At 41.4% G+C, this 544,967-nt stretch overlaps 2 protein-coding genes across 3 annotated transcripts; both read left to right on the top strand.

Annotated features, from left to right (window-relative positions):
- The first annotated feature begins 92,200 nt into the window (after window positions 1-92,200).
- LOC126174517 (PAS domain-containing serine/threonine-protein kinase) lies at window positions 92,201-376,735 on the top strand. 2 transcript variants are annotated; one of them, XM_049921043.1, is made up of 21 exons: window positions 92,201-92,253; window positions 92,754-92,808; window positions 92,901-92,998; window positions 130,392-130,552; window positions 153,724-153,992; window positions 155,817-155,990; window positions 156,098-156,214; window positions 239,690-239,839; window positions 260,260-260,397; window positions 260,492-260,608; window positions 268,264-268,625; window positions 306,659-307,443; window positions 307,527-307,690; window positions 309,677-309,868; window positions 309,955-310,077; window positions 317,452-317,592; window positions 317,689-317,888; window positions 326,347-326,480; window positions 340,284-340,421; window positions 340,683-340,913; window positions 375,598-376,735. In XM_049921043.1, the coding sequence occupies exons 1-21, from the start codon at window positions 92,234-92,236 to the stop codon at window positions 375,828-375,830; spliced, it is 4,002 nt and encodes a 1,333-aa protein (XP_049777000.1). In that variant the 5' UTR covers window positions 92,201-92,233; the 3' UTR covers window positions 375,831-376,735. The 2 variants fall into 2 exon arrangements, with proteins under 2 accessions (XP_049777000.1, XP_049776999.1); XM_049921042.1 differs by having other exon boundaries at window positions 92,227-92,253; window positions 92,883-92,998.
- Window positions 376,736-408,072: 31,337 nt separating this feature from the next.
- LOC126174501 (protein FAM8A1) lies at window positions 408,073-444,560 on the top strand. Its single transcript, XM_049921041.1, has 4 exons — window positions 408,073-408,556; window positions 419,026-419,143; window positions 443,636-443,765; window positions 443,928-444,560. The coding sequence occupies exons 1-4, from the start codon at window positions 408,178-408,180 to the stop codon at window positions 444,237-444,239; spliced, it is 939 nt and encodes a 312-aa protein (XP_049776998.1). The 5' UTR covers window positions 408,073-408,177; the 3' UTR covers window positions 444,240-444,560.
- The last annotated feature ends 100,407 nt before the right edge of the window (window positions 444,561-544,967 follow it).

Genomic DNA, 544,967 nt, shown 5'->3' with positions numbered 1-544,967 from the left:
GAAATTCAACCCTTAAGGGGGGGAAATAGCGTCTGAGTGATTCACTGCCTCCTCATCGACCCGCCCAAACCACTAAGGATAGAAACCTGAACTTTGGAGAGGGCGTGGATCTTATACTATGGGCATTGGTTAAGAAGGGCCAGTCCGAAATTCCACTCCTAAGAGGATGAAATAGGGGATGAAATGCTTTTTGAAAGTATAGCGCTGTTAAGGGAATTTTGAAACTAGAACTACGAAAACGGGTATTTGGTTTCTCAGCTGGAAAATTAAAAAAATATGTTTCAGCATTCTTGGAAATTCAACCACTAAGAGGGTAAAGCTAGATTTTAAAGCTAGAGTATGAAAATTGATATTTCAGTTCTCCGTTAGATATGAAGAAATATTTGTTACGGGATGAACGTTTCTATGGAAATATCTCCACCAGAGCACAAAAGGTATGTTTAACGAAAACTTTGGACTCCAGCTACCAGAATGGCTTTTTGGTCAGACGCACATTTGGGGACGGCCAAGCTTATATGACTTAGTTAGCATGAAAAGCTTAGAAAGAGTTGCAGTTTGTGAAAAACATAAAAATTCCATTAAAGAAAAACAAAAAACAAAAAATCACTGCAGGCCATGCAGTCTGCACGAGTGAAACAGCGGGCGTCAAGCTTACATCACAATCTATAAATATTCTTTTGACGTTTGAAAGGCAGTACAAAGGTAAATAAAAGTTATATAATTGTTTTACAAGTCAGTGAGTGAGTCCCGCCGTAACTCATTCCTTGAGATGCCCCATCCGATTTGTCTTGTATCAACGATCAGTGTAATATTATGCAGAAACAATGTGAACAGTAAAATATGTTGTTGTTGTTGTTGTCTTCAGTCCTGAGACTGGTTTGAGCAGCTCTCCATGGTACTCTATCCTGTGCAAGCTTCTTCATCTTCCGGTACTTACTGCAACCTACATCCTTCTGAATCTGCTTACTGTATTCATCTCTTGGTCTCCCTCTACGATTTTTACCCTCCACGCTGCCCTCCAATGCTAAATTTGTGATCCCTTGATGCCTCAGAACATGTCCTACCAACCGATCCCTTCTTCTTGTCAAGTTGTGCCACAAACTTCTCTTCTCCCCAATCCTATTCAATACCTCCTCATTAGTTATGTGATCTACCCATCTAATCTTCAGCATTCTTCTGTAGCACCACATTTCGAAAGCTTCTATTCTCTTCTTGTCCAAACTATTTATCGTCCATATTTCACTTCCATACACGGCTACACTCCATACTAATACTTTCAGAAACGACTTCCTGACACTTAAATCTATACTCGATGTTAACAAATTTCTCTTCTTCAGAAACGTTTTCCTTGCCATTGCCAGCCTACATTTTATATCCTCTCTACTTCGACCATCATCAGTTATCTTGCTCCCCAAATAGCAAAACTCCTTTAGTGTTTTAAGTGTCTCATTTCCTAATCTAATTCCCTCAGCATCACCCAACTTAATTCGACTACATTCCATTATCCTCGTTTTGCTTTTGTTGATGTTCATCTTATATCCTCCTTTCAAGACACTGTCCATTCCGTTCAACTGCTCTTCCAAGTCCTTTGCTGTCTCTGACAGAATTACAATGTCATTGGCGAACCTCAACGTTTTTATTTCTTTTCCATGGACTTTAATACCTACACCGAATTTTTCTTTTGTTTCCTTTACTGCTTGCTCAATATACACATTAAATAACATCGGGGACAGGCTACAACCATGTCTCACTCCCTTCACAACCGCTGCTTCCCTTTCATGCCCCTCGACTCTTGAAACTGCCATCTGGTTTCTGTACAAATTGTAAATAGCCTTTCGCTCCCTGTATTTTACCCCTGCCACCTTTAGAATTTGAAAGAGAGTATTCCAGTCAACATTGTCAAAAGCTTTCTCTAAGTCTACAAATGCTAGAAATGTAGCTTTGCATTTCCTTAATCTATTTTCTAAGATAAGTCGTAGGGTCAGTATTGCCTCACGTGTTCCAACATTTCTGCGGAATCCAAACTGATCTTCGCCGAGGTCGGTTTCTACCAGTTTTTCCATTCGTCTGTGAAGAATTAGCGTTAGTATTTTGCAGCCGTGACTTATTAAACTGATAGTTCGGTAATTTTCACATCTGTCAACACCTGCTTTCTTTGGTATTGGAATTATTATATTCTTCTTGAAGTCTGAGGGTATTTCGCCTGTCTCATACATCTTGCTCACCAGATGGTAGAGTTTTGTCAGGACTGGCTCTCCCAAGGCCGTCAGTAGTTCCAATGGAATGTTGTGTACTCCCGGGGCCTTGTTTCGACTCAGGTCTTTCAGTGCTTTGTCAAACTCTTCACGCAGTATCGTATCTCCCATTTCATCTTCATGTACATCCTCTTCCGTTTGCATAATATTGTCCTCAAGTACATCGCCCTTGTATAGACCCTCTATACTGTATACTCCTTCCATCTCTCTGCTTTCTCTTCTTTGCTTAGAACTGGGTTTCCATCTGAGCTCTTGATATTTATACAAGTGGCTCTCTTTTCTCCAAAGGTCTCTTTAATTTTACTGTAGGCTGTATCTATCTAACCCCTGGTGAGATAAGCCTCTACATCCTTATATTTGTCCTCTAGCCATCCCTGGTTAGCCGTTTTGCACTTCCATACGAATCTAGAATTTCAAATCGGGGCACAAATCTGGCACACGGGGTCTCACACAAAGCAAAATTCCGAAGTCGGCTTTCGCATATAAATCAATGTGCGAATTGCACGGATTTTTTTCTTAGCTGATTTTATGCCAACTTCTACACTAGTGTGTTGAAAATGAATACTGCAGCGTCGGTTTATCTCAGTCAAAACTACGAAAATGTGCAGCACCAACAAAGCACCTCTTCGGCCTGGAGCAGCTATTGCTAACACTCTCATTTTAAGAGCTTTAATCACCCAAAGCTTATATTTATTTGCGGCAAAAGAATTACTCTTTTCCTTGCCGGTCAACACTTCATAAATGGGCCAAACAATTTAAGTGTAGGCCCAGAATCCTGAAAGGTGCGCTGGGCCTTAAGCAAACTAAGACAGAAACATTCAAACCTCTGGAGCAGGGGTGGCCACGCCGTGCGAAACTTCACGCGCGCATCGTGTGGGGGCCATGGGCATTCCAAGGCCGGCCTGTCACTCAGCCATTGATGAATACAGCCACTTTCCCCCGGGGGTGAGGGGGGGTGTATAGCTTGATGGGGGGGGGGGGGGTTTGAGGACAAAGTTATAGGCTTAAAATTTCAGTGATAGCGTTCTAAAGACGTAGCAGCGCTATTAATATTTAAAATTTTGCATGAATAGCTAATATATAATTAAATAATATGTAGGTTAAGTACTAAGCCGTTAGGCAAAGCCTATGTTAATTATATTAAATAATAAAATAATTTTATTGCATGCAAAAAAAATATTTACTTCAAACTAATACGTCGACGCTTTTCTACAGCATATCTCTTGATGACGTCATCAATAAAACTTTCTGTTGGCTCGTCGTCCCCTTCAGTTGAAATCTTCACACAAGCTTGGAGCGTTTCCTGACCCATCCTATTCCTTAATTTTGTATCCACCGTGTTCATTGTTCTAAATGACCTTTCCACACTGCAAGTCGAAATGCACAGTACACATTCAGCGAGTGTCCGTAGTGCTTTGTAGCCGATGTCGGCTCTCTGAATGAAAGAAGCAACATCAGAAGATGTATCGTCTAATTTATTACTAACAACATACGTAAAAGAATGCAAGTCTCCAATAACAGCGTCGACGTTTGTAAGTCCTAAAATCAAGCACAGCTATTTGCAATCATTATCACTAAACTCTAGAATTTTTTTAAAACTTTCAAAATATGCAGTTATTGCCTTCTCATCAACCCGTTGCTCAGTTTCATCAATCATACTTTTAACAAATTTCCTTGCGCTTCTCATAGCTTGAATCTGCTCACCTACGTTCGTGAATAGCACACCTTTAACTTCTGTTGCGTCTTCTTGCAGTTTTTTAATTTTATTAAGTGTTTCATTTTCTGCACTATGTCCATCGCAGTCACAAAGACAGTCGATGTGTTACATGTTCCAGAAACTAGTAGAGGGATTTGCAACATTTTTAGCGATTGTCTCTGCAAGACTTTACAATTTAACGTATCGTCTAAAATCACTAAACCTACAATGAAATTTGAATTCATCATTTCTAACAAGATTCCTCCAGCTTAACTTGTTAAATCCGCCCCGTCCTTGTGTATATGTTCACATGCCATTATAATGGACTTGTAGGTTCGGAAAATAGCATGAACTGTGCGATGGGTACTTAACAATTGGATGTCGACAGCTTCGGGTATTTTTAAAACAGGTTGCTTTAAAGCACACTGAATTTCATGCAAAACATTTTCTCGTTTGGAAGAACCATGAAAAAGTTTGTAAACGTCTTTAACAACATGTAATGTGCGTTTTATAATGGTGTGTTTATTCCTGGAGTTGGTGGCAGCAATTGACAAAACATACGCTCTACAATGAATGTATGGCAACTTATGGCCCTTCCTCTCTGACAACCGAGCGCGGACTCCTGAGATAGAACCACTAAAATTAGCAGCACCGTCGAAAGAACAAGATAACAATCTGTCGTAAGAAAGTTTTCTTTTCTTTAGTTCAGTATCAATTGCTGTAAATATGGATTCAGCTGAAGTGCTTTTCAACTCAACGAGACATAATAACCTTTCCTTCACTTCAAACGATGGAGACGGTGCAAAATATCGAACTACTAAAGATAGTTCACTTTGATTTGAAACATTTGTAGATTCATCTGCCATTAATGAAAAATATTTGTCATGGAGAAGTGTTTCATCTTCTTCTAATTTCTTCTAAAGACTCTCCCAAACAAGTCAACAATTCTGACGCAGTATACTTACTAAGATATGTGGACCTTTCGCTCTGAAATTTTAACCACTTTTCAAGATTAATGTCGCTTTTCAGTACTACCTTACGAATTAGAGGTTCATATTTTGTTGTGTGGAGTGTTTCTTCCTTACTAAGGAAATACAGACTTCGAATTAACGATGACAATGCTTGGCGGTTTAAAGCTTTTTCATTTTCATTTTGTTTAAATATCTGTGTATGAATTGGAGCGTTTAATCCCTGTAATCTACAATTTTCAAGTGCAACGGCTTTTGCATGTTTTTCTGAGTGGCGTGCTTTTCTAGTTTTCCTTTTCTTCCAGTAGCTTTTCTAAATTTAGTGAAAGGTACAGAAATGAACACTCCTCCTGTTTTCTGGAGAGCTTCCATATTGTTTTTTAAATGCATTTCACACAATTTGCAGAAAGCCCCACCCCACTCGTGTTCAAAGTAGAACCAATTGTACTTACACTCCCATTTTTTCTGATACTTAATCACACGTTCAATACTTTGTTTAGAATTGCAATTTACGGATGGGCTAGAAATAGCACATTTATCGTTTGAAAACTGTGGAAGGGAAACTGAAGACTTGGTAGACCAACGCAACTCATCGTCACAATCACTAGCACTTCTTTCAGTAGACACACACTTGTCTTTGTCTTTTGCAATACACTGTCTTTTATTAGAAAAGAAAGAAATTAAAGTTTGTTGTTTCGACATTGTATTTCCGCACTAACACTTCTTTTTATGTTATAAACTGACGAAAACTGCACGTAGTACACTACATAATCACACCACACTTCCATAGTAACATGTCGACTGACTGTTACAACCTTACAACAGTTTCAACAATGCATTGAGTTTTTATACAACAATGAAAGCTTAGATTATACTCGTAGAGCAGCGTTGCCAAACGTCCCACTCATGGTTGAATGTACCGCTTCTTTAGGCAAAAACTGTGTATCCCCATTGACACTGCGAAAATCATTGTCAAGTGTACACAAATATTTGGTTTGACCTTTGGACTCATTGATTAGGAAAAATCTATATGGCTATTAAATCTTGGAAATATTCCCATTAATGCAATAAAAAATTAAAACAATCTTTTATAATGTCAGATGCTACTTCCAATTCCGTAGCAATAACCGGGGGCGTGTTTTGCGACATCAGGTTTATTCTAAGGGCAAATAAAGTATAGATACGAGTGGCGGATAAGAATAAAGTTCGCAGCGAGGGTGGTCTGCGTAGCTAAGGGATTAGCTTACGCGTTAGGCCGATTGAAGGTGCGGTGAGGGAATTCTCCATAGTTGACTTCAAACTTGGTTAGCAACAGAAGCTGGCGCAGTTTAAATTTTGTCACAACGCTACAAGTTAACAGACCAGGTGATAATTTTTATGTATCACCACAACTATAGATATGAATTTCTCCGGGGGGAATTTCCAATTTCCGGGCCACCCCCTGAATTCATCACAGCACTCATCTTTACTCGGTCCTTTTCGGAAGTATCTGGAACAGTGCAACGTTTCATTAAGCATTGCCATGCGGTATTTTTAGGTCTGCACAAGTCTCTTCAGTTCGGAAGAATTGTGCTGTCAACGCTGTTTTAACTTTCGATATTTGTTTGTGGTATGAAGGACGCTCATTGGTCCAGTGGCTGTTTCCATGAAGGAAACAGTCTATCAATCCATCGTCGGAATCCCTTAAAAAAGAGTGGGAATGACAGAAGAGATTTATGAGAATTCTCAATTCGCATATGTCACTCGTCTGCGGCTCGTGGTCTAGTGACGCCGGCACGGTAGCTGAGCGTGTTCGGTCAGAGGGTTACAATAACGAACTTAAACAGTTGTCTTACGACGTCCGCCCCGAGCAGTTGCAACGAACAAAAGCGAACAAAATGAGATTTTAAAAAAAAAAAAAAAAAGGTAGCTAGCGTTAATGCCTCTGGATCACGGGGTCCCGTGTTCGATTCCCGACCAGATTCGGGATTTTCTCTACACGGAGTCTGCGTGTTTGTGTTGTGCTGATCATTTCATCATCATCATCATTTTTGACAGTGGCTCGATTGGACTGTATAAGAAACTGGACTGCGAGAAAGTTGGGACTTGGCACGGACGCTGATGACCGCGCAGTTGAGCGTCCCACAATCCCAACATCATCATCGCATATCTCACACGTAGCGCATATTTGCTATGAAACGATTTTACAGTACCACGCAGAAAGAATTTAAAGATTTAGTTGACAATGAAATAGCAAACACTTACAAAGATCGACGAATAGGATTAATTACTTTGTACATCAAAAAGCAATATGTGCTAAATTTGCAGGCCTGGAAACTTGGTGGTATGAACAGTAAAAGTTCTGAAGTCACATGCCTTATTTCATTGTCAGTTGTAATATTTTTCAGTGGAACTGAACGAAGGGTAAGGAGTCTTCATATGTTACTATAAAGTACATAGGTTAAGTCAAGGGGTATGCCTACGGCGATTTTTCGGTTTAAAACTCGTCACTGCTTAATTTTTTTTTAAGAGAAAAGGAATGCAGGAATAAAAATTGAAACATCTGAAATGGAATGCAGACTTGGCATCTTAAGTGGACTTGATTGCACACTGCCCGCAGTAGGACATTACAAGGTAACTTCTTTCTGATTTGATCGGGATGCGTTTAAAAAGAAAATCACGTTGTAGAAAGGACGCATTGTGACAAAGACAGTCCAGTTTCCAAAGCAAACTGGCGTTAAGGAAAACTTGGGGTCTGAAGAATTCATTGTGGCCTACAAAGGATATGCGAATTTAGACTTTCTCGGTGAACCTCGATGATGAAGTCTTCTCGTGTTATCAGACAAGTCAAGGTGTCGTTCTGTCGCTACGTTTCAATAAGTTTTCTACTTGTGAATTGCAGGAAAAGATCTTCACTTGGAGATGACAAGAAGGAAACTTGTTGAAACGTTGTCACAGAACGACGCCTTGACTTGGCTGATAACCCGACAAGATGGTTCAAATGGCTCTGAGCACTATGCGACTTAACTTCTAAGGTCATCAGTCGCCTAGAACTTAAAACTAATTAAACCTAACTAACCTAAGGACATCACACACATCCATACCCGAGGCAGGATTCGAACCTGCGACCGTTGCGGTCGCTCGGCTCCAAACAGTAGCGCCCAGAACCGCACGGCCACTCCGGCCGGCTAACCCGACAAGACTTCATCAGCAATTACAAGGATACTTTTATAAAGATTTTGAGGACGCTGTCAATCTTACATCTGTTTCCCGTCTTTTTTCGAGACCGTTTGTCATTTCAATTGAAAGCAGCCGTGTGCATGTGGAAATGTAACTGATTGACCTGCAAGGTAATGCCAGTTATGACAAATATTTTTACGTTGAAACTGTCCAGGACGTCTATATTGCTTTCCTTAAGTAGATTTTCCTCGTCTCCATAATGAGGTTACCTTTTTTTATGTTATGAAATTAACAAGTCACAATTATGTAGCAACTTGAGTGAAAACTCTGTGAAATTGTCTGCGTATGTACGTATGCTGGCAGTTTATACTAGGTAAAAATTGTGTTATATCTTCAGCGCACCAAAAATAATTAAATAATAGTGAAGATTTGTTTTGTTTGTGACCTGTGTTGTTGAGAAACGAGAAATGTAATACCAATTGTACTGCCATTTAAATATGGTGCATTTGCAGTTTTCTCCTCTTCCCCCTCCTTAGGTTTATACAATGTGGTGTGGTGGTGGGGGAAACGTGAAGCGTGGTCCACAAGCTGAAATCTTGGCCGCCTCTGCCCTAGAGAAAGAATAGGAATTTTTTGTATTGAAAAGATGAGTATTGATGGTAACAGGTGCTTTGACCCATCAGATGATATGATTTTAGGATCAAACAAAAACGTTATGGTGGTCATGGCAAATGGTTCAAATGGCTCTGAGCACTATGGGACTTAACATCTGAGGTCATCAGTCCCCTAGAACTCAGAACTACTTAAACCTAACTAACCTAAGGACATCACACACATCCATGCCCGAGACAGGATTCGAACCTGCGACCGCAGTGGTCGCGCGGTTCCAGACTATAGCGCCTAGAACCGCTCGGCCCCCCGGCCGGCATGGTGGTCATGATTTGTGGTTTGTTGTCATCATGAAAACAACATGTAATTTTAACTTCGATGGCAAAATTACTAATGAGTTATACTTGAACATAATAAAGCAGTTGGAAGCAGCTGGTAACCAAAGTGTAGCAGTAATTGGTGATGTGATAGGTATGAACGTAAAGATCTGGAAGGACCTTGGAATTTCTACAAAAAAAACCTACTTTACGAAGTCTGTACATCCAATGAGAAGAGTGTGGGTTTTCTGTGATGCCTAACATTTCCTTAAATTGCGTAGAAATCAAGTTTTAGATTATGAATTGACTCCACCCAACATCACGGTCCAGAACAATAAGCTTTTTTGAAAATCTATTAGCGACGCAGAACACGGATTTAAGATTCATACGTTACAAAGGCTAATGTACAAGTAAGAGGACGATCTGAGCAGGATCTATGAATGACAGCCCAGCTGCTTTCACAGCGTTGTACCTGAGCCGTTTAATACCAAGCAAAGTACAGAAAGGAAACTGAATTAAACTGACCAGTGACACTTCTGATGTTTCAGACTCAAGTGTTCCTAAGGATGACAAGGCATCTCTTCAGTGTGACTATGGCCTTAGTTTCCAAAGACTGGAGAGAGTATTAAAACACTTCCATCCAGATTGTTCTAACATGCATTGTGAAAAAAGGCAATGGTTGCTGCCATTGTGTAAGTGGTTCATAATTTCAGTAAACTCTCTTTGATGTCAACAGTGACATAAAGAATATGGGAGTTTTGTACACCTTGATTTACAGGCAAAACCAAGACTGTCTGCAGAACTTTCTAGCTAATATTCTTTATCTGGGTGTATCTTACAGCAACCCAACACATTTCGAATGAAAAATAGAATGTGGCTTCTAATATTGTCTAGCAACACAGAATACATCTCCTTGTTGGCTAATACATCGTGAGAACTGTAGATTAAAACTGAAGAAATTGCAAAAAGGTGGGAATTTAAGGAGATGGGACCTGGATAAACTGACTAAACCAGAGGTTGTACAGAATTTCAGGGAGAGCATAAGGGAACAATTGACAGGAATGGGGGAAAGAAATACAGTAGAAGACGAATGGGTAGCTCTGAGGGATGAAGTAGTGAAGGCAGCAGAGGATCAAGTAGGTAAAAAGACGAGGGCTAGTAGAAATCCTTGGGTACCAGAAGAAATATTGAATTTAATTGATGAGAGGAGAAAATATAAAAATGCAGTAAATGAAGCAGGCAAAAACAAATACAAACGTCTCAAAAATGAGATCAGCAGGAAGTGCAAAATGGCTAAGCAGGCATGGCTAGAGGACAAATGTAAGGACGTGGAGACTTATCTCACTAGGGGTAAGATAGATACAGCCTACAGGAAAATTAAAGAGACCTTTGGAGAAAAGAGAGCCGCTTGTATGAATATCAAGAGCTCAGATGGAAACCCAGTTCTAAGCAAAGAAGGGAAAGAAGAAAGGTGGAAGGAGTATGTAGAGGGTCAGTACAAGGGCAATGTACTTGAAGACAATATTATGGAAATGGAAGAGGATGTACATGAAGATGAAATGGGAGATACGATACTGCGTGAAGAGTTTGACAGAGCACTGATAGACCTGAGTCGAAACAAGGCCCCGGGAGTAGACAACATTCCATTAGAACTACTGACGGCCTTGGGAGAGCCAGTCCTGACAAAACTCTACCATCTGGTGAGCAAGATGTACGAGACAGGCGAAATACCCTCAGACTTCAAGAAGACTATAATAATTCCAATCCCAAAGAAAGCAGGTGTTGACAGATGTGAAAATTACTGAACTATCAGTTTAATAAGTCACAGCTGCAAAATACTAACATGAATTGTTTACAGACGAATGGAAAAACTGGTAGCAGCCGACCTCGGCGAAGATCATTTTCGATTCCGTAGAAATGTTGGAACACGTGAGGCAATACTAACCTTACGACTTATCTTAGAAGAAAGATTAAGGAAAGACAAACCTACGTTTCTAGCATTTGTAGACTTAGAGAAAGCTTTTGACAATGTTGACTGGAATACTCTCTTTCGAATTCTAAACGTGGCAGGGGTAAAATACAGGGAGCGCAAGGCTATTTACAATTTGTACAGAAACCAGATGGCAGTTACAAGAATCGAGGGGCATGAAAGGGAAGCAGCGGTTGTGAAGGGAGTGAGACATGGCTGTAGCCTGTCCCCGATGTTATTTAATGTGTATATTGAGCAAGCAGTAAAGGAAACAAAAGAAAAATTCGGTGTAGGTATTAAAGTCCATGGAAAAGAAATAGAAACGTTGAGGTTCGCCGATGACATTGTAATTCTGTCAGAGACAGCAAAGAACTTGGAAGAGCAGTTGAACGGAATGGACAGTGTCTTGAAAGGAGGATATAAGATGAACATCAACAAAAGCAAAACGAGGATAATGGAATGTAGTCGAATTAAGTTGGGTGATGCTGAGGGAATTAGATTAGGAAATGAGACACTTAAAGTAGTAAAGGAATTTTGCTATTTGGGGAGCAAAATAACTGATGATGGTCGAAGTAGAGAGGATATAAAATGTAGACTGGCAATGGCAAGGAAAGTGTTTCTGAAGAAGAGAAATTTGTTAACATCGAGTATAGATTTAAGTGTCAGGAAGTCGTTTCTGAAAGTATTTGTATGGAGTGTAGCCATGTATGGAAGTGAAACATGGACAATAAATAGTTTGGACAAGAAGAGAATAGAAGCTTTCGAAATGTGGTGCTACAGAAGAATGTTGAAGATTAGGTGGGTAGATCACGTAACTAATGAGGAGGTATTGAATAGAATTGGGGAGAAGAGAAGTTTGTGGCACAACTTGACTAGAAGAAGGGATCGGTTGGTAGGACATGTCCTGAGGCATCAATGGATCTCAAATTTAGCATTGGAGGGCAGCGTGGAGGGTAAAAATCGTAGAGGGAGACCAAGAGATGAATACAGTAAGCAGATTCAGAAGGATGTAGGTTGCAGTAGGTACTGGGAGATGAAGGAGCTTGCACAGGAGAGATTAGCATGGAGAGCTGCATCAAACCAGTCTCAGGACTGAAGACCAAAACAACAACAACAAGGTGGGGTGGTCTCCTGACCTTCATTTCTTACATATTCCGACCTCACCATCGTATTTTGCGCATCAAGACGTTTCATTCGAGCCCAAACTCGGTAGGGTAGAGTCAATTTTACATATTTCCATTTAATCAATATGCAAATCTAATAAATAAATCGCAAGTGTGCACCGAGATTAAAAAGTCGAGTCCGGCGTACACAAACATTCCAGTTACGATGTCCACAGGAGTTTTTGTTTGACGGGGGCAACGAGCCCGCTGGAAGGTCCATAGGAGGGTGAGATAGCATGCAGCTGCGCTGGCCGGCCAACTGCCCAGGGAGCAAAACATTTTTTTGCCAGAGGAAAGGGATAATATCCTGCGTGTTCATCTTAAAAGTAAAACCTACTGTATTGTCTGGGAGAGCCCCAGTATATGAACTTTTGATCGACCTAGTGCGCAGTTTCAGAGTTCTCACAGGTGGACAGTAAATGCCTACCACAGATGCTATCTATTTCTGGATTGGTCGGCTTAAACGAAGCGCCATTCTCCCGTTTGTAAGAGTAACGCTGATTGGCGGACAATTTCTGACGCAATGAGTCGGAGGAGTGAGGGAAAGACAACGGATGATATACCCTTTCGCTTTTTGCATGGCGAGGAGTCGTTCCGGTGACGCTCTTGAAGCGGGAACACGTAGCAGGAGCGAGTACGCTCGTGCGTGTACAGAGAGAGCGAGGAACAAAGTCTCTACTCAGTACTGCACTGAGAGAGCACCTTTGTCACTAGCGAATCGGAGTGATACTCTATACTGTTTTGTTCACTGTTTTGGCCGCGACACTTAATGTGCGGTGTGAACACAGACAGAGCATTAGTTAGCGCTTGCCAAACATTGAGTGGCATCGCGGTGGACTGGTTATCTGACCAGTAGAATCTGAACATGGTCATTCTATGGCCGAAACCGGTTATGACTGTGTCATAACAATGTGATTGCGTCTATAAATAAACAAAAAATTTTACAAAATTTATAAAACACTAATGGTAGAACAGTATTCCCAACGACGTCATACGTCTTAGCCAATAGCAGCGCGACCCCACGGAATGGCTCCGCCGAGACAGGCTCTGTATCGTATTTCAACCTTGTTCGATTAATATCGTGAAATCTTTCGCTCTACAGCCGGCAAGCACCTATTACCTACGCACGAACCGCACGAAGATACGACTAGCTCGCTATCTGTCTATGATAGATCCGAACTGGGAAAATAATTATTCCTGATTAAGACAAGTAAAAGACAATTCGTAGAAGGCGTACTGTCGCCTGTGCAATAAAGATTTCTCGTGTGCTTATGGAGGTGTTCCTGATGTACAACAACATGGATCTACTAAATCTCACATGGCTGTAGTTACCAAGAGCATCAAGTACCTCATCCAAACACTTCCCGAAGTGTGAACCATCTGTGAGACGAACAGGATTACTGCTGGAGAACTCGCATCTCTTTATCACACAGTAAAGCATTCTCTTAATTATAACAGTGTGGTTTGTTCACACAAATTATTGCCATGTATCTGCAGTGATTCAAAAGTCACACTGTGAAAGAACAAAAACAGAAGCTATTATACGCGAAGTATTGGCCAAAGCATCTGTTAAAAATAATTTAAAAGGCATCCAAGAAAAAAAATCTATACTTTTCTAGAGCGACAGATGCAGGTAGCAACAAAAAAATAGAAAAGTGTTTACAATTTGCTTACGATTCTTTGATTATGTTGCTAGGATTGTAGGCCGTCGACCGGAATTTGTAGAATGTAACTATGAATGTGCACATCAGGTTTCGAAGTTATTAATAGACACGTTGGGGAAGAATGTATTTGCTTCAAATTAAGTTTCTGCATTCGCCCCTGACAACACTAACGTAAACTTCAGCAGAAACCATTCCATTCGTACACTGCTTTTAGCGGAAAAAGACAAAATTGTCAAAGCTGGTTGCCCCGTCAGTACTCTCCACAATGCAACAAAATACAGTTCTGATAAACTGGAAGTTGATGTAAAATGTTTTATACTGAAAATATACAGTCAGTTAAGTACAGCTGTGAAACGAAGAGCGAACTTTCTAACCCTATTTGAAGCAAATGAAATGCAGTGGGAAGAAGTAATAAAACATGTTACCTCGAAACTGGCTCAAATGGCTCTGAGCACTATGGGACTTAACTGCTGTGGTCATCAGTCCCTAGAACTTAGAACTACTTAAACCTAACTAACCTAAGGCCATCACACACATCCATGCCCGAGACAGGACTCGAACCAGCGACCGTAACGGTCGCGCGGTTCCAGGCTGAAGCACCTAGAACCGCTCGGCCAAACCGCCCGGCGCTGCATGGGATTCGCGAAAAGATTGAGCAAAGAACAAAAGGCACCTTTTTCGGAAGTAAGACGAGAGAAATAATGGGTGAATTAAACAATGACGAAAAGAACCTATTCGGAACGATTTTCTACAGTTATGCACCAATTTTTTAGGATATTTGTTACCATGATATGATTTCTCAGAAAACACCATCCTTTCCAAGACGCTGTTTTTAAACTTAAAATCACCAATAAATTACAACCATTTTGAAAAAGATGCGGAAACTTTACGGATCGAGGAACTGAACATGTATTCCTTTCATAAATAATTTCAAATAATTAAAAAAAACCGTGGACATGTCACAGTCTTTTGACGACAAAAATAAGGGTGTCATTGAGAAATGGAAGAAAATAATGGAAGTGTTTTCCAACACTGAAATCCCTAACATTTTTCACGTCTTATCGTTCATCTTTAGTATCCCTAGAGCCAATTGATTCGTAGAAAGTGTTTTTCACAAATGGCATTACAATGAACTGATGTACTACATGAATGTACCCAGAATTTGATAAAAAGTGAATTAATGGCCGTTTTAAACTATTAACTGCATTGATTTTTTGAATATGTAAAATCAAACAAGAGCGTGTAACAATCTATACATCCTTCATTAAAATATAATACAAACCAATAAATCACAAAAACGTTTTTTCTGTTGACCCGGATAAAAAAACGATGTACCGTTTTTCTTATCAACTAGCCTTTTGTGCCTTACAGGGTAAAAAAAATCTTGCAACATTAACCTGATTGTTTCTAGTTACCTTGCGCTCATCCCAGCCATCCCAAGGATCCCTTCGGAGCCCGGAGGATGAAGATGTTCGCCAGCCCTGCACAATGGTATCACTCACCTCCCCTCTGCAGGTCCCGAAAATTGGTTCTAACCCCCTACTATTGACAGCCTGCGGAGAGAGAAGCAACACAATAGTAGCTTCCGTTAGATTGACTTCCTAAATTCTGAGGAAAGCTACAGCTCATGAGCCTCATCTTTTACCCGCCCTACACTGCCTTTAAGACAAGTAAATTGGTGGATTTATTATTTAATATTAGCTAGGCTAACCTACCCCACAGAATTCCGTATTAACCCAACCATAATTCTTTGCCAATCACGAAAAGGTGCAAATATCTCTAATGCAAAACTCTTAAACAGCCAGGTTCCTACTAATAGAAAAGTATGGGGTGGTTATAATTAATTTGAGCTACTCACGTAGGTCCAGTAATTATCGCGTGACAGCGAAACTTGTTGCGAATTCGTTCAAGCTGAACCAATTTATGCTGGAAGAAATTAGTTCCAGTTGTAGCCACCAGGTGCAAATCTGGTGCTGTTTACGGTTTTAATGGCAGTATGACATCCACGTTGTCACTCGAAAAGCCATGACGTGAGTGAACAGTATGGTTATCGAGAACAGATGCTGTGTGCTGTTAATGAAACTGTTTTATGTGAGCAGTAGCAATTACAGTATTGTTTTGAAAGAGTATCGCCGACTGAAAGGTCTAAGGAGAGACTCAGTGTACCGTAATTCTTCACTTTTTACTGTCTACATTATGAACAGCACACAAAGCTCATACACTTGCATCATTAGTCAGTTTATTAAAGTCATGTGAACAATAGACTACAGAACTCAGGAAGATTCTTATATTTCACAACCTCGGAGGAAGTCTCAAAATCAACGGTATCCTGCTCTTATGTGAACCGTCAAGTACACCTCCTTTAGCAGAAGGAGACCTCCATAAAGAGGTATTAATTTACACAGCGTTGTACAGGGTGAGTCACTAACTATTGCCACCAAGAATAACTCCGAAAGTATGAAAGGAGCTGAAGAGATTGTGGGAAAACAGCTGCATAGGACAACGAGGGCCATAATATGACGGTTTTTTGCCGCGTCAAAGATATGAAGGTCAACTTTGTTTTTCTTAAATGGGGTGCTATAGCTTGGCAGTGGAACGTACAGAAGTGCTGTATTTGGGGTTCTGTTAAACCACGTGTTGCACACGAAGAGCCATTTCACTCGTCGTATGTGACTGTGGTGTTGATTCAAAAGCACCTTTACACTTGGTGCGTTCTTCTTTGAAGAGAATACACCCAGAGGGACTGTCAGGAGTACTGTGAAGTCTGCTCAGTATCGAGAACTCCTTGTATAGTGTGTGATTTCCACATTGGAAGAGCGCAACTATGAGGAAACCACCGTTTTCATGGAGAATGGGGAAACACCTCACTTCGCTCGTTCAGGGAAATATCTGCTTAACGTTACGTTTCACGAATGTGTTATTCCAGATATTTTCCAGATGCATGGCCTCCGAGAATACCTCATCGGAATGCATGTGACTTCTGTCTCCGGGAGTATCTAAGAGAAAACGTTTATCAGGGACACGTTCGGTCTCTACCTGATCTGAAGGACCAGTATACAGGAACAAGTCGCAAAGATTCTACCGGAACTGCTGCGAGTAACTGTTGATCACGACGTTTCACGGATGCAACATCTTGTGCTCATATTGAACAAGTTGTTTAAGCATTGGTTAATAATAAAACCAATATTATGCCTTTCTCACTTCTTTGACATTTTCTGACCACGTCTCGTTCCTAATCCATTACACATGGAAACATTGCTATATATATTTCTTGCATTCACAGTGCCAGATTTGCACCTGGTGGCCAAAATTGTAACAATGTTTTCAGCGCAAATCGCTTCCACATTAATGAATTAGAATGTCTACAAAACCCACACTGGACCTTTGCGAGTAGCTGCACTTAAATAATAACCATCTAGTATGCAAGATTCCGCAAATATATATATATATATATATATACACTCCTGGAAATTGAAATAAGAACACCGTGAATTCATTGTCCCAGGACGGGGAAACTTTATTGACACGTTCCTGGGGTCAGATACATCACATGATCACACTGACAGAACCACAGGCACACAGAAACAGGCAACAGAGCATGCACAATGTCGGCACTAGTACAGTGTATATCCACCTTTCGCAGCAATGCAGGCTGCTATTCTCCCATGGAGACGATCGTAGAGATGCTGGATGTAGTCCTGTGGAACGGCTTGCCATGCCATTTCCACCTGGCGCCTCAGTTGGACCAGCGTTCGTGCTGGACGTGCAGACCGCGTGAGACGACGCTTCATCCAGTCCCAAACATGCTCAATGGGGGACAGATCCGGAGATCTTGCTGGCCAGGGTAGTTGACTTACACCTTCTAGAGCACGTTGGGTGGTACGGGATACATGCGGACGTGCATTGTCCTGTTGGAACAGCAAGTTCCCTTGCCGGTCTAGGAATGGTAGAACGATGGGTTCGATGACGGTTTGGATGTACCGTGCACTATTCAGTGTCCCCTCGACGATCACCAGTGGTGTACGGCCAGTGTAGGAGATCGCTCCCCACACCATGATGCCGGGTGTTGGCCCTGTGTGCCTCGGTCGTATGCAGTCCTGATTGTGGCGCTCACCTGCACGGCGCCAAACACGCATACGACCATCATTGGCACCAAGGCAGAAGCGACTCTCATCGCTGCAGACGACACGTCTCCATTCGTCCCTCCATTCACGCCTGTCGCGACACCACTGGAGGCGGGCTGCACGATGTTGGGGCGTGAGCGGAAGACGGCCTAACGGTGTGCGGGACCGTAGCCCAGCTTCATGGAGACGGTTGCGAATGGTCCTCGCCGATACCCCAGGAGCAACAGTGTCCCTAATTTGCTGGGAAGTGGCGGTGCGGTCCCCTACGGCACTGCGTAGGATCCTACGGTCTTGGCGTGCATCCGTGCGTCGCTGCGGTCCGGTCCCAGGTCGACGGGCACGTGCACCTTCCGCCGACCACTGGCGACAACATCGATGTACCTCACGCCCCACGTGTTGAGCAATTCGGCGGTACGTCCACCCGGCCTCCCGCATGCCCACTATACGCCCTCGCTCAAAGTCCGTCAACTGCACATACGGTTCACGTCCACGCTGTCGCGGCATGCTACCAGTGTTAAAGACTGCGATGGAGCTCCGTATGCCACGGCAAACTGTCTGACACTGACGGCGGCGGTGCACAAATGCTGCGCAGCTAGCGCCATTCGACGGCCAACACCGCGGTTCCTGGTGTGTCCGCTGTGCCGTGCGTGTGATCATTGCTTGTACAGCCCTCTCGCAGTGTCCGGAGCAAGTATGGTGGGTCTGACAGACCGGTGTCAATGTGTTCTTTTTTCCATTTCCAGGAATATATATATATATATATATATATATATATATATATATGTGTGTGTGTGTGTGTGTGTGTGTGTGTGTGTGTGTGTGTGTGTTGTGTATGTGGTACTGCCATCAAACTAGGGGAGCCACACGCTTAGAACAACTAGCAGCTTTCGTTGCTTACATACCGTAATTCTTCACTTTTTACTGTCTACATTATGAACAGCATACAAAGCTCATACACTTGCATCATTAGTCACTTTATTTAAGTCATGTGAACAATAGACTACAGATCTCAGGAAACTTCCTGGCAGATTAAAACTGTGTGCCCGACCGAGACTCGAACTCGGGACCTTTGCCCTTCGCGGGCAAGTGCTCTACCACTGAGCTACCGAAGCACGACTCACGTCCGGTACTCACAGCTTTACTTCTGCCAGTACCTCGTCTCCTACCTTCCAAACTTTACAGAAGCTCTCCTGCGTTTTAATCTGCCAGGAAGTTTCATATCAGCGCACACTCCGCTGCAGAGTGAAAATCTCATTCTAGATCTCAGGAAGATTATTATATTTCACAACCTTGGAGTAAGTCTCAAAATCAACGGTATCCTGCTCTCATATGAACCGTCAAGTACACCTCCTTTCGCAGAAGGAGACCTCCATAAAGAGGTATTAATTTACACAGCGTTGTACAGGGTGAGTCACTAACTATTGCCACCAAGAATTACTTCGAAAGTATGAAAGGAGCTGAAAAGATTGTGGGAAAACAGCTGCATAGGACAACGGGGGCCATAATATGACGGTTTTTTGTCGGGTCAGGGATATGAAGGTCAACTTTGTTTTTTTAAATGGGGTGCTATAGCTTGGCACTTATTTTCTGATAGCGGCTATCGTGATGAATCCAATGATGTGTAACAGTAAGGTCTTTGAAGGTCAAGGAAGGTCACAAAGGTGGCATGAACGTCCATTTACAGAGGGTGTCGAAGTGTATTGGTATCAATTTGCAGAGCAGAGAGTTCAAAGAAGAGAAACAAATGGATTGAATGATACATCCGGCGTCTTGTTGATGGACTGCTCCAATGACAAAGTCAATGGCGTCTGTAGTTACGGATAGGTACATGAGTACTAAAAGAAATCAGCTAAATTTCGATTACGCGGTAAGTCACACAAATCTGCAGGCTGTAAATTCAGCTAAATACTGAGGGATTACAATTACAAATAACCTAAATTGGAACGATCACATAGATAATGTTGTGAGTAGAACAAACCAAAGACTGTGATTCATTGGCAGAACACTTAGAAGGTGCAACAGGTCTACTAAAGAGACTGCTTACACCACGCTTGTCCGTCCTATTCTGGAGTATTGCTGTACGGTGTAGGATCCGCATCAGGTGGTACTGACGACATCGGAAAAGTACAAAGCAGCTCGTTTTGTATTATCGCGAAATAGGGGAGATAATATCACAGACATGATACGTGAATTGGAGTGGCAATCATTAAAACAAAGGCGTTTTTCGATGCAATCACCAGTTTTCTCCTCCGATTGCGAAAACTTTCTGTTGCCACCCACCTACATAGGGAGAAATGATCATTACGATAAAATAAGAGAGTTCAAGGCTCGCACAGAAAAATTTAAGTGCTCGTTTTCCCGCGTGCCGTTCGAGAGTGGAACGGTAGAGAGGCAGCTTGAAGGTGGTTCATTGAACCGTCCGCCAGGCACTTTATTGTGAATAGCAGAGCAATCACGTAGATGTAGAAGTAGGTGCGCATTCGGAGACCGGTGAGCAAGGACAGTTGCTTTTGTGAGCATCTCTTTGTTGTTATCAAATGCCTGTTGCTTCTCTGCGATCCATTGAGGGGGCGTTTACTGGTGTGTTTTTGACTGATAAGGCGTCCATCAATGGTAGGGGGTCGCTGCTGTGTGAGGGAGGCGACAGCGATAAAAATTTATCATTCCTAGAAATGTACATAATTTGTGATAGTCAATAGGAGGAGCTAAGAGTCTGATGTAATCTGGTTTGATTTTTTTTTTTTTTTTTTTTTTTTTAGTTAGGAATAAGGCTGATGCCAATAGCGTAAAGCGTCAATGTGGTGGCTAACAAAGGTCATGAGCTGTTGACGTAATTGGCACTTAATGTCGTTAACGATTACACCATGGCTTGCAAGCTTGTTGAAAATGAGTTTGACTTGCGCCTCATGTTCTGATGGTGAGGCAGAAAATACACTACTGGCCATTAAAATTGCTACACCAAGAAGAAATGCAGATGATAAACGGGTATTCATTGGACAAATATATTATACTAGAACTGACGTGTGATTACATTTTCACGCAATTTGGGTGCATGGATCCTGAGAAATCAGTACCCAGAACAACCACCTCTGGCCGTAATAGCGGCCTTGGTACGCCTGGGCATTTAGTCAAACAGAGCTTGGATAGAGTGAACAGGTACAGCTGCCCATGCAGCCTCAACACGATACCACAGTTCATCAAGAGTAGTGACTGGCGTATTGTGACGAGCCAGTTGCTCGGTCACATTGACCAGATGTTTTCAATTGGTGAGAGATCTGGGGAATGTGCTGGCCAGGGCAGCAGTCGAACATTTTCTGTATCCAGAAAGGCCCGTACAGGATCTGCAACATGTGATCGTGCATTATCCTGCTGAAATGTAGGGTTTCGCAGGGATCGAATGAAGGGTAGAGCCACGGGTCGTAACACATCTGAAATGTAACGTCCACTGTTCAAAGTGCCGTGAATGCGAACAAGAGGTGACCGAGACATGTAACCAATGGCACCCCATACCATCACGCCGGGTGATACGCCAGTATGGCGATGACGAATGCACGCTTCCAATGTGCGTTAACCGTGATGTCGCCAAACACGGATGCGACCATCATGATGCTGTAAACAGAACCTTGATTCATCCGAAAAAATGACGTTTTGCCATTCGTGCACCCAGGTTCGTCGTTGAATACACCATCGCAGGCGCTCCTGTCTGTGATGCAGCGTCAAGGGTAACTGCAGCCATGGTCTCCGAGCTGATAGTCCATGCTGCTGCAAACGTCGTCGAACTGTTCGTGCAATTGGTTGTTGACTTGCAAACGTCCCCATCTGTTGACTCAGGGATCGAGACGTGGCTGCACGATCCGTTACAGCCATGCGGATAAGATGACTGTCACCTCGACTGCTAGTGATACGAGGTCGTTGGGATCCAGCACGGCGTTCCGTATTACCCTCTTGAACCCACCGATTCCATATTCTGCTAACAGTCATTGGATCTCGACCAACGCGAGCAGCAATGTCGTGATACGATCAACCGCAATCGCGATAGGCTACAATCCGACCTTTATCAAAGTCGGAAACGTGATGGTATGCATCTCTCCTCCTTACACGAGGCATTACAACAACGTTTCACCAAGCAACGCCGTTCAATTGCTGTTTGTCTATGAGCAATCGGTTGGAAACTTTTCTCATGTCAGCACGTTGTAGGTGTCGCCACCGGCGCCAACCTTGTATGAATGCTCTGAAAAGCTAATCATTTGCATATCACAGCATCTTCTTCCTGTCGGTTAAATTTCGCGTCTGTAGCACGTCACGTTCGTGGTGCAGCAATTTTAATGGCCAGTAGTGTATTATGACGTCATATAACTTACGCATAATAGAACGGAAGATTGAAAAGGATGCCTCCAATGAAATTCTGCGAGGTTTGTGCTGCGTTTTACAAACTGTGCGGCATGAAAAGAAACTAAAAGAGGCCAAATGGCGTTATAATGGCGTTATAGTCTTAGGTATATATTTTTCACACATGGGAATTTGAATATAAGCTTTTTTACGGTCGTTGACTCTGAAGATAGATGTATCTGCGAGACAATGAGTGATGTCTTGTAGATTGGCTATCGGGTAGCTGTCTATGGTCATCCGTGAGTTTAGGGCATGATAATTCCCACACTAGCGCCAGTTGCAGTCTTTCTCTAAAACAAGTTTCATGGGGAGGCTCCAGCACTGTCTGAGGAGCAGAGGATCCCTGATTTAAGAAGTTCATACATGGCAGCCTTTGCGGCTGATAGTTTGTGAGGAGGGAGATGTCATATTCGTTGTCACACAGAAGAACTGGGGTGGTGACGATGTTCGGTATGGTGCACTGTTCAGTATGGTGCTGTCGGAAAGGTGCATAGCATACGGAGAAACCACAGTAGAATCACTGTTGGGAACATGCACTGTATCTGGGAAAGACACTGAACTAACCTTGTAATTGGCCGTGCGGTTAAAGGCGCTGCAGTCTGGAACCGCAAGACCGCTACGGTCGCAGGTTCGAATCCTGCCTCGGGCATGGATATTTGTGATGTCCTTAGGTTAGTTTGTAATATTGTAACTTTAATTTGGTATGCTGATGTGTAAGGTTGTAACTTTAATTTTGTTATGCTGATGTGTAATATTGTTACTTTAATTTTGTATGCTGAGATCGGTGCTAATAGACAATGAAAGTGGGTTAAAAGCCGTGATCTGTCTGGGGACATTAACCGTGGATTACTGGGCAACTGTTTCATCAGATATTTAGCAGACTAACACTAATGATAATCTTTTAATAGTCATACAAAACCGGTAAAATATATATATAAAAAGGAGAATTTAAATAAAAAGAAAGAAATCAGTTTATACTTGGAAATTTATTTTAAGATTGTTCATTGAAATTTCAGCATATTATACGTGAGTTATAACTGAGCTGGTGCCTTATTTACGATTGAAAAGAATGTGAGATTGTAATCTTACGGAACAGATAAAATATGGAGCCAAGATTTGGGAAACTGCATACAACACTCCATTCATAAAATAACACACGAAGAACATTGAAACATAAGCAAGAAGAAATTAACCACAACCAACAGATTCAGTTTTTACCCAAAGAAATTACGTTCATATCACAATCCTGTCCGTCATGTAATTACCACACACTGGTATACTAAATTCATATTAACTCTTTGTGAAGTCTTCGCAAAAAGAATAGCTGAGGGCTACTTTGATGATTACACCACATGCTCCACGTGGTCAACTTGGTTTACACAAAGCGTACAACTCCACAATAATTTTGATAATTAAAATACATTAGATCGAAAAGCAATTGACAAAAGAAAAACCTTGAACTGGTTACTAACGTCTTACTATTAACCTGATGGGTCAAACAGTTATATAAGCACGTGGTACTGGTCTCGCAAAGTACACCCCACGTGGGTTGAACATAAAGAAAAGCATAAAGAAAAGTTGCTATATTAAAAAAATATTCTCAAGACGAGACGTTATAATCTCACGCACATTCGGATTTAAGATTGATGAACTTAGTTAGAGTTACTGATCAACACGTGGTTCCACTTTACTCACAAAGTAGTAACAAAGCAACTACCGCAAAATAATCTGAATTTAACACGAGAATTACACTCCGCTGCACTTTAAGATAGCATTAGATATTTTAGAGCTAAACCTGAAATCAAAGTGATTAAATTTTCAGTTAGGCTGAACTTAAGAAATCCATTGTCCTACGGACTTAACAGACACGCGCTTAGCCGGAGATCTTACCACTTCAGACGCTCGCCACGGCCACACAGCAACTGCCCTACCCCTGAGCGTGCTTTCTAGAGGGTGGCTCACAAAGACCAACGGAAGTGGCCAGAGGGGCAGCTTCCTATACCAACATGACAACGGACGGACAGGACCATACTAAGGATAGAAACCTCTTTGCTTTTAGGAAGCGTAGCTACCTGTTCCGACGTTGGTCCTACTGTTCTCTAGCAGACAGCCTTGTCTGCTACCCTCAAGCATGCAACTAGAAATACATATGCTCATTCATCCTCTCACACAAAAGGGAAGGGGGATGACAGTATCTTATCATATACAGTATATAAAAGAAAGCGGATGTAGGTTCCGTATGAGACTGTGTGACATGAATTACATATAAGAATTACATATAAACTGTGCTTTAAAGTGTAGTAGTGTGACAGATCGTTCTTGTTTATGTGTAAAAGTAACACGTTCCACTGCTCAGTCTCCTCCCAGATAGTCAGAAACGCCACAGTACATTTAGAAGAGGAATTTATTCCATAAATGGCAACAGATTTAAGAAATTAAACATGAAAGGAATCCAACAGAGACCTTTCAAGTTAGGTTTAACTAGTTCTAAGTTCTAGGGGCTAATGACCTCAGCAGTTGAGTCCCATAGTGCTCAGAGCCATTTTTTTAACCTTGTAATTGTCCTTGTTCGAGGTGGGGGAGCCCATCTGAGAGACATGCCTTGCCACAATCGTTGGACTCTCTGGTGCCAGCGGAGGAGTAGGCAGGTAGGCAGGGTTCTGGGACTTCGCTGGAGCTCGGCGAGGTCGCGCCATGCTGTTTGAAGTGAATGGTGGTAACTTGATGAGCCGTTGGAGAGCATTGTTCTCCCCACTCACCCAAGCAATTGCAATGTGAGCAATGAAGAATTCATCCTGTAGGGCATGGATCTTGTTGAGGATCGCAAAGCACCGACTAAGGGTTTCTAGTGAGTCAGCATCAACAGCGAAAGCGGAAGATGCCGTGGCCAATGTGTCACCAATGAAGCTGATGATTGTGTGGCAGCAGTAGTGGAACAACAAGGACGTGGCCCCAGGTTGCATTGTTGAAAAATTTATTCAAGAGGGCGGATCCAAGATGGCGGTGATAGATGTCGCAATGTCACAATGACGACATGGCGTGAAGTTCAAATTTTGGCGGCAAAATAGGTCAACTGAACTACCTCCACTAACCTAACCCCCTCCCCTCCCCCCCTCCCCTCCCCCCTCCCCTTCCCTCCCCCAGAAAATGCTGGAAGTTCAGATTCCAGCAGGACAATGCAACTCACAATGGCTACCACCACTAATCTCAGGAAATGGTGGGAAAAAACGTCACTCGGGCTACCTCCACTAACCTAAGTCTCTTCGTAGGAATTGTTGGGAAAAGGACTCAGTCTGTGCTGGATAGGATGGATGTAAGTTTTTATTATACAATTAGAGGCAGTAGCTCCATCCACCGTGTCCACCATGAGGCCCGTAGTCCAACTGACCTAGTACACAGTACTGCCACCAGAGTGTGCTCATATCCCGTGACTGTCTGGAGGGGAAAAATGGGAGGAAAATGACTCAGCCTGTGCTGGGCTGTAGAGATGGGGGATCCGCTCTTGAACTAATTCATAGAGTTCAATCTTTCAAAGGAGTGAACAATCAGTGATTCAGAAAAAAAGAACGGTAGCTCCAAACGTTTCCCACGGCAGAGAGAGAGAGAGAGAGAGAGAGAGAGAGAGAGACGGAGCATATCAGCAGCGCCTCTGCTGGTCACAGCACAGTGCACGCCACACAACACAGCCAGCGCCGGCCTCTGCCCTGCTTCTACCTTGGCTGCCTGCATTGTGCAGTGCCCCATTGGATTTTGTGTTTTACATATGCCGTGGCGTCTCTGTGCGTCGTCTGCCGCACAGTGTCTGCGCGTAACTTCGCATCGCACTCTGTCGCACGTCCTGCCCTCTGGGCAGTTGATGCGAGCAACAGGACAGAGAGCCACCTAGCGGATAACATAGGAACTACTTGCAAAAACCCGCTCGCAAGGGAACGAACTATTTGTCTCGGAGCGGGTAAGTTCACCGCTACCCCCTCCCTCGGAACTCGCCCGCTCAACGCTCGCCCCACCGTCTCGACTATAGCCAGAGCGTCGGGCAAAGCGACTCAGGTGTCACTGTGGTCTCTGCGGTCTCAGCTCACGCAGTAATACAGCTCGCGGCTCGACCTGCTCGACTCAGCGCCTCTGCATCGGAGTTCGTCCCCACTGGATATTGTTCTTCGTAGTAATGCCGCTATGTATATTACATTATTATGTTATGTATACATCAATTGTTTTTATTTTATTTTTATTTGTTTAAACTGATTAGATTAGGTTCCTGATGACTCCTCTTACTATAGGATTTTTATTATAGACACTCGAATTTACGCTTTAATTACGAGCGAACCGATAAACGTATCGCAAAATGTGATACACCAATATTTTCCTTGTTTTATTCTGCGTAAGGCTATATGCAGCACTTTCGTTTTACAGTCAAATTTATATTTTTTTTTCTTATTCTGGTACGGATTTTGCGATTTTAGGCGTCTTCGAAAGGAAACGTTCACTTTAAAAATATATGGCTTGCGATGTATTTGTATGAGGTTAATGAAATTTTAATACGTTATAGCCAAATATATTGTTAATGTAAATCTCAAGTTACAACATTTTCCGATCACCCAAAAAACCACGATAGTGCAAAATAAATCAATAATCAAAAACTTTGTCATATCGTGGAAATTTCAATAAACAATACAAAATTCTTACTCATTATCTGTGTTACTTCAAAATAGGATCAAATAAGATCAAAATACAGGTATAGTACTGGAATAAACCAAGTTTAAAGGGCAATGTGCCTTCCATTTATTTTATATTGTAAATGAGTGGTGAGTCATGAAAAAGAGCTAATTCATTTCAGGGAGTGAACAGTTCTGATCCAATCTCTGAAAAGAACAGTTTTGCCCATCTCTACTGGGCTGCTGGAGAGAGGGAGGAGTGTACTTTATTTATTTTCGAGCAATTTATTTAGGAATGGATTTCACATAGTATATTTATTACACTGATACAAAACACTCCCCCTGCCGTGCTTGGGGGTCACAATACACAGCAAACATACACACAAACAACTCGTAAATTACCGAAATAATGCAGTACACTGGTGTGCAGACATGCTCACTAATTATAAACTGTCGAAATAATGTATAAATTTTATTTAGGGACAAATTTCACGTAGTTTATTTATCACACTGATACAAAACACTCACCCTCATGTGCTTGAGGCCGCAGTAAATAGTCTACAGAACTACAAGCTACTCGTAAATCACTGAATTAATGCAGTGCATTGCTGTGCAGAGATGCAAACAATTCCTAAATTGTCTAAATAATGCATGTAAAACGCTCTGCAGACACGTTTGCTAATCGTCAACTGTCGAAATCATGTATTGCACAGCCTACAGACCTGCTCTCAAATTAGTGAAACAGACATGTAGACAACTCGTAAACCGCCAAAAACTAATGCCTGTGTAACGCTATTCAAACACACTCGAAACACTTAAACACCCAAAGATAATGTAGTGCACAAACAGTGCACGTAAAAAACTCACGCGCTTTGCAGGGCCAGCCGGACACAAGCCAGTGCTGTCACGCCACTGCCGATGGCAGGTGAATGTCGCGTCTACAGTTAGAGTTCGTCGAGTGTCATACTGACGTCACATGTCTATTTAAATAAGCACCAAGTCACCCTCTGGAAGTGTGCACATGTTCACCATTGCTGGCACGTCCCTCTCTCTATCTGTGGTCCAGCGAAGACTGAATTGCCAAGTGACTCACCCTTACAGACGCTGTAGAAATCCGTCCCATTGCTTCCCAGAATAGCACAGGTTGCATTTCCTAGCGATCCTAAAGGGACATGTGAGATGTGTCTAGCCATGCATGCATGCTTACCTGCCCAGCATGGCTGACGCATCGCCACAAAATGTTAGAGCAGCGACCAGCACCTGTTTACGAAAATAGCCCGGAATAACACTGACTGCATTCTTCCTGATGGTCCTAACGAGACATCACGTGTTCTCTTCCTGGAAATCGTGACGTCCTGCTGTCAACATATGACTCAGAAACGTTAAATGTTCTCACCACTAAAAGATTTCATCATGTCTGTGCACACTTGCAAAAACACCGTTAATCACAAAAGCATTCTTGTTGTTTGGAAAGAGAGCACTGTCTAAACACAGAAGAGAAAAATGGCGGGAATAATCGGTATCTTACAGCTTCTGCTCTGGAGATGTCCTAATGCCACAGTGGCGGATGAGTGACAGCATCCCCGCCAGAGATGGATGGTCTGCTTCAACTTGTCTTTGAACACTTGCTTTCTCAGAACTCTCCATAGATACCTTGCCTCCATCATGTTCAAATCAGTTCGTAGAGACTCCTACGACATGGCACAAAAGGTGTCTTGTGAATGAATGGAGCATTATGACTGGCTCTTATTGAATTTACCCACCGAATTACTGATGCCGCAGGTGTGGAAGCACTGCCCACCTTTTCTTTTCTTTCTGCAGACGAGACTTTCAGCGGCAAAAAACTATTTCGTAGAGATCACCATATTACACTGACAACTAAACCCTGAAAAGTGGCCTACAGATCGTCAAATACGGAAAGACTCCTACTCAATTACACTGCTCTGCCACTGAGGGTGGGAGCTGGAATATTAGAGTCTTAAACCAATCCCCAACCCGGTAATATATCACTGCGTACTGTGTCGATGTACTAAACATGCAATTTGTGTCCTGCACGATACAAAATCACCCCTTTTACATCATTTATATACCTGTCGACCGCCAGACACTCGTACATACAACGCGAAGGCAGGCAGCATGGTATATACTCCTCACTACAGTAGATATTTTCCCGCAGCCGATGGTCGCAACTCATCCACTCCCGACATATTACCAGAGCGCCCTCAGTGGACCAAAGTCACTCCCAGAACTGTTCCATAAATTCGGGGTCGGCTCCCCTCAGCACAAATGCGTTACTGTTTCTGGACCCGACCTGCTTGCTTGCTTGCTTTTCTACACACATCTCCAGACTGGGATTACAACAACACATGTATTTTCACATGGTTTGCATAATATTATACCATTTACACGATACTTCTTCATATCAAGCACATAGCAGTATCCTACCGATCGCTCGAGCAACCTAGTTCTGAAGATATGGACTGGAAATTATTTCTCTACAAACCTGAAAACTTAGCGAGGTGGAGCGAGCTGTGAGCCTTTGAGTAACTAGAAACGTATCCTCTCTCGAAGAGCTCCACATGAGAACTTGAAAAAAAAAAAAATAGAGGAAACTGATATTTCCACTCGTGAATACCGATGTCGGTGATATGACAGATTCCAAATCATCCCCATAATTTACAAAGCCAACTAAGGTGTTTCTCATGTCTAGAGAACCAGCAAACGTGTCTTCCACCTGTCTTTCACCTGCTAGATGCACACACCACAATCGATGCTCCCTCAACTAAATGAGGACGCGAAATGTGCAGAAGCAGTCATCCGAACAATTTACATTGGATGCCATAGGAATCCAGTGCAAACATATATCCATATTGAATCCTCTCAATTTTCCATGCGATCACGAAAGCTGTCCAATACTAAGTATTAGCTCGTTATTTGTCGTCTAAAGGACGACACATTTAAATCAGCTACATTCCTACACCCCAACAGGCCTCTCCATTCGGGCAGCTCCTACCGTTAGCCATAAATGTGAATCATTCCCGCCTCGGGTCACTGGAGCTGCATGCCAAGCTCGCATAGACAGAATCGTCCTAGGACAAAACCGGCCTCATATATATTTTATCCCTGTACTTACAATTAAATGTTATGACCATGGTCTCAATTGGATGACATTCGACAATGAGCAAAGTATAGGAAATACACCCTGCTGACGGTGGTGGCTCTAGAAATAGAAATACCTGTACCATTCTTATGACTTAACATACTTTTCCCTTTGCTATCACAATATTCCACGTTAAATCCATACCTTCCTTACGACTGGACATAGTCATTTCCTTTCCACATGTTGGAATACCAACCCATACTTTATAAGTCTCATGCTCAACGAGAACCTATCACACATCCCCTACTACTAAGTATAACACATAGTCAATAACTGGTTGCTGGCGATACGAAATAATATTGACCGAAAATCAAAGATGGGTGGACATGTCTCATGTTTTCTTGCGAGTGGTAACACTGTGTCTTAGAAAGAGAGGCATAATCGTCTTACAAACCACCAGATGTTAAAAAACTCAACAATATTACCATCACAATCGGTATTGATTCTATAGGAGCAAGTATCCATGTTAAAAGCTATACTGGCTTTATAAATCTACTTATGGCACTACCTGTGAATGAAGCGGTTTTTTTCAGACAAATACCGTGACACTGAATAGACATGGTGATAGCTGGAGTGTCTAGTATCAGACTAACAGTGCAGCTACACGTCGTCGACAGTGCAACCTCGTAATAAAAATACCGAATTTAGAAAGTGATTCGGCTAAGGAGCATGTTACGAAACCGGTATTTGCGACTCCCTCACGCCGACATCGCTAGATATTTCTCCAGTATTTGTAACGCATTCTGTCTCGATGCCATGTCAGAGGTTCGGTGATATATTGACTGGGTCATAGGCGATGGTTGATTGAGAAGCACCACAAACAGTAGTAGATGGTGTGCTGACTGAGGTCATAAGAAATGTACACAGCTTTTCAGATCTCTAGTGCTACGCTTTCAGTAGAAATGCTGTCTGGGATTTGGAATCAAGTCTCTTGATTCAACCAAATACTGCGTTGGATCATATGGAGAAGTCGTTTAATAATTTCAGCCACTAGTGAATCATATTTCTGGCACTCTCATATCTCGAATCGAGTCACCTTTCACGAACCAGTCTTCTTGCTGGTGGACTTAACTTCGAACATAGCACACGTCTTTGGATGTTGCGTGTGGCTGGTCCACCTGCGAGCCCCATCCCAGATATGAAATGTGGTGGATCTGCCTCCGAACGTTGGTCTGGATGTATAGTGCATGGCAGATCCACACTCAAATGCTAACTCGGATGTGATATATTGTTTATCTCCATTCCAACATTCCTCCGTGCATTGTGTGTGGTGGATCCACCTCCAAACCCTATCCTGGAAGTGCCATATTGTGGATCCACATCCCAACATTGCTCTGGATATAACGCAGGGCGTATCCACACTTGAACGCTAACTCGGGTCTACTGCAGGTCATGGGAGCCATCTGCGACACATGCACATACACATACATACAGAAAACAAGGAAAATGCACTGTAAATGTGGAATATGTGGGTGGAGGTAAGTGGATGCAATCGAGTACAGTGCTATACTACGCCTTCCAGTCAGAAAATTAGTGAATTTGCGCTAGGTGTTGGCAGCTGTACTACATTTGCAAGCAGTTTTAGAACATGGAACGAGAGGTTATGTCATGATCACATGGGTAGAAGTGACATAAAAAGTCGATAGAATTGCGAAAAATGATGGAAAATAGGTATAAATTGAGAGAAAATTCGCTGGTGAAACTGAGGAAGTAATTACGTGTTCTATATTAGGCGCAGAACAATTCTTGTACATGGGGACAAGTATGCGACAGCAAGAGGAATCAGAGAAAATGTTGACATGGAAGCAAATGGAACCGGGGAAACAGTTACTTTTTTCCATCGAGGCAGCATTCTACTGTTTGTCCATTGAGGTAACAATGATAGATGCGAGTTGACTACTGTATTTGACGCTTTTAAGGAAAGCAGAGAACCATCTGCCTCTAAACTTACATGCATCTGCATTAAAGGACAACAGAGATTGGACGGGGTGATCTATTGAGATTGAGTTCTAACAAGGTACGATTTAATAGCAGACTGATGATGCATTCTAGAGAGGGAGGGAGATGTCGGCGCAGGTCATTCGACCATTTTTTCCGCTGTACTGTCACGATGCATCAGTCGCGTGACATAGCCTGCGTTTGACTCGTATACATCCACGTGTTCTGTATTTGACTTACAGCATGTCTACTTGCAATCATTGACAGCAAACCTCTCGGTCATCACAGGACTTCCACCTCATGTGTGATGAAACATGACTATTCTGTTTCGACACATTCCTCTAAACGAACGAAGATTTATGCGATGTACTCCATTCCCTTGTCGCATCTTGGGTATAAAATCGAGACTTTAGTTTCAAAACTAAGATGATTCTAAGTTAGCGATAGGTGTTTGTGAGACACTGCAATCCCCATGTAAACATGTGCTTGACAGATGTCCTGTTTACAGAGCTAGTAACGGATTGACTTGTAATTTCACAAGTCGGATGCCACTGCTACGTGTTTATCTGTTTCCTTGTAAGAGGTATTCTCCATTGCTAACGATCATTTTATATAGGACTGATGCGAGCATAGTATAATTTCTGAACCGTGATCGGATGTGAATAGTGGACGCTATACATCTTTGGAAAGCTACATTGTGCATGTATCAAACAGAATCGATATTTTAAGGAAGTTGTTTTTTCATTTTACAATTTATTACCAGTTTATCGTAGAAAATCCTGCAAGAAGGATGTATGTCATGTGCTGAAAATATATTTCTTACATTGGAATATTATCAGTGTTGCATTCCAGATAACTGATAGGTTGGAAACTGAAGCGATCTAACATTAAAGCCTGTTTGAAGTGCAGAACCATATACCCTTAGGAGTACGTGTGCTTATGTTCTCTCTTACTAATACCCTCCTGGTACTGATCCCGGACACTAGAACAATAATTTAAAATTGATAGCGTACTTGATTTAAGTAAAACGCTTCGAACTCCATCTGTCTGGAGCTCCGTCGTGCATAAAAGCCACACGTTTCTTGTTCTTCTTAACTGTCTACTACTATATCACAACACTGTCAAATCTACTACTACACACCAATAAGGGGTGCTAACCTCCTCGACATGGGCGCGTTTGGAGAAATCTTGTGCGCTTGGATAGGCGAGGACTCGGCAAGTTCTATTGATGTGGAATGTTGTGGTTTGTTCTGGTCAGCTGCAGACTAAATTGGTAACGATGCAGCAGAGCAGGTTGGTCAAAGATAGTGCGAGGGGGTCTTTCAGTCTCTAATTTTATCCTAAGTCTGCAAGAATGCACTGTGACATCCATCTGCATAGTGACAGATCGTAAATTATACACTATGCTTGAGGTGCCAGAAATACATAGAGCACTGTCTGGAATACTTTGATGATGTATATATTCGACAATTAACAATGAATGGACGTTCTGCACAGTCATCTATCTACATTCGCAATCATACTCGCAAAGTAGAGAAGGGGTGGTTTAGCTATGATACTGAAATTGGGAAACATACTGTTGTATCATTAGTCGGTGTTGAAATTACTCTAAAACTGCTTAAATTATTTGCAGTATCAACTGTGATGCTTATTATTACAGTACATCGATGGTGCCTTTTCCATCTCATCCATCTACTGGTATGCTGTTGGTTACCATATAATGATTGACAGATATCGCTTGTTTGAGATGGAGAAAACGTTTTGGTGGAGAGGCAACACCTTCTGGGATTGGCTAGCACCGAAACAGTAATCACGTATATTATTGCAATATGAGGAATCAGTCGAGACGGAACACAGAGTCCTCAGTTATTCCATCACTGTGACAGATGAGTTTAAATGTAGAGGTCGTCAATCACTTTCAGACAGCAGTTTGGAAACGCTCCACAATGTTGCCAAATTCTTCCAGTTTCCTTAAGTTGGAATTGTCTTTTATTTAAAATCATCCACTATGTCCGGTGTGCTGTGGTAGCAGCAGTAACAACATGACTTATATCATGGGATGTCTAGTTTTCTTCAAGAAGCAGTGGATCAGAACGTGTTAATGTCAGTTTAGAACCTGACATGGACCTCGAAGTCGTGGCAGAAAAAACAAAATATATGGCAGTGTACAAAGCGTGTTACAGTGGAAAAAGCAATGTTTCAAACAAAGACACAGAGTCACAGGGAGCGTCTCTTGCGATTTATTGTATAGTTTGTGGGATACGGTCATCCTCCTACAGCACAAGTGATGCAACTTTACACTTGTCCGTGCAATCGATCAATAGCTACATATTTAATAGGATTGTCACATGTGCTAAATACCGGCCCGCAGACGGTATTTGTTTTCGATATATGGGAGAAGAGAGATGTGGTAAATATCATATCGAGTTCTCTATTGTATGAAGTTAGTGGAGCTTTTATTCTTTGTTGGATGGTACAGAATAACGGAGATAGCATGTTGGGACGATAGACGTGAATGGGCCCATGGAGACGCGGATCTGTAGTACTTGTATCTACTTCGGGGACGCACCATAGTGCAGCAGCAAAATCCTCATCCTTCCCCCAGTTTCCGTTTCCATCAAATGGTCAAAACACAGTCCTGTTGCACTAACTCAGCTCAGCCTGTTTCTACATGGGTTGCAGAAGGTGGTAGACATAGCTTTCTCTGACTTCTACTCAGTTTAGACTTAACGTTGGAATGATCACATGCGCAAAGCTCCAAGGATGGAAGTGCAGAGTCTGAGGGGAGGTTGAGAGATGCATAGGGACTACCTAAAACCATGTGGGAATTTTACTATAGCAGATAGGTTCGAGAAAGATGACTCGTTTCGAAATATGACACTGTCAGAAATATGATTCAATTGTGGCTGTAATCATTAAACGACTTCTCCATACGATTCAACACGGGTATGTGGTTCATTTTAAAGACTTGATTCAAAATCCCAGACAGCATTTCTAGCGAAGGTGTCGCACTAGAAATCTGAAAAGCTAGTGTACATTTCTTATGACCTCAATCAGCACACCATCTACTACTGTTTGTGATGCTTCTCAATTAACCATCGCCTATAACCCAGTCGATATATCACCAAACTACTGGCATGACATCGAGACATAATGCATTACAAAAGCCGGTGGCCAAGCGGTTCTAGGCGCGTCAGTCCGGAACCACGCGACTGCCACGGTCGCAGGTTCGAATCCTGACTCGGGCATGGATGTTTGTGATGTCCTTAGGTTAGTTAGGTTTAATTAGTTCTAAGTTCTAGGGACTGATGACCTCTGATGTTAAGTCCCATAGTGCTCAGAGCCATTTGAACCATTTTTTTGCGTTACAAAAGCTGGAGAAATATCTATCGGTGGCGGCGAGACGGAGTTGCAAATACCGGTTTCATACCACAATCCTTAGCCGAATCACTTTCTAAATTCGGTAATTTTATTACGAGGTTGCACTGTTGGCGACGTGTAACTGCACTGTTGATCTGATACTACACACTCCAGCGATCACTATGTCTATTCAGTGTCACGGTATTTGTATGGAAAAAAACCGCTTCATTCACAGGTAGTGCCGTACATAGATTTATAAAGCCAGTATACCTTTTAACATGGATACTTGCACCTATAGAATCAATACCGATTGTGATGGTAATATTGTTGTGTTTTTTAACATCTGGTGGTTTGTAAGACGATTATGCCTCTCTTTCTAAGCCACAGTGTTACCACTCGCAAGAAAACATGAGACTTGTCCACCCATCGTTGATTTTCGGTCAATATTATTTCGTATCACCAGCAATCAGTTATTGACTATATATTATACTCAGTAGTAGGGGATGCGTGATAGGTTCACATTGAGCATCAGGTTTATAGAATATGTGTTGGTGTTCCGACATGTGGAAAGGAAAAGACTATGTCCAGTCGTAAGGAAAGTATGGATTTAACGTGGAATACTGTGATAGCAAAGGGAAAAGTATGATAAGTCATAAGAATGGTACAGGTATTTCTATTCCCAGAGCCACCGCCGTCAGCAGGGTGTATTTCCTATACTTTGCTCATTGTAGAATGTCATCCAATTGAGACAATGGTCATAATATTTAATTGTAAGTGCAGGGATAAAATATATATGAGGCCGATATTTTTCCTAGGACTGTTCTGTCTATGCGAGCTTGGCGTGCATCTCCAGTGACTTGAGGCGGGAATGATTCACATTTCCGGCTAACGGTAGGAGCTGACCAAATGGAAAGGCCTGTTGGGGTGTAGGAATGTAGCTGATTTAACTGTGTTGTCCTCTAGACTGCCTAATAGCGAACTAATACTTAGTATGTGTTGCACAGCTTTCATGATCATGTGGGAAATTGAGAAGATTCAATATGGATGTGTGTTGGCACTGGATCGTTATTACATACCATGCAAATTGTTGAGTTTACTGCTTCTGCACATTACGCGTCTTTATTTAGTTGAGGGAACATCGATTGTGGTGTGTGCATCTAGCAGGTGAAAGACAGGTGGAAGACACATTTGCTGGTTCGCTAGACATGAGAAACACCTTAGTTAGTTCTGTAAATTATAGGGATGATTTGGAATCAGTTATATCACCGACATCAGTATTCACGAGTGGAAATATCAGTTTCCTATATTTCTGTTCGAGTTCTCACGTAAAGGTCTTCGAGACAGGATAAGTTTCTAGTTACTCAATGGTTTACAGCACACTCCACCTCGCTAAAGTTTCAGGTTTGTATAGAAATATTTTCTACTTTATATCTTCGAAATTTGTTGCATGAGCAATTGGTAGGATATTGCTATGTGCTTTATATCTAGAAGTATCGCGCAAATGGTATAATATTATGCAAACCATGTGAAAAAACATATGGTCTTGCAATCCCAGAGTCTAGAGATGTGTGAAGGAAAGCAAGCAAGCAAGCAGGTCGGGTCTAGAAACAGTAACGCATTTGTGCTGAGGGGAACCGACCCCGAATTTCTGGAACAGTTCTGAGAGTTACTTCGGTCCACTGAGTGCGCTCTAGTCTCATGTCGGGAGTGGATGACTTGTGACCGTTGGCTGCGAGGAAATATCTGGTGTTGCAAAGAGTATATACCGTGCTGTCTGTCTTTGCGGTATATGTATGAGTGTCTGGTGGTCGACTGCTATGCGAATGATTTAAAAGGGACGATTTTGTGTTGTGCAGGATACAAATTGCGTGCTTACTAGATCGACTTTTTATGCGGTGATATATTGCCAGGCAGGAGATCGGTTTCACGCTCTAATATTCAATCTCCCACCCTCAGTGACAGAGCAGTGCAGTGTTTAATTTTCGGTGTAATATGGTGATCTGCACAAAGTAGTTTTTTGCTGCTGAAAGTCTCGTCTGCAGAAAGAAAAAGAAAAGGCAGGCAGTGCTTCCACACCTGTGGCATCAGTAATTTGGGGGGTAAATTCGATAAGAGCCAATCATAATGCTCCATTCATTCACAAGACATCCCTTGTGCTGGAACATAGGAATCTGTACAAAGTGATTCGAACAAGATGGAGGCAAGGTATCTACAAAAAGTTCTGAGAAAGCACGTGTTCAAAGACAGGTTGAAGCAAATCATCTATCTCTGGCAGGATGCCGTCTCTAATCCGCCACTGAGGCCTTAGGAAATCTCCAGACCAGTAGCTGTAGGATACCGAAAATTCCCGCCATTTTTCTCTTCTGTGCTTAGACAGTGCTCTCTTTCCCAGCACATCAGCGTACTGCATTAACTCGGTGATTTACGAATAGTTTGCGGGTCTGTAGACTATTTACTGCGACTTCAAGCATGCGAGGGTGAGTGTTTTGTACCAGTGTAATAAGTAACTACGTGAAATCCGTCCCTAAATAAATTGTGCACATTATTTCGACAGTTTATATAATTAGTGAGCGTGTCTGCACATCAGTGTACTGCATTATTTCGGTAATTTACGAGTTATCTGCGTGTCTGTATGCTGTGTATTGTGACCCCTCAGCATGTCAGTGGGAGTGTTTTGTATCAGTGTAATAAATATAATATGTCAAATCCATCCCTTAGTAAATTGCTCGAAAATAAATAAAGTACACTCCTTCCTCTCTCCAGCAGCCCAGCACAGGCTGAGTCATTTTCCCGCCATTTTTCCCCTCTATACCGCCAAGGGATAAAAGTGTACTCTGATGGCAATATTGTGGACTAGGTCAGTTGGACTCCGGACCTCATGGTGGACACAGCGGATGGAGTTACTGCATCTAATTGTTTAAATAAAGATTGAAAATAAAGTCTTATGTCCATCCTATCCAGCACAGGCTGAGTCTTTTTACCGTTAATTGCTAGGAAGAGTTGGCAGTTGGATGACTTAGGTTAGTGGAGGTAACCCAAGTGATATTTTTCCCAGTATTTTCTTAGGTTAGAGGAGGTAGCAGTGGTGTGTTGCATTGTCCTGCTGGAATTTGAACTTTCCGTCATTAGGTTAGTGGAGGTAGCGCAATTGACCTATCTTGTCGCCAAAATTGAAACTTCCCGCCATGATGTCATTCCGACATTGCCACATCTAACGGCGCCATCTTGGATCCGCCATATTGAATAAATTTGGCAACTATTGACCCTGGGGCTGGGTCATTGTTGTTCCACTACTGGCAGCATCATGCTGGAGTAGGGTTCCATGCCCTACATCTGGTAGTGATGCAGGAAGTCCAAGCTGAGAAATGCTTTGGTGGTGTCAGCGGTCAGTAAGTTGCATGTAAACGGCATGATTGGGGGATTTCACCGGTTGGAGGCAGGATGCTGATGTCCATGTCTGCGCCTATGAGGAAACCTGCCTGTGTTGTGTGTTCAAACGAGGACAGGTGTGCACCAGGGGACTAAAGGTGTGGCATAGGTATGTCATCCGTATGTGCTGTATGAAGGTAACTTGGGCATAGAGAGAGGGCTGATGTGTCTACTGCAGGCCATTGGTCGAGTTTGGGAATATGCATTGTGGTTTGCAATTGGGTGCTTCCCTGTCGAAGTGAGTATGGAACCGACAGCAGCATGGGAAGAGGGCAGGTTGTGGCTGGCGCAGCATTAATAGTTTAATGAGTCTGTTCGTCAACACACTGGGGGCTGTTGTCCAGTATGGCAGGTGATGGCAGCAACTCGGGAGGGGTTGGCTATGCTTGGCCAGTCTTGGTGCTGTTATAGCTGCGAGTGTGGTGAGGTGGCCGTGAATCAGTAACTTTGATATTATTGTCCGTGTAAATAATGCATCACTGATGCTACTCGATGCTATGGATCCTATCGGCAAGCCATAACTTTGAGTCCAAAGGATCCACAACATGGCAAGTTGCACTTGGGGCTGCAGTGTGACTAGCCACTGTGTCCACAGGGAGTGACTCGGCATGAGATTTACCTACACTTGGGTTCGAAAGCGGCGCCACAGTTGTTGTTGCCGAGCATTTCGTCATGTATGACTTGTTGAGGATTTTACTCCGGAATACGTGAGAGGCATTGACGTAATGACGATTTAGCGATGTCATACTTGTTGGAGGCAGAAGCAGAAAGAAATCAGTCACTGAACAGGTTGGTTTGCTCTCTGAGGTGGCTGCATAAAGACGAACTTGGCCTTATCGTCAATGATGCCGTGGCCAGCCATGATAGATTCACACAGGGCAAACCACACAGCAGGTTGATCAGAACGGAACGGTAGGAGTTTGAAACTTGGACGATAGGTAGTCGGGTAGTCCCAGAGATGTTGGTGTGGAATAGACCAGTGTGCGAGCAATGTGCAAGCAGGATCTATGATAGACCTGGCAGCAACACCATTAGCTGAATTCCGTGCTATTGCGTGATGTGCTGAGGTGTGAATGGTGGAAAAGAGCGCACTCGTGATAGCTCGGCGCAGTAGCGACGTCATCTATGCAAAATTGTGTAACGTTATACGGATGGGGGGAATGCCGGTTAACGCAGAGAGGTCGGCGCGGTAACGACGTCGTTGAAGAGCAGTTTACGAGACTGCATTTTTAGTGTGTGTCAGGCAGTAGGACTGCGAATGCACATGACGCAAAAGACGTGGAATGAGCACTCGAAACAACACAGTCAATATGTAGGGCATTGTTTTGCGCGAAAGTAGTCGACAACATCAGAGGTGCGGCGTGGATGTCGTGCATGTTATATACAGGGTGGTCCACTGATCGTGACCGAGCCAAATATCTCTCGAAATACGCATCAAACGAAAAAACTACAAAGAACGAAACTTGTCTAGCTTGAAGGGGGAAACCAGATGGCGCTATGGTCGGCCCGCTAGATGGCGTTGCCATAAGTAAGACGGATATCAAATGCGTTTTTTAAAAATATGAACCCCCATTTTTATTACATATTCGTGTAGTACGTAAAGAAATATGAATGTTTTAGTTGGACCACTTTTTTCGCTTTGTGATAGATGGCGCTGTAATAGTCACATACATATGGCTCACAAGTTTAGACGAACAGTTGGTAACATGTAGGTTTTTTCAATTAAAATACAGAACGTAGGTACGTTTGAACATTTTATTTCGGTTCCAATGTGATACATGTACCTTTGTGAACTTATCATTTCTGAGAACGAATGCTGTTACAGCGTGATTACCTGTAAATAGCACTTTAATGCAATAAATGTTCAAAATGATGTCCGTCAACCTCAATGCATTTGACAATAAGTGTAACGACATTCCTCTCAACAGCGAGTAGTTCGCCTTCCATAATGTTCGCAGATGCACTGACAATGCGCTGACACATGTTGTCAGGCGTTGTCGGTGGATCACGATAGCAAATATCTTTCAACTTTCCCCAAAGAAAGGAATCCGGGGACGTCAGATCCGGTGAACGTGCGAGCCATGGTATGGTGCTTCGACGACCAATCCACCTGTCATGAAATATGCTATTCAATGCCGCTTCAACCGCACGCAGGCTATGTGCTGGACATCCATCATGTTGGAAGCACATCGCCATTCTGTAATGCAGTGAAACATCTTGTAGTAACATCGGTAGAACATTACGTAGGAAATCAGCATACATTGCACCATTCAGATTGCCAATGGTAAAATGGAGGCCAATTATCCTTCCTCCCATAGTGCCGCACCGTACATTAACCCGCCAAGGTCGCTGATGTTCCACTTGTCGCAGCCATCGTGGATTTTCCGTTGCCCAATAGTGCATATTACGCCCGTTTGCGTTACTGCTGTAGGTGAATGCTCTTCGTCGCTAAATAGAACGCGTGCAAAAAATCTGTCATCGTCCTGTAATTTCTCTTGTGCCCAGTGGCAGAACTGTACACGACGTTCAAAGTCGTCGTCATGCAATTCCTGGTGCACAGAAATATGGTACGGGTGCAATCGATGTTGATGTAGCATTCTCAACACTGACGTTTTTGAGATTCCCGATCCTCGCGCAATTTGTCTGCTACTGATGTGCGGATTAACCGCGACAGCAGCTAAAACACCTACTTGAGCATCATCATTTGTTGCAGGTCGTGGTTGACGTCTCACATGTGGCTGAACACTTCCTATTTTCTTAAATAACGTAACTATCCGGCGATCGGTCCGGAAACCTGGATGGTGTCGTCCAGGATACCGAGCAGCATACATAGCACACGCCCGTTGAACATTTTGATGACAATAGCCATACATCAACACGATATCGACCTTTTCCGCAATTGGTAAACGGTCCATTTTAACACGGGTAATGTACCACGAAGCAAATACCGTCCGCACTGGCGGCATGTTACGTGATACCACGTACTTATAAGTTTGTGAGTATTACAGCGCCATCTATCACAAAGCGAAAAAAGTGGTCCAACTAAAACATTCATATTTCCTTACGTACTACACGAATATGTAATAAAAATGGGGGTTCCTATTTAAAAAAAAACGCAGTTTATATCCGTTTGACCTATGGGAGCGCCATCTAGCGGGCACTGTAGGCGCCTGTGAAGTCGTAGGAGCGGTGTAGGGGCCGAGCAGAACAGTCCAATTGTTTGCCGAAAATCTTTGTTCGTATGTAGATAAGGGCGCTGTTCATTGTGTGCGAATAACTTCGTGAAGTAACTCATTTCGACAGTTCGTCGGCTCGTGGAGGCTGGAGCAGACTAAGACGAAAAAGTTTAGTAAACAATGGACGTGTTGAAAACATGGGATGGTGTATCAAGGGGTTGCCATTGTCCGTTGTGCACGTTGGCATTGTTTCATGTGAGATCACTCATCTGACGCGTTGTTGCTTAGGTTTAATCACTGGAGGTTGTGTAGCACACGAATATTCAGTATCATAATGTGGCAGAAAATACGACAATGCAATTTTGCCGTTATTAGTTTGGTCCAAGTGTGTAGCAGCGGACGCCGCTAATGCCTGCATTTTCGTAGCACTATTACCGGCGCGGTAGCAGTACGTGAAAATACAGCGCAACATGGCAGTTGAGGATCAGTAATGTCGTTCTACGGTACTGGTGAGATATGTTGGAACATAAACTGCACTTGTTCCTAAGTACATAAAATACCTGACTGTTCATTAACGCACTGGTTACAAAGAACATCCAAGATGTTAACAAGCTACACACCGACTGCTGTTCACATTACTCGGTGCCGTCGAGGTCAGCGATATGAGTCTGACCTCGGGGCAGCGATATAGTTCTTTCAGTCCCCATATTTATATTGAACTAATAAGAAAGTATCAGAATCTTTTGGAAAACGTGAAGGTAGTAAAAAACGTTTGGTACCAGTGAGACGCGGGCCAGCACCACATCACCAGTTATGTTTTTATAGTATGTCTCTACTCATTAAGCTACACTGACCATGAATATGTTGCGACCACACCTTACCATCTCCTGAAAGCTTTAATCGTAGATGTGTCATTTACAGTCATTCAATTATAACAAATTGTACCACGATCAATGCATTTCTTATGGGTTGTCAATGTGCTGTTGCCTTGCAATGGCATAGTTTCATAATACGCAACTTACAATAATTCTTTAACTATGAGTATGCCGTTTCCAGAATGAGATTTTCACTCTGCAGCGGAGTGTGCGCTGATATGAAACTTCCTGGCAGATTAAAACTGTGTGCCGGACCGAGACTCGAACTCGAGACCTTTGCCTTTTGCGGGCAAGTGCTCTACTAACTGAGCTACCCAAGCACGACTCACGCCCCGTCCTCACAGCTTTACTTCTGCCAGTACCTCGTCTCCTACGTTCCAAACTTTACAGAAGCTCTCCTTTCTTTCAGGAGTGCTAGTTCTGCAAGGTTCGCAGGAGAGCTTCTGCAAAGTTTGGAAGGTAGGAGACGAGGTACTAGCAGAAGTAAGGCTGTGAGGACGGGACGTGAGTCGTGCTTGGGTAGCTCAGGCACTAGCGAAGCAGAATGCCTCCGTTGCAGATGCCCTTCAAAGGCGCTATTGGAGATTTCAGATAGCGATGGCGAGGCTCCAAGTGGAACCAGTTGCATTATTGAAGAACCTTTTAGTTAGAATTACATCAGTGGTTTATATTTTTATTTTTTGATTACTCTTTTATGCCACCTTTGTTGTTGTAACACTTACTTGTAACACTTAGTTACTAGAATTCTCATTTGTACACGCTCCCTAAATGTAATCGTATTAAAAAAAAAAAAAAAAAAAAAAAAAAGAAGTTGGTAGAGCACTTGCCCGCGAAGGCAAAGGTCCCGAGTTCGAGTCTCGGCCCGGCACACAGTTTTAATCTGCCAGGAAGTTTCATGAGTATGACGTTTCTGGCAATTTTATTGCAACAAATCGTTAGACACGGATTTTCGAAAGATCCTCAGTTTGCCGTGCTTAGAAATGGCATATATATATATGGGCTTCAGCTGAAAGCTAATACGGCGTCTAGTGACTCTGTACTAAACATAGTTGGCGAGATGTGACGCAGGTGGCGTTCTACCACCCCACCGATCTACGTTCAAACGCACATTCAGAATATTTGACATGCTAGATATTGCTCTGCACGTTTGCAGAGACTCCTCAATGTGCTTTTCCCCATATGATTTCAGAAACTCGGCACGGTCAACGTTGGAATGCACAGTCCGTGTGCCGACGACTTTACAGTGCTGTCGTTACACAGTGTCGAATGGTGGCGGGGCGTAGCACAGAGGGTAGCAATAACTGCGGACGACCGAGGGCTGAATACGCGCGGTACCCGTGTGTCAGCTATGTGATCAAAAGTATCCGAACACCTGGCTGAAAATGGCTAACAAGTTCGTGGCGCCCGCCGTCGGTAATACTGGACTTCAATACGGTGTTAGCCCACCCTTAGACTGGATGACTGCTTCCTCTCTCGCAACACGACGCCGGACACAGACGCCCCATCGCGAGGACAGAAACCTCACGGACGTGGCAGCAATAGGCTGCCCGGCGGATGAGCGGCGTGTCAGCGGGTGGGTCACACGCAGCTAGGCGGCATTATCAGCATGGGGTGCGGCGCGAATATGTCGGCCGGCAGGCTTCCGTGGCAGGCGGGCAGCGGTTAGGCGACAAGGGCGGGCAGATCTTTGAGCCACGCCAACTGAGGACAGCAAGCCTATGCCGCTGACGAGGACGCGGGAGCGCCACGAACGCGACACGTGTTTCTTGCACTCTTCATGCGTGCGGAGGACTGTGAAACAGCGCCGCACTATGCATGGCGGAGTTGACTGCGCACAGCATGGCGCCGCAGTGCATACAGGTAAGAAGAGAGGCCTTTCCCGTGGGGAAGAACCGGACGGCATGCGCCTTGAACCCCCACACCTTGGGTACCTACCACGCCTAGCGCAGCATCAGTCTCTTTGCTGTCTTCTCTGTGTCTGCTTGTTTGCCCATCTCGCCTTTCTGTTCCAGAAATGTTCAAATGTGTGTGAAATCTTATGGGACTTAACTGCTAAGGTCATCAGTCCCTAAGCTTACACACTACTTAACCTAAATTATCCAAAGGACAAACATACACATATGCCCAAGGGAGGACTCGAAAAACGGCCGAGGCCAGCCTCACAGTCCATGACTGCAGCGCCCCAGACCGCTCGGCTAATCCAGCGCGGCGCCTTTCTGTAGGGTCTGGTTTAGATAAGTTACTTTTCAAATTATGGTAACCTGTTCATTTTACAAAAGCCGACAGCGTAAGTCGGTACTAAACTTTGTTTACGTATAGACGAGACCGACAGCGTCCGACAGCGCTCGACAGCACACAATTGACTCACGCCACTCGGAACAAGGTGTCTGATTATTTTCTGGAAACTGTATTAGATGATTAATTGTATCATTTTATGCTCGTAACATGCTTTCCTACCTCTTGAATTTTACTATTCTTTAATAAAAGTGGAAATGAAATTCAAATAATTTGAAAGGCCGCTAAAACGCTCCATTAGAATCATGTTATGAGCTCGCTGCTCCTACTGTTGTAGTGCTAATTGTCAATGATGTATTGTTTTGCAATTAACGTTTCGAAAAATGGGTTACAAATTGTGTGTAGTACCATACTGTACAAGTACATCTATAAAAAGTCATCCAAAGTTATTTTTGGATGCTGCAGAGAATGAGAAGATGCGTAAAATGTGGTTGCACTGTACCGGCAAATTGCCAGCACGTCGACGCAGAAATTCACTAACTTGCACTGTGAAGTTAGTATTAACTTACCTCCGAGATATGCGCTCCCACTATTACAAAGAAGGATAGCGTCATTCAACGAAATTAAATTCGTAGTGAAAATTGTCGTTTTACCTAACTACACCTCAATTATTCGGTAGTTCAGTTGTTAGCTCAGTTGCACGCAGTCGAAATCTATACACACATCAAAAAAAGTTTTAATGGTTCAAATGGCTCTGAGCGCTATGGGACTTAACATTTTAGGTCATCAGTCCCCTAGAACTTAGAACTACTTAAACCTAACTAACCTAAGGACACCACACACATCCATGCCCGAGGCAGGATTCGAACCTGCGACCGTAGCAGTCCCGCGGTTCCGGACTGCAGCGCCTAGAACCGCAAGACCACCGCGGCCGGCAAAAAAAACCCGGTTCCCAGAACTCCTGAAAATAGACGTTGACTATGGATATTGTATCACAGACACAGTTCCTTTGACTGTTCAGAGATGTCACTAAACCCGCCCAAAGATGTTAACAACCATGCATGAGCAGCGTCTATTAGACGGAGGGTGTCCGACAGCCGATCAGTTCCAGTCATTCCACAAGGAAGGAGGTACACGGCTCGTGTTGTCTGTAGTTCAACCATGCATCGACGGTCAATACCGCTGTTCGATCGCGTTCGCATTGTTACTTTGTGCCATGAAGGGCTCTCAAGAAGGGAAGTATCCAGGCGCCTCGGAGTGAACCAAAGTGATATTGGTCAGACATGGAGGATATACAGAGAGACAGGAACTGTCGACGACATGTCTCACTCAGGCCGCCCAAGGGCTACTACTGCAGTAGATAACCGCTAGCTACGGATTATAGCTCGGAGTAACCCTAACAGCAACGTCACCATGTTGAGTAATGCTTTTCGTGCAGCCACAGGACGTCGCGTTACGACTCAAACTGCGCGCAGTAGGCTGCATGATGCGCAACTTCACGCCCGACTTTCATGGCGAGGTCCATCTTTGCAACCACGACACCATGCAGCGCGGTACAGATGGGCCCAACAACATGACGAATGGACCGCTCAGGATTGGCATCAACTTCTCTTCACCGACGAGTGTCGCTTATTCCTTCAACCAGACAATCGTCAGAGACATGTTTGGAGGCAACCCGGTCAGGCTGAACGCCTTAGACACACTGTCCAGTGAGTGCAACAAGGTGGAGGTTCCTGCTGTTTTGGGGTGGAATGATGTGAGACCGACGTACGCCGCTGGTGGTCACGGAAGGCGCAGTAACGGTTGTACGATACGTGAATGCCATTCTCCGACGCATAGTGCAACCATATCAGCAGCATATTGGCGAGGCATTCATGGACAACAATTTGCGCCCCCTTCGTGTTCATCTTGTGAATGACTTCCTTCAGGATAACGACATCGGTCGACTAGTGCGGTCAGCATGTTCTCCAGACATGAACCACATGAACATGCCTGGGATAGATTGAATAGGGCTGTTTATGGACGAGATGACCCACCAACCACTCTGAGGGATGTACGCCGAATCGCCATTGAGGAGAGGGACAATCAGGACAAACAGTGCCTTGATGAACTTGTGGATAGTATGCCACGACGAATACAGACATGCATCAATGCAAGTGAATGTGCTACTGGGTAAAAGAGGTACCGGTGTGTTCAGCAGTCTGGATCACCACCTCTGAAGGTCTCGCTGTATGGTGGTACAACATGCAATATGCTGTTTTCATGAACAATAAAAGGGGCGGAAATGATGTTTCTGTTGATCTCTATTCCAATTTTCTGTACAGGTTGTGGAACTCTCGGAACCGAGGTGATGCAAAAATGGCTCTGAGCACTATGGGACTTAACTGCTGAAGTCATCAGTCCCCTAGAACTTAGAACTACTTAAACCTAACTAACCTAAGGACGTCACACACATCCATGCCCGAGGCCGGATTCGAACCTGCGGCCGTAGCGGTCGCGCGGTTTCGAGACTGTAGTGCCTAGAACCGCTCGGCCACCCTGGCCGGCGAGGTGATGCAAAACTTTTTTGATGTGTGTAATATGTTATCCATAGATCACTGGTTCGCTTAACCCGAAAGAACAGTTTAACTTATTTTTAAAAGAACTCGACAGTCCTCTCATATTATAACCAAATCACAATCACAAAACTCCACCACACCAATTAGAAACAGAATATTATTGTGTTTTCCTTACTGTTTACATGCGCTTACATTTGGAATAGCTGTTCACGCATGTCCCATTGTAATTTTCTAGTTAATGTCACCCACAATTTTTTCTTTATTAGAAACAATGTATTTACCTTCCAACTATCCAGCTAGGATTCCTATTGTTTAAACTTAAAAGATGAACTAACTCTGCTGAACTCACAAACAACGCACCCCGTACGTTTGTGTCACCTGCATGCTTTATATCTCACCATATAACGTCGTCGTCGTACTCCTCGTTGTACTGGGGGCGTATGGTGCTTCTAGCTTCACTGCTAGCAATGCTTTCCAAAAAAAGTGAACTGCTTGTTCACAAAGTAAATGCATTTATCCTCTGTTGTTCATTTCTCAGACTAAGACTAATGTGAAACTATATGCACTGAAGAGCCAAAGAAACTGGTACACCTACCTAATATCGTGTGAGGCCACCGCGAGCACGCAGAAGTGCCACAGCACGACGTGGCATGGACTTGACTAATGTCTGAAGTAGTGCTGCAGGGAAATGACACCAGAATCCAGCAGGGCTGCCCATAAATCCGTAAGGGCACGTTGCAAGGCATGGCAGATGTGCTCAATAATTTCATGTCTGGGGAGTTTGGTGGCCAGCGGAAATGTCTAAACCCAGAAGAGTGTTCCTAGAGCCACTCTGTAGCAATTCTGGATGTATGGGGTGTGGCATTATCCTACTGGAATTTCCCAAGTCCGTCGGAGTGCACGATGGGCATGAAAGGATTCAGACACCTTGCTTACGTACTTGTCACTTGCCAGAGTCTTATCTAGACGTGTCAGGGGTTCCATATCAGTCCAACTGCACACGCCTCACACCATTACAGAGGCTCCACTAGCTTGAACAGTCCCCTGCTGACATGCAGGATCCATGGATTCATGAAGTTGTCTCCATACTCCATACTCGTACACGTCCATCCGCTCGATACAATTTGAAACTAGACTCGTCCGACCAGGCAACGTGTTTCCAGTCATCAACAGTCCAATATCGGTGTTGACAGTTCCAGGAGAGGCATTTAGGTTTGTGCCGTGCGGTCACCAAGGGTAGACGAGTGGGTCTTCGGCTCCGAAAGCCCATATCGATCATGTATCGTTGAAAGGTTCTTTTTCTGGCCACAGCGGTCGGAGATTTGATGTTTTATGGGATTCCTGATATTCACGGTGCATTCGTGAAATGGTCGTACGGGAAAATCCCCATTTCATCGCTATCTCGAAGATGCTATACCCCGTCACTCTTGCGCCGACTATAACACCACGTCCAAATTCACTTAAATCTTGATAACCTGCCATTGTAGCAGCAGTAACCGATCTAACAACTGCGCCAGACACTTGTCTTATACAGGGCTATTACAAATGATTGAAGCGATTTCATAAATTCACTGTAGCTCCATTCATTGACATATGGTCACGACACACTACAGATACGTAGAAGAACTCAAAATTTTGTTCGGCTGAAGCCGCACTTCAGGTTTCTGCCGCCAGAGCGCTCGAGAGCGCAGTGAGACAAAATGGCGACAGGAGCCGAGAAAGCGTATGTCGTGCTTGAAATGCACTCACATCAGTCAGTCATAACAGTGCAACGACACTTCAGGACGAAGTTCAACAAAGATCCACCAGCTGCTAACTCCATTCGGCGATGGTATGCGCAGTTTAAAGCTTCTGGATGCCTCTGTAAGGGGAAATAAACGGGTCGGCCTGCAGTGAGCGAAGAAACGGTTGAACGCGTGCGGGCAAGTTTCACGCGTAGCCCGCGGAAGTCGACGAATAAAGCGAGCAGGGAGCTAAACGTACCACAGCCGACGGTTTGGAAAATCTTACGGAAAAGGCTAAAGTAGAAGCCTTACCGTTTACAATTGCTACAAGCCCTGACACCCGATGACAAAGTCAAACGCTTTGAATTTTCGGCGCGGTTGCAACAGCTCGTGGAAGAGGATACGTTCAGTGCGAAACTTGTTTTCAGTGATGAAGCAACATTTTTTCTTAATGGTGAAGTGAACAGACACAATGTGCGAATCTGGGCGGTAGAGAATCCTCACGCATTCGTGCATCAAATTCGCAATTCACCAAAAGTTAACGTGTTTTGTGCAATCTCGCGGTTTAAAGTTTACGGTCCCGTTTTCTTATGCGAAAATAACGTTACAGGACACGTGTATCTGGACATGCTGGAAAATTGGCTCATGCCACAACTGTAGACCGACAGCGCCGACTTCATCTTTCAACAGGATGGTGCTCCACCGCACTTCCATCATGATGTTCGGCATTTCCTAAACAGGAGATTGGAAAACCGATGGATCGGTCATGGTGGAGATCATGATCAGCAATTCATGTCATGGCCTCCACGCTCTCCCGACTTAACCCAATGCGATTTCTTTCTGTGGGGTTATGTGAAAGATCCAGTGTTTAAACCTCCTCTATCAAGAAAAGTGCCAGAACTGCGAGCTCGCATCAACGATGCTTTCGAACTCATTGATGGGGACATGCTGCGCCGAGTGTGGGAGGAACTTGATTATCGGCTTGATGTCTGCCGAATCACTAAAGGGGCACATATCGAACATTTGTGAATGCCTAAAAAAACTTTTTGAGTTTTTGTATGTGTGCACAAAGCATTGTGAAAATATCTCAAATAATAAAGTTATTGTAGAGCTGTGAAATCGCTTCAATCATTTGTAATAACCCTGTATAAGGGTTGCCGACCGCAACGCCTTATTCTGCCTGTTAACATATCTCTATTTGAATACTCATGCCTATACCAGTTTCTTCGGCGCCTCAGTGTATAATATATCCCATAATCGAAACAACTGCTACAATCAGTTCTTGCTTCCACTGTTTTCATATTTCGTGTAAAACTTTTAAAAACACACAAGACTTACTGCATTTATCTGCAGGGTGATGCGCTTATTCGTTGTGCCACCGATCGCGTACTAGGGACACTGTGTTACACACTGGAAATCAGCACGAAGTTCTGCCAAGAATAATTTTATTGTGCTTTGGGTCGTAGGTCATGACTGATAGTCGACAATTAGTTATAATATACGGACCCATTTGCAAAAGTTCTACAATTCTTCAGTTTTTAGCGAGTTTAGTGATGTTGCAGGGACCAGGGAAAAGAATGTCCGTCGTTGCACATATCGCTGCTCTAAATGGATGGAGCATAAACGGATCAACTTTCGCAAGGCTTCCGCTATCAGCGTTCACAAAATTGCGTTTTCCATCATTAAATAGCTAAGATGTTTCCAGAGAAAGTACGTAAAAACTTCGTAAGTTCCGCTAATGCTCCTGTAACGCGCAAAGAGCTTCCTCTTACTCCTAGCCTGTGTCGTCACCAGAGCATCAGCCAATAACAGAGTGTATTCGTTTGCTTGACCAGATACTGATATTTAATGATTTTTAAATTTTAATTACATAAAAATAACAGATATTTTGTGAGAATATTGGCCCTAAATGCTATTTAAATCTTATAATCAATCAATATAGCAATGATCCGAAACATTTTTACACAGGAAAATAGCCTATTGTTCAGTCACATTATAGTCATAGTGCTTCACTACTTGTGTGTATTCTTGCGTGTATGTGTCTGCTGGAATCGAGTCATCGCGCAAATGTACATTATCGAAGATTACGCTCAGATGGCAAAGTGTTGATAAATAACGTAGTTCATTCTGTCGAGAAGGAAAACAGAGAAGCTTGCTTCGTTTTAAAAAATGTAAAAATAGAACGTTTCTGGTTGAGAGGGAGGACATTGTAGCATGGCGTGCACGCTTTCTTAGAACAATTTGAGAAAACGAGAAAGGTGCAAAGAAATCTACGACTGTGGTCTGAACCTCAAGTCCAGTTATTAGGTCGTAAAACAGCAGTTTTAATTTCGTGCGCTTCTCTGTAGAAGAATATATTAATAACAAATGTATTACACGTTAGCTTCAGTTGTTAAATAGTTTTTTTCATTTCTTACTTTCCCTGTAGAAGAATATATTAAAAGCAAAATACTATTGTCTCTTACACCCACAGCTACATTGTTCGACCATAAAAAAGAATTTATTTTCTTATTGTTCATTTCGATGTTTTCTGTAGAAGAATACGTTAACAGAATGCGTGTTTGTTTTATTTGCTGCACGCATACCAAGTACAGTTCAGGATTCAAATGGTTCAAATGGCTCTGAGCACTATGGGACTTAACTTCTAAGGTCATCAGTCCCCTAGAACTTAGAACTACTTAAACCTAACTAACCTAAGGACATCACACACATCCATGCCCGAGGCAGGATTCGAACCTGCGACCGTAGCGGTCGCGCGGTTCCAAACTGTAGCGCCTAGAACCGCTCGGCCACTCCGGCCGGCACAGTTCAGGAAACGTGTTACATTTTGATAGAGCGCGGTTATATCGGTCGTGCGTCATTCGTAACTACCAAAGCACAACACAGTTCGCGGCAGGCTCGGCTGGGGCGACAGTTGTAAAATGAACAGGTGATACATTAATGAGCGCATAAATTCAGTACTATAGGTAACGTTGTGAACAAAATAATATGGGTACTGGTATTTTTTTTTTTTTAAGTCGGGCAGTATAAGCTGTAGTGCACATTATGACTCATAGTGTCTATTCATTTTCATTAAATTTTTCTTTAATTTGCATCTTTCGTTAGTACCGGCAGCACTGTAAGAACAGAAACGTGAGGCATCTCCGCACTCCACATAGCAGCCGGCAACAGCCACGCGTATGCCTCGTAGGCGCCAACCTCGTCGTGAACTATCTCCATTATACCTGCCCTCCTGCTTAGCTGAGTGCCGGCACGGTAGCTCAGCGTGTTCCGTCAGCAAGATGGCTGCTCACTGTAATAAAAAAAAACTGAGTGTAGGGATCAGCAAAGAACATCGGAGATTTCCTTTACTCGTAGACTGGGTGTTGAGTTGTCCTCATTATGATTTCATCCTCGTCACCGGCACGCATATCTCCCAGTGTGGCGTCGACTTGCACTCGGCGGCCGAACTTCCCCGGATGGGGCCTGCCGGCCAACAATGCCACACGCTCATTTCATTTTTTCCAATATACCTCACGTATTTTCTCGCGAATGGAGGGGGGTATGACTCTCCTTCCACCATTAAAAGCAATTTAGATGTGGTAGCTACATTTTGTACACAGCAATGCTGAGCATAAGCACCAAACGTGAACTGGCTAGCCACTACTTTTCAATATACGAGGGTGAGTCTAATGAAAACATTAAATTTGTAATAACAAATAGAAATTTCGCGCCATTATTCTGTAAGTTGGTAAGCATGATACAAACACCGTGCAGAATGACCTGTAGGTGGCATCATATTGCAGGTGCACACATACCATCGCAGTATCAGTATAAAGATGGCCGGCCCACTTGCGACTTGCACCAGGGAAGAACAGCGTTCTGTTATTCGGTTTTTGTGTTGTGAAGGTGTGAAACCTATTGGAATTCATCGACGAATGAAGGTTCAGTACGGTGATGCATGTTTGTCACAGCAGCAAAAAAATGGTTCTGAGCACTATGGGACTTAACATCGAAGGTCATCAGTCCCCTAAAACTTAGAACTACTTAAACCTAACTAACCTCAGGACATCACACACATCCATGCCCGAGGCAGGATTCGAACATGCGACCGTAGCGGTCGCGCGGTTCGAGACTGAAGCGCCTAGAGCCGCTCGGCCATATCGGCCAGCCACAGCAGCAAGTCTACGAATAGAGTAGGAAGTTCGCAAACGGTGTGACTTCAGTGGAAGATGTTCCTCGTCCAGGTCAGGCACAACGAGTTGTGACTCCACAAAACATTGCAGCAGTTGAAGCCATAGTGTTGGAAAACCGCCGAGTGACACTGAATGACATTGCAGCATGTTTACAGATTAGAAATGGGTCAGCACACCACATTGTGCATGATGTGCTCCAGTTTCACAAAGTGTCTGCAAGGTGGGTGCCACGGCAGCTGACTCCTGAAACGAGAGAACGACGTTTTGATGCTTGTGAAGAGCTTCTTCGGCGCTTTGAGCGTGAGGGTGATGGCTTCCTTGCAAGAATCGTTATTGGGGACGAAACCTGGGTTCACTTCCACCAACTGGAAACGAAAGAGCGAGCAAGGAATGGCGCCATTCCTCATCACCAAAACCAAAGAAGTTTCTAACAGAACCATCAGCAGGGAAGGTTATGCTGACTCTCTTTTGGGACTAAAAAGGCTTCATTTTGGAGCATTACATGCCTAGAGGGACTACTGTCACCAGTGCATCATACACAGATCTCCTAAAAAATCATCTGTGGCCTGCAATCAAATCAAAGCGACGTGGATTGCTGTCAGCAAGTGTCCTTTCGCATCATGACAATGCAAGGCCCCACACTGCCCGTATAACAGTTGCAACAATCACAGACCTGCATTTTGAGTATCTTCCTCTTCCACCATACTCACCAGACCTTGCCCCAAGTGATTTCCATGTTTGGACCGCTCAAAGACGCAATGGGAGGAAAGAAGTTCCGTTCTGATGAAGAGGTACGCCACGCGGTGCATGAGTGGTTGCGCGGACTACCAAAAGAATTTTTTTCTAAAGAAATTTATGCACTTTGTAAGCGCTGGAGGACTTGCATTGAGCGTGGGGGAGATTATGTTGAAAAGTGATACAGCTTTGTACCACTTCTGCAAATAAATAATATTTAAAGAAATATTTAAGGTTTTCATTTGACTCCCCTCGTATGTGTGGCGTTGTACTTTGACGTGTCACAATAACTATGGACCATAATGAAAACGAAACAAGTTCATTATCAAACTGCAATGTATGGCTCTAGGATGCGGAAAAAATATTTTCCTACCGAATAGTTTCCTCAAAATCGAATCAAAAATACTGCATAGTAGAGAACACGCGCAACTCACGAAACAGTGGTTTTATTTTTTTTACGCGAAAAGTAAACGTTTTACTGAGAAATTAACTGCTGTGATGGACGTGGTTTTGCTTCATCTACATTAAGCAATTTTTTAAAGGCAAATCGGATGATTTGAAATTTCTGTCCCCGTGTATTGTGCGATACGAGATGCTTAGAGCGACGTCCACCTCAGCGTTTCTGGGTACCCAGTGGGATGGGGAACTTTTTTCGACACACCTCGTGCGCTCCAAAGGCCATTATATTTACTTCTCTGCTCTGTGCACGGTGCACGGTGACACACCCCGCAAACGCGTCCCCGCTGGGGAGGGGCAGGCAGAGGGTTGGAGTCTGCCTCGGGTATTGGAATGCGCCAACGGCCTGTGGTGTCCAGCACGCGAAAAAAAAAAAAAAAAAAAAGACAGTAGCGAGTACTTCTGACCAGCCACACAACAGTGACGTGAATCCAGTTTTGATGCACACCCTTCGCGGTGTGTGATCCAAGGTTCTGATACCAAATTTATAAGGACGCATCGCTGAGACGTGGAGGCGACCTATGTCGACAGTGAGGGATAGTTATTTGAAATGGTAGAGAGAAATTCATTGAACTTGGGATCTGTATTCTCAGTGACGGAGTGCACTAGAGCTCCTCTTGGGGAGTGGAAGTTACGGGATGGTTGCCAGATTAAGAACTGGGTGTAACTACAAGAATTAGAAGCAGGGAAAGTGGCGGTTCAGGTCTGTGCAACCCGTGGCCAGACCTGGTTAATGCTGACAGAAGTAGGCGACACTAAAGTCTAGAAACTAAGAGAGATAGCTGCTCCAGCTGAAGTCTGAATTACAGGAGATATCAAAGACTGTGTTCTGCTCTTCAGAGCCGTCCAGCGACCACACATGTGACCCACATCCTGTACTAGTTATCTGCTTAAGCTATGGCCTGAATTCGCCAGCAAATTCAGCGGTTGCCTGAAGGCGTCTCTTGTCAGCGGCTATAACTATGAGTGCATGCTGAAAAGCAAATGACCCCGAATTTTTTATGTCAAAAAAGCTTAAATGGTTATTAATGGCTCAATGGTTATCTGGAGAGTGATTCGTAAACAGAAAATGGGGGAAGATAGCCAATGTGAAACTCTGCAGTCTACTGTAAGTTTCGTGTGACACAAAATTTTTTTGGGTCGCCACCCAATTTAATTAAAATTGGGAAAATTTCATATAAGAACTAAATTAATCACTGAATTGGTAAGCATAACTAATGTGTTAATATTAATAAAAAGATCCAAGTCAATATGTGGAATGAGCATATGGAAGCAATTTGAGCACAACCGTTAAATCAAATAATTCGGAGCAAGCAGGAGCTTAAGCCTCAAAAAAAAGAATAAGATAACCATACAAAGTCTACAAATATAAGGCCTGTCCTTAGCACTTCAGAAACCCCAGGTGGGATGTTTTGAAATAACCTAACAAAAGGGAATGGGTTTGTCTGAGAAACAGTCATCACAGTTTAACATAGTTTATTAAAATAAAACATCATATTAAAACTTCACAAAATAATTTCAAACTATGATCTGTCGTTGCCTGTTGCTTAAATGATTACCTCACTTGTATTATTATTATATTGGGTTCAAATGGTTCAAATGGCTCTGAGCACTATGGGACTTAACATCTATGGTCATCAGTCCCCTAGAACTTAGAACTACTTAAACCTAACTAACCTAAGGACAGCACACAACACCCAGCCATCACGAGGCAGAGAAAATCCCTGACCCCGCCGGGAATCGAACCCGGGAACCCGGGCGTGGGAAGCGAGAACGCTACCGCACGACCATATTATATTGGGTTCAAAATGGTTCTAAGCAGTATGGGACTTAACATCTGAGGTCATCAGTTCCCTAGACTTAGAACTACTTAAACCTAGCTAACCTAAGGACATCACACAAATCCATGCCCGAGGCAGGATTCGAACCTGCGATCTTAGCAGCAGCGCGGTTCCGGACTGAAGCACCTAGAACCGCTTGGCCACAACGGCCGGCTGTAGGCCACAACGGCCGGCTGTAAGGCAAATACTGTGATGAACATACAATCTCTCCACTCTTCGAGCTCCATCGTTTAAAATACATTGAAAATGAGCGACGTAAATGCGCTTTTGACTGATAAACAGTATTATAATAGTAACTGGCAAAGTGTGGCGAACTCCATCAGTCGTTTGACATTTGCGAACTGCCGTGGTTCATTCCTTTAGCTTGATTTCGTTGCGATCTTTTCAATTAAAATAGAGGAAGAGCAAAGACAACTGTCTTTACACATACGTTTATAGTGGGATTTGAATGTACAGCTATAGTTGCAGCAGTATATGGTTAGTGAGACATCATCGACAATGTAAACATTCTTTAGAACTCCATGGTTACATTGAACGACGTTTACAACTAGACTAGGGATAGTTACTGTCTCGGAACCCCTGGAGGAAAGAACAACACTTCTCCAGACACTTCCACATTCTACAGTACTGCCAGATCGTGCATAGCACCTGACAGAATTCTGAGGGGCGATCGACTTTATTGGCCGCCATAAGTGAACGTCTCGGGCTTAGCCTCTGCGGCCGGCCGACGATAATTTTTTTTGTTTAAGACTGTAAGTTGGCGGCAGAAGAATAGTTTCGCAATCAGCCTCAAACGTTGGGTCTCTGAATTTTCTCATTTCTCAATAGCGTTCCTCGTGAAGAATGTCGCCTTCCCTCCAGGGATTCCCATTTGAGTTTGCGAAGATCTCTGTTGTTCGAACCTACCGGTAACAAACTTAGCACCCCGTCTCTGTGTTGCTCCAATGTCTTCCCTTAAGCCATCCGGTGCGGATCCTAAACACACAAGCAGTAGTCTATTCAAGACTAAGTCGCACTGGCGCCCTATATGTGGTCTCCTTTACAGATGAATCACATTTTCCTAAAATTCTCCCAGTAAACGGACGTCAACTATTCGCCTTCCTCACAACAGTCCTCACATGCTTGTTCCATTCATATCACTTTGCAACTTTACGCCGAGATATTTAAACGCCATGACTGCATCAAGGAGGGCACAACTACGAGGTGCATTCTAGTTCTAAGGCCTCCGATTTTTTTTTCTAATTAACTACTCACCCGAAATCGATGAAACTGGCGTTACTTCTCGACGTAATCGCCCTGCAGACGTACACATTTTTCACAAGGCTGACGCCAAGATTCCATGGCAGCGGCGAAGGCTTCTTTAGGAGTCTGTTTTGACCACTGGAAAATCGCTGAGGCAATAGCAGCACGGCTGGTGAATGTGCGGCCACGGAGAGTGTCTTTCATTGTTGGAAAAAGCCAAAAGTCACTAGGAGCCAGGTCAGGCGAGGAATCACTCCAAAGTTGTTATCACAAAGAAACTGTTGCGTAACGTTAGCTCGATGTGCGGATGCGTTGTCTTGGTGAAACAACACACGCGCAGCCCTTCCCGGACGTTTTTGTTGCAGTGCAGGAAGGAATTTGTTCTTGAAAACATTTTCGTAGGATGCACCTGTTACCGTAGTGCCCTTTGGAATGCAATGGGTAAGGATTACGCCCTCACTGTCCCAGAACATGGACACCATCATTTTTTCAGCACTGGCGGTTACCCAAAATTTTTTTGGTGGCGGTGAATCTGTGTACTTCCATTGAGCTGACTGGCGCTTTGTTTCTGGATTGAAAAATGGCATCCACGTCTCATCCATAGTTACAACTGACGAAAAGAAAGTCCCATTCATGCTGTCGTTGCGCGTCAACATTGCTTGGCAACATGCCACACGGGCAGCCATGTGGTCGTCTGTCAGCATTCGTGGCACCCACCTGGATGACACTTTTCGCATTTTCAGATCGTCATGCAGGATTGTGTGCACAGAACCCACAGAAATGCCAACTCTGGAGGCGATCTGTTCAACAGTCATTCGGCGATCCCCCAAAACAATTCTCTTCACTTTCTCGATCATATCGTCAGACCGGCTTGTGCGAGCCCGAGGTTGTTTCGGTTTGTCACACGATGTTCTGCCTTCATTAAACTGTCGCACCCACGAACGCACTTTCGACACATCCATAACTCCATCACCACATGCCTCCTTCAACTGTCGATGAATTTCAATTGGTTTCACACCATGCAAATTCAGAAAACGAATGATTGCACGCTGTTCAAGTAAGAAAAACGTCGCCATTTTAAGTATTTAAAACGGTTCTCATTCTCGCCGCTGGCGGTAAAATTCCATCTGCCATACAGTGCTGCCATCTCTGGGACGTATTGACAATGAATGCGGCCTCATTTTAAAACAATGCGCATATTTCTATCTCTTTCCAGCCCGGAGAAAAAAAATCGGAGGCCTTAGAACTTGAATGCACCTCGTAATGCTGTATCCGTACATTACGGGTTAGTTTTTCCTACTCATCCACATTGACTTACATTTTTCTACATTTAGAGCCAGTTGTCATTCATCACACAAACTGGAAATTTTATCGAAATCATCATGTATCATGCTGCAATCACTCACTCATCTTCTACATCTCCCTGTACAACACAGCAACATCAGCAAACAACAGCAGATCACTGCCTACCGTGACCATCAGGTCATTTATGTATAAATAAAACAGTAGTGGTCCTGTCGCAGTTCCCTGGGGCACTCCTAACGATACCTTCGTCCCTGATGAACACTCGCTGTCGAAGAGAACATACTAGGTTTTATTACTTAATAAGTCCTCGAGCCACTCACATATATGGGAACCTATTCCATATGCTCATACCTTGGTTAACAGGCTACAGTGGTGTGCTGTGTCATATGCTATTCGGAAATTGTTGCTACGATTATACATACCATGATAAGGATGGGAACTCGACTAATGTAGTACCGGCCACAAAAATCATTCAGCGTGTTATCCATACAAAACCAAATAATACCTTAGGTCGTACTTCACTACGGACTATAGATAAACTAGTAATTACGAAAAAAGGTCAAATTTCGGAATATCAAATGTTATGGCATGTTTGAAGATATCAAGAGAAACGTAAATACAATCAGTGCATCAACCACCAGTGTTATGGAGATCCAGCTTTTATTTATGCAGTCTACTTTTGCCTCAGAAAGAGGTTAAATCATGCAAAGGGAATAACAGTGCCACGCGGGATTAGCCGAGTGGTCTAGTGCGCTGCAGTCATGGACTGTGAGGCTGGCCACTGCGGAGGTTCGAGTCCTCCCTTGGGCATGGGTGTGTGTGTTCGTCCTTAGGATAATTTAGGTTAGGTAGTGTGCAAGCTTAGGGACAGATGACCTTAGCAGCTAAGTCCCATAAGATTTCACACTCATTTTAACATTTTGGAATAGCAGTTCACGGAATCCCTTTTGGAATGTGTTCGTTCTAGTAAGTAAGAGTTTTTAGAGTACAATGTAAAACGAAACAAGGTAGAAAAATAATGTTGACCCAGGATAAGATTTGTTCTGATCAAAGGAACAAAAGGTTGAAAGTAAATATAAGTATGTAAGATAATTAACCAAACTGAAGTGGAGGTAAATATTATACGACAAAATTAGTAAGGGGCCCTGAGAGAAAAATGTTTAAGTTCGAACAGTCGGCGCAGCTCAATCACGTGGAAGTATCGCCAGTCGTTAAGCGTAAACTTTTCAACGTCTTTACTGGGGCAAGAAGGCAGCCACCTCGACACTCTCAAGAGAGAGTGCGAGCAGTTCAGCAGAAAATGAATAGAACAGTGCAGACCGAACCACCTTTTTCACTCCCATAACATTACAGGAGAGACACGAGGTAGGACGCAGCAGTGTCTAGCAGTAGTTTGACTAAGCAGTAAGGCTCTGTTAAAAACTTCTAAGCAAACTAAGCGGAAATGAAGACCGCTGACGACTCAGGTAGAGCAGAATCAATTCGGTGATTACGAATGACGTCTTAGTGTAGAACCTCTCTTCGGCGACATAAGTACTTTATCCCCATTACCTTTTGAGACTTGATCAGTACGATCGATGGCATTCATGCCGTTCACACTCGATTCCCTGCTTATGTTCAAATGTGAGTAAATTCCTAAGGGACCAAGCTGCTGAGGTCATCGGTCCCTAGACTTACGCACTACTTAAACTAACTTTAACTAACTTACGCTAAGAACAACACACGCACACACACGCCCGAGGGAGGACTCGAACCTCCGGCGGGAGGGGCCTCGCAATCCGTGGCAATCACTGATATTCTAATTTACCTACTTTTAGTCTGTTAACGTCAATAGACATTGTCCATTAAAAAAAGTGTATATTTGTACAAAAATAACTTTATAAGTATTATTACTATATGTTGATTGGCTAACAATACGGGCCCATGACTACCAATCCATTCGTGAAAGCTGCACTCTAACCGCGCGGCCACTCCGCGTGGCGCTGCTTATGGTACGGTAACATCTTGTGTGTGAGTCTTCCACTTGCTGCTCTACAAGACGATCAGCGATCCGAAGCCACAGCTGACGGGGTCCAGAATCCGCTACTGACTTCAAACAGTGGTCAGTGCTGATGGGTAGCCCGAGGACGACACCAGTCCAGGGCAGAAGCTGCCGTAAACTCTAGCATGGCTCGGGTCTGGCCAGGTTCAGCATCCAGCATGACTACAGGGCATCTGACACTACGGTCCATCTGAGGGGACGAGTGGACTGTGATCTGTTAGAGATGTGTACTCGCCGAAACGATCTGTGAATCAAAACACAAACGCCACGGTCAGCGCCATCTCCAAGCAAAGTTGCCATCGGGGCGAGACTACCTCGCCAGAGGGCGGAAAAACCGCCGCATCAGTGTGTCATCAACTCCCACCAGAGCTGATGCAGCGCCCTCGGCAACCGTCAGTCCGTTACTGGATTCAGTAGATTCTTCTCCAGATTATGTAGCTGCCAGTGGACTTAGAAGCAGTGGTAGATGTTGTTCTAAAATCTATCTGTCGAATGCATACCCTTAATTACACTTGCATCTGGACGCCAAACGAGTGCTCGTTTTGAGCATCTTGTTCGGTCTTTATCAGTACCAGCAGATCTCTTTCGGTATTTCTAGTGCACCTACCACTTTACAAAGATACTAGGGACAAATGATTCGAGAGATTCCGTAATTTTGTAACTATTTCGATGATATAATCATCACGGATTGGTTCAAATGGCTCTGAGCACTATGGGACTCAACTACTGTGGTCATAAGTCCCCTAGAACTTAGAACTACTTAAACCTGACTAACCTAAGGACATCACACACATACATGCCCAAGGCAGGATTCGAAACTGCGACCGTAGCGGTCGTGCGGTTCCAGACTGTAGCGCCTTTAATCGCTCGGCCACTACGGCCGGCTCATCACGGATTCTAAAATCCGTGAGTATCTCGAAAACATTACCCTTAAGTTTATTTGCCTTACATAAAGCTGGCGTAAAGTGCAATCTCTCGGTGAAGCACCTAGGTGCAATATAAACAAATACTGCGTACTTCGAACCAAACACCATGTATAGGCCACTTACGACACGCTCCTCCTCTTGAGCTTAAAAGAACTACAGTTTTTCATGGGAAGGTCAAACTACAAGGTTTACAGAGAATGCGACGACCACTCAATGTTCTCCATGATAAATGGACTGGATTCATTTGATGCTCGTATGCAAAAATGCAATTTGCACTTTTAAACACTTTGTTTGGTGCCCTGTTACCACTGGAGACCTTCGTTTCTAGCCACTGCTGCTTACTAGCATGGTATCGACGCCACCTTTTCACACTGGGAAAAAGATGGCTCAGAATACTCGATAACTTTCATTCCCAAAATGTTAAATAAGTACAACTTTCCTATGCCCAGACTGAGGAAGAGGCTCTCATGGTATCATTTATTCAATGAGCAAATTCCACACATCCCTTTACGGTGTGAAAGTCTACATAGTGACCGATTACAAGCCTTCACTAGCTTTATTTGGATCGCGCTCATAGTTTCTTGCCAAACTGCACAGTTCTTACATTGATGGGTTCTCTTTTTTGTCTGTAGATCGGTCTCGTGGTCTCGGGGTAGCGTTCTCGCTTCCCGAACGCGGGGTCCCGGGTTCGATTCCCGACGGGGTCAGGGGTTTTCACCTGCCCCGAGATGACCGTGTGCTGTTGTGTCGTCTTCATCACCACCATTACGGTCGGAGGAAGGCAACGCAAACCACCTCCATTAGGACCTTGCCTAGTACGGCGGTGCGGGTCTCTGTCAAGAAGCATGGGACTTCATTTCCATCGGTATTCTATCGCACAATACCCGACAGGCCAGGAAGTGGCTGCAGATGCTGTTTCCTGGCTCCTGGGCATCTCTGATGCAAAATTAAGCCAACAGGAAGTAATGTGCTTCCACATCGACTTGGATGCTCTTTCTGGTTTTAATGATTTTCCAGACATTATACAAGATCCACCACTGCAACAGAATTTCAGAAGGGCCCAACGACGCATGAACTTGTTAAGTAATTAAAAGCCGGCCGTGTATGTGGCACAATATCCCAGTAGATGCCAACCATTCGGCAATTATTTATCAACCTCTTCAATCACTTACGTCAAAAAGTAGTTGTGTAACATCTGGACACCGCAACAGAAGGAAAAAAAGTGACGGCAGAAGAGGCTGCTATTGCAGTTGGCCCACACATTTGTTTCCGTGCAATCGCTCGAGCAAGTGGCATGGGTCAGGCAAGTTATCCTATGCATTCTCCAAAGACATAGGTTCCATTCCTATCATACCTGTCTCCATCAAGAGCTGCATGGAAACGTTTGTGGGAATTGTGTTAACTTCTGTGCATGTGCATTACAACGGAATACTCTAGATGTATCATGAATCTTGTTTAATGGTGAAACCACATTTACTAACCATGGGCAGGTAAATCGCCGAAATATGCACTATTGATCTGTTGAGAATCCCTGTTGGCTTCCTCAGGTAGAACGTCAGTGTCCATGGAGTGTAAACATGTGGTGTGGGATAGTGAATCATCAGATCTTAGACCGTTTTTCGCAGATGGAACACTGAACAATCAGAAATATCGCAGCTTCCTAACAGGCCACCTAAGAGAAAACTTTCCTGTGGAGACTAGGAGGAACCTGCGGTACAACATGATGGCTGTCCAGTCCATAGAGCACGAAATACTACAGATGTCTTCGTAGATTGTTTCCAGATCATGATGTGTTACTCCAGTCTGCTCTGACATCTCCACTGAAATAATAGGACACGTGCAGCAGTAGTTACATACCAGGCTGGAAACATGTATTGCCATTGCCTGTGATCATTCTGAACACATCCTGTGATGGTGAATTGTCTCGTTACTGATTAGAATCCACGTAACTAGTGCCTGCACTCGTGTTGTACTTTATTGTGTACTACCACATGTATTTTATTGTATGTGCTAACAAACTTGACACTCGCCGCGGTGGCTGATTGGAGCGACAGTAAAGGCATTTCCCATTTACCGTCACTACCATCATCCACCGCGCCGAATGTCAACTTTGTTTGCGCGTTCAGTACGAATGTCAGTGTGGGAACTTCCCAAAATACGATATCTCGTAAACTACTCACACTACAATCCTGCAACGAACATCACTGACATTCTAATTTACCTACTTTTAGTCTGTTAACGTCAATAGACATTGTCCATTAAAAAAAAGTGTATATTTGTACAAAAATAACTTTATAAGTATTATTACTATCTGTTGATTGGCTAACAATACGAGCCCATGACTACCAATCCATTCGTGAAAGCTGCACATCAGTAACACTTTCCATTTCCTAAAATATTTGCTGTGCAAGTTTCAGGTGATTCACCCTGTATATATGAATGCAACATTTCCGTAATATTTGCATTGCAAGTTTTAGGTGATTCATCATATATATATATATATATATATATATATATATATATATATATATATATATATATATATATATATATATATATATATATATATATATATATATATTGTAAATTTCTGGTCTTCGAAAGAATTGCTAGTCGTAACGTATCGTAGTGCAATAGATAAGTGCTGACTTAGCTGAACTGTCTCTCTCATTGTATTATTTTGTTTGTTGATGATGGGGATATGGGCAAATAAAGAAATGTAACTGGAGGATGTGTGTATTTGGGGATGGAGGGCCAAGGGGACAAATGCCTATGTGTGGGAATCCTAATGATTGGGTAGAACCATTTCTAGCGATGTATTAAATGTTGGACCAGCAACATAAAAAAATGTATGCTAATTTTTTTCATTCAACCTCCTTCTCTTGACAAGCTTTTCTACTGCTTGAACCAGTTTTTCATTTATCTTTTTTTCTGCTTACAACAAAGAAGAGCAATTACCACAGTATTAGTGTTTTTATCGTCTAACATTCCAAATCACAGTATAACTGCACAATATCATTGACAATATAACTCACAAAATTATTGAGTGCACTAGAGAGAACGTCAGTAATATTGCACAATATGATTGGCCATCTAGGGGCCGTTTAATTCTTAAATGGAAAACTAGTATACTTCTCACTTCGAAAGGAGCCCACGATCCTTTACCCAACGATAAACACATTTTTGCCTCATACACTTGATGGTAGTCAAAGTCGATTGTCAAGTGCCACTAGCGCCAAGTGAAAGAAGTGTCAGTTAGTTGAGTTTGGGTGGAGTTCGAGTTTGGGAGTTACAATGTGGAGACAAGAGCTACATGTCATGTCCTACCAGCTGAGTGAGTCCCCACCGATGTGGATTGACCCTCAGCTGAATATTACCAATTCATGACGTACGATATTCCTGACAAATGTTGAACAAAGATTTTCAGTGTTACGTATATTCGTTCACATCAACTGGGCTGGTCACATCTTGGACTGCAGTGAGGATTGTGTGTGATGACCATTGTTAAGCGTGTGATGTAGCATTAAGAACTCTGACCTGTGCTGAGATTAACCATAATCAGAAGTGTGAGATGAAAGTAGTATCTGCCTCATACGAGGTCTGTTCAAAAAATTTTGGAACATTCGTAATTTCGCGCCAATGGTATGTTGGAGCGAAATGCAGTTGGCATCCCTGCACACACCTGTGTTTACTGTGTAACAGCCGAAAGTTTCATTGTTGTGTGTCTGTTAGTAACTGTTCAGTGCTATATTGAGTAGAACGTTGTGTCGCATAGTTTGCGAATCAAGATGGCTGAGTTAGAGGAGCAAGGTGTCTGCAGCAAATTTTGCGTCAGACTCAAGAAAACCTTTACAGAGATACGGCAAATGATGCGAGAAGCCTACGATGATGAGCGCTTAAGCCGTATTCGGTGTTACGAATGGTTCACACGGTTTAAAATTGGCTGGGTGGAAGTTAAGGATGACCCTCGTTCAGGACACCCTCCGATGTCTACCGACAAGGCTCATGTCATGAACGTCAACGAAATTATGCTCACCAAACAAAGACTGCCTGTCCAAGAAATTGCAGAAGAAAATAACATTTCAGTTGGATCATGTCATGAAATCCTGATATTGCATCTTGGAATGCATCGTGTTGTCGCCAAGTTCGCCCACAGCTAGTGAGTCAAGACCAGAAAGACCGCCTCGCAGTCTGTGCAGATCTTTTGGATCGCATAAATGAGAACTAAATGTTCCTTAAGAGAATCGTAACTGCTGACGAGACGGGGGTCTACTGTTATGATGTTGAGACCAGGGTTCAATCTTCACAATGGTTCGGAAAAGGTACTCCAAGTCCAAAAAAAGCTCGTCAGGTCAGGTCAAATGTTAAAGCCATGCTGATAGTTTTAGTTGACTTTGAAGGATTAGTTCATCATGAATTCGTGCCACAGGGAAAGATTGTTAATCGGCGGTACTACTGGAAAGTATTGCGACGCCTGCGAAAAAATGTGAGAAGGAAACGGCCTTAAATGTGACGAGACAATTCATGGCTCTTGCATCACGATAACGCACCCACACATTCGTATCTGTTGGTGAGCGACTATTGCACAAAAAACGAAATCACTGTGCTGCCTTACCCTCCGTATTCAGCAGACCTGCCCCTGCAGACTTTATTTATTTCCAAAATTGAAAACCCCGTTGAAAGGACGAAGATTTGCAACGATAGGTGAGATAAAAAAAAGAATTCGCAGACGGCGCTTCGCGCGATCCCGAAGGAGGTGCACCAACAACCATGCCTAGACGGTTAATCCCGCGGTTCGATCGCGTCCACGTTGTTACTTTGTGCCGGGAAGGGCTCTCAACATGGGAAGTGTCCAGGCGTCTCGGAGTGAACCAAAGCAATGTTGTTCGGACATGGAGGAGATACAGAGAGACAGGAATTGTCGATGACATGACTCGCTCAGGCTGCCCAAGGGCTACTGCTGCAGTGGATGACCGCTACCTTAGGATTATGGCTCCGAGGAACCGTGACAGCAAAGCCACCATGTTGAATAATGCTTTTCGCGCACCACAGGAGGTCGTATTACAACTGCGCGCAATAGGCTGTATGATGCGCAACTTTAGTCCCGACGTCCATGGCGAGCTCCATCTTTGCCACCACGACAACCATGCAGCGCGATACAGATGGGCCCAACAACATGCCGAATGGACCGCTCAGGCTTGGCATAACGTTCTCTTCACCGATGAGTGTCGCTTATTCCTTCAACCAGACAATCGTCAGAGACATGTTTGGAGGCAACCCAGTCAGGCTGAACGCCTTAGACAAACTATCTAGCGTGTGCAGCAAGGTGGAGGGTCCATGCTGTTTTGGGGTGGCATTATGTGGGGGGCGACGTACGCCGCTGGTGGTCATGGAACGGCTGTACGATATGTGAATGCCATACTCTGACCGATAGTGCAACCATATCGGCAGCATATTGGCGAGGTATCCGTCTTCATGGACGACAATTCGCGCCCCCATCGTGCACATCTTGTGAATAACTTCCTTCAGGATAACGACATCGCTCGACTAGAGTGGCCAGCATGTTCTCCAGACATGAACCCTATCGAACATACCTGGGGTGGACTGAATAGGGCTGTTTATGGACGACGTGAACCACCAACTACTCTGAGGGATCTACGCCGAATCGCCATTGAAGAGTGGGACAATCAAGACCAACAGTGCCTTGATGAACTTGTGGATAGTATGCCACGACGAATACAATCATGCATCAAAGCAAGAGGACGTGCTACTGGGTATCAGAGGTACCGGTTTGTACGGCAATCTGAACCACCACCTCTAAAGGTCTCTCTGTGTGGCGGTACAACATGCAAAGTGTGATTTTCATGAGCAATAAAAAGGCCGGAAATGATGTTTATATTGATCTCTATTCCAATTTTCTGTACTGTTTCCGCAACTCTCGGAGTCGAGGTGATGCAAAACTTTTTTTGATGTGTGTAGCAAAACCCTTTAACATTGTTTGAACATTGTTGAGTAGCCACATTCCGATGAGAAACGACTCCTGAAACAGCTAAATCAGATTACCACTTATCTATTAGGTTATGGTCACTGAAAAATTAAAGCCAGGCTACTGTTTCGGTTAACAACAATCTTCGTCACATTAATCAGGAATGCTTCATCTCGGCTACTGTGCTTGGGATTTGTTATTTGGACTGAACAATAATCAGTACTAAATAGTGAAAGGACGATTGCAATTTTCGATGAAGAATAGACTACAGGATACCGAATTTTACCTAGCTGCCGAGTTTCATCATAGCGATGTGCGAAATGGCAGCTGCAAGTTCTAGATGAACAGTAATAATCCGACACAGTAATGTTTCATCTTGGCTCATCGTCAAAGGTGCGATTTTTGATGAAGAATAGATTACAGAACGGAATATTTCGTGTATTTTCTGCATTTCATCTTGTCTTTTCCGAAATGGAAAGTATAACATACTGTAACGTAATTTGTAGAATCAAAACTGCGGCAAGGAACAATGTTTTGACAGTGCAGTGCAATAATGTACTGTATATCATGGAGAAACTTGTTTTCACAATATCAAGCAGGGTTAATAGTGTGGAAGTGAAAGCGTGAAAATCTGCGTGAAAAACTGTGAAATTCAAGTGCAAAAGCAAGACACTGTGAACATTATCGTAGCCAAACAAAACAAGATTTCCTTATGAAACGTTTAGGAAAGTGTTATATTGTGATTTTAGGCCTGAAATTGGTTTTTGAACTGTCATACTCTTACATGGGCCCATTAACTATGATGTACACGCGAGTTCCGACAACGACGCATTTGCTGAGTTAAGTCACACACGCTCGTAGGTCTCGGACATAGACCACACTAAACACAGACCGCGCGTGTCCCTATCTCTGCCGCATGAAGTCTTGAAACCAACATCTAAGTCACGTGAGTCGGAGCGGAAAACCGAGTTCATGTCATTACGCGTTGTATGATGTGGAGCTAACAGTTACAGTTTCCCTCTTTTATTGCTGAAATCAAGCACTGATTTCGACAATTCAACGAACTGTAGTACTACTCTTATATGTGTAGTAGTGTAGTTAACCTAATTTCTCCGAAATTCCTAATAACAAAGCAGTGGTTATCGTTTATGCATGTAGTCAAGTTGAAACGTATAGACAGTTATTTTAACAAGCGACAGGATGACTGTTCTTTAGTGAATACGTGTTTTTTTCTTTTTTTGCACTGTGAATTCTTGTAGTTCGCCGCTTCCACAGGAGTGCAAGACAAAATAACAATTTCGAACACTACATTAGTTTTCTAATATATGTAAATTCTTTAGCGAATACCCTGTTCAAGAATCACAAGAGGAGGAGGTATACTTGGAAAAGGCCGGGAGATACGGGAAGATTTCAATTAGATTACATCATGGTCAGACAAAGATTCCGAAATCAGATACTGGATTGTAAGGCGTACCCAGGAGCAGATATAGACTCAGATCACAATATAGTAGTGATGAAGAGTAGGCTGAAGTTGAAGACATTAGTCAGGAGGAATCAATAGGCAAAGAAGTGGGATACGGAAGTACTAAGGAATGACGAGATACGTTTGAAGTTCTCTAACGCTATAGATACAGCAATAAGGAATAGCGCAGTAGGCAGTACAGTTGAAGAGGAATGGACATTTCTAAAAAGGGCCATCACAGAAGTTGGGAAGGAAAACATAGGTACAAAGAAGGTAGCCGCGAGGAAACCATAGGTAACAGAAGAAATACTTCAGTTGATGTATTTCTGTATTCCTGATTTTCCCGGAACATGTTTGTACTTCCTCCTTTGATCAAAGTCACTGAGGAATGAAATAAATAGGAAGTGCAGGGGAGCTAAGACGAAATGGCTGCAGGAAAAATGTGAAGACGTCGAAAAAGATATGATTGTCAGAAGGACAGACTCAGCATACAGGAAAGTCAAAACAACCTTTGGTGACATTAAAAGCAACGGTGGTAACATTAAGAGTGCAACGGGAATTCCACTGTTAAATGCAGACGAGAGAGCAGATAGGTGGAGAGAATACATTGAAAGCCTCTATGAGGGTGAAGATTTGTCTGCTGTGATAGAAGAAGAAACAGGAGTCGTTTTAGAAGAGATAGGGGATCCAGTATTAGAATCGGAATTTAAAAGAGCTTTGGAGGACTTACGGTCAAATAAGGCAGAAGGGCTAGATAACATTCCATCAGAATTTCTAAAATCATTGGGGGAAGTGGCAACAAAACGACTATTCACGTTGGTGTGTAGAATATATGAGTCTGGCGATATACCATCTGACTTTCGGAAAAGCATCATCCACACAATTCCGAAGACGGCAAGAGCTGACAAGTGCTAGAATTATCGCACAGTCAGCTTAACAGCTCATGCATCGAAGCTGCTTACAAGAATAATATACAGAAGAATGGAAAAGAAAATTGAGAATGCGCCAGGTGACGATCAGTTTGGCTTTAGGAAAAGTTAAGGGACGAGAGAGGCAATTCTGACGTTACGGCTAATAATGGAAGCAAGGCTAAAGGAAAATCAAGACACTTTCATAGGATTTGTCGACCTGGAAAAAGCGTTCGACAATATAAAATGGTGCAAGCTTTTCGAGATTCTGAAAAAAGTAGGGGTAAGCTACAGGCAGAGACGGGTCATATACAATATGTACAACAACCAAGAGGGAATAATAAGAGTGGACGATCAAGAACGAAGTGCTCGTATTAAGAAGGGCGTAAGACAAGGCTGTAGCCTTTCGCCCCTCCTCTTCAATCTGTACATCGAGGAAGCAATGATGGAAATAAAAGAAAGGTTCAGGAGTGGAATTAAAATACAAGGTGAAAGGATATCAATGATACGATTCGCTGATGACATTGCTATCCTGAGTGAAAGTGAAGAAGAATTAAATGATCTGCTGAACGGAATGAACAGTCTAATGAGTACACAGTATGGTTTGAGAGTAAATCGGAGAAAGACGAAGGTAATGAGAAGTAGTAGAAATGAGAACAGCGAGAAACTTAACATCAGGATTGATGGTCACGAAGTCAATGAAGTTAAGGAATTCTGCTACCTAGGCAGTAAAATAACAAATGACGGACGGAGCAAAGAGGACATCAAAAGCAGACTCGCTATGACCAAAAGGGCATTTCTGGCCAAGAGAAGTCTACTAATATCAAATACCAGCCTTAATTTGAGGAAGAAATTTCTGAAGATGTACGAATGTTGAAAATTAGGTGGACTGATAAGGTAAGGAATGAGGAGGTTCTACGCAGAATCGGAGAGGAAAGGAATATGTGGAAAACACTGATAAGGAGAAGGGACAGGATGATAGGACATCTGCTAAGACATAAGTGAATGACTTCCATGGTACTAGAGGGAGCTGTAGAGGGCAAAAACTGTAGAGGAAGACAGAGATTGGAATATGTCAAGCAAATAATTGAGGACGTAGGTTGCAAGTGCTACTCTGAGATTAAGAGGTTAGCACAGGAAAGGAATTCGTGGCGGGCCGCATCAAACCAGTGAGTAGACTGATGACCAAAACAAAATTAGTAAGCTTTTGTAGGAAAGGAAATTCTGGTGTAGTGAGATAGATATTAACGATATTTCGTCTCAAAACCTTAGTCGTTCAGCAAGTTTTACATGGAAGGACCAACATCCATCCTAACTATCAACTTATGGAAATACGAGGGTAATTCAGTAATCAAAAAGACAAACTGGTCTGGAGAAAAAAGCGTTTATTTTTACAAAACAGTGCTTGTTCTACTTTTCAGCACAATCCCCTTGAACATTTATGCACTCATTCCAATGGGCTACAAGCTTTTTTTACTCAGGCTGCAAAGAACTCTTTATTTTCATGTTTGAATCAATTTCCCACAAAAATTTTCACGTCCTAGTTGTCCTGGAACCTCTTTCCATCTAATGCCTCCTTCAGTGCACCAGACAAATGGAAATCACTAAGTGCTAAATCAGGACTGTAAGGGGGGCGAGACAGTACTTACCAGCCCATTTTGTCGATGGTTTCACGGATTAGTTGAACAATATGAGGGCATACATTGTCTTGCTGGAGAATCACACCTCTCCTCTGAGATCCATGACAACTCTCTCTCATGGCTGGCTTCACCTTGTTTAAAAGCAAATCCGAGTAGTATTGGCTGTTCATTGCACACAGCTCTTCGAGATAATCACAAAAAACTGGACCTTCAGCATTCAAAAACACCGTGAACATGATTTTTCCTGCTGATGCTTGGGTTATGAATTTTTTCTTCACAGGTGAGATGATGTGCTTCCACTCCATGGTTTGTCTTTTTGATTCTGGCTCATAATAGTGAACCCAAGTTTCATCACAAATTAAAAATTTGTTGAGGAAGTGCTCATCTTCTCTTTCATAAGTTCCTTTAGCTCTGTGCACACTCTCAACCTAGTTTCCTTGTGTAGCCACGTCAACTCCTTTGGGACCCATCTTGCACATGTTTTGGAGTACTTCATCTTGTTACAGATAATGTTATGAACTGTACCCGTACTAACTGAACCTTGTCAACTATCATTTCCACAGTCACACAGAGGTCGGCATGAATAATGTCATCAATTCGACTTTCAAGCGAGGAAGTTGAAACTGCAACTGGTCGGCCAGAACGGTTGTCGTCAGACACTGAGTTGCGATCATTTTTGAATTGCTCTATCCATTTGTAAAAATTCGCATTATTTGCACAAACTTTACCACAAACTTTAGACATTACACAGTATATATTCACTGGTTTCTAGCCTTCAGTAAGTAAAAAACGAATTACAGAACGATGTTCAACTAATGTGGACGTTTCAAGTGAACTCGCCATCTTGAAATGTATTTTTGAGGTTATAAACAAAACAATGTTGATACATCAGCTGATCAGGGCTCATGCCAGTGATGTCAACTTAAGGCCATAAAAGTACCAAACTTGCCCTACCAACAGTTATTTCCCAGACCAATTTGTCTCTTTAATTACTGAATGATGCTTGTACCTCTGCAAGATTGTAAACGTAATTCACTTACACATTTGATATTTTCGTCACTTTACTTAATCTGTAGGACACAAAACAAGGATAATCGGAGCATATGTGAAGGTCTTTACTTCTGCATTTCGTAAAAAGCACAACGTTTGATCTGTAACAAAAATGTCATACATTGTGCACTATAAATATGTAATGACCAGCTCGGCTTCGTGCCCCAGTTCGTGTGACTAATATGTTGGTTTCAGTAAAATGACGTAATGCACAGACTATGTTATATAACGGTCTATAGTATCGAGCGCGTGGAGCAGACGAGTCAAAGAGTAATGTTTAGGTTGATGAGTCCACACACTTTATTGAGCAAAACACGCAAGGAAATTGGACAGTGTAGAATTTCGAACTCGACATCTAGTGGCGAAGTCTCGAAAACATTCAGCAATTCAACCTGATCGCAGTCCACTGGACGATGACTACTGCAACTGCACTAGGCGGCCAGCTATCGAATTTCGACCAGTAAGCCAAGTAACAGACAGTTCAGTGGGTGTTGCACATGGCTCCACAGCAACCAGCTAAAATCGCGACTGACTAGTTGTAGAGAAAAACATGTGACTGCATCACATCTCAAACATCGAGACTTTTGCTAGTGTCATTGGGTGAGTGAAGGCGATCTGCTGGGACAGTAATAAACTACATTATGCTATCTTCAGCATATAAGTGACTTTATATTAAATTTTACATGAATACAGGTAACTGTAGATAATATTTTCAATATTTTTCAAAATATTTCTCTGAAGTATAGTATGTCAGTATATGGATATTTACATCAATAGGACGATAGGAGCGACACGGTTTTGAATAATTGTAAATCACAGGTTTATACATGTTATTAATTTCTGATTTGTACCTTATTTCAATGTGTTTTGTAAAATTGTGAGTGCTGATATAAATGTTTGATTTTGTTAGGTGTGTTCTTCTTACTATCTTTCATGGAGATAGTTATTTTGTCAATTTTGGGTTAAATAGTGTGGAAAAGAAAGGTTTATTTAACTGATTGCTAATTGGGAAGAGTTTTGGATTACCAGTGGTCCTTTAATGGTAATTATCAGTGGATTACAATTAGTCAGGATATCGTCTGAACAAGAACAACAGGCTGAAGGTGTAGTAGCTGGGAAAAAGGAAGTGGTCCAAGGAGATAGAAATCACCCAGGAATCAAACGTTGGGGATTGTCAGTTCAAAAACGATTAGGTCATTCTACCAGGGACCCTGAGACACCAATGAAACCATTGAGAGACAACCTGACATCGATGGGGAATAATCACAAATAGCTTTGGTAGCAATCACAAAGTTATTATGAGAAAATGAAGAGAAGAGGGTATGAGAAAGAAGTACAGAGAAGAAATTACAAGAAAACATAAGCAGACTGCAAGAAGAAGATAAGAGGGCAAGAGAAAACAAAGAAGTCTTGGTGATATTATGAAAAAAGTGAAAAGAAGAGAGCACAGGAAAAAAAGAAACCAAAGAGAATATAGAAAAGATTCCACAAGAAAATCTGAAGGAATTCTGGGAACAAATGAAGAGAGACTTTGATGAAAAAGATAGCAAAATGCGCAGAACGTGGACCAACTCCAGAAAGATCTTTATAGGATCAAAATGTGGCTAACAGGAAAATCTAAGGACAGTGTTATGGGAGCTAAGACTGAAATATAAGTAGAGATTCAGGTAACTGAGGAACGTGAACTGGCTGTGGATTTGAGGGAAGAAATAGCGGCATAAAGGCAGGGTGACGATCAGCAAATCAGGCCAGAGATTAACTATTTACAAGAAGGTATACAGCTGCAGTAGAATAAAACTAAAGCAACTGAAGGGAAGATTAACAATGAAACTTTGATAGTGAAGGAAAGTAATGTCATTGCAATAACAGATAATGTTAACATGTACATCCAGGCTAATACAATGCAGGAGAATAAAGTGAAGGAGGCATTCCACCCAGTGATATGGTTAAAATAAACATTCACTATGTCCATTAAAGATGAATACAAAGTCCAGTCAAAAGTAGACAGAATGGAATGTAACATTTTCACTTGGGAAGTAAAGAAGAAAGAAGAAGTTAATGACTATCGTCATGTTGAATGGGAGTTGATGAAGAAAGGTTTATCACAATATAACACTAAAAGATGTACTATATCACGAATTTTTTAACATGTATAAGGGTAACCCAGACAACAGAGTTGAATCAAAAGAGGGCATAGGGAACCAGTGACTCTTTTGTTGGCATACCCAGGGGCGACTGATATGATCCCAGCTGAGTGAGATTTTATTTGCTGTTTCAAGTTTGATTCCTCTTTTATCCCTTGACTTAAGAGAATTGTAGGAATTATTAAGTAGATTAAGCAGCGATTGTCCAAATATTTCACTTGTGAGCAATTTAGTAAAACTTGTGGTACACTATCCCTTACTATTATGAAGTCAGTGTTAAGGTAGTAATTGAGATATCAAAGAGTCCATAATTTGTGTATTTGTTCAAAACCAGACTGTAAAAACAGTTGTGCCAGAAAGTGTAGAGGCAAATGGCATAACTGAAGGAACCATATATTAAAATCTTGAACAAGGCTAATTAGTATCAGTAGAGAATTCTATGTAAACTTGTACATATGTTTCAGGAATCATGAAAGAGCAGAGGAACAATAATAAAATAGTATAAGATAATAACTGCTGATTAGAAAAAATAGTAAAAACATGTAAATTGACATATAGATAAGGAGCTACTTTTTGATATGAATAATGTGAAGTGCAGGAATGTTTAATATGATGAGAACAATGATGGGTAGAGAAGTCATGGAGTATAGTGGCATCTTTATTTATTTATTGAGGTGATTAAGTAGAATTAATAGATGTTGAAGGAGTATATAAGTGAAAGGAGGATGATATTTAATTTTAGAGATGTATCTGTAATGGAGTTTTATGTGAATTGAAGGGTATACTGAATATGAAATATTAAATATTTTAAGAGCTAATGATTGAACACTGTCTTTTTTTCAAATAAGTTGTCTTATTAGTATTTATATGTATTGTAAGCCTTGATGAGAAAAGTAAGGTTATGACAGAAAGAGAATTACTCAAGAGAAGCAGAGGAGTGATGATTTTGTGATATAATTAGCTGTTGACATTAGTAACTCTCACTTTTGTATTGCGTTTCAAAAAATAGAGTGTTAGCACAATTTAGTGGATAATGTGTACTGATGTTTCTATGTTTCAACTATTAGTCAACATGATAAAAAAGTATGTACTATCTTATTTTCAATATTAATACCAACTGTTCAAATACGGAAACGTAATCTGTGTTCTTCTGAAACTATTTCAAGACAATCATATTAGTTAGAAATTTATATCTGAAGGATTTAATAGAAATTAAAGAGTTGTTACTTATCTGTATAATTTGCTATACTGAAATTATGTTTTGCCAAATATGCTTCATGCTAATATTTTGTTAAAGAGAAGAACAGAACATTTGGTGAGGTGAAATAGTGCTAATAGTATGGACGATGAAAGTTTTGCTGAAACGATGGCACACCAAAAGGGTAGTTGAACTAGGTTAAGTGAAATGTGCTGCTAGGATGAAAGGAAAAAAAACCTTGATGAAAGAATGGCACACCAAAGGGGTAGCTGAGATAGGTTACACAAGAGTACTTTTGTGCTGCACTACAGGAAAAGTAACCAGTAATAAATATGTGTCTGATGGCTCACAAAACTGCTGAAAAGGGTAATTCTTTATCATTAACTGCAAAACAAAGTATTTACTACTTTTCTCTAAGGCAGGATTTCTGTGTCATTTAATGTAAAAGAAATTTGGGTAAAATATTTACTATTTTTCACTAATATATGTTAAACTTTTGTATTTATGTTTGTAGAGGCAGTGCACTACCGAAATCAAAAGAATTTGTCAGATTATTTGTAATGTCATTGCTTGTTCTTGAGTTTAATGTTATTTACTCGTTTTGTAATCTGTAATAACTTTACTGTTTTTGCCAACAGCTACAAAGGTGTATTTTAAGGCTGGAATATAAGGAGTTTTTGATTCCTTCACCCAACGATAAACACATTTTGCCTCACACAGATTGATGGTAGTAAAAGTCGATTGTAATGCGCCAATAGCACTATGTGAATGAAGTGTCATTTAGCCAAACATGGGTGGAGTTTGAGTTTGAAAGTCCTTCGAGTCAGGGTGGAGATATGTGCTACATGTTGTGTCATACATTCACTTCAGCTCCACTGACTGCATCTTGAAAATTGCAGTGAGGATTGTGTGTTGTGACCTTTGTTACAGTGTGTGATGCAATACTAAAAATTATGACCTGTGATGGGAGTAACAGTAATGTGACACAAAAGGCGTGTCTACTTCATGTTATGTCTAAACAGAATATATAAGTCAAACAGAAAACGTCTTGGCAATGGTTATTGCGAAACCCTTTTTCATTGTGAGAAAACTGCTGAGCAGCCGCCCTCTGGTTAAAAAGTACCCTGAAACAGCTAAGTCCGATTAGCACTTATCTATTAAATTGCAGTCACATCAAAGATAAAGTTTGGTTGCTGTTTCAGTTAATAAGGACTGACATCATATTAACTGGAAGCGTTCATCTTGGCGTGGGACAGTGTGAGGAGGCTAAATCGTCTCATCATCTGTTTATAATTGACTACAACACAAATCTTCGATCTCTGATTGATTCCACAACCGACGTTTATGTACTGCCAGCGACGCTATTAGATAGCAAAAACGTTCAACTTTAAGACGTAACCAGTTCCATCACACACATGTAGTTAACATCTACTGAACCTTGAAGTAAGGCTTCAAAGAAGATTTCCATGGCCTTGTCTTCTTGCAAACATTCGTCAGCCAATTACTGGTACCGATTTTTTAAGTTATTATGGTCCATTACTTGAGTGTAAGTCAAAGAAGTTGCATGACTGACAAACTTTAATCATTAGTATAGGTTCTGCAGATGTATCTAATAAGAGATTAGTGGTTTTGATTGACCCAGAGCAGAAATATCGAGACTTCCTAAAGAGATGTCCTAACATTCTCACAGCGAAACCTGATTATGATTTTCCTGAATTTAATGTGCAACACTCAGTCACAACTATCAGACTTCAATCCAGACCCTTGTCACTAAAAATATGGTTACCAGCAAAACTTGTATTTCAGAAGATGATCAGCCTTGGAATATGTCGTCCTTCGCGAAATATAATTCTAGTCTTCTTCCCCTTGTTCCAAAAAAAGATGAAACTTGGTGTCCCTATGGAGATTATAAAGCCTTAAATGCAGTCACAGTGCCACACTGCTACCCAATATCTCATTTACATGATTTTAACTGCCAACTCTCCAACAGAAAGATAGTCTCTAAAATTGACCTTATTTGAACTTATCACTACGTTCCTGTTGTGCCAGATGATGTGCATAAAACAGCTGTGATTATATCATTTGGTTTTTTAGAATTTTTGAAAGTACCATTTGGTTTTTGCAATGCAATCAGACATTCCAGCGATTTATTCAAAGAATTTTGAACGATTCGTCTTTGCTTATAACTATTTATATGATATTTTCGTTTTTTCAGCATCGGATGAAGAACATACGAGTATAATGCATCTGCAACAACTTCTTCAATGGCTGGCTAAATATGGCCTCGACATTATTGCAGGTAAACACATTTTTCGAGAGAGAGATACTACTTCTGGTTTATCGTTTTTCATCTCAAGGACCTTCATCATTAAAAGGGAAAGCGAAAATGATCGAAGTATTTCCTCATCCTCAAACAGTAGCAGATGTATGCTGTTCTTTTAAGAGTGGTGAATTTCTACAGATGCATGCTACCACATACTGCAGAAATCCGACAATCCTTATTTAACTTGTGAATAATGCACAGAGGAAAGATAAACGTCCTGCCACAAGGACCAACAAATCATTCAAGAACTTAAAAGAAGAATTTTCTACTGCAACACAGCTTGCTCATTCCTCAATAGCTCTTCATTTGATTTAGATGGCTGATGCGCTTCTTTACACCAGCTGCGAGAAGGGATCCTGGAACTACTTGTGTATTTCTGATGTCTGCGAATGACACGCAACATAGCTCTAGTATCTATGTTGTGAACTGTTGGCAGTCATACATTTCGATATCTTCTCGAAGGCAAATAATTTGCGGTATTCACAGACTACAAGATATTAACATTTGCCTTTAAACAGCGCCTAGGGACAGCAACACCCAGCCATCTGTGCCAACTGCAATTTCACAGTCAGTACACCAGAGAAATATTACACCTTTCAGGAGGAGAGAATTTTGTTGCTAAGACATTCTTAAGAATGTCAGACATCATGTTACCAGCCAGCATTTCATATGAAGATATTGTTAAGGCACAAAGTAATGACCCAGAACTGGCCAAAGTGTAGAATTCAGTCTTGTGTTCCGTATCATTTATAACAACATTGTTATCCATTGGGTCAGAGCTACTTAGTGATAATTCTACAGGTAATCTCACCTCATATGTTCCTCCATCCTACCAATGATAAGTCTTCCATACACCACCTGACTTGGGTCATCCTGGTATCAAAGGCACAGTGCTTCATTTGGCCTGCATTGAAATGAGGTGTAAAGCTTTGGGCAAAAACATGTACTTGCTATCAATGAACAAAAATTTCAAAACACAATCAGTCTTGTGGAACTTTCAGTGAAGTTGATAATCGCTTCTTGCATATCCATTTTGATCTAGTGGGACCATTAGCTTGCTCTCGACGCTTTGCCTATCTCTTAAGAATGACCAACAAGTTTACATGTTGGTCTGAGGCAGTTTCACTGCAAAAAATGTTGCCAGCATTCTCCTGTCATCATGGATTCAATGTTTTGGAGTCCCAAAAATTGTCACCACCCACAGAGAACGGTAGTTTAATTACCAATTGTTTACTCACATCACAATGGCACAAGGCTTACCACATCAAAACCACTGCTTACTATCTAGCAATGAATAGCAAATTTGAACAGTGACATTGTGACATCAAGGCAGCACTAAGAGCCCAACTTTCAGATGACTCGGTCGACAACTTACCAGCAATTTTAAATGGGTCTTCATACTTATTAGATTCCACAGTATAACACTACTACTGCAGAAATCACTTATGGCATGATGACTAGACCCCCAACTGATTTATTTGATCCTACAGCAGTGGAGTGTGATCTTCCAAATTTCATTTCTTGAAGTAGCATGTGGTGTCACTTAAACCAGTAAATGTTAATCATCATGCTACAACATTCATCTTCATCCATCCATCCTGAACTTATGATCTCTTCACATATAATTGTAAGACATAATGCACAGAGGAAACCTTTCCATCCTATCCATGATGGACCATATGTGGTGCATAAATGCTCTGAAAAACTTTTTGTTGTTGAAAGACGTTATGGTCAAAAGACTATCTCCATTCACAGACTCAAACCAGCCTTCCCGCTGAAGAATGTGGATCCCAGATCATCCACATCAACTTCAGGTAAACAAACAACTGCAGTCATCAACCATCCAGTGTCATCAGCCAATCCAATGAGTTACACGTTCTGGTTGTACAGTGCGCTTTCCAAACAAGTACCTCAAGATTGTCGCTGGGTAGGGAGTAGTAGTATGTGGCTGTAATTGATGCCACGAAATATAAACTCAGTTTAAAATAACGCTAAACATTGGAGAAGTTGGTCTTTGCTTCTCTTTATCATTTTCCATTGCAACATGACTGTAAAAATACATGTGCATTTACTGTAGTGTTGTCTTGTGGTGCTAAATAAATAGTTATTTTCATGAGAACCACGGTACCTTTATCTTCTATAGTACAACTACTGAACTCTACTCCTTCACAAAATGCCTTTTGTTTGAGACACAAAAAATACTGATGGAAAAAGAATTCCAGCCAAAAATGAGTTGTGCAGCATAAACGAAAGTTGGTAGTGGTGTTTATACATTTTAAAGATTATTTGTATTCAAATTTCACATCAGTCGTGTAAGAGTGACGCTAGCAGTGTCACTATATGGATGCAAATCTGGTTTGCTTTAAATACACACTGTAAAGATCGTGACTGTTACCTACTTTTGGAATAGGATATGGTAAGTTGATGTTAGGGCAACAAAGACGCCATTATCAACAGCTCCCTGAGTATGACTGAGGTCATGTAATAGGGCAACAAGAAGCTGGGTGTTCCTCATGCGATATTGCAGAAAGACTTGGCAGGAATTTAGCCACTGTACATGTTTGTTGGGCGGCAGTTGTCACGAGAATGTGGGGTCCCAAGAAGACCAACCTCCTGATGGTCATGTGGCATTACTGAGGGGGAAGACGATCGTGTTTGGCATATAGCTCTGGCGCATCACAGTGCATCTGCATCAGCAATTTGTGCAGCAGTTGTCACCACAGCGCACAACGAACTGTTAAAAATGTATTACTTCAAGAACAGCCCCGAGCCAGATGCCCTGTAGCATGCATTTCACTGACCCCAAACCATAGTCATTTGTGATTTCAGTGGCGTCAAGCAACAGCTCATTTGAGGGTAGGGTGGAGGTCTATTGTGTTTTCTGATGAAACTTGGTTCTACCTCAGTGCCAGTTCTGGTCACGTGTTGATTAGAAGGAGGCCAATTTAGAGTCGGCAACAACCTGTCTGCAAACTAGACAGACAGGCTCTACACCTAGAGTTATGGTCTGGGTTGCGATTTTGTATGACAGCAGGAGCACTCCCATGGTTATTGCATGCACCTTGACAGCAAATTTGTACATGAATTTGGTAGTTCAACCTCTTGTGTCGCCATTCATGAACACTATGCCACGAGATGTTTTACAACAGGATAACGCTGGCTCACATACCGCTATCGTAACCCACCATGTTCTACAGAGTATCGATAACTTGCCTTGACCTGCTTGATTAAAAGATGTGTCTCCAATTGAGCTCATAGAAGGACATCATTGGACGACAACTCCAGCATCATCCACCAGCGGCACTAACTGCCCATATATTGACTGACCAAGTGCAACAGGCATGGAACTGCATCACGCAAACTGACATCCAGCACCAGTACAATACAATGTACCCACATCTGAATGTTTGAATTCAACATTCTGGTGGTTACAACGTTTATTACTGTATCGGCATTTTACATGTGTAATCTCTTATCTCACACTTACATCAACCTGTGATCTTGCAATGTTGATCACTTAAATATGTTCTCTAGGCAAATGTATTCCCAAAACTTCATTCAATAATTTTTAGTTCAGCGATTTTTTTCCCTGCTGACCTGCTCGGATTAATTTCATCCAACAAATTATGATGATATACTATATTTTTATTAATAGTATTTGACCTGTGGGATAGGAATATTACATCTATCTGGACACAGTAGACTCACCAATGTTGTACATCAAGCAAGGAGACATGAGTAGACACTTTTACCTCTAGCTCTACAGGGTGGATAAGAAGTCACTCGCTGGTTTAAATGTCAATAAATTTTGTGATTGTTGATATTTATTAATGAACATTGTTGTGTTTTTTTACAGGATCTCTGAGAATACCTTGAACGTCCATAGCATCTTCTTATGCTGAACGACGAGATGGCAGGATTGTTGACTTTACAACAACGCGCCCAGGTCGCCTTGCAGTTTGAAATATGATGGTGTGTAGTCCTTGTTCAGCGTTGATGGCGATGTTTTCATGGGACTCATGCCACACGCAAGACTAAATCCGTTAGGAATTGTCACGCCAAGCTAATGACAACTGGCTCAGTGCAATAAACGACCAAGAGGACAACTTTCAATGGCGTGATCACCAGAAAATGTAGCGGCAGTGAAGGACATTTTCAACTGCAGTCCTGGTAAATCGACACGCTAGACAGCTCGTACAGTGGACTCAGCAGGCGCACTGTGCATGTTGTGCTAAAGAAGGACCTTAGCTGGAAGTACTGGAAACCCCATTATGTTCAGGAGTTATCAAAGGAGGAGTGTGACATGTGGATGGAATATGCTGTCATGGCACAACACTTGGCTGGATTTGTTCAAGAACATTATTTGGACTGATGAGGTGGTGTTTCATGTTGGTAGATTCGTCAGTCGACAGAGCTGCCATTATTGGGCAGAAACATATACAAAAATGGCAGTTGAGAACTCAGAAAGTCTACCAAAATTGACAATATGGTACAGTATGACAAAATCTTGTCTCATTGGTCCATTCATATTGTGAGACGCCATCAACAGCAATCGATATCGACAGATGCTGAATGAATATGTGCTTCCTCTGATACAGCTGTGGGATGATGTAACACATATACTTTTTAAAAAATGTTCAAATGTGTGTGAAATCTTATGGGACTTAACTGCTAAGGTCATCAGTCCCTAAGTGTACACACTACTTAACCTAAATTACCTTAAGGACAAACACACAAACACACCCATGCCCGAGGTAGGACTCGAACCTCCACCGGGACCAGGCGCACAGTCCATGACTGCAGCGCCTTAGTATACTTTTTCAGTAAGAAGGAGCACCACATCGTCTTGCCTGCATTGTTCGTGACTGGCTGGACGAACACTTTGCAGGACGTTGACTGGGACGGCGAGTATCCAATGAATGGCCTCCGAGAAATCCCGACCTCATCCCTTGCAACTTCTTCTTGTCGTGTTGGGCCATAAAAGAGATGTACCAAACAAATCCAAGCATCCTGGACGTGGCAGAGGAGAAGACCGCAACTGTCCTCGGAAATGTACCTGGGACTTTCCTGCACAAGTCAATTGATGACATTCCTATACATTTATGTTCTTTGGTCAACAATGCTGGAGCATATTTGGAATTGTAGTGTAATACACATATTCTCATGGTTCTAAGAACAGACTACATCTTGTTCAGTGTGCAAATATTCATCAATAAAAAATTAATGGACATTTAAAACTTGGGAGTGACGTCTCACTCACACTGTATCTCTACACCCTTGGGTATTCAGAGAAATTTATCCAAGTCATGGTATCCTTAATTCAGCTGACTTGGTGAACAAGTTAATAGATATGCAAATCCCCCTTAGTGCCAAGTTGGTTTCATTTGACATAGCTACTTTTTCACGAAGACACATGTTCAGAAGTACCTAAACATTCTCACAGATGTACTAGATAAATCAGGAGTTAACACTGTTGTCCCAGATGACATCAGGTTAGCATACAGAAGCCTGTCTAAATATTTCCATGCAAATGGCAGGATATACAAACAGTTGGATGGTCTAGCTGTAAGATCGCCCCTCCCCCTCAGTCCAGTCATTGCTGAAATGTTCATGGACAATTTTAAAACACAGTATTTGGAAAATAATCCACTCTCTTCCATGGTTGGATATTGTTTTTTGTATGTTGATGATGTGTTACGCTGATGGGCAGATACTAACAGACAACTTCAAAAATTTATCAAGCAACTAATTTCTAAACACAACAATATAAAATTCACAGTGGAGTCTGGAGGTAAATGTATAATTTATTTAGATCTAATAATAGACATAAATGACTGTACTCATACTTTCAATACTTATAGAAAACCCACCAACACAGATTTGGTAATACCAACCAATTCTCATCACCCAGTGACCCATAAACATGCTGTCTTTCAAGCAATGATGCCTCACCTAATATCAGTCCCCTGAGTGACGACAGCTTTCAAATGGAGTTAATACAGTGAAACAACTAGCGTCGAACAATGGCTATCTTCCTACTTTATTGTACTCCATAATACACAAAAACTAGAAGCAACAGGTTTTCGTTCTTATTTACCCTGTCCTTAACCCACCACTTCAAAAACGCAACAAATGGTGCACTATTCCATACCTAGGAAAAGTATCACTGAATGTAGCCAAGAAGCTTAAATCCAGGAATGTAGAAACATAATTTTGCGTGCAAAACACTATGGACACTTTTTGACCAGTGGTAAAGACAGCTTTCCAGCTTTGGAAAAAGAGTGGAATATATAAAATTACTTGTAGCTGTGTAAAATTCTATGTAGATCAGTGTGGCAGGGCAGCGTGTTCCCACTTGAAATAACATCACAAAATTCGAAATTAAGAAAAGGAGACTAATTTTGCATGCCACCTGCTTAAAGAAGGCCATAGTTACAAGGTGAAACATGAAGTACTACATCACATCCATGAAGGAAGGAAAATGTACTATCTTGAAATTTTGGAAATTAATAAACACATGTCCATTAGCCCAAGCTTAGTACTGCATAACCAGACATAGTTCCCTTAGTCGCCACTTGTAACTACAGGTACTACTCATATTCCCACCCAGTCCATGTTGTAAATTACCCCGCTTACTCACATGTCACATTTTCCTTTACTTCAGTTACTATAATTTTTCTCATTGTGTTAAAAAATTGTATGTTGTATAATCACAGCTGCTTCACTCACCTAATTAATATCACTATAATATCTTATTTCTCTGTAATTTAGGATCTATTAAAAACAAGGATATTTTGTTCAGCCACATCTTTGGAATATGTCACCAAAGTTTATTGTTCAATTATTTTCTTCTATGTGGAACTCTTGCAACTTGTCTATAGTTCATTATTTACTATGAAAAATATTTCGTCTTAATTAAACAGTCTTGCATCACATTTACAATGAATTAACCCCCTTGTTTTATTCTTAATTCCAACATTAGAATTTACGTCTCTGGAAGTGGAGATACTTTAGTTTAAAATCTATGATCCAACAAAATTTCACTGCACCACATACTTACATTTGTACCTGATGATGACATAACGGCAGTTGGTGTACACCAGTATTGTGTTTGTCTCATTCATAATACAAAATGCTAAAATTGCTGTTCTTGATACCACTGTTTTGATAAATTTGGGAATGTTTCCCATCCTAAGAATTAAGAACACGCATTTTGTTGTACATAAAATTACTGACAGACATCCACACAATGTTTCTAAGGTAAATTAGTCTGATACCTGAATAATTGAGTAAAATTCCAAATTTCATGAGGGGGCAAATGCCCCCTCTAGTCCCCACTTATGGATGAATATTTCTACATCTATACTTTATGAATAAGTATAAATGGTGCAACAGAGTATACTTTTTAATATACTGTATATTCACAGATGGAGCGTGGGAAGAGTGATTACTGTATCAGTTCACATCTGTGCCAACTTTCATTAGTCTGATTTCAAGGTTTTTAGCGTTCGTTCCACCCTTGTATGTGTACATCTATATCTACAGCTATACCCCATGAGCCACCTTGTGGTGTGTGACAGAGGGCACTTTGTGTACCACTTTTATGTCCCCTCTTTCCTGTTCCAGTCACGAATATTTCATAAGGAAAACGACTGCCAGTAAGCCTCTGTGTGGGATCGAATCCCTGTAATTTTATCTTCATGGTCTTTTTGCAAGAGGTAGCAATACATTTATCGACTCTTCTAGGAACGTACACTACTGGAACTTTAATGCTAAACCATACCATGGTGCAGAACACCTCTCTTGCTATGTCTGCCATTGGAGTTCAAAGATTATATCTCCGAGGCTTTTGTGCTTACTAAATGAACTTGTAACAGAATGTGCTGCTATTCTTTGGACCTTCTCTATTTCCTCTATTAATCATGTCGCATATGGATCCCATATTGGTGAGTAATATTCAAGTATTGGTCGAATGAGGGTTTTGTATGCGACTTCTTTTGTTGATGGACTACGTTTCCAGAGGATTCCTACAGTGGATATGTCTGGGATCTGTCTTGCCTGTAATTCATTTTATGTGATCTTTCCACTTCACATCGCTCTGTATGCACACTCCAAGATATTTTATGGAGGTAACTGCTTCCAGTGATTGTTTTACAATTGTGTGATCATACAATAATTCGTCTGTCTATCTTTGTATTCGCAATACGTTACGTTCACCTATGTTGAGGATCAACTGCCACCCCATGCACCAGGTGTCAATCCTTTGCAGGTCTTCCTGCATTTCTACACAATTTTCCATCATCATTATTTCTCTGTATCTAATAATGTCATCCGCAAAAAGCCTCATTGAACTTGTGATGTTATCTGCTAGGTCATTTATATATATTGCGAAATATAATGGTGCTATAACACTCTCCTAGCCATGCCCAAAGTTACTTTTTCGTCTAAAGGCTTCCCTCCATTCAAAATGAAATGCTGTATTCTGGTTTCTAGAAACTCCCAGTCAAGTAGTTGGTCTTATATTCTGTACACTAGTATTTTGTTTACAAGACACAAGTGCGGAATTTTATCATACATACATACATGTATACATACATTAATACTTATTCCATAGATCATGAATATGACATTTTGTAATGGTGTGGAATACCTCACTTCAACATAAGTTTTCTTTACACAAAATAATTAATTTTTTTAAAGTTACTACTTCATATCTTAAGATTCATCTAATGATTACTCATAGGAGTTGTCATTCAGAAATTCTTTTAAATTCTTTTTAAATGTTGGTTGGTTATCTGTCAGACTTTTAATACTATTGGGCAAATGACCAAAGATTTTTGTGGTAGCATAATTCACCCCTTTCTGTCCCAAAGTCAGATTTAACCTAGCACAGTGCAGATTGTCCTTTCTTCTAGTGTTGTAGGTATGCACTTGGCTGTTATTTTTGAACTGGGAAAGGTTATTAATAAGTAATTTCATAAGTGAATATATGTATTGCAAAGATACTGAGAATATCCCGACTTCCTTAAATAACCGTCTGCAAGCTGATCTTGGGTAAGCCCCAGCTTTTATCCTGATTACAGACTTTTGTGCAATGAATACTTTCTCTCTTAATGATGAGTTGCCCAAAATATTATGCCAATAGAAAGTAGTGAATGAAAATCGGCATAGTAGGCTAATTTACTGATATGTTTATCACCAAAATTCGCAATAACCATAATAATATAAGTAGCTGAACCTAACTGTGTCAGCAGATCATCTATGTGTTTCTTCCAATTCAATTTCTCATCAGTGCACACACCCAGAAGTTTTGAATATTTTGCCTTAGGAACAGAGTTGTGCTCATAATCTATATTTATCAGTGGTGTTATGCAATTTTCTATACTGAATTGCATATGCTGTGTTTTCTCAAATTTTGTGAGAGTTCATTGGCAGAGAACACTTAATAATTTTCTGAAAGGCATTATTTACAATTTCCTCAACTGATTCTTGTTTGATGGGTATGATTACTATTCTTGTATCATCAGCAAAATGAATCAGCTTTGCATCTTCGTGGGTGTAGAGTTTCAAGTCACTAATACATATTAAGAACAATAAGCGACCCAAAACTGAACCTGGTGGACACCATTCTTGATACCTCCCCAGTTAGAAGACACTGCTGATTTTTGCTGACTATCTCTACTGTTAATTTCAGACTTCTGCATTCTAAATCATTGGTGCACTGTCCCACTCATACCGCAATATTTAAGCTTATCTAGAAGAATTTCATGATTCACATAATCAAAAGCCTTTGAGAGATCACAAAATATTCTACTGGATGATGTTATCTGTCGGGAACACGCTTTTAGCCCTCCGTTGGAATTGCCATCAATTCCATGTGAGCTTTTACTTTTGAGTGAATTTTGTTATTTTCCTAATTTTAGTAGGAGGTGTGAGTTGAATTTCAATTTTATCAAATTACATAGGTATTGCCTCTTCCATATTCTTCCTTGCATTTTCTAATGAAAAGCTGGATCCTATTTTCTCTTCAACACTTAAAATATGATTATTAAAATGTTTTCTACTTCTGACTTCTTGTTAACAAACTTTTCATTGAGTCTGATAGAAGTACAGTCTTCCTGTGTGTTCAGTTGTCCTGTTTCCCTATTAACAATGTTCCAGATTGTTTTAATTTTATTATCTGATGTGCTGATCTCACACATACTGCACATACTTCTGGATTTTTTAAATAAAATACAGTGCAGTTTCAAAATATTTCTGGATCATTACTCCTCCCTTTTCTGTTTACAAGATATTTTAGTCCCTTTAGTAAGCCATGGTTGTTTAGATGGTTTCTTACAATTATATTTCACTGTTTTCCTAGGAAAACTGTTTTCAATTATACTCACAAAAGTGTCATCAAATAGGTTAAATTTTAATTTAGCATCAGGTTCCCTGTACACCTCTTCCCAGTCTAATTGTTGCAAGCTTTCACTAAAATTTTCAATTGTTAAATCATTAATTGAATGCACTACTTTGGAGGACTGTTTCGCATTACTGTATGGAGCTACGTCATATACTGCAACTAGCTGTGTATCATGATCATACTGACCATTCTTAACAGGAAAATTTTTTATTTCATTAAATTTATCTTGGTCTATAAAAACATTATCTATCAGTGTGCTGCTTTCTTGTATGACCTGAGTAGTAAAATCAATAACTGCTGTCGATTTGAAAGAACCAAGTAATACTTCAAAGTCAAGCTTTCTGTGAGGCTCTTTCAGAAAATCTACATTGAAATCCTCACAAACAATAATTTGTTTCCCTCTGTCTGACGGATAGTACAACAAAGAATACAAGTTTTTCAAAAAGACCTGAAAATTTCCCAATGGGGACCTGTGCACACCTACAATTGTAAAAGTACCCTTATTTGGTTTAAACTCAGCTGCACTCCTGCTCTCTTCATAGCGTCTCTACTTACAGTGCTGAAAGCTTATATCCACACTACATTTACCATTTCCATACCTGTGACTATATGATGTTCAGACAGACATAGTACATCTATTCCACCTTCAGTTTCTAAATCTTCTAAACAAACAAGAAGCTCATCTACTTTGTTTTCTAATGCCCTAATATTCTGATACAATATACTAACATTATTTTTCACTGTACTGTTGTGAGAATCTTGTGATATACTAACCTTATTTTTCACTGTACTGTTATGAGAATCTTGTAATGTTTTAACATCTCTAGTACCTGTACCTCTGAGCTTCTCACTAAGCTTAATTTCAACCAATGTTGAATTATTAGACTAAATGTTAAATTATTAGACTAAAAAAGAAGTACTCCCATGAGTTGCAGTCCCAACCCCTCTAAAGATGATGCTACCATTCCAGTCAATTTACCCTTCCCTTTCCTATGAGATGCAGGTCATGTCTTATGAAGTCCCACCTACAAATGTCATCAACAGGAACCAAACATATGCCTGACAAAGTAGCCGCCTGAAGCATCTGATCTAGCACCATACTGACACTATTGACAGAGCTGTTCAGTTGGGGCCGATCACACTGTATGAAAGCAGTAACCAAGTCAACAATTGTATATTTCGTTGTAGGTGATATTTTTACCAGGTCACACTCAATATTGTAGCTCTGATCCCTATCAACACAGTTTCCCACTCCACTCACTATTACGACATGATCCTGCTTTGTAAAACCCTTTCACAATAATCCTGCATCCTCTATCACTTGACTATGACGTGCTCTGGGCTTGAAAATACTTGTGACGTGGTACCTGTCACCTAATTTTTCGTGCAGGATCTGGCCCACACCTCTTCCATGGCCACTACCTAACAATAGAATTTTCCTCCTACTTTCTACTTTTTTTGATACATACTGACCCTCCTTACAAAGCTGTTCAATTGGGGCCAACCACACTGTATGAAAGCAGTAACCAAATCAACAATTGTATGTTTCGTTGTAGGTGCTATTTTTACCAGGTCACACTCAATATTGTAGCCCTGATCCCTATCAACTCTGTTTCCTGCTCCACTCACTATCACGAACATGATCCTGCTTTGTAAAACCCTTGCACAATAATCCTGCATCCTCTATCACTTGGCTATGACATGCTCTGGGCTTCAAAATACTTGTGACGTGGTACCGGTCACATAATTTTTTGTGAATGATCTGGCCTACACCTCTTCCATGGCCACTACCTAACAATAGAATTTTCCTCTTACTTTCTTCATTTTTTGATACAGTTGGTTTCCTAGAGAAAGTCTGTTAAGTGCTGACTACACTCACATCTACTTGATCCTCTTCATTAGTTGACTGACGCAACAAGGTAAATCTGTTGTTTGTGCCAATGATGAAAGTGTCAGAAACTGTTCTGTTTCTGTGGCTCCTGTTCCTTGGTATCACTTCTCACCTGTCTTTGCCCCCCTTAACTGCTCAATGTAATTTTCATATAAGGTACTCAAAACAATTTCACACCACTCCCTGTGCCTGCTATCTGCCCTAATCACTTGAGTCTCCCAGTCCTTAGATGGTAAGCTGAAGTCTCCACCTTATACTACAATATGCCCAGGAGATTTACGTGAAATGTTCTCCAAGTTTCCATTCAAATGTTCCTCCACTGCTGCTCCTGCAGCAGGGGTCTATAAATGCATCCATGACCATGTTTGATACACCTTTAACATTTGTCTTCACCAAAATTATTTCGCATTGGAATCATTACAACTGTCACAAGATGTTATCGCATTTTGTATGGCTATAAACACACCTCCAGCACCAGTGTTAAACTATCTTTGCGATGTTTCTAGTGCGCTTTTTTAATTGGACCTCCTTTAGATCCCACGTACTAAAGCAAAAGGGAGCATGTATTCCTAAGTGGGCTCTTTTGTAGACAAACTGCAGTTTCACAATATTATACTTTTACATCGAAGCTTGCTACTTGCCCTACCCATAACTGAGATTATGTGATATTCATTTTCAAATCTTACTGTACTGGATTACATCGTCTATTTTAATAAATATTTCAGTCCGTCACAATCTAATATAAGAATTTATCTGCAATACATGTTTAATGTGTTTTGAACGTTTTCTTTTTCTACTGATTTCTAATGTGTATTCAGCGTAATGAAATATTGAGTTGTATAACAATGCTAGTTATCCTTAAAATGTACAAATTCTTAGGTCATTTTAGTTCACAGTACACTCATCTAAATTTCAACAGTGACAAATATTTCTGTCGTTTATGAGTAATGAAATAACTATATCTGAATGGGTTTAGGGTGCTGACATACTGCTATGGAATAAGCTGTGGTGTCAGAGACATTAGAATCTTGATTTGTATCGTGCGACTTCAGCACAGTTTGTGTTTGATAGACTGCTGTAGAAACATGGCGGAATTTTCAAATGGGTAACGTAAAATTATGAGTTACTGATTATGTCTTGCTGTAAAGGATCTTTAAATTCCTGGTTTTGAGCACGTTAAAGTTGTTTCTTCTCACCTATAACACCGAAAGTCTGTGAAAATTTCCAAATTCATTTGCTAACAATAGAAAATAATTCCCAACTCCAAACAGTCTGCGCGGTCGCGAAGCTGCCGTATTGATCAGTTTGTATAGACACATCTTTAGCAGAGGGAGGCGTTCTGTCCGTGAAATTCTTAGCAGAAATAAACGTTTTATTTATAGAACACTTCTGTGGTGTTTTGATACCATTTAAAAAGTCGAGAAATCAGTGAATTTCAAATATTTCAGAATTTTTCACGCTATATTTCGGTGTTATCGGTATGAACCGAAAATGGGAATTGTTCTTGGGTTGTCGCTATTAACGTGACACGAAAATAGGACTAGAAGATGAAAAATCCACCAATTTTTATTTTACGTTTGCTCAGTGTCTGTTCGAATTTTACAGATCACCCACAGCTGTGGTTTGGAATACACCGAAGACTTTAACAAGGAGTGAACGGGTAATCTTATGACAGTTGTTTTTACTTTTGACGCATGAAACAGGAACAGTTGTGTTGCAAATAGATGAACGTAGTTGGGTTTCTCTTTTCAGAAAATACTGAAGTGGGATCAAAATGCCACAGGTCGTGGCATCAGAAAGATAGCAGAACATGGCTTACAATGCTATCTTTCGCCAGTAGACAGAATAAGGTTCGTATTGTCGAAATTCTTTTATACTTAGTATATAAACTAAGACAATGTATGTTCTTCGCTAATTTATTGATAATAAGCAGGAGGAGAAGTGAAAGCTGAGATGTCTGAATATACGTGTAGCCTACCTATGAAAGGAAATTCGTTTGGTTTTTCTGACTCGTTTAGTGCTGCAAAGGAAGTGTGTATGCTGAAGTGTTAATGTAGGCGAAGCTGATGTAAGAAGCAACAATAATGTTTGTTGATGTTGAGTAATCATCTTGACCTAATGATATATGAACGAAGTGAATGCATGCGTCAACATAATTTGATATGTCCAAAATCTCGCTCTATTGTGGATGAAGTATACACAAATGTAGAAGGGATTTTTAACATAAAACAGCAGGAGAATAACGAAAAATGATGAACTCTTTGACCTCCACATGTTTCTCCATCTTTGTGCAGTGTGCTTTGAAATTAAAGATATGTTAAATGTAACATTCCTTACTCTAGTATTTTGAATGTGCTGCCAGCTAACTGCGTATTTTTGATCCTAGGTAAACACTTCGACCCCTAGGGTAGTCATTCGGTAGGTGTCTCTTGGGAGACACTGTGATGTAATTCTAGAGAACTGTCGTAAAGTGATGTGAACCTGTGTGAAGTACACAGAAGATTTTGAGTAATTCTCAGTTCCTTTCCCGATCATGCACCAAAGCACATGTCAACGTTTTTGTGGATGACAACATTGAGGATGAACATGTATAGTGTTACAGAAGGTTACCCATTTGTAAACTGGGTGTTTGAATAATTGTTGCAAAATATGCTTTTCACCATTAAAAGTTGCTGCTGATCACATTCAATAGACAGTTGAAACCATCTACTGAAATTGTCTTCCATGAGCATGTAGTTGTTGATTGGAAAGTCCACTGCTGCAGTTCACCTGTATCTTTTAGTTACACTGAGGAAAATATTGTAATTAACAATCTCACATTTTACTTCACTGAAAATCCGGTGACATTGGTGATAGAAGTAAATGGCAAAGATGGTGGTTGATTTTAGGTTTTTGACGAAAAAAAAAAAATGGCATTTTGCGTACCCTGTAAGAACTGTATGTGGCACAAAGTACAGTTCTGTGATCAGATGTAATCCATTGCATCAAATAAGTGTCAACATCGCAGAACAAAAGTACAGTGCATTTTCTTTGATAAAGTGGTGTTGAAGATGCAGACCTTCATTTGTAAAAGGAAAAGTTTCTTCGAACCAGTGAACTATTCCACTCTAATTCAAAGTTAATAGTCATTAAAAAAAGTATCTTTGCGATCGATGTTTCAGTGCATCAAGTGATGGGAACCGGTGGCTGCCAGTTGTAGCACTTTCTCAGGTCCCACGCAGTTATCACTTGTTTTGTTGGTTCGTGCTGAACATTGGAAAGCATTTCTGGATACACATCGACAGCCCACACCTCTACAGTCTGTAAAGCACAAAAGTATTTCCTGACTTCCTGGGCTGGAACCCATGCCTGTTTTGGGCAAGTGCTCTACCGACAGCTATCCAAGCATGACTCGTGGCCCATCATCTTGGCTTTACTCCTGTCAGTACGTCTCTCTCCTATATTCCAAACTTCACTGTGTACCTTCTGGGACTTCTACTGCTAGAAGAAAGGATTCAGAGGTGTGACAGTGGGCCATAAGTTGCACTTGATGAATAGCTTAGTTGGCACTGTACTTGCTTGCAAAAGGCCAAGGTTCCAGGTTCTGGGCCAGCACACAGTTTCAATCTGTAAGGCAGTTTCAAATCTGAAGTCACTCTATTGCTGAGTGATATTTCATTCTGGAAACAGTTTGTTTTTCTAGCTGAGGAAAGGACAAGGATCATAAATTAAATTAAAAATGGTATAAGCATAAACCATATCACTTCAGGCAGGGGGGTTACATTGATAGTCTCGGATGTTATTGAATTTAGCATATGTTAAATTTCAGGAGTAAGGAAGAAACACACATTTTTTTTGTTTCCTCCAAAAAAGACTTCCTGATAGAGGCTTCCAAAGATGACACTGCAAACACCATTTTGAAGATGCAAATTTCGGAATAAGGGTAATGTATGTCTTCACTGAAGTTGTTTCCTACTAATTTTTTTGTTACAATGATTATTTTTATTTCTTATCACTTTCTTTGTTGCAGTTATTTCTTATCACTTTCTTTGTTGCAGTTATTTCTTATCACTTTCTTTGTTGCAGTTATTTCTTATCACTTTCTTTGTTGCAGTTATTTCTTATCACTTTCTTTGTTGCAGTGATTTCTTATCACTTTCTTTGTTGCAGTGATTTCTTATCACTTTCTTTGTTGCAGTGATTTCTTATCACTTTCTTTGTTGCAGTGATTTCTTATCACTTTCATTGCTGCAGTGATTTCTTATCACTTTCATTGCTGCAGTGATTTCTTATCACTTTCATTGCTGCAGTGATTTCTTATCACTTTCATTGCTGCAGTGATTTCTTATCACTTTCATTGCTGCAGTGATTTCTTATCACTTTCATTGCTGCAGTGATTTCTTATCACTTTCATTGCTGCAGTGATTTCTTTTCACTTTCATTATTGTAGATATTTCTTAAACTTTGTTGCTGTTTCCTGTCAATTTCTTTGTCGTGGTTGTTCATTGCAGGTTACTGCATTGTAGTTGTTCAATGCCAATTTGTTTACTGGAGAGATCTCGTGGTCGTGCGGTAGCGTTCTCGCTTCCCACGCCCGGGTTCCCGGGTTCGATTCCCAGCGGGGTCAGGGATTTTCTCTGCCTCGTGATGGCTGGGTGTTGTGTGCTGTCCTTAGGTTAGTTAGGTTTAAGTAGTTCTAAGTTCTAGGGGACTTATGACCTAAGATGTTGAGTCCCATAGTGCTCAGAGCCATTTGAACACTAAATGTAACAGTTGAAGGTCAAAAAGTTATGAAAGTGAAGAGGTACAAGACTCACAGTATTAAAGAAACTTTTACAATTTATAAGAGCAACTATACAACTTCACATACTGGAAGATCAAAATTTTATACACTACGACCTAAGTAGGTAGTTCCACACCCACATAGAGATGTCTGTTTATGTGCGTACTTTGCGAATTTTGAACTTTGTGTGGTATCTTTGAAGAACTTAACTGGGCCACTTGACATATGACACCTTGGTTGGGCATATGAAGCCATTAGTAGCCTGTGTCATAAAGTGAGAGACTTGTTTGTTTCAAGAATGTAGTGACTGCCCTGAAAAGGGAAGACTGTCTTTACAGACACTTGGCCTGGAAGATGTACCAGATAACTCTGCAGAAATTACATATGCGATGGGAGGAAAATAAACTATTTAAGAAAACTGTTGCCTTTGACAGTTTCATTGATGAGCTGGGTAAATGGCAGTGAAAGCAGTAACATACCAGCATCAGAGGAAATTGCAGCAGCAACACATTGAAGAAGTGAAAGGGTGTGTACGGGCTGAACAACTATGTTTAGTGCTTCACTGTGATTTTGCTGAGAACTGATCTATAATTCTCCCACAAGAAGTACAAGGGTATAATTGGAATAATGACCAGGTTTCAATTTTCACAGGAGTGACATATTTACAAAACAAGACCACAAGTGTTCCAGTTATAATTGATGACACAGGACATGACTTAACCCATGCTTTGCTAGCAGTGTGCAAAATTCTTCAGCTGCAAATGGGCAGAGATTATTTCTGATGGTGCTCCTAGTCATTTTAAAAATCGTTACCAGCTGTTTGAATTAAGTCACTTGTGCCAACTGACTGGGTTATTCAGTGCTACTGGTCACAGGAAGGGGCCTTGTGATGGTGTAAGAGACCTGCTGAAGCACCATGTTACAAAACATAATTTTTCAGAGCAAATACTGCTGTGATTCAGAATGTTGAGGATTTTAAGAGAATCATGAAATCTTACACATTCACAGCCCTCATTCTTTTAAAAGGAAATCGAAGAATTCGGTGAGCAGAAAAAAAAAAAGAATGGTCCAAACTAACTCCTCCTGTGAAAGGAATTCAGAAGACACATTTTTGGACCCAAAGTGATGGGCGAACTCATATTGCATGCACTTTAAAAAGCAAGAAAGAAGATATTTCGTTAATTTGGCCAACAACTCAGAAACGGCAGGATAATATTCAGAGTCACGATCTGAGAATGGGGATGTTTGTGGCATTTGTGTATGACTGACTTGTGGATTGCAGAGATTATAGACACCAGTTATGAGTTAAATTAAATTGTAGTGAACTTTATGCTACCACATGGACCAGCTGCTGGATATAGGTTTCCAGCTGAAGGACAGCAACACCACCATCAGTGCTCACTTTCTGTTCACAATGTTTCGAAGATCTTCAGTGCTCCAGTTCGTATTGGTTCAACAGGAAGGCATCACTCTATATCAAAGGAAGCTAACTGAAGCAGTATAACACCTTTGTCTTTGGACCTTTCACATACATTATGGAACCATTTAAAATTCTTGAAAAATTAGTCTCTTACTCATCTTTCAAAACTAAAATTATGTTAAATAAGGCTAGGTTTTCATTTTTATAAGCCTGTTATGTGATAGTGTGACCTAATAAAACAGATTTTATGTATGGCAAAATTTCAGTTGTTTATAAAACCTGTTCAACCTAAAAGTGGAAGCTCTCCTTTTCAGGGAATGGTACTAATCAACTGGAAAAAAATCCATACATTATAAAAAATGTTCAGAACAGTATGGTAAAAGGACTTTGACAGATAAGACCAAATCGAAGATTTCTTTGTGATCATAAAGCAATAATCTTCCAAATAATAATAATAATAATAATAATAATAATAATAATAATAAAACCAACAAAATATCCAGAACTGTTCCAGGGATACAGCATTTTAAAATTTTTCCAAAATTTGCACTTCAAAATGGTGTGTGCAGTGTCATCTTTGAAGGTTGTATCTCGGAGCAGAAATTTTTTTGGAGAAAACAAAAGAATACGTGTCCCTTGCTTAGTCCTTCATTTTAACATATGCTAAATTCAATAACATGTGAGACTATTAAGTTAAGAATTTTTCCTAGCCTGCCAGAATTGATATGGACAGTATGCCTGTATAACTTTTTATAGTGACAGCATGAGACTAGCAAATTCAATCATAGGTTGTAAGGATGTTATACCACTTTTGAATAATCTTATCTGCCTATACACAAAGGTCTGCTGCAAAAGTAATATCACCAACTTTGTTCTCTGAATGCGAAAATATTTTGTTGACAGAAACCTACATAGGGAGAAACGATTAGCATAATAAAATAAGGGGAGACCACCTGGAGAAATATGGATATTAGCTATTTCTGTGCATTGTTAGTGTGGAATAATAGAGAATTATTTTGGAGGTGGTTCGATGAATCCTCTGCCAGGAACTTGCATGTGATTTACAGAGTAACCATTAGGTTTTTGTGGGTAAAGCAAACAAAAGACTAAAATTTACTGGTAGACTACTGATAAAATGCAACAGGTCTACTAAAGAGGCAGATTACATTACACTTTTATGTCCTCTTCTGGAGTATTGCTGTGTGATATGGGATCCACATCAGCTGGGATCGATGGAGAACTTCAGAAAAAGTTCAAAGAAGGGCAGCTCATTTTATGCTATTACAAAATAGGGGAGAAAGCACGGTGGATATTATATGTCAATTGGGGAGGCAATCATTAAGACAAAGGCATTTTTCATTGCAGCAGGATCTTCTAATGGAATTTCAGCTGCCAGCTTTCTCCCTAGAGTGTGAAGATATTTTGTTGGCACCCACATACGTAGGGAGGAATAATCATAATAACAAAATAAATCAGAGGTCACACGGAAAGGTACAAGTGATCTTTTTTCTGCATGCTGTTAGAGAGGTGAATAGTAGAGAAATAGTTTGAAAGTGAAACTTTCTGGCAGATTAAAACTGTGCTGTAGGTACAGTTACTCACAGAATTACTGTTACTCACAGAATTTAAGCTGTGAGGACAGGTTGTGTGTCATGTGTTGGTAGCTCAGTTGGTAGATCCCACGAAAGGCAAAGGTCCCGAGTTCAAATCTCGGTCCGACACACATATCAGCGCACAATTTGCTGCAGAGTGAAAATTTCATTCTAGCTTGAAAATGGGGTGGTGAACCCTCTGCCAAGCACTTAATTGTGAGTGCGGAATAATGATGCAGGTTGAGGTACAGGGAAATACTCAAGAGTATGCAATACCATGAGTAGATCTGACATTTTAAAAGGGCAACAGAATTTGTGCTTCCATTATTGCTGCCCACTTTATATTGCTTTAGCTGCTACTGAGGTACATGGTGTTTTTTTTTTTCCGAGGAACTTTATCATGAGCCTATTTGTAACCAAAGAAATGTTCCAGTCACAATAATAAGCCCAATGTGTTAGTTGTGAAGATGATTTTTTTTTCCAGTTTTGCTCTTATGACCTCGGTACATTATTACATAAGTGACGATGGTGAGTGAAGAGATGAAGAGATGAGTGATCAGTTGAAGTTTCAATTTCTACCCAGGAAATATTCTGAATGTCAATTAAAACCAATGTTTTAGTGGCGCAGGAGTCCACAGTCGAAATAATTTTTTTAATGACAATCTTCTATTCCGACTGTAATAATTTGGATTAAAATATTCTTTTATTTTGTTATTTTTACTGTTTGCACAGTTTGTCAAGTAGCCATTTTCAAATATATTGCCTAACTAGTCAAACGGATATGTTCGGTTACAGTCCAAATTTACATAAGCCATACATTGTTCAAATGCATTTGAGTGCCTGTGCTTCAAAAGAAACATGACACCATTGAAGTAACATACTGCTTGCAAGTGTAATAGTTTTCTGCATTTTAACATTGTATAAGAAATGTAAGTTTCCATTTTAACCTAAATGCATGTCTGCTTGTTTATACCGTACACTTGAAATTGGCTATACAGTAGAAACTGTGCAGTAGTGAAATAGACAAAATGAAAGGATATTCTAATTCAAATTGAGGCAGCCACTATGGTAGATTGTTATTCATGCAGTTAAAAGTTGGTAGTATACCTTTACCATGTATTTGCCAAGGAAATTAGTGAGCTGTACCAGTCATGGGAATTCGAAACAAATATTGAACCACTCAACATTAAGATGGTTAAACCGATCAATGTGGCATACAAACTAGTTTGTTTAAACATGGTTGAAGTGTGATAAAAGTGACGTGTAAAAAGACATCACATCATCTAAGAAAATAAAGAGCCTTTATTTACAATGAGGCTTCGAAGCAAGCACGCTCTACCTTGTGACAACCTGTATTAAATTCTAGGAATTAGTAATGCTTACATTTTATTTTAGTTGCACAGACGATTGGTTTCAGGTACAGCAAGGTCACTGGTCTCCTCAAGGGTCTGTAGCTTGTATCATTGTTGTGAATGTGTGGGGTTGTCGTCCCTACAGTCACACACCTGCTCGAGAGTTAATCAAAAGCATCCATGAGCAATAGGGACAAAAGGAAACTTCTGACAGATAAAAACAATGTGCTGGTCCAGGACTACAACCTGAAACTTTGCATTTAATGTGCAATTCACCTGCCCACTAAGTTATTGAGGCACAGCTCATGACCTACCTCACAGCTTTACTTTCTTGAGTACCTATTTACTACTTTCCAAGCTTCACAGACCTTCTGCATTCCATGCAGGACTAGCACTACTGGAAGGAACAATATTGTGGAGAATATGGAATTGTTTTGTAAATGAATGTTGTGGAGTGTGCACTGGGAGGGCAAGTCAAGAGTCATGGCTGTATAGGTCAGTTGGTTAGTGCATGGCTCACAAAAAGCATTTTACTCAGTACAGCTTCAGTGCTCATTAAAGAATAAACATGGGGTATCAAATGAAATTGATGACTATTGAAGATTTCTCAGTGGGGAAGATACATCATGTTATCTTGGATGTAGATCCATCAACAGAAGCAGAAATTTCAGCTGTGCTCCAAGAAAGTGGGTTGAGACCCTTGCTGTTCTTGTTATGTGTTATATATTAATAACTGGCAGGCAATAGTAACTGCAGACTTTTTGCAGGTGGTACTTATATATAAGAAAGTGTGGCAGACTTCAGTTCACTGGTAAGATACTGGGGAAATACGGTCATTCTTCAAAGGAGATTGCTAAAACCACTTGTGCGACCCATCCTAGAATATTAAGTGTGTGGGATGCATGCTGTTTAGTACTATCTGTGGGCCCCAAATGTGTACAAAGAAAGGTTTTGAACTGGCATGCCCTTGAAGAGAATCAGCAACTATCAAACAAAAGCCTACTTACAGAGTTTGAACCACTCCTGTAGGGACTGAGGAGACAAGATTGAACCAATTACAGTGCACACACAGGCATTTGAACAATCATTCTTCCTCCATTCCATATGTGAATGGCTCGGAAAAGGTAATACACGGGACAGTGGGAAGTACTCTTCACTAGCATCAAAGTAGCTTGTAGAGTATCTATTTAAGTTTAAGGGCTTATAGAGCGTATACTTGGTCCAGTATGGATATTGTTTGGGTGTACTATGTGACACTTGTTTTGTTCATACATGAGAGCACCAAAAAATTATTAATTTGTTGCATAAAATGCAGTAGTGGATCACGAGCCAATATCTACATAAAGGCTTCACAAATCTGGTCAAGCAACTGTAATTTAGCACTTGCAAGCACTAGTTTTCTTATATGAGGGGAAATAAAAAATGATCTGCAACATAGCTATACCTTTTATTACAATACAAATAGGACATGTACATTAACATCATTTTTCAATATAGTCCCCTTGCTAGCGTACTTGATCTGTTGTTGCACAAGTTCCTGGTGCCTTCACTTCTTGTCCAAGGTGAATTAAAGCTCTGTTAGTTCCTCTTTGAGTGGACCAAACAAGTGGTAGTTGAAAGGCTAAAGATCAGGACTATATGTAGGATGAGCCATTACTTCAAACTTGAGTTTCTAGAGCATTTCAGCAGAGTGGGCAATGGTATGTGGACAGGTATGGTCATTTAACAACACAACACCTTTTGACAGTAGTCCTTGGCATTTGCTTCAAATTGCAGGCTTTAGCCCGTCAGTAAGCATCTCACTATAATGCACAGTGTTTATTGTTGTGCCGCTCTCCCGATAATGTTGCAGTATTGGGCCTTGCACGTAAAAAAAAAGTGAAGATCAATTTTCCTGCGAATGGTTGGATTTTGAACTTTTTCCTGCTGGACAGTTGTGGTTGTTTCCATACTCTGATGTTTACTCCCGATTTCACAATGGTGGATCCATGTTTCACCACCAGTGATGATACTGTCTAAGAAGCCATCACATTCATTATAAGAGTGATCCAAATGTTTTTTTGCAGGTATCAAAGTGAGTTTTTTTATGGACCCATCTTGCACAGACTTTATGAAGCCCAAGTCTGTTGTGGATGATTTCATAGGCAGAACCATGACTATTTTGCAGATGATGTGCCCTTTCATCAATAGTCACATGTTTGTCTACCAGAACCATGTCACCTGCACACTCACTGTTGTCATTTGTGGCTGTGGATGGTTGTCTGTCTGTCTGTCTTCTTCCTCATGTATTACACTTGTCACCATTTTTGGATTTTGTGGTCCACTCATAGACACTGTTGTGGCAAGAAACTGTTCCCATATTTTGTCGAAGATCTTTGATGGCTTGCAGCCCCTGATACACCTTCTCCGACCACAAAAACTGGATCACCACTTGTTGCTCCTCTTTGGTGAAAACTTCTCTTTAGTGTCCATGGTCTATCTGCAACAAAAGGAAGACAAAGGTAGGAATTAGAATCAAAATTTCATAGCAGGACCACAACAGCATAACAATAAAATAAGAGGACAGAGGTCCGTATGAATAATGTAAGAAGTTACATCAACAGTGCGGATAATTTTTGACTTACTCTGATACAATAAGATAGTATACACAGTGAGATAAAAAACTATTATTCTTTGGAAGTCTGAAGCAAAATAAAATGCGTTTCTACATTTATCATTGGGATAAGTCTGAGGCCTATTTATTTCAGTACAACACATGTAAAGCTGGGGGAACTGTTATTGCTTCATATTGCTATTGCGTAACTGAAATGAAGTTGATGTTCCCGTTCTGTATGAGAATGTTGGCTTGCTGTAGTTTTGATTGCTCACTTATTAGTCTTTTGCAGTCAAAACAGAGGGATGATATGCATTGGCACTTGGCCAATCCAGACATGTGTGAATTGGATCAGCCCCTTCCTACTCGTTTTTTCACTGGGATTCACAGTGTTAACATTATGTATGCTATGGAATTCTAAAATGGGGCTGCATCCTACTGTTGGCAATTAGTTTCCATTAGTTGCAGCCAATTGGGTGATAGTATATGATAGCCAGTGGGAATCATTGAATGTGATTTCTTTTGGCAGACTGCAGATGATCAGTTTTCGATATCTGAGAGCTGTAAGAAAATAGATGTGGTGACGCTGACAGGTGGCATAGCCCAAGGCCCCCCCCTGCGGGTCCGGGGATTAGAATAGGCCCGAGGTATTCCTGCCTGTCGTAAGAGGCGACTAAAAGGAGTCCATCCCCCTCACGGGGGTAGTTAGCGCCTGCGTCCGGAGACGGACGGTTCCACGACCTATAATCGTGGTCTTTTGGGTTTTTCACTTCTCGTTTCTTCCTTCCTTTTGTTGGTTCCTTTCTTTGCTCTTCTCCACCTCACTGTCTTCCTTACTCTTTCCTTTGACTTCTGCTTGCCTTCTCATTGCCTTTTTCTCCTTGCCTTCTCATTGCCTTTTTCTCCTTGCCTTCTCATTGCCTTTTTCTCCTTGCCTTCTCATTGCCTTTTTCTCCTTGCCTTCTCATTGCCTTTTTCTCCTTGCCTTCTCATTGCCTTTTTCTCCTTGCCTCCTCATTGCCTTTTTCTCCTTGCCTCCTCATTGCCTTCTTCTCCTTGCTTTCTCATTGCCTTCTTCTCCTTGCCTCCTCTGGTCTCCGCCTCGGCGTTTGAGACAGTCTGTCCTCTTTCTCCCTCTCTCTCTTCTTTTTCCTCTTCTTCCTTCCTCCCTGTGCGTGCCTGAAGGCCGACCCACGCGTTCGCACGCAGACTGCAGATGACGGTGACGGGGTAATGCGTAAGTCCCCGCCCTGGGTAGACATGTAAGGCACGCGCGTACCCCCTGGTAAAGGCCAGGCCCGGGGAGGGGTGATTGCCTGAGCTGATACCTTCTGACCATGCCGATTGGTCCCTCCGTCTGTTTCTCGGGAGGTGTGACCTGAGGTGTAAACATTCACCTAAGGCGGGAGTGCCCTCTGAGAGGGTCCCCACAAGGAAGGAGCGCGCCATCGGAGACGCTGGCAATCATGGGGGATTCCTCCGCAATGGATTCTACTCCATCTCTCTCGACTTCGACCCAAAAACGGAAACGTGACCAGCCAACAGTGACAAAAGTACTACCGCCTGCCCCACAGTTCCTCGTAGTTTCTCGATCTGAGGACGGAAAGGATTTTTCCTCTGTCAACCCTTTCGTTATTCAGAAGGGCGTAGATGCCATAGCCGGATCTGTCAAATCTTGTACCAGGTTGCGTAACGGCACCTTATTACTAGAAACTGAGAGTGCCTTTCAGGCACAAAAACTGCTTCGGGCCACCCTCCTGTACACGTTCCCTGTCCGGGTGGAGGCCCACCGAACTTTGAATTCGTCTCGTGGTGTAGTCTATACTAGCTCCCTCGACGGATTGACTGACGAGGAGCTCCAATCTTTCCTCGCTGAGGAGGGCGTGACGGCTGTCCATAGGGTCATGAAAAAGGTCAACAATGACCTTGTACCGACCCGGACACTTTTCTTGACCTTCGATAGTGTTAAGCTGCCATCGCGCATCAAGGCGGGCTACGAGGTTATTTCTGTTCGCCCCTATGTCCCGACACCTACGCGCTGCTACCAGTGTCAGCGTTTCAATCACACTCGACAGTCTTGTTCCAATGCGGCTAAATGTGTCACTTGTGGCAGGGATGCCCATGAGAGTGACTGTCCACCTCCGTCTCCTCGTTGTGTGAACTGTCAGGGTGACCATGCCGCATCCTCCCGCGACTGTCCTGTCTATAAGGAAGAACGCTGTATCCAAGAAATTCGGGTCAAAGAGAAAGTGTCCACCTCGGCTGCTCGCAAGCTATTGGCTAGTAGGGAGCTCACGCTGCTCCCAGCGGGGAAATACAGTACTGTCCTCGCCTCTCCTCGGACTACCCGGGAGGTAGCAACCCAGACATGCGATCTGACCTTCAGCACCACGGTCGTCCGTTCGGCCAGTGCTAAGATCGCGCGGTCGACGTCTCCTCTTCCTCCCATCGCCCCACAGACACCAGCCCCTTCATCAGCTTCTGCTAAGACGAAGACCCCGAAGTCAGATGCACGGGCCTTCAAGAAGGAACCATCCCGTGCAGACTTCCTCCGTACCTCGACCTCCCAGCCTTCGACCGGTACTTCCACCAAACGTCCTTCCAAAAAGGCGCATAGGAAGCACAGTTCTCCTTCTCCGCCACGGCGCCTTTCTTGTCCTGCGCCACCCAGCGGTTGCCGCCCCAGGCCGTCATCCGTTTCGCCTGGCCGCACCGCTGGTAGCCGTACATCTGGCCGTTCACCGGCGGAGGAAGCTCCCCCTCCCGGCCATCCTCCCGAGATGGCCGATGACCCTATAGACCCAATGGACGATGACTGTCGGCCTACTGATAGCGGCGGCAGTGCTCGCTCGAAGCCAGGCCCTAAGCGGCCTCCGAGGTGACCCCCTCTCTCATCTTCCTTTTCTTACGATGGCACTTATTCACTGGAATATTCGCAGCATTCGCTCCAACCGAGAGGACTTGAAGTTGCTGCTCCGCTTGCACTGTCCGCTCGTCGTAGCCCTCCAGGAAACGAAGCTATGCCCATGCGATCAAATTGCCTTGGCACACTACACCTCTGTGCGTTTTGACCTACACCCTGTGGTAGGTATCCCAGCTCATGGGGGGGTTATGTTGCTGGTCCGGGATGATATTTACTACGATCCCATCACGTTGCACACCGGCCTGCAGGCAGTTGCCATCCGCATTACTCTCCCCACTTTTACGTTTTCCTTTTGTACCGTTTACACTCCATCGTCATCTGCCGTTACCAGGGCAGACATGATGCAACTTATTGCTCAGCTACCTGCACCATTTTTGTTAACTGGAGACTTCAATGCCCACCATCCCCTTTGGGGCTCTCCAGCATCCTGCCCGAGGGGCTCCTTGTTAGCAGACCTTTTCAACCAGCTCAATCTTGTCTGCCTCAATACTGGCGCCCCTACTTTTCTTTCGGACACATCTCACACCTATTCCCATTTAGACCTCTCTATATGTACTCCCCAACTTGCACGCCGGTTTGAGTGGTATGCACTTTCTGATACATATTCGAGCGACCACTTCCCGTGTGTTATCCATCTCCTGCAGCATACCCCCTCTCCGTGCTTCTCTAATTGGACCATCTCCAAGGCAGACTGGGGGCTCTTCTCTTCCAGGGCGACCTTTCAGGATCAAACCTTCACAAGCTGCGATCGTCAGGTCGCACACCTCACGGAAGTCATTCTCGCTGCTGCTGAATATTCCATCCCTCACCCTCCTTCTTCTCCACGTCGCGTACCGGTCCCCTGGTGGACCGCAGCATGTAGAGACGCTTTACGTGCTCGTCGACGTGCTTTACGCACATTTAAACGTCACCCTACAGTGGCGAATTGTATCAATTATAAACGATTACGTGCTCAGTGTCGTCGTATTATCAAAGACAGCAAGAAAGCCAGCTGGGCTGCTTTCACAAGCACCTTCAACTGTTTTACTCCTTCTTCTGTAGTCTGGGGTAGCCTGCGCCGGCTATCTGGCACTAAGGTCCACTCACCAGTTTCTGGCTTGAAGGTCGCGAATGACGTCCTTGTGGCCCCTGAGGCTGTCTCCAATGCCTTCGGCCGCTTTTTCGCAGAGGTTTCGAGCTCCACTCATTACCACCCTGCCTTCCTCCCCCGCAAACAGGCAGAGGAGGCTAGGCCACCTGATTTCCGCTCCTCGAATTGTGAAAGTTACAATGCCCCATTCACCATGCGGGAACTCGAAAACGCACTTGGCCGATCACGGTCCTCCGCTCCAGGGCCTGATTCTATTCATATTCAGATGCTGAAGAACCTTTCTCCTGCGGGTAAAGGTTTTCTTCTTCGTACATACAATCGCATCTGGATTGAGGGACATGTTCCCGCATGCTGGCGCGAGTCTATTGTTGTCCCGATTCCTAAGCCGGGGAAGGACAAGCACTTGCCTTCCAGTTATCGACCTATCTCGCTTACCAGCTGTGTCTGTAAAGTGATGGAGCGAATGGTTAACTCTCGATTGGTTTGGCTGCTCGAGTCTCGACGCCTACTTACCAATGTACAATGTGGATTTCGTAGGCGCCGCTCTGCTGTTGACCATCTGGTTACCTTGTCGACCTTCATTATGAATAACTTCTTGCGGAAGCGCCCGACCGCGTCTGTGTTCTTTGATTTGGAGAAGGCTTACGACACCTGTTGGAGGGCGGGCATTCTCCGCACCATGCATACATGGGGCCTTCGCGGTCGCCTCCCTCTTTTTATTCGTTCCTTTTTAATGGATCGACAGTTCAGGGTACGTGTGGGTTCTGTCCTGTCCGACACCTTTCGCCAGGAGAATGGGGTACCACAGGGCTCAGTTTTGAGCGTCGCTCTCTTCGCCATCGCGATCAATCCAATAATGGATTGCCTCCCAGCTGATGTATCAGGCTCCCTTTTCGTGGACGATTTTACCATCTATTGCAGCGCGCAGTGTACACGTGTCCTGGAGCGCTGTCTCCAGCGTTCTCTTGACCGTCTTTACTCCTGGAGTGTCGCCAATGGCTTCCGTTTTTCTGCCGAGAAGACAGTCTGTTTTAACTTCTGGCGCTACAAAGAGTTTCTCCCACCGTCCTTACGACTCGGTCCCGTTGCTCTCCCAATCGTGGAGACAACCAAATTTTTAGGCCTTACCTTTGACAGGAAACTTAGCTGGTCTCCACATGTGTCATATTTGGCCGCCCGTTGTACCCGTTCTTTAAATGTCCTCCGTGTTCTCAGTGGTATGTCGTGGGGAGCGGATCGAACCGTCCTACTTCGTCTATATGGGTCGATCGTCTGCTCCAAGCTGGATTATGGGAGCTTCGTATACTCCTCTGCACGGCCATCCATCTTACGCTGCCTCAACTCCATACAACATCGGGGTTTACGACTTGCGATCGGAGCATTTTATACCAGTCCCGTAGAGAGTCTTCATGCTGATGCTGGCGAATTGCCACTCACCTACCGGCGCGATATACTGCTTTGTCGGTATGCCTGTCGGCTACTGTCAATGCCCGACCATCCGTCTTATCGTTCCTTTTTGACTACTCTCTTGACCGTCAATACGGGTTGTATGTCTCTGCCCTGCTACCCCCTGGAGTTCGCTTTCGTCGCCTCCTTCAACACCTTAATTTTTCACTCCCTGCAACCTTTCGAGTGGGCGAGAGCCGCACGCCACCTTGGCTCCAGGCTCAGGTCCGCGTTCACCTTGACCTCAACTCGCTCCCAAAAGAGGTCACCCCCGGTTCGGTCTACCACTCCCGTTTTTTGGAACTTCGTTCATCAACATGACTTTCATTTATACAGATGGCTCTAAGACCAATGACGGGGTCGGGTGTTCCTTTATTGTCGGGGCACAAAGTTTCAAATACCGGCTCCATGGCCATTGTTCGGTCTTCACAGCTGAGCTCTTTGCCCTCTACCAGGCTGTTCTTCACATCTGCCGCCACCGACATTCTGCTTATGTCATCTGCTCAGATTCCCTGAGCGCCATCCAGAGCCTCAGTGATCCGTACCCGGTTCACCCTTTCGTACACCGGATCCAACGCTCTCTTCAGCAGCTGGTGGACGTCGGTTCTCCGGTTAGCTTTATGTGGGTTCCTGGCCATGTCGGTATCCCTGGGAACGAAGCTGCAGATGCCGCGGCCAAGGCTGCGGTCCTCCAGCCTCTGACAGCTTCTTGTTGTGTCCCTTCGTCCGATTTTAGCAGGGTCATTTGTCGGCGCATCTTATCGCTGTGGCATGCCGATTGGGCTGCACTTACCGACAACAAGCTTCGGGCCTTAAAACCTCTTCCCGTGGCTTGGACGTCCTCCTCACGCCCTTCTCGGCAGGAGGAGGTCGTTTTAGCCTGGTTAAGAATTGGACACTGCCGGTTCAGCCATCGCCATCTGCTGACGGCTGCGCCGGCGCCGTTCTGCCCATGTGGGCACTTGCTGACGGTTCGACACATTTTAATGTCCTGTCCAGATCTTAACACACTGCGCCTCGATCTTAACCTGCCAAATACTTTCGATGCCATTTTAGTGGATGACCCACGAGCAGCTGCTCGTGTTCTTCGTTTTATCAGTTTGACAAACCTCGCTAAGGACATTTGATGATGTTGTTTTTTAATCCTATGCCTGTTAGTCTGTCTTTTATCGTGTTTTCCCTTTTAGTTGTTGTTGTCAACTTGTGCCTCGCGGTGCATTCTTAGAGTAGTCAGGGCGCTAATGACCATTGAAGTTGTGCGCCCTAAAACCACGAAAAAAAAAAGAAAAAAAGAAAAAAGAAAAAGTCCAAGGCCTAGTTTGGGTTGGAATGTGAATACTTGGTTGTGAGTTCAGAGTTGTCAAATCTCAACATTAAAAAATGATTGCTGTTATAGATTGATGTTGGGTTTGTGCTTGGCTGCAACGGGGCCCCCGCCTTTGCAGCATCTTTTCCCTTCCATGCTGCATGTCTATCCTCTTGCTATTCTTTTTCCCCTCCATTGGGGAACCTGTCTGGGGTGTTGTTGGAATGTTCCACACTGTCCAGCTGCTGACATAAGAACAGGCTCACCACTGTTTTTCGTCCCCTTTTCCTTTCTTTGTTTCCCTTCTCTCGTTCCTCCGCTTCAGTATTTGAGGCTCCTCTTTTCTTCGTCCTTCCTGTGCTCTACTGACGGCCGGCTCATGCATTTGACACAAACAGGTGACTGGGTAACACGTAATTTCCAGCACCAGGTCGACAGGTAGGGTTTGCCCGTAACCCGTGGTAGAAGCCAGGCCCAGGGAGGGGTGATTGCCTGAGCTGCTACCTTCCCAAATTGCCAATTGGCCCCTCTGTCAGGTGTGACCTGAAGTGTGAACAGTCACCTAAGGTGGGTATGCCCTCGTGTGAAGGGGTCCCCCAGTTGGAAGGAGCGCGCCATCAGAGACACTGGCACTCGTGGGGATTTTCTCGCAGTGAGCGAATCGTCTTCACAATCAATGTATACGAAATGAGGCTAATGGTTTGAAGACCCTTCCAGCTGCACCATGGTTCCTTGTGATTTCACTACTGAAGACAGTCAGTCCTATGCCACGGTAAATCTGTTTATTATTCAGAAAGGTATTGATGCAGTTGCCAGCCCGGTGAAATCCTGCTCTCTTTTACTTTTGGTGACTACTTCTGATTCTCAAGCACAACTACTGCTTGCCGTTTCACTTCTCCATTGCTATCCTGTTCGTGTCGAGGCCCATACAACTCTGAATTCTTCCGTGGTATTATGTACACTAGTCTATTAGACTCATACTCTGATCAGGGTGTCATTGCTGTCCATCGGGTGATGAAAAAGGTAGATTCCTCCTTAGTGCCCATCCGCACTCTTTTTCTCACCTTTGATAGTGTGTTGCTATCATCCAAGATCAAAGCAGGCTATGAAATTATCGCAGTCTGACCGTACATTTCGAACCCAATGCGCTGCTACCAGTGGTATCATTTCAACCACACTAAAACATCTTGTCGACACCCAGCCAAATGTGTAATCTGTGGTAGGGATGCGCACAAGGGTGATCGCCTCACCCTCTTCACTGTATCAACTGTAGTGGTAGTCATGCTGTCTGCTCTTGGGATTGTCCCATGTAGCCAGCTGTCCAGGAGATCCGGGTAAAGGAAAAAATGCCTTACCCAGTCCCTCTCAAGTTATTGACTAGTCGCAAACCCTGTGTTCTCCCGTCTGACACTTATAGTTCTGTTGTTGCTGCCTCTCGCTCCAAGAAGGACATTGCCATGCAGACGTGCGACCTAAAATTTAGCTCTGAGGTTCTGAAATTGCCCAGTATCAAGGTAGCATTGCCATCCCCTCGTCCAGCTGTGCAAGCCATCAAACTCTCGCCTCAAGGGGCGAAGCCGCCAGCTACACATCCGGTAGGCCAGAAAGGACAAAAGAGTACTCTCGTGATGACTTCCCACGTTCCTCCAGCCAACCAGCATTTGAGTCTTCCCCTGCCAACCAGAAAGGCTTGAAGAAGTCCAACAAAGGCAAACTGTATTCTCCTTTGCTGACTCGAAGATCCTCTTCGCCGATATTGCCATGTGATACCTTAGCCTGGCCAGTCTTCGTGTTGCCAGTGTGCACCACCAACCTTTTTTCTGTGTTAGACTCCACAGACCGACAGCACAAGTAAGCCGATGCTTCTGTGGACCTCACGGAGCAGGATCATCCTGATTCTGTGCCCTGTAGCAGCGAGTCTTCGCAGGCTGTTACTCGGCAGCCGCCAAGGTGACACCCCTTCATTTCCTCCTCATGAATCTCCTCCAATGGAACATTCACGGCCTTTGGTCCCACAAGTAGGATTTATGGCTGCTTTTAGCATTGCAGCATCCCCTTGTAGTCTGCATTCAGGAAACAAAATTGCATCCTTAATGACCGCTTTGAGCTTTCACATTTCTTTCCGGTTTGTTTTGACCTACCCCCTGAGGTCAGCATTTCATCCCGTGGGGGCATCATGCTGCTCATATGGGATGATGTTCATAGTCAGTGCATCTCTCTGACTACCCATTTTCAAGCTGTTGCAGTTCGCCTTTTCCTTCCTCACCTGACTCTTTCTCTTTGTACCATTTATATCCCTCCATCATCCGATGTCAACAGGGCAGACTTCCTTCAGCTTATTGGGAGCTACCTCCCCCATTTCTGCTACTCTGTCACTTTAATGCGCATCGACCTGTCAGAGAGGTGTCCTCTTGGCTGATCTTCATAATCAACTCAACCTCTTCTGCCTTAACACTGGAGCACCCACATTCCTTTCTGACTCCTCACACACCTATTCCCATTTGGACTTATCCTTCTGCACTGCCCAGCTTGGCCATTGTCTTGAGTGGTCCGTACTTTCTGACGCCTACACGAGCAACCGTTTCCTAAGTGCTATCAGTTTGCTGACTACTACACCTACTGCGTGCATGCCCATATGGCAGCTTACTAGGGCTGACTGGCAGCTTTACTCCTCCCTGGCGACCTTCAAAGAACAAGATTTCTCCAATTGTGACAACCACATGGAATATCTCTCAAATGTTATCCTTACTGCTGCAGAACATTCCATTCCTCGCACTTCCTCTTTACCACTCTGTGTCCCAGTCCCTTAGTGAAATGAGGTACGCTGCAAAGCAGTTTGTGCGTGGAAATGTGCTTTGCGTGTTTTTAACCATCGTCCTGCATTCATTATAAACGGATGCATGCAGTGTCGTCACATTCTTCAGGATAGCAAAAAAGCTAGCCGGATTTCATTCACTAGTTCTTTTAACAGTTCCACCCCTTTCTCTGTCGTGTGAGCCAACCTCCAGTGGCTCTCTGGGACCAAGACCCGTTTGCCAATTTCTGGCCTGTGACAGTAGCAGACCATGTCATCGTGGACCCTACTGCTATCTCCAGCACCTTGGGCCTTCCTCCATCAGAAACAAGTGGAGGAGGCTCTTCTCAGAATTGTGTGTGCTAAAATGGTGCCTTTACTATGAGGGAGCTAGATCATGCTCTCACTTCATCCCGATCCTCTGTCCCAGGGTAAAATGTTGCCCACTTCCAATGTTGCAGCACCTTTCTCTTGCGGCAAACACTTTCTGCTTAATACGTACACTGCATCTGGGCAGAGGCCACATTTCCCGGACGTTGGCATCATACCCATACCTAAGCCCAGTAAAGACAAAAACCTTCTTTCTAGCTACTGCCTCATCTCTCTCACTAGCTGTGTTTTCTTTTGTGTTTTTGCCGCATGTTGGTGCCACAGGGCCGTTTAGATGCGCTTGCCATGGGTGTATTGCATGTGCTGGATGTCCTTTAGTGTGATGGTGACATGATTGATATGGATGCCTCCGGCAGGGCCATGATGGTGGAGCTCTGGAAGTGCAGGTCAGTCTTGAAGTCCTGGGTGATCTCGTGCACAAGGCACTGGAAGGGCAGCTTGCAGATGAGCAGCTCTGTGCTCTTTTGGTAGTGATGGATTTCTCGCAGGGCGACTGTGGCCGGCCTGTAGTGGTGGGACTTCTCAATGCTTTTGCGCGGCGTCATTCTGCCGGTGGACTTGAGGGCTGTTTGCTTTATGTGGGCCATGGTGAGGGTAGTAGTGGTAGCTAGAGTGAGTGGAGTGGCATGTAGGTGCATGCGCGACGGCATATGATTCACACCTGGCTGATACGGTGGCTAGAGTCTCACAATCTGCTAATGACTGCGCAGTGTGGATTTTGAGCACACTGTTCTGCAGTTGACCATCTCGTTACTTTGTCCACTCATGTCATGAATGGTTTCCTGCAGAAATCCAAGACTGTGGCTGTGTTACTCGATTTGGGGAAGGTATATGACACATGCTGGAAAACTGGTATTCTCTGTAGTCTTTACACGTGGGGCTTCCGTGGCCACCTGCCCCATTTCCTTCAGGAATTTTTAAGAGATCGAGCGTTGTCCTCTTTGCTATCGCCATTAACCCTCTAACAGCCTGTTTCCCACCGGGCATCTCCAGCTCCCTTTTTGCTGGCAATTTTGCCATCCGTTGCAGTTCTCCACAGACCTGTCTCACTGAGCGCTGTCTGTGGTGATGTCTTGATCATCTTTACCCCTGGAGCATTGACAATGGCTTTCGTTTTTCCACTGACAAAACTGTTTGTATGAATTTCTGGCAGTGCAATTGGTTTCTCGCACCATGTTTACATCTTGAGTCTGTTGCTCTTCCGTTCATTGAAACTACAAAATTCCTGGGGCTCAAGGCTCGACATGAAGCACTCTTCGTCCCCCCCATGTGTCTTACATGGCAGCTCACTCTATGCTAGCCCTCAATGTCCTACATGTCCTCAATGAACTTTCTGGGGTGCAGATCAAACCACTCTCCTCTGTTTGTACTGGTCCCTTGTCCGTTGAAACTAGGCTATGGGTGCTTTGTTTATGCGTCTGCACGTCCATCCATTTTATGCCATCTCAACACTATCCACCACTGTGGCATCTGTTTGGCCACTGGCATGTTTTACACTAGCCCGGTTGAGTGTCTGTATGCTGAAGCTGCTAAACTACCACTGTCCTACCACTGTGACTTTCTCTTCAGTAGGTATACATGCCATTTGTCTGCCATGCGTGGCCACCCATCGTATGCCTCCTCCTTCAATGGCCGCCAGTATAGAGTACGTCCCTCTTCTCCGTAACCTCCTGGAGCCCGCTTTTGGCACGTGCTGCCTCAGCTTAACTTTCACACTACCTGCACCTTTCCTGGTGGGTGTGAACTCTTCACCTCTTCGTGAAGTGACCCGTGTTAACCTTGGCCTTCATTCACTTGCTAAGGACACTACTCCAGCCTTGCTCTATCGTCTTCAGTTTCACCACCTTCACATGGAACTTCACAATAGTACTTTTGTGTACACTGATGGCTCTCGTACTGACTGTGTTGTCGGGTGTGCCCTTGTCATTAGCCCCATTGTGTTCCAATATCGGCTTCCGGCACACTGCTCGGTATTTATAGCTGAGCTCTTCGCCCTGTATCAGGCCACGGAGTACAGACATTGCAGTTGTGTCCTCTGCTCAGACACTCTCAGTGCCCTTCAAAATCTATGTGCGCTGTACACCGCCCACCCCCTAGTGCACCGGGTCCATGAAAACTGTCACTTGCTCCCTCTTGGTGGTGCCATTGTGATGTTTATGTGGGTTCCTGGTCATGTTGTCTGCCAGGAAATGAGGCTGCTGACACTGCTGCGAAGGCTGCAGTCCTCATACCTCAGCCCACTAGTTCCTGTATTTCCTCCAGTGATCTCTGTGTTGCCATCTGTCAGGAGGTGGTGTCACTTTGGCTTCGCCATTGGTCCTCCTTTCATGGGAATAAGCTCTGGAGTATTAAGCCTCTCCCAGTGGCTTGGGCGACCTCCACTCGGCCGTTGCGCTGGGAGCAGGTCATTTTAACTAGGTTGCGCATTGGGCGCTGCCTAAGTTTTAACTGTCCACCACTTCCTGACGGAATGCCCATTTTTAATTGTTCACGTTCCCGCCTGGGTTTGCTGTCTGAGGTATTGGCTGTTTTAACAAATGATGTGTGCGCTGTCAGCCGCGTTTTACTTTTTACTCATGCGAAGGCCATTTAATTTTTAGTTCTAAACATCCGTTTCTGTATGGTGTCTTTTGTAGCCCTTTGTCCACATCTTGAAGAAGGCATATATCTAATGCTGCTGCTACACTTACTGCTGGGGTATTATTGTGGTGTCCAGACATAGTACATCAGACCTCTATTTTGGAAGATACAGCAAATGCAGGTACAACGTGATATGGAAACTGTATGAAAAAATTTGTCCTGCTTGACTAAAATATAAGTTAAATTATATACAACAGAGGCAGGCATATTTTGATATGCAGTAAGTGTGAATTTGGCTTAAACGTTCTTTGGTTTCAACTTAGAGCAGGTGGGCACGTGGAGGGCGTAGGTGGGCAAACAGTTCATGTATGAGCAGACAGGGATCTGCTTCAAAATATAAGCAATTGTATGCCTCTGCTGAACACCTGTGGGGATGGGTAAGTGACTTGTGCGCACAACAGAACAAGGCAAATGTATGGTGGAATAGGGCCACTTAACGGGTAACCAGTGCTAACTGCACCTGCCCACAGCCAAACTGATTGGTGGTTGCAGATGCCCATGCATGTGGGGCAACATTTAAACAGCCTCACATGGAGGGTTGCAACTCAGAAAAATGTAACACAGTGATCAAAGAAGTTGAAAGCCTTACTTGTAGAGCTCTGTTGTCGCTCAACGTGCTTGTGGGCTCTCCTCTGTTTTAAATAAAATTTTGTGGGATGTTTTACATAATTTCATTCAGCACAGTAAGTATGACGGATAATGAAAAGAAATTCAGTTCTTTATCAAGTACAGATATAAGACTGTAAAATAGGCAAAGCCAAGTTTTTTCACCTAATAGTTTAAAAAAAAAAATTTAAACATGGCTGAAGCAGCAACTGTTGAAAATCTTCACGGTAAATGATAACAGCCAAACAGTTGCAGCATAAAGATTTATTGAAATCCTTGACCGCAGTTTTGGTATATCTAAATACGAGGGTAATCTCAAAAGTAAGGTCTCCTATTTTTTTATAAGCACATAGACCTGTTTATTTCTACAATGGTTTACATCAGTTTACAGCTTGAACATGTAGCTATCTTTCGACATAATCACCGTTTCTGTCGATGCAGTTTTGTAGACGCTGTGGCAGTTTTTATATGCCCATGTCATTCTAGCTCGCTGCCATGCTGTTCAGAAAGTTATGAACCTCTTCTTTCACCTTGTTGGAGCTGAATCGCTGGGACCACAATTAACACTGACAGGTACTGTGAGACTCTGAAAAAACTCAAAAGGGCGATTCAGAACCGGAGAAGAGGAATGTTGAGCAAGGGTGTACACATTCTCCATGACAATGCTTGCGCACACATCGCTCGGCAAACCGTTACTCTTCTGCAACAGTTTCAGTGGAACATAATCACCAACCCACCCTATAGTCCTGACTTGGCGCCCAGTGACTATCACCTAGGTTAAAAGGACATTTGGCTGGAAAGCAATTCAGCTTCGATGTTGAAGTCAAAGAAGAGGTTCATAACTTTCTGAACAGCATGGCAGTGAGCTGGTGTGACATGGACATACAAAAACTGTCACAGCATCTACAAAAATGCATCGACAGAAATGGTGATTATGTCGAAAGATAGCTACATGTTCAAGCTGTAAACTGATGTAAACCATTATAGAAATACATAAAATGAACAAGATGACACCTTCATTAGCAAAAAACTTGGCAACATAACTGAGATAGAAGAAAAAACACTTATAACTTTAAGTAACCATGAAAGTTGCCAAAGTAATTACAAACACAAAAAACTTTGACACTTACTAAAATCACATCCTGCAGTGGAGATGCATAAAACAACCGTGCCAAAGTGCGTCCTCAGTAGTTAAAATTAAAATATCACCTCTATCTGTACAGCATAATTATAGAGAGATGGTCAATATGAACATGTGTCCAATTCCACATTTGCTGAACATCTATTGCATACACCACGTAAACCGGATGACATAGAATTGCTACACAAAGTGAGTAAGGGCTACAAACTGGATCTGTTGGAAGAATTAGAAATTTCCCAACACCTATCTCAAAAAGGGGATTTATTCTTAACGAACAGGTGCAGCTTAGAAACAAAAATTTTTTGGTTAATTTCAAACCCCTTCTTGCTCTAACGTAATATAGTCTGGCTGACCAGAAGCTAGTTTTCTTGTCTGTTGATGCTGGTGAGATGCTCCTTTTCCATCTTGGGATTTTACATATTTTTGATGATTGTTGTTTGCGGTTTTCGGTGTGTAGGTGTGGTTTAAATGATTCTGTTGTGTTTTTTTTTTTCATGACGACAGATAGTTTTGATTTACTACAACATTTTGTTCGTTTTCGCTCGTATGTATCCTAGTCTTAAATTTGCGTGAGATTCTTGGGCATACCACTAGTGCCCTATTTCGTTAGATGTGTTCCTTAGTGCAAGCTTCATCTGCTTGACACTAGGACACAGGCAAATAGGTATTCATATTTTCTATTGTATGTAGGTGTTTTAAATGGTTCTGATATGTTTTATTTATTAAGACTGAGGGTTTGAATTAGTATAATATTTCAAATTTTGATGCGCATGAGTATATATCCCTGGGTTTTAATGGGCGTGAGTGTCTTGTGCATACCACACATGCCCCCTCTCTCGGTGAAACTGTCAGCCCTAGTGCTTCCACACCCTCTTCATGCTAGTTCACAGGCTAAGTACTGATAATACGCCCTGTTCGCATCGACCATCTCTTCATAATTATACCGTACAGATAGAGGTGATATTTTAACTACTGATGACGTGCTTTGGCACGGTTGTTTTATGCATCTCCACTGCAGGATGTGATTTTTGTAACTGACTAAAAGTTTTCGTGTTTGTAATTACTTTGGTAATTTTCATGATTAGTTAAAGCTGTAAGTGTTTTTTTCTTCTGTCTCAGTTACGTTGCCAAGTTTTTTGCTAATGAAGGTGTCTTCTTGTTCAGGTGTATTTTTGCTTCTGATGAAGGTATATTTACATATTCCAAAACCGTGGTCAAGGATTTCAATAAATGTTTATCCTGCATCTGTTTGGCTGTTACCATTTACCATGAAGTAAAAATAATAATAATAATAATAATAATAATAAACCCCGTGGAGGCCCGGGAAAAGAATAGGCCTCCGGTATGTTCTGCCAGTCGTAAAAGGCGACGAAAAGAACAAACCACTAATAGGGCTAACCCCCCTTTTAGTGTGATTACTTGGTTCAGGACAGAACTAAAGAAGCCTCGGACAAGTGCCGTCATGGTCGGGGACGACACTTGAACCCTATGCCCGCCCACAATGGTAACGACACTGCTAGCCAACTGGAAAAGGATTTAAATCCGAATAGAGGTGTTTTGCAGGATATGCTTCCTGCAACCACCCTAGAAGGAAAACAAAGACAGAGGATGAGATGGTCAGATGAAGTTAATCGACACCTCATGTTCTGTTATTACCAAGCAACAAACCTAGGAACCAACACAACTGGATACAGATCACAAGTATACACAACATTTATTACCAGATACCCGGAATTAAAATTTTTAACAGAACAACGACTAGCTGATCAGATCCGTGTAATAATCAAAAATAACAGGATACCCCAGTCAGAATTAGAAAACATCAAACAACAAGTACAACAAATACTGGAACAAAATAATGTGCAATCAGAAGAGGAAGAAAACACAGTAATGGACTCAAACATCCCAGAGCAAACAAACAAAGACCAACACGCATCAATTAAACAGTCAGAGGAAAACGAAATCTTAAGACAGCCACCAGAACAAGCACAAATAGAACACGAACAGAGACACGTGTTAGATATAGAAGAGAAATTTCAGCTGACATATATAGAATACAAAGACACAAATACAGACATTAGACCATTCTTGCATAGACCGCCAAATAACCCACAAGTCAAAACAACAATAAAAACTATCAACACAATCATACACAACAAAATAAATGAAAACACAACTATGGAAGAGTTACAACTACTGGTTTATATAGGAGCACTCACTACACTAAATATACACACTAGGCAGAGATCAGAACAAACCAACACACAGAAGAAACGCACAAAACCAGCATGGCAACACAGGTTACAGATCAGAATAGAAAAACTGAGAAAAGACATCGGACAGCTAACACAATTTATAAGAAATGAAATATCAGACAAAAAACGAAAAAGGTTAGGTAAAATCTCACAACAAGAAGCAATAGAGCAATTAGATGAAAAAAAGCAGAAATTGCAAGCATTGGCCAAACGACTTAGAAGATACAAAAAAAAGTGAAAATAGAAGGAAACAAAACCAAACATTCAACACAAACCAAAAGAGATTTTACCAAACAATGGATAACACACACATTAAAATAGATAATCCACCAAACATAACAGACATGGAACACTTCTGGAGCAGCATATGGTCAAACCCGGTACAACATAACAGGCATGCACGGTGGATACAAGCAGAAACAGACACATACAAGATGATACCACAAATGCCTGAAGTGATAATTTTGCAACATGAAGTCACCCGAGCAATTAATTCTACACACAATTGGAAAGCCCCTGGAAATGATAAAATAGCAAATTACTGGCTAAAGAAGTTCACCTCAACACATTCACATCTAACTAAATTATTTAACAGTTACATTGCAGACCCATACACATTCCCTGATACACTTGCACATGGAATAACCTATCTGAAACCTAAAGATCAAGCAGACACAGCAAACCCAGCTAAATATCGCCCCATAACATGCCTACCAACAATATACAAAATATTAACTTCAGTCATCACACAGAAATTAATGACACATACAACACAGAACAAAATTATAAATGAAGAGCAAAAAGGCTGCTGCAAAGGAGCACGAGGATGTAAAGAGCAACTGATAATAGATACAGAGGTGACATATCAAGCTAAAACTAAACAAAGGTCCCTACACTACGCATACATTGATTACCAAAAAGCCTTTGATAGTGTACCCCACTCATGGTTACTGCAGATTTTGGAAATATACAAAGTAGATCCTAAATTGATACAGTTTCTAAACACAGTAATGAAAAACTGGAAAACCACACTTAATATCCAAACAAATTCAGATAACATCACATCACAGCCAATACAGATTAAGCGTGGAATATACCAAGGAGACTCATTAAGTCCTTTCTGGTTCTGTCTTGCTCTGAACCCACTATCCAACATGCTAAATAATACAAATTATGGATACAATATTACTGGAACATACCCACACAAAATCACACATTTGGATGATCTAAAACTACTGGCAGCAACAAATCAACAACTCAACCAATTACTAAAGATAACAGAAGTATTCAGCAATGATATAAATATGGCTTTTGGAACAGACAAGTGTAAGAAAAATAGCATAGTCAAGGGCAAACACACTAAACAAGAAGATTACATATTGGATAACCACAGCGACTGCATAGAAGCGATGGAAAAAACAGATGCCTATAAATACCTAGGATACAGACAAAAAATAGGAATAGATAATACAAATATTAAAGAAGAACTAAAAGAAAAATATAGACAAAGACTAACAAAAATACTGAAAACAGAATTGACAGCAAGAAACAAGACAAAAGCTATAAATACTTATGCTATACCAGTATTGACCTACTCATTTGGAGTAGTGAAATGGAGTGACACAGACCTAGAAGCACTCAATACACTTACACGATCACAATGCCACAAATATAGAATACATCACATACATTCAGCAACAGAAAGATTCACATTAAGCAGAAAGGAAGGTGGAAGGGGATTTATAGATATAAAAAACCTACATTATGGACAGGTAGACAATTTAAGAAAATTCTTTCTAGAACGAGCAGAAACTAGCAAAATACACAAAGCAATCACTCATATAAATACATCAGCTACACCATTGCAATTTCATAACCACTTCTACAACCCTTTAGATCACATAACATCAACAGATACAAAGAAAGTAAATTGGAAAAAGAAAACACTACACGGCAAGCACCCGTATCATCTAACACAGCCACACATAGATCAAGACGCATCCAACACATGGCTAAGAAACGGCAATATATACAGTGAGACGGAAGGATTCATGATCGCAATACAGGATCAAACAATAAACACCAGATATTACAGCAAGCATATTATTAAAGATCCCAATACCACAACAGATAAATGCAGACTTTGCAAACAACAAATAGAAACAGTAGATCACATCACAAGCGGATGTACAATACTAGCAAATACAGAATACCCCAGAAGACATGACAATGTAGCAAAAATAATACATCAACAACTTGCCATAAAACATAAACTAATAAAACAACACGTTCCCACATACAAGTACACACCACAAAATGTACTGGAGAATGATGAATACAAATTATACTGGAACAGAACGATTATAACAGATAAAACAACACCACATAACAAACCTGACATCATACTCACCAATAAAAAGAAGAAATTAACACAACTAATTGAAATATCCATACCCAACACAACAAATATACAGAAGAAAACAGGAGAAAAAATTGAAAAATACATCCAACTAGCTGAGGAAGTCAAGGACATGTGGCATCAGGATAAAGTCGACATTATCCCAATTATAATATCAACTACAGGAGTCATACCTCACAATATTCACCAGTACATCAATGCAATACAGCTACATCCAAACATATATATACAACTACAAAAATCTGTAATTATTGATACATGTTCAATTACCCGAAAGTTCCTAAATGCAATATAACATATACCATACAGTTACAAGGAAGTCACGCTTGACCGAGGTCCGCGTCACGTTCCATTTTTAACCAGACTTAAGTCTGAGAAAAAAAAAGTCAAAGATAATAATAATAATAATAATAATAATAATAATAATAATGTCTCTAAGTATTTCTTATCGGCTGGAACACTGTCTCCCATTTGGTGAGCAGTACAGAATTCAAAGAGCTTGTCTGTAACAGTGAAAGGTTTAATTGTGTCAAAAGGAGAAACCACTCCCGAAAACTGAAAATTTACAAGTAGAGGGAATGTCTGGCCAGTGCTAGCGTTCAGGATTTAAATTTCAATGCTGACAATAGACATCTTAAATATATAAAAAAGGGGAGGGGGGGAACTATTTGGGTTCCACACCACCTGGGATCTGAGTGAGCAGGCTCTCCTTCCCTAACCTAGCAATCCCTCCTTCATGAGGAACAACTAACAGTTCCAAAAGCTAGTTACAGTTTCTCGTATTTATATTTTTGTAGCAGTGCTGGAATTATGCCTCTGTCCAACCATTTTGTTTCCATGTAATTTTACAGACCTGATGATCATCTGTTTTACAGATATTGCAATAAGTTGTCTAGAAGGAAAGGGATCAGATTCTTGAGGAAGATACAGATGCAAGACTGCCCAACCCAGTAACTCAGCACTTCCTATTCCAGTCCTGTCACAGGCTTATCCTCTGTCATCACAGGCTGGACCACCGATGAAAGCAACCTTGTCATTAGCAGCTCTGCTAATGACATGCACAGCTTTTTATATTGATATGACTACCAACCAGCTGTCCAGAAGAGTGAATGGCCACTGACAAACTATGGCCTAAAGCAAAGTGGACCATCCTGCGGCACTCAACGTGCAGCTGAACATAACATGATGAATTTCAATGGTTGCTTCACAATTCAGACTATTTGGCTCCTCCCCTCCACCACCAGCTTTTCTGAACTTCATAGATGAGTGTTGTCCTTGGAACACATTCTCTGCTCCCAAAATTATCCCGGCCTCAACTTACAATCACCTAATGTTCCCACACTATTCACACAACAGTTTCTGCCTCTTCAGTCGTATCACCTCCATATACATGTGCTATCATCCTCACTGTGTGCTGCTCTCTGCCAATGTGCCCACCATTCTTTCTCCCTCTCATTTTCCTCCTTCCCCCTGTGGGTCTGGGGTTAGAATAGGCCTGAGGTATTCCTGCCTGTTGTAAGAGGCGACTAAAGAAAGTCTTACACGTTTCAGCCTTTATGTGATGGTCCCCTGTAGGGTTTGACCTCCATTTTTAAAAATTTTCCTGAAGAGTGAGCCAGTTGGGGAAGAGCGGATGTATACTGTCCATTGGCTGAGTCCTATCGCATCCTTTGTCAACGTGGATTTGCACTTCTGTTCATTCTCCATCTGTTGGGCGAAGTCACCTTCCTGGGTGCATATTTTTCCATCAACTATGCAGTATAGTTTTCTATGTTGATGATAATGGACTTGTTTGCTTGGTTGCACCTGATATCCAACAAAGTAGCCAGACCCTTGTGGTGGGGCTGCAATGTACCCTGTTGGTTGTAACCCCCTGACCACACAGAGATCACTCTCCTGATGCCTGCCTCGTTAACTCCCCATGTATGCTGAGGAGTAGATGCCTGTCACCCAGAGGTATCGGGACTCCTGGCAATGGCCATCCTGCCAGGTGGCCTTTGCTGTGGCTGGATGGCGCCCGTGGGGAGAGGCCTCTGGTCGGAGTGGGTGGCATCAGAGCGGATGACACGTGATGAAGCATAGTATATCATCTCCTGCTGTTGGTGAAACACCAGCAGTCTCTAAGCATTCACGGGCTCAATTCAATGCACACAAGTAAGATCCCAAATTGTTCCCCTCCCTGGCCACACCAAGGGAGGAATGTTAGGCTAAGAAAGGCAGCGGCTCTTACTCGCCCAGGTACCTTGTATGTTGGAGAGCTGATGGGGACTCTTTCATGACAATGAAGCTTCATCTTTTTGTTGAGCATTTAGAGGAAAAGTTTGGGGAGGTGGAGGGCTTGTCCAAAATTAGATCTGGGCCAGTCTTGATCAAAACAGCATCCTCTGCCCAGTCACAGGTGTTATTCGCTTGTGACATGCTGTGGGATGTTTCTGTCACCATCATGCCCCATAAGAGCTTAAATATGATCCAGGGTATCATATTTCACATGGACCTTCTTTTGCAGTCGATGATGAGCTGCACGCCAGTTTAGAGCGCCGAGGTGTGCGTTTCGTTCATCGTGTCCCCGGGGTCTGAGGGATAATCAGTTTGCCACCAGTGCCTTCATCGTGGCCTTCGAGGGTGATACATTACCTGAAAAGGTCAAGGTGATGGTCTTCCACTGTGATGTAAAGCCCTATATCCCTCACACAATGCTGGAAGTTCGGCCATATGTCTTCCCACTGTACTTCCACAGGGTGTATACGGCCCGGGACATCCGGGAATTCCGGGAAAAACCCGGGAATTTTTTCATCCGGGACAAATCCGGGAAAAACCCGGGAATTTTTTAGAATTCCGGGATTTTTCGTTGTTTTAGATTGCAGTTAAAGTTTTGTAGGTGTGACGTGTAAGATCTGATATGCTGACAAAGAACTTTAGTCCACTACTGCTAAATAATATTGCAGCAATGAAATACAAATCAGAGAATAACACCAAAATAAAAGTTTAGTTGTGTAGAAAATGGGTAAATAGTGTCAAAGGATTTAGGTCGAAGATAATGCAGTACGTCCGTAACAACTAATATGCATTCGATGTGTGTGACGTCACAATTGTTTACATTTCTAACAGATCACCAGAAAATATTACGAATAGTGGCTTGAGATGCGTTACTTTTGAAGTAAATTTCCATGCAAGATGATTTATGTTACGTGTGAGAATGTGCAGTGCATTTCTTAAATCACAGGGTGTTATAACTCTAATTGAAAACGTAACACTTTGAGGATCAGCCATTTGAAAAATGTCGGGTCCAGAAGATAAGTCATTTATGCCACTATTTAAAATTTTACCAGCACATTTGTATTTGATATGACTTAACGTGTAACACACACTAAAAAAAGACAGAGCTTCAAGTTAGTTTTCATATTTAATGTTGTACTTTCATAGATAAAAAATTATGCAATCGTTGGCAAAAAGTTCCATTGACATTCAAAAAAATGTGCATAATGTGTTACTGAGAAATGTCACAAGTCCCTTCATACCAGAACACTTAGACTTTTCTAAGCAACTGATAATCATTTTGGCACGATTTTAATTGTCAAATTAGAGCCTGTTAGTAGGCCTACGGACTTCCTATCATTGTAGGACTAATAACAGTGGATGCCAATAGAGGATGCAATTCTCGTTCGTACATACACATCTGCTTACGAGTTAACCGGTGTAGAAACGCACTTTGCTGACTTGAGCGAGCTCGGCCTACCTTCGTAACGTACGCGCCGTGGCCTGTCTTTCTCGTAGGCCTCGTGCTCTGAATAACTGCCATCATTCGCTAGCGAAGTCATGTGACATGAGCTATGACTGGTTGACAAATGTGAATCGCTCAACGCAATCTTTATTTTAGCGTTTCGGAAGTTACCGTGCTGTAATTTGTGGAATTTGTGTATATACTTTAGCAATACGAAAATAAACTCTGTGCATATTGTCTCGCATCAAACAACTTTCCAAACGCATTGTTTTCCTGGATTTCGTTTCCTAAAGTGCTGGGACGTCCTCCGCCGGTATAAGACCTTTAAGATTCAAAGGACTGATAGGTTTTACAGCTCTTTTACAGCTCCGAGGGAAAGTATACTGTTACTTAACACGGATGTATTTTCACCCGCTTTATACGTAATTTCATCCGGGAGAAATTGTGTTTTTAACCGGGAAATCCGGGAAGAATCCGGGAATTTCTTTTTCTTGTCCATGTAGACACCCTGTTCCGGCATCACATGTCGAGATTGCGGACGCCCATCACATCCCAATACTCCATGTGCCCTGTCTCCCGTCTGTATCATCTGCGGAGAGCACCATTTGCCTTGCTTGCCTGACGGCAGGATTCTCCAGAAAGAAAGGAAAATCATGGCGTACAAGACCCTGGACCAACTGACCTACACTGAGGCTAAGAGGAAATTTGAACGCCTACATCCTGTACGTATGACATTGTCTTACACCGCTGCTGCAACAGTTCTTGTCCCATGAGCTCCACCAACCACCGTCACCTTTCAGAGCCAGAAGACTACACCTGCCCCCTTGATGGTGGGGGGGGCACTTCCCTCCCTGTTGCTCCTGCACTACCTACTTCAGGAGAACCACTACCCGCTACCACCCCCACCCCCTCAACCATTGGGGATATCAGTCCCCACTCCTGTGCCAGAGTAGCGAAAGTATTCTTCAGCTCCTCTTGCTAGGAAGGGGTCCCTTGGTTCACTACTTTCCCAGGTTTCTGCTAATGGGAAAGATGACACCTGCCACTGACTGAGGAGCCCAAAAGCAGCTGGTTGCAGGGCTTCACGCTCGTACTCAGTCCCAGAGACTGTATCAGTCATCCAGGGAAAGCCAAGGAGCAGTGATAGAAATCCAAAAACGAGATCCCCGAGACCAAGGCATTTGCGGTGGTACCCAAACCACAGCTACATACAAGCTGTGCGTCTGCAGATGAGGTGGAGATTCTGGCGTCCGCTGAGGACCTAGATCACGCCGGACCCTCAGACACAATGGATATAGACTGCTCAGGAAATAAGTCGGTGGCGGCAGTTGATCCTGAGGTGTAAACTGCCCATTGAATGTTCCATGCCTTCCCAGCCTCACGATCAAATTATCCTCCAGTGGAATTGCGGCTGTATTTTCCACCACCTGGCTGAGCTATGGCAACTGTTAAGCTTTACACCTGCTTTCTGCGTTGCCCTCCAGGAAACCTGGTTCCCGGCAATGAGGACACCTGCCTTCCACGGCTATAAGGGATCTTACAGGAACCGTAGCGACTGTAATTGTGTGTCAGGTGGAGTTTGCATTTATGTCCTAAACTCAGTCTGTAGTGACACTGTGCCCCTTTAAACCCCTCTTGAAGCTGTGGCTGTCAGAATAAGGACGATGCAGGAACTAACTGTCTGCAACGTATATCTTCCTCCAGATGGTGCAGTACCCCTGAATGTATTAACTGCACTGATTGCTCAGCCCCGTAAACCTTTCCTACTTTCAGCAGATTTTAATGCACATAACCCTATGTGGGGTGGTACTGTGCTTACTGGCCGAGGCAGAGATGTCGAAACTTTACTGTCTCAGTTCGACCTCTGCCTATTAAATACTGGGGCTGCCACACATTTCAGTGTGTCTCATGGTAGTTACTCAGTCATTGATGTATCAATTTGCAGCCCAGGACTTCTCCCACCCGTCTACTGGAGAGCACAACGACCTGTGTGGTAGTGACCACTTCCCATTTTCCTCACTGTCCCGATCTCAGGCCCATGGATGGAGAAACTTTCACCTCTGCTGCCACCATTGAATCTCTCCACACAGCACCATCAGTGTGGTGGTCGAGCAGGTGACTACGACAATCGTTTCTGCGGCAAAAAACACGATCCCTTGCTCTTTAGGGTGCCCCCGACGAAAGGCAGTCCCTTGGTGATCGCCGGAAGTCACTGAAGCAATTAATGAGCATAGGTGAGCTCTGCAGCGGTATAAGTGGCACAATTCCCTGGAGCACCTCATAGCCTGTAAACGGCTCCATGCCCATGTTTGCCAACTTATCAAACAACAGAAGCAGTAGTGTTGGGTGAGATATGTCTCAACCATTGGGTGCCATACGTCACCTTCCCAAGTCTGGGTAAAGATCAAATATGTTTTCAGCTACCAGACCCCAACAGGTGTTCCTGGTGTTAACATAAATGGTGTGTTCTCTACCGACACAAACATGATTGCTGAGCACTATGCTCGAGCCTCTGCATTGGAGAATTACCCCACAGCCTTTCGCACTGTCAAATGGCGGCTGGAAGGGATAGTCCTCTCGTTCACTGTACACCACAGTGAATATTATAACACCCCATTTACAGAATTGCAGCTCCTCAGTGCCCTTTCACATTGCCCCAACACAGCTCCTGGGCCAGATCGGATCCACAGTCACATAATTAAACATCTCTCATCTGACTACAAGCGACATCTCCCTAGTCATCTTCAACTGGATCTGGTGCGATGGTGTGTTGCCATCTTAATGGTGGGAGAGCACCATCATTCAGGTGCTCAAATCCAGTAAAAACCCACTTGATGTGGATAGCTATCAGCCCATCAGCCTCACCAACATTCTTTGTAAGCTGCTGGAAAGTATGGGTTTCTGCAGTTGGGTTGGGTCGGGTCCTAGTCACGTGGTCTACTGGCTCCACGTCAGGGCAGCTTCTGCCATGGATGCTCTACCACTGATAATTTTGTCTCTCAAGTCCGCCATCTGAACAGCCTTTTCCAAATGCCAACACCTGGTTGCCATCTTTTTTGGTTTACGAAAAGTGTAAGACACGTCTTGGTAACATCATATCCTTGCCAATTATATGACTGGGGTCACTAAGGCCCGCTCTAGATTTTTATCCAAAATTTCCTGTTGCTTGTACTTTCCATGTTCAGGTTGTTGCCCTCCATAGTTCCCCCAGTTCCAGGAGAATGGGGTCCCGCAATGCTCTGTATTGAGTGTATCTCTATTTTTAGTGGCCATTAACGATCTAGCGGCAGCTGTCAGGCTGTCCGTCTCACCCTCTCTGTATGCAGACAACTTTTGCATTTCGTATTGCTCCACCAGTACTGGTGTTGCTAACCAGCGTCTGTAGGGAGCTGTGCACAAGGCGCAGTCATGGGCTCTAGCCCACGGTTTCCAGTTTTCGGGCACAAAGTCTTGTGTTATGCACTTCTGTTGGCGTCGTACCATTCGTCTGGAACCAGAGCTTTACCTTAATGACGATCCACTCACTGTAGTGGAGACATATAGATTCTTAGCACTGGTTTTCGACACCCGATTGACTTGGCTTCCTCACCTTCGTCAGCTTAAGTGGAAGTGCTGACAGCACATCAATGTTCTCCGCTGCCTGAGCAACACCAACTGGGATGCAGATCGCTCGATACTGCTGCAGTTCTACAGAGCCCTTGTTCAATCCCTCTTTGACTATGGGAGTGTGGTTTATGGTTTGGCGGCACCTTCATCGTTGTGTTTACTTGACCCTGTGCACCACTGTGGCATTCACATAGCGACAGGAGCTTTTAGGACAGGTCCAGTGACCAGCGTCCTGGTGGAGGACTGAGTCCCTCCATTGCAGGTTAGGCATGCACAACTGCTGGCCAGCTACATTGCAGACATTCATGGTTCTCCTGCATTTCCAAATTACTGTCTCCTTTTCCCACCCACGGCGGTTCATCTCCCACATCGGCGACGCAGGTCAGGGCTTCCAGTTGCAGTTCGTGTCTGATCCCTTCTTTCCAAACTGGAGTTCTTGCTGTTACCACCTATACTTCTTTTCCTGTTTTGTCCATGTTGGTTGTCCTTCTGTCATTCTTCTGGTTCTTCCTTTTTCCTGTTACTGTGCTGTCCCCTTTCTTTTCTTCTTTCCCTTGTGTAATTATTTTACTGGGAACAAAGGACTGATGACCTCGCAGTTTGGTCCCTTCCCCCCTTCCTCCAGACAAATAAATCAACCAACCAACCAAACTATCTACCTTTCCTCCTCTCCATTCCCCCTGCTTCCCCACAACCTCCTGAGGCTGTGTGGGGCAATCTTATACTGCCCCTCCCCCAGTCAGCACTCTTTCTCCACCTGTAACGTGCTATCTCTCCCCCTTGTGTGACCAATTCCTAATTGCTGCTTTCATTCTGTGTAACAGCAGCAGTCTGATTAAAGAAGCCAGATATGGTGATTGTGTGTGCGTGAGGTGTGCCTGCTTAGGTGCGCGCCTCTCTCTCTCTCTCTCTCTCTCTCTCTCTGAAATTTGAGAGCCTCGCAAGTGTTCAGGTTCAAAGCAGTTCCAGTGCAATGATACAGCTGCCCATTCTTTAATTTGTTTTTCCATGTACTACAATTTCATTACATAGTGCTGGAACATTTAACAGTTTTATTTCATTCTGTTAGGTTGATATCTTGTTCCCACAAAGAGAAAAATGAGAAATATTTCTTTGTGGTAATTTTTACTCCATATAATTCTTGTCATAAAGAATATGTCAACTTATGATGTTCTTTGCACTTTAAGGATAGGGAAATATGAAAGAGCTGAAGCACTTGGATGGACTGGATGGAAAAACTCTTCTTTTGAATGCAACCAGAGCTTTCCACGTATAAGTAAGCCGCGTATAATCAGGGACGAGATCAATCTTGACACTCCACTAAGGAAAAAAATGGAGCGCATCAGAGGTATGTGTATTCTTTCATCATAATTGATTAAGTTTAACACATTATGAAACAATTATGATCTACCTTATGTTTTATCCTTTACAGTTCTACTTTTTTTCCTTGTTTTTATCCTGAATAGATATGTTATCTTTTCCACTTTTTTGTTTATTAATGTGTCTTGTTGTATTATTAAGATTTATTTTGACTTAGTGATTTAGAAAGTGTGGTAATGATCTGTGTCTTTTTGTAGTTCCTGTGATGCTGCACATTGTCATTGAGTTTCTTGCACTCATGTTAAAATCACCGAAAATTAGTATAAAATGCTTTTGAATGTAATTGCAAATGAGTATGTTTCAGTGTCGCCTTCCTACTTAACAGTCTAACACAGAAGGAAGAATTTGTTTTAATGTTTGAGCATGTGAAGTAACACTTCCTGTGGCTTGTAAAACAACATAAATGGAAATAGCTGGTACAGTGATCAAACTGAATATTAGTTGGAATGTGTCGGTGTTTTAACAGTCTTAAGTCTTAGCAAACACAGGTGTTACCTGCAGGGGCCACAGTGACTGCTGTAATTGATGTACAGATAAACCACCAAAGGTCATGTATGTATTGACATGAGCATCCTCTCGTGTATTCATTGCTCTGGTGGCAAATGTTAGAAGTTATGATCTCTCTTATGTTTCCTGCTTTACAATACCCCATTTTCTTGCTTTTGTCAGGTGAAGTTATATGGTATTTATGTTTCATGTCTGATGAGAAAAAAAAGTTAAATAGATTGAGTAAAGGACAACCTGTGGTGATTTTACTGTACATTAATCTCAGTTGTATTACTGTAGGTTTGCTGTTTCCTTCTCCTGCCTTTTAAAGTGGCACATTCAGTTGTGTATTGGGAGGCCAGCAATTTGAAAAGTAATGCAAACTACTTTGAAGTTGTTGATTATATCGTGCAACAGGTACTATGTAAAATGTTAATGGCAATTGGATATTTACCTCAGACTTTTATGTCTGGCTTTTCACTTGATTAGTTAGCCATTGAGTTCTATACATTTACAATAAACTGTAAACAAGTAACTCATTTTCATACTTTTCAACCACACAAACAGTTATGCTTTTGCTCTTGTTTGACAATCTGCTCAGTAATTAAATTGTTTTTGATATAAAGCCCGTATATGTTTCCACATTAATACTACATACACATTTAACGATCTGCCAGATCGTCGTACCTGAATGTAGTATGTGCAGCCAATTGTAAGGAAATAAGGCTGGGCACACAGGTGTTTAGGACAAGCCCCATTTCCAACCTCTGCAAAGAGACTGGCAAGTCATCACACTGTGTGTCAGTGTTTCTCATTGAGTGACAAATGTATAAAATTGTTAAATAACTCGGGTACCTGCATACCACATAGCTGCTCACCCACCCATTGAGTGTGTTTGTATTTATTTTGATTGAAACACGAAATTCTGGAATATTACAATGTAATTGTGGGATATTTCAACATTAAACCAAGATGTCTGTATCAGCTGGTGATTTGGTGTGATGTTCCCAAGATTCCATTGCATTGGATGCATCCTATGTTTCTGTTACTCCCACTTCTAATGGGCATCTAAAAGTGACAATTGTCTTCCTCTGAAAGTGACGGTCTGTAGATGCCTTGCCTGGGCTCTGCGTATTGTGGCAGCTGGGAGTCTGAAGCATGTTGGGGAGAAGTATGTTCCAACATTAATGCTGTAACCGGCCACTGTGGCCGAGCAGTTCTTAGGTGCTTCAGTCTGGAACCGCGCGACCGCTACGGTCGCAGGTTTGAATCCTGCCTCGGGCATGGATGTGTGTGATGTCCTTAGGTTAGTTAGGTTTAAGTCGTTCTAAGTCCTAGGGTACTGATGACCTCAGCAATTAAGTCCCATAGTGCTCAGAGCCATTTGAACTATCCTGTGCTGTACTTACAGTATATCCATTATCATGTTTACAAGATTTTGTAAAATGCAGGTTCCTGCAGGTCCCATGACACAGTTTTTGTCTCCTTGTACTGTGCATCACTTTTACACATGAGGATGGGTTCAGCAGTAATTGATTTGTTTTTAGAGAAGCCTGATGTGCTACATGTTTTCTTCCATTCTTATTTTTCCAATGTATTTTTTCTGCAGTCACATGGATGCATAGTATTATTTTTATTGAAGGATGGAGGGGGGGGGGGGGGGCGGAATGAGGTTGGTTCTTCTGGACGTGTGAAACCGTATAGGAAGACCGTTGGAGTGTGAATCTTCCTTGTTTGCTGCCAAGATTTGAGTTGGAGTGCGGGTTTTACTTCTGGATTACTGTAAGGATTCTTCTTGAATAAAGTTTTTTGATGTTGGAACTCGTGTTAGAGACTTACTTCATCAGAAAGTATTCCAGCTCTGTGAATGAGCATTTTGAGTAAACTATTTTTGTGTGGTGGATACTGATCACTTGACCTATGTATACATGGCCTAGGTATACACAGTGTATATATATATATAGTGAAATATGATCATATATAAAACTACATGGACGTCAACACATTTGGAAGTACTGTCTCTTCACAACAAAACCATTATGACCAGTATCAACATGGTGTCACTTTTCACTAAAATGTCTCTAACAATCTCTCAATTTGTCATTTCTTATATTCGCAACTGACTTCCTCATCAAACATGTGTTTATATCTACCTATCTTCTGTTAAATGTATAGTATTGTGAACAAACTACCAGTGTAGCTATTCTTCTTTAACAGTGGTACGTACACACACACACACACACACACACACACACACGTGTGTGTGTGTGTGTGTGTGTGTGTGTGTGTGTGTGTACGTACCACTGTTAAAGAAGAATAGCTACACTGGTAGTTTGTTCACAATACTATACATTTAACAGAAGATAGGTAGATATAAACACATGTTTGATGAGGAAGTCAGTTGCGAATATAAGAAATGACAAATTGAGAGATTGTTAGAGACATTTTAGTGAAAAGTGACACCATGTTGATACTGGTCATAATGGTTTTGTTGTGAAGAGACAGTACTTCCAAATGTGTTGACGTCCATGTAGTTTTATATATGATCATATTTCACTATGACTCAACTGAGAACAGTGGTGAGGTATTTGACCAAGTCTTAATGTAATTGTTTGTAAACGACGAAGTTCTTGGAGATTCATGCAGAGAAACCTTTTACTGGTTATGAGGAATATTATTATTGTGTGCCCTGGTTGAAGTGAATCACTTCTTTGGCCTATTAATTATCCCTATGATTGTTTCACTTCACAATTTTTTGGGATAAAAGTGTAGTTTCGTATCTTTGTTTTATAATGTTCTAGATCAGCACAATTTTAAGGTCAAGGAGGGTGACTCCATTGGCTGCTCAGCTCTTTTCTGTAATCATGATTTGTTTACCATATATTTCACAACATACAACTCTTGAGTTCTACAGCTTGTCCACAATAAGTTGGCGATTCATGCATTGGCTATTGGGAATGGCAGGTGGTGTGTCATGCACCTGCATTAGGTGAGGCGGAGAGGAGCAGTGAGGGGAGACTGCATCAGTAATACTTCATCCCTAGGAACAGCTTAATATTGCCAGTTCTCAGAGAAAAATGAATATCTTTCAACTAGCGCCATTCCATTTCTGGCAGCACCAGCAAAATTGTCAAGCTATTGTGGACATTCTGTACATAGTTCTGGATGAACTGGAGATGATAATTTGCTACCATAGAAAGAAGTTTCTCAGCTGTTCCCATTTTTAGTACTCTTCGGGCCATCCAATAAATGTACCCAGCAGACTAAACAATAATAGCAAATAATTTAGTGGAGTAGGTTTGTCTCCCAATCATCTGAGAGTCTTGAGGTGACTGTACAATACAATGCAAGAGGCATACAGTTTGGCACAGTAGTGACAGGTGGTCCCAGGTGGAGCAGCTTCTATCTTTCCATTTCGTCTCAGAATTTCCTTTTACTACACTGCCTCTTATCAGTTACTGTTTTCTTCAAAAATAAGTCCCCTGTGATGGACTAAGTTTCCAGTGGTCGAGGGCTGAGGCCTCCCAGTTGTTAACATTAATGTGGTACATTTTCGTGTTGGCCTTAATTACATGTGTATATCATTTCATCTAACCACCCAAACATTGTTTGACACTGATAACTCAGAGTAAAACACTTGTTTGTGTTTGCAGTTATTGGGCATGCAGACTGCAGACTATATCTCCTACCCACCTTACCTGGCATCTTAAAACCATCACTTCTGCATTGGTTGTAGGTGCTCTTCAAGGATGCTGATATTTGTGTGTCTATCTCACCTTATTGTATGCAAAATCCTACTTGGTTGTCAATGATGGTATTTTTCCAGCCATTTTACATGCTGCCTGATCCATATTCAGTATTCATATCCATAAAGCAGGGATGGAGTTACTGATTTGTGTTGCAGCATTGACAGTGTGGTTGTCAGATACACAGATCGTAGTCTGGCGAAGGATGCTCTATATTTCCATTGGATGAGAGGATGCCGGCCGGAGTGGCCGAGCGATTCTAGGCTCTACAGTCTGGAACCGTGCGACCGCTACGGTCGCAGGTTCGAATCCTGCCTCGGGCATGGATGTGTGTGATGTCCTTAGGTTAGTTAGGTTTAAGTAGTTCTAAGTTCTAGGGGACTGATGACCATAGATGTTAAGTCCCATAGTGCTCGGAACCATTTTGAACCATTTGATGAGAGGATGCTGCGAAGGTGAGGAAAGGTGTTAACAACTTGAGGACTCACTCGTTGGTGGTGACAATGGAATTTCTTTGTCCTTCCTGAGGTGGTGGTTGGTGAAGGATTTGTGTTTTGCTGGTATTGACACCTATCTTTTTATATGCTGTGGAGGAGCCATTCAGGATTAATACTAGTTTGTCTTTGCACTGAGCTGCAACTGCATCATCATCAGCATACTATAATTGGAATAATGCTGCCGAACATGTTAAGAGTTCTTGCTTTTAGATGACTCAAATTAAATGGTTTCCAATCCATTCCGGAGGAAGTTCGTCTTTGACTAACTGCATGATAGCTGCAACATGGAAGGAAAATAACATGGGGCAATCATACATCGTTGTTTAGCACCAGTATTTTTATGGAATGGCTCACCAACAAGGTCATTACCAGTGACGGTTGCTGTCATATCTGTGCAGAGCAATTTCAAGATGGCAATAGATTTCAGTGGAAAACCATAAAGAGCTAAAATGTTAGATAGAGCTTTCTAGTTTACAGAATCAAATGCATTATAATAAAGGCAATGTAAAGAGGTCTATTTTTTCCCTGCCCTTTTCTTGAAGCTGTGAATATCGTGTGTGATCCTCTAGAAGGTCTGAAGCCGCACTGGTTCTCTGGTAGTAATTCCTCCAATAAGGGCATAGCACAGTTAGGGTAATTAGCTTTCCCAAAGTAGACAGCAATAATATTCCCCAGTACTTATTGAAGTCTGTTGATCACATGTCATAAATGTGGAAACCACCAAACTATTTCTGAAATCAAGAGGCATTTCTTCAGTGTTCCAGGTTTTAACAATCAGTTCGTGTCCCTCATCACCTTTTTTGAGAGCTTTTGTCAGGACCAGTGGCCTTGTGTTGCATTGCTTTGCTTTGCTTAACTTCATTAGTATTGTGGAGAGCCAAGTTGTTCTTGATGGGTGTTTGTTCTTTCATGTTCTGCACTTTTTCATCAATAACCAATTCGTCATTCAGATGTTCAAAATGTTCCTTCCACCTATTCGTGATGGAGCATTGATCTCTTAGATGTGTACACTTGTCATTGGACCAGGGGTGGTTGAACCATAAATTGGTTTTGTTGCTTGGAAGAACTGTCCCATATCTTTGTCTGCAAGATACCGCAGGCCTCATTACCTGCTATGTATCCTTCAGTGCGTGGGTAGTTCTTTGTACTTTTACCTTGGCAGGAGGAAAGGCTGGAGTTCATGTAATTTTCAGTGCTTCAATTTCTTCCTCATTTTCATCAAACCATTCCTAATGTTTCCTAGTCTCATGCCCTAATTTTTCTTTTTAGGCACTCAGAATAGTGGCCTTAAAGTTCTCTCGTTGTTGTGTTACATCATAATGGCATTCGTAGACAGTGTCTGATATTTTGTGAGGCATATTCTGACTTGCCAAACATCTCAGTATCTAATGTGTGTCTACAGTTCTTTTGTTTCCTCCAGTAAGCAGATAGTGACAAGTACATGATGGATCTCATAAGTCAATGTGATGCGTCCAACAATAGTTGGCTCCTTTCATCGCTTTAGCAATGAAAACATTGTGTAGATCGTTCTTGCAGACAATTAGTCATAATGAGATGCCAGTGCTTCAATCTAGGTTGCTGCCATGATACTTTGAAGTGATCCTTACACCTTCCCCCCATCACTACCTTGCTATCCCTCCCCTTCCCTACCACAGCCACCTCCTTACTCCCACCACCCACAGATCGCTTTTCTCATCAGCTGCAGTTGCTGTGCACAGTCCAGCCTCAGTGGCCAGAGACAGTGTTCATTTGTGTGACTTGTGCTTGTGTGAATATGGGTGTGTGTGTGTGTGTGTGTGTGTGTGTGTGTGTGTGTGTGTGTGTGGTGTTTTTTTTTTTTTTTTTTTACTCCAGAAGAAGGCCTCTTCGACCGAATGCTTAAATGTACCTGTCTGTGGCTCAGCATCTTCACTATTTGGTGAATAATATTCTTCTAATTGTAATTTACTTGTGAATATGTGTTATGTTAGAGGGCATTAATCATGCACTTCTGTAATTAACAAGTGTTCATTCTTTTCTCATATCAATGGTCATCTTTCTCACGTTTCACTGCCTGTCTGTGGAGAATAAACACCTTTTCAGAACAATGGCCTGGGACAGTGGCATCATAAACATCAGTTCTATTATAAATTTCATATATCTAACATTATTCTCTGCCTGCAAATCATGTGTTATGCTGAACTCTATTTGGCATGGTATTTCTGATACCCTGTTGTCATTTGGATGTGTTCTTCCCCATATTGAAAAATTATAGTGCAGCTAGTCTCTCCCGTCAGAAACGGAAAAATTTAACAGTTCATTGTGTAAAGAATGTAAAAATAAAGAGATAAACAGAAACCTCTTGTGTTAAGTGTAACTACTGGTGGCACGAAAAGTGTGCCAAAATTAACTTAAAATACGTCAGTGATTTTATTATTTTTTAATTTTTATTATTTTTATTTTTTATTATTATTATTTTTTTTTATGGACGTGCCTCGGCTGTTCCCATTTTAAGAGACTTCAAAATGATATTGGAGTGTTGAAAAGCAAAACCTCAATTTTAAAGCAAGAAAACGATAAACTATTATGAGAAAGAGTTCCGTGTGTCAGAAAGCTGTGAAACAAGGACAAATAACATTGCGTTAATCCATGTGAAGACATCAGCAGAAAGCCAGTAAACAACAAAACCATGACTCCAGGTAAAGAAAACAATAGATTAGCAAGAAAGAAACAGTCCAGTGCATGTGACAACTGGAAAATGGAAACAAAACAATACCATGGAAACTTGTGCACATGGGTAAGCAGTATTAACGATCGAAACTTTACGTCTCATATATCGGATGTGCCCTGCAAATTACCGATAACCTCAGTAAGCCAAAATTCAGTACATAAATATAAATGGAAGACTGTAACATATACTAAAAGGAAAGGCAGTGGCTCAAGTGTACAAAGAAATGAAAATGAATTTCTATTGACAGGTGATTTGTTACTGAAAAATGTCGCTGTTCCATGACGCAAAATTGATTTGCGACCTGGAATTGGAACACAACTAAAAAGCTATCTAAAAAAATATGGAAAACTCAAAATAACATACTGCAAAAAATGAACTTAAGCACAACTATAGTGGTGTGTTAATACACAAAATCGATAAAAATTAGTAGTGAACGAGAAACTTGATACGTTCAGCTAGAAGTGTCTATCCAGGTTCCTGGCTCATAATCAGTGAAATAATAGAAAGAAGATCTTTAAGTGATAAATATGCCTGCAAAATAAACTGTGCCAGAAAAGAAAAGTGTGATAGACTTGCAGCATTGTTCATAGATCCAAATAAATTCCGAAATGAAAACTGCCTGGGAAAGGATGAGGTACACTTAAATTGATTGGGGTCTCTGACATTAAGCAGGATGTTTACAGACATTTGCAAAAAATAATAATAATAATAAACAAGGGAAAATAAAATGGCTTGATGGGTGTGAAAAAGTGGCTAAACAAACAAAAAAATAAAAGAATGAGTATCATCCAAAAAACGAGGGAGAGCAGAATATAGACCTGGATATTGGTATTGAATGACTTCATCACAGAATAAATTTGACGTACTGTGTTTAGGTGAACATCGGGCCACTGAAGATGAAATTTCAATAGCAATCTATGTTGTTAGCTCAGTCGAACCATTGGTAACTTAGATCCATTGAACCATTGGTAACTTAGATCTATATTATTTACGTGAATAACTGAGTTTTGAAGCCACTGGTATAGTCATAAGTGGTATGCAACTAATAGCATCATTGTACAGGTCTCCCAGTGGTATTATCAGTGTATTCTTAGAAAAATTGGACATTCTTTTATGTGAACCCAATGAGAACGGATTTACCAACTATGACATAATAACAGGTGATGGTCTTAATTCTTATTGACATGTCAACTGATAAGTGCAGTGTTTGTGATTTGAAAAACCTATTACGACAGTTCAGTCTACTGTGTGTGAACTTTAAACCTACTAGGGAACAAACATGCTTAGACATGTATTTGGTAACTTTAAATGTGCCCAAGCTCAATGTGATGTAACAATGTTTCTCTTTTCTGATCAGAAATGAGTGTCCTTAATATATGCTAACAGGACCAGCTCAGTCAATTTTAATGGTGACATGGCCAATTCAAAAATGGTGATCACCAGGCCAATGACCAATGGAAAAATTGACATGTTCAGGAAAACCAGTGCAGACAGAGATTAGTTCTACCAGAGAGATGATGGTAATCCTTGTTTATAAAATGATGAGTCTGCTAAGATAAATTTTGAATGGTGTTTTTTTTTTTTTTTTTTTTTTTTTTTTTTTTTGCAAATATTTAATGACAGTGTTTCCATTAGAATATGTAAAGTAACAGATATAGGTTATAAAAAGGCAGTGTCAAAAAAGAAAAATTCATAGTACACTACAAATGCTGTCTGATATATCTTCTGATGATGCTTTTAGATATATACAGTAATACTAAGTCTGAAACTATAAAAGACTGTAAAAAAACAGTTATTGAGATGAAAAATTGACACAATGCCCAGTACATGGAGACTTTTAACAATAAATGCAGACCTGCTTGGAATCTCACAAAAAGTGTTGCCAAAGGGTCACATAAGGTCAAAATGAATCTCTCTCCACAAGAGTTTAATGATTATTTTATTAAATCTGTGACGGAAGTACATAATGGCATCAGTAAACCTGATAAAAATCCATCAGAACTCTTAGAAAAAATATATTATGGGACACTGTGCAATAATAATCTCATTTTCTCTGAGGTTACACCTAGTATTGTATTTAAAATAGTAAGGAACTTTAAGTCATCAGAGTGTGCTGATATTTGACATGTCTTCCAGTTTGCTGCAGAAAGTCATTGATTCAATTGTTTATCCCATGACTCACTGCATAAATAAATGTTTACCAGAGGGATACTTTCCAGAGGAGCTAAAATTATGTAGGGCAGTTCTTGTGTTTAAAAAGGGTGACAAAGACAGCCCTCCACATTTCAGACCATTATCAGTAGTTCGTCGTGGCCAAAATAATAGAATACATCATTTACATTAAGTTACCTGCTCATTTTGAAAAACTTTGAATATTTAACGTAGCACAATATGTATTTAGAAAAAAATCAGTAGTAAATGCAATAGACCCTCTAATTAAATATGTTCTTAAAGTGTTTGAGGAGAAGGGATTTGCTCAGGCCATTTTCTGTGACCTGTGTAAAGCCTTTTTCTGTGTAGGACATGACACACTTCTACGGAAACTCCATTTTTTATGCCATCACAGATAAAGTCTAAAACTACTAAAGTCTTATCTCCAAAACTGTAGGCAAGTTGTGCGTACTGACAAAGTCAACTGAGAAACCAAATTAAGGTGGGAGTTCTGTAGGGATCTTTGAGACCATTTTTGTTTTTTGTAATGATCAATGACCTACCCTCCTTTATAAGTTCCAACACAGTGCTATTTGCAGATAACACTACTTTCCTAAACTGTAAAATTGATCTAAATAAGTTAAAAGATTCTGTTGAAAATACACTTGCCCAAGCATCATATTGGTTCAAGTCAGATGAATTTGTCCTGAATGTGAACAAAACAAAAAATGGTATTTGGTCTAAAGGACAGAAATTCTTTTAATGATCCCTGTTATATAAAGTTCTTGGGGGTATACTTAGATGACAAATTGTCCTGAGAGCAACCCATAAAATGCAGCAGTGTTAAATTATCCAGAGTAAATTACTTATTAAGATGTCTTATGAAATGTGTACCAACATTTTACGTTAAAACATCTTATTTTGCATTTTTTCAAAGTATTGTGTCATATGGACTTGCTCTGTGGGGGAACTTGAGCCATGTTCAAAATATATTACTTCTGCAGAAGAAAGCAGTCAGTCATGTTCTCAGCATTAAACACACTGTAAGCCCTTGTTCTGTGAATGTAAAATAATGACTGTTATAAATATGTATATTCACCAAATTTTAACATATACAAAAAAGAATCCACATGAAGTAAAACAAAAATAATATTCATGGTCCCAACACAAGAAAAAATAACTCCATACATATACCAACAAAGAGATAGAGGGGCTGGCCAGTACATAGCTCAGTACAGCCGATAGATACACAAAACAGAACAGAAAATTTACGTTCCTGCTTTCGGAACTTTGTTCCTTTGTCAGGGAGGAGAGAAGGGAAAGTGGATTCAGTTACTCATAACCCAGGTTATGGAGCAACAGGGCAAAGGTAAACAGGGAGGGTAGCAAAGATGGAGGCATGCCTGAATCCACTTTCCTTCTTCCCCTTTTTTTCCCTCTCTCCTGCTTGACGAAGGAACAAAGTTCTGAAAGCAGGAACGTAAATGTTCTGTTCTGTTTTGTGTATCTATCAGCTGTACTGAGCTGAGGTAAGTAAGTACTGGCCAGCCCCTCTATCTCTTTGTTAGTATTTGTTTCACATCTTTTTGAGATTTTCCATTAATCATTTAACTCCATACATATGTCATACCATAGATTATCAAAGTCAATAGCTATGAGCTTGTGGGCCATACACTGTGTAATAAGCTTCCGCAGATGGTACAAGACCTCCCAGTGTGAATTTAGGAAAACATTAAATAAGTGACTTGTTGCCAACCCCTTCTATGAATTAAAAGAATTTTTTTACTGCAACATGGAATTGTAAACTAATAACTGATATGGCCATACAATTCTATTTGCTAATGTAATGATTGTTATATACATAAAAAATTTTCTATCGTTGTAAAGGCCTAGTGACAATAAAATTATCTTACCTTGTGCTGAGGAGGAGGCTGGGAAACTGAGATTTGTTACACATATAGCTGCTACAAGTTTATATGCCAACTAGCTCTGCAGATGAAGAGATTGAGGAAATGTATGATAAGATAAAAGAAATTTTTCAGGTTGTTAAGGAAGACAAAAATTTAGTAGTGATTAGATTGTAGGGAAAGCATGAGAACAGAGAATTGTTGGTGAGTGTGGAGTAGGGGGCAAGGAATAAAAGGGAAGCTGAGTGGTAGAATTCTGCACAGAGTGCAATTTAATTATTGCTGAAACCTGGTTTAAGAATCATAAAAGGAGGTTGTAAATGTGGAACAGACGTGGAGACACGAGAAAGTTTCAGATCAATTATACAGTATAATTGTAAGACAGATATTTTGTATCCAGATTTTAAATTGTAAGACATTTCCAGGGGCATGTGTGGATCTGACCACAATTTAATGGTTATGACCTGGGGGTTAAAACTGAAGGAATTGTAAAAAAGCAGGAAATTAAGGAGATGGGACCTGGATAAGTTGAAAGAACTAGATGTTGAGAGTTTGGGGGAGCATTAGGCCATGATTTACAAGAACAGGAGAAAGTAATACACACAGTAGATGATGAATGGATACCTTTAAGAAATAGTGAAGGCAGCAGAGGAGTACATAGGTAAAAAACAAGGCCAAGTGAAAAATCCTTGGATAGCACAGGAGAGAGAGAATTTAATTGATGACAGGAGAAAATATTACAATGGAGTAAATCAGGCAAAAGGGAATACAAAAGTCTAAAAAAATAATATTGTTGGAAAGTGTAAAATAAATAAGCAGGAATGGTTAGAGGACAAATGTAAGGATTTAGGAGCATATATCACTAGGAGAAAGATAGGTACCATTTACTGGAAAATCAAAGGGGCCTTTAGAGAAAAGAGAAGCAGGTGTATGAAAATCAAGAGCTCGGATGGAAAATCAGTCCTATGCAAAGAAGGGAAATGTGGAAGGAGTGTATAAAGGGTCTGTGCAAGAAAGATGAGCTTGCAGGTAATGTTATAGATACAGAAGAGGATGTAGATTAAGATGAGATGGGAGACATGATACTGTAACAATTATTTGACAAAGCACTGAAAGACCTAACTTGAAACAAGGGCCCGGGGGTGGACAGCATTCTGTCAGAACTTCTGATACCCTTGAGAGAACTAGCCCATCTGGTGTGCAAGACGTATGAGAGAGGCAAAATACCCTCGAGACATTCAAGAAGAATTTATTCCAATTCAAAAGCAAGCAATTGCAGACAGGTGTAAGTATTACTGAAATATAAGTTTAATAAGGCATGGTTGCAAAATATTAACACGAATTTTTTACAGAAGAATGGAAAAGCTGCTAGAAGCCGACCTCGGGGAAGATCAGTTTGGATTCCAAAGAAATGTAGGAACATGCGAGGCAATACTGATCCTAAAGCTTCTCTTAGAATATAGGTTAAGGAAAGACAAATCTAAATTTATAGATTTTGTAGGCTGAGAGAAAGCTTTTGATATTGTTGACTGGAAAACTAGCTTTCAAACTCTGAAGGTGGCAGGGGTAAAGCACAGGAAGCAAAAGGCTATGCATAACTTTTACAGATACCACATGACAGTTATGAGTTGAGGGGCATGAAAGGGAAGCAGTGGTTGTCAAGGGAGTGAGACAGTATTTTAATCTATCCCCAATGTTATTCAATCTGTACATTGAGTAAGCAGTAAAGGAAACCATAGAAAAATTTGGAGTAGGAATTAAAGTTCAGGGAGAAGAAATAAAAACTTTTATGTTTGCCAATGGCTGATGCCATTGTAATTCTGTCAGAGACAGCAAAGGATCTGGAAGAGCAGTTGAATGGAATGGACAGTGTCTTGAAAGGATGATATAAGATAAACATCAACGAAAGCAAAACAAGGATAGTCGAGTATAGTCGAATTAAATCGGGCAATACTGAGGCAATTAGATTAGAAAATGACACTTAAAATAGATCAGTTTTCCTATTTGAATGGCAAAATAGCTGATGACGGCCGAGACTGACAATGGCAAGAAAAGCATTTCTGAAGAAGGTAAATTTGTTAACGTCAAATATAGATTTAAGTTTTAGGAAGTAATTTCTGATGGTATTTGTCTGGAGTGTAGCCATGTACGGAAGTGAAATGTGGACTATAAAAAGAAGAGAATATAAGCTTTTTAAATGTGGTGCTAGAGAAGAGTGCTGATCGGTAGATCAAGTAACTGATGAGGAGGTACTGAACAGAATTGGAGAGAAAAGAAATTTATGCCGTAAGTTGATTCAGAAGGTTGTAGGTTGCAAGAGTTATTCAAAGATGAAGAGGCTTGCACAGGATAGAGTAGCATGGAGAGATGCATGAAACCAGTCTTCGGACTGAAGATCACAATAACAACAGCTTAAGTTACTTAGAACATATAACAATAAATTAACTTGGATTTAAAATCCTCCCGTCCCTCCCTTGGGAAAATATTCTTGATACAGATCATACACATGTAATTACATTAATTTTCCTGTGTACTAATGCAGAGTAAGATGGTTGATTTGGAAACTAACCATTATGTGTAATCTAGCCCAGGCGTGTTCAGGGGGTGGCTACAAGAGCACAAGTGCTCACACGTGTTCGCCCCATGAGTTGTGAGGGCTCTTGATAAAATGTGGCTGTCGGACATCAGACATTGAGCACTTGCTGGCACCTGGAGATTTCTGCAGTTCTTGTTCCGTCATCTGTCTCCACGCATTGACTGTGGATTATGGTCTGAAGATGGTTCGCCTTTGGACTGAAACTGGACCCCAACAAATGTTATTTGTGTGATGTGGACTGTTTTCGCAAATTCGATTGTGAAATTGGTCGATGTTTTCCCAAAATGTTTTCAAAAATATGTTATATATGTTGACCTCAATTTAAACTTGCGGGTCATTCCACGTCAAATCAACAAATGAAACCATCATTTTCAACCTTACCCTCTTGGATTTAAATGAAATTAAGGATGCCTATAGTACTCATAAATAGTACTACAAATTAATTTTTTCACATTTTTCTGATACAAAGTTACCGAGTAATGGACTTTCAAAAATTGAAAAAATGACAAATTTTTGACTCACAGAACAATGTTGTTTTCTTTATAATTCCTGTTCTAATTAAGCTAGAACAATAAAATTTACTTCATTGGAAAGCTCTTTTAAAGAGCTTTTATATGATACCAAACATCATTAGTTTAATATATATATATCAAAAAACAAAGATGATCAGACTTAGCAAACAAAAGCGCTGGCAGGTCTATAGACACACAAACATACACACAAAATTCTAGCTTTCGCAACCAACGGCTGGTTCGTCAGGAAAGAGGGAAGGAGAGGGAAAGACGAAAGGATGTGGGTTTTAAGGGAGAGGGTAAGGAGTCATTCCAATCCCGGGAGCGGAAAGACTTACCTTAGGGGGAAAAAAGGACGGGTATGCGCGCGGACACACACACACACACCACACACACACACACACACACACACACACAGAAGCAGACATATTAAAAGGCAAAGAGTTTGGGCAGAGATGTCAGTCGAGGCGGAAGTGCAGAGGCAAAGATGTTGTTGAATGACAGGTGAGGTATGAGTGGCGGCAACTTGAAATTAGCGGAGATTGAGGCCTGGTGGATAACGGGAAGAGAGGATACATTGAAGGGCAAGTTCCCATCTCCTGAGTTCGGATAGGTTGGTGTTAGTGGGAAGTATCCAGATAACCCAGACGGTGTAACACTGTGCCAAGATGTGCTGGCCGTGCACCAAGGCATGTTTAGCCACAGGGTGATCCTCATTACCAACAAACACTGTCTGCCTGTGTCCATTCATGTGAATGGACAGTTTGTTGCTGGTCATTCCCACATAGAAAGCTTCACAGTGTAGGCAGGTCAGTTGGTAAATCACGTGGGTGCTTTCACACGTGGCTCTGCCTTTGATTGTGTACACCTTCCGGGTTACAGGACTAGAGTAGGTGGTGGTGGGAGGGTGCATGGGACAGGTTTTACACCGGGGGCGGTTACAAGGGTGGGAGCCAGAGGGTAGGGAAGGTGGTTTGGGGATTTCATAGGGATGAACTAAGAGGTTACGAAGGTTAGGTGGACGGCGGAAAGACACTCTTGATGGAGTGGGGAGGATTTCATGAAGGATGGATCTCATTTCAGGGCAGGATTTGAGGAAGTCTTATCCCTGCTGGAGAGCCACATTCAGAGTCTGATCCAGTCCCGGAAAGTATCCTGTCACAAGTGGGGCACTTTTGGGATTCTTCTGTGGGAGGTTCTGGGTTTGAGGAGATGAGGAAGTGGCTCTGGTTATTGGCTTCTGTACCAGGTCGGGAGGGTAGTTGCGGGATGCGAAAGCTGTTTTCAGGTTGTTGGTGTAATGGTTCAGGGATTCCGGACTGGAGCAGATTAGTTTGCCACGAAGACCTAGGCTGTAGGGAAGTGACCGTTTGATGTGGAATGGGTGGCAGCTGTCATAATGGAGGTACTGTTGCTTGTTGGTGGGTTTGATGTGGACAGACGTGTGAAGCTGGCCATTGGACAAATGGAGGTCAACGTCAAGGAAAGTGGCATGGGATTTGGAGTAGGACTAGGTGAATCTGATGGAACCAAAGCAGTTGAGGTTGGAGAGGAAATTCTGGAGTTCTTCTTCACTGTGAGTCCAGATCATGAAGATGTCATCAATAAATCTGTACCAAACTTTGGGTTTGCAGGCCTGGGTAACCAAGAAGGCTTCCTCTAAGCGACCCATGAATAGGTTGGCGTACAAGGGGGCCATCCTGGTACCCATGGCTGTTCCCTTTAATTGTTGGTATGTCTGGCCTTCAAAAGTGGGTCAGGATGAAGGTAATGAGGAAAGAGGTTTTAGGTAGGGTGGCAGGTGATCGGCGTGAAAGGAACTGTTCCATCGCAGCGAGGCCCTGGACATTCGGAATATTTGTGTATAAGGAAGTGGCATCAATGGTTACAAGGATGGTTTCTGGGGGTAACAGACTTGGTAAGGATTCCAGGCGTTCGAGAAAGTGGTTGGTGTCTTGGATGAAGGATGGGAGACTGCATGTAATGGGTTGAAGGTGTTGATCTACATAGGCAGAGATACGTGTTGTGGGGGCTTGGTAACCAGCTACAATGGGGTGGCCGGGATGATTGGGTTTGTGAATTTTAGGAAGAAGGTAGGGGTGCGGGGTGTCGGTGGGGTCAGGAGGTTGATGGAGTCAGGTGAAAGGTTTTGTAGGGGGCCTAAGGTTCTGAGGATTCCTTGAAGCTCTGCCTGGACATCAGGAATGGGATTACCTTGGCAAACTTTGTATGTGGTGTTGTCTGAAAGCTGACGCAGTCCCTCAGCCACATACTCCCGACGATCAAGTACCACTGTCGTGGAACCCTTGTTCGCCGGAAGAATGACGATGGAACGGTCAGCTTTCAGATCACAGATAGCTTGGGCTTCAGCAGTGGTGATGTTGGGAGTAGGATTAAGGTTTTTTTATGAAGGATTGAGAGGCAAAGCTGGAAGCCAGAAATTCCTGGAAGGTTTGGAGGGGGTGATTTTGAGGAAGAGGAGGTGGGTCCCGCTGTGACGGAGGACGGAACTGTTCCAGGCAGGGTTCAATTTGGATAGTGTCTTGGGGAGATGGATCATTAGGAGTAGGATTAGGATCATTTTTCTTCGTGGCAAAGTGATATTTCCAGCAGAGAGTACGAGTGTAGGACAGTAAACCTTTGACGAACGTCGTTTGGTTGAATCTGGGAGTGGGGCTGAAGGTGAGGCCTTTGGATAGGACAGAGGTTTCGGATTGGGAGAGAGGTTTGGAGGAAAGGTTAACTACTGAATTGGGGTGTTGTGGTTCCAGATTGTGTTGTTTGGAATTTTGAGGTTTTGGAGGGAGTGGAGCTGGAAGTGGGAGATTGAGTAGATGGGAGAGACTGGGTTTGTGTGCAATGAGAGGAGGTTGAGGTTTGCTGGAAAGGTTGTGAAGGGTGAGTGAGTTGCCTTTCCGGAGGTGGGAAACCAGGAGATTGGATAGTTTTTTAAGGTGGAGGGTGGCATGCTGTTCTAATTTGCGGTTGATCTGTAGGAGGATGCTCTGAACAGCCGGTGTGGATGTGGGATAGGAAAGATTGAGGACTTTTATTAAGGATAGGAGTTGACGGGTGTGTTCATTGGCTGAGTTGATGTGTAGGTGAAGGATTAGGTGGGTGAGGGCAATGGATTGTTCAGTTTGGAACTGGTATAGGGATTGATGGAAAGAAGGGTTGCAGCCAGAGATGGGAACTTAAAGTGTGAGGCCTTTGGGGGTAATGCCAAATGTCAGACAAGCCTGAGAAAATAAAATATGCGAGCGTAATCTGGCTAGGGTGAAGGCATGTTTGTGGAGGGAATGTAAATAAAACTTAATGGGGTCGTTGTGGGGGTGTTGTGAGGGTGGCATGGTATTAGAAGGTGGAAAGTGTAACATGAGGCTGAAATGAAAATGAAAATAAAAATATATGGGGAGAGATAAAGGTGAACTAGAAAGCAACTGGAGATCTGGTGTGAAAAAAGGCGAAAAAGTGTTGGTTAGAGCTGGGCTATGTTGATCCTGTGGTGAACTTGTGTAGGTAGACAACCATGTGTATAAAGGTTAGGTGGTTGTGTTGCCGCCAAAACACGTTAAAGGGTGGAGAAAAAACTACGGGTAAATGTATTAAAAGGAGTGGTTTTGTGGTGGCAGATTATGAAAATTAGGCTAACAATTGTCTGACGAAGAAATGACGTTAAAACCTGTGGGAAGCGGCTAAAAATGGTCAGTGATGTGAGAAAAATGGAAATGGAAATAAAGCAAAAGTTAGTAGAACTAGCCGAAATGGTTGTTTAATAGGTGAAAGGAACTGTTTGTGAACTAGAAACGGTGGATTTTATAGCAGTGGTAGTGTTGAAAGCATATACATGGCTTGTGTCTGTATATGTGTGGATGGATATGTGTGTGTGTGCGCGCGAGTGTATACCTGCCCTTTTTTCCCCCTAAGGTAAGTCTTTCCGCTCCCGGGATTGGAATGACTCCTTACCCTCTCCCTTAAAACCCAAATCCTTTTGTCTTTCCCTCTCCTTCCCTCTTTCCTGACGAGGCAACCGTTGGTTGCGAAAGCTAGAATTTTGTGTGTATGTTTGTGTTTGTTTGTGTGTCTATCGACATGCCAGTGCTTTCGTTTGGTAAGTCACATCATCTTTGTTTTTAGATATGTTTTTTCCCATGTGGAATGTAACTGTATTTTTAAAATTCTCAAAAAAATATATGTGAAAGATACACTTTACATCTATATATTCAGAAAGTTTCAACTTGGGATGAGCACGGGATCACTATCAAAAGCAATTTTATGTTTACCACGATTCTCCAAAATCATGGTCAGATAGGTGAATTTCTATTATTTTGCTACACATGAAAATATTACAGTGTTACATTTTGTTACATGGTCCACAAATTGTACTTTTGAAAGGAATAACTGCTTATTAAACTTTGCTGCTAACTATTTATTAATAGCTGTAAAACCACAGGAAAAAAAGAGAAAAGGAAGCCATGTCTCATTTTAATGATTAAATATAAAATGATTCTTTGGTGTTACTATCTGCAATCTATTCAGTATTTTATCTCTGGTTAATATTGTCAGCAGTTTTCACCTATTGTTGAAAGTGACCCACACCTTCTTTTGTTGTGAGGCAGCTGTAGTGAAATTATGTGATTAACTCTGAAATGTGTTTTGAATCTAGCTTAAAGGTACTTTTGTACAAACCTCACAAGAGTAAGTTTGTATGGCTACAACCAGTTAATGTTTGCATACTATTAACATAATGAAATATTTTTTTTTACAGGAAGTGAAAGAATAGAGAAGAAATATTATGTAGCATTGAATACAGAAAGCTGTGGCATTCAACTTCAAAAACATTTTTTTAAAATTAGTTTGTTCACTTGAGAAATATAAAATGCCTAAAATTTCAGCTTTGTGCTGTAATCCATTTAATGAAAAGGGCCACAAGAAAAACTTATGGCCAGTTTCACAATGGATGATAGCAAGAAAACCTTTCTTAACTTTAAATCAAAAAGTGTGTGACAACTTTCGTAAAAAAATTGCACGAGTAGAAATTTGTGATATGTCTAGCACAGAAAATGATGATGATCTACTGTATTCTGTGGTGAAACAAGAAAGTGAAAAGGTTTTATGTGATAGTGACATACAAGACATTGCAGCAAGTGAGGCCTTAGAAAGGTTGAATGCTTCTTTGCAGTCCTTTGGTGAATCGCCAATTAAGAAGAAATTACTGTGTGAAGCAAAATATCTGAAGGAAAAATTAATTAAATTAACTTCAACAATTCAAACAAAGGTATTGTTTCCTTCCGGAAAAGAAGAGGAGGTACATGATCATGAAGAATCTGAGATGATCAGTCAGCTAAAAGATAAATTTCGTACATGTACATCTCGAAGTAAACAGATGGAAATTCTTATCATTTTACCTAAAAGCTGGAGTGTTAAGAAGCTTCAAGATGAATTTAACGTAACAAATTACATGGCTCGAAGAGTAAAAGATTTGGTGAAGGCCAAGGGAATTATGTCTTCACCAAACCCAAAACCTGGCAAGACTCTTGATCAAACAACTGCTGATTTTGTTAGAAACTTTTATTGTTCTGATGAGGTAAGCAGGGCAATGCCTGGGAAAAAAGATTTTGTGCTTGTGAGAGATAACAGAGAAAAACTGCAAGTACAAAAACAGCTAGTTTTAAGTAATTTGAAAGAAATTTACGTGAACTTTAAAGACAATCATCCAGAGCTCCACATTGGCTTTTGAAGTTTGCAGACGTACGTCCCAAAAATTGTGTTTTAGCTGGAAGTGTTGGTACACATACAGAGTGTGTGTGTGTGTGTGTGTGTGTGTGTGTGTGTGTGTGTGTGTGTGTGTGTGTGTGTACTACCCATCAAAACTTCAAACTCATGCTGACTGGATGTAACATTCCTCAGCTGACAAAGAATGAAGATAATCCAATAAAAACTTACAAAGACTGCATTGCAAGAGTTGTATGTAATCCGTCATTACCTGCTTGTCATTTTGGTGAATGTAAATTCTGCCCTGGCCCAGAAACATTTAAGACATATTTACAAGATTTGTTGAATACTAATGATATTGATAATATAACTTCTCAGCAATGGGTTTCTGTTGATCACACATCTCTAGAAACAATCATAAAATCATCTGACAACTTTATTGTTTTTGATAAATTAAAATCGTTTACATGACATTCATTTGTTGCTAGTCAACAATTAACCTTCCAAAAGAGACTGAGAAATGAACTTAAAGAAGGTGAGGTCTTAGCGATCTGTGACTTTTCTCAGAATTACTCCTTTGTAATCCAGGACGAAGTTCAAGGCTATCACTGGACAAACAAGCAAGCAACGATTCATCCCATTGTTGCTTATTACAAGGATGGGAACAAACTGGAGCAACCAAGTCTTTTAATCATATCAGAATGCCTAACACATGACACTGTTGCTGTGCATTTGTTCCGATCGTATTTGATGGACTTCCTGACTGTTAAATTCGGTATAAAACCAATAAAAATATATTAGTTCTCTGAGGAAGCAGCAGCTCATTATAAAAATAGGAAGAACTTTATCAACCTGACCCATCATGAAGAAGATTTCCAAACTGACGCTGAGTGGCATTTTTCAACCATCTTGCATGGGAATCGAGCTAGTGATGGTGTGGGTGGAACAGTTGACTTGCAGCTCGAGCAAGTCTGCAACGGCCATACAGTGGTCAAATAATGACACCAAAACAACTTTATATGTTTGTCAAGGATAACATAGAAGGAATGAATTTAAAGTATGCTACTAAAGATCACAAAAATGAAGAAATGAAACTTATGGAGATTTGAGAAATGTTGCAAAATTGTAGGGACACACAAACTTCACACTTTTATTCCTTTTAGCAAGGACAAAATAATAACAAAAGTGTATTCAAACTCTGATGATAGTAAACTTGAACTGGTGACAGTTTCTGACAGTGATACAATACCGTTCAAAGACATAAAAGTATTTGTTGCTTGTGATTATAATGGATTCTGGTGGTTAACCTGTGTAGTTGAAAAAAATCAGGAGAAGGATGAAATCACAGTTAGTTTCTTACATCCACATGGACCGTCACCATCTTTTACATTTTTGAATCATCCAGACATTCTTTCCATAAACAGTAGGGAAGTAGTGGCAATGGTGAACCCTCAAAGTGCTACAGGGCGAACATATAAGTTATCCAGTTCAGAAATGTTGATGTGCAACAGACTGATTAGTTTGAAGTATGAAGAAGTGCATTAATTGGATGCCTATTTGTAAATAATAGTAATTACTAACTGAATTTAGGTCTGATCTCAGGTATTCATATTTCTGTATTTTTTATTTTTTTTTTTTAAGTTTTCAGTTTGTATTTATTAATTACAGAAGCATAAAACATATGTTCTTTTGTCAGTTATAAGTTATTTTTAATTTCCACATTTTACAACAACATATAGCTGGTGAGAAGTAGGCCTAATATCTAAAATAAATTAGTTTTTACAAATTTTTAAAGCACCACCCTTAACGAAAAATTGCTTTTGATAGTGATCCCACGCTCATCCCAAGTTGAAACTTTCGCAATATGTAGATGTAAAGTGTATCTTTCACATATATTTTTTTGAGAATTTTAAAAATACAGTTTTTCAAAATTTGGTAAATTCAACAATGTTTTTTTTTTTTTAACAATTTGTGCATATATATTAAACTAATGATGTTTGGTATCATATAAAAGCTCTTTAAAAGAGCTTTTCAATGAAGTAAATTTTACTGTTCTAGCTTAATTAGAACACGAGTTGTAAAGAAAACAACATTGTTCTGCGAGTCAAAAATTTGTCATCTTTTCAATTTTTGAAGGTCAATTACTCAGTAACTTTTCGTCAGAAAAATGTGAAAAAATTAATTTGTATCATGATTTATGTATAATGTATGCATACATAATTTAAAAAAAAAATCTGAGTGTGTCAGGTTGTAGCGCTTGTTGATTTGACATGGAATTATCCTTGCCCGAAAACTATGAATTGAAACTTTGTCCAGAAACGACATTCATCATAAGGCTGCATCATTTGTTATAAATATCATGTTTCATACTAGCTGCCCCATGTTCTTTGCCTCATCAGTTAAAAGAAATGTAAGTTTCATTTCATTGTTACTTTTTATCTGTGCAACGAGCTTAGGAAAGAAATGTGCCACAAAAGCTATCAATTAGCCACCAAGAAATGATCAATCTCAGCAGAACTATTAGTTTCCATAGAATATATGTGTTGACAACAGTTTCTTGTGCTGGCTGCCTTGTCCCTATTTCCACCCCATCCTCTTCGCCTTCCATTACTCACCATGAGACAGTCAGTTTCTAACTGTCGAGACATGATTGTGAGCCAGCTCGCAAATCGGTGAGCAGGCATGATATAGCCTGCCTTCATTCCTATATGAACTGCGATGCAAAACTGAATTTCAATTTGTAAATAGTTTTATTATCTTATTCTTAGTAGTTTTTAAATTAAAGATACAGACTCACTGATGCCTATCTCTTATGACAGGAGATGGACTGAACACGTGCAGCTTCTCAGCTGGGAGATGCCGTGGATCATTTTCAATGAGCCGTTTTCCAGAGTCAAGTGGAGCAAAGCTGGCCCAACCTGTCAGTGATGCTGCGTGCAACACACGACCTTTGCAAGGCATAAGTGATTCAGCATGGTCATTTAGCAGTAGCTTCATCAGTGCTGTAGGAGGTGTTAGCACTAGTTATCCCATTGCACCCATGAATCCAAATAAAGCTGTTTTCACAATCGACATGAAAACATCACAGGTAAAAAAAATATTGTATAAAAAGGAAACATTTTCAAAGTATAATTCTACCTGGTGTGCCTTTCATAGTTCTTAGTCACAGAGGGATTAAAATGTTGTTTTCTTAAGTTGTGCACTTGCACAAGTTTGCATCTGAACGGATGAGAAAGCTGTTTTGACTAAATGTTGTAGTTTTCAGTTCTGATGGAGCAGCATTGTTTAAATGATTGTAGATGTAGATTTAAAATGACATAGATTGCATTCAATAATCAATACAATTATTGTGCATGCATTTTGTGACTGTTCTAGATTCTGCAAAAGTGGTAAATGACTTTGCCTGTGAATGCTGAATGGAAGTAATAGTTACAGTATAGTTTGTGATTTAGACTTTTTCATCTTTTCCTCAAGTGATGAGCGAGTTGTATTTCTGTATGCTATTTCAACACAACTTATGTACACACAGATGGTCAACGTGTTTTCCACACTGGCAATATTTTTGTGCCAGACCCACTTGCCAACTTACAAAAAATGCCCTTTACTTGTTTTAAATTAATTTTGTTTGTGTTTGTAATGTAGTTTGTTAACAAAACAAATTGTATCTGAAAAGTGAATTTAATTGAATTAAAACAGATAATCATCCAAACCAAATTGAGATTATTAAGTAATTACAGTTGACTATTTAGAATGCAATTTAGATGCACAGAATTTTTTCTACAATCAGAATTGTCATAACATCACGAGTCTTATTAATCTGTGTGTTTTAGTGTGTCTACTTCACATGGCGATCTTAATGAGGGAATTTAATATGGGTGTCTTGTTCTTGTTTGCAACAGTTAGACATTCTGTAAATAATTCAGAACAGTCAGTCACACAAGTGCTTGTAACTCTAATGGATACCTATTGATTGCAGTAAAAAATAAAGTTTTGTCATAATTTGACATTTCTTCCAGGTTTTCAGGAAGTTAGAGATTCTTTTCTTTTCTGCTTTCACTAGTTGTTTCAACCTGAGATAAGAGGACATGTATGTATGCAAAAAGGAAACAACAGGAAAAAGTTTAGTATAGTATTGTGCTCTTAGCCAAGTTTGTTCAATAACGATATTATCTACATTTCTTTGGCAGCAATGGTGGTAGTTGCAGAGACAGTAAAATTTGCATCTCCTGTGGAGGTAAATGCATAAAGATAGAAGTCTCTCAGGAAATCAATCGTGTAAGTGGTGAATTTTGCTATGCCTTACACAGCTGGTTTCCTGGGATACTTTTATCAGGGTCACCTTGGAGGTCATACACTAGCAGTACATGGTATGTATATGGTAGCAATGTCAGATGCCCATTCAGCTGGATATTCTTGTTATAACACATACTTTTTCCAGAAGTCGGTGAATAGATTTCCAAAGTAATCAGCACATTTAAAACAGTTTCTAAGATTTAATATAATTGGATAGATAAACAAAATTTACCCACCAACTGGCAACAGAAGAAAACACACACAGAAGGTATGGAAATTTCATAACTTTTGGGTGTGTTTTCTCCTTAGTCGTTTCGTAAGCAGATTTTTTTTTTATGTATCCAGTTGTCAAAAAAAAAAGATTATTTTAGTTGATATGTTAGTTTCTAAGGTTTGACGTTTATTATGTTCCCCAAATATATATTTGTTGGATAAGCCATATAAGAATGAACACAGTTCTGTTAAACTGAAACATTAAAAACCAGTTGGTAGTGAACTTGTTCTCATTTATTTTTCCTCTAAAAATGCCTTAGCAGAAATTAAAATGATTATTGTGTAGATTACTTCCTCTGTCTGCATTCACTTGATGAAGACAATATATTTTTCGTTTTATTTTCAGATTCTTGTTGTAAATGGTGTTGCTTGCAATCTTCTGGGATATAATCCTGATGAACTGTGTCAGGTTAAATTAACACAGCTCTTGTGTGGGCGACACAAAAATCACGTCACTGCATTAGCAGAAGAACAGCTGGAGTTGAAGGACGGGAATATGGTGTTTTTGAGTGGGAAAGTTGTGAGTTAGTTTGTTCCCTTCTTTTAATGGAAACAATTTTTTTGGTCTTTTTGTTGGTGTTGTGAAAATTTCAATTTTAGTTGCTATGCAACTTGTCATTTCTTTAGGTTGAAATGGTGACAAAGGATGAGAGAATTGTGCCAGTATCATTGTGGCTGAGGAAACTAGAAACTGATGCTAGATGCCTGGCTGTAGCTGAACCTGTAGAACGGAGAGTAGCAAATGTAAGTTGCCTTCTATGCATATTATAAATTAAAGTCCCCTGATCCATTTTTCTGCCTGTACGCGAAGACTAATCTCAGGATATACTGTTGGGATTTTGACACAGTTTTCAATAATAGGTAAACAAGGTAACGAGGAAGGATTGTATATATAATCTATTATCACTTTACCAGACAAGCTGTCCAGCCATTGATAATCAGTGTTTCTGTGCAAAGCTAGAGAGGGTTGCTACTTAAATAATTTTATAGCTACTACAGATTTCATGATATACACTGATGCATATGATTGCTGCCAGTATTTCTTCCTGTCTCTGGATGCCCCACACATTGAAAACTTGGCATGATGCATCACAACTAAAAGAAGATGGTTTCAGTTGCCTGAGACTGCAGTCGTGTGTGTGTGTGTGTGTGTGTGTGTGTGTGTGTGTGTGTGTGTGTGTGTGTGTGTGTTGTTGACAAAGGCCATTCGCTGAAAGCTTTAAGTGTGAAAATCTTTTTGTTGTGCCTATCTGCAGCTCAGCGACTCCACTAAATGGTGAGTGGCAGCATTCTTTCTCATAATATAGTTCTGGGTGGAGGTTTTAATTTGCCGGATATAGACTGGGAGACACAAACGTTCATAACGGGTGGCAAGGACAAAGAATCCAGTGAAATTTTTTTAAGTGCTTTATCTGATAACTACCTTGAGCAGTTAAACATAGAACTGACTCGTGGCGATAACATATTAGACCTTCTGGTGACAGACAGACTCGAACAATTTGAAACAGTTAACACAGAACAGGGAATCAGCGATCATAAAGCGGTTACGGCATCGATGATTTCAACCGTAAATAGAAATATTGAAAAAGGTAGGAAGATTTTTCTGTTTAGAAAAAGTGACAAAAAGCAGATTACAGAATACCTGACGGCTCAACACAAAAGTTTTGTCTAAAAGTACAGATAGTGTTGAGGATCAGTGGACAAAGTTCAAAACCATCGTTCAATATGCGTTAGATGAGTATGTGCCAAGCAAGATCATAAGAGATGGAAAAGAGCCACCATGGTACAACAACCAAGTTAGAAAACTGCTGTGGAAGCAAAGGGAACTTCACAGCAAACATAAACATAGCCAAAGCCTTGCATACAAACAAAAATTACGCGAAGCGAAATGTAGTGTGAGGAGGGCTATGCGAGAGGCGTTCAATGAATTCGAAAGTAAAGTTCTATGTACTGACTTGGCAGAAAATCCTAAGAAATTTTGGTCTTATGTCAAAGCGGTAGGTGGATCAAAACAAAATGTCCAGGCACTCTGTGACCAAAATGGTACTGAAACAGAAGATGACAGACTAAAGGCCGAGATACTAAATGCCTTTTTCCAAAGCTGTTTCACAGAGGAAGATTGCACTGTAGTTCCTTTTAGATTGTTGCACAGATGACAAAATGGTAGATATCGAAATAGACGACAGAGGGATAGAGAAACAATTAAAATCGCTCAAAAGAGGAAAGACCGCTGGACCTGATGGGATACCAGTTCGATTTTACACAGAGTACATGAAGGAACTTGCCCCCCTTCTTGCAGCGGTGTACCGTAGGTCTCTAGAAGAGTTTAGCGTTCCAAAGGATTGGAAAAGGGCACAGGTCATCCCCGTTTTCAAGAAGGGACGTCGAACAGATGTGCAGAACTATAGACCTACATCTCTAACGTCGATCAGTTGTAGAATTTTGGAACACGTATTATGTTCGAGTATAATGACTTTTCTGGAGACTAGAAATCTACTCTGTAGGAATCGGCATGGGTTTCGAAAAAGACGGTCGTGTGAAACCCAGCTCGCGCTATTCGTCCACGAGACTCGGAGGGCCATAGACACGGGTTCACAGGTAGATGCCGTGTTTCTTGACTTCCGCAAGGTGTTAGATACAGTTCCCCACGGTCGTTTCGTGATCAAAGTAAGAGCATATGGACTATCAGACCAATTGTGAGATTGGATTGAGGAGTTCCTAGATAACAGAATGCAGCATATCATTCTCGATGGAGAGAAGTCTTCCGAAGTAAGAGTGATTTCAGGTTGCCGCAGGGGAGTATCATGGGACTGTTGCTGTTCACAATATACATAAATGATCTGGTGGATGACATCGGAAGTTCACTGAGGCACATCAGATGATGCTGTGGTGTATCGAGAGGTTGTAACAATGGAAAATTGTACTGAAATGCAGGAGGATCTGTAACGAATTGACGCATGGTGCAGAGAATGGCAATTGAATCTCAATGTAGACAAGTGTAATGTGCTGCGAATACAAAGAAAGATAGATCCCTTATCATTTAGCTACAAAATAGCAGGTCAGCAACTGGAAGCAGTTAATTCCGTAAATTATCTGGGAGTACGCATTAGGAGTGATTTAAAATGGAATGATCGTATAAAGTTGATCGTCAGTAAAGCAGATGCCAGACAGAGGTACATTGGAAGAATCCTAAGGAAATGCAATTCGAAAACAAAGGAAGTAGGTTACAGTACGCTTGTTCGCCCACTGCTTGAATACTGGTCACCAGTGTGGGATCCGTACCAGATAGGGTTGGTAGAAGATATAGAGAAGATCCAACATAGAGCAGCGCGCTTCGTTACAGGATCATTTAGTAATCGTGAAAGCGTTACGGGGATGATAGATAAACTCCAGTGGAAGACTCTGCAGGAGAGACGCTCAGTAGCTCGGTACGGGCTTTTGTTGAAGTTTCGAGAACATACCTTCACCGAAGAGTCAAGCAGTATATTGCTCCCTCCTACGTATATCTCGCGAAGAGACCATGAGGATAAAATCAGAGAGATTAGAGCCCACACAGAAGCATACCAACAATCCTCCTTTCCACAAACAATATGAGACTGGGATAGAAGGGAGAACCGATAGAGGTACTCAGGGTACCCTCCGCCACACACCGTCGGGTGGCTTGCGGAGTATGGATGTAGATGTAGATATAGAATATTGTTACAGTCCATCCTGGATTTTCTGTTGTTTGAAAGCGAGGGTAAATATTTTCAGTGGATGATTGGATCCAACACCAGTATTTGCCACCTAATTGGAATGGTGGATCGTAGTCACAAGCCATAGCGTGTCTGTACCTACTTGTCAATATCTGAGGCTAGAAAATTTTTCGGTTTGTACCATATTGTTGCAAGTGTCACGCAGTCTCAGCCAATGACATTTCAACTGCAATGATGCGATGCAAACAGCCGGTGACATTTTGATTTGATAGTAGCTTGTCTTTCTGAGCAAATCATATATTTTGTTATACCATAGTGCACAGCTCCATGTTAGAGCACTTTGTGATGATAAAAATGTCACCTCATTTGAAATATTTGTTCTGAAGTATGAAGTATGTAAAAAGCTGTAATTATCTCTGAAACGAATAAGAAGTTGAATCATATTTGTTGATCTTGGTTATATCTTGATTACCAGAAATTTTAACATTGTTACTGAAGAGCATAACATCATTGTTTTAGTAATACATTGTAGCAAGTATATATTTGTGTTAGTAATTTAAGCCTCACACTATTATAAATTGCATGAAAATTGATTGAAATTTTATTCCTTCCAATAATTATTAATGGTAGTGATATTTATTACACTACTTGGGTGCAGAGACAGTAGTTAGTCTGAATGATATATGTTTCTTACAATGTTCTTTTTTTTTTAATTAACTTTGTTGTTGTCATATTCTGCTCCTTCAAGTACATTTTCGCAAAGGCATGTGGTATACTCTACTGTTGAATGTAGAATTACTTACTCCACCTCAACATACTTTAAATTTAGATCCAGTGACCAATAAACATGGAGATTCCTCCATATCTGTTGTATTCTATCAGTGTGCATTGCTTTTTTGTTGTTCTCATGCCAAGTGTTCAATGTACATAAAGATGTGTATGTAATTGTGGGACACTGGTATTAATGGTGCAACTACTGAAGTTACATGGACAGTCTCTTTGTAGTGTATATAGAGTAAAATAAAATTGCTGATTGGTTGCACCAAACATCACTTAAAGGATATGACTCACCACAAAATGTTTCTGATGAATAGACATATTAATCAGTATTGAGTACAACAATGCAGCTGACACCAATTACCATGCACTGTTAAACTTTTCAGAAATTTGGATCACTTGTGAAAATTTAAAACATGACCACACTAGCAAAATCACTATGGAGTATTGTGGTTTATGCAAATCTTGATTAGCAAGAATTTCATCTTACTTGAACTGCTGAAGACAGTTTGCCCCAGTTAGAAACAAGCAATAATTAATATTACTCTTAGACAGGCCTCTGTCCTCAGCGCCAGTTTCATTGTGATAATCAATGATTTGCCTCTTTGTGCACCACAGTCTCTAATCTACAATTCTGATGATACAGCTTCACTTACTTCACATCACAACATACCATCTCTTGATAAGATTATGTAGTACACACTCTACTCTACATAATCAGTGCCAAAAATGCAAAAAATTCTGCTAGATTTGTCAACAAATAAATGTGTGTAACCTTTTATGAATTCATATTGATGCCAAACTGTGTTAGAACAACATTTAGGAGTTATTCATAATTATCCTCTGATTGGCAACTAAAATAAAAGATAGAGGACTGTGAGAATGCAGGATATGCTGGAGGAACCATTCCCATCTGTGTAGTTCAGAGAAGTAGGAGTTGGTGGATGGGACAGATGCTGTACTGCGTCGACCAAAGTGCGATGAACCATGGGATGGAGGATTGGCATTAGGACTAGGACTGGGACAGGGATGGGGAAGGATATTCTGTAGGCTGGATGGACAACAGAACACTACTTTGGGTGATGTGTGTAGGATTGTGAGTGGAATATCCCTCATCTCAGGGCACGACGAGAGAGAGTCCAAGTCCTGGTGAAGTTTGTGGTTGAGCTTTTCAAGGTGAGAATGATGCTGAGTGATCAGAGAAGTGCAGGTTGGTGGCTGGTTAACAGGTCAGATATTGTCTGTTAGCCTATCGCTCATGTTATTTACAATCTTGTATGAACATGTGTGTCTCTTAACGATCATGTGTGTCAGTTTGTGATTGAACTAATTTAAATGGTGGTATGCCCTCTGCTTCTGCTTTAACATGTCTGACCTTCCTTCTAACTTCCTACATAGCTCGCTATACTTCGAAACTCTTCTATCATAAGTTTTCACATTCTTATTTTAAATCTTTTCTGACTATGGTTTCAGTCAGTCCGCCTGCCTCCTGAGCGTCCAACCATGAATTCCTGCTCATTCTGTAAAGGACCTTCTTTCTTTTATCTGTTCTTTACAGCGGAAACATTTCTTCACTAAACTCCCTACTGACAACAGCCAGCCAAAACCCTATGGTTCCAACAGCCCCCCATACTGTGATCCCTTCTCCCCTTGCAACCAGTCATCCCTGGATAATCTCTCAAGAATTCCTCACTTCTAACCTGGCCTCACCTTCCGAAACTAAATCCCCCCGCCCTCCTCCCCGTGAGTCCAACATCACTCCTATGGAACCCACTGCTATTTGTAACCTGAAAAACGACTCTTCTTGCAGACTGACTCCACAACAGTGGTCATGAATCATAGTGAGTGTGTAGCTGAGAGTCTCCACAAACTTTCCAATACTATTGTACACAAAACTTGGAACCATTATCCTATCTCAGAAGTCCAACAAGACTTCTAGCAGCTCCTCATGTTGTTAGTTCCATCCCAAAACCTGACACTTGAATCCAGCACTCCTACTACCTTTTACCTATTTCACAAACACAATCCCACATGTCTCCTTACTAGTCATTCCAACAGGGCTGGATACAGTGCTCCCACAGAATGAAGCTCTGTCTTTGTTCACCATCACCTCCAAACTGTTTCCTGTAACCTCCCATCCTACATTCAAAACATTGTTAACTTCCTTCACTGCCTTTTCACAGTTCCTGACCTGTTACCATCAGGCTCCTTGTGGCCACTGAGTATGACATACTTGTACATGAATATCCCCCATGTCCATGGACTTGTAACTATGGAACATTACCTTTCCCTCAATGTACTCCTTTTGTCTTGTTATGCAGCTGTGGAGTCATCTGTCCAAAGACCTGCCTCATTCCCACCACCCCTTCTTTTTGTTCTTCCCTACCGCCTCACCACCACCATCACTTGAGGTAACTGCTTTTAATAATCATGTATTGATATTCAACTTCACTGCGCTTGTGTGAGCACACATTTGGGTGGCTGTGTGGTTCTCTCTCTCTCTCTCTCTCTCTCTCTCTCTCTCTCTCTCTCTCTCTCTCTGTGTGTGTGTGTGTGTGTGTGTGTGTGTGTGTGTGTGTGTGTGTGTGTTTGCTAGAAAAAGTGAGTTGGAAAGGTAGTGTGAATGCAGTTTCCTTTCTTTGTGTCCCTGTGCTCCATGCTTCAGTCTGCTATAGGTGAGTGGCTGCCATTCCCTTATTTTACATATTGCTCTGTCCAGGGATTTCTGTTATTGTTACGAAAAATGTGAAAATTGCTAAAAAACACTCTGTACTTGCTTGTTGACTTCGCCTTTCAACATTTAGCGAGAGAAAGCATCGCCTGCAGGGGAAACAGCGGTTGTTGAAATTTTTCAGGTTAGCCACAAGTTGCACTTAGTATTTTTTACTGACCAGTTTCACCCAGTTTACCAACAACATTGTCAGAAAGTGTGCAATTTACGCTGTGGACTGTGTAAAATGTTACAAGCCATAAATTGACATGAAAGAACGTAATCAATTTCAAGTATGATAACTTTTATTCAGAGTGCAGTATAGCATTGATTATCCAGTTGTCGGTAAACTGAATGACCGTTTAACCAAACTGCTACTTTCTCGCTACACACCACACCAGCAAAACATGCCTCAAAACATGCACTTTCCTGAGTACATTAATTTTGTGTTCACCCCTTCTTCAATGTTTACATTTATTTATGAATTGTGAGCAGTGTTTGTTTACTTATGACATTTTAAAGTAGCTGCCGTAAAAACTTTTGTTGCAAAATTCTGGAACACCGTTAGTAAAGAAATAATGTTCACAATGCTTAAATAAATGTAAACATCTGAAATGGGCATCTTGGAATGTCAATGTGGAAAGATAAATGCCTATAAAATAGGTGCGGTATCCTAATAAGTCAACAATGAACAGACATGAATTATTCAGTAATATTAATATGAGAGAGAATAGTAAAACAAAATATAGCAATGAAAAGGCAATCCTGGTTGACAATCAATTAGGAGTAACTTTTCATTTTTTAGTCATATGCAGGTCATTAGTGTTGGAAACTTAGTGTGTTAATATGCCCAAAAACTGTTAGCAAACTTTTTTTTAATGTGTGTCCAAAAATACTGATGACTGATCACATAGGTACATGTTGCTTCTGTAACACTAAAATTAAGCCATCAATCCTTCATTCATTTTAAAAATTTTGAAAGCATGGAGAGTTTGAACTTAGCATATATTGGCTGTTTTACACAGAGGCCAAACTGGAAAAATACAAACAGAGTGGCAAATTATCAGACGGATAATGTTCAGTACATATGCCTGTTGGTAGTACAGTACTGAGACTATTTTGTTCAGCATCTATACTGTTAGTCAGTGATTCTAGCCCTCAGGAGCTTTGCATTCATTTGCTAGGTATGGGCTTGTTGACTCTGGGGTTCTTCAGCCGGGGACTGGTAAGCACTGCCAGTTCTGTCACCAAGAGCTCTGGGCATGCTTCAGTGACCAGCATGTGGCACTGCAGTTGAATTTTGTGTGGCACAGGGAATGGAGATCTTGTCTTCACTGCCCCAGTCATGCAGATGGTTAAAAATCTCTATTAAAAAAGCCCTCAATCTCACGATGTGCTGTGTTCTGATAGGATACATGGCTGTTGAGATGGAACAGTCGTTAGCAGGCATCTCAGAGGATCTTGCCGCACCTCTTGTTATGTAAGGCTTACATAGGCATGTGGAGCTCTGTCTAGGTTGACTTTTATTTCCCTAGTTGCCCATGGGACCAAGATGGATGCTTTGAAATTTCTATTCCTCCTCCGAGCAGAAAGGGTGGGCTCATGCAGGTAGTCCTCCCACCTCAGAATTTTTTCAGAATTGTAGTATGTGTAGTAACATAATATATGCTGCTAGTCAGAATGTATTTTTGTTATTTAAAAGCAAGGAGGCAATTTTTGAAAGAGTTTCACCTTTTTATGACCAAAAGGGGATTTCAGGTACGTTAAATCTGTTAGGTGTTGCTAAATTGGACACTGTTGACTGAAACCTCAATTTTTCAACAAGTGACAAACCTGCAGAGGGCCAAAAGTTTTGGGGAAAATGCCATTGAGATTGAGCTTCATACCACCTTGAACTACAATGAAGGTGTTGTGGCATGCAGAGACCTGATTGACATCTCCAAAGAAGACCTGAAAGTTGAATGGGTCCAAGAAGGCATTGTAGATGTGCAGAATATCATGATATTTGTGAAAAGTGATCTGATCAAACGTGACTTGTTCATCCTCACTTTGTCGCACAAAACTCCCAATGGATATTAAGGTAGATTTTCTTCACTTAACTGTGTGGCCCTATATCCCCACCCTATTGCATTTTTTTTAATGCCAGTGCCTTGAGCACACCACTCTTGGCTGTAAGGGAGAAGCCACTTGTGTCAAATGTGGTAACGCTGCCCATGAAGAAATCAGAAATTCATCACCTCCAAAATTTATGAATGCTCTGGGTCTTGCCCTGTCTAGAGTAAGGCCTGGAGTAGGGACTGCTGTGTCTTCCATGAAGAACAGAAGATACAGGGGATAAAAAAATAAGCATATCCTGTATAGTGAGGACAAAGTGATTTATAAGACCATGCAATGCAAACCCATTTTCGCTACCTCCATTACTTCAGTTGTTAAACAGCTGGTGGTTCAGAAGACCAATGCAAACAGCCCCTGCAGAAGTTGCCGAGGTTGGTGTTTTCAGTTCTAGTATGTGCTTTTGTCAATGCATTGTGCTACTGCAGTTACTTCAAAGCCTGTACTTCCTCCCAGAACATCAGAAAAAGCAGTAGTAGCCGATGTTGCGGAGCTCCCTGATCCTCAAAAGATTCAGTCTGGCCCAGTGCTGCCGCTACCATGGCTGCATTTGTGGCTCTGAAGCCTACCCAGGACAAAAAATCAAAGACAAAGGCAAATACTGAAATGCTGTTGGAGATTGGATGTGAGCAGTCTGACAATTTCAGTGTTGCTCTCTTAAACATTTCTCATGATTTGTTTTCGGAACTGATGTAGTGTGATGTTAACCTAGGACACTAATCTCGCCCCAAGCCTGAGCCTCCACCTACTATGGTCTCCCCTCCCTGGTGGAAAGATGTGGTGAAAGTGCTGTCCTCTTGGTAAATGGCCCCTATACTACAGTGGAACTTTAATGGGCCGACAGCACAGGTGCAGGAGTTGAATCTCCTGGCACAAGCACGGCCCCTGTGGTTGTGTTTACAAGAAACACCTTTTGAAAACACTGACGCCCCTGCACTCTGGTGCTGTATCCTTAAATGAAAGAATGACCTTACTGGGGTCAGAGCCAAGAGAGGGTTTGCTGTGTTTGTCAATAATAGACACCACTATTCTGCTCTCTCCTTAGTTACTGACCTAAAAAAAGGTAGCCATTGCAGTTCATGTGGGTCAGAAGATCACTATATGCTCACTAGATTTACCTCCACAAGATGCAATAGAATCTGATGCTCTCACAGGCCTGATTGAACAACTCCCCTGCCCATTTGTCCACTGGGTTATTTTAGTGCCCACAATGTCTTATGGGTCTTGAGCTATAATTGCCATAGGTGTCGAGTCTTAGAGAACATCATAAAGTCTCAGATGTTGTGCATCCTCAGTACAGGCACTCTCACTCATTTCTTGGCTGCTATTGGTTCGTTCTCAGCAATCAACCACTCTTCGTGGTCTCCTGCCCTTGCAAACTCAGCTCTGTGGAAAGCAGCCGATGTCCTTCATTCCAGTGACCTCTTCCCATTGTGAATCCATGTTCTGGAGTGAGCATTACGTGAATAGAACCCACCAAAATGGTTGGTCACCAGGGCTAACTGGATGTTGTTCAACCAGCTGGCTGTGTTGGATACTGCAACAGCTCACATTACACCAGTGAGCCATCATGCTGGTGACTTATCCATCCCAAAGTCCTCAGGTTACCTTAGGAGACAGCCTGTACCTTGGTGGACTGATGAGTGACGCTCAGCAGTCAGGGATAAGTGCGCAGCTCTTCAGCTATTTTGAGTACTGTCCAACAGCAGACAACATCTCAGCCTTTCAGGTCACGAGAGCCGAGGCTTGATGTGAAATTAAGGAGATTAGGAACAGGTCATGGCAAGCCCCATTCTACTTGTTCCACAGCAGCATGAAGACATTAGGACGACCTTCGGTAAACGCATCATTTACCAATAGCAACAGTGTTGAAACAAGGGTGTCTTCAAACAACACGCAGAGGCATCACTTAGGGGATGGCAGAGCATTTTGCAAAAACTACTGCCAATGTCAGCCAGGATCTGGTGTTTCACCACTATTGTGTGACTGTAGAGAGAGGCAAATTGCACTTCAGATCCAACAGTACTGAGTCCTACAACTGCTCTTTCCCCATTTGGGAGCTGGAATCACCACTAAGACTCATGACATTACATCCGGACATGACAAAATCTGGTACTGCATGCTTCAACATTTGCCTATAGTATCAAATGAAAACCTACTCGAATGTTTAAATTTCATGTGATACAGGTCACTTTCCCAACTTTTGGAGAGACAATTATGATTGTTCTCCTTAAACTACCAAAGAACCACACCTGTCCCACTCATTACTGTGAGCTGTATAGGAAAAACCCTGGAGAGAATGGTAACTGTCATCTGGTCTGGTTGTTAGAGACCGTGCAACTCCTTAGCCACTCCATGTGGATTCCAGAGATTCAGTCCACGGTCGACAACCTGACCATGTTAGAGGCAGCTAATCAGTAGACTTTCCTATGACAACATCACTGTCCCAGTATTTTCTTTGATATTAGTAAGGCATACAACACTGTGAAACACATTGTTCTAGAGCAACTTCATCAATGGGGCTTTTATGGCCACCTCTCCATCTTCATACAATCTTTCATGTTGAAATGTTTTTTTGCATTCCACGGTGGTGAAACACTAACAGATTGTTTGGATCAGGAGACTGATGATGTCCCTCAGGACAGTGTTTGAAGAGCAAACCCCTTTGCCATAGTCTTAAACAATATCACATCTGTGGTAAGGAGTCTTGTACAGTGCTCCGTATTTGTGGATGATTTTGCTGTTTTCTGTTCCTCCTCTAGGGTTGCTACAGCCAGTTGCCAGTTACAACTTACTGTGTAGAGATTAGAAGAGTAGGGTTCAAAGATCGGTTTTCATTTTTCCATATATATATATATATATATATATATATATATATATATATGGGGGGGGGGGGGCCACGCGCGCATGCGGTGTGGCGTGGCATGGCATGTGCATGCATTTTAACCGTTCTTGTCATGTTTTTTAACTACAGGTCTCGGGAGTAGACAGGGAATGTCTGCTCCAGTTTTATAGGGCTTTCATGCATTCATGGTTAGACTATACTTGCACATTGTGGATCAAAGAGGCCTTCACATCTGAAGATAATTGATGGTATCTACCATGAGGCGATTAGACGGGCGGCCATGGGAGCTTTTAGGATGAGTGCCATACCGAGTCTTTGTGCTGAGGCTGGTGAACCACCACTTACTATCAGACGACAACTCCTCAGGGTGCGTCAGGTATATAAGTTACTCACAGCTCCGAATTTGCCTGCATACCCTAGTGTTACTTGTCTGCCTCTGGAACATGCTTTCTCCAATCGTCCATGAATAGAAAGGCCATTTGGGATCTGCATGCGTCATGTGCTGCAGTGACTTGTGTGGAGCAAGTACACCCCAAATCAAGGGTTTTAGCAGTCTGCCACCCTGGTTACTGTTAGGCCCAGAATAATTGCAGATACAGTGCAGTACAGGAGATGTTGCACTCCTGTATGTTTTTTAAAACATTGCTTATGGACATTTTAAGTGTGTGTTGCAACTTTACAGCTGTCTGTACAGATGTGTTGAAATGGAGTGTTCAGTTGCTCGCTGTGTTGTTTTCCCTGATTGTGTCCTCAAGGTATGACTGCCTCAACACTTTACTGAATTCGATGCAGAATTATCCACAGGCACTGGAGCAGGTGAGACTTGATTTGAGTACTAAATTCCAATTCTCTGTGTGCCCTTCACTCTCTACTGTGCTTGTACTTAGCAGATAAAAATAGTACAGAATATCCAGGACACCCTCCTCCAACTACAACAGCTAAGGAAGGACGTGCCTTTCTGCTGGTTGCCAGGGTGTGGTATTACGGGGTATGAAAGGGCACCTGTAGCAGCTAAGGAGGCATGTCGCTATCCCCGTACATTCTACCTCCTCACTGTTGAGGTACAGAGTCTTGTGTCGATGGGATGTTGAGTGGCTGAAAGTGACAGACAATAAGCTCCGTCTAGTAAAGTGCACAATGTGGCTGTGGCGTACCTCCTTCCAGCTATGTCATTGGGACAAGGTCCTCCTTTGCATAGGCCACAACCCTGAGATGCATAGCTTCTTGCTCCGGCTAGAGGACTCTCAAATATGTGGTGCTTGTGGTGTACAGATCACTGTGGGCCACATTTTATTAGACTGTGTTTTATTTTCAGACCAGAGGGTAGCAGCAGATTTGCTGACAGATCTGCATTCTATTTTAAGAGATTTTTCAACGAATGTGGTTAGAGTTTTAAAATTTTGTGAATTGTCCGACAGGCGATCTTCATGTTTTGGCAGGGTGACTGGCTCAACACACTTTTAATAAGTGGTCAGCGGGTCATCTTTGCCGGTGCTGTTGTTTTAGCTCCTCTGTCGTTTTGTGTTTTAATCCCTGGTATGCACCTCTCACCCTTTCTATATTGTCTTAAGATGTATACGATAGTGATTGTGTTAGTGAATGCGAGTGAAATGGAAGTGATTGCATGAGTGTCGTTTTGTAGGTTTCATTGTCACTGTGTGCAACAATTTCAGTGATTTTGTCCACATTTTCTTTGTTGGCTCATTAGGAGTAGGATTAGGATTATTTTTCTTCGTGGCAAAGTCATATTTCCAACAGAGACTACAAGTGTTGGACAGTAAATCTGTTTGGTTGAATCTGGGAGTAGGGCTGAAGGTGAGGCCTTTGGATAGGACAGAGGTTTCAGATTGGGAGAGAGGTTTGGAGGAAAGGTTAACTACTGAATTGGGAAGTTGTGGTTCCAGGTTGTGTTGACTAGAATTTTGAGGTTTTGGGGGAGTGGAGGTGAAAGTGGGAGATTGAGTAGATGGGAGAGACTGGGTCTGTGTGCAATGAGAGGAGGTTGAGGTTTGTTGGAAAGGTTGTGGAGGGTGAGTGAGTTTCTTTTCAAATGTGTCAAGGTGCTGATAACTTCTCCATTTAGCACCCACAAAGTCGAAACACGCACTCTATAATATTGAACATAAAGTTGTCATCCACCCACTTTTTGGTGGGACGTCCCAGAATTTGAAGTTGTCCAGTATCCTGAGTAAAGGGATTTCGGACACATTTTTATCCCGCCTTGTGCCAAATTTTCAAATATGTGAACGAAGAGGGAGAATGACTTGTGAATTTCCTCTCCCTATCACTGTACACGATTCAAAATACACATTTGCCTGTTAAATTAGGTATTACTGTGTAGTTAAGTTGTGAGCTCATTCACATCCTGTTTGAGCATTTTAGAATTAAAAGGGATTGGTGTTGGGAAAGATCTTCTCCCCTTCTTCTGACATTAAACATCATTTGTCATGTTTGTTTGGAAGGAGGAGGTCAAGAGATAAGGCTTTCAACAAAGATGACAGAAAACAACTTCACAGCAAATTGTGTGATTTGTCCCACCATGTTTTCGATAAAATTTGAAGGAAGAAAGCTTTAGTGGATCATCAGAAGATACAAAAACACATTCTCAACAGCAATGTCATAAAAATAAAACAGTTATAACTTTCTTTGTGAAGAAACATACTTTTGAAGAAGTTGCCACGATACTTACTGAAGCTGCATTTTTTTATCACAATGTAAAACGTGGTCTTAGTTACAAGTGATTGGCTTGCGAAATATAATTACATCATTCCTTTTTTCCAGACAGTAATGTTGCATCTAAAATTTCATAAGGGGCCCATACAGTCAAGATGTAGTCATAGTTGGGCTTCAGAGAGCCTTTTACTTTTCTCTGTCTTCTTATGTTTCAATCTGAGGAAATATAAAAATCTTACTTCATGCAATTCAGTACTTTGATGTTAGCCAGAAGATACACCAGAGATTGGTGAATTTTTATGGAGACTCCAAAGACCCAGACATTTTCCATGCAATAAAGAATATTAGAGAAGCTAATGACTTGAATCAAGTAATTGCGTACAGTGCTGACAATGCTCCAGTGAACTGTGGCAAACACAGTTCAGTTTTTGTCCTACTGAATAATGAAAATACATCCATTTATAGAGCTAACTGCAACTATTAATTCATAACTAATACTGTAAAACATGGTCTTAAAACATTTCATCGCGGTTTAGAGGCATTACTGCTTAAAATCTACACTGAGTATGGTTCCTCTGCATCAAATGTTCAGTCAGTGAGAGAACTTTCAGTTTGTGGAGCTGGAGCTTAAGGAAATATTGCAACATCTTCGTAGAAGATGGCTCCCCTTATTTTCTGCAGTTGACAGAGTTGTATACTGCTGGTCTGCTGCCAAGTCATAATTTATTTCGTAAGGTGAGGAAAATTGATAAAGATTGCCGTGGATGTTTGCGACATTAAATGAAGAAACTTAACGTTCATGTCATGAAAGCTATCTTCATTTTCTGCAGCATATTCTGTCCTGTTTGAAACTACGGTTAGAAAACTGGAAAACAGCTCAACCACTTCTGTTGAGTAGGTCAGAATAATAAGGTACCTTAAGAGCAAGCTAGAGAGCAGGAAACAATATAAATTTTTACAAAAGAAAGTTCATGAAATACTGGAAGAAATATCAAAATCAAAATTGTGGAGGTTAAGTTTTGAAACTAATGCACAGTCTTTTTGTCACACTGCATTGATGATTTTATCCTAATGTTATGACTTTTCTGGTAACAAGGAGTTCAATCTGCTTAAAAGTTTTTCACTTCATGAAAAAGATGATTTTTGTCTGCAATGGCAGTGTTTTTTAAATTTTAACAACAAACTATACCACAATCTGAATGAAGATAAGTTATACAATGAATTCTGTGATTTCCAGAATGCATATGCTGGACTTGATAAAATTAAAGCAGGAGACCAGATTTGGGAAGACTTCTTTAAGATCGCAGTTGACTTTCCCATTCCCAATTTCTTAGGCTTATATCATACAAGTTTTCATTTTCTACCAGTAACTCATTTGCTGAAGGAATCTTCAGTATGATGAAGAACCAGTGGTCAGATTATAGAAATGGGATGTCCATGACCTTATTGGAAAAAAAAGAAACTAAATGAACTTCTGAAAGTTGCAGTGAATTCTTGAATTTTTTGAGAAGGGGGGAATGGAATGACAGTGACAGACTACTGAAAGCAGCGAAGAGCAATATAAAATATGCATTCAAAAACACAGAATGGTAATCAAGTTACTATTAGATATTTCCTTCAAGGTTTTTTAGTCTCTCTCTCTCTCTCTCTCTCTCTCTCTCTCTCTCTCTCTCTCTCTCTCTCTTTCTTTTTCTTTTCTTTTTCCCTCTTCCTTGACCTTAAATAGAACTTAATACATTGCTGTAAACGTTCATTTAAAAATTCATTTCATGTTTAAATGGCAAATCCATACATTACAAATAAGAGTGAAAAGAAGGCGGCTTTCATTTTTATTTTTGTGTTAACACAATGTTAAAAGCAAATTATGATGGGTATATTTTCTTCATTCAGTATGATTGAGAAGTTGTCCAGTTCAGGGCATCTTGGAAGGTGGCATTCCTAATTGAATGTTTTAGGGTCCTTTAACTTCTGTGCAATATTTATACCATTGCAGATGATAGGCACGAATTGTATGTTGTTAGCACTGTATGAAATGACCAAAATTGCTCAAAGACATGACAGCAGAGCTCGCTAAAACTTCTGTAGACTGTCTGGCCAATAAGAAAGCAGTAGTCACGTAGTGAACAGAGTGTCAGCGGAAATATCCAGATTGCAATCCGGGTGGAAATCGATGAGAACATCGTGCTCTCTCTTCCATGAATTTTTTACGCAGGCTGGATTGAAACGAATTGCATGCAGGATCTGGCCTGCGGGCTGCCTGTTGCCCACCCATGGTGTAAAGGAACAGAATCTGATAAAAGCATGGAATGAAATTTTGGTTTTGGTGGAAAGTTCTCTTCACATTGAAAATGACTTACATTCGAAATGCTCAGTATGTTAAAAGAACTCGGTTGCCATGAATGTGAAGAAGACTTTCAAGAATGGATAAATGTTGATGGTGCAAATCCAGGGCACCAAATCGTGCAGGATAGCTAAATTGCAAACGTAGTCACTGATAAAGCTGATGCCGTCACCATATCATCAACTAGTGGTCCAGAAAATGAAGATGACAACATACGAGCTGTTTCTGAAGCATTTGTTTATTTAGATACTGCCTTGAGATTGTTTGAAGTTCAAGATGAAAGCAACCAGTATCACCTACCTGTCTTGAAAAAAAACCGCTAGTTAACTGCTCATAAGCAGCCCAGTGAACACAATGTATGCAATTCATATTTTGCATGTACAGTACATGTATACAGAATTAATGCTTTAAAAAAATTCTTCATCTTGGCCCAAGAACCATGGACCTTGCCGTTGGTGGGGAGGCTTGCGTGCCTCAGTGATACATATAGCCGTACCGTAGGTGCAACCACAACGCAGGGGTATCTGTTGGGAGGCCAGACAAACGTGTGGTTCCTGAAGAGGGGCAGCAGCCTTTTCAGTAGTTGCAGGGGCAACAGTCTGGATGATTGACTGATCTGGCCTTGTAACACTAACCAAAACAGCCTCGCTGTGCTGGTACTGCGAACGGCTGAAAGCAAGGGGAAACTACGGCCGTAATTTTTCCCGAGGGCATGAAGCTTTACTGTATGATTAAATGATGATGGCGTCCTCTTGGGTAAAATATTCCTGATAGAATTTTGCACAGAGCACAACTTAATCATAGCTAACACTTGGTTCAAGAATCATAAAAGAAGGTTGTATACATGGAAGAAGCCTGGAGATTAGATTAGATTAATACTTGTTCCATAGATCATGAATACGACACTTCGTAATGATGTGGAACGTGTCAGGTTAATAAAAGATGTCTGTACAAGATATTACATTACACAAAATATTGCATGACACTAATGTTTAAGTTAGTTTCTCCCCCCCCCCCCCCCCTTTAATTTATATCTAAATCTAAGAATTCAGCCAATGAGTAGAAGGAGTTGTCATCTAGAAAGTCTTTTAATTTATTTTTAAATGTTGGTTGACTATCTGTCAGGCTTTTGATGCTGTTTGGTAGGTGACCAAAGACTTTTGTGGCAGCATAATTTACCCCTTTCTGTGCCAAAGTCAGATTTAACCCTGCATAGTGAAGATCATCCTTTCTCCTGGTGTTATAGCTATGGACACTGCTATTACTTTTGAACTGGGTTGGATTATTAACAACAAATTTCAGAAGTGAATATATATACTGTGAGGTTACTGTGAGGATCCCTAGATCCTTATATAGATGTCTGGAGGATGACCGTGGGTGGGCTCCAGCAATTATTCTGATTACACGTTTTTGAGCAATGAATACTTTTCTACTCAACGATGAATTACCACAGAATGTGATCCCATACGAAAGCAGTGAATGAAAGTAGGCATAGTAAGCTAATTTACTGAGATTCTTATCACCAAAATTTGCAATAACCCTAATAGCATACATAGCTGAGCTCAGACGTTTCAGCAGACCATCAATGTGTTGCTTCCAGTTTAACCTCTCATCAATGGACACACGTAAAAATTTTGAAATTTCTACCTTAGCTACAAACTTCTGTTCAAAGTCTATATTTATTACTGGAGTTGTGCCATTTACTGTACGGAACTGTATATACTGTATATCTAAAAACAAAGATGATGAGAATTACCAAACAAAAGCGCTGGCAGGTCGATAGACACACAAACATACACACAAAGATATTTGTGTGTATGTTTGTGTGTATGTTTGTGTGTATGTTTGTGTGTATGTTTGTGTGTATGTTTGTGTGTGTCTATCGACCTGCCAGCACTTTTGTTTCATAAGTCTCATCATCTTTGTTTTTAGATATATTTTTCCCACGTGGAATGTTTCCCTCTATTATATTCACTGTATATACTGTGTTTTATCAAAATTTAAAGAGAGTCCGTTTGCTGAGAACCACTTAATAATTTTGTGAAAAACATCATTTACAATTACATTTTTAATAACTTTTCTTAGTACCGCACAATAGTTTTTATAATATTGAACAATTTCGGGGTCAGTACTCCCTCTTGCTGTTAGATACAGTTCTCTTTTACGGTTGCAAGATATTCTTATTCCTTTAGTTAGCCAAGGTTTTTTATGTTTTCTTGGAATTATGTTTAACTATTTTCTTTGGAAAACAATTTTCAAATACCCTTAAAAATGTATTGTGAAATAAGTTATATTTGAAGTTTACATCAGGTTCCATATATACTTCATCCCAGTCTAGCTGCTTTAGGCTTTCCCTAAAGTTTGCAATATTTATATTGGTAATTGAACGCACTGCTTTGAAATTCTGATTTGATATACTGCATGGAGCTATGTCATGTACTGTAACTAGCTGTGCACCATGACCTGAAAGACCATTCTCAACAGGATAAGCATTTATGTCCTTAAACTTATCTTGGTCTATAAAAAAGTTATCTATCAATGTCCTGCTGTTCTTTGTTGTCAGAGTAGGAAAATCAATGACGGAGCTCAAATTGAAAGAACTGAGTAATACTACAAGGTCATTCTTCCTATTACACTCTTTCAGGGAATCAACATTGAAATCCCCACAAATGATAATTTGCTTCCCCCTGTCTGAGAGATAGCACAACAAAGCATCCAAGTTTTCTAGAAATAGCTGGAAATTCCCTGAGGGGGACCTGTACACTGTTAAAATTATGAAAGTGCCATCATTTAGTTTTAGTTCAGTGGCACATGCTTCCATATGTTGCTCTACACAAAATTTTTTAGTTTCTAAATTTTTTACGCTGTGGAAGCTTTTGACATATATGGCAACTCCTCCTCTCATCATATTATCTCTACTTACATGTGCAGCTAATTTGTACCCATTGATGCTAACCTTTTGCATATCAATGACAATGTGATGCTCAGACAGGCATAGTACATCTATTACATTCTCAGTTTCTATATCTTCTAAACAAAGCAGAAGCTCATCAATTTTATTCTTCAATCCCCCAATGTTTTGATGAAATATACAAACATTATTTTTCACTTTACTTTTGTGAGTATCTTGAACTTTTTTAACATCATTAGTACTTGCCTGGCTGAGTTTCCCACTGGACACTGATCTTACACTAAAAAAGTTTCCACCATGAGATGTAGTTCCTCCCCCCTTTAAATTTCCTGCTATCAGCCCAGCCAGTTTACCCGTCCCTTTCTTGTTGAGGTGTAGGCCATGTCTAGTATAGTCCCACTTACAGAGTGAATCAACAGGAACCACACCAATGTGTGACCCCGCACCAGATCCAAGTACCTGTTCCAACTCCAAATTAACTCTCCTGACAGAAGAGCTCAAATGAGGCTGGTCGTGGCGCTCCAGAACCCAACACTGGTATGACTCGTTGCTGATGCAATCTTTGCCAGGTCACACTCCATGCTGTACCCCGGATCTCTGTCAATACTGTTGCCCGGCCCACCCACAATAACCACAGTATCTTCCTTAGTAAAGCCTCTACATAGTGAACCTAAATCCTCTATAACCTGTCCCAGTCCAGCACTAGGTTTGAAAAAACTTGTGACCTGGTATTCTGACCCTACCTAATTCATCCTGCAGAAGTTGGCCCACACCCCTAGCATGCGAACTACCTAGCAACAAGACTTTCTTTCTCTTTGCAGACTTCCCTACCTTCTTATTCAATTTGCTGCTGAAAGCTTGTTGAGCCCTGTCTACATCTACTTCTGTGAGAGGCTCATCAGTTTCTGACTGAGGCAACAGGTCAAACGTATTTTGTACATTAATAACAAAGCTGTCAGAAGATTTTCTTGGCCTGTTCCTTATGCCTGTTACCACTTCCCACCCCTGTTTACCCTTCTCCCCCCTTAACCTGCCCAGTTCTCGCCCAGCCTCATCTAACTCAGCCTGAAGGGCAGCAATTTTCCCCTCCTGTTCCACAATCTTTCTATCGCTACTGCATAGCCTACAGAACCACTGATGAGTCTCGCTCATTTTCCCAATTCCCACGCCACTACAATCGCCCCAATGAAAAAAGTTACTACATCCATCACACCAGACCCCAGAGCTAACGATTCTACGGCACGTCAGGCACTTCACACTCGTGGTACAAATCGATTTTAGTGACAGAAAGACAATTAAGTTACCGGAAAACAATGAAAATACGTGTACGAAAAATTAAGCCTACTCGCAACAATGTAAACAATGGTTCAGAAGTTTATTACTGGAAATTACTTAAGAGATGACGATACTCTACAGATATAAAGGGGCAGCAAACGTATTTAGCACACTAAACTATCAGTAAATGCACTTAAAATTGCGGTATGAAGTTTAATCTGAAAGCTCAAAAGTTCGGCCTGGCCGCGATATGTAAACAAAACGAACTTTACGTGATTACTGTAAAAATACGCGAGTAAGACAAAAACTTTTAATGGTACGCTTGAAGAGCACTATAATTAATGTAATAAATTAGTTTAAAGTGTTAGAAACAGTTTATTACTACTTAAATTACTTACCTTGTGCGGGAGCTGTGACTCAAGCGTCTGTATAGCAGGCGCAGGGCTACCAACTTCTGTGTGAAGAAACTGCAAAAAGGTGGGAATTTAAGGAGATGGGACCTGGATAAACTGAAAGAACCAGAGGTTGTACAGAGTTTCAGGGAGAGCATAAGGCAACAATTGACAGGAATGGGGGAAAGAAATACGGTGGAAGAAGAATGGGTAGCTTTGAGAGATGAAGTAGTGAAGGCAGCAGAGGACCTAGTAGGTAAAAAGATGAGGGCTAGTAGAAATCCTTGGGTAACAGAAGAAATACTGAATTTAATTGATGAAAGGAGAAAATATAAAAATGCAGTAAATGAAGCAGGCAAAAAGGAATACAAACGTCTAAAAAACTAGATCGACAGGAAGTGCAAAATGGCTAAGCAGGGATGGTTAGAGGACAAATGTAAGGATGTAGAGGCTTATCTCACTAGGGGTAAGATAGATACTGCCTACAGAAAAATTAGAGAGACCTTTGGAGAAAAGAACCACTTGTATGAATATCAAGAGCTCAGATGGAAACCCAGTTCTAAGCAAAGAAGGGAAAGCAGAAAGGTGGAAGGAGTATATAGAGGGTCTATACAAGGGCGATGTACTTGAGGACAATATTATGGAAATGGAAGAGGATGTAGATGAAGATGAAATGGGAGATACGATACTGCGTGAAGAGTTTGACAGAGCACTGAAAGACCTGAGCCGAAACAAGGCCCCCAGAGTAGACAACATTCCATTGGAACTACTGACGGCCTTGGGAGAGCCAGTCCTGACAAAACTCTACCATCTGGTGAGCAAGATGTATGAGACAGGCAAAATACCCTCAGACTTCAAGAAGAATATAATAATTCCGATCCCAAAGAAAGCAGGTGCTGACAGATGTGAAAATTACCGAACAATCAGTTTGATAAGGCACGGATGCAAAATACTAACGCGTATTCTCTACAGACGAATGGAAAAACTGGTTGAAGCCGACCTCGGAAAGATCAGTTTGGATTCCGTAGAAATATTGGAACACGTGAGGCAATACTGACCCAACAACTTATCTTAGAAGCTAGATTAAGGAAAGGCAAACCTACGTTTCTAGCATTTGTAGACTTAGAGAAAGCTTTTGACAATGTTGACAGGAATACTCTCTTTCAAATTCTGAAGGTGGTAGGGGTAAAATACAGGGAGCGAAAGGCTATTTACAATTTGTACAGAAACCAAATGGCAGTTATAAGAGTCGAGGGGCATGAAGGGGAAGCAGTGGTTGGGAAGGGAGTGAGACAGGATTGTAGCCTATCCCCAATGTTATTCAATCTGTATATTGAGCAAGCAGTAAAGGAAACAAAAGAAAAATTCGGAGTAGGTATTAAAATCCATGGTGAAGAAATAAAAACTTTGAGGTTCACGGATGACATTGTAATTCTGTCAGAGAGAGCAAAGGACTTGGAAGAGCAGTTGAACGGAATGGATGGTGTCTTGACGGGAGGATATAAGATGAACATCAACAAAAGTAAAACGAGGATAATGGAATGTAGTCGAATTAAGTCGGGTGATGTTGAGGGTATTAGATTAGGAAATGAGACACTTAAAGTAGTAAAGGAGTTTTGCTATTTGGGGAGCAAAATAACTGATAATGGTCGAAGTAGAGAGGATATAAAATGTAGACTGGCAATGGCAAGGAAAGCGATTCTGAAGAAGAGAAATTTGTTAACATCGGGTATAGATTTAAGTGTCAGTAAGTCGTTTCTGAAAGTATTTGTATGGAGCGTAGCCATGTATGGAAGTGAAACATGGAAGATAAATAGTTTGGACAAGAAGAGAATAGAAGCTTCGAAATGTGGTGCTACAGAAGAATGCTGAAGATTAGATGGGTAGATCGTATAACTAATGAGGAAGTATTGAATAGGATTGGGGAGAAGAGAAGTTTGTGGCACAACGTAACTAGAAGAAGGGATCGGTTGGTAGGACATGTTCTGTGGCATCAAGGGATCACCAATTTAGTATTGGAGGGCAGCGTGGAGGGTAAAAATCGTAGAGGGAGACCAAGGGATGAATACACTAAGCAGATTCAGAAGGATATAGGTTGCAGTAGGTACTAGGAGATGAAGAAGCTTGCACAGGATAGAGTAGCATGGACTGCTGCATCAAACCAGTCTCAGGACTGAAGACCACAAGAACAAACAACAACAACAACAACAACAACAACAACAACAACAGTACAGAATTACAGTAAATAACTGCCACTTGTTATGAAATACATTTAAATTGCTACAGGAAATACAAATTCACATTTTAATCGGCACTTTTATGGGTGTACAGATAGATATGTTAGTTTTTCACTTTACATCTGTTGCTGTGTTCTCTCCCATGTGTATGTAGCGACATAGCTGTGGGGAACACTGTGTGGTGATCTGTCAGTGTGATGTGATCCATGTTACTTTTGATTGTTCTTCTAATATGGTTGCCTTTTAGTTTTGTTCTCATGGTCTGGCTACTCTGTATCATGGCCGTGCATGAACTTATTCCTCTTGACTTCGTATCCAGGCAGTACAATGCTGTAAGAGGGTGTCTCACTACTTCCAATTACTGAATGACAAACATGTATTCAATGATAGTCTTCTGTATTGTTCAAACTATTTAAATCAGTTGTGAAGACTGATCCAAAAATCAGTAACTCATAAACTCGCACACATCGATCAAGGTGTCTGACCATATTGAACGCGACTCAGTATTTAAGATCTACAATCTTCATTTGCCTTGACTGTTTACATTGTAGAATGTTGATTTTCCCTGAAGTACTCATGACACCTTCGCAGGATGTCACCAAGGCAAAAATGCCAACATCCAGTAAGTGCTATTGCACTCACCACGCTTGCCCCTGCTGTGTTACATCACTGCATACACACCATCTGCACAGATCACAGGTTGGGGGTGTGCACAGTGGATTGTTCCCACTATATAAAATGTTCATTAGAGACACGGCCATCTTCCACTAATGTGAGCATCCTCAGTTTAGCACGTCATTCTCACGAATAACCCATGTTACATGTCTTGGAAAATATTTTTACCAATGTATTGTTAAATTTACAGATGTAGAAAGTATACTTTTGAAATTGTTCTGTAAGCTTAAAGAATAGGCAACCAGAGTTGATTGTGTTTTGACTGCTTTGCCCAAATAACTAGAAGAGTCCATGTTAATTAAATTTGTTTTGCTAATTTAATAAATTTTGCCAGTTTCTTTTCTATTCTACAAAAATTTCTAATTCTTACAAGACCTTTAGCAAAGGGCCATTAGCAACATTGTGGCTAATTTTCATGCTGTCTTGACTCTCACCTAAAGCATGGTTAGTTTTCTTCAATTGCTCACCCAATGCTTTACAGTTGGAATTTAATTGTGAGTTCTTTATCACATGCTTTAAATGGTCTTCCACTTCGACCAGCATACATGCTCCGACAAGTTTGATCATTTTATATACTTCTCGACAGTTGCCACACACACTTGAACATTTGTTGTACTGTGACCCCAGTTTCTGTATTTCATCACCAAATAATGGTGATGCCTTGTGCTTCAACCAGTTGTTGACAGCTTCCTTGTGCTCATCATCAAATATGGAGTGCTGAGCACCCAGCTACACCTTCATCTTGGAAAACAAATGAGTCACATGTGGCAAGTCCAGCATATGTGGGGGATGCTGAAAATCTCCAAGCAAATAAGTCTAAATTTTTCCTTAATTTGATTTGCAGTTTGGGGTTGCTCGTAGGAAGAAGATTCCTTCGTTAAATCATTCCACGTCATTTCATTTTGGATTGACCTTCGGAGTTTTATAATAGTCTCATGATAAACCTGAGGTATCACAGTCTTCTTATGTGTAATTCCCATGAAATCTGTTGTCAAACTTCCTTTATGATTCTAAAGAAGTGCAACCTTTATTTTACCATTTGACAGCATAGATATTATGCTACCACTGTGCACAAAACTTCTGTGATGATGTTAAAGAAGGTCGTCTTTGAAATCTCTGGCACATCTTAAAAACGTTCAGAAATTGTAAACTGATGTCTCACATGCACAATTTCCTCAACATTTTGCATAAGTTCATCAGTCACATTGATTGTCTTCCTGAAAAACTTTCATCGTGCACTTGTATGCAACCAGCCTTGAAATTTCTGCACCACTCCCTCACAACACTGTCACAACCCATCCCATACACGTTACATAGTTGACAATGAACATACCTGCCAACTTTCCTGATTTCAGTGGGAGAGTCCCGATTTTCCACGTTTTATTCCACCTCCTGATTATTCCATTATTTCTCTTAATTTTTACTAATTATTGTCCAACGTAAGATATTTGTTTTGAAAACTCGCTATTCCGGGTTCCCCCACCCCCACCTCTCATCCCCTCAGTGGTCAGAATTCGTTTGCTATGTAGTCTATGTTAATCAGTTTACATATCAGAGCTTGTAGACATCGAGAAGTTGCATGCAACCTATATATCGTTAGTTATTTCTCCTCTTCTTCTGTTTCCATTTTTGTTTTTATACCCAATATATAGCTATGTGATGTCAGAGAGAGAGATTAAAGTCAGTTGTCTTGGGCTGATACAAAAATGAGCCCCGGCTTTTTGTTAATTTGTGTCTCAGATTGGCAGGTATGGATGAATCATGGCAGCATTGATACTTTCCGCATGCAGGAAGTGAATGACAGTAGGCTGCTCCAACTGGTGGGAGACAAAGCAGTACTGTCCATTTCAACCACTCACTGTTTGTACTCTGACAGGTGTACCAGAGCACTAACTGACACGGTGTGAATTTCAGTCTCTTCCTCCAACCACAAAATCACAATGAAGATAAAAGCATTTGTTTATTTGTAATCCACTGGGAGGTTAATTTATGAATAATGCTCCACGTCAACCAAGTTTGCCGAACAGATCTCACAAGGTTAGGTCCCGAGCGGTACAAACGACTTTTTTGAAACTATCTACACGGTGATGTAAGTTAAGATCCCAGGTATCACACACTGCAGCCATTCACCCTCATGGACCCTTGTTTGCGACTGGTTCATGAAATAAAAATTTTGTGACACTCATCAGCATTAAAAGAAGTTACATTGCATGATGTGGTTGTGTGGTGTAATAGATACGATAACAACTTCAATTGCAGGAGGCTGTCAGTTCGAGTTTTGTCAGGTGCACTTTTTTTTTTATTTTTAAATCTTCATCGAACTTACTTCAACCATTATTTTTATTCAGTTAATGGTTGGTTTAAATGTAATTTTTTTCTCTCTATTCATTTGTCACATCATTTGGATTGGTATATGAACTTTCTCATTTGTTTCATTTTTTGTTTATGTCACTCTTTTTCCAATCGGAATTTTTGTGGATATGAATTTAATTATGTTTATTTATTATAATATTCAAAAAGAAAGATGATGAGACTTACCCAACAAAAGCGCTGGCAGGTCGATAGACACACAAATAAACACAAACATACATACAAAACTCTAGCTTTCGCAACCAATGGTTGCCTCGTCAGGAAAGAGGGAAGGAGAAGGAAAGACAAAAGGATTGGGTTTTAAGGGAGAGGGTAAGGAGTCATTCCAATCCCGGGAGCGGAAAGACTTACCTTAGGGGGAAAAAAGGACAGGTTTACACTCGCACACACACACATATCCATCCACACATACACAGACACAAGCAGACATTTGTAAAGGCAAAGAGTTTGGGCCTTTACAAATGTCTGCTTGTGTCTGTGTATGTGTGGATGGATATGTGTGTGTGTGCGAGTGTAAACCTGTCCTTTTTTCCCCCTAAGGTAAGTCTTTCCGCTCCCGGGATTGGAATGACTCCTTACCCTCTCCCTTAAAACCCAATCCTTTTGTCTTTCCTTCTCCTTCCCTCTTTCCTGACGAGGCAACCATTGGTTGCGAAAGCTAGAGTTTTGTGTGTATGTTTGTGTTTATTTGTGTGTCTATCGACCTGCCAGCGCTTTTGTTGGGTAAGTCTCATCATCTTTCTTTTTACATATATTTTTCCCACGTGGAATGTTTCCCTCTATTATATTCATATCATTAATTTGGCCCAAACTCTTTGCCTTTACAAATGTCTGCTTGTGTCTGTGTATGTGTGGATGGATATGTGTGTGTGTGCGAGTGTAAACCTGTCCTTTTTTCCCCCTAAGGTAAGTCTTTCCGCTCCCGGGATTGGAATGACTCCTTACCCTCTCCCTTAAAACCCAATCCTTTTGTCTTTCCTTCTCCTTCCCTCTTTCCTGACGAGGCAACCATTGGTTGCGAAAGCTAGAGTTTTGTGTGTATGTTTGTGTTTATTTGTGTGTCTATCGACCTGCCAGCGCTTTTGTTGGGTAAGTCTCATCATCTTTCTTTTTACATATATTTTTCCCACGTGGAATGTTTCCCTCTATTATTATATTATAATATTCAGTTATTTGAAAATTCTGATCCATCAGTTAAAAAACAAAAGGTGAAATAATCTATTTATACTTGTGCAATGGTGTCAAAAATGTATTTTTGTTAAGAGATTAGCATTTTTTCCATGCTAATCATCATTTTTATGATGCAAACATTTAAAACATAACATAAATACTTATTGCACTATGGACAAAACAAAATAAAACAGATGAAAATGTAAATGATAGTCAGGTTTATAGGTAATGTGAAATGCAGGCAAAATGAGAAATAGATATAATGGACGAAAACACAGTGTTATAAAACTAAAGAAATTAAATCAAAATTGATTAAAAACACATGAATAAAGGTTTCAAGTGGAGAAAGAATGATAGGAAGAAAATGAGAGCAAATGAAGCAGTTGATAGTATGCTTAAAATGATGTTACAAAGGAATGGAATTAAAAAATTACATTTAAACCAAACAACTGAATAGAAATAATGGTCGGCAATCTATCGTACAGATAGTTTCAAAAAGTCGATCACACTGCTGGGGAGCTCTTAAATAGTGGCATATAGGTGGGGGGATGAAAGTATGTAATGGAAACTGATTTATAATTGCTGTTTGCATAATTAAGAAAAAACTTAATTGAAAGAAATTGAGAGGTACACACATTCTGGGTGAACTTCTAACTGGTACTAAAATCAACAGACCTTCAGTGTCAATACATTTAAGATAAATATTCATTATTTAAAGTTATGTACTTCTTCTCGTTAGTTCCATTGTGCATAGAGCTGATAATGACCATGACAATGCTGAATCGCCCCTCCATTGCTCGCGCAAATTCCTCTTGTCTCCTTCGAACGTCCTGATGCAGGATTCTCAGTGTGGGTGAAATGATGGACAGATGTGATTAATCCATTATATATTAATATGTTTGTTGTTGTGGTCTTCAGTCCTGAGACTGGTTTGATGCAGCTCTCCATGCTACTCTATCCTGTGCAAGCTGCTTCATCTCCCAGTATCTACTGCAACCTACATCCTTCTGAATCTGCTTAGTGTATTCATCTCTTGGTCTCCCTCTACGATTTTTACCCTCCACACTGCCCTCCAATGCTAAATTTGTGATCCCTTGATGCCTCAAAACATGTCCTACCAACCGATCCCTTCTTCTAGTCAAGTTGTGCCACAAACTTCTCTTCTCCCCAATCCTATTCAGTACCTCCTCATTAGTTACGTGATCTACCCACCTTATCTTCAGCATTCTTCTGTAGCACCACATTTCGAAAGCTTCTATTCTCTTCTTGTCCAAACTAGTTATCGTCCACGTTTCACTTCCATACATGGCTACACTCCATACATATACTTTCAGAAACGACTTCCTGACACTTAAATCTATACTCGATGTTAACAAATTCCTCTTCTTGAGAAACGCTTTCCTTGCCATTGCCAGTCTACATTTTATATCCTCTCTACTTCGACCATCATCGCTTATTCTACTCCCTAAATAGCAAAACTCCTTTACTACTTTAAGTGTCTCATTTCCTAATCTAATTCCCTCAGCATCACCCGACTTAATTTGACTACATTCCATTATCCTCGTTTTGCTTTTGTTGATGTTCATCTTATATCCTTCTTTCAAGACACTGTCCATTCCTTTCAACTGCTCTTCCAAGTCCTTTGCTGTCTCTGACAGAATTACAATGTCATCGGCGAACCTCAGAGTTTTTATTTCTTCTCCATGAATTTTAATACCTACTCCGAATTTTTCTTTTGTTTCCTTTACTGCTTGCTCAATATACAGATTGAATAACATTGGGGAGAGGCTACAACCCTGTCTTACTCCTTTCCCAACCACCGCTTCCCTTTCATGCCCCTCGACTCTTATAACTGCCATCTGGTTTCTGTACAAACTGTAAATAGCCTTTCGCTCCCTGTATTTTACCCCTGCCACCTTCAGAATTTGAAAGAGAGTATTCCAGTTAACATTGTCAAAGGCTTTCTCTAAGTCTACAAATGCTAGAAACGTAGGTTTGCCTTTTCTTAATCTTTCTTCTAAGATAAGTCGTAAGGTCAGTATTGCCTCACGTGTTCCAACATTTCTACGGAATCCAAACTGATCTTCCCCGAGGTCGGCTTCTACTAGTTTTTCCATTCGTCTGTAGAGAATACGCGTTAGTATTTTGCATCCGTGACGTATTAAACTGATAGTTCGGTAATTTTCACATCTGTCAACACCTGCTTTCTTTGGGATTGGAATTATTATATTCTTCTTGAAGTCTGAGGGTATTTCTCCTGTCTCATACATCGTGCTCACCAGATGGTAGAGTTTTGTCATGACTGGCTCTCCCGAGGCCATCAGTAGTTCAAATGGAATGTTGTCTACTCCCGGGGCCTTGTTTCGACTGAGGTCTTTCAGTGCTCTGTCAAACTCTTCACGCAGTATCTTATCTCCCATTTCGTCTTCATCTACATCCTCTTCCATTTCCATAATATTGTCCTCAAGTGCATCGCCCTTGTATAAACCCTCTATATACTCCTTCCACCTTTCTGCCTTCCCTTCTTTGCTTAGAACTGGGTTTCCATCTGAGCTCTTGATATTCATACAAGTGGTTCTCTTCTCTCCAAAGGTCTCTTTAATTTTCCTGTAGGCAGTATCTATCTTACCCCTAAAAGTGAGACAAGCCTCTACATCCTTACATTTGTCCTCTAGCCATCCCTGCTTAGCCATTTTGCACTTCCTGTCGATATCATTTTTGAGACGTTTGTATTCCTTTTTGCCTGCTTCATTTACTGCATTTTTATATTTTCTCCTTTCATCAATTAAATTTTATATTTCTTCTGTTACCCAAGGATTTCTACTAGCCCTCGTCTTTTTACCTACTTGATCCTCTGCTGCCTTCACTACTTCATCCCTCAGAGCTACCCATTCTTCTTCTACTGTATTTCTTTCCCCCATTCCTGTCAATTGTTCCCTTATGCTCTCCTTGAGAGCATAATATACCTTATATACCTTAATATACGGTTGGAATATTGTGTTTGAACAATACTGGCACGGCAGAGCTAGTCATATGTCCACCCACTATACCTTATAGAGACAAACAGGTGAAGATTCAGAAATTAATCAGTTGAAGAGCATCTCTCTTCTTTTTTTGTATGAAAGCATTATCTCTGGCACAATGAAATTCATTAATTCACATTTGGCTTTACATGTACAAAAAGAAAAGAATGAAGAAAAAATAATATCTATTACAATTGCCCCCAACTGTGCACTGATGTCCTACGAAGGTGCACAGTGTCTGAGCTTATTTCCCTTTTTGAGGGTTGATAACCCTGGCTGGTATGGGTATACCCTTTTTCAGCCATTGGAGCTATCCTGTATGGTTATCAATTTGTGTTGGCATGTCAGCTTTTTTTTTAACATATACATACATAAGTTTTCTTTCATAACAAAGTGCTTGCTGTAACCGCATAGTCCCATTGTTGTTAGTCATTCTCTGCACAGTGTTTAGCTTGCGAAGCATGCGCTTGCAGCTCAACATCCGTTACCGAACCAGTTTATTTTCACATGTTTAGTACAAACCCAGAAAGCCCGTGTCATGCGTTTACAGTAGCTTTCATTGCACAAATTTGTGTAGCTTGTGTTCGGCGGCGTGATTATTTGTGAAATCTTCAATGCGGCGACAATTGGTTTCCATATCAGCGGCCCGAGGAATTTATTTCACCTCATCAAAAAGGTAAGTTTCTTGCTACTTTTACCACGTTGTCGAGCACAGAAAAGTCGTGTTACATGAAGTATTGCCATCTTTAATTTATCACGCGCACACCCATGTATATCACACGTACACTTAAAACTTTGCAGCCAGGTTTTGTATGTTCTTGCACTTTGTTTTTGAGCATCTTTCATACAGTCACATTATATAAAGTTTCTGTAGTGTCCTTTCCACATGCTGTACACAAAAAAAATGCAGATACAATTACAAAATACACTTATCGCATTCATTTGCTGACATACCATTGTCGCTTATATACATTGTAGTATACTTGTCATTTTGCTTTAGTACATTTTGTTAAATTACAATTTTGTTACATTATTTGATTCCAATTTTATTGGTACACATACTACTCTTATTTGGTTGTACATTCTTCCTGTAAAATTCATACAATAATAAATTCTGTTTTCTCTTATGGCATAAATTGACATCCATTTCATTTCAATTTACGACAACTTTTTGATGGAGCATATTTATTAATTCCAAAGAATTAAAGAAGTAATCAATAGTTGCTACAATAGATATCATGCGCCACTCGGATAACTACGCATTGCCACTTCTTTCTAACACTCTCCAGGAAGGATCTACACACTACAGGGTTGAGGAAATTCCATGGAAAGGCATTTATGTGCTCAGTTAAGTCTTGTTACTAGACTTAACTGTGATCTCAAAAACAAAATAGTTTGTTGTTTATAAACACAACTCAAATTTGACGATACCAATCGTATTAAATACTTTTTCAGTGTTTAAAAGTGCAGCTCAATATTTACTTGTTTATGTTCGTTGTATAAAGGATAACTATTTCATGTGCTGAGGTATACAGAGTTGTATCATCAGTATGTATGTTACGTACATTGAGCATGAAACATTGTCTGCATAAGTAACATACTTGCATAAAAATTTCAATGTAAATCAGGTGTGTGACGCTTTCATGGGTAGTCAACTCTCACAGTAATTTGGTTTCGACCCCTTGATTATTTGGTAGTGCTCAATCTTAGTTCTGCATCATGATATGTGATGTACTGCAACTGTTTTAAGTAACATACTTGCATAAAAATTTCAATGTAAATCAGGTGTGTGACGCTTTCATGGGTAGTCAACTCTCACAGTAATTTGGTTTCGACCCCTTGATTATTTGGTAGTGCTCAATCTTAGTTCTGCATCATGATATGTGATGTACTGCAACTGTTTTCGTCTTCACATACTTTCACACTATCACATTCATACGTATCATAAACTTATAACTATATTTATCTTGCGGTGCAGCCCTTCTTATTTTTATATGGTACCTAACACTCTACAAGCATTTACCTTCCTTCACTTCAGGATGTGTTGATGCATTGGAAGAAAAACTTAATACTAACTAAACTAAATCTTCATAGATAATAATGGCGCATATAGTGGCTCTATGGCTACTAATACCTTTTTATATATACAACCGTGTATTCATTCACTTCAGTGTGCAGTCGTGCTATCACAAAACGTATTTAATGTCATGTGTGCATCTCTCCTTACCTTATAAACCTGAAAGATAGTGCGTTATAGGTGTGGTGTGACCTCCTATTCAGTTTGCCACTTATACTGTACTTGCTTATTTACCTGCAGCAAGTATTTTCTAGTCCATCAACTATGTTTAGTGCATGTATTCTCAATACTTTAATGTGTAAATATTACGCATACATGGATATAATGTATATAGTATTGTAACTTCAGTAAAAATCTTGTAGTTTAGGGTCCCTTACTGTGTATATAATCCTTTACCTTATGTTTATATGTGTGTATTGTGTAGATAGGTCTGTGTCCCTGTTTATGCAATACACTTTACAAATGCTAGTGCAGGCTGTAGCTCATAGGGTTTATTTGTTTGTTTTTGGTGCTCCAACACTCCCAGCTATATCTGTCCAGCGCGTGCTTGCTGTTTGTTGACTAGCTTGCTTCCCAATGTGCATGTGCTGCATTGCTCCGGTACCACTTACGTCGTGGCAAGTTATGGATTGCATTGCGCGCTACCGTGCATTTCACAAATTCGTTTCTTTGTTTACAACTGGGCCACATGCAAGGCAATGTGTTGTATTTAGAGTATTGTCCTCTCTAGACACACACAATTCTTCCTTGTTACATCCACTCATCTTAGCGTTTACACATTTGACATATAAGGAAAAAACAAATAATTCCTTATCAACTATCAACATAAATTTTGGAATGTGATTTCCCAGCATTCCAAATTTAATATTATTATACATCTTAGATCGTATACCTACCTTGATTGTATCTGATTAAGCAAGTGTTGAATGAGCTCGTGCCCCCACTCTCCTCCATGATCAGTGAACGCGGGCCTACCATGACCAGTTAAAGTTTTTCAGTGTTGTGGTGGCATTGGTCTCTGGGTTAGGCATAACTTCTTCTATATGGACTGTTGGTGTTTGATTACGCCAATTGGTATCCTGTGAGGCTCTATACTGAAATTATCTTTGCCTTTATGCATTATACGGCATATCTGTGTTACTTTGCTGGCCGTATTCTGCGGCTGTCTGGTATTGTTGTGTGTTTGCCAAGCAATCTGCTGAGTATTGCCAGTAGCTTGTGTTTGTACATATTGCATAGGCTGGCCATATGCTGCTTGCCTGTTGCAGTTGTTTTTATTAAATTTTTGGCCATTTCTTTTATATCTGCCTTTGAATTTATGGCTGTCTCTATTGCCATTGTGATTATCTTAGCATTACCATAGGTCTGTGTCGGGTAAGGTTGTCATCTGTTTTGTACTACGAATCCGTTGTTTACTTATTGATCCATAAATCTGTGGCGCTGTGTGCGTGTTAACAGGTTTGAATTGTACTGGTGTCTCTTCGTATACCAAATCTATAGAGTCCAGTACAGATTAAAAGTATTCGGTGTCATGTCCCGGAACGGTAATTTGTTTTTCCTTAATGTGGGCAGGAAGATGGCTCTTCAAAATTTTCAGCACGTCTACTTGAGATACCAGCTTCGTCCAGTATTATTCAAATATTTTTCAAAATAGCCCTTTAAGCTTCCATGTTTGATATTGAATGGAGCTGGGTTGAATACTTCATGTTTGAGCCTCTCTTGTACGGCCTTAGACCAGTATTTATCCAGAAAGGCTCTCAAATTATTCATAGCAGTGACATCGTTCCGCCATGTCTGTAGCCGATAGCAGAACATCACCCTGCGTGTATCCAACAACAAATCTAATTTTCTGCTTCGGTCCAGGTACAAGGTAAAAATTTCAAAATGCTCTGATAAAGACCGAGGGGTGTGTTCTTTTCCCATCAGAGGTAAATAGCAGACATTGCCGATGCCTAAGTAATCCCTCATCTGCAAGTAATGTTGAAAAACACGCTGCACTGTCAGTAACGGGTCTGTTTATGTTCGCTTGTGGTTTAGCCATGGCAACTGCATTTGCTTGACAGTTACAGGTGCTGGCAAATATTGCTGCATTCTGCAACCTTTGCTATTTTCCTCAAACAGGCTAGCTCCATATTGTGGGTAACCAGTGAAAGTATCTAACTTTTCTAAAAGCATGGGTTTGTTTCCTGGTAAATATTGTTTTGGAATGTCAGTAGTTTTAGCAATGCTGCCTTGTAACCTTTCCTCTGTTTCCTTTAAACCTGAATCGATTTTAGCTAGAAATTGACTTCCTTCCTCTTTTACAGCTGCTTCTACAGTATCTACATAAATTTTGCACTCTGACACAACCTTTTTAGCAAGTGTGCTGCCCTTACCCAGTTATTTCCTTTACAACTGCACATCAGTTATTTCTCTGTTTCTTGGCAAATTTTGACTCTAAACTTAACTGGTCTACTCTTAGACTTACCTTGTGTACTTCTGTAGGTAAGTTTGTGAATACACCTTGCAGCTCTCCGACTGCATTCCTCATATTTTTTACTGACACGTCCTCTTGGGATTGTGTCTCCTGAATTTGAGAATATGCTTCACTGAGGTTCTGTAACTCGGCTGCAAGTTGTCCTGTTTACTGTCTACTGGTGATACTTTTTCCATTAACATATTTATATTGTGTGACATATCGGTAATTATTTTCTTGTTTAGTTGTTCACCTAGCTCTATCAACTTCCTGGCTAGTGTGTTCAGTAATTCAGTGCATATAGTTTTGGTCACCTTACTGAACTGTTGACTGATACTATTCTTGGAATCGTTAAATTCCTGATTTTGGTGTTAAACTGTTGTCCTATACCTTTAAGTTGCTGTGTTATACTTTGCAGAAATTCCTGTTGTTTTGCAAACTGTTTTGTTACATGCAGGAGTTGCGTCAAATTGTGGATGTCACTAGTATTTACAGTGCTTTTACGAACTGTTTCCTGTTCGTGAGGTTGTGAGCAAATAATCAAAGGACTTTTCTCTGTTGTGCGCTTTAGTTTCACTATTTGAAAAAAAAGTTTCCTGGTGGGAGCTGAGAAATGGTGTCATCTAGCGACATATAAGTAACGTCATGATTGGTTATATTACCAGTGTCATCATATTTTAATAGTGGGATGCCAACCTCATTGTTTTGGTAGCCATTGGCCAGTTCACGAGTTGACGCGTTTCCTTCAACTGTTGCCGAGCTCAGATTTCAGACATCGTGGAACATTGCATTTTGTAATGAGTTTCAACAATGGCCATTTCCTTTGACTCCCTTGTGAGTAGTGTTTAACAAAACTACGAAAAAAAAATTTTTCAAAGTGGAATTTTGTCTGTGTCAGTACTTTTCAATTAAAGTAGATGTAGCTGTGTATTCACTAATAAACCTGATTATTATCTGACACAGTCTTTAGAATTCAGTGACTCATCTTGTACTTTCTACATCTACATGACTACTCTGCAATTCACATTTAAGTGCTTGGCAGAGGGTTCATCGAACCACAATCATACTATCTCCCTACCATTCCACTCCCGAACAGCGCGCGGGAAAAACGAACACCTAAACCTTTCTGTTCGAGTTCCGATTTCTCTTATTTTATTTTGATGGTCATTCCTACCTATGTAGGTTGGCTCAACAAAATAATTTCGCATTCGGAAGAGAAAGTTGGTGACTGAAATTTCATAAATAGATCTCGCCGCGACGAAAAACGTCTTTGCTTTAATGACTTCCATCCCAACTCGCGTATCATATCTGCCACACACTCTCCCGTATTACGTGATAATACAAAATGAGCTGCCCTTTTTTGCACCTTTTCGATGTCCTCCGTCTATCCCACGTGGTAAGGATCCCACACCGCGCAGCAATATTCTAACAGAGGACGAACGAGTGTAGTGTAAGCTGTCTCTTTAGTGGACTTGTTGCATCTTCTAAGTGTCCTGCCAATGAAGCACAACCTTTGGCTCGCCTTCCCCACAATATTATCTATGTGGTCTTTCCAATTGTTGTTCGTAATTTTAAAACCAAGGTACTTACTTGAATTGACAGCCTTGAGAATTGTACTATTTATCGAGTAATCGAATTCCAACGGATTTCTTTTGGAACTCATGTGGATCACCTCACACTTTTCGTTATTTAGCGTCAACTGCCACCTGCCACACTAACAGCAATCTTTTCTAAATCGCTTTGCAACTGATACTGGTCTTCGGATGACCTTACTAGACGGTAAATTACAGCATAATCTGCGAACAACCTAAGAGAACTGCTCAGATTGTCACCCAGGTCATTTATATAGATCAGGAACAGCAGAGGTCCCAAAACGCTTCCCTGGGTAACGCCTAATATCACTTCAGTTTTACTCGATTTGCCGTCTGTTACTATGAACTGCGACCTTCCTGACAGGAAATCACGAATCCAGTCGCACAACTGAGACTATACCCCATAGGCCCGCAGCTTGATTAGAAGTCGCTTGTGAGGAACGGTGTCAAAAGCTCTCCGGAAATCTAGAAATACGGAATCAACTTGAGATCCCCTGTCGATAGCGGCCATTACTTCGTGCGAATAAAGAGCTAGCTGCGTTGCACAAGAATGTTTTCTGAAACCATTCTGATTACGTATCAATAGATCGTTCCCTTAGAGGTGATTCATAATGTTTGAATACAGTACATGCTCCAAAACCCTAATGCAAACCGTCGTCAGTGATATAGGTCTGTAGTTCGATGGATTACTCCTACTACCCTTCTTAAACACTGGTGCGACCTGCACAATTTTCCAATCTGTAGGTACAGATCTATCAGTGAGCGAGCGGTTGTATATGATTGCTAAGTAGGGAGCTATTGTATCAGCGCAATCTGAAAGGAACCTAATCGGTATACAATCTGGACCTGAAGACTTGCCCGTATCAAGTGATTTGAGTTGCCTCGCAACCCCTAAGGTATCTACTTCTAAGAAACTCATGCTAGCAGCTGTTAGTGTTTCAAATTCTGGAATATTCCATTCATCTTCCCTGGTGAAGGAATTTCGGAAAACTGCATTCAATAACTCCACTTTAGCGGCACAGTTGTCGGTAACAGTACCATCGGCACTGCGCAGCGAAGGTATTGACTGCGTCTTGCCGCTTATGTACTTTACATACGACCAAAATTTCTTCGGATTTTCTACCAAATTTCGAGACCATGTTTCGTTGTGGAACCTATTAAAGGCATCTCGCATTGAAGTCTGTGCCAAACTTCTCGTGTCTGTAAATTTTAGCCAATCTTCGAGATTTCGCGTTCTTCTGAACATTGCATGCTTTTTCCGTTGCCTCTGCAACAGTGTTTGGACCTGTTTTGTGTACCATGGGGGATCAGTTCCATCTCTTACCAATTTATGAGGTATGAATCTCTCAATTGCTGTTGCTACTATATCTTTGAATTTGAGCCACATCTCGTCTACATTTGCATAGTCAGTTCAGAAGGAATGGAGATTGTCTCCTAGGAAGGCTTCTAGTGACACTTTATCCGCTTTTTTAAATAAAATTATTTTGCTTTTGTTTCTGGTGGATTTGGAAGAAACGGTGGTGAGCCTAGCTACAATGACCTTGTGGTCACTAATCCCTGTATCAGTCATGATGCTCTCTATTAGCTCTGGATTGTTTGTGGCTAAGAGGTCAAGTGTGTTTTCACAACCATTTACAATTCGCGTGGGTTCCTGCACTAACTGCTCGAAATAATTTTCGGAGAAAGCATTTAGGACGATCTCGGAAGATGTTTTCTGCCCACCACCGGTTTTGAACAAGTATTTTTGCCAACATATCAAGAGAAGGTTGAAGTCCCCACCAACTATAACCGTATGAGTGGGGTATTTATTTGTTACGAGACTCAAATTTTCTCTGAACTGTTCAGCAACTATACTATCGGAGTCTGGGGGTTGGTAGGAGCCAATTATTAACTTAGTTCGGCTGTTAAGTATAACCTCCACCCATACCAATTCACACGGAGCATCTACTTCGACTTCACTAAAAGATAAACCACTACTGACAGACACAAACACTCCACCACCAATTCTGCCTAATCTATCTTTCCTGAACACCGTCTGAGACTTCGTAAATATTTCTGCAGAACTTAATTCAGGCTTTACCCAGCTTCCTGTACCTATAACGATTTCAGCTTCTGTGCTTTCTATTAGCGCTTGAAGCTCAGGGACTTTCCCAGTGCGATTACAACAATTTAAAACTACAATTCAGACTGTTCCTTGATCCAAGCACGTCCTGTATTTGCCCACCCCGTACTTTCCCGAGGCCTTCTCACCTAAAAAGCCGACCAGTCCACGCCACACAGCCTCCGCTACCCTGACCTATTCAGCGGAACCCGAAACCCCACCACCCTATGGCGCAAGTCAAGGAATCTGCAGCCAACATGGTCGCAAAACTGTCTGAGCCTCTGATTCAGACCCTGCACTCGGCTTTGCACCAAAGGTCCGCAGTCGGTTCTGTCAACGATGCTGCAGATGGTGAGCTCTGCCTTCATCTCTTAAGCAAGACCGGCAGCCTTCACCAATATCAGATAGCTGCTGGAATCCAGAGAGAATTTCCTCATATCCAAAGTGACACACGTCATTAGTGCCGACATGTGCCACCACCTGCAGCTGGCTGCACCCTGTGCTCTTCATGGCATCCGGAAGGACCCTTTCCACATCAGGAATGACTCCACCTGGAATGCACACGGAGTGCACACTGGATTTCTTCCCCTCCTTAGCCGCCATATCCCTAAGGGGCCCCATGACGAGCCTAACATTGGAGCTCCCAACTATGACTTTATACAGATTTTCGTCTTTTCTTTAGAAATGCACTTTACGTTAAGGATATTGATTGGAAAGATGACATTATCTATTGCCAGAGAGATGGCACCAAGTGCACCCATATAAGCATACAGTGTAGCAGCTTCCTACCTTTACTGCTGAAACCAGCATTCCCGGCGCGTCTCGTTTGAAGCCAGAATTTAATTTTAGTTTGCTCCTTCAAGTTTTTCTTACACCCAATCTCACGAACATGTAACAAATACAACAAAAGTCTCATTAGTTTCTTGTGACGAGAAAATGAATCGTTCATCTCAAATTATCTCAACAACTGAAAGGTCTGTTCATATTCTGCTCGGCACTGTCCTTCGAACGGTTGCCATCGAACAGTGGCAGAGTAGATGGGGGAAGAAATAATGTAATGGAAACTGATTTGTAATTGCTGCTTGAATAATTAAAAAAACTTAATTGGAAGGTACACACACCCTGTATAAAGATGCTGTGACTTACCAAATGAGAGAGCGCTGGAACACAGACAGACGCGCGCGCACGCACGCACGCACACACACAAATTTCAAGCTTTTGCAACCCAAGGTTGCTTCATCAGGAATGAGAGGGAAAGGCGAAAGGATATGGGTTTTAAGGGAGAGAGTAAGGAGTCATTCCAATCCCGGGAGCGGAAAGACTTACCTAATGGGTTAAACAGGACAGGTATACACTCACACAAACGCACACATCCATCCTCACATATACACACACAGGCAGACATGTGTAAATGCAAAGAGGTAGGGCAGAGATGTCAGTCGAGGTGGAAGTACAGAGGCAAAGATGTTGTTGAATGACAGGTGATGTACGAGGGGCGGCAACTTGAAATTAGCGGAGGTTGAGGCCTGGTGGGATACGGGAAGAGAAAATATATTGAAGGGCAAGTTCCCATCTCCGGAGTTCTGATAGGTTGGTGTCAGTGGGAAGTATCCAGATAACCCGGACGGTGTAACACTGTGCCAAGATGTGCTGGCCGTGCACCAAGGCATGTTTAGCCACAAGGTGATCCTCATTACCAACAAACACTGTCTGCCCGTGTCCATTCATGCGAATGGACAGTTTGTTGCTGGTCATTCCCACATAGAAAGCTTCACAGTTTAGGCAGGTCAGTTGGTAAATCAGGTGGGTGCTTTCACACGTGGCTCTGCCTTTGATTGTGTACACCTTCCGGATTACAGGACTAGAGTAGGTGGTGGTGGGAGGATGCGTGGGACAGGTTTTACACCGGGGGCGGTTACAAGGGTGGGAGCCAGAGGGTAGGGAAGGTAGTTTGGGGATTTCATAGGGATTAACCAAGAGGTTACGAAGGTTAGGTGGACGGCAGAAAGACACTCTTGGTGGAGTGGGAAGGATTTCAGGGCAGGATTTGAGGAAGTCGTATCCCTGCTAGAGAGCCACATTCAGAGTCTGATCCAGTCCCGGAAAGTATCCTGTCACAAGTGGGGCACTTTTGGGGTTCTTCTGTGGGAGGTTCTGGGTTTGAAGAGATGAGGAAGTGGCTCTGGTTATTTGCTTCTGTACCAGGTCGGGAGGGTAGTTGTGGGATGCGAAAGCTGTTTTCAGGTTATTGGTGTAATGGTTCAGGGATTCCGGACTGGAGCAGATTCGTTTCCCACGAAGACCTAAGCTGTAGGGAAGGGACCATTTGATATGGAGTGGGTGGCAGCTGTCATAATGGAGGTACTGTTGCTTGTTGGTGGGTTTGATGTGGACGGATGTGTGAAGCTGGTCATTGGACAAATGGAGGTCAACATCGAGGAAAGTGGCATGGGATTTGGAGTAGGACTAGGTGAATCTGATGGAACCAAAGGAGTTGGGGTTGGAGAGGAAATTCTGGAGTTCTTCTTCACTGAGAGTCCAGGTCATGAGGATGTCATCAATAAATCTATACCAAACTTTGGGTTGGCAGGCTTGGGTAACCAAGATGGCTTCCTCTAAGCGACCCATAAATAGGTTGGCGTACAAGGGGGCCATCCTGGTACCCATGGCTGTTCCCTTTAATTGTTGGTATGTCTGGCCTTCAAAAGTGAGGAAGTTGTGGGTTAGGATGAAGCTGGCTAAGGTAATGAGGAAAGAGGTTTTAGGTAGGGTGGCAGATTATTGGCGTGAAAGGAAGTGCTCCATCGCAGCGAGGCCCTGGACGTGCGGGATATAAGGAAGTGGCATCAATGGTTACAAGGATGGTTTTTGGGGGTAACAGATTGGATAATGATTCCAGGTGTTCAAGAAAGTGGTTGTTGTCTTTGATGAAGGATGGGAGACTGCATGTAATGGGTTGAAGGTGTTGGTCTACATAGGCAGAGATACGTTCTGTGGGGGCTTGGTAACCAGCTACAATGGGGCGGCCGGGATGTTTGGGTTTGTGAATTTTAGGAAGTAGGTAGGGGTGCGGGGTGTCTGTGGGGTCAGGAGGTTGATGGAGTCAGGTGAAAGGTTTCGTAGGGGGGCTAAGATTCTGAGGATTCCTTGAGGCTCCACCTGGACATCAGGAATGGGATTACCTTGGCAAACTTTGTATGTAGTGTTGTCTGAAAGCTGATGCAGTCTCTCAGCCACAAACTCCAGACGATCAAGTACCACGGTCGTGGAACACTTGTCACTCGGAAGAATGACGATGGATCAGTCAGCCTTCAGATCACGGATAGCCTGGGCTTCAGCTGTGGTGATGTTGGGAGTAGGATTAAGGTTTTTCGAGAAAGATTGAGAGGCAAGGCTGGAAGTGAGAAATTCCTGGAAGGTTTGGAGAGGGTGATTTTAAGGAAGAGGAGGTGGGTCCCGCTGTGACAGAGGATGGAACTGTTCCAGGCAGGGTTCAATTTGTATAGTGTCTTGGGGAGTTGGATCAATAGGAGTAGGATTAGGATTATTTTTCTTCGTGGCAAAGTGATATTTCCAGCAGAAACTACAAGTGTTGGACAGTAAATCTGTTTGGTTGAATTTGGGAGTAGGGCTGAAGGTGAGGCCTTTGGATAGGACAGAGGTTTCAGATTGGGAGAGAGGTTTGGAGGAAAGGTTAACTACTGAATTGGGGAGTTGTGGTTCCAGGTTGTGTTGACTAGAATTTTGAGGTTTTGGGGGGAGTGGAGGTGGAAGTGGGAGATTGAGTAGATGTGAGAGACTGGGTCTGTGTGCAATGAGAGGAGGTTGAGGTTTGCTGGAAAGGTTGTGAAGGGTGAGTGAGTTGCCTTTCCGGAGGTGGGAAACCAGGAGATTGGATAGTTTTTTAAGGTGGAGGGTGGCATGCTGTTCTAATTTGCGGTTGACCTGTAGGAGGATGCTCTGAACAGCCGGTGTGGATGTGGGATAGGAAAGATTGAGGACTTTTATTAAGGATAGGAGTTGACGGGTGTGTTCATTGGCTGAGTTGATGTGTAGGTGAAGGATTAGGTGGGTGAGGGCAATGGATTGTTCAGTTTGGAACTGGTATAGGGACTGATGGAAAGAAGGGTTGCAGCCAGAGATGGGAACTTAAAGTGTGAGGCCTTTGGGGGTAATGCCAAATGTCAGACAAGCCTGAGAAAATATAATATGCGAGCGTAATCTGGCTAGGGTGAAGGCATGTTTGTGGAGGGAATGCAAATAAAACTTAATGGGGTCGTTGTGGGGGTGTTGTGAGGGTGACATGGTATTAGAAGGTGAAAAGTGTAACATGAGGCTAAAACGAAAATAAAAATATATGGGGAGAGATAAAGGTGAACTAGAAAGTAACTGGAGATCTGTTGTGAAAAAAGGCGAAAAAGTGTTGGTTAAAGCTGGGCTATGTTGCTCCTGTGGTGAACTTGGGTTGGTAGACAACGATGTGCACAAAGGTTAGGTGGTTGTGTTGCCGCCAAAACACGTTAAAGGATGGAGAAATTCGTGAAAATTTCGAAAAAACTGCATGTAAATGTATTAAAAGGGGTGGTTTTGTGGTGGTAGATTATGAAAATGAGGCTAACAATTGTCTGGCGAAGAAATAATGACGTTAAAACCTGTGGGAAGCGGCTAAAAATTATCAGTGATGTGGGAAAAACGGGAATGGGAATAAAGCCAAAGTTATTAGACCTAGCCGAAATGGTTGTTTAACAGGTGAAAGGAACTGAATCTGAGAAATAGTATTCACAAGGTTACACGAGAAATGTTTGTGAAGGGAACAGTGGATTTTATAGCAGCGGTAGTGTTGAAAGCGGTAAATAATTTTTTGGTTATGGTTTGGAAGTAAGTTACATATTATTGAGTATATGTAGGCGGGATAAAATTGTATGGTAGATTACGGTAAAAAGGGAAGGTGAATACAAAGTGAAACTGCTTGCACAAACAAAAAGAGAAAGTAAGATGACAGAAAAGATTTCTAAATGCAACAGTGATAACAACAAACGTATTTGTTGGGTTCAAATTAATGATATGAATATAATAGAGGGAAACATTCCACGTGGGGAAAATATATATAAAAAACAAAGATGCTGTGACTTACCAAACGAGAGAGCTTGGGTTGCTTGAAATTTGTGTGTGTGTTTTTTATTGTGTCTATGTACCAGCGCTCTCTCGTTTGGTAAGTCACAGCAGTTTTGTTTTTTATATATATTTTTCCCACGTGGAATGTTTCACTATATATATAATCTTCCTAATAACTTTTATAGCACTTTTTAATATACGGTTGGAATACACGTGTTTAAACAATACTGGCCTGGCGGAGCTAGTCATACGTCTGCCCACTACCACTTAGAGACTAACAGGTGAAGATACAGAAATTAATCAGTTGAAGAGCATATCTCTTCTTCTTCTTCTTCTTCTTCTTCTTCTTCTTCTTTTTATGAAAACATTATCTCTGGCACAAAGCAATTCGTTAATTCACATTTGGCTTTACATGAGTAAAAAGAAAAGAATGAAGAAAGAAGGAAAAAAATGCTCTATTACCATCTCCTTGTCAGGAGTGTTCCATCTCAAGTGGAAATCACAGTCTAATACATACAGTTGCAACACTCTCTGGTATGAAAGTTGTTGCCATTTGGCAGCTGCAGTGACATTAGCACTCCTAATGGTGAGAAAGCAGACAGTGACATGTCTTCTAAGGATTATGTACATTTCATACATTTTTTCTACTTAATTAATGAAATAATTTATATTTTTGAATTACATGTGTTAATAAATTACTAAAGGATGTGAATTGTCTTGAAAGACATGTAATACAGCTAAATTTCAGTTTTTTGTCGACATAATCTACAGCTTATTCATGTAGAAATAATTTTGAATATGTGCACAGGCTGATGAGCCAAAGCATTATTGAATGCTTTCTGGTGGTGTTGCAGGCATGTAGTGTAGTTAGGAAAGAATATAAGCGGAAGAGAGGAATGGGCGGTCATTATAGTGAAAATATGGGCCACAAATGTAGAAATCTACCGATACAATCGGTTTTGACAAAGGGCACATTGTTGTGGCACTGCAGCTGAAAATGAATATCTGAAACTGCGAATCTGGTCGCCTGTTGGTGTCCTCTTTTCGTGAGCACCTGTGGAAAGTGATTGATGGATGGTGTAATAACGAGTAGGTCGGGTGGTATTGGACAACCATGTCTCATCACAAAACGCTGAAGTCGGAGGTTCCCTCACTGTGTAAGCCAGGATAGGCAGAAATATGTGGCCTACCTGACAGAGTACAATGGTGGTGCAGGCAGAAGTGTTTCAGAGCACACCATTCAAAGTCCATTGTTGAACATCCCCACATTCCCTATCATGTCTCCTGTGTATTCATATTGACCTGGCAACATAATGAATTATGATTGCAGTGGGCACAGCATCATAGAGTTTTCACAATGGATCAATAGAAACATGTCATCTGTCGAATGAATAACCTTTCTTGTTACACTAAGTTGATAGTTTGGTGCTTACACGCAGTCATCCACACAAATGGCTGCACAAAACATGCACCGTGCCATAGATGCAGGCCAGTGAGAGCAGAAGTAAGCTATAAAGTACATAGAGTTGGACTTTCATGGGACCTGTAGCAGTAACTGAAAACATTGAGATATCAATGAGCTACATGAACATTATTGCGGACCACCTGCATTGCTTCATGCTTGAATTCTTCCCCTACGGTGATAACATCTTCCAAAGGCATATCCTTTGACATGTAAAAAGAAAATCATGGGTCTATTGATTTGGCCATTCTTATACTCGTCTTTGATACATGAATATTTTTGGAAATGTAATTACTTTTGCTTCAAAATTGAATATGTTGAAGATTGTTGCTGTTTGTGGCTCTGGTATAGCAACTGTTTTGGAATTTGTTTCTTCTCTGTCGGAAAACAGTTTTATTGCTTCATGACATTTTATTGTGACATCTATGTGGTTTCCTCTTCTGATAAAGGTGTGATAGCTTATTTGGTATGCTGAATAATGTAGGTATTACATTCCATACAGGATTCCTATGTTCCACATTCATTGATTTGGCTGGAAGTGTAGTGAATAAAACTTCACATTGTTGGCGAGATACAGGTTGTCTTTGTGCAAAGGTCTAGTGCTCACTGGCAATTTTTTGTTATTAAAGGAAAACAGCATTCATACCCCCCATGGTACATAGGAAACTAAAGAATAACACATGTGGTGTCTTCTTCTTCTTCTTCTTCTTCTTCTTCCTCCTCCTCCTCCTCCTCCTCCTCCTCTTCTTTTTTCTTCACTACATTCACACTCTAAACACTGTGTTACAAATCAGTGTGTGGAGACTGAGAGCTATGGTTAGTAGCAATTACCCCTGTATGACATGTTTTGGGGTCTTTGTCACATTTTTTATGACATACTCAAGTGGGGGCATTGCCCTTAGACCCCCCCTGCGTGTCCGGGGATTAGAATAGGCCCGAGGTATTCCTGCCTGTCGTAAGAGGCGACTAAAAGGAGTCCATCCCCCTCACGGGGGTAGTTAGCGCCTGCGTCCGGAGACGGACGGTTCCACGACCTATAATTGTGGTCTTTTTGGTTTTTCACTTCTCGTTTCTTCGTTCCTTTTGTTGGTTCCTTTCTTTGCTCTTCTCCACCTCACTGTCTTCCTTACCCTTTCCCTTGACTTCTCCTTGCCTTCTCATTGCCTTCTTCTCCTTGCTTTCTCATTGCCTTCCTCTCCTTGCCTTCTCATTGCCTTCTTCTCCTTGCCTTCTCATTGCCTTCTTCTCCTTGCCTTCTCAGGTCTCCGCCTCGGCGTTTGAGACAGTCCGTCCTCTTTCTCCCTCTCTCTCTTCTTTTTCCTCTTCTTCCTTCCTCCCTGTGCGTGCCTGAAGGCCGACCCATGCGTTCGCACGCATAGCCGGTGACAGGGTAACGCGTAATTCCCCGCCCTGGGTAGACATGTAAGGCACGCGCGTACCCCCTGGTAAAGGCCAGGCCCAGGGAGGGGTGATTGCCTGAGCTGATACCTTCTGACCATGCCGATTGGTCCCTCCGTCTGTTTCTCGGGAGGTGTGACCTGAGGTGTAAACATTCACCTAAGGCGGGAGTGCCCTCTGAGAGGGTCCCCGCAAGGAAGGAGCGCGCCATCGGAGACGCTGGCAATCATGGGGGATTCCTCCGCAATGGATTCTACTCCATCTCTCTCGACTTCTGCCCAAAAACGGAAACGTGACCAGCCACCAGTGACAAAAGTACTACCGCCTGCCCCACAGTTCCTCGTCGTTTCTCGATCTGAAGACGGAAAGGATTTTTCCTCTGTCAACCCTTTCGTTATCCAGAAGGGCGTAGATGCCATAGCCGGATCTGTCAAATCTTGTACTAGGTTGCGTAACGGTACCTTATTACTAGAAACTGAGAGTGCCTTTCAAGCACAAAAACTGCTTCGGGCCACACTCCTGTACCCGTTCCCTGTCCGGGTGGAGGCCCACCGAACTTTGAATTCGTCTCGTGGTGTAGTTTATACTAGCTCCCTCAACGGATTGACTGACGAGGAGCTTCAATCTTTCCTCGCTGAGCAGGGCGTGACGGCTGTCCATAGGGTCATGAAAAAGGTCAACAATGACCTTGTACCGACCCGGACACTTTTCTTGACCTTCGATAGTGTTAAGCTGCCATCGCGCATCAAGGCGGACTACGAGGTTATTTCTGTTCGCCCCTATGTCCCGACACCTACGCGCTGCTACCAGTGTCAGCGTTTCAATCACACTCGAGTCTTGTTCCAATGCGGCTACATGTGTCACTTGTGGCAGGGATGCCCATGAGGGTGACTGTCCACCTCCGTCTCCTCGTTGTGTGAACTGTCAGGGTGACCATGCCGCATCCTCCCGCGACTGTCCTGTCTATAAGGAAGAACGCTGTATCCAAGAAATTCGGGTCAAAGAGAAAGTGTCCACCTCGGCTGCTCGCAAGCTATTGGCTAGTAGGGAGCTCACGCTGCTCCCAGCGGGGAAATACAGTACTGTCCTCGCCTCTCCTCGGACTACCAGGGAGGTAGCAACCCAGACATGCGATCTGACATTCAGCACCACGGTCGTCCGTTCGGCCAGAGCTAAGATCGCGCGGTCGACGTCTCCTCTTCCTCCCATCACCCCATAGACACCAGCCCCTTCATCAGCTTCTGCTAAGACGAAGACCCCGAAGTCAGATGCACGGGCCTTAAAGAAGGAACCATCCCGTGCAGACTTCCTACGTACCTCTACCTCCCAGCCTTCGACCGGTACTTCCACCAAACGTCCTTCCAAAAAGGCTCATAGGAAGCACAGTTCTCCTTCTCCGCCACGGCGCATTTCTTCTCCTGCGCCACCCAGCGGTTGCCGCCCCAGGCCGTCATCCGTTTCGCCTGGCCGCACCGCTGGTAGCCGTACATCTGGCCGTTCATCGGCGGAGGAAGCTCCCCCTCCCGGCCATCCTCCCGAGATGGCCGATGAACCTATAGACCCAATGGACGATGACTGTCTGCCTACTGATAGCGGCGGCAGTGCTCGCTCGAAGCCAGGCCCTCAGCGGCCTTCGAGGTGACCCCTTCTATCATCTTCCTTTTCTTACGATGGCACTTATTCACTGGAATATTCGCAGCATTCGCTCCAACCGAGAGGACTTGAAGTTGCTGCTCTGCTTGCACCGTCCGCTCGTCGTAGCCCTCCAGGAAACGAAGCTACGCCCATGCGATCAAATTGCCTTGGCACACTACGCCTCTGTGCGTTTTGACCTACCCCCTGTGGTAGGTATCCCAGCTCATGGAGGGGTTATGTTGCTGGTCCGGGATGATATTTACTACGATCCCATCACGTTGCACACCGGCCTGCAGGCAGTTGCCATCCGCATTATTCTCCCCACTTTTACGTTTTCCTTTTGTACCGTTTACACTCCATCGTCATCTGCCGTTACCAGGGCAGACATGATGCAACTTATTGCTCAGCTACCTGCACCATTTTTGTTAACTGGAGACTTCAATGCCCACCATCCCCTTTGGGGCTCTCCAGCATCCTGCCCGAGGGGCTCCTTGTTAGCAGACCTTTTCAACCAGCTCAATCTTGTCTGCCTCAATACTGGCGCCCCTACTTTTCTTTCGGACACATCTCACACCTATTCCCATTTAGACCTCTCTATATGTACTCCCCAACTTGCACGCCGGTTTGAGCGGTATGCACTTTCTGATACATATTCGAGCGACCACTTCCCGTGTGTTATCCATCTCCTGCAGCATACCCCCTCTCCGTGCTTCTCTAATTGGACCATCTCCAAGGCAGACTGGGGGCTCTTCTCTTCCAGGGCGACCTTTCAGGATCAAACCTTCACAAGCTGCGATCGTCAGGTCGCACACCTCACGGAAGTCATTCTCGCTGCTGCTGAATATTCCATCCCTCACCCTACTTCTTCTCCACGTCGCGTACCGGTCCCCTGGTGCACCGCAGCATGTAGAGATGCTTTACGTGCTCGTCGACGTGCTTTACGCACATTTAAACGCCACCCTACAGTGGCGAATTGTATCAATTATAAACGATTCCGCGCTCAGTGTCGTCGTATTATCAAAGAAAGCAAGAAAGCCAGCTGGGCTGCTTTCACAAGCACCTTCAACAGTTTTACTCCTTCTTCTGTTGTCTGGGGTAGCCTGCCCCGGCTATCTGGCACTAAGGTCCACTCACCAGTTTCTGGCTTGAAGGTCGCGAATGACGTCCTTGTGGCCCCTGAGGCTGTCTCCAATGCCTTCGGCCGCTTTTTCGCAGAGGTTTCGAGCTCCGCTCATTACCACCCTGCCTTCCTCCCCCGCAAACAGGCAGAGGAGGCTAGGCCACCTAACTTCCGCTCCTCGAATTGTGAAAGTTATAATGCCCCATTCACCATGCGGGAACTCGAAAACGCACTTGGCCGATCACGGTCCTCCGCTCCAGGGCCTGATTCTATTCATATTCAGATGCTGAAGAACCTTTCTCCTGCGGGTAAAGGTTTTCTTCTTCGTACATACAATCGCATCTGGATTGAGGGACATGTTCCCGCATGCTGGCCCGAGTCTATTGTTGTCCCGATTCCTAAGCCGGGGAAGGACAAGCACTTGCCTTCCAGTTATCGACCTATCTCGCTTACCAGCTGTGTCTGTAAAGTGATGGAGCGAATGGTTAACTCTCGATTGGTTTGGCTGCTCGAGTCTCGACGCCTACTTACCAATGTACAATGTGGATTTCGTAGGCGCCGCTCTGCTGTTGACCATCTGGTTACCTTGTCGACCTTCATTATGAATAACTTCTTGCAGAAGCGCCCGACCGCGGCTGTGTTCTTTGATTTGGAGAAGGCTTACGACACCTGTTGGAGGGCGGGCATTCTCCGCACCATGCATACATGGGGCCTTCGCGGTTGCCTCCCTCTTTTTATTCGTTCCTTTTTAATGGATCGACAGTTCAGGGTACGTGTGGGTTCTGTCCTGTCCGACACCTTTCGCCAGGAGAATGGGGTGCCACAGGGCTCAGTTTTGAGCGTCGCTCTCTTCGCCATCGCGATCAATCCAATAATGGATTGCCTCCCAGCTGATGTATCAGGCTCCCTTTTCGTGGACGATTCTACCATCTATTGCAGCGCGCAGTGTACACGTGTCCTGGAGCGCTGTCTTCAGCGTTCTCTTGACCGTCTTCACTCCTGGAGTGTCGTCAGTGGCTTCCGTTTTTCTGCCGAGAAGACGGTCTGTATTAACTTCTGGCGCTACAAAGAGTTTCTCCCACCGTCCTTACGACTCGGTCCCGTTGCTCTCCCAATCGTGGAGACAACCAAATTTTTAGGCCTTACCTTTGACAGGAAACTTAGCTGGTCTCCACATGTGTCATATTTGGCCGCCCGTTGTACCCGTTCTTTAAATGTCCTCCATGTTCTCAGTGGTATGTCGTGGGGAGCGGATCGAACCGTCCTACTTCGTCTATATCGGTCGATCGTCCGCTCCAAGCTGGATTATGGGAGCTTCGTATACTCCTCTGCACGGCCATCCATCTTATGACGCTTCAACTCCATACAACATCGGGGTTTACGACTTGCGATCGGAGCATTTTATACTAGTCCCGTAGAGAGTCTTCATGCTGACGCTGGCGAATTGCCACTCACCTACTAGTGCGATATACTGCTTTGTCGGTATGCCTGTTGGCTACTGTCAATGCCCGACCATCCGTCTTATCGTTCCTTTTTGACGACTCTCTTGACCGTCAATACGGGTTGTATGTCTCTGCCCTGCTACCCCCTGGAGTTCGCTTTCGTCGCCTCCTTCAACACCTTAATTTTTCACTCCCTGCAACCTTTCGAGTGGGCGAGAGCCACACGCCACCTTGGCTCCAGGCTCAGGTCCGCGTTCACCTTGACCTCAGCTCGCTCCCAAAAGAGGTCACCCCCGGTTCGGTCTACCACTCCCGTTTTTTGGAACTTCGTTCGAAGTTCATCAACATGACTTTCATTTATACAGATGGCTCTAAGACCAATGACGGGGTCGGGTGTTCCTTTATTGTCGGGGCACAAAGTTTCAAATACCGGCTCCACGGCCATTGTTCGGTCTTCACAGCTGAGCTCTTTGCCCTCTACCAGGCTGTTCTTCACATCTGCCGCCACCGACATTCTGCTTATGTCATTTGCTCCGATTCCCTGAGCGCCATCCAGAGCCTCAGTGATCCGTACCCGGTTCACCCTTTCGTACACCGGATCCAATGCTCTCTTCAGCAGCTGGTGGACGTCGGTTCTCCGGTTAGCTTTATGTGGGTTCCTGGCCATGTCGGTATCCCTGGGAACGAAGCTGCAGATGCCGCGGCCAAGGCTGCGGTCCTCCAGCCTCGGACAGCTTCTTGTTGTGTCCCTTCGTCCGATTTTAGCAGGGTCATTTGTCGGTGCATATTAATGCTGTGGCATGCCGATTGGGCTGCACTTACAGACAACAAGCTTCGGGCCTTAAAACCTCTTCCCGTGGCTTGGACGTCCTCCTCACGCCCTTCTCGGCGGGAGGAGGTAGTTTTGGCCCGGTTAAGAATTGGACACTGCCGGTTCAGCCATCGCCATCTGCTGACGGCTGCGCCGGCGCCGTTCTGCCCATGTGGGCACTTGCTGACGGTTAGACACATTTTAATGTCCTGTCCAGATTTTAACACACTGCGCCTAGATCTTAACCTGCCAAGTACTTTCGATGCCATTTTAGCGGATGACCCACGAGCAGCTGCTCGTGTTCTTCGTTTTATCAATTTGACAAACCTCGCTAAGGACATTTGATGATGCTGTTTTTTAATCCTATGCCTGTCAGTCTGTCTTTTATCGTGTTTCCCTTTTAGTTGTTGTTGTCAACTTGTGCCTCGCGGTGCATTCTTAGAGTAGTCAGGGCACTAATGACCATTGAAATTGTGCGCCCTAAAACCACCAAAAAAAAAAAAAAAATTTTGCCCTTAGACCAGTAACATTAAAAAACAAAAATAAAATGGTGCTCCATATTCAAAGCTAGACTATGGAGCAGACACTCTCTTTTAACTGTCAGGAACAGCATTAAAGAATGTGTTGCCTGGGAAGAAACACAATTCAAAAAGAAGGCCAACATTGGCATTCCAAAGCACAGGTTAGCAAGAACAGGAAACTCCCATGAAGGGAACGCCCTCGAAATTTTTAAAAAATTTCCTCCCTGCTACATCCATTCCATTTAAAAATTTTGTAGTAAAATTATGTGACTGGCTGACAGAAAACCCATGTTATGAGAAGAAAAGTTGCTACTGACCATATAGCTGAGATGCTGAGTCACTGGTTTCAGTTGCCTGACACTGACTTCATGTGTATGAGTCGTGTTTGCATGAGTGTGTGTGCATATGTGTATCTATTGTTGACAAAGGCATTAATGGCCAAAAGCTTTAATTGTGAGTGTCTTTTTGTTGTGCCTGTCTTCGACTCAGCATCTCCCCTGTATGGTAAGTAGCAACTTTCCTTCTCATAATATTGTTTCATTCCATCCTCGATTTTCCATTGTTTGAGAAAACCCATGTTATATTATAAAACAGTTCCAGGATACTGGCACTGTTGATTTTAATATTTCTTCTTATCATTCTCCTGTACAGCCACATCTCAAATACCTCCAATTGTTTGCCCAATACCTTGGGCAAAGTCCAATTCTCAGCTCCATGAAAAGGTTGAGGAATACGTAGCAATGTAGAAATCTCAGTTTTGTTTCAATGAGAGGAGAAGGCTCTTGAGTGTATGAGTCATTTTACAAAATACGGCTCTGACTTTCTCAATATGGACTTCAATTTCTTGCAAGTTATCCCATTGGTTGTTAATATTAGTTCCCAGGTACATGTATTTGTTTACTTTGTCAATGAGTTTATCAATTATGTTTAGACAACAGCTAACTATGTCGTTCTTACTGATGAAAATGATTTTTTTAAAATTTTACTTATGTTGATTTCTAGGCCATAATGTTAACTACTTTCATTTATTCTGGGTACAACAGGTTGAAAACTATTTGAGTACTCAGCAAATATTACAGTATTGTCAACATATTGGATAGTGTTCTGTTTCTCTCCATTCAAGAAGATTCCTTCAACATTTTCAAGGGTTTCTTTGAAGATCTATTCTGAATAAATATTAAATATCAGTGGCAACAAAATACAACCCTGTCTCACTCCTCAGCATATCTTTGATCAGATTTGTCATTTTCTACTCTCACAGAAACATTGATTCCAGTATAGGATATCTTTGTCATCAATCCCACTATATTTTACCACCTCGACTATTTTGTAATGTTCTACCCAATCAAATCCCATTTGATAATCAGTAAAACAGGCATAGACATAAATTTGTCTCTAAACCCATGGAATAAGACTTGAATGCAGAACAGAGCCTCTTGAGTACTGACAACATTTCTAAAGTGAGACTGTGTAGATACCATGTGTTCTTCAGAGACTTTATCAATTATTTTGTGAATAATTTTTAGAAATACTTTCATGAGGTGGCTGATCAAATTTATTTCTCTGAAATCACTACATTTTTTAGTTCATTGAATTCCTATTTGGCAAGGTCAGAAACTATGACTGAAGCCATTTTGAAGAATGATACCTGAATTATAAATTTTATTGAATACTTTTGTCAACTGTTCTGTTTGTTCTTCATCAGACAACCTGAGAAATACAGAATGCATCCATCTGATCCTGCTGTTTTCCTGTCTTATTGTTAATCTTGTTTCCATTAAAATATCTGATCATGTTTCTCCAGCAACATCAGGTGGATCTACCCTACTGTCATAAAAAGGTTAATCTGTGTAGCTCTTCTGCATGAGTTCTTAAGATTTTGTCAATGAGCATCTTCTTACCACTGTTCCTGTTTGGTATACAACGTGCAAAATTGATCCAGAAGTCGATGGATAAAATGGATGGATTAAATGGATGGATTTGCCATTTAGTGTTACATGGGTATATGAGAGGCATGGTGATAAGAACTGTTCAGTGCAATGTTAGGCTAAGTTTTGTGTGGGACCTCATTATCTATGTTATAAAACAATGAAAATGCTCTTCTCTTAAAGAAAAGAGTGATCTACGTAGTACACACAATAACACATGGCATTTCTGTGTTCAGATAAGAAGGTTGAACTCTGTGGAGATGCTGATTAATCATTCATCACATATAATCCACAGGCAATAGCACTGTGATGACAGGGTGGTTACAAATAGAATTAATGTAATTTGCATCTTCTGATGAGAAGTTGTGCTTGGTATAAATGGTGCAACTCAGGTGAGTAGCTTATATGAAGAGATGTTTAGATAACTTTGTCGCTTGGTAAATCTCCACTACTAATGACACTAGTGTGATTTTTTGTAGTCTTTGATGATGTCAAATGAGGGATTCTGGAATCATCACAAATCCAAACAATCCATAACCAGAAGTTTCAGTGGATTGGGTAGTCCCTGAATATAATTGTTGCCAAATACTTAGTTCCTTAGTAGGAGATGGTTAGTATGTGCTAAATACTTGGTTCAATGTAAAAGGGAGAATTATGGTTGCAAAGTGTTTACATCCATGGTATGTGGTATATCTGACCATTGTATAACAAGATAACTCTAGTGAAGCCCTTTAAGAGGTACAGGAAGTGGAAAAGTTTCTCTAATGTCACATGGTTGAAGCATGGGGGTATGATCAATGGATTCCCAGTTACTTGTAGTAAGATTAAATTCATCACAAGCCAATTGGCTACAATGCCTCCACACTCATTAACGAGTTAGGCCTTGTATGTGGATACAAGAGTCTATATACACTCCTGGAAAATGAAAAAAGAACACCATGAATTCATCAACCCAGCAGAGGAAAATTTTATTGACACACTCTTGGGGACATACAACACACGATCACAAAGACAGAGCCAGAGCCATACCCACATGAGCAAAGCCAACAGAGCATGCGCAGTGTCGGCTCTCTACTGTGTTTGCCATCCTTTTGCAGCAATGCAGGCTGCAGTTCTCCCATGAAGATAGTAGAGGTGCCGAATGTAGTTTTGAGGAATGGCCTGCCGTGCAGTGTCCGCCCGGTGCCTCAGCTGGGCCAGATTCCATGCCAGTCGTGCAGACCACGCAAGATGATGTTGCATTGGGTCCCAAACAAGTTCAATGGGCGACAGATCTGGGGATCATGCTGGCCAGGGTAGTTGGCGTACACCTTGAAGAGCACGTTGGGTGGCATGGGATACATATGATGTGCATTGTCCTGTTGGGAAAGCATGTCGCCTTGTTGGTTCATGAACAGTAGCAAGACCGATTGAATAATGGTTTCAATGTACCATTCACTGTTCAATGTTCACTCTGCTATCAGTCGCCAGTGGAGAACGACCAGTGTAAGATATGGCTCCCCACACCATGATTCTGGGTGTTGGTCCTGTGTGCCTCTGTTGTACACACTCCAGAATATGGCACTCCCCTGCAGGATGACACACACACACACACACACACACACACACACACACACACACACACACATTCGACTGTCATTGGCACCAAGGCAGAAGTAACACTCATCACTGAAGGCAACACGTCTCCATTCGTCCTTGCATAAGCGCCTATCGTGACACCACTGGAGGCGGGCTGAGCGAAGTTGGGGCATGAGCGGAAGATGCCCTGACGGCACATGGGATTGTAGCCCTGCTTCACAGAGACAGTTGTGAATGGTTCTCAATTATACCCACGGAGCAACAGTGTCCCTAATTTGTTGTGAAGTGACGGTGCAGTCCTGTATGGCAATTTGTGAGATGCCATGGTCTTGGCGTGCATGTATGCATTGCCCCTGTCCGGTTCCAGGGTGATGGGCATGTGCACCTTCTGCTGACCACCGGCGACAACATCAATGAACTGTGGAGACCTCTCACCCCACATGTTGCGCAATTTTGCGGTATGTCCACTGGCCTCCCGCAGGCCCACTATACACTCTCGCTTAAACTCCGTCAGTTGCACAAACGGTTCACGTACACGCTGTCAAGGCATGCTGACAATGTTGAAGACACACAAGAAGCTCCATATACCATGGCAAACTGGCTGCCACTGGCTCTGACGGTGAACAACTGCTGAGCAGCTTGCAGCATTCCATGGCAGTGTGGCGCATTTGATCATTGCATGTGCTACCCTCTCATAGAATCCCGTGAAAGTATAACAGGTCTTATTCACTTCCATCAAGGTGTTCTTTATTCATTTTCCAGGAGTTGTAACGACCGCAAGGTAAAGAGTGCATGAAAGTAATGTTAAAGTCCTATATTGGGCTTTCAAAGTAAGGAACAACTCCATACTTAGAGAAAAATATGTGTGGACTGTGGGCTATGGTTATCTGGTGCTACAGAAGGAGAATGCGGGTGCATTCATTAAAGTGACAAATCCCAAGGAATGCAAGTACAAATTACTTCAATCTACAGAGCTGTTACTAGTCAGACCATTGCTGTCGCTACTTTGCAAGAGGCATAGTTGCGCCTTGCTGTGTAGCCAAGTATGTGCTGCATTGGCACATTCCTACACTCCACGGGCAAAAGTCGAGCACTTGCTGTTACACTAGCTATAAGTTAGTATCAGGCACAAGCCACTACTGGGACTGGTTTTTTATTCCTCGGGGCTTCTGACAGTTTTCCTTGTGTCCTGGATTGGGCGATAGGCAACAACTATTTCTTTTTGAATATTTGATCAAGCTGATCTGTAATCATCAAATCGTATGCAACGAAATTGTTCTAAAAACAGAGACCTAAGCATCCACACACCGATGTGCAGTGACAGGAGCAACATCATTACATAAGGACACCCGAGTCAAAGACTGTGACTGTTGTAGTGACCAATGATTGAGTGAAAATATGATTGATCTATAAAGTGACCAGTAGGACAAAGGGCAAGCTAAACAATGTGAGATTGGCCCATCTCTAAGACAACTGCAATGATATTTATGTGGAATATTTGCAGTTAAGTAATGAGACATCCCTTTATTTGTATCCATTTGGATAAAAACTCGATGTGGGAGGTGATGTCAATACATTAACAAGAGTGTAAGTAGTAACCATCTTGCGCTTCCCAAGGCTGCTCTAGTAGTTGCTTAGGAAAATGTGGTCATGTGTTGACTGTTCTGTATTTCATTTCGAGGGGTTACCTAGTACAATGTAGTATATCAGCGCAGTAATCCTTTGAAAGTGAGAACATTTTAGCCACATTCCACACAGTGCAATAAGGAAGTCATAAAATTGACAATATTGTCAAGTGATAACTGTTTCAAGGATGTTGAAGAAAGTATACAGACAGCTGCATAGACATTATTGCAGGTGTCTTGCTCCATTTACAATAAATGCATGAACATTTAAGACGCACAGAATAATAAACAAATGTCATATAGTGAGTTTGTTAAAATGTCACATGTGAAGGTGTGAAAGAAGGGCAGGGAACGGATGCAGAATGACTGACTTTTTCAACTTGAATTCTGTAGGAACTTTAAGCACATTGCAATGGCTTGCACATTAAAGGCCTGCTTCTTGCCATACAGTACCGGTGCAGTGGCCTTGAGGACAGACAACAGAAACTAGTGGGAAATGCCAAACATCATAGTTATGTTTGAAGTTACTTTGCAGCCCTACCTTTGCCGTTGGGTATGTCCATTACTCCACATTTGTGTTATACTTTATTATGATTAAAGGAACATATTTTCAGGTGTGCTATGCTTATGTCTCACATAAAGATGAACATTTAAGTGTGTCACTAAAATGATAGAAGCACTTGCCAATGAAAGCTGAGTGGGGCCTCAGAAAATAGAACAAAAGATGCCATCTGACCACCTGTGAAGTGCACCAGGCCAGCCTAGCATCAAGGCATTTGGGCATGATATCAGCACAGCAAGGTGTGATTACGTCACTGGTGGCCATCTTGGCCAACGCCATGTCACCACTTAAGCTCACCTCTACATGGCCCTTCGTTTGCATGCTACTGAATACCCAGCACAGTTGGTACACTCACTGCCTCACATCTCTTTACCAGACAGCAATGTTAATATTTGTTTTAATAATTCATCTCTTCAGAAGGGCTATGGGAATTTCTATGTCTCACCACAGGGGTAATAATGGATGCTGTGTGCTTATGTTAACTGTGCTTAAAAATGTGTTTATGGTGCAGAATTAAGGTAACAGCATGGCAGGCATGTGTCCTAACTAGCTAAGTACAACAAAACAATGAGGGGAAGTGGATTAGTCCACCTGAGTGACATATTTATTTATTGGGAGTACTTGCCTTCCAATTGGGAGTATTGTTATTCATTACACTACATGGGCTTAAAAAGCCAACCACAGGAAGCATTCCATCATTTAAAGATACTGTAAAGATAAATATTATATGGTTCTAATACTCACATTCCTCAGGGAATTTCAGTCTCGCAAACCACTGCAAGACATAATATTTAAACCTCCATCTTCACCACCTCTGTAGAAGCAGCAAAAGAGCAGACTGTTCTATCTTCTTCTTCTTCTTCTTCTTCTTCTTCGACACTCCTCTAACAAGCAAACTTTCTTGGCAGTTCTACAGATGCAGCAGTGTTTCCTTAATAGGACTTTAGTCCGTCAAGATGGATTGCCACTGAGCAATCGAGCAGGTGTACTTCATTGTTGACAAGAGACATTAAACATATAATTTGCACAGCCCTTCATAGAGTGGAGAGAATTTCTTTGTCTTTCCCTTTTTAATCACTGGATTTTATAGCAAATCACCCAGTCAATTGGGAGGGGGTGTAGTACTGCTCATTTATTGCCTCTCTATACCTGTTTTTAAGTTGATTTGAAATTTTTCCTCTGAACTTTCTTCCAAGTCATTTTAAATCGATGTGCCAAGCTTTTTACTTCCTTCAGATCAACACGCAAAGGTACCATTTCAAAGGGTGAACTTGTAGGAGGGCCATACACTAACTCATGGGGTGAATGTGTGTCATTCACATAATAGGATAACATTCAAACAATTGTCCTCTGGACATGTTAAGCATGTCCATTAGCCTTGTGATGGAAGGGGGTAGTTGGCCAATTTTTAATTCTTAACAGTTCACATGTGCAGCCCTCAGGGCTCAGAATTTGTTTGCAGGTACGGGCATGGTGACCTGGGTGTGCCTAATCAGGGGACTGGTAGGCACAGCCAGTCTTGTCAGCTGAAGCCCGGGACATGCCCCAGTGATCAGTTTACAGTGTGATGGAAGTTGTGTGCCACAGGGAATAGGGATCTTGGCTTGACCACTCAGATTGTAATGATGATGAGACTTACCAAACAAAAGCGCTGGCAGGTCGACACAAACACAAACATACACCCAAAATTCAAGCTTTCGCAACAAACGGTTGCTTCGTCAGGAAAGAGGGAAGGAGAGGGAAAGACGAAAGGATGTGGGTTTTAAGGGAGAGGGTAAGGAGTCATTCCAATCCCGGGAGCGGAAAGACTTACCTTAGGGGGAAAAAAGGACAGGTATACACTCGCGCGCACACACATCCATCCGCACATACACAGACACAAGCAGACATTTGTAAAGGCAAAGAGTTTGGGCAGAGATGTCAGTCGAGGCGGAAGTACAGAGGCAAAGATGTTGTTGAAAGACAGGTGAGGTATGAGCGGCGGCAAATTGAAATTAGAAATTAGCGGAGATTGAGGCCTGGTGGATAACGAGAAGAGAGGATATACTGAAGGGCAAGTTCCCATCTCCGGAGTTCTGATAGGTTGGTGTCAGTGGGAAGTATCCAGATAACCCGGACGGTGTAACACTGTGCCAAGATGTGCTGGCCGTGCACCAAGGCATGTTTAGCCACAGGGTGATCCTCATTACCAACTAACACTGTCTGCCCGTGTCCATTCATGCGAATGGACAGTTTGTTGCTGGTCATTCCCACATAGAAAGCTTCACAGTTTAGGCAGGTCAGTTGGTAAATCAGGTGGGTGCTTTCACACGTGGCTCTGCCTTTGATTGTGTACACCTTCCGGGTTACAGGACTGGAGTAGGTGGTGGGAGGATGCATGGGACAGGTTTTACACCGGGGGCGGTTACAAGGGTGGGAGCCAGAGGGTAGGGAAGGTGGTTTGGGGATTTCATAGGGACGAACTAAGAGGTTACGAAGGTTAGGTGGACAGCGGGAAGACACTCTTGGAGTGGGGAGGATTTCATGAAGGATGGATCTCATTTCAGGGCAGGATTTGACGAAGTCGTATCCCTGCTGGAGAGCCGCATTCAGAGTCTGATCCAGTCCCGGAATGTATCCTGTCACAAGTGGGGCACTTTTGGGGTTCTTCTGTGGGAGGTTCTGGGTTTGAGGAGATGAGGAAGTGGCTCTGGTTATTTGCTTCTGTACCAGGTCGGGAGGGTAGTTGCGGGATGCGAAAGCTGTTTTCAGGTTGTTGGTGTAACGGTTCAGGGATTCCGGACTGGAGCAGATTCGTTTGCCACGAAGACCTAGGCTGTAGGAAAGGGACCGTTTGATGTGGAATGGGTGGCAGCTGCCTTTACAAATGTCTGCTTGTGTCTGTGTACGTGCGGATGGCTGTGTGTGTGTGTGTGTGTGTGTGTGTGTGTGTGTGTGTGTGTGTGTGCGTGCGCGCGCGCGCACATACCTGTCCTTTTCTCCCCCTAAGGTAAGTCTTTCCGCTCCCGGGATTGGAATGACTCCTTACCCTCTCCCTTAAAACCCACATCCTTTCGTCTTTCCCTCTCCTTCTCTCTTTCCTGATGAAGCAACTGTTTGTTGCGAAAGCTTGAATTTTGTGTGTATGTTCGTTTGTGTGTCTATCGACCTGCCAGCACTTTCGTTTGGTAAGTCACATCATCTTTGTTTTTATATATATATATATATATATATAGTGTCTCTATATGTGTGGATGGATATGTGTGTGTGTGCGCGAGTGTATACCCGTCCTTTTTTCCCCCCTAAGGTAAGTCTTTCCGCTCCCGGGACTGGAATGACTCCTTACCCTCTCCCTTAAAACCCACATCCTTTCGTCTTTCCCTCTCCTTCCCTCTTTCCTGATGAGGCAACAGTTTGTTGCGAAAGCTTGAATTTTGTGTGCATGTTTGTGTTCGTTTGTGTGTCTGTCGACCTGCCAGCACCTTCATTTGGTAAGTCACATCATCTTTGTTTTTAGGTATATATATATATATATATATATATATATATATATATATATATATATATAAAAAACCCCAGTCTCAAGGTGTGCTTACATGCAGTTGAGATGCATGGCTGTTGAGGTGGAACAGTTGTTTGCGGGTAAAACCTGGGGAACCTGCTGCACTTCAGTTGTATAAGGCTTACCTAAGCATGTGGGGCTCTTCTAGGTGGATTTTGATTTCCCTAGCTGCTTGTTGGACCAAGATGCAACCCTCAAAATTTTCTCCTCCTCCTCCTCCTCCTCCCAGTGGAGTGGGTGAGATGCTGGTGGGTATCAGCATCCAACAACAGTGCTCGTGTAGCCAGGCCTCCTGACTCGGATTTTTGGAGCACTTATCGTAATAGTATCAGAATTCATGCTACTGGTCCGGATGTGTTCATAATAGTTAAGAAAAAAGGAAGCAGCTTCAAAAAGTCTCGCCTTTTTACATTTAAAAGGGTTTGGAGGGGATTGCTGGGCATTTAAAAGCTGTCCAGTGATTGTCTAATGGGACACTATTGCTAGAAACATCCAGCTCCCAATAAATAAAGAACCTCCAGAAAGCTCAGTGTCACGGGGAGTATGCAATAGAAACTGAATTGTACAACACAAAGGTGTTGTGACTTGCAGGAATCGGGTTGACATTCCCAGAGAAGATCTGAAAACTGAGTGGATCCAAGAAGGCATTGTTGATGCGCAAAACATAAGGAAAAGGATGGATAGCGATTTTGTGAAATCAGACTTTTTTATACTACTTTTCACAGTATGAAACTTCCAGACTGTGTCAAGGCAGCTGTTCTTCACCTAAGCTTATGGCCTAACGTCCTCAACCCAATGAACTGTTTTAAATGCCATCACTTTTAGTGCGTTACTCTTATTTGCTGGGGAGAAGGTATGTGTGGCAAATGTGGTCAGGCAGTCATCGACAGTCAGTTGTTCATCTCCTCCGAAGTGTGTAAATTACTCTGGGGATCAAACTGTCTGGAGTAGGGATGACAATGTCATCGTTAAAGAAAGGAAGATACAGTAAATTAAAACAATGAAGCACATGTCGTATAGTGAGGCAGATCTATAAGGCTATGTATCTCCCCTATCCCCCCCACCACCATCTTCGTTACCTCCTTTGCCTCTGTTCTTAAACCCCAGTTCAGAAACTACTGCTGCTACACAGAGGTTTCTAATGTCAGCACTAGTACCTGTGTTTGTCAATGCACTTGTGCAGCTGCAGCTAACTTTGATGCCCATGCCTCTTCCCAAAACGTCAGAAAACGTCGTAGTTGCTGACGTTGTGGTGCTCCCTGCTTCTCCAAAGGTTGTCTCGTCCAGCTTTGCCACTACCATCTCTACTGTTGTGGCTTTGAAGTCTCCCCAGGCGAACAGCCGAAGTCCAAGGCAAACAACCAGCTGCTGACAGAGGTGGGAAGTAAGCAGTCTGTTGATACCAACATTGCTCTCACTGACATCAATCATAATTTGTCTTCAGAGCTGATGTCATCCTAGGGCACTCATCTCACCCTGAGGCTGAGCCTTCACTCACTATGAGCTCCCCTCTCTGTGGAAAGACAGGATGGAAGTGCAACCCCCATGACAAAATGGCTCCCATACTACTGTGGAATGTTAATGGGTTCAGGACCATATGGAGGAACTGAAACTCCTATTACAGGAATGCCCCCTGTGCTTGTGTTCGCAAGAAACCCTTTTTAAGGCATTTGGTGCACTTGTACTATGAGGCTAAAACCTTCAGTGCAAGGATGACCTGACATGCAAAAGGGCCAATGTAGGGATTACTCTGTTGTCAATAACACTCGCCACTCTTCTGCTCTCTTCTCCTTGGTTACTGACATGCAAGCCATAGGCATTGCAGTTCATGTGGGTCAGAAGACTACTATTTGTTCACTTAACTTAGGTATGCAGGATGCAATAGACACTGAGACTCTCACAGTCCTTATAGAATATCTCCTCCAACCAATTCTCCTACAGGGTTTTTCAATGCCCATAATGTATTATGGGGCTCGAACTATACTTGCGGTAGGGGTTGAGTCTTGGAGAACCTCCTGAAGTCTCAGGACCTGTGCTTCCTCAACACAGGCAATCCCACTCATTTCTTGGTCAAGACTCTGCTCAGTGGGAAACAATTGTTGACCTTCATTCCAGTGACCACTCCACACTGTGGGTGCACCTACTGGATGGAACATCTTGTGAACAGAAGCCACCGAAATGGATGGTCAGCAGGGCTAACTGGATGCTGTTCAGCCAGCTGGATGTGTTTGAAACTGGAGCAGTGTCCAGGAATGAGTGGACCACATCAAATGAGTGATCCATATGCCACTGACTTATCCATCACAAAGGCCTCCAGTCATCTTAGGAGGCAGCCTGTACCGTGGTGGAGTGATGCGTGCCACTCAACAATCCGGGACAGGTGTGCAGCTCTTCAGCAGTTTAAATACTGCCCAACAGCAAACAATGTCACAGCTTTTCAAACTACAAGAGCCAAAGCTCGATGTGAAATTAAGAAGGTTATGAGAAGCATTGCTTGATTCCACCAACTGTTCCACTTGTTCTGCGAAAGCCAACAAGAGGATTTCCAGTGAACACAGTCATTTACCAGTAGCAGGGTTACTGAAACTGTGGTGCCTCCAAACAGCACCTGGAGATATCATTCAGATGATGATAGAGCATTTTGTGAAAACTACTGCCAATGCTAGCCAGGATCCTACATTCCACTGTTATCACGCAGTTGTAGAGAGAGGCAAGTTGCACTTCATATCCAACAAGTCTGAGTCTTACAACTGCTCTTTCTACATAAGGAAGCTGGATTCTGCACTGTCTGAAACTCGCCATATTACACATGGTCCTGACCAAACCTGGTACTGCACGCTTTGACATTTGTCAACAACGTCACAGGAAATCTTCCTCGATAGTTTTAATTTGATATGCTAGACATACCAGTTCCCCATCTCGTGGAGAGAGACAATTATGATCCTGCTCCTCAAGCCAGGGAAGGACCACACGTGTCCAAGCAGTTACTAGAGTGTCACCTTAATGAGCTGTGTGGGAAAGACCCTGAAGAAAATGGTTAACAGTCATGTGGTCTGCTTAACAATGTGCATTCCATATATTTTGGTACATTGTCAACAAACTGGCCCTGAGGAATGGGCTGCAAAGAAAGGTTTTCAGCTTCGTGCAGATAAATGTCTCTGTGTATGTGTTCATGTTCATTTTAATCATTCTTGTCAAATTTTTAATTTTCCCGACTTGCGTGAGAGAGACACCATTCTACATTTTAAAGACGGAGTGAAGTTCCTGGGCGTCTTTTTTTACTTCAGATTGTTGTGGTTATCACACTTGCGAGGCCTGAAAGCCAGAACCCAGAAGGCAATGAATGTTTTGAAGTGTCTTAGACTCGAGTCTTTGGGAGTGGACAGGTGTGTCTGCTCCAGTTTTATAGAGCTTTCGTGCAATCACATCTAGACTATGGATGCACAGTATATGGATCAGTGAGGCCCTCTTATCTGAAGATTATTGATGCTGTCTACCATGAGGGGATTAAGCTGGCCACAGATGCTTATAGGACGAGCCCCATAACCAGACTCTGTGCTGTGGGGAGCCTCAACTCATCATTTGGTGGCAGCTTCTGATAGTGCAGCAGGCATGTAACTTTCTTGTTGCTCCAAAATCACCAGCACACCATACTGGTGCTCGTCCGTCTCTGGAAAGCCTTTTCTCCAATTTTCCGCAAGCAAAAAGATTATTTTGGATCTACTTGCAGCGTATGTTGGATCACTTTGTATGGAGTAAGTACAACTCCAGTCAGTGTTTTAAACAAACACCACCTTGGTTGTTGCAGAGGCAGAGAGGGGTTTTAGATTTAGTGCAGTACAAGAGAGATTGCACTCTTGTTTGTTTTAATACACTGTTCTATGATATTTCAACTGGGCACCACTACTATGTATCTGTCTTTGTGGATGTGTCTAAACAGGTGACTCCACTGATTGCTCTGTTTCCTCCAATCTTATCATCAAGACCCAATTACCTCAAGACTTTACTGTCTTTGATGCTGAATTATACACTATCTTGCAGGCACTGGAGCATATGTGAGGCATGATTCTAGTGCTAACTTCCTTGTTTGTCCTGATTCCCTTAGTGCCCTTCACTCTCTGCAGCATTTGTAACCGGCAGATAAAGTAGTCCAGAATATCCAGGATGCTCTCTTCTGACTACAAAGACTGGGGAAGGAGGTAGCATCCTGGAGGGTGCCAGACCACATTCGTAGTTATAAACAAACAGGTAGATGCAACAACCAAGGAGGCATGCCGTGACCCTCAGTTAGTTCAGTGTGCCATTAGCCTGCAGGCACTTGCCTCACTGTTTAGTACAGAGTGACGGATAATGAGCTGTGTCTCCTTAGGTCCATGACATTGCTGGTGTACATCCTCCAGCCACACAAGCAGGGTGAGGTCTTCCTTACTTGTCTTTGCATAGGCCACAGCTATATGATGCGTGGCTTCTTACTCCAGTGAGAGGACTCTCCAATGTATGGTGCATATAGTGTAAAGATCACATTTTACTGGACTGCATTTTGTTTTCAGACCAATTGGAGGAAGCTCATTTGCTGACACATTTGCCATCTGTTTTAGATGACAAATGAAAGTAGTATGCCCTTTAAAATTTTGTGAATTGTTAGACTTGTTCCCTGAAATTTTAGAGTGCAGTTTTTGTTACCAGGGTAGTTGGCTCATCTTTGTTTTTTGGTAAGTGATCAGCCAGCCACATATTGCTCTGTATTTCTTTTAGTTTTCCTCTAATCTTCATTATCATTTAATCAATAATTTTTGCGCATCTCCCCATTTGTGGTGTTACCATATTGTGAGCTATTGTGATTGAGTGGGTGAGACTGGGAGTGAGTGAGTGTGATTTTGTCTCAGTTTGCATTTTAGTTCTTTTATTGCCTATTCTATACTTTAACCACATTTGTTTTTAACTGATCTTTTTATAGACACTGATAACCTCAATGCTGAGTGCCCCTAACCCACAAACACACACTACATGTGCTCAAATAATATGGACATCAAATTTGTTCCCTTGTCTGTCAATATGGCATTAGGACTCCCAAAGAGCAATACCAAGTGATTCATAAATGCTTGTCACAGTCCCTGTGTTATATCATCAATCGGCACTAACACTAGGTGCTGGGAAGAGTGGTCAATAACCTACAGGATATCTTTATTTTTCTGCTGTGTCTGAGGAAAGTGTCCCAGGATGTAGAGAGCAATGATTTCAAAAAGCCTTGAAGCTTTTGGCGAAGTCTGTAACGGAACTCACAGCTGCGTATGCTGTGTCCACTGCGCACACAGCAAGACGCACCTACAAGGATCATTTCAAAAGTCTAACACACTGCACATGTGTGATTGTTACAGTGGCATGATAAAGTTGGAATTCGTGTCAATCATGGATATTTAAAACACTTTGAAAGAGGTGTTTGGGAATAATGTAGTGGATAACAACACAGTATCACATTGGTTACTCGTTTTCGGGAAGGTGGGTAAGCACTGAGGACAATCAAAGGAGCGGAAGGCCATCTACAGCAACAGACTACACCTCTCAGGTTATTGTTAATGACATTTCGAAAGAGAATCAATGAAAATCATATGTGGCCTGTCACTTCAGTTAACAGAATCATAATTGAAAAGTTACAGATGAGAAAAGGTGTCGCGAGGTGGGTCACCTGATCTGAATAAAAAGCGGAAAGCGTGTCAAAAGAATTGCAGCAGAATTGTTTCAACATTATTGAACAAAAGGAGAACAGTTTCTGAAAATGATTGTTGCAGTTGATGAAACAGGAATACAGGATTTTGAACCAGAACTGAAGTCCAAGTCATCACAGTGGAAAATGTTTTGATAAATTTCATTAATCTTCCAGTGAAGTGACCTGAGTAATCAGACAGCTCTACAATTAAGGTGCCCTGTCTCGAAAACAGAAATTGCCAAACTGTTGGGAAACTGTTATAAGCAAGAATGGAGATTATATTTAAGGCCTCTAAAAATATTTTGTAAGATAAATTGTTTTCTTCAGTTATATCGTAGTGTCCATAACTTTCAAAATATAAGGAATTTGAATGTTTGTGGCCCTTTTGCCTCTGTGGAAGGCTTGTATGCTATCAGGGCATTGGGCACTGATAAGATTTTGAATATTACTAAAAAATTCCCAAAAGGAATTTGGCAGTGCAATGTATTGTCTTCGGATATGGAATCTGAGTATGTGGCCTACTATATACAGTCAGCATCTTCTCTCTGTGCTTCCTCCAGCTATGCAATGAGTACTTCATCTGCTTGCATTACATGAATCATTCTCCTTAAGGCATTAGTGTTGTGAAGAAGTTTGCCTGATTTGCGATGTATGTCATAGTCGCATTCTCAGTTTCAGTGCTCAACATTTTAATCAGTTACTAAGATAGGTTGTCCATTCGTCCCGTTTTTCCCGGGACAGTCCCGTTTTTTACCAAAATGTCCCGCTGTCCCGAAAGTTTTTTTTGGGATGCTCAAATGTCCCGTTTTTTTATGATTCCGCTTGGCTAGAGTATTTTACGCTACTGGTTGTTTGACTTGCTATTAACTGCACAATTATTTGCACTAGGAAGTATGTGATGACTTTCAGCATACCTCAACCATGTACCGAACTGTCAAAAATCACAAGTAATTTTAAACGCACTAAAGGTTACAATTAACAATGAAGATTCTTCTCTTCTAAATCGATCCACTGAATCCGTCCTTTCGGTCCAGAGATACTCTACACCACTAATACTTGTTCTCTGGCTTTCGTCACCACACTGTTAATGTTTTGCACTGTGCAATCACTGTTTCATTATGCCAAAATGAAAGTGTAATTTTAACAGCAATATATAAAGCGAGTTTCATTTTACCACTGGTAGTGGAGAAACTGTAGAATGTACGTTGTGCAGATCAAAATTTGCTATTGGTCATGGTGGAAGGTCTGACATTGTGAATCACATTAAGACGAAGAAACATCGCATGAGTGATCAAACGAAAAGAGCTAATAAGTGTGTGAGTGACTACTATGTAAACTTAAAATCAGTAACAGAAATGGATAGGCAGTTGGCAGCACAAGAAGCTACGTTTGCATACCACAGTGCAATGCATAACCACAGCTTTAAGTCAATGGACTGTACTACAGCAGTTGTTAAAAACTTTTCAATCCTAAATTCACATGTGGACACACAAAATGCAATGCAATCATTTCAAATGTTATTGCACCGTATGCAGCTCAGCAGGTTTTACACGAAAAGTGCTCGATTCATTTCTGTAATGATTAATACATCGAATCATCTGGATCTGAAGTTGGTTCCTCTCCTTATCAGGTATTTTCACCCTGAAAATGGCATCACGGTGAAAGTGCTCGAATTGGTTAATTTAGCTGGAGAAACTTCAGATTTACTTCAGAATTATGTGCTGGAGGTTTTAAACAAATATGATCTTGAGGGTAAGGTGATTGCAGTTTCTGCAGACAGCACTAACACCAATTTTGGTGGTAAGCAGAGGTAAGGAAAAAATAATTTCTTCTATAAACTACAACAGAACACAGTGAATAATATAGTAGGTGTTGGCTCTCCAGCACATGTGGTGCACAATTCCTTACAAACTGGCTTAGATTGCCTACGCATCGACTGCCAATTAATTGTAAACAAAATCTACCAGCATTTCCATATATTTACGTTACGGTTTGAATCTCTGTAGTCATTCTGTAAGTTTACTGAAACTGAATACAAAACTGTACTTGGGCACAGCAAGACAAGGTGGCTATCACTGCTACCAGCATTGGAAATAATTGTAGATATATTTCCTGCTTTGAAATCATATTTCATTTCCCTTGATAGGTGTCCTGTTATCCTTAAACAATTCTTTGATAATCCTGTGCTTATTGTTCTTCTACATTTTCTTGTTAGTCAGCTAAAACCTTTCTCCACAACAATTAAATGTATTGAGAAACAAGAAATCACAATAGTGGAAGTTTATCAAGAAATAAACAAATTATTGGGCAAATTACAATATAGAAAATCTGAAAGATTTCTCACATCCTTTAACCATGAGACTCTAAGAAAGCTGGAAGAAGAGAGTGAAATTACTGTAGAACAATTTCATATTTATGCTGACATCTTCTATGACTCTTGCATTGAGTATATTAAAGAATGGTGTTTACCATTTCTCACACTTTTAAAGCATTTGACTGGGTTAATACTGAAAAGGAGCAGCTACAGTGGAAGGATATTCAGGACTGTTGTGTTCTTGTTAAAGTATTGTACCAAATTTTCCTGTTGATGAAGACGAACTGTTCGATGAATTTTAATGTGCACAGAACTTCATAAAAAGTGAAGGAGGAGACAAAGAAAGTGTTAGTGCAACATGGTGTAAAATATTTGCTTATTTCAAAAGTAAAAACATTAACATGAAAAACATGATTCATTTGGTGGAGTTTTGTGTAGCAATTCCTGGGTCAAATGCTGCTGTGCAACGTGTGTTTTTGTTAGCGAGCTCTTTGTGGTCAGATGAAAAAAACAGAATGAAAGTTGAAACAGTGAGGGCCTTGCTCATTGTCAAACACACTTTAATGGTGTATCATGTGCTGACTTTTATGATAAGATTTCAAACGAAAATGCACTTCTTGATAAAGTACATAAAAGTGAAAAGTACAGTGATAGTGTGGCATAATAATTGTAAAAAGTGATTTGGGATCATCTGAGTGCACGTTGTAAAGGTAAAATTGTATGTGTATTAAATTTAGTCAATACAATATTTATGTCCTGTTTTTTTCTTCATTGTCCCAGGTTTTTCTCTAATTTATTTTAAATGTCCCCTTTTTCAATGAAAATGAAATGGACGCCCTATACTAAGACTTTTCAGATTCATGAACCTTAAAAGGGCAGCATGGTTCGACACCATGGTGAACTTTCTGCCGTGTACAAATAGCTTTTAAAATAATTAAACAATGTAAAATCCAGGCTGGAATGTAACATTAAAATAATTAGCATCAACAGGGTGTCTACGACCCGGGACAACCGGGAGATCCTGGAATAACCCGGGATTTTTTCATTGGGGAGGAAACTGGGAATTTTTTTAGAATTCCAGGAATTTTTCGTTTAAGTTTTCAGTTATTTTTTGTAATTCTGACTGGTAAGAACCGATACTCTAACAAAGGATATTACTGTATCCCGCTACTGCAGAATAATACTGCAGCATTAAAACATGAACGGGAGAAGAAAAAAAACGAAAATAAAACTTAAATTGCAAAGGAAATGCGCCATATAAAATAAGTGCTCGTACAAGCGTCTGCCAACAGCAGAATGTGTCAAAGGCATTTTAGTACCTTCTCCCGCTTCTGGCTACAGAAATGTGGCTGTTGGCTGTCTTAAGTAGCAGTAGCGGCAACCAGCCACATGGTACCCGGAAAAATCTTACAGGCGCGCCCAAGGTGTCAGATCACGCGTGCGCAGCAGGCCCGTATCTAGTGGGGGGGTGAGGGAGGGCAAACCGGGGTATCTGAGCCGGGCGGCAATTTCGTGGGGAGGGGACAAATTCATATTCTTGAGGGAAAAATCCTTGTTTCACAAAGCACATAGCGTCCAGCGTACGTCCGTCTATCGATGATTCATATGATTTTGAAGCACACCCCTGCTGGTATTTGAACACATTCTAATTGATTTCTGAATGAATTAGTTGATTTTTGAATGCGTGCATATTGTACGTGATGTGTCTACCAACTGCAGACAAAACGGGACGTAGCTATACGAGCTGAGCGGAATAAAACCGAACCGGAGAATGCCAACTGCTGCTTGTTTTGTGGTTGATTCGGTTTGCGAATGTTCAGCGTTGTTATAATCACTAGCGAAATCCATAGATTCGGACTACCAGAATGAAAATAAACGACTAACAGGAATAACAGGTAAGAAAGATTACGTATTATCTTCTCGGTGTATCCATGAAAGTGAAATTTTGACAGAAAAGTTTTGGCCAGATCGTTGCACTAGACAGGGCCAGTTGCAGTCCATTCTGGAAGTAGCGCGGGAAACGCATTGTACGAAATCTTAATAACGCCTAACCGGCGAATAATCGCTGGATAATTAACCGGTGAGTGTGGCAGGGTTAGTAAAGTTAACCGGAGAATGAGTTTTGGCAGTGGTAGGAATAGTTACAGAATTAGTGATGACAAGACTGTTTGTTAGAACGAGGAAGGAGAAGAAACGGGGAAGAATATAACGAAATATAACGATTACAAATTTATACAAAAATTTCGTTCTGCTGCTTTTCGGTCTCGTGCATGAGAAACTGGAGCGCATGAATGAAATGTGAAACTACTTCCCAACGTAAAGCTTTTTGCTTGTAGTAGGCCAAATAGGTATTTCGTATTGGTACTAAGTGAATTTATTGTCGTATTATAAAAATTGTCATTATTGCCAAAACAGTGTCGCTTATTTGGTGTGTGTTACAATTGCTGCAATGTTAGAAAGGCATATTTTGTTTTATCCGGAACACAGTGACTGAATAGACGTTATCAGATCGAGAAACCACACCAGTCTTGGGTACTAATTGTATTAAATGCTTTTTCAGTATTAGACAACAATTGCATTTTTCATGTAGCAGAAAGTTTGACGAACTTTGATAAGGTAATAGTTTTTTCGCAGGAAGGAAAGAACGCCATGTAAAGTTGTACCAAGATTAGAGAGAAAAATCGCTAGAACCTAAGAATGGAAGAAATGTGTATTGTCTCTTGTCATTACTGGTTTTAGGTATCCTATATTTAATTTTATGTTACACAGAAGAGCAAGTTATTAGCTAATAAGCAATAAAATCCTATCCAGTATTAATTGCGAGGGGTTGTGCAGAATGTCAAACCGGACGACTGGGAGCAGGATAGGCACTACAGGACATTTCAATTTCCACTGTCCTGAAATAGCTTGATGGCATCCATTACAAAATATATACGTTTGAGTTCCATAGGGCGAAAAGAATGTTGTTTGAAGAGGCGTGGCACTGCACCGCACACTCAAGACCAAAGAACTTTTTTTACGTTCTGATGCGCAGAGCAGCCTGAGTTATAGGGGAGTCTCCACGTGACTCGTGTTTACATTTAGTGATTTTTCTGTTTGCTCTTCGTTTACTGCTCTCACGTCAAATGAAAACAAGACGGATTCCTGTGGCTGGGAGTTATTAAGTGAATTAAAATATATTCACGTAATTACGGAAGGCTAAAATATGTTACTAGTTTCAGATTTTATTTTATTTCCACCTTTCTGACAGTCAAGCATTAATCGCCTTGCAGAACAATAAAGTTATTTTTGTCGGTTAGCTAAAGAAATTTGGCTTTTATTAGGGTTTCCTGCTGAGGCATTGAAACGAACCGCTGGTTTTCAAGTGCACGTCTTCATCATCTAACACTTATTGCATTATGCCATAACAAAGAACCAAACATGACATAATACAGTACTGGTACTAGAAGAAAATTTACGTCCCGAAAACCAAACTGAAAAGCTTCATATCTGGTCGTGGCCTACGTCATTGGGAATCTGGACATACGGATGTGCACTGTAAGGCGAACTATGCATTTTAGTACGGTTCACGAAATTCCGACGCTCTTGGAGTATCCTCTCACGTCTTGTTTCTTTTATGACAAGAAGTAAGATCTTTTGATGTTTTCCACGTACGAACATTAGGGCTTCCTACGTCACTAATAGCTGCACGAGTGCGGTGACGCCTCTTATCTGGCGCTGTCTGGCAACTGCTGAAATGAATCTATTAACCCTGCTGTTCTGTTCGGGTCTATATGACCCGAAACGAATATGAACGTTATTTTACATTATGTAAATACCAATATATATTTATGAAACTTTGTGACTTTGTCTGAAAATGGATGAGCAGCATGTGTTTTAAAAGGTTTTAAAAAAGTTTAAGAAGTTTGGGCTTCAACTGTAATAGTTGCATATGTAATGTTCGGGTCATAATGACCCGACACAAATATGTTTAGTGTAACTCGTATTTATTTCTAAAATCTGGAAATGGCGAAAATTATTTTTGTTGTGTTGTGTGGGAATAGTGACTGCATCATTCCAACTTACTCTCAACAATCACCTAAAGCTCCATGCGTTCACAACAATGGGCTTGTTTGTTGCTTTCCCCAGGAAATAATAATTGGCAGTTCTCAATAATTGGAATGCTTTGTTTCTGCCCAGTTTGACTTGTGACACCATGGCGATGAGACCATTGAATGATCGTGAGTTGGAAGAAATAGTAAATGCCTCACCAGATGAAGGATCACTTTCTGAGTTTGAAGATCACATCAGCAATGCATCTGAAAGCGAGTGTTCCGATGACAGTTACGACAGTCCACAGCCCATACAAAATAGTGTAGAGACTTTTCTTTCTAAAAATGGGAATATAGAATGGCAGTTGCATCCACCAGCACAACATGGTCGCCTACCAGCTTCGAACATCATCAAGAGTACCCCAGGAGTTACCAGGTATGCAGTCAGCAGAATATCTGATGTAAAATGTTCATTTGAAGCAGTATTTCACACAGCGCTTCAAAATGAAATAATAGAGATGACAAATATTGAAGGGCAGCGAGTTTATGGTGAACAGTGGACAGATATTGATGGTTCTGTTTTCCATGCATACTTAGGACTCTTACTCCTAGCGGGTGTATATCGATCTCATGGGGAGTCTACAAAAAGTTTGTGGGATAAAGATACTGGGCGAAACATATTTCGAGCAACCATGTCTCATGAAACATTCTGTAAGATATCACGTGTCCTGCGATTTGACAAGAAATCTACTAGAGAGGAAAGACGACGTACTGACAAACTTGCCGCAATTCGTAGTATTTGGGAGAAGTGGGTAGAGGTCCTTCCTCAACTGTATAATCCAGGAGAAAATGTTACTGTTGACGAGCAGTTAGTAGCATTTAGAGGTCGCTGTCCATTCAAGCAGTATATCCCAAGTAAACCGGCAAAATATGGGATCAAAATATGGACCATGTGTGACAGCAAAACTTCATACGTACTGAAAGCCCAAATTTATACAGGAAAGGTGAGTGGAGCGGCACCAGAAAGAAATCAGGGAATGAGGGTGGTATCTGATCTCACTTCTGAGTTACGTGGTCAGAATATCACGTGTGACAACTTTTTTACGTCGTACAATTTGGGGCAGCTGCTTCTGAAAAGGAAATTGACTATGTTGGGAACTATACGGAAAAATAAGCCGGAGCTTCCACACAAAATGACCAACAAGGAGGTACACAGCTCTTCATTTTACTTCACAAATGACACTACTGTGGTTAATTATATTCCTAAGAGACACAAGAATGTTGTACTTATGAGCACTCTCCACCATGATGCGGAAATCAGTGACAGGGCTGATAAGAAGCCAAAAATGATTTTGGACTATAATTCAACCAAAGGTGCTGTAGACACGCTTGATCAGTTATTAGGTACATATACATGCAAACGAAAAAGTAATAGGTGGCCAATGATAGTTTTCTACAATATTCTTGATGTTTCTGCTTATAATGCATACGTTTTGTGGATTTCGGTTGACCCTAATTGGAATGCAAGCAAATTGACTAGAAGGAGAATATTCTTGGAGGAACTTGGAAAGTCACTGATAAAAGAACATATTGCATCAAGAACGCATTTCCCAAGAACAGAAGATTCTTTGAGAATGGTCACAAGCATCCAAAACCCGAATGATGTGGGTGGTGTGTCAGAATCGGTAACAACAAGAAAATCTACAAAACGTGCACGCTGTAAGTTCTGTCCATCAAGTAATGACAATAAAACAAACATGGTGTGTGGAAAATGTAGTAAACATATTTGCAAGAAACATGTAACCTACTTGTGTCCACAGTGCAAGCAGTAAGAAAAGAACTGTAGTATTTTATAAGATGATTGTATTGAAAATTCTGTTGTTTCAAATTTATGTGAATACTTGTGCCTAAACTACAATCAGTAAGAAGAGAGGATTCTAAAGTTGTAGTGCTTTCTATGTTGGAATGTAATAAAAAAACTGTAGTGTGTTCTGTACTGTAGTGTGCTCTAAGATGAATATCTGTAATGACAACTGTCTGTTGTTAGAAAATGTCAATACTTACGTCTAAACTGTCAACAATAAGAATAGAAGTATGGAAAAACTGTAGTGCTTTCTAAGTTGAATGCCTGTAATGGAAACTGTCTGTTGTTTCAAATTTATGTGCATATTTAAATGAAAAATATCCCTCAATAAAGTTGTATGCATTGTTATTATTATTATTATTACCATTATTATTATTATTATTATTATTATTATTATTACTAACAAGGTACTGGAATAGAACAACAATGTCGATAGCTAAAACTGTACCAAAATTTATGTTTCTAAAGCATTTTGATATGTCGGGTCATATTGACCCGAACAGTATATATGTCAAGTAAAAGTGAACAGAACAGCAGGGTTAAATAAGTCGCGGGAAAATATTGCGAACATTTATTCGAAAAGCGTTATTTTCAAAGTAAATTTCCTTTTACGGAAGATGAACTATGTGCGAGAATGTACTATGAATTTCCTATATCGTAGAGCGTTTGCTCTCTTTTAAAAATCAACTCTTTGATGACGAGCCATTCGGAAGAATTTCTAGCCCAGAAGATCAGAGATTTACGTCGGTATTAAAAATTTTACTGGTATATTTGTGTGATGTACCTTAAGGTGTAACATGCGCTAAACAAATCAACATTATACGCGAAAGCTTTGCTTTTCTTGTAGCAACACTATGTATATTAATTTAAACCATTAAATTTTCCTGTTGTTGGAATTCAAATTTATACTTTCGTGATACGAAAATATGCAGCGTACATGTTACTGCACATCAGAGATCTTTCCAAAACGTGTTTTTTCGCTCTGAGTTTCGTATTCTAAAGTGCCAGGAAATTCTACGCTGCTGTATAAAACCATATCCATTCAAATGATATGTTTTACAGTCCGAGGGAAAGTATACTGTCACTTAACACAGAAAAGGTGTATTTTCACCCGGGAGAAAATGAATTTTTAACCGGGAGATCCAGGAAAAATCCAGGAATTTTTTTTCCATGTCTGTGTATACACCCTGATCAAATACTAAAGCCAGTGTCTCCTTTCCCATAGCGTTGTTACTAACTTCATCCTTACCAAGTTGGTGAGAAGGATAATTCTCATATTGCTGTCACGAAATGCAGCCTACAGCAAAGTCAGAGCTGTCACATGACAATATGAACAGCTTTTCGAAGTCAGGGTATCCCATTAAGAGAGAACTTGTTAAAAAAATCCTTTAACTTCTTGCATAGCAGTTTTGCATTCTGTAGACCATTCAAAGGCTACTCCTTTCAGTAGCCGCACTAGAAGTTCAGTTTCCGTAGCACTGTCGTATACAAAAAAGAAAGCAATATTTCGCCACATGAAAAGTTCTGTAACTCTTTGACATTAGTAGGAGTAGGAAAATTGTCTACAGTTTCTTTCTGCCATGCGTCTGGTTTTACTCCAGCGAAGCTTATAATATGTCCCAAGCACTTAAACTTGTGACTCAAATGGTCGCTTTGTAATATTGACGACACATTCCTCATATGTTCACCGTTCTCCTCAGTGGTGCAGGAGAACACTATGTCATGTAGGTAAACCAAACATGTTACAGGTTTCAGTCCTTGCCGTAGCAAGAATGTAAATCTTGGAAACTGGCAAGTGCATTCCTTGGATTAAAGGGCATCCTTAAACTCATACAGTCCAGAAGATGCTACGAAACCAATCTTTGGTCTGTCTTGAGGGTCTATTGTAATTTGGTGGTTGCCTGATTTCATGCCTAAGGTAGTGAAGAATTGCAATTCCCAAATCTTTACAGGTTTCATCGATGCTATGCCCAGTTTGTCAGGGGTAGTGACCTTATCTACCATCCTCATATCCACACACAGGTAATAGGTTCTCTCACCATTGATTGATATCTTAGCTACAACCAATATTGGTGAGACCCAGGTGTTAGTGGATGCTTGTATAAATTGTGCATCAAGTTGTTGCTGGATATTTTCTTCTATGAGAGATAGTGGCAAAGAATTCTGTATGGTCTCTGCACTATAGGTCTATCATCTATGGTTGTAATTTCATGGTAAATGAGGCCATCAGCTGGAAAATATTGCCTTTGCTCGAACAACCAAGTGTATTCCTCCAAGACCAGGTAAAACAGATGCTGTTCAGACCCAGTTAAATGTGATGCCTTTCCTTGCAACCTCTGTTCAAAGTGTGGTGTGATTGTGTAAACTACTTTGACAGGCAAAGACTTCTGTTGTTGTTGTTGTTGTTGTTGTTTTTTTTTTTTTTTTTTTTCCCTATAGGGACCTGGGGGTGGGGTGGGCATGTATTTCATGACTGATTGGTTTCTGCCTACTGTCCTGTACTTTTCCATGGGGTATTGTAACATTTCTCACTCAAAAGTTATCCAAACATATGGGGATACACTCCCTTAAATTTTTCATCTCTACATTGCAAAGTTCTCACTTTGCGCGGAGTCTGTGCAAAACTTCATTCTAGGTGAGCGGGCCTACCGAGAATGAAGTTCCATTAAGAGCTCGGTTTATGGTTGTCACCGAGGGAAGCTTTCTGAAGTGCTGTTTATTTTGGAGGGGTGATTGCCTTTAACACCAAGATGTATGGTGGTATTTCAGGGTAATTGTGTCCTTCCCCAGAGTTCCTCATGCCTGTAAGGTGCTATTGCCACAAAAAATGACGAATTGCTCTGCCGAATTAGACAGTAAGGGACCTGTAGGTCAATCATGCCCTGGCACTGGCACAGAACATGTATTCCAAGATGGTTTCAAAATCCTGACCTTGCTCTTCGTAACCCCCATTTCGTTCCCATATTTTTTTCCATCAAGCACCAATTTAACAGAGCAATTTCCCAGGTACCGTAGACTGCTAGTGCAGCAGCGTGATGACTTCAGTCAGTGCTTATCTCCAGGAGGTGGAAGAACTAAGCTTATTTGTGCTCACATGTACACACAAATTTGTACTGGATTTCCTCACATAGTGCCAGTCACAGTGACACTTGGCAACTCTTTTACGCGATGGAAGTTGATGAGTTACGCTTTTAATGGGAAAGTGGGGTGGCTGCACTTGTCATCCTGTCATTTCCCTGATTAACTCTTCTGCTTCCATTGTTATTGGGAGGCCTGCTGTGTACGTGGGTTTGTCTATTTTGTGACTGCAGGCAGTACATTTGTAAGTGTATACTCTCTCTACAATTAGGTCGGTAAGGAGCCAAACATTTATTGGCCATATGGGCAACTCACATCGTCTGCAAGCGGTACCGCTAGGTAACACGCAGCGCAGATCATCTCATCTCATTTTTTCACGTAGGCACAAATAGAAATTGCCTTACTTCTCAGGCAACAGTTCGAAATGAACCACTTTATGAAGAGTGAAGAGTGCTTGGAGGACCAGTCTTATCCCTATTACCAATCAGTGGCTGATACTGCTAATAAAAACATTAACCATACACTTACACCTCCTGCAAAAGTACTTCGTTGCTGGTTACGTTGTGACCAAGAGAAAGTGTTTTGCATGATGTAGTTCTGATTCATTGGCTGAATCATTTATATCTTACCTGATTCTTTGTCTGAGGTAGTGTGTTTTTCATGTTAGTTGCTGATTTATTTCTTACTGGAATACTGCTCTGCCAAGGCCTTAACCACGGTGTTGAATCTCTCAGTATTTTTCAAAACCTCAACTGATTTGATGAAAATGCACACACCTCTGGACAACTTGAATTGTGCTACCTTCAGCAAAACCCTCTGGCCACGAACACATGCTACCTACATTATGGGCGTTCTTCAAAAATGTATTTACTTTCTCATTGGGTCTCTCTGAAATGGATGAAATGAGAGTAACTGCCAGTAAGCTGCTCATGGTAACAGATGGTGAGAAAGCTTAAACTCCCTTAGGATTGTCATGGGCGACTTACGCACCAAAATTCACCCTGGAGTAGCTGCCTGCAATCACAGCTCTACCACCCATCCCTCCAACTCACAGATTTGATCTTGTTAAATGACCGCTTTCAGGTGCACCTTCTTGCTGGGAACGCATCAAAGGTGTGGTAACACCAAAAAGTGGAATAACAGTTAACAATAGTAAAACCAATCCAAAAGTAAAAAAGTAGACCCTACAGTGGAATAATCTCAAAAGCCTGCTACACTGGCATGTTCGTTCACTGCAGGAAGCAAAAGGGAGGCGCTAGCAACACTCACATTAGCTGCAGAGCATGGAGTTGACAACGATAATGATGGTGCATACCAACAACATAGGTACCGTGACCCTGGGTTAGGCAGAAGCAGAACTGCAGCGATGAGACAGTGATGACCCGTTGATACCTGGACTCTCATGGTAATGGGAGGAGAAGACGACACTGACAACAAACAAAGCCCAACAGCAGATAGCAAGATGGCGTGCTGCAAAAGAATGGCATGGCTGGAGGCCTCTGCGGCCAGCACAAGTGGACTCACACACAGTGTGCGTACAGGTGCCAAGTGACAGACATCATCAGGATGTGTTAGGTAGTGCAGACAAATTCCACACTTGCCACTATGGCTAACACAACGCAGATGTGGCTACAGGCTGTGTAAAAGAAATTGTGGCTTCCTTCCATTGCTAACATTTTTGTGGCGGCAACCAGATACATAGGGCAACTATTTCCAGACCAAAAGGTGAGAACTATTGCGACATAATGATGCCTGTTGTTCAGTTAGGACCAAGGATGAGTAGGCAGGTATGCATACGGAACAGTTGCATTAAAACATAAGACAATAAAAATCTGGTAAAAAAAGGGTATTTATCCACCTTAAAGGGATACAGACAGTGCACCTAGGAAAGTCATTGTCCGTATGTAGTTGGCTGCTATGGCCAGAGTCCCAAGTGGACCTTAGAGAGAGGCATGTGTTAACAGATTGGAAGCCAGAAGCTAGGAGGCCGAGTTGTATCTGCCATGGCTGTCAGGCATTCGCATCCAAGACCCCACGTGATTCCTCCCTGCACTCATATTGGTCGAAGATTGTGATCAACACACACCTAAGGCATCCCTCTGTCAGCAGTCATCACTGTAAAACACCCTGTTTAGTCAAGCAGCACGTACTGGAACTGTGGGAAGGCTGTGGGTGGTGTTCACAGCAACCAATTCAGAGCATAGAAGTTAATATTTAAAAATAAACATTTTAAAATAACTTGTCCCTGTTTCCTCCAAACGGGTGGCTCCTGCAGATGATCTGCTAATACACAAGCATCTTGCATGGGAGTTCCCAGTCATTTCTTCTTCTTCTTACAAACAGTGATGTTGTCTAATTTTTAAAGTTTTAGCATGCGTATTTTTGTTTCAGTTCTTCTTTTGCTTCTATGATTCTCCCCCTAATAATTTTGTTCACTCTTCTATATTCACCTGGGTTTGATTTGCAGCTGCTTCTTGTGATCCATTAGCTATCTTTAGTTAGTCATCCATGACTTTCTTTTTCTTGTTTAGGTTGCAACACATTTACATTTACATGATTACTGTGCAGTTCACAGTTAAGTGCCTGATGGGGGAACTTTGAACTACCTTCAAGCTGTTTCTATTGTTCCACTCTTGAACAGTGTGCAGAAAAGTGAACACTTCAACCTTTCTGTGTGAGATCTTATTTCTTTTATTTTATTATGATGATCATTTCTTCTATGTAGGTGGGCACTACCAAAATCTCTTTGCATTCAGAGGTAAAGTTGGTGACTGAAATTTTGTGGAAAGACCCGGCTGCAACAAAAACACTTTCATTATAATGCTTGCTATCACAACTCTCATATCATATCCATGACACACTCTAGTCTATTTTGCGGTAATAAAAAGCGAACTGCCCTTCTTCCAACTTTTTTTATGTTCTTTGTGAGTCCTATGTGATGCTTATCCATTACCATGCAACAATACTCCAGCAGAGGATGGACAAGTATAATGTAAGCAGTCTATTTAGTAGACTTGCTGCATCTTCTAAGTGATCTGCCATAAAATACAGCCTTTGAGTCACTTTCCCCACAACATTATCTATGTGACTGCTCTCATTTAAGTTATTTGTAATGTAAATCTTAAGTATATAGTCGAATTGATAGTCTTTAGATTTGTGTGATTTATTATGAACCGAAATTTGGCAGATCCCTTATAGTACTTCTCAGTTATCATTATTTAGAGTCAATTACCACTTTTTCATCATACAGATGTCTTGTGTAAATCATTTTGCAATTGGTTTTGATCTTATGACGGCTTTATGAGATGGTAAATGACGGAATCATCAGCAAACACTCCAGTGGGCTGCTCGGATTATCTCCTAAATCGTTTGTGTTGATTAGAAACAGCAGAGCTCCTGTCACACTTTTTTGGGGAACCATAAATATCGCTCCCATTTTACTCGATGACTTTGTCAATGCCCAAGAACTTTGACCTTTCTGACAAAATATTATAAATCTAGTCGCACAACAGAGGTGACACTCCTTAGACACAATTTGATTAGAAGTAGCTTGTGAGGAACCACGTCAAAAGCCTTCTGGAAATCTAGAATTATGGAACCAAATTGAGATTCCCTTTCAGCGAATACAGGCCTGTTTGTATTTCACAAGAATATTTTCTGAATCCATGCTGATCATTTGCCAGGAGACCATTTTCTTAGAGAAAACTCATAATGTTCAAATACAGTAAATGACCCAAAATCGAAAATTCTTGTAATTGATTGGATTACTCCTTTTTCCTTTGCAACTTTCCAATTGTATATTATGGCTAAGTATGCAGCTATTGTATCAGCATACTCAGAAAGGAACATAATTGGTGTTCTATCTGGTTTGGAAGACTTCCAGTTTTTAAGTGATTTAAGCTGCTTTGCTGTACCATGGATATCTACTTCCAAGTTACGTTGGGAGCTGTTCTCAGTTTGAATTCTGGCCTCTCTTCTTCTTCTTCTTCTTTTTTTTTTGAAACCAATGACTCCATTATAGTGGCAAAGTCTTTGATAACATAACCATTGCTATGATGCTGTGAAGGTACTTATTGTGTCTTGCTGTTGGTGTACTTTACATATGACCAGAATCTCTTGAATTTTGTACTAGATTTCGAGACAGTTCCATTGTGTAAACTATTAAGTCACTCACATTGAAGTCCACACTAGGTTTCAAGCTTCAATAAAACATTGCCAATCTTGGAGATTTTGTGTTCTTTTAAATTTGTCATGCTTTTTTTTGTTGCTTCTGCAACAGTGTACTGACCTGTTTTGTGTCCCATGGGCACTCAGTACTATTGTGTATTAATTTATATCGTATCTCTCTGAATTAGTGTTGATACTATTTCTTTGAATTAAAACACTTCTGGTCTACATTTACATATTTAATTTGGAAGGAGTGAAACCTCTCTCTTAAGAGGGCATCAAATGAAGTGTTCCCTGCTCTTTTAAATAGATATATTTTGCATTTATTTTTGATGAGCTTGAATGTTACAGTATTGTCTTGTTACAGTGGCCATGTGGTCACCAATCTCTGCATCCATCATTGTGCTCCCTATTTGTTCAGGAATTTTTGTTGGGAAGAGGTTGATGGTTTCTTTCACGTGAATTGGTAACTGTTTCTTCTACCTTTATAAAATCCAGATAGTACTCTGAGGTGTAAGATAGTGTAATTTTAACATTGCATTGTCGTAGAGGACCAGCAATTATATTTTATTATTTATGTAGTTTCTGGTTGCAGTTTCATATATATTCCTTAACAGTTAAATAGTTTTGTATTAATCTGTCCCTTGTCAAACAATTCCCTTCATTTTTATCATATGATTGTACAATAATTCCAGTGTTGTATGTAAAAGTTTTCTTCTGTTGTTACAGAACAAATTCCAACTGTCTGTCCTTGGAACAGTTGACTTTCGTACACTATGTCAAATTAAAAACGACTGCTATCTACATATAACAAAGCTTATTTGATGTAAAGTGATCAATGGGGAATAAATGAACACATGATAGTAAATGTTTGCAATTGCATTTCCAGATTGTGATAGATGACAGGGGCTACATTATATCTGCTGACACAGAGGCTGGAATTATATTCCAGTATGAGGAAGAGCAACTTCAAGGGACAGACATTTCCAGCCTTATACCATCTCTCAAAGTGCCTTGCCCCGAAGAGGTCATGCCAAAGGTAAACTTTTAAACTTCTCTCTGGTGTGTGTGTGTGTGTGTGTGTGTGTGTGTGTGTGTGTGTGTGTGTGTGTGTGTGTGTTTAGGGAGGGGGGGGGGGGGGTTCTGTAATAGCAGGGAAGAAAGAAAGAAACAGACAGATATACACTATATGACACTAAGATGATTATAGTCCTTAAATGCTTGGTACTGCTCTCCCAGTTTGGGAACATGAACATACAATGTTCATTATTTTCAAATTATTTCTTGTTGGTCCTTAAATTTTTTTTATTTCTGGTTTTTCAAATATTGTGAACAGCAAGCTATATGATGGATAAATGTGTACTACTGAATTCAAAAATAATGTTTTTTGAGTGATTCAGTGCATATACAAGGTGTACAACTTAGCTTCCACCGTTACCGGATAGGTGGCGACAACGGTAAGTAGCGGTCAAAAGAAACAGATCACAGATATCAGGCAGTTAGCTTGGGCCTCGGTCAACATAACCTCATTCAAACATTAGTTGATTTTTGTCTGCGTCGTAAAGTTGTTCTTGATTGAAAATGTCAGTTTACGAGCCCATTTCTTGTCATTTGTGGGTGGTGTTGCTGTTTTGTTTCAGTATGAAGAAAACAGTGGCTGTGCCTCATCGAATGCTCTCAAGTACGTATGGTAAAGACACTATTAGTGAAAGAACGTGTTGTGAGTGGTTTCAGCGCTTCAGGAATGGTGATTTTTAACGTCATAGACCAGTGTAGTGGTGGAAGAGAGAATGTTTTTGAAGATGCAGAATTGGAGACATTGCTGAGTGAAGACTCACATCAGACTCGAGAAGAAATGGCACGATTAATGGGAGTGACAGAGCAAGCCATTTCAAAACATCTCAAGGCTATGGGCATGATTCAGAAAGAAGGAACTGGGTCCCGTGTGAGACGTTGAACAGCGTTTGTGTGTTTGTGAACAGTTGCTTCAGAAGCAAAAACGCAAGGGATTTCTGCATCGCATTGTGACTGAGGGCGAAAAATGGATTCATTATGATAACCCTAAACACAACAAATCATGGGGATATCCTGGCCATGCTTCCACATCGAAGGCCAAACTGAATATTCACGGCTCCAAGATCATGCTCTGCATTTAGTGGGATCAGCTCGGCATCGTGTACTATGAGATGTTAAAACCAAGTTAAACAATCACAGGTGCTTGTTATCGAATGCAATTAATGCATTTGAGCAGAGAATTAAAAGACAAATGGCCTTAATACAGCGAGAGGCATGATAAAGTGATTTTGCAACATGACAGCACTCGGCCCCATCTTTCAAAAGGGGTCAAAACATACTTGGAAACATTAAAATGGGAAGTCCTACCCCACCTGCTGTATTCTCCAAACATTGCTCCCTCTGACTATCACCTGTTTTAGATCAATGGCACATGGTCTGGCTGACCAACACTTCCCATCTCATGAAGTCACAAATTGGATCGATTCGTGGATCACTTCAAAAGATGAAAAATTTTTTCGACGCGGTATTCGTACACTGCCCGAAAGATGGGAGAAAGTAGTGGCCAGCGATGGAAAATGCTTTGAATGATACATGTGTAACCAATTTGTTTCATTAAAGCCTCAAATGTTGGGGAAAAAACGGAAGAAGCAAAGTTGTACATCTTGTAAAGTTTCTTTTACTCTCTTCAGTTGTACTTTCCAATGCTAGATCGCTATACTAACTTTAAATTAATGGTCATTTATTAAGCAGATGTCATTAACTATTATTGCATTACAGGAAGTAAATGTGGTATCACTGAAGTAAATGTGGCATCACAGAAGCAAATGTATGTTTGTAGCATTAAATGAAGGCTTGTAATTAAGAAAAACAGTTCTACTTGCAAAGCTTTTCATGGAGCTAAGAAGGAAATATTTAATGAATTGCAGCTAAATGTGTCGGACAAATACAGTGAAATGTATTTTGTTTTTGTTTTTTTAACTTATCAGGACTGCCACAACTTTATTATGTCTGTCTACTCCGAAGACCTATTTCCAGGAGGCAAGTTAAAGAAACTCTGAACTGTGGAAAAACAGATATTTAATGCGTGAACTGGATTTAAAGAGAATCCATAGTGGAAAGATTCAAAAAGCTCTCCATACTCAACTGTATTCCTAGTCCTGAAGATTATGTAATAATGAGGAATACGAGGCAATAACAAATGTCAGTAGGTCCACAAAGGATGATTCTGATGATGGAAAAAATAGTGACCCTTCCCCAAAAAAAGACCTGTAACTGTATTAGGGATATGACAACTTCAGCTGTATTTATAGGTTTTACTTTATTTGCAATTGATTTCTGTGTCACATTACACCATCTTCAAACCCCTCTCTGATAACAGGTGATCTTGTGGATACTGGGTAATCATTATACATCCATAGAGAGTACAAAAAATCTATTTCCAATATGCTGAACTTTCTTTAAGGTGGTGTAGTGTAATATCAGCATTGATTGCAAATGGAATAGGACCTATAAGTGCAGTTGAAGGCATCAAACCTACCACATAAATACGCAATGCATGACCACAAAAGTGAAGCACACAGAAGACATTGTCAGATGTCAGTGTAGCTTCATACATGTACACACCACTGGCAGGTATATAAATGATTAGAATTGCAACTCCCTGTGAGATATAGAATGGCCACCAGAATGCATCAATGTTGTTTGTATTAAGTGTTCTTGCAAGACCTGGTAGTATATGTAATGGTTGTGAACAGTGTCGGATGTTGAGTAAGCATTTTGAAGGACAGGGAGGTGCCATATTGTTGTGCAAAAAAGCACACCTATCATATACACATGACCATTATCTGTGGGTGACCTGAACAGCCTGTGTGTGTGTGTGTGTGTGTGTGTGTGTGTGTGTGTGTGTGTGTGTGCTCTTTTCTTTTCTGATGAAGGCTTTGGCTGAAAGCTTACTGTGTAACAGTCTTTTCTGCCCGTATGCAATTATGGTGTGTAGTAATCTATCCTTTCCATAATTGTAGAAGTGGCCTTAGGTTAGATTTAAAACTTGCTTCACTAATTTGTCAGACACTTAATATTATTGGGCAAATTATCAAAAGTTTTTGTTGCTGCATAGCAAACTCCTTTCTTAGTACCTGAGAGTTTTAATAATGGACAATAAAGGTCACTTTTTTCCTCTTAGTGTTGTAGGTATGGACGTCACTACTCTTCTCAAATTGCCGTGGATTATTTATGACAAATTCCATTAGTGAATGTATGCATTGTGATGGTGCAGTTAAAATGCCTAATTCCTTGAAGAGTTATATACGTGATGACCACTGGTGAACACCACATACTAATCTTAACTGCTCACTTTTGTGCAATCAGCACTTTCTTTGTAAGTGATGAGTTGTTCCAGAAAATTATTCCATAATACGTCATTGAGTGGAAATGTGCAAAATATGTCAGGAGGTTAATCTGTTCTGTTTCTGTTGAAATTATACAAAGCATGCACTGAGGTTGACCCCTCACCCGTGGTAGAGTGGGAGATCAATCCAAAGTCTGGCAGGCAGTGAAAAACTTTCCGAGGGGCCAATCGTAGGGCCTCTCCAGTTCGTTTGACGAACAGGTTTCGGGTGTTATCTGTGGCTGACGATGTCTCTGAGCTGGATGCAGTCGTGTACCCTGTTCCAGAGGAAGCTTCTCGGCCCGCAAGGTCTGGGCATTGACAGAGTGTGGGTTTGCTGGTAGTTGGGAGCTCCAACGTTAGGCGCGTAATGGGGGCCCTTAGGAACATGGATGCAAGGAGGGGAAGGAAGCCAGTGTGCACTCCATGTGAATTCCGGGGTGAGTCATTCCAGGTGTGGAAAGGGTGCTTCCGGATGCCCTGAAGAGTACAGGGTGAAGCCAACTGTAGGTGGTGGCTCATACCGGTACCAATGACGTGTCTCGGTTTCGGACGGCTAGTGGAAATGGTAAAGACTGCCAGTCTTGCTTCCGAGATTAAGACGGAGCTCACCATTTGCAGCATCGTCAATAGAACCCACTGTGGTCCTTTGGTGCATAGCTGAGTGGAGGGTCTGAATCAGAGGCTCAGGCAGTTCTGTGACCGTGTAGGCTGCAGATTCCTTGACTTGCGCCATCAGGTGGTGGGTTTCTGGGTTCTGCTTAATAGATCAGGAGTCCACTACACAGTGGAGGCAGCTACACGGGTAGTGGGGACTGTGTGGGAGGGTCTGGGCGGTTTTTTAGGTTAGAGGGTCTCAGAGAACAACAGAAGGGGCGTCCATCTAAAAGTGGGCAGGTATAACACAATAAGGTCATTGTAGAAACAATTGGTATTGTAGTTGTAAATTCTCGTAGCTGTGTTGGGAGAGAACCAGAGCTCCAAGCCCTAATAGAAAGCACTGAAGCTCAAATAGTTGTAGATACAGAGAGCTCACTAAAGCCGGAAATAAGTTCAGCCGAAATTTTTTTCAAACAAATTAAGTGTTCAGAAAGGATATATTGAATAGAGTTGGTGGTGGAGTATTTATTGCTGTCAGAGGTAGTTTGCCTTGTAGCGAAATTGAAGTAGATAGTTCGTATGAAATAGTGTGGGTAGAGGTTATACCTGACAATCGGACTGAACTGTTAATTGGATCGTTTAACTAAGGGTACCTCGTACCACAACAAGCGTCTTCTCTCCCTGTTCCACTCCCAAACAGAGCGAGGGAAAAATGACTGCCTATATGCCTCTGTACGAGCCCTAATCTCTCTTACCTTATCTTTGTGGTCTTTCTGCGAAATGTAAGTTGGCGACAGTAAAATTGTACTGCAGTCTGCCTCAAATGCTGGTTCTCCTCGGTAGCGATTCACGAAAAGAACACCACCTTTCCTCTAGAGGCTCCCACCAGAGTTCCTGAAGCATTTCCGTAACACTCGCATGATGATCAAACCTACCAGTAACAAATCTAGCAGCCCGCCTCTGAAATGCTTCTATGTCCTCCCTCAATCCAAACTGATAGGGATCCCAAACGCTCCAGCAGTACTCAAGAATAGGTCGTATTAGTGTTTTATAAGCGGTCTCCTTTACAGATGAACCACATCTTCCCAAAATTCTACCAATGAAACGAAGATGACTATCAGACTTCTCCACAACTGCCATTACATGCTTTTCCCACTTCATATCGCTCTGCAATGTTACGCCCAAGTATTTAATCGATGTGACTGTGTCAAGCGCTACACTACTAATGGAGTATTAAAACATTACGGGATTATTTTTCCTATTCATCTGCAGTAATTTACATTTATCTATATTTAGAGTTAGCTGCCATTCTTTACACCAATCACAAATCCTGTCCAAGTCATCTTGTATCCTCCTACAGTCACTCAAATACGACACCTTCCCGTACATTACAGCATCATCAGCAAACAGCTGCACATTGCTATCCACCCTATCCAAAAGATCATTTATGTAGATAGAAAACAACAGCGGACCTACCACACTTCCCTGGGGCACTCCAGATGATACCCTCACCTCCGATGAACACTCACCGTCGAGGACAACGTACTGGGTTCTATTACTTAAGAAGTCTTCAAGCCACTCACATACTTGGGAACCAATCCCGTATCTTCGTACCTTAGTTAGGAGTCTGCAGTGGGGCACCGAGTTAAACGCTTTCCAGAAGTCAAGGAATATGGCATCCGTCTGATACCCTTCATCCATGGTTCGCAAGATATCATGTGAAAAAAGGGCGAGTTGTGTTTTGCAGGAGCGATGCTTTCTAAAGCTATGCTGATGCATGGACAGCAACTTCTCTGTCTCAAGGAAATTCGTTATATTCGAACTGAGAATATGTTGGAGAATCCTGGAACAAACCGATGTTAAGGATATTGGTCTGTAATTTAGAGGATCCGTCCTTCTACCCTTCTTATATACTGGCATCACCTGCGCTTTTTTCCAGTCGCTCGGGACTTTACATTGGGCAAGAGATTCGCGATAAGTGCAAGCTAAGTAAGGAGCCAATGCAGTAGAGTACTCTCTGTAAAACCGAATTGGAATCCCATCTGGACCTGGAGATTTATTTATTTTCAACCCATTCAGCTGCTTCACAACCCCAGGGATGTCTATCATTATGTCCTCCATACGGGAATCTGTACGAGACAAATGGTGGTGTGTTTGTACGATCCTCCTGCGTGAAAGATTTCTCAAATGCTAAATTTAAAATTTCAGCTAGAAGCCTTCGACCCGCTTACCGATTTTACGTAAGACCAGAATTTCCTTGGGTTTTCAGCAAGATCTTTTGCTAAGGTATGACGGTGGTAGTGGTTGAATGCTTCATGCATCGCTCTTTTTACAGCAGCACGAATCTCTACTAACTTTTGCCTGTCCTCATTCTCCCGGTCTTTCTTGTACCAAGAGTGCAACTGTCTTTGCTTCCTGAGCATTCTCCGAATTGCACTGTTAAACCACGGTGGGTCTTTTCCGTCTGTAACCCACTTTTTCGGCACATACTTGTCCAATGCGTGATTTACAATGTGTTTAAAATTTGCCCATAATTCTTCCACGTCCATCGTACCGGATGTAAATGAAGTTAATTCATTTACTAAGTGGGATGCTAACAACTGCTTATCTGCTCTAGCCTTTTTGACCGACTTTTCTACCTTTCGTAACCATAGTCGCAATGACAACATCATGATCACTAATCCCTGTCTCAACACTGACACCGTCGATGAGGTCTGGTCTGTTTGTGGCTACCAGACCTAAAATATTTCCATTACGCGTTGGATGTCGATTTAGCTGCTCAAGACAGTTTTCGGATAAAGTGTTCCAAAGTAATTTACACAACGGCTTGTCTCTACCACCTGTAATGAATCCATAGACATCCCAGTCTACACTAGGTAGGTTGAAGTCGCCTCCGACCAATATAGCATGATCCGGGTACTTCTGTGATACAGAATGCAGACTCCTTTTGAATGATTCTAGAACTGCCACAGTGGAACCTGGTGGTCGGTAATAACACCCAACAATTAATTTTATTTCCCCTAGCCCTGTTAATCGTGTCCAGATAACTTCACAATCACACTCTACTTCGACTTCAGTAGACACAATATTTTTGTCAACTGCAATGAAGACGCCACTCCGTATGGTGTCTAATCTGTCTTTCCGATACACGTTCCAATCCTCACTAAATATTTCAGAACTTCCTATCTCAGGGTTCAGCCAGGTCTCAGTCCGGAGAATAATTTGCGCGCCACATGCTTCCTGGAGGGCAGTAAATTCAGGAACTTTGTTCCGAACACTCTGGTAATTTACTGCTAATATCTTGATAGCTGAAGTGTCTTTACACTGAGTGTATCCTGATTTCCCTGCCTGCACGTCGACTGGTGAGTGTTCATCAGGACACCTTGCACTACTGCCTAGCCTAAAAAAAAAACCAAGTGCACGCCACAAGTAGTCTGCTACCCGAGTAGCCGCTTCCTTTGTGTAGTGTACCCCTGACCTATCTAGGGGCGTCCTACAATTCCCCACCCAATAGAGCAAGTCTAGAAATCTGCAGCCAGGACCGTCAGTCGACGAAGCCTCTGGTTGAGACCCTCCACTCGGCTACAAACCAAAGGACCCCGATCCACTCTGGGAACGATGCTGCAAATAGAGAGCTCTGCTTGCACCCCGCGTGCGAGGCCAGCGGTCTTCACCAAATCTGCCAGCCGCCTGTACGAACTGAGGATCGCCTCAGAAACCAAGTGACAGGCATCATTGGTGCCGACGTGAGCAACTACTTGCAGACGACTGCACCCCGTACGCTCGATAGCCGCAGGCAAGGCCGCCTCCACATCTTGGATGAGGCCTCCCGGCAGACAGAGTGCACGTTGGATTTCTTTCCATCCCTATACGCTATTTCCCTCAGGGGCTCCATCACCCACCTAACGCTGGAGCTCCCAGTAACCAGCAAGCCTTTGCCCCCATGTGCCTGCTCGGGCCCTGCTGAAGGAGCGGCCATCTGCCCACTGACAGGATGAATGGGCGAGGCCAGCACATCAGTAGTAAGACGCAATCAATACCTTCACTGCACGATAACAACGATGAAGTCACTGATGACAGTGTCACTAAAGCAGAGTTATTAAACATGGTTTACCGAAACTCCTTCACCAAAGACGAGGAAGTAAATATTCCTGAATTCCAATCAAGAACAACTGCCAAGATGAGAAACATAGAAGTAGATATCCTCGGTGTAACAAAGCAGCTTAAATCACTTAATAAAGGCAAGGCCTCTGGTCCAGATTGTATACCAGTCAGGTTCCTCTGAGTATGCTAATAAAATAGCTCCATATTTAGCAATTATATACAACCACTTGCTCACATAAAGATCCGTACCTAAAGACTGGAAAATTGCTCAAGTCACACCAATACCCAAAAAGGAGTAATCTGCTGAATTACAGGCCCGTATCACTAATGTCAATTTGCAGTAGGGTTTTGGAACATATACTGTATTCGAAAATTATGAAGTATCTCGAAGAAAACGGTTTATTGACATATAGTCAGCACGGATTCAGAAAATATCGTTCTTGTGAAACACAACTAGCTCTTTATACTAATGAAGTAATAAGTGCTATCGACAGGGGATGTCAAATTGATTCCATATTTTTAGATTTCCAGAAGGCTTTCGACACCGTTCCTCACAAGCATCTTCTAAGCAAACTTCGTGCCTATGAAGTATCGCCTCAGTTGTGCGACTGGATTCGTGATTTCCTGTCAGAAAGGTCACAGTTCGTAGTAATGGACGGAAAGTCATAGAGTACAACAGAAGGAATATCCGGCGTTCCTCAGGGTGGTGTTACAGGCTCTCAATTGTTCCCGATCTATATTAACGGCATAGCCCTATTAGATTGTTTGCAGGTGATGCTGTCATTTACTGTCTTGTAAAGTCATCAGATGATCAAAACGATTTGCAAAATGATTTATATAGGATATTTATATGGTGTGAAAAGTGGAAATTGGCCCAGAATAAAGAAAAGTGTGAAGTTATTCACTTGAGTACTAAAAGAAATCAGCTAAATTTCGATTTAGCAGTAAGTCACACAAATCTGAAGGCTGTAAATTCAGCTAAATACTTAGGGATTACAATTACAAATAACCTAAATTGGAAGGATCACATACATAATATTGTGGTAGAGCAAACCAAAGACTGCGATTCATTGGCAAAATACTTAGAATGTGCAACAGGTCTACTGAAGAGACTGCTTACACCACACTTGTCCGCCCTATTCTTGAGTATTGCTGTGAAGTGTGGGATATGCATCAGGTGAGACTGATGGATGACATCGAAAAAGTACAAAGAAGGGCAGCTCATTTTGTATTATCGCGAAATAGGGGAGATAGTGTCACAGACATGGTACGTGAATTGGAGTGGCAATCATTAAAACAAAGGCATTTTTTGTTGCCATGTTATCTTTTCATGAAATTTCAATCAGCAGTTTTCTCCTCAGATTGCGAAAACATTCTGTTGGCACCCACCTACATAGGGAGAAATGATCATCACCATAAAATAAGAGAAGTCAGGGCTTGCACAGAAAAATTTAAGTGCTCATTTTCCCCGCATGCTGTTAAGAGAGTGGAATGGTAGAGAGACAGCTTGAAGGTGGTTCATTGAACCCTCTGCCAGGCACTTTATTGTGAATAACAGAGTAATCACTTAGATGTAGATGATTGCAATTCATTTTTTCTGTTTGTCTCTTTCAAGAAATCTACATTGAAATCCTCACAAACTACAGACAGAAAATGCTGTAGAAATTTTTACATGTGCTTTCTGTGGTCACACTTAAAACATGAGTGTATTAAATAAAGGTGAGCGCAACTATTATATCTCAAAATACTAGCTTGAGTGATCAGGAAGGTATAGATAAAAGCAACAAATATTAATAGATCAGGCCATATACGCAGTCTTTGTGTAGAGGATACGTAACTGTCACAGTCTTTAGACTGCAGCTTCTTATGGTTCAAAATGTTTATAATCTCTCACATGCACACAGCCACCTGCATTCAATGGTAACACACACATGCAAGTAAGGTAGGTGTATTATGAAAAGCATAAACTGACATGCTGAGTTGAAGACATGTGCAACAAAAAGTCTGTTAGAGACTGAACTTTTGGCCAAAGCCTTCCTCAGTAAAGAAAACATTCACACAAAGAAGCTCACGTATGCACATGATTGCTAACTCAGCCACTGCAGCCAGAAGGCAACTGCTGTGTTGAGCAAAAGCAGTAGCCACGAGTGGCCTTTGGGAGGGGTGGGGAGGGGAGGGGGGAGGATAGCAGGGCAGTGGTGGTGGAAGATAAGAGCACTACCTGGCAGAGTGTGAAGGGCTAGATGGTGGCAAGACACGGTTGCCAGCTGCAGTGTCAAGAGGATGTGGGGTAGGGAGGAATGGGCAGAGCCTCCACCCAATGGTTTCTACCCCTTCTGTCTTATCACCACCTCCTAATTCATATTCCCCCCCTCCCACAAAATATGCCACTCTCTTTCAACACAACCACCGGTCTTTTCCCCTTCTGTGGTCCTCTGCTTTTCTGCCCACCCCACACCTCATGACCTCCTGGTACTGATAATGTTCAAGTTGCTTTTAGGTTGCAGTTTTGGGACATTAAGTAATCATCATAATTTCAAGTTGGTATACATTGGTGAGACTAGATAGGTGGATGGAGGGGAGGGGAGTTGCACAGTTGTATGCCTATTGATAATCCACATTATAATAGAAGGCATCTTGTATGCCAGTGAGAGGATAGTCCTCATCTGTAGACTTGCTCAATACTAGCTTAAGCTGCTGTTGTACTGAGTTCTGGAACTGCTGTTTTATGAAACATAATTTACACCCTCAAACTAAAAATAATAATAATTGGTTCATTGCCTCTCTCCCTGTCCTCTTCTATTGGTCTCTGTTATTGACCATGTTCTTGTCGGCTCCTAGTGTCTCCAGGTCTATCTTGATTAAACTTTCCCTATTTAACACATTATAATATGCAAACTTGGTAGTGTTTATTTCCAGAGTATGGGGTCCAGTTCCAACTACGGCCACCAGCTGCTGTGATCAGTCATCGTGATTCATAGTCTCCCACCACTGACCAGTCACAGTTCACTTGCTGACAAGTTAACATGAACTTGGACAAAAGGAGCAGGGCATTATTGGGGAAGCTCTATTATCAAAGCAACAGTAATGCAGCACTTGCACTTCAAGAAAATCGCCGGCTGAAAGGATTATGGAAGGGTTCTCTTTCTCCAGCTGCTGTGCGGAGCTTGATAGAGAACTGAATGTCGCTCCAGTAAGAGGCTGACAACCGATTGCACCACAGGTGGTTGATGAAATCGCTGTTGCTATGGCAGACTATGCTGCGCACAATTCCCGATCATCAGGCAGTGCGCATGCTGTGTCACGACAGTTGAACATCCCATGGTCCATTGTGCAGAAAGTGCTTTGAACCATTCTCAAGTATTATCTGTACAAGATCAATATCGTACAGCAGCTTGCACCACTAGTTGCAATGTGTTGACTTCGCACTCCATTTCCTCTCAAATATTGAAGTTGACGAGAGCTGGCCCTGGACCATCCTATGAACAGATGAAGTTCACTTTTCTCTGACTGATAAGGTGAACACGCAGAATTGCCGAGTGTGGGGATTTTCTCCTCCAGTCAGTGTGCATGAAGTTCCTCTGTGTGGTGAACGTGTCACCATATGGTGTAGCTTCACAGCTATGTTCATTCTTTTTTGAACAGGTTGGCGCTCAAGGGCCAAAGATGTGCAGCGTGACTGGCCAGCGCTAATGCAATATGCTTTGCCAGCAAATGTCATACCCGCCCTAAAGGAGAGAAGCACATTGAACTCTACAGTTTTCATGCAAAATGGGGCCCCACCACACATTGCTCGTAAAGTTCACCTTCTTTTACGAAACACATTTGGAAATGACCAAATTATCAGCCATCATTTCCAAATGCTTAGCTGGCAAGACCATCTGATCTCACTCCCTGTGATTTCTGGCTGCGAAGCTACCTGGAGGACAGGGTTTACCAGGGGAAACATTCAGACATGTGCTGATCTGAAGTGCAGTATATCAAGAGAGGCAGCCAGCACACCTACGGACATGCTTTGTTCTGCTGTGCAGAACACAAACCTGTGCTTTCAGACTCTTCGGGACACTGACAGGCGCCATATTGAGACCCTTTTGTAGCAATAATGGTAACATTAGAAAAAAGATTAAGGCAAGGCAAACCTACGTTAATGTAGACTTAGAGAAAGCTTTTGACAATGTTGAGTGGAATACTCTCTTTGAAAAGGGTATTTACAATTTATACAGAAAGCAGATGGCAGTTATAAGAGTCAAGGGACATGAAAGGGAAGCAGTGGTTGGGAAGGGAGTGAGGCAGGTTTGTAGCCTATACCCGATGTTATTCAATCTGTATATTGAGCAAGCAGTAAAGGAAACAAAAGAAAAATTCGGAGTAGGTATTAAAATCCATGGAGAAGAAATAAAAAGTTTGAGATTTGCCGATGACATTGTAATTCTGTCAAAGACAGCAAAGGACTTGGAAGAGCAGTTGAACGGAATGGATAGCGTCTTGAAAGGAGGGTATAAGATGAACATCAACAAAACCAAAACGATTATAATGGAATTAAGTCGGGTGATGCTGAGGAAATTAGATTAGGAAATGAGACACTTAAAATAGTAAAGGAGTTTTGCTATTTGGGGAGCAAGATAACTGATGATGGTTGAAGTAGATACGATATAAAATGTAGACTGGCAGTGGCATGAAAAGCGTTTCTGAAGAAGAGAAATTTGTTAACATTGAGTATAGATGTGAGTGTCAGGAAGTCATTTCTGAAAGTATTTGTATGGAGTGTAGCCATGTATGGAAGTGAAACATGGACGATAAAAAGTTTGGACAAGAAGAGAATAGAAGCTTTGGAAATGTGCTGCTACAGAAGAATGCTGAAGATTAGATGGGTAGATCACATAACTAATGAGGAAGTATTGAATAGGATTGGGGAGAAGAGAAGTTCGTGGCACAACTTGACTAGAAGAAGGGATCGGTTGGTAGGACATGTTCTAAGGCATCAAGGGATCACCAATTTAGTACTGGAGGACAGCGTGGAGGGTAAAAATCGTAGAGGGAGACCAAGGGATGAATACACGAAGCAGATTCAGAAGGATGTAGGTTGCAGTAGGTACTGGGAGATGAAGATGCTTGCACCGGATAGAGTAGCATGGAGATCTGCATCAAACCAGTCTCAGGACTGAAGACCACAACAACAACAATAACAACAGTGCTTGACTTAGTCACAGATAGGATTGTGGAAATTGGAAAGATTCTGTTACAATTTGATCTCTGATTATTTTGCACAGTGTGTTAAGTTTTGGGGACCTCAGTTAAATTTCTTAACTGGTTGCCATTTAGGATAGTGGCCCATTGTGTCAACTAGTCAGTTTATTGATTGTATGGAAGTCCAATACTTTCTGCTGAATGGCATTCTCTCTTTACAAGAGATTGCCAGATTTGCAGTTCATATTGTGCAAATCTTGCATATGAAGTTTCCGTATGGTCATTGCAAGTAAGGTGTCAGATTTGCAGTTCATATGGTGCAAATCTTGCATATGAAGTTTCCGTATGGTCATTGCAAGTAAGGTGCCACAGTAGGTGGAGGTGACTGTCAGTTAATACTGCTTACTTTATGAAAATGGTATGATCCGTTCTACTCTGTTCTGTTTGCTATTACAAAATACGATTGTAACATTGTCTCATTATAACAGCCTAATAATATTACTATGTTTGCATCAGATATTAATTTAAAATTACTGATAGCACAGTCAGACTAATGATGGAAATCCTGTCATTCAGTTGGAAGGGTTTGGGAAAAGCCACATCATAATAGTTGATAATCATCAGTCTTCATTGCAGGAACTGTATTTCAACAGTTAACGTTAGGAAGCTAGCAGGATGGTGATTGTTTTCTGGAAAAATTGGAATTCTCAGGATATTAAATTTCACCTGAAAATCTCAGGGAATTTCTTAAAATCCCAGTGAATTCTGTATTTTTAACCTAGCATTGTTATTTTATTTTATTGATCATTATAAGTAAAAAAAATTGAAATACAGATATTGTTATTAATGTGTAAAAACAACTGTTAAGCAACTGCTTATTGGCTAGTATATCTCAACTCTGAGCAGAGAAAAGTTATGTGATGTGTAATGCCAACCTCCCCTTTAATTTATCAAGAGCTTCTTATGACATTTTTCTCCCCATACTACTTCCAGTTTGAATGATAAACCTTTGGCAGTAATTACATCAGCCACTTGTATGTATCTATACGTGTTTTCTTGTCTAATGCTGCTCAGAACAGAAATGTTCAGTTTCCTTAGCATCGTGACCTTTGTGATGTTGATGATCTATGTAATGGAGATTTGCCTTACAAAATTGCTTAAAGCATAACAAGTGTATTGTAGCACCACAACTATTTTTCGGCACTACTAAGTAAAATAGCAGCAGTGCCACAGCTGTCGCAAATTGGCTGCAGATTCCAGGTGTGGAGTGGACCAAAACATTGCTGCATCAGATGCAGCAATACCAGTAGTTGGTTTCCCAGCTGATTTCCCACTCTGGACCAGGGACCAACCAGTGCAGGTGTATAGGTGAACATAACTCTCTAAATGTTTTATGCTGTAAAGTCCATTTCCTTGTTGGTGGTGACCATCAAGTTGTTACCCAACTATTTCTTTATTCATGATATATGAGAAAGAAATTAATATATTAACCTGAAAATTTGTAATAGCTACCTGGAAAAACCTGGAACTCTTCGGGAACTTCTTAAAGTTTGAGCAGCCACTCAGGTTATTATGGTAGCGATTACAATTAAATAGACCTTAACTCCTGTATAAAGTATCAGTTGTTTGTTAAAAGCAAAGTCTTTGATCCAAATCTTAAGACGTATACTTACTTACCTCCTCGAAGTCTTACGGAAACCACCTGTAAACAGGCACTGTCTCTCATATTAATAATTGGATGGTTTACGGTCAAATGGCCTCACTGGTATATAAAGTAATAACATTTTTTTGACCTTCCACATGCATCAAGTGAGTAAATATCCAGGAGCTTTTGGATGTGTGCTTCTCAGCCATTGTCAAATGATGGTTATCATATAATTCTGGTTGCTGTCCTTGAGTAGCAGTGTCGCTGCCTATGATGTCATTGGTGCTCACTCCGGCACCATGCAAGGTAGTGATTTTGTTTTGTACCCATTTCAACCTTCCAGTGACTGGGTTGAAGTGGGCACTGCAGGTGTGCATAAAAAATATTACATTATATGGTGCTGGACATGCATCAATGATGTCACAGGTGGTAGTAGAGTATATAAGGACAACAGCAGCAACCACATGACAGTCTATTACTTGACAATGGCTGACAAGCACTCATCCAAAAGCTCATGGATTTTTAACCACTTGATGAAGCTGGGAGCTTAAGAATATTTTATTGATTAGGTGGTTCTCTCCTTTTAAACAAGAGCATATTAAAAACAAATCTCATGAGAATGTAGACTTGCTTCAATGCTGTTATAAGAATTCCCAAGGTGTTCAGTAGTGCACTATATATAAATACACTGTCCATCATCCATGTGGCATGTTGTTCCACAAAAAACACCATTCATATCTGGATTCAGGTGCTCCAATAATTTATCCAGTATGACATACAGGTTTGGGAATATGCAGAGTAAACCAGGAGTTCAAGGGGAAAAATATTATGATCACAAAATGAGCTGTATTCAGTGCCTTCTGAGGGTTCCAAGTACATACATGCCAAGAACGATTCATGTATTCTCAGTCTAATAGTAAAATTTATCATAATCAAGGTAGTCTGTTTAACTGTAAAGTGGGAACTAATTCTTCACTTCAATGTATTACTTGTATCCTTATTCAGCACCAGACCTGAATCTGTAACAAACGTATCATTGACAAATGAAACACTTCAGTGACAAGTCATTGATTTGTATTAGGAAAAGAAGTGTGTAAAATTTGAAATCAAAGGAGAATGATGCCCCAAGTTACAACTCATCTGAAGTATTTTTGCCGTTGAAAAGTGAACGTGCTTATAATTGTTGGCAAAAATATGTCGCAACCATTGAAGGAATACAAATGTCAGACAAAATCTGCTTCAAAACATTGTTAACTTTTGCCCACTTTTCAGCATTAATGTACTTGTAATTCATGTGCAGTAGTGTACTGCAAATAGTAATTGCAACTAATTATTATAGGCAGTCTTAAGTTCTGTAGTAAAAATTAATAATTGTTAGGTTAGTACTTCTGGTGTGGTTTCCTCTTCAGCTGGTCCCTCATTGTAACCAAATTAGTTTTGGTTACCTTTACTTAGCAGCAGATTCACTCCTGACAGAATACTAAGTACAACCAACCCAGTGACTGCTATAACATTATTTTATGTTACTTATATTGGATGACAGTTACTGGTAACAGATTTCTGCTAGCCTGTTATTTCAGTGTTATATTATAACCACCCACATTTTACAAGTTCCTTTGCTTGACACACAGAATTTAGTGGCAGTTTCTGCAGATGTTTCCTGATTATTCTAAAGTTGCTTTGGTTCTTGTAACACCTGGGAAAAGCAGCATGCGTTATTCTTCTTGGGTTTTCTGGTGAATGCTAAAATCAGTTTCACAGAATATTTCAGTGGCCTCCTCTCCCAGCATCTTCAAGGGAGATGCTGTTGCTGGGTCGTGGCAAACTGATGCCAGCAGCAGAGACAATGATCTTATATAGTCCACAGAAAATGCGCAAGAAGTACGTCAAAATCTATCGGTGCTTTCTCCAATATAATGTGTAAATGCAGGGTGTAAACAGTATAAGCTGCCAAAATTTCACGATGGTACATCTTGGTGTGTTTGGCAAAAAAGTTTAATGAAATATCGTATCACGTTCTGTATTTTTGTATTCCTAAAGGACAGATATTTGTAGGTTTGTAAGTAGACTCATTCCTGTTTACATTGTCAACTGATGGCACACGACCTTGTTTGTGTATTACCAACATGAGCGCAGCGGTCAGAGAAAGGCAACAGACGAACCAGAGCAGTGTAAATATTGGATGTGTACAATGATGCAGCGCAGTGGCTATGTACTACCGAAACAAGCAAATTAAACAGTCATTGGGTTGTCAAGAATGTGTAATTTGTTTTACATAAATAATCAGTTAAGTACAATCAGATGTTTTCTCTACTACATCATCACAATAATGGAGGTCATGGTTGTAAAGAAAAGCTAATATAAAATAAAATGTGTTTCTCTTAGTGCAACATCAACCAATTGCCATGTAATTTTTTGAACATCAATTACAACCAGCTGTTTTCTGTTTTTACGACAATACCATAACAAAAATTATATTTCAATTATTTTCCTTTTCTACAACAGTACCATAATGAAAATGAAACCCTAATTACTTTGTTTTGTGTTACACCAGTACTACAATAAGTGTTCAAAATGCTGCCATTTGATTCGACAATTGCTTCATTACAGCAAAACCAGTTTCGTGGCACTTAGTCACATACATGCGTATTTGCGTTCGTGATACTGGCGGCATCGAAAATCCCCATCGTAAGTTGTCCACATTATATGTTTGCTTAGTGTAAATCAGTTCTTTCGTATGACCTCAAAAGTAAAAATCCAGTGGATTTAAAGCAGGACTACGCACTGGCCGTCAGCTTGAACCAAAATTTCCTATCCATCGCCCTGGAAATTGTCTATTCAAAAACCTTCGTATTCTGTGGCCAATGAGGGGTGGAGTAGTCACATTATGACTTATTGCTAATGGAATATTTTCCAGTAAATATGGTTGCAATGTCTCTTCTAGAAACGTTCGGTAATTGTTGCCAGTCAATCGAGCAGGTAAAACGTAAGGCCCAATAACGTAATACGTCAATTAAATCTGCCCATACGTTCACAGAAAAGTGGCACTGAAAATGTGTTGCTACTACTTGGCGCGGTTATGGAATTTAGTTATTCTGTTGCAAGTGAAACACGCTTAATCTGTGACGAGCAATTACACAAAATCATGCTGTGCACTTCCTAACAAAGACCTCTCTTGAGAATTCTTGTCCCAGAGGGAAATCTCCTGTTTCAAAGAGCAATGAATTACAGCATGTGATATACTCATTTGGCGGACGATGCTTCTAGTTCTGTGAGTAGTATCTTCATGGATGTGCCCCAGAATTTGTTTCTCAGCTTCCTATGTATGTTCTATGCATTGTCAGCCAATGTTGCCTGTGTTTGTGACTCATGCTCAGTACATGCAGCAGTAACACGAACCGATTGCTGACGTAAGTGTACCTGTGTTTGGGGAGGGATAGTTGTTGTTTTTGGGGAAAGAGACCAAACAGCGAAGTCATCGATCTCATCGGATTAGGGAAGGAAGTCGGCCGTGCCCTTTCAAAGGAACCATCCAGGCATTTGCCTGGAGCAATTTAGGGAAATCACGGAAAACCTAAATCAGAATGGCCGGACGCGGGAGGGGAGGGGTGGAGCAGACATCCCGTAGTGTTTTGTGATTTGATACTGTTCAATGAATTCTCCCGGTCTACTGTGCATTATGTTTCCACAAGTAGTATGTAATCTGTGTGAGCTCTCCAGTGTCTAATTTTCCAAAAACATTTACCCAAGATGAACTTCCTTTTTCTTCTTCCTTCCATTTTTCCTCCATGGGACAACCATAGGAAATCGGCAAACAAGTTACTAGATGTTTTAAATCAATTACTTGTGTTATACTAACAGGATTTTTTTGGAACCTTATATCGTTTTACTCTGTATAACACCACCCAGTAGTAAAGGCTGGAAAGAATAAGTTGCTGTTGTGGAAGATTATCATAACTTCTGTAGCCAAATGTGTGTGTATATAATATTTCCCTCGGTGACAAGGTATTTTGTATGTTCTATCCTTCCTAAGCCCAAAATTTTGGCCAGTGCCCAAGGCAAATTCTTGATATCGAATCTGTTGTTCTTAGTTCTCCCAATTGTTGAACATATGTTCCCAGCAACTGATCTAAATTAATCTTCAGATGCCTCCAGTGATGACCAAAACTCCAAGATTCAAGTGGTCTGTTTTTTGAAATACACAATCTGCTTAAACACAGACTGTGTTAATGTTTTGGTATCAAAGAGGATATATGAGCTTCGTTCCAATGTTGTATAAAGTTTCCATCGCATTTGTACAGTGGACGGCAGCTGGTCACTTCTGTTGACCATTACATAAAAAATTGGGAGCTTTCCATCACTTTTTAGTTTGATCATTAATTTGATGCTGAGGTTAAGGCAATTAAAATGTTCCTGTCAAGAGTTGGAACATCTGATACGTATGGCCAGATCATGAACATGTCATTAGTATACTCCAAAAACAGATTTGTTTTAAAGTTGCTACCTTCAGTGCCCAAGATTTGAAATCTTCTTTGAGCCATCTCTTTACGTGTTTGCATTAGTTTAGTACGGCTTAGCAACAGCATCTCTTCTGAAGATGGCAAGCAGCTGGACCACTGAACTATTGTGTCAAGTAGATTTTTAGATCTGCCTGCTAACCCAAGAAGAGTACCACAATAACCGGTTCTTGCATTAGATGTACTGTTTCAATAAGTTTTTATCCCCTTTCTTTCTCTCATACTTCCTACATGTAGAAGACATTATGCTATCATTCCAGATGTGAAACAAACAATAATAATAGTAATAGATTAATAGTTTCTAAGCAGTCTTTGGTTGTCATCCCATACTATTTTTCAAACTGTTGCTGGTTTGCTATACAACAATGTTTAAAAGGTTTCAACAACTTTGAGAGTTTTTGTGGTTGCAAAGCCTGAATTGTGAAGCACTTCTGCATGGCAAATTAGAACATAAATGAGCTGTCTTATGTTTTGGAGTCGAGGTGTTCAAACAGTGTATTGATTTGATTTGTTTCTGTATTTTCTTCATAGTTGTTCATGAGCAAGTAATGTTTTAAATAAATTAATTTTAAGGAAAAAGTATTCTCACAACATTTTTTTTAATTTTGTTGTAATCTTCTGACATTATGATGCTAACTGAAACTACTTAGTATTCTGCTTCCCCCAACTCCCACCCCATCAAAAAAGAAAAGAAAATCTGTAATCAGACCTTAATGGGTAACTAAAAAGAGAAAATTAGTAAACGGGAGAATATATGACCAGATAGAACTTCAGTAACATTTTCTGAAAGGGAGCAGGAGGGGTGACAGAAAGAAGTTAACGATGAAAGAAGAGAAAAGTCTGCTATTGGTAAATGAATACATTGCTAGATCAAAATTTAAACGCGTTATTTGCATTACAAATGGAGCCCCTTCTTTCAACTTGTAAAATTAAATAAAGTCTGTTACAAACTTATTTATTTTACCAACAGTTAGTATATATTTGAGGATTTCTTTTACCCTTAGGATGTAAAGAAGCAGAAAGCCACAGGACGTACCCGAGAAGGAGCAACATTCCCTGTGTGTATTCGCATATCAGAAGAAGCGAAAGGAGATGGAGAGGCAGACAGTGGGATCAGGAAATGTTATAAGCTCACTATATGGGTATGTTGGATTGTAAGGAGTCTACTGAGATGTATAACATTGGAAATAACATAATTTATTGGAATGATTTATTTGTGTGTAACTTTGTTTTCAGGTGTTCGCAAATATGAGTGGCTTGGTTGTATTGGCAGAAGATGGGGTAGTGGAGAGCTGTAACCATCATTTTACTCACATGATGTTCGGGTACCCACAGTCTGAGCTAATTGGACAGGTAAAATTTCTTCAGTTCAATTTACCTAACTATAGGACAATCCCTCACCTTTTCTTTGGGGGTGGGGGGCAGGGGGGGGGGCAGGCAGGAGAGGCCCTTCAATAAAATTTTATTTTTAGTGTAATATGACTAATCTAAATTACAAACTTATTTATTTTTTAGATATAAAGTATCTGACAAAAAAACTTATGGCATTTGGTGATCGTCCAAATTTTGGTAATAAAAGTAGAAACAAAATAATCAGAAAGAAGTGAGAAGTGATTTACATTAATTTTTATTTGACACAGATCAAGTAATTGAGCACAAAGTGTCCGAACAAGTGCACAAAGTGGAAAGCGAATTTATAAAGGAAATAGACGAGAAAGTGCACGCCGCGATTGAAGCCAAAGATGTGGGCTCAAATGCGGAAGTGCAGAACCTGAAAAAGGTGGTACAAACTGACATTCCGCTGTGGCAGCGGAATGTCAACAGTCGTCTTGCCGAAATAGAAATCAGCTTGCGGCACGACGACTCACAGCTGGTTTCTTTTTTGCTTACTATCTAAGTGAGTAGTGTATGGCACTACTATTTTCAACCACCATGCTGGTGAGCCTTAAAAGGCCTACTTGCAACAATTTCCATTACGTGAAGTTGTGATGTTATGCCATTGGGAAGTATTACGATGTTTGTGTATGTGTCTAGCAAACAGATAGTCTATTTTCTTAGACTGATTATATGACACTGCTATGTAAGTTGTTTTTCCTTAAATGCTGCAGGAAGTCGCCTTCATTGCTTATCTCGTGCTCATACTGAGCAACTTGTTGCTCAAATTCATGAAACCTTCCTTGCTTCAGTCCGCTGGAAGCTTGGCCAGTAGGGCTGATGTTTTTGATTTGTGTGTCATCTGATGCAGACTACGAACATTAACTTCTGTGTCAAACTTACTTCTAGCTGCACAGTTGTTTCATGCTCTCTGCTTCATGAATCACCATTAACTTAGTGTTAGTGTCTTATTGTATTTGTAAACTGCGAACTTCTAGATCCTTGTATCTCAACAGTCACAGTTTTGATTTGCATACATTATCAGTTGCTAAAATTTACAGTTCTGACAGTGTATAAGCAAACTGAACAATAACAAAATTATGTCCTCTCTGGCTCCCTACAGCTGAATCATAAGAAACTCTACCACTTCAGGGTAACACTGGGAAATCAATAGTGCTGTAGAACAGTAGCAGCTGTAGTGCTGTTGTTGTTGTGCCTTGTTTAAAGTGTTCTGTGTGAAAATACTGTTGTTGGCATTAATTAGTCTCCTCTAGAAACATACACTGCTATTCAGTATTTGTGCAATTTTAAAATCATGTCACTTTCACCTACAATTGAATTCAAACAAATGGCATTTTAAACATAAGATGTCCATAAAAAGCAAGCTGCATGGTATAAATTTCCATGACTGGCAGCACAATGAAATTTACTGCTCACTCAGCGCTCCCCTACTTGCATTTCTCGCATTACTCGGCCAAGCTGGTGCCACTACCCCCCCCCCCCCCCCCCCCAACACTTCTAAATTCTTCAAATTAAATCTAAGCAGGAACTCAAGTGCTGAAATTTCATCTGTAAATGTAAGATGGCCTTTACATTACACTATTATAGCACCTACAAACATTGACCTTGGGAACAACAGTTTATTCTACGAATGTAAGACAACCCTGTATTTTTCAAACAATGAATTTAAGAAAGAACCTTGTCAGGTTAAATTACGGTACTTTCGTGTCCTAGCAAGAGAACAACATAACCTCAAGTTTATGAAAAATACTGCAAAGAAACATGGGGCCAGATAAAAAGGCAAGAGCTGGCCTAAGATGTGAAAACAAATTTCCTTTCATCTCAAAGAAAGAAGTTAACCCACAATCAATATAAAAACAAGGCCTATGTGCCCTAATTGTGTTTCTGCTGAGCTTATAGCGAGTGGCAAGATGATTGAACATATCAGCAGTTTTCCAACATTATTTGAATTATTCTAATGCTATCGTGCATGTGGTTTATTTCTATCTCTAATTTTAATCTTTGTAGGTACTACTCATGTGTTATGGTCTACAGCAAAGACATGCCCAACTCATGTAATATAAATGAACTAATGCCATTTCTTCATGAAATGAGCATGAGAAAACCATGTGATCCAGCAAACTGCTCACTCGGTGCTGACCTGACAAAAAGGATTAGAGTAAGGCTAAGACCTTTCTGAAGAAAATTTTCTTATTGTCAAATATTATCAACAGGCTTGTTCCTCACAGATTACATGCCTTCTGAAAATTTATAGAGATGGAATTCGTCTGAAGTCTATTTGTCAGCATTCACATCGTATTGTGTATCAAAACAAGTTACTACTCACAAATACACTTCTTGGGTTTGCCACAAGATTGTGTTGCGCAAATCTCGTAATATTTCATCAAAACAGATATTTGCCATATTCAGGCAGTGGTGGTTGTTGTGTTCAATGCTGCCAGACACAACATAACTATCTTGTGGCAGTGTCTGGTCACAATAAGTTTTGCTGCCAGGTGAGTATCACCAGTTGCATTTTGCGGCAGTGAAAATAGTAATAACCATTGCCTCAGTAAGTTGTTTTAATGGAATATTGTGGGATTTGCACTGTTTTATCTGGTGGCAAGCCCAAGAAGTGTTTATGTAACACATCCACCACTAAATCCTGAAAGTCAAATTTTGCTACTCAACCCATTATTAGGCCAATGTGCACATTGCAGGTATTCAGCTGATTTCATACACTGATTAGAGAGATTACATTTGACTGAATCTGATGTTCTAGTAAGTTTTTATGTAGACTCTCTTCACTCATGTTCCTCCATCAGTTTCCTCATGGGTAGTTAGGTTTGATGTTTCAATTAGCTAACTTTCTAAACATGTATTGACATCCACTTACATTTTTTCAATGTCCAGTTCGATAAGTGGACTGACGGAGTTGCAGTGGAAAGCAATTTGTTACCTATTGTCGCTAATATTTTTATCAAAGATTTCAGGAAATGTAGTTTGCAATTGGCAGCATTGAGTCCTGCATGCCTTTCTTAGTTATGTAGATGATACTTTCATTGTTTGGCTTTGTGGTGGTGAAAATTAGTGCAGCTTAGTAGAGCATTTGAATTCAGCCCATCTACAGAGATTTCTCATTTTATTGGTACCTTGAAGATGATAGGGTGTTAACTTCATGAAATATTGGTGGCTGTCTATTATTTTATGTTGCTGCATTCTCGTAATTTATTTGAACATTAGTCTTCTAGTGCCATTAATATAATAAGAAATATTGATGGAAAATTTGCCACCTGTAAAAACTATGTATTTACTGTGATTTAAAATGTGTAGCTGGTTTTGTTGTTGCAAAACAATCCAAGACAGGAGCACAGAAAGAAGAAAATATAAATGAAATTCCATTTTTAGCATCGACCTCATCTCGTAATCTGCTGATTTGAAATCTGGAACTGATACCTCAGACCACTGCTGCTGTGAAAAGTGTGTTGCTGAAGGGACAGACTGACTGACAGACAGACAGACAGACAGAGAGAGAGAGAGAGAGAGAGAGAGAGAGAGAGCGCTTCTGAAAGGGGGGAAGTTTCCAGAATAAAAGCTACTCAATCAGAACAAATGTTCTGAAACCATTTGAGATATAAAATACAATGAAGCAACAGGTGAAGAAGGAATGGTCATAGAATAATTTGAAACTGTCAGATGGAAATTGACTGCAAACATTAAAATGAATAATGCAAACATTATGGTTAACAGAAGAAATTCCAGACCATTGGAAGTGTGTATTAATTCATCCTTTCATCCTTGACATAAGAAATAAGATAAACCTGTGTTGACTTCTGAGAGGAATTGTATTAGTGTTACCAGTTGCATCCAAGGTCCTTTCTAAAGTGCTACATAATAGACTAGAGAGGCAGGTAGATAGCAAGATCGAGCTGTATCAAAACGGATTTCGAAAGAGGTGGTCAGGTATGGAGTGTATCCTGAGTCTTAACATAATCATCCTAGAAGAAAGGATGGTTTTCACTATTCTGGATTAAATCTCACTTTGGCTCAGAAAGGGGTGAATTATGCTGCCACAAAAATCTATACTCATTTGCCAAATAGCATTAAAAGTCTGATAGATAGCCAACCAACATTTAAAAGCAAATTAAAAGAATTTCTGAATGACCACTCCTTGTGCCCAATAGATGACTTTTTAGATATGAAATAGTAACTGTAAACATAAATTTAAAAAAAAATTGTGGTGTGTGTATCGACATGCCAGTACTTTCGTTTGGTAAGTCACATCATCTTTATTTTTAGATATATTTTTTCCCACGTGAAATGTTTCCCTATATATATATATATATATATATGTATATATATATATATATATATATATATGCTCTGTGTCAGTATATTTGTAGTCCTCAAAAAGGCATTTATTTTTAGATATATTTTTTCCCACGTGAAATGTTTCCCTATATATATATATATATATATATATATATATATATATATATATATATATATATATATATATATGTGCTCTGTGTCAGTATATTTGTAGTCCTCAAAAAGGCATGTGACTCTGTTAATACACTCCTGGAAATGGAAAAAAGAACACATTGACACCGGTGTGTCAGACCCACCATACTTGCTCCGGACACTGCGAGAGGGCTGTACAAGCAATGATCACACGCACGGCACAGCGGACACACCAGGAACCGCGGTGTTGGCCGTTGAATGGCGCTAGCTGCGCAGCATTTGTGCACCGCCGCCGTCAGTGTCAGCCAGTTTGCCGTGGCATACGGAGCTCCATCGCAGTCTTTAACACTGGTAGCATGCCGCGACAGCGTGGACGTGAACCGTATGTGCAGTTGACGGACTTTGAGCGAGGGCGTATAGTGGGCATGCGGGAGGCCGGGTGGACGTACCGCCGAATTGCTCAACACGTGGGGCGTGAGGTCTCCACAGTACATCGATGTTGTCGCCAGTGGTCGGCGGAAGGTGCACGTGCCCGTCGACCTGGGACCGGACCGCAGCGACGCACAGGTGCACGCCAAGACCGTAGGATCCTACGCAGTGCCGTAGGGGTCCGCACCGCCGCTTCACAGCAAATTAGGGACACTGTTGCTCCTGGGGTATCGGCGAGGACCATTCGCAACCGTCTCCATGAAGCTGGGCTACGGTCCCACACACCGTTAGGCCGTCTTCCGCTCACGCCCCAACATCGTGCAGCCCGCCTCCAGTGGTGTCGCGACAGGCGTGAATGGAGGGACGAATGGAGACGTGTCGTCTTCAGCGATGAGAGTCGCTTCTGCCTTGGTGCCAATGATGGTCGTATGCGTGTTTGGCGCTGTGCAGGTGAGCGCCACAATCAGGACTGCATACAACCGAGGCACACAGGGCCAACACCCGGCATCATGGTGTGGGGAGCGATCTCCTACACTGGCCGTACACCACTGGTGATTGTCGAGGGGACACTGAATAGTGCACGGTACATCCAAACCGTCATCGAACCCATCGTTCTACCATTCCTAGACCGGCAAGGGAACTTGCTGTTCCAACAGGACAATGCACGTCCGCATGTATCCCGTGCCACCCAACGTGCTCTAGAAGGTGTAAGTCAACTACCCTGGCCAGCAAGATCTCCGGATCTGTCCCCCATTGAGCATGTTTGGGACTGGATGAAGCGTCATCTCACGCGGTCTGCACGTCCAGCACAAACGCTGGTCCAACTGAGGCGCCAGGTGGAAATGACATGGCAAGCCGTTCCACAGGACTACATCCAGCATCTCTACGATCGTCTCCATGGGAGAATAGCAGCCTGCATTGCTGCGAAAGGTGGATATACACTGTACTAGTGCCGACATTGTGCATGCTCTGTTGCCTGTGTCTATGTGCCTGTGGTTCTGTCAGTGTGATCATGTGATGTATCTGACCCCAGGAATGTGTCAATAAAGTTTCCCCTTCCTGGGACAATGAATTCACGGTGTTCTTATTTCAATTTCCAGGAGTGTAGAACATCTCTGTTTCAAGTATTGGAAGAGTTTGGTGTGGATGGTAAAACTACATACATAATTCAACAAACACTAGTAAACGCAAAATCTAAAGTTAACTTTTTGGATAGGTATCAGAAGTATTGAATGTGCGAACAGTTGTTAAACAAAAGCTGGTGTAATCCATTATTCTGTTCAATTGTATTCTTGGAAAGGTGATTTGAGAATGGGAAGAACAGCTCAGAAAGACTGGAGTAAATGACCAGATGCAATTGGTCTGTGATCAACAAACTAACTTAGTCAGTGTTTAGTTTTTGCCCTCAGTGTTGCAATACTGTCTGGAGACACAGCAGTGGCAACAAGAAAAATTAACATTTTAAAAATACAGTAATGGCAGGAAAGAGTCATTCAAAAATATTATGCAAAAATTAAATATATGGCAAATATAAAAACAAGCTCCAAATTCCTTGAGAACAGATTACTGAAAAATTGACTCAGTAGGTTTAAAGCATCTTAGTGAGTTACCACAGAAAAACAGCTGTGACGGGGAGGCTACTAAACTCAGAGTAAAGATGATGTAAATGCCCTTTCAGTTAACTAAATATGTGAACGATAAAAGAACTCTCTCCTGTTAATTTATAGTATTATATTACTGCAGTAAAACCTGAACCTTTGTATGCAGCCAAATGCCTGGATTTCACTAAGACTAAGTAGTAGAAAACAGGGTAAAGAAAGAGAGGAAAAATCCTAAGAAAAATACTGTGGTCAGTAAAACACAGTGATGAACACAGGAATTGGAGTAACAAATATATCTGGAGGAAAATAAAACAGCTAAATGTAACAAAAAAAAAAATCGTATTACAATGAAGTTAAATGGCTATCTGATTTGAATGCGAGGGGGCAGGGGTATATGAAAAAGAATTCTTGAAGATGTCAGCTGTGAGAATTTCCCTAGAGCAAATAGCTCCAAGAAATCAGAACATGTCTGAAAGAGATGATCGAAGAATATGAAATTCTGAATGGAGATAAATTTTTGAAGGGTAGTGTTAGATTCCCATCTCAGATAAAACTAAGAGAGAACTCGAACAATGTGCTCAGAAGTTAGAAACAACTGCATTATGACCGAATTAAAATTTATTGGAAACTGGAGAAAAAGGCATGCTGCTAGAGAGATACCAACAGATTGAAGCAGTAAATGGTAAGTATGTATTGCAACTGGGGAAAAATTGACAATCTCAACTGAAAACGTTTCTTCAAATGTTTTCTACAAAGTAATATTCCCTGCTCAACAATTCAGAGGTATAATAAGTGCACAAAACATACCAGACTTCATTTCCGGCATACAGGAATTTATCCCTGTATGAAAGTGAACAATTGATTTGTTAACTTGGACGTGTGGTCATTGCTGTGCTCTAAATGTGACTGGAACAAAAATTGTTTGTCTGCTGCTCAGTGCTTCATGTGTACTGTACTGGTATAGTTGTTAGTATTCTATGGAGGATTTTTGTTATTACATAAAACTTTATGATAGTATTGAAAAAGCTGACTTAATACCTTTTGTGAGCTGTTCTATTTTCCCCATAGTACTCATTATTTTTTTAATTTTTTGAAATATTAATTGTTGTTTGTTTAATTTAGGTATTTCATTTTTCACAGAAAATAACTAACATCATTCCAAATTTTTGTGAAGATTTGGAATATCCAGGCCCTTTGCAACATCTGGATGGTGCGAAAGATGGTGATGATGACAACAGCAACTATGATTCTGCTGTTGAGAATGTGGATCCAGATAGATCATGCAGTAGCAGTGCAGTTTATGAATCAGATTGTTCCGCTGTCTGTTCTAAAGACTGCAGCAATAGGGAGAAGTTAGAATTAACAAATCTTGCAAGCTGTGATAATATTTTTTCAATTAATGAAAACAAAGACATTATCAATGGCAACAGTAGCACTGATATGCCAGAAGTCATAGATTCTTTAAATAGGCTTAATTTGGGACTAGTGAATAACATATGTGGGTAAGTAATTAATATTTTTAAGCTTTGTTTGGTATTGTGATTATATTGTGCTTATCATTTTCTGAAGGTCTCATAGAGCTTTTCACAAACAGGCGCTGTTCTCCAGATGTAGTCCACAAACCGATTTCCTGTGCCATGCTCCAAATATTCCCACCTTTTTCTTTCCATCTTTGTTTCCCCTTTTCTCTCCAATTCCTCATTCGCTCTCTGTATGTCTATCGTCTTCTCCCCTCTCTCTCAACTTCCTTCTGTCCCCTCTCCCTGTCCATTTCCTCCTTTCTGCTTTCTCTGTCCATTTCCTCCTGGCATCAACTGCTTCAGAACTGGGAGGCCAGAAAGGACAAAAGGAACACTCCCACAAAGACTTGTTATGTCTCTCCAGCCAACAAATATCTGAGTCTTCATCTGCAACCACAAAGGCTTTAAGAAATCAAAGACAAATGGCCCTCTCCTTCCCTAACTCGGAGATCCTCTTAAACAGTGTCACCATGTGATACCCTCACCTGGCTGACCTCTATTTTGTCGGTGCACACCATCTACTTTTTCCTGCCCATAAATCTCCAGGCTGATCCAGAGAGAATACTGACCCCTCTGTCAATGTCGTGGAATAGGATCCTCAAACCTTTGCACCCTATAGCAGTGAGTCCTTGAAGGCTGACACTCAGCAGCTGCCAAGTGCCTTCATTTGTTCCCTCTTCCCCTTTCCAGATTATTACTCTCCTCTAATGGAATGTTTGTGGCATTACATCCCATAAGGAGGAATTACCCGCCAGGTTAGCCGAGCACGCTAACGCGCTGCTTCCTGGATTTGGGTAGGCGCGCTGCCCCCTGATCGAATCTGCCCGGCGGATTAACGACTAGGGCCGGTGTGCCGGCCAGCCTGGATGTGGTTTCTAGGCAGTTTTCCACATCCCCCTAAGTGAATACCAGGCTGGTCCCCACGTTACGCCTCAGTTAAACGGCTCGCAGACATCTGAACACTTTCGCACTATTCCATGGATTACACTAGTAGCAGTTGGGGTACACTAATTCCTTCCCGGGGGGTACGGGGTGGCGGCAGGAAGGGCATCCGGCCACCCCTTCAACTAACATTGCCACATCTGATTAACCATGCCGACCCTGCATATCCGCGGGAAAAACTGCACAAGCAAAAGAAAGAAAAGAAAGAATCCCATAAGGAGGAATTGTGGCTGCTCTTGGAAGATCAGCGTCCCCTTGTTTTCTGCCTCCAAGACACAAAATTGCATCCTTGCAACCACTTTGACCTCTCACATTTCCTGCTGTGCTCTTCATTCGTTCGGTGAGTACGGTCTTGACAACCCTGAGGTTCCCGAGCTGGGGACTGGTAAGCACTGCCGGTCTCCTGTTACTGTAAGCTCTGGGCATGCTTCAACGGCCACTGTACAGCGCAGCAGTGGAATGGTGTCATAGGGAATGGGGACCGCAGCTTGACCGCTGATGAGATGCACGGCTGTTGAGGTGGAACAGTCATTGGCAGGCAACCTACACAGAACCTGCCGCTCCTCAGTTGTGTAAGGCTTACTGAGGCAGAGGGGGCTCTGTCAGAGTGGACCCTTGTTTCCCTAGCTGCTCAGACATTATGGATATCAACATAGCCGAACTTAAACAGGAATGAGCATTACAAGGGATAGTGGACGTAGATCAAAGGATGCATAGGAACAATGGAGAAATTGAGAAGACTGCCACCATCATTGTGACCTTTAATTCTCCTGATCACATCATGGGAAGTTTCCTCTAACTTAGGGTTAGGCCTTACATACCTAATCCTATGCGGTGCTACAAATGCCAGCGCCTTGGTCACACAATGCTGAGTTGCGGGGATGAAACGATCTGTGGAAAAAGTGGAAAGGCAGCCCATGAAGCTGGGATTGACTGTCCATCTCGAACAGTCTGTGTTAACTCCTCTGGGAGCTACCCAGTCTGGAGCGAGACTGCCCTGTTTTTGCAGAGGAACGAAAAATTTAGGCACTAAATGTCACCAAGCGGATCCCCTATGCTGAAGCCAAAAAGGAATATAAGACGATGAAACCTCCCGTCTTCACCACTTTTTATGCATCCACTGCGCAGAAACCTGCTCCTAAGGTCGACGCCTCGACGCAGATGTTGTCCAGTGTACAATGATACACCACCAGCATGTGTACATGCCAAGACAGAATGACTAAGGATAAAGCAACCCAAGCACACACCACAGAAAAGACCAGCAACAGTGTTGTAGTGAGTGTCAAGAAGGCACACAACACGCAGAGTGCCTCTCACTGCCTCCCTACCCCCTCATCCTCGAAGGGACAGGGTACAGGGAAAGGTTCGTGACGTTCGGGTCAAAAGCTATCCCGAGCACCATCGGCAGTCATTCTTTCATGTCTGTCTGATGAGGAGGACAGTGTGGAGTTAGATGCCTTGGATCCAGGCAGCCCCTCTGCTCCCCCTCACTCTACAAGTGTTTCACCTCTGTGGTGCAAACATAGGGGTAAATTAAAACCACATTGATGAAATGGCTCCCATCCTACAGTGGAACTTGCAGGGGTTCAGGACACATGTGGAGGAACTTCGTCTACTATCTCAGGGTAGAGCACTGTGTCTGTGTCTCCAGGAGACTCATTTCCATCAATCGCTCACCCCTGAGCTACGAGCCTATGTACTCCACAAAAAGGACAACCTGAGTGGAGAGATAGCTAGAGGAGGGATAGTTATTTTTGTCAGTACCAACTATCACTCCTTGCCTCTCTCCCTTACAACAACTTTAGTAGTAGTTCCCATGTCAGTGCACGTGCATCATCCATTGATGATTTGTTCCCTTTACTTGCCCCCACATGGTGCACTTGGTAAAGAGGCCCTAACCAACCTTATTATACAGCTCCCCTGCACCTTCATCCTCTGCGATGATTTTAATGCACACAATGTTCTTTGGGGCTCTGCAGCTACCTGCCCCATGGGTAGAGAAATTGAGAGGCTTGTCTTGTCATCATGTGCATACTTGCTAAATGCAGGACAGAGCACTCATTTCTACATAGCAATGGATCGTTCTCTGCCATTGATCTCTCGCTTTGCTCTCCAGCTCTTGCTCACACTGCTCAGTGAGAAGTGGTCAATGACTTGCACGGAAGTGATCACTTCCTGATCTGGAATCACCTGCCAGATGGGGTGGAACCCAAAAGGAAACCACCACGATGGGTGCTCGGTTGAGCCAAGTGGATGATTTATAGCCAGTTGGCCTGGTTTGATCTTTGTGCAGCATCCATTCCACAGTTCACGAGATAACAGACAATGCAACCCGTCCCTTGGTGGGGTGGCGAATGCTACTCTGCAATTAGGACTAGGCATGTGGCTCAGGGTAGGTTCAAGTATCGGCCAACTCCAGAGACTCTTGCAGCCTTTCAGGTGGCGAGGGCGAAGCATTACTGAAGAGAGAGCAAGAAGAGGTCACGACAACAGTTCCTGAATGCCATTAATCGTTCCACTGAAAATTCTGTTGTGTGGGAGACCATCAGGAGAATTTCTGGGAGAAGAGTGAAGTGCCCCATGGCTGCTGAAATCAGCAAAGTGCTCTCCAAACCAATCTGCAAGACATTGCCCAGACTATGGCGGCTTATTTTGCCACAGTTACTGTAATAGCCAGTCAGGATCTAGATTTCCAGTGCCGTAGAGTGGTTGGATAGAGGTGCAGTTTGGACTCTCGGTCTATCTCTGATGAAGATCACAACTGTCCATTTTCCACATGGGAGCTGGATTCTGCATTGTCTGCAGCTCGTGACACATCTCTTGGTCACGACAGAATCCACTACGTTATGCTGCAGCACTTCACAAGGTGAAACAAAGATATCCTCCTTTTTAATGTCGTTTGGACATCAGGCCACTTTCCTAACTCGTGGCGTGAGGCAACTTTAATTCCTCCTTTAAAACCTGGAAAAGATCGTATGTGTCCAAGTAGTTACCATAGTGTTGTCCTCACTAGCTGCATGGCGAAGACCTTGGAGCAGATGGTCAACCGCCACCTTGTCTGGGTCTTAGAATCCAGACAACTCCTTAATCACTTTCAGTGTGGGCTCAGGAAGTACTGCTTCACCTCTGATAACCTTGCTTTCCTGGAGGCAGCTATACAACAGGCTTTCCTACACTGGAATCACCTTCTAGGTGCACTTTTTGACACTGAGAAGGCATGTGATACTACTTGGAGGCAGCTCGTACTGGAGCCGCTTCACGAATGGTGTTTTTGTGGTTGTCTTCCCATTTTTATCCAGTCCTTCCTCTCGCCACAGTATTTTAGATACAGAGCCGGTGACGTCCTATCTGATCACTTTAAGCAGGAGAACGGTGTACCTCAATGTAGCATTTAAAGTGTGACTGTCTTTGCCGTAGCTATTAATAGCATACCCATAGTGCAAAGTTCTGTCCAGTGTTCCTTATTTGTGGACGATTTCTTTGTGTTTTGCTCTTCTTCAAGCCTCGCAACAACAACACGTCAGTTGCAATTAACTCTTTGACATTTGGATGAATGGGTGCAGAAGAATGGCTTTAAGTTTTACACCAAGAAGTTTATTATTGTATTTTATTTACACATAAAGTTCCGTAGGACCAAACTGAGGAGCAAATCTCAGAGGCCGTGGAACGTACCAGCACATAATTACAACGTAAAAGTAATAACAGATAAAAATAAAATATTTATGAACCCAAAGAAAGTCAAGCCATACGTTTAAGTAAAATCAATCAACAATATAACATAAGAATCAGCTAAAGTTTTCGAGGAACTCCTCAACGGAATAGGAGGAGTGATCCATGAGGAAACTCTCCAGTATTGATTTGATAGCGTGTGGATTGCTGCTAAGATTTTTGAATTCTTCTGCTAGCTTATTGGAAATGGATACAGCAGTATATTGCATACCTTCCTGCTCATGGGTTAAGTAAGTCTGATCCAGATACAGGTTGGATTCCTGCTGAGTATTAACTGAGTTAAAGTTCATTATATTTGGGAATAAGCTGATATTGTTAACAAGGAACGACTGTAAAGAGTGAGTGGGTGTGAGAAGCCAATGTCAAAATACCCAGGCTAGTGAACAGGGATCGATGAGGTTCACAAACTTTCACTAGTTATTGTCCGAACCGCCCGTTTCTGAGCCAAAATATCCTTTCAGAATGGAAAGAGTTACCCCAGAATATAATACCATACGACATAAGCGAATGAAAATAAGCAAAGTAGACTGATTTTTGTGTCAAACGATCACATACTTCAGATACCATTTGAATAGTAAAAATGGCAGCATTAAGTCTCTGAACCCCTAGAAATTTGAACTGTTCAGTTTCACTAATAATATGCCAATTCTGTGAAATTAAAATGTCGGGTTTTGCAGAATTGAGTGCTAAAAACAGTAAAACGTGAGTCTTATTGTGTTTTAGTGTTAGTTTATTTTCTACAAGCCATGAACTTATGTCATGAACAGCACTATTTGAAAACGAGCCAGTGTTGCACATAACATCCTTTACTACCAAGCTAGTGTCATCAGCAAGCAGAAATATTTTAGGGTTACTAGAAATGTCATATCATTTATATAAATAAGGAACAGGAGTGGCCCCAAGACTGATCCCTGGGGCACCTCCCATTTGACTGTACCCCACTCTGACCCCACATCACATCACAGCCATTCTCAACACTGTGAATAATGACCTTTTTCTGTCTCACTGAAGTAAGAGGTGAACCAATTTTGAGCTACTCCCCGTATTCCATAATGCTCCATCTTCTGGAGCAATATTTTGTTATCAATACAGTGAAATGCCTTAGTTAAATCAAAAAATATACCTGGCATTTGAAACCTTTTGCTTGATCCATCCAGTACCTCAGAGGGAAAAGAGAATATAGAATTTTCAGTTGTTAAACGACTTCTAAAGCCGATCTGTACATTTGATAGCAAATTACGTGATATAAAATGATCAATTATCCTTACATAACAGCTGTTTCAATAACTTCAGCAAACACTGATGGCATAGAAATAGGTCTAAAATTGTCTGCATTACCCCTTTCTCCCTTTTTATAAAGCGGCTTTACTACTGAGTACTTTAATTGTTCAGGAAACAGACTATTCCTAAAGGAAAAATTACAAATATGGCTAAGTATAGGGCTAACATGTGCCGCTCGGTACTTTAATATTCTGCTACGCACACCATCGTATCCACGAGAGTCCTTAGCCTTCAGTAATTTAATTATTGACTCAATCTCCCCCTTGTCTATATCACAGAGGAGTATTTTAGACATCAATCTTGGAAAGGCATTGGCCAAGGGAGTTATATGATTCCCTGTAGAAACTAAATTTTTGTTTAGTTCACCAGCAATGCTCAGAAAATGACTGTTAAATACTGTACGTATATCTGATGTATCAGTAACAGAAATATTTTTACTACAAACAGACTTCCTATCGTCAACCTTGTGCTGCTGACCAGACACATCCTCCAAAACTGACCATATGGTTTTAATTTTATCCTGTGAATTAGCTATTCTGTTTGCAACTGCATACTCTTTGCCTTCCTTTTAACATTTTTAAGCACCTTACAATACTGTTTGTAATGGGCTACTGTAGCTTGATTGTGACTACTTCTAACATTTTGATATAATTGCTGCTTTGTACTACATAATATCTTTATCCCACTAGTCAGCCACCCAGGCTGCCTTTTACTGCTAGTACTCCATTCAGAATGTTCTAATGGAAAGCAGCACTCAAATAGCATGAGAATTGTGTGAAGGAAAGCATTATATTTGTCATGTATGTTACCGGCACTAAAAATATACAGCCACTCTTGTTCCTTGACAAGGTTTGAAAAACTCTCTATTACCGTTGGATTAGCTTTCCCACATAGTTTGTAATTATATGTGACACCTGTTCAAGTACATGAAGTCACCACATATAACTAATTTCTGGTACTACCTGTAAAGTGAATCAAGAACCCTGTGTAGCTTCAGCATAAATGCTCTGAAGTCAGAGTTAGGGGGACTATAAACAACAACAATTAGAAGCTAAGTCTCACTAAATTCAACTGCCCCTCCTCAGCATTCAGATATCTGTTCAGTGCAGTGCCGTGATATGTCTACAGACTCAAACGGAATACAGTTTTTTTACATACACTCTGCAAGAAACTCCTTAAAAAACAGCCAGCCAATCTGTATTCTGGTAAAAGAAGCATCTGAATTGTCGAATTATTTAAGTGGTGCTCTGATATACCAATAGTTTGGGAGTCAACATCTACAAACAGTTCACTAACTTGATCTCTGATACCTCTTATATTTTGATGAAATATGCTAACCCTTCCCTACTTGGAAACATGGCGTCCTCCGAAGGTGATTCCGTAGTTAGAGGGACTTCCTTTAAGCAGGTATACCTATCAGTTGACTTTGTTCTAAAGAAGGTGCAGCTCTAACACCAACTACTACAGGAATTTGTCCATGAGCGATCCCACCACAACCCACTATACTGTCATCTGTAAGCTTTGACAGCCTCCCCTTCCCATACCTATTGAGGTGCAGGCCATGCCTAGTGAAACCTATCTACTGATAGACTCAGCTGGCACCACTGCAATGTGACTCATGCCCTCTGCCATCAGTACGCTTCCAGCCCCACGTTAACATGCCCAACAGCTGCATTAAGATGAGGCCAATTATGACACTGAAACAGTTGCACGAAATGCACATTTAATGCCACCAGTTTGAATAGCTATCTTTCCCATGTCACCACCTATATCATATTCTCCGTCCCTATCAAGCCTATTCCCTGCTCCACCTGCTATCACTAAGTGATCCTCCTTTGTAAAATTCCTACGTAACTCCCGTATGCTGTCACCACCAGAGCCAACCCTGCACAATGCTAGTGACCTGGTGCTCACTCCCCAACACTTCCTGCAACTGCTGGCCGACACATCTACCATGCGAACTCCTTAGCAGCAGAACCTTCTTCTTTCTGTTACACTTCGCAACTGACTTGTCTCCTAATTTCTAAGGACTGCTGCATGTTTCGTACACCTATAGCTACAAAAGCTCCTCTCCACTCAACTCTTGACAGCTGGTCAAATGTATTGCATATACGCAAAGTACAACTGTCTGAATACATCCTCCTCTTAGCTGCCTTCTTGCCAACTGCCAGTTCCCATTCCCCAGCATCCTTCACCCTCCTCCACCTATCTAGTTCCTCCTTCGCGTATTGTAACTGCATCTGAAGGGCACAGATCATACGCTCTTCTATCAACTTATGTCTGCATTCCCACAAGAGTATCTCACTAGAATGCCCCCTGGCTTCCCCATTGCCCCCCCCCCCCCCCCAAATGAAAATACTTTGAACAAATCCCACACCATAACCCATTACTCACGAACATACGACAGAGCCAACACTTCTCACTCATGGTAAAATTTTACAATTACTGAAAAAACAAAATGTCTACGTTATTAGAGTTCAGTTACACCAGTAGAACTATTTATAGAACTAACAGTAGCAGTCTCTAAATTCTCTCTCTACTAAGAAAGCAATGACTTCATTAATACTACTAAACCACAGCTAATACTGATACCAACAAAACTTCACAAAATTTATTAGCTAAAACCAAAAATTCAAGTGGCCACTGGAACACTCAGTGAAATTAAAACAGTGAATAAAAATTTTACTGAAATATTTCACTAGAAACAATAAGAAATGTAAGCTGAAAACTACCTCACCAAATTTACTAAAGACTACACAGAAAATTCTAAAAAAACACAGTGAACGAACGTTTCCAAAAGTTTATTAAATCGTTATTTCATCATAAACAGGTCAAAACACTGTTGAAAACTATTAAATTTAATAACTATATAACAGTGCACAGACAACTTTGGCAGTACTATGTGATCAAAAGTATCCGGACAACCCAAAAACAAGCATTTTTCATATTAGGTGCATTTGCTGCCAGATACTCCGTATCAGCAACTTCAGTAGTTATTAGACATTGTGAGAGCGCGGAATAGGGCACTTCACAGAACTTACGGACTTCGAATGTGGTCAGGTGATTGAGTGTCATTTATGTCATACGTCTGTGCTCGAGATTTCCACACTCCTAAACATCCCTAGGTCCACTGTTTTCGATGTGATAGTGAAGTGGAAATATGAAGGGACATGTACAGCACAAAAGTGTACAGGCCGACCTCACCTGTTGACTGACAGAGACTGCCAACAGTTGAAGAGGGTCATAATGTGTAATAGGCAGACATCTATCATGACCATCACACAGTAACTCCAAACTGCATCAGGATCCACTGCAAATACTATGACAGTTAGGCGGGAGGTCAGAAAAGGTGGATTTAATGGTCGAGCAGCTGCTCATAAGCCACACATCACGCTGGTAATTGCCAAACGACACCTGACTGGGAGTGTAAACACTGGACAATTGAACAGTGGAAAAACTGTGTGTGGAGTGATGAATCATGGTACACAACGTGGCAATCTGATGGCAGCTGCAACCGCAAAATTTTAAACTTTCGCGAGTTGAGGATGAGGGACACTGTCCTTATTTTTAAAGACACAGTGAAGTTTCTGGGGCTCAAATTTAACATTAAGCTTACATGGTTACCACATCTTAAGAATCTGAAACGCGGTCACTTAATGCTTTAAGTATTTTACAATGTCTTAATGTCTAAGCCACCGTACATGGGGAGCAGGCTGTCATTTTTGCAATCTCGGCTCAATTATGAATGCATCATGAAGGGATTCGTTTGGCCTCCAGGGCATTCAGAACAGGCCCTATATCAAGCCTCTTTGCACAGGCTGGTGAACCGTCACTTCACATCAGGCGACATCTACTTATGGTGCACGAGGCGTATAAAACCTTGTCCACTCTATACACACCTGCCTACTATACTGTTGCTTAGCCTCCACTGAAAAGGCTTTTTTGCAACAGGCAACGAAGACCTATTGGATTCGTGCATAGGATTGCCTTCTAGAAATGGGTGTGGCTGGTCTTCATATTTTACATTGCAGTGGCAGCAGATTTCCATCTTGGCTTCTCTGGAGGCTCAGACTTATTTTAGATCCCCCTCCAGGTTGAGGGTATTCCTGCCTGTCATAAGATGCAACTAAAAGGAATCTCTCACGTTTTGGCCTTTATGTGTTGGCCCGTGTCTGGTTTGACCTCCATCTTTCTAAATGTTCCCGAAGAGCGAGCCAGTTGGGGAAGGCCTCCTTTTGTGGTGCATTGCATCCATCATGCATTGAGATGTTTAGCCCACTTTCTTGTTGTCGCATTGCAGTGCCGCTCATTCTCCATTGCTTGGGCGAGGACACCTTCCTGGGTGCATTTTCCACTATGCAGTGTCACTTTCTGTGCTGACAATTACCATGGACTTCTTAGCACCTCATATCCACACCTCATATCCAGCACGGTAGCCAGTCCGTTGTGGTGGGGCCACCATGTACCATGTTGGTTGTAGCCCCTTGACAACTCAGGGATTGCTCTGCTGATGCCTGTGCCATTAACTCGCCACGTATGCCATGGAGTAGATGCCCACCTCCTTGGGGCATCGGGAATTTCGGCAGTGGCCATCCTGCCAGGTGGTCCTCGCTGAGGCTGTGTTGCGCCTGTGGAGAGGCCCCCTGGTCGGAGTGGGTAGCATCAGGACGGATGACACGCCATGAAGCGAAGTACGTCATCTCTTGCTGGTGGTCTGCCGCCAGCAGTCTCTAAGTGGGTAAAGCCTAACTTCAGTGCTAAGAAATGACCCCAAATCGTCCCCCTCTGTGGCCACACTGTGGGAGGAATGACTGGCTAAGGATGGCAGTGAAGCTCATTCGCCCTGGTACCTTGTTTGTACGAGAGTTGATGGGGAATCTTTCGTGTCCATGAAGCCTCAGTTTTTTGTGGAGCATGTGGAGGACAAGTTTGGGGAGGTGGAGGGCTTGTCCAAGATGCGCTGTGGGTCATTCCTGATAAAAACAGCATCCTCTGCCCAGTCACGGGCGTTACTCGCTTGTGACAAGTTGGGGAGGTTTCTGTTACCATCACACACCATAAGTGCTTAAATATGGTCCAGGGTATTATATTCCACAGGGACCTTTTGTTGCAGTCTGACAACGAGCTGCGCGCCAGTTTAGGGAGGTGAGGTGTCAATTTCATCCGGCGCATCCATCGGGGTCAGAATGATGATCAGGTTGCCATCGGTGCCTTCATCTTGGCCTTAGAGGGTGACACATTGCCAATGTAGGCCAAGTTGATGGTCTGCCGCTGTGACGTCAAGCCATATATCCCTTCCCCCGATGCGATGCTTTAAGTGCTGGAAGTTTGGCCATATGTATTCCCGCTGTACCTCCAGAGTCAAATGTCGAGATTGTGGGCGTCCAATACTCCATGTGGCCCGCCTCCCATCTGTGTCAACTGCGGAGAGCATAATTCACCTTGCTCGGCAGACTGCAGGATTTTACACAAAGAGAGGAAAGTCATGGAATATAAGACCCTGGACCAACTGACCTACTCTGAGGCTAAGAGGAAAATTGAGCACCTACATCCTGTGGCTATGACCACCTCTTACGCCGCCGTCGCAAGGACAGTTGTCGCCCCATGAGTTCGTCACATTCCTGTTGCCTCTCAGAACCAGAAGATTACATCTGCTTCCTTGATGGTGGGGGGCATTTCCTTCCCTGTTGCTCCCGCACCACATACTTCAGGAGCAGCACCTGCCCCCCCCACCTGCACCCCGACCATCGGGGATATCAGTCGCCACTTCCGAGCCAGAGAAGCGTAAGTCTTCTTTGGCTCCTCTCGCTAGAAAGGGGTGCCTCAGGTCACTCCCTTCCCAGGTTTCTGCTAGTAGGAAAGGTGACACCTGCCAGTGGCTGAAGAGCCCAAAAGCAGCTGGTTGTAGGGCTTCATACTCATCTTCAGTCCCGGAGACTGAATCAGTGAAGTTCTCCCAGCCAGGGAAACCCAAGGAACAGCGAGAGAAATCTAAAAAGGAGGTCCACAAGACCAAGGGAATTGCGGTGGCACCCACACCACCGCTACCCACAAGCTCTGCGTCTGCAGATGAGGTGGAGATTCTGGCATCTGCTGATGACCTAGATTTCACCGGACCCTCACACAATGGATATAGACTGCTCAGGCAAAAAGTCGGTGGACCTGCAGGTGACCCTGAGGTGTAAACGGCCTTATTGAATGTTCCATGTCTTCCCAGTCTCACGATGACGTCATCCTCCAGTGGAATTGCGGCAGTTTTTTCCACCGCCTGGCTGAGGTACGGCAACTGTTAAGCTTTACACCTAATTTCTGCATTGCCCTCCAGGAAACCTGGTTTCCGGCAAGGCGGACCCCTGCCCTCTGCAGCTATAAGGGATACTACAGGAACCATAGCGACTATAATCGAGTGTCAGGTGGAGTTTGCGTTTATGTCCTAAACTTAGTCTGCAATGAAACTGTGCCCCTTCAAACCCCACATGAAGCTGTGGCTGTCAGAATAAGGAGGACACAGGAAACAACTGTCTGCAATGTAGATCTTATTCCAGATGGTGCTGTATCCCTGAATGTATTAACTGCACTGATCGATCAACTCCCTACACTTTTCCTAGTTTAGGAGATTTTAATGCCCATAACCCCTTATGGGGTGGCACCGTCCTTACTGGCTGAGGCAAAGATGTCAAAACTTTACTGCCTCAATTCGACCTCTACCTCTTAAATACTGGGGCCACCACACATTTCAGTGTGGCTCATGATAGTTACTCGGGCATTGATTTATCACTTCGCAGCCCAGGACTTCTCCCATCTATCTATCCACTGGAGAGCACATGACGACCTGCATGGTAGTGACCACTTCACCATCTTCCTGTCACTGCCCCGGTGTCAGGCCCATGGACACCTGCCCAGATGGGCTTTAAACAAGGTGAACTGGGAAACTTTCACCTCTGCTTTCGCCGTTGACCGTTGACTCTCCCCCACATGGTAACTTCGATGTGATGGTTGAGCAGGTGACTACAACAACCATTTCTGTGGCAGAAAAGATGATCCCTTGCTCTTCAGGGTGCCCCCAGTGATAGGCAGTCCTTTGATGCTCACTGGAAGTCGCTGAGGCAATTAAGGAGCCTCGGCAAGCTCGACAGCGGCATAAGCAGCACCATTTGCTGGAGCACCTCATAGCCTTTAAATAGCTCAGTGCCCGCGTTTGCCAACTTATGAAATGACGGAAGCAGGAGTGTTGGGAGAGATATGTCTCGGCCATTGGGTGCCATACGTCAGCTTCCCAAGTCTGGGCAAAGATCAAATGTGTTCTCATGTACCAGACCCCAACAGGTGTTCCTGGTGTTAACGTAAATGGCGTGTTCTCTACTGACACAAACAAGATTGCTGAGCACTATGCTCGAGCCTCTGCATTGGAGAATTACCCCACAGCCTTTTGCACTGTCAAACGGCGGCTGGAAGGGAAAGTCCTCTCGTTCACTACATGCCACAGTGAATCCTATAACGCCCCATTTACGGAGTGGGAGCTCCTCAGTGCTCTTGCACATTGCCCTGACACAGCTCCTGGGCCAGATCGGATCCACAGTCAGATGATTAAACATCTCTCGTCTGACTACAAGTGACATCTCCTCATCTTCAAACGGATCTGGTGCGATGGTGTGTTGCCATCTTAATGGCGGGAGAGCACCATCACTCAGGTGCTCAAAACTGGTAAAAACTCACTTAATGTGGATAGCTATCAGCCTCACCAACGTTCTTTGTAAGCTGCTGGAACGTATGGTGTGTCGACGGTTGGGTTGGGTCCTGGAGTCACGTGGCCTACTGGCTCCATGTCATGGCAGCTTCCTCCAGTGTCACTCTACCGCTGATAATCTTGTGTCCCTCGAGTTTGCCATCAGAACAGCCTTTTCCAGACGCTAACACTTGGTTGCCGTCTTTTTTTAGTTATGAAAAGTGTATGACACCACCTGGTGACATCATATCCTTGCCACATTATACGAGAGGTGTCTCCAAGGCCCGCTACCAATTTTTATCCAAAATTTCCTGTTGCTTCATACTTCCCGTGTCCAAATTGGTGCCTCCCATAGTTACCCCCATATCCAAGAGAATGGGGTCCTGCAGAGCTCTGTATTGGGCATCTCTCTATTTTTAGTGACCATTAATGGTGTAGCAGCAGCTGTAGGGCTGGCCGTCTCATCTTCTCTGTATGCAGACGACTTCTGCGTTTCGTACTGCTCCACCAGTACTGGTATTGCTGAGCGGCTCCTGCAGGGAGCCATCCGCAAGGCACAGTCATGGGCTCTAGCCCACGATTTCCATTTTCGGGCGCAAATTCATGTGTTACGCACTTCTGTCAGCGTCGTACTGTTCACCCATATCCAGAACATTACCTTAATGATGATCCACTCGATGTAGTGGAGACATATTGATTCTTAGGACTGGTTTTCGACACCCGATTGACTTGGCTTCCTCAAGTTCATCAGCTTAAGCATAAGTGCTGGCAGCACCTCAATGTCCTCCGTTGCCTGAGCAATACCAACTGAGGTGCAGATCGGTCTACACTGCTGCAGCTCTACAGAGCCATTGGTCAATCCTGCCTTGACTATTGGAGTCTGGTTTATGGTTCGGCACCATCCTCAGCTTTGCATTTACTCAACCCAGTGCACCACTGTGGCATTCGTCTAGCGACAGGAGCATTTAGGCCGAGGCTGGTGACAAGTGTCCTGGTTGAGGCGAGAGTCTCTCCATTGCAGGTTAGGGGTGCACAACTGCTGGCTAGTTACATTGCACATGTTCGTAGTTCTCCTGCACATCCAAATCACCATCTCCTTTTCCCAACCACAGCAGTTAATCTCCTGCATCGGTGGCCCAGGTCAGGGCTTCCAATTGCAGTTCGCGTCCGATCCCTTCTTTCCGATCTGGAGTCCTTGCCATTACCACCTATACTTAAGGTCCATTCACGTACACCTCCATGGTGTACACCTAGGCTGCAACTTCGCATGGACCTTTCACTTGGCCCTAAGGACTCATTTAACCCCGCAGCTCTCTGCTGCCACTTCCTCTTGGTTCTTTACATGTACTGAGGCCACAAAGTGGTTTACACCGACGGCTCGATGGCTGAGGCTCATGTTGGCTTTGCGTATGTCCATGGGGGACATATGGAACAGCATTCCTTGCCCGATGGCTGCAGTGTTTTCACTGCCAAGCTGGTGGCTACGTCTCGTGCTCTTGAACACGTCCGTTCATGCCCTGGGGAGTCCTTTCTTCTGTGTACTGACTCCTCGAGCAGCTGACAAGTTGTCGACCAGTGCTGCCCTCGTCATCCTTTGGTAGAAACCATCCAGGAGTCCATCTATGCCCTGGAATGATCCAGCCATTCAGTTGTGTTTGTCTTGACCCCAGGCAACGAACTTGCCAACATTCTGGCCAAACAGGCTACGCGGAAACCGCTTATGGAGTTCTCTGCGACTGACTTGCGTTCAGTACTACACTGCAAGGTTTTGCATCTTTGGCAGACAAAATAGCATAACCTCAGCATTCACAACAAACTTCATGTCATTAAGGAGACTATGAATGTGTGGCAGTCCTCCATACGGACCCCTCGCAGGGACTCTGTGGTTCTCTGCCAGCTCCGCATTGGCCACGCTGTGATGACCCACTTCAGCGTCAGTCTGGCGCCCTGCTGACAGTGGCCCATATCTTGGTGAGCTGCCCTTCTGTGGCTGGCTTGCGGTGGACTCTACAGTTACTGGACTATTTGCCATTAATTTTAGCTGACAACACCTCATTGGCTAATTTAGTTTTACATTTTATATGTGAGGGTGGGTTTTATCATTCTATATAAGTTTTAGCACATGTCCTTTGTCCCTTTGTGTTCTCCACTCTAATGCTTCTAGGGTGGATGTTCTAATGTGTCGCAGAGTGGCTGGCTTTTCCTTTTTATTCGTGTGGTCGGCCAGCTACGGTCATCTGCTCTCCTGTTTTTACCCTTTCTACCTGTTTCTTGCTTCTCTCTGTGGTTTTCTTTTCCAGTTTTGTCCATGGTAGTGTTGGTTGTCCTTGTTGTTCTTCTGGTTCTTCATTTCTCCTGTTATTGTGCTGTACATCTCCTTCCTTTTCTTCTTTCCTTTGTGTAATTATTTTACTGGGAACAAGGGACCGATGACCTCACAGTTTGGTCCCTTCCCCTCTCCCCCCCCCCCCCCCCCCCTTTTAAACCAACCAACCAGACTTATTTTAGACTTGACAAATTTAAGAAAAATCGTACGTTAGATTTTACATTTCAGTCTCTCACGTTAGTGTACACTGATGGCTCCAAACAAGGGAATTCCCTTGGCTGCTGTATAGTGTTCCCTGACCATGTCAACAGGGTTTTGCCTTCTTGACAAGTTTATTGTTTTCCCAGCGGAGCTCCACACAATCCTGAAGGCACTGGAGCAGATGCGTCATAATCGGGGCAAACATTAGAGTTGGTCCGGCTGATATATGACCAACTGTACTTGCTCCAATGAGAGGGTAAGCTGATATTCTGCTGCGTGCCAGGTCATTTAGGGATATGGGGGGAATGAACAGGCCGATCAGGCTGCCAAGGAGGCGCACAGAGGACAGGATGTGGCACCGTGTTCTATTCCCTTGCAGGCTGTTGTTTCTGCACTAGACAGGAAGTGCATGCAGTTGTGGGATGATGAATGGCTGGCAGTGATGGCCAATAAGCTGTGGTTGGTGAAGTCAACAACCTGGCTGTGGCGTTCCTCCTGCCAGTTGCTCAGACGGGAAGTAGTGACCCTTATGTGTCTCACACTTAGCTTTTTATTACAGCAAGAGGATCCCTCGTTTTGTGATGCTACTGGTGTGCACATCTCTATCTGCCATATTTTAACGGAGTCCATTTTATATCATGATGCAAGGGCAGAAGCAAATATTGGTGGGGATCTGCCCTCTATTTTAGCTGATGATGAGACAAGTGTGACTAAGGTTTTAAAGTTTTGTGGTGTGTCTGGACTCTGGTGTAAACTTTTAAGCTGGAGATTTTAGTGTGTTGCAGAGTAGTTGGCTTCCCTCTTTTTTTACTCTTGAGGTCAGCCAGCCTCATTCATCTGTTATATTGTTTTAGCTCCTTATATCACTTTCTTCCTGTGTCGTTAATGTTCTACTACTGACTCACTACTTCGTCCCATGGTTCTGTGTGGGTACCTCATAGTTTTCCAACTTTTGTTACGTGTATTGTACATGCTATTTTACCTTCCTGTTTTGTGTATTTTATTGACACTCATCTCAACATGTCCATGTCCGTCTGCTCAGTTTCCTTCAGTAATTTTTAAAAGACAGGATGCCTCAAGACTCTTTCCTGAATGTCGTCTACTTTGCTGTAGCCATTAATTCTACTATGGCCTGTCTTCCACCAGGCGTTTCCAATTCCCTTGTCGTCAACAACTTTGTGATGTATCACACTTCTGCCTGGACTTGTCTTCTGGAGTGGCATCTTCAGCAATGTCTCAAACACCTTTAATCATGGAGCATCGACAATATCTTTCACTTTTCCACTGACAAAACAGTTCATATAAATTTCTGACTGTGCAGTTGGTTTCTTCCACCATCTTTATAACTTGGGCCTATTACTCTTCCATTCGCTGAAACTACAAAATTCCTTGGGCTCATGCTTGATAGGAAACTTCCTTGGTCCTCCCATGTGTCTTACTTGGCTGCATGCTGTACCTGGTCTCTCCATGTCCTACGTGTCCTAAACACTACTTCCTGTGGAGCGGATCGGACCATTCTCCTCCATTTGTACCAGTCCCTTGTCCATTCAAAACTAAAATATGAATGTTTCATTTATTCACCTGCATGTCTGTTCACCTTATGCTGCCTTAATACAACGTACCATCATGAAAACATTTGTCCACTGGTGCCTTTTACGCTAGCCTGGTTGAGTGTCTCTGTGCAGGAGCTGTCGATCTACCGGTATCTTACTGGCATGATGTTCTCCTCGGAAGATACACATGATATTTGTCTGTCATGCCTGACTACCCATCGTACGCCTCCTTTTCCAATGACTCCCTCGACTGCCAGTATGGGGCACATCCCTCTTCTCTGTTACCTCCCTTTCAGTAACGGCTTCCAGAACAGTACTCAGTATTTACAGCAGAGCTATTCGCCCTCTGTCCAGCCATCTAGTACATCTGTTGACAAATGCTTTTTAATTGTCATATGCTCAGATTCTGTCGGTAACCTTCAGAACCCTTGTGTGCTGTACACAGTCCATCCCTTAGTGCAACGAGTCGCTTCCACTCGCTCACTGTTGAGGGAGCTGCTGCGATGTATGTGTGGGTTCCTGGTCACATTTGTCTGCCAGGAAATGAGGCTGCTTCCAAGGCTGCAGTCCTACCTCAGTCCACTAGTTCTTCCATCCCTTTGGGTGATATCTGTGTTGCTGTCTGTGGGAAGGTGGTGTCACTTTGGAATCACCACTGGTCATCTCTTCATGGGAACAATCTCTGGGTAATTAAACCTCTCCCAACACCTTGGCTGAGCTCCTCTCAGACCTCTAGCCGTGAGCAGATAATTTTAGTTAGGTTGTGTATTGGGCATTGTCATTTTGTACATCACCTTTTACATGGTGATACCCCACCACTTTATGCTCATTGTCATCAACCTTTGATGGTTCGCCATTTCCTGATTGACTGCTCTTTTTTAACCACTTTCATTCTAATGTATGTTTGCAGCTGAGTTATTGCCTGCTTCAGCGAACAATGCACAGGCTGTCGACCATATTTTACTTCTTATTTGTCATAGCCATATGGATTAGGACATTTACTTCGTTCGGGACCTCTGCTGTCTCTACAGTGGATTTTGTGGACATTTGTCGAAAAGGACATCCTTATTCTTAGCTAAAAAAAAAAAAAAAAAAAAAAAAAAAAAAAACAAACAACTTCTAGATGAGGTTTTACTAATGCGGATTCGAACATCTCTTCCTGGACTGCCATCCCACCTGCTCTACTAAATGACAGTATTGATGAGTTCGTATGGAATTTGACCGACGCCAGCATTTGGGCAGCTCCTTCGACGATTCCTTCTTTCATCTCCTTGACGGAAGGCTAGTAGGCCCCAAAATTAGTACGGCTGTTAAAGACCGTCGTTGTGCCATACTACAAATGGCATCCATCTCTTGACCACCTCCTGCCCTGTAAGTGGCTTCATGCCCGGACGTGTTATCTTACTAAATGCCAGAAATGGATTTCTTGGGAAAGATGTGCTGCTGCCATAGGGCCCCATACTCGCTCTTCGCAGATGTTTGTTGTTGTTGTTGTTGTTGTTGTTGTTGTTGTTGTTGTGGTCTTCAGTCCTGAGACTGGTTTGATGCAGATCTCCATGCTACTCTATCCTGTGCAAGCTTCTTCATCTCCCAGTACCTACTGCAAACTACATCCTTCTGAATCTGCTTGGTGTATTCATCTCTTGGTCTCCCTCTACGATTTTTACCCTCCACACTGCCCTCCAGTACTAAATTGGTGATCCCTTGATGCCTCAAAACATGTCCTACCAACCGATTCCTTCTTCTAGTCAAGTTGTGCCACAAACTTCTCTTCTCCCCAATCCTATTCAACACCTCCTCATTAGTTATGTGATCTACCCATCTAATCTTCAGCATTCTTCTGTAGCAGCACATTTCCAAAGCTTCTATTCTCTTCTTGTCTAAACTATTTATCGTCCATGTTTCACTTCCATACATGGCCACACTCCATACAAATACTTTCAGAAACAGCTTCCTGACACTTAAATTTATACTCGATGTTAACAAATTTCTCTTCTTCAGAAACTCTTTCCTTCTCATTGCCAGTCTACATTTTATATCCTCTCTACTTCGACCATCATCAGTTATTTTGCTCCCCAAATAGCAAAATTCATTTACTACTTTAAGTGTCTCATTTCCTAATCTAATACCCTCACCATCACCCGACTTAATTTGACTACATTCCATTATCCTCGTTTTGGTTTTGTTGATGTTCATCTTATATCCTCCTTTCAAGACACTGTCCATTCCGTTAAACTGCTCTTCCAAGTCCTTTGCTGTCTCTGACAGAATTAGAATGTCATCGGCAAACCTCAAAGTTTTTATGTCTTCTCCATGGATTTTATTACCTACTCCGAATTTCCTTCACTGCTTGCTCAGTATACAGATTGAATAACATTGGGGAGAGGCTACAACCCTGTCTCACTCCCTTCCCAACCACTGCCATTTCATGCCCCTCAACTCTCAAAACTGCCATTTGGTTTCTATACAAATTGTAAATAGCCTTTCACTCCCTGTATTTTACCCCTGCCACCTTCAGAATTTGAAAGAGAGTATTCCAGTCAACATTGTCAAAAGCTTTCTCTGAGTCTACAAATGCTAGAAACGTAGGTTTGCCTTTCCTTAATCTAGCTTCTAAGATAAGTCGTGGGGTCGGTATTGCCTCACGCGTTCCAATATTTCTACGGAATCCAAACTGATCTTCCCCTAGGTCGGCTTCTACTAGTTTTTCCATTCGTCTGTAAAGAATTTGCGTTAGTATTTTGCAGCCGTGACTTATTAAACTGATAGTTCAGTAATTTTCACACCTGTCAACACCTGCTTTCTTTGGGATTGGAATTATTATATTCTTCTTTAAGTCTGAGGATATTTCGCCTGTCTCATACATCTTGCTCACCAGATGGTAGAGTTTTGTCAGAACTGGCTCTCCCAAGGCCGTCAGTAGTTCTAATGGAATGTTGTCTACTCCCGGGGCCTTGTTTCGACTCAGGTCTTTCAGTGCTCTGTCAAACTCTTCACGCAGTATCATATCTCCCATTTCATCTTCATCTACATCCTCTTCCATTTCCATAATATTGTCCTCAAGAACATCGCCCCTGTATAGACCCTCTATATACTCCTTCCACCTTTCTGCTTTCCCTTCTTTGCTTAGAACTGGGTTTCCATCCGAGCTCTTGATATTCATCAAGTGGTTCTCTTTTCTCCAAAGGTCTCTTTAATTTTCCTGTAGGCAGTATCTATCCTACCCCTCATGAGATAAGCCTCCACATCCTTACGTTTGTCCTCTAGCCATGCCTGCTTAGCCATTTTGCACTTCCTGTCGATCTCATTTTTGAGACTTTTGTATTCAGTTTTGCCTGCATCATTTACTGCATTTTATATTTTCTCCTTTCATCAATTAAATTCAATATTTCTTCTGTTACCCAAGGATTTCTACTAGCCCTCGTCTTTTTACCTACTTGATCCTCTGCTGCCTTCACTACTTCATCCCTTAAAGCTACCCATTCTTCTTCTACTGTACTTCTTTCCCCCATTTCTGTCAATTGTTCCCTTGTGCTCTCCCTGAAACTCTGTACAACCTCTGGTTCTTTCAGTTTATCCAGGTCCCATCTCCTTAAATTGCCACCTTTTTGCAGTTTCTTCAGTTCTAATCTACAAGTCATAACTAATAGATTGTGGTCAGAGTCCACATCTGCCCCTGGAAATGTCTTACAATTTAAAACCTGGTTCCTAAATCTCTGTCTTACCATTACATAATCTATCTGATACCTTTTAGTATCTCCAGGGTTCTTCCATGTATACAACCTTCTATCATGATTCTTAAACCAAGTGTTAGCTATGATTAAGTTACGCTCTGTGCAAAATTCTACCAGACGGCTTCATTTCTTATCCCCAATCCATCTTCATCTACTATGTTTCCATCTCTCCCTTTTCCTACTCTCGAATTCCAGTCACCCATGACTATTAAATTTTCGTCTCCCTTCACTACCTGAATAATTTCTTTTATCTCATCATACATTTCTTAAATTTCTTCGTCATCTGCAGAGCTAGTTGGCATATAAACTTGTACTACTGTAGTAGGCGTGGGCTTCGTGTCTATCTTGGCCACAATAATGCGTTCACTATGCTGTTTGTAGTAGTTTACCCACATTCCTGTTTTTTTTTATTCATTATTAAACCTACTCCTGCATCACCCCTATTTGACTTTGTATTTATAACCCTGTATTCGCCTGACCAAAAATCTTGTTCCTCCTGCCACCGAACTTCACTAATTCACACTGTATCTAACTTTAACCTATCCATTTCCCTTTTTGAATTTTCTAACCTGCCTGCCCGATTAAGGGATCTGACATTCCATGCTCCGATCCGTAGAACGCGTTTTCTTTCTCCTGATAACGACGTCCTCCTGAGTAGTCCCCGCCCGGAGATCCAAATGGGGGACTATTTTACCTCAGGAATATTTTACCCAAGAGGACACCATCATCATTAACCATACAGTAAAGCTTCATGCCCTTGGGAAAAATTACGGCTGTAGTTTCCCCTTGCTTTCAACCGTTCGCAGTACCAGCACAGCGAGGGTGTTTTGGTTAGTGTTACAAGGCCAGATCAGTCACTCATCCAGACTGTTGCCCCTGCAACTACTGAAAAGGCTGTTGCCCCTCTTCAGGAACCACGTGTTAGTCTGGCCTCTCAACAGATACCCCTCCGTTGTGGTTGCACCTACGGTACGGCTATCTGTATCACTGAGGCACGCAAGCCTCCCCACCGACGGCAAGGTCCATGGTTCATTGGGGGGTCTTTGCAGATATGGTTGAAGATTAGGTGAGTTTTTGGCCGCCATCTTCCTACATGTTGTCCGGGGAAATTCCCCCTGTGGTGTTTCCTCACCAGTCCATACTCTTATCGTTGAGCATTTCGCCCAGGTCTCAACGTTGGTCCACTATCTGCCTACATACTGTCTTCTGAACCCCCCTGCGGGTCCGGGGTAAGAATAGGCCCGAGGTATTCCTGCCTGTCGTACGAGGCGACTAAAAGGAGTTTCAACCGTTTCGGCCTTCCATGTGATGGTCCCCCTTGGGGTTTGACCTCCATTTTTCAAAATTCTACGGAAGTACGAGCCTTTTGGGGAAGGACACCTTACGTGGTGTACCACTGGTCCTAAGTGCACTAAGACCTTGGCACTCAGCATTGCACCGGCGTTGTAACCATACCCACTATTCCTCAAATTGGGCCTAAACGCCTGATGGGTTGTCCAAGTTACGCCCATAGTGCATCTCCATTTGCACCAGCGATCATGATGGACTTTCCATGACACCAGAAATCCAGCACGGTAGCCAGCCCGTTGTGGTGGGGTCGTCATGTACCCTCTAGGTTGTAGCCCCCTGACAACACAGGGATCGTACTGCCGATACCTGAGCTGCACCCTCCCCACGTCGGCCAAGGAGTAGATGCCCGTCTCCTTGGGGCATCAGGACTCCCGGCAATGGTCATCCTGCCAGGTGGGCCTTGCTGCGGCTGGGTGGCGCCCGTGGGGAGAGCCCCTGGTCGGAGTGGGTGGTATCGGGGCGGACGTTTCGCAGATGAAACGTCACCACGTATCAGGTCGCTCTGCGGCCGAGTCTTTCAAAAGAAAAGGTACCGTTTCTAGTTCTGGTTCTCCTGCCCTTTCCCCCTTGGCCACTCCATGGGAGGAGGGACAGGCCCGCCGGCTTGGGGCGAAGTACTTCCCCCGCTATTTGGTCTGTTCTCGAACCGATGGGGGGACATTCGCCACCTCCAAGCCCATGTTCTTTGTTCAGCACATTGAGGACATCTTCGGGGAAATCGAGGCTCTCAGCAAAATGCGTTCAGGGTCCGTTCTTATCAAGACCACCTCCGCCACACAGTCGGCGGCGCTCCAGGCGTGCGACCACCTAGGGAACATCCGTCTCCATTGTCCCACATCTGGCACTAAATAGGACGCAGGGGGTTATTTTTCATCGTGACCTCCTGCTACAATCTGATGAGGAGCTCAGGGCCAACCTGGAGCGCCGAGGCGTGCATTTCGTCCGGCGAGTCCAGTGCGGCCCCAAAGACCGTCGCATCGACACCGGGGCCTTTATCCTCGCCTTCGAGGGGGACGTTCTCCCGGAGAAGGTAAAGGTGATGTGCTATCGGTGTGACGTGCGACGTGCGACCCTACGTCCCGCCTCCTATGCGCTGTTTTAGGTGTTTGCGCTTTGGGCACATGTCGTCACGGTGTGAGGCTGAGCCCCTTTGTGGCGATTGTGGACGTCCTCTTCGTGAGGAACATACATGCACCCCACCACCTCGGTGCGTTAATTGTCCTGGCGTCCACTCGCCTAGATCCTCAGACTGCCCCGCATATCAGAAGGAGAAGAAGATACAAGAAATCAAAACTTTGGATCGGCTCTCTTATTCTGAGGCCAGGAAGAAGTATGACCGCCTCCATCCCGTGCCATTGACCACTTCGTTTGCCTCAGTTGTGTCCCCTCCTTCCGCGGTATCCTCACCCCTATCCTGTCCCCCCCTCCGCCTCCTCCGCCCATCAGGGGGCTCTGCCTCCGCCTCCCAAATCCCTCCCTTCCAAATCTTCCTCCCCCGTGGCCCCCACCCCCTCTGCCCCAGGGGCCACCCTTCCTCCTCCTTCTCCCCCCACGCCACCTGAGAAGCGATCCTCTTCTCAGGTGTCCATCGGGGAAACGTTCCGGACCCCAGCTTCCGAGGTCCGGCATTCCAAAACGGACCCCGCGCGTGAGGACCACCTTCGGGTCCAGCCCACCATCCCTGTGCCTCCTCGGCCTTCCAAGAAGGCCTCCAAGAAGAAGTCTCTATCCCCCTCTCCACCCCGGCGCGTTTCGTCTGACGCTCCATCCGTGAGTCGCTGCTCCCGGCCGTCCTCAGTTTCGCCGGGACGCTCTGCTGCCAGGCGCTCAGCTGGCCTTTCGTCGGCAAATGATGCTGCCCCTCCTACACAACCAGGGACAGCGGCCGCAGCTGGCGACGAGTCAATGGACCCGGATCCGCCTCCCGTCGGTTGTAGCGTTGTTCCCTCGCAACCTGACCCTTCGCGGCCGTCGAGGTGACCAGCTCTTCCCCCGTCTCGTTCCCCCAACTTTTTGACTAGCGATGGCGTTGTCTCATTGGAACATAAGAGGTATTCGATCTCATCGGGAGGAATTACAACTGCTCCTCCGCCTGCACTGTCCGCTCGTCCTTGGACTCCAGGAAACCAAGTTGCGCCCGACTGACCGTATAGCCTTTACCCACTATACCTCGGAGCGGTATGACCTCACCCCTGTGGACGGTGTCCCAGCTCATGGTGGGGTCATGTTGCTAGTTTGGGACGATGTCTATTACCATCCCATCCCATTGACCACCCCACTTCAAGCTATAGCTGTCCGTATTACTCTTTCTGCTTTTACTTTTTCCGTTTGTACCATCTACACTCCACCGTCGTCTGCTGTTAGTCGGGCTGACATGATGCACCCGATCGTTCAGCTTCCCCCGCCGTTTTTATTGTTTGGTGACTTCAATGCCCATCATCCCCTTTGGGGCTCTCCTGCATCCTGTCAAAGAGGCTCACTCTTGGCAGATGTCTTCAACCATCTCAATCTTGTCTGTCTCAATACCGGCGCCTCGACTTTCCTCTCGGACTCTAATCATACCTACTCCCACTTGGACCTCTCGATCTGTTCTACCACTCTTGCCCATCGGTTCGAGTGGTATGTCCTTTCTGACACCTATTCGAGCGACCACTTCCCCTGTGTCATTCGTCTCCTGCACCACACCACATCCCCACGTCCTTCGAGCTGGAACATACTGAAAGCTGACTGGGGACTTTACTCATCCCTGGCGACCTTTCCGGACCACGATTTTCCCAGTTGTGACAGTCAGGTCGAATACCTCATGGCTGTTATCATCAATGCTGCCGAACGTTCCATTCCTCGTACTACTTCTTCTTCATGTCGCGTTTCCGTCCCCTGGTGGAACGAGGCTTGTAGGGACGCTATCCGTGCTCGACGACGTGCTTTACGCACCTTTCGCCGCCATCCTACGTTGGCGAATTGTATTGAATACAAACGACTCCGAGCGCAATGCCGTAGAGTCATCAAAGACAGCAAAAAAGCTGGTTGGGCCTCTTTCACCAGCTCCTTTAACAGTTTTACTCCCTCTTCCGTCGTTTGGGGTAGCCTGCGCCGGCTGTCGGGCATTAAGGCCCACTCCTCGGTACTTGGCCTGACCTCAGGTAATGCGGTCCTTGTTGATCCTGTGGCTGTCTCCAACGCCTTTGGCCGCTTTTTCGCGGAGGTTTCAAGCTCCGCCCATTACCATCCTGCCTTCCTTCCCAGGAAAGAGGCAGAAGAGGCTCGGCGACCTTCCTTCCACTCGCTGAATCTGGAAACTTATAATGCCCCCTTTACTATGCGGGAACTCGAACGTGCGCTTACACTGTCCCGGTCCTCTGCTCCGGGGCCAGATGCCATTCACGTTCAGATGCTGGCACACCTTTCTCCGGCGGGCAAAAGCTTCCTTCTCCGTACCTACAATCGCGTCTGGACCGAAGGTCAAGTCCCCATGCGTTGGCGTGACGCCGTTGTTGTTCCTATACCCAAACCCGGGAAGGATAGACACCTTCCTTCTAGTTACCGCCCCATTTCTCTTACAAGCTGTGTCTGTAAGGTGATGGAGTGCATGGTTAATGCTCGGTTAGTCTGGATTCTTGAATCTCGACGGCTACTTACTAATGTCCAATGCGGCTTTCGTCGCCGCCGCTCCGCTGTTGACCACCTTGTGACCTTGTCGACATTCATCATGAACAACTTTTTGCGAAGGCGCCAAATGGTAGCCGTGTTCGTCGACTTGGAGAAGGCTTATGACACCTGTTGGAGAGGAGGTATCCTCCGCACTATGCACAGGTGGGGCCTACGTGGTCGCCTGCCCCTTTTTATTGATTCCTTTTTAACGGATCGAAAGTTTAGGGTACGTGTGGGTTCAGTATTGTCCGACGTCTTCCTCCAGGAGAACGGAGTGCCCCAGGGCTCCGTCTTGAGCGTAGCCCTTTTTGCCATCGCGATCAATCCAATTATGGATTGCATTCCACCTAATGTCTCAGGCTCTCTCTTCGTCGATGACTTCGCGATCTACTGCAGTGCCCAGAGAACATGCCTCCTGGAGCGCTGCCTTCAGCGTTGTCTAGACAGCCTCTACTCCTGGAGCGTGGCAAATAGCTTCCGGTTCTCTGAAGAAAAGACGGTTTGTATCAACTTTTGGCGATATAAAGCGTTTCTTCCGCCATCCTTACATCTCTGTCCCGTTGTTCTCCCATTCGTGGACACAACTAAGTTTCTAGGGCTCATGTTCGACAGGAAACTGTGTTGGTCTCCACATGTCTCTTATTTGGCGGCACGTTGTACACGTTCCCTTAATGTCCTCAGAGTTCTTAGCGGTTCATCTTGGGGAGCGGATCGCACTGTCCTGCTTCGCTTGTATCGGTCCATAGTCCGATCGAAGCTGGATTATGGGAGCTTCGTCTACTCGTCCGCTCGGCCGTCCCTCTTACGCCGGCTCAACTCCATCCACCATCGGGGGATACGTCTTGCGACTGGAGCCTTCTACACTAGTCCTGTCGAGAGTCTTTATGCTGAAGCTGCCGAGTTACCGTTGACCTACCGGTGCGACGTACTGCTGTGTCGGTATGCCTGCCGGCTGTCGTCTATGCCCGACCACCCCTCTTACAAGTCCTTCTTCGCCGATTCTCTCGACCGTCAGTACGGGTTGTATGTGTCTGCCCTGCTGCCCCCCGGAGTCCGCTTCCGTCGCCTGCTTCGACAATTGGATTTTGCCCTCCCTACCACCTTCAGAGAGGGTGAGAGCCCGACACCACCTTGGCTCCAGGCTCCGGTTCATATTTATCTCGACCTCAGCTCACTCCCGAAGGAGGGTACTCCGGCTGCAGTGTATTGCTCACGGTTTGTCGAACTTCATGCTCGACTTGCCGGTCACGCCTTTATTTACACCAATGGCTCCAAAACTGACGATGGTGTCGGCTGTGCCTTTGTCGTCGGGGCCGCCACCTTTAAATACCGGCTCCTCGACCAATGTTCCAGCTTTACGGCCGAGCTTTTTGCTCTCCATCAGGCCGTTCAGTATGTCCGCCGCCACCGCCATTCATCATATGTACTCTGCTCTGACTCAGTGCTCTTCAGAGCCTTGGAGCTCCCTATCCGGTCCATCCCTTGATTCAACGGATACAGCAGTCCCTCCATTCTTTCGCTGATAATGGTGGTTCTGTCAGCTTTCTGTGGGTTCCCGGCCATGTAGGAGTGCCTGGGAATGAGGCTGCGGATGCTGCAGCCAAGGCTGCAGTCCTCCTGCCTCGGCCAGCCTCCCATTGTGTCCCGTCATCTGACGTTCGTGGGGATGTATGTAAGAGGCTTGTGTCGTTGTGGTGGGATGCTTGGTCATCCCTCCAAGGAAACAAGCTCCGGGCAGTAAAACCGCTCCCAACTGCTTGGACAACATCCTCCCGACCATCTCGGCGCAAGGAGGTCCTTCTGACCAGGTTGCGGATTGGGCATTGCCGGTTTAGCCACCGCTACCTGCTCTCCGGTGACCCAGCCCCACAGTGCCCTTGTGGTCAGGCATTAACAGTGCGCCATGTTTTATTGTCGTGTCCCCGTTTTAGTCAATTTCGTGTTGTCCTGTCCCTGCCATCTACTTTACCGGATGTTTTAGCTGATGACGCTCGAGCAGCTGCTCGTATTCTGCGTTTTATAACTTTAACTGGCTTGTCCAAAGACATTTAATCTTTTTACTTATTTTATCTGCATCTTTGTCAGGTCCTTCTGGTGTCCCCTCCATCCCCTTGAGTCTTACCAGATTCCATGTGCTCTAACAACAGTGACTGGGCGCTAATGACCTCAGCAGTTGAGCGCCCTTAAACCCAACCAAAAAAAAAAAAAAAAACTGTCTTCTGAAACACCATCTCGAACAATTCCTGTTATCTTGTGTTCTCACCACCTAGAGCCTGAGAACATCTCATTTAGCAAGTGGAAATTTGCCAGCACCCTTGATCTCTGACCCGACACCCCTCTTGGAATGGACTGGGTGCACAACCAAATGCTTGAACTTTTATTGGTGGTTAGCCAACATCATAAACTTGACCTTTTTAACCGTCTCTGAAGTGAGAAGGAATTCGCTTCCCTGTGGCAAGAAAGTGTCATTATTCCAGTTTTGAAATTGGGTAAACCAACTCTTTAGATAGACAGCTATTGCCCAATCAGTTTAACCAATGTCCTCTCCAAGTTATGTGAACCTATGGTTTGTCGAAGGCTGTACTGGATCCTTGAGTTTAGAGACCTTTTGGCTTTGACCCAGGGTGATTTTCACCAAGGCCGCACTGCTATAGATAATTTAGTCCACCTGGAATCTGTTGTCCGAATGGCTTTTGTCTGGGATCAACACCTTGTTGCAGTCTTCTTTGATCTGCAGAAAGCTTATGGTATGACATGACACCGCCATATTATTGCTACCTTTTATGAGTGGGTCCTCTGTGGCCCACTCCTTATTTTTATCCAGAACTCTCTTTCATGTTGCACTTCACAAATAAAGGTTGGTTGCCATAGCATCTCCTCTCTGCAGGAGAATGGAGTTCCACAAGGTTCTGTTTTGAGTGTCCCTCTCTTTTTAGTGGCTATCAGAGCTCTGGTGGCCACTGCAGGGGCTGCAGTGTCCCTCTCCTTGTATGCTGATGATTTTGGCATTAATTTTTGTTCGTCTGTGATTGACGCTGCTGAATGCAGACTGGAGGGAGCAGTATACGAAGCACAATCTGGGCTCTTCCATTTTTCAGCTGCCGAGACCTACGTTTTGCATCTCTGTCGCTTATGTACAGTCCATCCCGGTCTGTATGTGTATGTTGACACCAATCCCTCAATGTGGTGGACTACCATTGTTTTTTGGGACTGATCTTTGATGCCCTGTTGACATGGCTTCCCCATCTTCGTCAACTAAAGTGGAGATGTTGGTTGCACATCCTCTTCAGTGGCTCACCAGCACCAACTGGGATGTGGATTGTTCTTCTGTAATATGGCTCTACACAGCATTGGTCCAGTCTCATGTAGATTACGGGAGTGTCTCGTATAGCTTGGATTAACCTTCAATGTTACATATTATGGACTGGTACACAGTTGTGGGGTATGACTGGCAATTGGTGCCTTTAGGGCTATCCCCATGATCAGCCTCCTAGCACAGGCAGGCATTCTAGTATTGCAGGTTATGTACCAACAACAGTTGATCACTTATTCATTATGCATAGCCATCTCCCTGGAGCACCTGAACTACTGTCTCCTCTTTCCAGGTATGGAGATCTACTTCCTGCAATGGCGGGAAGTACATCTGGGGTTCCAATTGCCATTCGCGCCCAGTCCCTTTTTTCTGAACTCCACTTTTCCCCTGAATCACCACTTCTTTGGTTCCGTTTATGTGCATCTCCTTGGTACATCTCTCGTCCATAGCTCTGCCTTGACCTATGACAAAATATGAAAGACTCGGTTCATCCTGAGGCCCTCCACCACCAATTTTTCCCCATTTTCAATGCATTTCACGTTTCAGAAGTAGTCTGTACTGATGGCTTGATGTTTGCTGGTCATCCTGGATTTGCTTATGTTTATGAAGAATGTAATGAACTCCACTTGTTGCTGGATGTCTGCAGTGGGCAGTTGGTAGCTATCTCTAGTGCTCTTGAGCATATACGTTCCTGCACTGGTAAGTCCTTCCTCATCTGTAGCAACTCTGAGCAGTTTACAGGCTCTTGATCAGTGTTACTCTCGTTATAACTTAGTCCTGAATATACGGGATTCCTCTTTTTCCCTTGAGCAGTATGGATGCTTGGTGCTCTTTGTCTGGACCCCAGGTCACTTTGGGATCCCGGGGAGTGAACGTGCTGACAGGCTGGTCAATATGGCTACCAGCAAGCCGCCTCCTGATGTCAGTATTCTGGAATCAGACCTTCAATCAATATTGTTCTGTCTTGGTCTAAGTATTTGGAATATTGAATGGCATACTCTGACTTTGCTGAACAAACTACGGTGATAAAGGAGATCACAACTCTGTGAGGCCTCTATGTGGGCCTCTCGCCTCATCGTCCATTGCCAGCTCCGCATCAGCCATACTTGGCTGACTCGTGGTGATCTACTCCGTCATGAGCATCTGACCCACTGTCACTGTGGAGCCCATTTGATGGTGGTCCTTATTTTGCTGGAATGTACTAACTGAGTCGCCCTATGGCAAATTTGTAATCATCCTGACTATCAACCTCTGGTGTTAGCAGATGATGCTTCAGTTGCTGAGACCTGGTTTTACGGTTTATTTGTGGATGGGCTTTTCACTATTCCATCTAAGGGAGGGTGCCTCAGCTTTGTTGGCCCAGTGAGGGGTTGGCAGGACGCGCTGTTACCACCTTTGGCCTGAATGGGCAGCTGTTGTCTGGGCTTGGTGATCCACCCCAGTACTAGCCCTACCTTTTGTTCTTCTTCCTCCTTCTCAAGTGTTCTGTTTGACTGGTGATCTTCCTCTGTTTTTCTGTGCTTCTCTCACCCTGTCCATGTTACTAGTCTTTTCTGTGTATTGTTCAGTGGGGTCTCTCTGGTAAATGGCACATGTGTGTTGCCCATTGCACTCTTAGCCTTTCGGGGCCTCCAGCATCTCCCTGGATGGTGTACTCCACCTGCCTCTCTTCTTTTCCTTTCCTTTCTTTTCTTCATTCTTGTTCCTTTTTCTCAGCTTTGATGACCTACAGTAGCCCTTGGTGTTTTCTTTTATTTGGGTTTCACACACTAGACACTCTTTGGTGTGTGGTTTTGTTGACTTACCTGTTCCAGGTAGGAGGGACTGACTGTCTCATATTTTGGTCCCTTTAATCATTAACCCAACCAACCAACCAACCTACCTCTCAAAGCTACACACTCATGTTCTGTTCTGTTCCTTACCCATATTTCACTCAGTTGTTGCTAAAACTCACTGTGAAACTATCCAAGTCTCACCGCCTTAACTTCCTGCCTTTCTACAATTTCTTCAGCTTTAACATGCAGATCATTAGCAATAAATTGTGGTCAGGATCGCCATTTGTCCTTGAAAAAGTTTTGCAGTTGAAAATCTGTTTTCTGAACTTCGTCTTTCTATTATGTAATCTGTTTGAAACCTTCTAGTGTCTCCAGGTGTCTCGCTTATATACAGCTTTCTTTCATGATTTTTATAGCAATTATCATCAGTATTCAAATTGCGCTTGGTGCAAGATTCTGCCAGGAGGCTTCATCTTTCATACCTCTATCCCAATCCATGCTGTCCTACTGTTTTTCCTCCTCATCCTTTTCCAACTGCTGAATTCTAGTTCATATATTACGGAAATAAACAAAATTATTCAAACAGTTAAGGAACAAAAAAATTAATATTGATGATGTGGAGTAGACATATAAACTTGTACTACCATGATAGGTGTTGGTTTCGTGTTTATCTTGGCTGCTATAATACATTATCAATACTGTTTACAGTAGCATACCTGCACTAACATTTTCTTGTTCATTATTAAATTTACTCCTAAATTATCCCTATTTGATGTTGTGTTGATAACGCTATGCTGGCCTGACCAGTAGTTCTATTCTTCCTGCCATATTATGTCGCTAATTCCCACTGTATAATCTCTAACCTACCCATCTCTCTCTTTAAATTCTCTAACCTACCTGCATGCATAAGGGCTCTAATGTTCTGTAGCCCTACTCATAGCATGCCAGTTTTGTTTCTCCTAATGACAACAGCCTCCTGAGTATTCCGTGCCCTGCAATCTGAAAGGGGGACTATTTTACAGGGCTATTACAAATGATTGAAGCGATTTCATAAATTCACTGTAGCTCCATTCATTGACATATGGTCACGACACACTACAGATACGTAGGTAAACTCATAAAGTTTTGTTCGACTGAAGCCGCACTTCAGGTTTCTGCCGCCAGAGCACTCGAGAGCGCAGCGAGACAAAATGGCGACAGGAGTCGAGAAAGCGTATGTCGTGCTTGAAATGTACTCGCATCAGTCAGTCATAACAGTGCAACGACACTTCAGGACGAAGTTCAACAAAGATCCACCAACTGCTAACTCCATTCGGTGATGGTATGCGCAGTTTAAAGCTTCTGGATGCCTCTGTAAGGGGAAATCAACGGGTCGGCCTGCAGTGAGCGAAGAAACGGTTGAACGCGTGCGGGCAAGTTTCACGCGTAGCCCGCGGAAGTCGACGAGTAAAGAAGCAGGGAGCTAAACGTACCACAGCCGACAGTTTGGAAAATCTTACGGAAAAGGCTAAAGCAGAAGCCTTACCGTTTACAATTGCTACAAGCCCTGACACCCGATGACAAAGTCAAACGCTTTGAATTTTCGGCGCGGTTGCAACAGCTCATGGAAGAGGATGCTTTCAGTGCGAAACTTGTTTTCAGTGATGAAGCAACATTTTTTCTTAATGGTGAAGTGAACAGACACAATGTGCGAATCTGGGCGGTAGAGAAGCCTCACGCATTCATGCAGCAAATTCGCAATTCGCCAAAAGTTAACGTGTTTTGTGCAATCTCACGGTTTAAAGTTTACGGCCCCTTTTTCTTCTGCAAAAAAAACGTTACAGGACACGTGTATCTGGACATGCTGGAAAATTGGCTCATGCCACAACTGGAGACCGACAGCGCCGACTTCATCTTTCAACAGGATGGTGCTCCACCGCACTTCCATCATGATGTTCGGCATTTCTTAAACAGGAGATTGGAAAACCGATGGATTGGTCGTAGTGGAGATCATGATCAGCAATTCATGTCATGGCCTCCATGCTCTCCCGACTTGTCCCCATGCGATTTCTTTCTGTGGGGTTATGTGAAAGATTCAGTGTTTAAACCTCCTCTACCAAGAAACGTGCCAGAACTGCGAGCTCGCATCAATGATGCTTTCGAACTCATTGATGGGGACATGCTGCGCCGAGTGTGGGAGGAACTTGATTATCGGCTTGATGTCTGCCGAATCGCTAAAGGGGCACATATCAAACATTTGTGAATGCCTAAAAATACTTTTTGAGGTTTTGTATGTGTGTGCAAAGCATTGTGAAAATATCTCAAATAATAAAGTTATTGTAGAGCTGTGAAATCGCTTCAATCATTTGTAATAACCCTGTACCTTTGGAATATTTTATTCACGTGGATGGCATCACAATTTATCCATGCAGTAGAGCTGCATGTGCTCAGGAAATATGTCGCATGTGATTTTCCTCTCGCTTTCAACCGTTAGCAGTACCATCATAGTGATTACATGTTGGCTAATGTTAAAAGGCCAGATTGGTCAGTCATGCAGACAGTCACCCCTGCAACAATTGAAAACTCTGCTGCACCTTTTCAGGATCTTTTCTGGACTCTCCACAGATACCCCTCTATTGTGGTTGAATCTACGGTATGGATATCGGTGCCTTAGAGGCAGGCAAGTGACACCATCTCACTTTGCCAAAGTCCATGGTCGTTTGGCTCTTGAAATCTCCTGACCAGCAGCAGGCTTCTTAGCTATAAGCACAAATTAAGATTTTAAGTGATACGGTTCATAAGTTTTTAGTTCTAAGTTACAAAAACACTTTATCATTAGTCCAAACTGAGACAAAAATAATTCTTGGTGATGCCACAGTACCTCTCTCAACTCTTCTTTTTAATACTTTGCAAGTTACGTTAACTTGCCTAGTTATTTACTTGAATATTCATAGCAGAGTTATTCACGTCATCCTAAATCTTCACATCACCTTCTTTTCTTGAAGGCTGTACTGTCATTACTTCCATTCCTTCTTTCACACTAATAAAATAAAGGTTCGTGCTTGCAGCACCTTCATGAATTTCATCTACAATTATTTTGTGTGTATAAGTCCACAGCTACTGTGAATTTCTTGAGGGGAAATCATTTTCTTCATAAACTGATGTTTTATTTTGAAATAACATACACTCCTGGAAATGGAAAAAAGAACACATTGACACCGGTGTGTCAGACCCACCATACTTGCTCCGGACACTGCGAGAGGGCTGTACAAGCAATGATCACACGCACGGCACAGCGGACACACCAGGAACCGCGGTGTTGGCCGTCGAATGGCGCTAGCTGCGCAGCATTTGTGCACCGCCGCCGTCAGTGTCAGCCAGTTTGCCGTGGCATACGGAGTTCCATCGCAGTCTTTAACACTGGTAGCATGCCGCGACAGCGTGGACGTGAACCGTATGTGCAGTTGACGGACTTTGAGCGAGGGCGTATAGTGGGCATGCGGAAGGCCGGGTGGACGTACCGCCGAATTGCTCAACACGTGGGGCGTGAGGTCTCCACAGTACATCGATGTTGTCGCCAGTGGTCGGCGGAAGGTGCACGTGCCCGTCGACCTGGGACCGGACCGCAGCGACGCACGGATGCACGCCAAGACCGTAGGATCCTACGCAGTGCCGTAGGGGACCGCACCGCCACTTCCCAGCAAATTAGGGACACTGTTGCTCCTGGGGTATCGGCGAGGACCATTCGCAACCGTCTCCATGAAGCTGGGCTACGGTCCCGCACACCGTTAGGCCGTCTTCCGCTCACGCCCCAACATCGTGCAGCCCGCCTCCAGTGGTGTCGCGACAGGCGTGAATGGAGGGACGAATGGAGACGTGTCGTCTTCAGCGATGAGAGTCGCTTCTGCCTTGGTGCCAATGATGGTCATATGCGTGTTTGGCGCCGTGCAGGTGAGCGCCACAATCAGGACTGCATACAACCGAGGCACACAGGGCCAACACCCGGCATCATGGTGTGGGGAGCGATCTCCTACACTGGCCGTACACCACTGGTGATCGTCGAGGAGACACTGAATAGTGCACGGTACATCCAAACCGTCATCGAACCCATCATTCTACCATTCCTAGACCGGCAAGGGAACTTGCTGTTCCAACAGGACAATGCACGTCCGCATGTATCCCGTGCCACCCAACGTGCTCTAGAAGGTGTAAGTCAACTACCCTGGCCAGCAAGATCTCCGGATCTGTCTCCCATTGAGCATGTTTGGGACTGGATGAAGCGTCGTCTCACGCGGTCTGCACGTCCAGCACGAACGCTGGTCCAACTGAGGCGCCAGGTGGAAATGGCATGGCAAGCCGTTCCACAGGACTACATCCAGCATCTCTACGATCGTCTCCATGGGAGAATAGCAGCCTGCGTTGCTGCGAAAGGTGGATATACACTGTACTAGTGCCGACATTGTGCATGCTCTGTTGCCTGTGTCTATGTGCCTGTGGTTCTGTCAGTGTGATCATGTGATGTATCTGACCCCAGGAATGTGTCAATAAAGTTTCCCCTTCCTGGGACAATGAATTCACGGTGTTCTTATTTCAATTTCCAGGAGTGTATTTACTTCATAATTTAGTGGTTAACAATTATAGAAAGGATAATTGCTACGCACCGTAAAGTTGATACATTGAGTTGGAGACAGGAACAGCAAAAACATTGTTACATATTAAGCTTTAGACCAAAACCTTTAACGCACAAGCATCCACACAAGCAAGCTTACCTCACACATCACCTCCACCCTGGCTTTTCAGGCCAGACTCAAACTGACATGTGTCAAGTGAGAGCAATAGTTTGTAGTGAAGTGGGGAAGGGAGAGAGATAGCAGGGTACAGGTGGGAGAGGAGGAAACAGTTCTGTGTGGTGGAGTATGTAGCAACGAGAGGTGATAGACAAGACTACCTGGTGCAGCATCAGAAGGCTGTGTGGGAGGGAGAGAAGGGAAAAAATGAAGCAGAAAAGAGAGGTACAGAGAAGGGAGAAAGATTAGTGGGTGAATTTGCAGAGAACAGTGCACAATGAAGGTTGTGACATCAGTTGGTAGGAAGTGATAGGACAGAAGGGGCAGAAACTGTTACTGTAGGTTGAGGGTGAAATGGGAAGGATCTTGGGTAGGATGTTCCTCAATAATGATAGACAATCAAAGCCCTGACAAAGGATGTCGTTCAGTTGTTCCAGTTCATGAGTTTTATTGGGTGATGGGAGGGAGCACTCCTTTGTCACTGGTTCTTGGGGTGGTGGCAGTATTTGGTATATGTGGCGATAACGGCACAGGAAAACTGTTTGTGCAAACTGAATCTCCGAAACTGAATCCCTTTTCCTCCTCATCAATGCCTTATAGCATCCAGATTCTGCCTGACTGATTTTTTCAACTTGCCACCTACCCCAGAACTCCCTTTCAACAGTACACTAAATCCCGTGCCGAAACAATCTCAGAACATTTGTTACCTTCCCACCAAAATCCTCAGCTCCATACAAGTATCAGTACTTTCCAAGACCTCACCTTTTGCCCTCAACCAAAATTTAATTATGTTGGACCTGCTTTCCTTCCAATCACTGCAGTGGAACACACCCCTATGCCACCAGTCCCTCCAATCGAACTCAATCCAATCCCAACACTGAACCCTGGCTCTCCCACTTCATAACATTACCCAGTTGTGATCCTCCCCCCTTCCACATAACCATCCTCTGGTCACCTTCCAGGAATTTCTTATGACCATTATGGACTCACCATTCTTCCCCAGAACATCAACCTTGCAGCAGAAGGGAGGACAGCCATACAGTGTCGAAACAGATCCTCGCCTATTCACTCTCTCTGCAGAAAGATTCAGCCACTGGCGTTATGGATCACAGTGGCTACCTTGCCTACTGACTGACTCCTCCACCTATAAACCCTGCCATAGTGATCCCAGCCCAGAAGTCCAAATAACCTGTAATCCCTGCTTAAAGCCATAGGCCATTCCTAGAACATCTACCCTGAATTCGTTTCCCTCCTCACCCTATGATAGCCCGCACACCCACCTTCTTCCCAACAATCCTGGACACCCCATTGTTGCTGGTATTTTGCCCCCACCAAAAGAATTTCAGCCCACATTGACAGCCCAGTATCTGAGTATTACATATTCTTGACTTAAGAAAGGAAGTTTTCCTTTCTTTAAGAGCTGATTAACTAATTGTTTTTATCATGGAACATTAAATACTTCACACTTTTGTCATATTGATATTGCTTCCGTGTTTTGAGATTTTTTGATTGTCGTGCTGTTGTAAATAAATGTTAATATTTATATCTTAATGAAACTCTTGTTTATTTGTTATGTGATTTGTTTCATATTGGTTAATCGTATAACAACAGAGAAATAATTAAATTTTTATTGAGTTTAATATTATTGTATATTTCCTTTGTTTTCAGAGAAGCCAGACCATCCACTGTAACTGTGGATGACCACAGCATTTTCCCTGTTAATGAGTCTATTTCGGACATTGGATCAAATTTAGTCCTTAATGAAGTAATGAGAAAAGAAAAAGTTGTGCCTCCATGTACCCTGAGTTTACCTGCAAGGGATCAAAATGCTGTGACAGATGCGGAAAACAATAGTGATAATGGAGAGTTAACTCCAATTGTGTCACCACATATGGATTTCATGGAGGAAGAAGACAATTTTCAGACTGCCTCAGATGATGAAGATAGTATTGAAATTCTGCCAGCAGTAATAACTGAAGCATGCATTCATCAGAAAGGAGCTAATTTGATTGACTCCTGTCAGGGCGCATGTAATACTCCAGCCCACATAAGTTATTCAGCAGCAGTACAAAAATCAGCTAATAGCTTACAACTTAATGCATCAAGTAATGAAGCTCTCCCCGTCTCGGAGAACAATTTCAATGTGATAAGTATCGAAAATGTTTGTAGGTGTAATGCAGAAGGGGAGATACATGCGGATTTATCGGGTGTTTCCAGATCAGTAGGAGGAGAATCAAATCTGTGCCAGCAGTGTCCAAAAATGTTTGACTCAGCAAATATTCCTTGTGATAATCTGACATCCACCCCAGCTACTGGAAAGAGGTTTCTGAGAAGAGTTATCTCAAGAGATGCTGGCATCACTCATACAGAAGTTGTGAAGCAAGTTGAAGGACAACAATTTCCTGATGGGAGTTATTTTGGATATGGCAGGCATAAGGATGGATCAAATTTAGGTGAGAATGTTTGCATTAATATTTAGATGATAGATTTCAATCTTCCACCCCCATTACTAAGCTTTTGGTTTATTATTTTGCAGATATTGTATATCGTGTAAGAGCAGTGGTGCTGGTTTGCGGTCGTCTTGTGTACTGTGTTTGGATTTCTAGAGATCCTGAAGAAATAGGTGAAGGAGGCAGAACTTGTGGCAACCTCACTTTGACATCAAGCTTCAACAGTACTGTGGACAACTCACTGGGACAGGCTAGTTGACAATTTGCATTCTAAGACTGTAGTTGGATGTTCCAAAGGATACTTCAATTCTCTTGTAATAGAGTAATATCAACGTTATATATCCAATCCCAAAATTCCCCACAATTCACTCCATATTCATTTATTGCTGAAGGGTTAAGTATTGATGTCAGTGACATCCTTGGGTTCCTTTATGTAATTTATCTTTTTTTTACGTGCAGTAGATACAAATTGTGTCCTATTTTGTCTCTGTGGGGCAGTAAGTTACCTTGGAGGTAATATCCGTGATCAGCCTTTCTGTTGCACCATAAACCTCTGTCCAGAGACTTTATTCATCTCTGTTTCTGCAAAACATTTTTCATGTGAGATTCAACCATTTGAAATGTAACATTTCTTTTTCATCAATTTAAGAATTCAGTGAACTCCATTTCAGCTAACATAGAAAGTCATCTTCCAGGTTCCACAAATTTTGAACTATTGTACAATTTTCTATTTATTGGAACCTCAGAATTGTGAAGAAGGTCTGAGGCATCTTCATTCCTTCAATAATTACTCTTCATTCTTTCAATAATTACTCTTCATTCTTTCAATAATTACTCTTCATTCTTTCAATAATTACTCTTCATTCCTTCAGTAATTTCTCTTCATTCCTTCAGTAATTTCTCTTCATTCCTTCAGTAATTTCTCTTCATTCCTTCAGTAATTTCTCTTCATTCCTTCAGTAATTTCTCTTCATTCCTTCAGTAATTTCTCTTCATTCCTTCAGTAATTTCTCTTCATTCCTTCAATAATTTCTCTTCATTCCTTCAATAATTTCTCTTCATTCCTTCAATAATTTCTCTTCAGGATCATTCAAACATAACTGACAAAATTCCGCCAGTTTCCTTTGAATATTTTTATTAGCACGGATGTTATTTCTCGCCAATATCTTGCCACAGTAGTCACACAGCTTCCTGTCACATCACCAAAGTTAAGCCCTGTCAGGCTGGGCTAGCACTTGGATGGGTGACCATGCGGTCTGCTGAGCACTGATGGCAAGCGGGGTGCACTCAGCCCTTGTGAGGCAAACTGAGGAGCTACTTGATTGAGAAGTAGCGGCTCCGGTCTGGTAAACTGAGATATGGCCGGGAGAGCAGTGTGGTGACCACAAGCCCCTCCATATTCGCATCAAGTGACGCCTGTGGGCTAAGGATGACACGGTGGCCGGTCAGTACTGTTGGGCCTTCCAAGGCCTGTTCGGGCGGAGTTTTTTTAGTTTAGACATTATTTCTCCTCAGCCTAAGACCTGTTCCATGTATTTTTGTATGTCCTAAAAAAAAACCAAGTCTATTCCCTTTCAAATTCTTTTAAATATGTATATTAGAGGGGAGGGGGATTTTTTGCCATTACTCATGAAAGCAACTATGTGTGGTTGATTATCTTAAATGTGCCTTTGGGCCGGATAGTGCCACTTTTCTAGGATATAATCTTCTTTGTGACTTCAAAGAAATCTTCTTTCATGTGGATCATTGCTTTAACAGAACAGTTTGACTTTTCAAAACATGCTTCCTGTAATATCTTACTTGCTCTTTGTAAATGTAGGTCCTAAGCTATCATAATATCAGGCAAAACACTCAAAAAAATTCTGTAAACCATTTTTGTTTTGTTTTAGTGTCACATTGGTTTTGAGATTTACTGTATTGTTCACTTAATTACTGCTTGAAATTCATCAGACAACTCAAATATATTAAGTGCTCAGGTATCAGAGGGAGTGACCTTACTAATTACGTTATCCACTTAAGTTTATCTTACTATTTTCAGAAAGGAACTTCCGGGAATGCTGTAGATAACACAATATTTTTGTTAACATTGTTTGATGAGATATGTAAGAAATATAATTGAAGACAAGAGTTGGTGCAACTTTGTGATGGATTTTTTAATTTTTCCCCCATTATCTCTTATTTAAATGACATGATGCTTCTAGAAAAGTTCATAAAGCTTCATTATATTCTCAAACAGGCAATCAGGTCATGCGCCCAAACTAATATATCACATTCGAGAACACGTTCAGGTTCAGTGTCAGTCCTGAGTCAGTGTGAAGATGAACAGACGTCAGGTGAATATGGTGAACGATACACAACATTGCAACAAATTGGTAAGGGCGCTTATGGATATGTAAAGATGGCATTCCGCAATGAAGATGGGCTTTTAGTAAGTTTGCCTTTTATTATAATTTCTTTTTATAAACTAATTTGTTGTTATACAATTGTCAGTTTCATATGATTTTGTTTCTCTAGGTTATTACAAAATTCATACAGAAACATAAAGTCCATCAACAGTCATGGGTTGAAGATCCTAGCCTGGGATCAAAAGTTCCACTTGAAATTAGTTTGCTTACTACATTAAACCATCCAAACATAGTAAGTTTTACATAACTTTTTGTAAGTAAAATGACATTTTTCGATTGATAATATTAGTTGTATAACAGCAGTGAAATTTAACTATGCATTGTGTTTACAATTATTATGCTGTCTATCAGCCAAGTAAGCTCATGCTTTGTACAGATACTGTATTTTCAGTTGGAAACAGATGCCATGAGTGACAATCTTTTTTAAAAAAAAATGTTACAATTGCAGCAGAAAGATGCAAGCAGACTGTTTACACAATTTTAGATGACTCATGACTAAGTGCTGACTAAAACACAGGGTGACTCATACTTTGATACTCACAAGTCACTCATCAAAACCTGTAGCGTACTTCCCACTGACCTAGAATCAAGAAATTTGGCATGAAGCAAGATCCCACAGCACAAGTAAAGGAAAGAATCAAAATTGTTAATTTGCTTCTCGCACTTCTCCAGATTTTTTTTTTTTTTTTAATTTTTATTTTTCTTCTGTTTCTGATAGTCGCAACATACGAACATTTGATCAGGTCTGCCAGCTAAGTAACACTTTTTTGCTTGGGCTTGCCACATGTTAAGTGATCTGTCAATGTGCCATAAACCTGCCTACAGAAGAAAGAACACAATGTATGGAACATAAAGAATTCTCTCTTTAGTCATCAGGTTTGTCTGTTCCGACTCAATTTAAAAGAGCAATAGAAATCGTATACATATCCGGAAAGACGGATAAGACTTAATTTTTCTTCAGTATTTGTCGATTATTGCGTGCCGCTATTTCAGCTAAACCATTATCATTTTGGTATTAACGTTATGGTATCTCTCCCCCTCCCCCTCCCTCTCCCCCTCCCTCTCCCCCTCCCTCTCCCCCTCCCCCTCCCCCTCCCCCTCCCTCCCTTCCTCTGTGTGTTAGCTAGGGGGGGGGGCAAGTGCATGGGGGTGCGGGTATGTGGTGGAGAGGGAAGGATGCATCTGGAAATCAGTGATTTAAAGGTGCCTGTCTTCAGTCTTTGTTTATTGCATATTACTACAGCCCGAATTTCATGTAATATCAGATTAAAAAATATGTACATGAATATGTCATGGAGTAGATATGTGTAGAATCTAAAATTTTATCTTTTTGTTGGAAGTTCACTGGTAGGCTATTCAAATATCTATGTTAATTCTTAATCACTTCAGTTCTACTACAGAGTGTGATGTACCAGTGTGTCCTGTTCAAGTATTTAAGTCACACTGGAATGGGATACACAATCAATGAAAATATGTTTTTATATACCTAAAAACAAAGATGATGTGACTTACCAAATGAAAGTGCTGGCAGGTCGACAGACACACAAACGAACACAAACATACACACAAAATTCAAACTTTCGCAACAAACTGTTGCCTCATCAGGAAAGAGGGAAGGAGAGGGAAAGACGAAAGGATGTGGGTTTTAAGGGAGAGGGTAAGGAGTCGTTCCAGTCCTGGGAGCGGAAAGACTTACCTTAGGGGGAAAAAGGGACGGGTATACACTCGCACACACACACATACCCATCCACACATATACAGACACGAGCAGACATATTTAAAGACCAAGGTTGAAATGAAAATGAAAGATAGAAATATATGGGGAGAGATAAAGGTGAACTAGAAAGCAACTGGAGATCTGGTATGAAAAAAGGCGAAAAAGTGTTGGTTAAGTGGATCCTGTGGTGAACTCCTTTTTCCCCCTAAGGTAAGTCTTTCCGCTCCCGGGACTGGAATGACTCCTTACCCTCTCCCTTAAAACCCACATCCTTTCGTCTTTCCCTCTCCTTCCCTCTTTCCTGATGAGGCAACAGTTTGTTGCGAAAGTTTGAATTTTGTGTGTATGTTTGTGTTCGTGTGGCAGTGGACCATTTTACATCTGAGGTACATGGCAGAGTGTGTGTCCCATTGTACCAGTTATTAGGATATCTTTCCATTCAGTTCATGTATGGAGCGCAGGAAGAATGATTGTTCAAATGCCCCTGTGCATGCAGCAATTATTCTAATCTTACCTTCATGACCCCTATGTGAGCAATACATAAGGGATTGTAGTATATATCTTGAGTCATTATTTAAAACTGGTTCTTGAAACTTTGTTAATGGACTTTCTCTGAATAGTTCACGTTTGTCTTCAAGGGCCTTCAGTTCAGTTCTTTCAGTATCTCTCAGACACTCCCACAGACTAAGCAAACCTGTGACCATTTTTGCTGCCCTTCTCTGCACACGTTCAGTGAAGACCACAACAACAACAAAGTGTAATAGTGTAATAATGCTCATTATATTGCATTTATTAATATTTTCATAAAAGGAGAGACAAAGGAAAGTTTGGGATTGCAAACAAGAAACAGCATACGTGCAAACATCACATATAAAATTAATATTTTTATTATTTTACAATTGCTGAGTTACACATGCAGATGTGATATTCATCGTAACAATAAGGGAAGCAGTAATTTTCTTGCCATCTTGTACATGGTTCTTTTAAAGTTGTAGAAAAATTAACTTCATTTACATTCATAAAATGTTCTCTGTTATCATGCAGTTTCACAGCACAGCACGCGTAATGCATCAGTTTGCCTAATAGTGGTGACAATAGCTGGTGATGTGCAGTGGAACGTATCTTGGAGTCTTTTCGGGGTGTGATTTCTTTTTCCCTCACTGAGAGAGAGCAGTTCTGAGGCTTTTCGATGAAATTCTTTACCTGATGATAAAAATAAATGTGGTGACAATAGCTGGTGATGTGCAGTGGAACGTATCTTGGAGTCTTTTCGGGGTGTGATTTCTTTTTCCCTCACTGAGAGAGAGCAGTTCTGAAGCTTTTCGATCAAATTCTTTACCTGATGATAAAAATAAATGTCACAAGATTGCACTAAGAAGAATGCAATTTGGGGGGAACTCTTTAATACCACATGATAGCATTCCAAAATCATCTTCGAAAATTGTGTGGATTTATTGTGCTGGCCATGAGTCTGTTAACAGAATAAATTTGTTCGATGCACCTAGGTCTTCATCACATTAGTCAAAAAGTTTTTAGAAAGGCTGTTAAGAGTTTCTCAAATTTTGTTGAATTTTTTTGTGTAATCATCCATCGTTTCTTGAATCCTCGGTCCAAACTTTTGCCTTTCCTTGCCTCTCCTTTTCATGCATTCTATGAAATTATTGACAAATACAATATACAGGATGTTTTGCCATGTGTGTAAAACTGTCAGATCATTGAGAAGTTTCCAAACAGTTAAAGTGTCAGAGTTAATTTCATACTGCAACATCACCAACAGAATGACAGCAGCCTCCTCCTGCAGACAAATGGCCTTGTGAAATTTTAATAATGCGTTGACAGATTCCTTGGTTGCTGAAAATTCCAAAGAAAGCCCTTCATTCGATGAAAAAGCAAAAAGAACTGTTGCCCCTATAAAACAAAGGAAAAATCAATATTTAGGATACATTACAAGAGGAAAACGATGCCAGACATTAAAACTCATAATTGAAGGGGAAATTAAAGGGAAAGGTATGTTGGAAAACAAAGGAACTCATGATTGAAGGACATTCAGAAATAGTACAATTGCACATCAGAAGATACCTTCCATGCTGTAACATCACATCAAGAACTGGCTACACGGACTGCCAACTTCCATCAGAAGAAGGTGCCTTAAGAAGAATTCACAGATATTCTTTCCATGGACATTGAACGAAAGGTGACCCAGCACAGCCTATTGTGAAATTTGTGTACTGTGCAGCTAATAGTGACATACCACTTTTTCTGCTGGAGTCGTGGTTCTGTAACAATAGTGAACACCCTGTTCCCATTTCCAGCCAGTGATACTAAGGATGACTGCCTAACAGCTCATCTTCAGACTTGGAGAAGCAAGACAACTATATTGCATTCATACATGGGATGCCCCTGTAGGTGATCTGAGAGTGTGATAACAACACACACTTATCAATAAGCCAAATTCTGGGTGACTTAATACGGATTTGTAGCCCCCATGTGAAATGTTTATCAGAAAAACTCTAAAAACCTATGTGGCAACTGAAAATATGTAGGCCATTATCTACACGTTGAACACCATACAGCAGAAGAGCTTCATTTGATTTCAAATTATGAGTGAGAAAAACTGTAGGATATTGGGTCTGTGACATTGTGTGGCAATAGTCTATTTAACTGAGCTTGAAAATAGATTTTAATATGGATATGCTGGAGGAGTGAACTTCATAATTAGTAGTGCAACCTAACCCACCAGTGAAAATTATCAAAAGTGTGATGGAATGGGTCATTTGTTTGTAAGGAGTTTTGATAGGGAATTGTTTAATTGCATTGGACTGGTTATTATAGCAGACTGTGTGTGAAAATGTACAGACTGTGTGTGAAAATGTACTGACGACATCAACAATTAGTCTCAACGACTGTAGTTTTGACCTTTATTTGTGACACTGATACATATTTGTTGACTTAAAATTGGCTTGGAGCTGTTGTTTGTCCAACAATAACTATCAGAGAGCAAGATTTTCCTGGTTAGCTAAATATTTCCATCTGCCTTGTTTCTGTTGCTGTGGATATTTGTGCTGCCTACAACCTTATGGTAAGCTATGATGATAGTGTTAGTATGTTGATGTTGAACAGCCCGTGATAGAGAAAAGTGCTGAAAATGGTCCTGGTGCATACTGTTACAGGTGGGTAATGGCATCGGATTTATGATGTGGTACAAAGCCTACATCTCTTTGAATGGTTTATTAACTGCCTGTACCACTTTGAATGATTTTACAATTGCTGGGCCTTGTCTGCTGTAGAATCTTCTAGTTTCACTATATTGTGGTGAACTTGCTAACAGGGAGAGAATGGATGACATTGTGGCTGAGGATCTCCATGTATGACTGTTGATATTCAGGATTTGAAAACACAAAATGGCCTGTGTGAACTAAACTACTAAGATCACCAATACAGGCCTGTTAAATGATCTCCATCTGCCACTAGTGTAATTGTAGTGTGGCTGCAGCAATGTGGCTTATCTTAAAATAGTTTAAGTGGAGCAGGCTACAAATTTCATAAAAAGAATGAATAAATTATTTAATGACACCATTGAGAGAGAAATCTGGCAAGGAAATTTTCCATTGTTTCCTTAATTCATTTAATGCAAATTATAGGTTGATTCATTCTCAAAGGACATGACTGACTCTCTCTCCCGTCCTTATAGAGACAAGCTTGTGTTACCTCTCTAGTGGCCTTGTTATCATTGAGACAATAAATCTTAATCTTCCTTCTTTATTCTCATAACTTTTCACAGCAGCCCAAGACAAATTTTTCAGATTCTTAAGAGGGATAAATGAAGTATTGTGTGTTGATGGAACATATCTGAACCATCTTTGATTTGCTGGTGGCATTGTAAGTTTTCCATTGTAGGAGCATTAGTCCCTACATAACTTCACAGGTGTAGAGACAGTGTGGTGTGGGTGAATCTGTTTTCTAACAAGCATACACAGCCTCTAACCATTTGGCATGTCCATTGCAACATGTATACGGGACCAAACTTTGCATTTGTTGCCTCAAAGATAACGCCAGAGCAAGATTAAGCTGAAGGAAACCTACCTAGATGCAGAGCTATTGCCTTGGTCCTATTAGCCAGCGACTGAGTATCCAGTTGCAAGGCAGAACCAAGAGCGTTGGGTGGAAGCAACAAAGGTATATAAGGGAAGAACCTCATTGCATTACCTGATACCTGTAGCGAGATAGACTCAGCTGGAACAGGGCCAGACTGCTAAAATTGATGTGTGGTGAAGGGCCATCACAGCCTCAAAGGTGCACACGCACACTTCAAGAACAACTGTAAGAATTTAACATTGCAAATATGAAGGTGTGTCAGATTCATAGAACCAGTGGATTTATTTTCCGGTTTGCAACAGTTTAAGATGATTAGATGTACATGAAAAGAAATAAACAGAAGAGTAAATATGCCCTGGAGTGCTTTTAGTACTCTAGAGTTTTCAAAACTAAGCTTCCATTGTACCAGAAATGGAGAGACTACAATTAGTGTGTATTATCTGTGTTAACATCTGGAATGAGATGTTGATTTCTGTTGTGAGAACTGTTCAGAAACTGAGGTGGCTCAGAAGCAGTACAGTAATGTGAATTGGGAATTGCTAGGAGAGCAGGCAAATGAATCTTGGAACAGACTAGAAGTGAAAGACTTAATTATAATTGTAATGCAGTGATTCGTTTGTTCGTCCATTTGTTTGTTCATTCATTCATTTGTTGTATTGTGTAGATCCCACCAAGGAAACCTTCTGGGATGTGAAATAAGCAAAGAATATGTATTAATAAAAGAGAGGCAATTAACAGCAATCTGACACTACACTATATAATGCTAAACAATCTTACATCAAAATATAGTACAGTAAAAAGAAAAAGAATGGAACGGGGGTGGGTGAAATATATTGTTAGGCAAATAGATGGAAGATAGATTAAGTAGCTCCTTTGTTTGTTTTGAAGGAACAAGAAAAATTTGAGAAATTGATCTAATGTAAACTGGTAGATTATATTAGAATACATACAGAAGCAGCATGGATGCATATTACTGTAGACCCTAATTTATGGAAAGGTGGCTGCCAAACTATCACCAAAAACAAAGTTGACCACCCAGTGGCACAAAATGCAGCTGAGAAAACTTGCTCAATTTAAATGGCTACTTTACAACCCGGGCCATGTGGATGCATCCCTCCACCACCAGCTTGTGTGAACTATGCAGATGGGTGCTATTCTCACTTTCATTATCACCCTGGCCACCATTTATGGTAACCTATGGTCCCCACACCATCTACCCAACAACTTCTTGTCCCTCCATCATGTCGCCCTCTCCTAATTCACATTCCTATGTCACCTTCAGTGTGAACTGTTCCCCACTGCTTCTGACAACTACACATCTGTCATCCCTCCCTTCCCACATTCCTAGCCGGCAAACCGGCTGCCTCCCTCCAGGTTGCTAGTCATCCATCCCCAACCTCTCTCCATGACTCTTTCCCCCCTCACCTTCTACCCACCCTGTCCAACAAACACCCACTCCACCCTAGTCCACGTGCCAAAATGCAGCACTAGCATTTTGTGTCCAGCCATTGCCATTTAGGAGCTGAGCAGCTCACCATGCTTGTCGGAGAGCAACATCCTTTACTCCTGAAGTATTTATATTTTACTGAAACTTCATTACAGTATTATCACACACAATATCTTATACTAATTTTTCTTTGTCGTTTATTTTTACCAATTTTAGTTTTATGTCTAAATGGTTGCATTGCCAATAAAGTTTACTTCTGTTGTTTCATAGTTAACTTTTAGTTGATGTTCTCTCATTCTTTTCTTCTGTTTGTATCAGTATGGTCTGTATTTAAATTTATGTTCTAGGTTAAAGTCCTAGACGTCTTTGAAAATCCAAAATTTTTCCAGTTGGTTATGGAAAAACATGGAGCAGGGATGGACCTGTTCGAGTTCATTGACAGAAAACCGTATCTTGATGAGACACTGAATAGTTACATCTTTAGGCAGGTAATAGCAGGAACCTTTAAAAATGTAGAAATTTTTATGACAGTGGTTATATATTTTCCTGTGGTTTCATGTGTTGCCTTCCTCTTTTTTTTCCAGATAGTTTCAGCCGTTGACTACCTTCATTCTTTACAAATACTACACCGTGATATAAAAGATGAGAATATTATAATAAATGAAAAGTTTCATGCCAAACTAATTGATTTTGGATCAGCAACATTCATGAGTGAAGGACGTTTATTTTCCACATTTTATGGAACAGTGGAATACTGTAGTCCAGAAGTGCTTGCAGGCAATAAGTAAGAGCATTTGTATTCCCAGGAGAATATCAAAATGGGTGATTTCTCATTGTTGTAGTGCTGCATACAGTTGATAAATTGTAAAACACTGCTTGATTGTACTTGAGAGATGATTTTCAGCTCTTTTTCTGCCAAGTTTCTCATGCCTCTTTGACTAGTTTCTGTTTTCTGTAAAAGTAGATGAGGTTAGAAAGATAAACTAACCAGACAATAGCATGTATAATACATTTTGGAAAGGAGTGTTATGCTGTGGTGTTCAGCTCGGCTACCGCTTTTACATGGAACCATATGTTACTATGATGTCCTGCATATTCTGTTGGAAGTATATACTTCAGTTGACACGTCAGCAGAGCCTAAAGGCTTCAACTGTAACAGCTATTAAATTTTAAGTTGGAAATAAAAATAATGAGTATTCAGTAATCGTTTTAAAATGCTTTCTTATTGGAGGGGGGGAATGAATTTAAAATTAGTTCACAGAGGCTACGATATTAACATGTAATATTACGTACTTGTGATGATTAGCAGTGAAGCACTATGGTTTGCTGGCACAGTAGGTAAGTTTTAAGACTACAAATTGAAGGGTGAAGAGACAATCCTAATTTTTCTATCACTTATTGCTGCTTTCACCCCTGGCATTGCATTTCTGTGTACATGGGAAAAATTCCAAGTCGCATTCTGATATCAATTCCACCTCAATCCGGCCATCCTGATTTAGGTTTTCCATGATTTCCCTAAATCGTTTCAGGCAAATGCCGGGATGGTTCCTTTGAAAGGGCACGGCCGATTTCTTTCCCAATCCTTCCCTAAGCCGAGCTTGCGCTCCGTCTCTAATGACCTCGTTGTCGACGGGACGTTAAACACTAACAACCACCAGCACCACCACCACCATCCACCTCAGTCTGTAGGACCCCTGTAAGTGGTAGGCTAGGGTGGCTCTTATTTCTCAAGTTTCATTTTTTTTCTTTGTATGTCCCTGTAGCTTAGTTCCATGGCACGAAAAAAATGAGTTGTGTAATTTGGGCTCAATAATAAAAAGGGAGGCTGTGCGTTTAGGCCCCTACATTTCAGAATAATTTCCTTTTGTATCCTAAAAACTTACAGAAATACTCTTCCCTTTTTTTTTATCTTAGTCTTCTACAAGCTTTCCAACTAACTATTTAGAGCTTTAAGTTTATTGACGAGATATAGAAGATTGATGAAATCATTTTCATACAACTGCAATGGATCTGTCTTCAGGAACTTTTCACCGTAGTCAAAGCTGTTAGAAGCAGTCTTATTTTGTTAGAAACAAATTGTTTAATACCATTATCGATTATTTCTGATATTTAATTGATTCCTTCTTGGACCCTTTTTAATATTTTTGTGTTCTGTGTCACGATTCAGTGTGTTGACTATTTTTGTTCGTGAGTTAGAAGATCAATTAGAATCAAAAACTGCAAAGCTGACAAATTCAGGAGACAGTTACCTCCTTCAATGAGTTTTCACTGGTGCTGCTGCTCGCTGTATGGTTTCAGTTGCCTGAGACTGCAGTTGTGTGTGTGTGTGGGGGGGGGGGGGGGTTATTGTTGACGAAGGCCTTAATGGCCAAAGGTTTATTTGTGACAGCCTTTTTGTTGTGCCTATCTGCGACTTGCATCTCCGCTATATGGTGAGTAGCGACTTTCCTTTTCATAATATTGTTACATTCCATTCTGGATTTTCCATTGTTTAAAATTTATGCTATAAACTCATAAATAATTTACATATCGAAGTACTGAATTTCATATTCACATCAATCTCCCCTCTTTCTGGCTGCCTCTGCTCGTTCAGATGCTCTTCTCTCTTTCTGAAGTAGCTAGTGAATTTTCTGTGTGAATTCTGCCTGTCCTTTCAGCAACTGATTGCTCAAAATCTGTTTATCTTATTCAGTAGTAATGCTAAGTTTCTGAACATTCTCTCTTTTTGCATATGAATGTCTGATGATCATCCAGCATACTTCTGTAGTTGTTTGTTAGTAGAAAGGTTCTAATTTTGATAAGAAGTTTCTCAGTTCTTTGTGGGAATTTGTATATTTTTCTCCAATATATCATGACTTCTTGTACAGCTAGTCTGGCACTTTGAGGCACAGTTCATTAACACATCCACAAATTCTAAACGAAAGCCTGTAACGTTAATTTGACTGATAACTTCCAGAAATTTCACTGAAATAGCTTTGATGTAGAATGAGATTTTCACTCTGCAGCGGAGTGTGCGCTGATATGAAACTTCCTGGCAGATTAAAACTGTGTGCTTGACCGAGACTCGAACTCGGGACCTTTGCCTTTCGCTGGCAAGTGCTTTACTATCTGATCTACCGAAGCACGACTCACGCCTGGTACTCACAGCTTTACTTCTGCCAATATCTCGTCTCCTACCTTCCAAACTTTACAGAAGCTCTTCTGCGAACTTTACAGAAGCTCTTCTGCGAACCTTGCAGAAGTAGCACTCCTAAAAGAAAGGATACTGTGGAGACATGGCTTAGCCACAGCCTGGGGGATGTTTCCAGAATGAGATTTTCACTTTGCAGCGGAGTGTGTGCTGATATGAAACTTGCCCGCGAAAAGCAAAGGACCCGAGTTCGAGTCTCGGTCGGGCACACAGTTTTAATCAGCTTTGATGTAAATAAATTTTCTCTCATAACCAAACTTGTCCTTACTGCAAGTGCTATCTTCCCTTTCGAGTGAGAGGCTACTGGCCAACTGGTGTGGTCTGTATTATGTCGTTAAAAGTCAAGGCTCGCACTGCCCTCTGCCTGGCTTGGGTTCGTTGACTCATCACATCGTCCAACTAGCGTAAACAACTTGCTGACATTTAGGTATTGAGGCCCTTGGGCCTCTCTTCTCTTCATCCTGCTGAGACCAAATTTCACGCACTTCATTTCTATGTGGAGTGGAATCAGATTGGGGGGGGGGGGGGGGGGGAGTAAAAGTTCCTAAAAAGAGCCACCATACTGGCAGACCAATTCAATTTAGAGACTGGAAGGAAGAAAAGTTACAGTCAACTAAACTTATTGCTTACAATCTGCTGTCAAGTAGTTAGGGAAGAAAAAATAGTTATGCTTTATGCTCCTGTTTCTGAAGTTGCAAATGCTCTGTAGCATTTAGGTAGGTGTTACACTGCAGCAATTACAAATTTTCTACCAGTTTAGTTACTATAAAATTTTTGATTGTGTGTAGGGACTGAGGGAGATTTTTATTTATTATACTGTACTTGAAGAGAAACCAGTCTCCATGCAGAGTCAGCTGCAGCAAACAGGTGATATGTGATTTATTAAATAATTTAATTTGATCAGGCTGCATAAGATAAGTAACATTAATAAATTAGTTGAAAGATATTATTTTCTCTTGTAAATTTTTGTTTTTGACAAAGTACAATGTGATCAAAATTTGTGTATTCATAATTGTCTTATCAACATGTCTGTTCATTTAGCTGCAACTGCTAGTTGTGTGTAAGGGTCCCTTGAGATTGGATGAACGTGTGATGTACCTCAATTCACTGCTTCCTTCGTTGGTGTCTTTCCTAATGTAATTTTGAACACAGTAATACATTCACAGTTTGTTTCTAGATGCAGTCATCTTAAAGTAACTGAACATCAACTGTCGTGTCTGTCAGTCTGTTTGAACACTCTTAATCTCCAAAACAACGAGAAGAATTTAGAGATGGTTTTCACAGGTAACTTGAGTGTATCTTGAGGCAATATATAGGCCTTATTTTTATCAAAATCTGTTTGTAGGGAAAAAAGATATTGTAAGTTAAAGTTGTAGGAATCTGCCCAGTAGTTTGGATGTTTACCTTATTGACAGTGTAGTATACCACAGAACCAATACACGAGACTAAGTTTTTTACCTCAGTGGCTGAAGTATTTTCAGACAGATTTTCAGACAGTATTTTAAGATCAGTGACAGAATCAAGCACCACAATCTTATCCTTACAAATGCAGACTGACATTGAGTTTACTTGGCAATGATGTATGGCCTTATTGGTTTTGCTTTGTATATTAAAAACTTAACATAACTGCTTTGCTTCTTTCAATAGGTTTCATTTGTATATGACTTCTTCGCTAGGAAAAACAGGTTTGTTGACAAAATGATCCTAAAAGTGTTCTGTTTCTACCAACTAAGATACAGAATCCTAAAAAGCGACGGTATGCAAAGGCCCTTTTTAACTTCTGTTGTGAAGCAAGAACAAATAGTTAGTTCATAATAAAGAATTTTTTGGTAATAATTTAAAATTGTGTTCTAGAATGGGTACCAAAATATACCACTGTCCTTCACAAACAATAGGCTAGTAAGAGTTGGAAAGATTTCTTGAATGACATAATAGGTAGTGCGCTGGTTGTAGCGCAACCGACATTTGATCATGATTTTAAGGGAGATTTTGTTACAATAAATTTCAACTGCACAGCAACATCACATTGCACTGGAATGAGTGACGATGAAGATATAATGTAAAGAAAAAAAAAGCTGGCTACTTTTCTTACATTTAATCTGTTATCTCATATAAGAAGTACCATATTTTTGGGTTGCTCCACAAACCAAAATGAAGTTTTTAGAATCAAAAGATTGTAATAAGTTTCATTTGTGGTGAAAATTCACGAACACCAAGCTTCTTGCCTCTTGACGTGAGAGCACACGATGAAAACTGATTCACTTTAGAAACAAATGTACACACACGTAAACACCGAATGGTATGGTAAAGGACACTACACAAATTGGAACATTTCATATTGACTGCTACCTGTTTTTGATTGCTGCCAGCTTAAGTGATCTGTTGATCTATCAGTGCTGGCTCTTTCGAAGCATTTCAAACTGTTGTATTGTGTGAATCAATTGAAATATAAATAATGTAACAGGTGTGTTGAAACATGTACGTGTCTATAATGTGTTTCCAAGAGTCCTCGTTACGTCCATGTCTTAATTAGAGAAGGAAGAAAGATAAGAGTTTAACATTCAATTGACAGTGCAGTCACTAGACACAGGTGTCTCATTTATACCATAGCTGCTGATCAGTTCGAAGCAAGTGGATCCATGCGTTGCCAGTACTTATCAAGATATAAGCAAACATTCCCCACCCCCTTTCCTGTCTTGCAGCCCTTCTAGAAGTATAGGGTATGTCATTCTTTCTGTGCTCCTCACATTTCCGTGAACCAAACCATATTTTTTCCGTAGATGGATGAACAGAAAAAAGACTGCATGTTGAGAATAGTATCAGTTGCTATACAAAAACTTTTCAAGGTCTGCCAATTAGGGATTGTGAGCTATTGATAGTACTTAACAGGATTAATTTTTATAGCAGTGAGTGTTGACAAAATATATGAAAGTAAGTGTAGTCAGTGAGGGAACTGGAAGGATTTTTTAAAAAAAAATGCTGTAATACAGGAGAGCCTGGAAAGTAAGGGGAGTTGGTCACTCTTACTGACTTGAGAAAGATAGTTTCAATTAGAGGTGGGAAAAATTTGTTCTTTTCAGAGATTTCATCAGAACCACTTACTCACTGAAATGAACCATATCTTTTTTCATGGCTCGTCACTCACCATTTCCTTACTAAAGTAAACGAAAGGAATATGCCCTACCTTTTTTTATTCAAGGTTATTCTACCTGTGTTTTTATCTTATTTCAACTTGGCCTTTGGGCCAACAGCAGAAGCATTTCCGAAACAGCCAAGTTTGTAAACTGTTTGTGCGTCCCTGTGGTTAAAGTATACCATGTATACCAAAATGGTGTGACAGAAACAGATGCTGAGGCACTCTAGTGCACCGTGGGCAATACATGACATGGTTGTACAAATAATGTGGAGATATGCACAGGTTAACAGATGTGCAGCTGTAGAGCGACTGACCGCCAAGTTGAACCAATGGGCTACCAACAGTGTCTCCTTAATGACTGTTCAAAGAACGTTTCTGCATATGGGCGTCCACAGCAGACACCTGATTCATACACCCATGGTGACTGCTGTTAAAGGGCAATGAAGGCTGGGATTTGCACGTCAGTACCATAAATGGGTGTCCACTGAGTGGCAACAGCTGATCTTTTCAGATTAATTATGTTTTATGTTCCCTTAGACAGGTGGCACTTGGCCTGTGTGGCCCTCAAAACAGTCACTGGAAGGATGCAGGCTGGAGGAGGGAGTGTTATAGTCTGGGGAATGTTGTCATTCTGGAAGGTACAATGGATCAACGCAAGTATGAATCTATCCTTGGTGACTATATCCACGCCTACATGCAGTTTGTTTTTCCTTGACACTGTGACTTCTACCAGCAGGACAGTGCAACCTGTTGCACAGCTCACAGTGTGCGTGTGTGGTTTTAAGAGGAGGAGTTGACAACCTTACTCCCATGGCTATTAAACTCCCTAGATTTAAAACTAATCAAGAATCTGTAGGACTACCTTGAGTGGTCTGTTCGCGCCAAATCAAGAAACCTAGCACAGCTGGCCGTGGCACTGGATCCGATGTGGCTCTGCATCCCTGTTGGTACGTTCCAGAATGTCATTGACACTTTTCCTGTATGTCCTCACTGCAAAAGTTGGTTATTCAGGATTTTGACCAGTGGTCACAGTGGGTTGGCGAGTAATCCTGTAGAGTGCTGTCTACCTAGAAGCAACTGTGCTGAGTCTGCACTGCCTGAAAGCATGAGGTGACATGTGAATGTTCAGCGAGGAACTTGCCGTGCACAGCTTTCAGAGCATTCCTTTACATGAAGCTTGCATCCCTATAGGTGTTCTTATGACATCTCTAAGGGAAGTGACTACATTTAGCCTCATTACAGTACCATTTTCTGTCTGTTGTGCAGTGTTGTCAAAGTGCTGAATCAGTCATTCTTGCCTTCAGTCTTGCAAAGTCTGATGAAACTAGCTCCCAGTTTGTTTGTACTATGGGCCTCCCATGTTGACATTTGGTCACGACGCTGTTGTGTAACTAGCAGATGGTGCCCCACTTTACAATGTCTCCATCAGTTCTTAGCAAAATTTTATTCTTGCACTTACTATTCTATGTGCAACAACAGATACCTTTCATTGCCCCTGAAAGGCAAATGTCTAGGTTTGAGTCACAGTCTAACACACAGTTTTAATCTGCCTGCTCTTATTGATGACATGCAAGAGGAAATCCTGGGCCTTTGAATTACACTCTGAAAATATACTGCAGCCTTCTAGTGCAATCAGATTTATTCTTCATCTTTATTTTAAGTTGTGTAAGTGTGTGCAGCACTATTACTTTTTCTTGAGTTTGTTTTATGTGATTCTCAACACCAGCAAACAGGGTTTTTAAGTACTTACATTACTGAAAAACAATGCTCCACAAATTTAGTTTTACTGACAACTTTTGCTAGTCAAATTTAGTGAGCCTACTGTCACTCTATGCAAACTACATAGCAAATGTGAAGGAAAACAGTCTTCCTTTGTACATGAAATTCATGTGGGCTGTAGATTACAGTGTTGGAAGTGCTGAAAGTTAGTTTTTTATTTCCCAATATGTTTCACTCTATAATACAGACAAAATTAATGTAAACTGCCTTTCAGCACAAAAGCCTGTGAGCATAAAATAGGTAATGTTTTTATGAGGTTGTGCTGAATGAAGTACCTCTCTCTCTCTCTCTCTCTCTCTCTCTCTCTCTCTCTCTCTCTCTCTCTCTCTGTGTGTGTGTGTGTGTGTGTGTGTGTGTGTGTGTGTGTGTGTGTGTGTGTGTGTGTGTGTGAAAAGGAATATGGACTGATAGCTTTTTGCTATTAGATAGCTCATACGGAGAGATGCCTTTCCTGCTGCGAGAAACAGCTGAGGTTGTCTTCTCGCAGTTGAACCCCTTAAGTTCCGTTATTAATCCTAGTAGCAAAAGCTTAAGCATTTGGAGCGTTCCCCATTCGTGTGTGGACTGCTATTAACAAATGTGACATTTTTAAGTGAGTTGAACAAGAAAAATGTTGTTTGTACTTTGTAGACAACTTGTATACAAAACCAGATGCAAAACAGCAACTGTATTAATGAAAGCTGAAAATCTAACAGGAAAAATTTTTCTCACAAAACTACACACATGGTGTATTTTGTATGCCAAAGAAGGCAAACTAACTTTTAAACTTCTTACAGACACACAGCAGGTGTCTGACAGAGGATAAAACCTATCAGCATAGTACCTGAAGCAGTAATGAAGTAATAGCAGTTTGGCAGACTCAACAAAAGATCTAAACTCACAGAAATTAAAGTTAATTTACGTTTGGCTTGATATGTTTTAATGAAACTTGTCAAAGCATGTTGATGTTACTAAGATGGTTTTTCTTATGCCAAGTAGTTCCTTAATAATGCAGTCTCTCTCTCTCTCTCTCTCTCTCTCTCTCTCTCTCTATCGTAGTTTGAGTGACAATACATTGTTGATATATGCTTCTGTGCGTTTCGTTCATAACTTTTTAACCATAGAAAAGTAACATACGTATTTTACTCACATTTTTAGGTACGAAGGTCCAGAACTGGAAATGTGGTCTCTTGGTGTAACACTGTATGTTATGACATTTGGTGAAAACCCTTTTTTTGACGTTGAAGAAATTATGAAAGCAGAATTGCACCCACCTTCATCGGTTTCAGAAGGTAATTTACTGCAGTTTCTTAATTTCATCCAATTATTTCGTATAATGACCCTGATGATGGCCATAATACTTTCAACTTTCAGAAGTATAACAACAGAAATCTGCTAACAATATTAAAATTGTAGTGTTCTTAGAAATGTCAGGAAATTTAAATATTTTCCCTTTGGCTTTACTTTCCTCACAATTATCTAAGGACATTACTGAGAGGGAGTTAACATAAAAACTATTTCATGTTTGGAAATATTTAATTGAATAAGGCAAAATATATTTTTGTGTCTATTTCTTTAGTTCTAGATTTGTTCATTTCATTAGTTTCAATATTAGTATTTTTACTTCTGTGCGTGTGTTTGTTTTGGGCATGAAACACGTAGCAACAAAGATTGTTCCAAAATTGTTGAATTTCGACCAAAAATGAAGTCACATGTAGATTGCTCAGGAATTGCTGAATGAAGATGATAATGCAGAATTTGTAAAGAATGATGTAACAAGTGATGAAACATGCATATACAGGTATCATGTCACAACCAAGTCCCAATCATCCCAATGGAAACTGACTGAAGATACAATGCCAAAAAAAATTCGACAAGTTCAATCATACTTGAAGGTTCTTCTCACTGTTTTCTGTGGTTACAATGAAATAGTGCATCATGAGTTCCTGCCTCATAGTCATATGTTCAATAAAATATAATACCTGGAAGTTATGTGCTGTTTGCGTGAAGCTATCTGAAGAAAACAGCCACTTGTGGAAATGGCAGTACAATAAGGCTCCTGCACACATCTCCATGCCTGTTCGTGGTTTTTTGGGCAAAAAAAGAAAACCCTTATGTTGTCTCGGCCACCATAGTTTCCGGACATTCCCTCCTTGCGACTTGTTTCAATTCCCGAGGCTGAAGAGAACTATAAAATGACGTTGTTTGGCCACCATTGATGAGATAAAAACAGATCTGCTGAAGAAGCTGAACATCATAACAAAAAGTGAGTTCCAGATGTGCTTCCAAGATTGGAGAAAGTACTCTCACAAGTGTATTATATCTGAGGGCAATTACTTTGAAGGGGAAGTAGTCGATGTTGATGAGTAAATATCCTGAAAAGAAAAAAAGAAAAATCTTCCCATTACTTTTGTATCACGCCTCATATATGGAGCTACTCTCTCTGATGATGCCTTTATTTTTCTAACAGCAGTGAAGTAAGTTAGTATGTTGATAAGGAAACAACAATCCAGGCTGCAGATGACAATAAAACTTTCAAGATATCTGAATAATTTTCAACAACATGCTATTATTACAACAGATGAATGTACTGTTGATTGCTAGAAGAACTGTGGACATAAGAGGCAGTGATAAATGGTAGAGATTGACACTAAGAGGAGTGTGCTATTTATCAAGAATCCAAAATAATTTATTTTCTGATCTTTCTGTACATATCAAATATCCAGATAATAAATATTAATTTATTATTTATGGTCAAATTTTGTCCAGATATCTTACTAGTGTAAGTGCGTAATCATTTTGAAAGTTCACTAAAACCACCATGAGAAGTGTTACCCTTGAAGTAAGTAAGCTGAAGCAAGTGCACTCGATGAAAAAGAGTTATTCCACTGAAGTGGATGTAAGAATTAACACATTTGAAGGATACTATCTCAAAGGATTTGAATGTCAATGTGGTTCCAGGCTCAAACCTATGGGAAGACTGGGCTCATAGCAAAGCTCAGAAACATTCTTTCAATAAAAGATAAACATTGTCAGAGCCAGGTTGAGTTGATTCTTACAGGTAAATGTGAACAGTTACAAAGTTCTGGGTCGGGATATACAGGGCGTTTCAAAAAGAAAGAGCAGATTTCAAACATTTATTTCTCAAAAACTACAAATGATAGAAACACAATTCCAACGGTCCTTCACTCAATATGAGTACCAAATGTTACACAACAAATATCAAAACTGTACCTCAATATGAGCACCATTTGTTACACGACAAATATCAAACCGGTATCTCATTTCTTGCCACACACGACGCAACTGGTCTTTAGTTACCGAATTCACGGCCGCAACAATTCGATGTCGTACCTCTTGAAGAGTAGCGGGCATAGGTGGGACATAAACACAGTCCTTTATGTACCCCCACAAATAAAAATCGCAGGGAGTAAGGTCTGGTGACCTGGGAGGCCACAGACGATGACATTGATCTTGTGCTCCTGCTCTTCCAATCCACCGTCCTGGAATGGTGTTATTTAGGTACCGTCGTACAGGTTCAGAGAAGTGTGGTGGGGCGCCATCTTGCATGAAGATGAAGTGATTTGAATCTTCCTGAAGTTGAGGAAATAGCCAGTTTTCTAACATGTCCAGGTAAATGGTTCCTGTGATAGTTTTCTCCATGAAAAAGAAAGGTCCATAAACTTTGTTTACCGAAATTGCACAAAAGACGTTAACCTTTGGTGAGTCTCTTTCATGTTGAATAACGTCCCTCGGAGTTTCACTCGCCCAAATTCGTACGTTATGCCGATTAACTTTACCAGAAATGTGAAACGTTGATTCATCTGAAAAAATTAATCGTTCGGCAAAATTGTCCTCTTCCATGTCCTGTAGAATTGCAGTTGAAAATTCGAACCTTTTGTTGTGGTCGTCAGGACGCAATGCTTGCAATAACTGCAGTTTGTACGGCTTCATGTGCAGACGGTTACTCAGAACGCGCCATACCGTTGTTTTAGACATGTTTAGTTCGTGACTTGCCCGTGTCGTGGATTTTCTAGGGCTCCTTTCGTAAGCTGCACGGACACGCTCGACATTTTCATCCGATGTGTGTGGACGACCCGTGCTTTTTCGCTTGCAGATGCAACCATCTTCTACGAATCTGTGATGCCACTCATAAATTTGCTTATGACGAGGCGGCTGTTTGTTGAATTGACGGCGGAATGCACGTTGCACACCAACAATGGACTCTAACTTTGCAAATTGCAGCACACAAAATGATCGTTCCTGTGGTGTCGTCGCCATTTTCCTACAAACAAACGCCAGCGCCACTGCGGATTTGCATGGAACTTCTGCGCGGACCATTGAAAAACTTTGAACCTTTCTCTGACAAGAAACGTTTGAATTGTGTTTCTATCATTTGTAGTTTTTGAGAAATAAATGTTTGAAATCTGCTCTTTCTTTTTGAAACGCCCTGTATGTGCTTCACTTCTTAAAGATGGCTGTTCATAAACTGAAATAATTTATAACCAAAGCAAGGGCTATTGGACGGTATACTATAGTGCTTTCAAGCAAATTCCACAAACCCAACCCCCTAGGTCTCCCCATTGGTTTTCTCATTGTGGCTGGGTACAGTGATCCCTATGAACGAACCCCCTGCTGTTGTTGATCAACGCTTCCAATCCTTTGTCTGTAACCTCCCATCCTACATGCAAGACACTGCTTACTTCCTTCCCCACCTTTCCACAGTTCCTTTCCCATCACTGCCAGACTCCTTTTCAGCCACTGTGGATGCAGTGCCTATATGCCCTAACATCCCCCATTTCCATGGCCTTGTCAGCCACAGAAAACTATCTTTCCCAACTTATATTGAACTCACCGCCTCTTTCCTAATCCTCTTTGCCAATCACACCCTGGCCCACAATTATTTTCAAGGGCCAAATTTGTAAATAAATCTGTGGTACTGCCATGGATACTAACATGCCACCATCGTATGCCAACCTATTTATGACCCATCTGGAGGAATCCTTCACACCCAGGCAACACTTAAAGCCCCTTATCTGGCTCAGATTCATTGCTGACATTTTCATGATCTGGACCCATAGCAGGGACACCTATTGGCAAATCCGCTTCCCTGGTTCTTCTGAACTCTACAAGCCACCTTTTTAGATGTTTGATCGCCACCTCTCAGATGGCTTCTCAAATATATGTGTTCAAATCAAGCACACCAACCAACAGCACCACCTCTGCTTCTACAGCTGTTACTAGTTCCACATCAACAAGTCTCTTCCATACAACCTTGCCAGCTATGGATGCTGCAGCTGTATTATGAGTTGTCGAAATATACTGATAACCTTCCCAGTGCCTTTGACAGACAGTGTTGTATCCAGCTCATCCCATGTACAGATCTTCAATGCCATCTCCTCCTCTGACACTAGTAACCCTGTTAACCAGCCACCAATCAGCACACCCGACTCAACCACTATCACTCTGGCCTTGAAAAGCTCAATCACATCCTCCACTAGCATTCAGCATCTCTCGTGTTGTGAGATGAGGAATATCCTTCCCAAAATCCTATCCACATCACCCAAAGTAGTGTTCCACCACCCATACAACCTCATGAGTATCTTTGCCCATCCCTGCTCCCAATCCTGCACGCCATAGATCGTTTCCTTGTAGTCGACCCAGGTGCAAGACCTGTCCTGTACACATGTCCACCACCTCCTACCACAATCCAGTTACAGGTATCTTCTCCCCAATGAAAGGCGGGGCCACTTGTGAAAGCAGCCATGTTAAATATAAGATACACTGCAGTTACTCTACATCATTCTATGTGGGCATGACTTACACGAATAGCCACTGCCAAACTGTGACAAATCACAAACTTGATCCTCCAGCTGCCAAATGTACTATGCATAACAACACTAATGACTTCAATAGCTGCTTCACTACACAGGCCATTTGGTTATTCCCTTCCAGCACAAGTTTTTCTGAACTACTCAGGTGGAAATTCTCTCTCCAGCACATCCTGCACTCTTGCAATACCCCTGCACTAAACCTTTGCTAACCAATTTCTTGCTACCTCACTGTACCCTTTCCCTTCTCTCTTCTGTCCACACCATACTTTCTCCATTCATATCATGTACAGCCTTCTCCCACCACTGCTCCCCGATCCCCACCCTCTCTCTTTCTACCCGTCTCCCTTACTCCCCCCTCCCAGTCTTCCTCACCACCACCACCTTCTCCTTTCCTTCCTTCCATCTGCCCCCCACCCCCGAGCCCCCCTCTCCTTAGTAACCTTTATATGCTGTTACCCTCTGAACTACTCCTTTTAATCTTCTTGTGCTGCCACTGACTCATTTGGTGAAAGACCTGCCTCATTCTAGCATCTGACCCACTCCTTGTCTTGTGGCTCCTTACTGTACCTGCTCCCAACTTCCATCTATCCAGGCAACTACTTTCAATAAACTGTTTTAATAACTAGTCTTGCTCCTACCATCAGCATGTATGTTTGGGTGTCTGTGTGGTTATATGTGTCAATGTGTGTACTTTTACTAGCAAAAGAGCAAGAACTTGAAAGCTAACGTTAACTGTTTTTTATTACGTGTTTCTGTACACTACACACCAGTTCTTTATAGGTAAGTGATTGACTTTCCCTTATGTTACATAATAATTTAAGAGTGTTTAACAGTGCATAGGTCAGAGAAGTTCTTAATAGAGAAGCTACTGTTAAACGTATGATAATTCTGTAACAGAAAAATTATTGCAGTGAAAGGGGTGGTCGTAGAGTTATGGAAACAGCTAGAATGATGATGCATGCACATGCCGATGTGCCATAATGTGTTGAAGCTGATTTTGTCATTTCAACCCCATGTATTTATAATGGGTTAGGATTTTATGAACCCAAGTCTACCTCCTTGTGACTTACTGACACCTCAAGAAACATATTATGATACAATTGCATCTAACAGGATCTGGTTGCTGTACTAAACCTGTAAAACAAAGAAGATAAGACACATCAAAGAAATATGAAGGAAGTTTGACTGTCTGTGACATTGTGGAAGGTTGTTGTATTTGCTCAGTTGGAATAATACTTTAATCAGGCTGAGAAATATAATTTGCAATTAAAAGTAATTGTGGCTATCTCCCATCAAGAACTTAAAGATTTGATAACACAAACTGAACTTAAGTCTGCTACTGATGTTTTACGTGATTATTACAAAGTCACTATAATGGGATGTCATTGGAAAGAAAATAAGTGGATAGCAGTTAATGGACCAGTTTACACTAAGCGATCCTATTAATTTTGAACAGTTTATGAAAAATCGTGATCGTGCAAGAATGTCAATGGAAAGATCCAATGGATCAATAAGAGAACTGAAAAAAAAATTGACACTTGAGTTTCAGAAGATCTGTAAATGGCTTTAGAAAAGAATGAACTACCAATGGTTTGGCTGATAAGTTCTAGACTTCTAATTTATTTATTTTTCACAACACAAATTTGTCAATTATCACCCTTATTCCTGTGCCACATGCAGCCACTATTGTAACACTACTGAGAGTTGCTGCAGATGAAATCTTGAATCAATGTTCAGCCAGTTTCATCTGTAAAAACAAAGAAAAAAGAGGATTGTAAATAATTGCTGTGAAACCAAAATCTTCATTCAAAGTTCCTCTAACATATCTATATTTGACATTTAGAGGCTCATACTGGTAACTCTTAAGAATTACAGTTCCTTGTACAGTTCTGTGTATATGCTTTTATTTACAGAGGAAGAATAATATCTTTACAAAGTATTCCAGTGCATAGAAGGCCATGCAAACTGCATTGACAGTCATACATTTGCTACCTTGGACATTCTGTATAGATACATTAACAGAGCAAGGAGTCTAGTTTCTAAAAGCCATGGAGTTATTGTGAATTTCTTTATTTTTTTGCAAAATATAGTATTCCTATCATTCATGTCCTCTGTCAATGCTGCTTCAAACATTAGCAGATGAAATGTTCAAATGTAAAGTTTTTAAATGACCATGGTTTCCTGCATGCAGTTCGCTGAAGAGGAAAAAAGACTTCCACCAAACATTTTACTACTTTTTAGTACCACATTACCCATTGCCAACAGTGGTGGTTTTTTCTTTTTTTATAGTATAACCCAGTAACTGCTGCGCTTGGGATTTTGGCTTGTTCCATCTTCAATCAAGGATGTACATGCCAGTGAGAATCACTGCACATTCAAGAACCTTGTATTGTTGTGCAAGACACAGTGCCATAAGTTTAGCGTGGGCTTGGCTTTAGAAAAAAGCATCGTATTAAGTAATTGGAGACTCCAAGAAAGGAAAAAGAATCATAACAGAGCTACATATAGAAATAAAAAGAGCTAACTACTTGGCTAAATTTCATGCACTCATATGGATGGATTTAGCTGCACAAAATAAATAAATAAATAAAATTGAAATTGCATCAAACTGTTGTCAAGAAGAGCAAAAAGATGAGTCATTGAATGGATACACGACACAATAGGCCTACATCTTTGAAGTGAGCCCATTGTAGAATTTTGAAACATGTTTTGTGCTTGTGTATTATGACATTAACATTTTAAAGAACATAATTCTTATATAGGAAAACAACGATCTGTAATTAATATAAATAAACTAGAAGCAGTCTTGATCGCTTAACTTTTTTAATGGTGACCAGTTTCGATCTTTATATCAGATCATCTTCAGACCTACAATAAACAGGAATTGATATGAACATATAAAGGATGAAATCATATATTCATAAAGCAGTAAATAAATCTGATATATCATGAATGTCTGCTGGAGGCAGTGGCGCATGGCAATCCTCTTGTTTGTTGCTGGTGGTGTACTGCAACGTGAAGAACATCAGCCGCTAATTAAATACATGAAGCACCACCTACAGTCTTCGGCATTACGTCATGGATAGCCAGTCATGTAAGTTGCATTTCTGCTGCTTAAGAAAATAATGTGGTAGTTACTGTAAGTCATTATTACCATCTATAGGACTTGCAAAACACATTAAAATCTTATAGCTTATAAAATGTAGTGTAAAAAGGTAATTACTGTGACCTAAACAATGTGGCCCTCTATCATGCATCGTTATCTACCAATGCAAAGATGATGGCAAGGACAACACTGTCTGTAGTAAACAAGGCTACCTACTTGTGTTTCTAGGGCCAAAGATGATATATGTTTATATCAATTCCTGTTTATTGTAGGTCTGAAGATGATCTGATATATAGATCGAAACCGGTCACCATTAAAAAAGTTGGCGATCAAGACCGCTTCCAATTTATTTATTATGACATTCCTGGAAAGCAAAAATTTCTTCCGTAGGAATCAGCATGTGATTCCAAAATAACAACTGTTTTGTACCCAACTCGCTCTTTTTACTCATGAGACACAGAAAGCAGTAGATACCGGAAACCAGGTTGATGCTGTGTCCCTTACTTCTGGAATGTGTTGTATATACTTCAGCACTGCCACCAATTGAACAAAACATAGGCATACTGAATATCAGATGAGCTGTGTGATAAAATTGAAGAAATCTTGTGTATAGAACCCAGCATGTTGGACTCAATAGAGAGAAATCTGCAGACAGAAAAGTAACTTCAGGTGTACCCCAAGGGAGTATTGTAGGATCATTACTTTTCACAATACATATAAATGATTAAATGATTTAGTGAATGTCAGAAGTTTAAGAGGCTTCTTGTGGATGATGCTGGTGTAAACAGAGAAGTTGCAACACTAGAAAATTGTAATGAAACACAGGAAGATATGCAGAGGATTGATACTTTTTGCAGGGCCTGGCAGTTGATCCTCGTGATAAATAAATGTAATGAGTTGCACCTAAATAGGCAGAGATACGCATTATTGTATGATTACATGACTACCTAACAATTTTTGGAAGCAGTCAGGTCAGTCCCATAAAACATCTAAGAGTATGTATACAGAGTGATTTAAAGTGGAATCCACATAAAACTAATTGCCAGAGTGAGATTCATCGGAAGAATCTTAACCACTGTTAGTCCTATATTTGAATATTGCTTGTAAGTCAGAGATCTATACAAGATAGGATTGATAGAGGAAATAGAGAATATCTAAAGGATAGCAGAGCATTTTGTTACAGGTTCATTTAATAAGCACGAAGGCAGAGATGCTCGGCTACCTCCAGTGGCACACACTGCAAGAGAAGCATTCTGCATTACTATTAAAATTCCAAGAGCTCACACAGAAGCCTTACCAACAATTGTTTCTTCCATGAACCATTCGCAACTGGAACAGAAGACGAGAGGAAGTGGCAGTGATACATACATACTCTCCACCGAGTATATATGTAGATGTCTCAAATGGCACTTCATATTAAACCACTGTGTTTGGCTTCTTCCTGTGCGAATAACACGAGGTCGATTAGTTACATGCTGAAGAGAAAGGAATCAAGTCAGTGACTTAGTTCCTTTCTCCGCTGCACTTCGCGCCATGCCAGTAGACTGTACTGTCAGTGAGCTTGTACTGTGCCACCTTCAAACTGGATGCCATTGGCTTGCAGCAAGCAGGCGCAGAAAGTGTAACACAACACTAACTTGGCACCAACCTCGTGATGTGTCATGGTTATTGTTGATTGTTGTTGTAAGTTATTGAATGCTATCTTTTGAAATGTCTCCCAAATGAAAGTGAGTACAAGAGGAAGAGAATCAAGGAGGTTAGAGTTAAAGGGTTGCAGTGGGAAAGCAGTTCCTGGAAAATCTATTGGTGCTGTTTGCAGGTAATGTATCAGTACTGACATTTACCCATTCTACAAGTTCAGTGTAATATAAATCCCATAGCATGTGCTACATGCTTTGTGGTTACCTGACAAGTTCCAGATGCTGAATGGAATGTTTCTAACTTATCAGTGAGGATGATCGCTTCGAGGTACTTTCAAACTTTTTAAACGTGGACAAAAAGACCAGGATATTTATCTACAAGGGTTAATTGTGCCAGGCGACATCACAAAAAGGAGGCCAAGAAAAGTTGTCAGTGACATCGATAGCATCAAGAAACAACATTTCTTTGTTTACCATGCCATTGTCTGTGGTAGAAGAGTTCGTGTCTGCAACTGTGCTTACCTCAGTCTTCCTGCTGTATCACAGAAACTCCCCCCCCTCCAGTTGCTAGTTAATGGACAAATTCCTAAGGACGCGTGTGAAACAAATCTATGTATAAACAAAATTTCAGAAAATGTAATAAATTTGATAGATACCCGCATCACACCTTTCCCACTTAAAGGAACGCATTATGCTGGGAAGGAAATGAAATGCCTAAATGCATGCCTCAGTCTGAAAATTATGCATGAAATGTTCGTTAAGAAGTATCCAAAAGTAAATGTGAAGTACGATTTCTATAGGAAACATTTTCGTGAAAATTACAATTTTACTTTCAGTTGTCCTCAAATTGTTGTATGTGGCAAATGTGAGGGACTTCAGGCTAAGTTAAAAAAGTTCACATACCTCTGACAGTAGTAAAAGAGCTGCATAACTTGAGTTGGATATTCACAAGCAGCACAGCAGGACATTTTATAAATTCAGTCAAATAACTGGGGCAAGAATGTATGGGCAGGAATGACATTGTTGGACTAGCTTTCGACTTCATGCAGAACTTGCCTCTGCCAAACATTCCATTTACATCGTAGTAAGGATATGCGTTGCATTGACACACACTGAAAAATTTAAAAAATTTCCCACCGATTTTCCGAAGAGGTCACCCGTTTTGCTAGTGACTGTGTGTTTGGAACGCTGAAGAGACAAATATGGAAATGTGACTGAGTTTACAACTCCCTAAAGAGTATGTGGAAGTTGTAGCAAACAGTATTCCTCAAGTTACAGTTGTTATGGTGGAGAGTGAAGATACAATGGACTTTGACACATGGTAGCCTCATTATTACAAAAAAGTACAGTCTAGGGAAACAGCACATCCCAAGGTGCCTTGTCAAGAAAAACAAAAGTTTTCTGTGGAAATATTCGAAGAATTTCATTATGAAGCAACAAAACTGGGAGTCATGACTACCTACTCGTCCATAAACAGCTGTGTCAGTCACTCCTTGAATCTCGTTAAAACTAAATTTGCTTCTTTTCAAATTGGGTTGCAAAGGCTACATGGCAGAAGGAAGGTTAGAATAAAAAAAAAAAAAAAAACAAAAAAAAAAAATGTAAGATATTCAGAAACTGGTTAAGTATATTCATGGAGAAGATGCTGAAATTTTTTATGAGGAGGTATTGAAATGGCCAACTAAACTTTGAATTCTATGAAATTGTTGTTTTCGTGTTCAGTTGAAGGTAATTTTCCATTAGTTAATCAATAAACTTGAGTTTTAGACCGGAAATGTGTAATTTTGAATGTGTAATACTCACAAAAAGTGCTAAATTCCCTTGTTGGCTGGAGAAAGGAATTATGTTATAAATTTATAATTTTTTCTTTTTTTATCTTTTTCTTTTTTTCCAGAAGATACTTTTTAGAATACATGAAAATTATTTTCATTCACAGTATGTATGATTGGCGTGCAACAAATGTTGAAAATTTCAATGCAATCTGTCAAATAGTTTCATAACAAGACAGTTTCTTGTCTCTCCTTAAAAGTAAGAAAAAATGAAATAGTTCCTTTCTCCACCGAACCATTCTATTATACCACCACCTTCTCAGACCAATTCAGTTATCAAGAGAGAAATGAAGGCACTCACTCTGAAAACAGGATTGTGCACAGAGCTTGATTGGAATATTCTTGAATTTTATCCTGTATCTCGAAGTACATGCTTAACTAGAATCTTCAGTGATATTCTAGATAGCTATACAGAATTAAAGGTCACTCAAACTAGAGCAATACTCAATCCTGAAAAACCAATAGATGATACAACGATGTAGGAAAAATATAGATTGCCACTTGCCTGTAAAGTTGAAATGTTAAGTTGTGACAGGCACAATTAAGACACTTATACAAAGCTTGCAGCCATGGCCTTCATCAGAAAAAGAGATGCACGCCATTCGTATACACAAGCAATCCTGTAAGCATTCTAGTCTCTGTACACGCTGCCAGAGAGCATTCCTCTCTCCCCACCTGTACACTACTATCACTTCCCCTACTCTGCCCCCCTCCAGATTGCTGCTCCCATCCAATGTGATACTTGCTTTCTGCTGTGAGCTGCTGGAATTGGTGGTCACGTGTGCATTAGGTGTGATTGCTTGTGTGTATGAATGGTGTGTGTTTCTCTTTTTCTGAAGAAGGCTGTGGCTGAAAGCTTCATGTAGGTGTCGTTTAATTGTGCTTGTCTGCAACTTAACATATAGTCTTTACAGTAAGTAGCTATCTATCTTTTCCTATGTTGTTGACATGCCTGCTTGGAGTTGCCATTGTTCAATAGATGATACCTTAAGATATGGATTCCTAACATTACTCAGCATCTTTTTTAAACTTCTGGAACACTTAAATACTTGATTTATTTCCAATATTCATCACAGTTGTAAGTCATCTCTTTGTGGCCACTAGTTTCACACCATCACGTCCATTTTCAAATCATCGAAAAGTAGTCGCCACAAAGATATGACTGTTACTGGAAAAAAAATTTTCACTCAGGTTGCTGGTTCTGTTCTCCATTTTACTGAAACTTAATAAACTTAAGTACATATCGGCATGCAGGGAATAATAAGCAGAGAAGCACTAACATACTGACAAGGTCTACTGTACAGGTACTAGAATCGACATCTTAGAAGAAAACTGACCACATGTCAGTCACTGCTTTAACGTTGTTCTTTTATTGTCAGGATTGAGCGTAGCACAAACAAATCATTCACAGTAAAGAATGATTTACCTGAAGCAGGTTCTGTATTGGGTCAAATACTCTTCAGTTTCTGTACCAGTGACTTTCCTGACACCACTATTGACAAAGTCTGATATGTTGCTGACCTAACATTAACATTCAAACTAACACGCTAGGAGGAGAGAGAAACACCCCCTTCCAAGGACCACTCCACTGAATTTATATTGCAAGAAGTTGAGCTCTCAAGACAGAAGTAAGCACATTCCACTTGAATGATAGAATAGCAAGGCAGCATCTCAATTTTAACTTTTGTTGGGAAAGCTAAAACAACATTTTCTCTCTTCATACCTTTCGTAACCCTGAATCATTTACTGACAAACAAAATGTATTGGGAAGTACCAGCAAGAAACCTAAGACATAAAAGTATGTCATGAAGAAATTAGGTAGCACATTTGTGGCCAACCAATGCAGTTACTCTGTGTACTGCATATCTTATCTTAGTCGACTCAGTTGCTGAATATTGTGCCTCAGTTGAGCAATGGCCACTCTACTAACAACATGAGCTTCCAGCTTCACAAATGCATGAGAATTCCTGCAGAAAGAATGAATCAGTTTGTGTGTTGTGGATGAACACTATCAGTAACATTGCACATCCACACTTTAGGTGGCAGGAAGCAACAATATCAGAGTTGAGGAAGTTAAATCCCTCTACCCATCCACAAAACCACTCAGCCTTTAAGATCCTTAACAACATTCCTCCAAACTGATTAGTGCCCAATATGGAACTCTTCCACAATATCACTCAGTTAAATAACAAAGTTTCAATTTGAAATGAAATGTACAGGCTAGATTCAACTACGGAAAGTTTATACTAAGTGCCATGTCCTAAGGTATAAAGAAAATTTGCAGTTCTCGTTAGTGACTGCAGTTCAAGACCACTTAGGGTACATGGTCAAAGAATGTTCTCAGCAGAAATATACTGGAATGCTCCAAGATTTCCAAAACTGTTCCTTTGGCACTCAACAGGCTGGTGGTGCTGGTTGTAGATCTATGTTTCTGTAGTCCGTAATGTGGTTTTATTTCTTTAATTGCTCTTATTCTGCCAAATAAAAATAAAGTAGTTTCAAACTGGAGAAAATAAGACTTTATGTGAAAGCAGTATCTTGCATAGCACAGAACTTCAGCATCAATGAAAAAATATTTAGTTTACTACAAATCTTTATTATTTTTAGTACTGGTACTTTATATATCTTTAAGATTTACACTAATGATGAAATTTTACAGTGTATTTTAATAGTAAACCTGTTACAGAGCTTATGGAGCTTCTCCACTGGATGTTGGAAAAGAATCCAAGAGAACGTTGTACTGTGAAACAGCTTGTAGAACATCCATGGATCAGTAAGGAAGTTGACATGACAGGATACAATTTTCAAGACATTGTCTCTTGCTGTAAGTTCATTAAGCTTTGTGTATGGGGTCTGTTCATTAAGCTCAATTATTATTATTATTATTATTATTATTATTATTATTATTATTATTATTATTATTACTACTACTACTACTACTACTACTACTGATATTTGTTACTTTGTTGTTGTCCCCTCTCATTTTATTAATTCTCCATCTATACTATAAGAGGCAGGGTTGCGATATTTTTACATTGCTTGTGATAATGAAAAGTATTTTAACTTGAGTGTTTTCGTCCAACAGATCCTCAAGAAGCACATCCTCCTGTCTATTATTCAGAATACAGATGTGATTCCGCAAATGATTCATTGTCAAATAGGTTTCCAGTCACAGAATCATCATCTGCATTGTTGTCCAATCATGAAGATGATTCCAATGCTGATGATAGAACAGTTGGAAGCTCAAACTCACTTGGTAGCCTGACAACTGTTGAAAATTTTGGAACTGAAGAGGATGTTATTACGTCAGTGACAGGTATGTTATTAATACACAGTAGAAAATGAAATCTTGAGCAGAGATGTGCAAAGAGGAAATCAACACTCTCTCAAATTAATTTCAGTACAAAAGATAGCAGGCTTCTGTCAGCCCATCATAAATACTATTTAAAGGTAGTGTAAGCATTTGACACACAAATGCACTGTGCAGTACTTCAAACTGCAGTACAACAAACTGCTTCCGATGCGAGGCCCACAAAAAAGACAGGCTGCAGCGTGTATGTCACGAAGGTACACCTGAGCTCGCTCGCTCAGTTCAGCAGACAAAATGCATTTCTAAACCTGTTAACTCGCAACTGGGTGTGTCTGTACCAGCAAGAATTGCATCTTCTACTGGAATCTACGATTATGAAACCTTACTGATTACTAATCGTACAACAAGATTTAAAATAAATTCTCGACATGAATGGTATAATGGCTTGTTTATAGCATTTAGTCTCTTCTGCGTAACAGTAAACAATTCATAGACGATGTGGTGCCCTGTGCAACTGATAATCACTTTGGCATGATTATAATTGTATTGTACCCTAGTACAGCCATAACAAATTATTAGTACGCCTATGGACTTCTTATCATTGTAGGACTAACAACAGTAAGATTCCATAATAGTGGATTCCAGTAGAAGATAAAATTCTCTTTTGTAAATACACACGTAGTTAAGAGTTAACAAGTGTAGAAACGCAGTTTATCTGCCGAGTTGAGTGAGCTTGGCCTACCTTCATGACATGCACCATAGCCTGTCTTTAGACCGATTCCCACTACATTGCGGCACAGGGCAATGGCATAAGCAAGCATTTTCCGCATTGACATGGCAGCTCGTGGAATTGGCATTCCCACTTGGTAGCGGCAGATGCTAGCGGTAGCCAGTAACGGACAGCCACTGAGGTATGGGGCAGGACCCACTGAAATGCCCGGCATGTTCAATTAACTGTACTGTGAACCTACATGAAGGAAAGACGAACTTGAGTGAAGACGTACCATTTTTTTTTTTTATTCTCTTTACAATGTACTCTTTCACATATTGCATTATTCATGTTTTTTTATTTCACCATAAACAGATTTCGTGACTACCGTCCATGGTTGTTCACTATCTCATTCAGAAAACCAATCGCCCTAGAACAGAAACTTATTGTTACATACATAACAGCTTTTAGTGTTGCAAATTGCAGTACCTAAACGCAGTTTACTATAATGATAGTGCATTATGCGTTATCTGATAGTCATTTACTTATAATAAAAATGTGTGACAGTTGATCCTCAATATTTACTGTGTTAAGATTGTGTATTTTAATCACTGCATGAGTGTTAGTCATTGAAATACCAATTAAGTAATATCACAACACTCATCTACATCTTTAAACTGCCATTAACGTTATCATTACCAAGATAGACATAATGCTAACACACGTACTACAATGATAAAAGTTTACATGCTCACCTACACCATTGGTGATGAATAGATTGATTACTCAGATAGTTAAGCGAGAACAAAAATTTAAAATGTGATGAGAGACTAGGATATGGTAGCAGGTATAGGAAGAGAAAATAGATAATATAGGCTTGGGGAAGGGATGAAAGGGGAAGCCACCTCATTGAATTCTGCACAGAGCATAATTTTATCATCGCTGACGCTTTGGTCAAGAATCTTGAAAGAATAATACATATTTGGAACAGTTTTCGTAACCTGATTTTAAATTGTAAGCCATTTTTCGATGCAGGTGCAGACCGAAGATAATTTATTGGTTACGAACTGCAGTTTACAACTAAAGTGATAGTAAACTCTAGCAGATTAAGGACGTGGAACCTGAATAAGTTAAGACACAGAGTTTCTTGATAATCGTAAGAGTACCATAGGGCAACGACTGACTAAAATAGAGGAAGGAATCCATTACAATACTAATGGATATCTTTGAGAGAAGAAGTGGTAAATGCAGCAGAGGATGTAAATGGGAAAGAGGTACAGTAGAAATCCTTGGATAAAACATGATAAGTTGAATTTCATTGACAGGGGAAAATATAAAAATGCAGCAAATAAAGTAGGACATGGAGAATAGAGATGTCTCAGTGTGTTGAAAATTGCAACAGCGATTTTGCATTTGGAAAACGTAGGTGCCGACATTAAATAAGAAAGAAAACTTTGCTCAAAGGAGAAGCAACTGTCAAGAGCTCATTTGGCAAGCCAGAACTAAGCAAATAAGAGAAGGCTAGAAGGTGGGAGGAATATGTAGAGAGGAGAGTGGGAGGGGCTATACAAACTAACATGAGCACAATGTTAGATTCCTGTGAAACGTCTGAACATGAGAGACAATACTGATCCTACCCCTTAGCTAAGTAGACAGACTGAAGAAAGGCAAACTTGTTTATAGCATTTGCATATTTGGTACTTTATGCCAAGGTGTTTAACACAAAGATAGGATTAGGAATGTAAAATATTTTGGTAATAGAAATGGACTTATTAAGGGCTATACATCCTGACTGTAAAGACAGTTTTACTGATGCTGGAAAGACTAATTGGCAATCTGGTGTTATTACATGTAATTATAAAGTATTGTAAATGTTCCAAATAAACAAAATGTCTTAAGACAAAACAAAGTAATCAATAAGAAATTTCTTTATGTGGGCATTGACTGCAGCAAGCACAGAAGTATTCGGTTTGTAAATAACAAATGTCATTTTCTTCCTGTGATGTCTTTTATTTGTTCTAGACGCTTTTCGCCTTTTACATTAATGCATTTCCAGTGGAATCTTTGTGATATTTGTGGATTATGAAACAGTTCAGGTCTTATTCTTTTACATAAATAAGTGATTACTTACAGTTAATTGAATTTTTGGCTGGTATGTGTGTTTCCTCTCATTTGGTCGCAGGCTGTAGATCGCTCTAAAAAATCACTTAAGAGGCCTAAGCACATTTCCACATTACAAACTTTTTTCTTCACAATGAACCTGTTCTTTGCACTAATTGGTGTGGAACGTAATTATTCTTCTGTCACCAGCTTCGAATATTTTACCAAAAACTGATTTAGATTTGTAACTACTGTGTTTTCATTTTATGTCTCTTCTTATTTGGTTTGTTTACGTACACGTTACTAACATGATGAAGTATGTGCTGAAGACTAAAGTCTGTTCATTTTGTTCCCTTTATATCTGTTTATGTATGTGTGTAGTGAGTTGAATGTGAATGTAATATCTGCCAGAGTGTAGTTGAAAGTTTTCATGTTCAGTTCATTTGAGTTTTGGTTTAAATATTTTGTGAAGGGGTTCATGTAAGAGTGAGGACAAAAGGGTTGGGGTGCTACTATTCTGATAATAATCATGTGTTGAAATGTTATTCTACTATTTTTTTCTGTTAATTTAAGCAGTGAGTTTACTCTTACATAAACTCCTCCACAAAATAATTAAACCAAAACTGAAATCAGCTGAACACCAAACCTTTCAACCGCTCTCTGACAACAATGGCATTCACTTTCAACTTCCTGTAACTCTCACTGACTACACACACACACACACACACACACACACACACACACACTGGTATAAGGATAACAGAAATAAACAAATGTTAGTTTTCAGCATATAATTCGTTAGGTTGGCAACGTGCACATAAACAAAACAAACATGAGGGGACATGAAGTGAGCACACCGTAGTTACGACTTTAAATCTCCATTTTTGGTAAAATGTCTACAGCTAGAAACAGAAGAAAAAAGAGCAAACATGAAAATGTGTTTGTGTTCCATAAGCTAAGTTTCATTTAAACTTACAGCATGAGACCATGAGAGAGGAAATGCAGATATCCACCACAAATTCCATTAACTGTGAGTAATCGCATACTCATGTAAAAAGAAAAAATAATAATAATAATAATAATAATAATAATAATAATAAAGTGAACTGTTTCATAATCTGCAAGTATTGTGTATCAAAACAAAACTGAATCATTCCAGATTCCACCGAAGATGCCTTAAAGTAAAAATGAAATGCGTCTTGACCAAGTAAAGTACACAGCAGCAAGAAAAAAGCGTTTGTTACGTACTTACTAAAGGATATAATCAATAGCTGCAGGTACTTAGCGAATTACATCTTATGACATACCAGCAAATTAGTTTCGGTTTAACTTCTGTAGGTCTGTATAGAATATCGTAAATATTAACGTGTTCCATGCCACTGTAATTCTCATTTCACTTGCTATTAAATGCTGTTTAAGAAAATGAATCGATCCATTCTGAAAAACTGTAGGTACTTTCACATCTCTTTAGATAGATTGATTTTGGATGTTTATCATGTGACGAAATACATGATTCTTTTTCAAGTCACCATGTGCTAAAACCCATGTTTTGCTTTCTTGAACCGTTTACGAAATTTGGGTTTACAATGAGCAGGGCGAAATACCCGTCGCATCGCGAATGACCCGCACGCAACCACTGCACAAACCATCCGCCGACATACCATTCAATATCTCGAGAACGGTGATAGCTATCGCTCTGCTCTCAACTTTAAAAACAATTTCGATATGTTGACTAAATTTCGTATTTCGTAATGTATTACCTAAAATGAACTATATGCAAAGTCTACACAATGCATTTTTACCTCTGCGCACTCGTTAAAATTTCGCGTAATGGTTTACATAAATACAAGTAACCACGGCGAATAATGAAAAGAAATTCAGTCCTTTGTCGAGAGAAGATCAGGCTGTAAGATGCAGATGAATCAAATTTTTTTCACCGTATAGTTTCCTTGAAATCGGGTGATAAGTATTTTGTAGCTGCCGCCACGTCCGTGCCAGCGCTACAGTAAAAGTTCGGATGGCCGGGGGTTCTGTACCTGACGTCACGCTCAGCTCATTCAGTGATTGGCGGAGCGGACCTGGAGCATGGCACGCGGCAGCGAATCGACATTGGCAAACCGCGACGCAGATCTGGCTATGCCGCGCTGCTGATGGCGTTTCCATGGCAACCAAGGCCCTGCCGCACGGTTTTGACACGTGTTAAGCCTAGTGGGGACCGGTCTTTCTCGTAGGCCTCGTTCTGATAGGTATGATGCCACATTGGTTAACATTAGGTTCGTTTGAGCTGTTGCCAGTGGCTTATACGCATGCACAGTTGAGTCTACATCTACATCTACATCTACATCTACATCTACATTTATACTCCGCAAGCCACCCAACGATGTGTGGCGGAGGGCACTTTACGTGCCACTGTCGTTACTTGCCTTTTCTGTTCCAGTCGCGTATGGTTCGCGGGAAGAGCGACTGTCTGAAAGCCTCCGTGCGTGCTCGAATCTCTCTAATTTTACATTCGTGATCTCCTCAGGAGGTATAAGTAGGGGGAAGCAATATATTCGATACTATATGAGCAGAACCTTCTCCCACTTCTGGCTGCTTGGAGTGCGTCTGTTATCAACAAGCAGCCAGATGCAACCCAGAAACATTTTCCTGGCGCACCCAAGCTGTCAGATTCGCATATGCGCAGAGCAGTCTGATTTGTATTGGGATGAGGGGGTAGTCTCCATGTGAACTGTTTACATTTAGCATTTAGTGATTTTGCTGTTTTCTCTTGGTTTACAGCTCTGAAGAACACAGCGGATTTTTTGCGTCTAGGAGCTGTAAAGTGAATTAAAATATTCAAATAATTATGGAAGGTTAAAATATGTTGTTAGTTTCAGTTTTCTGATTTTATTTTATTTTCATGCTGTTGGCAGTCGGGTATTAATTGCGTTGCACAACAATGAAGTTACTTTTGTCAATTTGCTATTTAAAAAAAAAAATCATCTTTTCCACAGAGGCAGTCAGTTGATTTGGAACACTATTGGCTAGTGTCAACAGTTTGCAGAATTTAAAGTGCAGGTTGTTATCTTTCGGTAGGTATGGCATTATGCCATAATAAAGAATCTTTTAAAAGATAAATTTTGGAAACCTTTTCCCACTGTTGTGTTTGCATGTTAAGGTCTGAAGCGAATTTGCTAGGCCAGTTAACTACAGTGCCTGAAAAACAGCAGAAGTAGTTTGATTTAATCAACACAATCGCTATTTCTCTTCAATTAGATGAGGTGTAAACAGTTTCAGTCTAATATTTCTACTTGTCCCCACTGTTCAAAAAGCCACTCCGTCAATATTAGCTGAAATTTTTAAAAATAAGATAAAACCTGACAGCCCAAGCACGTTTCAATACCGGCTGTGTTCACAAGGGAAACTGGCAACCAGAAGCAGATTTCCAGAATCGATTTTGAAGTGTCTACATGACTACCCAGAAGCAGTATTGGGAGATCGATGTACGAAATTCTGTTCTGGGAGCCCCTTGTAAACATGATGAATATCTGCTATCATCGACTGGCGAGATCACGTGATAATAGCTATGATTGGCTTACAAAAGCGCATCGTGCTCTCTATTTCAATGCTTCAGAAACTAAAGTTCTGTGTTTGATGGAATTCGACTATATGCTTTCGTAATGCAACAGTGCAATGGCTCCTTGCCATTGAAGATATGCATATGTATAAGAGTGAAGTCAAGATGTGCTCAGCTGAGGTGTTGTGGTAAGCATAACTGGCACAAGGTGGGGCAGGCAGATGGCCTCTTGATGTTGCAGTATTTGGTGGCTGTCTACTCGGAAGCGTTAGTGGGGGAGGGGGATGGTACGACCATGCAACGACAGGAAGCATATGGGTGCTGCACGAGACTTGCATCTTGTAGTGAATGAAAGTGGAAAGGATTCAACTGCTGATCAGTTCACAACATGGTTAAACAAACCAAGAATGTTGTACACTATTATTAATTGGTATACTTGCTGTAGGATCGATATCAGAAGTCTCAGGATAGAACAGATCGGAGGGATTCACGATAGTAAGTGAATGGGTTAGAGCAGCTTGTGTTTATCGCTCGCAGACCTGTGGTGGCTACAGTATGGTGCCATCTGATGAATTCATGTGTTCACATAAGAGATGTCATGGTGTGCCACTGGGCATTCTGGTCAGTGGCTTTCAACAAGAAACTGCCATATAGCGAAACAATTTTTACGAAGAGAAATGATGATGTACACCACCATACCTTTGATTTCTTCTACTAAAAGTTGAGATTTTACACGCATACAAAATTTTCCCCCAGTTTATAATGGAGATGGTCAGCACTGCACATGACAGTGCAGAACACCAAACACTGACACACTGCATCCTGTACTTATTATGAATTAAATTATCTCCACAACCTAAAAATTGGTCCACAAAGGGTGGATCAGTTGTACTGAATTTTTATGAATAGGGGTGTCCAGTATTCTTTGAGGTACATTTAGGATAATACAGTGTATGTTGCAACCATACCTCTGCCCACTATACCATTGAGACGAACTTCACAAATTTAATGTTTTTGAAATTACAAGAGGTGGTCATAGTTCATGAGGCAGCTTTGACCCCAAATGCCACATGGATAAATGGAATAATAACAATAAGGGACACTGACTAACATATGACAGTAATCACACAAAACAAGAGGTCTCATCCCTGAGAGGAAACACAGCTGTCAGGGTGTAGCAAAATTGTATAGTAAAGGCATACAAGTACAAACTAAGTGCACATAACACGCAGCCAACCAATGGAAAGGTTCCGACAATCTTGTGGAGTGTTAGGTTTAACTTCAACTGAGTTACGTTCCCCCTGCCCTCTTGGAGGGGGGGGGGGGGGGGGGGCGTGCAAATTATACCCTGTAGTGGCATGATTATGATAACAATATACCACTTACTCTACTCTTTATATGAGTTTTATTCGCGTAAATCACAGTGAGATCATTTTGGCATATTGCTATTGTTAGCTGTTCCGTAAATATGTTAATAGGTGATAGTCTTGATATTGTAAACTGTACCCTATGATAATAAAGGTATTATTCATTCAATTGGTGCTTTTTCCCTTGTGTGTTATTGATTCTGCCATATACTATCTATATTGGAAATCGTATTTAGACTTGGATATTAGTTGTAGAGGTACTGCTATATCTGATTTTTAGATATAGATTGATCAGTTTCTGCGCAGAATTTCCCTCGTGACAATCACCTATTAAGTATTTGCAGAACACTTGACACTGGCTATATGCTGAAATGAGCTCATTGTGATTTACGGAATGAAACTGATACGAAGAGCAGTATATCGTTATGTGCAGTCATATCATTACATTCAGGCACGCACCATAGGTGCAACCACAACAGAGGGGTATCTGTTGAGAGGCCAGACAAACGTGTGCTTCCTGAAGAGGGGCAGCAGCCTTTTCAGTAGTTGCAGGGGCAACAGTCTGAATGATTGACTGACCTGGCCTTGTAACACTAACCAAAACTGCCTTGCTGTGCTGGTACTGCGAACGGTTGAAAGCAAGGGGAAACTACAGCCGTAATTTTTCCCGAGGGCATGAAGCTTTACTGTATGGTTAAATGATGATGGCGTCCTCTTGGGTAAAATATTCCGGAGGTAAAATAGTGCCCCATTCGGATTTCCGGGCAGGGACTACTCAAGAGGAGGCCGTTATCTGGAGAAAGAAAATTGGCGTTCTACAAGTCGGAGCGTGGAATATCAGATCCCTTAATCAGGCATGTAGGTTAGAAAATTTAGAAAGGGCAATGGATAAGTTAAAGTTAGATAATAGTGGGAATTAGTGAAGTTCGGTGGCAGGAGGAACAAGACTTTTGGTCAGGCGAATACGGGGTTATAAATACAAAATCAAATAGGGGTAATGCAGGAGTAGGTTTAATAATGAATAAAAAAAAAAAATAGGAGTGCGGGTTAGCTACTACAAACAGCATAGTGAACGCATTATTGTGGCCAAGATAGACACGAAGCCCACGCCTACTACAGTAGTACAAGTTTATATGCCAACTAGCTCTGCAGATGACGAAGAAATTGAAGAAATGTATGATGAGATAAAAGAAATTATTCAGGTAGTGAAGGGAGACAAAAATTTAATAGTCGTGGGTGACTGGAATTCGAGAGTAGGAAAAGGGAGAGATGGAAACATAGTAGATGAAGATGGATTGGGGATAAGAAATAAAGCCGTCTGGTAGAATTTTGCACCGAGCGTAACTTAATCATAGCTAACACTGGTTAAAGAATCATAAAAGAAGGTTGTATACATGGAAGAAGCCTGGAGATACTGACAGGTTTCAGATAGACTATATAATGGTAAGACAGAGATTTAGGAACCAGGTTTTAAATTGTAAGACATTTCCAGGGGCAGATGTGGACTCTGACCACAATCTATTGGTTATGAACTGTAGATTAAAACTGAAGAAACTGCAAAAAGGTGGCAATTTAAGGAGATGGGACCTGGATAAACTGACTAAACCAGAGGTTGTACAGAGTTTCAGGGAGAGCACAAGGGAACAATTGACAGAAATGGGGGAAAGAAGTACAGTAGAAGAAAAATGGGTAGCTTTGAGGGATGAAATAGTGAAGGCAGCAGAGGATCAAGTAGGTAAAAAGACGACGGCTTGTAGAAATCCTTGGGTAACAGAAGAAATATTGAATTTAATTGATGAAAGGAGAATATATAAAAATGCAGTAAATGAAGCAGGCATAAAGGAATACAAACGTCTCAAAAATGAGATCGACAGGAAGTGCAAAATGGCTAAGCGCGGATGGCTAGAGGACAAGTGTAAGGATGTAGAGGCTTATCTAACTAGGGGTAAGATAGATACTGCCTACAGGAAAATTAAAGAGACGTTTGCAGAGAAGAGAACCACTTGTATGAATATCGAGAGCTCAGATGGAAACCCAGTTCTAAGCAAAGAAGGGAAAGCAGAAAGGTGGAAGGAGTATATAGAGCGTCTATACAAGGGCGATGTACTTGAGGACAATATTATGGAAATGGAAGAGGATGTAGATGAAGATGAAATGGGAGATATGATACTGCGTGAAGAGTTTGACAGAGCACTGAAAGACCTGAGTCGAAACAAGTCCCCAAGAGTAGACAACATTACATTAGAACTACTGACGGCCTTGGGAGAGCCAGTCCTGACAAAACTCTACGATCTGGTGAGCAAGATGTATGAAACAGGCGAAATACCCTCAGACTTCAAGAAGAATATAATAATTCCAATCCCAAAGAAAGCAGGTGTTGACAGATGTGAAAATTACCGAACTATCAGTTTAATAAGTCACAGCTTCAAAATACTAAAACAAATTCTTTACAGACGAATGGAAAAACTGGTAGAAGCCGACCTCGGGGAAGATCAGTTTGGATTCCGTAGAAATATTGGAACACGTGAGAGAATACTGACCTTACGACTTGTCTTAGAAGAAAGATTAAGGAAAGGCAAACCTACGTTTCTAGCATTTGTAGACTTAGAGAAAGCTTTTAACAATGTTGACTGGAATACTCTTTCAAATTCTAAAGGTGGCAGGGACAAAATACAGGAAGCGAAAGGCTATTTACAATTTGTACAGAAACCAAATGGCAGTTATAAGAGTCGAGGGGCATGAAACGGAAGCAGTGGTTGGGAAGGTAGTGAGACAGGGTTGTAGCCTGTCCCAGATGTTCTTCAATCTGTAAATTGAACAAGCAGTAAAGGAAACAAAGGAAAAGTTCGGAGTAGGTATTAAAATCCATGTAGAAGAAATAAAAACTTTGAGGTTCGCCGATGACATTGTAAATCTGTCAGAGACAGCAAAGGACTTGGAAGAGCAGTTGAACGGAATGGATAGTGTCTTAAAAGGAGGATATAAGATTAACATCATCAAAAGCAAAATGAGGATAATGGAATGTAGTCGAATTAAATCGGGTGATGCTGTGGGAATTAGATTAGGAAATGAGACACTTAAAGTAGTAAAGGAGTTTTGCTATTTGGGTAGCAAAATAACTGATGATGGTCGAAGTAGAGAGGATATAAAATGTAGACTGGCATGGAAAGCGTTTCTGAAGAAGAGAAATTTGTTATCATCGAGTATAGATTTAAGTGTCAGGAAGTCGTTTCTGAAAGTATTTGTATGGAGTGTAGCCATGTATGGAAGTGAAACATGGACGATAAATAGTTTGGACAAGAAGAGAATAGAAGCTTTCGAAATGTGGTGCTACAGAAGAATGCTGAAGAGTAGATGGGTAGATCACATAACTAATGAGGAGGTATTGAATAGGATTGGGGAGAAGAGGAGTTTGTGGCACAACTTGACAAGAAGAAGGGACCAGTTGGTAGGACATGTTCTGAGGCATCAAGAGATCACAAATTTAGCATTGGAAAGCAGCGTGGAGGGTAAAATCGTAGAGAGAGACCAAGAGATGAATACACTAAACAGATACAGAAAGATGTAGGTTGCAGTAGGTACTGGGAGATGAAGCTTGCACAGGATAGAGTAGCATGGAGAACTGCATCAAATCAGTCTCTGGACTGAACACCACAACAACAACATCATTACATTATGTTCACTCATGCGCAGCCTGAGAGTGAACATTGTACTTCAAAAAAACAAAAGCCTGGAGTGATCACATTTAACTGAAGACGCGTGTGAAAAAATGGGCTGACCCACAGTTCTTAAAAAAGGAGAATAAGTTTTTTGTATATGAGGTTGCAGAAATTATTTGGTTATTTTATTCATAATTTTTTTAACATAAATTCACACATAAAGAACCAGTTAATGTTTCTGCTGAGTCATACGATTTATAATGCAACTTGACATGAGAAATAACTTGTACATAATCAAACATCCACAATCAGAAATTCCCAGTAAATCTAGTAACAGTAGTCGTTAATGCTGTATAACAAGTTTAATGTATTTTAAATGAATTTGTTCTAAAAAACAAAAAACAATTATTAATTAACAATTATCAGTGTTATCAAACAATGCACTGTCATTCTCAGAATACATGTGTTAGATTTAACACAGATTAGGTTGTTGTCCTTCAGAAAGGATTTTTGCAGAGGTGCCTAAAACTTCTTTTATGACTTCTTTATTCTACCTTCCATCAGATGACATTAGTACACACTTCATCCAACTTGCACAGACCAGTGTTTAAAACAACTCTTCTCTCATTGTTGAGGCAGCATTATTCTGTGTGTATGAGAACACTTGGTTTGCTGAAAATGGATAATCTGTAAGACCTTGTAGTTAATGAGTAAGTCTAACTTCTTGGTGCACATATGCATTACAGAAATAACTCTTCACATACTCTCAGAATGTCATATTAATGCAGTAAAGGATAATATGGGTATTCACATGTGAGATACAACCTCAGTGGCTGTCTCGTCAAGCGCATCCTTCTTGGAGGACATTATCTTTATGCATACAAAAGTCAGATACATCGCTTTCTGTCTTTTGCTATAACACAAGAACACGTGTGCTTATGCTATATTTTGTGCAGCATGGGGCAAAGGCATTTATTCGAGGCAAGCCTATAAAATATGGGATCCAGCTCTGGTCTGCAGGGCCAAGTAATGGATATTTGACATGTCTCAAACCATCCCAGGATGGTACAGTGTCAGAAAAATATGCAGACAGTGCCTTGATTATGAAATAGTCATTACCAGTTGAAAGTGCTACTTTGTAGGTTGTATTTATTTACTTCATTTCACCTTCAGTGTGACTTGCATATAGGAAATACTCAAGCGAAAGGTACAATAAGAGCCAACAGAATTGGTAAAGGTCATAATGTACAGATGGGGGGGAGGCGGCACAGTGATACATTCGACTTCAGATCTAACAGTTCAGCCAATATATTAGTGGCTCCAGGAAATGACATCATAATCATGACAGTGGCAACAAAGTCTGATGCCATAAATGCAACTCGTCCAGTAATACGTCAGCGGTAAAGATGGACAGCATTTCAACAACCGGGAGTCATTTACCACTACAAGTTTATGGCTGGAATTGATAGAGCTGACCAAAATATTTCACTCTATATAGTATCCGTTGGAGGTAAGAAATTGTACTTCCTCATTATTGCACATTTTGTTGATGCAGTCAGCACAGCTCATGAAAGCTGTGGTGGTAAACTGGGCCACATGGCATTTTGTTGAATTGTTACAGCAATTCTGCAGTTGCTATGCAAAGAGGGAGACAATCTAAAATCACAAAAATTGATTCTAGGCACGACAAGTTGTTGTTACAACTTGCTGTGCAGATTTGCCACTAGATGTGGTTCGAGGAAGAAGAAGCAACTTCACTGTTGCCAATGTCAGAAAAAATCCAAAAGACAGTATAGTGTACCACCTCATATACCTAGTTTCATACTGTTCCATACAAAATAGTAAGACGGTATTGATTTGATGCTTAAAATGTGACACTGTGTTGAATGTGTAAATATAGAGCTGAAGTCCTTCCAGTAGGATGGGATATTTTTCAAAAGCCATGCAAATAAAAAATGTAAAACTGTTATGTACGTATAATTTTTTACTGTAATTGATTAAGTTTTCATTCAAATGGGAAAAAAAATTAATTGAGCTGTACCTGGATTAAGGTTCCCAAAATACTCATGATGTGCTGGTGGAATGTGATTTAATAATTCCTCTAAATCCTTTATCTTGCCACATTTTAAAAGTCTTGGACCATCATATTTGAGGAAAAATGTCAAACTAGCAATAACCATAACAGTTATTAGGCTTGGAATATTTTCTGTCAGTTTCAGATTTTCATTGGCAGTACTAGTCGGATTAACATGATAGTTCAATTTGCTTCTAGTTCATTATTTTTCTCACAATTTGTCTCAGATGAAATGTGTAACATATTAAACACAGAAATGTACCTCAGGACTTTCTTTTGTTTTGTTGAGTCACATGATATGGGCATCCACTGATTACACCACAAATTGCTAGAAAAGCCTTCTTGCAAATCTGAACGTCTACTTCACTGACAATAATCTTATAGATGTTGGTTGTCTGCCACCGATTCCTCTTTGGATCTTCAGTATACTTCCTCTTAACAAGATTCATATTCACGCATCCAGTTATACATGGATTTTGAAGATCATGGTTACTTAGATTCAAGAAGTCAAGAAAAAGCTTCTCCTTTGTGTCTGCAGGTATAGTCCGTGAGACGAGTGATTGGTACTGACAGTTCCGGCGGGCAGACGGCGCTGTTGCCGAACGTGGCTCACAGCACGCGGCGCCACACATTCTCTAGCAGCAGAAATAAAAGCGAGACAAAATACAAGTCGTATTGGTACGCGTGAATTTATTTAAAGTTGATGCTTGAAATATATTAACTCGAAAACTGATAAGAGCTATTTAGTACAAGTATCTAAGATGCTGAAACATAATAAAGTTATGTGTTAAACTTCACAACTGAAATGAAAACTATTTTCGCAAGTTGTTGAACATTAGCAGTTTTGGTTTCCATTGTTAAGTATTAGCATTATTAATTTGTTCTACTACAAGCTACAGAATAATTGGTCAGTGTATTAACAGTTATAATCTGAAGAAAGTACTCACAATATGATGATCTGGTTGTAGATCGATAGCAAACTCCCTCCTTACATTCCTGAATACGTTGTAGTTACTGTAATGGAAAAACACCACTCACATCACTGTCAGAATCTGATTTGACATTGTCTTCCTCAGCACTACTCGAACTATCACTGCTCTCTCCCAGATGTATAATTAAATTTTCGATGCATTCTTCCACAACCCCTTCGGTTTTGGCCGCCTCTCTGATGGCACTTGCAGTGCTGTTTACAATTTTAGCCCACTTCTCGCTTGTCACTTTATTGATAGCTGCTGGAAGGAGAGTTTCCACTTCAGAGATCGTGAATTTTTTATTGTTTGCAGCAATGTAATTTTTTATCTGCGCCCACACTCCTTCAATTGCATTGAAGTGACAGTGGTATGGAGGAAGCCGAACGATTTCATTCCCGTGCCTTTTAGCAATCTCGTCAATTACATATGTTGGAAATTGGGGTTTCTTTTGTGCCACGCAGTGGTTAGCACACTGGACTCGCATTCGGGAGGAAGACGGTTCAATCCCGTCTCCGGCCATCCTGATTTAGGTTTTCCGTGATTTCCCTAAATCGCTTAAGGCAAATGCCGGGATGGTTCCTTTGAAAGGGCACGACCGATTTCCTTCCCCATCCTTCTCTCACCCGAGCTTGCGCTCCGTCTCTAATGACCTCGTTGTCGACGGGATGTTAAACACTAATATCCTCCTCCTCTTTTGTGCCACAATTTCGAGCAGTTCCGCCTTCCTTAAATCTTCTCTGAAATCTACTTTTCGCCGTTTCAACCACTGAATGATATCGTCTTTTTTTGTTGCCAAGGTTGGTGCCTTATCGTGAACAACGGAATGATAAGGTGCATTGTCCATAACAATCACTGATGGACTTGTCAGATTCGTCAAAAGCGATGTCTCAAACCATTCTTGAAATACTACACTGTTCATTTCTTCATGGTAATCTCCCGTCTTTTTTGACCGAAACATTTTCAAGCAGTTTGGCACAAAACCTTTCGATGTTCCTGCATGTAAGACAATAATATGCCCTCCTTTGCGAACAGGCACTGCCATTGTCCCCTCAGGCGTTCCATCATTCCAGCCTCTACGTAAAGAATGGCTGGCATTGACCCAAGTTTCATCTAACCACACTATACTTTCGAATTCCACACCCATGATCCTGCGCAGAAATCTGCACCGCCATGCAACTACATCTGTCCTTTCCATTAATATTTTGCGTCCGTTAAACAGTGAATAGCTGAAGCCTATGTCTTTCAACACTGTACGCAATGAAAATTTGCTCCCTTTAAAAAGATCGTCTTTCTGAAGCGACACCAGTAATTTAGATAGAGTGGGATGTTCCCTTCTCTTATAATAGCTGTATATATGACGACGAATAGCGTCTTTCTGAAAATCGTCCAAAGCTGTCACCTGCTTATTTCTCGGTCGCTTCTTTCCTGGTGTGTGCAGCTTTGTTGTGCCACTCTCGTCACAATCTACACTATACTGTTCTTTCCCTATCTTTACAACAGTGTTCTTACTTATTTTCAATGCTGCTGCAGTTCTCTTCACAACCTGAACAACAGGAATTAAGAGCCCACCTTTGTCCTTTTCTTTCTCAAAGTAATCCCTCACAGAGCATACGAATTCATGGGCCTGGGTGTGTAGCACACTTTTCTTCCTCCGTTTCACTTCTTGTGTTGGGCTGGTACTACCCGCCGCACTAGACATTGTTTACAACGAAACATAAACAAAGAAACACTAAAAACAACAAAAACGAAATAAACTGCGAATTCAACTTCAGACAAACGACGAACGACCGCACTGCCTGCACGCGAGTCACTGGTAAGTTTCATAAGCGCGCGCGACCGGGTTTCAGAGCGGCAACGTGACCCTTGCTACCCGCTCAAAGTCAGGCCGTCATTGGCTGCCTGCCTGCGGTCGCTAGGCAACGGAAAGACGCTACTGAGCTGTCAATACCAAAGACTAGTCTCCCAGACTATAAAGTATCAAAGCATGTTCTCACTTGAGCAAAATCTAAACCTTGTGATTTTGGCCTTTTCACTACACCCTTAGCATTGCTGTACTCTTTACCATTTTTGTAGAATTTTGGAACACGTATTGTGTTTGAGTATAATGACTTTTCTGGAGACTAGAAATCTACTCTGTAGGAATCAACATGGGTTTCGAAAAGGACTGTCATGTGAAACCCAGCTCGCGCTATTCGTCCACGAGACTCAGAGGGCCATAGACACGGGTTCACAGGTAGATGCCGTGTTTCTTGACTTCCGCAAGGCGTCCGATACAGTTCCTCACAGTTGTTTAATAAAAAAAGTAAGAGCATATGGACTATCAGACCAATTGTGTGATTGGATTGAGGAGTTCCTAGATAACAGTACGCAGCATGTCATTCTCTATGGAGAGAAGTCTTCCGAAGTAAGAGTGATTTCAGTTGTGCCGCAGGGGAGTGTCATAGGACCGTTGCTATTCACAATATACATAAATGACCTGGTGGATGACATCGGAAGTCCACTGAGGCTTTTTGCAGATGATGCTGTGGTGTATCGAGAGGTTGTAACAATGGAAAATTGTACTGAAATGCAGGAGGATCTGCAGCGAATTGACGCATGGTGCAGGGAATGGCAATTGAATCTCAATGTAGACAAGTGTAATGTGCTTCGAATACACAGAAAGATAGATCCTTTATCATTTCGCTACAAAATAGCAGGTCAGCAACTGGAAGCAGTTAATACCATAAATTATCTGGAAGTACGCATTAGGAGTGATTTAAAATGGAATGATCATGTGAAGTTGATCGTCGGTAAAGCAGATGCCAGACTGAGATTCATTGGAAGAATCCTAAGGAAATGCAATCTGAAAACAAAGGAAGTAGGTTACAGTACGCTTGTTCGCCCACTGCTTGAATACTGCTCAGCAGTGTGGAATCCGTACCAGACAGGGTTGATGGAAGAGATAGAGAAGATCCAACGGAGAGCAGCGCGCTTCGTTACAGGATTATTTAGTAATCGCGAAAGCGTTACGGAGATGATAGATAAACTCCAGTGGAAGACTCTGCAGGAGAGACGCTCAGTAGCTCGGTACGGGCTTTTGTCAAAGTTTCGAGAACATACCTTCACCGAAGAGTCAAGCAGTATATTGCTCCCTCCTACGTATATCTCGCGAAGAGACCATGAGGATAAAATCAGAGAGATTAGAGCCCACACAGAGGCATACCGACAATCCTTCTTTCCACGAACAATACGAGGCTGGAATAGAAGGAAGAGCCGATAGAGGTACTCAAGGTACCCTCTGCCACACACCGTCAGGTGGCTTGCGGAGTATGGATGTAGATGTAGATTGTTTTTCTCCTACTTTGTGTCCGTTCTGTAGATTATGCTTTCTCTTTTGATAATTTTCACACTTTCTTCAGTGCTTTCCATTTTTGACACCCACCATGTTTACTATTTGTATAATGTACTAAATATGCCAACTGAAACTTCAAACGCTCTAAAACATGGTTCATAAATTTATTTAATTAAAAGCCTTATATTTCATGCTCACACTTTCATTGATCCCAGTATAATCTATCTCTGCCCTCAAACATTTTCAAATTCTGTTGATTAACTTTTGTCAGTTTATCATTTGGCACAGTCTTTACTATCCTACAACTCGGATGTTAAGCTTCTTTCCACTAGATAGAGGCTGGAGTATGGTGGAAAGTTAGCCTGTTTTTGACATCACGGAAATCATATCTAGAGACATGGAAGGAATTCTGTGTGCTGTATTACGCCCTAATGTGATAGATCGGGGTTAGACCAATGTAAAATTTGATAGTTTCTGTACCCAGCAACAAATGACAGCACGTTTATTTATTTATTTTAATTGTTGTTGTTGTTGTTGTTGTTGAATGTTAAGCTGTTTTTTCTGCTTAAGTCTCACATGTAGGTGCACATCACTAAGAAACAGAGTCCCCCATTTGAACAGTTCATGCATAACAGGGAGGTCGGACACATGTCTCAGGTGACAGTTTTGGCATGCGGACATGTCAGCTCTGACAGGCAGTGGTGGTGGTGCTCACTGCCCTCATGGCACCTGCCCATTATAGTGGATGGTGAAATATTACACAAAGCCTCACCTCCCTGTTATCTGCACGTGCTCTTTGTTTGTGTGTAATTAAATGCCTGCATGGCTGACACACCAAGGTGCACTGCATATTGAGATAAAATTATGAGAGCTAAAAGTGATAGAGAGCAGTGATTATTGGTACCTTGATAAAGGAAAAACCAAACCTTAATAATGGTGGACAAGAGCAAATGCACATAGGGGTGAAGCACTTCCAGGGGGCATACCACAAGAGTGCAGGATACGGCTAGACCAAGTTATTGACAGAAAAATGCTGAGATTTCAACCAGACATTTAGAGGGGACTGTGTGATCAGTCTCGTGATAGTAGGTGTAACGGTGCCTGGAACACAGACATATTTGGGTCATGATGAGGCTGAGGATTCTTTTGTTTCAATAAGCCTTTGCAGAATTTTGCTTGGGTTGCATTGTTTCTGTGGTTACAACAGGCAGGGGCAGCATTGCTTTTCCATGATAAGATTTCAATATGTCAAAACTGATGATTATAGAGTGACCTGCCAACTGTATTTCAGCCCTGACCAGGTATATCAAACACTTAGTTTGGTGTGACCCTTCATAGGATGTAGAGAATTCATTGTCTTCCCCTTCATAATCACAAGATTTCGCAACAGAGGACATGTGGACATCATTGCCCCTTTATTGCCTCTTTGGACCTGCTTTGACATCAAGTAATTATTCTGCTGCATCTTTCTACAAAGCAATTTGAAGTCAATGAGCTGAACTTTTCGCTTCACCCAAACCAATGCCCAGCGGCAGTTTATTTATGTATGCATTTATATACGCATTTTGTGCGCATATGGGATGTCCATGCACTACCTCACAGTATGTATGTATCATTGATTCATGAATTATACTATTATAAGTGGACAAAGCATATGGCAGATAATGATACCAGTCGTCATACGTCTTTTTCATGTAATAAGATAACATTTGGACGTTGGTTTTATGAACATGTTCAACACAACCATTGACCTTATGGTGGAAAGGGATGGTTCTCCATTTCTTACTTCTTAAAAGTTTGCACACCAAGCCGACATGAAATTTGTTCCTTGGCCTGGCAAAATGGCATCGGGGCATACGAGTGATAATACTAAGTGACTCAAAAAGGCTTTCACTGTGATCTCTGCTATCATATCTCCAGTTGGAAACAAAACCAGGTACTATGAAAGGTGATAAAGTATTAACAGAATGTGCATGTTCTCCTGATGTGTCTTGGGAAATGGTCTCATAATATCTGTGGCTAAAATTCTGGATGGCCTAGGTACTCCTCTTAAGGTTTGCAGCAGACCCTCGGCTTTATTTGCTCTGCATTTTGTGCTCGTGGGAGATGTGCTTATGTATTTTTCCATGTTGTACTATGGGAGCCTTAATGCTACATTTCATTGAGCAACGGTATGGTGCTGAAGTGCCTTCGGAGTCAGTAATCAATTTCTGAGGGGAGTTTTGCGATACAGATAATCATATTTGGGAAAGTTGTAACAATAAGGTTCTCTCTCTCTCTCTCTCTCTCTCTCTCTCTCTCTCTCTCTCTCTCTCTCATTACGTACATCAAAAATAGATATGAGAAGAAATCAGTGAGTGATTGTAGGTGCCTTTTAGGATCTGTCGGCTGCTTATTATATTGTCTGATGAGAATTACTTATTTTGAAATTCATGAGTATCATCCCATGTCATGCACTTATAGACCTACTTAACAATATGCAAAGCAATAGATATTTTCAGATCTATTCTGACAATGACAGAAGTATCATATTTAAACTATGATGGTTTACCTCCAGGATCTGTTTGGGCTCCCTTCCTCTTCAATCTGTACACACGACTTACCAGAAACATCTTCAAGAAAATTCATTTGTGCTAAAGACATTTGTTTCGTGGCCCAAAGCTCCAACTTTTCTGGTGCTGAAGCCCCATTTCAAGAAATGGTGCCTCCACCTAAATCCTCAGAAAACAGTTGTATCAGAATTTCACCTACACATTATTCAGCAAATTACAAGCCAGATTCAGGGGCCAAGTCTTGCCATACTGCAGTAACTAGGAATAACATTAGATACAACTCTAATTTACAAGCAGCATCATTCAAATGTAGCTGTTAAACTCAAAACAAAAAACAGTTATTCAAAAACCTGCTGATACCTCATGGAGAGCTAATACTCATGTTCTAAGATCCACAGCCTTAGTCATATCATAGTTTGTTGCTGATTACTGCTGCGCAACCTGGATCAATAGTGTTCACACTAGAAGATAGATGTACAACTCAGTCAAGGAATGCAATTCTTATGAGATATATTCAGAGTACGAACACCATTCAGCTTCCTGCTATCAACAATATCCCACCTCAGATGTAAGGAGGTCAGAAGAGCTGGAAAAACATTCAGAGGAATCTTCAGCTACCTGTTCACTGAGATATTGCACAAGTAGAACACCAGTGCTTGAAATCTAGAGAACCATAAGGGTGCTCAGCGAAAAGCCTAATTGAGTCGTCTTTCAGTGTCAACCATTCATAGAAAATCCAGTGGGTATACTCATCAGTAGTCAGCAAACATCTGTTTGAGAACCCTTCCATGTGTATACAAGAATTCAAGTGCCCGGATATTAATGGCGGATCAGGAACCAGATTCAAACTGGACAAGGCAGATGTTATCTAGTGCACATTTGTCCACAAATGGTGTGCGTGTAGATATTATATTTGTTCTCATTATACTATAAATAAATAAAAAATCCAGGGGAGTGGCATACCGCTGGCAATCAGCATCCTGTCCCTGACAAGGAGAGCTCCCCAGCAGTGGTATTGACTTTTTGAAACCGTCTTTAGAATAATGTATGTTAGCATCCCAGGTAATCACACCATGGTGCATCCTCATTTTCGAGTAATCAGCGAAATAAAAGTTCAGAATATTACGTGATGCTCAATAGCTTTAAAAAAAGTAATGTAATATAGACAGGTTGTGTAGCATGGATTGGGTAAGGGTCTTGTATGCAGATTTCATCAGGTGCTGTAATTTTTTTAATTTAAAAATTTTTATCGAAATGGTTTTAATCATTATTTTTATTTAGTAGGTTTAAATGTAATTTTTCTTTTCTCTTCCTTTCTCGCATTGTATTAATCATCATATCAGCTTTTTCATTTGCTCTTAATTTTTTTCCTATCACTTGGAATCTTTCTTCATGTGATTTTAATTAATTTTACATGTTATCATCATATCATCGTTTATCATCAGTGTTACTGCATTCATTATTTCTATTCCTAATTTTTCTTGAATTTCATTTTACTTCTTCCTTTTGTTTATATCTTCATCTGCATTGCTTCGTCCATAGTACACTAGTAATTCATGTTTAAAAGATAAGGATTTTGTCTTTTAAATGATTAATGGAAAATCTCATATAAAGATGTGAAACAAATACTAACAAAGAGATAGAGGGACTGGCCAGTACTTACCTCAGCTCAGTACAGCCGATAGATACACATAAAACAGAACCGAAAATTTACGTTCCTAGCTTTCAGAACAAATGTTCCTTCATCGGGGAGGAGAGAGGGGAAAGAAAGGGAAGAAAGAAAAGGAGATTCAGTTACTCACAACCCAGGTTATGAAGCAACAGGGAAAGGAAAATAGGGAGGGTAGCAAGGATGGAGGCATGGTTGTCAGAGGGAAGCGAAAGATATTCTACTGTAAGTACTGTGCCAGCTTCAAACCAAAGAGGATGCATACAGAAGTAAAGAGGTATATAGTATAAAGATAAACACAACTATGTAGGATGAAAAGATGCGTGAATGGCTAAGAGGAAAGGGAAAGAGGAGAAGACTGAAGAGTAAATGGGAGTGAGGTTGTTTAACGTAGGTTCAGTCCAGGGGGATGGCGGGATGAAAGGATGTGTTGGAGTGCAAGTTCCCATCTCCGCAGTTCAGAGGGACTGGTGTTGGGTGGGAGAAGCCAAATGGCACATACGGTGTAGCAGGTTCCTAGGTCCCTAGAATTATGCTGGAGGGCATGCTCCGCTACTGGGTATTGGGCATCTCCTAGGCGGACAGTTTGTCTGTGTCCGTTCACGCGCTCAGCCAGTTTAGTTGCTCAGCCAGTTTAGTTGTTGTCATACCGATGTAAAAGGCTGTGCAGTGCAGGCATGTCAGTTGATAAATGACATGTGTAGTTTCACATATGGCCCTGCCTTGAATTGTGTACGTTTTACCAGTAGCGGGGCTGGAGTAGGTGGTTGTGGGAGGATGCATGGGGCAGGTTTTGCAGCGGGGTCGGTTACAGGGGTAGGAACCGCTGGGTAGAGAAGGTAGTCTGGGAATATTGTAGGGTTTAACAAGGATCTTACGGATGTTAGGGGGCCAACGAAAGGAAACTCTGGGTGGTGTGGGGAGAATTTTGTCAAGGGATGATCTCATTTCAGGGGGTGACTTGAGAAAATCATATCCCTGGCAGAGTAATTTGTTGATGTTTTCGAGGCCAGGATAATATTGGGTGACAAGGGGGATGCTTCTGTGTGGTCTGGGGGTAGGAACATTGTTGTTGGACGGGGAGGAATGTATTGCTCGAGAGATCTGTTCGTGGACAAGGTCTGCAGGATAGTTGCGGGAGAGGAAAGCACTTGTCAGGTTATTGGTGTAATTGTTGAGGGATTCGTCACTTTTGCCACGAATACCTAGGCTGTAGGGAAGGGAGCGTTTGATGTGGAATGGATGGCAGCTATCAAAGTGAAGGTACTGTTGTTTGTTTGTGGGTTTGATATGGACGGAGGTGTGGATGTGAGCTTCAACAAGATGGTCAACATCCAGGAAGGTGGCTTGGGTTTTGGAGAAGGACCAGGTGAAATTCAGATTCGCAAAGGAGTTGAGGTTATGGAGGAAATTAAGGAGTGTTTCTTCACCATGAGTCCAGACCACAAAGATGTCATCTATAAACCTATACCAGGCCAGGGGAAGCAGCTGTTGGGTCTTCAGGAAAGCCTCCTCCATGCGGCCCATGAAGAGGTTGGCATAGGACGGAACCATCCTGGTTCCCATGGCCGTTCCCCTGATTTGTTTGTAGGTCTGGCCTTCAAAAGTGAAGTAATTATGGGTGAGGATGAAGTTGGTAAGTTTGATAAGGAACGGGGTTTTTGGAAGATCTTCGGGTGGGCGTTGGGAGAGGTAGTGCTCAAGGGCAGAGAGACCATGGGTATGTGGGATGTTTGTGTAAAGGGATGTAGCATCTATGGTGGCAAGAAAGGTTTCAGGTGGGAGAGGAGTGGGAATGGATTTGAGGCGTTCTAGAAAGTGGTTTGTGTCTTTGATGTAGGATGGGAGTCTGCGGGTGATAGGTTGGAGGTGCTGGTCTACCAGAGCTGAGATACGTTCGGTTGGGGCTTTGAAGCCTGCTACAATGGGACGGCCAGGATGGTTCTCTTTGTGGATTTTGGGTAATAGGTAGAAGGTAGGGGTACGTGGCTCAGGTGGAGTGAGTAAGTAAGTCTATGGAAGCCGTTGTGAGGGACCTTGGATTCTTAGGATTTTTTGCAGCTCAATCTGGATGGGGGGAATGGGATCCTGGGTAACAGCTTTGTAGGTTGAGGTGTCGCAGAGTTGACGCAGGATTGGGATGGAGAGCAACTAGAATGATCTGATTTTCCCTGCAATATCTGCTCAAATGAAGAGTCAACACAGAAACTGAATGAACAGAAAAAAAAATCATTAGGCAAAATATTGTCCCAGTAATTACTTAAATCAACTTCCACACAAGTTTATTTCTTAAGAGTATCGATTGAACCAGGGAACTTTGTTTTTAATGAACGTCCTTCTTGCATCAAGACTGGATATGGCAGCTTCCATATAATATCTTCACTCATTATAGTCGAAACATCATTTTCAATGTATTTGAAACAAGTTTTCTGAACATTATAACTTTTTAGGCACTGAATTTCATATTCAGAGTCAGAAAGCACTTTCAAAATTACAGATACATACTTAAAAATTGCAGGTCTTGTTCTTCTATTTCCTGTTAAACTAAATTTTACCAAAATAAAGTCCCCTACTTTCAAATTCTCACTCGAAGATAGTTTCACATTTTCTGGTATTTCATCTTCACCTCCTCCTACGTAGTCATCTTAACTGCTTCCACTGTCCGTCCATTCTTCTTCCTCGGAAGAACTTGTTGGCCTATCACTTAACTCTTGTCTGTTTCTTGTTTTCCCCTTTTTTTACATGAGATAATGCCAAGTGCTGCCCTCTGGCCTTTAACACCTTCATAGCTTTTCTCTTCCTTTTTTCCTGCTCCTTCTCCTGCTTCTCTTTTTCCTTCAGTTCATGGTGTTCCACCCACTTGTCACTAGTCACAACAGTGGGTGTACGTTCTTTCTTTCTCTTTGTGCCTCGTTGTTTGGGTTCTCGCCAAGTGATGACACTTTCAAAAACTGTTGCTAATGATTTTGGTGGTGCCACTTGGATACGCACTGAAGATGGACTATGGTTGGATGTTGTGGAGTACCTGAATTATGTGAAATACTGTTGGGGGTTGTTGATATATCTGCAGGAATAAGACTGTTGGTGGGTGTTGCAGGAATATCTGAATTCTGTAAAATGCTGCTGCATGTTGAAGATATGTCAATATTACCAACATTTTGAATGGATGAAGGATTGTCTGTCTGTGTTTTGTGAAACATTCTCTATTTGATTATCTTCAGAGGGAGGCACTATGCTATCTGTCAGAATGTCATTAGTGTTACCACTAGCACCATGCATTTCAACCTCATCAGCTATTTTTCTCCAGAACTTGAAAAGTAATAATGCTTCTTGATTTACTTCCCACTCATGATTCCTTCTCTTGGTTGCTCTGAACTCACCTAGAAGGACAGGATCCATTTGCTTTTCTATGTATGAGAAATGTCTCTGAAGTTCCTCATTTGTCTGAACTGTGGTTGAGGCTGGTATATTACGAACAACTATCTTGCTGTAATCTACATTGTTCACATTAAATGGAAACAGACCAGTTGCCTTGAAACCAGCACAAATATTTGCCACCATTTTAGGTTCTGTAATAATTTGTGACAGAACGGAAGGTACATCAGATTTTGAAATTTCAGTGCCATTATTTTCAAAACGCCATTTCTGAACAATCTTCTTCCACATTTTTTTCATAGATCCAAAGACAGCTACATCTAATGGTTGCAAGGTGTGTGTAGAATTGGGATGGAGAGCAACTAGAATGATCTGATTTTCCCTGCAATATCTGCTCAAATCAGTTTAATAAGCCAAATCAGTTTAATAAGCCACAGCTGCAAAATACTAACACGAATTCTTTACAGACGAATGGAAAAACTAGTAGAAGCCGACCTCGGGGAAGATCAGTTTGGATTCCGTAGAAATACTGGAACACGTGAGGCAATACTGACCCTACGACTTATCTTAGAAGAAAGATTAAGGAAAGGCAAACCTACGTTTCTAGCATTTGTAGACTTAGAGAAAGCTTTTGACAATGTTGACTGGAATACTCTCTTTCAAATTCTAAAGGTAGCAGGGGTAAAATACAGGGAGCGAAAGGCTATTTACAATTTGTACAGAAACCAGATGGCAGTTATAAGAGTCGAGGGGCATGAGAGGGAAGCAGCGGTTGGGAAGGGAGTGAGACAGGGTTGTAGCCTCTCCCCAATGTTATTCAATCTGTATATTGGGCAAGCAGTAAAGGAAACAAAAGAAAAATTTGGAGTAGGTATTAAAATCCATGGAGAAGAAATAAAAACTTTGAGGTTCGCCGATGACATTGTAATTCTGTCAGAGACAGCAAAGGACTTGGAAGAGCAGTTGAACGGAATGGATGGTGTCTTGAAGGGAGAATATAAGATGAACATCAACAAAAGCAAAACGAGGATAATGGAATGTAGTCGAATCAAGTCGGGTGATGCTGAGGGTATTAGATTAGGAAATGAGACACTTAAAGTAGTAAAGGAGTTTTGCTATTTGGGGAGCAAAATAACTGATGACGGTCGAAGTAGAGAGGATATAAAATGTAGACTGGCAATGGCAAGGAAAGCGTTTCTGAAGAAGAGAAATTTGTTAACATCGAGTATAGATGTGAGTGTCAGGAAGTCATTTCTGAAAGTATTTGTATGGAGTGTAGCCATGTATGGAAGTGAAACATGGACGGTAAATAGTTTGGACAAGAAGAGAATAGAAGCTTTTGAAATGTGGTGCTACAGAAGAATGCTGAAGATTAGATGGGTAGATCACATAACTAATGAGGAAGTATTGAATAGGATTGGGGAGAAGAGAAGTTTGTGGCACAACTTGACCAGAAGGAGGGATCGGTTGGTAGGACATGTTCTGAGGCATCAAGGGATCACCAATTTAGTATTGGAAGGCAGCGTGGAGGGTAAAAATCGTAGGGGGAGACCAAGAGATGAATACACTAAGCAGATTCAGAAGGATATAGGTTGCAGTAGGTACTGGGAGATGAAGAAGCTTGCACAGGATAGAGTAGCATGGAGAGCTGCATCAAACCAGTCTCAGGACTGAAGACAACAACAACAACACATCTGCTCAAATGAAGTGTCAAATGAGAGCAGTGCCCATCTAAAAATATCACTACAGGTCGAGGAATTTCAGCTTCTTTCAAGAACAGATCAAATACATTTGTTATATACTCAAAAAAACTTTCACCTGTGATCCACCCATTTTCTGTTTTTCCAATGCCCCAGTTTGGAGGAGCTGCTTTCACCAATGATGCTGGAATCCTTGCATATTTGAACAGTGTTAAGGGAGGGGCAAATTTTCCAGCAGCATTCACTACAAACAATGTAGTAATGTTATCTTTGTCAGAGTTACATGACTCATCATAAACATGATGGCCATGAGTACCTATGATTAATTCCCCTTTAGGAGCCAGAAAAAAAGAAGTTTCATCCATATTAAAAATTCTATTTGGGTCATTTAACACGTCCATATCATTTAAAGGGATGAATACTTCGTGAAACCAGTTTCTTATTTTCTCTTCTGTAACAGAACCTCTAGCCCTATTGACATATTCTGCATGTTTTTGTGACAGAACCTTGTGTCTCTTAAGAAATCCATAATACCACTTTTTCCCAGGTCGATTGTTAGTAAATGTAGCCTTACAACTTTCCATATCTGCACTCTCAATAAGTTTTTGCACAAATGCACAGAGATTTTCTTTAGTAACTGGAAATCCCATGCTAGAACAGTCCAAAACCCAGTCCACCAATTTTTTTTCAATTTGTTCTCCTAAGACAGAATGTGGACCACAGTGCCCTGTAGATTCTTTTGGAGATACACCAGAAATTTTGTTTCTTAATGTTGTCCTTGGAACTTTGTACAACTTGCTTGCAGTAGCAACCTTCATTACCTCATCAATAGCCTTTAAAGCATCTTTAACTTTGCTGGGAGAATACTGAAACTTCTTGTTCTTTGGTTGACTCATTTTTCCTATAAATAATGCACAAAGATGGAGTTAAAGAATGTTGCATATTTGAATAGTGCCTATTGCATATTTTGTATCTTACAAGCATAGGTAAATTAGTAAGATATGCCAAGACAATACTAACAATAAGGTATATATTGATATAAAAATACCAAAAATATTTTAATAAGCCTATTTAAATAAAATTAGCCTAGTGTAATGTAGGACAGAACACTAATATTGATGTTTTTGTATCAGTTTTTAGAAGCGGCCAAAACAGGATACATATGTCTCCACTTACAGCCACATGCATGGCCGTAACACGGAACCACGACTAAATATGGATCTGTTAATGGCCACATACTTTTGATGACATGTTTTTAGGCTGAGCAATATAAAACTTAAATGAAATGAAAATATAATGTCTTATCTTACCTCTGAACAGATTAAGTTTCTTCTGATGTTTTATTTAAACGTGTAAAATACAAAAAAAAAATAGATCATGTGTTGCTTAAAGAAAACTTCTGCAAAACCCAGCTTCTGCAACACTGATTATTTCACAAAATGGTGTCTCCAAACAAAAATAGACAAAAGAATGATTATACCTAAAAACAAAGATGATGTGACTTACCAAATGAAAGTGCTGGCAGGTCGACAGACACACAAACGAACACAAACATACACACAAAATTCAAGCTTTCGCAACAAACTGTTGCCTCATCAGGAAAGAGGGAAGGAGAGGGAAAGACGAAAGGATGTGGGTTTTAAGGGAGAGGGTAAGGAGTCATTCCAGTCCCGGGAGCGGAAAGACTTACCTTATGGGGAAAAAAGGACGGGTATACACTCGCACACACACACATATCCATCCACACATATACAGACACAAGCAGACATATTCTGCTTGTGTCTGTATATGTGTGGATGGATATGTGTGTGTGTGCGAGTGTATACCCGTCCTTTTTTCCCCATAAGGTAAGTCTTTCCGCTCCCGGGACTGGAATGACTCCTTACCCTCTCCCTTAAAACCCACATCCTTTCGTCTTTCCCTCTCCTTCCCTCTTTCCTGATGAGGCAACAGTTTGTTGCGAAAGCTTGAATTTTGTGTGTATGTTTGTGTTCGTTTGTGTGTCTGTCGACCTGCCAGCACTTTCATTTGGTAAGTCACATCATCTTTGTTTTTAGGTATATTTTTCCTTCATGGAATGTTTCCTTCTATTATAACCAAAAGAATGATTATGTAGACAAATGACTAGAGCCTTTCACAAAGTTTATAATAATCTATAGTAGAACTGGCTGGTATTCCAGAGAAGCTTAAAAATTAACCTTTGACATCAAGGTGGCCATAAGTGGGGTAGTGGCCAAAACTATAGCCTTCACCCTATATGGGATATTGTGTAATGGGAGACAGGACGAGTCAGTGTACAAGAGTCTGTAACAATTAAACTAAATGAAAATGTTGAGAGTGATAATTCACAACTTGCAGACTTTTTTAATTACCACATTATAAATATTTTAGCAAAAATATGTATGTCAGGGGGGGGGGGGGGTGTAATGGAATTTTAAACAGAATTCTGAAAAGTTGTTCTAACCTAGCAAGTAATGCATCACTGGCACAGAGAATTTGTCCAGATTAAATTATGCTATTGTTTGTTTGAATTATTCAGCACAATTTTTTGGCATTTTGTTAAATATGATTCAAATTAGTTGTGTGTAAAGCCATTATTATTATTATTTTTTTAATGAGTTTTTCTAAGAGTGTAAAATGATGTGTATAATCATATATCTTCAAAGGACCACAAAAAATATAGCTGGTGATGTTTTATTATTTTATTTTAATATTTTGAGTGAATGTAGAAACTGCTTTCTGAGTTGAGCAGTTTGAACTGTGATGAGCTAAGTAAGTTGTTTCCACTTAAATGTGAGACTACTCCTGAGTACATTACTTTTTCAAATATTTTGGAAAAAGATGTTGTAAGGAAATTAGGTGATTAATATTAAAGTCTTTCTTGTCAGCTTGCAATGATTGCTGATTTAAAGTTTCGAACTGATGAGTTTATTTAATTGAATGTGGAGAAATAATTAAGAACAGCACTGAATGCTTGTTCTTTGGAACTGATTTAAGCTCTTAGAGAACTGAAACTTTATTGTGTGCAGGGATGAATTTTAACTCGCAGAGTTGCAGGTTCTTAGTCAAGGCCATCATTTTAATTAATCATTACCCATTGACGGGGGAGTTACATTAGGCCCCTATTGCTGGTGACTTCATATGAACTAGAATTAATATTCTTTGAGCATCCATGATTGGGAGTGTGAAGGTACAGTGTAAGAACATTCATTTGCCGATAGGAAGACCAGCAGAAGAATGGTACAATGTTCATAGTAGTTTTTATAGTGTCCACTTTATGGAAGTAATTATGCAACATGGAGCTGTATATGAAAATGGGGTGACGGGAGTGCAGGTTGCATAAACTTCAAATTTTTTAAGCAAGTGATGACCTAGCTTAAGTACATTATTATGAATAATTCTCACAATGGAGAAGTAGGTGTCAACTGAACATTATCCTACTGTGAAACAGTACACAATTCGAATATTATCTTTTGCATTGTACCGAACATTGAATATGAGTACTTGCAATTAATTAACTGTGAAGTCTTTTCGGGCAGGAAACATCCCTGTGATGTTCTCTGCTGTAAGACTAGCCTCATCCACTCTCCTACCACCACTTATAATAGCCCTGTAACTGCAAAACATATACTATCAAAGGGAGAGCCACCTGCAAAACGACACCTCATATACTAGCTGTTGTGTAAACATTGTTCGGCCTTCTACATCAGTGTGACTACCACCAAATTATCAATTAGGATGAACAGACATAGGCAGAGATTGTATACTGGCAACTTGCTATATCCTGTTGCAGAGCATGCTCTACAACATGACATTTGTGACATTGGCGCCTGTTTCACCACACTTGTAATCTGGATTCTTCCCCCAGATACCAGTTTCTCAGAACTCCGCATGTGGGGACTAGCTCTAAAACATGTCCTTGGTTCTTGCCATGCACCTGGCCTTAATTTACCTTAATTTTTTCTGTCTCAGCATTTCTTCTCTGTAACTACTCTTGGTTTCACTCCATTTTGTTTTCTACATATTTCATTGTCTTTCCCATCTGATTTTCACCACCCCCTACCCACCTCTGTTACATACTATGCACTTAGCTTTTCACTCTTATTAACTTGTGCGAGATGTTTAAGCAGTAATCTCTGTCAGCATGTTACCCTGTCGTCCACCTTTAAACACTGAAGTTTTGAAACCTTGTCCAATGCAGTTCCCAACAATCAGTCTTTCCTTCTCATCCTGTATGGTCAGTCTCCTCTGACCCGTAGTTCTGGATGACTTTCCCAATGTCTACACATTTTCCTATACCTCTCCAGTCCTTTTCCTTCTCCCCTCTTCCTTCCGCTTCAACCTTTCTGCCTGAAGGAGCAGCCACTGGCTCCAAAAGCTTGCCAATTACAACCGTCTTTTATGTGCCGCCACTTGGTGAGTAGATTTTTTATCTATCCAATTAAATAATTTTGTCACTTGATTGTTTACAGTGTTATACCATCTGTAGTTTGGTTTACTAAATGATGAAGTGTTAGGGGTAGTATCATTTTCTTTATTTCTGCGTTCCTTGTTCCACTGATTCAAACAATTCATTCTCTTTTTAGATTGTTACATCGCCTCCCCTGTCAAATGTTTCCTTATTGTCACCACATGTTCAGATTCCAACTTCGGTTCAAAAATGGTCATTTTTGCTAATTATTCTTTACGTGCAAACCAAAATAATCCCTTTGTACATAACTTTTGAGTGTCTTCCACTCCCCCCCACCCCACCCCCCACACCCTCTCTCTCTCTCTCTCTCTCTCTCTCTCTCTCTCTCTCTCTCTCTCTCTCTCTCTCTCTCTCTCTGTGTGTGTGTGTGTGTGTGTGTGTGTGTGTGTGTGTGTGTGTTTGTGTGTTTTTACATTCTGGGCATCGAGCCCACAAGTTTTAACAAGCCTCCTCACTCTATTGGCTCAAAAATGAGCTAGTGTCTGTTAAAAAATATATACATTATTAACTTTTGTTCTCACTGATGATGAAGAATTCTTCTTGTCTAGTTCAATGATCTACTACAGGGATGGATTGTTGCTTTCATGTGTGCGCAATGAAATGTAATAATGAAGCATGAACTCTACAATTTTTTAATGAATGTCTGTTCATTCACTTCACAGTAGACAAAATACTTTACATAATTTGAAGAAAACATTTTCAAAAATTGAAGCTCATCATGGCTGTTTGCATTTCTTTCCATTGTTACTAACTGTACACCACCAGATTCCAGACTACAACCAATTACACAATCACACAACAACAACTAACTCACAACTGGTTGCTAAACACACTAATCAGCAAGTGCAGACTATAAAATACATTGACATTTTATGTTACAAAGATATGCCTACCGTATCAATATGACCGAAATTGTTTCTGAAAAAGATACAAATATATTTGTAACATTTTGTAAAAGCAATGGTTATAGGAAATAAGTGTTATTATTAATAATGTATAAAGAAAGTAAATACTTTAGCATTTGGTGTAGTGTAAACTACAATACTTTGCACAAATGAGGTATGTTGTGCAGTTCCATTACACAGTCCAAGGTGATATTGGGTAGCAAGAGGTGCACTCATTTGTCAGTGATTCTTATGGTTGGTGGGAGTAATGGAGCTGTGTGACTATATGGCATGGGAAGTCTGTTTGCTGACTAGGTTTGGGTCGTACTGCCTGTCTGTGGAGGTCTTTATGAGGCCTCCAGCGAACTGGGAAAGGATGTTGTCCTAATTGCAGATACGTCGTCCAGTGTGTATTGGCCCTGAATCCAGATCATGAAGAATCATCTATGAACCTGGATCAGACTAGGTGTTGGCATGTTTTGGAGGCTAGGAAAGTTTCCTCTAGACGTCCCATAACAGGTTTGCGTGGGAGAGTGCTCTTTATAACTTCATAACTCTTTCATTAACAAATTTTGATAACTGTGATGAAATGAGCAAAGTCTTGACTGAGAATGAACTCACTGAAAACTAAAACTTAACTGACCCCTCAGATAGTGACTACTATGCATTAAATAATATTACAACAATGTAAACAACTACATCCCATTTGAATACACATAATACAGGGTGTACATAAAGTCTGGGAACATTTTCAATTATTTATTGCACAGGAACAAAACATTGTACAGATGTCCTACACATTGCATTTTGAAGAGAAACTCTGAATTTTTTTTTACAAACATTCGATATGTGAACCATGAGTAACCCGGCAGACATAAATATGGTAACCGAATGCTTGCCATGCCTGTCCCAGCATGGCATCATCGACTGTGGCAGTCGCTTCCTGTATTCTCTCGCGGAACTCTGCTATATTCAATGGTAGAGGTGGTACATTCACCAGATCTTTAATGTGTCCCCACATAAAAGAGTCACATGGAGTGAGATCTGGTGATCGGGGAGGTCATTTCACGAAATAGCTGTCCCCTTCTGTAGCACAGCCAATCCATCGCCATGTTTATGACTAGTGCTATCGGCAAATTACCAAATTACGCTATGGAGGTATACGTGATAAAAGCTTTCAGGGTTTCTCTTCAAAATGACATGTGTATGATATCTGTACAATGTTTGGTTCTTGTGCAATAAATAATTGAAAGTGTTCTCGGACTTTATGTACACCATGTATGTTAATTAAAATTTCACTTGTTACATCAAGATCAAGAAGTGCTATAAATATGTTTTCAAGTAACTTTTGTCATTTTCCAAGTTTTTCTATACTAAATTTAATATAATAAATCTCTTTAAGGATTACTGTACAAATATGCAAATCGGATCTAAAGTGACTGATTGTTTTAATTACTACGATTTACAGGGTCTTCACTGCTATAGTTTCATTATATGGTCCATTTAATTATTTTATGATCCATAGTAAAGCTCATAATCTACAGAACTGTTTACAATTCCAGTAATCGGACTCAATACATCAACTTTCTGAATTAGAAATCATAGTTTTAGCAAAATTTCAAACTATCGTCCTTTTGTAAAGAAAGTAGCAGAACTAACTTCCCACTTACAGGACATATATTTTTTCCAAATAGTGTATGAGAAAGAATAATAACTGCAAAAGCAATAAACACCAACTTAAATATAAGAGTACATAACATAAACACAATGTTATGTATCAAGTGATACAGTAAACATTGTGCTTCATGATGATTTGTAAACAGATGTATTGTATACTTCTGTATTCAAGTATCTGCCTGTTAATTACACTCTCAATTGAAGGCTATAATAACCTGAGCCCTCATAATCAGTTACTGATGATAACACTAACTGTTGTCCATACAGTGTGCTCCTTAGTTTGCTGCACATTTTTGTTGGATTAATTTTGGAATGAGTGAATATCTCAAGAAATGATTTCATTTACTTCTGTACCTTATCTGTATTTTGTTTGTAAGGTGTATCTCTCTTTTCACTGAAGATGTAACTAATTCACTCATTGGTTTGTTGCAAGTGAACATTTTTTTATGTTTTTCATATAGCATTAGATAGTGTAATACGTGTGACTATTTTATAGGTGTCTCTGGACATATGGTATCAGCTATCAATGATTCTTGTGCTCTTATGTTTTAAAATTTAACGTATATTTCAGTGCTAACAACTCATTTTGTTGCAGAAAATGAAAGGTTAGCAAAAATTCAGGAGTCCCTTGGCTGTGTACAAAATATAACAGAGGTATCAGTGGAGCGACTTAGCAAAGTATTACATACATTTGAAGAGAATTTAGTGGACGTCACAAGTAATATTGCAGCTGTTGAAGGTGGAAACAATGTACCTGAAACTGAGCATGCAGATGATGATGACTGGGACCCAGATTACTACTATGATGAACAAGATAGTTTTTCTTGAAAGTTGTTGTTTTTATGGTCCTATAATTGATTACTTATTTTTTAATCATAACATTATTTTTAAGGGTTGGAGAGTATCCTATGCATGTTAAAAAGTAGAAAACAAAGAAAGGAAATTTATGTACAATAAATACTAGACTGATACACCAGTTTTATGTACATTGTGATGTGATATAGTAGGATTCATTTCTGATTCAAGATGTACAGTTAAAAGTTATTGCCTCACCAAAGTGATGTGTAACAACTTGATTGTGATCACTTTCTTAATGTGTTTTTGCATGAATAATGAAAGTACCATACAACATCAAGTTGATTTCTTTAATAAGTATTGTATATAATGTACAGTTCTTGTGAGTTTGTTATGACCTCCATTTACTACAGATTATCTGTATTGATGGATACATTCTAGTACAAATATTTATGAATTTTACAAGAGACATATCAGATCCACAAATGTATACACTGTTACTGAGTTTTAGTATTTTTGTAAGCCTTAATTTGCATGAGATGCATCCATGTTGATGTTAATTTACATTGTTGATGATCTCTCTTTCAGTATAGCAATCTAGCAAAAGTGGCCTTTTATGTCTTTTGGAAGTCTAAAAGATGACTTGGTGAAAGGTGACTGTTCTTGTCAACCTATCAATACATTTTTTTACAATTTCTTAAAAAGTATTTTTAATTAAATACCTTGTACAACAATAACCCTGATAATAATTATATAACCTGCAGATGCAATAACAGGCATCATATATGTTGAAATACAGTGTTTCTCCGTTTAATGCCTATTCAAAGAGAATCAATTCTGTTGATTTATAAAACTTGAAAATTTTAACCTGTTGATTGTTGCAAGAGATGTCATTTCTGTATATTTCTTTCCGTCAGTGAAGTACATTCCGTTTTTTGATCATGATTTGTTCATTCTTGTACAGAATTGTTGATTTATTTTCTTTACTATTTTTAATTACAAACACCATAAAAACTAAACTGCTTTTGCAACTACTGGGGATACCTTATCTAATTTGCTTACTCCATTTGGTTGTCTTTCAATTACTTGTTCTGTTTTAAATACAAACATTTGATTGTTACTATTCAGACGGAACAAAACACACAACCTTGAAAGTTCTCTTGAGAAGAGGAGTTTGGTGCTGTTTCTGAAATCAATTTTTTTTTTTAGATAACTGTTGAAATAATATTCTATGCATAAAAGATGGCTCTGCTAATTTACATTAGTTCAGACTACTTAATGTGTCTGTACCACAGTGAACTGACACACACAAACACACACACACACACACACACACACACACACACACACACAGAGTTAACATCTTGTACAAATTTTTTGTGAAGTTATTTTTTAGAGATCCAGGAATACATCCTGCAGCATCTGTTGTATTTACGATCTAGAGACCTTGTTGTTTATAGAGGGTAACGAGAAATTAAGAATCTGTTTTGCTGAATAATTACTGTATTCTATTATTTATTGTGACATTCATTTGTCACATGTTACGTTTAACAAGCCATTCACATCCCGACACAATTCTCATCGGCCAGCTGTATCACGAAAGACATTCTGGAGCATTTGCGGTGCTTTAGCCGCAGCAGCATGTCTAATTCAGTCTGAGAGCTCTGCCAATGAGCTGATATTATGTTGGCGAAGCACAAGTCACTTGACAAATCCCCAGACGAGGAAGTCAGTGGCTGTGAGGCCAAGAGAACAAGCCACCCAAATCATGGTCCTGGGCACCTAATCCGTCTTTCAGGAAACACACCATTCAAAAACATACACACGTATATGGTGTAACGGTGTTGTGCCCCATCTGCTTGGGGTAAACATTATGTACATGTTCATCCCACACAAGCTGTAGTTAAAGAAAGTGTTCCAGCATATCCAAATACTTTGCCCCAGTGATGGAGTTTTCAGCAAAGAAGAACAGGACCTAGATTTTGTCAGTGGATATTCCCATCCACAAATTAACTTTGGGAGAGTCTCTCAGGAACTCCAGGTGCTCAACTGGTGGTGTGTTAGTCCAGACGACACAGTTATGTCAGTTAAACCTTCCACATGTGTAGAAAGTTGCCTCATTACTGAATAGGATGTGGTTGAGGCTGTTGTGATTTGCATCTGCTTAGGCAAACCGTAGCACATGTTGCTACATTCTGCCAAATCCTCATATTCAATTGGTGGTGAACTTGCAGTTGGTATGACTTGTCCTCAGAGCATGTCGAAACACACTACATATTATCCTGTGTGGAACATCCAGTTCTGCTAACAATTGTCACACCGCTTTTGTACTGCAATCAGTAGTTGTTCTAATGTCTTAAATTTAGTCAGCATATGTTGATAGATGGCCTTTTATGGGCTCATTCCTCACCGTACCAGTGCACTTAAACTTGTTTACCATTTGTTGAATTGCCTTATCAGTAAGTCCAGGGTATGGGATTTGTAATTAAATCTCCACCCAATTGTACCCTGTGACAACCTTCGCATCACGTTTGCTATCGTCCCCTGCACAGTTAGCAATGTGCTTGCTTAGGTACCTGTAACAACAGAACACATGTTTAGTGGTGCCATCCAGTCCATAATTTTCAGCAACAACCACAACTTTTACATCTATAATGCACCTGCAATACTTTACTTACCCAGTTTTTAAATTTTTGCTGACTTATGTCTACACTGTGGTAGCATTGTTCTGTTTTGGGATTTTTGTTTTTTGTGATCAAGTTAGATCTGTATTTTCTCTCATTCCTTGATCATTTCTTAGGAGGCACCTGCTGTTTCATCTATCAGCTCTGCTTGTTGAATGCACTAATATAGCCTAGTCTCGACTTATATCTTGTTCTCCTCAAATGATGATGCTTGAGGACAAGCCATTAATGACTAACTACAGCGTGATTGCATGCCACCCCTTAATGTGACTCTCTCAACATCTGCATTTTTACTTACCAACTTGATTCCATCTTATGAAGATTCTGTTCTAAAAATATAATACCACATACCACATACAACCTGGCCACAAGAAGTTGATGTATTTTAGTAATTTGTGGTTTTGTAAACTCCCTCTTTCAACTCTGTATTTAAACTGAGACTGTGTGGAATTTTAACAGAAACAGACATAAATTTCCCATCAGCAGTAACTCTTTCTTTTATTGCTACTTTTAAATCATGATTATCTGTTTTCTCTCAGCATCAAACATTTCAAACAAAACAACATTGATTAAAACACGACAATTAAGTTATTCCAGTTACTGTTACACTCTTTATAAAATCTATTTATATATTTCTCCCACCAGTCAATAATTGCATAGTAAATAGTTTGTCCGCTGCAGATTCTTCACATGCATGCTATTATTTAACTTTTCTCCTAATGTTCTCTCAAGATCACTTGACAAATAATACGTACTGACTGACGATTAAACCCTTTTTTGACATTTCTTTTTGATCAAATTATTACTATGTTCCTCCAGTCTTATGCAAGTGGAACCTGAGATAGCTACTTCATCTGAAAATTGGCATTGTTGTAAAACATTTAATTATCTTTTCGCTAACTAAACCAGAATGTAATTTGTGTCTCAAATTTGGTATATTTCTATCTAATTTGACTTTTCTCTCAGTGATGCTATCATTGTTTCTTTCTATCTTTGCTATCAAATCAGTACCTAACTGATTTATCTGTGCTCTCAGATCAGTTCACAGGTCAGAAATAACTTTTAAATATGTCCTTGAAATTCTCTTCTATACTTGTTGTTAATACTGGCACACAGATTAAATAATAATACTTGAACAACACTTCCTCAATTCACAACAAATACCAATACTTGCTTAGGAAATTGCTACTATCATAGTGTGGGGTGCCACAACTCAGTTATGTTGTGAAGTGGTTGCACAACTGTGCCTTGTAATATAAATTGCTTTTTAGTCTCCAATTGCCCATTGCAGCTACTCGCCATCCGGCAAAGCAATCAATTTCCGTTTCATCATGTAACAAAATTTTCATCTCTTGCAGTGCTATGGCTTCTAATTGCATGTCATTAGCAACAAATTTCTTCTTACTAATTGCCTTTTAGTGTGTATATTAACATGTGCATTTCATTTCTTCAATAGTCATTTGGTTACCAGGGGCAATGCCACAAGTTCACAATAATTCTTCATAGAAAATTGCTAATTATTGTTAAACACTTTTTCTCGTGATCTTATTTATACTTTCCTTACTCTTTGTGGTCTGTATTAGTCTCTTGCAAAGTTTAATTTTGTGTTTCACTTCCAGCAACTAACTTTATCCACATACTGCACTTGGGCAACACAAATATGTGGTTGACAGGTAGTGTTGTGGCAATGTATTATTTAGTTCTTCTTTACCTGTTTTGTTCTTGACCATGTCATTTTATAAGGCTCTTCACTTCCATTGGAATCTACATCACAGTTTTTTACTTCCATGACACAACAGACACCATCGTCACAAATGTTGACTTCTTGCATATATATATCATCAAACAAATTACATGAACACCTACTGTCAGTGCTAACATTTAAAAGAAATTTTGTAAGAGCCTAGTCCCCATTGTATATGTAGGTTGTATCTATAATCATAGGAATTCTGTGCCTATTCAAAACAACCTGGCAATTGCTGGATCTTCTATTTTCATGTCTAGGCAGGTATTTCCTCTCTCAAAGTTACTGGCAAAGGCATTTCATGTTGAAGATGCACATCATCCCTTGACATGGCTAGCAACATACAAATAAAAATAACAATCCCATACAATGTCCGCACTTTTACCTACAACATCTTGTTTTATATATATTAGTTCAAAGGGCTCTGAGCACTATGAGACTTAATATCTGAGGTCATCAGTCCCCTAGACTTAGAACTATTTAAACCTAACTAACCTAAGGACATCACACACATCCATGCCCGAGGCAGGATTCGAACCTGCGACCATAGCGGTCGCGCAGTTGCAGACTGAAGTGCCTAGAACAGCTCAGCTACAACGGCCGGCGATATTAGTTGTGAGTATGATTCAGTATTAAGAACGCACATGGATATCCATCATTCCTCTGTAGTAGTATGATTTGCCTCACTGCAAAATAGGCTTCTCTACTTTATAGACAATATATAATATCACAAACCATTTTGTGTTGGCTTGTACGTAAAACACATTTTCATATTACCAGTCTTTTCTCTTTTTCAAAGAGAAAACTGATAATACTCGTGATGATCAATAAGCCAAACGTTCCCTGTGTGATGCTGAATGGCACACACTTGAGCAGCTCGGGTAGCGTGGCTGGATTAGTGTTTGATTCCCAAGCTGGGAGGTGGTGAGTACTACTGTAAAACATAGTTGTGCTTCATCAACCAGTGGCCACTAGGCACTACATTGGAACATCATGTGTCATTGAGTCATGTCATTGGTATGACCACCTAGATTGCAAGGACTACAGACATAAAATTGCAGGTGAAACTGTGTGGCTAATGAGATGGATGGCAGCTCAGGTACAGTCCAGTAGGTAACCTTTGAACATATGCCACATCCAAATTGTCAAGCTTGTTCAGGTTTACCCTTCCTGACTTGTCATTTTTCCTATAAGCATTTAATGAATTAAATTTTGTTTATAAAGCAAACACCTTAACCCTCCTACTACCAGGAATTCCCCCCCCCCTGCCCCCCCACTGACAAGGAGAGGTCCCAAGGAGTGGGACTGACTTCGAAAACATCTGTGCAGTTGTGTTGGCTGCCATTCACCCTGGTGGCTTTAGTTTGCGAGTAATCTAAAAGTTTAGCAATTTCATGTGATGCTGTAGATCTTTAAAAATAGTATGGTCGCACAGACTGCTGGTGTAGCGTAATGGTTAATGTTCATTACCCACATGCAGAAGGTCGTAGGTTCGAATCTCCTTGGGTTATTCAGTTCATAGGTCTAAATGTAATTTTTTTTATTTCTAATTCTTATTCATGTCATTTTAATCATATTAATTTCTTTATTTGCTCTGGTTTTTCTCCACTTTGTGTGAACTGTTGTTCACATGATTTTTATTCTTATTATTATTGTTGTGTAGTAACTTAAATCTAATTTCTTCTGTATCATCATCTCATATGTTCACCCATGTCATTGCATTCATTCTGTTCCTCATTTTGCTTGAATTTTGTTTTACTTATAATCCCTTCTTTCATTTAAATTTTTATCTGCATTATTTTGTCCATATTAAAAAAAAAAGTATGAAAATCACCATCCGAACAAATGTATATCTTGTAACTAAAAATACATTGACACCATTAAAAGGCCAGCATAAATAGATGAGTTCATCTTTTGTTTTTAACAAATGGATAGGCATTTTCAAATGTTTCAATAGAACTAGAATTAAAAATACTCCTATCATAGCACAAAACTGCGAATGTGTCGTAGGTAGAGTTAGGAACGTAAAAGAAGGGAACTAAGTTTTCAGCTTATCTGGGAGCTTCAAAGACATTTTAATCCAAATATCTCGAGACATTTGCACTTTACTACTTGTTAGTGTATCCACGGTATGTAATATAATGTAGCGTGTCAAGAAAATTAACATGATACATGATGTCATGTCATTAACATAGGATGCATCCCTGCTCTGATACTTTCTAATGTAGATGTGTCCCACACTCTACATACATGTTAACATGGAGTGGGTTTGGGGAAGAAATGATCTCCTTGGGGGGAAAAAATTAACTCCTCCCCACCCAGAAATCAGAAAATTGTTTTAGCAACCCCCCGCCACACACCCCAGGAACTAATCCTACCCCAGAAATGTTATCCCCACCCCTAGAAAAACTTTTATTTTTATTACATGTAAGCTGTACAACCATATTACATTATATATTGCTTACTATAGCTGGCAAATCTTCTGGATTTGGGGCACAGAATCAGCATCCTTAGCCTATATATTGCAAGGTGCGGTGTGCTGACACCTTGCAGCACTGCGGAACTGGGGGTACCTTGTTAAAAAAAAGTGCAAATATGGCAAGATGTTTTGATTTAAACGTCTTTGAAGATGCCAGATAAGTCAAAAAGATAGCTCTCTTCTTTCACATCCCTAATGAGACAAGGACATATTCACCTTTTCTGTGCTATGCTAGGAATATTTTTCATTCTGGTTCCCAATTTCATCATATTTTTGAAATTAGACTGACATTGCTTGACAACCAATGCAGATTTTTGTTAACTTGTGCGATGACTGCCCCTGTATAGATATTTTTTTTTAATTGTCTTTCAAACCATGTTGTTTGAGTTGGGCATAATTAGTCTGGCTCCTGTATGGTTATCTAATCTACCTGGTAAGATAGAACCTGTCCAATACAACCTACTGTGTCCTGAGAGCACACAAGCCTCACCACCACATCAAAGCCGTGCATGCAGGAGGTTTTATTCTATTTTTTATTTTTATTATAGTTCTATTTTTAATTTTGATTTTTATGTTTTATTAACTTTTTGTCTTTTTGGTTACATACTATATGCAAATATTTTATAAATAACCATAAATAATACAATTTAGTGCACATAATTACAGCAAATATAAATATGATACTGAACAAAATATTAAATACTGTGCAAAGTTTATGATGATAATATACATAAATAGTTCATATTACATAGATAAACTTACAATACGACCATATTACACCGATAAACTATGATACGAACAAGAAAGTAGAATGGTTGTACAAAAGAAGACGTGGTCGCGTGGTTAATGCGAAGTACTAGCTTTGAAACTTGGGAGACCGTGTGAATCTCTCCGTGTCCACATACTACTGTTACAAAAGTTTACTTGTCAAATGGTGTCTGGACAGCAAAAGGCTGTCTCCTAATTTAACAGCAGCATGAGATTTTACGTCATTGTGCTTCTCGAAAGTAGCTGCAAAGTAACCCACAAGAACCATGTGGCAACCATGCGATGAAATAGTATGAAATAACACACAAAGTTAGAATTGGCCATTATAATATGTGGAAGTAACTTTATAATGTGTCACAAAGTGCGGGCAACAATATGCTAGGATAGTCTGTCTCGTCTACATCCAACAATTTGATAACCAACAGGAAGAAGCATCTTATGACACAAAAAGAACCAGCTGACAATTTAATTAATTTGACTAAATGGCAGTTCATTGGACTACTTAAGTAGTTGAGTATTTAACCTGTTGACTGATGGACCAAAATATGCTCATCTTATTGGAACTGTATCAATCTGTAGCTACACCAAACTTACCTATCAGTTGAGCAAATGTATTGTTTCAAAATATTTGAAAATTTTCTGAATGACGATGTAAATTAAATGTTGTACCTGAAACAAAACAAGAAAAAAAGGTGGCTGTGTAATGAATCATACACTACAGTTATGCTGAACAATTAGGGCAACAAATAATAAACCATTGAAAAGCATACATCTTGTTATTATCTTGTCTTAAAATTATTGCACTGTTCACTTCTACTATACAATAATAAAAATTGAAAATAAAGAAACCAGCACTAGAGAAACTCACATGAATAATTTTAGCACAAAATGTTGCAACAACCAATAATAATTAACACTGATCAGCCAGAACATTATGATCACAAATCTGCTATTGATATAAACCCCTTCAGGTGATAGCATCAGCACCCGGTGAGGAATGACTGGCAGTCGGACACAAGTGCGGTGCATGTAGTATCAGTGAGCAGGCTGTCCATGTGTAGAGTGGGCAAGGCGCACAATCTATCTGAGTTTGACTGAGGGCAGACTGTGATGACCCTGAGGCTTGGCACGAGCATTTTGGAAACTGCACGACATATCAGGTGTTCGAGGAGTGCTGTGGTGTCAACACCACATAGTAAAACCGAGGTGAAACCATGAGCAGACGACATGGGGTTGGGCGGGTACCCCTCATTGCAGATGTCGGATGTCGTATACTGGGCATAATGGTAAAACTGCACAGGCGACAAACTGTGATGAACAGACATTAGGCTCCAATGCTGGGCAGAGTAAAAGTGTGTCTGAAACACAGTGCACGAAACATTCCTAACGATGGATCTCTGCAGCCAATGGCCCATGCATGTGCCTGTGTTAACACCATGACATGACTGAAATGAGCAAGTTACTATCAGCACTGGACGTTGGTGCAGTGGTAGTTTTGCATGATCTGATGAATCCTGATACCATCTTCATCATGCCCTTGGGAGGGCCCGAATCTGTCATCTTCCAGGGAAACAGCTCCTTCATGCCTGCATTGCAGGACACACACAAGCTATTGGCGAGTCCATTATGCTCTGGGGAATAGTCTCTTAGGCATCCATGGGTCCAGTGGAGATCGTGCAAGGCACAATGACAGCCAAGGAGCATTGTACACTGGTTGCAGACCATGTGCACCTCCTTCATGACGATCAAGTTTCCTGGCAGTAGTGGCATTTTTCAACAAGATAATGCACATTGTCACAAGGCCAGGAATTTGACAGAGTGGTTTGAAAAGCACAGTGGTGAGTTCCATTTGGTGTGCTGCACCCCACCCCCAAAACTCATCAGATCTGAACCCAATCAAACACATCTGTGATGTAACTAAACGTGTCATCAGAGTTCATTGTCTCTTCCTGGAATTTATGGGAATTAGGTGACTTGTGTGTGCAGATGTGGTGCCATCAACCTCAAGTGACCTACCAAGGTCTCATTGCTTCCATAGCACGCTGCATTGCCGCCGTTATCCGTGCCAAATATGGACATACCGGCTATTACATAGGTCATAATGTTCTGGCAGATCAATGTAAGTACGTGTATGATTGATTGACTGAAATAAGCAGAACACCTGTGAAGCAATGATTGCATGACAAAATATTATCCTCTTTTCAATCCTGTATGAAGATTGATAAACTTCAGCTTGTTTTGTCTGAAAATATATTTTCCATGTGATAGCATAGCAGTTTTTGAAGAACATGCAGTAAAATACCCTGTAAGTTGGAAATAAGGTGTCCTTTTTTGGCAATCATTTTTACACCGATTTTGGCGTAGTATAATTTTCTGCTTGGTTATTGAAAAAGCTTTAAATGCTCAATCACACAGTACAGGGCTGGACATAATACTGGTTTGGTATATATGTTGTTTCATGTGCCCAAAGATTTTTTGATGATTTTTAAGCCACTGATGAATAACATCTTTAAAGAATGAACAATGAAACAATAATCAACTGTAATAAACAGTTTTTTAAAAAATAATATCGAAATGGAGCACTTAAAATGAAACACATTTCTACGAAACAGTTTCATATGTAAACATGTGATATTTTGCATGTAAAAATCAAACAATGAAAGAGTTTTTTTGAACGCTTTTTATAATTATCATAAGAATATATTTTTTATTGTCATCTGTATTACTTGAAGCCTTCTCAGGACATGCAAGTCATGTAAAAAAGTATTTTGTATGCAACTTTAGCCTTTATAGTGTGGCAATGGATAAATTTTTCCGAAAGCAACAGGACACCCATTAATTACAAGTATTTGTGTTCCTTTGTGCAAAGTTTGAACTGATTTGTACAAGTTTAAACTATAGAAGTGCACTCTTCTTGCACATAAAATCCAAAAGAAACAAGATTTTTTCAAATGACTAAAACCTAAGTTAGACCAAGGTCTGATACACAGGTGGATCAAATTTTAAACCACTGGTCTTGCCTCAGTTTTGGCTGAGCATTTAATTCCAGACCAATTAAAATTTTTGCAAAAGGAATTAATTGATTCGCAGAGTTCAAACTTGAGCACCAAGACCCCTCTCAAATGGCGATTCTGTGCTCAGCCTTTTCATACATACGCTTCTACACTGTAACAATTCAGTTAATTAGTTTAAATGTAATTTTTTTTTATATCTAATACTTTGTTCCGTCATTTAAATAATCATTTTAACTTTATGATTTGCTCTCATTTTTTCATCCTTTCATTGTTTTTCATTTGGAATCTGCAGGGTCTATCACAAAAGTTCCTGGAATGTATTTTGGTAGTTGGCAACACTCACTGGTGGAGCAGAGCTTTAGGCGAAGTTGGAGGGGTATCTAAGCTTCGGAAAGGAGATCTGTATAAGTTGCTTTCAGACAGTTGTCAACGTAGGTTTGTGCTCTGCACAGAGCTACCTACTGCACTCTCGTTGAGCAAAAAATGAACTAGTTTTATGAGCAGTGTTATGCAGTCATTTTGACAGAAAAGGTGTTCTTCACCATGAGTTAGTGCTACAAGACAAGTACTCAATGAGGAGTTCTATTGTGAAGTGCTCCAATGGTTGCACAGCAGTGTTCAACGTGTCCGAAAAAAAATCGCACCAGGTGGATCACGCACCATAACAATGCTTCAAGCCACGCTGTACTTATAGCCTCAGAGTTGATGGCCAAAATGGGTGTGGTAACAGCAGTCAGCTGTAAATGCCAGTTCTTTAAATTTTTGTGATAGTGCTTCATGAAACGAACATTGTCTTCCCTGCAGGGATTTCCAGTTTGAGTCTATGAAGCATCTCTATAATAATCACATGTTGATCAAACCCACTTGTAACAAATCTACATGCTCATACCATTTCATATTGTTTTGTAACATTGCACCCAGATATTTAATCATCGTGTGCCAAGCAGCATGCCACTAATACTGTTTACAAACATTATAGGATTGTTTTTCCTGATCGGCTGCGTCAGCATAAATTATTCTACTTTTAGAGCAACCTGCCATTCATCAAACCAAACAGAAATTCTGTCTAAGTCATATTTTATCCTCCTACAGTTGCATAATGACATCACTTTCCTGTACATTACAGTGCCATCAACAGGCAAGAGTTGCTGCTCACTACGTCAGCCAGATCATTTACGTTTAGAAAGAACAAGAGCAATCCTATCACCCATGCTTGGGGCACTCCTGACAATAACCTTGTCTTTGATGAACACTCATCAGGGATAACATATGGATTCTATTAGGTACTTAAAAAGTTTCCGAGCCATTCACATATCTAAGAACTTATTCTGTATTCCTGGACCTTAGTTAAGTCTGCATTGGGGCACTGTGTCAAATGCTTTCCGAAAATATAGGAATATGGAATCTGCTTGTTGCCCTTCATCCACAGTTTGTGAGATATCGTGTGGGATAAGGGCAAGCTGGGTTTCGCACGAGGGATGCTTTGTAAATCCTCGCTTATTTGTGGACAGAAGCTTTTCTGTCTCCATGAAATTTATTATGCTCGAAATTTGAATTACTCAATAAGCAAACCTATGTTAAGGATTCTCTTGCCCTTCTTACATGCAAGAATCACCTGTTTTCTCCACTCGCTTTGGACTTTATGCTGTGTAAGAGATTCACAATAAATGCAAGCTAAGTAAGAGGCCAGTGTCGAGGAGTATTCTCCCACCTCTTTCAGTTGTTTCTCAATGCCATGGATGCCTATTTATGGCTTGCATATGTGAGTCCTTGCAGCAGTCAAACAATTCTCTGTCTGTACGATCCTTCTGCGTGAATTATTCTTTGAATGTGAAATTTAAAATGTTAGCTTTTCTTTTACCATCTGCTATTGCAACACCAGACTGGTCGATGAGTGGCTGGATAGAAGCCTTTGGCTTTCTTCTTGATTTTATGTACGTCCAGAATTTTCTCAGAAAGATTTTCCACTAATGTATGGCGGTAGAAGCTGCTGTATGTTCTGCGCATCAGTCTCTTTATTGACACAGAAATTTCTATCAGCTTTAGCATCTTGACATTTTGTATCCTTTTTGGAACAGACAGTGCAACAACAATCTCTGCTTCCTCAGCATGTTAAGATTTTTGTTGGTAAACTATATTAGGTTTGTTAAAACCTTAATGCACTTATGTGGCACATATTTCTCAATAGGACAATATATAATCAGTTCAAACTTGGCCCATAATTCCTCCACATCAATCACATTTGAACTAAATTACATACATTCATTGTCAAAGTAGAGTGCTAACAACTGATTATCTACTCTTTACAGCATAAAACTCTCCTAGCCTTTTTGACAGATTTAAGAACTTAAGTAACCATCACCACTATGATGACATCGTAACACTAATGCGTCTCGCTCTAATGACATGTTGATAAGGTCAGGCCTGTTTGTAGCTACAGGGTCTATTGAATGTGGGTTGTCAAATTAGATGCTCAAGACGGTTTTCGAAAAATGTGTTCAGAACTACTTCACAAGACTGACTGTGCACGCCACTGACAACGAATTTATCGATGTCCATTCTACATACCTCAAAAATAGTTTTGCATCACTTTGGTTCCAAGAATCTGTACAGAAAATTGGAATAGAGATCAACATAAACATCATTTCCGCCCTTTTTATTGCTCATGAAAACCACACATTGCATGTTGTACCACCATACCGCGAGACCTTCAGAGGTGGTGGTCCAGATTGCTTTACACACTAGTACCTCTAATACCCAGTAGCACATCCTCTTCCATTGATGCATGCCTGTATTTGTCGTGGCATACTATCCACAAGTTCATCAAGGCACTCTTTGTCCAGATTGTCCCACTCCTCAACGGTGGTTCAGCTTAGACCCCTCAGGATGGTTGGTGGGTCACATTGTCCATAAACAGCCCTTTTCAGTCTATGCCAGGCATGTTCAATAGGGTTCATGTCTGGAGAACATGCTGGACACACTAGTCTAGTGGTGTCATTATTCTGAAGGAAGTCTTTCATAAGATGTGCCTGATAGGTGCGTCAATTGTCATATATGCATATGAATACCTCGCCATTATGCTTCTGATATGGTTACACTATCAGTCAGATGATGGCATTCACATATCATACAGCCATTATGGCGCCTTCCATGCCCACCAGCGATGTACATCAGCCCCACATAGTGCCACCCCAAAACATCAGGGAACCTTCACCTTGCAGCACTCGCAAGACAGCGTGTCTAAGGCATTCAGCCTGACCAGGTTGCCTCCAAACATGTCTCCGATGATTGTCTGGTTGAAGGTACATTTGACACTCATCACTGAAGAGAACATGACGCTAATCCTAAGCAGTCCATTCAGCATGTTGTTGGGCCCATCTGTACCATGCTGCATAGTGTTGTGGTTGTAAAGATGGACCTCGCCGTGTACATCGGGAGTGAAGTTGTGCACCATCCAGCCTATTGCACACAGTTTGAGTCATAACACAATGTCTTGTGGCTGCACGAAAAGCTTTATTCAACATGATGGTGTTGCTGACAGGGTTCCTCCGAGCCATAATCTGTAGGTAGCGGTCATCCACTGCAGTAGTAGCTCTCGGGCGGTCTGAGCGAGGCATGTCATCAACAGTTCCTGTCTCTCTGTATCTCCTCCATTTCCGAACAACATCACTTTGAGACACCTGGACACTTCCCTTGCTGAGAGCCCTTCGTGGCACAAGGTAACAATGCGGACCCGATCGAACCACAGTATTGACAATCTAAGCATGTTTGAACTACAGACAACACGAGCCATGTACCTCCTTTCTGGCAGAACGGGTTGATCGGCTGTCGGACGCCGTCCGTCTAATAGGTGCTGCTCATGCATGGTTGTTTACATCTTTGGGCGGGTTTAGCGACATCTCTGAAGAGTCAAAGGAACTTTGTGATACAATATCCACAGTCGACGTCTATCTTCACGAGTTCTGTGAACCGGGGTGATGCAAAACATTTTTTGATGTGTGTGTACTTGGTATAGGCTGTTACTTGTGATTAATATTGCATGGTATGGATATTTCTGTACTACCAAGTGTAGTCTTTCTTTAAATGATTCTACAATTGTTATAGTGGAATCACATGATTTGTAAAAACATCAGCTGATTAACTTATGCTCACCTAGGCCAGCAACTTGCATCCAGAGTAACTTCATAGCCAGACTCAATTTCAACCACGACAGACAAAATATTTTTGCCGATTGCAATGTATGCACCCCAACTTTGGTATCTAGCCTGCCTTTTCAATGCCTCATTATTATGAAGTTTTCTACTTTGGATTTCATCCAGCTGTCAGTTCAGAGAGTAATCTGAGCATGACAGCTTTTCTGCAGGGCAGTACATTCGTTTCGAGTACTTTGACAATTTACTGTTAAAACTTTGACATTAGAAGTGTCTTTATTTTGTATGCGAATACATCTTGCTTTCTGCATATAGACTGGTGTGCGTTCGTCAGAAGACTTCAAATTATTGCCTAGTCTAAAAACCACTCATGCACAGTGCACTCACAAAACCCTGCTACCCGAGTAGCTGCTTTCTGTTTGTATTGCACGACTGACTTGTCAAGGGGAGTCCTACAATTCTACACCCCACCGTGCAGGTCGAGAAATCTGCAGCCAGGACCATTACCGAATTGATGGAGCCTCTGGTTGAGACTCTCCACTTGGTTACGGACCAAAGAATCCCAATCAGTTGTGGGTGCTATTCTTCAAATAGTGAGCTCTGCTTGCTCCCCATAAGTGAAGTTAGCAGTGTTCGCCAATTCCACAGCCCCCCATGCAAACTTCAGACTGCATTGGAACCCTTCCAGGAGACATTAGTAGAGCTGACATGAGCTACAGTTGATGATTACTGCACCTCGCACTCTCGATAGCAGTAAGCAGGGCCCACCACGCATCTCGATTGACACACTCTGGCACACATACAGAGCGCACACTGGAGATCTTTCCAGCCCTGGTCGCTATTTTCCTAAAGGTCTCCATAACACATCTGATATTGTTGTTCCCAATAATGTACAAAGCCCTCCTCCCCTCCTCGTGTGCCTGCTTGGACTCGCCCACTTGCCCGTTCACAGGGTGAATGAGCTCCACATTGTCTCTCCACTTTCAGTGAGACAAATGCATTACAACCTGCCACACTCAATGTGGTTAACGCATTTGTCTGGCATAGGGTTTGCTGGAAGGTGCCTTGGCAGCAGAGCGCATGGGGGAAACAAGCAGGATCTGAGGAGTTCCACATGACATTGAGTTGTGGAATAGTCTTTGTTGTGGGGCGTTTGGTTACTGCAGATTGCCTACGTCAGGGGCAACCATACATTCATGGGCAAACCAATTGTTCTCTTTTGACTGACAGGTCCTCCTTAACTTGTTCTAAGTGGATTATGACCCCTGGATGTAATAATACATCCTTCAGAAAAACCTCTTCCCCATCCCCCTCGTCCCCCACTCAAATGGAAACTCCCCTCGCCAATATAAGCAAACTCTTGATATCAAATTAATTAAGTAATTAAATAGATCAGTTAGCTAACCCCCTACCACTGCTGGCAAATCCTACCTAGCCCTCCCACCCCAGCCCATCCCTCTACCTGAAAACTGGGGGGCAGTGCTGGAGAGGAAGGATCTCCCTACGGGAAGTTCAGTTACACAGCAAAGGATTACATTGTTTATTTATAAAATTCAGTTATCAGAGGTTGGGTCTGTGTCTCATTTGTTGGGAAAAGCTCACATCCAGCAACTACAAGTTCTAATTACGTAATTACATTGCTGTAGATTGGAGGTGGTGGTCTTGTTGGGAGATTTTAGTGTGTGTGGCCACGTTGACACGCAGGAATTGACTGAGCTAGAGCACAATGCCACCATCAGAGGACGTCCAACCCCTTGTCGCACCCTCCCAGAAAAAATTGTCGGGAAAAACCCTACTCTGTGCTTGAGAGGAAGGATCTAAAAACTCGAAATTCAAATCAAAGTCAATAACATATTGGTACATATTCTTTATTTAACCAGATTGCGGATACAGTGCTCCCCAACTTGGGTAGAGCTGGCATCCGTACCCCCATCCCCGCTTCCCATGATGTAATAACTACAATCACCGAGGAAACGAATGAAGCAGGTAACAGTAGCCACAATTTAAGGTCTTCCACGTTAGTGTGTCTTGTGTGGGGGCCGCCCTGAACGTCAAAACCGCCCAGTGTCCTAATTGCAGATCACATTACTTAATATTACGGACAGCATATCGGCCTCCTTTGATCTAGCTGCCCCCCAAACAAAGCATCAAGTGGCGGTATTCTGTTGATCAGGATATTCCAGACTCTCATCCTGTCTCTGTGTGTCTCAAGAGGCCACACACTGTTTGTTTTTGTGAACCAAATCGCCAAACATGCAAACGGAGGTGTTCATCTCTCCTCAGAATACAGTGTTCCTATTGGCTAATGCTGGAGGCAAAGGGAGATTTAGATGTCAAAAGTAGAGTGAAATAATCTATTTGTACTCTGCTATCAAATTAATTGTTAACAATTTACAAGAGTGAAATAGAACGCTTAAAAGATTCACCCCCAACTTACGATCATCCTTGCTCAGAATGAAACATATTTTCAAAGTTTGAGCATCACACGCAAACATTATGCAAGTCAAGTAATGAAATTTCCGCCACAAACAGATCGTAGTGCTAAATATATCTGAGGTCTTGTGTGCACCAACGTTTGAGATCACAAACACCCTCCTCCTCCACAACGTTTCCACTAAACGTATCTGGTGAAAAAAAATCCTACCGATCCCACAAACTCGCGACAGCGAAGAGCGCGCCGACTGCAGGGTAGCTTCGTCTGCGGTGGTGAGGAGAGACCTGCACACGTATCGGCTATGCCGGGAGCTGCACGCCCATCCCCATTGTCCACACGTCCGCCGTTCCGAAGGCTCAGAGGTCGAGGCGGTTGTCATCAAGCAGTCAACCGATCAATTTATATGGATGAAATAACCATCCAGCACTAACACCAATCATACTGAACCTTTCCATGCAACACACGCGTCTGCTTCTGTCGCCGCTTTCCCAGTGTCACTCTGCCAGCCCCAGCTGGTGTGGGAAAGATCAGAGAAGTCAGCGGATTTCCTTTACCAAACCGCCTGTCACAGGCCGAGCTAATCCGCAATTTCCGATCACTGAAGCCTAATGATGACTCTTGCCGCCAGCCGCGATGCACTGCGAAACAAACAGTTGTGGCTTGGATGTATACAGTAGTTCTAACCTATTCTATACCGTCATAGACCCCTCCAGTTTAAAAATCCGCTTTACCCAAGCCAAGACAGCGACATTGTTGACCAGACACCTTGAATTTCTCACACGAAATGTAGATTTCTCCATTTTATATTTTCGAAGACAGGAGAGATCGGTACATCCACGCGTTTTCATATCGTTACTTCTGAAAATCCTGTAGTAGCATGGCATAGGCTATATTTTCTCACACCAGGAAGAAAATTTGTTCTAATCAAATTAATATATTTTACTGCCTGCATCAGAAGACTAGCATATTAAAGTCACTTCTGGCTAATGATGGAGAGCTAAATCCACCTCAGTCACAGGATGCCTCCTCGCTTTCAATCTCCCTTAAAGTAACTAAAGGCTCCATCACATATTGAGTCTCTTAAGGTAACAGCACAGAGAAGTTGTAAATATCAGGCTTACATTACGTATCACTTTATAAATTCGGTATTACATCTATTTTATTATGATGGTCGTCTCTCCATGTGTAGATGGAAATTTCGTTGAAAGCTATCACCCAAAGGAAAAACGCCTAATTACCTCTCCCACTCCCAAATCATATCTGGTACCCTAACCATCGCATCCACCCACCAGGCAATGCGTCACTGATATCAAATTTATAGACTAATTAATTAATTGATCATTATAGTCACTTTACATGACGAGTATTTTTGTTCTGGCCGGCCGATGTGGCCGAGCGGTTCTAGGCGCTACAGTCCGGAACCGCGCGACCGCTAGGGTCGCAGGTTCGAATCCTGCCTCGGACATGTGTGTGATGTCCTTAGGTTAAGTAGTTCTAAGTTCTAGGGGACTGATGACCACGGCAGTTAAGTCCCATAGTGCTCAGAGCCATTTATTTTTGTTCTGGAGTTGGAGTACACACACTAGGTAGCTGAAATGGGAATCCTCAGAGGGAAGACGATATTCTTTCGGAGGAACCAGCATTTGTAGCTGACCGCAGAAGGATTCTACTGCTGGGAATATAAATTTCGTGTAAGGACTGCGCTATTAAAAACACGATTACAACTACTATATTATTACTGACACCCCCACAAAAAAAGTATTGGTTCTACAGACATACACAAGAGTAGCAGACTTTATCCATGTTAAAACTGTAATGCATTTCATTCCATTCCTCGGTGATTATAGGTATTACGTTATGAGAAGTGGGGATGGGGGTTGCAGATGGGAGCTCTACCCAAGTGGGGGGAGCCCTGTCTCTGCAAACTGATTAAATAAAGAATATACGTCAATATATTATTGACTTTGATTTGAATTTGGAGTTGTTAGATCAGTCCTCTCAAGCACAGAGTGAGTTTTTTCTCGCCAGTTTTTTTTGGAGGATGGGGAGGGAGGGAGCAAGGGGTTGGGGAGGCGGGATTCCCTCTGGTGGTGGCACTGTGCACTAGCTTTGTCAATCCCTGCATGCCAAGTGAGTGCGCACACTGAAATTTGCCGACAAGACTACAACTCTATTCTACAGCAATGTAGTTACGTAATTAGGACATGTAGTTGCTGGATGTGAGCTTTTCCCACCAAATAAGACATAGATCAAACTTCTGAAAACTGAATTTTATAAATAGATTGTATATCCTTTGCTAAGTAGTTGAAGTTCCTATCATGAGATCCTTCATCTCCTGCAGAGACCCACCAATTTACAGGCGGTTGTAGTGGGAGGGCTGGAGGGGGGGGGGGGATTTCCCAGGAGGGGGAAGGGTTTGTTGCTTGATAGATTTATAGATTTAATTAATTAGTCAACTCATTTCATATCAAAAGTGTGCTTGCATTGGCAAAGGGATTTCGTACTAGTGTGGGGTAGGAGGAGAGGGAGGTTTCTCTGAAGATTGGGTTAACCCCAGGGGGTCATAATCCACTTAGCATAAAAATAGGTTGAGGACCTGTCAATCAAAAGAGAACAATTAGTTCACCTCTGAAGGTATGCTTGCCCCTGATGTAGGCAACCCGCACCAACAAAATTCCCCAGAACGAAGGTTATCCCACTACTGATGTGTCAGTTACTTTGCCACCACTACACCCCAGGGCAGCAGACAGCTGATTGTGGCCAATAGCTTCTTCAGCAGTTGCAACCTGTGGCCAACTGCTTCTGTTTCCCTGCCCAGCACGCACACTCCCTACCTATCCTACTACTAAAATCCAGAATGAAAAGAATAGGTACTTAAAAAGATAAAAACGAAACCTACTATTCTTTTAGACAACGATTTGGACTACTGAACTCGTTAAAAACTCAAACATAACCTGCTAGGGAAGACTAAGTCTGTTACTATCACTAGTTCCCTTCAGATTGGCAGACAAACAGAAATCTACTCTCCTTGCAATCCATTAACGGAGGCTGGCATCTGACATGGAAATGTGACTGTGGATGGTTGTATTATTACATTTAAATCCAGTCTTCAAGACTTTGTAACTAAAAGGCTAAGAAGTTGACCTTGCCAAGGGTATTCGATGGGCCACAAGTGGCACATAGTGAATGTTACACCAGTTATGATGGACAGCTGCGAATATAGAATAAGTAGTCTCGGACCAAGGCAAAATAAAACCATATCCACTTTGTGTCCGTCTTGTTGCAAGTGCCAAAGTGGTCAGTGTCTGTTCACCAGTGCTGCAGCTGAAATTCCAGTCTTAACACTCTTGAGTTCAGTCAGTGAATCTACTCAACACCACCTGATTCCAGGTACAATAATCATGGAGCATTTTGATAATCAAAATATTACCGCTGGTGGGCAATCCACCGCCAGTAATACTGACGCGATTGATCTTTCGGATTATGGAGTGGCCAGGTTAAAATGAAGTATGATTCAACAATGTAAGTCAGAGTCCTCTGGCCAACTTAAAACCAAAACAAATACATTTTTTGCAACGCTTAACATACAAACACTTTAGCAACCAAGTAAACTACATAAATTGGGAGACAAATTACAAGAACAGAAGGTTCAAATTTTGGCACTTCAAGAAACACAAATGACGGACAGTTACACCATGGATTTCGGTAATAATCGTCTTTTTAAAAGTAAAACTGATAAAAGAATAATACACCACATCTGGGAGTTGCTTTTACAGTCTCCAAAAATATTTTAAATTCAGTAACAGAGGTAAAACCCATTAATAATATACTAATGACAATTTTTCTTAAATGCACAAATAAGGCATACACTTTAATTTATGCCCATATGCCCGTCAATGATGATAAATGTAAAAAATCTGAAGAAGTTTGTGAAGCTTTGGAAATGTTTGAAAGCATTATCTCGAAAACTTCCTCAAACCATGTTAAAATTTTAATGGGTGATTTTAATGCTAAATTAGGTAAAGAGAAGAAATATTAGAAAAGCTTGGGTGGATTTCCAGGGCATAAATTGACAAACCAAAATGGCCAAAGATTTGTTGAAATTTTAATGTTAAAAATATATCAACACATTTTAAAAAGAACCCTTCCAAACAAAAAATTTGGTGGGCTCCCAATATATTTACTGGGGAATTTCAGATCGACCATGTAGCATTTTCATACTCTAACTACAAAGAAATTTTAGATGTCCAAGTTAAGGAAGGGGCTAGAAACTTTTATCAACCATTCAAAACAAAATTAATTGGATAAGAACCACAAAGCTTTTGGTTCAAAAATGAAACTGGCTGTTTAGCTCTTAAAAACCAGGAAAATTATAAGTACTTGCTAATTATTTTGGAAAAGTATTAAACCGTCCAGAACCAGCAAATAAATTCCAACCAAAGCAAATTAATAACACGAACTTGACGAAATTGAAATAATTAAACAAATTAAGAGACTTATAAACAACAAAGCACCTGGAGAAGATGGTTTTATTGCAGAACTGAAATCAGCTGTCCCTAACACTATAAAAGAGATCACTCAAGTAATTGGGCATATCTGCCAAAGTGAGGAAATACCTGAGGACTGGAAATCTGCCCTAATTCATCCATTGCATAAAAAAGGGGATACAACTGATGTTCATCATTACTGAGCAATCTTCTCCCGGTCACATACAAAATTCTTTCACATTGTTTACTTGACTGAGCCAAAGAAGAGTTAGAACATAAAATTGGCGAATACCAAGCAGGCTTTAGACCAAACAGATCCTGTCAAGAACAAATTCTTAATTTAAAACTAATCCTTGGGCACCAAAGGATTTCTGATAACAATACTGTATGTACATTTATGGATTTTTAAAAGTTCTCTGACTCAGTTGCTTGTGAGTCTCTTTTCCAAACTTAAGGAGCAAGTGCTAGATAATAAAACTCTAACACTGATTAAGAGAATGCTAACTGACACTAGCTCTAAAGTTAGATTCATGAGAGAGATTTCTAAACCATTTAATATAAAGAAGGTGTTTGACAGGGATATTGACTCCCCATTACTGTTTAACTGTGTTTTGGAAAAGGTAATTACAGAATGGCGAGTGTAAAAGTTTTTGAACACAAAATATGAGTAGCGGGACAACCTGCACAACACACCAATCTCCATTGTTGCCAAATTTATTCAAGATGGCAGCGATAGATAGGGCAATGTTGCAATGATGTCATGGTGGGAAGTTCAAATTTTGGCGGGAAAATAGGTCACTTGGGCCACCTCCACTAACCTAAGTCACCCGACCACCACCTCTTCATTGGAACTGATGGGAACAGGGCTCAGCCTGTGTTCAGCTGCTGTGTAGGATCGACGTAAGCCTTTATTTTGCAGGCAGTCTTTATTTAAACAATTTGAGGCAGTAGCTCCATCCAGTGTGTTCACTATGAGGTCTGGAGTCCAACTGACCTAGCACACAGTACTGCTACCAGAGAGCGCTGTTGTCCCTCCTGTGATGTAATCCAAGATGGCGGTTTGGGTGATGGGGGGAATGGTGGGAAAGGAACTCAGCCTGTGCTGGGCTCAGCTGCTGGAGAGAGGAAGGAGTGTACTTTATTTATTTTTGGAACAAATTATTTGGGGACAGATTTCACATAGTTCATTTATTACACTGATACAAAACACAATGTGCTTGGGGCTACAATACACAGCATACAGACCTACAAACTACTCGTAAATCACCGAAATATGCATATATAACGCTCTGCCAACAAACTCACAATGGTTAAACAGCCGAAAATAATGTAGTGTACAAACACTCGTTGCACGTAAAAAACGCTTTCAAACTATTGTCAACCACAACATATCAGAGGCTCCAACGCGCGCACATGGCAACACCGCACATGCACTTTGCAGCTTGCAACCAGCAGGTCAAAGTTGTTTCTATTTTCGGGTATGCAGTTAGAGTTCTTCGAGTGTTATACTGACGTCACATGTCCATGTAAATAAGAGCCGAGCCACGTTCTTGGCTGTGCACACGTGTTCACAGAACCACCATGGCTGAGGTGTACCTGACAGTCCAGAGCTGAGAGAGATGTTCGCATAGTGGCTCACCCTCGCAGATGCAGCTTAAAGGTCCCAATGTTATACTGATGTCACAGGTCGCACTATACAAATCTGTTTCAATGCTTCCCAGAATAGCACATGGTGCATTGTTCCTAGCGATCCTTATGGGACATGTGAGATGCCTCCGGCCACGTATGTGTTTACTCAGCCACCACGCATACCTGCCAGTCCCACACAGGCCTAATTACGAAGTGTGAAATGTTTGGATGGATGGAAATTTTGGCCCTAACAGGACCTGTTCACGAAAATAGCCCAGAATAACATATATTGCATTCTTCCTGATGGTGCTAACGATGCATCACCTGTTACCCTTCCTGGAAATCGTAGTATCTTGCTTTCAACATGTCTCAGAAATGGTAAACTTCTCACTGCTAAGAGCCTTCATAATGTATGTGCACACTTGCGAAAACACCGTTAATCTTAAAAGTATTCTTATTACTTGAAGAGAAACAGAAAGAGACAATGGTCACAGCAAGCCCTTCCAGAAATGGTGATGTTCCATAAAGCTTATCATTAGCTGCACATTCAAATGAAGCTCTCTAATTGGTCGCCTCGGTCTATATACTAATTCACAAGCAACCTCCATTGTCCTTAGTCCCCTGCTGTCCACCTTGTTGTGCGTTCCATCATCTCTGTGTGTAGTTGTTGTTTTCTCTCCGCAAGGTGAAGGTTGACAGACTATACAGCAGTAACATACACATCACCAAATCGAAGGAGAATGTAGATTTGTACAATAACGTGGTGGATTGTCATACTTGTGGTCTGTGTGGGCTGCCATTAGACAGAAAAGCGGAAACTCCTCACAGTGACCACTGTCATCTTACAGGGAAGTTCTGTGGTGCAGCTCAAAATGCATGCAATTTGAAGTGCCAGCTACTAAGACACATACCCGTTTTCTTCAACAATTTAAGTGGGTATGATGCTCACTTTCTAGTTGAGCACTTGGCTGATTTCGGTTTGGAGAAAGATCAGGTATGTGTCCTTCCTGAGAATGTCGAGAAATACATTTCATTCTCCGAATGAGTGATGCCAAGAATTACGCTCCGGTTCCTTGATATGCTACGTTTTATGCGGGCGCCACTCCAGAAACTCGTTGAAACTCTACCTAGGAAGGATATGCATATCACTCGAGCTGCATTTCCCAGAAAAGTTTAAACTTGTGGCTAGGAAGGGGGTTTTCCCATGTGAGTATGTGGATAGTATGGCGAAACTCAACGAAACCAGGATACCTGGCATAACTGCATTCTCCAGCAACCCTACAGGAGATGCTATAACTGATGCAGAGTATGAGCATGCCATGAATGTCTAGTGGGAATTCAACATCTCAACTTTATGAAATTATGCAACGCTATACATGAACACAGACGAGTTCTTGCTTGCAAAAGTTTGCGAGAAATCCCTGAGTCTATGCATGGCCACATATTCTCTGGAGCCTGCCTTTTATTACATGGCACCTGGGTTGTCTTGGGAAGCAATGCTTAAGAAAATGGAGTGCAGCATTGAATTATTGACCGATGATAATATGTTTCTTTTCTTTGAATGAGGGATCTGTGCGGGATTTTGTCAATGTATCCATAGGAACACAAAGTCAAATAACCTGTGGATGGGTAACAGGTTCAATGTACCGGTATATATAAACCGATTTGTTACAGAAAAAACTTCCTCTTCTACTACCACTACTACTAGAGGCATGTACAAACGTAATCTTTTTTTCGTCTTACAAGTAAGCTGCTCGAGCATCTCGTTATTTGCTGGAGGCTGTTCCTGCATCTGCTGATGAAAAGCCTCCAGCTACCTGCCCAACAAATCGGACTCCTCCTCTAGCGCAATTCCTGTAAGAGAATGTGACATAATTTTATTTATTTTGAATGTTGAGTTACACAGAAAGATCACACATGGATTTTTTTATACTTACGTGAATGTTGTTGTTGGTTATCCACAGCTGGAGGCTGTTCCACATAGCACTGCTGCTGCTGCAATGGATGGTTCTTTTTAGCCCCCAGCTCTGCCTCCAGCTCAGTTTGCATTTGCATCAAGTGAACCAGAGGGAAAAAGACAAGTATGAAATAAAAAAATTTTAATAGCTACTATAAAAGAACAAATTACAATGAAAATTATACTGGCTGTGAACCCACCATAGGAGGCTGGACTTGGAGAGTCTGCCATGGTCCAGCCCCCTCCTGTCTCTCCTCACACACCAAGATAAAATCGTGCAGTTGTACTATAACAAGAAGACGGAATTAATAAGGCGATTTTAAGATACAAACGAAAATTTACACTTAAAATAGAAATTATTTACTCACTTGGTAACCCTGTCTCCAGAAATCTACGCCTCTTGCTGCTACACCCTAAAATGGTGCTATAGCAACACCTCTTCACCTTGCAAAGAGAAAACGACAAGTACACAGAGACGATGTAACCACAACAAGGTAGACAGCAGCGGACTGAGGGCAATGGAGGTTGCCTGTGGGTTTACATATGGACCAAGGCGACCAATTAGAGAGCTTCATTTGAATGTACAGCCAATGAGAAACTTTTATGGAAGGGCTTGATGCAAACATCATCTCTCTTTCCCTCTCTCTCTCTCTCTCTCTATCTCTCCAAGTAATAAAAATTCTTTTATGATTAACGGTGTCTTCGCAAGTGTGCACATACATGATGAAGGAAGATTTTAGCAGTGAGAATTTTACCATTTCTGAGACATATGTTGAAAGCAGGATATTACGATTTCCGGGAAGGGTAACAGGTGATGCATCGTTAGAACCATCAGGAAGAATGTAATCTGTGTTATTCTGGGCTATTTTCGTGAACAGGTCCTGTTAGGGCCAGAATTTCCATCCATTCAAACATTTCGCACTTGGCAATTAGGCCTGTGCGGGACCGGCAGGTACGTGTGGTGACTGAGTAAACACATACACGACCTGAGGCATTTCACATGTCCCGTTAGATTGCTAGGAACAATGCACCCTGTGCTATTCTGGGAAGCATTGGAACAGATTTCTATATTGCAACCTGTGACGTCAGTATAACATTGAAAACCTTTTAGCTGCATCTGCGATGGTGAGCTGCTAAGCAAACCTCTCTCTCAGCTCTGGACCAGTAGGTATGCCTCAGCGACAGTGGTTAGGTGAATACATGTGCACATCCCAGAGAGTGACTTGGCTCTTATTTACATGGACATGTGACGTCAGTATAACACTCGAAGAACTCTAACTGCATACCTGAAAATAGATACGACTTTCACCTGCGGGCTGCAAAGCGCCTGTGTGGTGTCAACAGCATCGCCATGTGCTCTAGTTGGAACCTTTGATACATTGCAGTCAACAATAGTTCGAAAGCGTTTTTTATGTGCAACGAGTGTTTGTGCACTACATTATTTTCGGCTGTTTAAGCGTTGTGAGCATGTTGGCAATGCTTTATATATGCATTATTTAGGTGAATTACGAGTAGTTTGCAGGCCTGTATGCTGTGTGTTGTGACCCCAAGCATGTCAGGAAGAGTGTTTTGTATCAATTTAATAAATAAACTATGTGAAAGCTGTCCCTAAATAAATTGTCCCAAAAATAAATTAAGTACACTCCATTCTCTCTCCAGCAGCCCAGCACTGGCTGATTTCTTTTCCCGCCCCCCCCCCCAAGCCGCCATCTTGGATTACGTCACAGGAGGGACAACAGCGCCACTGGTGGCAGTACTGTGTGCTACGTCAGTTGGTCTCCAGACGTCATGGTCAACACCCTGGATGGAGCTACTGCCTCAAATTGTTTAAAAAGAGACTGCCTTTAAAATATAGGCTTACAGCGATCCTATCCAGCAACCCAGCGCAGGCTGAGTCCTTTTTCCGCCAATTCCAAGGAAGAGGTGACGGTTGGATGACTTAGGTTAGTGTAGGTGGCCCAAGTGACCTATTTCCCCACAATTTTCTTAGGTTAGTGTATGTAGCCCAAATTTTAACTTCCCACCATTTTCTGGGGGAGGGGAGGGGTTTAAGTTAGTGGAGGTAGCCCAATTGACCTATTTTCCCACTAAAATTTTAATTTTCCGCCATGATGTCATTACGATGATGCCATATCTATCGCCGCCTCTTGAATAAATTTGGCAACAGTGGGAAGTGGGGTGATGCACAGGTTGTCCCACTACTAATATGGAAGACTAAAAAGAACTACTCAGTTTAAATACTTGAGGGAGATCATACAAGAAAACGGTCTGGAAAAAGCTGCAAACGAAGATCATTGTAAATAATGGCAACTGCTTTCAGAATAACACACAATGTTTGTAATAAAAAATCACTTTCTAAATTCAGTAAACTTATGCATAACAGCGCTGTAATCAAACCTGAATGTATTTGTGGTGTAGAAACTTTAATTTTAAATAGATAGAGAGATATTGAAGAAATTCAAAAGAAAGACAGAAAGAAAGATTATTAGGAAAATACTAGGCCCCCAAATTACTGATGGAGAAACTTTAAGGCTGAGAAGTAATAGGGAAATACAAGAGTACACAGACATATATGTTGACATGAGAAAATGAAGACTTAAATTTTATGGGCACATTAAAAGAATGGCCCCACTAGGTTGACATAACAAATATAATTCTACGAAAACAGAAGTAAGGCCAAAAACTGAGCCTATTAAATGGATCACTACAATTAAGGAGGATCTTAAAGTAGACAGTATAGCTCAGTCAGATGTTAGAGATAAACATTCAGGCAAAAGACATTTGTTTGGAAAGTTACTCAGAGGGAAAACAGAAAACGGACTGGAACAGCGTGGTCCAATGAAAGAAAGAGACTTCATTCTGAAGGATGAAACAAATTTGGACACAAAGGAAGGCCAACCATCAAAAGTGACATTGATGGAGTGTAACTTACACGGTCCTATTACATTTAAAACTACATGAATGTGGCACTGCAGGCAGCACTAAGCTATATTGCAAAACCTACAAACTAAAAGTGAAAACAAACGACTCCTGCTGTCTTTAGAACACGAATCTGCACTACCACAATTACCGAGATCACAAGCACAAGCTACTAAGAAGCACTGAGACTACTCTGAACGTTGGGAGACAATGAGCAAATCTGATAATACAGCGCCATTCGATTATTGGCGGAACATACACGCTATTGTTGACGAGTCGAAGATAACAGACGCAACATTACGTTACACCACAGTCCAAAATTTTATTAGACTGTGGCTACACTGTGTGCTCTAAGGTATCTGGATTAACCCTACGGAAATTTGTGGTAAGGTCCAAACTGTTGAGGTCATCGGTCCCTAAGCTTACACACTATTTCATCTAAGTTAAACTAACTTATGCCAAGGACGACACATAGACACACCCATGCCCGAGGGAGCTCTCGAACCTTCGACAGAGGGAGCCACGCGGACCATGACAAGACATCTGAGACCACGTGGATAACCCTATGTATTGCTGAACTGACCACCAGATATCGAGAGGTGGACCCAACAATATGAACTGAGGTTGCGAATATGGAGTTGTCAGGAGAGAAACAGTAACAGCAGAATGAGTCGGTTACAAGAGATCAATGTTTTTTTAACGTGAACTCGTCCCTGAATGTTACCTGAGTAACGTCCGCCCCCGGTAGTTGAGTGGTCAGCGCGACAGAATGTCAATCCCAAGGGCCCAGGTTCGATTCCCGTCTGGGTCGTAGATTTTCTCCGATCAGGGACTGGATGTTGTGTTGTCCTAATCACCATCATTTCATCCCCATCGACGCGCAAGTCTCTGAAGTGGCGTCAAATCGAAAGACTTGCACTCGGCGAACGGTCTACCCGACGGGAGGCCCTTGTCACACGACCTGAGTAACAAATCCGTCAGAGACATTTAAACCCTTCCACAGCTGTTGTTGGTGGTGGGTTTGTGAAGTGGAAATGCGAAGGAACACCCACAGCTAAAACAAGACCAGGCAGACCTCATGTGTTGACAGACAGGGATCATCAAGCATTGTGGAAGGCCTTTGTAAAAAATCGCATGAAATTAGTGAAAGGAATCATTTGTGAGTTCGAAAATGCTACCAGCAGTCCAACTAGCACAATGGTTGGGTGTAGGGATTGAAAAGAATGGGATACAATGGTCGAGCAGCAACTCATAAGCTACACATTTCTGTAGTCAGAACTAAGAGACGCTTAAGGCGATGTAAAGACCGACGCCACTGTATTGTGTATGACTGGAAACGTGTGATTTGGAGTTATGGAACACGCTATACCCTGTGTCAATCAGCTGGAATTGTCTGGGTATGACGAATGCCTGGAGAACATTATCTGCCATTATGTGCAATCCCAACGGTGAAGGACAGAGGTGGTGGTGCTACAGGATGGGGATGGTTTTCCTGTTTAGTGTGTGGTCCCCTTTCGCACTTAAGAAAATATTAAATGTGGAAACGTATGAACACATGTTACAGCCTTGTGTACTGCGTACAGAAGAGGAACAGTTTAAAGACAGTTACAGTTTGTATCAGCATGTCAATGCACTGTGTCTTAAGACAGCATTTGTGAGGCAATGGTCTGTGGACAATAAAATTTCTGAATCGAATTGGCCTGCCCATCCCAAAGTTCCGACCTGAATGGAATGCTCTTGGGATGAGAATGTCGACATCGTTCCAGACTCCAGTGTTCAACATCATTACTTTCTCTGGTTTCGGTTCTTGAGGAGTAATAGGCTGGCATTCCTCCATTCTAATGTCATAACCTGAATGACAACGCCACTGTCTGTCCGAATAATCTCAGTTGACGCAGTATTGAAAGCCATGCAATTAGAATTTTGACAGGAGTGTGTGGAAGCAGGAACACATAGCGCCACTGCCTTATCAGTTACCATGAAACTTGTGGCGTCACTTTAGTAGGTTGTGGAAACCAGCTTTTCCTGCTTTGAGACACATGCACAGTATCTAAATGTAATATTTGGCTTATTGTGCTAAACATCACAGCTTCTAATGAGTAGATAATATCAGATTTTTAACTTTTTTTAATTTGGTCAATAACTGTGTGAAATATGCAAAGTTAAATTTTTGTTGAGCATGGATGCCTTTAGGTGGGCATTCTGCAACTGGTGTGTTCACCAGGTTAGCCGTTTAGTAATGGGTTAGCTGTTTAGTAATGAAGATACCCGGCCTTCACTTGCTCGAACCAGTCATAACCATAGAACAGACAAGGAAACAATGACTTCGTTTCAAGAACAGTTGTGTTTCAAAAACTAGCAGTGATCTGGATTGGTGTGAGTGAGAGGGCGATGTCATGAACACTAGCAATGTGACGCCATGAACGTTGGCTAGTCAGCAAACCCAGTTCGTTGGCCACCTTGAGATGCAATAGATGTTGAGCAGACTCTCCAGTTTAGTATTGAGTTCACTGCTTCCATGACACAGAAATTCAGAATATACAAGGTGAGTTCAATAAGTAATGCAACACTTTTTTCTTCTAGAAGTAGGTTGGTTTTATACAGGATTCAATACACTATATTATTCCCCATTCTTTTGGCTACAAAACTTTATTTTTCAACATGACCTCCGTTGAATGTGACTGCCTTACGCCACCTTACTGGGATGGCCTGTAAGTCTATATGGTATTACTCTACCAGATGATGTCAGAGCCAATGTCTTGCTGCTTCAGTAACCTCGTCATCGAAGTACTGCTTCCCGCAGAGTGCAACCTTCACTGGGCCACACGGATGGAAGTCGAAAGGTGCGAGATTCAGGCTGTAGGGTGGGTAAGGAAGAACATCCAGTGCAGTTTTGTGAGCTCTTTCCCAGGTGTACAGACTTATGTGGGGCCTTGCAGTGTCGTGGAGAAGGTGAAGTTCGTTTGCATTTTTCTGGCAATGAACACGCTGAAGTCATTTCTGCAGTTTCCTGAGGGTAGCACGACTGTGTGCTGTCAGCTGGAGATCAGAAAAGTTTGAGCGACCTTGTGATTATGACAAATGTCTCGCTCAACGACTCATCATACGTTGATTCAGTGGTAGGTCTCCATAGACGTTCAGCAAGCGCCTATGAATAGGCTATCTGCAATGCTCTAGTTTGTGGCCAAAAGAAACCCAATGACAGATCTCTGCTTGGAACGCCCATCCTTTACAGATGCCATTTTGAAGGTTACGTACAGTGCCGCCACTTACCGCAACTTCAAGAAACCATAGGAGCTGAATTGGGATTATTCCATTATGTACCACAACAAATTCCACATTTTTCAACCGAAATTGGCTGAGAAAAAAGTGTTGCGTTAATTATTGAACGCCCCTTGTAGTATGTAGTAAAGCAACTAGCAAGGATAATATTTATTAATTACCAAAGCAGTTTCATAATGCAGGTCTTGACAAAGTTTCTTTGGTGTGCTGTGGAGAAATGAAGCAACAGCAAAAGTGTCGATCAACCATTTCAGAATAACACCATTCGTTTGCTAGCGAACATACACACAAACAAGCACATCAAGCGACATTTGTAATGCAATGCATAGAGCCTGTTTACCTCATCCATTGTATTTTCGTTTCCTAAGTGCTATCAACGGTGTCAAAAACAACTGCATTTTTCTTCTTTAATTGTCCTGCTAATAGTTTTTTCGGCACAGCCGACTTTACACAATCGGCTGTTTTCCTCGGGAAGAAAATTATGACGTATGGCGTATAACTATAACGTATAATTATATCGTCGTCTCCTAACATTGGAAGTTAAACTATTCTTCTCGCGCTCACTCATATTGCAGTAGCGGATTATGTGCTTCTGGCCTTTCTTCTATTCATCAACAAAATGCCGCCTGCTGAAATGCGCTGTGGAATGTCTTGATGTTTCCTGCTGTCCTGTTTCATTCTGTGTAGTGTCGATCGACCTTACGACGCCAAAGATAAAAACGATCGCAAAACATGCTGAATGTAGTCACTATCTGAAAGATTGAGAGTTGAGACATGTCAAGTTCTTTGTTGATTAGAAGTGAATGTAAACAAGTGCAAATAAATTACGAAAATGGTGGAAAACTCAAATTCATCCAGTGATAAACCAAATGACAGCGCAACAAACCAAATGCTAGGGAAAGGGATAGTGTGTAAAACACGTGAGGAATATTTTGCAGCTTTAGAAAAATGGCTCCAAGACGTATATGTGATGCAGAGTTTCGCGGCGTCATTTCCGTATATTTTAATGTGTAATCAGTTAATGCCAAATGGAGCCACGAATTATCTGACATCAAGTGTTAATACCGCCACTGGTATACCAGGGGCAGGAGTGTTTCAGTTTATTACTCCTCCCCCCTATCTGCAAGGGCAGCAAGCGAATGAAGGCGTCAGACATCGATTTGGCCCAAATGTACAGAGTCAACGAAGGGAACAGGCCAATCTTCAAGAAGGTAAGATTTTACGTCTTTACAATTTACCTATGACATTAAAGACTATGCCTTAGTCGTTAAATTTTCAGTTTTGTTTTCCTTAGTATTATGCTAAGAGTGTCATTTTAATGCCTCCTTGATGTCCAATATTACTGTAAGACGATGGTGACACAGTTCGTCACATGTATTTCCTTCCAACAGCCCTATTATTATGGCCGGTGCCTACCCTGTTATTTAGCACGCTTTCGCCTTGTCCAAAATTTCGGAAGTTTGTTATGGTTTACCCCTGTGAAAAGAAATATATGTATTACATCCTGGTGCTTTGTGCGTATTTTTATGTTATGTTCATAATTAGCTGTAGCCAAGTTAATACATTCATTTCTGGTTTGACAGAATCTGAGTATTTAAAATGAAATGTGTTAATACAATTTGTATTGGTTTGGCACTGTCGACATAAGACACTATTCCTTTACTGTACTTCTGACATTAAGCAAATCACCGAAGTATACTCGAAGCTATCATTTGAAGAAACAGCTAGGTGTGTGTTGGATTACTGTTATTTGCTGATTGTTTTGTTAATATTGTAAACATCAAGAATGAAAAGCAGGATAATATACACAATTAAAAGGTTTTCCGTGAGTTCCATGTAAGATTTGTTGTGAAGATTAGAGTTAATGCATCAGTTGTTTACATGATCTGATAATTTGCATTCCCTCTCCCTCTTTTCCCTTTATTTATTTTTTAATTGGGAGCATGCATTATAGAGAATTAATACTGTGCCAGACTCTCTTGGTTATATGTCAGTGTGTTCTTCAGTTCGTCGGAGTTGTTCTGAGATTTTTGTTGCTTGTTGTTAGTCAGATAAATGAGCTTCTTTTCTTGTTAAAATGTGACTTAATTCAATGTATTTCTGCACGTTGAGAAACACAGCAAATTGCAATCATTGTTAGCAGGCACGTTGATGGTACCACACATATGAAGTGGTTACACTTTCAACTTTGAAGAATCAAAATTTGTTGCGCTACCCGACCACAAAACCTCTATTAATATGGTCTCTGATAGTCATGGTTGTGAATACAAGTGACAAGGTGGCAAGCGTGGAGTTGTAGAGGTATTGGATGTGGTCCTGTGACATCCCATTCCATGATGGTTGAAATTGTCCGAGGCAGAATATCCACAGCTACAAGGCACACTCGGGAGGTGACAGCAATATGAGTACGAGCATTGCCCTGTTGAAATAGGGTGCAGGTCGTCATAAATGGCAGAGCCACCAGTTGCAATATCTTCATGTTCCATACGGGCATCACAGAACCCGTAAGGAACACTAACGGTAAACGGATGCAATGGGATATTGTTCCACTCACCATCACATTATATTGGCTGGAAGTGTGCAGAGATACCACAAACAGCTCTTCTTGACACTCGTCAGTGCGCCTCCAGACCCGGACCTGGTGGGTATTGCCTCCAACACAGAAGTGAGACTGGTGATTAAAGATGACATGTTGCTGATACTAAAGAAATTAAATTCCTAAAAGAAATTGCACTGCACACCTAATGAAAAATCTGGAGGGGGAGAAACCATGGAACTGACAACTGGATTTGAGCTATATAGTTCAAGTACATAGAGTGTATTATTGTCTTAAAACAAATCACACTACGCATCTAATGGAAAATTCTGAAAAATGACTAAGTTGGACTCAACTGATAGAATTGAGTTGTATAGCTAAACTAGACAACAATGATACCAAAAACTATCATAAAAGAAATTCAGAAAAAGAAATAAAAGATTTGTCAGAACCAAGTTTATAAATATGATTGCTGCATTTTTCACTTGTAGCAGTGTCATCTGTACTTTTAGGTTCCTATCTAACCCCACCATCAGATATCGTGCCACATTTGGAAAAAAAAAAACCATATGTTTGTGAGAACCACTGTTATAAATATGGATATTACTCCTAGCACTTGCAGCAATTTAAGCTTTGCTGTTAAATTCCTCCCTAACCATCCCACCAGAAATCACAGCATGTTCAAAATAAACAATATAGCCTAGTTTACATTAGTTACGAAGGCAGCCTCAGGTAACATTTAATAACAGGCCACATATCTTTCTCATTGTAAACTTATGATATCACATGATGGTGTGGCTCAATGCTGAGTGGAGGAATTGGAAACTAGAATTAATACTAGAACTGTGCTGTCTGTGGAGGCAACTGGGAAGCTTGTGTTGACCATCATCAAAGATCGTTTTGCCCTATCAGTGTCTATTACGAACAAAAATTCATCACCCTCTACCCGCCATGGTACATGAAGAAAGTGTGCTAAGGAACACCTGCAACATGGATATGTGGCATTGGATTCTCTTTTGTGAATTGTGCAGCATTTATCTGAAGACTGATTATATTTATAGAAGAGTGTAGATGTGATCAGATGCTGATATACATGTCAAGCATTCAGTCCCAGGAACTTAGCAAGGATGGGGGTCAGTCATGCTTGCGACTGGTATCATGTACAAATGTAGGGCACCTCTCATTGCTATTTCAAGCTCAAAGGCTGTTTCAGTATTGGGACAGGGTCTGCCAAACTATTGTTCAGCTCTACAGTCAACATTTTAGCAATAGGTTCACCTTCCAAGGCAATAATGTATGAGCACACTTTGCAGCTCATGAATACCTTTCTTCGGGATGCGGGAATCAGGTAAATGGATTGACCTGCGGTAATTGGTTATACAAAATCTGTTGAGGATTCCTTGGGCCATTTGAAACTTGCATTGCATTATTGCAGAAATCCTCCTGATGTAATATGTGACACAGGGAGGACTACTGTCAAAGTGTGGGGAGGGTTGAGCAGCAACACCTCGCCCGCCTTTGGGACTCTGTGCTGAGGAGATCAACAAGCATGTTACAGTGCATAGGGTGGAGCATCATTAATGAAATTTACCGAGCAACTGGTTTTAATATTGCAGGTGTGATATTTTGAACAGATCCTTTTATTTAATTCCCCCCTCACCCCCACAGTAAAGTTACTCAAATGGAAAAGGAATACCATGAATTCATTGACCCAGTAGAGGAAAATTTTGTTGACATAGTCGTGAGGGCATATACAACAAATGATAACACTGTAAGAACAATATGTGTCTGAGTACAAACAACTGGGTCAGCACTGGTACTTTGCACACCCTCCTTTTGCAGAAATGCAAGCTGCAATTCTGTCATGGAGATCATCGTATAGGTGACAGATGTAGTCTTATGGAATGGTCTGCCTTGCAATTTCCAATTGGTGCCTCAACTGGGCCAGATTTCCTGCCAGTCTTGCAGACCGCGCAAAGTAATGTTTCATCCAATCCCAAACTTACTCAGTGGGAACAGATTTGGGATCATGCTGGCCGGGTTACTTGATAGCAAGTTGGGTGGCATGGGTTACATGTAGACGTGTATTGTCGCATTGAAAAAGCACATATCCTTGTTGGTGCACTAACAGTAGGATGAAGGGTTGAATGATGTTTTAGGTGTACTGTGTACTGTTTAATGTACCCTCTGTGTGACCACCAGAGGAGAGTGGCCATCGTAAGATATGGCTCCCTACATTGTGTCACTAGTGTTGACCATGAATGCCTCTGTCATATACACTCCGGATGTTGGTGCTCACCTGCATAATATCACGCACACATATGACCATCACTGGCACTGAGGCAGAAGCGACTTTTATCACTGAAGATGACAAGTTCCCATTCATGCTTCCATAAGTGCCTATTGCAACACCACTGGAGGCAGACTGCACAGTGTTGGGGTATGAGTGGGAGACCCACCTAATAGCATCGCAGGATTGTAGCCCTGCTTCACAGAGCTGATTGCAAATGTTACTCACAGATACTGCTTGAGCAACAGTGTCCCTAATTTGTTATGGAGTTGTGGTGCAGTATCATATGTTGCTTTGTAATAAGTCAACAGTCGTGGCATGCATCTGTGCATCGCCACAGTCCAGGTCCAGGCTGACAGGCATGTGCACCTCCTGCTAATCACTGGCGACAATATCAATGAGCCATGCGGACCTCTCGTCTCACGTGTAACGCAGTTCTATGCTATGACCACCCAACCTTCTGCAGAACTACTATATGCTGTCTCTCAAACTACGTCAGTTGCACAAGTGTTTTGCGTCCTCACTGTCACGGCATAGTAACAATGCTGCAGACACAGACAGAGCTCCATATGCCATGGCAAACTGGATGATGCTGGCTCTTAGAGGTGAACAACTGCTGTAGAGCTTGTGACATTCCATGGCTGATAACACAGTTCCTGGTTTGTTTGCATGCACATTTGACCATTGCATCAACTGCCCTCTCGTAATGTCTAGTACCAATGTGGCATGCCTTAGTCACTTGCATCAAGGTGTTAGTTTTTCATTTTTCAGTAGTGTATTTTGTAATTTCTTAGGCTTATTCTTCCACTCCCTGCTCCCCTTAATCTAGATCCATACGTGTTCAGAAATATGTAGCCTAGGTGATATAAAACATTTTTAAGAAGTTTATAATGCAGTGATTATATCTCTGGAATCACTTTCTGTAAATGTTACTGCTCGTCTTCAGTATATTTAAAGAATAGCATCATGGAATCACCAAAATCTGTTCTACTAGCCAAAGCACAGTGATACGACATTGGCAAGACAGTATACTTAGCACTGCAACAGACTGTAAATTTTAACACTTGGGGTCTTATGAAAAATATAGATAATATATAAATAGGTAATAGATACACTGCAGGGGCTGGACAAAAATATGGAAGTTTAATGAGAAATGCATGCTTGAACATAAATGCAGACACTAGCCAAGTATGCAGATTGAGTTGTTGTATTTGGCAATGAACAGCACCTGGGCAATGCCCTCAGTATGTTGCAAGCACAAGAACAGTGTTCTGTGTATTGAGAATGAACTCGAATTTGGGTAAATCGTTGGTGCTCAAGTGGTGAGTGTTTCCATAGTCAAGTTAGCTGAAGCATTTGGTGTTTTAAGAGCCACCATATTGAAGATTTAATACCACATACAGGTAAAGCCAAAAAACTTCATCCACTACGTCACAGTGCAGATGAAAGTGTGTGTTGAGTGAGTGCCATGAACAATCATTGAAGAGGATTTTGGCAAAAAGTAAGAGGACAGTAGTTGGGTACGTCACCCCAGAAATGAATGTTTTATCCACAAACCCTGTCAGCAACAAAGCAACACAAAGTGAAACCCATAAGCTGGGAATTGTAGGGCAAGCTGGAATTCCAAAACCACTTGTCAATAATGCAAATGTCTGTAATGGGAAACCACGTGCCAAAGCCATTAAACGTGGACCACACAGCAACAGAAGAAAGTCACTTGGTCACTTGGGTCTTGTGTAAGCTTCAAACTTCTGGCAGAGCTTATGTCCCAAGAGTGAAACTTGGGCAGGATTTCAGTGATGATGTTGGTAGCCATATCATGGTATTGTTTGGCCCCCATGGTTACTCTGCAATCTTGCAATACTGCCAAAGATTATGTGGCCAGTTTGGTTGATTGGTCCATCCCATGCTTCACTGTTTGATCCCCAATGATGACGTGGTTAGGTTAGGTTAGGTCGTTCAAAGAAGACAGGTCTCATGTTCACATAGGTTGGAATCTTCCAGAACTGGTTTTGTGAGCACGAGGTTGAATTGTCTCATCTCCCCCAGCCTCCACAGTTACTGGATCTAAGTATTATTGAGCCTTTGTGGTATACTTTCCACTTTTCATAGATAGAATGATATAAGACTCACTTGAAAACCATAAACGGCGTGTATTTATCGATTCTGAGATGACTGAAAGCTGTTTTGAATGGCAACAAGTTTCTTACACCACATTATTCATGGTAATGTGCTGTGTTTCCATATTTTTGTCCACCTCATGTATATGTGACAAATTCTGCGAACCAAAAACAAGCACATTTTTCATGTCAGGGGCCTGGCCAGCAGCACCAGCACATCATCTGGCTACACTTGGTCCACAGTATAATGTTCTTGTAACATCTCCATATGATGATGAGCCTGCAGTTGCTCGAAAACATGTTCATGGTTGAATAAATCATTAAAAAAAGTGACCAGTTGCGTATTTATTATCAGATAAATTGCTAATTTAAATCACAGCTGCAGTTTGTCATCCACAATGAATATAATTTAAAAAATCCTCTAATCTTCCCTTGTAATCAATAACAACAGTTGCATAATTGATTGCTTTTTCCATTCTCATAACATATATTTACACATCTGAAAGGGAAAAGTCACCAAAAAGACATCACAACTTGTTTGTGAATTATGAAGTTGCGCCCAAGACTGACACACACAGAAACTGTTGGAACCAATTTTTCTTTCATCCAGAAAAGAAAGATTAAAGATCAGAGGAAAACAGGTGAAACACAAAAATATTAGGAAAGTTTCTAGAATCCCAGAACAACAAAGGCACAGCAAGTTGAAATGAGAAGGAAATAGCCCACATCAAAAGGAGAATGTGCTTGAATTTACCTTCGCAACATCGGGTCTGGGTGCCTGCTCACTCTTCCCAACTTTCGCTAACCTATCCATCTTTTTTGATTGAGGATGAAAATGTTTTAAAATCTAGGCCTTGCCTTTTCACTTTTAAAAGCATCATATTAATGTCGTCTCCAGAGAATAACTGTGAAAGACAAGCGACAGTTTAGGTTTGTAGACATAAGATTATTTGTAGAGAGGGAGTTGACAAGTCAGAAAAGGCCTTCTGTTACTATTTTAATATATTTTCTCTTTAGCAAAAATTTTGTCATGGCATTATTTGTACAAATACTGATTCATTACACATACTGTATTTAGATTGGAACTGTGTACATAATTTTATCAGTTAATGTGTTCTCACCAATTAGTTTCTTTGAGAATGATATAGTGAATATTAATCTGTTGCTAGTGGAAAAATAGGGTTTAGTTGTCTTGGAAAGCAATAAAAGTTCCAAAATGAGAATCAGTCAATATTTGTGCCAGATTATCCAGGGTCATGTTTGGTCTTGAAAGCTTTCCTTAAACTCCACAGGTTCCATATTTTTTCTCAACTACTTTCATAGGAGGGTTATGGTGCAAGACTGATGTTTAGCACAGACTGAAGTGTAGGTTAGGGTAGAAGGTATTTGGTTATGAGTTAGCAAAGCCAATGAATGATGTGATGTGATAAGAAGTTATGACATGCCAGGTGGTTATTTTTGGGATGAAAGTTATGCTAACTGACTGATATGTCGTTTCAGTTTTGGGTGAAAGCTGATAGGCTCTTCGTGAGCTGGAAGATCAATCAAATGCCATCTTATGAGAAAAGGCTATGTTAGAGTTATGATGTAATTAGAGAAAGCTCAGCTATATAGTTACTGATGTAAGAAAAATTTTGTTACATTTACTGAATAATGACTTAGGACGTGTTTATTGTACCAACAAATCATTTTTATTGTTATGGCAAATATCTTTTGATTATTGAGATTATGGCAGAACAGTTGTGTTCCTGATTACATTGTGCATTCGGAGGCAGTATTCGCATCAGTTGTGCCACAGTTACTTCATCTTATTGCCATGAAACACATAGTCTGCCTGCTGCTCTTGTATTACATACTTAAAACTAGCCATTGACTAACAATGTAGGATAGTGAGAACTGCCGACATTGCTTTGCAAAATACAAAATAGCACTGCCTTTGTTCCAGACACTGTGTGATATATATATAACAAACGTGATTGTTGGGTTCAAATCCTTCTTAAAAAACCTCAATCCTACTCCCAACATCACCACTGCTGAAGCCCAAGCTATGCGTGATCTGAAGGCTGACCAATCCATCGTCATTCTCCCGGCGGACAAGGGTTCCACGACTGTGGTACTTGATCGTCGGGAGTATGTGGCTGAGGGACTGCGTCAGCTTTCAGACAACACCACTTACAAAGTTTGCCATGGTAATCCCATTCCTGATGTCCAGGCGGAGCTTCAAGGAATCCTCAGAACCTTAGGCCCCCTACAAAACCTTTCACCTGACTCCATCAACCTCCTGACCCCACCAACACCCCGCACCCCTACCTTCTACCTTCTTCCCAAAATTCACAAACCCAATCATCCCGGCCGTCCCATTGTAGCTGGTTACCAAGCCCCCACAGAACGCATCTCTGCCTACGTAGATCAACACCTTCAACCCATTACATGCAGTCTCCCATCCTTCATCAAAGACACCAACCACTTTCTCGAACGCCTGGAATCCCTACCCAGTCTGTTACCCCCGGAAACCATCCTTGTAACCATTGATGCCACTTCCTTATACACAAACATTCCGCATGTCCAGGGCCTCGCTGCGATGGAGCACTTCCTTTCACGCCGATCACCTGCCGCCCTACCTAAAACCTCTTTCCTCATTACCTTAGCCAGCTTCATCCTGACCCACAACTTCTTCACTTTTGAAGGCCAGACATACCAACAATTAAAGGGAACAGCCATGGGTACCAGGATGGCCCCCTCGTACGCCAACCTATTCATGGGTCGCTTAGAGGAAGCCTTCTTGGTTACCCAGGCCTGCCAACCCAAAGTTTGGTACAGATTTATTGATGACATTTTCATGATCTGGTCTCACAGTGAAGAAGAACTCCAGAATTTCCTCTCCAACCTCAACTCCTTTGGTTCCATCGGATTCACCTGGTCCTACTCTAAATCCCATGCCACTTTCCTTGACGTTGACCTCCACCTGTCCAATGGCCAGCTTCACACGTCCGTCCACATCAAACCCACCAACAAGCAACAGTACCTCCATTATGACAGCTGCCACCCATTCCACATCAAACGGTCCCTTCCCTACAGCCTAGGTCTTCGTGGCAAACGAATCTGCTCCAGTCCGGAATCCTTGAACCATTACACCAACAACCTGAAAACAGCTTTTGCATCCCGTAACTACCCTCCCGACCTTGTACAGAAGCAAATAACCAGAGCCACTTCCTCATCTCCTCAAACCCGGAACCCTCCACAGAAGAACCCCAAAAGTGCCCCACTTGTGACAGGATACTTTCCGGGACTGGATCAGATTCTGAATGTGGCTCTCCAGCAGGGATACGACTTCCTCAAATCCTGCCCTGAAATGAGATCCATCCTTCATGAAATCCTCCCCACTCCACCAAGAGTGTCTTTCCGCCGTCCACCCAACCTTCGTAACCTCTTAGTTCATCCCTATGAAATCCCCAAACCACCTTCCCTACCCTCTGGCTCCTACCCCTGTAACCGTCCCCGGTGTAAAACCTGTCCCATGCACCCTCCCACCACCACCTATTCCAGTCCTGTAACCCGGAAGGTGTACACGATCAAAGGCAGAGCCACGTGTGAAAGCACCCACGTGATTTACCAACTGACCTGCCTACACTGTGAAGCGTTCTATGTGGGAATGACCAGCAACAAACTGTCCATTCGCATGAATGGACACAGGCAGACAGTGTTTGTTGGTAATGAGGATCACCCTGTGGCTAAACATGCCTTGGTGCACGGCCAGCACATCTTGGCACAGTGTTACACCGTCCGGGTTATCTGGATACTTCCCACTAACACCAACCTGTCAGAACTCCGGAGATGGGAACTTGCCCTTCAGCATATCCTCTCTTCTCGCTATCCGCCAGGCCTCAATCTCCGCTAATTCCTAATTTCAATCTGCCGCCGCTCATACCTCACCTGTCTTTCAACATCATCTTTGCCTCTATACTTCCGTCCCGACTGACACCTCTGCTCAAACTCTTTGCCTTTACAAATGTCTGCTTGTGTCTTGTATGTATGGATTGATATGTGTGTGTGTGCGAGTGTATACCTGTCCTTTTTTCCCCCTAAGGTAAGTCTTTCCGCTCCCGGAATTGGAATGACTCCTTACCCTCTCCCCTAAAACCCATATCCTTTTGTCTTTCCTTCTCCTCCCCTCTTTCCTGACGAGGCAACCGTTGGTTGCGAAAGCTAGATTTTGTGTGTATGTTTGTGTTTGTTTGTGTGTCTATCGACCTGCCAGCGCTTTTGTTTGGTAAGTCTCATCATCTGAGTGTATACCCGTCCTTTTTTCCCCCTAAGGTAAGTCTTTCTGCTCCCGGGACTGGAATGACTCCTTACCCTCTCCCTTAAAACCCACATCCTTTCGTCTTTCCCTCTCCTTCCCTCTTTCCTGATGAGGCAACAGTTTGTTGCGAAAGCTTGAATTTTGTGTGTATGTTTGTGTTAGTTTGTGTGTCTGTCGACCTGCCAGCACTTTCATTTGGTAAGTCACATCATCTTTGTTTTTAGGTATATATATATATATATATATATATATATATATATATTCTGACTGATATTGGTATGTCTCTATTTTATATTTGTGTTAATTTCTTTGTTTAAGAGGAATATGATTTCATAAAAATCAGGCAGGAACTGTGAAACAAAGCTTACCCAATGGACGACATTGTTGTTTATTCTGTGAAAGTGGAAGTAATTTGCACTTTCTTTTTTCAGGAATCGTGTACAAAATACCTGCTGTGTGGAAGAGGATAATTGCTGAGCTCTTGGACTTTGTCATACTATTATTTGTAAGATTAGCTATTACTTTTGTTGCTGTGGATTTTGACATTATGTGAGTGAGAACTAAAATGCATATAAATTTGTGATGTGCTATTTTGTAAGCTAAAATAAGCATACATCGATGTGTCACAGGCAAGCAAATAGCAGCTAAGAACAGTAAGACATTTTTGTGAAGTTTAATGTCAATTGGGAAACTAACCCACTTATTGGTACATCCTTTATCGAGGAGCTAAATGTGACTGAATCATTATTTTGTAATGCTATAATGGGGTCAAACACTATAATGTAACATGAGACAGGGAATTCTCTGAGCCAAGGAAAAGTTTCATATTACCTCCTTGTGCTGTGCTTTTTTCTTAGTATCAAGATACCAGGCACACACAGTTACTATATGACATTCCTCTCAACAGTCAGCAGAAGTATGGCCAATTTACGTCCTATTCCATTATTTGGAAGCAGTACCATGACTGTACAAATCTTGTAGTAGCTGCATTATTCATTTCTGACCACAATAGACATAGAGTTGTGCTAGGAGACAGAAAATGTTTTTTATTTGTCACTATATACATAACCTTCTTCCTGTTTTTGAAGGAACAGTTTAATACAAGTCATAAGAGGGTGGGTGTATTTTCTTAAACTTATTTTGTGTCTTCTCAGTTTAGTTTTTCTGTGCACCTGTTTGCTAGACTCTGTCACAATTGCATCTGAATGTTACCTGCCCTTCAAAAGTAAAATAATTATTTTACAAATTGAGATTGATCAGATTGACAGAGAATGGCTTAGTTAGTCTTACGTGTGAGCAAATGTGAAAACATAATTCCCGCAATGTTTGAACCATTAAAAATGCGATGACTTTAGTGGTGTTATAATGTGTAAGCATGGATTAGGCATGGGTCTACCACTTCATACAAGTAACACAATAGCAAACAAAGCAATTTGTGGCACTGTACAAAGAAGTTAAGTTGATAAAATCTGAAAGACTTTTTTTAGAGTTTAAAGCAATGAGTGATGAATGCTGGTAAAGTGTTGTGGACAAACTTGGTGACCCATGTGAGAAGGGGATTGGATGGAAAAAATAATTTGTGTAGTCTATAAAAGTATTTTTCAATGGAGAAACCAAGGGATTTAAATATGAATTGAATATCCATTCTGTTTGCAAGATTTGGCACACTCTGACTTCCCCCAATTCCCAAATCTGTGGCTAGAAAATGTTTTGATTACAGTATTTTGGCAGCTGTAGGTAGATATTTTGCAGACTTTTGAGAGCATTACTTCAGGGATGGAATTTGCTCACTGGAAAAATGTTGGACAAAGTGTGTTTTGACCTAAACACAGATTTCTGAAGTCCAGATGTGCATTATTGCTCTCCAGCAAATATTTTGCTCTCACAATATACAATGTTTTAATGCATCAACTTTTCTGTTCTCCATTTTCTTCATTAACATCCATTCCTTCACTTCTCCAAGTGCATTTTGTGTTGATATCTTGATCATGATTCAGCTTTCCTTTTAAATATTCCAAGTGCCCTCCCTTGTCCCAATCTGTCTTTCTTTTATCTCTTAGTATATCGTTCATGATTCAGCTTTGTTTATCATATTATATCTCCCCCAACATTCACGCTTATTTTATCTTTCTCATGTCTCATTTATCTCTTGACTCTTCTTACATTCTGATTTCTTTCCAATTAAAGTGTCATCATGACCTGTCAATTATATTTCAGTCAATGAAAGGAAAATAGGAGTGGTGGGGAGGTGGGGTTGGGGTTTATTGACTAACCTACTAAAAATCCTGACCAGTGGTATATGTGGGGGGGGGGGGGGGGGGGAGATCACATTTATTTGTCTTTCTTAAATATCTTGAAAACTGTGGGTTCTAGCAAAAATGTTTCCTGTTATAAGATTCAGCTACATTAAATTTGCTACAAAAATGTCCTATCCATTTTTCCTCCAGGACTAATACTTTCAGCATCTTAGGGGATGGGAAACTCATGAATTATTAAAGATAGTGTTTCATCAGTATAAAATTAATGTATGTTGTTAAATACTGTGAGTTAAGAACAAATATGAAATGTTTGTATCGTATCAAAGTGCAGTAGGGCCATATTAAGGGGTAAATTGTGTTCTGGTGTAACACGGTGGAAAGGCAAGGGTGGAAGTTAGAGGTGTGAGGGAAGATAAGTCACAGGATTGTGGTCATGCAGTTCCTCCCTTCATAGATCTGCAAAACAAAGAACAAGCAGACAATTCCCCATTCTCTCTACTGCACGATTTCACAAAAGGCAACTATAGGATGTTTCACAAAGTTATGCCAGCCCTTCTGCAGCTTATCTTATAGTTCACAGTTGATGCTGTGTGCAGACATGCACAAGAGATGTTTATTTTCCCCAAAGTGCATTAACACTACATGGAGTCCAGATGTGAATTATTAGTAATACTAAGATGCGAGAAAATCATATGGACAGAATCTACATAAATTCCTACACACTGTTCTACAGCGTTAGAGGTAAACTGATTCTTATTCAAGCTGTAAAGCAGCTGTAGCATTCTTCCGGGAAAGACATCCGGAGTGCTGCTCACTTTTCAGTTTACAGACTGACTATACCTCCCCAGCATTTTCTGTCCAGTTATTTAATGTGAGCAGGCAAAATAACTGCACAGAGCTCGTGTTTGTGCAGTGGAGTTATAATCAGGCTATTCAGTGAGTATGCAGTTGCTGTTATGTATAAAAGCTCAACGGCGGGAGCACTTGTGAAAGCTCAACAGCTGGAGCTGTAAACTGTCTACCACACTGAAGAGCCTGTCCCATGTGTAACATATGTAATATATATTCGACAGTTGTGGGTTTACTGTTTCCAATACCACTGTCTGGAATACTTTTTAACAGTGTGAGGGTTTAAATGGGCCCCCTTTGCAACAGAAGTAGGACATGTAGGTGTTATTGAATTTCTGATATTTCAACAATAGTCAAGAATGCATTACAACAGATTACTTTTCTAGATTTAAAAATGGTAGTCCTATCCCATCAGACATATTGATGCATGCCTTGCAAGGTATACTGTGCATGCACTCAGTGCAACCCACTCTATAAATACCAGCAATTCCTGAGTGGAACAGATTTATGCAGTCTACCAGTAACATAATGAATAGTGAGAGAAGTGCTGTAACATTTTGGTCATTCATTAATTCATCACCAAGTAACTACATGGCTGTATAGTATGCTATTAATGACACACAGCAGCAAGGTGCCACATCTACCTTTCCAGTCTCTATCCCACAAACACTACATAGGTCACTGCCAACATCACACTTGCAAATGAAGTACTTCTCACTCATTGCTTATAGGAATGTATTTTACATAAAAGCTCCCTTAACAACTGTAAGTATTCACTTAATAAACTGACAATATCTCTACTACATAAACACGAGCTCAGTGAAATTATGTTGAATACTTACATAAGAAAAGTGGACAGAAATGCTGGGGAATATAGTCCATTTCTAAAGTGCTCATGGTCTAGGAAGTCACCTTTTCTTGGCAGGAAACTGCCGTACAGGATGACTAAGAATGGATTTCCCCTGCAGCAGTATAGAAAAGTGCAGAGCTTTATGTAGAATCTGGCTATATGCTTTTCTTGTGTTTGTATTATTAGTAATTCATATCTGTATTTCATCTAGTGTTAATCCAATTTGTGAAAGTAAACATCCCAGGCATGTCTGTTCACTGCGTTACCAGCGATTCATAAGGCAAGCTGCGGAAGGGTTGGTATAACTTCGCAGAGCAGCTTGTTGGTGCTTTTTGTGTCATCGTGCCGAAGACAGAATGGAGAATTGCCTGCTCGCTCTTCATTTTGCAGTTATCTAAAGCAGGGAAGTGCAGGATCACAACCTGGCAACACACCTTCCCTCATGCTTCCAACCTCCACCCCCACCTTTATGCCCTGTTACACTCAGTAACACATTATTCCTTAATACAGTTCTACTGCACTTACATGTGGTATAAGCATTTAATATTTGTTCTTAACCAATCTTATTTAACTACGTATTTAACAAATTGCCTGCTCACTCTCTCGGGCTCCTTGGCTGCCATTTGTTTGATGATTTTTCTAACATTTCATCAGCATGAGTGCTGACATTGTCAAAGGTTCACCCTCCATTGCTGGTGCTAAGACCTTTTCTGTGCTGTACATTGCACAGACATGGTGTAGAGACTATGTATAAACTGACAGCAACGGAGGAAAGGGACCCACTTATAATGTCATGAATATACAGCATACATTGTACTGGTGGAAAACTCTATGTTGGAATGACTGAACAATCAGTCAAGACCAGGATCACAGAACATAAGTGGGATTGCAGGTAGGGACCTGTGGAGATATCAGCCATGGTGGAGCACACACTGTGTGAGACCAACCACACAATAAAATTTGCTGACACAGAAGTTCTTACTGTAGAGAACAGCAATCACATCTGCTTGTTCAGGGAAGCAATATAAATCCACAAACATGACAGTAGCTTTAACAAGAAAGAGGGAAGCCTCAAGGTGAACAGATCCTGCAAGAGAGAACCACAGCAGTAATGACCACAGGAAAATTCTCAGGTATTGGCACATCAGGTACCTACAATCCACAGCTGCGGGCTCAGCACCAGGCTGCTACCAGCAATGTAGGGTGCAGCTTTGACAAAGCCAACCACTCCTGCTGGCTAAATGCCACAAAAATCATGAAACGAATATTGGCTGAAGGAAACAAGACAGAATGCCACAAAAGCCTTGACAATTTTGAATGTACATTAATTTTGTACCAATGAAATGTTCACTATCTTTAATAATCTGCAATTTTTCTATCCCCCGCAGTGTGGAAGCTATTAGACCAAAAGGAAAAATGAAAAGGATATTTTTATAGGAAATTTAATGCGCTTTAATTTTGTATTGAGAAACATTTTCGTTAGGAGCTGCGGTTTTCATGATAGCAAGAAGAAATAAAAACAAGACCTTTAAATGCCCGCCACTGCACCCACACCCCGACATTCGCACCACACTTGTCAGGACTTTTAGTACACTGTTCATGACACTCCACCCTACCACTGTACAAAAATTTGTGACTAAACTAATTTTTTCCATCTAGTCAGCATTTTTTGGTCTTCGTCTACATCATTAGTATCAAGGAATTTGAATGTTCGTCCATTTAGAATTTTGGGTTGTTTCTTACACTGTGTGTCTTCTTTGTATTAGTTGGTCTTTTCCTGTCTGTGGGTGACTGGTATGTGCTTCTTATTAATTAAAAATAGTACCAGTATTTGATTCTCACACTCAACTTAAAACACAGTACCCATTCTTGTTTAAAACAGGCAATTGTACTGAAACTTCCTGGCAAAACTGTGTACTGGACCGAGACTTAAACCTGGGACCTTTTCCTTCTGCAGACAAGTTCTCAGCAGGGTCCTAGACTGTTTCGAAGCAGCATCTCCGCAATACCTTTTCTTCCAGGAATGTTGCTCCTGCAAAATATGTAGTAGGACTTGTGTAAAGTTTGGAAGGTAGGAGATGAGGTACTGGTGAAAGTGAGTCTGTGAAGGTGGATCAAGAATCGTGCTTGGATAGCTCAGTCTGTAAAACACTTGCCCATCAAAACAAAGCTACCAGGTTTGAGTCCTGGTCCAGCTCACAGTTCTAATCTGCCAGTAAGTTTCCAATAAATGCCACTCTGCTGCAGAGTGAAAATTCCTTCTGGAGAATATATTATTGTTTACTAGAAGGCTGTTTTGGTCAAAGTATACGTATGTACCACAGTACTGTATACCATGTGTTCCAGCAGATTTTATGCCTTCCGGAATTACGTAGGTGTAAGCTTTCATGCTGTCACATGGCAACTGTGTTCCTATGACCCTCACCAACCCCCGAGGAAAAGCAGTGAGAAAGAGGAATAACTTCTGTTTCCTCCTCTCCATGCACAAATATATCTTTTCTTAGATAGAATTCAAGGGTACTGTAAAAAATTGGGTGGGGCAAATAAAAGTGGCCTGGAGAACAGGATTCTAGAGTACAAAGAAATATAGCAGAGAAAAGGAAATACAGTACTCACCTGACTAAAGCAGATGTTGAAAGTGACCACCATTCATCTCTTGGCACTTTTGGGCCCTGGTCAGCAAGTTGCTGAAGGCAGATCAAAGCTTGACTGCTGGAATTACTGCAGTCTCATCCAAAAAGGCCAGCTGCAGTTCTTCAAGTCTGTGAGTGATGTTGCGATACACCTTAAACTTGAGGGCTCCCCACACAAAGTAATCACATACTGACAGATCAGGTGACCTGGGTGGCCAGCTAAGGCTGACCTCTGCTAACAGTTCTGGCACTTGTGAAGAGTGTGTAAATGTGCTCCATGGTTTGGCTGGCTGTGTTGGCAGTTGCTCCACTTTGTTGGAAATAACTGTAGGTCTTTTCCACCTTCATTAACCACAAATGGTTTCAAAATATTGGCAATGTAATGACCCGAAGTCAGCATCTGATGAAAGAAGAAGGGTCCAATAAAGAAGATGGGTCCAGCAATGTGACATGCAGGTGTTGCCCACCAAACCAAAGCTTCTGATCATGCATTAGTCTATTGTGGAAATTACGCAGATTCTCTGCTGCTTAGAACCTGTGATTCTGTGAGTTGACATAACCCCTCAGGTGGAACCAGGCTTTATTAAATGTAACAAACAGATCCATGTCAAAGCCATTCATTGTTAGCTCAGTAAACAGCCACTCACAAAACTGGAGGTGCTGTGGAACATCTGCTGATTTTAATGTATGAACTACAGACACTCAGTAGGGATGCACATGCAAGTTCAGGTGGAGTATTCATCCTGATCAATGTGATGGGCTGGTCCCTTGTGATAGGTGGCGGGTTGATTTAGTAAGACTCTGAACCATTTTTTGGTTTGCAGACATGTTTCGAAATGTTTTTTGACTTTTCAAAACAGATCCTGTCTGGCTCCATTTTTGGACTAAGCGTTGCATGGCACTCTTTGCTGACACTTTGACACATTTAAACTTCTCAGCAGGCAACTGACCACACTAATTCCATGACATTGTTGTCAAGTAACTTTCCACAACGAACACTTGCTGCTCCATGTGAATATCTGTGTCCCCTTTGCACTGTTCCACTCACACTGACACAGCCCACACTGCACTCTGAACCGGTGTGGATCACATGGCGGGCACACACATGATGTGCACGTCACGAGTTGCAGTTATATGCATACATTCACATTCAGTCGTATAGATTTGTCCAGGTCACTTTTATTTGCCCCATCCTGTATTTTCAATCTCACAAATGTATCAAAACTCGAAGAGTATGTTCTAGTATATTTTTTATTGGGTGGGTACTCCTAATGAATACAGTACAAATTTTGTGATGAGCCTTTTTGGCAGTGTCTATTGGGATCCTGTGAACTGTCTCTAACTCTGACAAATTCATTTCATGGAGATCATGTTGGTGCAGTAACACAAAGTTGTAATAGTGCTGTCAAATGAATTCTATTGTTGATGTAATTCGTAATGAAAGCCCCTGATTATGGATGGCCTAGGGAGGATTGTTCTGCAGGATGAGATATCTTGTGAACAATATCAGATGTGAAGTTTCGTCAAACCCCTATTAGTATCTCCACTCAGTGTACATAAACAAAGACATGTCCATGCAATGTGAATATCATGTGCTAAGGAGGAACACACTGGTTCATTCACGTAGAAGCTTTGTTTAATCAAGGCCAAGTAATGAAAGTGAAATACTGGTATTACATCATGGTCATTTAAAAAGTTAATTGGGCACTATGTGTGTTGAGTCACTGTCAGTGGTATCAGTGCATTAATACCGTAATGGATTACACATGTCCATGAATGATTATTCTCTGTAAACATTGACATTATTAAAGGTTATGAGGCTGAAAATATGGCAAAGAAACTTCCTCGGTAGAATATAACTAATAATCTGAATAAAGGTAACAACTCACCATGTAGCTGTGCATTGAGTCATAAATAGGTACATAAACAAGAATGATAATTTTGGCGATGTGAAACGAGGGACATTCTACCATTAATCCTTCCCATTCTTCCTATAGTGATATTCCACTGTCCATGCAGCCTACACAATATTCTGGTCCATGCCTATGCCAGTCCCTCTCCTAACCCCTTGTCACATATCCCTGTTTAAGACACAGTTACAACATCTTTCTGATTCACTCACATGCCACATCCTACTCTACTCTTGTCACAGGCTTTTCCTATCCCATAAGAGACAGTGCCAAAGTTGAAATAAACCAACCAACCATGTCATATACCAGCTCTGCTGCAATTTCTTTGCAGCATCATACGTGAGCATGACCACCAACTAGCTGTACACTATAATGAATGGCCAGTGTTAGAATGCAGCCGAGAGCAGAGTTGTGCATCCAGTGATAAAATACACTGTTTAGTGCTGAGCACAACATGCTGGAGTTCAGTGGCTGTTCCACAAACCGTCTCACCTGGATCCGCCTCCTCCCCACACTATCAGCCTTTATGAACTGCATATATGGTGGGAGTTACTTTGCAACATGTTCTTCATTTCGTAGTCCTCCTGGCCTCAGTCACTGCTCAGCCCCTGCGCCCCATTCCTCTGTCCCACAGTCTCCCTTGCCTCTGCTCTGTCACCCCTCACTAGCTACTCCCTCATGTCGTCATATTCTGCAAGAAATCACTGGTTCCAGTGCTCCTATGTTACAATCTGAGCCCATGTACCTGCAGCCTCTCCCTTCCATATTCCTATGTCATAGACTTTCTGTCTCCCTCCAAGTCCTCACCCACACTTCCCCAACCCTCCATCTCCCCTCTCTTTTCTCTCCTCGCCCAATTCACCCAAAACAACCACTCACCACAATTAGCCTGCTGAATTTCATTTCCACCATTGTGTATGCAACCGGCTCACTGTAGCTATATGTGTGTCTGGGGAGAGAAAGGGGTTTTGCGCACCAACAACCCAATGCCTCTAATTCAAGTTGTTGCCTTTTCTCCTAAATTGTTTATATCCTGCCAGAACTTCCCATTCCCCCTGCGGGTCCGGGGATTAGAATAGGCCCGAGGTATTCCTGCCTGTCGTAAGAGGCGACTAAAAGGAGTCCATCCTCCTCACGGGGGTAGTTAGCGCCCGCGTCCGGAGACGGACGGTTCCACGTCCTATAATCGTGGTCTTTTTGGTTTTTCACTTCTCGTTTCTTCCTTCCTTTTGTTGGTTCCTTTCTTTGCTCTTCTCCACCTCACTGTCTTCCTTACTCTTTCCCTTGACTTCTCCTTGCCTTCTCATTGCCTTTTTCTCCTTGCCTTCTCATTGCCTTTTTCTCCTTGCCTTCTCATTGCCTTCTTCTCCTTGCCTTCTCATTGCCTTCTTCTCCTTGCTTTCTCATTGCCTTCTTCTCCTAGCTTTCTCATTGCCTTGTTCTCCTTGCCTTCTCTGGTCTCCGCCTCGGCGTTTGAGACAGTCTGTCCTCTTTCTCCCTCTCTCTCTTCTTTTTCCTCTTCTTCCTTCCTCCCTGTGCGTGCCTGAAGGCCGACCCACGCGTTCGCACGCGTAGCCGGTGACGGGGTAACGCGTAAGTCCCCGCCCTGGGTAGACATGTAAGGCACGCGCGTACCCCCTGGTAAAGGCCAGGCCCGGGGAGGGGTGATTGCCTGAGCTGATACCTTCTGACCATGCCGATTGGTCCCTCCGTCTGTTTCTCGGGAGGTGTGACCTGAGGTGTAAACATTCACCTAAGGCGGGAGTGCCCTCTGAGAGGGTCCCCACAAGGAAGGAGCGCGCCATCGGAGACGCTGGCAATCATGGGGGATTCCTCCGCAATGGATTCTACTCCATCTCTCTCGACTTCGACCCAAAAACGGAAACGTGACCAGCCAACAGTGACAAAAGTACTACTGCCTGCCCCACAGTTCCTCGTAGTTTCTCGATCTGAGGATGGAAAGGATTTTTCCTCTGTCAACTCTTTCGTTATTCAGAAGGGCGTAGATGCCATAGCCGGATCTGTCAAATCTTGTACCAGGTTGCGTAACGGCACCTTATTACTAGAAACTGAGAGTGCCTTTCAGGCACAACAACTGCTTCGGGCCACCCTCCTGTACACGTTCCCTGTCCGGGTGGAGGCCCACCGAACTTTGAATTCGTCTCGTGGTGTAGTCTATACTAGCTCCCTCGACGGATTGACTGACGAGGAGCTTCAATCTTTCCTCGCTGAGCAGGGCGTGACGGCTGTCCATAGGGTCATGAAAAAGGTCAACAATGACCTTGTACCGACCCGGACACTTTTCTTGACCTTCGATAGTGTTAAGCTGCCATCGCGCATCAAGGCGGGCTACGAGGTTATTTCTGTTCGCCCCTATGTCCCGACACCTACGCGCTGCTACCAGTGTCAGCGTTTCAATCACACTCGACAGTCTTGTTCCAATGCGGCTAAATGTGTCACTTGTGGCAGGGATGCCCATGAGGGTGACTGTCCACCTCCGTCTCCTCGTTGTGTGAACTGTCAGGGTGACCATGCCGCATCCTCCCGCGACTGTCCTGTCTATAAGGAAGAACGCTGTATCCAAGAAATTCGGGTCAAAGAGAAAGTGTCCACCTCGGCTGCTCGCAAGCTATTGGCTAGTAGGAAGCCCACACTGCTCCCAGCGGGGAAATACAGTACTGTCCTCGCCTCTCCTCGGACTACCCGGGAGGTAGCAACCCAGACATGCGATCTGACCTTCAGCACCACGGTCGTCCGTTCGGCCAGTGCTAAGATCGCGCGGTCGACGTCTCCTCTTCCTCCCATCACCCCACAGACACCAGCCCCTTCCTCAGCCTCTGTTAAGACGAAGACCCCGAAGTCAGATGCACGGGCCTTAAAGAAGGAACCATCCCGTGCAGACTTCCTCCGTTCCTCGACCTCCCAGCCTTCGACCGGTACTTCCACCAAACGTCCTTCCAAAAAGGCGCATAGGAAGCACAGTTCTCCTTCTCCGCCACGGCGCATTTCTTCTCCTGCGCCACCCAGCGGTTGCCGCCCCAGGCCGTCATCCGTTTCGCCTGGCCGCACCGCTGGTAGCCGTACATCTGGCCGTTCACCGGCGGAGGAAGCTCCCCCTCCCGGCCATCCTCCCGAGATGGCCGATGACCCTATAGACCCAATGGACGATGACTGTCCGCCTACTGATAGCGGCGGCAGTCCTCGCTCGAAGCCAGGCCCTAAGCGGTCTTCGAGGGACCCCTTCTCTCATCTTCCTTTTCTTACGATGGCACTTATTCACTGGAATATTCTCAGCATTCGCTCCAACCGAGAGGTTTTGAAGTCGCTGCTCCGCTTGCACCGTCCGCTCGTCGTAGCCCTCCAGGAAACGAAGCTACGCCCATGCGATCAAATTTCCTTGGCACACTACACCTCTGTACGTTTTGACCTACCCCCTGTGGTAGGTATCCCAGCTCATGGAGGGGTTATGTTGCTGGTCTGGGATGATATTTACTACGATCCCATCACGTTGCACACCGGCCTGCAGGCAGTTGCCATCCGCATTACTCTCCCCACTTTTACGTTTTCCTTTTGTACCGTTTACACTCCATCGTCATCTGCCTTTACCAGGGAAGACATGATGCAACTTATTGCTCAGCTACCTGCACCATTTTTGTTAACTGGAGACTTCAATGCCCACCATCCCCTTTGGGGCTCTCCAGCATCCTGCCCGAGGGGCTCCTTGTTAGCAGACCTTTTCAACCAGCTCAATCTTGTCTGCCTCAATACTGGCGCCCCTACTTTTCTTTCGGACACATCTCACACCTATTCCCATTTAGACCTCTCTATATGTACTCCCCAACTTGCACGCCGGTTTGAGTGGTATGCACTTTCTGATACATATTCGAGCGACCACTTCCCGTGTGTTATCCATCTCCTGCAGCATACCCCCTCTCCGTGCTTCTCTAATTGGACCATCTCCAAGGCAGACTGGGGGCTCTTCTCTTCCAGGGCGACCTTTCAGGATCAAACCTTCACAAGCTGCGATCGTCAGGTTGCACACCTCACGGAAGTCATTCTCGCTGCTGCTGAATATTCCATCCCTCACCCTCCTTCTTCTCCACGTCGCGTACCGGTCCCCTGGTGGACCGCAGCATGTAGAGACGCTTTACGTGCTCGTCGACGTGCTTTACGCACATTTAAACGCCACCCTACAGTGGCGAATTGTATCAATTATAAACGATTACGTGCTCAGTGTCGTCGTATTATCAAAGACAGCAAGAAAGCCAGCTGGGCTGCTTTCACAAGCACATTCAACAGTTTTACTCCTTCTTCTGTTGTCTGGGGTAGCCTGCGCCGGCTATCTGGCACTAAGGTCCACTCACCAGTTTCTGGCTTGAAGGTCGCGAATGAAGTCCTTGTGGCCCCTGAGGCTGTCTCCAATGCCTTCGGCCGCTTTTTCGCAGAGGTTTCGAGCTCCGCTCATTACCACCCTGCCTTCCTCCCCCGCAAACAGGCAGAGGAGGCTAGGCCACCTAACTTCCGCTCCTCGAATTGTGAAAGTTATAATGCCCCATTCACCATGCGGGAACTCGAAAACGCACTTGGCCGATCACGGTCCTCCGCTCCAGGGCCTGATTCTATTCATATTCAGATGCTGAAGAACCTTTCTCCTGCTAGTAAAGGTTTTCTTCTTCGTACATACAATCGCATCTGGATTGAGGGACATGTTCCCGCATGCTGGCGCGAGTCTATTGTTGTCCCGATTCCTAAGCCGGGGAAGGACAAGCACTTGCCTTCCAGTTATCGACCTATCTCGCTTACCAGCTGTGTCTGTAAAGTGATGGAGCGAATGGTTAACTCTCGATTGGTTTGGCTGCTCGAGTCTCGACGCCTACTTACCAATGTACAATGTGGATTTCGTAGGCGCCGCTCTGCTGTTGACCATCTGGTTACCTTGTCGACCTTCATTATGAATAACTTCTTGCGGAAGCGCCCGACCGCGGCTGTGTTCTTTGATTTGGAGAAGGCTTACGACACCTGTTGGAGGGCGGGCATTCTCCGCACCATGCATACATGGGGCCTTCGCGGTCGCCTCCCTCTTTTTATTCGTTCCTTTTTAATGGATCGACAGTTCAGGGTACGTGTGGGTTCTGTCCTGTCCGGCACCTTTCGCCAGGAGAATGGGGTGCCACAGGGCTCAGTTTTGAGTGTCGCTCTCGATCAATCCAATAATGGATTGCCTCCCAGCTGATGTATCAGGCTCCCTTTTCGTGGACGATTCTACCATCTATTGCAGCGCGCAGTGTACACGTGTCCTGGAGCGCTGTCTTCAGCGTTCTCTTGACCGTCTTCACTCCTGGAGTGTCGTCAGTGGCTTCCGTTTTTCTGCCGAGAAGACGGTCTGTATTAACTTCTGGCGCTACAAAGAGTTTCTCCCACCGTCCTTACGACTCGGTCCCGTTGCTCTCCCAATCGTGGAGACAACCAAATTTTTAGGCCTTACATTTGACAGGAAACTTAGCTGGTCTCCACATGTGTCATATTTGGCCGCCCGTTGTACCCGTTCTTTAAATGTCCTCCGTGTTCTCAGTGGTATGTCGTGGGGAGCGGATCGAACCGTCCTACTTCGTCTATATCGGTCGATCGTCCACTCCAAGCTGGATTATGGGAGCTTCGTCTACTCCTCTGCACGGCCATCCATCTTACGCCGCCTCAACTCCATACAACATCGGGGTTTACGACTTGCGATCGGAGCATTTTATACTAGTCCCGTAGAGAGTCTTCATGCTGACGATGGCGAATTGCCACTCACCTACCGGCGCGATATACTGCTTTGTCGGTATGCCTGTCGGCTACTGTCAATGCCCGACCATCCGTCCTATCGTTCCTTTTTTGACGACTCTCTTGACCGTCAATACGGGTTGTATGTCTCTGCCCTGCTACCCCCTGGAGTTCGCTTTCGTCGCCTCCTTCAACACCTTAATTTTTCACTCCCTGCAACCTTTCGAGTGGGCGAGAGCCGCACGCCACCTTGGCTCCAGGCTCAGGTCCGCGTTCACCTTGACCTCAGCTCGCTCCCAAAAGAGGTCACCCCCGGTTCGGTCTACCACTCCCGTTTTTTGGAACTTCGTTCGAAGTTCATCAACATGACTTTCATTTATACAGATGGCTCTAAGACCAATGACGGGGTCGGATGTTCCTTTATTGTTAGGGCACAAAGTTTCAAATACCGGCTCCATGGCCATTGTTCGGTCTTCACAGCTGAGCTCTTTGCCCTCTACCAGGCTGTTCTTTACATCTGCCGCCACCGACATTCTGCTTATGTCATCTGCTCAGATTCCCTGAGCGCCATCCAGAGCCTCAGTGATCCGTACCCGGTTCACCCTTTCGTACACCGGATCCAACGCTCTCTTCAGCAGCTGGTGGACGTCCAGTTAGCTTTATGTGGGTTCCTGGCCATGTCGGTATACCTGGGAACGAAGCTGCAGATGCCGCGGCCAAGGCTCCGGTCCTCCAGCCTCGGACAGCTTCTTGTTGTGTCCCTTTGTCCGATTTTAGCAGGGTCATTTGTCGGCGCATTTTATCGCTGTGGCATGCCGATTGGGCTGCACTTACCGACAACAAGCTTCGGGCCTTAAAACCCCTTCCCGTGGCTTGGCCGTCCTCCTCACGCCCTTCTCGGCGGGAGGAGGTCGTTTTAGCCCGGTTAAGAATTGGACACTGCCGGTTCAGCCATCGCCATCTGTTGACGGCTGCGCCGGCGCCGTTCTGCCCATGTGGGCACTTGCTGACGGTTAGACACATTTTAATGTCCTGTCCAGATCTTAACACATTGCGCCTAGATCTTAACCTGCCAAATACTTTCGATGCCATTGTAGCGGATGACCCACGAGCAGCTGCTCGTGTTCTTCGTTTTATCAATTTGACAAACCTCGCTAAGGACATTTGATGATGCTGTTTTTTAATCCTATGCCTGTCAGTCTGTCTTTTATCGTGTTTTCCCTTTTAGTTGTTGTTGTCAACTTGTGCCTCGCGGTGCCTTCTTAGAGTAGTCAGGGCGCTAATGACCATTGAAGTTGTGCGCCCTAAAACCACCAAAAAAAAAAAACTTCCCATACCATATTAAATTTTGCTGAACTTTCAGTCGAATCCTTTTTCAAATATAACAGAACACACACACATGTGCACAGCTCTATAGTCCTAGCAGCCTAAATTGTGCTGTGATTGCATTTCAGCAGCAGTGTCAGCACAATATAGTTGACTGGTACAATTTATCTGTGGATCTGTGTGTATGTTCTGTTATACCTGAAGGATAGCAACATTTTTCGACCTTACTATGTGTCTATCAATGACTCAACAATAAGGTGAGTTTCTGCCTTTACTTGTTAGACTTCTCTTGGCTCTCCTTCCAAACAATTTTAGTGTGCAGTAGGGCACAATAATTTTGTTATGATGTGCAGTAATGTGTTGCTAGTGTTTTTCTAGCAATACCATTGTGATAATGGGTACAAGTTTTTTGTGTTGCACTTCAGCTGTTAAAAGATGAAAAGTAGCAACTAAGCATTATATGGTACCCTTTGATCAGGTCTCAACCCAATAGACTGTGGATAAAAATGGACTTTCAAGACTAAAAAAAACATTGAATGTAAAATTAAGAAATAAAACACACACACACACACACACACACACACACACACACACACACACACACACACAGCATGATCTGAATGATGGTCAACAGCTTAATGCAATACCAACCACCAGATTTAAAAGTGACTAAAATTGAGGCCGGGAACATTAAATAAGACACAAAACTTAAGTATTGGTTGACTCTTGTAACAAAGAGAAGTTTGAGCTAAATATAAGGAAAGTTCTAGCTGAATGTAAATAATTTAAATATAAAGAACACATTCACTGGTTAGCAGAAGCATTAAGTCATTGACAGCAGAAGAAAAGAATGACAATTTTGCTAGTTTGCTAGCTTTCAGATAAGTTCTGCCATGAGCTAGAGTACGCAGATGTGCATGCACCCCCCCCCCCCCCCCAAACACACACACACACACAAACCTGTTCGCTATGATTTACCGTGTACGTGTGTGTGTGTGTGTGCGCGCGCGCGCGCGCGTGCGTGCGCGTGTGCGTGTGCCCGTCATGCATGCGGGCACGTGTACTCCAGCTCATTAAATGATTTATCTGAAAGCTAACAAAGTCTTCATTGTTTTTTGTGCCTGTCAATGTCCCAATGCTTTAGCTTTCTGGTGAATTGTCTCCTTTACACGTAATTTAGTTGCAAAACTCTGATTTTTAGTTAAGTGAAACATAATGGAAGAAAATCAGTAAACTCAAGTTTCTGGTTGGACTATGGGCTTTGTTGGTCTGCAAACCAAGCATTATTGAAGAACAGGGTGGGATTTTTACTCCATAGGTTTGAATTTGTTAGTAAAAGGATAACCAATTTATTCATGGACTTCAGAGGAACTAGATAGGTCTACAGTGAATGTGAATGTCCTAGTATTTGCCCCTTAAGTAAGATGCTAAAATAAGGAAAAAGCCCATCCTGAAATGACTTGGAAGAGAGAGTATTATAACAGTTGATGCAGACTGAAGGCGTATGAACGTAGATTTGGTTCTTATGAAATGGGGAAACGGAAATGCAGAATGAGAACATTTACTGGGCCTGTGTGTAAGGCCATCACTGAACCAAGCATAAAGCAAAAAAATCAGAGAAGAGGCCCACAAAGTGTTGCTGAGAGAAGAGTTGCAATTGTTAGATGAAGAACAGAAAACTGTGAAAGTGACTATAGTATGAACTGAGGTTAAAGTATATGAGCAACAGAGCCAAACACAAAAATCTGAAGTAATAGCCTTGTGGAATGAGTGGCATGAAGAGCACCTGTGTAGAGAGGGTCGTATATCAAACCAGAAGGAAGGGATCTCATGTAAAGCAGGAGAGCAACTGTATGGAAAGAAGAATTGATAAATGTATCCCATTAGTAGAATTCCTAATGGTGAAGCGACAAGAAGAGAGACCCTTATAGTAAATGAGTTTCAAACATGCTTGAACAATCTAGTGAACTGTAAAGGGAATAATAACAGTTTGGTAGGCTGCATGAATGTGAGGGTATAAAGACAGGCAGTTTGAGTGGAGAAGACAGTAATAAGCTGGAGAACAAGGCAGCTTGCAGTGTGTACCCAATCAAGGCACTTGGAAGCATTGGCCGGCAATGTCTGTGTGGAAATAAAATGCAATAAGCAATGATTGAAAAAAGGGAATCTTCATTTCACTATTCAAGAGGGTGATAGGAAGTTACACTCAACTACAAAGGTGTAACTTTGCCTCCATGTGAGAACAGAGTAGGAAAAACCTGTTTAACTTATACTTGAGGTCTATTGAACTTATGCTTGAGGAAAGACAGCATAGTTTTAGACCTCATGACATCATATTTACCACAATTATGCTTTATGAGGAACAATGGAAGAAAAATAAAATGCTTATATTTCAATAAGAAGTAGGAAACACTTCGTAATGTTGGAAAAAGTATGTTTATTTGATCTTGACACAGGTTTCGGCTTCTTAGGCCACCTTCAGACAACAACTGAATGTCGCAAATGCAGATAAGATAATGTGCACTTTACACAGATATTATTTTTACAGAAGAAACAAAAATTTCATGTAGAGTGTTTTGGAAAAAATTACTTTTTTTGTCACACAGAAATAGTTGCATTAACTCAAAAGGAAATAAATTTTTTTGTAGAGATACATGTAACAAATGATCAAAAATAAAGTTAAATTTACAATTTTAATCTAAATTTGAAATTTTCTACTCTCTTGTGAAAAGCAAAAAGATGACACTACTGAAAATGCTGGAATTCAACAAGCATATGACACAGAATGTCAGCTTAGTATTAAATGGCCAAACTCAGATTTCCTTTTTCCTTACTGTTAAATTAAGTTTTAATTATAAGTATTAGATTAAAGTTATAAATTCACCATTATTTTTTATCAGTTGTTACATTATCTTCACGTAAAAAACTTTGTTTCCTCTTTTAATTAATGGAATTATTTCTGCGTGGCAAAAAGTGATGTTTTCCTACGTAAACACTCTACATGTCACTTCTGTGTAAATAATATCTGTGTAAGTCACGTGTAATTTTAACTGAGCTTGTGACATTCAGTTGCCACTGAAGGTGATATAGAAGGCGGAAGCCAGTTCGTGATCACATAAACATAGTTTCAAAGAATATGAGGAAATGCTTCAAATTTAATATTGTTATCATGTTCCGCCAAGCACTGACAGAAAATTCAGTTAACTCATAACTATGTTTGTGGACACTAAAAAGGCATGTAACCATGCTCCTCGTGAAAATATTAGGTTGATGCATAAGTTCATAGCATATTTCCACAATTTTTGTAAATACAACAAATGCTAACAGAGTCTTCAGTCAACCATAATATGTTCTCCTGCACTACTTAGAACAGTCTGCCAGTGCTGGGGCAACTTTCTAGAAGAAAGTATGAGTCACATGGATTTGAGGCGGCGAACTTGTCAAGCCATGTGTGGAGTGATTTTCATCTGTAAAAGAAGTTCCTTGAAGGTTGTGCGGTAGAGAGGAGAAAAGGTGAAAATCTGAGGTCACAAGATAAGACGAATAAGGTGGGTACAAAATGATTACCCAACTCAACTCCTGTGTAGTGTTTTTTGTCAGTCTAGCACTATGTGAGCAGGCATTATCATGAAGTAGCATAACTGAATGCAGGTGTCCTGGTTGTTATCCTTGGATTGCGTCTGCAAGATCTCTCACTTGGTAACAATAAATGTCAGCAGTGATGGTTACACCTCAGAGAAGCAATTCGTAGTACACACACCATCGCCATTCTAACCTGCGAAACATCTTTGTGTATGTGTTATGCGTGCAGGTCTTGGAATGGGGAGTTGCTGCTTTTTTTGGGGGTTAACCATTCATTGCTTTCCCTTATGCTGCCATAAAGGCACCATTTCTCATCACTAGTAACAATACAGCATAGGAATGGTCGGCGTTGTTCATGAGCCAATTGATGAAGAGCTTGCAGAGATGCACACATGACCACTTGCTGATTTTTATGATTTTGGCTTAGAGCATGCAGTTCGCTTGCATCAGATTTTTTTAACCTTCCCCATTGGATGCAAATATTCCACAGTGGTGGAATGATCACAGTTCACCACATTTGCCTGTCCTCAAGTACACAGACACGGATTATTGTGGATTAATGTGTTTAAACAATCTTTGTCAAACCTCAAAGGTCTTCCTAAACATGGAGAGTCATGGATGTCAAAACACTCCTCCTTAAAATGAGTAAACCATTTTCTTACCATTCACTGTCCAATGGCATTATCTCCATTTTGTGGGTGGCTCCACTGCTTTCACCCCTCTATTGAACTCAAAACAAAAGAATATGTCAGAAATGTTCTGATTTCTACACTTGACACTCCATTTTCTAGTGTCCACAGCTCCACTCATTATCTCCAAATGACAAAATGACTATATGTGAACTCCAGTATCTGGTAGCAACTAGAATACCGACATGCAAAACAAAAATGCTATAAATTTATGTACCAACCTTATATACTGAAAAGCATAAGAAAGTGTCCGAGAGTATCATTACAAGAGTACGACAATGCTATCATGATGAGACCAAGGGTGGTATACTGATCCAGAGGAGATCAGATTGGTTTGAAATGAAGAGTAAGTTCTAACAAGGAAATTGTCTGTCACCACTCATACATTAGTAATGGATGAAATACGAAAAGCCGTCAGAAGAGAGTGTGCAATTCCCAGTAATCTAGTCATCACTAATGCTAGAATGATATGGGTTCAAAACGTGCTAAACTAGATCTCTGGAATGAAGAATGTATGGCAGTGATCTCAAAATCAGAAAACTGAGACCGTAAGATTTGTGTTGAATAGCAATTCTTCATCAGTCCATCTAAAAACTGGAAATGAAGACAAAGAGTTTGTCGACAACTTGCAGTACTTAGGTAGTGCTGCCTCGTCAACTATTACTGTGCACCAAGATATTTTGAACAGAATGCGGAAAGCTTAAAAATAGATATGCAATACTTCAGATGCTTTGTGACTGATCCAGATGTCCCATTAGTATAAATTTCTTGTAATTTCTTTAAGTTAAAACACTGTGAAGAACAATATGTTGGTCCCTTTCCTTAATGCTAAAAAAAGAATCCATATGCAAATGCTTTGTCATAATAAATTCATAAAGTGGGATGAATAAATTAAGAAACACCATTTCAGACATTAAGAAGATTTTCATGCTGGATGTGGTATAGAAATAGTCGAGTTAATGATGTCATTCATATGTACTTGAAAATATATACTTTCTGGAAAGCAATGAAATGGAGAATGAGACTTACTGTTAAGCTGATCACAACACTCATTGTTCGCATTACTGGAGCCACTGTCTGTTGTGACAGTTCTGATTGCCAAAGCATTTGAAATAACCTGTACAAGTAAATTGGTGGATCAGTCAGACAAGACAACAAGAAATCATTTTGTTCTGGAGAAAAGAGAGAAAAAAAATATATCCTTAAATATTTTTAAAAAATGTTATTGATGTATGGAAGTATTTCACTTTGAGATATGTTACCAAGTTGCAATGGATCATTTTGCTGAACGTTCTGGAACATACATATTTATAGATTCACTAAACCTTCCTTGTTTTCTCTCTCCCTCTCAATGTTTATTTTTTTGTAAAAGAATGTAGGAAAGTAGAATGTAGACTAGGAGTACTAGTATCCAAAATGGAAATTTCATCTATTGTTCTGTGGTGACAGAGGCTAGAATAAACCCGTGTAACTCCTGCCTGTTTTAAGAGGTGACTAAAAGAAGTCTTATATCTAGTCAAGCTTTCACATTGACAAGTTAGCTGTTATCAGGAAAACTGTCAGTTTTAGCTCACATCACGACATGTCCAACTTTTTTTGTTCCACTTGTCTAAATATCACAGAAGTTCAGCCCCTTTTGGGAAGGATGTCTTACATGATGTATAATCTATCCGTCATGTGTTGTGATCCCCTGCACCTGTTATGAGAGTGGATATATGTTCACACCCAAAATCTAGTCTAGTAGACAATCTGTCATGGGGGGCCTCATCATTTACCATAATGGTTATCTCTCACTGACAATGCAGTGATTTCTCTGATGATGCCTGAGTTGTGAACTCCTCATGTACACTAATGAACCAAAACATTATGACCACCTGCTTAATAACTTGTTTATCCATCTTTGGAACAAAATACAGCAAGGATTCTGTGTATCAGGGATGCAACAGTTGGTTGGGAGGTTTGTGAAGATATGTGGCATTAGATGTCTACGCACAGGTCATGAAATTCATGTATATAACAGGCCGCTGATTTGCGTATGTCTAATAGGACCCAGATGGCTTTAAATCAGGTGAATTCATTTGTCGAGGTATCAATAGGAGTTCACTAAAATGTTCCTTGATCTGGCTCTAAGTCATAGACTATTATACTGCAGAAAGATGACATTACTGTTGGGAAAGACATCAAGCATAAAGAAATACAGGTGGTTCGCAGCTGTCAGCATGTCTTCAATTGTTACCACAAGTCTCACACAAGCATAGGAGAATGTCTCCCATAGCATAACACTGATTCCACCAGCATGCACCTGTGATGCGCTGTGCATTTTGAGCTGCCATTCACCTCAGTGACAGCATTTGTGGAGACAACCAGCAGCCTAGTATACGAAAAATGTGATACACCCAAAGAGCTGACATGTTTCTACTGATCAACACTTGAATCTTGATGGTCCCGTGCCAACTGCAGTCATAATTGACGATGTTGTTGGGTCAACATGCGAACACGTAGAGGAGGTCTGCTGCGGAGCCACATGTTCAACAATGTACAATGAACAGTCTGCTCCAAAACACTAGTGCGTGCATCAGCATTGTGCTCTTTGGTGCAGATGCCAGATATCACCATCTATCCTATTCTACAGAGCAGACAAGCCTCAGAACCCCATGTTCTGTGAAGAGTCGTGGCCGTCCAGCCATTGAGCTCCTAGTTGTAGTTTCATTGTCCTTCTACCTCTTTCCGTAGATTCTCACGCCATTAGCACATGAGCATTCAACCAACGTCACCATTTTTGAGATACTCATTCACAAGCTCTGTGTAATAATAATCTGCCCTTTGTCAAAAACGCTTATCTCAATGGATTTCCCCATTTGCAGCCCATATCTTTACTAGGGTGATACCCCATCCGTGTCTGCTCTGCTGTCATCCTTTTCTTACTGCGCCATGTGCCCGCAACACCACCGGGCAGCATCCAGTGTCTCAGGCAGTGGTTACAATGTTTTGGCTTATCAGTGTATACTGAAGAGTAGGTGTCTCATCAGATCTGGTGCTACAGAACTCCGAGCAAAGGCTGCTATGCCAGGTAGCCTATGTTATGGTCAGGGTGCTACTGGGAGGGCCTCTGATCAGAGTGAGTGGCAATAGAGTAGGTGATCTGCAATGAAACTGATAAACTTACCCTTACAGGCGGCTGATCCTACATGCTGGCTCAGCAGGTAGAAAGAGACTCAAAACTCCATGGTATTTCCATCGTAGGCCACAACACAAGATGGGAGCCAGGTAAGAAGAAATGGAGGTAGATAGTTCATCCAGTTCTTGATACGGTCCATGGATTGGAAAAACAGCTGTAATAGAGAACATGAGAACTAGATATCTGTTGATCAAAACTGTGAATGGTAATCAGACACAGGCACTTGAAGACTGAGACAAGGTTGGGGATATACCAGTTACCATATTGCCTCATAACAAACACAACAGAAATCAAAGTCTCATCTTCTATTGTGACTTAATGCTATTAACAGATGAACAGCATCCTAACCGAGAGCAGTATGAAGTGTATTTTGTTTGTTGTATTCCAATAGGGCCTAAGGATAATAGGATTGACATGGACCTTTCAGCCTCACCTCTGATGGAAATCTTTTACCCAAGGAAGTTAAGGTCATGATTTATAGGTGCCATGTCAAACCCAGTTTTCTTTCATGTATGAAATGATTTAAGTGCATGAGGTTTAGACATAAAACCTCTGTCGGTGAATGATGTCACAGTGATCACAGTCTTAAAGGTGTGCCACCACCAGATCCCATGCTGGACAAGTCTTATTAAGTTCCTGAGCATAGCCACTGTGAGTGTGCTTTCTGTGTGTAAACAGTACATTGCAGAATGAAAAGATAGTGCATGTGGTCAGTATTCAAAATAGATCAGTTAATGAATATGCTGTTGAAACTTCCTGGGAGATTAAAACTGTGTGGTGACCGAGATTTGAAGTCGGAACGCAGTTTGGAAGTCTGGCACACAGTTTTAATCTGCCAAGAAGTTTCATATCAGTGCAGAAACTGCTGCAGAGTGAAAATTCCATTTTGAATACGCTGTTGTGTTTCAAACTGAGAAAATCAGTGAAAGAGACTTATGGAAAATGTGCTGTCACTTTGAATTGTTTTTACAAGTGGTTTAAACATTTCCTACAAAGATGGGATGCCATGGAAGACTCCTCCCCAAACTGGGTGGTTTGCAACTGCTTGCGCTCTGAATAACATATGCAAAGTGAAGGAATATTTTTCCCAGGATTGTCATGTGACACTGCGAATAATAGCACAGAAGTAGAAATTTGTCGTGAGACACATTGAATGGATACACACCCAATATACCAAACAAAGTAACTGGACCCTGTTCTATAACAAATCCCAGCCACACACTGCCTTTCTTGTACTTGCCAGGCTTGTGTCCCTTGGAATTTTTCGTGTTCCGCAAATTGAAAGCGTCATTCATCTGTCTACATGTTCATCCATATTCTTACATCTGTATTTGCACTCTGCAAACCAATGTGAAGTGCATGACAGGATACTTCCCGCAGTACCATGTATTAGGATCTCTTTCCATTCCATTCACATATGGAGTGTGGGAAGAATGAATGCTTGCATGTCTCTACATGCTACGAGAACAAATGGGCAAGATTATAGTATGTTCCTTAACTCTTCATTTAATTGTGTTTGTGGAAGTTTGTTAGTAGGCTTCTGCAGGAATGTAGCCTGTATCTTGAAGCATTTGCCAGGTCAATTTTCTGAGCATTTCCTTAATGCTGTCCCATTAGTCAAAAAGCTGTTGCCTTTTGTGCTGTATGTTCAATATACCCTGTTGGTCCTGTTTGGTGTGTCCCAAACCCTTGAACAGTACTGCAGGATGAAATGCACAACAGTTTTACAAGCAATCTCTTTTGTAGACTGGCTTTTTAAGGGATTGCAATCAGCCAGTGGACTGTAACCACTGAATATCTTCTGGGCAGGCTACTCACTTTATGAAGTGCAAATGGAAGAATCCTTGCTTGTAGCCTTCGTGTCTCTCTCTCATACTTAAAAGGTGGTGTTGATTCCATTTTGTCACTTCTTGTTCCTTTAGCTTACAGTAGTCAGTGTCAATGTGAACCATTGTTGGTTTATGTAAAAATAACTAACTTGTTAATTATTACAATTTTTCCAGAGACCTTGAGAAGTACGACTTTGATCTACTGAACAGAAATGTTAAAATGGACTACAAAGTTGCTGTTGAAATGACATCTGAAATCTTACTGCTTGAGATGATACACAGACTTGTGGTCTGTCTTTTTGAGGTAAATATCACATAGTTAATTATTTGTTTCATGTCATCAGTTTACTTAGAAATATGGCTAAAAAATGTCATCATCAAAAATTAATGAAAGGGTAGGAAGTTAAGTGTATTTATAAATATCTTACCCTTATACAGAAATGTAATTTCTCTCTTTGTTTTATAGGCCTTTTGGATAAGGAGAGGCATAGGACCCCGTATGGGAGGTGCAACTCCAGGAAAGGCTGTGCTAGGAATTCGTGTGGTTTTGTGTGAAAGGGTAACAGATGTTGAGGGTCGTCCTGATATTGTTTTGGTTACACCAGGCACTGATCCAGGCATGTTTTGGGCTTTTGCCAGGTCTTTAATAAAAAATTTGATTTTAGCTGTCTTGTTCCCAGTGTGCTTTGTGCTCTTTCTTTTTAGGCACAACAGAACTGGATATGACATAATTTGCAGAACACTTGTTGTAGAAGATGCTCCACCAGCTAGAAATTAAAGAATTCTGCCCATGTATGCTTTAATGGCCATATCCTCATGTTCCTTATTTCCTTCTCTGTGACCCCCTATTATTCCCAGTGACCCACTCCTTTTTCTCACCCTACTGATCTTTACCTTTTAGTATTATTTGCAATCTTGCCTTATTCTGCTCTGCATTAAAACACACACACACAAACACACTCACACACAGCAACCAGACTTTCGGAGTGTATATACATTGTAAATCGATATTTATATTTTCTCAATACAGAAAATGACTTTAATATTAAAGAGTTGTAAAATTTGAAAATATTATTAAAGTATTTTTGGTTCTCTGACACACAGCTGTAATTTATTTTAGTTTCAAGCACTGAAAAATGCACTATATTTGTCTGCTCTTTCTCTTCTTCCATTATGTAAAATGGCCATGTTGATAAACTGCAAAGAATTCTTGGAGGTGGGAAAGGATATAAAGATGTGAGAGCAAGCACAAAAAGAAATATGTTCTCTACCATTAATTTCATCAGTTTAATATTACCAGTTGCTTTCCATATGCTGTTTTATAAGTGATTAAAACATTTTTGAGACTAAAGTAATCTGCACTTGTGCAATGGCTGTCTCCTGAAGGCCACTTTTGCCGTTTGGGATTATTAAGTTCATTAAAACAACACCCGTCTTATAACGACATTGTTTAATACTGTACTGGAAGCAATATGTTGCAACAGGAAGAAGCAATAGTTACATTCCCTGAGAGAACTATCAGAAATATGGACACTTTGATGAATTATAATGCATTGTACACCAACAATAATCTAAATTTATGTACTTAGGCAGTGATTGTCCTGCCTTGAGAGAAGAAAGAAAATGTGGAAGTTCAGAATTGCTAACATATTTGCTATTGAGAAGTTTCTTTCTTTTTGATGCTTATGTCCAGCATGAGAAGATATCCTTCTTAAATCCAGTACAACCTTCAAACTTAAATTATATAGAGGGTGTTCAAACAAATTTCGGGCTTGCAGCCGGTCGTCGTTCAATACTTCGCACGATATTTCAACTGGGCACCTGCCAGTCATCTTCAGGTGAGCCGTCGCAGACTGGCGAAAACGTCCTCCGTTCTGCAATATATAGCGTACTGTAACCATTGTGCGCATGCGTCGAAAACTGGATAGTTGAACCACATTGCCCGCCGGCAGCGCCCTCGCTGGTGGAATAGCGGAACTCAGTCGCCATCTGCGTTGCTGTTTGCCACGGCCGTCGACGCACTCTGTCGTCTTCGATGTGAGAAAATCGTGGAGATGATGGGATTCCATGCACTGTCCAGCTAGTAGCCGCTGTCACGGTTTAACAGATTTTCCGCCAGTCGTATTTCTACGGATTCTTTAATAATGGAGTCCTAGAAAGACGTTGCTGTGGACAAAATCATTCTTTTCTCATACTCCATTGAATGTCCAGTAGAAATAGAGGGTGTATCATAATTAATGGCATAAACACATACAGTTGAAAGTACACGATACTAGAAGCAAAGAAGTCTCAGTAAACATAGTGTTGAAAATGCATACCTTGAAAGCTATGAGAAATTTTTCATCTTTGATACTGTGAAACAAATCTCTTCTACTGCAAGCTCTTTGCTTTCATATTGTGGGAAGTGGCAGTATGGATCAAAACAAGAGAAAAATGTCCAGTAAACATGTGCTCTAAAATGCACAGCTTAAAAGTTATGAGGATTTGTTCATTAGAAGAGTGTGAAGATGAAAAAGTGCTCATAGCTCTTAACGTATGCATTTTAGAGTAAATGTTTACTGGACATTTTTTCTTGTTTTTGTCCATACTGCCACTTCCCAAAATATGGAAAGAAAGAGCTGGCAGTAGAAGAGATTTGTTTCGCAGTATCGAAGATGAAAAGTTGCTCATAGCTCTTAAGGTATGCGCTTTTGACCCTATGTTTGCTGAGACTTTTTTGCTTCTAGTATCGTGTACTTCCAACCGTATGCATTTACGCCATTAATTGTGATACATCCTGTATATTGATTTCCATAGATCCATTCTAGATTTACATACGTATTCTGCTAGCCACAAAATGGCTTACGGTACTGTGTACAAGTGATGGTCATTGCCTTTCCTGTTGTTACATTCACAAATGAAGTGATGGAAGAATGACTGTCAATATTCCTCCTTCATACGAGCCATCCATTCTCTTTATGTTGGTGGCAGTAAAATCATTGTACAGTCCATTGCAAATGCCAATTCCCTACTTTCTCAATATTGTTTTGCAAAAAGAAGGCTTTTTCATTCCAGAGATTCACATTTGAGTTCATGGAGCAGTTCCGTAAAATTCATGTGTTAACTGAACCCACTGGTAACACATCTAGCAACAGACCTCTAAATTATGTCCTTGTATTCCTTTAATCCAGCCTTGTTGTGATCCCATTCACCTGATCAGTACTTAAGAATAAGCTGCAGAAGTGTTCTATACCTGGTCTCTGTTATAGATGATCTGCACTTTTCCTAGAATGCTCCCAGTAAACGGTAGTTGACTTTTTTTTCCTACAGTCGACCTTAAGTCTGCAGCTCATGGTCTAGTGGCTAGCGTTGCTACCTCTGGATCACGGGGTCCCGGGTTTGATTCCCGATTGGACTGGGGATTTTCTCTGCCCGGGCCTGAGTGTTTGTATTGTCTTCATCATTTCATCATCATCCTTATCATTCTTCACAGTGGCTCAAATGGACTGTGAAAAACAGTGGACTGGAAAGAGTTTGGACTTTGTACGGGTACTGATGACCGTTTAGTTTGAACGCTCCCTAAACCAAACCATATCATCATCAAAGACCAATCTAAAATAAATATTTTACATGTGAATTAATGTATTTAGATTATATATTCATTCCACAGTCCAGTGAAGTGCTTCTAAGTATTTGCAAAAGATAGAATTAAAAATCGGTTTTATTTCCCAATGGAGACAGTAGGTTTCATAAAATTCCAAAAGAATACAGATACATACTGTATTAGAACTACTGATAGCCTATCAAGAGCCAACCATGACAAAACTCTATGATATGGTGAGGAAGACATATGAGACATACAGTTTGGATTCCGTCGAAATGTTGGAACACGCGAGGCAATACTGATCCTACAACTTATCTTAGAAGATAGATTAAGGACAGGCAAACCTACATTTCTAGCATTTGTAGACCTAGAGAAAGCTTTTGGCAGTGTTGACTGGAATACTCTGTTTCAAATTCTGAAAGTGGGAGGCGTAAAATATAGGGAGCGAAAGGCTATTTACAATTTGTGCAGAAACCAGATGGCAGTTATAAGAGTTGAGGGGCATGAAAGGGAAGTAGTGGTTGAGAATGGAGTGAGACAGTGTTGTAGCCTATCAACAATGTTATTCAGTCTGTATATTGAGCAAGCAGTAAAGGAAACAAAAGAAAAATTTGGAGTAGGAATTAAAATCCATGGAGAAGAAATAAAAACTTCATGGTTTGCTGATGACATTGTAATTCTGTCAGAGACAGCAAAGAGCCTGGAAGAGCAGTTGACTGGAATGGACAATGTCTTGAAAGGAGGGTATAAGATAACACCAACAAAAGCAAATTGAGGATAATGGAATGTAGTCTAATTAAATCAGGTGGTGGTGAGGGAATTAGATTAGGAAATAAGACGCTTAAGGTAATAAATAATTTATTTGGGCAGCAAAATAACTGATGACTGTTGAAGTAGGGAGGATATAAAATGTAGACTGGCTATGGTAAGGAAAGCATTTCTGAAGAAGTGAAATTTGTTAACATTGAGTATAGATTTAATTGTCTGGAAGCCTTTTCTGAAAGTATGTATGGAGTGTAGTCATGAATGGAAGTGAAACATGGATGATAACTAGTTTAGACAAGAAGAGAATAGAAGCTTTCGAAATTTAGAGAAAGTAGGTTGCAGTAGTTACTCGGAGATGAAGCAGCTTGCACAGAATACAGTAGCATAGAGAACTGCATCAAACCAGTCTCTGGACTGAAGACCACAACAACATCATACATACTGAAGAGCAGTAAATAATGTGTGCACTCTTGTGTGCATCAAATGAAAATGAGTTACAATGTTTACGCAAACTTGAAATGTGCATAGGTTAAATGTTATGTATAATACACAGTATATGATGATGATAATATACATCAGTTGTTCTGCTAAAAAAAAATGTTGATAATGGAGCAAGTTTGGCAGTCGATAAGTTCTCGAGCTCCTCCCAAGTTGTACTTCATTAGTAGCAGCTAAACTTTTTTGTGATCGTTGGCCAGTTATTACAAATGCTGAATCAAAACTAAGTGCATTTAAGTCTTTACATAGTTAATTCTTATTGCCACTGCAACTTTTGTGTACTGAAATTTACATTACGTTATTTACAACAGATTTCATTAAGGAATTTATGTACTGAGAAGCTGTAGGTCTCTAAAAAAGATATCCGCACCAGGATATTTAGGATTTAAAACCGTAATTAGTTCCTATTGCATACTTTTTTTTTTTTTTAACTTGAGGCAAGCAATTTGGAATTATTTCATCTGTTACGGTTTTAACTCCTGATAATGCATAGTAGGTCTGTTAGGGCTCCGTCCGTTAAAAATAAAAACTGTGGATTATAGTCACAAAATCACTGTATTTATTCTAAATAGTTTCCTCCTGAGTCAGTAAACAGCTGAAATCATTATAGAAGTATTGGGAAACAGTCACTATAGTCCTTTCTTTGGAATTGCATTCAGTGCTACAGGACAATTTTCTTGGATTTCCTTAATTGTTGTGTAACAATGTCCTTTTTATTGCCAACTTCAATCTGGAGAAGCCGCGCATAGTTGCCACACGGTTTGAAGTGCTATGTCATGGATTGCGTGGCCCCTCCCGCTGGAGGTTTCGAGTCCTCCCTTGTGTGTGTGTGTGTGTGTGTGTGTGTGTGTGTAGTGTTCTCAGCATAACTAAGTTTAAGTAGTGTGTATGTCTAGGGACCGATGACCTCTGCAGTTTGATCCCTTAGGAATTCTCACACACACACACACACACACACACACACACACACACTGAATTTGGGGAACAACTAGAAATCAGCTGGGTCCAAATCTGGTGGGTGATCCAGAACTGTGATATCGGTGAAACACTCACACACAGTCTTTGCCCTGTAGGTTGGGGTGGAATTATCATTCACAAACACAAAACTTGATGTTGCCTTGCTGTTCAATCACCTTTTTCCAGTGAGTGTCAGGCATGTGTTGTTACATCCATGGCCAGGACACCTGCTGCAGCGATGTTAGTTGCAACTGTACCTTACGGTTACTGCTGAGTAGTTGAGATTCTAAATAGCATCTCATATGGGCAAACAAGTTGCGTCTTAACATGTGGTTATTTGTATTTTGGGCTATGCACAGCTCTGTTTAAAAAGAATAGCTTGATGTAGACATAACATTGACCCGCACATGTCTGCTTTCATACCCCACAGCCAGTTCACTACAATTAATATCATGTAGCTGTGATCCTGCAGTCAAATAGTATATGTATTGCCTAAAATTACAACTTAATAAAACACACAGAAGCACAAAATAAATGTTAAAAGAATAATTTAGCAACAAGTGTTCTATTCTAATATCTGTAATTGATGTAGACAATAGATAGGTGTGTTGAATAATTTTTATTATGGAAAGGACATCTCAGATAAATGAGAAGTGGTCCTACAATATATCCATTAAAATACAGACAGAAAATACCCTTCTCAAATGCAGTAAAGTTATGTTGAGAGCATTAAAAGAGTGGTAGCAACGTCCCCATATTAAATAGTCATTTAAGGTAGCAAAAACTAAGTTCATTTCGTAATCACAATACACAAAATATTTACCAGTTAAAATAGTTCAGAGTTCAACGTGATGAAATTATCACACACAATACAAAGAACAGTAACTCATGCACTGTCCTCAGTTTCATAATACAAGCAAGAAGAAATTAGAGTCATACTCTGGAGCACAGTCAGATCTGTCATGAGTTAGAGCTCCTTCAAAAGTTAAGAGTATTGTAGTAGCCATTCACAGCCCAGAATCAGGCATCCATATGACTGAATCACACATTACCATGGGTAGGTCTGCATTCTTCCAGCACTCAACACAGTGTGTCCCAAAATCACTCCCTTGAGCTCTTCACTCAAAAAGTCTGTCTCCACTTGACTCCCATAGTGTTCTACTACTGTCTGCTTCTTCATTGGCTGACGACCAACCACACCATAAATACATCATTCTTATGTTTTACAAATGTGATTTGACTCATTATGACTACTTCCGAGACTAAACTTCCGTGATATATCACAACTGTATTTAAATAAAGAAATGTTATAAATATTCAGTCACACTGAGATCATTCACAATAACTGAAAATAAAGGTTTGTTCATAAATAAATAAATTAGTATTCTTACACAAGTATGCTCTCATTAAATGACAACATTTTGTCTTTAAATTTGTTTAAATAGTTATTTATACCGTCTTGACAGAAGTGTCTTTTGGTTCTCTTTTCAATCATAGGGTCTGCTAACACATGCAGTTGACCACTTTTAAATTTGCACAGTTTTTTGGTAGCACTTGCAGTCAACATTTGAATAAAGTTACAGTCAAAATATATAATTCATTAAATAAATACACAAGTACGACAAAATATGAAGTATTGATGCTGTGCACATGTGGAGAATATGATGTTCTGGCAAACATTTGTGTAATGGAAAGGATATAAATGACATAATTACTCAAGAAATAAAATATATACAGGTACATAGTTTTCAGAGATAATGGCTATAGAGCAATGCTATCATCTGAGATATTGTTTGTTGAAATCACATGAAGTGATGAAATGTTGTTAATTCAGAGGTTTATTGTGTACATGTTTATTCACTGTGAAATACGAGGGTGGGTCAAATGAAAACCTTAAATTTGTAATAACAAATCGAAATTCCACGCCATTATCCTATAAGTTGGCAAGTGTGCTACAAACAGCGTGCAGAGTGGCCTGTAGGTGGCAACATAGTGCAGATGCACACATACCGTTGCAGTATCGGTATAAAGACAGCCGCCCCACTTGTGACTTGCACCAGGGAAGAACAGCGTTCTGTTATATGGTTTTTACGTAGTGAAGGTGTGAAACCTATTGAAATTCATCGACGAATGAAGGTTCAGTATGGTGATGCATGTTTGTCACAGCAGCAAGTCTATGAATGGAGTAAGAAGTTCGCAAATAGTGTGACTTCAGTGGAAGATGCTTCTCGTCCAAGTCAGGCATAACGAGTTGTGACTCCACAGAACATTGCAGCAGTTGAAGTCATAGTGAAGGAAAACCTTCGAGTGACACTGAATGATATTGCAGCATGTTTACAGATTAGTCATGAGTCAGCACACCTCATTGTGCATGATGTGCTCCAGTTTCATGAAGTGTCTGCAAGATAGGTGCCACGGCAGCTGACTCCTGAAATGAGAGAATGACGGGTTGATGCTTGTTAGAACTTCTTTGACGCTTTGAACGAGAAAAACATTTGCAAGAATCATTACTGGGGACGAAACCTGGGTTCACTTCCACCAACCGGAAACAAAGAGAGTGAGCAAGGAATGGCGCCATTCCTCATCCCCAAAACCAAAGAAGTTTCAAACTGAACCATCAGCAGGGAGGGTTATGCTGACTCTCTTTTGGGATGAAAAGGGATTATTTTGGAGCATTACATGCCTAGAGGAACCACTGTCACCAGTACATCATACACAGATCTCGTAAAAAAAATCATCTGCAGCCTGCAGTCAAACCAAAGTGATGTAGTTTGCTGTCAGCAGGTGTCCTTTTGCAACATAACAATGCAAGGCCCCACACTGCCTGTACAACAGTTGCAACAATCACAGACCTGCATTTTGAGTGTCTTCCTCATCCACCATACTCACCAGACCTTGCCCCAAGTGATTTCCATACGTTTGGACCACTCAAAGACGCAATGGGAAGAAAGAAGTTCCGTTCTGATGAAGAGGTACACCATGCGGTGCATCATTGGTTGCGCCGACTACCAAAAGAATGTTTTTCTAAAGGAATTTATGCACTTTGTAAGCACTGGAGGACTTGCATTGAGTGTGGGGAAGATTATGTTGAAAAGTGATACGGCTTTGTACCACTTCTGCACAATAAATAATATTTAAAAAAACATTTAAGGTTTTCATTTGACTCACCCTCGTATTAACTTTTCTAGTTTTAAAGACATTAAATTATTGTTGTGCCAGTGGAAGTGCCTCGTTTTTGTGAAATCCCAGATGTATTCATATTCACTTCAGTATGTAACTGATTTATTGTCAGAGTTCAAAGATCTGTAACTTAGCCACCTTTAAGATTGTGTGACACTCTGCCATTTCTTGGAGCATTGTCTTTCCTCCTGCAAAAAGGCCATGCGAGCGACATCTGTCCAGATTTTCAGCTTTGGGATTTACCCTTATCCAGTCCTCTGCTGAAGCACCTGGCTCCCGTGGAACAGCCGCAGTGACCTGCCTGGCCCTGATGCCCTCCTGATCCATGGGCCGCACAGCTTCGCAATCAATTCCACCTTAGCTTGTACCAAGTTTAGGTGACCAATTATCTTGCTCACATATGCTTAACGTTACATATTGCTTTGACTTTCTACATGACTGTTGCTGAAACCTCAAGGAACATAACGCTGCAACTCGCCATGAGATGGCATTACTGTTTGGACTCTCTCTAATTTTATCCTACCTAGATACAGTTACTTATATAATTTACATGTAAGATATTTCAAAGCATTATCTTGGCTGAGTTTAAATTGTACTTATTGTTCAGATTGTTGATGTGATGATTTTTTCTAATGTTTTAGTTTCATGAAAGTGTTGCTAACAGAAAGGTATGGGTAATTGATCTTTTTACTGTGGGTACAACTTAGCAAATATCGTGTGAGCTAATGCGTATTTATGGGCTTAATGCCACCTCTCATCAGATAGTCTGGCATTCTGACTTTTCAGTAAGCAGCTCAGATTCTGGGTGAAACTAATTGACTTTTGATCTTATTAACAGTTGCATTCAGAAGTAGTTTTCCATCGCTGGTATTATCTCTGTGCTTGTCAAAATATGACCTTTCCATTATACTTTTGATCACCTGATTTTTATGCACAACTTGACATACTTCACTGGTTGATTGAACCATTAATTAAGAATTTTGCATAATTTACTGTAATTTTCAATATATTTGTCCTCATAGACAGTGTATTCTGAACACAGAGGTGTGCGGTCAGAACCATCGTGTCACGGTCCGCGCGGCTCCCTCCATCGGATGTTCGAGTCCTCCAGCGGGGCAGGGGTGTGTGTGTTGTCCTTAACGTAAGTTAGTTTTAGTTAGGTTAAGTAGTGTGTAAGCTTAGGGACCGATGACCTCAGCAGTTTGGTCCCATAAGACCTTACCACAAATTTCCAAAAAAAATTCCCAATACAGATATGTAAAATAATTTTACAAACTTTTCTGAATTCCTAGGTCACCACTTACTTCATAAGCAAATATATGGTTAATATGTGGGTTTGAACTTAAATAGTGGCAACAATACTGTGGAGACACTATGCAATTGAATCTACTATTGTCGCCCATTCCACGTCACCGGCGTGCATGCAATCGAGGGAAAAACAGTCACTTGTGAGCGAGCAGTCTAACGTAGTGGTGTCACTATGTTTTCAAAACAGGAACAATGGAGTTGGATCAGGATTGAATGTGTGCATTGGGTAAAAGCCTTCAACAAAGTTCGGCAAACTGTGGCAGACACGCATTGGCAGGTCCTCCTAGCATCTCTGAAGAAGAAGTGCTTGCTGTTGTCGTGTTAGTGGACAGTGATCAACACTGTACGATTTGTGAGCTAACCCGCGAAACTGGATTAGCGCATATGACTGTGCTTCACATCCTGAAGGAAGGCCTGGGCACGCGAAAAATTGCATCACGATGGGTTGCACGTGACTTGACGGAAATGCAGAAATAGATGCGTTACAATGCTGCGCGCCGGCTGCTGTGGCTGAGTGGTTCTAGGCGCTTCAGTCTGGATCCGCATGATTGCTATGGTTGCAGGTTCGAATCGTGCCTTGGGATGGATGTGTGTGATGTCCTTAGGTTAATTAGGTTTAAGTTGTTCTAAGTTCTAGGGGACTGATGACCTCAGATGTTAAGACCCATAGTGCTCAGAGCCATTTGAACCATTTTACAATGCTGCACATATGCAACTGGAGCACTGTGACCGTGAAGGAGAAGCTTTCTTACACCGTATCGTAACACTGGATAAGACATGGGCCACATCGTGCGAGCCAAAACTGAAACGCCAGTCCAACAAATGGTGTCAATATGGGTTGCCATGAAAGTTGAAAATGCTTCAGAGCCCAAGTATGGTGGAAGTTTTGATGATTCTCTTGTACGACTGTGATGGTGTTATCCTAATACATTACGTCCCTCCATGGCAGACTGTCAGTACACAGTATTACTGTTCATTTTTGGAGAATCATTTGCAACCAGCTTTGCAAAAGAAGCGTCGACACTTTCTGCGCAACCCACCCATCATTTTGCACGACAATGTGCTGGTGCATACAGCGCAAACTGTGGCTGCTCTGTTCAGTCAATGGGACTGGTAAGTTCTGTACCATCTACCATACTCCCTGTACTTAAGTTTTTGTGACTTTGATTTGATTCCATAGTTGAAGGAACCACTTCGTGGCATTCGCTTCAGAACTGTTCCAGAGATTCGACAGGCAGTAGACCACTCCATTCACACCATCAACAGAACAGGCTCTGCTAACGGTATACTACGCCTTCCACATTGCTGGCAATGGGTTCTACACAATGCTGGTGACTACTTTGAAGGACAGTACCAGGTGCAAACATGTAACTCTTTTGTATCGGTTGTGAATAAATATTTGCCACTATTTAAGTTCCAACCCTCGTATATGTAGTCCACCCTGAGAAACAGAATCTTACCTAGCAGTTTCTCAAATGATAATACAGTTTCCAAAATAAAACTTGTTCATCACCAGTCTCTAAATAGTCAGACACCACATAAAATAGTCAGTCTGTGGCCAGCATGTAACCATGTAACATCAGTGAGAAACTCAGTCCCCTTTCCCAGTTAAGTGAGTAAACGAGCAACACCTTTTTGAGTATGCTCTTAGTAATCACTCGTGAACAACTAAGTGCAAACTTGACATGAGAATGTGTGTATGTATAGTTACTACTTAACATTTGGATTTGTACAGCTATGAGTGTACCAGTTGATTCTTTCATTGATGCCACATTATTGTGAGCAATGTTCTTTTTATTATTCTATCAGTATATTATGTCATTATTGTGTTCACTGATTAACATGCCATAGTGTGATTTTACATAAGTCGTGTCTGGAAATAGTACTATGGACGTCTCCACCTGTATAAGATGTATCAATGTGAAAATGGATGTGGTCAGTGGGTCATTCACAGTGCTAATAAATGTGTAAAGAGCCACTTAACTGAAAACACTAAGTAGTGTACATCATTTGCGCAATCCTTGAAAACAGTTTTCAGCTGATTCACCAAGACTTCAAACTACAAGTCTGTGGAGACTGGGATAAGCAGGTAGGGTAGTGTTCCAATATTTTCAGTAAACTGAACCCGTTTTAATATTCCTCTTAATCATCTAACCCCTAGTTCATTTCTGTAGTATGTTTTTAAAGCACAATTTGTAGCAGTTCCACCTGCTTTTATTTTCTTCATTTGTTGTCCTCGGTGTCAACGTACTGGCTGAAAAATGGGGTATAGACGTCAAACATGGACTACTTTAAATGATTTAGCAGACAGATACTCGGTTGCCTTTCACTGTCTTTTACTTTCACTTTTCACAACCTCCTATATACACATTTAATATGGCCAGTGCACTATTTTTTAACTATCCATAAACCTCATTAATAGTTAGCAGGTGAACCTCCACATACTGCTACAATAGTTAACTGTTGAACATCTACAAACAGTAAAACCCAGTTCTTGAAGAATAATCAGGTACGTATGGAGCAGACATTGTTTTTACACATGGCCTAATTATTTAACACTTACTCCATTGTTACGTTGAAGCATTGTTGTTCTAACCAACACAGGTTTCTCGTCTGAAACTCGGCCGTAGACTGACTGTCTCATGACCAGCCTACCTGCACATTTGAATGAGGGAGTATCCTCGACTGTAAGTGAAGTGCTAGCGCACGAGGCGCTTCTCCTTCTGGCATGACGTTTTCGGTAGGGAAATACTTGACGTATGGTTCTGCTTGACTTTTGGCTTTGTGCTTGCTTAATATAAAAAATGAAAGAATAGAGAGAGGGACAGTTAGAGGAATGGAAGACGAACGGCCTAAATGACTGGCCGGTGGTTATAGTGGGTCTCCGCTACGCCTAGTGGTTGCTTAGAGTGTGATCACTTCAGGACTTGGAGCTGTGATTTCATTGTTTTCCTGACAAATATGTCACCTGGAAGCTTTATCCGTCTCCTACCCGACCGGGCCTCCTCCCACACCCACGATTCTATGACGTCAACCAGGTTGTCCCATTGGGACGGCGTGAATATTGGGTATGAGTTGATGATGGCTAACTCTTCGTCCGTGGCTGCTTCCGCTAGTATGGTACGCCATCTATATGACTGTAGGTCAAGCGGTTGATGGGGGAGGGGAGGCTTAGGCTGGCCGGGTGGGGAATAGGGGTATGGGAGGTGTGATTTGGGGTACGACCCGCTCTTCAGTGACGAGGCTGTGTACTTGAGGATTTCCTGCACATCGTCGGTTCTTGGGAATGGAAGCCGCACCTTCCTCTTCTTCTTTGGTTGCTCGGCTTGCGAGCAGTCAGGAGGCGCGGTTGCACCCTTGCTTGTGGCTGCCCCCTTGGGGTGGGGCAGCCCAGGCGGCTCTTCCTCCGTTTCCATGGGCGCGACCTCCAGCGTTGCTGCAGGAGGGGGAGCGGTGGTTTGCGTGGCCGCGTTGACCCCCATCGGACGACTCACGGCGGGGGTGGCGGCGGGAACTGGCGACTTCTTCTTGACAGCCCGCAGCTCGTCGCTCAGCTGCTGGAGCTGGCGATGCACAGCTGCGAGCTCGTCCTTCAGTGCGGCCCTTTCGGCCGCGAAGGCGGCTTGGAAACCGGCCAGAACTTCGTCTGTGGCAGCCTCACGTCGGCGCGGATCGCACCCCATGCCGGAGCGGGGGGGGGCGGTGCGGCCGTCGAGGCGCTTGGCGTCGCCGCAGGGCGTGGCGCGGCGAGTGGACGGCGTGACTCGCGGAGGTAGCGGCAGCTACGCGAGTTGGCGGCGTGTGGTCCGCCGCAGTTCGCGCAGCTGCAAGCCACCCCACGAGGTTTCGTGCAGCTGCGGGTGTCGTGAGCCGCCGCGCACTTTAAGCACACGACGGCGTTCTTACACCCGCGCGCGGTGTGCCCCAGCTGCTGACAGTTGTAGCACTGGAGCATCGTCTCGTCCCGCTGCGTTCTTATGCGCCTTGACTGCCGTTGGCGGCCGCCGGTGAAGCCCAACGCCTTGATCAGGACTTCTAATGCGGCGGCAATCTGCTTCACAGCCATGGCGTTGCGTGCGCTGAGACGATCTGCGTCGCAGCGAGTCCAGCAGCGGAATGGCTCCAGCAGCGGAATGGCGTCTCATGACCAAAAATCGGGCCCTTATATATACTCACAATAATAGGTACTGGACCTACATATTGTTCGAAGTTAAATTTACAAAAATTGTAATTAAAACTTAACTCATTAAATTAACTGACTACATAGAAAAATTCTGTCTTTTTGACAGTTTCTTCTACTACAAGGTTTAGGCCGAATTTTTTTTTTAATGATGAAATTAACTAGCATTTCTTCTTCCAAATGTTTACAATTATTACAGAATTTGTATTTGCTTTATAAGTCAACAGTAGAATTTAAGTTACGAAACAATCATTGATTTCACCCTATAATGATAGATACTAACTAGGAATAGTTACAATGAATTAGAAAATCAATTACATACATAAGACTAGGCACAAAATTAGATATGATGTTACATTCTTTAAAACTAAGAGTCAATCTTTCTGTTTCTCTATTATGAAAATACAGGGTGTATACGTGGACGAGGAAAAAAAATTCCCTGATTTGCCGCTTAAAAATACATTTTCTCCCGGATGAAAATACACTTGTTCCGTGGTAAGTAACAGTATACTTTTCCACGTGACTGTAAAACTTATCAATCCTTTCAATGTTTGTGGCCTTATACACCGGCGTAGAAACTTTAGAAAACAACACTCAGAGGAATAAACACGTTTTGGAAAGATGTCTGATGTGCAGCAACATGTACACTGCATATTTTCGTATTACACGAAAGTATAAATTCGAATTCCACCAGACACCAGATGTTAGTTTCCGAAGGATTGAAATCGCGACACTGCGAGGTTTGCTGCTGCTCTCATCTGTTGCTTTCCCCTCTTTGGTGAAGTGTGAGGGGGAGTCTGTAGCCTTTCGGCTTTTACTCCCCTGTGAACGTGTGTGAGTGATTTTTCTATAGTTTTTGGTGTCTGTGATTTGTGATGATTGTTGTGAGTGTGTCTGGTACTTGCCTGAGGTAGGCGAGAAGTTTGTTGTTATATGGGAAGGAACAGGATGATGGATTGGGTGTTGGGATTTTTCTCTTCGACTTAGTCGTCGAAGATCGTCATAGGGCGCTTGTGCTTATCGCGGGACATGTCATACCGACCTAGGGAGTGGATGAGTGCGTTTCCGGATCTGGAAGAACCCTCATAGAAGGCCCTTGCCAGATCCTGGAAACGCTCTCTCAGGAGTGGGATTTCGGCTGCGGCGTGCAAGTCGTCTGTAGGGAATCCAAGAGGTAAGTGCAGTGCCCTTCTGAGGGCGCGGTTCTGCAGCCTCTGGAGTTTGTCCAGGTGCTGCTTTGCCGCGTATACCCAGACAGGGCACGCATACTCCATTACTGGCCGGATCAGGGCCTGGTACAAATTTACTGCTACTGGGCAGGGAAGGGAGCTGGTTGTGTTCAGGATAGGATATAGGATGGACATTCTGGCGCAGGCCTTCCTGTGGACCTCGTCTATGTGGGGTTTCCACGTAAGACGAGAGTCCAAGGTTACGCCTAGGTACTTGGCGGTTCTGCGCCAGGGGAGCGAGCGACTCACACTGCGAGGTGCTTTTGTAGCCAGTGGCTCATGTCAAGCGATCTCGCCAGCCAATGACAGCGGGTATTCAGAGAGCACACGAGACGTGATATAGTCAGCCAATAGCAACATCACTGTTAAGTAGCGCGAATACGCAAATAGGAAAAGGTAATGTTTTAATTACTATACATACTGTTGCTACAAGAAAAGAAAAGATTACTCGTATAATATTGGTCTCTAAGATTAATACGCTGCAAGAGAAGCTAAGGTTTCACACAAAAAGTTGATCTTTTTTGCGCGTGTCCTCAATGATTTGATTTTTGAATGAGATTCAAACGCTCTGCGATTTAAGAAATTCATCGGACATTCGCGCACAGAGTTCATCTTGCGTTGTAGGAAATTTTCTTAGAGAGTAACAATTTCCAAACAACCATTCGGAATATTTTCCCACGACCTGTTAGAAAATGATTCGTTTCAGCAGTTGCCAGAGAGCTTCAGGTAACAGGCGTCGCCGCGCTTGTGCAGCTACGATGACGCAGGAAGCCCGTACGTTCGTACGTGCAAAACATTAAAATATCTTACATTATGTCATAAATAAAACAAGACATTAGAGGATACTCCAAGAGCATGGCATTTTGTGAACCATACTAAAACGGATAATTCGGCTTAAAGTGCACATTCGTATGTCCAGATTCGGATGTAAATTTTCTTGAGTACCAGTACTGTATTATTTCATGTTTGGTTATTAACTATAGCATAATGCCATACGTGCTAGAAGATGAAAACGTGAACTTGAAATGCAACGAACAGTTGAAACTAGCCAATAGTGTGGAATTAAACATATCGTTTCAAATAAATTGACTTACTCTGCAGAAAAGCTTAATATAAGTCAAATTTATTTAACAAACCGACAACAATAACTTCATTGTTCTGCAAGGCGATTAACACTTGACTATCAGGAAGATGGCAACAAAATAAAATCTGAAACTAATAACATATTTCAGCCTTCCGTAATTATGTGAATGTATTTTAATTCACTTGATGGCTCCCGGCCACAGAAATCCTTTTTGTTTTCATTTGACGTGAGAGCAATAAACGAAGAGGAAACAGCAAAATCATTTACCGTAAACACGGGTCACGTGGAGACTACCACCTCCCCACAACAACTCAGACTGCATGTCCGGATCTACGATATTTCCGAACCGGGCCAATATTAGATAGTGGCACTCCCCCCCTATCGAGCGTTTGAGGTAGGACGTCAACAATTTTAAAAAATACCTTCATTTTGTAGCTCACATCTTGCTGAAGAGTCTGATACATAAAACATAGTTCGAGGGAACGTAAGACATGTTATTTGGTCTTAAGTGTGCCAAAGTGCAGTGCCACGCCTCTTCACACAGCATTCTTCCATCATACGTCTCTTTATTGCGCTCTGTGGAATTCAAACGTGTAATATTTTGTAATGGGTGCCATCAAACCATATTCCGGCCAATGGAAATTAAAATGTCCTGTTGTGCCTCTCCTGCTCGCAGTTAAAAAGAATCTAGCAATTAATACTGGATGGGATTATTTGTAACCGGCAGAACAAGAACTCTTCAGAAAATTTGCAGTCTTTACTGCCTATTAGCTAGTAACTTGCTGTTCTGTGTGACATAAAATTAAATATAGGATACATAAAACGAATAAAGACAAGAGACAAGCAAGACAATACACATTTCTTCAATCCTGAAGTCCTAGCTTTTTCTTCTATGTAATCTTGCCACCACTTTGTCTTTTCTGGGAAAGACTCTATTAGCTCAACGTTCGTCAACGTTTTGCTACATGAAAAAATGAAATGTCGTTGTCTAATGCTAGAAAAGCTGTTAATACAAATTGTACCCAAGACTGGTGTGGTTCCTCGATCTGATTACGTGTATTTTGTCACTGTCTGCTTGATAAAACGAAATAGGCCCGCCTAATATTGCAGCAATTGTTACACACCAAATGAACGAGACTGTTTTGACACAAATGGTCATTTTTATAACACGACGGAATATAATTCACCGTATCGAATGCCTAGGCCTACTAAAATCAAAAAGTTTTATGTTAGGAAATAGTTCCACATTTAATTCATATTCTCTAGCTTCTGAAGCATGAGATCGAAAAGTAGGAGTACGAAATTTTTATATAAGTTTGGAATCGTCATATTCTTCCGTAATTTGTGCCAGTCCGTTTCTTCTCCTTCCTCGTTCTAACAATCAATCTTGTCATCACTAATTCTGTAACTATTCCTGCCAGTGGCACAACTTATTCTCTGGTTAACTTCACTAACCCTGCCACAATCACCGCACTTATTCTCCGGTTAGACGTTATTACGTGTTCGTACAACGTGTTTTCCGCGCTACTCCCAGAATAGAACTTTAGCAGCTGCTATCCAGGGCCTGTATAACTAGCCCTTAGTAGTATAGCGGTGTTTTGTTAGCAGTCTCCTTTGTAGACTGACTGCATATACAATCAGTATAGTAAAATAAAATTTCTGAAAACGTACTGTATCTGTGAATAATTTTTCAAGTTTCTATGGAAAGACTGAGGATAATAGAGCTTACATCAATGACAAAGTAACAGAATCTACCTATCTCAATACAGAACAACAACAAAAATTAAGAAATATGAGGTACTTACATGTATTTGACGAGAATCCAGATTTAATAAATATGCGTATGTAGCACTTGGACATGATGCACCATGACACATTTTGTCAAAAATCGTACTACATCTCCTGGGCCAAATAAGAGGCTTCTGTCTAAGAAATAAAACGAATGCTTTGTTGGAATATCCCCAGGCTGCATTATTAGCAGTAGATACACCTAATGGCCAAATTCGTTTAGTCATGGACGTACATGCCATTAACAAAATAATTGTGCCAGTTCACACACAGACAGTTTAGACGAGTTGTTGCAAAAATGCCACGGTGTGCAATTTTTAATTATCACAGATGTCAGATATTGCTCCTGGCTGGTCTTATTGCCCAAAGGATCTGGAAATTATATTTTCTTTTTTTCTTCATGCTGGTAGAAGCTTCAATTTTCTCGTATTACCAATGGGAAGTTCTGGAGTGTTCATCACTCCTCTAGATATAGTTCTAGCACCGATACTGTTTGTATCTGACATCTTAATTTCTACTGCTACATGGGAGAAACGTCTTGATTTAATGGATAGAACATTATATAAATTTTCACAGGCAAGAGTGATAGCCAGCCTCCAGAAGTCAAAAAATTTTCGGGACAATTCCCTCTATGATCCGTATGGAGGGCCAGAATAATAAATCGAGGTGCCTCATGCAGAATAAATGTTTTAACGGACCATCTTTCAGTGTTGGTCGCAGGCAGCATTTGGTATTCGAATAGGTCCCATCACCTGAAATATATAGATTCTGTTAAAAATAATGTGTGGCATTTTCCACACCAGCTTACCCAATACTTTTTTGTGGTCATCTGCTGCATGGGCCAGAATGTACGAATTATTGTCTGTTGCACTACATGTTAATATGAGCTCTTGCTTCATAATCAGGAGGGCCCGCTTGTTCTACTCGAAGAATCCACAAAGCATTTTAAGTGGTAGGCATACGCTAAACTGGTTGTTGATGTTATCATTCTACCCAGCGTTCTGCAGGCAATTCACATCTGCTTCAGGAACTGACGTTACTCTAACATTGCTGCAGCGGTCTCTCTCCCCTCCATTCACTTCATGGGTAGTTCTTGAAACAAAAATGCAAAGGTGTTAAGGCTCAGTTGTACAGGTACATCCGGGTACTTACCTTCTTCAAAAGTATGAACCTTGCACTTGGAATTATTAAATCATCTTGATGCGGAATGGTGATTTGTAACTCAACATTGTTATTAAAAGCTGCGGAAGCAAACGGTTTGTATGAGTGATATTCATAACAGCTGTTTCGAGCACTGAATCGAACTGTGGTGTTACATCAAGTGCTACAAATGCCATTGCGTCATTTGAAACCTAACGATTTTAAGAAAGTGAAATTGTCCCAAGTTAGCATGTCCTGCTCTCCTGGCGAAGTGGTGTAATGACTGCTGTGTGCTGCTGCTTAAAATTAAGTCATATCCCGATCTCTTCTCCTCGAAAAGCTATAAGGCGGCTGTCTCGGTCCATGATGCTCACATCAAGGTAGTCTAGGGCTTGAACTAGTACAGGGACATTATGTGGGGTTTGGTTTTGTTGGAACCTAAACAATTCTGTATCCTGGCCTGGCTATAGGGGGGAAAATCATATAATTTACGATTTAGTATACCATTGAAGTATGAATCTGTAGCGATAGTATACTCTACATGGATTATGCTAACTGGCAAAATATCAACGGTTTGGTTCGATTCGTAAATTTTATCAGCATTCCTGTTCAACTTTTTGTTCACTGAACCCCCAGAATGGGCCAATAGACCCTGCTCCAATAAAACGTCTATTGCATACTTTGTAGTTTTTATTTCAGTTTTAAATGTGTTAATGTTTGCTCATATAACAGGTCCTTCCACAGGGCATTCAGATTATCAATATCGTCAGTACAATGTGGTATTTTCAAAACTTTGATTACACTGTGTAGATGGATTTTATTGCTCGTCCTCGGTGATATTGGGTATGCTGTTGCATGGCGCCAGACCTACTAGTGCAATGGCTCCACTCTCCTCTGCTTGGATCTATAGGTGGAAAGTAATTTGCATGTAATGCTGACAAACAAGCCTTTAGTGACAGAGTGGACGACATTACATCTAAAGCACAACTGATGGACTGAAGCAGATGATGGCTGTTTTTATACAGCTATCAGGATGAAGCATAAATGTCCACACAGATATGTATGAAAGTCTCGGTAGTATTGGAAATTATAGTACATTAGGTTGGTGTTGAAGTAGTGTTGTAATTCCTTAGGTGGAAAGTTGAAATAGTTAACACTATCTCGATTAGGCTTTTCATATGCAACACAGTGGATTGCAGCTCCTCCAGCAAGACCTAAATTTACATCACATTGTCTGGTTCTCCACATCTTCTTCGGCACTGTGTCCCTCATAAACACATCTTGGAATTTTGGGATCTTTAAGTTTTCTCTCGATTTTCAGAACTATATTTGTGAGAGCCTTATCCGGTAGCACAGCTACGAGGCTTTTTTTTACTTATAAACACTCCCAGTCCCTTTTTGTATGGTTTTAAATATAAACTCTTTCCAGCAGCAACAGCCTCCATCTTACAGTTATGTATCCTAGTTTCCTATAGCTCCTGCTGGGCATTTTATGCATTCTTCACGGTTCGAGCAATGGGGGCCACTCCATTTACTAATGAGCCAACTGCTGAGAGAGCTGAAAGAGCAGGCATTATAAATGGAATTATTCCTCCCATGCCTTAGGAATGAAAGAATCCTAGGTGTTTAAACTTGGCTTCTTCTTCTTCCCCCCTCCTCCCCCCACACCATCACTGCCACTTCAATGCGCTTTTTGCATTTGACACAATCTTTGGGATACAGTTTGTTAGAGATGCGTCGGACTTCTAGAGCAGTGTACAACGAGTTGCATTCATAATCTGCATGAAGCTCATTGCAGTACCCATTTTAAGTTTGGCTCTAATCGCTTTATCAACTGTAAAGGCAGCAATACGCTGGCCCATACCTATGTGTCTTCTTTGGAGTATCTCTTTGGCTTTCTTGGCTAAGATTCAGTCTGCTACATGCTGCTCTGACAACTCCTTTTTGCTTCGTATGTGATATCATGCTGCTTTCACACCTTGTCCAGTAAGTTAACACCCTTATCACCATGTGTTAGACCATTTTGGAGCTTAATCTCAGGACCACAGAAATTATAACCAGGGAGATGTTGCTCAATCAGTAACCTTTCGAGAATAGCGCCTCGTCCTCTGATGATGCGTCTCCTAGCACTCATGTTATGTTAACGAGCTGGTTGAAGTTATATAGCAATTCATCTGTGGTCACCCAGCTGTAGTGTGGTGATGAACGCACTAGCCACTTTACAAGAGCCTTGTTTCTTCAATGTCTTATTGCTTGTTCTATGTGAAGCACATCTGATTCAGGACTTTTCTGCAACTCCTCCGAGTACAAACTGCTTGCAATATCTACATCATCAGTATCACGGCCTTGCTGTGCTGGTACTGCGAACGGCTGAAAGCAAGGGGAAACTACAGCCGTAATTTTTCCCGAGGGCATGCAGCTCTACTGTACGGTTAAATGATGATGGGGTCCTCTTGGGTAAAATATTCCGGAGGTAAAATAGTCCCCCATTCGGATCTCCGGGCAGGGACTACTCAAGAGGATGTCGCTATCAGGAGAAAGAAAACTGGCGTTCTACGGATCAGAGCGTGGAATGTAAGATCCCTTAATCGGGCAGGTGGGTTAGAAAATTTAAAAAGGGAAATGGATAGGTTAAAGTTAGATATAGTGGCAATTAGTGAAGTTCGGTGGCAGTAGGAACAAGACTTCTGGTCAGGTGACTACAGGGTTATAAACACAAAATCAAATAGGGGTAATGCAGGAATAGGTTTAATAATGAATAGGAAAATAGGAATGCGGGTAAGCTACTACAAACAGCATAGTGAACGCATTATTGTGGCCAAGATAGATACGAAGCCCACGCCTACCACAGTAGTACAAGTTTATATGCCAACTAGCTCTGGATATGACGAAGAAATTGAAGAAATGTATGATGAAATAAAAGAAATTATTCAGATAGTGAAGGGAGACGAAAATTTAATGGTTATGGGTGACTGGAATTCGGCAGTACGAAAAGGGAGAGAAGGAAACGTAGTAGGTGAATATGGAATAAGAAATGAAAGAGGAAGCCGTCTGGTAGAATTTTGCACCGAGCGTAACTTAATCATAGCTAACACTGGTTAAAGAATCATAAAAGAAGGTTGTATACATGGAAGAAGCCTGGAGATACTGACAGGTTTCAGATAGACTATATAATGGTAAGACAGAGATTTAGGAACCAGGTTTTAAATTGTAAGACATTTCCAGGGGCAGATGTGGACTCTGACCACAATCTATTGGTTATGAACTGTAGATTAAAACTGAAGAAACTGCAAAAAGGTGGCAATTTAAGGAGATGGGACCTGGATAAACTGACTAAACCAGAGGTTGTACAGAGTTTCAGGGAGAGCACAAGGGAACAATTGACAGAAATGGGGGAAAGAAGTACAGTAGAAGAAGAATGGGTAGCTTTGAGGGATGAAATAGTAAAGGCAGCAGAGGATCAAGTAGGTAAAAAGACGACGGCTAGTAGAAATCCTTGGGTAACAGAAGAAATATTGAATTTAATTGACGAAAGGAGAATATATAAAAATGCAGTAAATGAAGCAGGCATAAAGGAATACAAACGTCTCAAAAATGAGATCGACAGGAAGTGCAAAATGGCTAAGCGCGGATGGCTAGAGGACAAGTGTAAGGATGTAGAGGCTTATCTAACTAGGGGTAAGATAGATACTGCCTACAGGAAAATTAAAGAGACGTTTGCAGAGAAGAGAACCACTTGTATGAATATCGAGAGCTCAGATGGAAACCCAGTTCTAAGCAAAGAAGGGAAAGCAGAAAGGTGGAAGGAGTATATAGAGCGTCTATACAAGGGCGATGTACTTGAGGACAATATTATGGAAATGGAAGAGGATGTAGTTGAAGATGAAATGGGAGATATGATACTGCGTGAAGAGTTTGACAGAGCACTGAAAGACCTGAGTCGAAACAAGTCCCCAAGAGTAGACAGCATTCCATTAGAACTACTGACGGCCTTGGGAGAGCCAGTCCTGACAAAACTCTACCATCTGGTGAGCAAGATGTATGAGACAGGCGAAATACCCTCAGACTTCAAGAAGAATATAATAATTCCAATCCCAAAGAAAGCAGTTGTTGATAGATGTGAAAATTACCGAACTATCAGTTTAATAAGTCACAGCTGCAAAATACTAACGCGAATTCTTTACAGACGAATGGAAAAACTATTAGAATCCGACCTCGGGGAAGATCTGTTTGGATTCCGTAGAAAAGTTGGAACACGTGAGGCAATACTGACCCTAGGACTTATCTTGGAAGCTAGATTAAGGAAAGACAAGCCTACATTTCTAGCATTTGTAAACTTAGAGAAAGCTTTTGACAATGTTGACTGGAATACTCTCTTTCAAATTCTGAAGGTGGCAGAGGTAAAATACAGGGAGCGAATGGCTATTTACAATTTGTACAGAAACCAGATGGCTGTTATAAGAGTCGAGGGGCATGAAAGGGAAGCAGTGGTTGGGAAGGGAGTGAGGCAGGGTTGTAGCCTCTCCCCAATGTTATTCAATCTGTATATTGAGCAAGCAGTGAAGGAAACAAAAGAAAAATTCGGAGTAGGAGAAGAAATAAAAACTTTGAGGTTCGCTGATGACATTGTAATTCTGTCAGAGACAGCAAAGGACTTGGAAGAGCAGTTGAACGGAATGGATAGTGTCTTGAAAGGAGGATATAAGATGAACATCAACAAAAGCAAAACGAGGATAATGGAGTGTAGTCGAATTAAGTCGGGTGATGCTGAGGGAATTGGTTCAAATTGTTCTGAGCACTATGGGACTTAACATCTATGGTCATCAGTGCCCTAGAACTTAGAACTACTTAAACCTAACTAACCTAAGGACATCACACAACACCCAGCCATCACGAGGTAGAGAAAATCCCTGACCCCGCTGGGAATCGAACCCGGGTTCCCGGGCGTGGGAAGCGAGAACGCTACCGCACGACCACAAGCGCTGAGGGAATTAGATTAGGAAATGAGACACTTAAAGTAGTAAAGGAGTTTTGCTATTTGGGGAGCAAAATAACTGATGATGGTCGAAGTAGAGAGGATATCAAATGTAGATTGCCAATGGCAAGGAAAGCGTTTCTGAAGAAGAGAAATTTGTTAACATCGAATATAGATTTAAGTGTCAGGAAGACGTTTCTGAAAGTATTTGTATGGAGTTTAGCCATGTATGGAAGTGAAACATGGACGATAAATAGTTTGGACAAGAAGAGAATAGAAGCTTTCGTAATGTGGTGCTACAGAAGAATGCTGAAGATTAGGTGGGTAGATCACACAACTAATGAGGAAGTATTGAATAGGATTGGGGAGAAGAGAAGTTTGTGGTACAACTTGACTAGAAGAAGGGATCGGTTGGTTGGACGTGTTCTGAGGCATCAAGGTATCACCAATTTAGTATTGGAGGGCAGCGTGGAGGGTAAAAATCGTAGAGGGATACCAAGAGATGAATACATTAAGCAGATTCAGAAGGATGTAGGTTGCGGTAGGTACTGGGAGATGAAGAAGCTTGCACAGGATAGAGGAGGATGGAGAGCTGCATCAAACCAGTCTCAGGACTGAAGACCACAACAACAACAACAACAACAGTATCTTTTAATATATAAGTTCTTGGATTAGTTTGCTGTAATTTGGTAATTGTGAAAACCTCATTTGACCCGTTTGGTAGATAAGACTTCTCAACCACGGTCTTGTATTTTGAAATATGGATCGAACCACCAACTCTAAATTTCTGCTAGTGTGTATCCAGCGTCTTAATGAGATTGTATGCAGTATTTAGATAATGATTTTCATGAACATCAATAAGTCTCATTTTTTCAGAATGTTGTTTAGTTCAATTTTACCAATTAATTTTTTGCTGTAGAATATCCAACCATTTTTATGATCCCCAAAGATTAAAATCCATCCACACTCCATTATTAATTCTCCTGTTCAAACTATCCGCAATACTTCCGTTCGTGTGTAAGAATACTGTGTCATTGGTCCATGACTATCTTGAAATATCCATCGTAAAATTCAGTCCCATGTTCTGTGTGAAGGCAGTAATTTGTTCCAGTCTGCCGTAATTGCTCAAACATCTCAGCTACATCATTACCTGTCTTTGGCACTACAGTCAGGATCATAGCGAATTTTGGATACATTTCTGTTATAATGAAAATATATTTAATGCTCTTATTCGCTCATGAATATTGCCTTGTATCTACAAGATCCACTTGCCAAAGATCATCTATATCTTTTATTATGTGCATCTACATGGGAATGTTTTGTGGGCAGTTTTGTGCAGTTCTCGTACGACAGTCTTTATAATTATTATCCAACAATACCTCTTTCTTGAAGCTCTGACATGATGGATAAAGCCTTGTTTGAGCAGGCTATATTTCCCGTCAGTACTGATACTGTCAGTAAATGTAAGCGCTCTGTAATTTCCTTGGGGGTCATCGTAGTGTGTGTACTCTAGGGGGAGCCTGCTCACAATTTTCTGATGAATCTCAATACGATCACCTACGCTCAATCTCCCTGTTAACACAGGCTTAATGATTCTCTTGTATTTCTTAGTGGTTAGAGGTTTTATATGCTCATCTGGAGTGCTGCTTACTTTGTGCAAGTTAGTCGTACGTATTATTCCAACATATGTTTGTTGTTCCTTCGGCAGATACTTGGTGGGGCTCGATGTTCACAGGAATATTAGGCCCACGTAACCTGGTGTTCACTCATATTCCTTCTAACTCACTTGTATTGTATGCTTGGTTAAATATATTGGCTGGTTATCCAACTTACGCGGCGTATCCCGACTGACATGTTATACGTATTTCGTTATCACTGCAGTGGTTACTGAAGTCAGCAATAGGCTGTCCCTCCTCTTCCTGCTACCGCCCTTTTCCGCCTTTGGCACCCACTGTGTGTGACAGCTGCTTCAAGATGTCTGTTAGAAGTTCACAAGTTTCAGAAAGGGTCTGTTCATGATCCAGCTGCCCTAACTTTTAACGATCGTAATTTCCGTCGTATAGCTTTATGAGCTTAGATAACTTTGTTTAGCTGACATGTCATAGTCTAAACTTGACACAGGGTTGCAATGAACTTATGTATGCCCTCTCTTAGGAGTTAATTTTCTTCTCTAAAAGCTGTTTCTCAGTGCCCTCAATCTTCCTGCTTACATTGTCAATTAACTTCAGAAGTGGTCTAATAGCATCTTCCCAAGCTCTTTTCTCATCATGATTTAAGGGAGGTGATTTCTTTATAGTTTGTATGGAGTTGGATGTATCTTCAGTCTTTACTGTTACTGCTTTCAGAGCATCACTCAGCGCTTCTATGTCTTTAGTTTTCTGATCTGTATGAACTTCAGAGTTTCGATGTCACACGCTAGTTCTGTAATCTTTCCTGTCAATGGTTTCATATTCCCACCCTCTGTTATATGGTTGTGCAGAGTTTCATAGACTGGTTCTATTTCTAGGACGTTTGCAGTCAGAGGTTCAATTGCTGCTTTCATCACTTGCAACATAGTTGTATGCTGTTTAAGGTTTTCATCGTTGAGACTGGTGTTCACAGCCTCTGTATTTCCCTCAACGCTGGGCCCCGTCCACAGCATGCTGTTTAAGGACTTCACCAATGGAGTTGATTTCATTGCTCTGGGTTTTAAGACGGTCTTTTACTACCTCTAGTTTTCCGATGATGCTTGAGAGGTCATCCGCTCTCTAAGTAGTATGATGTTTAAGAGATTCTTGAATATTTTCTATTTCCCTGGTGCTTTTTTTAAGACGGTCTTGCACTGCCTCTTTTTCTGTTGACGCTTCCGCTGCAACTCATGTCAGACCAAACTTTAAACGAATGACGATTTTCAGTAAAGGACTAGTGGCTGTGGAGATAACTAAGTTTGCAGTGGAGCTAACGAAACCTGTATATAGTGGAATGTGTGTCCTGGATCTCTCAATACTATGGATGTACTGTTCCCACTACGGGTTTGTGAAGCCAAACTTCGCAGATGTGATATTACCTTATATGGATACAGACAGTTCGATGTACTTTGTGAAAGTTTGTAATCCGTATTAAGTAATTAGGTTCATTCGTGACACGTTCGAAACGTCCGTATGTGTGGCTGATAATTCGTATGGAATAAACCCCAGAATAAGAAAGTTATGGACCTGATGAAGGAAGATGGCTGGGTCGTTGATAACAGAGTTTGTGGGACTGACAAGGGGAGGCCGCCAATTGTGAAATTCAGATTCGATTCATACTGCGCATAATAAAAGCTCATGGCCAGAGGTGTAATGTGGCAAAGCACCAAGATGCACTTCTCAGCCGTTGTCGAGAAAATCGACAGTTAATAGAAACCGTTGCGGTGAAATACTCTCTACGATGTATACCTACCTATAGCGTCGTGGCGCAGCGGTTAGCGCTTGGGTTCGTAATTCTAAGGTCGCCGGATCGAATCTCGCGCTATGCAACTTCTTTTTTTAGTATTTGTTTTTTGTAATTCAAATATATATATATATATATATATATATATATATATATATATATCATGGGGTCTCTGATTCGAACGTTTGACTTACACTATACGTATTCGTTTTGGAATATCGTTTCTACGTCTTCCGTTAACTACACGTGTAAACATTATGAAGACAATTAACAACATTTGTGAAATACAACTTTGTTCGCAGAAAACATAATCATGTTCGAAGTCGCCAGTTTTTCCACGACAAACGACTTTCAACAACTTATTATATGCATAATTGTTGCAACTGATTGCCAGGAATTTTATATATATATATATATATATATATATATATATATATATATATATATATATATATATATATATATATTATTGGTGTTTTGCCCTTAAAGAGCGCATTTGGACTAAACTACATGGCCAGTTCCTTTTGCTGCCTTCCTTGCTGCCCAAACTTCCCTCATTCGCTCGCTGTGTTTCTGTTTCCGGTCCTCTGTCCATGCTTCTTGTCGGCTTCGTGTCTTCGGCTTCATCTTGATTGCCTTTTTGGTTGCCCATATTTCTTTCATCTTCTGGCTGTGATCTTGCTTTCGTTCTTCGGTCCATTTTATGCCTGTTCGTTTGTCGCATTGTATCTCATGTAGTTTACTTTTCTTAATGATGTTTCTGAACTTTATTCTGTCGTTTATTGTGTCTGCTGTTATGTTGAGCTGGTTCAGGTCGTTTTCTACCTCTGCCACCCATTTGTTGTTTCTAGTGGTTACCCAGTCAAAGATCTGTTTGGTCAGCCTGTGTGATGGCATTCTGTATAGGTGTCCATAGAATTGTAGTCTGCGTTTTCTAATCTTTTCTGTGATTGTCTCCGTATGTTTGTACAGTTCCTCTGTAGGTTTCTTGATCCATATTCCATTGTTGTTAGTTGCGCCAAATATTTTCCTAAGTATTTTCCGTTCTACTTTTTCTAATTGTCTGATACGTGTATGCCCTCGGATTAGTGTGGTCTCTGCTGCATATAGTGCCTCGGGGAGCACCACCGTGTCGTAATGGCGTAATTTGGCTTTTTGTGAGATAGACTTCTTGTTGTAATGATTCCACACTACTTTGTATGCCTTGTCCAGTTTAGTCTTTCTTTCTTCATTTGAGTCTCTGTTATGTCCACTCATTTGTAGTGTTTCACCGAGGTATTTGAAGTTTGCTGTTTTGTAAATCGTGCCATACTTTGTGTTCAGAGATGAGAGTTTCTTTGTTCTCATAAACTGTGTCTTTTCGTAAGAGATCTGTAGTCCAGTTTTGGAAGCGATTTCGTGCAGTTTTTCAATAGCGTCTTTTGTTTCCTTTATACCTTTCGTGACAATCGCCAAATCATCTGCAAAAGCCAGGCATTTAATCTGTAGGTTTCCTAATGTTATCCCCTGTTGTGATGTTTCCCATTCTTTTATGACCTTATCTAACACCAGATTGAAAAGGAGAGGTGAGAGGCCATCGCCTTGTCGGACACCTGTGCGAATTTCGAAGGGCTCTGATAGTTCCCCACAGAACTTTACTTTGGAGGTCGTGTTGGTTAAAGTTTGCTCTATGATAGCTCGTGTTTTGTTGTCTACTTTGTATTCTGCTAGAATTTTGAAGAGAGTTTTCCGGTCGATAGAGTCGTACGCCTTTTTGAAGTCAACAAAGGTAATGATCAGGTTCTGTTTGTGTTGTAAAATCATTTTCAGATTCCAAATTTGTTCCGCACACGACCGCCCTTTACGGAAGCCTGCTTGGTATTCCCCAATCAAGTGGTCGGTTTGGCATTCTAGTCTGTTCAGTAAAGCTTTAGAGAGGATCTTGTATGTGACCGGTAGTAGGGATATTCCTCTGTAGTTGTTCGGGTTAGTCTTGTCACCTTTTTTGTGTAGTGGGTGTATCAGGGCAGTTTTCCAGTCGTCAGGAATTTTCATGGTTTTCCAGATGTCTTCCAAGATCCTGTGGATGTCTTTGGTGAGTTCTGGGTCTTGTAACTTCCAGATTTCCGCGATGATGCCATCTTCTCCTGGTGCTCTACGATTCTTGAGTGACTTTATTATTTCTTTAACTTCTTCTAGAGTTGGAAGGTTCACTATCTGGATTGTATGTGCTCGTTTCTGTCATCATTTCTTCCATGGGGGGGTCCGTGTTGAGCAGTTTTTCAAAGTACTTTGCCAGAATGTCACAATTGTTTTTGGTATTGGTTTCTAGGGTTCCATCCGGTCTTCTGAAGCACAAGTTTGGTGGTTGATATCCAGTCATATTTTCTCTGAACGTTCTGTAGAAGTTTCTTTTATTGTTCTTCATGAAGTCCGATTCGATCTCTGTCAGTCGCCGTTTGTCATACTGTCGTTTTTCATTGCGAATGATTTTGCTTGATTGCTTCTGTGTTTTCAAGAAGTTCATCCAATTCTCTTGGGATTTATGGCAACTAAATTTTTTCCATGCACTGATTCGTTGGTCAATAGCTTGGTCACATGTGTGGTTCCACCAACGGTGTTTCCGTGTTCGTGGTGCTTGTGCTAGTTTCATGGCCTCTCGGATTCTTCGTGAAAGTTGTGTCCAGTCTGTCGTTTTCTCCATTTTAATTTTGTGTAATATTTGTGTCTGGTTTAAAGTAACGTATTCTGGATCTGGTCTAACAATTTTGTTCTTCTGGAGCTTTTTCTTGGGCAAAAGACGAATCCTGATCTGTAGTAGGTGGTGGTCTGAGTCGAAGTAGCCTTTACGGGTGTCTATGTTCAAAATTTCTTTTTGTGAGTCTTTCTGCACTATTACGTGGTCGATTTGTAGTTCTTGCTTTCCGCTGGGGAATTTCCATGTGGTAAGTTTTCGTGTTGGTTTCTTGAATTTTGTTGACATAATGGCGAGGTCGTGGCTTTTGCAAAAGTCTATCAGATGTTTTCCGTTTTTGTTGGTGTCCTTGTGTGGAGTATGTTTTCCTGTGATATGTCTGTATATCTTTTCTTTTCCGAGTTTGGCGTTGAAGTCTCCCAGTATTATTTTGACTCTATGTGCAGGAATTTTTCTGATAGTTTCTTCCATTGTCGTCCAGAAGTCATCAATTTCGTCCGGGTTTTTCCTGTTGTAGTCATTAGTTGGTGCATGTGCGTTGATTATTGTGTAGGATTTATTGGCTGATTTCACTGTGATGGTGCTGATTCTTTCGTTTGGTGACGAAAAGTCGATTATGCTGTCCGTGATGGACCTGTGTACTGCAAATCCTGTGCCAAAAAGCCTTAGGTTTTTCAGTTGTCTCGATGGTTTTCCTTTGTATATTCTGAAATTCTCCGTGTTGAAATGGTCTTCGTCTGTGAATCGTGTTTCTTGCAGTGCATATATATATATATTACAAATACTAAAAAAAAAGTTGCATGACGCGAGATTCGATCCGGCGATCTTGAGATTACGAACCCGAGCGCTTACCACTGCGCCACGACGCTGCAGCACTTCACAACACGTAGAGAGTATTACACCTCAACGGTTTCTTTTAACTGTCGATTTTCTCGACAACGGCTGAGAAGTGCATGTTGGTGCTTTGCCACATTACACCTCTGGCTATGAGCTTTTATTATGCGCAATATGAATCGAATCTGAATTTCACAATTGGCGGCCTCCCCTTGTGAGAGCAAAGATGTACGCACACAGTACTGATGCAGGTGCCACCCAAAGATGGATTAAGGGTGTGCATCATACAGCCACATTGACCCTCACGATTGACGACTACAGGAGGTGTCTGTGAAAGATGGCAGTGCCTTCCAGGCAGGCCACTGCCGTGGTAATACCCGTCAGGCACCTCCCCTTTCATTTTGTTTCAATGATTATCACGCAATTTCATTCGCCTTTGGTGTATCGAAGTTTCCCCTGATTGATATTAATCTGAGGAACTATTAGTGTTAGTGTAAACCACTGATTGATTTCACAGTACTTGCATGACTTGAAAGCAGTAGCAGAATTAAACTCGGCTATAAAGACAGTTTTTTGGTCGCTGGAGGTGACAATTGCATTAGGGGCAGCTTTAGAACTTTCCCCGAGCAGCAAGCGAATTCGAGGATTCCTTTGCAATCACTGAAGCGGGCTATGGGAACGGCAGAGCAGTGGTTTATGGGCCGCCGTTCTGGCGGCCGGCCTTGTTCTACTGTCGGCCAAGCAAGAGGGTGGGAACCCAGTAAAAATAAATGTCGTGTGTCTACGGCCTCCCGTCGAGTAGACCGTTCGCCAGGTGCAAGTCTTTCGATTTGACGCCACTTCGGCGTCTTGCGCGTCGATGGGGATGAAATGATGATGATTAGGACAACACAGCACCCAGTCCCTGAGCGGAGAAAGTCTCCCAGCCGGGAATCGAACCCGGGCACTTAGGATTGACATTCTGTCGCGCTGACCACTCAGCTACCAGGGGCGGACGGGAACGCCGTGACTGAATGCGAAATGACACTTCTTTAGAAACTGGCGGCGACGGGCATCCTGGCGCCGGACTAACCGCATTGTTATCCAGTGGGCGTGGTGTGGGAGTCTGGTCTCCTTTTTTTTTCTGCGGGTACAGATGAAGTGGTGTCGGGCTGGCGCCCAGGTAATGTGTTTATTACAAGAACAGCATACCGGGATGACGAATTTCTCCAGATGTCGCGTTTCTTAGTTGCCGCCGCGCCTCGCCAAACTGGCGCCTATTACAGCGTTTTATGGACGAGACGGATCTTGTTTTCACTAGGAAACTTCCCTCATCTTGTGAAATACGCCGGGGGTTTGGCTCTAGAACCTCCAGGCATTGTCTACATCTACATCTATACTCCGCGAGCCACCTTACGGTGTGTGGCGGAGGGTACTTATTGTACCACTATCTGATCCCCCCCTTCCCTGTTCCATTCACGAATTGTGCGTGGGAAGAACGACTGCTTGTAAGTCTCCGTATTTGCTCTAATTTCTCGGATCTTTTCGTTGTGATCATTACGCGAGATATATGTGGGCGGTAGTAATATGTTGCCCATCTCTTCCCGGAATGTGCTCTCTCGTAATTTCGATAATAAACCTCTCCGTATTGCGTAACGCCTTTCTTGAAGTGTCCGCCACTGGAGCTTGTTCAGCATCTCCGTAACGCTCTCGCGCTGACTAAATGTCCCCATGACGAATCGCGCTGCTTTTCGCTGGATCATGTCTATCTCTTCTATTAATCCAACCTGGTAAGGGTCCCATACTGATGAGCAATACTCAAGAATCGGACGAACAAGCGTTTTGTAAGCTACTTCTTTCGTCGATGAGTCACATTTTCTTAGAATTCTTCCTATGAATCTCAACCTGGCGCCTGCTTTTCCCACTATTTGTTTTATGTGATCATTCCACTTCAGATCGCTCCGGATAGTAACTCCTAAGTATTTTACGGTCGTTACCGCTTCCAATGATTTACCACCTATGGCATAATCGTACTGGAATGGATTTCTGCCCCTATGTATGCGCATTATATTACATTTATCTACGTTTAGGGAAAGCTGCCAGCTGTCGCACCATGCATTAATCCTCTGCAGGTCTTCCTGGAGTACGTACGAGTCTTCTGATGTTGCTACTTTCTTGTAGACAACCGTGTCATCTGCAAATAGCCTCACGGAGCTACCGATGTTGTCAACTAAGTCATTTATGTATATTGTAAACAATAAAGGTCCTATCACGCTTCCTTGCGGTACTCCCGAAATTACCTCTACATCTGCAGATTTTGAACCGTTAAGAATGACATGTTGTGTTCTTTCTTCTAGGAAATCCTGAATCCAATCACAAACCTGGTCCGATATTCCGTAAGCTCGTATTTTTTTCACTAAACGTAAGTGCGGAACCGTATCAAATGCCTTCCTGAAGTCCAGGAATACGGCATCAATCTGCTCGCCAGTGTCTACGGCACTGTGAATTTCTTGGGCAAATAGGGCGAGCTGAGTTTCACATGATCTCTGTTTGCGGAATCCATGTTGGTTATGATGAAGGAGATTTGTATTATCTAAGAACGTCATAATACGAGAACACAAAACATGTTCCATTATTCTACAACAGATTGACGTAAGCGAAATAGGCCTATAATTATTCGCATCTGATTTATGACCCTTCTTGAAAATGGGAACGACCTGCGCTTTCTTCCAGTCGCTAGGTACTTTACGTTCTTCCAGCGATCTACGATAAATTGCTGATAGAAAGGGGGCAAGTTCTTTAGCATAATCACTGTAGAATCTTAAGGGTATCTCGTCTGGTCCGGATGCTTTTCCGCTACTAAGTGATAGCAGTTGTTTTTCAATTCCGATATCGTTTATTTCAATATTTTCCATTTTGGCGTCCGTGCGACGGCTGAAGTCAGGGACCGTGTTACGATTTTCCGCAGTGAAACAGTTTCGGAACACTGAATTCAGTATTTCTGCCTTTCTTCGGTCGTCGTCTGTTTCGGTGCCATCGTGGTCAACGAGTGACTGAATAGGGGATTTAGATCCGCTTACCGATTTTACATATGACCAAAACTTTTTAGGGTTCTTGTTTAGATTGTTTGCCAATGTTTTATGTTCGAATTCGCTGAATGCTTCTCTCATTGCTCTCTTTACGCTCTTTTTCGCTTCGTTCAGCTTTTCCTTATCAGCTATGATTCGACTACTCTTAAACCTATGATGAAGCTTTCTTTGTTTCCGTAGTACCTTTCGTACATGATTGTTATACCACGGTGGATCTTTCCCCTCGCTTTGGACCTTAGTCGGTACGAACTTATCTAAGGCGTACTGGACGATGTTTCTGAATTTTTTCCATTTTTGTTCCACATCCTCTTCCTCAGAAATGAACGTTTGATGGTGGTCACTCAGATATTCTGCGATTTGTGCCCTATCACTCTTGTTAAGCAAATATATTTTCCTTCCTTTCTTGGCATTTCTTATTACACTTGTAGTCATTGATGCAACCACTGACTTATGATCACTGATACCCTCTTCTACATTCACGGAGTCGAAAAGTTCCGGTCTATTTGTTGCTATGAGGTCTAAAACGTTAGCTTGTGTGCTGTTTTTTCGCAGAACAGAATGTGTACTGCACTGCAGTGATTGGTTGATGAAGATTGGATCTCCTTGCTAGAAAATATGATTGGCACGGTAACCACTGCTGGGCTATGATAGGTTTATTTGAGAACTTGAGGGGGGGGGGGGGGAGGCAACGGGTTTCTCGGAAGGTTTTGAGCAAAAGGGAGAGATGTGGACTTGCTTCTCGTCCATCACGGAGTACAGTCGATAGAGCTCTTTCATTTCTACGGAGAGAGCAGTTAGTTTTAAAGACATCCGGAAACCCGGGCGAAACTTTATTTACGCGGACGTGAGACAATCACCGGCGGACATGGAATCATCTCTCGCAGTATGACGCTTTGGCAGCACCTGCACCCCTACAGAGTCTCGTCTTTCACCAGCTACGTCAGTAACGTTGCACAGCTTTGACAAATTCAGAGGCCTATCAACCGTTTTCAAGATCATTTATTTTCATAGCAGCCTTGTACTCGCAGTAGTCACTCCCAGTATGATTTGCATGCTTGACTGTACACACACATCAAAAATGGATTTGCGTCACCTCGGTCCAGAGAGTTCTAAAACCTGTACAGAAAACTCGAATAGAGATTGACATAAAAATTATTTCCATCCTTTTTATTGCGGACGAAAACCACACATTGCATCTTGTACCACCATACAGCGAGACCTTCAGAGGTGGTGGTCCCCTAATACCCAGTAGCACATCCTCTTGCATTGATGCATGCCTGTATTCATTGTAACATACTATCTACAAGTTCATCAAGGCACTGTTGGTCCAGATTGTCCCACTCCTCAACGGTCATTCTGCATAGATATCTCAGAGTGGTTGGTGGGTCACGTCGTCGTCCATAAACAGCCCTTTTCAATCTATTCCAGACTTGTTCGATAGGGTTCATGTCTGGAGAGCATGCTGGCCACTCTAGTCGAGCGATGTCGTTATCCTGAAGGAAGTCATTCACAAGATATGCACTATGCGGGCGCGAATTGTCGTCCATGAAGACGAATGCCTCGCCAATATGCTGCCGATATGGTTGCACTATTGGTCGGAGGATGGCATTGACGTTTCGTACAGCCGTTTCAGCGCCTTCCATGACCACCAGTGACGTACGTCAGTCCCACATAATGCCACCCCAAAACATCAGGGAACCTTCACCTTGCTGCACACTCTGGACAGTGCGTCTAAGGCGTTCAGCCTGACCAGGTTGCCTCCAAACACGTCTCCGATGATTGTCTGGTTGAAAGTATATGTGACACCCATCAGTGAAGAGAACGTGATGCCAATCCTGGGCGGTTCATTCGGCAAGTTGTTGGGCCCATCTGTACCGCTCTGCATGATGTTGTGATTTCAAAGATGGATCTCGCCATGGACGTCGGGAATGAAGTTACGCATCATGCAGACTATTGCGCACAGTTTGAATCGTAACACGACGTCCTGTCACTGCACGAAATGCATTATTCAACATGGTGGTGTTGCCGTCAGGGTTCCTCCGAACCATAATCCGTAGGTAGCGGTCATCCACTGCAGTAGTATCCCTTGGGCGGCTTGAGCGAGACATGTTATCGACGGTTCCTGTCCCTCTGTATCTCCTCCATGACTGTTCTCTCTTGACCTTAATATTAGTTACTAAATATCTTTGTGATACCGTAGGCCCTTGTTATTAATTTTTCAATGACACTCATTCTCCATTCCTACGATGTCGTTTAACTCGTTGTGGGTTTGAAGTAATTAAATTAATTTTATGTCTAGTTAGCCAACTCAGGGGTGATACACACAGGGCCCGCTGTTTAATGAGCTACTGATAAATTTAGCACCTTTTGTGCATGGTGGTTACGACGTTTTAGTCGTTTGGCAGACAGAGAACTCTCGCCATAGGCTAACTTGCATATTGGGACCCTGCAGGAATCGAGTTTTTCCCTCGGTTTCCTCTGAAAACAGTAATCAGTACATAATTACATTCCTGGTTTTTTTTCTTTTTGTGTTTCAATCCCGTTTTTTAGTTCTGCAGTAGCACTCAAAGCTGGCACGGATGTGAAAAAATTCTCTCTCTTGCTATGTAACATATTTATTTGTGTTCATGTTTTGGTTTTGTGGGTTCTGTTCCACAACCAGGAATTTGGCAGTTCAGCATTGCTACCTGCGTTGCAAAAAAGCTCTTTTTCACTGGGGTAATTGTGTTTTTGTTTAGTGTATTTGAGAGTCAGATATTATTAGGTGTTTTTACATATGCATAGTTTTTGTTTTGTGTTCTTTTTTTGTTCTCTTTTCTGGTCACGCAAAGTAATTTCTTTTTTTATCCTTCGTTGTTGTAAACGTTGACGAGGAGTAAAGCGAAGTTACTTCATGGCCGAAGTCTAGTAAACTCGGGAAATACGATGAAACACCTAATAACGGCGACGTCAACGCTTCTGGTGACGTGTTGGACGGGTTTCCCATGGATCAGTAAGGCCCAAACACATATGATAGGCATTCGGTACCAATATATGATACGAGATCGGAACAGAAAATTTACAGCGGTGAAGAGTCCGATGATGGAGACGACTGTGGCCATTTAGACATATTAGTCACGAGTAGAAATTCGGAAAGGGATACAGAAGGCAGACACTCAGTGCGACGCCAATGCAGCAGCGCTAGGGAATCACGGGTTGCTTCGCCAATGGCTGGCAAGCACTATGAGCTGGAACCTGATCCAGTCATTGCTCTCCTAGTTCAGCTTAAAAAGTAGATGGATGAATTACAAGGAAAACGACTGTAGGAGGTGAAGAACTAGAAAGAATACGAAAGGACGAGGTAGAAGAATTAGAAAGAAAACGAAAGCAAGAGGCAGAAGAATTAGAAAGAAAACGAAGGGGGGCGGCAGAAGAATTGGAACGGAAAAAGAGAGGATGAGGCGATCGCATTAAAGGAGCAGATTAGGGAATGCATGGACGCGTTTGGATCAAAACTTTCTCCAACACGGAGAATATTGCCAATACTAGCTCAAGTAGAGGAAAAGTTGCAGACAAAGACTTGGAGACCTTGCGCGGCGAACAATTACGTAGCTGTGAAACTTCAACGGCACGAGTGATGCCATTGGGTGGTTCACAGAGCAGTGCGATGCAAGCCACGTCTTCTGTCGAGTGTTGTGCTCACTCACGCGATACTTCTCAGCCGATGGGTAGGAATACGCCGCACACAGTCCCGAAGAATTTTGGTAGATGTAACGGCCACAGAGGACACGAGGTGTCCCATAATCTGGACCAAATCCTCGTGATGGAATCTGACAGATTCTCAAGTGCAAGGGTTGGACCTACGTTTGACCAGAAGCATTTTTTGTCCATCCTAAAATTTCAAAATTTTGTGGAAAATGGCGGCGGTTTACGTCCTAAAATTTGGATTGGACAGTTCAACCGGTCGTTACCATCTTCATGGCTCCTCAGTGCGAAGCTGGGATTTACCTGCGCGCGTATTGAGGTAACGAGATGTCGCGGCAAAAGTGCAGCACATTCGAAGAGTTCAAGGAAGCATTTCACCCTACCTATTGGTCACGAGAAATGCAAGAAAGAGCAAAACAGGAGATTATGATGTGGCCTGAACTCGAATCTTCAGGCTACAAAGGACCGGTAAAAATGTTTGAGGCGTTGTTAAAGAAGAACCAGTTCTTGGACACACCCTGCAGCCCCTCAGAAATTATTTGTTTCTGCTTCTCGAAGCTCCGTAAGTAGTACCAACAGGCACTCGTCGGTGGGTGCGGAGACAGCATTGAAACTTCCAAGCTGAAACTTACGAGATGGAATTGATATATGAGAGGCAGAATGTAAGGGATAAACGCAGAAGCAATGTCAGCAACAACCAGCAACTGCGTAAGAACAAGGATTGGCGCACTGAGCGCCACAGTCCACAGGGAGGGACAGAGGAAAGAGCACCTCAATAAGACCGCAGAAATTACAGGTACCAAAGCCGAGCAGGGGATAACGTGCGGCACTACGATCGTAACTGGCGGGAGCCGGAACAGAACCAGCGAACTACTGGAGGTTGGCGCGGTTCAGACAGGAGTCAGCGGGTAGGAGAGGAGGTTGAGATTCGTCCACCCAATCCCTCTTACAACAGACGTAACCGAAGCCCTCCACGAAACTGACGCCAGAGGCACGCAAAAGAGGTTTGCAATCTCCGAGTGCGCAGAATCACTTACGAGAACGACCTGGAATCGGAATCGTGGGAGACGGAAAGGTCGATCAGCCTTCAGCACGTTTGTCACGTGAAGCACTTCATAGAATAGGGTCTTCGTAATGTATCACACATCTGTTTGGCAGTAGAAGTTTTAGATATTGTTTTTTATGTTTTGTAAATATAATTGTATAAACATTAGGTGTTATTAGGGTTTATTTTTGGTTATTTGGGTTGAGTGACAACAAGGTTGTAATGTACATTTGTGTCTGACTACTGTATTTTATCTTTGTCATTTTGAGGGTCACATCCATCTTAAAATTGCGTTTTTTTTTGTTTGCTTTTTGTTCCGTGACTGCTTTTATCATAGAGCATTGATCTGAATGTGAACGCCATAATTATAAGTGGTTTTCGGGAGAATGCATTCTCTTTCTAATGTCATGACTGATACATGGGTGATTTCGGCCTTTGCGTCCTTGATGGAGGAATCGTCATCTGGCAAGTGTGAAACCTGGGTCGGTCTTGTGTCTCTGGTGGTGTTGTGGGGTGCTTACCACTCTTGCAAATGATAATGACAGTGAGTGGGGCACGAACTCGTTGCGCTGCACCTATTTCCTGATCAGTTTCGAGTGCGTATGCTCGCGCCCATAAGGGGCGCGTCGGTTTTTTTGTGGCGTTGTTTTCGAGTGTGCTTAGCCACATTTAACTTGCGTCTGCTGAATTCGGATTCGTGAAATGTTAAGGAGGCCGTCGAGCCCACCCTCGCCGCTGTGCGTTGGGTCATACATTCGTTTTGTGAGAGGATTGAGTCACCTCCACGCTTAAATACGTGTGCGTGTGTAACGACATCGTGGAGAAAAGGTAGTGGAGAATATTGATTTGCACCCCAACAACAAAACCGAGATACGGGGCTGGACTGGATATTTCTTAAGCAAATCAGTTGCTTCACATTATAGCGATAGTTCCGTTTTATTGCTTATGTTTCTTGGCACACGTTTGGACGTTTGTCTGACTTTCCTTGTGGAGTTTCAGAGTCTGCTACGCATTTTGTCCTCGAGGTTACAGGAATACCTAATCATAAACATAGAAACCTGGAGAATCGGTCAAGAGTTGCCTTCGAAACATCAATATCCCGGCGGGACGGGGGAGATGGCATTTCGCGACTCGGTTGTCGCAGTTCGAGCCAGATGAGCACGTAAGTATCGAAATTTTATTTCCCTTCATGCAGGTTGTACTGCCGGTATTCACTGTCTTTTTGTGTTGCCCCTTTGTTTTGTTACTGTGGACCCCTGTGCTTTTATTGAAAATGTTCACAGATCTCCCAGACGCCGCCACCCTGTAGGAAGACTACGTTCTCAGACTGAGATTTTCACTCTGCAGCGGAGTATGCGTTGATATGAATCTTCCTGGCAGATTAAAGCTGTGTGCCGGACCGAGACACGAACTCGGGACCTTTGCCTTTCGCAGACAAGTTCTTTACCGTCTGAGCTACCCAAGCACTACTCTCGCCCTGTCCTCACAGCTTCGCTTCTGCCAGTACCAGTTTTAATCTGCCAGGAAGTTTCATACGTTTTTAAACTTACTGTTGCATGTTGGGCTAGATCATTTAGTTTTGCATGTTAGATTTGGTCTCCGTTTGAGTTTACCACTGTGAATGCCTGAATGATTAGAATTTAAAAATTGTTGGAGGGTAGTTTTGAAGTGCAATTAGAGTCTAAGGCATGCGAATTTACATATAAGGTAATCAGTAAGGGGTACCCCTCTCCAGTTTCAGATATTAGAGTAATTTCTGTAATTTTTCATGTCTATTGCTAAGTGCCACATTTTTGTAATTTGTTATATCCATAGGTACGGTAGCAGTCCGTGAATAAATATTTTTATCTTTTTTTGTGTTTTCAGTATCAGCTACATTGTAAATATTTCAGTTTTTTTGTGAGTTGGAATCCAACGCACTACTGTGTACAAGATTTTGCAAAAGATGTGCATAGTGTACCAATTGGGTCTCGATGAGGCCTGTACAGGCATTTTTCATGGATGTACGAGGACATACAAGGTCGGACAAGAAATCAGTCACCACGGGATGAGGCTAAGGCCATTGAAGAGAAGTGGTGTAACCTGCCAGGTAGCCGGCACAGTAGACAATGCTGTGACAGACAGACAACCAGAGCTACCCTTGCCGGGAGAAGCACCACGCTCTCTTTCACCGACAGGTGATGCAAGAGAAGTGATCGTGGCAGATCCCCGAGTGCAGACAGCTGTCTGCAGGCACAGACTTCCACCTTCTATGGGACGAGCCCGACCTGCTGTGTGAGCTGGAAGTAGGGGCGCCCGGGGCGCGCCTCTGTCAACACACCTACCTGTGAACAGCGGCCAAAGAGGGGCGTCATCGTCGGCCACAGGACATCCTGGAGCGCCTCGTACATGCTGCCAGACAGTTGGTCCACATGTGGGCGTGATCTGCCTGACCACCCACAGTCTATTCCAGCCACCAACACCTCACAGCTCTACGAGACATGCCACCTGATCCTCCCGTCGGTGAGCCAGATGGGGGGAGACATCACTTGTAACACATTGTGGCAAACGGCGGCTGTCGTGTGCAGTTGGTCCTCATGTGGGCATAGTCTATGTGACGACCTGCACCCCGCAGCAGCCAGCATCATCACTAGGATGTGACGTGTGTCTAGCATCTTGCTTCATGGCCACCAACGCTCACACCCACCGACTCAAACGTGGGCCTGTTCTGTAAGACCACCCGCAACTTTCACCAAGACTAGTGTGCCGTCAGCCTGTGTTATGTAGTGTGTTGTGTAAAACAATTTTGTTGACATCTACAGGAGACAGGTAGAGCCTAAAAATGTTACCATCTACAACTTAAATGTATTTCATTGTTGTTCTATGTACAAATGTCCAGTGACAGTTTCTTGTCATCATCCGTTTCACTGATGAACATTACACACTATAATTGTCTGTTTGCTTCCTTGCCATACATTTAAGTAGGTCTCATTTTTGTTTTGGTAACTGTTAAGCCACAACTGGGCTCTGTCGGTCAGTCCCTGTTATAAACATTACTGGTTTTGTGTTTTCATGTAATATTAATATCAGATTTAATTTGTTCTTTTTCCTTTTGTGTACCCTGGATAATTTATTTTCGTATGCATCCTCACCAGCTTTTTCACTTACTATTAGTCCTGTAATAAAACATATTTTTCATGTATAAATTGTGACACACGTTTTGTAAATCTAGCTACACAAGTGTGTCCTCCATGTATTATTGTAAGTGAATGAGACTTGCGTCATAGTCACCCTTCATGAATGAATCAGTGCGAAAGGATATTAGGTCACATCACTATGACTGTCTATTTCCTTTGCTCAGGAATACTGAATGTATGTAGTAACTTTTCACATAGGGAGGAGAATCCTTTGTAAGAATTTCCCCTTTCCTTCTTATAGAGAATGTTTATGTTTGCACTGTACACACTTAAACTATGCGTTGATAACTAATTAAGTCTAGATGCTTGCAGCACATTGTAGTCCATGCAACTGACAATGGCAACACCCGGCAGTGCTCAACTTTCTAGCAACGGGAGAGAGAGAGAGAGAGAGAGAGAGAGAGAGAGAGAGAGAGAGAGAGAGAGTGTGGGGGGGGGGGGGCAGATATGATATTTAAAAAAAATGAAACAGTGATCGACGATAAGCGGCGGCAAAGACATTAATTATCGGTAAGATGCAGACAAATGAAAACAAAAATCATTCATTTTTCTTTGTACATGATTTTGTTTTTCTCACTGCCGCATGTAGAAGGATGGTTAAGATATATTGCTTAAAATATGAAGTATTATGAGTGCTATGTATTATACGTGTGTATAAATAAGAGAAGACTTAACAACAGTATAAAGTATTTTTATTGAAGCAAAGTGGAGCCAAGTAAGGAGGATTTTCTTCATTCTTTGACATGCACTGGTGTCCTTGAAGTCAGCTGCCTGCATCTACAATTGAAAAGTAAGAGAGGAACTCCAAATTGCCTAAATGCGTGCAAGCAGAACATTTCTAATAATACAATTGTATTATCCTTTAAATTTTTTCCATTCACTTACATAGTGCAGGCCACTGCTATGGTAATACCGATCAGGCACCTCCCCATTCATTCTGTTTCAGTGATTATCACACAATTTCATTCGCCTTTGGTGTATCGAAATTTCCCCTGATTGATATTAATCTGATGGATTATTAGGGTTAGTGTAAACCACTGATTGATTTCACTGTACTTGCGTGACTTGACTAGCAGTGGAAGAATTAAACTCTGATATAGAGACATATTTTTGGACGCTGGAGGTAACCATTGCATTAGGGGCAACTTTAGAACTTTCCCCAAGCAGCAAGCAAATTGAGGATTCCTTTGTAGTCACCAAAGCATGCCATGGGCACGGAAGGGCAGTGGTTTATGGGCCGCCGTTCTGGCGGTCGGCCTTTTTCAGCTGTCGGCCAAGCAAGAGGATGAGGACGCCGTGGCTAAATGCGAAATGACACTTCTTTAGAAACAGTCAATGCTGGGCATTGTGGCGCCAGACTAACTGCATTGTTAGCAGGTGGTGGTAGTGGTGGTGTGGGAGTCCGTTCTCCGTATTCCATGCAAGGGTCCAGGTAAAGCGGCATTGGGCTGGCGCCCAGCTTATGTATTTATTACAAGAACAGCGTACCTTGTGAGACAGGACGACATATTTCTCTGGATGTCGCGTTTCTTAGATGCCACCACACCTCGACAACATGGCGCCCACTAAATCGTTTTATGGACGAGAATGAGCTTGTTTTCACTAGGAAGCTTCCCTCATCTTGTGAAATTCCCCAGGGGTTCGTCTGCTGAACCTCCAAGCATTGTGTTCTGGTTTTTTTTTTTTTTTTTGGAGAACAGAATGTGTTCTACACTGCAGTGATTGGTTGAGGAAGATTGGGTCTCCTTGCTAGAAAACATGAGTGGTCCGGTAACCAATGCCGGGACATGATAGGTTTATTTGAGAACTTGGGGGGAATGGGTTTCTTGGAAGGTTTTGAGCAAAAGGAAAGACGTGGACTTGCTTCTCATCCGTCGCGGAGTACAGTCACTAGAGCTCTTTCATTTCTATGGAGAGAGCAGTTAGTTGTAAGGATATCCAGACACCCGGGCGAAACTTTATATCTTTATGGACATGCAACAACCACCGGCGTACATGGTATCATCTCATGCAGTACGTTTTGGCAGCACCTGCACCCCGACAGTGCCTCGTCTTTCATCAGCTATATCAGTAACATTGCACAGCTTTGGCAAATTCAAAAGCCTATCAATCGTTTTCATGATCATCTTTTTTCATAGCAGGCTTGTACTCACAGGAGTCACTTCCAGTCTCCATTGCATGCTTAATTGTATCTTGACATGACAGACCAATCAGTGGAACAATACTGCAGCGTGTGCTTGCCTAGATGGGCGTCCTTGCACTAACAGTAGCCAGTCTCATTTACATGTAAATTCCAGTTAGGCTCGCCAGGTCTGTTGCCAACTAACCTGAGTTGATGTTAATGAAATGCTACACAGTTGAAGTTTCTGTTTATATGTCTGGTCTCTCCTGACCTTGATATTAGTTAATGATACCTTAGGTCCTTGTTATTAATTTTTCAACAACACCCATTCTCATTCCCTACGATGTCGTTTATTTTGTTGTGGATTTGAAGTAATTAAATTAATCTTTTGTCTAGTTAGCCAACTCATGGGTGATACACACAGGGCCACTGTTTAATGTCAGATTTCCGTAGCACCTTTTGGGTATGGTGGTTACGACTTTTTAGTCGTTTCACAGAAGGAGAATGGCCGCCACCATAGTCTATCTAGTTTGCATCTGCTGGAACACACTGGTCCACTTACGTATATGGTGTGACAAGTAATATTTTGATCATAAGGATATGAGATGCACATGGCAGCGCAATTGAAAGTCAGCCTGTCACATCATGACAACAAGCACTTCGTATGTACAGATGGTATAGGGTCTCTGCTGTACAGACACTATTCTCTACCTAGTGATCAAGTGTAAATATATGGCAGGATAGTGATATATATATATATATACACATTCCATCCCTATCTATGTATACACCTCAACCAGTAAATATTATTATTATTGTTGTTGTTGTTTTTGTTGTTGTGTAGATGAGAGTGGAGTTGTTATTGTTGTTGTTGTTGTTAAGCAAAAATGTATCCCTGCTGCTCTATATATTGTGAAAGAACTATATGTATTGTGAAATCTCCATTGTATATAGTTTTTTTTAAAAAATACAATGATATCAGAATACAAGATGGCTGATCTCAAATAGAGGTTGGCGACTGGGGCATACTGGCACAGCTCTTTGACATCACTATACTTAGGTATGTCAGGTTATTTACGTAACAGTGTGGAATTCTGGCATGCTCGCCCAGAGCTGAAATGCTAGCCCTGACTCTATGACATCACAATCCAGCTCAAACCTGTTGAGCCATAATAGCCCAGACCAGAGATACTGGCTCAGTCCTCCTACAAGTCACTGTTTACTCAGAGGTATACAGTCACTGCATACTGTAAGTTTAATTGCATCTTTATCTGAACAGGCATCAGTGAAGGAAGAGCTTTCCACTCCTGCACCAACACTATCCCCCACCACCCTCACACAACCCCCCAAGCATCTGCAAAGCCTCACCATCTGAACTATTCTGTAATGTGTAGGAAGCAGAGCAACAGTCCCCGCCTGGGCCACTGCCAGTGCACGGCAGCAGCCCTGATTTATTCTCCTAAGTTAAGGTCCAAACTGTTCACTATGTTGTAGGAGCACTTGCATCTTTATTTAAATAAATACCTAGCAGGGCAGAACACCATATTCTGCGAACGTAATGACCAGCCACATTGAGAAGTCAGCCATCAGTTCAACTGTGGTACACCCATTAAGAGCCAAGTTAGAATAGGTACAATTGCTCCCAGAACATTGGGCAGTGCTGTCAGTAGCTGTGTCGTGTAAGACATATCACCCTTGAGTCATGTCATGCTGCAATGGTGTCATCTCCACACAGAGAAACATCTAACACAAAATAGAATGCAGTGGGACTAAAGCCAATGTCATCATCACCTGACTCAGGCTCTGAAGCTGAAAAGAGAGGTTGAGGAACTAGATTTGTAAAATTCATCATAGATTTGTGTGCTGGCTGGATGGCAGTAACATAACATTACAGATCTGTACACACCTCTACGCCACGAAACTAAGTTTAAGTTCAAACTGTACACTCAAACACTGCGAGTGTAAGCATCTTCTGGACCTGCCCTGTACCACTTCTCCACGGTAACTGCATGCTCTGGCATCAACCACAGCATGCCAGTCGACTAATCTCTAGGGCCAGACATCACCTGCACCATCCTCGAGCGTAGCCTGCGTAACAGCTTCACATGCTAGAAGGGCAGGAGAGAGAAAGCTACATTCATCTATAAATACATCTTGGTTTGCAGTAACTGACATGCCCACACCATGCCACCATATCCCATGGTCGACATATGCCACACTTGCCAAGTGCCTTGCGACTCAGTGCCACTGTGTAATGGACTGTTAGGTACTTGGATACTTTCACGTACAAGAATAGTTGCAACATATTTGTACAATACAATCTGCGTGCTCTGCCATAAACAGTGCACTTGAGATAACTGCCCTCCTGCATGATCTCTGAATATGGAGAAAACCTTGTGCTGCCGTAAATACACAGTAGTATTATATGATTAATGTGATGTGGTGTGGGTCTGTCTGGAGCATGTATAGTTACTGCATGCTGCTTCTCATAACTCTAACTTTGGATCTCTCTTCAATTTATATCTTAAAAATCACTGGGGGCAGAAAGACCCATCTGTTCCGTGCTGACTTCATCCGTCACCACAAATTCACTTTTGCTATCCTCCAGCAACACTCTGTATCCCCTAAGACTTACATTTTACACTTCCACATCAGTTACCATAACTTAAAGTGGTGAGAAAATCAACTTGCCCTAAGTTTAAAATTATTGGAAGTCTGCTGGCTGTCAAACTATAGAACGATTATCTTGACTTTAAAATTAAATAGCACACTGGTGCTTTGCCTATGGGGAAAACACGTCAACTGTCGCAAAGCCCATGATAGCCGACATTGTGTGTGTGTGTGTGTGTGTGTGTGTGTGTGTGCGCGGGCGCGGGCGCGCGCACTTGCGCGTGTGTGCGCGCGTGCGCGTGTGCGCGCGAGAGAGACAGAGAGAGAGAGAGAGAGAGAGAGAGAGAGAGAGAGAGATAGCTTGAAGTGATCGACATTGCCAGCTATGTCTCCTCCACTGGTGTGTGACACACTCCAGTGAACAAAGCACATGCTGTAATCACATTCCAAAGCTGTGGCTATCATTCCACCAAACCTATACGCAAACTCCTTGACAGAAATAGCAATTTGCAGGACAGCAGTGTATGACATCCAAACTTACAACATTCTCTAGTAACGCCCGAGAACAAGAACAGAGCATTGGACCACCACAATATCTCTCTTACACGCAATAACTGTAAAGCAGCTGGCTTGAGAAACGTATGCATAGAACTGACAGACCCCACCAACACTACAGGTGTTTTGTAATGTACATAGGATATTTAACATATGCAGCAGATTTCTTATAGTGTTGTTTTCTGAGTGTGAACGTGTTGATGATGAGTTAACGCCATCCAACAGTCATCGGGCCCGTATCTTGGCAGTGGCGTGTTTGTTGCTGTTAGAAATAGTTTATGGTGTAGCGAAATTGAAGTGGATAGTTTCTATGATTTAGTATGGGTAGAAGAGATTCTTGACAACCGGAATAAAATAACTGGATCCTTTTACCGATCTCCCAACTCAGACGAGACAATGAGTGAAAGGTTCAAAGAAAACTTGAGTCTAATTTCAAAGACATATCCAACTCATACAATTACAGCTGTTGGTGGCTTCAATCTGCTCTCGATATGTTGGCGAAATTGCGTGTTTAAATCCAGAGGTATGCCTAAAACATCATCTGGAATTGTACTAAATGCATTCTCTGAAAATTATTTTGAGCAGTTACTTCATGCATCCACACGAACAGTAAACGGTTGTTAAAACCCAATTGACCTCTTACCAACAAATAATCTTGAGCTAATAAAGAGCATCAAAACAGATAAAGGAGTAGAGAACACAGGTTGTTGTAGCGAGACTGAATAATGTAACACAGAAATCCTCCAAAAATAAACGAAAAATATACCTGTTCAAAAAAGTAGATAAAAATTCACCTGACGCCTTCCTGAGAGTTTCCACTCCTTCCAAATTAACAATGTAAGTGTAGACCAATTCTGACTTGGATTCAAAGAAATAGTATCGGCAGCAATTGAGAGGTTTATAGCAAATAAATTAACAACCAACAGAGCTGATAGCCCTTGGTCCACAAAACTGGTCATAATACTGTTGCAGAAATAGCTAAACAAGCATACCAAATTTAAACGTACGCAAAATCTCCAAGATCGGCGATCTTTTACAGACACTCGAAATTCAGCGCGGACATCAATGCGAGATGCTTACAATAGTTCCCACAACAGAATCTCCAAAGAGATTCTGGTCATATGTAAAGTATGCTAGCCACAAGACATGATCAATGCCTTCTCTGCGTGATAGCAATGAAAATATTATCGATGCCAGTGCTGCTAAAGCAGAGTTTCCAAACACAGCCTTCCAAAGTTCATTCAACAAAGAAGACGAAGTAAACATTCCGTAATTCGTATCAAGAATAGCTGTCAACATTTGTAACTTAGAAGTAGTTATCATCTGAGTAGTGAAGCAACTTAAATCGCTTAATAAAAGCAAATCCTCCTGTCCAGACTATATACCAATTGGGTACCTTTCAGAGTATGCTGATGCAATAGCTCCATACTTAACAATCATATACAGGGTGAGGGAGCTAAGTCATGACACCCCTTGTATCTCCCCAACCATAATAGATACAAAAATGTCGTTTGTACAGTGAATTGCAGGGACAGGGGGTACCTGATTACATCACATTTCATGTTTGTGCTATTTTTTATTACAGAGATATGAGACCATCTTTGAGTTTTTTTAAATGGAACACTATGTTAAATTTTAATGTAACATGATGGGCTTAAAAATACGGTTTCAAATATGTGTATATCACAATATTTATGCGAATAGTTTTTGAGACACAGATAAGTTCTCGTATCGTGTTCGTCTTTCGAAGTGGTGTTGTCCAGTGCGACCTTTCCTGTTGACCACTGAGAAACTTAACAGGGAAGGCGTTGTTTTCCTACTTTTCGGTAATGCCGCAAGGTGACGCACGAGGTAGCTGAGGAGAAAGGTATAAATGTGCTGCTGGGGAAATGAGACATCGCATTTCCGTCACAGTTTCTTGGAGCAGACATGTACATCAACGAAGAAAAGTTAGATATGCTTCTAGTGTATGGTGAAAGTAGAAGAAATGCTGTTAGAGTAATAAAGCGATATAGAGGGCTGTACCCTTATCTTGAGCATCCTACGCTCCAGCTTCTTGCACGTATTTGCAAGAAACTACTTGAATCGGGACCCAACAGGTCTCTTTATTTGCTGTCATGTGTATATTAAAATAAATAAAAAATTTTGGATTAATAAGAAAATAATATTTATAATATACTATTATACAGAGTCATATCACCAACTATTTTACATTTCATATCAACACCTCTACCACGGACAAAAATACGAAGATTATCATCATGAATAGTTTACAAGACTTCCTTGTCCTAACACACAATGGGTTATCAATAAAAAATTTGTCGATGTTTCTCCAACACCACGAACTTGAGACATAGTGACCATGAATGTCCGGTAACCGAGAACATCACGAGGAGGTATCTGCTCCAAAGACGTAGCTGTAGACTTAGTAGTAATAGCAATACGAATTACTCCAACAGTCAACCAACATTGACACACTGGATTATCAGTAACAGAAAAATTAAAACAAAACGACCTCCTCGAAAAACAGTCTGTCCTTTCAAGACATCAGTCAAAACGGACGAACTGACGTTCATGTTATACTCAGTCTCCACATCCAAAATAGATTTGTAAATAGTAGGCCTCCATCGGCAGACACGATGTACCCTGCGACGAGGCATGAAGCTGACTATGCGTCAGCTACCGGAAGCACGCTATTTATAGCCACAGTGCGCATGCGCACAAAGAAGTTGGCACGTGTCCAAGGTCACGTTTGAAAAATCTGCATCCGGCGAATTGTTAAAACTAGAGTCGCCGGACTCTGGCACACAGCCAAACTCAATTCAAACTTTGCGCACTGCCCACACAAAACACACAAATTGGAACATAAGTATTCAAGAATGGGTAGTTTGGGATGGGTCATTCGAAATGACCCAACAGGTCTCTTTATTTGCTGTCATGTGTATATTAAAATTTAAAAAAAGAATTTTAGAATAATAAGAAAATAATATTTATTACATACTATTATACAGAGTCATATCACCAACTATATTCTGAATATTAAAATAAAAAAAAGAATTTTAGATTAATAACAAAATAATATTTATTACATACTATTATACAGAGTCATATCACCAACTATTTTACATTTCATATCAACACCGCTTCCATGGACAAAAATACAAATATTATCATCATGCAATAGTTTACAAGACTTCCTTGTCCTAACACACAATGGTTTATCAATAAAAAAATTAGTCGTTGTTTCTCCAACACCACGAACTTGAGACATAGTGATCATGAATGTCCGGTAACCGAGAACATCATGAGGAGGTATCTGCTCCAAAGACATAGCTGTAGACTTAGTAGTAGTATCAATACGAATTATTGCAACAGCCAACCAACATTGGCCGACTGGATTGTCAGTAACAGAAAAACTAAAATCAAAACGACCAGAGTCCGGCGACTATAGTTTTAATGAGTCGCCGGACGCATATTTTTCAAACATGACCTTGGACTGGCGCCAACTCGTTTGTGCGCATGCGCGCTGTGGCTATAAATAGCGTGTTTCCGGTAGCTGACGCATAGTCGGCAGCATGCCTCGTCGCAGTGTACAGCGTGTCTTCCGATGGAGGCCTACTATTTATAAATCTATTTTAGATGTGGAGACTGAGTATAACATGAACGTCAGTTCGTCCGTTTTGATTGATGTCTTGAAAGGACAGACTGTTTTTCGAGGAGGTCGTTTTGATTTTACTTTTTCTGTTACTGACAATCCAGTCGGCCAATATTGGTTGACTGTTGCAATAATTCGTATTGATACTACTACTAAGTCTACAGCTACGTCTTTGGAGCGGATACCTGCTCGTGATGTTCTTGGTTACCGGACGTTCATGATCACTATGTCTCAAGTTCGTGGTGTTGGAGAAACATCGACTAATTTTTTTATTGATAAACCATTGTGTGTTAGGACAAGGAAGTCTTGTAACCTGCAACTGGCGAGGTACATGAAGAGGGCGTTCTAGCGTTAGCACATAACGACCCTACTGTTTCGTCACGACGAATCACCTCAGAATATGGTATAAGTCAGAGAAGTGTTCTATGCATATTGCACCGGCACAGATTTCACCAGTTTCACCTCTCATTACATCAAACACTCTCCGGTGTGGATTTCGAATGGTTTCATGAATTTTGCCAGTTTGCTCTGGAGCGCCTACAAGATGATCCAACGATTTTTCAACAGGTGCTTTTAACTGATGAAGCGACTTTCACCAACCATGGTAATGTGAATTTGCATAATACACTCCTGGAAATTGAAATAAGAACACCGTGAATTCATTGTCCCAGGAAGGGGAAACTTTATTGACACATTCCCGGGGTCAGATACATCACATGATCACACTGACAGAACCACAGGCACATAGACACAGGCAACAGAGCATGCACAATGTCGGCACTAGTACAGTGTATATCCACCTTTCGCAGCAATGCAGGCTGCTATTCTCCCATGGAGACGATCGTAGAGATGCTGGATGTAGTCCTGTGGAACGGCTTGCCATGCCATTTCCACCTGGCGCCTCAGTTGGACCAGCGTTCGTGCTGGACGTGCAGACCGCGTGAGACGACGCTTCATCCAGTCCCAAACATGCTCAATGGGGGACAGATCCGGAGATCTTGCTGGCCAGGGTAGTTGACTTACACCTCCTAGAGCACGTTGGGTGGCACGGGATACATGCGGACGTGCATTGTCCTGTTGGAACAGCAAGTTCCCTTGCCGGTCTAGGAATGGTAGAACGATGGGTTCGATGACGGTTTGGATGTACCGTGCACTATTCAGTGTCCCCTCGACGATCACCAGTGGTGTACGGCCAGTGTAGGAGATCGCTCCCCACACCATGATGCCGGGTGTTGGCCCTGTGTGCCTCGGTCGTATGCAGTCCTGATTGTGGCGCTCACCTGCACGGTGCCAAACACGCATACGACCATCATTGGCACCAAGGCAGAAGCGACTCTCATCGCTGAAGACGACACGTCTCCATTCGACCCTCCATTCACGCCTGTCGCGACACCACTGGAGGCGGGCTGCACGATGTTGGGGCGTGAGCGGAAGACGGCCTAACGGTGTGCGGGACCGTAGCCCAGCTTCATGGAGACGGTTGCGAATGGTCCTCGCCGATACCCCAGGAGCAACAGTGTCCCTAATTTGCTGGGAAGTGGCGGTGCAGTCCCCTACGGCACTGCGTAGGATCCTACGGTCTTGGCGTGCATCCGTGCGTCGCTGCGGTCCGGTCCCAGGTCGACGGGCACGTGCACCTTCCGCCGACCACTGGCGACAACATCGATATACTGTGGAGACCTCACGCCCCACGTGTTGAGCAATTCGGCGGTACGTCCACCCGGCCTTCCGCATGCCCACTATACGCCCTCGCTCAAAGTCCGTCAACTGCACATACGGTTCACGTCCACACTGACGCGGCATGCTACCAGTGTTAAAGACTGCGATGGAGCTCCGTATGCCACGGAAAACTGGCTGACACTGACGGCGGCGGTGCACAAATAATGCGCAGCTAGCGCCATTCGACGGCCAACACCGCGGTTCCTGGTGTGTCCGCTGTGCCGTGCGTGTGATCATTGCTTGTACAGCCCTCTCGCAGTGTCCGGAGCAAGTATGGTGGGTCTGACACACCGGTGTCAATGTGTTCTTTTTTCCATTTCCAGGAGTGTATGCATTATTGGTCAATAGAGAACCCTCATTGGCTTCGACAGGTACAGCATCAGCAACCGTGGAGTGTTAATGTGTGGTGCGGCACCATCGGAAATGTCATTGTGGGGCCGTACGTCATTCTGGGTATACTAAATTTCAATAACTATGCATAGTTTCTGCGAAACATTCGGCCCATTTTGCTGGAAGAGGTACCACTAACTACGTGTCAGTGCGTGTGGTTCCAACATGATGGCTACCCTGCTCACTCTTCCCGTGTGGCTACAGAGCTGTTAAATGAAAAGTTCCCGGATTGTTGGATAGGATGACGTGCTGAAGTGAAGTGGCCAGCCCGGTCTCCTGGTTTGACCCCTCTTGATTTTTTGTGTGGGTAGCAATCAGACATAAAGTGTATGCTTAAATACCAACTATGCCAGACGATATGAAGCAACATATCATCGAAGCGTGTGCCGATATCTCATGTGGCACCCTCGCAGCTGTTCACGAATAATTCGAACACCGATTACAAATGTGCATTGCAGCAGAAGCATTTTGACCACATGATTCAGTAAAGTTTTGTATCATGTACAGCATATATTTTGCACTTTTATGTGTATTTGCTTCGTATTGTGATCAATAGTAAATATTTTCACAAAAAAAAACAAATATGTATGAAATAATTGTGACCAATAAGAGCCTCCTCATTTCCTTTGTATTTCTGTTACTTAAAATGTATTAACATCTTGTAGTATTTTAATACTGTATGTTGTCTACTATTTTGGTTTCACAGTTCTCAAATAACTGAATAATATTTGCGCATCATCATCAGTTAATTTTTGCGCCAAATATTGCAGTGTGTATTTCTATTGTCGGGTAAATGGGTGTGTTTGTGTAAGGACGGACTGGCAGTACTCTACACAACAGGAAAGGCCGTATTGGACAACGCCACTTTCAAGGACGAACATGATACGAGAGCATATCTGTGTCTCAAAAACTATTCGCCTAAATATTATGATATACACATACTTGAAACCGTCTTTTTAAACCCATCATGTTACACTAAAATTTAACATAGGGTTCCATTTAAAAAACCAAATATGGACTATCTCTGTAATAAAAATTAGCACAAACATGAAATGTGATGTATTCAAGTACCCCCAATCCCTGCAATTTACTGTCCTAACAGCATCTTTGTATCTATTCCGTTTTGGGATGTAAAAGGGGTGTTATGACTTAGCTACTTCACCCTGTATAATCGCTCGTTCGACGAAAGATGCGTACCCAAATACTGCCAAGTTGCACGAATCACACCAGTATTCAAGAAAGGCAATAGGAATAATCCACTATGTTACAGGCACATATCATTAACGTCGATATGCAGCAGGATTTATTGAGTTCTAACATTATGAATTACCTTGAAGAGAACAGTCTATTGCCACACACTCAACACGGATTTAGAAAACGTGGTTACTGTGAAAAACAACTAGCTCCTCATTCACCTAATGTGTAGAATGCTACTGACAAGTAATTTCAAACTGATTTCGTATTTCTAGATTTCTGGACCTCGCAAGCGTCTCGTAATCAAATTGCATGTTTATGGAATATCATCTGTCATACGTCTAGATTCGTGATTTCCTGTCAGAGAGGTCACAGTTCGGAGTAATAGACGGTAAGTCATCAAATAATACAGAAGTGATTTCTGGCTTTCCCCAAGGTAGTGTTATAGGCCCTCTGCTGTTCCTTATCTATATAAACGATTTAGGAGACAATCTGAGCAGGTGTCTTAGATTGTTTGCGGATGATGCTGTCATTTTTCAAGAAGTAAAGTCATCGTAAGATCAAAACAATTTGCTTAATGATTTAGAAAATATATCTGTATTGTGCGAAAATCGGCAATTGACCCTAAATAGTGAAAAGTGTGAGGTCATCCACATGAGTGCTAGAAGCAATCTATTAAACTTTGGTTAAATCAAACCTGACGGCCGCAAATTCAATTAAATACGTAGTAATAAGGGAATCAGAGCGTGCACGGAAAATATAGCTGTTCCTTTTTCCACGCGTTGTTCGTGAGTGGAATAATAGAGAATTATTGCGAATTTGGTTTGATGTCCTGTGTACGCACTGAAGTGTGATTTATAGGGTATCCATGTAGACTTAGATGTAGATGTTGGAACTCTTGCCTTGATGCATGCCGGCCGGGGTGGCCGAGCTGTTCTAGGCGCTACAGTCTGGAACCTCGGGACCGCTACGGTCGCAGGTTCGAATCCTGCCCCGGGCATGGATGTGTGTGATGTCCTTAGGTTAGTTAGATTTAAGTAGTTCTAAGTTCTAGGGGGCTAATGACTTCAGAAGTTTGAACCTTGATGCATACTGGAGTGACAGATATAAGTGCCATAGGTATATGACCAGAGGGAAGCATACAGATCGGAGACATATATCCATCGAGATGTATATGCCTCATGGAAACACCAGAGCGGACAACGATGCATGACAAAGTCATGACATACTAATGAAAGCGGCTGATAGAGAATTCTGTCTGTGGAAGCCGACCCACACTATAGACATGAGAATTGTTGTCATACACACCAGTAGGACAGAATTTTAAGGGGAGACGCTGATGTTTTGGGAGCTTTTGGATGGGAAGAATTAATTAGAATCGAATCAAATTTTAACATAATTTCATTCGTATATCGAACGGTTTTTGTGAAATTTTTGGAATAATTGCAGCTAAAAATAACAAATTTACGCTGTGATGTCTGCTGAAGGTAGTGAGTATAGTTCTTCAATTGCGCGCAGTGTAGCCATTCCGATTTTCATCTAAAATCAGAAAGGGTTTGATTTTACATTAATAACTTATTTTCTTAGAATATGAACCTCAATGCACGCGAAAATAATGAAAATTAAAACTTTGTAGGCGTTGCAACAATTTACTTCGTTTTTCACGATTTTTTTTTGTAATTATGCAAAGAAAAATACCGTTAAAATCATCTTATCATCTGACAACTTGGTTAATATTATTCGTAATTTTATAAAGAATCGTACTATCAGTTTTCATAACGATCGGTTCTATACTTTTTGAGTTAGACTGCACGCAAATGTGAAAGAAGTAGTTTCGAGATAAACACGTTTGAAAAATAAGTTCTCGGAAACTAGAAACTCGAAGTTCACAATAGTGTAAAATGCTTACCGATTAATCTGCGATTCCAGCACTATATAGTAATCCTTCTTCTTCCTCATAGGCTTCGTTTTGCGCTTGCAGCAGCGCTTTCTGAGCTTTCCGACTTTCCTTCGATTCCAATAAACTGTGTCGATTCTGCAGACTCACGCGCTGGTTATCCATTTGTTCGGCGTAATTGAAGCTTTGCATGTCTGCTACAATTCCTGCCTCGTTCATGACCATCAGGAGCCATGAATTTCCTTCATTGAATAAACCCGCTGCCAAATACGACGTCAATTCAACGACTTTTAGTCCGAAATGCAAGTGTTTAGGAGCTAATCGCCAAATAGTAGAATTAAAACTTTCATTCGCATTCGCCACCCAAACATCTCTCCAGTAATTCATCCCTTGATAAGTCTTCATATATTGGAAGAATTTCATTCTGTACGTCGGGGTGCAACGGAGTAGGGTGCGGTTCATGTTCCATTCCAAGGGCTGTTCGTTTCTGCCACTCGCACCAGCTGTCTTCTCCCTCTGAACAATACTCGTGTCGAGGATTTTCATCAGTGGAAATCATTTGATAGTATGTCACCATAATTGCTTTTTTCATGTCTTGCACACTATCTATATGTCTTCGAATCGCTAGTCCATAATAAGTTCTGAGCTTGTTCACTGATGATTCTGTGAGTTTACCTTTTCCACCAAGCTTTTTAGTTTCTCGAATGTTTCGGAGTCGAGTCCCCATTCGCTTCTGGGCATGACATATACGTTCATTCATGCTCATAAAATCTAAACGAATGCGAATTTCGCTTTGAAGTTTTGACAGCGTATTCTTGGATAGTTAAGCTAACGATTTATCTAATAAAAAGTCGTATTTTTTTGAACCTCCTAGTGTGGTTTCCCCCTTAAGTGGGCAAATTTCACATAAGCCTGAAAGAAATCTTTGGGTGTGATTTGCAACATCTCATTCTTTTGTGCAGTGCTCGGAGGAGCTTGAGGCCTCTGAGACATACTATTCGAAACACTCTTATGTCTTTACTTGAGGAACATTTGACTAATGGAAAACAGGATATATAGCAGTGACTGTAGTCAACATTTTCTCTGGAGCGTAACCTCTCATCAGCGATTAGGCACATACTTGACCCTGCAACTGTCAGTTTGTCTGTTGTCATTAATAATAATTCGTAATATAAGAGCTAACAGACTTGAGCGAGGGTAAAATAAAAGCCAAATGTCACAAATCTATTAGAAGCTTATAGGGATACCATATCTTGTGTTATGGCAACATACATAGTTACTTTGGCTCTTATTATAGGAAGAATTATTAAAAATCTGAAATCAACACTGCAGAAGCAGCGCGGCAGGATGCAGAACTGGTTCCTGACAAGCTTTTTGATACATGCAGAATTGGTCCAGACTTTGATGAAGCATGCTATTCCTAGTCTACACTCCCTTGTATCGTAACCCTACCGATAGAGACCAGAATTTGAATGTCTAAATCAGAGACACATTCCATCACCTAGAGACCACGCAGAATAACGTGGCATGAAGATGCGCAGTCGGCATGGCATATGTGAGCAGAGCAGTAGTGATGGAGGTTACCCACAGGCCCTGTAGGCGAAATGACGAGCGCTGGAGGATGAGTGCCGTTTTAAACCAACACCTATGCCTACATTTTTTGTAAACATTAAGTGGAGCCCCTCCTTGTGTACATTTGCATGGTGAGTATCTAAAAAGAATTCCTCGAAAAATGCAGCGATTTATTTTCCTCTGTTTTGTTCACCATTTGTAACTTTCACAGAAGCATCATGAGAGGCGAATTTTGAGTAAAACCTACACATTTCTTTTGTTTCCATGTTAAAATTTGCTTCTTTTGCCAAAACACAGCAGAGTTTAGATAGAGTCACCTCACTGACATGTGGTGCAGACGCAATTGTGAGAGAATTCTGAAATAGTGGTTTATTAAGTTTATTAACTGAGGAATTGAAGATGGTAAGGTCAGTAGCTTGTGAAAAAGCTAATGCTCGGTACTAATTAAACTTGTAATGTTTTCACCTAGGCTGTTTCAAATCCATAGCATTTCTCGTTGCAACAGATATCGATGGCCCTTAAAAATTATATTCTTTCGTCGTAAATCTCTTTAGTTGGTGGAATAACACGATAGATAATGAAGTTTTGCGTAACGATCATATACTAAAATACTCTCCTCTCTAAGTGTTATCGTTTGCCATAATCTCATTTCGATATCTCAAACAGTTTATGTAATATGCGAAATGTTGCGAATCTTTCACTCTGGCTTATCGCTGGAGCGGCGCGATCGCAAATGAGTGTGCTACAGCAGAGCAGTTTTCTCGAGATTGGTGACAGCGGGAGACCTTCATACGAGCCCAAAGAAAAATGCAATATGTTAGCTAAATGTCAATGCAGCAACATATTATTTATATGCACCAAACGCAAAATCATAACAACCCCTATTTTTCATTGCAAACACTTTCGAATTTCGCGCAGTGTCTTACTTCCCAATTAATATCACAATAACTATGACCATTAACGAAATGATGGGCAAATTATCACGAACCTGACATATAAAACTACAAGTGACGCAAAAATGATATATTTTACCAAATAGTTTCTGTAAAGCAGTTTAAGAAAGATTGCAGACCGCGCTCCCCGACCCTGTCATCGCCGACCGGCCGAAAGAAAGGTGGCAAACACTGTCGGCCTCCCCTTCCAAGCAAATTAATGAACTCACCCATCGCTTCCGGACGAAAATGGGTCACTTTTCATCAGCTGTCGTATCCTGTGTGGATTCATTTATAGCTGTCCTACTCCCACCCCAATGCTATATCAGGTCTACAAACCGTTTTTCACACACCTGGAGTGTAACACAATAATCCTTGTAGTGGGGTAATAGAATTTCTATGACATTACCAACAGGTACTAACCTGCCAGGGACCTGTTTCATCGAAGTGCTTATAGTTCTCCTGTAAAGACAACATATGTCAGTCACTGACAAGTCCCCTTTATCTTATATGTCAGATCAGTAGTACTCCCATGTGTGTCTTGTAATGTTGTAGAACAAATCTTTGCTTATTTTTATATATAATACCTGAAAACGCCACGATATATTTATTGTCATGAAACGAAAGATCTAAAGATATGTCCACACAATGCCTCTTTCCTCATGCGCAATTGCTGACAATGGGAACAAAATAGCTTGCACAGTAAGTAGTGGAAGGAATGTACATACTGATGAGCATCCTTATATCCACACATTGCCTCACTGCTGCAGCTGTCTGCTATGGATCAGCTTCTTTGGTTGACGGTTTGTGCTGCTTTTCTGCATGCAAAAGGCTATCTCCATATACATATTGCAATATGTCCACATACATATTGCACAAGGTGCTTTATGTTTTTGAATAGTTTTAGCGATGATAAACCTGTTTTAATATGCTGATGTTATCCACTTGACGTCTTGTGTGTGAGGTTCAGAGTAAAATGAACACATTTTACAACAAAAAGATTTTTAAGACCTGAAGATGACAGCAAAGTTTATTGAAACCAGTTGTTTAAAATACAAAAATACTTTATGTGATCTTGGTTGTTGAATGGTTTTTAACTGTTAAAACAGATCGCCATCAGTATTCTCAGAATGAGAAAATTCAACCACTTCCTTCGATCTTATGGACTTGAGGCTCCTCAATGTTTGGGCGATTAAATCACCTGAGCAAGAATATTCGTTATTAATTTTGACCTGGCCAAATGCTCTTTTCATGAATTCATATGCCTCCTCTTCTCTACTATCTCTTTACTTTACTTTTCTCCTTTTTGGAGTAGTATGTGATGGGCTGGCTGCACAACATCTCTTTCCTCTTCTGGATTCTGTGCTTCAACCTGCAGGAAAGATATTGTACTAAACTGCTCCATCTATCATGTGGTGTTCAATAATTACAGAATGATATGGTACATATCCACAAACTGATACTATGGATTCTGCAAAATTATGCAGTACTCTTGCGTAAGGTGAACAGATGTGAAGATGATAATTAAAAAATCATACTGAGCCTGTCCATATTACACTCACCAACAACATTCTGGAAAAATGTAACTACATTTATAATATTAAGCATCAGACAATCATTATTTTCACGTATTAAGTTCATATATATTTTACAATGTTTAATTTTTCATTTTGCTTTGTAATATTTCATTTTTGTTCAAACAGGATATTATCTGAACAGTTGGTTGCAAGATATAAGAGAATTTTTGTAGTAGGTAATCATGAAAACTACTCGCAAATTTACAGTAACTTTTTCACATTGTGTTTTAATATTTCAACTTCCTGTCACAAGTAATGCTTTTGCAGAAAATTGTAGATGTGTTTAAAAGGAAATGACATTTTACAAATTGTATTGGAGTCATTGATGGCAAACATTTTGCAATTCAGTGGCCAGACAACAGCGGAATCGCCTATTTTAATTACAAAGGACACTTCAGGATCGTTCTAATAACCATTGCAGATGGCAGTTATTCATTTACCTGTTGCAGTTTAGGTTGCGAAGGGAAAATTTCAGATGGTGGAGTATTCAAGAATATAATGTTCAGCAGAAAACTTAAGAATAACGATTTACATTTACCACCTCCAAAAGGACATCCAGGCAGAGAACTACTCATTATGTACGTTCTGTTGGTTGATGATGGTTTCCCGTTGTCCCAGAATATATTGAAACTATTCTCTGTGGATCTGGAAAATGAATGGTGCAAATGGCTCTGAGCACTATGAGACATAACATCTATGGTCACCAGTCCCCTAGAACTTAGAACTACTTAAACCTAACTAACCTAAGGACAACACACAACACCCAGCCATCACGAGGCAGAGAAAATCCCTGACCCCGCCAGGAATCGAACCTGGGAACCTGGGCGTGGGAAGCGAGAACGCTACCGCACGACCACGAGATGCGGGCGATCTGGAAAATGGTTTACCAAAGCGAGTATACAATTAGAGACACAACAGGGTACGTTGTGTTGTGGAAAATTCTTTTGGTTTGAAGACTTCTGCTCCATGATTTTTAGAGAATCAATGGAGCTGAAAATGGACAATGCTATTGATGTAGCTCTCTGTCGTCTGTACTTAATAATTTTCTCTGAAAGCAACCAACATCTATAAATATTTAAATTCCTTTTCGATCACTGGATACTAAGAATGCTAGTTCAGGAGAAGTAATTGCAAGATCATGGAGGTACATAACTTACTCTGATACAGTTTTTTATGCCTGTACCAAGTGCTCCACGAAAACCACGAACTGATGCCAAAAAATTATAGACGAATTTTTAGATTGTTTTATGACTGAAAGGGGTTCTGTACCTTGGCAGAGCAAATGCATGTCAAATTTATCATGAATGCATTATAGATCTCATAAACGCGTAAATCTATGTTCCTAAAATGAATAAAAGGTAAATTTAACTATCTCATGAATCGTAACATCTGTACTACTATTTGACACTGTGTCAGTCATGGGCATTGACTTAATTGTGTCCTTTAGAATCTTCAGTGCTGGATATGCAAGCCACTTAACGGATAATTTTCATCTACACCACTTCCACTCATCATACTCATGGACCTTTCACTCTCTTTACAAAAATATGAATACAGACTTTTAATCTTGTTCTTCACTGCTGTCAAATCAAGCCCATACTTGATAGTAAGTTCTTATAGGGTGTCGTTCCTCAAAATTTTATAGAAATAATCTTTGGATGACGTATTCCACAACATTTCCTTCTTCCAACAATCTTCAATAAACCTGGGAGTCCACTCGTTAGTATCAGTGGACATAATTTTCGGCGATACAATAAAGCAACACAGAGCACAGAAAACACACACATGTGTAACAAGTGATTACAAGTGCTTGTCGTCTGTCTGTCATCTGCTAAAAACAATAAAGATTCCCACTAAAGGCGGTAAGCAATGCACTGCACGTGACAACCTCCACTTCCACGAATTTATGCATGCACAAATTTACATGCGTAGTTGCGCTGTTGGAAATTATGAGCATGCGCAAAGTTGAACAGAAAATGGCATCGTGTGGACACACCTTCAGAGTAGAATTTCTGTTGCAGTTTCTCCAATTTCTTCCAACATATGACCATTACCAGGTATTTTCCTAGCATATTCATCCAATGGTGGTGGGAAGAGTCCACGACCGTTTGACTGTCAGGAAGGTAGATTTCCGACAACACAGGGAAAAGATGTTTGAAATGCTAGTAAAAATAACCATTTGCTACAGGAAAACTATTGTAATAAACAACATGTAGGTAGAACCTAACGGAATGCAAGTTCTAGATCGAGACAAAGTTACAGTCCTCCTAACCTACTGTCGGTCATGTACATCAAAGAAAAACCAAGAGGTACTGTGATATTCCAAACACTTGGAAAACTCAGAACAACAGTTTTAACATCAGTAAAATCCAATTTATATGGTATGCTCACAAATCTTTTGGATGCTTTCTTGCTGATTTTAGCTGGTATTCCTGCTGGTATTATATCATCATTCCCATGTAGAAAAACAATTTGCAGCTTAGACGTTACTTCTCACAAAGATGGAGTTGACGAATTTACCACATAGATAGCTGGTAAATGTACCACATAAATTTCAAAAGTGTTTGTCATTCAACCAAGATGGTGAAGCTGCCTATAACATGTGATATGATGGCTCACAATCATGTATAACTGGAATTATGTGTATCAAACTGGTGAACCACACACAAGGTGTTTGTGGTAGGGAAGGAGGGAGAGACTGCCTTTGTGAGCATACCCCTTGTTTACAGGTAGTACAGTGCATTAGTCTGGCAGCATAGTGCTGTACTCAAAAGTGGTGCACACAGGTGATACATCGCATCAGCTGGAAGATAGAGTACTGTGCTGTACCTGGATTCCGCTTCTGGCAGGATGGTACAGTGTCTTAGCTGGATGGTAGTGCTTAGCGGCATACCGAAACGCTGTTTTGGATAGGGTGTACAGCACACTAGCTGGGCAGTGGACCATAATACTGTACCTGGACACAGTTTTGGGCAGGGCAGCACAGTGTCATATGCAGACAGTCTAGCACTGTACCTGGGCACAAAACTGAAACATCACCTTGCACCCCCTTCTGAAGTTAGAGTCTGCCAAACGAATGGGGGTGTGTGAACTATATAGTTTTCTATCAAATCTGGTATACTTGCACAGTGTTGAAGAATTTCTCCAAGTCCACATGTGCTGTCCTTTCATATTACAGCTGCTGACCCTCATACCACTGCAATTACAAAGGAAACACAATAAAATTTCGTAAATTATACTTATCTCTACACAGCAGCAGTGTCACTGAACAATCGTTTAGTGCTATTGATCCAATCTGCTAAATTGTTTATGTATATTTGGATGTGGGACATTTGCCACCCAGTACAGCACACAGTGTTATATTTCTTCCTGGAATAAATATATAAAATGTGTAAGATGGGTAGGTTTTAGAATGTCTCAAACTCCACCCATACGCTGCACACCAAACGTAAGCTTCATCCAGTAAGATTCTGTTTTACTGTCATGTACACAAAGGACTCCGAGTATTAATAGCGAGTAGCGTTCCCAATATGAAAGAAGGTCAGACAGTCATGTCATGGGAAGGTTTGTGCACTGGAAGTATCGCTAGCCAGAGATGTATTGTTGGAAATAGCTTCCCACAACTGTTACATCATATTCCTTCCAGCACAGAGGGCCACTATTTTTCTCTCTAAGACCCAGCATTTGTAATGCATCCTATGATATATGCTTCTATGTGACACACGCTGTGTACCAATGTTCTGCAACGTGTCCACTGGGTTATAAGATGACCATAATGTGCAAGTCGAATCTGGGAAGCAGTTTGCCAAGTTTTAAAACTGACAGTACGACTGCATTTAACAGCTGTTCCTTTGCTATGATGGTTAACTTGCATGTAGATTACATGGAACTCAGCTTCACAGAATCTGACGCTATTACTCTATAGCTAGCTTACCGAAAAGTGCCTGACGAAAGAAGGAGATGGGAATAGCACATGATTTATAACTACAGTATTTGCCTCTACACAAACAAAAATTAACAGAATACTAAGAATCGGTAAGTGACAGGCAGAAATCCAGTGACTGATGATAGATCAAAATCCGAGACTTTCTGATCCACAAAGTGGTACATTCTAGCACAGTTGTCTGATAAAGCTGTCTACATTGCTGTGATCTGCGGTTACTGTTGGCATCGTATCTGCACGATCTGCATGTCAATGCCACAGGTGTATCATGATGCGATTGTGGTCTGCTCGCAGAGAATATCCTACTGTGAAAAGCTGCATCAGACCAATTCAATACTGCCCTATTGATTTTACTTTAAGATGTGGACCTAACGACTTTGGATGGCATTAAGTCATCATCAACGTGTTCACACTCAGGAGACAGTACCATAAGAAATCTGCTGCATATCTGGATTCCTATGTACAATGTAAAACACTTATTGTTTTGGTTAGGCTCTGGCAGCTATATGCATACGTTCCTCAAGCTATTTGCTTGACAGTTATTGTGTGTAAGAGAAATATTATGATGCTCTAGTGTTCTGTTCTTGTTCTCGGTGTTACTGTAGCACAAAGTAAGTTCAAATGTCGTACGTTGCAGTTCTGCACATGACTATTTCTGTCAAGGAGTACACCTACAGATTTTGAGGAATGATAGCCACAGTTTCGGAATGCGATTATGGTATGTGCTGAGTTTGTTGGATGGAGCAGAGCTATCTGTATCTCACACACCAATGGAAAGGGGATAGCTGGCAATGTCCATCGCTCCAAGATATCAAACACACACATGACAAAATGGTTTTGGCTATGATGATGGGCTTTGCGGTAGTTGACGTCCACGATCCATATGGATAGCGTCAGTGGGCTATTTAGTTTTAAAGTCAAGACGAGTGTTCTGTAGTTTGTCAACCAGCAGTCTTTCAATAATTTTAAAGTTAGGGCAAGTGGATTTTCTCACCATTTGAAGTTATGGTGACTGGTGAGGAAGAGTGAACTGTTTAAACTGTAATGTCAGAGAAGGTTTCAAGGGTTGTTAGAGGACATCAGAAGTGTACTTGTGGTGGAGGATAGCCAGCCTTTCCTTCCCCAGTGATTGTTTAAGATATAAAGTGGAGAGAGATCCAAACTTAAGAGTTATAAGAAGCAGTATGCAGTGACTGAGGGACCAGTACACTGGAATTCTACGTTGTTTTAAATAACCCCACAGGTCTGAGCTAGAGTATAGTGTGATAGACCCAGTGTCAGTATTCCAAATCTTGAATTCTGACGGGACAGAGTTGCACCATTGTGCCCCTGGTTACCATGTTTAGTCACCATCTTGTATTCTGACACCAGTTCGTACATGTCTTTATTTACGTATACAGGGTGATTAAAGTTAAACTTTCAAAACGCTGTATAAATAACACCACTGTCATAATGAATCAAATTGCAACAGAATATTATCGGAGAAGCGGGAAAACGTATGGCAGAAGGAAAAAAAATGTGAAAATTGATCAGTAGATGGCGCTGTATGTGTCTGAATACGTAAATGAAAACACCTGTCATGTGCACGACCCATTGAAGTTAGTATAAACACGCCGGGTACACGGCTTTTCCTCCTTTCTCGTCTGTGAGGTTCACCATGACTGTCTCAATACAGGATCGCGCTCTACTTGTTAAGCTGTATTACAAGAATGATGACTGTGCACACGTCGCTCTGCAGAAGTTCCGGACATTGAAGGGTTTGAAAAATGGCGTTGATCTGATGACTGCCATGTGTCTGGAGAAAAGATTCGGAAATTCGAAAAGATAGGTTCTTTTCGTGTGGAACCTAGTAGAGGGAGGAAACGAATTGATTCGACGTCAGCGGAAACAGTGGCAACAGCAATGCAGGAGGAAACGAGTGGTTGAGTGCAAACATGTAGTGCATTGAGAATTGCCCGAACATTGGACATACCCATGAGCACGATGCATAAAATCCTACAAAACATCCTTTTTTGCTATCCACTCAAAATTACTCATGTGCACGAGTTGCTTTCTGTTGAGCTGCCAGCAAGAAAGACCTTTACTTTAGAATTTCTTGCTCGCATGGAAGTGGACAATGATTGGCCATGGAAGATTTTGTGGATAGACGAAGCCCGCTTCCATTTGACAGGATGTGTCAATACACAGAATTTTAGAATGTAGGCAACGGTAAGTCCAAACGCAAAGCAACGAGAACCATTTCATCCTGAAAAGGTCACTGTGTGGTGTGCGTCTATAGCATCATTTGTCGTAGGGCCATATTTTTTTCGAAGAGATAGATGCTTCCAGTCCCATTACCTGTATCATCACTGGTAAACGCTATGAATGTCTTCTGCGCAACCACGTCATTGCAGCTCTCCAACAGCGTGGATATATGGATGGGATCATTTTTATGTAAGATGGCGCACCTCCGCACATTGCAAATCCACTTAAGCAGCTGCTGAAGCGCCATTTCGGAAATGCTAGACTGTAGGGAAATGGTCATTCCCTACAGTCTGGCCGACCCAATCACCTGATCTTAATCCGTGTGACTTCTGGCTGTGGAGCTATCTGAAAGATGTTTTCAGTGTTTCGATTGCAAACTTAGCTGCAATGAAGGCATGCATTGCGCAACACATTCTGAACTTAACCACAGAAACACTTCAGTCAGTTGTGAATATGCTGTTTCTCTATTTCAACTTGTTGCAGAAAACGGTGGACAGTATGTTGAACATGTTTTGTACCAGTCGCGCAGAAATTAATAACCCGATTTGATTTTGATTGACGCTTTTTATGCGGTTTTCTGCCTCAGGACAATTAAAAACCGATGTGATTCATGCTTTTTATGCGGTTTTTGGCCTCAGACAATTAAAAACCGATTTCTCCCATCCGATGCGATATTACCTTGCCATGGTGAATGGGTTAACGTAAATAACAGTATCACACCTGTACACCCATACACACTGAATAGTAAAGTTTGTTTAACGTCAAATGTACACTTTAGGTATTTTTGTATGATTCATTTGTCGTTTGTTACCGACCACTATTAAATTATGATGCTTACAGCATCGTCTGTTGCTACATTTTGTAACTACTTATTTTTCTTCTGCCATATATTTTCCACCTTCTCTGATAATATTCCGTTGCAATTTGACACCATTCTGACCAGTGGTGTTATTTCTATAGCGGTTTGAAAGTTTAACTTTAATTATAATCACCATGTACATTATGAAACTACTATGGCCGCACTCGTTTACTTTGGCTGAAGCACCTGAGTGAGGCTATATTGGATTTCGTCAAGCTCGTAATTAGTGTGTTTTATATTATAATCACATTATGTCCTTTAAATAAATGCTGTTCCAAAACACTAGCAGATTGACGATCTTCCAAAAAGGTACAATTTACTGACATTAAACGTCAAATAATGAGTTATCAGCATTCAAAGGTTTCAAGTGGCGTACGACACCAGTTGCACATCGTCACTGTAGTGTAGAGGGTAATATCCTCAGTGGTGGATGAGGAGATGGAATTGCAAATCTGATAATTTTGGTTCGCATCCTGGCATCTGCAAAAATTTTGTTATTCACCTTCATGTTTCAGAGAAGTTCTGGGACTTGTCATTGTCAATACTTTACAAATTAAGCATGGAACACGGAAATACGAGTGAATATTCAAAACATGATTATCTGGTAAAAACAAACTGCCACTCACCATCAGAACAGTAAACATAAAAAGGACTGACACATGTAAGAAAGAATTTAACGTAACTTAATCTCATTCTCAGAGTATAATAGAAAATTTACAGACTAGTTGTTTTAAGAGACGTCTTTTTCAAATAAGAACGTCTTCAAATTAAGCACTTATGCAGACAAAATATATTCTGATACTAGTACAGGCATATTTCTGCTGGTGTTTTTCTAGTTGTTTAAGTTACTTTCAAGAGCAAAGGAAGAAGTTTTCTTTCCTGGCGGTGAATTGTAGTTTTTCGCGCATATTAAAACATACTTCACACAGCCAGCACATTTATTTGGCAGTGTGTAGGGATGCAAAGGGCACCAAATTTGTTATAAAAGTCAGTAAATTACTCAACGGCCAATATTTTTCAGTAAAGGTATTTCGTTCATTCGAAGCAAGTGTCGATTCGTGACGTTATCGTCCCGACACGAGTTGACTGTAATCTGCATCCGTTTTAGCAAACTAATAATTTCTCTCAGGCGATAAATTTTTATTGATTATGAAATACAAGTTCTTGGAGTTCAATCAGAATCGGAAATTTTTAATTAGTAATTACGTGCAATAAAAAATTTCTTTAATACATAGGTGTTTTGAATACGCATAAAAAAGTGGGAACTTATGTGCGGCTGTTGCTCTGAGACGAGTGCTAAAAGTGGGCGTGTACAGTTAGCTGACCTATGTGGTGAATTTTATTTTGTGATCTTGACCTGAATGGAGAGTATATCAAGTTTCATTTAACCTTTACGTGAGACAGACACAGCATGTAATTACAAAAGAGTCGTTTAGGCCATTAGGGAAAACTGAAACCTGCACGCTCAATTTGAAATACGTTACAGGCCAGTGCGTGATCGAACAGTCCAGTACATCGCGTACAGTAGTTACAAATGCGTTTGGACCTAATGCACGAAGTTGGAAATTAATTTTGAAACAAGTGCTGATTTTGACAAAAAATGAACCGAAAGTTTATTCAAAATATCGGGGTCCAGTTTTAATTGAGAGACGTATCACCTTGTTGATTATGTTGCCTAGCAACACTGTAAAGCAGCTTAATTAATTCATTAGAACGATTTGTGACGTAGTAAGGCCCATTACACACACAAAATATTACACGAAGTTTGCTGACCGCATGAGAGGGTGTTTCTTTCTCTAAATGCCAATAAACCGACCGTTTCAAAAGTTAAATTATTAACTGTTTGTAACTTCATTGGTTTCCTACACCACTACGGAACTTGGTATATCTCTCTTCACAAGAGATCTCAAGAAGCTGGGATAGACAACAAGAAGAAAAAGACTAAAGAAGAGGCATCAGTATAAGTGGGGGAGCTTCTCCTTAAGTAATTTTCGCAATACATACCACTTCAGAAATAAACTAGTTAGAAGTTGACAGGTTCTCACTTCTAAAGAAAGAAAATACAGCAATAGTTGTAATTTTTCGCACAAATTAGAAACAAATTTCACACAAACTGCACTTTCGTTTGGCGTTGTGGGAGTTTCTTAAGTTGGCTGCTTTTCGTGATACATTCCACTACGTAAATAAAGAGAATGAAGTGGGCAGGTTGTCACTTTGAAAGAAAGAAAAGACGGCAGTAGTTCCAAATTTTCAGTGAGTGAACCAGCTGAACTTATAGAAAGCTTCTGCTTTAATTGATCTGCTAGAGTAGCTGCCATAGTCATGACAGTACCTTGACAACAGAGACATCTATCGATGCCTCCGAGAAAACTAAGGTATATATTTGTAAGGAGAGCAGCCACATTACCTCTCGTGACGTACATACAAGTAAAGGAACCTCCAGTACTTCAGGTCTGCCATCTTACATCGCCATGTTAGATACTGACGTCATAGAGCCTGTCACAGTATTCCAAGCTAGCCAGTGTTAGCAATCTTGGTGTTGAACGAACAGATAGTAAGTAGGCAGTCCCATACGTGAAGAACTGTCACCGTGTTGGTTCCCATAACTACAGGTCTTTATTTCTAGTGCTAGTTGGCTGTCCACATTTGGAACACTCTTATACCCTTCCTGAGCAGAGAATAACAAACATTCCATAAACATTGATTGTGTACAGAACCTTATTCGCTCTGTTCGTCCACGAGACCAGGAACAGTGAAACGGGACTGTTGGATGTGTAATTCTGTTATGTGGTTGTCATAATTTGTCTCTCGATGGGTGGGCAATTAACATTTGATTCTTCAATGTGTATGTCCAACTGCAGGGCAGAGACAGATTTGACGCGGAAATTCTCCGATTTACGTGGAAAGTTGATGATTTTGTAGTATGTTCGCAGATTTCAACGAGCTAAATAGAGATGCGAGATGTTCAGACATGAGCAGATATGCGTAAGACTACATCTTCTTTATGTGGAAATTTCATCGAGTCGACACGTTATTCGTTGATTTCTTCATAAAATTGACGAGTAATGTTTGTGACTTGCTCTATTATGTCAACTGTCTTCATTTAGAAATCCTGTAGAGAGGTGTTACGTTAAGTATACATCATAAAACACAGATGCTTTCTATGTTTTGTGTGACAAATTTGCAATATATCAGTGCTGTCAGCAACAAATTTTTCTTGTGTAACACAGAATCGACTCTGTAACGTATAGTGATACTCTATTCAACAGCCGTCCCTATGTTTTAAGAAATGACAGTAATTCTCATAATTATGTCTTCTGACTTCTGTAGAAACGATACCGCTTTGCTCTCGGTATTTCGAAATTCGAATTGGAAATCAAGTGGAAACTTCTGATGCCATTATACCCTGTAAGTCTTTATACAGTGCATATGCAGTATATCGTACACCATTCTTGTCGTTAGCCGTGAGCTGACCACACCCCAGACAGAACTACATCACGTCACATGCATCATATAACAGTATTGTGTATTTTTGAAAGCTCAAGGCTTTCTTGGTATTCAGAGCATCGTCTTGAGTGGGTTGTTTGTGGCAGTACATAATGGCTTGAATCGGACGAATATGTTTGTAGCTGTTCTCGTAGATGAAACCTTACAAGTGCCTAACGGTACATGGCGCGGCGTGGTGTACACTGACCACAGGGAGGTGGCAGGCTAGTGTGAATACATCAATTACTGTGGATCGTGATGTATTTATAGAAGAATGTGGCTTTCTCTCTCCTGCCCTGTTACCCTGACGAAGCTGTTATAATGCCTATGCTCGCGGTTGGCATGGGGGTTGTCTGCCCCAGAGACTTGTCACCTGGCATGCTGCAGTTGATGCTATGGCCTGCAGTTACCGCTGGGGAGGGGTATAAATCACGGCAGCCGTAGGTGGCGTGTAAGGAAGACTCTCACCCTCCTGGAATTTGAGTATACAGTTTGGACTTCAGTTTAAGCTTTGGTGGGGCTTTCAGTCTTAGATTCCGTAGCCAGTGGTCTGACAGCTAACACTAAAACAGTGAAAAATGCAGTAAACTCACAACAGCAGCTTAACAAGATCAAATGGCATAATAAATTCATGGAATGTGTGGCTATGAGAAAAGCCTGTATTTAAAACCGCACAGGACGTTCATTTTAAAAAAGAAAAAAACTCTATTAGGTACGCTACCGAAAAGACCACTTACAAATATCGATCTGCTTAAATTCGTCAAAAATTCTCTGTTCCAAGATTTCATCTAGTGTTCATGTGGAACACACTATCCAAGATTGTGTGGAAATCAAATGAATGTGGAAAGTAGTAGGGAGATGGTGCATTGGTGCAATTTTTTATCAAATTGATATGTAAATTAATTAAATTACTCCATTAATCACCCCCACCACCGACCACTCTCGTCATCGAACACGCCCTCCAACGCCCTCGACCACGCCCACCCCCACCCCCCAGATGATGTCATGTATTTTTCTCAGCCTGCATGTGGGCCCCAGCCCCGTCCCCCTCCCCATCCTCCCCTCCCCCAACCTACCATATTGGCGGGAATTTCGAATTTCGGTAGAAATTTCGAATTTTCGCAGCAATTCCAAATTTTCGATGTACAAATCAATTTTCAGTTCAGATGACATAATTGTTGTTGTTGTTGTTGTGGTCTTCAGTCCTTAGACTGGTTTGATGCAGCTCTCCATGCTACTCTATCCTCTGCAAGCTTCTTCATCTCCCAGTACCTACTGCAACCTACATCCTTTTGAATCTGCTTAGTGTATTCATCTCTTGGTCTCCCTCTACGATTTTTACGCTCCACGCTGCCCTCCAATACTAAACTGGTGATCCCTTGATGCCTCAGAACATGTCCTACCAACCGATCCCTTCTTCTAGGATGGCATAATATTAACGGAAATTGTTGATGGAAATTGTTTATAAAACGGGAATAGGTGGTAGAAATTGGAAAAAAACAATTCAGAGGATGGGACATTAGAGAATTATTCTATGAGGAGATAATTTGCATTTAGTAGAACATGGATACTCTTGTTTAACTTATGATCACTTCATTACTTCGTATATTATGATCGCAAAGTCGTTAAGACACTGCTGGGCTCGCGCATTACTGCCATTCACCTTAGGGACCTGGCCTTCGACTTCCACGCCACAGGGGGCAGCAGCCAGCGACCGGAAATCGGCAGAAGATTATAATGTACAATGCCGCTCTCAAGGCGCACTTTGTTGGTCATTACCACCAACAATAGAGCTGTTTTAGAAGGGTAGCGTCTTCCCCCACAGCTCTCTCCTAAGGAAAACAGCAACATATATTTCGAGGGATGCAGCTGGCATTGGGCGTGCCAGACTATCGATCAGCCTCGGACTGAACAAAAAGTGTTTTTCTAAAGATAGCAGATGTGTACAATTTTCCATCCACTTTCCAGCAAACAAAGCATGTTTGTCTCAGATCTTTCTTTCCTCTCCTCACAGATGTGATATTTTCCTCAAACAGCTGCATGAAGACTGCTTGAAGGAAAAAAAGAAAACTAGGGTAGTGTTCTCACACCACAGCTATACCCTGACTAAGAACAACATGTATTTCGAATGGTGCAGCTGACATCAGGAATATCAAGCTATCTGTTTCCTTCAAAATGAACAAAGAGTGTTTTTCTAAAGCTAGCAGCTGCATCCAATATTCCGGCCACTTGCCAGCAAACAAGGGATATTTGTCTCAGATATTTCTTTCCTCCCCCTAAAGATGTGATATTTTCCTCAAACAGCTGAACAAAGCCTGCTTGGAGAAAAAAAGAAGGCAACTTATAACTTGCTGGTATGGCACTCTTAGCTCCTATTGGTCCACTATAAAATAGAGGGTGGAGTCTGAAGCTATATAAAGTTCAACCCCCATCACGTTCTTCATCATTCTTTGACAGTGCATAGTTCTATCATTGTGATTCCTGCAACATGAAATAGTCAGCTAGCAGTGATGCCAGTGGTAGTGATGGATGGAAATAGCCAAACTTGGGCCGATTGCCAAGTAAGTGTTTATTAAAGAAATTATGAGTTCAAATTGCGACAGTCATAAAATTTCGTAGCAAAGTGATCAAAATTTTTCGAGATTGTGATACATTTTCGTACCAGGTGGTTATAAAAGTTCTTTTTTCATATATCCTGTTAGTTTGCATGAAATGACAAGAGATTTTCCATTATGTCCAGAGCGACAAGTTCTGTGAGGAAGCACTATCCCAAAACTGATGTCCACTTTTAGACACAAGCGGAGGTATGTAATTCTTTATCGTAATCTACGGTAGTATCTCAGGTTAGGGATGGAGCTAGGTAGAACACCTGGGCTATTTCCTTCAATCAGTCCCCCTGGTTGCGGGAGTATATTCAATTAAATACTGAAAAGAATGCAAGCACGACTGCTGATTTCGAAAAAGATTTTTACAACTTGATGAATACTTCCATTTTCGGTAAAACCATGCAGAATGTGAAAAATAAACACAATATTTTGATTAGGATCGAATAGGATAGGCTGTGGGGCATAAAAAAGTGCATCGCCAGACCAAATTTTAAGCAGGTCACAATTTTCAATGGGACCTTTGTTGCTGTAGGGATATTGAAGGTTTCAGTAGAGTTTACAAAACCAATCTACAGGGTATTACAAATGATTGAAGCGATTTCATAAATTCACTGTAGCTCCATTCATTGACATATGGTCACGACACACTACAGATACGTAGAAAAACTCATAAAGTTTTGTTCGGCTGAAGCCGCACTTCAGGTTTCTGCCATCAGAGCGCTCGAGAGCGCAGTGAGACAAAATGGCGACAGGAGCCGAGAAAGCGTATGTCGTGCTTGAAATGCACTCACATCAGTCAGTCATAACAGTGCAACGACACTTCAGGACGAAGTTCAACAAAGATCCACCAATTGCTAACTCCATTCGGCGATGGTATGCGCAGTTTAAAGCTTCTGGATGCCTCTGTAAGGGGAAATCAACGGGTCGGCCTGCAGTGAGCGAAGAAACGGTTGAACGCGTGCGGGCAAGTTTCACGCGTAGCCCGCGGAAAATTGGCTCATGCCACAACTGGAGGCCGACAGCACCGACTTCATCTTTCAACAGGATGGTGCTCCACCGCACTTCCATCATGATGATCGGCATTTCTTAAACAGGAGATTGGAAAACCGATGGATCGGTCGTGGTGGAGATCATGATCAGCAATTCATGTCATGGCCTCCACGCTCTCCCGACTTAACCCCATGCGATTTCTTTCTGTGGGGTTATGTGAAAGATTCAGTGTTTAAACCTCCTCTACCAAGAAACGTGCCAGAACTGCGAGCTCGCATCAACGATGCTTTCGAACTCATTGATGAGGACATGCTGTGCCGAGTGTGGGAGGAAGTTGATTATCGGCTTGATGTCTGCCGAATCACTAAAGGGGCACATATCGAACATTTGTGAATGCCTAAAAAAACTTTTTGAGTTTTTGTATGTGTGTGCAAAGCATTTTGAAAATATCTCAAATAATAAAGTTATTGTAGAGCTGTGAAATCGCTTCAATCATTTGTAATAACCCTGTATTTGGGTGTGTGTATACTGGACATCTCCAAGCTTCCACTATCAGTTTTCTAAAACTCATTGCGTGGAACCAAAGTTACTTTATATGGTTACAGATAGCTTCATCCATTGGGTGAAGAACTGTGATCCATATGAAGTAATTAGGTGTCATGGTAATGAATTTGACACATCGGGATAAGCATCCGATAATCCTTATGGTATTGCTCCTCAGAACAAGAAGGTTATAGGCTTAATGAAAGATGAGGCAGATGGATTGCCGATTGTGGAGTTTGTGGGTCTAAGATCTAAAATGTATGTATAACATACAATAGATGGAGCCACCCAGAGGCAGGCAACAGGTGTGCGACATGTAGCATCATGTATCCATGAAGTTGGATTGTCACTTCATGATGATAAAAGAGCCATTTGTGGTGACGGGATTGAAACCCTCCTGTACTCACACTATTTACTTGAAGTGCCAGATGGGACACTTTTTACTCGAAGCGCCATTGCCATTACATTTACCATTACGAGATACTCACTATGGATTCACAGTTATTTGTGGGCTTCTAATGTTCTCTCTAATTAGTTTTCTCAGATGGAAATTATTAAATAACAAAATACACATGATCATGTACTGTTTTAAATTTGACATTGGCTCTAATTCCTTATAAAATTCATTCCAGTCCTCCTTTTGCAAATTATATTTTGAAATATTATTTCGTAGACTCATATATCCCAAACGTTATGATGAAATAAGTCAATGCTACATTTTAATAATTTCTTGGATAGTTTGTAGAAGCCTTGTGTCACTGCGATTAACTTTAACACTGTAATCACAGGTGTCCTGTTTTTATGATGATGCCACTCATTCTATTCTCTTCTGTGATCTTAACTCACTATATGCTCACCTTCCAGTTATAACAACAAATACACATTAATTTGAAACTCTGTTTCAGTCAATAGCAGCGTTTTAAGCACTGTGTTAATATGGCTTGTAGGGATGCAGTCAAGACATGTAATAGCTAATGGGGTAAAAAATGTCAAGTGTCAAAAATGGCGGTCAGTTCAAAAAGCCACTTGTCGTAAGTTTAAATTCACTGTAGTCAGCCAGCCCCCTTGTGTTGTTTCGTCTTTTGCCACCCTAAGTTAACAATCTCAAGAGCTGACTTGTCCCAAGTTTAAATCTATGAGCTGTTTAAAATTTTATAGTGTGTGTTTGTGTTTTTAGTGGGGTAGGAACAACAGTGTCTTCATTTAATCAAATGGGGCATTTGCAGGCCGTTATAGCTCACGTCAACTGCCATGCCAGCTCAGAGGGATGTATGTGAGGCGAGACAACTCTTAACAGTTCAGGCCTCTGCAGAATGATCTGGTGCCATTCCGAAGCTGTCACATTCCTTACAACTGAAATAGCCATCCCTGTGTGTGGCTAAGAGTTAGTGAGCCTATGAATAAAGTGTGTATTTCGGCTGGATGACAGTAATTGTGAGCACACAAACTGTGAATCAGAATGTTGTGTTCCTAGCTGGATAGGTGTCCTGATGCTGATCTGAATTGAGAGGGTTCTAGAAATAGGTGATGCTATATTCTGACCAGCTTACATTTACACACCTGCGCTCTCAGGACATCAAAGTCCCATACATCCTAGACTTCATAAATTACTCCATACACCACCATGTTAAGTGAAAACTGTCAAAAATTATCTCACACATTATCAAATTACAGCAAAATTGTAATATATTGCCTCATGTTACAGTAAAATATTAACAAAATACCTTGTCTTACAGTGAAATTGTAAGAAAATGCCCCATGTTACAGGCACAGAACTGTGACAAATTGCCATAAAATTGTAACAAAATGCTCCATACATCACTATATTTTTTTCTGTAGTTCCTGTCCCACTTACTTCATTGGCATTGTTCTGTAGTAGCATATTAAGCTTAGCCATCACCCTCATGGAATAGGTAGATCACAATCTTCTTTAACTAAATATAGTTATTCTTCCTATATTACATCTAATAGATGAATTTCCCCATACACTGCATATCTTGCCACAGCGCAAGATGCAGTAGCTCTACACACCTCTAGAAGATCTGTGATGATTGTCCCCTATTTACCCTTGTTCAAAGTCTTTTAGGTCGAAAACGGCGAATCATGAATACCATTAAAACAATAGTAGATGCTCTGGCAGCTACAGGATCAAGTCTGTGTCTAATAGGAAATCATAAATTATGCTCCAGAAAAGAGCTATTATTATTCATACAAGTTCTTACTTTACCCAACCTCTATTATTGTGTGTGGAAATTTCAGCTTTATAGTTGTGGCGATTTTGAGTCTATGGCACAAATGGTTAAAAATAGCTCTGAGCACTATGGGACTAAACATCTATGGTCATCAGTCCCCTAGAACTTAGAACTACTTAAACCTAACTAACCTAAGGACAGCACACAACATCCAGTCATCACGAGGCAGAGAAAATCCCTGACCCCGCCGGGAATCGATCCCGGGAACCCAGGCGTGGGAAGCGAGAACGCTACCGCACGACCACGAGCTGCGGACCACAAATGGTTATATTCTGGTAGAGCTATGTAGACATTTCCTGAGAAACATTCTGGGAAGCTATTGCAGGAGGTCGGGATGAACAAGTGTTACGTATTGTCCATGACATAAGTAGGCTATATGTAGCAAACTGTTAAGTTCAGGCCTCAAACACTGATGCCGCTGTGTATGTCCATTTCCGCCAATGTGTTCACTTTTACCATATACACCATTGATATCTATCCCCATAATTGTTGGTTTTGAGAGTTTTCTACATAAATTTATGCAGTACCACAGCAATTTCAGAAGAAAAACAATAAAATTTCATCCTTTCCTTTGTTATGATTGGAGTCACTTCTGCCGGTTATGCTTCTCATCCATCCTGATGTCTACACCCCTTTTCCCAGCACAGTTTCACGAGTACTATGTTGACATTCTTCCACAGAAATCCCATTTAAGTTAGCTGAGCGTTTCTGTCACATCTCTGTATGGCTCTGTATACATCCATTAAGATCCTAGCTGTGTGTCTCTGAATTCTATGTCTATTGCCACATCTTCTTGATAAGGGGTTTGGATGTGGAAAAATACTCCACAATTAGGGGCACTAGCACATAATGTGCAATCTCATTTACAGATGGACTGATTTTGCTGGAACACTTCCATTCGCCATCCCTAATACTAATTACATGTGATCACTCCATTTAATGCCCCTAAACGCTTATCCAATGTTCACTGCTAGTTTTGTAATTATATGCCAACAGGGTCTTTCTTTACATTATAGCTATTATCATATATTTAAAGTGTCTTTCATTCGTTATACCCTGAGGAAATGTTGTCTTCAGTTTTCCACAATTCCATATGACTGTCCAATGAAGATATTTCCTCTACACAACAGCATCACCACTGAACCATCTTATACTGCTGCTGATACTATCTGCTAAACCGCTTATGTATACTGAGATGTGGAATGTCCACCATCCAGTATAATGTACAGAGTTCTATTAGTTAAATATCCCTCAAATAAAGACTTGAAAGGTTTAGAAAGGATGGTTTGAAGGTTGCATACGAAAAGTCCATACCATTTCTGCATTTCAGGTGGTACCATAAGATTTTTTCAGTCTTATGTAATGTTTACCCACACTAAGTCCTATCCTACTGACACCTATTACAGCCACTATCATGTCTATAGTGGTAGCATACGAGTACAGTTAGTTGCTAGCAAGTGGTGCATCTTCCCCTGTTCGATCACATCCATCCTGAAATGGAGGATGTGTCCATCAATGTTTTTCACTCACATAGAACGAGACTTTGCCTTTCGACATCGCACATCAGTGGTCGCTCTGGTCTCCTGCCCTTACAGTCCTTACAACCTTCAATAGCTCTAGGTTGGACGATTGTCGGAAATATTTCAACTATTTAGAGTCGAATATATGTCATTGCACCACAAACTAGCAGGCTTCCAGAATTTCGCAAAGTCCGCATGCACTGCTGTTTCACTGCTCGTCTCCCAACACACACTGTCATGAACATCTACAATCCTGCCCAGTAAAAGACTTACTGCACAAGCGCTCTTGTTGAAGAAACAACACCTGCCTTCATCAGAAATTATTTTGAAACCCTGTAGATAACACCAAATGTAAATACCACACTTTCTAATCAGCCCATCCCCTCCTACTTAACAAGTTCAATAATAAGAAAAATTATAAAGTTCTATTTCTTAAACATTTTTGTATCAGAGTAACCTTACATATAACAGTGTGATGATATTTGGTGGGGAATGGTGTTTATTACGTCTCTCTACTATAATTTATTATTCGATATATTGATTTATTAGTATTGACTGTTATGTAAAAGAAATAGAGGCGGTAATAAGAAAATTGATTTGTAGGTGGCCAAAATAAATGTTACGTTATGATTTACTTGAGCGCCAGGCTCCCTACAAATTATTTCAAATGCTCTTAGCCTAATGAAATTCCGGCCAAGTCCACTTACCTGAAATAATGTCATCTCTGAAGATATTTAGTTTTTGCCAATATACCATTATTGAAATTTTCCACTTTAAATAGATTAATGACTTGGAATGATTTTTACTATGCTGGCTATTGATGTAATCTGCACAAAATAGCAATTTTAAATGAGGCGCGTAATACGGCCAATTGTTACCAGTCAAAGATCACCGCTGCTCTCTTCGCAGCAACTGAAAACTGCTGAAATCTTTTTTCAGTTGACACTTTATGAATAGGTGCTTGTAAGGGTTTTTAAATGACACAATGCACTCACTCTTATATGTAACAGAACAACTGTTATCGCTATACATAATCTCCCCAATACAATAGTGATCGTACCTTACAGATAGAAGACTAACAGCAAAAGAAAAATTCATTGTCTTTTTTCAGTTTGTATACAAGAACAAAGATCATAATGATTGCGTCTATACATTATACACTATGATTTCATCCATTACATATAATGTCTTTTTTTTACATTACGATTGATATAATATTTCCATGAAACTAATCTGACAAATTTTCATAATAAATTTGATGTTCCTGTCCATTTCATATTATTCACAGTTCCTTTTTTAGTCATTTAATATGTATTGTCCTTAATATTTCGAAAGGGACACTACACGGCGCCCTGGGCTACAAGGAACACACTTTCTAAACGTTGGGTCCTTGTAGACCACAAGTGTCACTTTTAGATCGTTTGTTTATAAATTTCCACTCACGTCATTCGCCGTCTCAGGTATTTAGTTCAACTCGTTTAGTGGCTTTCATTCATAGTAGCTGGGGATAAATAAAGTACAGTAAGCTCTTCCATTTGGAAGCGGGCTGTAGGGAAACCCCAGAAAATCCTTGGCAGAGCTAATAGACTTTACCAATTACATTAATTATACAAATTGATCTTACATACTCTATCATTACAGGTATATACATCAAATACAGTCTTTCTGAAAAAAAAAACAAATACATAGGTATCATGTTATAGTGTTCATTGTTTTTATTGTGTTGTTTTATTTTATGAGTTCGTCATGATGTTGAAAGTCGTCGCTTATCAGTATCGGTGGCGTCATATTGCGCCATCTCGATGTCTTGTGCCCATTGCTATGAAGCGTCGGCTGGAAACCGATGTCTTCTTGCTTTGCTTGCATTCTCAGCTGTAATCCGTGGTCAGGAATCGAAGTACGGACCGACGTTGTTCTGTTCACCTGGTGCTTCAGCATTGTTGCGTGGTTACACACACCTCGCTCGCGTTCTCAGCACAGGAGGGGATGTTGTCTCGTTCAAAGCGTGCCACAAACATACATATTTTATAATAAGTGGTTTCATGAGATGTTACAGCTATGGGTTCATGGATTAGTAGACAATATTGCGTCGTCGAGGCGCATGCTCTGTCAATTGTCCTTTTCAGTTTATTTGCATGAACGTGTTGCTAAATGTTGCATGAGATTTGATGCCTGATTAAGCCCTTCACATCTCTGATACAATTAATTCGTATTGAATGTTAATGTCTTGTATATTTTCTCTGTTCCATGCTGTCACATGTTCAAATATACACTGACCACGGTTTTGTGTCTTATTCCACTGCATATATAAACGTTTGGCCAATGTTTGTGCATCGTATGGCTAACGCTCCACAGCATATAAGTGTTCACCATCCAAGTTCATCATCAATACATTTTTCAATGTTGAAACTTCATTCGCAAATAACAACACACTGTTACAGTTCTTGTTAGTATTTCTCGCAGCATGACTTTGATAAAATTACATTATACGATTCCTGTTTTGTGAGTTTATGTAGTAACACAAATGTCTGAAAATATAGAAACATTTTACAATAAATTTACAGAGCAGTTTGCACTTCATGCTATTGTTTTCTCGTACATATAATTGTTACATTATAAATGCAACGGACTCTGGCCTGGCTTTGCAATATTTTCATGTTTAGATTAACGAATTCGTTATGTTACACATTCAGTTTATGACTAGGACCGCTATGCGTGCTCTTGCTTCATAAACACTTAGCGCAAACACGTGTCCTACAATGACATTTAAATTGTACGTGAAAAGCTCTAAAATTGAACTATGTCATACTCTCAAATGTTATGGGTTGATGACTATACTTTCCTTTTTTATTCTAAAAGTACACTATCATAGATCTCACATGGTGTTTGTGTGGATCATTATAATGCTTACACATATTTTAGTTGTCCCTTTTCTCATGACAAATTGCAGTATTCAGTACACTCATTAATTAAATATTCAACAGGAAACATATCGAAATCGGTACCTGTTAAATCTATTAATAGTTGAAAGACATAAGGTAATTAAAGATTATGTTTTAAATAACTTTTACCATTTGACTTAAAGTCCTTTGCCTTCTTTATATAGAATGAGCTGTTGATGTGTCATTCGTTCATTTATGTATGAATAAAACATACTACATACTAAATACAAACATGATACACAATTCTTATAACTACACAAAATATGTACTGAAATCTTTTCAAAACTTACATACTAGACATGGGATACAGAAAACTATTTATGCTACATTACCATGTTTAATAAATATTTTAAGTCTTTGTACAGATATAATTCTTTTATCCTTCCATTAGTCAAATCTACTTCAAGGTAGCTGCAATTGTGCAGTATCAGCACAATTTTGTAACAGCCTGTATACAACATTTGCCATTTCTTATTTTTCTTTGCTATTAGTGAAGACTTTGGATGGTTTCTTATTACAACTAAGTCGTTCACTTGGTTTTGGAATGTTTTATTTATTGCCTTGTCATGTTGTACTTTTCACTGATGAGCACACTTTGTCGTGTTACTGATTGTGTCTTTTATCTTTTCGTCTTGAGTTTTAACTGTGCGTGGTATTATTGGCAGCGGTGTAATCCATTCATTTGGCTCTGAAGTACCAAATAACAATTCGTTGGGTGTGTAGCCTGTGGATGGATGAGGCAAATTGTTATGTATGTTTTCAAATAATGGTACCAATTCTGGCCATTTTGTGTGCTTTTTGTGAGTATAAGTTCTGATAAATTGGTTGAGTTCACAGAAGATTCTCTCCATGAGGCTTGCTTCCGGGTGGAAATGAGCAACTAATATATGTTTGATGTCCTGGTCGCGTGAAAACGCTCTCCACAGTTGACCAGTAAAGTATTTCGCATTGTCTGTTAAAATATTCTGAGGTTTTCCTATTCGTGGCATGAAATCTTATAATATGCGCTGCATCATCAGATACAATTTCACATATTTCGTAAAGGTATCATAAATAGCCAATAAATATTTCACACCAATGCGGGCAGTCGGTAATGGTCCCACGAAGTCCACTGATACAATTTGAAGTGGCTGAATGGGAATGATTGGATATAGCTCTGTTTTATTATTTCTATTATTGGATTTGACTTTCTGACAAATGTCACATGTTCTTACTATTTTTTGAACCATATGTTAACATTCGGAATGTAACAATATCTTTGTATGATGGCTACACCTTTTTAGTATTCCTACGTGCCCCCACGAGTAATGGGTGTACCAAACAATATTTTGTATGCATTTGTATGGAATACACATGCACCAGTTTTCTGAGCCTGTGTCGTTTTGGGTTATAGAATATATTGTTTTCTATTTCATAATGAAACGTTTCGTTGCTGGCTTGTTCCGAGATTAGTGATTGTTTTATTTTCTTCAATGTAGGATCCTCGTCTTGCAACTGTCCAACATTCCTGCACAGGTGCAAATATTCGTGATGGTATGGTTGTGACGCCATCAGCAAAACTTTAAATTCAGACGCTCGCTCTATCATTTCCACCAGTTGTGACATTCCTGCCAGTAAACGGGAAATGCAATAGCAATTATATTATCTTTTCCTTTGATGTACATTATTTTTAGATTATATTACTGCAATACTAGTTCCCAATGGGCTAATCTGGCATGTAATAACTTGCAAGTTAATAGAAAACTCATGGCCTGATGATCAAAGAACAATTTTATCTGTTTGCCATAAACATAGTAGTGAAATTTTTGTACTGCCCAAACGACACTTACTGCTTCCAATTCCGTGGCTGAATATGCCCTTTCACACTTGGTAAGCACTCTGCTAGTGAAAGCTATAACCCATATTTCACAGTTCCCATCGGTTTCTTCTAATTGAAACAAATGTGCTCCTAAACCATGCGATGAAGAATCTGTGGCTATACAGAAATCTTTGTTCATATTGGGATGATATAGCAATTGGGCATTTACTAAGGCTACTTTGATACCTTCGTAGGCTTGCTGACATTCTTCCTACAAGTTCCAGGTAATGGGGTTGGGTTGGGGGGGGGGTTGTTTGTGGGACGAGACCAAACAGCGAGGTCATCGGTCTCATCGGATTAGGGAAGGATGGGGAAGGAAGTCGGCCATGCCCTTTCAAAGAAACCATCCCAGCATTTGCCTGGAGCGATCCAGCTAATGTTCTTGCGCAATTAGGTGAGCTTCGCTGTTGAGCAGTTGATTTGGCACAAAACGTCGCAAATAGGAAACCAGGCCGATAAATTATTTTAATTGTTTTTTGTTTGTAGGTTGTGTGAATTACTTTACAACTTGAAGCTTTTTGGCATCTGGCATTATTTCTACTGGTGAGATAATATGCCCAACAAACTTAAGCTCTTTTCTTCCAAACTTGGATTTTTCGAGATTTGCAAATTTCGAGATCTGCAAATTTACTCAACACTCTCTCAAAAATTTGTATGTGCTCTTCCCATGCGGGTGAGGCCACTAACTGATCGTCCACATAAAGAGTCACTTTCTCTAATAAATCTGCGCCTAGCGCTTAGTCCAGCGCGGTAATAAATACTCCAGCACTTACATTGAGTCCAAAGGGTAATATTTTAAATTGGTAACTCCTTCCATTGAATATGAATGCCGTGTATTTCCTGGATTCTTTAGTTAGCGGGATTTGCCAATAACTACTTCTCAAATCGATCGAGGTCAGGTATTTTACACTATAAAACTTCTGTAATTGTTTCTCTAGGCTCGCTGGTCTTGTCCTCACGGGTATGATAATTTTATTTATGTTCCTCGCATTCAGGTCAAGTCTAATTCTTCCATCTGGCTTGGCTACTGCTATTAGAGGACTGCTATATGGTGATAGGGATAGTTCAATAATTCCCCATTGCACCATCTTTTGAATTTCTTTGCTTACTGCTTCTTTCTTAGTCCACGGAACAGAGTATGAAGCTTGGCAGTATATTTCGTGGGGAAACACATCTATATTGTACAGGTACCCTTTAATAATTCCAGGTTTTACGGAAAGTACTTCGCTGTAATGATTTAATAACTGAGTAAGATGTTGCCGCTGGGATTCGGTTAAATAATATGATTCTTGTACTTTGCTGTCAGTGATTTCAGTCCAGCTAAGTGTTTCATCAGGAACTACGTCTGAATAATACTTTTCTTGTCGCTTTAAGTCGCTGCTTATTTGTAATATTGGCAGCACCCCGCTTTTAAGTTGTATACTTCGGCAACTTTTCTTGGTATACCTTTTTGTTCACACCAGTTCCAGTAAAATCCTCCTGTTTTCATTCAATAGGCAAATCTTTCCGCTTGAGAGGTCAATTTGCGCCCTTCTCTCGCTAAGAAAGTCGCACCCCAGGATGCAGGCCACTCGTAATCTTTTGACCACAAGAAAGGCACATTTTATATTTTCTTTCCCGAGGCATAATTCCACCCACACCTGGTATTGAATGCTTTGTGCCTGTGCACTAATGGCTCCAGTAACACGCCAGTTCTGCACTGGGTATGTAGGCAATTTGCGGTTCTGACTTAGGGTTTTAAAAAGATCGTAGCTCATGGCATTTGTGGTCACACTGGTATCTATGAATATTTCTATCGGAATTTCATTGATTCTTGCTTTTACAATGGTTTGCACTACGTCTACTTCTGTGTTATTACAATTGTTTGGTTCTGTTAAGAAGTTCTGTTGCATACTATTTCCGTCCTGGTATCTCAACAGACGTACATTGTCTTGTGCATTACTTCTAGATGTGCCCCCAACTTGTCCGTCGACCAACAATTGCGAGCTTATTGCGGTCGTTTCTCGTTTGACGTTCGCTCAACGTTATTGCTTCCATCACCTGTCATTTGAACTATTCTTATACCACTGTTTTTGTCTGCCCATGGCTGTGGTATGGCACTTGCATTTGGCATGGAATTTTGGTTGTCACCTTGATAGTGATTTTTGCTGACTATCGGTGGTGGTGGCATTGAAACTTGCATCCACTGTACCGGATAGTTATGATTGTTCGCGTTATTATTTTGGTTAGGCCATTGCCCTTCGTTTGTTCTTCTTTTGTGATTCTGATTACTGTTATTGTTATTGTATCTGGGATGGCATCTTTCTTCCCATCTACGCTTTTTATTGCATGGCGTTTGACTATTCCCGTTTCTCCTATTCTGATCTGCATGCTGATCTTTACCGCTGCTGTTGTTCTCAAAGTTGAGATTATAATAATTATTATTATTTCGATTACCATATTTGCACGGCGAAAAGTTCCTGTTTTTCCGCTCACTGTTCGTCCTGCTTTACTCTTGCGATAGACAAATTTCGTCTAACACAGACAAATATCTTTCCAAGTCATCTTCGGCCACATTGATTAGTTTGTCACGAATATGACCTGGCAATCGCAATTTTAATATCCTTATCACATCACGTGCCGATATGGGCTCATCCGAATATCTTATTTTATTGATATTTTGCTTTTGGTTGTACACCTGTGGACTGTAAACTTCCGTCCTAAGGCGTTCTTGGACCGCTTTAGCCCAATATCTGTCTAAGGACGACTTTTCGAACTGTGCCACATTATGACAATTGTCTATTATTTCGTTTGCCCATAGAGCAGCGTCACCGTGGATATGGGCTATCATAAATTGGATCTTTTGACGGTCATTCGATGCATTGGGTAAAACATTTCTGAATCCTTTTATAAAGATCACCAGGGGAATCATTTTCTTTTCCACATTGTACACTTGAAACTGCCGATTTTTCATTAGGCTTTCGGTAATGGTACGAATTGTTGAAGAGGAAGCTGCCCCCACCTGATTAGGAATAGGCATATTTCCGTGTACATGCATATCTGCTCTTTCTGAATTAACTGCTTGTTGATAGGAATCGTACATACTCTTTTATATTTCCGTACGTATTCCTGCTCGTGGTATCGCTGTTGTGGGTTTTCTGCGTTTGTGAATGCGCACGATTAAGTTTGGAAATACGATGTGTAATTTCTTGATGTCATTGCAGCATTGTCGATTTATATCTCACTTCAATTTTTGCGAGTTGTTGCGTTTCGACTGTGGTTTGCTTACAGACAACTTCACCGCAGACTGTACTTTATTGTACTTGTTCCGAGATCTGACTTTCTTTCTCAGGTAGCCAATCTTGGAATTCCTGTTCTACCTTCTTGGATTGTTCGACTAAATGCTGTTCTATGGTTTCTTTCTGTACGATTTCTAGATTTTCCATGTGGTGAGTAAGTTGTTTGACTTCGTCTTTCATAACTGTATGTGCCGTTTACAGCATTTGCACATCTTGTGCTATGTTACTGATTATGTTCGACAGTTCGGTACAGACTTTCTTTATTTCGTTTATTTCCAATTGCACCTTTTCAAAATGAGTATTTATACTTTCTATTACGGCTTTATATCTTTCTTTAGCTTGTTCTTCCCATAATCTATCCCTTTCCTTCCTTTCTTCTTCCCTTAATCTATCTCTTTCTTCTAATTTCCTGAGAAATTCCACAAATAGGTCGGGTATCGGTCTCGTAGTTACTCTACTCATTTGTATACTGACTTGCTAGTAGCAGCTACCAGTTCTATTACTTCCGTATGCTGGCTACTTTCTGGCGTTTCACTGGAAACTAATGTATCTACATTATCACCCCTTCAATCACTGTTAACATCTAGTACCTCAGTATCCCCACTCATTTCACCCAATAACTGAACATTAATCGGAATATTTGTCTCGTTATCGTGTCGTATTTCCAAAACTCGTCCAACTTTACCCTTAATGGCAATAAATTCACTTTACTCACTACGAAACTTGTTCTAAACTACTAATGCAAACTAAGTTCTCGAACAAGAATTGTTAATACTTTCAACATCACAAAATCATCATTTGCTTATAGTTGTTTTCACAAATACACACTGGTATCTACTTCACTATTCACCATGTGCCATCTGTCATACTGCACTCTGATGATACAAGCCTATGCAGCAAGAATTCATGCTTAGTGGTCCTTACCTTTGTACTTTTATTATTTGTATTTCCATCTTCTCAGGGTCTAGAAAGTTCTTTTCTGGTACTCTTGTTCACCAAATTTATACATGAAATAAAATTTGTTTGGTATTAGACTACAGACAATATTAATTACTATATATATATATATATATAATTACAATCACTTTATCTGGCCCCAACGTTACTGAGTGGCATTTATTATGTCTCTTTAATGTCTCTTTACTGTAATTTATTATATGATATATTCATTTATTAATATTGACTATTATGTAAAAAACAATAGAAGCTGTAATAAGAAAATTGATTTGTAGGTGGCCAAAATAAATGTTAAGTGTTTATTTACTTGAGTGCCAGGCTCCCTACAAATTATTTCAAATGCTCTTAGTGTAATGGAATTCTGGCCAAGTCCACTGACCTAGAAATAATTGCGTCTCTGAAAATATTTAGTTTTTGCCAAATTATGCTGGCTATTGAAGTAATCTGCATGCACAAAATAGCAACTTTAAATGTGGCACGTAATGGTGGCCAATTGTTACCAGTCAAAGATTACCGCTCCTTGCTTCGCAGCAACTGAAAACCGCTCAAAAACTTTTTTCAGTGACACTTTATGATGAGGTGCTTGTATGGGTTTTTAAATGACACAATGCACTCACTTCTATACAACAGAACAAATGCTATCGCTATACGTAATCTCTCCAATACAATAGCGATCATACCTTACAGACAGCAGATTAAGAGCAGAAGAAAAATTCATTGTCTTTTTTCAGTTTATAAATAAGAACAAAGATCATAATGATTGCGTCTATATGATATACACTACGATTTCATCCATTACATATAATGTCTTTTTTTACATTACCATCGATATAATATTTCCTTGAAATTAATTTGATAAATTTTCATTATAATTAGACGTTCCTGTCCATTTAATATTATTCACAGTCTCTTTTTGAATCACTTCATGTGTATTGTCCTTAATATTTCAAAAGGAACATTACATGTTGTAGACTGCGTGGAAACTATTTGTTACATGAAGATCAAAAAAATGTATATACTCATCTTAATTTCATGTTGAAACAGTGGCCCACTCCTCATCCAGTTTTTCTGCTAGGATGTTGACCAGAAATTAAACTTCTAATTTCCATCTCATAAGAGCGTGTATTCTTCCCAAAATTGAGGGCTAATAGACATAAAATGCAAACTTCCATTTACAAAATAAAGCTAAACTTTTAAATTAATGAATGCCATTTTTAGCCATCCCAGATTACATCTGACCTCTTCCAGTACCAAACTCTGATATACTGACTTTCTTCAAGTAACTCACAACTTTACATCCAGGGTAACATTCGTTTCATAGCAATTTCCCAAAACATGATGTCTTTTTGACATCATGCGAAATATCGATGAATCACATGATCGGCTATTGTGATAAGAAAGAAAATGAATATTATTGCTTCTCGATTCACTTGCAGTAATTTAAGATGTCTTCTTAGATTCCTGGCTTACCATGCACCCGGAAGTCGATACATATTCGGAAACAAAGAAAATAATATTTGTGAGAAGAAAAAATACAAATTTTACTGCAGCTCGTTTTAGTTGCAGCATTTAAATCTGTACTGTTAGGTTCCAGCCTAACCACACAATCGGAAATCGTCACATATTCGGAAATAAACAGCAAAATATTAGTGGAAAGGCAGGACATTAATTTTATTGCTGCTCATTTCAGTCGTAGCAAACAAAGCTGTACTCTAATTACCTGGCCATCCACACCCTCGGAAAACACCACACAAAATATTTGTGACAAGAAAGAATATGGATGTTATTGCTTCTCATTTCACTTGCAGCAATTTAAACTGTCCTTTTAGGTTCCTGCCTAACCACATACTCAAAAAGCAGCACATACTCGAAAATAAAGAGCCAAACATTTGTAAGAAGGAAGAACATGAATCTTATTGTTGCTCGTTTCAGTAGCACCAATTTAAGTTGTACCAAATGAGGTGGCGCAATTGTTAGCACACTGGAATTGCATTTCGGAGGATGGCGGTTCAAATTCATATCCAGCCAATCTGATTTAGGTTTTCTGTGATTCCCCTATGTGGCTTTAAGCAAATGTCAGGATGATTCCTTTGAAAGGGCATTGTCAACTTCCTTCCCCATCCTTACCTAATATGACAGGACCAACGACCTCGATGTTTGGTCCACCCCCTCCCCCAAACCAGTCAACCAATTTAAGCCATCCTCTTAGGTTTCTGTCTAACCACTTACTAGGAATTTGCTAAATATTTATTTCATCCTCCATTCTCAGATCAGATTGAATGTAAATAACATCCAATATTACAGAATATACTTGTATTCCATTCCTAAGAAAGTAACACAAATTGTTAACATCGCTAAAACGAAACAAAAGTTGCTTGTAACAGGATGTGAGCCAATGAGTTTGAACTCCAGAAACCATGACGCTATTTATTACTCTAGGACTTAAAGATATTATGTTCGACCCTGGTCTTGGTTATCATATTCTATCTTGAAGGCTTGTATCATTGATTCATTATTAACTGATATTTAATGATAATGTGATAATGGTGATGTGTTAATGATAAATTTTCAACGCACCATTAAATTGAAATGGCAACTGCAAAACAACAGTGCTTCATTCTTAATTTGTACATTATTGAGGATAATAACTTACTCCTAAGAGAGCATTCTTATATGAAGGCATTCACTGTCGGTAAACCCCTACATGACATTTTATTATAGCAATAATTATAATAATCAATCCAAGAATGATGTGTTTTTGTAATTCTCCTTAATGTGGGCGTAAAATCTTGCCAGAGGCTGGTATTCCATCCTAATGGCAGTTGATGCCTGATCATGCTGTCGTTGATATTGTGCGTGACGTCAAAATGACGTCACATTTTCGGGAATTGTTGTGAAAAGGGTGTTACATGCTTTGGAGATTAAAAGAGGAAGGGAACTGGCACTACAGACGTACGCTGTACATTGTTTTGATGGGTCGCCATTTTAAGTAGCCCAAAACATTAAACTACTGTTTATGAGCACTTCTTGTTCATTACTTTTGTCGTGGGCGTGCAATGACTGTTTTAAATAATGAAAATTATAGAACTTACATGAATAATATAGTGTAAGGTAAGGTAATTTCGAACGTTTTATATTCTTGAATGCGTATATGCTATAGTAATATGACAGTCAGAGTGGGGTCATGGGGAAGTGTTACCGTGGTGAACTATAGGGATATGTGGTGAACCTAATGTTTTGAGCAAGTTAAGATGGCGGACATCGACTTCAAGATTGTATTGTAATGCCACCTCCCCGCATTTTTTACCTCCATGGTTACATGCTACCAAAACAAAAATGATATATGAGGTATGTACAAAGAATTTAATACATGAGGGAAATATCGATCTATGATAACATTTTTGTAAACAACAATATCTGAATCATATTTACATTTCATAAAATACAAAAGATCAGGTATAATTTGTTATAACTTAATTTAAATTATCTGCCTAAACATATGACTATGGTAACAAATCTGATTGCATGAAATACTCAACGTTTTCAGAGTTCAGGTACAGAAAATATAGAGCATCATGAATGTTTAATATTTTCAATATTGCTAGCTGTGAAGCGTTATAATGTACATGAAAACTCCCGTCCTGAACATATTTGCCATATTAGGCAAATATTGGAGAAACAGAAACAAAACAGAGATGGTTTTGAGAGGTTCTAATTACCCATCTGTATTGCCATCTGCCACTGGGCAGAAGTCACAAAGGCAAAGCTTCGTTTCAGCTTGTAGATGCAACTCCAGGAGACCAATGCAACTATTCCTCTTCAGTCTGAACTGAAACTGCCAGAAATGATTTAGAAATCCCAAAATGTTTGATGTTATATGTACAATGTAAAACACAATTGAAGCAAGACATCTCACATGCATGCACCTTATATGTACATGTTCTGTGGTATTGCTGTCAGGTGCCATCTGCGAAACCAGATATCAACTGAATAGTTACATTTGGTTTTTTGATATACATGTTTGGCTGAAGGTGTGCAGGCTTGACACAATATTCGCTGATTTACGTACTTAATTCACTGGTTTTGGCATAATGATCACAGAGTTCTGGAAAAAATTGGCTGTGATCTATAAGATTTTCTAGCCCTGATAGATTACTCATGTGCTTTCAGTTGCACAAAATGCAGAAAATGGAAATAATAACTCGGCAGAACATCTGGAAGTAAACTATTAAATAAAATTGACTGATGTGAAGCAAAATTCAATGTATGCACTATACTGTGTATTTCCATTTCATCTTTGTTGTTTTGGATAGTTGTTTTTCTTCCCAACTGTCTGTGGTACAAGGCAAGACTTGTGCTACTGTGGTTTGAGGGGCATTCGTGTTGAGTCTTTTAAGTTTTACAAATGTACTTGTCAAGGAAGTGCACCAAAAGCACATCGTGTTATGAAGTAGAAGTACCACACTCTACCAATCAATTATGAGCATGAAAACCTGTCGCAAATCAGCAGTGCTGGGCTCCTGTTGCAACCTGTTGCAATGTCACATGGCGCTGTAAGTTCGTGATTGAGTAGTGTCCACCATCTGAGTCAGCACTACATCACACTGGCAGGATCGCATTTGTGGCATATTGTAAAGCTACTCAGCTAGGCAAATGATTTGGATTGCAAGTAGTATCCTCCTAGCTGCAGCCTTCAATTCCTGGCTGCTAGGATGTGTTGTGATTGGTCACTCTTGAAACGCATCACACAGCAATGGTGTTCGTCATTACTTAGTAACATGTCATCCTTTTTGTCATATGTTTTTGCTACATTTTTGACAGTGATGATTGAACTTGTAAATTAGGATAGACGTGTTCGTTCTCAACTGTAGAGGGAACATACTGGATGCATAACATGCAGTTCGTTTCCTTTGCCAAAACTGAGGCTTGGTCATGAACAAGGCTGGTTAGTGCCTGTTTGACAGCTGTCACCAGTCAAACATGATAAGTTTTGGTGGTGAATTTTAATATAAATTATCTAAATATTCTGTAGCACAAGTTCTCTAAGAAGACGAATGTGCTTGAATTTTTTAATTACATGTGAGGGCAATTAAAGTAATGGTGTGCTACAGGGTATACATGTGAGGCACTGGCCATTTTTAACCTTAGAACGATTTTCAGTTTTCCACCATTTTTCAATGTGGGTTAACATACAAGTGTGATTCTTGCATTGTAATATTTCCTGCCACTTTATAATTAGCACAACTGAACTTCTAGTAGACATTGCACAAAATTTTGAATTTACTACCATCCACATTCTACATTATATGAGGATTAGGGATATAAGCCCAGTGTAGTAAGCTGGAGTGACATGTGCATGACTGATGGAATAACTGGTTACTTGTGAAAGCTGTCTATTAATAGTCCCTTATCAGTGAGATCTGTATGTGAGAGCTGCAGTCCTATTGTGACACGTTCACACTTGGCTGGAGGGCATGTGGTGTTGATACTGCTGGACATGCTCTACTCAGTTTGGTCAGTGCCATCAGTCTGTGGTGATGAAAGAAGACATCGCAGGACAGGCAGCAGGACAAGGAGAAGTGTTGCAGGGTGGTGGTGTGGGAGCCCTCCTGGCACAGCATTTGTTTAAATAAAAATGTAATTGGTCCTACCCTAATACACCCCTCCCCCCCCCCACACACACACAACACAGCACAGCTAAGCTACATACTTTTAAACTTATGACAGCCTGGCATGGTGTAATCCAATAGTGTTTTTAAATTCCCCACCATTTTACACTTACAAGGTGACATCACGAACTCGACCTCATACTTAAAGGAGAAAAAAACAATACTTGCACAATATCAGTCCCAGTAGTCGAACCCATGCGAAAGTTTGGGACATAATTCTGACTGTACACTATGATGACCTTCTGAAAGCACAGCTTTCAGATTTTCACAGTCACCAATTACTCATCACTTGGACCATCCCACTGCAACATGGGTGCAGAGTACTGTACAGCAAGTTGACAACTAGAGCTTTCCTATTTGCAGGATGTTTAAAGTGAAGGAAGAGGACAGGTTTATAGACTGTTTTGGTCAAAGTGTTTTTATATCTATTTGAGAACAATCATGTTTTTCTACATGAAAAATATTAAGTTATACGAGCTTGTAAATATCAACCTCACACACATGAACATTCAATATTATTTTGACAATATTCTTGTATTGATATTCTGCAGCCATATATACATTTCAAATTCAAAATTAATGAACCTAATTAATTGAAGAATAACTATGAAATGATGTTAATGATTTTCGATTTGCAATTTAATCATGCCAATCGTGTTCAAGAACAACACTTCTGAAAATGTACCTCACCTTAACAGTGCCACCTTCAGAGTCTAAAGAAAGTCATTCACAACACAATGTTAATAATTAAATAGCACCACATTACTTCCTAAATGTCAAACTTATTCATTGGATTCGTTTACATGGCATTTTTGAATTGCAATACATGAATATTCACAGCAAAGAGTTCTCTAGCACTAGCTACTGGGTAGAACTTTCATATTTTTGACACAATGAACAAAACATGATACCAATATCAAAATAATTTGTCATAAATCTCTTTCTCAGTATGCTGTTGAGTACTTGGGCATTAGGAGGCTACAGTGGGGAGGAGCAAGTGATAAATAAATAGTGAATGCAAATGTTTAAAACTTCTTCTTTCACATGGTCATAACTGTGTACATCAGAATTATGTTCCAAATTTTTATGTGGGATTGATTTCTGGGACTGATACATTAGAAGTAAGCTTTTCTTTCTACTTAAAACAGGAGGCTGAGTTGGTTATGTTTCCATCATAAGACAGCATTCCAAACTTAACACAAACAAATGATATATTATATTCTTGCAGTGTTGTGGGAGACAGCCAAGCACTGTTCACACCTAACAGTGTAGTGCATTGGCAACTATGGTGGGACGGGGGTAGAGGATATTGCAGTGGATTTAAATTTAGGACAAGTCAGTTTATTACTTTCCTCCTATTTTTGACACTTCGACACTTCATAGAAAAAGAGAGCCAGCTACCATGCAGGCTGTCTATGTGTCCTCAGGTACGCCATCTTGGATCCTATATTTAGCACAAGTGAGCTGGGAACTATGAAGGTCGCTCAAGTACCCACCAGGTTTGCCATCGTGGATTCTGATATGATATGGCTGGGGAAAACCCAGAAAATCTGACGACTATTCTCACTGTCCCAATATCTTCAGGTCTCCCATTTTGGGTTCTATGTGGAACACTAGTGACGTGGCAAGTATGCAGGCTGTAACAGTATCCCCAGGTCTGCCACCTTGGATCACAAACTTTTAATCTGATGTCATAGAGCCTGTCCTTAGATCTGCCATATTGGATGTTATAATTGGGACAATTAGGCTACCTCCGCATCTTAGATTTTTTTAATTTCCCAAAATTTCATATATCGGCAATTGGCCTGTAATGTCAGAGGATGGTGGAGGAGTGAATGGAAAAATGAAACAGGAGTGCATACTGTCAGCATCGAGGTCACCACTGGAAATCTGGAAACTATGCAGCCAGCCGGTGCGACTGAGGGGTTCTGGAACCGCGCTGCGGCTACGGTTGCAGGTTCGAATTCTGCCTCGGGCATGGTTGTGTGTGATGTCCTTAGGTTAGGTAGGTTTAAGTAGTTCTACGTTCTAGGGGACTAATGACTTCAGATGTTAAGTCCCATAGTCCTCAGAGCCATTTGAACCATTTTTGAAAGTATGCAGGCTGTCCCAGTATGCCTATAACCTCACTACTTACACTCACAGCTGCCCCTTGCAAAAGATATTGGTCCCCTTCCAACCCAAATCTTTTATCCCTAAACAGCTGTGGCCCACTCCATAGGTAATAATTCTACTAATGAAGGAGTTGGGGCCAGTGGCGTGGAATCTCAGTTTCAGCAACTGTCGTCAACGTCAGCCAACAGTAAAGCTCCTAGTGCAGAGATTGTATACACATAGGTAGCAAGTACTGTTAACTCTCTAGGTAAAGAGGTGTTCTCTGATATTGTGTTTCCCCTCAAACCACATGCAGTTTTCATAAATATGATTATTAGATACGTGTTAATTATGAATATGATGAATTCTATATTTAAATGATGCAGGTATTCGAATTTAACGGAAAAATAGTGGTTAATGCTAGACTCGAACCAGTGATCCAACGATTACTACTCTCAAGTGCTACCAATGTACTGCGAGGCTTATCGACAATAGACTTACCTTTACTGAATTAAAGTCACTCGGTGAACTTCAAAGTCGATTTTCTCGAGAATTTTTTAGAGTCGAATTGAAATGCTCTCGAAGATCGATATTTGATTTTAGAACTTCAGATACCATAAATATAAAAAGTTACAAAAGCATGATAGCTGTGTGGTCCCCTTGTCAGTTGTGTTTATACATCCAGAAAGGTCAAACTAGTCTGAGTAATGAAGAGCCAAGTGGCAAACCATATCTCCGTGATGAAACAAGAATCACAAGAAAAATGGAGGCCCCAGTGCCCAAAGACCAGCGTATCAGACTCAAGGCGATAGTGGAATAAGTGAATTAAGCCATAAATCAATTTTCAGTTGTTGCATGACATTTTGATAATGACAAAGGTCTCTGCTCACTGGATTCTACGAACACTCACATCCTTTCAAAAAGCTTACCGAGCTGAGGCATTAGCATAAATGTTGCGGCTCTCTCAGGTCAGTCTAACTAACTTATTTGGCTGTCCTTTTGCCATGGTCCAGTTCACTTTACACCCTAGACGATGGAGTGAAACAAACAGTTGAAACATGTGAATTAACTACTGCCGAAAGAAGCAAAGACCCAAACATCACTTGATAAGGTAATGCTCAGAGTTTTTTCGAAACTGCCGTGTCATGGTGTCAACAGACTGTGGTAGGCAAACTGTCCTGGGATCATATTGCTGAACTCTGCTGATGAGGTTACTGGAGACTGTCAAGATGGAGTGTCGCAGGAAGCAGTCCAATGGAGTGTTTTTACTGCATGACAACAATACAGTTCATCCTACACAAGGCACTGTCACTATTGCTGCTTCTTTAAGCTATCAGATTTTGCCTTACCACCATATTCTCCTCACATGACACCCAGTAACGTCTTCGCCTCTTTTTGGATGAAAGAAAACTGTGAAGACATTTCCAATTATGCAAGGTGATTTTCGAGGCACAATGTTTCTTGAAAAGTGGAAAGGCATACTTCCACAAAAAAGCTCCGCACCAAGTCATACATCATTGGGAAAAATGGATCCACCATGAAGTTTCATAGACATTTAATTTTTTTGAGGTGATACTTAAAACCTTATTGATACCCTTCATACAATATCTACCACCCAACCCCCACCCCCCCCCCCCCACTCACACAGCACTTCCCTCCATTACCAAAGCGGCCATTCATTTACATCTCAATATTTGCCCTATCAGTTAATCACTATTTTTATTCAAATTGTGCCACAATTTTTTTTCTCCTTGATACGATTCAGTACCTCCTAACTGTAATCCTATCTACTTCAGCATTTTTCTGCAGTGACACATTTAAACCTTTCACTCACTTCTTGTCCGAAGTGATAATCAACCATATTTTACTTTGGTACAAGGCTTACTCCAGATAAACACCTTTAGAAAAAGCTTAGTAACAATTAAATTTATATTTGGCATTAATAATTTCTCTTTTTCAGACACACTTCTCTTGCTATTACCAGCTGCATTTTATATCCTCTGTGCTTTGAATATTGTTAGTTTGCTACCCAAGCCAAACTGTATATACCTGAACATTTAAAAAAAGAAACTTATGGAATCACGTAGTTTATAATGCTATGTCAGTTATAGTATATTCTACCTTTATTTATGTTTGCTTGTCGTAAATTTGGAACTCTGGTGCCAACCATCATTTCACTGCATTATTAACAATATTTTTTATTCTTGGAAGTTTCTGAAGATCCTTACATCAAATCAAAATTTATTACTGAAACATAAAAGTGTGGCATCTTATGTTCAAGTGGTAAATTCCAAGTATTGTTTTCAGTTATTTGGTAGGCCATGTTTATATAGACACTTTTGAATTGTCTATCCCTCTAGACGAAAGAAGAAATGACAGCAATCTTTGTATTCAGTAGTTTGTTCTATTCAGTTGATGTTTTCATACGGTCTGTGTTTCAAAATAACGTTTTACAACAGTAAATTCACCTTTTTCTTAATGATCATTCCTATGAGTAACATAATGATCATTCCCATGAGTAAGTATTTCTCTTGTAAATATTGAGTTCTAGAATATTAAGTGACTTCCCTTCGATTTTTACCGAAAAGTTGAAAAAAGATCATACCTAAATAAATTCTTTTGACGATACTAACTCTATTTTTCTGACATACTGCTTCAGTTCAGTAATTTGTTCAACACTTAACTGTTCATTTCCCCCATTCTGTCTTCAGTAAAAAATTATAGTAAGTTATTATTTGAAACAAAGTATAAGTAAATTCTTGTTCATCACTTCATATTTCGAGATACCACCTTGTCCTCACAGAAAATGAGCAGAAACACTCATTATGATTGTTTATTTATTTATTTATAATTTTTCTTGCATGCATGAATCAAACTGATGACATTTGCAAACAGTATACTTAGTGAAAAATGATACATTAGTTCTAAATTGGAACTTAGTAACAATAATAACATTAAATTACCAGTACTTACGTTTTGCATAGTTTTGGGGTAGTATATTGAACACAATATTGTAATGATTGCAATAACAATAAGTATAATATAAAAATAATAAAGCAGTCTCACACTAAATAAGTGATTCAATACATTTTATAGAAACTAACTTTCAACTGAAATATGAGTAGTTACATGCTCTGAGACAATGAATTCATATTTCTGCTGTTGCAAACTTACAGACTGAATTCAGACATTGTTTTTACTACATAAGAACTTGAGTTTATCTGAAAAATTTTGTTTCACATGTTGGAACTGTGCACTATGGTCTATTAAGTTAAAATTATGGTGACCATTACTGCATCATCACGCTATGGCACTGTCATGTCGAGGTGCAATCAAACTGTCTGTCACATCATAGCACGTCAACTCAGTTCAAGTCATGTTATCTCAGTTTTCATGGCTGTCCTCAACTCCTTTTTCACAGGAACTGCGATCATTGCAAGATGATCTTCAACTGTTTTTGCACCCAAAGTGCAGCTTTCAGGGATAGCTTGTATATCAGAGAAGGGAAACACAAGTACAAAAACCACAAAAAAGAGTGTAGTTCCGAAAGATATCATTACATGCTACAGAAGCGCAAATTCACATGCTATACACTTGAGGAAGAGGAACTTGCATTTTATAAGCATTCTAGAAAGTCGAAACACCAGGTTTTTTCATTTGTTACGTCAAATTGCAAACAGATTAACACAATGTTATGAGCTGCCATCACACCTTGCGAAAAACTGGTTTGTTTATGGTTTAGTTGCCAGTCCAGGGCAAATTTTTGTGCAATAGTCATACCTCCTTCAATACCTTTCCCTTGTAGATTTACAGGTTTCCTTTACATCTTGTATTTGGCTTTTCATAGTTCAAGTGCCGTATTTGTACTGGGGTAAGCTAGTGAAACAACATAAAAAGTGACCACTGATGCTTGCAAAACTGTTTCACACAATTCCAGGGAGCAGGTATTTATGCTTTACAAATGCAAGTTCACCCTGACTGTCACATCACGTACCATCAAAACATTCTGAAGTGCATTTCAAACTGTGTCATTTCTTTCGTTAAAATTAAAATTTGATAATTAATGGCGAAAGGTTAATTGAAGTAGTGGGGAAACAGTCTAAACTGTATGGCACGAGCATAATAAATTACTTGTCCCATACTACATTTATAAAGTGTATTTTTATACATAACAATACTGTCTTTAATATTTTAGACTGAAATGGATTGCAGTATGGCTACAACTTGAAGTGAAGAAATCAAAAGAAAGTAGAATCAAATTGATTAATGAGTGGAATTCATTTTTAAATTATCAGCCATTTGTAATTTTTCAAAAACAAATGGACTGAAAACTTCAGGCACTGTAAAAAACCAAACTCCTCCCTAACAGGCCATGAAGGCCCAGCGAACCGACCGGCCGCCATGTCATCCTCAATCCATAGGCGTCACTGGATGTGGATTTGGAGGGGCATGTGGTCAGCACACTGCTCTCCAGCCATATGTGAGTTTCCGAGACCAGAGCTGTTACTTCTCAATCAAATAGCTCCTCAGTTTGCCTCACAAGGCCTGAGTTCACCCCACTTGCCAACAGCGCTCGGCAGACCGGATGGCCGCCCAGCCAAATGCTAACCCAGACTGACAGCGCTTAACTTCGGTTATCTGACGGGAACCAGTATTACCACTGCTTTGAGACACTGCAACAGTGGCAAAATGCTTTTTAGTGAAGAATACGTCACCTAATTTATTAGAGTTTTTTGTGCCAGGCTTATTTATTGTTAAGTAGCTCTCTAGATCGCGTGTGAAACAATTTTGCAAGCATCAGAGGTCAGTATTTATGTCATTTAAATTGAAAATGGAAGGGGGAAAAAGGAAAGGGAATTGACTATTGACATGAGCTGTATCGGGACTTTATGCAGAAACAGTGGCGATGAGTGATAATATCTGCCAGACTGGGATTCGCATCTGGGATCTCCTGCATACTACGCAGATGTGTTACCACTGCACAACCCAGACACAGTGTTTATCGCATTCGGGCCGACTATTTCAGCACAACTCTCAGGCAGCCCACATTCCCACCTAGCGCCACCTATCTGCACTCCCTGTTCATGTCCTCCATGGTCACCTCCTCGAGATTCCCACAGGAAGTTAGATGCACAGTGCATCGACACTGAAAGTGGTGGATTCATTACTTATTGAGGCAAATCAATTATATTAAACATATAATTCATATCATGACATCATTATTTGGGAACATGAAGTCCATGAATTTGTGCAAATGGTCCCCACCTAGACAAAAATAACCATTTCCAGTCAATGGTCCGTTCAGTTCGTCCAGGAGGCCCAGTCAGTTACATGTATACACAGCCCACACCGTTATACAGCCACCACCATCTTGGAAAGTACCTTGTTGAGAACCAGGATCCATAGCTTCGTGGTGTCAGTGCCACACTTGAAGCCTACCGTCAGCTCTTGCCAAGTGACTTT

Source organism: Schistocerca cancellata, chromosome 1 (assembly GCF_023864275.1).
Source record: "Schistocerca cancellata isolate TAMUIC-IGC-003103 chromosome 1, iqSchCanc2.1, whole genome shotgun sequence".
NCBI lineage: Eukaryota > Metazoa > Arthropoda > Insecta > Orthoptera > Acrididae > Schistocerca > Schistocerca cancellata.
The sequence above is the reverse complement of the archived record's forward strand: the minus strand, read 5'-3'. Positions and strand labels throughout refer to the sequence as shown.

Bases quoted from the DNA above. Each gene is read 5' to 3' on its own strand.
- LOC126174501 (XM_049921041.1), top strand. From the start codon at position 408,178: ATGGTGGAAAACTCAAATTCATCCAGTGATAAACCAAATGACAGCGCA. The intron at 419,144-443,635 runs GTGAGTGAGAAC...CAATTTTTCCAG, and splicing joins GCTGTGGATTTTGACATTAT to AGACCTTGAGAAGTACGACT. The intron at 443,766-443,927 runs GTAAATATCACA...TTTGTTTTATAG, and splicing joins TTGTGGTCTGTCTTTTTGAG to GCCTTTTGGATAAGGAGAGG.
- LOC126174517 (XM_049921042.1), top strand. From the start codon at position 92,234: ATGGCGGAATTTTCAAATGG. The intron at 156,215-239,689 runs GTAAGTTGCCTT...TTGCATTTCCAG, and splicing joins TAGAACGGAGAGTAGCAAAT to ATTGTGATAGATGACAGGGG. The intron at 340,422-340,682 runs GTAAGTTCATTA...TTCGTCCAACAG, and splicing joins TCAAGACATTGTCTCTTGCT to ATCCTCAAGAAGCACATCCT.